Source organism: Carassius carassius, chromosome 20 (assembly GCF_963082965.1).
Source record: "Carassius carassius chromosome 20, fCarCar2.1, whole genome shotgun sequence".
Lineage (NCBI taxonomy): Eukaryota > Metazoa > Chordata > Actinopteri > Cypriniformes > Cyprinidae > Carassius > Carassius carassius.
Genome location: NC_081774.1, coordinates 17,417,804 through 17,964,460, shown reverse-complemented (window position 1 = coordinate 17,964,460; position 546,657 = coordinate 17,417,804). Strand labels below are relative to the sequence as shown.

Here is a 546,657-nt window from a genome sequence, read left to right as displayed (position 1 = left end):
CAGTTAAACATTAATTTGCTTTGTTGTCTAGTAGAACTTCTCAAGCTTTCTTGGGTTGTTTCTCTTCTGGACCACCATGGCTGATTTTGGGGAGATTTTAGAAGCTGTAGCGGACTTTGGGCTTTTCCAAAAGCTACTCTTGTTTGCTCTGTGCTTTCCAAATCTTATTCTTCCTTTCCAGTTATCCAGCCTGGTCTTCAACCACGCAGACACAAACCACCATTGCAATGGTGACTGGATCCTTCAGGTGGGTCCCAATCTGACAAAGGAAGAGCAGCTCAACCTGACACTGCCCAGGCTCCCGGATGGCTCGTTCAGTCCCTGTCAGATGTATGTTCCCGTGGATTGGGATCTGTCTGAAATCCAGGAATATGGCCTAAACGAAACCACCACTTGCACTGATGGATGGCTGCATAATGATACTATTTATGAGGCAACCATTGTCACCGATGTAAGTACTACCACTGGTGTGTTTCAAATAAACATGTTGAAAAAGGTAACTTGGGTTTAGTTACCCATCATTTGGAAAACATTTGACTTGCGGTCACACTACAATGTAATTTAACTACCATACGTTTAAATGACCTCACTTTGAGCTGATTTAGTCTACAATATGCTGTTCCCTTCATAAATACTTTTGAATATAATAAATATTCATCTAATAATAATAAATGTTCCTTAATAAATGACGTTTTTGTGATGTTTTGCAGTTCGATCTTGTATGTGACAATGCAAATTTGTTTCGGGGAGCACAGACAATATTCCTCGCTGGGGTACTAGTTGGAGCTGTACTTTTTGGGCCCTTTTCAGAATCGTAAGATTTTTTAAGAAAAAAATCAATAATCACTAAATAAGATTAGGGTTACAGTTAGTTGTTTGTAGTTATGCATAAGTTACTGTTATGATTATAGTTAGTACATGTAATGCTTTACAAGGGCACTGTAAACAGTGTTACCTAGATTTGTCTTTGTTCCCCCACACATCATGTCATGTAAAAAAGTATTCACCTAGTGTGTGTGTATGCATGTATGTATGTATATATATATATATATATGTATATGTATGTATATGTATGTATGTCTCTCTCTCTCTCTCTCTCTCTATGTATATATATATATATATATATATATATATATATATATATATATATATATATATTTGTATGTGTGTATATGTATAATGATTATAATATAATAGACACTTAAAATAGAAATGTCCTTCTTTTTTCTTCTCTCTCTCTTTCTCTCTCTCTCTCTCTCTCTTTTTAAATGAACTCAAGGTTTGGTCGCAAACGAGCTACACAGATACCTATGGTGCTCATGCTAATATTCACAGTTGTGACTGGTCTCGCTCCAAACTTTTATGTGTACCTCGCATCACAGTTCATTGTTGGTATTGCTCTTGGAGGATTTCGGATCAACAGCATTATCCTTGGTATGAGTCGATATTTAGCATCATCACTGGCTATCAGCAGATTGAATGTTCAGTGTAAAATAGCTGATCAACTTACTAGAAAATGCATAGAATGTTTTTAGACTTTCATTTTGCGTCATCAACACATCAGTTGAAAGTCAGTTTATCACAATGTTTTCATCCTCACTGTAGCCACTGAGTGGATTGGAGTCGCTCAGAGATCCTATGCAGCCTGTCTGAGTCAAGTCCTGGCCGCTTTGGGCCAGGTCATGTTTCTTGCCGTTGTTTATTATGTCAGGGACTGGAGACTGGACCAGTTTATAATGGCTGGCCCACTTGCATTTGTGGTCATCTACATATGGTATGTGTGCTCTTGTTTAAAACCCTTTCAGTGCAGTTCAGTAATTTTGTAAGTGAATGAAATAATTTGATATGCACACAAATATAGGTTTATTCCAGAGTCTGCCAGATGGCTTCTTGTTCGTGGAAGAGCTACAGATGCTGAAGAACTCATTCAGAAGGCAGCAGCGATCAACAAACGTACAGTTCCAGATTCATTAGTGGAGAAGGTGGAGATATATTTCACTAATTAACACATGCACAGGCCCATTTTTCTTAAATGACACAATATGGATAACATATTTTGTTAGGTCCTAAATGAAAAGCCTGTTGAAATGGGAGGTATAAAAATCCTTTTTGCTTCCCGTGTGCTCAGGAAATATTTCTTAACCATTACTTTCGCATGGTGAGTTGATTCACAGAGTTTTCAAACTATTTTCCAATGGTTCCGTCCATATCAAAACTTGAAAGGCCCTCTATATTGTTTATATTCAGGTGTGCGCTAAACCTAGCGTACTACAGCCTCTCTCTGAATGTGGGGAAGTTTGGCCTTGATATTTTTCTCAATCAACTCATATTCGGCGTCTCTGAGATTCCTGTCCACTTCCTCTGCATGTGGTCTTTGGAAACGGCTGGAAGAAAGGTGTCTCTGATGGGTGCACTCATAGTAGGAGGGTCCCTCTGTCTCCTGACACTTGCGGTTCCACAAAGTAAAACCTTTTCCTTATGTAACACACCGTAACATATAAAGAATCAGCACTTGACCATGTGATGCTCTTCTTAAGGTAATTCCATCGCCGTCGCTGCTCTTGCCACTTGTGGAAGATTTCTCATGAACGGCGCAGGCAGTATTTGCAACGTTTATATTCAAGAACTCTTCCCCACCTCCATTCGGTAAGCATGACCGTGTTGTTTTCTGTAGAAGACTGATGTTTTTAATGCAGTTATGTAATAATCCCCTTCTGATTTCCAGTCAGACAGCGATGGGCCTTGGCTCCACTGCAGCACGAGTCGCAAGCATGTTGGCTCCTGTGGTGAACATGCTGGAGGTCTACCACTTCACTATTCCCACTCTGGTGTTTGGCAGCCTGTCACTAGCAAGTGGGATAATGGCCTTCCTGCTTCCTGAGACCAGACGCACTGAGCTGCCTGGTTCAACAGAGGAGGCAGAGGGCAAGAGGTACATGTACTATTACATTGAAAAAGTTTTCAAAATTGGTCAAAAATACATCTATTTAGTGAAATTCTGCTGATGAAAGTGATTTTTGCAATGTCAACATTACGTGTTCAGTTGCATGACTCTGTATTACTTAAGTTACACATTAAGCCTCTTAAGTATTATACATTTTATATTATGTCAAGAGAAAATAACACACTATCCCTCTCTATCTCTCAAAAGGCAACCAAAAATGGCTTACTCTGCACCTGGAGATTGTGAAGACATCAAAGCAACCAAGTTATAACCTTGTCTTTGTTGCTAGTGTTATTGTTCTGTTTAACGGTTAACATTGTAGTGATATGTAGAAATAACAATCAGTTATTAATTTCTGCAGTTTATCAAAAATATTTGTAGATTTAGTGTTTTATATGTAAAATAATATGCAATAAAACTCATTGGTATGACCCAATTATTTTATTTTTTTGGATGAACATGGTCAGTACATTGGTTCATGATCAACATTAACATGATGCATTTCTTGCATTTATTTTTGTGGATTATATGATGACTAAATGGATTATTTTAAGTAAACTTTGCTAAATAAATCTATTTATTCTTCCCCTATGTCAAAGAACTATTAGTCATAGCAGGCATAAAAATATTACTGATTAATACAAAGTACAAAAATGTTAGTCTGATTTAACTGAAGAACCTCTGTAGAATCACAATGAATTTGTCAAATACTAACATTTGTTTTTATCTAAAAACATTAAGTAACACTACATTAGATATTGACACTTGTATTAATATACATTGATTAATTATTCAGATTTAAAAAAGTAACACATTATATAAGAATACTTTAACTTAAATATACATTAATCAATCAATCAAATGTCAGTAATAAAATTTGTGCATTGTACTAAATAGTACAGCAAAGGCAAATCAACATATCTGCATCAACATATTTAAATGTAAGATTTGAATCTTTTGTGTGTGTAATGAACAATGGCACCGACACTACCCCAAAAAGTCAGACATCCAGTCATTTTCAGGCTTTTGCTGCAGCACAGCACTGGTGTCAGGGTTTGTTGGATTTAGTACGGAGAGGGTATCCTGTGCTGGTTCTTGAGACATGGCTGGAATCGATGAAAATATGTCATCTGGAAATATGTTGCTCGCTTTGGTCTCAGCAGCCTCACCGTGACTCTCTAACCCAGTGAAATCGTCAAATGGGTTTGCAGTTCTTTGAGTTGTTTCTACACTGAATGTATTTGTAATAACACTTGCAAAGATGTCATTTGAGAAAGGATCAGCACTCATGTGACTGAACGGAGCTGTAGATGGATCTTTCTCAGAGCTGAAGAAATCAAAAGCTTCCATTTGAGATGGCTCGGTTAGCTCTTGGCCAGAAAAGTTTTGATCAGACACATTAGAGATTGATTGATTGCCTTTACTATCAAAAACATTGTTAACTTCACTTTGAATGAAATTTTCCTGTTCAAGGTCAGAGCTTTTCTGTTCAAACACATTTGAAGTAACTGATAGTGTTGAGGGGACACCTTCAGAACTTATAAAGTCAAAAACTCCATTTGGTTCCAGTTGACCATCTGTTATTCCCTCAAAAGGGTTTTGACTATGAGTCTCACTGTTTGTCATAATATCAAAGAAATTATTAGTGGACGATTGATCAAAGACAGTGAGCATATTGTCACCTCCAAAGATATCCATTGTTTGGACTGGTGCATTGTTCATACCAAAGGGATCATCAGTCATTTCTAAGGAAACAACTGCTTCGTTTTTATTGACTTCAGTTAAGGTGTTTCCAAAACCATACAAGTTTGCCTCAATACTTGACTCTGATGAACTAAAAATATCAAGAGTCTTTTGATTCAAATTAACAGAAGGACCTGATGTCATATCTCCACTTTCTCCCTGAGTGTTTTCTCCAAATGGGTCTTTTTGAATAATGGAGCTCCCTATATCTACTGATGGAGTTTCCAAATCCATAATGTCTGTCAATGTGTCACTGTGTGTATAATCAAGTGTATCTGAACCTGAAAAAGCCATGGCATCTGTGTTAGGGCCCGCAACTTGAGATGTAAATGCATCAGATGAATCAAGAAAACCAGTTGTATCTTTATTCTGAGGCAAAGAGGAATTGAGGCTCTCCTCAAGACCTGAATGTTTTGAAGAGTCAAGAGAGGTCAGATCTACATGAATGTGTTCTTGTGAAGGAATAAGAGCCTCATTTCTTTCCATCTCCCCAAAACCAACAGAAGTGGGCTTGTGTTCTTCAATTGACTCAAGGTTTATTGATGGTACAGTCTCGTCAGCAGAGCTTCCATCATGCAATAGGATGGGATTTTCAAGGCTCTCGATTAGATTTGGTTCTTCTGCAGCATCACTTAGTTGGTTTTGTGCTGGTTTTATGGTCTCTTGAGATGTGTTTTGACAGGTGGGCTCAGACGAAGGTGGAAATAGGGAAACATTTTCTTGTATCAATGTAGTGTCATCTACAGTGACTCCAGTTTTCTCTGGCTCCTTTTCACGTGTAGTTTCAGGTTTGATTTCTGGTGTTTTCTTTATTTCTAAATCTATTTCAGGGGATGAAAAGAGTCTGCCCAGTACATTTCTAGGTTTGACATCGGATCTTTTGCTTTCCATTTTTGTCTCACTTTTGTTCTCTTTCCTACTTGGACCAGATGTGAAGAGTTTGGAAAGAGGGCTTTTACCTTTAGACCAAGACCCTTTATTCCCTTTATCCATGGCCTTTTTGTCAGCAACCTTTGTGTTGCTTTTATTATCAGATTTTGGAGGCATATCCAACATCTCAGGGACTTTAGATTCAACCTTAATAATATCTGTGGGTTCTTGATTTTTGGAGGTTACAGCCTTGGCATTACTTTCAATAACCACCTCTTTCTTCATCTCATCAACCTGCTCCAAATCACATGATTCACTACCTGGTTTAAATGTTTCTTTACCACATGCTGGGATGTCATTTATCTGCAGTTCAACAAGATTCAGGATTGTTTCCATCTCACTCATATTTTCCTCATTTGCTTTTGTTATTTCACTTTCCTGTTTTCCTACAGTCGGAAGGAAAGGATCCTGCATTTGTCCATCTAAAGCTTTCGGATATCCAACAGAATCATGGCTGTATGGATGGTGCATTTTGTCTATTAAACCTTCCACAGGTGATTCCTCTATTTCTATTCCTGATTCAAAGGTTGTCATATCTGCTGTTATTACACTACCATTAACAGCTGCAGGTTCAACAAAAGCATCAGTAGAGCTTTCAACTTCTTCACTGGTTATCTCTGTGTTGTTTTCCTTGTCTATATTTAAATCTGAAACAAACCGGACAGACTTTTTAATTTTCGTTGGGCTATCTGCTTTCCCATCTTCAGCAAAATTGTCTCCTCTCACAGAATCTGTACTTGAGGTAACAGAATTTAAGTATTTGCTTGTCACTTTCCCGCCTGTTAAAACTTTGCTTTGTGTTCCAGCTCTATCTGCAGTCTTCTGCAATGATTTTGTACCTCTTGGATGATTTGTATAAACATCCTCTGAATGTGGTGCACTTTTTATCGTGAAGGGAGAGGCGTATGTGTTTGTCTTCTTATAAACCCGAGGTGACAGCTGAACCGATTTGTCCATTTCATCCAGCCCAGAATGAAACCTTTTCTTTTCAAGAGCATTTCTGGAGCTTCGTGCAGCAGAACGCTTGTGATTTAACCAGTCTGTTGTACTTCTTGAGGCTGAGGAAGTATTTTGTGATACAGGGCTGTGTCGGGTCCCCCTGCTTTCTGGTGGCCAGCTTATTTTAAGCTTGTTCGTGTTGTCAGGACATTTGAATTGATCATCTTTGTTTCTTTGCTGTCGAGATGATGGTGCTCTAGGGTCATCTACAGTTGCATCAACACATTTAGGCTCTGTTTTACGTGCTGAGCTGAATTTGTTAGTATGTTTAGGTTCCTCTGTTTTAACGAGCCAGCGGTCTTTGTGTTGTCTATGGCCAAAACCCTCATCATAGTTGCCCTTTTTCTTAAACAACTGATGGTAATGTGATGGGCAGTAGAACTCTCCATAAAGAGCAGAGTAATTGTAAATGCTGTAATGAACAACAGTACACAAGTGAAGATTCAAAGTTAAAGTATATGCTTTAAAATAGAAAATTTCCCAGGGAATCAAGTGTTGTCGTACTTGATTTGTGATTAGAGGAAATCATTTGATTCAATATTTTGACTAGCAATTTTTCACATGTAATTGTCATTAAGAATCAGAGATTTCATAATGTTCCAGGATTACACAAAAAATATTTTAGAACTGTTTTGCCTTCTAATGTATAGGAAAATGATTTTGGAATTTCAAAATGGATTATTGGGATATCCTTGTCTCACCTTAGCTTTTTATTACAGTGTTTGCAGCAGAAACAGTAACTATGTAGGATTAGTTTATCTGCCATCATTTTCTCCATTGGATAAACTGGCATCAGGCATGCAGAGCACATCTCTTTAGCAGGTGACAGGAACTATGACAACAATATAGACATGGAATATGTGTTTATGCATGATGTTCACAGCATAAAGAACCTCCTATGGAAAAAAAATGTCAAAATTGTCATAGCATGGTTTTTTAATAGAAATAATTTAAAATTTAAAAAAATACTGCTTAGTATTTTATTTTAGATAATTTTAATATACAGCATTTGAAACAAGTATTTAAGAATTGCAACAGTAAAAAAAACCTTGCTCTTAAAGCATTACAATAAAACTCTTTATTGTACACGCATATAAAATTAGGACCAATAAAACTAATACATAAGTATTTTAAATAGAAATATAGAGCTAACATTCAGCAAAAAAAAAATCCCACAAAACAAAATGGGCAGACAGGTTAATGTTTTTCTGTGTTGGGATGACTGAAAGTAACAAACACTTTTCTGTCTTTGCTTTCAGACAAAGAATTTGAGGAGAAGGTCTGGCCAGAATGTTGTGAAACAGATGAAGCCATTTCTTCATATCTCCCTGGATTTGTAATTTTATCATATGAGGCAGATAATTCACCCTCAGACTGCCTGGTAACAAAAGTAGATCTTTTGGAAGAGAAGTAAGTATTTCCAAAGCAGTCTATCTCTTCGTATTTCTCACTGACAGTTTTAGTGCCAATGATTCCACTTGCAACCTCAGGAATGCGCTGTACTTCAAGAATGCTGACTTTCCTCTTAGGACTTGGAGGGCTACAAACATGGCTGGCTGAGCTTTTCTCAGGGGAGGACTGTCTAAAAATGCTACTTGCATCAGGTTGATCAGCTGCTTTTAGGTTATCTGAGTGAGGCTGTAGAGATGTGGGTGACTCAATAGGTTTTCTTGCAGCAGAATGAATGGAAATGAATGAAGGCGAGCAGGGGACATTTGAGCATGGTTTGCTCATTTGATGTACATGTGGTACCTCTTTGGGCAGACACCTGTTATCAGTACTCTGTACCTGTTTAGATTGCACAGGGTTTGCTTTGCTGGATACAATGCTAATTTTCCTAATGTTTTTAGTATTTGGTGAGACATTGTTCGTATTTAAGGATTCACTAAACAGGCCTGACAACCCAGCAATGTCTGCCTCAGACTTTAAATTTGAAACCGAGTACAGAGCTTTTTTTATCACCTCCTCAATTTCCATTAGTTTAGCTAATGTCTGTTCTTTCAAACTGATGATATCCATGCTTGCTTTCTCTAGGTCCTCAAATGCAGACTCAACAGAGGATATGCTCTCAACATCATCTCTTAAGCCCTCTGTCTCTGTGCCAGCTCTTGGACAATGTCTGCGTTTCATGTTTTTTATGGGCTTGCTAATCCAAGCAGGCACATTCTCAAACAAAGTCATTAGAGATTTGACATCCACCTCACAAGTCTCCCCCTCTATTTCTTGAACTTTTGACAAAATGATCTTCAGCTCTTCTCGTCTCACAAGGTTTTCGAAGATCTCCATGGCTGCTTTTACGTTGCCCCTCATGATCTCATCTTTGTGGACGGAGAGTCTCTGGCGGCGCTCATCTTCTGTCTCTCTCCTAGCTTTCTTTTCTCTCAAAACAACTTGGTTCTGAGAAGGAACTTCACACATTTCAGGTGTGTTTCTGCTGGTGGAGTGTAACTCCGCTTTATTTGCGTTCTCTTTGGAAGTTTTAGCCTGTTCCTGGATGGTTCCTTTTTGCACAACTTTAATTTTCTTTGGGAAAACTGAGGTTGTTGTCTTTTCTCCAAAATTCTGAAGTGCAATCTTAAAACCTTTGTTTAATTCGTCATTATCCTTTGAATAACTCTGCATACACATCCTGATCTCCTCTGCAGCATTTATCCTCTGAATCACATTTTTCTCCATTCCTACTCTATTACAAGCAAAGGATCCATCATCAAGAGAGACTTTTTTACTGACTGATGGAGTGTCTGTATGTTGCATGTGGGAATTTTGAACCCATTGCTCAGTATACTGCATCTTTTGAAAATCCGTAGGATCGGTCAAGTTTGTCCTTTGAACTTGTTCAGGAATGTTGCATGGTTTTTCTTTAATTTGGTTTAAAGTTTCGTTTTGATGCAAAGAAGTTTTGCTGGGAGCAACTTTGGGTGGGATTGCAGGAGTTTGTTGCTTATTAATAAGATGCTCAGTTGAGCTTAGACAAATATTTGGGGTTTCTGCAATATGATTGGAGCTGGTGGTGATGTGTAATGGCTTTGGTGGAATAACTGGCTTTTGATCTTTAACCTGATTACCAGTTTTTAAATGCATGGGTGGTGGATGTTTGTCTCTTCCTGAAAAAGGTTTCGAGAGCTTTGAACAGTGCGCGTCGGAGCTAACAGATTCTGAATTAAGTGCCGAGATCGTCAGAAGCTCACTTCCGGTCACTGAAACCGAAGAAGACAATTTAGTGTCAGATGAAGGCAAATTTACAAAACTCTGCTTGCATTCTACAGTCCCTGAGTCATCTGTCATTCTGCTTGGTGTGTAAGACTGTCCAGATTGTCTAAATAACATTGCTGCCTTTAAATCTCCTTTAGAAATATTAATACTAGACTTCTCAAGAGACTGGAGTGTCTCTTGCATATTACCTCTAACAACTTCCTCCTTGACTACACTTCTCTGCTCTGTTGCAGCACTTCGTAATGAATGGATTGCAGCCTTCACATCACCTCTAACAATATCTGGCACTAACTGTAAAACCTGAGCACTGTTATCTATCGCTCTTGAGTCATCATCTGTACTAACATGTATTATATTTTCTCGCCCTCCCACTTCATTCTGAAAGCAAACTGTTTTGTTGGATCCCTGATCCTTTTCTATGTCACTAACCTTTCGAAATGTTGTAGTAATCCGCTGGTTACTGAAGGAGGATGTTGTAGACTGCTCCACTGTTGTGTTGCTTTGGCACTGAGACGATTCATTTATATTATATAGCTTTCCAGGAGTGACAGTTTCTCGTTCTACTCTCATGCTTTGGTTCTTTGCCCTCTCCAGGGATCTTTTGGCAGCCTTAACATCCCCTGAAATGATTTCCTCCTTAATTAATTTCCTTTTATTTTCTTCTGAGCACAGTTCTTCTGCCTCTATATTCAAATCGTAAATAGTGCCTGGTTCGATGACTTCACGCTCCACATGCATGCTTTGTTGTTTTGCCCGCTCCAAGGATTCAAGGGTCGCCTTAATGTCTCCAGAAATGATTTCCTCCTTCTGGACCATGACTGGCTGTTTGATTGCGTCATCAAGTTGCTGCTTGGCCGACAAAATATCACCTCTGACGATTTCTTCCTTTGGCACACAGTTTCCAACGTCCAGGTCTATGCAGAACTCTGAGAAAACCTTTTTGACATTCTTCACATCTCCTGGTACAACATCCAAGACTGTTCTTTCAATTTGATCCCTTTGTTGATTTAGGTTTCGCTTCGCTTCCTTGACATCACCTTGAATAATTTCAATTTTATCTCCACAAGAGTCTGACAGTTCCTCCTCAGAAAGTTCTTGCTGTAGACTCTTAAGGTCACCCTTTTCAATGCAGCTTCGATACAAATCAACATTCCCCCTCTCGTTTTGTTCCAGTCTGCAAGACGGTTTGGTTTGCTGGTTGTGGGCAGTGGCAAGGAGGTTGCCAATGGTGGATTTGACATCTCCTCGTGCAATGTCTTGCGACTCAGTCACGTTGCTTTGGCAGTGGAGGGAATACACTGTCATCTCCGGCTGCCCACCTACGGATTCTTGCATCACCAAGCCTGTCTTGATTGTTTTATGTTGGACGAGCAAGTTCTCAATTATTTTAACTGCTTCTTGGGCCTTACACTCTGTCTCAGGGTTATCTGTGAATCCGAATGGGATTTCAAGCACTGTGCTGTGCATCTTGCCTTGATCGTCCTCTTTAAGTAGAACAACTTTAGGTTTCAGGTTCGGTTTAAACAGTAACTGCAGCATTATGTTCCTGATGTTACCTTCAACAACTTCCTCTTTTTGAACTTTAGGCCCCTCGTTTTTAACAATCTGATATTTTGCCATGTTTACATACATAAAATCATTTGCCTGGATGATGATTCCACTTGAATGAATGAATGAATTATGGCAAAGGCGGTAGAGTATGTCTGCCACACTCTCTACAGTGATTTTGTCCAGCGGCGTGGTCTCGAATAACCAGGTTGTGCTTTTGACGTCTGCCTTGGGAATTTCTTCCTTTGATGAAGCAAGCTCTTCAGTAGATTCATCTGTCTTTATTTTGTCTAAGGCCTGTGATTCGAATAACCAAGTACAGCGTTTTACATCTCCCTTTGTGTTATCCTCTCGATGTACAGTTGTTAAGATGGTGTTCTCATCTGGCTCACCTTTTATAGTATCAATAGGTTGATTCTCAAACAGCCAGGTTGAGGTACGTACATCACCTTGTTGAACATCTGTAACACTCACCGTTCGCACACACTTCTTTTGACCCGCTTGCTTAGTCTCAAAAAGTTGCTTGCTTTGTTTCACACTTTTCCCATTGCCTACATCTTCAACAACCCTTACCGAGGGCCCTTCTTGAGGTTTGAAGGAATCAAGGGGCTGAGTCTCAAACTTCCAACGTGCTGATTTCACATCTCCCTTGCGCACATCCTCTTGTGTAACTGCACGGAGGACATAGATTTCTTTGTCTGCTTGGATGGTATCCAGTGGCTTGGTTTCGAACATCCACCTTGCACCCCTGACATCTCCTCTCATCACTTCTTCTTTCTTTACCGTAGTAACTTCATGAAACTGTCCGTCCTTGTCTCTTATTGCATATAACGGCTGAGTTTCAAAAAGCATAGTGCTGGACTTCACATTACCACTGCTGCTTGTGGGCTTCTCAACGCTCATTGGCTGGTGCCCAAGCAGTTTGTCTTTATCCTGGATTTTGTCTAGAGAGAAAGTTTCGAAAATAAATTTCTTGCTTCCGACATCACCAACCTCAATATCACTGACACTTTGAGTTATTCCATCCTCCTTCTCATTAATGTCACTGATAGGCTGATTCTCAAACAGCCAAGTGAATCTGTGGACCGAACCTGACTGAATTTCGTTTTTCTGCTCCTTAGAGTCTTTGACACATTCACCTCCTATTTCATGAAGTAACTTGGATTCAAAGATTTCCTTGACACGTGAGACATCTCCAGACGGGATATCCACCTGACTGACATATCTTACATTTTGGCCAGAATCAGTTTGCTTTGTTATTCTGTCCAAAGTTTCTGTTTCAAACAGATGCTTCACTGTCTTTACATCCGTATCACTTTTAATGTCTTCCTGCACAATACTGCATAATTTCAAACTGAAGTCCTTCTTGTCTTTATTGTTATCCAGTGGCTGTGTTTCAAAAAACCAAGTGTGGGACTTCACATCAGCTTTTGGCACTGCTTCTACATCCTGGTTCCTTTCTGATTTCTCATACAAAATGTCCATTGGTTGTGTCTCAAACAACCATTTGCACGTCTTCACATTACCCTTTTGAAATTCTTCCTGCGTTACTACTGAATCTGCTTCGTTCTTACTAATCACATTGATGCAATCCAAAGGTTGTGTTTCAAACATCCATTTAGCTGTCCTCACATCACCTGCCATGTCCTCTTGCCTTGTAATGCCCTTGATGAGCTCTACTTTTCCACTGCCTTCTTCGAATTGGTCTAAGGATTTTGTCTCAAACATCCATTTGTAATTCTGTACGTTCCCTTTGATGGATTCTTCTCTACTGACAGTCGTAACCTTGTGGAAATTTCCAACACAGTCTTTAATTGCATACAGTGGTGTGGTTTCAAATAGTAAACGGTTGCTTTTGACATCCCCAGCTGTAATTTCGTCGATATGACTTTGTGCTTTCTCTGAGATGTTACTAAGAGGTAATGTTTCAAAAAGGTTCTTGAAATTCTTCACATCTCCTTTCTCAACATCTTGAACTTTGTTTCCACTGTCAACTTTTGTTTTCCCAATACTGCATTTCTCAAACTGCAGCCTTTTGTCTTTGACTTCCCCTTTTTCGTCACTTGACACCACAACTTTTTTAAGCTGTCCCACCTCATAACTGTCTTTCAGAGTGTCCATGGGCTGAGTTTCAAATAGCCATAGTGTGGATCCTACATTTCCTCCAACAATTGCCTCCTTCTCTGAAATTTCACCAACAAACTCTCCTTTAAGAGATGACAGGGGTTGGTTTTCAAAAAGTTTTAGTTTGTTATGAACATCTGCTTCCCCAGTGATGTCCTCCACTGTTCCTTTGAACTTTTGTTCTTCCACAGCACCCTCATGAATTGCATCAAGTGGCTGGGTCTCAAACATCCATTTTTTCTCATCAACACCGCCTTTCTGGGCTTCCTCAAGTGAGATCCCTCTAATGATTTGCACATCAGCTCCTTTATTAATGTGGTCCAAGGGTTGAGTTTCAAAAAGCCAACGCGCGGTTTTAAATTCACTGCTTTGGATTTCCTCTCTACAGATTGATTTGATTTCATGGATTTTCCCACTTCTATCCCTAATTGCGCAACAGGGATCTGCTTGAAAGAGTTTGATGGTTTTCTTTACATCTCCTTTATTCTCCTGGAGTTCTGATTTGAGTGTTAAAAAGTGCTGGTCTTCAACAGAGCAGCAGCGGCCTAAAGCCTCCAGTGGTTTGGGTTCAAACAGGAGGCGTGTACCTCTCACATCTCCCTTCTGAACGGGTTCCTTCAGTACGACCTCCACGATTTCCTCATTCTCCATCTTTGTCTTACTGATTGAATCTAGGGGCTGTGTCTCAAACAACCAGGTGGACGTGCGAACATCTCCTTTTATTACACCTGGCCTCTCTCCCGCTGATGTGTGTTGACCATCAAACACTGAATGCTCAAACAAAGAGGATTTGCCCCTCACATCCCCACCTTGAAGATTTTCCTCATTGAGAAGTTTTTTAGTTTCATGTGGGTCTCCAATATTGTCAAGAGTCCAGTTCTCAAATATCCAGCGCATGGACTGGACTTCTCCCTGATATGCTGTGTCTCCTGCTTGGGGATTTATTGCATCTATTAGTTCATCATCTACATCATCAAGATTCATCTTTAATTCAGGATGAATGTGTTTAAAAAGACGCTTCAGTTCACTTTTCTGTCGATGCTGATAGAACTCAGAGAAGGTTTCTTTTGGAGGTGGTACGGGGAGAAAGTTCTGGCTTTGATCCTTTTGAAGTGATTCCAGAACTTGAGGTCTTGGTAAAGGAGGTGGAGGAGGAGGAAAATCATCATCTCCACTGGAGACATCTGTCACTTTTATCTGTTTGGCTTTTTCTGCCATCTTGGATGCAAAGAAGTATGAAGTCTCAAGTTACTCTCCACAACACAATGAATTAAATTGTCATTATGGTAAACTCTTAATTAAGACACTGTTCAAATAAAAATGTTAGTATTATTAAGCTTAAAAGCCATACTTTACCTTGTTTTTGAGTTTAGCTGGAACAGCTGATTTAGTTCACTGCACACATATTCATGTGAGGTTTGACTTCATTTATGATGGTTTTCAGCCTTGTTAGTAGAAAATTCATGTTCCACAACAAATACAGTTTCATTTCCAAACATTTTTTAAAACAAAAAAAGTTTGAAAAAATAGGAACAAGAATATTTTCCGGAATATGATCCACAGCGACCACAACAAAACGGCAGCTATAATGCCAACTAAATGCAGGAATATCATAAAATGTATTAAGCTACAAAGACTATAAACTCAAAAGATGTTCATGCTGTGCCTTTTAGATATATGAAGTAGAGCCCGACCGATATATCGGCCGGCCGATATTATCGGCCGATATAAGCTAATTGCATTTAAATCGGCATCTGCATTTATAACGGCCGATGAAACATGAGAAACAGAGTCTCATGCTTCACTCATGTTATGAGTGTTGCATAGTGTGCCCACCAGAGGGAGCTCTGCAGCTCCAGAGTTAACAACAGCGCCAGAAGTCCACTACAGAAGAAAGCGATCAACTGTTTTGACGGTGAGTCTGTCGTTCGTCATGTGAAATGATTGTAGATTTAGTTCATACCCTGTATATAAAAACTGTGTGGTAGTTCTAGCTAACGGTCCTATCATTATTACTTCTAAATATTCTGTAACATCACTTACAGCCGCTAATGCATTGCTATATTAGATTAGCCACAAAGCTAATACCATGTTTATCAGTGGAAGAGCGCGAACGTTAATAGGAGGTCAAACTATAACGTTAGCGTTTAACTTATTCTTATTCTATTGCGGTGTGTTTCCCACATAATGACCGCGTAATTGGGCCTTTCACACAGTACGCGGTATGCATGGCGCTTGCCGCTGGGCTCAGCGTTGCTCTTCAGATACAACGCGATTTGCGCTGCACTATGGCATAGGCGGAGTTTTAAAAACGTTTAGCGGGAGCTCTTTCATAGTCTGTTCCTCCTCCTTTCGGTCAGCAGCAAACATGTATCTGTCCCGTTGTAAGAAGCGAGCGATAGCGCTAGTCCTGCTGATGAGAATTAAGAGAGAAGCAAGGAAGAAGAGGCTACCCTCAGGTCCAGAGAACAATTTGGTGAATTCAGGCTGGTTACGTTACTCTAACGCTAATATAGCTTCCTTTTTAGCAGGCCCCTTAAATGCTTGCTATTAACTTGTTTGAAGGTGGTTCTTCTCAAAATTGACAGCGGTGTGTTCATGACACTAACGTTAACCATTCAACTTCGAATTGATTCCGTAATCTTCCGGTAATATTAGGCAAGACGATGTTTTGATTCAGACTGCACAAAGAGAAGAGGAGAAGATATACGGGTCTGTTGTGAATGTGTCTGTGAGAGCAAATATAGTGTAGTTACAGTAACTACAGTAGGTGCGTCAGAAATGATTAAACCAGAGGGGACATAAATGTGAGCTGAACAAGCGCTTTTTTTTTTTTTTTTACATATTGTTTCAAAGCAGCTTTACAGACATAACAGGAAAATGTTGAAATAATATTGTTAAATATAAGTAGGTAATACCTATTGCTTGACAAATAAAAATATATATATATTTCTCATTTTTGCCTATGTAGGAGATCCCAGTTTATTATTATTATAATTCTAATGATGACATGAGTAATGATACATGGTGATATTATTAATACACATGCTTATTCTTTCTCCGTCTCTCTTTCTGCCTACAGATGGCTGAAAAAGGTGAATGCTGTAGCAGCAAAGTGTGGGACTACTTCTGCAAATACTTTAACTTTAGTATTATAATTTATTTACAGTACACACACAGGCTGTTAAAACCAGCTTCAACTGGAAGAAAGTAAAAGTGTTAAATGTTTAAAACCAGACTGTTTTTTGATCATTAAAAAATATATACTTTTGATGTGCAATTGTTTAGTCATTGAGACTGTAATCTAAGGCTTTTTTTTTAACATAGTCCATTCTGGAAAATGGTTTATACAGCCCACATACATAGAACAGGCAGATATTTTGCTATTGAATGTTGTGTAAATGCAGTTTATAGGAAATGGGTCTAATATCCAGATTATTTTTTTAAATCAAAATATCGGCTTATAAATCGGCTCTTTTCGAGTTAATATCGGCATCGGCATAGGCCCCCAAAAATCCATATCGGTCGGGCTCTAATATGAAGTCTACTTTCACAGTATCACAAATTCTGTCATTAACAAGGCTACATTTTTACAACATCACTGTTACCATGGCTTTGATTTTGATTTAATTATAATGGTAACATATCCTGCCTGTGTGGAAATATTGTAATAAAGCATTGCTAAATGAGTTCTTGTTACATACACACACACACACACACACACACATATATATATATATATATACATACACCAAGACAGTCACTGTGTAATTTCCATTATATTTGTTTCTAAATAAGTAACACAGCATCTATTAGAATTAGTCATTAGTCACACAGCAGGCTTACATAATGATCAAGACTTAAAGTCAGCTTGAACTGTTGGTCATACCTTGCTCTGTTGTTTCTTCTTTCCGCTTGAAATTGAGTGCTCCTGGAACACACTACCCTGAAAAAGTTTAATTATTAATTGTTTAATTATTCCTGCTCATTTTACATAGAAGACACTCATGACTTAATTTGCATGAAGCGGTTTTAACAACACATTACTTTAGTGACTTCCTAACAAGAGACATGTACTATAAAAAGAGCATGTACCAGACTTCACAGCAATGCATGCATGTGTGTGATTCAGTCTGAGCACTTGACCTCATAGATGCCTGTGTGTTGTGAGTGATATGACCGATGCAGTGAGCACTCACTTGCTGTTCGATATATCCCGAGGAGTCTGCAGCTGCTACCTTTGAGAGGTAAAGGGCAGATCTGTCTTTCACGCTCGGTATAGGAGAGGATGTGTACTTAGGTTTCTGGTCTTGATAGGAGGCAGATTCTTTCTTGAAATGTTTCTTATCTAATTTACAGAAAAAAAACAAAAATTGTTTTAAAACTACAGTCAGAAATTATTTATAAACTAAAAAATAATGACTCCTATTGCGTATGCAACTTTATTATTGGTATCTATATAATTAAATATACAAACCCGATTCCAAAAAAGTTGGGACACTGTACAAATTGGGAGTAAAAAGGGAATGGAATAATTTACAAATCTCATAAACTTATATTTTATTCACAATAGAATATAAATAACATATCAAATGTTGAAAGTGAGACATTTCAAAATGTCATGCCAAATATTGGCTCATTTTGGATTTCATGAGAGCTACACATTCCAAAAGTTGGGACAGGTAGCAATAAGAGGCCGGAAAAGTTAAATGTACATATAAGGAACAGGTGGAGGACCAATTTGCAACTTATTAAATCAATTGGCAACATGATTGGGTAGAAGAAGAGCCTTTCAGAGTGGCAGTGTCTCTCAGAAGTCAAGATGGTCAGAGGATCACCAATTCCCCCAATGCTGCGGCGAAAAATAGTGTAGCAATATCAAAAAGGAGTTTCTCAGAGAAAAATTGCAAAGAGTTTGAAGTTATCATCATCTGCAGTGCATAATATCATCCAAAGATTCAGAAAATCTGTGACAATCTCTGTGGGTAAGGGTTAAGGCCAGAAAACCGTACTGGATGCCCTTGATCTTCGGGCCCTTAGACAGCACTGCATCACATTCAGGAATGCTACTGTAATGGAAATCACAACATGGGCTCAGGGATACATCCAGAAAACATTGTCGGTGAACACAATCCACCGTGCCATTCGTCGTTGCCAGTTAAAAAAGAAACCATATCTAAACATGATCCAGAAGCGCAGCCATTTTCTCTGGGCCAAGGCTCATTTAAAATGGACTGTGGAAAACTGTTCTGTGGTCAGACAAATCAAAATTTGATGTTTTTTTTTGGAAAACTGGGATGCCATGTCATCCGGACTAAAGAGGACAAGGACAACCCAAGTTGTTATCAGCGCTCAGTTCAGAAGCCTGCAATCTCTGATTGTATGGGGTCGCATGAGTGTGTGTGGCATGGCCATCTTACACATCTGGAAAGGCACCATCAATGCTGAAAGGTATATCCAAGTTCTAGAATAACATATGCTCCCATCCAGACGTCGTCTCTTTCAGGGAAGACCTTGCATTTTCCAACATGACAATGCCAGACCACATACTGCATCAATTACAACATCATGGCTGCGTAGAAGAAGGATCCGGGTACTGAAATGGCCATCCTGCAGTCCAGATCTTTCACCCACAGAAAATATTTGGCGCATCATAAAGAGGAAGATGTGACAAAGAAGACCTAAGACAGTTGAGCAACTAGAAGCCTGTATTAGACAAGAATGGGACAACATTCCTATTCCTAAACTTGAGCAACTTGTCTCCTCAGTCCCCAGACGTTTGCAGACTGTTATAAAAAGAAGAGGGGATGCCACACAGTGGTAAACATGGCCTTGTCCCAACTTTTTTGAGATGTGTTGATGCCATGAAATTTAAAATCAACTTATTTTTCCCTTAAAATTATACATTTTCTCAGTTTAAACATTTGATACGTCATCTATGTTGTATTCTGAATAAAATATTGAAATTTGAAATTTCCACATCATTGAATTCTGTTTTTATTCACAATTTGTAAAGTGTCCCAACTTTTTTGGAATTGGGTTTGTATATCATTAATTATTATGACATGTTTGTCATTGTTTTATTTGACTTGTTTTTGGAATAAGAATTTATGGATTTTATAGTCGAATATCTGAAGCAGAAATGGTATCTGTGCCATTGTATCTAAGCAGATTTTGTCATCATTTTATGTTCATAAAAATAAATAAAAATCAAACCCAAGGCTTTTAAAACATTTTTGTGTTAGACAGTAATTCAAAAGTATGCTAGAAATAAGACAAGTGTGACATGACCCAATTCCTTGGCCATTTAGTGTCTCTGATAGTGGTGTATATATAGACTGAGGCTGGTGTTGGTATGCTTTTATCTGTGTGCTATTATTATACTTCAAGGACCTTTGGAAACTATTTAGCGCCACAGATACAATAAGAATGTGTAATTGCAAAATATTTGGAATAGATTTTTTTTTTAATTACATTTGCTACAGTCAGTTGTCTTTATATCTCTCAGATATGCTATTACAATTTGATTGTATTTCTTAGCATGACCTTCAACTAAACAAAAAAAGTGGCCTTTATGCCATTGTAAAATGGCAAAAGAAAGTCAGTCATGTCAGCCCAATCCTGACCCTTTTTTAAGGTTTCACATTCTCAGAGGACAAAACACTCTTGGACAAATCTTCCCTGAATCATCCTTCTGATCTTAGCCTTTTCTTTTTTTTTACCATGGGAAATGTAAATTTTTGCTAGCATCGCTGATGCTTTTTTTTATATTATTTTATTTTTTGGATCGGTGTCCAAAACAATACTTTATGGTGGTAAAATAGCTATTATAATGATAATGGTTATTTAGCAGACACCAGAAGTTTTTTCTTCTGTATTAGTCTGCTTGGTGTGACCTGAAATTTCTGAATGCTGAATTAGAGTAGATCATTTGTGATTCTTGATGATGATGTAATTATGGTTTGGAGCAGCAGAAGAGCACATCAAATTATTGTAAAAGCTGCTGTAAGCTTGATCAAAACAAAAGCTTTCCCTGTGAGGCCAGGAGCACTAGAGGCAGCACAGGTCTGTCAGCTGTATTCACGCATACCTCTGTTTTTCACACTGTAAGCTCTCATGGGACAAAAGAACAGGACCCATCACTGGCGCCACTCACGAGTCCGGGCTTAAAACGTTTGCATAGCTGGATGAGCACACAGAATAACAGGGCCACACAATACTGGGGTCTCGCTAGTCGTTACTGTTTAGCAAAGAGAGATATCATCAAGCTGTCTACAAGCCTGAATATTGTGCTCTCTGGTTTGTTAAAAATGCATTCAGTCAAATTATTACATTTCTAAGAAGCAGCAGCAGCAGAACATTTAGCTTAAGGATTTAAATGAAAACACTGCGTGTAAAGGTTATGTAAAATTTCATTTGATATTTGTGATAAAAATGCCAGCTTGCATTTCCATTAAGCCTAATCTGACATAAAGGGTGTTATCAAGGAATTATAATGTATGGTTATGGACAAGATCAAAGGCCTCTGTTGAGTTAAACAGTGACCTTCTCTCCCTGATTACTTTTTTCATTTAAAATTTAATTTACATGAAATGATCTACACATTTATCTGTGATACAGTTTATTAGATGATGAAGTCAGCTCTCATTCACAGCTATTCAGAAGCAGGAATGGAGGACACAGCTATTAGCGTCCAAAAATGTGAGTGCTTTTGTGTTGCTGACAGCTGTCCAAATTATTGTGATATGAGCTTGGTATTTATTCACTTCAGCTGCCTTCCTTAGTTTCCTGTGAGCACTCAAAGGTCTTGTTGAAACCACAACAACTTAAAACCATGACTTAAAATAGGGCAGTATTGACAAAGGCATGTTTAACTTTATGATATTAACCACAATATTCAACAACAAGATTTCAGGTGGTATTTACACTTCTGTTTAAAAGTCTGAGGTTGGTAAGATAAAAAAGAAAGAAAGAAAGAAAGAAATTAATACTTTTATTCAACAGGTATGCATTACTTTAACAAAAGTAAAGAGTCTTTTATTGTTACGAAAGACATTTTTTTTTACAGACTTCCCATTCATCAAATGGAAAAAAAGTTTTATGGTTTCCACAAAAATATGAACTGTTTTCAACATTGATGTTTCTTGAGCAAATCAGCATATTAGAATAATTTCTGAAGGATCATGTGACACTAAAGACTGGAGTAATGACTGTTGAAAATTATTTTTTTTCCTCACAGGAAGAAATTACATTTGAAAATATATTGAGATAGAAAGAGATGGTAATAATTTATAACAATATTACTATTTTAACAGTAGTTTTTGTTAAATAAATGGAGCCTTGGTCAGCAAAAGATACTATTTTTTTTTTTTATCTCACCGACTCCACAAACTTTTGAATGTTAATGTGTGTATATATTTGTTACTTTAACATCGTGTTTTTAGAGCTCAGGTTAAATAAGTAACTGCCTTTATTTTTTTTACTTGGGGTTAATTATTATACATTTTAGATGATTGTCATTACATCATAAGACATGCAGCCTGACATCAGTGGATCATTCGAAATTTGCATTTAAAACGACAACATGACTGTTCTGGTATAATTAAGGAACAGTTCCCAAATCCAAATTTAATTGACAATATTTTAAATTATGTTATATTTAGTTTATATAAATAAAATGCATTTGAATTTCTGCTATTCACAGGCGTCTTGTCCACACTGATTACTGTACTCACAGAGTGAATGGCTGGTTCCTGATAGCAGGTCTTACTGCCTTTAAAGCCTCAGTCTTGTATATATTTCCGCAGGTTTGTGTGTCTCTGTGAGTGTTCGTCTGACTCTGAGGCTGTCTGTAGTGCTAGTCCTGTCTCACTCTGTCCCTTTCTAATGGCTGACAGCTGATTTTTATCACTGCTCACTGCGGAGAAGTGATGAGGCCAGCCTGCTATTTTGGAAGCAGCATGGGCGGTACTCCACACGCCTGAGTCAATCAGGGCTTCTGGAAGTGACTGGGGCACAGGGAACCCCCTTGAGCATAATTCCCACATTAGTCTAGATATCCTTCCTAATGCCATCAGATGTTTAAAAGGTACTGAAATTTTAATTTCAGTGGCTTTTTGGTTGACTGTTCAGAAAGATTCTCATTTAACATTTCTATTTTTAACTGTTTATGAAATAAAATCCTAAAACTGAACACTGCTAATAGGAACGTCATGCCCAGTGACGTTTGATGGTGTCGACAGAGCTTGCTAATACATCTCAAAATAATAATGAGGCATTGAATAAAGCCATAAATGTACGTGTGAGGATTAATACTTATGAATTGTTGAAAAAGAGATAATGGCGATAATGACACGGTTCTGTTGAAGTTACATTAAGCTTTAACCTCTTAACTGTCACTCACTTTTTTGAACATAGACTTGAAAGTGCATGATCCAAACCTAAATTTGTTACATGATTTTGATGTACCATTTTCATGGTCATGCAATGTTTCATTTTAAAATAGGTTTCAAAGGATGAATTTTGAGATTTTAACTTTTCAAGTGATGTATAATTTCTGATGATTTCTAAAGTGTGATAGAGAAAAAGGCAACAAAGAGGTGCACTCTTGCCATAAATGAATCTATTACTTTTTCAACATAATTTTTAACAAAAAAGATTGGTAAAATATCTATTTAAGAATCCTAGACATTTCCAACGATATATAGTTTGTCATGATTAGATTAGGATTTAATTGTAATATAGTGAAGTAAACGTAGGGGCCCACTGAGGGGACGGGTGACAGTTAACAGGTTTTAATATAGTGTCTATGTGTTTTGGGGAATATTGTGGATAAGACTATAATATACAGAACTTGTGGTGTTATTTTAAGATATTGTATAAAGTGGTCCTGAAAATTGTTTGGACACTTAACTCAAACTTCGTTTGTAAAAGAGTGACTGTATTAAGTCAGTTCGCACAGTTCATCACATTAACATTAATATGTTCTACATATATAAATATACTTAAAAAAAAAACTTTTCTATTTTTGCAAAGTTGCTCATGTTATTTTTCTTTAAAATAAATGTGTATTAATTATAATTCAATTATATGAAAAAAAATGCTTACATAACCTAAACTGTATATTTATATTACTAATTTTGTATTAATAATCTATTGTTCTGGGTATGTTAAATCCAAAGACACATCACTTCTACACACACTTTCTCTCTACTCTATTTCTATTCTATCTACTTGTTTTATTATTATTTATTAAACAACTTGACCCTCTAACACTAGCTCAATGTATTCTATCTCTTTTCAATCTACATTTTATTCTTTTTTATTTATTATTAAAAAAAAACTTCCTACATGTACTGCATTAGACTTACCAGGACTTGTCATTTGTTTTTTTTGTCATTGACTTTTGTTGTTTTAATTGCTTCTATTACCATCATTTTTAAGTTGCTTTCGATTAAAGCAACTGCTTAATTATTAAATGTAAATGTAATAAAATTACATTCTTACTTTGTTCAAGGGACAGTTCACCCAAAAATTCTGTCATCAACTGCCCACAAATTGTTCTAAACTTGTATGACTTTCCATCTTATGTTGCACACAAAAGAAGATTTGAAGAAAGGAAGAATGTTCGGAACCAAACAGTTGACGGTAGCCATTGACTTTCTAGTGTTTTTTCCATACTATGGAAGTCAGTGGCTACCGTTTGGTTACCAACATTTCTCAAAACATCTTCCTTTGTGTTCAGCAGAAGAAAGAAACTCATACACGTCATACCTTTTTGGGTGAACTATTCGAATAAAAGTGGTTTAACTATGTCTAAAATACATTTATGACCACTATATGACAGTAAAACACCATTGTAGGCAGAGCGTTTTTTTCTTCTTCAATTAAAGACACTGATCAGCCCAGTCCAAAGTGTTACTCAAGCGTTATGAATGTAAGGTCTGTGGCATAACTGTCACTGTATACAGTATTTTATGTCTCCTGAATGCACTGTACACATACTTACGTGTCCTCACATTCAGTCCTGCTCTCGGCCCTCACTGAAAACCTGTGAAATATGACTCACTCTTTGTAGACAGGATTTTGTCTATGTGACGTTAAGTTGAAACTATTCTGTTAGGATTATTTGAGGAATATTTTTTAACACAGACACAGCTGGCATCGCATGCTTGTGTAGGAAGACTTTAGATGCCAAGGTTTTGTCTCATATAGTGCATAAAGTTCACATGACCTTTGACCTCACGGTTACTGCCTACATCACAGCTGAGCTAAGAAGAAATAACTGGCAAATATATTCTCCCTCATTTACACTAGTTGTACAAATAATTATGTGTATTTATAATGTGTTAGTCAACTTACCATTCGGTCCAGTGTAGGATCGGGTGACACATCCAGGAACCACACTGATTGTCTTTCTTCTCATTGGCTCATTGAAGGTTTTTTCTTTCTATCAAGGTAATCAAATATATGTTTTATTATATATTATAATAGTATATAAAAAATATAAAAATATATTAAGTTATATTCATATTTATTATAATAATAGTAATATAATTACTTGTTGTTTTATCCTATTTTAGACGGTTAGGACAGGTTAACAATAGATTTTTAAGATAAAATATACATAGTGTTAGTATTAAGGCATTGTTGATTTATTGTTTTTATCTTTTTTTGTTATTATTAAAAACGTGTGAATTCATATTGAATTAAATCCAAACCCTGTTTGACTTCTTAGGACAGAGTATAAATAATAATAGTGATTTATGATGATGATAATAATAATAATATTACTAAAAATATTAAAAATTTTAAAAAATAATATTAGAAGATTAGCATATTTTGTATCTCTTTTTTAAAGTGTGTCAGCTCCTATTGAATAGACTCTGAAACAGTTAAGTATTGTTTATATACTAATTGAATTAGCTTTTTTTTAAATATGTTAATTTTCATTTTGTAAAAATGTGTATTTATGTTTAATGTGCTTTTACTTTATTAATATATAGTTCAGTTTTAATTTTTACTTCCAGTTAATTTCAGTGCTTCAACTTAAACTTTTTTTTTAAATCTTTTTTTATAGTTTCATTTTCATTTTATTTCAGATTTATGTCAATTAACAAAAATGTTTTGAATAGATTTAGTTTTAGTTATAGTTAATGATAATAACCCTGGGCTGAACACATCATTTAGCGATGAAATTAGGAGAAAAGCATACATGTTGCTTTCCTGAGTCAAGATCGTCCATGTTTTACAAACACAGACAGAAATAAAACATGACGTGACTGTTACACACACCTGATGAGCCTTGTCCTTTTTGGCGCTGGTGACAGTAGTAGCACCAGAATAGACTTTCTCCCACCCCGTCGGTGCCTCCCTCCACTGTGAGGTACTGGGAATCACTGGGCTGCTTTTGGTCTGCGGTGTGACGTTGAGCCGAGGGCTGCTTGCATATTTCTTTGACTCAGACAAGACCCTCTGAGCTGTAGGGCCCATCAGGTCTGGCTGGGGCAGCATGTCCATTGAAATACTTCTGGACAAAGTGTTATTTGTCCCACTGAGGGACTCGTATCTCCTCCAGAGATTTTCAACTTTATTCTCTTCATGGTTTGATCTTCTCAGGCCAGATGACTGTGGGATACAGAGATCTATGTATGCCGCAATTGATTGAGAGTATTGCTATTCCACTTATTATACAATCAATCAAAGAGATTTTACCTTGGAACATGCCTCTTCTCTGTCGATATCTGTGAGATCCACACAGCTCTCATACCTAACAAAACAACCAGGTTTAGGAAATAAACTTCAAGGAACAGGTGGAATATTGTAGATAGAACATGGTAGTCAGCATATTTACCTTTCAACAAGCTGGGAAACAGGTGTCCTTCTGTCCCAAAACCATGAACTATGACCTCCAGAGAGGCTCTTAAGAGACTGGCTTCTTCTCAAGGTTAAGCTCATCTTAATGGAGAAAATAAATCAGTAAGTAAATCAAACACAAAACAGTTATTTTAACTTTGAATTAACAAACTTTTATACTACGAATGCTTGAATCTGATTGGTTGAAGAATGTGTGAGCAGTTATTTTCAGCAAAGGCCATGGCTAAAGTAGTTCCAGGCAGGCCTTGACTGCATTATATGTTATGCCAAAGGATTTCAGTATTTCAAAGGTCTTTACAACCTATAACAGCAAAAGAACCAAAACCCACAACGACACTGACCAAGCATTTAATATAGCATTAATTTCTAATAATTCAACGACAAGTCTTCAATTAGTAAATGTATATAAACAATCATTTTCAAGTATTTGTTTGTATTTACTTTTTTTATTTTATTTTTGTTTTGTTTTATAGTTATATCCATAAAATATATCATGCTTTTGTTTAAATGCTCTATATTTTAGCAATTTTTAAACACCGTAGGTTACAGGATGAAGACAAATAAAAATATCATACTCTTTATTATTTTTACATTTATTTCCTAATCTAATTCAAACAGCTGTGATAAATATAACAATAAATACAAAAAAAGGAAAATATTTTAAAATATATAAATAAATCTTGAAAATAATTGTTAATCCAGTTTAACACAGCACCAGTAAACCAGTGTGTAAATGACTTTGGTCACATGATCCACCTGCTTGTCAGCCCTTCTCTCATCTGACTCAGTTAATGTTTATCATTCATATGCTTTGTTACATTACACATTGAAAGCTTTGCTGTATTGTGCAGTTTTAACAAAATACGCACAAATAGCAAAAGAAAATTGAGATTTTTTTAAAAATCATGCACACAGGAATACAATTAAAATGAATAGAAGAAATATCCGAAACATCAATCAGAATCAAAACACTATACAGTTACTGCAGTTCATTTAATATGACTAAACGCTCATTACACTAAATTTGGGTAATTTGCCTATTTATGAGCCTAAATATGACTTTAAGCACCCCCCCCCCCCCCCAAAAAAAAAAAAAACGAACTGAGGATATAGATCTTTAGCTAGAGAGTTACCTTGAGTGATCAGTCTTGCGCTCCTCATTTCCTTCTGTTTCGCCGTGCAGTGTGAACTGGAGCATAACTCACAAGACACTCCTGTCACACAGGCCAAAGTCCCTCATTTACAGCCTGACCTCTGGTGTCCGGAAAACTCACTTATTTCTCACCAAATCTCACATGAAGGTAAAATAAAGGCGTAAAATGGGTCTTTTATACATTGCGTTTACAGTACTGATAATTATGTTTACTAATAAGTAGAGCATTAAAAGAATGGTTATAATATGATGACAGCTTCCTTGCATGTTAGCATACTGATATTCAAATGTAAACTCATTAGCTCATCAACAAGAGGGTTTCAAGTTATGGCTGTCTGTTCGATGTTAGTCTAGACAAAACACTTGAGCAATGTAAAGGTTAGTATGCACTTACTGAGGTCATGTGTGCTCTGGACATCATCTTACTATTCACAGACAGTGAATGAATGAATGCCTAACATTGTTCAGCACCTTCTGGATGCTGATCTATGGACTTTGAGATCCTAAACTCCAGAAACAGAATGGTACAACAGAATTTGACTACAGGCAACCTCTTTTGTGGAAAAACAGAAATTTTATCTAATGTAGCCTACATTTTCTATTAGATGTAATAGGCCTATTCATGCTGTTCAAATAAATGTACAGAACAGCCAACAGTCAAGACTTACAAGCGCTCTCCCTTCATGTATCTCTACAAACGTCTATGATTTCTTCAAAACGTCTCTGTTGCTCACTGCCATATGCTAGTCAATATTATGTCGCTTATTCACCACTAGATGGCGATCTCGTTCCCATAAATTTGTAATTATTTAAGACGCTGCATTACTGAATCATAGGTACATGACGTCATTATATGTGTGTGTGTGTGTGTGTGTTTACATACACTTAGCTCTTACACGTGTCGACAGTTTAAGTGTTGTTTTCTGTTTGTACAACAAAAGGAATGCTTTTGAAGAAACTACAAGGCTGACCATGGCTATCAGGTTCTAAAAAAAGTTATATACAATATGTATTTATGACTGTTAAACATGATGTGGAGAAAAAAAGTTACACGGAGGAGACTACTGTGCTTTTAACTAGTGCTTTGAGCAAAAACGAAGTGTTTTTTATTTTACTGTTTTAGAATTGTTACACATTCTTTTTGTGCTTAATCAGGCCTATTTTTGCTCTTTCTAATGCTGAACTTTCATAATGATATTTCACTTTGCTTTTCTTTACAAGAACTCAAATCCTCATTTTCGCTTTGTCATTCTTTCATACACGTCGACTGAACATCCTCGGTCCTCATTTCTGCCCTATTTGGACACATCCTTCCGCTTCAGACAGTCGCTTTTCCCATAGTGACGTCAAAGCAACGTAAGAGGATGAATGTGTTAATATGTCACATTTATATAGTGAATGATGTGGGGGAGGATAACAATGAAAGCCCTAATGGCGTTATTGGTCATCTCTCTTTCTGGTGCTTTATGAATAACTATTGCGGCACAATAATTATTAATAAATAAAGACAGGAAAATAAAGTTCTGTTTTAAAAAGAAATGAAGGGCATTTGAATTACAAAGGATTCGATTTTTTTAATGACTGTCATTACATTCTCGGGCATTTGAAAATTTGATTTTTTTTTTTTTTTTTGCTGTCGGTCTTGAATTGCACATTATCTACTCTTTCTTTGTCTACAGCTTTACAAAGATCTTGATCTCAGTGAATGAAATGAGAAAGGTGTACTGTACTTCCAAACCTATGTGTAGCACTACAGCAAACTTTTTTTATAGAGAGCTATACTTAGAAACAGGTTAAACCCAAGAGAATCCTCTGCAGCACAATGTGAATTACTGGAGCAGAAGTGTGTGTCTCTCTGTGTGAGGAGAGATTCAGCTTTTCATTTTCCACAATAGTTAATGCAAGTGACCACTGACACAAGAAAGGGATATGTTTTAAGACAATACTTATGACTTAAAAACATAAGAAGTTTAAAGCTGCTTTCCTTACCCTTTTCTTACCATGTAGGGCTGCAGATTGAGTAGGACACACCTGGTGCACTGAATTGACATGGCAACACAAGCAAAAGTGCAAACAAAGAGTCTTTAAGAGTTCAGCCTGTCTATTCAGATGGATAGATAAACACCACTGGAACATAACCATAGCTGTTGCTGCTGAAATGCCCAAACACAAAGGCTCTGCCATTAGATTTGCATTTCACATTTAAATCTGTATTCAGATCCCACCTGTATCTATCAGTCATTTGATTAGAGATCTTTACATTTCCATTGCCTCAAGTCATAAATAAATAAAACATATGGAAATGTGAAACTCAGTATTGCATGCTGATTTAGTGTTGTGAAGTCCAGAAGCAGTCTACGGCACCTTTCATAGACTCCCACTATGACAGAAGAGATCAGCAAAGCGGATGTGACTGAATTCAGTGAAGGGTGAGAAATTACTGTAGGAGCTTTTTGTGCCGACAGCTTTGTAAAGTTTGCCTTGTATGTAGGCCACTTCTTGAAAGAAAGTGGGCCACAAGTGCTAGTGGCAGCAACCTGAGGGGGGGGGGGATGTAGGTTAACTATTACACAACAGCCGATTGCCTCAGTGAAGGGGGATAGATTGAGAACAATCAGCATATTTTGACAGTTTAAACACAGTTTAGAAAAAAATTATTTGTGACAGATGGTTATGAAGTAGTATATAACAGGAAAAATGACTGTGATGATATCAGTGATGATAACATTAATGATAAGAGATTTTTAGAAGAGAAAATCAGAAACGTCTGTGAATCTCAGTTATGATGTACAATGCTGGCTAGTTGATGCTCAATATGATTTATATTTAAAGTTTTTTTTTTACAGTCAATGTACAGTCAGCTGACTATTTTCACAAAGTAAACAGTGTGTTATTGAATCTTAATATTTGCATATTATCAAAGGATAAATCACAAAATAAATCACACAAATTTTTTTATTTATTTTGTGAGATAATAGTCAAATGGAAAAAAAACCCCAAAACAAAATAAATTATTTATTATTGAGCAGAATTTATTTGGCTGTAATAGTCAGTTGACTGTACATTATCCAGCCTATTACACTGCTATTAACCCAATAAATGAATACATTTGTGGACATTATTCATTTTAATTTAAATACATTTTTAAATATTACCAGTACGTTATCTTAAAGGGGTCATATGATGTTGCTAAAAAGAACATTATTTTGTGTAATAAAATGTGTATATGGGGTTTAAGGTAAAACAACAAACAAACAAAAATAATTATTTTCCACATACTGTACATTATTGTTTCTCCTTCGGTTTGTCCCGCCTTTCTGAAACACGTCTGAAAAGCGAGGCGTGCTCTGATTGGCCAGCTATCCAGTGTACTGTGATTGGCTGAATGCCTCAAGCGTGTGACAGAAGTGTTACGACCCTTACCATACTGTGATGCATGTCAGAACAACAGCGCTACAAGACTAAAACAATAAAACCCATTAAAAAACGAGCCATTTGTTGCATCCAGTTGGGACATAATTACGGATTGACCTATGCTGTGTTTTTACGCATTGCATTGAATTGCATTGTGCCACGGAAACATAAAACCATGTCTGCGTTTGTGATCGGAGGAATGACAAACAACAAGTGTACTCTACACTGCTCAAAACTCGTGTTTGAATCATCAGTGGCAAATCCTTTACATATGTTAACATACTTTCAGACTGTGTCAGAACAGCTGACATTGTAGTCTTCTCTCCCAGGATCAGGAAACTGTTTTTGAACAGTGTTGTAAATACAAATTAACCACTGATTTCTAGTTGTGTCCTCTTTTGGAAGACCAAAAAAGTAGTTTCACTTTCACAATGAAATGGCGTCTCCACAACATGGAAGCAGCAACAATACTACAGTGAGAATCAAAGTTATGCCTTCTTTCTTTGCGTGAACATCTGGGCAGCGTTATGCAAATCTTCCCACATCGTGACAGACATGTGGGGGCGTGGACAAGTCTTAACTTTTATAACAAATATCTCTTTGGATTTGAGACTTTAGTCTTTGCAACTTTACAGATCTTCTTTATGCACCGAGAGCTTTAACCTCCAAAGAGAAAGGAAAAATTAAAATGGCATCATTCGACCACTTTAAAGTTTCCACTAAGAAAAAATTGTTCAGTGTACAAAGGAATCAGCCTGGCAACAAGATTACAGTTAAATTAATATTAATAAGTTGTGTTTATTGGTACAGCAGTTGCTAACTGTTTGTATGAAACAAGAGAGTGAGTTTGTGGAGTGATGTGAGAAACATGAAAGTAGCTCCAGTTTTGTGACTGTTGTAGAGTGTTGACATGGACGATGGTGAATATTAAGGCTGGAGTACACTACACAACTTACAATTCTGGGCATCATATACTTACTGACTTTGTAAAAATAGTCACAGATTACAAACTGACTATTATGCACTAAACAACTGAAGATCTCACACTATCAGACATTAAAGTTATTCAGATCACATCAAACTCTCACAGAAACGTGCACCTTGTTATAGGAGACTCGTGACAAAAGGAAACAACGTGTGAAATCGGCTGAAAATATCAAACATGTTTGATTTCCTCTGACTGGATCGAATCATATCATAAAAAATCAGGGTCTATGACCATCATACACTACAAGATTATCTACGAAATCTGTTAACTCAAATCTGCAGACTAGCACTGACTTTCGTCAACTGGTGTCAATTTATCCAAACTGTAAATTGCTGGAAAATCGGCGCAAAATTCGTGTAGTGTCTTTAGGAAATATCAGACCACTGGATGATGTGACTGACCAATCAGAATCAATTGTTCCAGAGAGCTTTTACACAAATATTTGAATATAAATATTAAATATTATTTGCTCTGGATGACCTATCTCATTGGATGAAGAAATAATCAAATTCTGTTTTTGTCCAGTGTGTTATTCTCAGATGTACAGTTTGTGAGCTTACCTTCTCTCCATTAGCACTCTTACTCTGCATACAGAGTTTATGGTCCATAATTTGAATCGATTTGCTTATGTTGTGCAGTGTCTGTGGTATGCACTAAAAATAAGTTGTACAGAAACACAACTTAACCTACATCGCATTTCACTTGTGGTCCACTGTTCTCAGTATAGTTAATAATAACCACAATATATTTCATACAAAACATTGAACCCTTCAGCAGATGGATGTGTTATATCTGAAAGCTCATTCCCCAGTGTATTGTTAACATGTTTTAACCTGCTTTTTAAGCATCTGTGGTTCTTTTGTATGTCTGTCTTACCACCAGCTTAGAAGGAGGGGCTGATGGGTGATATGTGCACTGTGGTTTCACTACCCAACAGATGGAAAATCATTGAGGTGATACAGTCAGTGTCATGTGTGTGCAAGAAGGAGAGAGAAAGAAGAGGAAGGCACAAAGATGTTACCATCTGCCTCTGAAACCATGATGCCCAAGATGTCTCCTGTGATGGATGTTTCACAGAGTCATTGCCATGGAGAGGCTCTGTCCAGGGAGTGTTTCTCTAGTGATAGGCTGAGTGGCTGGAGCAGCAGTCTTTTGTTTTTCTCCTCTGCCTTTTGTCTGACCTCTATCATTGGCTGTCTTTTCTTTGTCAGCATAAGCTGGAACAGGCTTCATTAGAGAGAGAGAAAAAAAGGAAAAGATCCATTAATGCATTTGTAGAAATCATCAGGTTAAATAAATATCAGAGAGACTGGGGCTAGTTGTCACAAAATATTTTAACTTTTCTAAAGACTGTAAGTCCAATTTACGCAAATGTGTGTGTGTGTGTGTGCATTTTTAGTATTTATATATGAGGGAATTTCTCATAGAGATCAAATCGGGCATGTCATCATATTTTAAATGGGATACATCATTGTAGAATTAATTACACAAGTTGTAAATTACAATATTTGTTAGTCAGTGGAAAGATGTGTTGTTATATTGTGCATTTTTTCTGTTTCATGAGTTTCATGATTTCTTCTGTACTGTTTAAATTATGTTGAAAAAAGCTGTTATTGACCATTTTGTTTGTGACATCATGCCCCAATATACTGGGCAATATTTATTCGACAAACTGTATTTTTTCCAGTCCAATAACAGTTGAAATGTTCAATACTTGTAGTCAAGACATTAAGATTTACTTCTACACTGCACATTTATTTTCTAAGTTGTAAATAAAACTGTTTTAAAATAATGTACTTTTTCAGTCTTCGAAATTTCATGCACTTGAATGTGTTTCCTGCTGTTTCTTTGTAAGTACAATTTTTGAGAAATTTTCTAACAATTTTTAAGTGAAACCTGTTTGTAAATACTACACTAATTTTCAGTGCAAATAGAAACTGATTTCAACAATAATCCTATCACTAACCCCAGTCTCTATTTTACATGTCTAAGGCAATCGTATAGATTTTTGGTATCATTAAATAGTAGTCATGACATATTAACTGTCATATGCTTTTCACTAATGGTTGATTCCTAAAATAAGCCCAATTGCTCACACAGTATTTTATCAGAAAGAACTTTTATCAGACGATGACACAGAACACTGACTTCCTCAATTTTCAAGGGTTCACTAAGAGAAAACAAAACCAGACCTTGGCTGGATTATCGTATTATCTAAGAACGCTTTCTAAAACATGTTGATACTGCTGAACGATGAGCTCTTTGTGGGTGTATCACGCAAACCAAACTAAGGACATCCATCCTCGTGTGGTGGGCAGCTGAATGATTTGGCGTGGTGTTGGCTGGTCAGGGTAGGTTTTCCTCATTGGCAAGTTTGTTTGGCCAGTTCCGTCGTGACTGACTGTTCTTTACCCAAGCGTCACGACTGCTGTTTTTGTCCTTACTGTTTACGTCAGGCAGTGTGGGGGGAGTTTTCCACTGACGAACACACACAACTCAACAACAGCTGATCTCACTGTACTGTACGTGCACCGAGAGCAAAGAAAGGGGACGTTGGTGCTATCGTGATAACTTTTCAAGCATCGTATGGTCGTCTCTTCCACCCATGATATACGGATACACAACCGCTGGGTGAGTGTTTGTTTTTGTTTTAGGTGCTTGTAGATTTCTCGCAAGACGTTATTTGACATAAAACGCTCCCAAAAGGCGAACTCAGTAATACAAGTAATAAGCTAAGGGGTTCAATCACCAATTGTTACCGTGGAACCTATAGTTTGTTGCAATGTGGTCATTTTACGTCCCTGAATAAATAAAGCATGACCGCGAGAAAGTCCTCTGCGGAAGTTCAGCAGCTGCTGAATTTTAAAGTGCTGGTGCGTGAAAAAGTAGCTTTTGCTGTTTACACAGGCGCTCTGCTTAGACTTTTAAGTTTTTATTAACTTGATACACGAATCATCATTAAAATAAAACGGAGTTTTTATTAGAATTTTAATAAAATATGTTTTAAAATTTGTGCTGTTTGAAAAGCATAGTGCACAGTTTAGGGTTATATGAAAGATAATGATTGGCTTTATGCACCTGCAGTGTCATGGAATTAGATCCTCATGAATGATTTAAGAGAAAGATGCTTACAAGGCCAATCCAAGTTATAGTGTGTTTTTGACTACTTTTTTGTTTTGTTTTGTTTAATAAGCTATCATTATCTATATTCCCTCAATAATATACAGTATTATCTTGTTTTGAACGACACTGTAGCTAGCAGCACCAGTTATAAAATGTAAAAAAAACAACAAAGAACAGACACTGTCCTCTTTACTTGTATTCACACTATTTTAAAAATACATGCTGCTTAAAGTCTTCACTTTGCTGCATAGAAAAGGTGAGAAAAAGTCTAGTTGGTTTTGTCTGCTATAGACCAGAGTGATAACCTATTTTTCCACCTGACATCTGTCTGCTTTCCCCTTTCACAGTCTGCGAGCTCCACCTCCTCCTTCTGTTTACATTCTAACATTCACATGCTCATTTGCATAGTTGTAGTCTGGCCAGTTGACACTGTTTTTTGTTCAGTTGTTATCGTATGTTAGGCCTATGTTCTTGTAATATGCTGCCCTCCTGTCTTACACATTCACTACCCTACATAAACACTCCCACGTCACATACTGTACACAAAGGATGCAATGAATAATTGAATGAACTTGAAGTCTGGTGTCTGCACACTTTTAAGAGATCACTATCACTTTGTCACAGCTAGAGGAAGCCATAAATCACATGTGTCACTGCACCTATTCTGCATTTCTGTTGAAATTTGATTTACATGCTACAAACACTTTTACTATTATGTGCAACACAAAGTGCCATTTATCTCATGAAGCAATAACCTTCTACACAGTTGAATTTGGTGGCATCTGGGATTACAGTGCAGGTGTTTACACAACACTGTCCAAAGAAAGCCAGACCTGTGTGAAAAGAGGTGAGAGAGAGTTAAGGTTGTCCAGGATACAGGCAGTTTGCACAGGGGCACATAGTGTTCTTGGTATATGAGCCATTTGTGTGGGTTGGGCTTGACTAGATGCACTTGGAACAAGAACCAGGTGATCTGTGATGCAGATTGCTCCGTTCTGCGGTGTGAGGTAGTGTTGTTCTGTCATCCGAGGTACACAGAGTTCTCTGTGTGTATGTGCTAGCGTGTGATTTCTTTCCAGCGCACACCCACTAAAGCAGAAAAACTTCAGTAGAATATATGATTTGTGCTATGGTTTCCTCTTTTGTTTCTTTTTGCACTCAGCGTGTACTTGTAAGTGCTTTCATAAGCTTTGTAATGGAGCTTGGCATTTGCTGTCGTACTTTTGGAGGATTCTGCAATAAAAACAAGTATCAAGTTACAAATTTGGTCATGCAGTTTAGCCCGTTTGGGACGTTAAGCTGTGCTGAATGTCTTAACATTTTGTTCTTGAAGAACTCCAAACATCTGAGGAATGTTAATGACTCCAGAGGGAAATAGAAGGAACCATTGATTCCCTCAAGACTTATCATTGCTTCTATAATGCACACTTCTGTGTTTGCATTCACTTTGCGTAATATTATTAATAACAATGATCATTTCCCTGAGAAAGCTCCATGGGCTTGTGATTCAGTAGTAGTTCAAGTTAAGTTTTGTCTTACTGGGGAACCTGTTAAACAGGCTTTTGTCCAGAGTGAAGATGTGAATCTTCAGTACTAGCCTGAACAAGAGAGAGGTGTCCAGTTGCTGCTGGTTAGGATTTGTATGCTAATGGTTACTGAATCACCACAAATACTAATTTCAGACTTGGTGCACGGCCAAAAATGTGATCTCATTTTATAACCCAGTAATTAAGAAAAAAATGCATTCAAAAATACATTTAAATGCTATTTATATATATAGTACTTTAACTTTTTTAACTTCTGATTTTAATTTCATTTTAATAGGGACAGAAATGTCAGGGAGATAAAACTGTCCTGGTATCTTAATAAAAAAATATGTTATTACAAGAGTTGTATCTTTATCTTTATGTAGTTTGGTATAATCTTTTATTATTGCATTTTTTTCACTACTTTTTAAAATTATGAAAACCATTTTTCTGCCAAATCATGTCATGTAGTGCACTCATAAATTACATTTATTTATTAGTTATATGTATTAATAATTTTAGATTTTTGTAAAAAAAAAAAATATTTTTATATATACCCTAAAATATATAGTTTAATAACTATTATATATTTCAAAACAGGTTTCACAAAATTAAAAATAATAAATGCCCCTTAAAAAAAAAAAAAAAAAAAAAAAAAAATATATATATATATATAGATAGATAGATAGATAGATAGAAAATGATAAAGATTTGTAACCTGAATTTGTTCAGAGATTTGTACATTCAAAATGTAATTAAAGTGTATCATGTTACAGCTTGTTATTAAATATACTGCTATTTTTTAGAATCATTAAATATAAATTTTTACAAAAACGAACATGAATACACAGAATTCATTTCTAAGAACTTGGCACATAAACTAGATAAAAATTTTTTTTTCTCATTATCAACAAACATGTTCCATCGACGCATTTGCTTAAATTTTTCCTATATAATTTGACAGATCACCATGGCTACATCACAGCGTGGGGGTTTAAAGAGGAAATATGGTTTCCCAGATGAAGATGCCATTTACTCCTCCTCATCCCCCTCATCACACTCTGATTGGGACTCTGATGAAGACAGCCCCCAAAGTGATAGCATGGACTTTGTGCCTGTTGGCTCTTTCTCTTCAAGCCATCGAATGCCAAGTAAGTCATGCATAGTACCATATGTACCACAATGCATTTTTCAAATCATGCAAAGCAGCACACTTGTGTTTTTAAACACACATAAGGAGGGGTCTTGTTATCTAACCTCAGTGTTATTGTGCAAAGCACTAGATAAGAAGAGAAACTGACAGTTATAACATTGTTTATCAGGAGATGTTGTGCACAGTCACCCCAAGTCATTTTAAAACCACAAACCTCAATGTAAGCTCAACAATTATTAAGCTATAATCAGTTACACCATCTTGACCGGGACAGAGCATATCTATTGTGTAAGTGTTTACTTTTGCAGGTTGTACAATGAGATTATATTGTCTGTCTATGTGCCTGGACATGCCTGTGTGTTTTTCATTTTTGATTCGCGTGATTCATAGTATGTAAAGTGCTGCAAATAAAGCTGATTTCTACTACTGTGCAAACACATCTGAAGTCTTTCCTCAGGCCATTATCCTCATTTATAGAGAGGGAAACTGCTATTGCAAAAAAACAAACAAACACATAAATTAAATAAGTAATGGTACTGAATGTTTCTAAACTTTGCACTCTTGAAGAAAGTTTTTTTTCCTTTTAATACTGCATATGAAAAATGGCAAGACCTCTGTTGTAATTCCCTTCATGTTTCATTAGGCCTCTCTAGTGTTGAGTTCAGGTTACTTCTTAACAAATCTGACTCAGCTGCCCTCTAGTGGAAACAATCACCATAAAATAAACACATTTATATTTATGTTTTTATCCAGAGCAACTTACAAAGAGGAACAAATGCAATTTGTTACAAAGACAGTATGCATAATATACAGTGTCAGGTTTATAAGACAACTAGATTAGGAAATGCAAATAAGAAAAAAAAGTATGATTTTTTTGTGAAAGTGAATTGGTTTAAAGGTTTGGGGTGAACAAGTGCTTGCAGAAGAGGTCTTTAGTTGCTTCTTGAAAGATGCAACTGTCTCTCAATCCTGCCTCAAGGCCTGTGCTGTCCAGCTATCATCCATCTTCAGACATGTTGCTTTAATTAAGATATTTTGGGGAAATCCGTGAGCTTTCTGACCCTCCATAAACGGCAAAGCAACTGAAATGTTTACAGGCCCAGAAACATTGTCAAAATAGTCCATGTGACATCAGTGTTCAACTGTAATTTTACGAAGCTTATCGAGAGTATCACAATGAATCGTGTGCATTCCTCTGCTCATAAACAAGGTGTAGCTCATGCGTTGTGGTTCTTTGATAACGGCGAAGGAATGGACCCAGAGGAGAAGAATTGTTCAATAAAGGTTTTTTTTTTTTTTTGTGCACAAAAAGTATTCTCATAGCGTCGTAAAATTATGGTTAAACTCCCTACGAGGGACTTATGGGTTTAGAATGCCATGAGAGTAAGTAATTAATGACAGAATTTTTTTTTTGGGTGAACTAACCCTTTAAATACAGGTTAACCAGCCAGGGCTTCTAGACACATACAAGAAAAAAAGAACCTTCCTGCTTAGAGCTGCCACACACTAGTTAAAATGTATTTCAGTATAAAATTTTATTTTACTTGCTAGTATGTTACCGTATTTAGTTTATTATATTTATTATATTATATTGACTGAATAGGTCCCATAGGGAACATGGGAAAATTTAGTGTCGATCAAATTGATGGTCTCAATTAACGAAGCTTATTGACGGTTTAAAGCATGTTATCATTCAACATCACAGCGTAAAGACTTTCCACTAATGTAAATCAGTATTTACATAGTCTTATATAAGTAAATTTATCTCTGTCATGCAAGTGTCCCACATTGTCATGCAAAATCACATCTGCTGTCCTGCATTAACCAAAGGGTCATTCTATGCAGTGGCACTCCTGACAGCCAGTGTCAAAGCCTTACATTTTGATTCAAGAAGCCACTGGAAGTCAGTGGAGTGAGATGATAATTGATCCATATGATATCTTTGTTCTTAGTTTCATCCATCCTGAAGAAGACAAAACTTACTCAATCCAAAGGCAGTGTTCGGTTTGGCCTGGTCACAGTGTTCCTTTTCCAGCGCTGTCAGGGTTTCAGCAGTGTGCCCAGTCATGGCGGCTGCACACTGGGCATGGTTAGGTGGCACACTGCCTGCCAGCAGTTCACCCTGGTGGAGCACGCCGAGGAGCAGCAGTGCTTGCGAATGGAGAGGCTACGTGAGCAACACCAAGAGGAGAAGCTGGAGGCATTGAGACAGAAGGTGAGTTGGTTATTTTGTTAGGAGTTTTATTTGTGGCTTGTCTTCTTACAATATCTTTTTTTTATAGCTGATCATCAGTGGGACTCTCACAGTGTCAGAAGCAGCCAGGTTGACCGTGAACGACATCCCAGATGAGGATACTGATCTCAGTTGCGCGAAGCTGAAAGATATGGGATCCCTCCGTCCCTGCTCTTCCAAGCGGAGGCGTGCATTATTGAGAGCAGCAGGAGTGGTGCGCATCGACCGGGAGGAGAAGAGACAGCTGCAGGAGCTGAGGCGGTGGAGGGAAGACTGTGGATGCCACTGCCAGGGCTTCTGTGAGCCGGAGACCTGTGCCTGCAGCCAGGCTGGCATCAAGTGCCAAGTAATAAGAAATGCATGAACTACTGTTTTTTTTCTATTTATATATATATTTCTATTCATGGTGGTGCAGTTGTAATATTGATCTTTGACATATTATTGCTCAAAATATTCTGCACTGACTAGCAGACATTCAGTGGAATTTGAAGCTCACAAAGGCTGCAATTTCTCAATCAAAAATAAAGTTAAAAGTCAGATTGTGAAATATAATTACAGTTTAAAATAAAATAAAGTGCATCAAAAAATGCTTAACATTTTTAAGAAAACCATGATACTTTTTTCAGGATTCTTCAATGTATCCTTTAAAGAAAAAGCAGCACTTATTTGAAATATAATTTTATAATATTATAAATACTACCTCTTTTTATAAATTTTATGCATCCTAGCTAAATAAAACTATTAATTTCTTTCAAAAAATACTTACCTACACTGAACCTTTGAATGGTAGTGTATTTAAGAACAATTTTGTGATCGCTTGTGAGATTACTGGGGTCATATTCTCAAGAGAAAAAAATAGATCTCATGAATGTTCTTTCCTATGGCCAGCAACAACTGTATTATAAGAACTAAAGTATTGTGTTTTTTCATCTGTCAACAGATGGATCGCTCCAACTTTCCCTGTGGATGTTCAAAGGAATGCTGTGGGAATCCCGCAGGCCGAATCATATTCAACTCCAGTCGTGTACGGAGCCACTACATCCACACACACATGAAGCTGGAGCTGGAAAAGAGGCTCCACGATGACAACAGACTGATCTCCACTGAACAACAATCAGCAGCGAGGAACAGAGCCATTACAGTTCCTTTAGAAAACAACTCTCCCTCATTCCTCCTGAGTTCAGAGCTCTGCAGGCAGGGGGACAACAGCTGGAGCAGTGACATGACTGACACTTCCTGCTCTTCTTCTCTGAGCCTGGACTCTGAGACGGACCGAAAGCCTTCCTCAGAGCGACCCACACTGGATATGGATGGCAGAGGACTCACTCACATACTCCGTTTTTCTGATTCTGATGGAGAAGGATGTCCATACATTACAGATTATAATCTGTCCACTGAAGTCACTGGTGGCACATCCACGAAGGAAAGCAACACCAGTAAATCTAAACTGGAGTATCTGGATGAAAATGCTAATCAGGCCAGCATGGAATGCGTTGACGATCCATTTGATATCCCTAATACTCCTTCTGCATCTCCGGATCACACTATGAACTGTTACATGGACCTCAGTCTGTCCTCAGACTCAGACACTGATCTGGTCTTTTTTGACACTTTCCATGAGTACGGTCCAAGCCGCAATCATTTTAAAGTGTATAGTCATCTGGACTACATGTCACCGCTCCAGTTCCCCCGCTGTCCCAGTCCTGCTCTATTTGAGGACTCAGGAGTCAGTCTTCTGGAGTCTCTCGTAGGAATTTCTTAATAGTGATCAGAGCAGCTCAGTATTTTTTACTTTTGATGTTTTAAAGCCAAATGTGCATTGTTAATTTGCAATTGTACAGTATGAATAAATCTCATTTACTATGAGAAAAATGGTGGACGACATGAATATAGTCCTAGTATATTTTGTATATTTGAATATAGTAACTATTCACGATCACAGTGTAAATACAGTTAAAAACCTCTCGGTGTGAAGTATCATGAGGAGTAATATGTCAATTTCAACTGTTGCCAAAAGTCTTGGAGAGTTTGTATGTAAGATTTTATATTTATAATTCATAAACTAAAAGCTTAATTACCATTTAATAAGGTATCAAACTAACTCTTCATCAGTAAATAATGTTTTACTGTTAAATGTTTACTTATAAAAGCCCTTGCATATTTATTTATCAGTTTTGTTTTGCTTTAAATGATCATGTTTGCGAATCAACATTTTTATTTTTGTGTAGCAAAGTAAATGCATTTGTGACAGTGTTTCAAATGAGTAAGCTTTTTATAAATGTCAATATTTTATTATCATATTTCATGTTTGTCTTTTCAAGAGCCATCATGCCTTTTCATTTAGAAGGAAATTTATTTTTATTTAAATTTTAAGGAATTACTTGTAATATATAAAAATGAATGCTGAATTCGCTTAAGTGGTATGCCTGCTTTGTATTTACTTCAGTGAATGTTTTTGAACATTTCAAGATGTGTCCAGCTTTTGTTTCTTCTTATGTGGAATAACTCATCTCAATAAAACTAATTTCACAAAACCAGTGAGAAATACTGATTTACATGGAAGAAACGGACACTCGACGAATTACAGTATTTGGTTTTATGTAGGTATTATTTATTCTTCCAAAAATTAACTTAAATTAGAGGTTTGATAAATCTTCACACTGATACTTTGAAAATGACTGGCTTTTAGGCTTTCTGTTGTTCTGGAAGCCCCACAGGAGGGCCTCAGTAAACATCAGAAGTAGCTTCAAGAAGTCTAAAAATAATTGAAAATGTATGTAAGTTTTTGTTGCTTTGTCAAAACAAGTCATTAGAAATAATAATAATAGTACAATTAAGAATTATTTAGGATGTGTGAAGAAAAAAATGTAAATACACTGTATTTAATTATATTACATATTTTGTATAATTATGCAGTTTAGCCGAACAATTTATTTTTGCTAAATTGAGATTGTTTTAGCCAACAAATATTTAAAAAAATAACGTACCGAGGTTGAAAAATCCATACACTGTATAAAAACCATAGACTGATAAAAACACGGAAAAAAATCCTTTGATCGTTTTCATCATGTTCAATTGCTCTCCCCTGCCTCGACGGACAACATGGCCACGATGTGTCTGGGTCGTTGATTTCGGAACGCTACACAAAACATTGAAAAACATCGAAACCCTTAAGAGCAATGGGTTTAACACTGAGCAGTGGTGGACCTGAGGGGGGAGCAGAAGGATATCATGTCCATGGAGTAAATAACCTTTTTGGTGACTTTGTTAGCTTTCCGTGCTAGCTGTGTTTTACATGAAGTTCTCATGTCCGCATTGCTTTAGGCTTTGACAGATATGCACTGAGAGAAAACATTCGTGTTTTCTTATTTCGTGCTGAAATGTTCTGTTAAATAACCAACTGTGTCAGATTTAGTATATTTGTCTACGCTATTAACATCTGTGGAAGCCTTTTCAATGTTTTAAAATGATGCTTGCAAAGTGGCAACGACAAATGTAAGGAAATTGTTATTAACGTACAGTTACTTTTGTACTGTAAATTTGAAAACTTCGAAAACGCCTTATTTATTTTAGTATTTGTGATTTCTTACGTTAAAAAGTGTTTGCACAGTTTTGGAACAATGTCGTGGTCAGTCACGTTAATCCAACAGCTCTAGATTTAGGAGTAACTATATAAGCGTAGCCGCCACGTCACTGAATAAACTCATAAGGTGCGTCCCAAATCGCGCACTTATGCACTATTCTATGACGTTTCGTAGTATAAATAGTGCGAGTAACGTTACTGTGTTAATACTGAAATTAACAAAACAAGTGCACTTTAAATAACAAGAAAAAACGAAGTGTGGAATGTTGAACACTTCATGTACTCAACTGCCGCAATAACATAGTTAAGGGGGAGGGGCTATCAGACTCCGTTTATGAATTACAAAATAACCGTGTATAAATCATAGTGCATACGTACACAGTGTATAAGTGGATAGTGTTTAGTGCGTCATTTGGGACGCACGCAGCTATATTCTCAGATACACATTCGATGGATGTTATTAAACGTCCCAGAATACACAACGTGTACAACATAAATAAGTATGAATTGAAATGCATTTGAGGTAAAAAAAAAAAAAAAAAATTCTGAAATTCCTAATCTGATTGGATTTTGTTCTCTGCAGTGATTAACTTTTATTCCTTTACAGATTCAAGAGGATTCACCAGCGGTGAAAGCTGGTTTGGAGCCCTTTTTCGATTTCATCATATCCATTGGCAATAATCGTCTTGTAAGTTTGTATTTATAAAACCATTGTTGGTTATTCTGGTAATCTTGAACATTTAATACAAAGATTTGTCTATGTCACACAAGTAGAAACCAACAAATAATTAGATTTACATGTCAAGAATGTCCTAATTAATATTCTAATGTTTTCATAAAATGTTTGATTATGCAGACTTCATGTAAACATTTTCAAATGCCCTACAAGTAATTCTTTGTCTAGGCAAAATGACATCTGTTCACAGTTTATTTTATTTGATGTATAACTAGCTCTATCTCTAGTTAATCTACACTGTGTAAGATTTAACACCGCAATCCGGTAGTGTTTGTGTAGTAGCTAAAAAATCCAACAACTATTTAAAAAAAAAAGATAATTTAACTAGTTTTAAGTGGTCAGTTACATTCAAATAATCCCTGAAATGGACAAGCATGTTCTTGAATATTGGACTATGGTGATATTCCAAATGTGCATGAATTGTGTAAACATGATTGAAACCAGTTGTCATAACCTTAAACCATTTTTCCACTTTCAAGAAATCTGTGTAAGACCGCATTATATCCGGTCATGTGAAAATTTTATTCAGGATATACACTTTATCTCCCATATTTTCCAAAGAGATGATGAAAGTTCATGTCTTGGATTAAAGACTTGGTTTTGATGTGCATGTAAAAGTGGTCACAGTTTCTTTGATTCTAATGGGTCACGTGCTATCTGAACCAGAACCAGGAGAATGATATGCTCAAGGACCTTCTCAAGGCTAATGTGGAGAAACCGGTGAAGATGGAAGTGTATAGCACAAAGACCATGAGGATCCGAGAAGTGGAAGTGGTTCCCAGCAACATGTGGGGTGGTCAAGGACTTCTGGGAGCCAGTGTCCGCTTCTGTACCTTTCAAGGAGCCAATGAAAATGTTTGGCATGTTCTCGTAAGTAATCCTTGCATTCTTAAAGTATTTCGGCTTCTTGTTGGACTGTTCTCTTTATTCTCTGTGTGTACCGTATTTTTCGGACTATAAGTCGCATCAGTCCAAAAATACGTCATGATGAGGGAAAAACATATATAGGTCGCACTGGACTATAAGTCGCATTTATTTAGAACAAAGAACCAAGAGAAAACATTACCGTCTACAGCCGCGAGAGGGCGCTCTATGCTGCTCAGTGTAGGCTCAGTGGTTCATGTCTCTTAGTTCATTTCTCTTGGTTCATGTCAAATTAATTTTGATAAATAAGTCGCACCTGACTATAAGTCGCAGGACCAGCCAAACTATGAAAAAAGTGCGACTTATAGTCCGGAAAATACGGTAATTATTTTGCTTGCTTTGGTTTTAGGATGTGGATCCAAATTCGCCAGCAGCATTGGCCGGACTCCAGGAACATTCAGATTTCATTGTTGGAGCTGACCAGGTTATCCAAGATGTAAGATGTGAATTATTTAATGAATGCTTGATTGCGATTCGGGAGAAAACAAATCTGTGCATGCAAGTTATTCACAATCAAGCAATGTTTTGATTTCCCAACAGTCAGAGGATTTCTTCTCTCTGATTGAAGCCCACGAGGGGAAACCACTGAAGCTGCTGGTCTACAATACAGAGACCGATAAATGCAGGGAGGTGGTTGTCACACCAAATGGTGCCTGGGGGGGAGAAGGCAGGTAATAACTCTGTTATAGAAGATCTGAATCAGCCATTATTATGAGGAAACGATTCGCACAATTGCCTCCTCCAGTGCTTGTGTGCATTTCATGATAATGATTTCGCCTTTGTAGCCTTGGCTGTGGCATTGGATATGGCTACCTGCACCGAATCCCAGCACGACCTGACAGCCCAAAGTCTGAAAGAGTCAGTCCAAAATCTTCTCCTGTGGTAGGAACGCCAGAGCAAGAACCTCCTACAAATGGATTTACAGAGGTTATTATTTTAATGTGATATCATATTACTTAAGGAATAGTTTACCCAGAATTATGTTGTCATTAACTTACCTGTATGTCTTTCTTTCTATGTGCGACACAAAATTAGATAATTAAAAAAATATATTTATATCTTTAGTCCATACAGTGAAAGTAAATGTGTTCCACAGAAGAAAGTAGGGCTGCACAATTTGTGGGAAAAACAATACTTTTTCCCTGATAAAAAAAAAAAACAGGTCTTCTGTGCTTGTTTGTCAGATAGCACAATTTGTCCCAAATGTTAGGATTATACACTGAACAAAATTATGAACACAACACTTTTGTTTTTGCCCCCATTTTTAATGAGCTGAACTCAAAGATCTAAGACTTTTTCTATGTACACAAAAGGCCTATTTCTTTCAAATATTGTTCACAAATCTGCCTAAATCTGTGTTAGTGAGCACTTCTGCTTTGTTGAGATAATCCATCCTTCTCACAGGTGTGGCATATCAAGATGCTGATTAGACAGCATGATTATTGCACATGTGTGCCTTAGGCTGGCCACAATGAAAGACCACTCTTAAATGTGCAATTTTACTGTATCGGAGGGTCCAGGGGGTCCAAAAACCAGTCAGTATCTGGTGTGACCACCATTTGCCTCACGCAGTACAACACACCTGTGAGGAGGATGGATTATCTCGGCTAAGGAGAAGTGCTCACTAACACAGATTTAGACAGATTTGTGAACAATATCTGAGAGGAATAGGCCTTTTGTGTACATAGAAAAAGTCTTTGAAAGATCTTTGAATTCAGCTCATGAAAAATGGGGGGCAAAAACAAAAGTGTTGGATTTTTAATTTTGTTCAGTATATATATCAATATAGATAAATAATAAATAAAATAAGAAATAATAAATATTACTTTTGCAACTATAATATTAGTGCTAATATATAGTCTATTTTATTAAAAAAAATGTTTGTGATCTCAGTTGTATTTTGATTAATTGTGCAGCCCTAGAAGAAAGAAATGCAAGCAGGTTCAAAACGATATGAGGGTGTGTAAATGATGACAGAATGTTCAACTATGGTTTGTGTTTTTGGTAGATACGTACAACAACATAACTGAAATGTATATCTTCAGGTGTCCTTAATGGCATCTAGTCAGTCAACGAGTGGCTTAGATCTTGATACCCCACTGCCACCTCCCATTCAGAGAGTCATGGATCCTGGTAAGGCATCAAAATATGTGCTTCATCTAGAACAACAATCATGAAAAGACATTGTAATTTATCAAAGCAATGGTTCCTCCAGGTTTCTCGGATCAGTCAGAAGTGGCCATGATGAATTCGGAGGTGGCAGACCGACTGGACCTATCCGCTTCTTCCATTGACATGACAAACACATCCCTAGCTGTCCGAGAGGACATTGACGTATCGGTTGTCGGTGAGGCCACCTTGCTTAATTTAGATGAAAGGAATTCAATCTGTGAGTCCAAGTCTTGGTGGTAAAATGTGCAAAATGTCTCTTTTGCAGAGGAGCTTCAAGACAGTGAGGTTCCTCGTCGTAACCCTGAGGAGCAAAATACAGAGGAGTATCCTGCTGTGGATTTCAGTTCTATTTCACCACCTTCAGATGTTTCTCCTCCCCTTTCTCTCCCACACCCTCTTTTCCCAAATTTGCCTCTTGATCATAGCATGCCCACAGACATGGCATCTTTGATGAATTCTTCAATCCCATCTCTCGACTCTTCTGTGCCTCTTATAGACATCTCTTCCCTGCACATTGACCCCGCCACCCTTCATCTGGAGTCATCTGCCCCACCTGCAGAATATCCCGTGCAGTCGAACGAGTCCTCACCTTTCCCCTCAGAAATTGATGGTGTCAGTCAGGGCTTTTCTGATGTGCCACAGTCTCTGAAGAGCAGCTTGTCTGAGGGCACAGCAGACTTGATGTCTTTTGATTCCCATTGTGCACATGTCAAAGATGAAGCTGCTCCTCAGTAGTGTCACTACCAAGCACTACCTTTTCGCAGTTGCTCGACAATCATCAGGTGTGTGTTTTAATGGCTTTGTTACTGTTAGAGTCAGGTATTGGGAAATTGGTATTGAGTGTTTTTTTTTTTTTTTAAATGGTTGCGTGCAATTTACGTTTTATTTTGCGTCTAGTAGTCATGATGATTGTAGGTCGCTGGAATGTATGTAGGGGATTGTTTTAAATTGTGTAAATCTTAATTTAGAAGATAATGTTGTGTTACTTAATTGAAACCTGTTTATATAGCTTGATTAATTAAAACTACTTAGATTCCTCTACAAGTTTTAAATCCTACAAAAAGTTGAAAGTAGCACCTAAAGTTTGTTTGAAATATATTTGTAGCATTTATTTAGCTATGACAACAAACACTCATGGATTGCTGTGTTAAACTGAACACAGTGTAGGATAAATACATAGAGCTAATGAAAAAAACACACAAAGGATCTTTAGAACACTGTGACAAAATAAATAATTTTGTCTAGGAAAAGCATACATTTTTGGCTTTGTTACATATTTTGGAACCTATTTGGGTTTTATTTTGTGTTGTGGGAATGTTTTAACAAAGTACAGATATTTAGTACTGGGCAAGGGTTTTGTATTTGTTTAGTTTAGCACACTACAATCTTCCTGGCTAATTATATTTTTGAAATTATGTTGATGTGATTTTAGAAATTTTCAACCAAAATATTTAATTGAAATCTTTGCTACTTAGTCTTCATTCATAGCGATTTATGTGTACTTCAGGATGAAAAGTGTAATATTTATGTTTCAAGTTTTGTTGAGGAAAGTTAACACTAGAGAAATGTTGCTACAGTAAAATGTGCTTTTCACGTCATTTATTCATCTATGCAAATAGAGGTATTGTATAAATGCCAATGGAATTTCTGTTAATATTTATATCTGATATAATCTATGCCACGTTTAAGAATAGTGTCATACACAGGACTTAATTTTTCCTGTTTTGTTGTTGGGAGAGCTAAATAATACCATACCTTTTTGAGCTTAAGTTCTTGGTCATTATTTTTAAAAGAGTTTTAGCCTTGAACAAAGTCTTTATATGTACAAGCAAAGAGATTCCTGATGACATCTCTGCATTGACATGATAATGGTGACATGGTTGAGGAGACGATGTTTTAAGTTTGAATTTTTAGGGAAAAATGTATAGGATATCAAGTTTTAAATCCTACAAAAAGTTGAAAGTAGCACCTAAAATCTTTATTTAATTATAAAAAATGTATAGGATACCTGTTCTTCCAAGTGTGAACACCACTGTATATTTTTGTATTGTAAAGCTACTGATGCGCAACATGATATTCAAGTAAAAAGAAAATGGTCTACTGTATATGCAAACTGTATTCTTTGGGTTCCTGGGAAAATGTCAGATTGAAAAACACTGGAAAAATCTACAGCAATAAAAGATCTGAAATATAAATCGTTAGTGCTGTGTTTTGTGTTGTAGCCTATACTTTGATTTAGGTTACATAAAGTAAATATCAAAGGGATAGTTCACCACAAAATGAAATTTGTCATCATATACTCACCCTCATGTCGTTCCAAGTTCCAAACCTGTATGATTATTTCTTCTGTGGAACATGAAGATATTCTGAAGAATGATGGTATCCAAATGAGCAAAGTTTTGGTGACCCTTCCCTTCGCTGTGTGCAGACTTCTCTGAACATATCCACAGAAGAAATCAGATTTGAAATCGCTCAGAGGCTGAGTAAATTATAGTATGATTTTTAGGTCAACTGTCACTTTAATAATGTATCCAAGAGTGTTGTTAAGCAAATAAATCACACATTGACTTTCTGGCTAACTTTCATGAGGTAAGCTGTAGGCTGTAAGTGGCTATTTTAGTTTTCACATAACAATGGTATTGTGAAAGGAAGAGCGGTTGCACTTTATTTTACAGTACGTGTACTTACATGTACTTATAGTGTACTTACAGTGTATTTATCTAATAAAGTTCTGGTAATACGAGGTAACTACATGGGGTAGAGTTGGTTTAGGGGTAGGTTCATGGTTAGTATATCTAGTTATTACATAGTTATTGTAATTACTATAATAAGTACATAGTATGTAACGTTACATGAGGAACAGGACTGTAAAATAAAGTGAAGTAATTCACTACCTGAAGAGCTCTAAAGGAAACGCAGGTTTCAAAACAATTACAGTTTGCAGGTTTTGGATGAATCACTAGCTGTGTACAATCGTGATCACAGGTAGGATACTTGTGAAAACTGTCCAACGCCGATTAAATCAGTAAAAGAGACTCGAGCTGCACAAACGTGTCTTTGTGATGTGAAGTCATGTGATGTCATCCTCCTCACTGTATAATGGGGAGTTTAGGATGTCGGAGAGTCCGATGGCACAGCACGAGCGCTGCATGAGAGTTTAATAATATGTTCCAGTCCAGGACGGGGACCAACAACCCCCCGTTTAAAAAAAAAGAGTATCAGCGCTGTCGAGCAGCTTCAGTGACCTCTGCCTGTGTCTGACCCTCTCTCAAGGGTCTTAAACAGTTACAGCAGGCTGATCTCGCGCTGTGAGGCGGAGCACAGAATGCCACAGTTACGCGGCCTCCTCATCACACTTTTATTTGTTGAGGTGAGTAACACAGCATTTTACTACTTTTTACATTTTTATTTAGAAGTATGTTTATTTTATTTGAATTAAGTTTACAAAAACATGTTAGTTTTGTACTAAACTTTGATATTGTTTCTATTTATAATTCACATTTTGTCGCCATGCATCTGCTCCGTCAGTCTCTGACAAAAATGTATTATATTTTCCACACACATACACACTGTCCATCTAGCACACAGCATTGTTTATTGTTCTTTTCCAGGACTCAGACAAGAAGCTCTTATAGTTTATTTTCCATGATATCAGATGTAGGCTATTCTTCAACTGTCACAAAATAATAAAAACACCATTGTCATAATATGTGATCCTGGACTACAAAACAAGTCATAAGGGTCAGTTTTTTTATTTTTTTAAATTTAGATTTATACATAATCTGAACGCTGGATACTATTTGAAAATCTTGAATTGAGAAAATCGCCTTAAAAATTGTACAAATGAAGGCTTAGCAATGCATATTACTAACCACTAATTAAGTTTTGATATATTTACGGTAGGAAATGTACAGAATATCTTAATTTTTTTTGCCATTAAAGGAAAATCTATAATTTTGACCCTTACAATGTTTTGTTGGCTATTGCTACTAAAATGTCCCAGCACCTTGTGACTCGCTTTGTGGTCCAGGGGACATATGGTTTCATTTCAAAGAACACGAAATGAAAAAGGTTTGCCATTTTGCCACTTATTTTTATTTTCTATTTGTGCAGTGTTTAATCTTGTGTAAGGTGGAGCATAAACAGGGTGATGTGAGGTAAAATAGATCAATATTTTCAGTACTTTCTGTTTTTTAATTACTGGAAACTATTTTAAACAGTAGTCTCGAAAGTATTTGACATGCATCAACTGGCCAGACAAGAAAAACAAGAAAGAAGAGCGGCGACACAAGTGCAGTCTCAATTTATCTGACATCAAACAATGCTGCTGTTTCTTCCTCTTTTCAGAATAAATTTCTAAGTTTCAGCTTACATGTTTATTGCCTTGTTCTTTCATGCATATGAGACTTTATTTATAAAACCATCTCTTCATTTGCAGGCAGTTGCTGAAAAAAAGTACTGTTGGTACTTTGAAGGAGATTACCCTGTGTACTTTGTGTAAGTATAGTAGATAAAATAGAATTAAACAGGGCCGTTGTGTATTTAAAGAAGGAAACAAGAAGCTGGAAAACTAGGTCTCAGACTAGCTACCCTGATCTTAATCGAAAGCTCACACCTTTCCACGTTGCTCTTAATAGTTTCAACAGAACAGTGGTTAAAGGATTCATTCAGATGCACAGAGGAAAAAAGAGAATTCCTTAGCTCAGAAACTTTCCCCCCTTTTAATGGTTTCAATAAGAGTAATTAATCACAAGCGCTTCCGTACAGCCAGCCACTGACATACGCCACAGGAGGTGAGGTACGAACAATTTCGTCTTCACACCAAAAGCACAGATGAATTCTCCTGCAGCCGCAGCAGACAGTACGTCACGCTTCTTAATCACATTTCATTCAAAAGAACACATTCATCATCAAGTTTGCTTTTACTCACAAGTCATTTGTGCAGCAACATATACTAGGCTTTATCTTAAAATATTATCTGAATGAAAATGTCAAACTAACTATACATCTGTAGATGGTGGTCCTTGCCTTATTGTGATATAAGACTTCTTTTTTTAATTGTAGCTAAATTAATCCTTTTTTTTTAAATCTTGATTTTTTAAGAAGTCTCTTATGCTCACTAAGGCTGCATTTATTTGATTAAAAATACAGTAAAAACAGTAATATTATGAACTGGTTTCAAAATTTAAATTAACATATTTTAAAGCATTAATTTATTCCTGTAATGACAAAGCTGAATTTTCAGCAGCTATTACTCCAGACCTTAGAGTCACATGATCTTTCAGAAATTCTAATATACTGATTCGGTGCTCAAGAAACATTTCGTATTGTTATTAATGTTGAAAACAGTTGAGCGGCTAAACATTTTTATGGAAACTTTGATGCATTTATTTTTCGTGATACGTTGATGAATAGAAAGAATTTATCTGAAATAAAAATCTTTTGTACCATCAAAAAAGCTCTTCACTGACACTTCTGATAAATTTACCACATCCTTCCTTGCTGACCCTGAATTTCTGAAGGACGATTATGTCTGTCCTAGATGCAAGACATATGAAGACTGCTGTGGCACACAATGCTGTGTTCGAGCCCTTTCTGTTCAGAGAATATGGTATTTCTGGTCAGTATTATTATTTTTTCATTCAAGTTGTACTTGGCTCAAAGGGTGGACTGGAACATCCGTTTATTTCCCAAACTGTTTGTCCTATGCAAGTTTCCATATAATATTCTCACTGTGAGACGACGCTGAGCCACTGTGCTGAACTGGATTGGAATTGAAGTGATTTTAAGGGCTGTTTTTAATTGGTCTGTAGGCTGCTGCTGATAATTGGCATTTTGTGCTGCTGCAGTACTGGATACTTCATTCGCAGACGTGTCCACCCTTACCCTCCACCCGACAGACCTGAGTTTAACGTGGCCTTCACCAGACAGCCCATCATATCACCAGGTAATCTTGCCCTACGCCTTCGCCATACATAAATGACATGCAGCTTTCACGTGGTCTCATCCGCTGTGTGTGTACTGTTTCTATGTGTTGGTAGGATTGCGTCAGGCTGGCTTTCACAATTATGGAGACTCAGAGACTGCAGTCATTTCCACCGTCTACCAAGTGCAGACCCACCCTGGTCACGTGACTGCAGTGTATTCAGCCGTTCCGTCCCACTACAGACAGCCCCCTCCTTCCTATGATCAGGTCATGCAGGACTCACAGAAGAAATAAACAGACCCTTAGCACAGTGACTTTTTCTGACTCTATCTGTGAGGTGAAAGAAACAGAAGAAGCTCAACAACTCAGGCATGACTGCAGGAGAACAAGTACAAGTACAAAAACAAGAAGTTTTTCTCAGTACACAAGACTGCTGGAGGTTTTAGGTTCCTCATCTGTGGCTACAGTAAAAGTGCGCTTAGTTTTCAATGTCAGGACTTAAGAATATGTTTATAAGCATAACGGGTTAAACAATAGCTTTCACATTAAAGGCAGAGCAGATCAGTTTAACAATAGTAACAATAGACTCAACAAACTACTTTATATTTTATACTTTTATATCGTTCACTTCTAAAAAGATTTATTTTGATACAGAAACAGAGTGTTCTGACATTAATAAATATGTGTATTTGTCCCATATAAAGGGCCTGAATGCTTATTAAAATGTTATTGATTGAAATACACTGCATGCATTTTTAAAATCCCACTCATCATCACCCATAACCCTAATAAAGTTTAAAAAAAATTTAAAACGTACTTTTATCTTTGCCTGTTTTACATATTTTTATAGAACCCGAAAGTGAACCAAGAAAACACCAGCACCAGCCTGAACCACTGATACAAGACAGGATGGATCCATGCTTTGCTTAAACCAGTCCTCTATTGTCCATTTTTTGTTGTTGTTTTTCATTTATTCAGTGGTTTAGCAGATATTTCTTGGTTGGCTGCTTGGCTCGTTCAGAAAGTACATATTTAGAAAAAGGTATGGAACAGCTTTGTTTGATACATTGGAATTTTTTTTGAAATAATATTAATAACATAATATTATTAATGTATTAACTAATTCTAAGTATTAACTAATCATAAGTATTATTAATACATACTATTAATACAAATACGTACAATATTATTACTTAATACAAATAATTTGTTTCATATATAACTATTATTATTTTCAACCTATTTTCTATCTTGATTCATGTCATTCATTCGTCAACATTTTTGTTTCCGTTACATTGGTAACCGCTCGTTACCACCACAAGGTGGCGCTGTAAAGCAACACTCTCCAGTTTATTCTACCCCTTTATTTTCAGGTCTAAGCATTACTAGCACTTGCCCGTTGTGCGTTGAGGAAAATCGTCGTGAAATCATCATTTGTTCCTCAGTTGGCCTTGTTTGGAAAAGGACATAACACGAATTTTCTCTTCAAGGCATCGAAGTCAAACCTTGAGTCTGCCAGACCGTTATATACAGAGCAGTTCTGAATACTGCCCTACTGGGTTCAGGAAAGATTTACAAAAATACCTGAGGGTGTTCAAGGTAAAACAAAAAGCTAAAGAAAAATTATGCATGTGAACAATGGCCTGAAGGGTCAGATCTGAGATTGTGTTTGATCGAGAGCTGCATTTTTCAGCCCCTCAAGACCTCCAGACATTATTGAAGTTATGCTTGAAAAAATCATTCCTTACGCAGCTGTGCATTTTGTAGCAGCAGTGAGAGAGTCTCTTCTGAGGTGAGATCAAGCATGGCAGCCGTGGCAGACCTGTCCATATTCAACTTTTCAGTCGTGACATAAATATTAAAATATGTTCTTTCACAACAATAATTCAGTAATTCCTGCAAAGGCCTTGTGAATGCCACTAAACGAAAAATAATGAAACCATCTCATCCAATTCGTCCCTGATAGCTTCCATTGAATTATAAAAAAAAGACAAGCATGTCATGTTCTTAAACTCTGTGGCCCAACAGGGTCTGGCTGGGAAGAGTTCAAGGATACAGGTTGCTTTTCAGTACAGACATGTGTCTTCAGATGCATGGGAGTGAAGAAAGTATGAAACGTGCTTCGAACCACATTTCCTGCAGGTCACATCACTTGTGCCCTCTGAAGCAGACAGTGCAACCTTTGTTTGACCTTCAGCTCCTCTCACTTATTTATAATGCAGACTTCATAAAAAATTTGAACACAAACGAGTGCAGAGTTGTCCACGGTCCAGAATGTGGAAGAGTTCAGTCTCTTCACTTTCTAAACACATACAGCACACAATAAATGTAAAGTGGGCTCTGAGAACAGACATGGCATGAAATGTGTCTTAAATCTACAAATGTTCTAGATGAAACAACCAAGGAAAGTTTTAAGAAATGTATTCAGCACTTTGTCTGATTCTTGCTTACCTGCTTGTCACTACAACTGTAATACTTCATTCAAGTTAATTAGATTATTATATATATATTTTTAAGTTTGCAAAGAAAAAAAAAGAAAAAATGCCAAAAAAAAAGTGTCATGTACATGTATATATACACAACATGTATATGGTAGTCAGGAACCAAGTGTAAGCACGGTACGTGAAGCAGTGTTCTCAAGGATAAAACGTGCTGTTTCTTTTGGCCGTGAGATCCATCTGTTCTTCTCCTGAATTTTCCCCTCACCTGATTGCTGTATTGTGTTAAAGTCAGGGGCGTAGCCTTCATTTCAGAAGTGAGGGGGAAAGAAATATCAAATCTGATACCAAGTTTTATTTTTCTTATCTCTTACTTTTAATTGGTTGAGAAATCAAATAGGCCTACACTGCTTTGCAATAACCAATAATTTTTTTATTTATTTTTTCACCTTACTTCAAATATGAATGAACCTTACACTGCACGAGAGTGTTCGAGCTTCATAATGATCAAATCGCCTCGTTTCAGAGATTAATAAAACGTCAGGTCATGCACAGACTACCTTTTCTCCCTGAATTTAAATTCAGATTTATTCACACTGGTCCTTGAAAACCTCTATTTGAACACACTCTGCCTGAAAATTACGAGTAAGATTTTTTTTAAAACACATCTGTATATTCTAAGCCTATGGCTGTGAAAAAAGCAGCAGGTGGACGTTTAACAAATAGTGAAGAAAGAACAAACGAGTTCGTAGACTTGCAACAGCCATTAACCCCACATAATCCTTCAGAAATCATTTTAATATGCTGATTTGGCACTTGATAAACATTTCAAGATTCTAAAGTCTAAAATAACTGAATATATTTCAATAAGATTTTGTGTTAAAAAAAAAATTAAAGATTGATCAGTTTAAGGGATCCTTGCTGAATAAAAGTACTGACTTTTTCTATGTGGGCTTTTATGCGTAATCCCAGTGGTTCAAAAAAAGGGTGGCAAAAATCCAAATTGGCATCTTTGGAAATCATTTGTTCTCAGTTTTCAGTTATACTACAGATATACTGTACATACAAGAACACTGAAGAGACAACGTGGTGCACTGAAGCATTCAATAAATACACCAAATTCTCCAAGGTAAAATAAGTACCTATTTATGAATTTCAAATGTACAAGTTTAACACTGAAAAACAAAAAGAGATATCCAGTACCATTTGAGCGTTCATGTCATCATCCATTAACAGTGATTTATCTGACACTTCCTCAATCTGTCTGGCGAACACTCCACTCTAAATGATAACATAAGACTCAAAACATCTTTCTCATTTACAGAGATTGCCAAGCGTTTCAAACATTAGTTATAGCGCTGGAATACTATCATCATCGGCAATTTCTTCAATAAAACAAATAAAACATACAAACATTTCTCATTGCAAGCACTTTGTACAAATCAATGTCGTGTCTAAATGAACAAACCCTTATGTACACTGAGGTAAATTATCATATTTGTCCAAAGGTATGCTCTGACATGAGTTATATTTTAAATGATGTTTCAGTTCTTGTAAGAAGCTTCAATGTCATCAAAATCCCACACTGCATTTACACCAACCACAGAGTAGGGACTCGTTATAAAAAGGCTTCTGGAATGACTAAAACACAAAGGAAACTGACTGTGAATAACACATTTTGTCTGCAGATAAACCATAACCCTGGAATGAACAAAGAAGAACAAAGGTATGACGTTTAAAATGCAGAAAATAGTTGCAAATACAGATTCATTCTGGTTTTCGGGGACTGGAAATACCAATAATTTGTGACTTTGCAGAAATCTTTATAAAATCGAGGCACTTGTATTGCATCATGCACTGAAGAACAGTGAGATTGCATATCATAGTGTAAGTATTCCTGACTGCATCCCACATCATTTCCTGCCTTTCTGAGCAGGAACTCATTCATTCATCGAGTTCATGCCCCTGTGGGTTGCAGAACAGTTTGGTGCTATTGTTGTAGTGTGACCCCCTTTTAAGCTCAAATTGAAAATACTGAATACCTCCCTTTCTTCATGCACTCAATACTTTCCCCCTGGGTCATTACACAGAACTTAATTTCTGAATTTATATGTTTTGCCTCTTTGTATGGATGAATTACTTGGATTGTTACCAACATATTTCATGTCAACAGTACCTTTAGAAATATATTTACTGAGAAAAATGGTGATGTGTTTAATAATTATTTTACTCGCTGTATATAAAATGTGTAATCTGACTCTTTAGTTGAAGTAAATGAACACAAAAAACAACAAGAACAAAAAAAAATTAAACACTAAGAAAACTGATTCGTTCGAAAATGTCTGAGCTGGTGAGGTTATGAATATCTAGAGAAATCTAGACATTTGTTTCATTCTTTGACTGTAATGTTCTGAAGGCTGCTGGTGATTGTTGGCATTGTGTTTCTAACAGAAATCCAGAGTGATGGGGAGTTATGAAAAAAATCTGTCATCAATTATTCATTTCAAACCTGTACGCCTTTTGTTCATCTTTGACACAAATAAGGATATGTTTATTAAAACTAAATTCTATTTAGTCCATTTTGCTGCAACTATGACACTTCACAAAGCTCAATGACTTTGTTAAAAAATGCTCATGAATCAAGCAATGTAATTCAAGTCTTTTGTAAAGACAAAATCGCTTTTTATAAAGAACAACACAATGAATTTCTTTTAAACCTGGTCATGAACCCTTTAAACTTTTGGTTACATGGACCTTCAAAGGAGGCACTGGAATCTCTCAGATTTCATTAAAAAGATTGAAATATGTCTTATTTTTCGTCTTTAAGTATTTACATCTTATTAGTTTGAAATGACATGAGGGTGAGTAATTGATGACGATTTTCATTTCTTGGTGAAGGATCCCTTTAAAGTAGCCTGGTTAACATCTTCAGATCCTCATCTTCAAACAGTGTCTTTGGTACACAGAGATTCCCTCCTGACTGGACTGTTAAAAAACACCCCAGAAGATATTTTCGGTTTTATATCTGGCTGTCCAAATAAAAACAGTTTTCTTTCAAATGTCTACTGACTGTCTAAAAAGTTTTGAGATCACATTCATTGACTTTTAGCAGTCGTACCTTACAACTTTGAAAAAAAAAAACAATGATTGAAGGAGCACTTATTGCTTAGCTTGACCAAATACAGACACACAGAGTTACATGATACATCCACGAGATTCACGCAGCTCAAAGACTAGTGCTTAACTATATGCATGAGGACACAATCAATATGGTGATCTGAATGAATCCGGCTCCATTTACAGCAAAACTGGATAAGTCAACCAGAGGAACATGTACAGGTTATATACACCAAGCTAAATACAATAGATAGGTCATAGTTAGTGTCTTTCTGAGCTACATATATCCATGTTTTCTTAAAGGGATAGTTCACCAAAAAATTCTGTCAATAATTACTCCTCATGCCGGTCCAAACCCATAAGAGCTTCGTTCATCTTCAGAACACAAATTAAGATATTTTTGATGAAATCTGAGAGCTCTCTGACCCTCTGTTGACAGCAAGGATCCTACCATCAAACCACAGAAATGCAGTAAGGACATCGTTAAAACGGTTCACGTGACATCAGTCGGGACAGTCCTCCGCCATTATCGACGCATGCGCGTGTTGCTGCTGACGCACACTTCACCTTGTTCATAAGTAGAGGAAAACAATGCGCATGTGTCGATAATGGTGGAAGACTGTCCCAGAAGAGAAGAAATCCTTGAATAAAGTCATCATTTGTTTTCTTTGCGCACAAAAATATTCTCGTAGCTTTATTAAATTATGGAACCACTGATGGAACCATATTTAACAATGTCCTTACTATGTTTCTGTGGCTTGATTGTGGCAGGACCCTTGCTGTCTATGCAGGTTGAGAAAGCTCTTGGATTTCATCTAAAATGTATTAATTTGTGTTCTGAAGAGGAACGAAGGTGTTACGGGACTTATGAGGGTAAGTAATCATTGTCAGAATTTTCATTTTTGGGTGAACTAACCCTGAACGTGCATGAATGAAAACTGTAAATGCTACAGAAAAATATAATCGAATTGCGACAAAGCACAGTCCATTCAAATGTGCATAAAATCATACACATTCTTATTACAGTTACATAGATGTGCTGTAGCTGAGGCGGCCTTTGTACAAATGGCTTTGATGACTAACCCAGTTTTCTGGCTGGTCCCTTCAGGCTCGCTCTTGGTCTCTGGAAAGAGAGTACGGTGAAGTCGCAATCCACATTATGAAACCACTTCCACATAATCAGGTGACTCTTTGGAGTTGCTGCTACAGCAATCAGCAGAATATTATTCTTTTTACTTTCAGTGTTTTCTTCAACTGATGAGTTGTTTGCAAACGAGTGCTTTGTGTAAATCCAATGGCAGTTTTAAAGAGACGTAGTGACTTGATACCTACAAAGATCTTACTTACCTACTTTTTTTTTTTTTTACCAAAGATGGTAAACAGGACTGTTTCAGAGCAGTGGCACTTCCTGGGACAAACACTGCAGCATGTCATTATGTACAGTATTTGTTTCTGTGTTAATCTACACGTGAATATACGAGCATACAAGCAAATCAGATATGTACATCTACAGACAACAGGCTATATACAGAAACAAGTCCAAAAGGCTCAAGTCCAGTTTGAAAAGCACATCAATGACACCGAATGGCCATCTGTGGTTGTTGTTTGGTGACTCACCGGATGAAGCATGGCTGGTAAAGTTTATCTGAGGTGTTCTTGCATGATGAGGAGGTCTCTGTTCATGGTCATACAACAGTGAAACAGCACCAATCCTTTTTGGTCCCTCGATATTCCTGATTGAAGTAAACCTCCACACCGGATGTAGGTAACGCGCTGTCCTCTCTAGATGCGTGGAGGGAGAGGACAGGCAGTGTAAAGATGATGAGAGTTGTGCTTTAGATCTTGATTCCTTCTTGCTGACTGAGCTGGGATAGAGACTTTTTTACACGGAGCGCGGTGAGGCGAGCACCTCCGTTGGCATACCAGCATTCCCTCATGATCTTTGCCATCACACGCAGGGCCTGCAGGCAGGAGGAGACAGATGCTATCACAGGTATAATTATTATGCTAAACACATTCCCTAATCTTCTTTTGCATCTCTTGCGTAAATGCACAGAAAGAATGACTTCTAAAACTACTGAGCTTTACCAGTCATATATATATTGCAGTTACCAATCATTTAATCATTTGGCATTGGTGAAAGCTGGGTAATCTTTGTGTGCGTCCATATGCATTGAAAAAGTACTAGTCATGAGTGAGCAAGTCACCGCTAAATCATTTTGGGGGGGATGTCTTTGCGATCGCGACATCAAAATGAACTGGGAATTGTTACTATAATGACAATTTAGAAATTTACATCAGCCTATTTACTGTTGTTGATACGACTTCATGTTTTTAAAGATAAATATTCATGAGAGTATTGATAACTAATACGCAAACTATATAAACAGTTATTTTTGTCAATTGAAATAAAGCTGGAATTAATATACACATTCAAATAAGAAAATAAAATTGCCTTGGTAACTGAATAAAGCTAATTAAAATAAAATAAGCTGAAGTACTAAAATGATCAAAATTTTAATAGAATGAAAAAATAGAAAAACTACAAAAAGGCGAAAGCACATTACAATAACGAAAATGAAAGAAATCACTAAAAATTTAAAATTTTAAGTTTAATTTAAAATATTATTAAATGCGATAATAGTATATAAATAAAAATGTTGATATTATCACCATAGTTTTGTTGTAAAAAAATAATAATAATGGAACTAAAAACATGTATTATTGGTTAACATGAGGTTGAATTGATTGTAAGGGAAATGTGTTGGAACCATACGCTAAACAACAAATTTATCCTTTTTCCAGCAGGCATACATATTTTTTATGTTCCAACTGACATTCGTATTACAAAACAGTGATATTTATATGACAAAAATACACTTAGAATCACTACAGTGACAACATAAAACTGGAACAAAATTATTCTAAATTAATGCTTTCAAACTATATACTGTATGTGTGTGTATTTATATATATATATAAATAATAAATATACAAAGAACACGCATATATTATGCAAACAAAAAACTTATTTTGGATGCGATTAATTGTTTGACATCACTATTCTAAATACAACTAAAAAAGCACTCTAGTTGATGTAAATTAAATTTTCATACTGAATATAATAAAATGTCCCTTCAACATAGCAGTCACTTTAGGTAAAAGCTAAAGTAAGAAGCTATGACCCCAATGAACTAAAGCACTTCTGAATAACCCTCTTTATAAAGCAATGTTGTAATTTCTCAACTCAAGTCATCTGGCTCCTCAAACTGTTTATTTCAAGATCCATTGTCTCGCTTGTCAATTTTATGACCCTATACACTATATAGGTTCTTCAAGTGATGCCACAGAAGAATCATTTTTGGTTCCACAAAGAACCATCTTTAAAGAACCATCTCTTTCTTTCTTCTTTTTTATAATCTGAAAAACATTGTATATAGCTGCTTTTGAAAATGCTAGACATTCAGCTGTGTTTTTAATGCAGAGAGCATGAAGCATTTGCTATGGCCTTCTCTCGTCCTTTTTATCACACATTAATGTCTAGACAGCTCTTTCTATTAAACACACCTGCACACACAGAAAACGCTCCAAACAAACTTTAACTCAGGTGAACTCTGAGTTTGATAAGCTTTTGAAACAGATGAACCTTCAGAAGGAAATTCATGTGAATCAGCACTTAGAAAGAGTGTGGCGCGCTGGTTCTTTGGGTCTCATCAGGACTGAATGTCAGAGTGTCATCTTAATTACACTGTCAGTATTTAACAAAAACGATGAGCAATCAGCTACATGTCACATCCAAAATCAAAAAAAGTGTTATTAATTATATTTTTTGACTGGGCACAGCATTCATCCTTGCAAACCCAAGCAAGTCTACTTCAGAAACATGAAAATAAAGTTCCTCTAAAGTAGGGGTGGGTGATCAGATGATTTTATATTGTAATCGATCTCAAAGTTGGAGATGGTGACTCTTTGGGCCATATTTTAACGATCTAAATGCAAAGTGTAAAGCGCATGGCCCAGGTGCACTCAGGGCATGTCCAAATCCACTTTTGCTATTTTAACGACGGAAAAACGGTTGGCGCGCCCGGGCACATGGTCTAAACACATTGGCGCTATTCTCTTAATGAGTAATGGGTGTTTTTTTTGGGCGTAACGTGCAATAAACCAATTAGAGTCTCATCTTCCATTCCCTTTAAGAGCCAGTTGCACTCGTGCCATGATGGATTTGCTGTTTACATGGCGGAATTTGGCAAGCGCAAAGAGATGAAACGGAGCTGCTCATGTGCGAGCAAATAGCCTAATTCTGATACATGCGATGACTATCCATGATCTTATGCATTGCAATCCTTTATTTTTTTATATTTGGCATGTTTGTGTGCTGCTGTGCGTCCCTGTGTTTAATAAGCAGTGTGTACACTCTTTAAATAACAAAGAAAACCATTGCACCAGACTTTATACCAGGTTTGAGTTGGTCTATGGCGCAGTCTATTTTCAGCTCCTTAAAATAGTATTGAACCAGCAATGCGCCTGAACACACCTCTTTTTTAGACCAGCACACCAATGGGTGCAAAAATGAGCGCATATGCATTTGTTAATTAAACGACTTGGTGCTGGACGGGAAATTCCGAAACTAGCAAACACACTTTGCGCCGAGTGTATGATAGGGCTCTATATGTCCTTTTAATAATGTTACAATAACAGCTATTAGTGAATGGCTGCACTCCCTGGCCACATTATATCATGTGTCTTTCATGTGTCCTGAAATATTTGAAAAACAATTTAATATAAGCTAGGGCTGGGCTATTTTTTTTTATTTTATCAGTTAATTTGAATTTAATGTTTTGCCATGATTTAATTTTTTAGAAATCGAGGAATCGCAATTTTGAATAGTAATATTACCAAACATTAGAATTAAGACCCTTTGATAATATGCCAATGAAAACAGTAAAGAGAAAAGAACGATCTAACTGCATGTTGGCGCATATGATTAACCGCTCGTGTGACGCACTCATATCGCTAGGTACCATTCACACAGAATGCGCTTTTGTGTTGACAAAGAAGCGACGTGGGCAGTGAAAAAGAAAAACAAGCAACAAGATAAGAGTAATATTCTTTTACCTTGAGCGTCACATTTTAAGAATGCCATTTCATGCATGAGATGCTGCAAGAGACGTGAGTGCAAAAGTCAAACGCGTGTAAGTTTACCTGGAAAAGCAGCACAATGGAAAAAAACCCTGTAAAGAACTAGGCCTGTATGTCGATATTTTATGTTTGCATCATGGTGATAAGCTGAAAGCTGCTGTTCATTTTTTTTACAGAAGATTTATAGTTAATAATAATCTTTTTTTAAGCATTTTCCTTATTATTTCTTAACATGTAATATGTATAAGACATGTTTGTACAAGATGTAGTTGCAGTTCATGCATCTTTTCTGTAAAGATATTAATGAAGGAGGGTTAATGAAGAAAAAGTTACTTGACCGGTGTTGGTGCTATTTTTTGTTGTTGTCTTTTTTTCTCTGTCACATATTTCATTAATTATCATAAATTACATATCATTTGAAAACTTAAAACCTCAAAATCCATCCTGTGAAAACCAATTTGAAATTGGACATTGCGTCACCGTGGAAATGGTACTTTAATATCTTAAGGCAGTCTCCTTCCCCTTAGTGGGTGGAGTTAGGTGTCATATTGCAAAATGTATTATGGTCTTTAAGAATCAAAACTTTTTATAATCTTAGACAAAATACATAATATTGATATTTAGACATTTGTTATTTAGACAAAAATTTAGACAAAAATTGAGTTTTGATGGCAGCCTGTGGCTGTTTGTGGTATAACGCCTTAAATAAAAATACAATATATATATTTTTTTATCAACTTCAAATTTGGAACATAACTTATTTAGACATATGGCTTTCATTTTATAGCAATTTTGGATTCAAAAATATTTAGAAAAACATGTATTTTATATCAAATAAAATAAAAATGATACAGTGAATTTGTTTTACAGTAAATTTTAACTTTTTAAACTTTTTAATACTTAAAATATTTTGAGATGATCAATCCACTTCTGCAATAATCTGCAGATTTCCTTCTTTAAAAAGAGTCCAACATTAGGTCTTTATTCCAAAGCGTCCATGAACTATAACTATTTAAGTCTGATTAGTGCACTTTGTATATTTAAAAATTGGAGGTGGCATTTAAAGGGTTAAATCATGTTGTAGTTAAATTTTCGAGCTGACTAGTTAGAAATTAAAAATATATATATATTTTTTATTTTTATTTTTTGTATATATATTAAAGATTTACTTTTGGTGTTTTGCTTTTATTATGATACAACAAGAAGCAAAGCGGAAGAGAGAGAGAGTTGGGGGTGGAGGTGCGGATCAGGAAAGGTCCTCAATCAGAGATTCGAACTGTGGACGTGTGTAACTCAACAGCATTATATTTCGGTGTACTTGCCCACTAGGCTATCACGCCATGAATCAAATTTTAATTGCAGTTAATTCTAACATTTTAATTCTCGAAATTCTGAAAATGCTAATCAAGCTAAACTGATCATTGTGCTGCATTAAGTTCCTTTACTGTAAATCGGTGTGCTCCCTAACATCAGAATCAGTGAAGCCTTGAAAAGTGCCAGTCGTAAAATACAGTGTATATGTGGATCATGACTGTTCCCTAAGGAGCTTTTAGTAAGCTTAAAGACGGAACAGAACAAGGACAAGTAAAATATACTTGGGGTTTCAGGCAAGCTCCCAAATGGTCAAATATCAACATCAATGTATGTGTGAAGCACTAACTACAAGAAGCATGTTACTGCAGCTAATGGAAGCGTAAACAATTATTAACTCCGTGGGGTAATTACTTTTTCCACACAGGGTGTAATAGAACTTTCTTCATAAATGACAAATCTACTGTGTTTTTCATTCTCAAATGGTCACATTTATTCATTAATTTCAGTGTTGTTACTGTTAAAGGAGGCCTATTATGCAAAATTCACTTTTATGAGGTATTTGCACACTGATGTGTATCCACAGTTTATGTAAACCATCCTTTTTACTTTTTTCATATGTAAGAATGTATTGGTTTGTGTTTTTAATATATGAACTCAATATTAAAGGTTTTTAAACTAAAGTGCCTTTTAAATTCCTTGTTAGCTAACGGCTTTGTCCTGTTTACTAACTCAAGTCTACTGAAGATATAAATACTCATACATGCATATAAATACAGTTGCAGTGCAGATGCAGCAGCAACTTGCTCATGAATGTTGCTCTCGATATGTCCTCCGATATGGTGGACAGCTTACGCATATCGACCCATAGAAACAGCCGCTAATAGGTCATCTACCTATACATATTTATGGGGACAAGACCTGTCCATGACTGGGGAAAATCTGCCATAGCATAGACCCTGCTTTGCAAACGATGGCTATTAAAATGCAGGACTTGCACAGAAGTTGATTCTCAAAAATGGATCAATACCAACTGTCGTGGTCCAACTTCATATTCAGCACACACAAGAACCTCACTTTCTATTTTGTTCATGTTTTCAAATCACCTTTCTGAATGTGCTTGTTAACACAAGTGCTATGTTGTTATTTTAATTTTGATCACAAAAAAGCTCACCATCTGTATAATTCATAAACACCTTAATTGCTTCTTAAAAATAAGTAACGACATAGCTCTAGTCTCTGAATACAGTCAGAGACAATGGTAACTTTAGCCAATTAGCCATACAGTGAGCTAACAAGCACTTTCAGAAAGGCCATTTACAAACTTTCACAAAAATACAGTGCGGTACTTGCATGTTTTGGATATGAAGTTGGAACACAAACAGTTGGTATCGATCCATTTCGAATATCTGAAGCATGAGCTGTAAAGGCTCCGCCCTGTTCTGGAAGAGGGAGGGGGTTAGCAGTTCATTTGCATTTAAAGAGACACACTCAAAAACAACATGTTTTTGCACCTAAAAGGGTAATTCTATGGTATAATAAATGATCCGTGTGGTATTTTGAGCTGAGACTTCACAGACGCATTGTGGGGATACCTGGGACTTAATAATATGTCCCCTTAAACTAAAACTAGGTTTTTATTAACTGAAATCAATCTGAAACAAGATAAGAATTACATGAAAAACTTGCTGGAAATTAAAAATGTTGCCTTAGCAGCTAACTTAAATTAGTTTAAACTGGAGTACTAAAATGATAAAACCTGAAATAAATCCAAATTAAAGCTAAAAGGAAATAAAAACTAATAAAAATCACAAAAGCCTATAAAATTTAAATGAATTTTTTTTTTTCAAAATATATAAACAATAAAAATGTATAAATAAAAATAACACTAAGGGGGTTGGTTGAAGGTCTGATGGCATTCAGTGTAAACATTTGATAACAATTAAGATGATCAGATAGGGACCAAACATTTTTTTCACAGCATGGGTCCCAGTATTTAATCCAGAATGTCATTTTAGGTCTGATTTAATAAGCTTGTAGCTCTGCATCTGCTCCCCCACCCAAAAAAACACTCACAAAATGTGAAAATCAGAAAACAGCCTTTTAATATTGGGCAGCACTATCATGAAATGTGTCTTTTACATTTGCAAGCTGTGATAGCTCTGCAGACGCTTAGTTAGATTAGAGGCTTTTTACAACTGCAAATTGGATGTAATCGAATCTTCCCTTTCACAGCAGTGAAAAACGCTTCAAGATAGAGTGAAAACAGAGTGCCACCTCCAATTAAGATGATTGTGTAGAACAAATGCTTGAAGAAATCATAGGAAAAGCTATTTAATATGGATCAACAAGATGAAAATGGGTACTTTGGGGCAAATAGATCATCTACAAACAAAATCATCCACAGAAAAAGGAATAAAGCTGAAAAAGCACTCACCTCGCAGCTCTGCCACCTGTTAGGGATGTTGGCACGAAGCTTTTGGTCACACACTACCTGCTTCATGTCCTCTATTGATGGATCAGATGGTACAAGGTCATAGTAGGGCAGCTGGTAGTCCTCATGTATGCCTGAAAAGAGAATGTAGCCCACAAAATAATATTTATATACACTGTTACAATAAAAGAGTATTGTATCTAATATGTTACAGAAAGTAAGTCCAAAAACCTGAAATCAATCTGGGATAAGTTATAATTAGTGGTGTCAAACAATTAATCACATCCAAAATAAAAGAGTTTGTTTACATAATATATGTGTGTGTGTGCTGTGTATATTTATTATGTACATATAAATACACACACATTTGTATATATTTAAAAAATATTGACATGTATATAGATTTATATTCTTATATTTTATATTATACATAAATATATGTAATATATAAAAATATTTTTTTCTTAAATATATGTATTTATTTATACATAACATACACAGTATGCACACATATTATGTAAACAAAAACTTATTTTGGATGCGATTAATCATTTGACAGCACTAATTATAATACAATATAACATATTACACATTAATTATATTCTAATCAGATAATAATAATAATTAGAAAATTTTTTATGCAATTGTTTTTTAATTAAACTACATTAAAAAAATCCAGTCATTATCATAATTTATCACAGTGTCGTACCTCCAATTGAACACCTGCGAGCAATTTCCCAAAACACCAGACCCAAGGCATAGATGTCTGCCCTTTTAAAAGACTCAAAGTGCTTCATGTTAATAGTGTCATCCAGCACCTCAGGGGCCATATACCTGTGAACATGACAGATGACATTAGAACATTATTTACACCCTTAACTTTATTTCTACGCTTGTTCATTTTGACAAACTTTACAAAACAACCTGCAGGAATGAACTACACATTTTCTGTGAAGAGCATGACTTTCGGTGAAATATGCAGCAATTTTCTGGGAAACATACTGTAATCAAGAAAATTAAGTATTACAGTCAAATGAATACAGCGATAAATCTCATTAGATAGTGGTTACAAAAGATAGTTTCAGCAAAAAAAAAAAAAAAAAGATGGCTGTGAAAATAAATGCATTTTTTTAAAAAATCCTTTTGATCTTTCAACAAGTTCATTTTGGCCAAAATTATTGACAGCCAATTATGACAACGTCCTTTCCCCAAGATAACAGCTCTGAGTTTTCTTCTATAATGCCTGAAGAGTTTAAAGGAACACCTGACAAGAGATCAGAGATCATTCCTTCATACAGAATCTCTCCAGATCCGTCAGATTCACAGCTCCATGTTGGTGCTTCTTCTCTTCAGTTCACCACACTCATTTTCTACAGGGTTCAGGTCAGAGGTCTGGGACGGCCATGGCAGTTCATTTTGTGTACAGTGACCCATTTTTGTGTTGATTTTGATGTTTGTTGTCCTGTTGTAAGATCCAACCACAGACACATTATGCGATTTCTAACAGAGGCAGTCAGGATTAGATTTTTGATCTTTTGGTGTTTGATAGAATTAAGATGCAATGTATCTGAACAAGATGTCCAGGACCTCCAGCAGAAAAACTGGCCCACAACATTAAAGATCCAGCAGTATATTTAACCCTGGACATGGGGTACTTTTTATCCCTGTTTGAACTAAACCCATCTGATGGGTTTGCTGCTGAAAAGCTATTTTTTTAGTTTCGTCTAACCATAGAAGCCAGTGCCATTTGTAGTTCCAGTCGTGTCTGAAACTGAACATGCTGGAGTTTGTTTCTAGTTGAGCGAGGATCATTTTTCTTGATTCCCTCCTGAACAACATGTGGTGATGGAGGGGCTTTTTGATTATTTTTTTACTCCAAGGCTCAACTAATCTCTGCAATTCTCCAGCTGTGATCTTTGGAGAGTCTTTAGCCACTCAAACTCTCCTCCTCAGCCTGCATTAGGATGATATAGACACACGTCCTCTTCCAGGTAGATTTGTAACATCTTTAGTTGATTGGAACCCCTTATTTATTGCAATGATAGTGGAAATAGGGATTTTCAATGCTCTAGCTCTTTTCTTACAGTCACTTTCTATTTTGTGAAGCTCAACAATCTTGTTCTGCACATCAGAACTATATTATTTGGTTTTACTCCTTGCGATGGATGATTAAGGGGTATTGGGCCTTTTTGTTCTTTATATTTATAATCCTGTGGAACAGGAAGTCATGGCTGGACAATTTCATGCTCCTAGTCACCCTGGTGTGTTACTTTTTTTTTTTTTTAAATATCAATGGTAATATAATTCAGAGATATTTTACTCAAAATAATTTCTAGGGGGGCCAATAATTGTGGCCAACATGCATTGGAGAAGAACAATAATTTCATCATGAGATTTCCTCCCCACTTTCAATTGTTTTACTTCAATGAAAGGTTAGATTTTTGTGAATTTTCTGAATGAAAGATCAAAAGGTTAAACACTGCAGATTTATTTTCACAGCCGCCTTTGCTCATATTTACCAAGGGTGCCTGCCAATATTAGTGGAGGACACTGTACGGTATATATATGTATATATATATATATATATATATATAAACCTAGTGGGGAAAAGCAATTTTAGCTAATCAAAATCCACAATTCTCAGAGCAAATGAACCGATCAATCCATATTCAGCTGTCCTGCCACTGTAATGCAATAAATCCCATCGTAAATTGGAATGGACTGGCTATACAGAGCACCAGAACTTCAAATTTTGAGGCCGTCCCATTTAAAATATTAAAAAATTGCATCACCGATTATTTGCGACCTGCAATTGTCTGTCAAAATTACAGGTAACTTCTCTTATTATCACTAACACAATTATATAAATAAATAATGATTGTTGGTGAGTTTTTGCTGCAAATCAACACAAACATTGCTGCAGATATCACCAAAATGAGAAAAAATAATAATATATATATTCAAATTCAGTCATTTTGGGCTGCAAAAATCAGAAAAAAGTCTGCAAAATGGTATTTTGGGAATGAAAGGTGACACTTTGGTTTAACATTTAACTTTATCTTTGGATAATTTAATGTAAATGTTAATGTGCTTTAAAGGGTTAGTTCACCCAGATAGCAAATTTATGTAATTAATAACTTACCCTCATGTTGTTTCAAACCCGTAAGACCTCCGTTTATCTTTGGAACACAGTTTAAGATATTTTAGATTTAGTCCGAGAGCTCTCAGTCCCTCCATTGAAGCTGTGTGAACGGTATACTGTCCATGTCCAGAAAGGTAAGAAAAACATCATCAAAGTAGTCCATGTGACATCAGAGGGTCGGTTAGAATATTTTGAAGCAACGAAAATAAATTTTGGTCCAAAAATAGCAAAAAATATGACTGTATTCAGCATTGTCTTCTCTTCCGTGTCTGTTGTGAGAGAGAGTTACAATCAAAGCAGTCTGGATATCCGGTTTACAAACGAATCATTCAGTTCACCAAATTAAACTGAATCGTTTTAAACGGTTCGCATCTCTAATACGCATTAATCCAAAAAATTACTTAAGCTGTTACCTTTTTTAATGTGGCTGACACTCCCTCGGAGTTCAAACAAACCAATATCCCGGAGTAATTCATGTACTCAAACAGTACACTGACTGAACTGCTGTGAAGAGAGAACTGAAGAGGAACACCGAGCTGAGCCAGATAACGAACAAAACATTGACTCATTCACCGGTCAAGAACCGTTTCTGTCAGACGTGTCCGATTCGTGAACCGAGGAGCTGATGATACTGCGCATGTGTGATTCAGCGTGAAGCAGGCCGACACACAGGGCATCTGAACTGAACTGATTCTTTTGGTGATTGATTCTGAACTGATTCTGTGCTAGTGTTATGAGCGCGGGTAAACCGAAGGCTTGAATCAAGGGCAATCATCGCCAATGACGCCATTATACGTCGAGCGCAAAAGAACCGGTGAACCGTATTCTTCAACCGGTTTATTGAATCGAACTGTCCGAAAGAACTACTGGTGATCCGAAAACCGATGCAACCGGTTCTTCACTCGTAAACGAGTCAGTCTATTGTTCGCTATCTGGCTCGGCTCGGTGTTCATCTTCAGTTCTCTCTTCACAGCAGTTCAGTCAGTGTACTGTTTGAGTACATGAATTACTCTGGGATATTGGTTTGTTTTAACTCCGAAGGAGTGTCAGCCACATAAAAAAAGTTAACAGCTTAAGTCATTTGTGGATTAATGCGTATTAGAGATGCGAACCGTTTAAAATGATTCAGTTCGATTTGGTGAACTGAATGATTCGTTCGCGAACCGGATATCCAGACTGCTTTGTTTTGAACTCTCTCTCACAACAGACACGGAAGAGAAGACAATGCTGAATAAAGTCGTCGTTTTTGCTATTTTTTGGACCAAAATGTATTTTCGATGCTTCAAAAAATTCTAACCGACCCTCTGATGTCACATGGACTACTTTGATGATGTTTTTCTTACCTTTCTGGACATGGACAGTATACCGTTCACACAGCTTCAATGGAGGGACTGAGAGCTCTCGGACTAAATCTAAAATATCTTAAACTGTGTTCCAAAGATAAACGGAGGTTTTACAGGTTTGAAACAACATTAGGGTAAGTTATTAATTACATAAATTTGCTATCTGGGTGAACTAACCCTTTAAGGCAGGAAATCCATAGACTAACATTAGAAAAGGGTAAAAAAAATAGGGTCCTGCTTTATATTTTATATTAGGTCTGGTCCTTAACTACTATGTACTTACATCAAAAAAACAAGTACAATGAACTTATTATGTTCATACTGTATTGCAAGACACCTTTGCTGCTATTGAGGTGGGATATGAGTAAGGTTAGGGATAACAGTGTTATTATAAATGTAATTACAGAAATTGATTACAAATCTAATTACATGCAGGTATTTTATAAGATATAAGTGCAATGTTAAACATGTACGGTATGTACACAATAAGAGCACTGTATCAAATGATCAGTTTAAATTATGTATACAGTATAAGGCCACCTAACATAAAGTGTATTTTACATATAAAATATAAACATATAAACTTGTTGGATAATATGGCAGATGGCAACAGTTGCTAAGGTAGGCTTGCTGAAGGGGGAGCTTAAACAGTTCAGCTGCTGTGGGTGTATTGTGGCTTGTACAGTGGCCTAAAACACAGGCTTCCTTTGAAAACCATTAAGACAGAGGTAGATGACATCACTCAAGTGAGCCCTAGGGGGACAGAAGACTGTGAGGAAGCACTTTGACATTCAAAAATCACATTCCGTTATCATCAAAACAGGACATGGTAGTAGTGGGAGTTGCATACTGGAATATATGAATGTCGGTGTGTGGGTGTCACAGTCTGTCACACTTAGCAGTAGTCTAGGTAAGTGTGTTTTTGTGTGTGTGCATGTAGTGTCCAGGGGATATAGAAGAGAATGGGTGCACCGCTGAGAGCTTCTAGCAGTAGATTCGATGTCACACTCTTGTGGTAACAACAGGAGGAGTAGCGTCCCTACAGCACTGTCCTTCACAGCACACATCTCAAGATCTCAGGCCTGTTGAGGGGGTCCGAGAAGTGTGGTTCCACTCTCAAAGTTTCGGTAGAAGCTGTTTTTAGACTAATGAGAAACTTTTGAGTTCTGAAACTTGCAGGATGTTTTTTTTATCAGACCTCTTAAATGTGTCAAAATATCAAGGAAATTTTGGTTTCTCAGTAAACTTTAAATATATGTGTATATCGGTATAAAAATGTGCATATAAGTAGACAAAAATTTTATTTGGACGAATCACGCCATTTTTGTGTGATTAATTGCAATTAATCGCACACATATCATGAAATTAAGCACACAGCATTTATCTTGTTTAACCAGGGCTCCAGACCAAAATCAATTCAGTTCAAATCAATTAGGTAGCCATTGGCTCCTATGAGAAACAAAATTAGGTACCAAATTATTTTAATAGGTGCCACAGAATAAACATAATTATTATTTTTTTAAACACTTGAACATTTCAGTCATAATGTCGTGTTTATGTATCATCTTTTCTTGTCCTTATCAGCATTTTATTCCATCTTGTAGATGTCCTGAAAAATAATGTTCACTTAAAGTGGGAACTAAATGTCTGTAAACTAAACTATATACAGTCACAAAGAATTGTTTATTACAGAGAATTTACTTTACCATAACTATGTCAGCATCACTTGGCCATTGAGTGTAGTTTGGGCTCCTCGTCAATGCATCCTTTAAATGTTGTCACATGTTTTTCAAACTTCCAGTCTGTTTTTTATTAGTAAAATGCTATTTTATAGGAGGTGTTTAATTTTATCTTTATCATGTACACCACAGGTTAAGTAAAAATAAAGCGAATAATTTAGCGCATATTTAGCAAAATGCTTCTCTTTATAGCTGTTTTTCTTCTTCTAGGTGACTAATGAGTTTATGGACACCTAATGGTTATTCTGTGGTAAATGTATTGTTATTTGCCATTATTTCATTTTTACACAATTTCTGCGGTCTGAAACAATGAATGAGCAATGAATGAGCAAAGACATTTCAGTAAGTTGTACTGTAGGCTATATTATAAAACAGCCTACCTTTTGATGTCCATTCATATTTATTTCATACTATAATAGTAAAGAAAATGATATGAAAGGTTCGCGTGATGCCACAACTGATGTGTCGCCAGCGCTGGTTTTCAGCAGAGATGAGGACTGTTTTTCCACTAAACTTTGATGAACATTGTCTCAGTTATATCAACATAACAAAAGTTGTGATCACCAAACAATCAGGGAAAAAGGCATTAAATTGAAGTTTTTAAATCATAACATAATCTCAGCAAAACTGTCACTCGCAAATTAATATTTTTGGTTACAGTCTGGATCCCTGGCTGATCTAAAATATGATCATGCAGAATAAGGCATTAATATGTGCTTTAGAAGTACTAATAAACAGCAAAAATGCTAGCAATAGTCAAAGTGTTACTATATATATATATATATATATATATATATATATATATATGACCTTGAAAAACAGTCATGATACCATATATTTATGATATATTTTTTATGTCATTTTGTTTTTCATTTCTAAATATTAAGCAGGAAAGCAGTTTTTTGCCATTCTTTTCTAGATTCCTTTTGAGATTTCATTATACTTTTATTAAAGAATGTTGTAAACAAGTCATTTTTGTATTAATTGCTTTTTAATATGAAAAAATAAATACAAATATATAACTTTACATAAAAGAAATCAAAAGATAATAATAAATAAAATCAAATAATAATTATTATATTAATATTTAAAGCATACTACTTAAATAAGGTCTTCTTTTCCAAGAAATGTATTGTTTTGTCATTGAAGGTTTATCATAGATTATGTGTAATCAAGGTTTAATTGCATTTTGAACAAACTTAGCAAAAAAAAAAAAAAAAAAAAACCTTATTGACCTGTCTACAACAGCTTCTATTTGGTTGTGAGTGGGTAAAGGGACAAAGGGTGCTTGTTATGTCACTTCCTTTTTTATTTCTGGACTTTTCTTACCCTCTACTTCACAGAACAATCCAGAGTAGACAGGGAAGAAGGTGTGAGAGCAACAAACAGGCGCAAAGTGCTTTCATACGAAACGGCTCACATTAGCGCCTGACTCCCTCTCTTTCAGATCTCACACAAGCTGTAATCATTGGGTGTTTCACAAAATCAATATTCCCAGGAACACAAAGCCCTCAGCTCAAGCAAACACTCCAGTTAGGAGCCGTATCGCTGTGCAATGGAATACAAATGTGGGAGAGCGTGTGTCTGTTGACTGGATCGAGACATGTCGCTGTGAATGCTGCAGAGTGACGAATTACTGACCTTTTAGTGCCCACTCTGTGGTTGGGTGCAATATCAATTGTGTCTGTGGCTGAGTCGTGGCGCACAGCCATTCCAAGGTCAGCAATGCAGCAGGTACCATTCTTCTTCACTAAGATGTTTTTGGATTTCAGATCACGATGGGCAATTGCAGGCTTACCTGAGGATTGAACATAAAACAGTACACCATGAAACACGACTTCTATTTGATTGTGGGCGGTCTCTTTCATCTGGAGTTTTCTTTAACAGCAATACATTTAGTTAGTCCCTTTATTTTCATCTACTTGACTGCATATAAAACATCACAACTATGTTTTGTGGGAACTTGTGTTACAAAAGAGTATTTCTTTGAAAATCTGTGCATTTTCATGTAAATATGGCTATGTTTCAGGAAGGATAAAAGAAAAGTGATCTGTGTATTGATACTCACCCTGAGTGCCTACAATCTCCATATGTAGATGAACCAGACCACTGGCAGTGGAGAGAGACAGCTTGATCATGCCCTCTACTGTGACCGTGTACCTGTTCAGGTAGTCAAAGAGCGAGCCGTGCTCATGGTAATCAGAAACCAGCCACAGCTGAGTCCACGTGCCGTTATCTAAGATGCACAGAGAGAGAAAACACTGAATGCTCTGCGCTTTGAGGGATAAAAGAGTGTAAGCATATGTGCTTTAAACTTCTATCAACATCTGGCAGCTTTTAAGTTTCTTTATAGGAAAATATTTTCATGAATTTGGCTGAATACTTTTTTGAGTGGCTTTTTTGATGTTTTTAATTGAAGTGAATGGCATAACTAAAATGGTTACGAATTATTATTTGATTAAAGTTGCTTAAAGATGCTTATTATTTACTAAAAAAACTATTAGATTTGTGAATGGACACAGCCACCACTGATATAAGGACAGTTCCATTAAAAAATGACATTTCTTTCATCGTTTACTCACTCTCATGTTGTTCCAATCATGTATGAAATCTTTCTTCTGTTGAACACGAGTTATTCTAAAGAATGTTGGGAACCAAACAGTTGACAGTAGCCTCTGACTTCCTTTGTATTCTTTTCTGTACTACTGTATGGAAGTCAATGGCTACCACTACTGTACCTGTTTGTTTACCCATATTTTTCAAAATATCTTTTCATTTTTTTTATGTTCTAAACTCATACAGGTTTGGAAGAACTTGAGGGATGAGAAAATGCTGACAGAATTTTAGTTTTTGGGTGAACTATCCTTTTAATTGGCTAAGCAGGTAGTCTTATCACTTTTCTGGTCCATTTGACCAAAACATTTAAGTGACTTTTTCCATTATCTTCCATTGTTTCTAATTACTGTTAAGGGAGTTTAACAAATACTTTTAAGGATTAGTTCACCCAAAAATGATTTATGACTTCATTATTTACGCACCCTCATGTCATTCCAAACCCTAAGACCTTCATTCATCTTCAGAACACAAATTAAGATATTTTTGATGAAATCCGAGAACTTTCTGTCCCTTCATAGACAGCTATGCAACTACCACATTCGAGGCCCAGAAAGGTGGTAAAGACATTGTTAAAATGTGATGCCATGAGACGTCAGTGGTTTAATCATATCATATTTTATGAAGTTATGAGAAATTTTTGCATGCAAAGAAAACAAAACTTAAATGTGGTACTCGTGAATGCATGTCGAAAACAGACAAAAACGAAAACAGAAAATAAAATTGTTGAATAAAGTCATTATTTGTGTTTTTTTGCGCATATGAAGTATTAAAAAAATTACCTAAAAAATAAAGACTAATAATAATTGAAATCAAAGCTACAAATATTTTTTTAGAAAATTGTACAGAAAATTGTACATGATTTTTTGAAATAATTATTTGCACAACTTTTCCAGGCCTGGAAATCACAACTTTTTAAAATTCCATGATATCCTTTCAGAACCCCTGAGTGTTAAAAACACTATATATAGTAGAATTGACTGAAGGCGCCACAAATAGAGATGTGTAACACTACCCACCTAAACACACACACACACATTGGAAAGCAAAGTTCAACTTAATGGAACTGAACTGCTTTCAGTGATGTCTGACCTTTGTTGTCTGCAGCAATAAAGCCCAGGATGTTCTCATGACGAAGCATGACAGTCTGGTAGATTTCCGCCTCACGGAACCAAGAGCGCTCCTCTCTGGAGGAGAAGATCTTTACTGCCACCTCCTCTCCACGCCAACGGCCCCTCCACACCTCTCCAAAACGGCCCTTCCCTATGCTCTCCTGGAGGATGATGGTCCTGGCAATGGTCCTCTGCACTAGCAGCGGCAAACCTATAGAAGACAAGAAACGGCAGTGAGGTAATTCCATTTTAGTCTGACAAATCATACTTCATACACTGCTTGGTAAATATTTTTTTCAGAATACACAACAATGTCTACTTGTAAAAGGAGAAAGATGCCTATTGCCCTTATAATGGTGTAATCACAGCCTCTGCCAGTAGTGGGGTAACAGAGCCATGCAGAGCAGCCAAACCTTGAACCTTTGAAATATACTATGCACAATGTTTGATATGAGATCATGACAGTCATCCAGAAGCTAAAAAACAAATATTCCATCTGACGCACTGCCAAATGTACAGTGTTTCTTGGCTTGGACAAAACAAAATCATCATAGCTTCTGGACTCAAATCCTTGACTAAAGATAAAGACTTTAGTCATTCCAAATTCCAGCTTGGCATGAGGCTCATAGCACACAGAAAGCATTAAACTGTCAATTTACACATCCTCAATAGTTCCCAAGGGGCTTTGAAAACAAAGTTATGGAAAATGAAATTGGCTTGAGCGTACTTTGGGGTTTATGATGGGTATTACAACAAAACAACCTGTGAACATATAAATTACCAGGGAATTTGCTGATTTGATGAGAATCTTTGCATAGTAAGTGACATAGAAAAATGGTCAGCCCAAATCTTAGAAAACAGGGGAAACAACAAGAAGTTATTAATAGTATGGTCTGTAAAATACCTGAGCCTGATCCAGAAGTGGTCATGTCATAGATGAGGTCCTTCAGTGTGGTGCCGTCAGCAAGGAATGGGTGGTCCTTAGTGGGGTCTTCCTCATTTGGCACACGATGGTGGATGATGAAGCGATTATGGCACATGTAGAAGAGAAGCACCAGCATGAAGCTCAGCACGCAGATGGGGATGGCAATAACCGCGGCTAAGGCTATAGGACTCAGAGTGTCAATTTCAGCATCAGGCAACTCTGAAACCGGAAGAAGCAAAACACATGCTTTGTAGGCTGCAAACTAGTGGACCCAATCAAGGAGAAGATGTACGGCATTGACATATTTTAGTTTAAAGTACCAGAAGTACCACTACACATCACACTACAGCACTGGTCACACTCAAACCATTTTCTAGCCAATACACCAAAAGAAAACAAAAATCAACCTTGCTACATTTTAATAGGCAGGGCCGGCTTTGCCGACAGGCGACACAGGCTGCCGCCTGGGATGGGGGCGCAAAATTGCAGAATTAAAAAAAAAAAAGTTAATTAAATTGCATTGCTCAGCACCGGGAGTGCGCGAAAACATCTGACAGCTAACATCTGACGCTTTAAATGATGGGGTTAAAGCCCCCCCCCCCCCCCCCCCCCCGGCGGTTGTAGGCTATAAATGATCATATATATATATATATATATATATATATATAATCTTATACGCCGTATACCCACTCTTTGTGTAAATAGCCCACAATCTTTTCTAACTTTGCCAAACCTAAAATGAAAACACTATAACTGCTTTTCCTTGAGGTGAGATCTCTCGCCTTCGGCACCAAATAACCTAGAGCCGGCCCTGTTAATAGGCACCACAAGATAGAGATAGAGAGAAGATGTTCTTTTGACTTTTGCATCGCATAGTTCTGGGAACTTAGTTCTGGGACTCTCCAGCAGGGTAGTTCCTAGAGAAAAAATTTCTCCTTCGGGCCATTTTCCTGGTTGTATTCACACCGGGAGCAGGAACTTTGGCCCTGTCCCAAATGGAACACTTCATGTGCACTTTTGGTTTTGCGGACTTACAATGGACGCCGCATATATGTGTCCATTTATTCCACAAGACTGAAGGGTGTCCCATTTGTCATTTTAGCTTTCAGAATAGTGCTCGCGAGTGCCCCCTTTGTGGCTGCTATGGGCCCTCGATACGCACTTCTGCCGAGCCCGCACTGAAGCGAGCGCCGCAGCAGACTTCTACTCGACAGTCAAAGTTGCATAACGTCACAAAAGTGTGGACTCAGAGGAAGACTGCGGGGGTGCCATTTGGGACAGGGCCATTGAGGCAGCTGACAGCTGCATCTTTAATTTGCGTAATTTACACATGTCAACAACAGGTGAATGGAGAACACCATATATCTGAGCTGTTTTTGTTTTATGTTGTAAAATGTAAATGCACAATTTATGCAACTGAAAGAGCAAAAAGTTGGGCTATAAGAGACAAAATCTCCTGACAACTTGCAGTGTTACACATCTGGGGTGAAAAAATAACACAACACTGCAGACAACAGGCCATTATCGCTGTATTCCATGTTCATGGAGTAAGTATTTTTTACATAGCTTATTATAAAAATGGAAGGCAGCATCGCATCGCGTAAACATAAAACCATGTCTGCATTTGTGATTGGGGAAACAACAAAAAACCAGTGCTACTCTACACTGCTCAAAACTTGCGCTTGAATAGACCCCTTAATCGCCTACGTCACTGTGACGTCACTGCTCTAGCTGGAGGCAAAACATAAGGCAGAACTCATAGCAGGTGCACTAAAAGTTAGAGGTTTTGACTTTAAAATGTCTTCTTGATGTGTTTTTGGCTGCCAGAATAGAAGGAACAGCACTTTTGTTTCAAAACTAAAGTTTTGCCAGATCCCGGCAGACATTCTTTCACAGAAATCAAGAAGACAATTGTGGTTGAATGCAATACGCCGTACAGACTGGACGGAGATGATAATAAATAATGCTTGTGTTTGCAGTGCACACTGCAGTTCCGATGGATCTGCATTTACCTCCTTTCAGGATTTCCTACAACAGTTCCGGGCAGTTTTCGATCATCCTAAGGAGGGAAAAGGAGCTGGAGATCGCTTATTGGAGTTGTCACAAGGCAGAATGACGGCGGCGGATTATGCTCTACGATTTCGCACTCTGGCTGCACAAACTAACTGGGTGAGCGACACATTAAAAGTACTCTTCTGCAAGGGGCTCAATTATGATCTGCAAACGGAACCAGCATGCAGAGACGAGGGCAGAGATCTCAACAGCTTCATCAAACTGACCATATCCATTGATAATCTGCAACGTGCCCGGCGACCCAACTCCCGTCGCACTGAGCATTCAGCACCCTTGCCCTCTCAGGAATCTACTGAACCCATGCAGGACAATACTTACCACTTATCTACGGAGGAAAGAAATCGACGTATGTCCAATAGGTTATGCATGTATTGTGGACTGCCTGGCCATCAACGCAACCACTGCCCCACTCGTACCTCTACCTTCTCCCAACGCTCGGTGAGTACTCCTCTCACTTCCATGTGTGATACCCAGAGTGTAAGCATTCCCGTTGAGTTTTGGATTAACAACAGACAAGTTATCACCTCTGCCTTACTCGATTCCGGGGCTGCAGGCAATTTCCTTTCTGAAGAGTTTGCTCAGAGGTGTAACATTCAACTCATTCCATGCTCTACCTCTCTCTCAGTGGAGACAATAGATGGTCGTCCACTGGGTTCAGGATCCATCACTCACCTCACCCGCAAAGTCATAATGGCGGCTGGCTTACTGCACAAGGAGAGGATCCAATTCTACATCTTTCCCACATCTCACACACCCATGATTCTTGGATTACCCTGGCTACGTCTGCATAACCCCCAGATCTCATGGAGAGAGGGTCAAGTGGTGAAGTGGAGCAATTACTGTCAACAGAACTGTCTTTCCCTGGTCAAACCTATTCCTGTCTGTTCCGTGTCACTTACCTCCGTTCAAGAGTCCATTCCCGATCTGCCAGAGGAATACGCAGATCTTCTGGAGGCCTTCAGTAAGAAACAAGCCAACACCTTACCTCCTCATCGCAAATATGACTGTGCCATCGATCTTCTGCCAGGGCATTCTCCTCCAAAGGGTCGCATCTTCCCACTGTCTCAACCAGAGTCAGATGCCATGAAGGATTACATCAAGGGGGAGCTCCAGAAAGGGTTCATCAGACCATCCACATCCCCTGCTTCATCCGGGTTCTTCTTCGTAAAAAAGAAGGATGGTGGCCTCCGTCCCTGCATCGATTATCGTGGACTAAATGAAATGACGGTAAAATACCGATACCCGCTTCTGTTGGTTCCTTCAGCCCTCGAACAACTTCGCACTGCCCAATACTACACCAAACTGGACCTGAGGTGCGCCTATAATCTCATTCGCATCAGGGAGGGAGATGAATGGAAGACCGCCTTCTCCACTACCACTGGACACTATGAGTATCTTGTGATGCCGTTCGGACTGGCTAATAGTCCATCTGTATTTCAATCATTTATTAACGAGGTTTTCAGAGACATGCTGAACATATCTGTGATCGTATACATCGATGATATCCTGATCTTCTCTAACACCCTTCCTGAACACATACAACACGTCCGAGCAGTTCTCCAACGCCTCATTCAATACCAGTTGTACGCCCAGGCTGAGAAATGCGAATTCCATACAACTTCCACCACTTTCCTAGGGTACATCATCAGTCCAGGAGGAGTAGCCATGGACGAAAAGAAGGTCAACGCCGTGCTCAACTGGCCTGAACCCACAACCCTCAAGGAACTGCAACGATTTCTGGGATTCGCAAACTTTTATAGAAGATTCATTTGGAACTTCAGCACTGTTGTCGCCCCGCTCACCTCACTGGTCAAGAAGGGAACTCATCGACTCCAATGGTCAGATTCCACTCACAAAGCTTTCCAAACCCTGAAACAACGATTTAGTAACGCGCCCATCCTCTGTCACCCTGACCCCTCATTGCCCTTCATTGTCGAGGTGGACGCATCCAACACAGACATTGGAGCTATCCTGTCACAATGCCCAGATCCTGCCGCTAAACTTCATACATGTGCCTTCTATTCTAGGAAACTCAACTCGGCAGAGCGCAACTACAGTGTCGGGGATCGGGAACTTCTTGCCATGAAGGCAGCCTTTGAGGAGTGGAGGCACTGGCTAGAGGGAGCCACACATCCATTCACTGTACTAACAGATCACAAGAACCTGGAGTACTTACGCACAGCCAAACGCCTGAATCCCTGCTCAAGCCCGCTGCTGGTCCCAGAGACGAGGGAGAGGGGAGGTCCCGTGCACAGGCCCCTCAACCCATCATCATAGAGGGCGAGGAGGCGTACCAAGTCCAGGAATTACTCGATTCCAGACGTCGGGGCAGAATTCTACAGTATCTGGTCGACTGGGAGGGGTACGGTCCAGAGGAACGCTCATGGGTAAACTCTGAGGACATCCTAGATCCCAGTCTCATCGATGAGTTTCATCGTTTACACCCTGGAAAACCGGCCCCTCGACCCCGTGGTAGACCCCGACGTCGTGGGCCTCCTCGCGCCAGGAGTCGCTCGCAGGGGGGGGGGGGGGGGGGGCTCTGTCACGGAGACGAACCCCGTGATGCCAGCAGAGGGCACCCTCACCTGAATACTGACACACACGCATCCATTCACTCACTTACACTGACAACACTACATTTCCCATAAGCCCCGTCCTTGGACACTGATCACCTGCACAGGTGCCAATCATCAAGACTGTGCATATAAGCTGGACTTTCACAGTCGTTTGACGCGAAGTCTTGATTTGCTGTGTCTGTCATTTCTGAGCGTTATACCCGTGTTTGATTTCCTGTTACTGATTCTGTCTGTTATCTTCTACGTACCTTTGCTGCCTGCCTACCGACCCCTTGCTTGTTACTGGATTTTGATTCTCTGATCTTCCCACGCTGTTGATATTGCTGGTTCCGACCATTGCCTGTACGACTACGAGTCTTTACAATAAAGCCTGCATTATGGATCCCATGTCGTGTTCTGGATCATTACAATATCAGGGAAAACTAGAATTAAAAGTTAGTGAACTAACTTTGATGTTGGCTTGGCCATCTTGGCCATGGGGCAAAAGAGCCACAGTACTTGTGTGCCCAACATTCTTGAGTTGCCCTGCTGCCAAAAAAAAAAAAATAATACCATAAAAAAATACACCTGCAACAGTCGTTTTCCATGGTCCCTTGCTGTTTTCCTTTTTAATAAAAAGCCTAGGCTATGATAACAGCTAGGACTGGGTTGTCTAGCTGAATGCGAAATAAGTCATGCAAAAACTATAATCTCCTAAATACCATTCAATTTGATCTTATTTTAATAGTACTGACAACATATTTAAGTTATCACACAGTACTGAAAAATTAAAGAAGGGACACTATATATAGTATACTTCGGCGAGTCAAGAGCTAAACAAAAAGTCCTGTTTCATTACAAAATACTGTACTTTTATAAACTTTATACTATCACCACAAAATTTTAATTTATATTTATTAAAAAAAATATATTTCATAAAACTGAAACTTAAATATATTATTTCTATAGGCTATACAAAAAAGAAAAGAAAAAAGACTAAATAATAAGGCTGAATAAGCTGATCTATAGCATGTTAAATGGTGGTTGCCTGTCTATGAATGGTACACCCCTCTAAGCTCACAGAAGTGGTTTGACCCAAGTCCTCAGCAGCCAATGACATTGACCCGTTCAAATTGATTTTTAATGCGTACTTCACGTGTATTGCACGTGTATTTAACGAGTATTTAACATGTGAAATACACGTTAAATACGCCTGATTTTTCACGTGTTGTCTACACGTGAAATACACGTATTTAACGTGTTGTTGACGCGTTAAAATTCACGTGTATTTGACCCTCTTGGCCTTCCATATTTGACCCTCTTGGCCTTCCATACACATTAGACATAATGAAGGGAGACGTGAAAAAAGGACATTGCGTTGTTTTGATATGGATTACGTTATCACAGAATATTTGTTGGGCAGCACTTGTTTAGTTTAAAAGTAGACATGTCAAGCTTTCTATAGATATATCTCTCATGCCTCTTCGTTGAGTATTCACGGAGTTACAGTTCATTTTAATGACGTGTTTGTAAATGAAGATCAGCGCAGACAAAGGCTGCAGACAGCACACCTTGTTTGTTATCTTTATTTTATAAGTGCACAAAGTTTTGTTGTTATTATGTTTGTATCCAAAAAAAAAGTAGACCCTTTACAGATTCGATTGATGTATTGCTCTTATCTGTATGATTAAAACTGAAGGTGTAATTTAAGTAATTTTCGGGTATATCAGGAGAAAATGACTCAAAACGCGTATATGCGTTAATCGACTCCAGAGGGTTTTAAAAGGCTGTCGTGACTTTTTTTCCTTCCAGTATTCATAAGCTGTATCACGCTGTCAAATTCTATTTCATTTTGCACACATAAACAGCTCAAAAACACCTGAAATCTGCTCTTGTTGTGTTCTAATGGGTGGATTAGTGCATTCGCTGTGATATTATTTTTGGAAGCTCTTAAAAAATATAAAAATGCTTTTATTCTGAGCTCGTAGTGATAACTGGGCTGGCTGATGAAGCGCTCATTTCTCTCTCGTCTTTCTCTCTGTTCTTTGGCCAGAGACATAATTTATTAATGAGATCTGACCCGGTAATAATAACATATGTTGGTTTAGCTTGTCAATGTGAATGAAATGTGTATTTATTTGTCCGATCTCGCCCCGAGACGCGGCTGTCATGTGACTTTTTTTTCCTTCGCGATGTCAAATATTGCATTTTGCACACATACACGGCTCAAAAAACCCTGGATTTTGCTCTTGTTGTGTTCTAATGGGTGGATTGTGTGCATTCGGAGTAATATTGTATTTTAAGAAGCTCTTAAAAAATATATAAATGACTTTACCATGTTGTGCAGCGCCAATCAATCTATGTGACTTTCTGTCGGGTATTTCGACATATTTTGTATTTATTTGCTGTCGGTACATAAGCAAGAAGACTTTTCTCTGCTTGCTCCCTGAACACCAGAACACTGCGGTGCTGAATTGAGCTCTTTCGCTTTTCGCTCTTTTTTTCTGTTTATTTAAACTGCGATTTGTATTTGTTCGTTCAGGTGCAGGAGGACGTGAACGTCCTGAAGGAGAGCTCGGTTCAGTGTTGCTGTTCGCGAGACGCGGCTCTCTCAGGCAAGAAACCGAACACAGCGCGAGTCACCAGCTGCTCAGTTCAGCTTTCCCGCATCGCGGGGCTGAAGCCAATTTGATGTGTTGAATGCTCGGAGCACGTTATAAAACGTATTCTTAAAATACACATTTCTGTTTTAATAAATGCTCATATTAAATCATAGCATAACACATAAGTAGGTACAAAAATAATCAGTGATGCATATGTGACCATTTTGGTTGCAGTGTAGTTCCCTGCTTTGTTGTGCAGCGCCGATCATTCGCTGTGACCTTCAGCCTGAGAGAGAAAATCTCACAAGCACATATAAACACTCATTTCCGTGTGCATAATATATTCTTCTAATTGTTTTGTGCTGTTTCGCTGGAGTGTTTTAATGTGAAAGGCTGTAAATTCTCTATGTGGACTTCAAGTGTTCAGAGAATACATCGCGAGCTCGCGGGCAGTTGGGTGCCGTGAATATATCATGTTATTACTTTAAACAGTTCAGAAACATCTGAATTTAGCTCTTGGTGTGTTCTAACGGGTAGATTGCGTGAAATCGCCGATATAATTTAATTTAAAAAGGTCTTAAATAAGAATAAATTCGCTCGTTGTGAGCTCCGTGGAGACTGAGCTGCCTGAGCTGACCAGCCGTGATTCTTCTCTCGTCTTTCTGACTGCTCTCTGCCCAGAAATCAATTATTAATGAGCCCTGACCCCTGTAATAATCAGATATGTTGGTTTAGCTTGTCAGTTTGAGGGAAATTGTATTAATTACTTGTATTGACCGATTTAAAAGTGAAATTAAACCAGACTCTGGGTATTGCAACAGTAGGGACGCGATTTTTCTCAGACAATGTAAGTCTATGGGTAATGTATTAAACATTTAAAAATTAATTAAAAAAAAACTTTAAGTCTGATCACTCTGAAAAGATATAGCACACACCACCGCTCTATCCCGCAGGTGTCTGCCGAGTTTGGGGCTTGTGGCTTTAAAGTCCTAGGAGGAGTAGCGTTTAGAATCTTTTAGTCTCAGAAAAATAATAATAATAAAAAAAAGAAGTTTAAATAGCATAACAGTATGTTGGCTTTGCCAAGCCAACATAAATAATAATCTATGCATATGAACTGGTGTGTTGGTTTTATCTAGTAAATCAGCAAGTTTCTGTTTTATAGGTGAAAAGTCGCCAACCTTCAGCGCACTAGCTAGTTTAAATGTTAAACAAACATACAGCGATAGATGTGTGTGCCATCCTTTGAATGGTCTCTTAAAATAATACACATTGCTAATCATAGTTAGCCCAGCGATAGGTTACATTAGAAAATAAGCCTTGACAAAATTCCTCAAACCACCCGAAAGTAATTCATATGGCCGTATGGTATACAGGTCAGGTAGCCTGCTTCCATCCGCGAGAGTTAATTTACAAAAATAGCTGTCACTGTCCTGCAGAGTCAATGACTGTACATATTCGGACAGTTCCGAACCTTCTTCTGTATCCATGTTTAATAATCCCCCCTAAAACGTTTTAGTTTACGCTTGTCAACATTGCATCCGTGCCTCTTTTTGCCTCCAGCTAAGCCCCACCCACCCAGAGACGTTGCAATGTTTACAAACTTTTAAGGGGTCTACAGTCGTGGCCAAATGTTTTGAGAATTACATAAATATTCGTTTTCAAAAAGTTTGCTGCTAAACTGCCTTTAGATCTTTGTTTCAGTTGTTTCTGTGATGTACTGAAATATAATTACAAGCACTTCATACGTTTCAAAGGCTTTTATCGACAATTACATGACATTTATGCAAAGAGTCAGTATTTGCAGTGTTGGCCCTTCTTTTTAAGGACCTCTGCAATTCGACTGGGCATGCTCTCAATCAACGTCTGGGCCAAATCCTGACTGATAGCAACCCATTCTTTCATAATCACTTCTTGGATTTTGTCAGAATTAGTGGGTTTTTGTTTGTCCACCCGCCTCTTGAGGATTGACCACAAGTTCTCAATGGGATTAAGATCTGGAGAGTTTCCAGGCCATGGACCCAAAATTTCAACATTCTGGTCCTCTTTAGGAGACGATCCTGGCACTTGCTGGACTTTCTTGGACACCCTGAAGCCTTCTTTACAAGAATTGAACCTCTTTCCTTGAAGTTCTTGATGATCCTAGAAATTATTGATTTAGGTGCAATCTTAGTAGCCACAATATCCTTGCCTGTGAAGCCATTTTTATGCAACGCAATGATGGCTGCACGCGTTTCTTTGCAGGTCACCATGGTTAACAATGGAAGAACAATGATTTCAAGCATCACCCTCCTTTTAACATGTCAAGTCTGCCATTCTAACCCAATCAGCCTGACATAATGATCTCCAGCCTTGTGCTCGTCAACATTCTCACCTGAGTTAACAAGACGATTACTGAAATGATCTCAGCAGGTCCTTTAGTGACAGCAATAAAATGCAGTGGAAAGGTTTTTTTGGGATTAAGTTAATTTTCATGGCAAAGAAGGACTATGCAATTCATCCTATCACTCTTCATAACATTCTGGAGTATATGCAAATTGCTATTATAAAAACTTAAGCAGCAACTTTTCCAATTTCCAATATTTATGTAATTCTAAAAACTTTTGGCCACGACTGTATAGTCTGTGGCAACTTCTATAAATATGAAAACATACTTACAGGCTGTGAGTCAGAACAGCCGGTATTGTAGTCTACTCTCCCAAATTCAGGAAACAATCTTCCGTAAAATGCGTTGCACACATCTGAATATTGTTGTTGAACTGTTCTGGAACAGTGTTGTAAATATAACTTAACCACTGATTTCTAGTTGTGTCCTTTTGGAAGACCAAACAAGCAGCTTCGCTTACACAATGAAACACACTTCTTTCTTTCTTTGTGTGAACACTTGGGCAGTGTTATGCAAATCTTCCCACAGAGTGACATAGACATGAGGGCGCGTGTTTAAATTAGGAGGGCCTGGACATGTGTTAACTTTTATAAAGAACATCTCTTTGGGTTTGAGACTTTAGTTTTTGCAACTTTAGGAACTTATCTATTCACAAACAGTTTGTAACACTCAAAAGAGAGAGAAAAAAAACTTGAAATCGCATCAATGTCCCCTTCAAGACTTATTTAGTCTACATATAAAATATTTGTTTAAATATTTTGTGTTTATTTTGTGTGCATATCGTCAGTAAAGCCGGTTATCTAATCAGCGGTAAATTCCATCAGGTGCGTGATTTCATATAGAGCAGCTGTTACTACACAGAGCCGTTGTTAACTGAGAAGATGCGCCAATAAACGCTGAAAATGAACGTGGATTTGCGCAGCTTCTCAGTTAACAACGGCTCTGTGTAGTAACAGCTGCTCTATGTGAAATCACGCACCTGATGGAATTTACAGCTGATTAGAGAACCAGCTTTACTGATGAGATGCGCATAATGATCGGCCGATCGTGATCGGCTCACCCCAAATATATATATATATGCAACTCTTCCTCCTTCTCCGTGCAAGCGCAACAAGACCACGTCTCCTTTTTTTGTGTATTCATGTGGATGGAGGTTAGTCAAAAAAATGGTTTTAGTGACGTCATTACTGCAGGAACTAGAGGGCATGTAGTACAAATGGGTCGTTTTTTGTAGGCGAATTCTGTTAAATAAAATATCTCGCTTGGCATTGAACTTTGAGCTTTAGAATTTTACAGATATTATTTATACTCTAACAACAACATTACACACTAACTAAAGTTTAAAACATGGGATCACGAAGAACGGGACCTTTAACTTGAGTGCACTCCACCTGTGCTAATTAGGCTAAGTATCTGACTTCTCCCGAACCTTGTTAATAAAACATCATAAAGTACGAAGGGACCTCCACAAGCATAAATTAAAATTTTTTAAAATTAATGTGTAACCCTGGACCACAAAACCAAAAACGAAATTGAGATTCATTCATCATCGGAAAGCTGAATAAATAAGCTTTCCAATGATGTATAGTTTATAAGGATCCATATTTGTCTGAGATACAACTATTAGAAAATCTGGAATCTGAGAGTGCAAAAAAATCAAAATACTGAGAAAATTGCCTTTGAATTTGTCAAAATGAATTCTTAGCAATGCATATTACAATGCATATTACTAATCAAACATTTTTTGATATATTTACAGTAGGAAATTTGTAAAATATCTTCATGGAAAATGATCTTTAGTTAATATCCTAATTGTCATGATCCTGTCATTGAACTTCCATTTATTCACCACCAGAGGACATCATTCACAACACAGACTCTCACACTATACATACAGTACACCCTGGACTACATTTGCCATGCTCCATTGCACCAATCACATTCACCTGATAACAATCACACCATGCATCTGAGACCAATCACACACACACAACACAATCATCAGACACACTTTATAAGCATTGGACTTCCCTCTCACACACTGTATTGTTCTGCATATATTCTTCTCCTTGTGATAGCGGTGATAGCAAGCCATTCCGTGTTTGTATTCATAGTCTTGTTTTAGTTTCTTGTTTTCATAGTCTTGTGTCAGTTTATAGGTTTCATAGTCTAGTCTTTTCCTTGCTCTGCCCTCCTTCTCGTGATTTGAGCCGTTTGCTCTGGTTACTGGATATTGTTCGCTTGTCCTAGAATTATTCTTGTCTTGCCCTCTATATACCTGTTTGCCATTGTTTGACCCATGCTTGTTATGACCATGCCTCTGTCCAATAAAAGCTTGCACATGGATCTGCACGTCTCACATCTCGTCAGCTCCGTTACACTAATGATTTTTGGCATAAAAGAAAAACCTATAATTTTGGCCCACACAATGTTTTTTTGGCTATTGCTAAAAATATACCCCAGCAATTTAAGACTGGTTTTGTGGTCCAGGGTCACATATTAGTAATTCAGTCATTCATTTCTGGTGCACTACTGCAGGCTAAGTTTCAAATCACAATTTATTTTAATCGAAACATGGCTAAAACTAATGAAACAAATTAAGCAACAGAGCTGGCTTGAAAGAGCCAAGCACTTATGTCTCTATCATCATTGCGAAGTGGAGAGCATGAGAGCTATATATTCTTTACCAAATGTCTCTATCTGTGACGCAAGAGCCAGTGTGCACTCCAAGGTCAGCATCTTTCATACAAGTGATATGGAAATGTATTGACACATTGGGTCTTGTGTCTGTGAGCTCAAGGTAAAAAAAAAAATACAAAAAAGATTTAATCAAGCATTGTACAGTCAACGAGACACCAGATCTGAAGACATTATAAAAGCACTATACAGCAATACACTATAATTCAAGTATGAAGTTATAGAGACTCAATCTTTGAAGAACATATTGTTCTCTCACCTGGGTTGACCTTTGGGTTCTTGTTGCACATGTGTGTGTCACAGCAAAACGGATGTTTGCCGTTGTTGGAGGGGGCGCATTGGAAAGGCCTGTCCCGTGGGTATAGATCATCCTGCTGAATGCACTGACTCTCCTGGGCCACAAATTGTCCGGCAGACTTTGCAATGACAGCAAAACACAGGCCAGTTGTGTTGCATGTCCGATTTACACATCGCTCACAATAGCACAGCAATCCTGATTCAGAAAAGAGAGATAAAGAGACCCTAGCTTAGGACACATTTAAATAGTTATCTTGTTAAAGAAAAAACGCCACCGTTTTTTCCATATTCTACTTTGTTCTTCCCTCAACTTAAAAGAGTTGATACGTACCTCTCTGATCTCAGTGTGTGCACCCAATCACTGGAGCATGCGGCACCACTATGCTGTCATTTAGCTTAGCTCCATTCATTCCTTAGAAATGAATTCCTAAGGATAAGAATCCCTTCGTTTAGTTTGTGTTACCATACTTACTTGTGTAACTATTCATGTAACCATCTTTAAATAGGGAAAACATGGACGTGTTTGGTAGCTTCTAAATTAATTCCTGTTTGGATCCTAAGGAATGAATTGCGCTAAGCTAAAGGCTAGCATGGTGGCTCCAGGCACTACAGTGATTGAGTGCACGCACTTGAGGCATACAGCCAATCAGAACGCACTGGACAGCTGGCCAATTAGCGTACACCTTGCTTTTCAGAACGATGAGCTTTGTAAAAATCGTCGCATTTCAGAAAGGCGGGGCATAGAGGATTAACTATAATGTACATTATGTGGAAAATAATGTTATTTTTGTTTGTTTTTTTTTACCTTAAACCACATAAACACATTGCATTACACCATAAACACACACAAACATTATTTAAGCAACGTCATATGACCCCTTTAAGATTAGGATGTTCACTACCACAAAAGAAAAAAATACTTTAATTCCACAAGGACATGTTTAATTGATCATTTATAATGTTACAAAGATGTTCTATTTCAAATAAATTATGTTCTTAAGCATAAGAGACTTCTTTCAAAAACACAGAAAAATCTTACCAACCCTAAATATTTGAGCAGAAGTGAAGTCAAATGTATAACAGAACACTGGGACTGGTCACTTGTCATCTCATTCACTCAAATATACAGTTTTATACTGTGATAAATTAATCTTTTGAAGTACAGATATGTCATGTAGTCTCTCAATATTTCAGTAAGATTGTACACTGTTTGTCATACCAATAAAATATTACATTTCAAACTCAACACAAGGTCATAAAAACATTGGGCATAATAAATAGAAAAAAAAAAAAAAAAAATTCTAAATAGTCAGGCTGCCAACTGCAGTTTTTCAAAAATCTATCATGCCATTATCAACACTTCCAAAGAGCTAAATCAGTACAGACACAAGTTATCCAGAATTGCTAATGCACATCTAAAGTTTGAAACCACATTTAGTAATGTATTAAATAAATATTCTTTGTTGCCTACACAAATCCATGTTGTCAAACTGTAAACAAGACCTAAACTCAACATCAGTTCAAATCAGTGAGCATGTCCTAATAACTGGGTTACACAGGAAGAGAAGACGGTCAGCGTAGCTCCCAGACGCCGTCTGAAGCCTAGTGCTGTGGAGATTCAAGGACACAAACCTGCAGAGACAGCATAGGCCAAACCTCGAGCAGCCACAGGCCTCAATTAAACCAGTGTGTGAATTCAGACTGAAATAAACTTAGAGATGCAATAAACCTGTTTTCCTGAAAGGAACCATTGGGTTTGGTTTGTTTCATGGCTTTGGAGAAATCTCTGTTTATTTATTTATTTTTGTTCACACAGAAGAAGTCAATGGGGTCCAATGCTGTTTGGACTTGAGGGTAAGTAAATGCTAAGAGATTTTCAATTTTACAGTTTGCATTGTAGAACAGTCAGAGAACTAACATTACATTTACAGACTGGCTTCAATCATATCACATCTGTATGCCTCCTCTTGCGCACTTCCCCATAGACTGTTGCTTTCATCAACTTTATCTCTTGATGCAATTTTCCATGCCTCTAAAATGGCTGATAAGTTCCTTAACTCAAGGCAACAAAGACCATCTAGATAAAAATCAGAGGCAGAGCTGGATAAAAGCACAATGGTCTCTTGAGACAAATGCAGTTAAAAATCAATGTTAAAGTCTTTGCACAGGCTGTATACAGTATTAACAGCTAGTGTCACTTTGTTTTATTCATGAGAATGTAAGAATGTACGTTCCTCATTGGTGTATTTCATATGATGTTCACTATTATGACAAATGTGGTCTCTGGTTAATGTTGAAATGAATCCTATTTACCGAAGTTCATGTCATTAAACTAACTTGAACCATACCTTGTAATAATCTTTTTATTAAAAAAGAAAATCCACCTGTAAATGACAAAGATTATCCTTGAGAGAGTCATGTTCTCAATGTTTTTAGGAATATCTTGCACTTCTCTACTGTTTATAAACCTTTCAGTTAATTACAGTGCAATTTTGTTAATTGGTTGACAATATCTCTTCTGCTTGCTAAAAAGAATCAAGATGCAGATAATAGCATGTTTAGAAAAAAAACAGCAGGAGAGAATACAAATACATCAGTGGTAATTGGACCACCATCCTAAAATTTCATGAAATGGAAAAATAGACAAGGACTGGCATTTAAGAGAGATAGGAAAAGATCCAATGGACATAGAAACTCTAAAGGGACAGTTACCACAAAAACAATTAGGTTATAGTGGTAAGAAAAGGATTAGTGGTTTATCTGCATAAACTGGTCATAAAACACAATGTGCTCAAGCTAACAACATACAGTTATAATCTTTCTTGTTTTTAACACATCCCATTAAACATTCACAGTGCTGCGGAAATTATGTGAACTTTGTTATAGTGTTGTCAAAAGACCCGGTACTTCGGTACCAAGTCGGTACTAAAAAAATGAAAATGTGACGGTACCAGGTTTCTTTAAGTAGTACCGGTGGTACCGAGGTCCCGTTCAAACACGGTTCTTGACGCATACAGCGATATGATTACCGCGAAGCAGAAGACGCGGACGGAATCTCAAAATCTAGTCATGAAAATGAAACTTACATTTTAATATGGACAGTCACGGAATTTGTCAAAGTTAGCATAAATGAATCAAATCAAATCTCCATATGGACCAGTATTTTTAAACGTTAAGCCGCAAAAGTTGGTTGAAATCTGAATCCTGCATGTTCTGCGTGTCTCTGTGTGAATGAATGAATGGCAGAGACGTGCGGGTTTGTTTACTACATAGCAACCCTCTAAATTGCGAGTAGCTACACCACTCGCATATGCTACTAAATCTTCCTTCTGGCGACTAAATGATTTCTAATATTAGCCAATGGCTAATAAATTCTCAGATTTTACTCGCCATTGTGTGAGTTGGAGGCTAAGTATAAGTTTAGCTCAGATATATGTTCACTCGCCGAACACTCTCTGACTGAGCGCTTTAAAGTTTCACTCTCAGTCAGGCGATCTGTGTGATTCAGTGCAACTCAATGGATGCAAAGCGCACCTGTGTTTAATGTACCTCTAGTGTGAAGGCGCACAGATCGCTGTCGCTTTCTCTCACACACACGCAGAAACCGAGAGAGAGAATTGACGCACTACATTTAAACTATTCTTGGTTGTATTTTCCTGTCAAAATAGTGGCATATCTATGGAAATCTTCAGCTTTTAAGAATAGCTGGGTTTTCCGATAACGTTAGTGTGTGGAGTTAATGCGCAAATGGCAATCTCATTGGCTGGCCCTCACCTATTATCGTTCGTTTTGATTTCAGCAAATCAGTTCGAGCGAATGCACAAAACCTGATTTATATTCATGAATCCAGCAGCTAATTAATCCTTTAAGCCTTTAGTGTGTTTTTATAGTTCTTCTTTTTAGAATTCGTATCAATATTATCTTATCAGTATTCTTGTTAGTTTTTCTCACCTCCCTTTTTTTTACAGAATCACTGAATGACAAAAAAAGCACCACCACCATTCCAGTTAAAATGTTCAGTTAAATTGACTAATATGCATTTAAACATGGTTATCAAGTTTACTTCTAATTACTTAAGTTCTAATTATATATCAGTCTGGCGAGTAAACTAAAATATTTAATGGCCAATGGCGATTCAATTGCAGAGGTGTCCGTAGAGGGTTGCATAGACTGAAGCACGTGACATTTGCAGTAATTTCAGCATCTGCCATCTCAATGAGGACATAAATACATAAAGAACATCACCAGAACTGTTCGGAGTCACTTCACAAGCATTTTACCGTTTCATTTTTAGTAAAACCAGTGTCAGTTTAAAGATATTCACGGTAACCCGTCAAATAAAATGAATTTTATTTACAAAATTTATTCTTATTATGTAAAATGCATTTAAATTACTTATGTAAAATGAATTCTTATTATTCCAAGCATATTTTATAATATATAATCCTATTTATTATTTGATTATTTAAATCTCCTGTTTAAAAAGATGCACTATAGTTGTATATAATTATACGCGATTTAGGCTATGTAGCCTATATATCCGTTTATAATACACATTTTAAAACACATTTTATTGCATACCCACTGCTACCATAATGAAGACCCATTTAGAATATTTGTGTGCTTTTCTTCTCTTTCTGCTCCCAGTTGCTGTGAACAATTATGAAGTATTATTATTTTAAATACTTTCCAGCATTTCAGAAGTAAATATGTATGCAAATTACACCGAAGTACAACAGTAAACATACCTTACAGTGTTCGGGAGTGCTCAAAAAGGGTTTAAGCACTATATTTTGAATCGATTTCTTCTTTTAAACTCAGAGATGTGGATTCAGAGGACAATTAAATTACCACACAACCTCTGTGTTTGTCGTCTGGATTTTTACGGGGGTGGTGAGAGAAAAACACTGACATCCTGGATTTGGACAGCAATTAAATCACAGACTAACCCCTGTAAATAGTGAAAATCACTTATGTCTCCCTGAGAAACAATTACAGTCCGAAAAGGGCTTAAGAGACACATGCAAAATATTTTCACGAGGACTGGAATTGGGAACCGCTGGGCTACATCATTTGTCATTCACCAGCGAGAAAACTTTAAAAGTACTACAATACCAGGAAGAAAGACCGGGTTGTTGATGTTTGTCTGCCATTCTAGCTCTGTCTGCACAGCGTGCGTGAAGGCACTGATAACGTATTCTGTCTGTGCAAACAGGGTGCTTAGAGGTATGAAGATACATACGGTGACAGGCAGACCTGCTGCTAAAAACGCGCTTAGGAGGAGGCGCTCAGGAGAGTTCTAACAGTTCAGACATTGTGTGAATCGATATAAAAATATAAATATTTAGATATCGATATAAATACTGTTTAGTTTCTTGCACAGACTCATCGTTTTGTGTCTTTACACATCAATGTATCGTCACAAGCCGCAGGGTTTAATTTGGTTTAGTTTGTGTATGTTTTTTGTTTTGTTTTATTGTTTGTTTTAGCTGTGATTCCCATCCACTTACATTATAAGACTGATAAACTGCAACAGTTTGCATTAAAAAACTAGGTTTGTGTTCTACTGAAGAAACAAAGTCACCTTCATCTTGGATGCCCTGGGCTAAGCAGATAAACATCACATTTTCATTTTTGGGTGAACTATCCCTTTAACCTAAACAACAAAACCATAAAACAGTGTAAATTTTGAAAACGGCAAAAAAAAAAAAAAATTTACCTTATTAATTATTCATGCCCAAGTACATGGTGGGAACAACGGGATCATGACTTTGATATTTACTTAAACAATCTTTGTCAAAATAATAATCAATTTAAAGTAAAATATATTTATACGTTCAAACTTTAAATTCTACAAGCTTAAATGGAGTACTAATATTGAATTTTCAGTTTTTTTTATTCTTGCCTGAATTAATTATTTAATGTAGAAATTAAATTAGTTTTTCTGTAGTATTTAATATTAATATATTAAAATATTAAAGTAATATTTAACAATTATATAAGCCTATACCTAAAAAAACACGACAAATAGGTGGTTTTTGCCAGACCAGGGTATCTGTAGGATATTCAAGATCATATTTAAGACTTTTTAAGTAGAGCTCGACCGATATATCATTCAGCGGTTAGTATCAGTCGAAATGAGTCTGTCACAGATATATCGATATCAGCAAATATGCCACCAAAGTGAACTTTTTTACATTTTATTTTTAATTTTTCACAGAACATATAACACAGATTAAATGCTTCTGAATGGTGTAATTAGTTTTTTCAAGGTAGAGTGTGCTCCATTGTTTTCTTCTGGCAATCCAGTGTAGTGTAGAAATGTACGGATGAGCTCAAACTTCACCCAAGTCTGCTGCTTCAAATTATCTACCCACACCTATTTTTGATCATCACATTACAATTTTAATTCTTAGTTTTGCATGATGAAATGATGAAAAGATGGTTCATTTATAACTATTATATTTTGTTGCGTAGCGCCGCTTGCGTCCGGTGTAGAATAGAACCCATTATAATCAGTGATGTTGTCTACAATGGATGCAGTAAACTGATGCCTCATTCTATTGCTGACACAAAGTTCAAATTGATTTCAATGGTCGCTTTGTCACGTCCTGTTGAGTTGCACACACAGTGTCAGCATAGTTAGTCAGTAAAGTCAGTAACGTAGGAGATTGAAAAGTTAGTATCTTTCTGCAGTCCAATAGACAGCAGTGCGGTGGTGGCTTGAGTCTGTTGAATGGTGATTTAACGCTAAGTTTTCACCTAGTTGGGGAGACCCAATGCTAAGTTAATAAACAACAATGTCCCCGTCTCTTACTCATTTAATGAGCTTATCATATTTGTTTGCTATATTAGTAGGGCCCTATGATTTCTGGATGGAACATGGATGGAATCGTGGAATCCACTCATAAAAACGGAATTTACTGTATAACGTGGAATTTCATGGATTTTTGTCTTAATTTTTGATTAATAAATGAAAAACAGATCACTACATTTATATGGAGACTGTGTCTGTGAATACTAAACTGCAAAAAGGCGATTTAAATACGAATGTTCCACATGTTCATTGGATAACCAGAAAATACACAACAAAGAAAAAAAAAATTATTATTAAATATTTTTCATTATTATTATTATTCATTTTAGATATTTACATTTGGAAAAGCTGTGCTTCCTGCATAAACCTGCCCCTGTTGGTTTGGCAGTAGCTTGCTTGCCCTACACAGTTACCTTGTTTAATTTCTTAATTCAAGTTGTATATATTTTGTTCTATTTGTTTTATTTAAGTTTTTTATAAGTGAAGTTTACTTTTAAGTGCACCGATGTCAGACTCATTTTGAATCATAAAGTCTATTGTTAAATTGTTAAATACCCTGCTTCTACTACATAGGCCTATGTTTGTCACATCATTATAAGTGTTTGATCACCACATTTGAGTAATCATTGCAAAAAATGTGTTGTGTTCTGTTTATGTAGGCTATACTGTATTCTATATACACTACCAGTCAAAAGTTTGGACACACGAATGGGGATGTATAATATAGCCTACTACTAGAATATCGTTATTGGCATCGGCCCTCAAATAACCCATATTGGTTGAGCTCTATTTTTAAGACCTTTTAAAAAAAAAAAAACATGCACAAACAAAATTAAAATGACTGAAAAAAACATGATTTAAAGTTTAGATACAGGTCTTCACAAAAAGTTTTATAAAATTATTAACTTAACATTTAAGCATTTAAATAATCTCTTGAAGAAAACAAAGGCAAAAGTCTCAATTATCATATGAATTTAAACAATTATCAATCAATAGTATTTTAATTAAAATATAAATATGTTACTATCTAAATGTAATTGTTTACATCTTTATAAAGCATTATCTTGTCAATACACTAATTCACATTTACAACATAAAACATAGGATGATCACATTGATCTGAACAAAAACAGATCTTGGCTGTTTGAAAAATGCAAATTCAATATATAAATCAGATTTTATTGGCTTAAGAACACTTGTGAAATAGCACTTTTATGATTATTTTCATTTTTTTTCTTCTAATTTTAGAGCTTAACAGCCTCAGTCCTCATTCACTGTATTGGAAAGAGCAGCCAGAATTTTCTGGTAAATCATGAGAATGTTTTATTTTTTTTGGTAAACCATCCCTTTAAATCTAACTTGAACTCTTGAAGTTCTGAGAAGATACTGGTATTGACACAGAAACAACAGCATTTGGCATGTTTACTACAGCAAGTCACAGAACAAACATTCTTAAGAAAATAGTTCAAGTTGAAAAAATATATATACACACTGTTTAGTTTTAATTTAAAAAAAAAAGTCTTACAAGGAAGTACCATTTTGCTAATTAAAAATTTAAATCTAAATAGCACCTCATCTGACAAAGCAGTTTTGTTGACCTTACTGCAAAAACCCCATGTAATGTTTCTAACTTAGAAATTTTACATCAAGCAAAGTTCCAATTAAATGATTCCCTCAGAGAAGAGATAAGGAGCAGAAAGTCGAACAAAGTGTTTCACTCTGTGCCCACTGGGGTCATTACGTATGCAGTATATGCTGCGAGTTGTCACAGTCATTCCTCTGAATGAAGTTGTAAGTGTAACCAATTTCAAAAGATTGTTTTGGGTTTACTTGTTACTGATAAACCCATGACATGAAATAGTTTTTTGTCCATCGCCATACTTACAACGCATCCACAGAAAAAAAGGGAAATAATTACTTCTGTCTCTTAGCAACTAGTTACAGCACATTGCTGAACCCACTGCTTTCAGTTACCTTTAAAAATCCCATTACGCACCCAGAGCCTCCACCCATACAGCCACCTCACCTCAATGTACCACAGAAATGAAGCATGATAAAATTAGTATATGTATATAGTATATAGTATATGTAATGTATGCATGTAATTTATTAACATATAATAATATCATATCTTAGATTTGTAATATCTGGTCTTCCCTATTTCCACTCTGTTCATTGGATCAGCAGTGATGATTATTCAAATGTACTAAAAAACAACACAAGATGAAGAGCTCATGTTAAGGCTGGGTGTCTCTTTACTCACTGGAAATTCTTAAGGCTAGAAAAAAGGAAGTGGGCATGTCCAGACAGCACAGACTAGACCACAGCCTTGTCAGTGTAATGAGTAATAAACGAGTACACTGGCATTTCTATTAGCGGCCTACTTAACACTAAATTCAAACATGCTTTTGTTTTGAATGACTGGAAAGATCTGATCAGATTTGTAGACTAGACCACTTAGAAGTTAGAATAAAGAAATAAAATAAGTCCTCTGTAACATCTTAACATCTCAGCACTCTAAATAGACATAGGCTCATTAAACCAATAAATAGACCAATGCACTAGGGCTGCAACTAACGATTATTTTGATAATCGATTAATCTGTCGATTATTTTTACGATTAATCAATTAATCGGTTTATGTACTTATATTTTAGTTTTTTCCATTTTTTTTTCCCCAAGTAAATTATTAATAAATGGTCTTTATCATTCAGCATAGATTTAAGAGATTTTAACCATTTTGCACTGTCATATCCTCATCAAAAATATACCTGGAGTTGTTTTATTGTGTTAGTAATCCTTTGTCGAACTCTTCTGCAATCAGAACACTGACCCATACTCTAGCAAATTTCACAAGGAGATTTCAAATAATGTTTTCACCATGGCAGTTCTTAGAGCTCCTAAAGTAGTTTAACATCCCGAACAAAGCTTATTAAGGAATCTTTCAGAACATATTTTCACGAAGAATAAGGATAAAACAGAATAAAATTGCAGTGCATTGTATTTTATTATATACTGGGAAAAAGCTTTATAGCTTTTGCTGTGAAATTGTAAACAATCCTTCAAAAAAAGTGCCAATGGCATGAAACCTGAATGGAACTCACAATTTAAAGTAAAATCCATCAGAAGGTTGTCCAGAAAAAAAAATAGGACACACACAAAAAACCTGCTGTGTGAAAAAGAGCAGTGAATAATACTTAGAAAAAAAAGTGCATTTCAAATATCTACATTTACCTCTCTCATTCAGTCATAATTAGGCTGCACGACTGAATTTTGAACTGGTAAACGACAAACTGATCACAGAACATGTTTGTAAAGCTTTAAATGTTAACTGTTAAAAAGCAATGTTAGCAGCTTTTACAACTAAACATTTGCAAACAACATTGTACTGGAGAATCTGCACAAATGAAAGTCTTAGGGGCCGTTCACAAATCGCGCCTAAAACGCGTGGAAAACGCTAGGCGCACCGCTTTCTCCTTCTTTCCAAAGCGCTCGCGCAGAAGCGCCCCTGAGGCCTTTGCTAAGCAACCATGACGTGTTCTCTCCTTGAAGACGCGGAAATTTCAGCAAAGGATAAATGGATTTGCAGCTCAAAAAATCGCTTGCAGTAGCTCTGCTACTAAATTTATTTCAAAATGGAAATCCATATACAACTATGATCAGCTGTTCCTTTCATCTTGACTGAGCTTTTAACGTTGTTACGGGAAAGGATGAAGCTGATTGGTTAGTTCTTGTCACATGACCCGCGGTGCGGTTGCTGCATTCTGAAAAGTTGAAATGTTTTTAACTCGATGCGGTGCGGTGTTGGAAATAACGAACTTGAGCGCGCAAAAGACGCGATATGTGAACGTCCCCTTAAACAGTGCAGTAGTGCAGAGTTTACAGGTTACTCTTCTTTTTTAAAGGCTCAATGTAAAGTACTCCCACATGGCTGCAGAGACGCTGTTCGGGAAGCACGTGACATAAAACAAGGCCAGCTATTGGCTATTCGCTACTTCTCCTGTTGTACTGGCTGAGTAAAACCTCCGGTGGCTCATTACTGCCACACTTTGGTCACCGCAGATTTGCTTACGGCAAATAAAAGTTATTTAGCAACGAATCGATGACTAAATTAGTTGACAACTATTTTAATAATCGATTTTAATCGATTAAATGGATTCGTTGTTTCAGCTCTACAATGCACCAATAAAAACGAGTCGTTTTTAACAAATTAAATTAAGATAAATTTTTAATTAAGATATTTGGCAATAACGAAATTAAGATAAAGGCTCAGTCGGATTTGCTTCGCCACTAGCAGCTGACTTTTAATAAAAGAATAATGCCAACATTAGCGTAAATACTCTGTCCACATTATGCATTTAAGACTCAATGAATATTTAGTTATCATTTGAAAAACCTTTACTCACAGAGATTAGGATAAGCCTACATGTTTTTTTGGAGGAAAATTATTGAATCCACTGTAGATGGCTTCAGCGCGTTCCTGCACTCACTGATGGTGCGTCCAGCAATATAACCCACTGGCTCATTATACTCATTATAAACATGATCAAAACTTTTCCACACCTCAGACTTTGCTTTAGTTGCTGGTGCAACCAAAACGTAATCGCCAGAGGCAAGCCTTCGTTTCACCTACTCAGCATAGGCTACATTTTCGCATCTTTCTTGCACTAATCGAAACACATCACATGACCGTTCATTTACCTCGCAAACCGGAGCGCAAGCCCGAGCCCGCGTAAGATGATATAGATTAAGCCCGACCCCATCGGGTCCCGTCGGGTTCGTGCAAAGGTCTTCAGCTCTAGTAAGGCAATTTTCTGTCCTGTTTATAACCGCCCTCATCAGAACCCTCTGTTTGAATAGGCATGGCAGATTGTAGACCCTGAAGTACACGTCCGCCACTATGATTGGCTAACAGTTGTGTATGTTTGACAGCATACATCCTTCGTAGATGGACGCTGATGAGACTTAGGTCAAAAACATAAATACTCAGTACATATCAAACCATCTGTAATAAGAGACAAAGCAACAGTGACCATATAATAAAAATAGTTACTTTCACTTGACTTGTGTGGTGCAACATTAATGTCAGATCCAATATAGTTGGCACAGCATCGTATTTTAGTTTCAATCTTTTTGAAAATCCTGCATCAAATGTTGCTTTGTTTGTAATTATATCTGCGTTAAAATATTTGTTAATATATATATATATATATATATATATATATATATATATATATATATATATACATAATATAATATAATATATATTATAAAATATTTTATTGTTTGGTTTCTGTGTAGACCCGCGTCTGCCTCTCTTATTTACATTACATGCGTGAATCAGTGGGCGGGGCTAAAAACATGCAGCGATGTAGAAGCAGGCATTCATTTTCTTCTGCGGAGGCGATAAGCAATACTAATCATAGTCATTTTGCCAGACTGGATTCAATATGAGCTGTTTTAAGACGAATTAAAACATTTTGAGTTCTGAAACTTACAGGATGTTTTTATAGTACATGACCTCTTTAAGCTATTTTTTTTTCAGCAAGGTGTGTAATAATTTAAAGCTATAACGTAACTATAACGTGGTAATTACTAAATTTGGCTTTGTAGTATCAGAGGACAGTTTAAAGCTCTAAACACATTTCCTTAGTCATACGCACATTGAGCTTGTCTGGAGGACGGAGTCAGACATCCTAAGCTGCCAAGTTTGGAGAAAATTACACAGACGAGGCTGCGTCCAAGCCAGTCGCCTGCTGTGAGTCACACTCAGAAAGACACTGTGGCCAGCAGCAAAACGTCACCTACTTAATTTAGATTACCCCAACAAACGGACACTCGATTCCTCTACCACAAAACCAAAACAAACAATGATTGGAGGAATGTGATCAAAAAATGGACAGAAAAAAATACTACTTAGAACATGTGACACACAGCAGCCACAACAGCACTTATGTTTTATTATTATTATTTTTTTATTCAAAACATTCCCAAACGCATTAACTGAATTATCACTTTTAAAGTTTATGGTGATCTATTGGGCAATGGTCAAAGTAACTTAATAATGTAATCTATTAACTATACATAAAAAAAAAATGTCTGTTTACTTAACATATGGGTGACATGCCATATGTTAAGGAAACAGACATATTTTTAATAAGACTGAGTTCATATTTAATGTGAATTTAACAAGTTAATGGTAGTGTTGTCATGGTACCAAAATTTCAGTATTCGGTACCGATACCAGTGAAAATGCACGGTTCTTGGGACCAATTTCGGTACCAAAGCAAAACACAAAAATATGCTAATTAAAAAAATAAATAACTTTTTAGCACTAAAAATAAAACCAATGCCATTCTTTATACTTATTTACAATTGTGTTTAAAGTTTTTCTACAAGTTATATAATTATGAAAAACAGTAAACAAGTTTCACCCAAATTTAATTTGTCTTTTAATTTATGGAATTTAAACACATTTTATTTTTGGTAAATAAAGGGGATTTGCTATTAAAATTAAAACATGGAAGAAATATTGTGATTTATTTCTTTAAAAAATAAAGTTTTATAATTTTTTTCAACAGTAGTAGCAGTATCACATACATTTTACTAAATAATAGTAATATTTCTAGCACAATGCCTTTATGTAAAAATTTACTTTTAGGCCTAATGAATGCATATTTGTAGAGATCGACCAATATGGGTTTTTCTATAGCCGATGCCGATGCCGATGTTTAGAGGTCAGAGTCAGCCGATGGCCGATATGTGCTGCCGATTTTTAGGGCCGATATCTTGAAGTTTTCCCCTTCATTTGCATGCTAAAATGAAACACTAATAATAAGTGGATGCACAACATTTCTAAACTTATCATCATTTATTGAGCACTGACTTGAACCATCTCTCGAATCTTAATTTTGTGCACTGCACGGTATTAAAATAAAAAATGTATCCAAAGTTAACCAAACAAAATCAATAAACTGACCAAGTATTAAATATATAAAACAGGTAATATATATATATAAAGTCAATCATTTGCATTAAAGTTTTAGAGCATTTATCAAGTAGAATTTTTCAAATTTGTTGGAACATAAATGTAAACTTAAATATACATTTAAATAAATACAATTTTAGAAATAAAAATCAATTAAACTGAAAAATATAAAAAAATAAATATATAAAAAATAAATAACAGTAGTGCTGCAAACACACTAGCAACCAGCAACATTTGTGTTTGGTATAAATGACACAGAACATCTAAAGTGCATTCTAATTTCAAACTTACATCGCAGTCTGTTCATTATTAAAATAAAGTACAGTCAACCAAACATTTAAAAGGTTACACTGGTCAGTTTAAATAGACCGTATACTGGTCCACTCTGCTGTTATTCCAAGGACGTTTTTGCTCATGTGTAGAGGATGATCTTTCCGTCTAGTTTACATTAAATAAATAAAAAATATTATAGTTTAACATTCAGATGCATTGCGAATATGGAAACATTTGGATATGTGCAGAACGAGACGTGAGCAATAACCTCCAAATACATCTAGTCAAACCCGCGCTCGCTCGTCCTCGTATGGATCGGATCATTTTTCGGATCAGCAAAAAAAAAAAAAGGCCAAGACAAATAAACATACGTTTTGTCTTTTTTTAATTAACATTAAATTATTAAATTAGAATATATGAAATCAACTTAAAGTGCACATAATATCTTCTTTTTAACATAATAGCCCGACTTCTCATTTTCCAGTGTGCTGTGATGAAGTGAGCAGTTATCGTCACAGAGCTCTCCGTCCCCCTGGACGTCCACCCTTCTGTCGTGTGCGCAACAGAGGATGCTCGGGATAGTTCATCCCGATAGTCATCATTCATCATTATATCTGACAGGGAATCCAAAATGAGCGGGGCGTTCAAGCTCCTCCGTTCCTCCGCTCGCCATTACCACTGAGTGTCAGGGTTTGGGTAGAGGGATGAGGCGAGGACTCAATGATGCAGAGAGAACGGCTCTTTAATAGTAGTAATAATAAAATAAACAAACAAAAACTACCCCGTAGGGGAAAACAGACTAAACTTGACTGGCAAGGCGAGGCAAGGCAAGACACGATGTGCACAGACAAATGTTTGACGACGAACTAGCAACCAGACTGCAAACACAAGGACAATTAATAGGGAGCTAATGAGGAGGATAACGAGGGAACACATGTGGGGAAAATTACATCAATAATCAGGTAACAAGATGGGTGGGGTCAAGACAATTGACGAGAGCACATGGCACATAGGAACTAAGACAAAAGCCATGTGCTCACACAAAACAAAAAAACACAAGCACATGGCCAGCAAACCAATCACTAGCCATGTGCTTGAATAGACACAAACACGCAGCTAATGAGCAAGCTCATAAACCGCGTGTTCACACGAGACGGCACGCAACAAGTAAAAACTAAGCCGCGCACTCACATGAAAACAATGACATGAGGAGAGTATCAGGGCTCTGTCACAAAACCATGAATAACACTAGACTGGAGTGACAGAACCCTGACACTAGCCCCCCTCAAAAGGAACACCCAAAAACAAAACAGGAACATGACAGCACAGGCATGGCAACACAAGCACGGTACAAAACAGAACACAAGACATGGAAATCAAAAAACAGACAAAATAGGGGAGGGAGGGAAGGGAGCCCAGTCAACTAGCAGGAAAACGCAAACAGTTATTAAAAGGGACCAGGGAGGGGCGGGAGGGTTGAGCCAAGGAGACTCAGGCAGTCCAGGAGTCCCAGCAGTGGGCCAGGGTGGAGCCGGAGAGATGAGCCAGCGAGGATCTGGCCTAACAGGAACCCAGGCAGACCACCAGGGCGGAGCCGGAGGAACGAGCCAGCGAGGATCTGGCCTAACAGGAACCCGGGCAGACCAGCAGGGCAGAACCAGTGGGAGAGACCAAGAGGACTCCGGCTTAACAGAAACCCCAGCAGATAGGAAGGGCAAAACCGGCAAGGCACTCATCAAGGGCAGAGCCGGCATCAGGGCAGGGAGCTTAGACAGAGCCGCCGGCAGGGCAAGGGGCTTGGGCGGCACCGGAAGGGCAAGGGGCTTGGGCGGCGCCGGCAGGGCAAGGGGCTTGGGCATGACTGGATTGGCCTCCAGGCCAGCAGTGGGCTCCTGAATGGCCACCGGGCCATGAGGGATGGAGGAAGCCTTTCTCCTCCTCCTCCTCCGTCTCCGAGACTGGGGCAGTGCAATGTCGTCGGCCACTACTGGGGGCGCTGCAGCCTCATCCGGCACCTCTGGGGGTGCTGCAGCCTCATCCGGCACCCCTGGGGGCGCTGCAGCCTCATCCGGCACCCCTGGGGGCGCTGCAGCCTCATCAGGCACCTCTGGCATTGGCGGGGCAGAGCCATTCCTCTTCTTTCCCCTCCTCCGCCTACGAGAGTGAGGTGCTGCAGTCTCTCCGGCCACCTCTAGGGGTTCTGCAATTTCACAAGTCACCTCTGGGGGTACTGCAGCTCCTTCATCAACCATGGGGGGAACTGCAGCTTTGACGGGCACCACAGGCAGCACTGCAGCCTCCTTAGCTGGGGAAAGTGCCACGAACTCCACAAATTCCCCAAACAACAGGTGGTCCAGCCCCCTCATTCCCCACCAGCTGAGAGGCTCATCAAGGGCATAATTGAAGAGGTCCTTGAGGGCCGCATCATTAAACTCCAATCCCTCTGCAGTACCACTGAACTCCAGGGCAAAATCCCTCACACCAGTCCCTTGTTGATGGAGCGAGATCAAGGTCTTAAACTGGAGCATGCGCTGGTAGTGGGGGCTGGTGGACGGTGCAAACCCTTCTTCCGCTGAGTCCTCATACTGGCTAGTTCGTACTGTCAGGGTTTGGGTAGAGGGATGAGGCGAGGACTCAATGATGCAGAGAGAAGGGCTCTTTAATAGTAGTAATAATAAAATAAACAAACAAAAACTACCCCGTAGGGGAAAACAGACTAAACTTGACTGGCAAGGCGAGGCAAGGCAAAGCAAGACACGATGTGCACAGACAAATGTTTGACGACGAACTAGCAACCAGACTGCAAACACAAGGACAATAAATAGGGAGCTAATGAGGAGGATAACGAGGGAACACATGTGGGGAAAATTACATCAATAATCAGGTAACAAGATGGGTAGGGTCAAGACAATTGACGAGAGCACATGGCACATAGGAACTAAGACAAAAGCCATGTGCTCACACAAAACAAAAAAACACAAGCACATGGCCAGCAAACCAATCACTAGCCATGTGCTTGAATAGACACAAACACGCAGCTAATGAGCAAGCTCATAAACCACGTGTTCACACGAGACGGCACGCAGCAAGTAAAAACTAAGCCGCGCACTCACATGAAAACAATGACATGAGGAGAGTATCAGGGCTCTGTCAAAAAACCATGAATAACACTAGACTGGAGTGACAGAACCCTGACACTGAGTGTGGACTGAACATGTGCAACTTTTTTTTTTTATAAATCAATCCGGGGGTCACGTGTGTGCCGAACCGATGATATTGATCAATGATGATCCGTTGCACCACTACTATAGTGTGTCATTTGAAAACATTGCAGTTGCGTTTTAAAATACAACAACAAGCACCACGAAACCATTTAAAGAGGCGCATTCAGCGGTCTTCCTTGATGGGAAACAGTCAAGAAAGTAAAATTATCTCCAACGTATGGCGTGCTCTCTTCATTTTATCAAATGATCATAATCACATCTATTAATTTTATAGTCCTGCTACTAGCATTTTATTCAGACTAAAACCCCTTTAATTCGGGTGAGAAAGCTTTTTTTCCAAGTGGCTTTTGCACATAATACTAATACCGCTGCAGACGCATTTTGCAGCATTAAGGTAATTAATTGATCATTAATTTAAACGACGATCGATCATGGAAATTATCGAATATTGACATCCCTAAATACAAATGAGTTGGATGGAAAACTGGTTATTGTCTGCATCAAACCATGCTTCCGAACAAATGTCATTCACCATTCTGGGCAGCTCCAGGACAGCCGTCTCTCCGAGCACGCTGCTGTCTGTGAGCGGGGCGGAGTAACGTCAGAGACAGTTTACTTTGGTAACGTCACGCTGCAGTGTTTGTTAGAGCTGTCAACTTCTCCACCCCATTTACAGAGTGAAATTCTCTGACTACCTTTATCTCCCAGGACTGTTGTTGAATCTTCCAAAACTTTTGGCTTGGGGTGCTTCACATGCTGCTGCAGCAGCACTTTCCACCGCACCAATAACAAGGGGCTGCCCGCCGACGTGCCTGACTTTAAATCGGCGCTACTAAACATGGATATCGGCCGATGCGGATATATTAAAAAATGACAAATATCGGCCCGATATATCGGCCGACCGATATATCGGTCGACCTCTAATAATTACTTAGAACCTGAAACAGTATTCTAAAGTGAAAATACAGGGAACCCATTAGTAATTAATAAATAGTTACAAATAATTCTGCAGGACTTATTTTGAACCTGAAACATTAGGCCTATTCTAAAGTGAAAATACTGCGAACCCATTAGTAATTAATAAAGAATTATTAGATAATTCCTCAAGAATTACTTAGAACCTGAAACAGTATTCTAAAGTGAAAACATAGGGAACCCATTAGTAATTAATAAATAATTATCAAATGATTCTGCAGGACTTATTTCAAACCTGAAACAGCAGGCCTATTCTAAAGTGAAATTATAGTGAACCCTTTAGTAATTAATAAAGAATTATCATATAATTCATATTTCATTCCATTTTAAAATGTATACTGCCCACATTTAAACTAATTTAACAAATATTTTATAATGAAAACGTAAACATTTAGAAGCAAACAAAATTATTATTTAATTTCCATTAATAAGTGGACTGTAACAAAGTTGCTACTGTAGTAGTACTTTTTACTTGTCCTTTTACTCAAGTAATTTTGAAAATGAACAGGCCTACTAAAAATTTTACTGGAGTAATATTTTATTGGGGTATCTGTACTTTTACTCATGTACTTGATTTGTGGGACACAGCCTGATTATTATAGTGATTATGTGCGTATAACTGTTCATTAGTAGTTACTTCATAGTTATTTTTCTTGAACCCTAACTAGTAGATAATTAATAGTAATTCTTCAGGAGGTATGACAGAATACATTAGTTATTGATTAGCTAACTGTTACTTAACACAATCACAAAATTATATTACATACTGATTAGTTAACACATCTTCCTTAGTAGTTAACAGTAGTGAGTTAAGTGTTAATGAATAATCACCTGTTAGTTCTTCAATAATTCCTTATTAGTTATGTAGTAAGTAAGAAACAGTATTCTAAAGTGTTACCGATTGGTCATTGCATTCATAAGCTCAACAGCATTGTGTGTGATTGGTTAATGCAGTGCTGTAAAACCGCGTCTGTCTCTGGTTCAGTGCCAACCAGCGAACAGAGATTTGACTTTTGCAGCTGATATGACATGCTGAAGTGTTATAATCACACCGGTGTGATTGTATCAAATATATACAATTATTTTTGTCTTTTGGAAGCTGCATTCAAAATCCACTTGGCTCAAAAATCTGAGGGGGCACTGTACTGGTTGTTAATCATTGGCTGTTAATTTGTTGACTGAAATGTTTTCTGGGAATTCAATTTCAGTTTATTTTCTGTTGTCTAAAGTCAATAACCTGCTCTGTAAACATTCACGTTGTCCCTCTGCTATTTTCACATGAGAGAATATGCTCAGGCATGCACGGATCTCTCTGTAAACCACAAACCAACCTTGGCTCTCTATGTCTTTCTCTTAGCAAAGGTTCACATCTGTCCATCAGTGGCAGTGTCCACAGAGGTTACTCATTAATCTTTTAACTGTGGTGTGTCTTTAGCTCAAAAAAGAAATCCTAACCCAGAGGGAGGGGCTTGGGAAAAAAGAAGAGGAAAAAATGGTCACATTTTTTTTGAGGAAAAAAAAACATATAAGTCGCACCGGACTATAAGTCGCATTTATTTAGACCCAAGAACCAATAGAAAACATTACCGTCTACAGCCGTGAGAGGGCGCTATATGATGCTTAGTGTAGGCTACAGGAGTACTGAGCAGCATCTCTGGCAGCATAGAGCGCCCTCTCGTGGCTGTAGACGGTAATTTTTTCTATTAGTTCATTTCTCTTGGTTCATGTCAAATTAATTTTGATAAATAAGCCGCACCTGACTATAATTCGCAGGACCAGCCAAACTATGAAAAAAGTGCGACTTATAGTCAGGAAAATACGGTACTGAATGAGCAGGACACGACATGAGTTCCTTGGACTGACTCAGAAATCTTCAGTCTAAATAAAGAATCTCAGAAAATATAAGTAGAGATTTACTGCAACTGTCCTAATGTCAGTCCAAAAATGATTCTAGTATCTTCAAAGGTCTTGTTAACACCTGAGACCTGATCCCAGGGCACCAAAAACAGCATACACTATTTCCTCCACTAAGAATTAAAAAAATTAATAAATATAAAAATAAAAATAAACTTGGGAGTAAAAAATATGTGTACTGTCAGCACCCTCTAGACCTTGTGTATGTAAAAGCATTTTGGTAACTCTGCAGGTGTAGTAACAATCCAAAGAAAATGAGTAAGACGTTCTTTACATTTACACACATTTCAAATAAAAATCTATGCTCAAATAACTTTACATGCAATTCATATAAACAATTGAAAAGGCATTAAAATGTTATGTTTGAAAAAGTAAAGACTGGTGATGGATGTGCTGTTTTGTAAGATGTTTCCCATGGGATTTTAGGCTGGATGGTGTGTATTTAATGTATTTCTCGGATCCTACAACTTTCAATTCCTGTGGGTTCTAAATTCAGAAATCTTATTACAGAGTTAAAGAAAACATTTAAATAAAGACTAGTCTCTGATGTGCACTCGACTTGTGAGAGTTGGCCTGGCAAGACTGTATAATGACAGACACTGCCAGACACATTTGGTAGTCAAACGGACCATTAGTTTGTGATTGACTCTGATGCCCATGCACTGATCTGTCCCATGCAGGTGTGCTATTGGAGGCAAGGACAAAACCATACTGAAATACCCAGAAAAAAAGAGGACTGTCCCACCGAATCCTGATAACAAAGATAACCCATGTTACCCTTGTGAATAATGCTGTGCATTTTATTTTTGAAATTTCAAAAGCTAAAGTCTAAAATGACTTTTTAATACTCCAAATAATCTGCATCAATGATTTTGTTAACAGGACATATCTAAACATTCTTAGAGCAAAACTCCATTAAACAGGGAAAAACAATCTGCTATAGTATAAGAACAATAAAAGGTCTAATCTATCAAGATATCTCTCAAAAATAACTTTTTATACCATTTTGACTCTTGTTTTATGGATATTCAAATACTGATTAATATTTTTTTTTTTAAGCAGAGGAATTGTATTGGCAAAGGCCACTTTCAACTGTATCAATACACAGTATCCTGTGTATTGATGGCAACATGCATATGAAAATTATATGCAGATGTGATGCAAAAAGAGCTGTTGCAAGCTCCCTATATGATAATTTCTGGTATTTTGGAGTAAGAAATAAGGCTTGTGCACAAAATCTCCCACAGGGATTTATGAAGTGTATTTTGTGCAATTTGTGGCATTCAGTACATTTTTATACATTTGAAAACATTTATTCAAAATCTGCAACTGCATACGCATACTTAGATGAAATTTATGCAAAGTTTTATACATGAGGCCATCTGAGTGATCTGATCACAGCTTATAAAGGGTCATGTTTTTTGTTTTATTAATTTATTGTTTATTTAATACAGTTTTTCAATATGTGTGCATTAAAAAGACAATTCCGGCAATAATAATGATGCTGAGTCAAATGAAGATAAAGATGTGTGTTCTCGCATCTGGAGTGTTTACTGAACCAATCAGATAAGAGTAAAACGAGAGTCAGCAAGAGCCTCATTTGATTAGCTGCAAGAAGAATGTCCCACCTTCCACTCACGCTTGCAAATCTGAAATCAGTGAGAGAATCGTGCCAAAAGTGCAAGCGCAAAGTTGCATAAATACATCGGGTTATTTGGGGAACATTTTTCCCTATGCACACAAGAAGTAATTTAGTCATTTGCAACAGTTTATTTTTTACACACACACACCTTGATTTTATGTGGTCAATCCGTTTTCCAGTTCTGGATACGATTGTTTTTGCTTGCAAAACGCTGGCTTACAATGCTTTTAGCTGTATTTGGGCGAAACAACAGTCCCAAAAGTGTAAGCGTGGAAAAATGGAAGTCAGAAGAATAAAGATCATATCTATTTTGCCTAAGCATGAAGTTGCAGTTTCATAATACATGAATTACACTTACAAAAAAAACACAGTAAAAGTGCAAATCTTTTTTTCTTGCACTAGAAACGTGATTTACAATTTTACAAATATATACTTGCGAATGCAAAATGTATTTACGCTTATGTACACTTTCACAAATCTTACCCTGCACATGCAAATCTTTTAGGCATCATTTTAACACCATACATTACTGCTTACATTTGGTACATGTGTATTAGACCACTTGTGATTTAATTTTATTAAGGGGACCCTTTTTACATCAATGTATCTTTCAATGTTTAAACAGCAATAAAAACTCTCAAATATAATTGAGGTACAAGAGAGCAGCAATAGAACAACAATGTGGCCTCATGTGTTTCAGACTGCCTATGGGTTTGGAGTAATCAAAACCCATTCATGTAGTGTTGTTAGAACATAATCTTCCAGAGCAGATATGAATGCAGTTTTCATAACAGGGTCTCTCACAAAGACAAATCTTTAGATGTGTGTGATTTAATGTGGTCCATCATGTACTTTATAATGATTACACATGACACATAAATAGACAAAGACCATACATTTTCATTTGTATCACACAGACACATTGATTCTGAATGCGTTTCTCACAGACTGGCAAAGGAGTATGCTTTAAAGGCTTATGCATTCAACTGTTTGAGAAAAGGAGCTTTGTGCTCGTGTATCCTACTTATCTCATTCGGCACAAATCCAAATATTTAATGTTTCTATATTTACTATCTGAATGCTAAACTTGTAATTTATTATGTAAATTATAGGCTTTGTACTTCAGTTCCAATGGTGACGGGCGGGCGTGCTGATGTTTGGTTCACTGTATTTTATTTAGATAAAGTACCAACTGTGTTGTCAAGTTAGCAATGCTGGAATTGATGTGTTTTATGTGTCTGTGTGTGTGTTTGTGTGCGTGCATGCCAACGCAATCACTTCAACTGTTTCCTTATACCATCAGAATAAACTTTAAACACTTATTGTCTTATTAATAATGCATCACTGTATAAAGGTCTGCTTTTATTTGTGTACACTCACAATGAAAACAAAACTCTGTGCTTTTGTAAAATAAAGAAAACAATTAGGATGTCGCTTTCTGCCATTTGAGTGTTCTTTCTGTGAACAAATTAAGCCTGTCACAGAATTGAACTGAAACTCAGCATATAGAGTTTTTTCCCCCTTGTTTATCTGTAAACTAAATCAAATATATTTCAAGAATGTATTTCTTGTATGTATATATGTGTTACGTTTATGAACTTTCTGTTTGCTTATTTGGTCTTCTTCCTGTCCTTGTTTTGTTAATTGATTATTCCCCACCTGTCTCCAGTTCCCTCATTACCTTCTGTGTGTTTAAATACCCGGTCTGTTCAGTTCTCCCTTGTCCGTGATTGAATGTGTATTGTAACCTAACCTGAATGTGCATCTATATGTAACTTAACCTATTTGTGTAATATAGTATATTGTCTGTTATTCTCCTTCGTTTTCTAGTAAACTCCTCATTTTGATCACCATCCTCCTCAAGCTCTTTAGTCTTTCGTTTAGCACACACCCTAATTGTAACAGAATCACGGACCTTAACAGTTTAGTTAGCGGCTTTTTTCTTTCTTTTTGGTTTGTTTTCTCCCTCTCCCGGAATGGCCATTCCAGCAGTCCGTCTCGTATTCTTGGAGCAACTGGACGGTTCGCTGGAGGACCATACCAGGGACTCCATCTCGATCTGGCGTGCCTTACCCTCTTCCCCGACCGCTCGCTCTCCAATTTCTACTACACCGGCCTGAGCGAGCGGTGTAAGGCACGCCTACCAGCGAACGGTCCCCGAGAGGATTTCGCCGCTTTCGTGGAGTGGGTGCTGGAGAAAAATGGATCTTCATAGACCATCTGCACCACCGAAGAGGATATCTCCAGCCCCACTCCCGACCCAGAGACCAGCCAGCCACCATCAAGCCGCACGGAGCCAGAGCCCACCACAGCCGCAGAGCCCGAGCCAATCACCGACAGGGTGCAGGACCTCGAGAGCGCGACTGACCAGGTGTGTGAGCCGGCAACACCATGCATCGTGGGAGTTTTAGTGGAGATCGAGGGCGTGGAGAAAAGCTCTGCCCACTCTTCTGCGACTGAGGGTGAGCTGTTTTCGGTCTCGGGAAATGATATGGAGCAACTTATGGATCTTATGGACTGGTCTATGGAGGTAATCCCTGAATTTCCTGTTTCTCCGCTGGTTCCGCCCAGCTCTGAATTTCCTGTTTCTCCGCTGGTTCCGCCCAGCTCTGAATTTTCTGTTTCTCCGCTGGTTCCGCCCAGCTATGAATTTTCTGTTTCTCCGCTGGTTCCGCCCAGCTCTGAATTTTCTGTGTCCCCGCTGGTTCCGCCCAGCTCTGAACTTTCTGCTTCTCCGCTGGTTCCGCCCAGCTCTGAATTTCCTGGGTCTCCTGTATTCCCTCCCAGCCTCCCTCTCCCACCTCCTCCTAGACCTGCCAGTTCCTCTGCTCCACTTCCGCTGGTTCCGTCCAGCCCTGATCCTCCTGTGTTTCCTCCCATCCTCCCGCTCTCTTCTCCTCCTAGACCAGCCAGTTCCTCGACCTCATCTCTGCTGGTGCCAGTCAGTCCCGCAGCTCACCCTCAGTCCGCACCATCGGGGCTCGATGGTTCGCCGCTGGACTTCCAGTCTCCAGCTCCGCCTTGGCGTGTGAATGCCCTGTCTCCGCCTCCAGCCTCCGAGCCCTGGACTCCTCCTCGGTCCTTCGACCCGGCGGCTCCGCCTTGGCTCTTAGCTCCCTCGTCTCCACCGTGGCCTGGCATCCCACCTGCTCCACCGGGCTCCCTCGTCCCTCCGGCTCCACCTTGGTCAGTTGTCGACCATCCGCCGCCTCGGGACTCCATTCCTCTGGCTACACCTCGTCACTCCATCCCTCCGGCTCTGTCAGGCTCCTCCTTCCCTCTGGTTCCACCTCCATCCTCAGTCACTCCGGCTCTGCAGCGGTCTTCCAGGGCCCCGCCTCCGCCTTGGTCGCCTGAGCCTTCTGCTCCAACCTAGGCTCCAGCTGTGCTGCTCCATCCTGGGCTCCTCACCCACCGGTGCAGTCTCCGCCTGTCGGCCCCCTGGTGTCGTCGGCCCCTTCTCCAGCATGGTTCCTCCCGCCGTCGACTCCACCATGGATCTCCATCCTGGCTGGTCTCTGGAGGACCATCTGGCTCCTCCTGCTCCGGGCTCCTCCCTGGCTCCTCCCTCCATCCACTCCGCCCTGGTTCCTACCTCCTTGCTCCCTCTTCGCCTGCCCCTTGCCTGCCCCACGCCCGCCTCCAGAACCCTCACCCTCCCTCCACTGGTATTCCTCTTGCGGTGCGAGGACGCACCGTTCCAGGAGGGGGTGATCTGTTAAGTTTATGAACTTTCTGTTTCCTTATTTGGTCTTCTTCCTGTCCTTGTTTTGTTAATTGATTATTCCCCACCTGTCTCCAGTTCCCTCATTACCTTCTGTGTGTTTAAATACCCGGTCTGTTCAGTTCTCCCTTGTCCGTGATTGAATGTGTATTGTAACCTAACCTCCTCAAGCTCTTTAGTCTTTTGTTTAGCACACACCCTAATTGTAACAATATGTACTGCAGATTATATATTTAACATGACATAATAATATTAGTACTTTCACATCTAGGTGGAATTATTATTTTTTTTACTACTGTACATTCAAAATAAATGAAAAGAAACTGATCATAGTATATAATTTTTTCTGTTGTACTGAAATCGTATCGAACTTTGACCCCCAAACAGAGGTGCGTACTGAACCACGACATTTGTGTATCGTTCCCCCCCCCAGTGCCAATAGAGAGAGAAAGCTAGCACAAATCTTGGCAGCAGCAGGTCGCAGCATCACTTAGATGCAGAAGAGAAGATTCAAAAAAGTTCAAGTAAAAAGTGTTTGATATTGCAGCACAATGAATAAAGGTTGCTGTGAGATCTAGTGAGATGCATTCAAATTCTGCACAGAATCTCTGTTATAAACAGATCATACAGCGCAGACGTAAAAAACCAGAAGCAGTAACACTTACTGTAACCATGGTGTTGTGGCAGAAATAGTCGAATGTCATTACATTATTACATTATCATTATCATTTCAGGGTTTGTACAGCCTTTTGAGAGAGAAATGCAAGCAATTTTCAATGACTTACAAGCATTTTACACAAATGATACCAGTACTAAATGATCTAACTTGAATGTTATGTTCAATGGGATGACCAAAATATACTGTGGTGAACAAACACTTAAAGGTTCCGTTCTTCGTGATCCCATGTTTTAAACTTTAGTTAGTGTGTAATGTTGTTGTTGTTGTTGTTAGAGTATAAATAATATCTGTAAAATTCTAAAGCTCAAAGTTCAATGCCAAGCGAGATATTTTATTTAACAGAATTCGCCTACAACAAACGACCTGTTTGGACTACATCCCTCTAGTTCCTGCAGTAATGACGTCACTAAAACAGTTTTTTGACTAACCTCCGCCCACATGAATACACAAAAAAGGGGGCATGGTCTTGGTGCGCTCCGACTGAGAAGAGGAAGAATTGCGTTTGTGTTTGTCGCCATGTCATCGAAACGCTATTATTTTCATCTCTGAGTCCAATCACCTTTGTTTGGGCTTCCCAGGGATGCTGTACTTCGAGATCAATGGTTACAATTTATGTTTAACTCGGTTCCCGAAAATTATAATCCACATGTAAAACTATGTGCAGCACATTTTGCTGAGGACAGCTCCCTCAATCTCAATCAGTTTAATGCCGGATTCGCACAAAGATTATTCTTGAAAGATGGAGCAGTTCCCTCTTTGTCTGGAGGAGGCGTTGTTTACGGACCACAACTGGTAAGTGTATTTTATTATTTAAGTTGGTGCGTTTAACAGTTTCTGTAACTTATTACATAAAGGGCAACACTGTTTAGCTTGTTAACTAAATGTTAGGGCTGTGCAAAAAAATCGAATGTGATTTTCATGCGCATCTCGTCAGTAAAAACGCTCCTGTGATTATAAGTACATTTTCAGCAGTTTTCAAAACAAATCCTGCCCACTTGCTTCTCAAAACTAAGCTGGTGTCGAATCACAACACAGAAACCGCTGGTACAATCAGAACATGTTACATATTTCTGAAGGAGGGACTTCATAGAACAAGGAAGTCATCAGCCCGTTTTTATGACAGTGAAAACAGCGGTATACAGATAGGTGAATTGTGTGAAAAATACTGTTTTTTTTTACACGCGAAACATGAACACATGTTATATTGCACACTGTAAACACAATCAAAGCTTCAAAAAAGCACGAAAAACGGGACCTTTAACGTAAAATAAAAAAATACCTCAAATCACCATTATAACCTGTAGATGGCAGCAGTGGAGCACTTATTGGCTTATTAGTCATTCATTTATACTTTTTCCTTTATATTTTGAAATTAAACAATCACTATTTAATATCAAATCATCAAGAAATCAGAGTTTCGCTCTTTTTTGTGTATGAAGTAAAAAACTTAATTGATTGCTTTGAAAAACAACGTTTTCTTCAATTTGCGACTAAATCACTTAAAGTTAGAACAATAATGGTACATTTAATAAGAGTACAATATATATACCTTTTATAGATTTTTCACATGCTACTGTTGTTAATAAAATTAATTTTTAATACATCTAATACACTCAAGCTTAGAAGTTTACTGTCAAATGTGTATAAACATGAAATAAACAAGAAATGAACGTCATATTATTAGTAGCTGCGCTTATTAATGCAAAACAATTGTCATTTTATCATATATATATTATCAAATAACTTATCAGTAATAGTTAAAATGGGGAAAATATGTGAATGATTGCATTGCAAGCTGATTTAAGGTATACCCCTAAATTTTCTGCTTGTGCTCCTAAAAGGTTTCAGTGCTCCTATTAAAAATAGTCTGGAGCCCTGTTATGTGGGATGTACTGTATGCACAGCGCACAAGCCTGTGAGAATATGCTGGTCTCGCAAGTTTGTTTACAGGAGCAAAGGAAGCAACATTTCCTTACTTTAGCAAAAGAAAACCATTTTCCTCTTGGCTTATATTGAAGGTTTTCTATACAAATCCTTGTTTTGTACTTCTTACTCATGACCAGCATTTTGTTTTGTTCTCTCTTCTGCACTTCGGAAAAAAAAAAAAACACCCACCGACTCCCATTCTAAGGCTGGGAAGAGCAAGGATAACTTTTAATATAACTCAGATTGGATTTGTCTGAAAGAAGAAAGTCATATACACCTAAGATGCTTTGAGGGCTGAACTTAAGGGTGAACTTACCCTTTAAGCTTTTTGGCACATTTTACATTCAAAAATGTAAATACACAATGTAAAATGACATTAAGCAATAATTTAATTTTTATTTAGGTAAAATCTGAATGACAATAAGAAAGCTGTGCTTTGGCTTGATAACTGAATGCACATGAAATTGATTGAAATGCCCTTAAACAACGAAAAAACATATGCTCTTAATGAGTGAAAAACATAAAAGGCATTTGTTGGTGTAAAAAGTAATGTAGCTGCTTTTCTAGTCAAAATACAAACAAGCCTCGACATGTTATCTCGTGATATATCACAAAATTTCAATGGGACTTGTTGTTTTCCTCGAAATCATTGCTGTGAGGTTTTGAAAGTGATGCATGAAGTGTCATTTGTATCCACGACAGATGCGTGTACTGAGAAAACGCCTCTGATCAAACAAACTGTTGCATCCATGACGTTCAATCATATTCAATTTACTTAACCAAAAATAATGGATGGAATATATCAGCTATCTCAGAACTGGTATTCTGTATCGCCTGTTAAGAATAGCCTGTGATATTGGTAAGGTACAGAAATAGTCCGATCTGTTATTACACCTCAAGTAAACATGTAAAACAGGTTTACTATCAGTTCATATAACTTGATGGCAGATGCATGGAATGCAGACTTTGATGTCACTCGTGCGTATCGTAAATGAACAAGAACCTGTCTGGGCTTTGCCCTAAAACATTTTGAATTGATAAATGAGTCGACAGGGAGTTTTTAATCGTCATATTATGAAAAACATCTATCGCCACAAAACACGTGCGAAACAGATGTGTAATGGAAACTGACTGAAGGTAAACTGCTGATCGCTAATGAAAGCAAATCTAGTCAACAGTTTCAGATGACTCAACATTTGATCTACAGGTTGTTATAAATGAACGGGAGCTTTGAAGTATGATAAATAAAATACTGTGTCGCGATATCCAAACCTCGCGCGGTGCTCCGATTGCATGCGCGAGCCACTACATCTCATCTCCCCGTCAAAAACCGCTCGCTAACTGTTGTGGATGTGACCGATGTCACAGCACGAAAATCAATAAACACTCATGCCAACGCACCTTCCAGTGACCTGCGCCATATTTGAACATACCTAGTGAACTAGTATTCTGAAAAAAGGAAACGAATAAAACTTGAGAAATGTAAAGCTAGGGGAAACTACGAGGTGTTACAGTCCCAAGACTTACCTCGCGCCTCCTGGGTAACCGTGAATATGAGTAAAGCCAGCAATATCGAGCGACTAAGTAATGTTCCCATGTCCATCGTGGTAGAGATCATTCTTTAGGACTGGTCAGTTTTTTCTCACACATTCAAGTAGTCATGTCTTTGCTTCGAAAAAGAGAGCGTTCTGATTGGTCAGCGCGGAGAACTATGCCCCACCCAAAGTTCACCCTTCCTCAGTTCAGCAGGGGAGTTCAGCTGTGCTTCTATGGAATCAGATTTGTGCCAAATAAAACGAACGCAACTTTTGTGAAAACGAACAAAAGAAATATATTGATAAATGAGAAGAACACTCTGAAAATAAAAACACTAATCTAAATAGCAAAAAAGTAACATCGTCTTCATATAAACTGCATTTTTTGTTGATTTCACTTACAGCTTCACATTTGCTGAAAGCAGTTTTGAATGCATTGCCAGCATTTTCGTTTTCGCTTTCCAAGTTTTTGTTTGCGCTTCACAAACTTACGTTCGCCATTCTGACACAAACCTCTCGTGAGGGCGGGCTTAACAGCGGCTCGCTCTTATTGGCTCGTGAGATTTTGATCGGCGGCTCATTGAACCGGAAGTAGTGATTTAGTGGCGCGGGCGCACGTGGACAGCTGTTAGAGGATATTAAAGAACATTAATGATAAAACACGCATATTTTCTACATCGGAAGAAGGAGAAGTATAGGTTTATTCGAGATGAGTAATCGGGAGGCTTGCGGAGCATCGTCAACATCCTCCTCGGCAGGACAGTGGAGGCAGCCTGAAGTAAGTTTGTGTAACTAATATTATATGTAGAAACTAGCATCAGCTACACATAACATCATAGTGCTGCTTAACCATTAGCTGGGCAAAACCAGCACGAGTCAGGGGTAGTGCTCGGGACAGTGTCCCAACTGTGGAACAAGTTTTTTTTTTTTTTTTTTTACATGATTAAAATAGAAAACGTATTTGAAATTGAAATGTGCCACAATATTAGTTTTTACTTTTCTTTTAAATAATGTACCCTCTGTGAGTTTAAGTGACTTATTTCAAAAACATTAAATGTTTCCAACTTTTGACAGGTACTTTAATGTACAAGAAATGGAGAGAGGAAAAAGGGAAATAAATTACTTTATTAAGCCTACCGTTTGTTCTAATTTGAATCTTATCTGTAAACTTGCAGTTTTCTAAAGCAGCAGTTATTTATAAACTGATTTTGTTTTTTAAAATGTCTTGAATGATTATTGTACTATATGATGTCTTTTAATGTCTTAAATGTATATTTTACTGCCCTAGATGGCGATACTCGGGATGAGGAGGCACTCTCTGTCCCACGGGTGAAGCAGTGGCTGACTCGTCAAGCACATGCACATGCACCTGCTTCTGTCAGAGAGACAAGCCTTTAAGCCTTTAAAACAGGTATGGGCAACTTCGGTCCTGGAGGGACACTGTCCTGCAGAGTTAAGCTCCAACCCTAATTAAACACACCTGAATAAGGCAATCAGTGTTTTCGGGATTACTAGATACATACAGGCAGGTGAGTTTTTATGAGGGCTGAAGCTAAACTCTGCAGGATAGTGGCCCTCCAGGACCGGAGTTGCCTATCCCTGCTTTAAAATAACTGTTGAGTTTGATCACACATGCATGCAGTGAATGCATGCACACAAGCCACTTTGCCATCCTATTGTCAGCGCATGCACCCAAACCATTATATTTCCCGCTGCACATCTGTCAGATTGTAATGAATTTAAAGAAATCATGAAAACAGCAGTGTAACATGGTGCTTGCTTTTTGTTTGTGTATATTTCAAAATGAACTTGAATTTCTAGACAATGTTCTTCCCAATAGTTTTAATTTCTTTTTGTAAATTCATATACTGTTCAACAACACTTGTTAATGATTTTACATGCTTTTGAATGGTTTACAATGTCTTAAATATTTTTGTTACAGTATTTTACCCCCCCCAAAAAAAAGTTCAAAATAAATGAATGGCAATTTAATGTGATATTCTAGCAAATTATTATACAACAGAAAATAAAAGACTCCTTGGCAAAAGATGTTTAAACACTCCAACAGATAGCGGTTTCTAATAATATCATCCATGCGCCAATAAATAACATTCGTAACGCCTTGCATTGCATGACTCTTCAGATAGGTGAAGCACAGGCTGACAGACACCGTGAGAAGGCACAAGATATCAAGATAAATAGGCAGCATAATGTTATGAAGCATTGGCCTGAACAACCCCGCAGATGCATCTGAACACAATCAGAGGGGATGCCCAGCAGTCAGAGATGCCTCCATTGTGATTTCAGGTGGGAGACTGTTTCAAAGAAAGAATTCAGCAGTCAACCAACTTCTGCCATCTTTCAAACCCGTGTGACTTTCACAAGTCAAATGTTAAATAGAGCACAATCTTTTGATGACATCAAGTGTCTGTAGATATAGTGCCCGGTCATTCAATGGTGATGTCAAAGGATTAATCAAGCCTTGCAGGCCAGTGAGTTTTTGGTCTGATAAAGTACAGTATATCTCTGGCAGCACCACACATTTACATTTAATAATTTAGCAGACGCTTTTTTCCAAAGTGACTTACAAAGGAGAACAATGTAAGCAATCAGATCAACAAGAGAACAACAACAGTATACAAGTGCCATGACAAGTCTCAGTCTAGTACAGAACACATAGCCAGTTTTTTTTTTAAGAATATGAAAGACAAGAAAAGAAAATGACACCATCATCCTCTGTGTCATTGGGAGCAGTTCCCTTTTGAAAAAGTTGCTCCAACATCTGAAAAAGAAACAATTAGGTAGTTTTACAATGCTAACTGCATTGAACTCACAAAATAACTATATTTAGTTTGATTTGTTGTTAAAGGATCTTACATAATCCCAAAGTAACCATATTCAAGTACATGAATAGGTCAAGAATGAAATCTTAAACTTTACTTCACGTCATTCCAATCTCATGTAACATAGGCCCTATTTACACAGCATTGAAATGAGTCTTGATCACTTTTACTTTAAGCAGGAAAGGGGATGTCATACCACTATGACAAAGAGTAGCTTCATGATGACAGTGCAAAGTGGAAAAGAAAGAAAGAATGATTAAAGTGTTTATTAATAGTTTAGAGCCATGCCAGCTACGCCGGCTATGATAATAATTAAAAATTATTTTATATACACAGAACAACATTAATTGGTTCAGTGCCTACCTGGCGAAGTGACACGTCTCGGTCCTGATAAGCAATATTAAAAAAAAGGATTAGATATTTGTTTTTGTATGGACAATCATGAAGATAGAATTGTTTTCTTAACCAGATTAACGACACGGCGTTATCATTAACGTAAATACAAAATAAGACGATTTCCAATTGAAGAAAGATCATTAAGAAACGTTGTGTTTCACATATCCATTGTAAACCTAATATATATGCCTAAGTAACGTTATAACTTAACATAACAAACTATCTAACTAAAGACCCAAATGTTGCATTCTGCACAGGAATAACACTTATACCCCGATGTTTTTACAATATTAGTTACACAAACTTACCTCAGGCTGCCTCGACTGTCCTGCCGAGGAGGATGTTGACGACGCTCCGCGAGCCTCCCGATTACTCATCTCGAATAAACCTATACTTCTCCTTCTTCCGATGTGGAAAATATCCGTGTTTTATCATTAATGTTCTTTAATATCCTCTAATTACCATCAGTGTAGATTTACAGCTCCCCACATGCGCCCGCGCCTCTAAAACACTACTTCCGGTTCAATGAGCCGCCGATCAAAATCTCACGAGCCAATAAGAGCGAGCCGCTGTTAAGCCCGCCCTCACAAGAGGTTTGTGTCAGAATGGCGAACGTAAATTTGTGAAGCGCAAACAAAAACTTGGAAAGTGAAAACGAAAATGCTGGTAACGCATTCAGCAAACTTGAAGCTGTAAGTGAAATCAACAAAAAATGCAGTTTATAAAAAGACGATGTTACATTTTTGCTATTTAGATTATTGTTTTTATTTTCAGAGTGTTTTTCTCATTTATAAATATAATTTTTTTTTTAAATATAATTGTTTTATTTGGCACAAATCTGATTCCATATGCTTCAAAACTACTGCGAATCTGTCCCGTAAATGTTGTTTGGAAATTGATCTTATCGTCCCAAATGCAGTTCTTGTGATCAGAGAGATCATGACATAATCATGGCAGGAATTTTACATAGGCTACGCAGCTGAAAAAACAACAACAGCCCTTAGATGGTTTTGGTCTCCATATTTACATAATATAATAACATGAAATTATGTTTCCTGTATGAATGCACTTAGGGTGTCTCTGTGCAGCATTCACAGTCTAAATGCATTTTTTTGTGCTTTAGGTTCAACATTTGTGCTTTCATGACACATATAATAGGAAATAAAAAGGGTTTGAATCATTATTGTCAACATACTGTCTCTCTATATATGGCCAGAAGTGAAAGAACTATATGACCTCTGAGTGAAATGAGCCAGGCCAGACACACAGCCTGAAGGAAGAGATTGATGAGAAGCTATTATCTGCAGTTAGTGGACTGCAGCAAACTTCTCTTTCCTGTTGGTCAGAGTGGAATTGAACTATCTGAATTAGACTGTGCTGCTGATGTACAAAACAGGTAATGACATGATGTGATGCAAAAGAAAGAGGCCAATGATGATTTATTATTAAGACTACGTTAAAAGTTGTTTAGATGCATTTTAGATAAACTTGGAAGTGAGGCTGCTTTGTATTTTAACATATATTTTAACACTAAAATATTATCTGTGTCAAGCTTTGCACTAAATCTTGTTAAAATCATTATACTGTACATTTAGTTTTTTCTTCTGCCCCCTTGTGACCTGATATTTACCAAAAGTGGGGGTTCAGTAAGATTTTGTTTTAAAAGAAATCAATGCATTTATTAAGCTTTGAATTGATTAAAGTATCAGTAGAGATATAGATATAGATAATGCTATAGAAATTTGATGTTTTTTAAACTTTCTATTCATCAAAGAATCCACAAAAATTCAACATTAGAATGATTCGTGACAGATTATGTGACTCTGAAGACTGGAGTAATTGCTGCTGAAAATACAGCTTTGCCAACACAGGAATACATTACATTTTTAAATATATTCATATAGAAAACAGTTATTTTAAATTGTAACAATATTTCACATTCTTACTGTATTTCTGATCAGAAACATTCAGCCTTGTGAACATGAGAGATTTCTTTCAAAAACATTGAAAAAATTGTACAGGCCCAAAACGTTTGAATGTTGTACATAGTCCTATTTACTTTGAGAAGAGACAGGTACATTGAATCTTAAGATCCTTTCTAAATGTGTGTGTATTGTTCTAAACTACAATAACAAAAGACAAGCACACTTATAAAACAAAACATTTATTCACTGAGCACCATTCAAATATGAAAAAAGGGGAATTCTTTATTACTGTTTCATACAAGAAGATAAACAACGCTGTTACTGACTTTCTAGTACGTCTTTCTAAATGTCATAGAAAGATTAAACAGTGATGAGTTATAATGTGGTTGTGGCCTCTGTACGTTTTTAGTTTTATGTGCGGCTTTTACATAACAAATTAGACTTTTTGCCTCTTTTAAATACTAGTGTAAATGCAAGTTCACAAAAAGGAGCTTTGTGGGTGTGAAAACTAAAACAAAACAAGAAATTATTAATACAGTGCATTTAAACAACTTCCGAAACTCCCTCATATGAACACAGCATATCCAAATATTGATGTCTTAATATTGGCATTTAATCTGATTAAAAATAAGCATTTTTTTATCTATCAACATTTGTGTTTACAAATTTGTAGTTAATACATTAAACACACACACACACACACACACACACACAAAACCTCTGTATTAGTCATTGTGAGGAGGGGCTTATGTCATCTGAGAAGGCACAGAGTAATGCAGTGAATTCATACAATAGATCTACTCTTGCTTGTTGATGTCTGGGTGAGGTATTCTTTGGTATTCTAATAGAACTCGGTGGATCGTTGATTGAACAGTATCAGTGGGTGATTTATACATATTTACATCATGCTCAGAGAAGAAGTGAAACATGATTGCAGTGCCATTTCCCCTGGCTTGTAATATCTCATAGGAGCTCTCTCCCTAATAAAAGAGTAGATTGGATATTATCCCCCAGCAGTCCAGCTACTGCTGCTCCCTACATCTGCATTACTTTACTTTAAAATTGTCAGCTTTCTAGTTCCTTCCAGGGTTCTGGATGTAGCTGTTCTCAATGCAAAGCACAATGAAGTGGTTTGAGCAGCTACGCGTGTTTTGCCCCAGCAGTCTGCCGGTCTGCAGAAGAGACACCTGTCCCGTCACCGCCATGTCACCAGTCCGCCAGGCCTCACAGTAGCTAGTTGTCATTCGGATGCCCGCGATATTTGAGCCGTGCCACACCACTTTCTGAGGCCTTGAGTCATAATAACATACCATATGTTAATTCAGGTTTGTTAATAATATAAGAAATAATATTAAATTTGATTAACCTGAATAGTTAAAATAGATGTACTGTAGAAATGTAGAAATTGTTTCCAGTTTCTGAGGTGTTGAGTCAGAGTAATATACAATTTATTAATTCATGCTTGTTCATATTAAAAGAAATATTCATGTAGATAACTTGAAAGGTTAAAATATATAGAAATGTAGAAATGTGTATTTTTCAGAATATAAGTCACATTTTTCCAGTTTCTGAGGCCTAGTAGCATACAATTTATTAATTCACATTTGTTCATAATATAAGAAATAACATTAATGTAGATAACTTGAAAGATTTAAATGAATGAGGAAATTAAGAAATTAATATTTTTCAGAATGTAAGTCACATTTTTCCAGCGTCTGAGGCCTTGAGCCATAGTTACATACAATTTGTTAATTGAAAGGTTAAAATTAGCGATTAATTGTTTTAAAATCACGATTAATCACATGATTTTCTGCGATAAATGGACTAAAGAAATAGATGTGTAAAACAATATATTGTGAGAGTGCCGTGTATTACCGCGTCCCATACGACTCAAAATAATAAACCACAAAGTTAACAAAACAATGCACTCCACTGTGATGAGAAAGTTAATTATCAGCCTTAATCAATTAATGCGTTAACTTGTTAATAACACGTTAACTTGCCCAGCTCTGGTTAAAATATATGTAGAAATGTAGATATGTATATTTTTCAGAATATAAGTTACATTTTTGAATTCGTATCTAAAAAAAACCGCCCACGGCAGTAAATATAACACTGATTGACAACACAGATTATAATTACATATACATAAAAATTTACATTTACATTATTTCCAAATGTGACATTAAAATGTGACTTAAACACCAATGTGACATTGACCTAGTGCTTAATTTTCAGAAAATAGGGTGACTAAGATTAATAACTGCTGTCACATATTCTTTGATTGTTCATTGATATATACCTAATATATTAAATATTGGAGCATTTAGAACCTTACTCAAAATGTTAGCAGACAAATTAATTTAATTCACAAAGGAAAAAGCTATTTACCAAGCTTGATCTGTCATGACATTTTGTCCATCAAAGGAATAAATCGGTGTAAGTGGATCAAAAACAGCCCCGTCGCCAGAGAACATAGCCATCCAGCTGCTGAAAAGCACATCTCCCTAGAGAGGGAAACACAAGAAGCTAAATTTAGACAGCTAAACCTAGGCAAACTACATGTATTGAGAGCTCACTGATCAAAAACACTTGATTCAAATCTACTGTTGCACGCATGCTCCTTTACATACTTTGAGGTTCACCACTGGCAAGCTGAAGCGGTCCCCTTTCCTGACGATGCTGGAAATGTCTTGTAGGTGAGAGGAGAGGAAAGCTCTGTAAGTGGATGTCAGGCCCCTGGCACGGGCTTGCTGGTAACACTGATAATCTGCCCCTCGGATTCCATGCATGTCCCCTGTGAATGGGGCATTGAGTGCCACCAGGTGCAACTGAGTAGATCAAAGGTCAAAGATCACGTCAAAGCGTGCACTTTTACATATCAATTATTTAGAAAGCAACAAGGTTAAGCAACCCTTACTGCTGGCGTTGAGTGCGAATTCTGTAGAAAAACATGGTAGTCTGGCAGGAAGCTCTTCAACTCCTGACATAAACATTAGATATTCACATCAGATATTAAGATACAGTATACACCATTATAAATGAAATTAGAGTTTGATTCTAGAATAATGTAACAATTCTCTTGGTTTTGATGAATGGTAGTAAACGAACAAAGATTCTAAGACAATACTGGGGATATCGGTACCAGATATCGGACAGATATTTTGTCATTTATGAGTACGATATTCAAGATTTAATTAGTTTGATTAACCTTTCTATAATCATTTCCTTAAAGTTAACTTAAAAAGTGAATTTGAAAACAATATATTTAATCTTTAGCAAATCTCGAACAGACTGTTTAATATTAATTTAAATGAAAACTAATACAAACGAGTTAAAATGTATATATTAGATTAAGAAAAAAATAACTGAAATGATTTAAAGCTAAACAGAATAAAAACCTAATAAAAATGACAAAATAGCATAAAAAAAACAAGAAACCAAAATTTGAATAAAACTCAAATGATAAAAATAAGAGCTAATTCAAAACATTTATTAATGCTATAATAATATACAAATTATACTAAAATAACACTGAATTTAAAATGTAAATTTTCTTTATACTGTATATTAAACTGTTGTGATGCCTAAACTCACTTGTAACATTTAAAATGACTGATTTTAAAATAGCATAGGATTTTATTATCAGCTGTGTATTAGTTATCTGTGTAATAATGACCAGTTTATCGGTATATCCCAAAATTTGAATATTGGTACATCCCCAGACTGCAGTATACGTTTCACTCATAACGCACCTGGCTATGAACTCTTGGTACACTGCGGTCGCTGGGTCTGCTCAGGCCTTGTGACAAAGCAGACGAGGAACTGTCTTGAGGAACTGGGATTAGCTCTCCTAGCTAACAAGACAGTTACACATCAGAAAACATTTGAATAGGCAGACAACAAGGAGCTAAGTTGCTCTTTTTGACTTTGGTTTTTAAGAGAAATGTAAAGAGTAGATACCTCTACTTTCTTCCAGCCCCCTTGTACCCTGATATACAGTTCACTCTTGTCTATAACATATGCCAGAGTCCCTTCCACAGCCTCATTGGTCTCTCTTATCAAGGTCTGAATGTTTTTAAATGTTCTCACCTGGGTGGCAAATTAAGCAGTCATAATCTAGACAAATAAAAAAAAAATGCAAGGTGCATTTATCCTTTTATGAGCTTGCTGAGTTTCGTTCCCTTTAACTTACAGGGTTTCCATTGCCAGGAGCACCAGGCGGCCCTTGAGGACCTGGAGGTCCAGGGAGACTCGCAGCTGAGACAGAAACAAGTAAAATAAAGCAATAAGCCCCAAGAGGCCGTGGTTTACAGTGAATTTATAACAACTAAGGGGCATTATAAAACCCCCTTAGCTGTTATAAATTCACTGTAAACCACGGCTTCACTGGGCTTATTGCTTTTATAAAATGGTTATTCCATATACATAGTAAGGTTTCACCGAATAAAACAGAGCAAATAATGTGTAATAATATAAATAAAAACAGTATTCTTCCACCAAACAATATAGATCCTCAGAAACAGTTGTGGTTTCAACAAAGTGGTTTCTGGGCAACACACAGAAGTAAACAAAGTTGTATTTTTTAGTGCAATTTACAACAGCTTTGACCACGGCTCAACCAATCAGAATCAAGGACTGGAACTGTCCGTTTTAAAACAGAATTTTGGTGCATTATTAAGTTGTTTGATTAGAAGTTTTAAGCCCTGATAAAGTTCCTCAAAATGACTCTGTTTAAGAATGCACTCTGCCTAGCCATTTAAAGTTAGGAAAAGTTATCTTTTTGCAGTCATGATAAAGAAGTTATTTGTTGTTACCAGAGCCATATGCAGATGGAGTGCCTGGTGGTCCAGGAAGTCCTGGTGGCCCCTGTGGTCCTGGAATTCCATAGCCAGGCAGTCCTGGAGGGCCCGGGGGACCAGTGTCTCCAGGAGGACCAACAATAGAGTCACCTTTCGGTCCCTAAAACACAATTGGGGCTGGAATGTGAAAAGACACACTTTCACTTAATAAAATGTACTGTATCATAAGAAGGATAGTCTCAGTTTATGTCTTTTTTTCAGATGACTCACCACAAGGCCTGTCCTCCCAGGCAGCCCCGGTGAGCCAGGCAAACCAGGATCCCCTTTTTCTCCCTTTTGCCCCTTGTAGCCATCATCACCTTTAGCACCCTTAATAGACACACACTCAACACTGTCAACAACAGCAATATCAGCCATAACATGAACAAAAATCATCGGTACATTCATGATTGCAGTCGGATGGTGGTGGGGGGTCCCCCTTGGTCTGTTTGCCACAGAGCCCCCTAAAGCGCGGGTGCCCTGTTGCGCCAGCGCCAGCTGCACTCCCCTAAGGACAGCTCTGATTGTGGCATAGCATGAATGCACCATTAAACACAAGAGTTTGTGCAAATTTTTTGTCCATTTTAAGTTTTGAGTGTGCTTACAGAATCTACACAAATGCTTAAGGTATTTTTAAATTAAATGTGAGATACTGAACAAGTGCTTACCATATGACCATGAGGAAACAAAGGCACTGTGAAGAAAGAAAACAAAGATCATTGTTGAGGTTTAGTCACTGGACTGTCTGTCAGTGCCATATAAACACGTAATGCAAATTTGTTTATATTCATAATACATAAAAATCAATGCAAAATGTGCCAGATCTAGCCAGAGTGAGTAATTTTAATCTGTAGTCCGACGGCACATTGATGAAAAAAGAAAAGTGAAACCACAATGACAATTTTATATATTTTAATTGTGACATGAGTCTATTGCATGGGTCCCTCTAAATACAAAAGAAAACAGGCTAAAAGTACTTCTTATCAGTGGTATATAGCAATCACTCTTTGTACCCATGTTCCTTCCTGTTATATGATTTATGTACTCCTTAAATATGCTAAGCGCAAAAGCATTAAGAACCTTAAAAACCATCATTAAATTAGGTAATTTAATCAATCAATTAGAGTTGCACAATCAATTACATAATCCATTACAATGCAGAGTTTTATAGGTAATTTCCCAAAATAAGGCATTTTTATTATACCTGCAGTTCCTGGCAACCCAGGCTTTCCCACATCACCCTTGTCCCCTTTGACTCCTAATGATAATCTTCCACTTCCTGTTTCAATTGGGAAAATATAATGAAATATAAAATATTATTAAAAATAATAGTTGAAAAAGCTGCTATATTTTAGATCTGCTACTTATACCTTGTTGTGAATTGTTGTTTACCTGTAAGACAAAATTGTTTTTTTTTAAATAAAATTTGATAACATTTTGGACAGAACAGAAGTGATAATATGAAATATTAAAAAGGAAATGAATATTCAGGAGTAAACGGTTATGTTAGTTTGGCATTTTAAAATGTACACACCATGGAAAATACCATAATACCATGAATTCACTGCTGAGCCCAACAAATGTTAGAGCTCATGCAACATGCTTTGGTGAGCTTAGGAGAGTGCCTCAGATGAGATGAGATACTGGGTTAAAAACCATGGACACACATTCCTTAATTTGCAAATAAAAGCATAAGGCAGGCATTATTCAGATATAAAAATAAATAAAATATTCCCTTTAATAAAATTTAATTAATATCTGTTTTCAAATCAAACCTGTTCTATGCTGTTTTTAAGACCATGAACCCAATCCAAAAGCACCTTAGAAAGCAAAGTAGGCGGTGCTAGTGTATTAGGGGGAGGGGCTGAGCCAGAAGGACATGCGCCACACCCAAAGCCAAACCACCAATAAGAGAATTTCACTCATTAACTTACTGGTATTTTGCAGTGTGGTCTAGGAGGAACTGGGAAAACTGTCTTTAGAGCAGAATCATTTCATGACTTTTGTGAAAATTGCATTTTAGGTTAAAGGACACTTTGATGCTCAATTTAATTTCCATATGCTGCAAATCTGATAAGAAGATAAACTTACTCCATTGAGACCAATTACTCGTCCTTGTGGCCCTGGAGGTCCAGGTGGACCCGGTGGACCCTTGAATACAGGTAAGCCATTTTATCTAATTAGGTGAAAACATGAAACATAATGGAAGCATCATGTCACAAAGAAAAAAATTTAACTTACAGGGGGGCCACTAGAATCTCCCTTGTCCCCTTTCCTTCCAGCTATTCCAGCCCTGCCCTGAAAGAAATTTAAGGGAGTTAATGGAAATAAGCATGAGATAGTGAGACTGTAAATAAACAGACACATTGTTTTATTTATTTTTTTACCGGTCGACCAGGAAGTCCATATTCTCCCTTTTGCCCAGGTGGTCCAATCGGCCCCTAAAGATTAAGGACAAACATACATATTCTCATCGGTTGAACTGTAAAAAAAAAAGGTTAGGGTTTGTTTAAATAATCATCACAAAATTTGTCTAAAAATGTTTTTATTTAATGAAAAATTTGCCTTAAACATTAAACAACTATTATTTTTAAGCCCCCCCCCCCCCCCCCCATTCTGAGGCATGAAATTGAGGAATTTGGGTCAGTACTGCTAATTAAACATTATTTTGCTGGGTGTGCTTTGTGCTGGCACCTTGGCTGGTTTAAGACTGTCATGGGTAAAAAAAGGTGACAATAAAACCGCCCGTAGGTGGCAGCAAATCCTTGTTTTAATAAATTATTTATTGAATAATTCGAATCAGACTATTCGTTCAAAATGGCTGATTCATTTTGAATGAAGTCAATGGACCGTTGAATAACTGGTTCAAATGATTAGTTCAAAAACAGATTCATTCAAGGAATAAAAACACCAAGTTGCTCTACACTGTTGTATAAAATTATTGGCATATTTATGTGCTGATATTCAGAAAAATACTTTGCTTGTTCAGTTAATATAAAACATAAAAACTTATACATGGCTATTTTTTCTTTCATTGCTTGAATTATAAGGCATTCTAACTGCTTTCTAATGGGCTTCATCGCGCAGAGAACACTTCTGGGGCCCATTTCACAAAAGAGGTTAAGTGAAAACTCTGAGTATGTTAACCCTGAAATGAGGGAAACTCTAGGTTTTCTGTTTCAGAATGGGAGGTTTGTCAAACCTGAGAAAGCAGGGTAAATCAAGCCCGTTTCTGATAGAGAGGTAACTTATACTCAGAGTCAGTTACCATAGTAACTTACTCTATGAACCTAACCTGGTCAGGAGCAGGTTTTCTTCGATAAACCCAGAGTTTCTTTCGGTCTCCTACCCTTTTTTAAACACTTCCTTAATGCACGCTGAGAAAATGCTCTTCTTACTAAGTTATATTTTCTTCTTTTTTTTTCCAGTACATATATAAAGAATACAAATTAAGATTGATTGATGAAGAAAATGATATAAGATACTTAGTTTGTTTCCTGGGGGGATCTAAATTAAGTGCATTTTACTTAAATAAAATTATATGCCAGTGTGGTAATAAGAATAATCTTAATGCAAATGGAAAACAAAATTATTCTGAGTGTCTATTACTAAGTGCAAATCTACTGTAGCTCGCCCTCCATCGACACATAAGGTTAAATATGACACATGTGAATAACGGATTTAATGGTGTAGGCAGTAATGTTTTGGGCACAGAAAACTAGCTTGTAACACGATTGATTGGGTTAGAGTCCGGCTTTTGCCAAGCTCGTTCATCTCACTTTTCCCATCACATGTCACATTAGAATTTATTTTCAATAAAAATGAACAAAATGTTCTAAAAGTGGAAGTAAAGTGCCTAACGAGTGTTTAATAATGATACAACTATTTATAATTGTAATAAATATAATAATTTATAATCTGTGATTATTGCATCCAGTTAATGTGTAACAATACTGAGGTGCACATGGGCCTAGTATGTATCTGCCAGTATAAAGTATAACTAGCATCTAATTATTATTTACACTTAGCCTGTTGCAAAGAACTGCTACTTTTACATGGTAAATAGAATATCACGATTTTCACTGTACATTTTTTTCTGTAAATAGCATCTAGAGCTACTTGCACTTAGCGTACTGTAAATAGGATCTATCGCTAAGAAAGTATATTAATTCCACTTAGTGTAAATAGCCACTGCCTTATTTTTCTTACTCTATTGGCAGATCATTTGTAAAATAAGAAAAATTCACTTAAAATATTACTAATATTATTATTTTTGTTGTTGCTGGATTTCTCTGTCTCTGTTGCCCCATCCCCCTTAGTTCAAACCAGGCATATTCTTAGATAGCTGTATTTATGCATGCATGTTTCAGTTTTTGTTTGAGAGATGCATCTTACCAATATCCCAGGCCTTCCAGAAGGGCCGATGTCTCCCTGCAAAGTACAATGATGTCAATGTCGATGTCAATTAGGGAACAACAAAAAGTTCAAGATCAAAAGTAGATGGTTCAACCTTCATTCCCTTCGGTCCTCTGGGCCCTCTCAGGCCTGGTATTACAGATCCATCAGCAGCTATAGATACACCTGGCTCCCCCTTTTCTCCCTATCAGACAATACAACAAATGATATTCCATGAAATGTATGTTGCTTTATGGCAATCTCGACCAAGTAGCTCTAATGTAGTATGTCATATACTGTATATGCAATGGGTGAAACATCTACTTCCTGTAAGCAAGGTGCTGTAAGCAATTTCAGCTATTTAACTAGGTTCTGCTAGCCTGAACACATAAGAGAGAGCGTGGGACTCTCTTTGGCAGTGTCTCTGGGCTGTCACAGACTTAGTCCTCAGGAGACCTATTTCAATGATCTCTGAGTTGGAAAGAACATTTTATGTGTGTTATTCAAAATAGCTTAGAGCACCTTTACATTAAGTAATCAGATGTGACAGCTAAATTACAGTGGTAAAGACAGCATTCAGATTTATGAATACTTGAAAATAAAATGAGCCCTCATTAGGAAATTTGTCATATCAATTGTGAGGCAATGATGGCAGAATTTGTGCTGCATTATTTGCAACAGGTTATTTCTGATCATGTTTTAAACCCATACCTTCAGTCCTGGAGGTCCTTGAATGCCAGGAAACCCAATTTCACCTTTTGGTCCTCTTGGGCCCTGAGCATTACAACAGTCAAGTTACTTCCACCATTATAACGGTTTGTTTGCCATTTTATAACCCCAAACACCAGAGTAAGCCCATTAAAAGCTTTACACAAAATCACATAAAATTTAAAAGAATAAGTTCAGCTTAGCCAGAGGCAATTTTAATGACCAGAAAAATTTTATTCTTTCTTTTTTTAAAAACTCAAAAACTCAAGGTAAGGTACTTACAATGGATGTGAATGGGGTTAATTATCAAAGTGGATTCATTTATTCATTCGGTTTATATCCACTTTTCATTGCCACATCAACACAACACTATAAACCATCTATACAACTCATTACACATGGAATGCAAAATATTTGTTAAGTGCTTCTATAAGTTTAGAAGCTTCATATTTCTGCTTTTTAATACTCCAAAAACTTAATTCACTGCCATTGTGAGTGTATCGATGTAACTTTTTTTAAAGGGAAAGGAAGTGATTGAACTTGCATTGAAATTGGAAGAATTTTGAGGAGAGAAGAATGTTCCAACCACCAAATTATGGATTATTTTATGACACTGTAAGGTAAACTGGCAAATTCATACACAGATAGATCATAAGATGAGACTGAACGTATAGTAAAACAACTATGAAGCTACGTTAATCCATCTCAAGTGGTCTAAAACATGGATTGCCTGACAATTTCTTGATTGATTGCATACCTATGCATAAATGGGCATGCAAATGTTATTGCTTGACGGTATTGCAAAACCAAAATTTTTCATTTTTATTTTACTTGGTTATCCAGAGTGTCTGTCTTTTAAATAAAAAATGGTCAAGCAAACTCTGTAGGACCACTCAGCAACATCTTGAAATAGTTTAAATGAATAAAGCAGACAGAAAATGAATGATATTCTTACAGGGAATCCTGCTCTGCCAGGCAAGCCTTCAGGGCCCTGCAACATGCACAACAAACACAAACACACAAACAAATGCACGCACGCACGCACACGCACACACACACACACACACACACACACAAGCAAAAAATCATCAGCAATGACATAGATGCGATGCATGATCAAAGAACAAACACATTCCAGATCATGCGGAAATGCCAGACATTTAGCAGCATTGTGCTGAGGGGTGGGAAAGATCTTGAAGATTTCCTTATCCTTAGAGCTGTGATTGCTCCTGTACACATTTCTTGCACAATTTAGATTAAAAGCTGACGTTTGAACTATACATGTTAAACATGCAGCATCTTAAAAAACTTTTCAGGGGAAAACAGTGCGTTGCTTTACGTACCATAGGGCCTGGAGCTCCTCTGATCTTAGTGAGGTTCAACTTGGCTGCAGTATCATTAAGAAGGAGCTGGAGGAAAAAATCATTATATTTTTTGCCTCTCAAGCAAAACATAGCAGCAAAGCAGTGTACCAGACTTTATACTTACATCCTGGAAGTTAATGGTCGGTCCAGGTGGGCCAGGGGGACCACGAGGCCCTGTTATGCTCAGTCCATCACGACCTCGCTCACCCTAAGTCACAATTAATACAGCAGTTTACAGCATATTCACACACAAAGTGTAATTAGTTTCATACAGTGTGCTTTCGGCTTGAGATGAATGCCATCATGCATTATTCATCACTTGGTGTGAATAATGTGGGTCATAACTACACATTACTGCTCAAAATATTATTAGATAAACAATGTAATACCTTCTCTCCTGGACTGCCCTGGTCCCCCTTTGGCCCCTGCTTACAGTAAGGTAACAACAGCAAAAACATTAAACATTTATTGTGCCACAGCTACTAAAGTCATTTTTGATCATTTGGACACTGCATAAAAATGTACCCATCACTTGCTAAAATACTTATTTAGTATTCAGGATTTCATTAATTGTACTATTTCAAAACCATTTTGAAACATGGAGTATACAGTATAATCTCTTTTCAGAGTACTTCAAGAATGCAAGAAAGCAAAAACTGACCCTGGCACCTGGTAAACCAGCTAATCCTGGTATTCCATCCTGTCCTGGCGATCCTGGTTCACCCTGGATAGAGCAGAGACATGGATCAGGAACCATATTCATTCCTATTCGGACGGTAACTGTTTTTCATTGGAAACCAGAAGTCATTTTGTAAATCCTTTTTGACCACTGACAAGCACCATACAGTTAAACGTGAGAATTTGCATGTGTTTTAAAAATAGACACCTTCATTACTGAAATGAAAATACTGTAAACCACATTTGAAATAGGCATTTATTATGGCAGCAACAGATATGCAGGGGAGTTAAAGTAAAAATAAAAATGTATTTTCTCCTGATTATTTTCATTTTATCATCAGTGTCTTTTTTTCCCAATAAAAAATATGTTTTAATAAAATAAATTAAAAATATGAACCGAGTAGCCAGGTCTTCTATAAATAATAGGATGCATTAACTTATTTCTACATTTTAAAAAAGACAGCTATCATTTTGAGATCCAAATGCATGACAGAAAACAATTTAAACCAACAGTGTATCCACTTTCCTATATTAAAATAGGATATTTAAATAAGTGATACTTACATTTGACTTTATTTTCTACTATTTAATTAAATATTATTGTATTAATTGTCCAAGCAACACATGACTGATCATCTGAGAAGAGCATTGTGGAATCACAAACTTTCTCCTAGAACATGAAGGTATCTTCATCCAAATACATACATTCTATCACTGAGGAGCCAGTCAGATTTATTTTACAGACATCAACATGACAGACAATTAAACCAACAGTCTATCACTTCCTATAAAATTTGTTATAAAATTGTGATATAAAACTCATTTTGGGTTTAGAAGGTATATATGTAACTATTTAGCGTGACTATAGTGGAATTTGACAAACCTTAACAGACAAACCGGTGGCTCCATCAGCACCAGGAGGTCCCTACAAAAAAAAAAAAAACAACAGAACAGGCATATTACTAAAATATAATATATTGTTAATTTACCCACACACAAACACACCTAACCATTAAACTGGAATGAATGAATTAATTAATTAATTAATTAATCAATCAATCAAAAGAAATATAAGCAGTTTGGCCATAAATTAATTGTATTCTAATACTACATTTTTCTATATGATCAAGTGACTAAATACAATAAAATTCATACTTAATATTTTAGAGGATAAACACACCTGAGGTCCTGGTGGGCCAGGTAGACCAGGAGGCCCCTTAAAAAAAACTCAGTTTAGGTCCATTCAACAAACAAATTTTGTGTGCACAAAGAAAATGAACTCATTCAAGGAAATGACGGTTAGGATCTTGATATGTGAATAGAATTTGAGGATGACATAATAGTAATGATGCTTTTGTACACTTACATGATAGCCTTTCGAAATTCCAGCTTCGAGAAACAATCTGCTTTCACCAGAACCCTCTAAATCCTGTCGGAATAAAACATCCCCTGTCCTTAGAATAATGAATAGAGAAGCAAGACCCACTCAAAAGCTTAAGAAAAAAATATTACTCTGAATGGATAAAATGGTGTGCTGACCCTGAAAAATATTGTTAGAAGAGTTTCTACCTCAAAGAATCAATATTATCTCAAAACCAATACAGTTCTCGTTTAAAGGGGTCATATGATGCGATTTAAATTTGTCCTTTCTCTTTGGAGTGTTACAATCTCTTGTTGCATAAAGAAGATCTGTAAGATTGCAAGGAGATAGTAAACCACTCCTACCTAAAACATCTCATTTAAACACGCCCCCACATGTCTACATCACGATGTGGGAAGATTTGCATAACACTGCCCAAATGTTCACAAAAAGGAATGAAGGCATAACTTTTATTTTCGCGATTGCAGCCATATTTTGGAGATGCTTAGTGTTTCGTAGTGAATACTAAACTACTTTGCTTGGCCTTCCAAAACAGTACACAGATAGAAATCAGTGGTTAAGTTGTATTTACAACACCGTTACAGAACAGTCCAACCTAAATATTCAAATATTCAGCACATTTTATGGAGGATGAGGACTTTTTCCTGTGAGAGTAGCCTACAATGCCAGTTTCTTTTTTTATAAAGTGGGGCACTTTTTTATAAAGTGGGGCAGTGTCAATTTTGCAAGGACAGTCTGGCGCTTCTGAATCACAGTCTATAAGTACGTTTTCTTATTTAAAGGATTTGCCACTGATTATTCAAACCCAAGTTTTGAGCAGTGTAGAATAGCGCTTGTTGTTTCTTGTTTCTCCAGATATGGTTTTATGTTTACACATTGATATATGCAACACGTATATGTCATTATAATCAGTAATTATGTCCCCACTGGATGCAACAAATGCCTCATTTGTAATGGGTTTTATTGGTTTTGTCTTGTCATACCAGGACACATAGCATCACAGTATGTTAAGGGGCGTAAGACTTCCGTCACATGCTTGAGGAATTGGGCCAATCACAACGCACTGGCTAATCAACATACACTTCGCTTTTCAGAACAATGAGCTTTGAAAAAATCAACATATTTCAGTAAGGCGGGGCATAGAGGAGAAACAATAATGTATATTATGTGGAAAATAATGTGTTTTTTTCCCCTTAAACCACATAAACACATTACATTACAAAATAATTTTCTTTTAAGCAACGTCATATGACCCCTTTTAGGATTTGATTTCCTTTTAAACTAAAATGATCCACTTTGAAAATTAAACATTTCATAACCAAGAATAAATTGGAAAACTTGAATGTGACCCTTAAATTGTCCTGTTTGTATCATGTGAATTTAGACTGTTTTGCTTTGGCCTTTGATTTGGAGCAAATTTCCTAATAATCATTCATTAAGTACAGGATCTACAAGCCTGGGCAAACCTGACCTGTATTTATTTATAGGGTTTCAAGAAACATTTGAGACCTGATTATCCATGTACCATTATGTTTCAGATGAATCCTTAGCATAGTCTCTTGTTGACCATAACGTCCTGCATTTAAATCCCAAAAAGATGGTTAACCACCAATGAGTCTCTAAAAACAGAAACATACTTTTTTTTCATACCTTCAAAGTGTCCACCATGAAGTTATTGCTTAAAGGTCCTGGTGGGCCAGGAGGACCAGGAATGCCAGGGGGTCCAGGTACACCCCTCGGTCCCATAGGACCAATATGGCCAGGGTCACCATTTTCACCCTTAAGAAGAAGAATGAAGCAAACAAATAAACAAAAAAAAGCACACAATTTGCATTAGTTCTGTTGCAAATTCTGTGTTAAATTCCTCATTTGATATTCCTGATTTACATAGTCAACCAATGTTAAAGGTGACCCCACCATTATTCATCCTAAATGTGCAGTTATAAACATGATACCTTAGGTCCAGAGGGCCCTCTCTTTCCTTGTTCACCCTGTGAAAGAAAATCAGCATTTTTAAGAATAACAATAGTTATATATATAAATATGAAGTTGAGAGAGTTCTTTCTTCAAGATGAGATCATTTTTGTACCTTTGCTCCTTTGGGTCCCTGTTGTCCAGTTAAGCCATCCTGACCAGGAGGCGCCTTTAAATGTCAAACACATTAAAATACTTGCTTCTGACATGTTTCAATACCATAACACATTATAAAAGTCAGCATCTATACAGACAAACTACATTAAATTACAAGTAGCATGCAAGTTTTTTATACAGTTGTGATATGTATATATGCATGGGTTGGACAAAATAATGTGAACAGTAATGGGAAATAGGCAATATTTCATTATTATGGTGTTTTTACCACCATTAGCGAAATAGTCTCTAGCTGAATATTGTCTATAAAAACATGTCAACTGCCAGTTCCTTTAGAGATCCTGAAGGATGGAATATGCTTCTCACTTTTCTGTCCTAAACTGCTCACAGTGGATTGATAAAAGTCAAGTCAGGTGATTTGTCTGGCCAGTGCAGATGAAAAATTTTATGACAAGTGTGACGAGTGGGGCGGGGCCGAGGGACGTGGGAATGAGGAGCGAGGCCGGTGGAGTGATTGGGAAATGAGCGACACCTGCGACCCACCACCTGTCTCGAGTCCCACGGAGGAAATGGAAGGATATAAAACTGGAGCGACGACAGTGAAGGACGAGAGAGGACCAGGCCTGGGCTTTATTTTATGTTTTGGTTTTTATTTGTGCGCATCAGTTGTCCGCGAGGCGCTGATGTGCTGTTTTGTGTTTATTTTGATTATTAAAGTTTCATTTTGATTGTCCGCCGGTTCCCGTCTCCTCCTTCCCGATGATTAGGAAGGTTTTTATTATTACAACAAGTTTTTTAAATTTAAATTAAAGTTTTTTTTTGTTTTTTTTTTGCATTTTCGCATTGGTATCTGTGATTCAAGTTTCAGCAATTGCAGCTCTTTCATGGATGCTGGCTTTGTGAAGTTGTGGAAAAGGCTGAATACTGAAGCTTGCTGTCACTTTGGTCTTTTTAGACCAATCCTTCTCAGCGCTTACATGTCCCCGTTATTCACTTTCAGTTTTCACCCACGTTTCTTCTTCATGGATGAAATCTTGCCATGCTACTGTATGTGCACTGCGTCTTAATAAAAAAGACTCTAGCTCTTAAAACACCAAACAAATGGACTGGCTAGGTTACAGATGCTCTTGCTAAACAAGCTTCCATGATTTTGTTCTAGCTGAATGTCTGAAAAGTCCATTTCACCCATGGCTTTTACTTCTGAACAAAATTTCTACAGTGAGATACAAACTAGAAAAGAGACGAGGAAAAGAAAAAAACAAAACAAAAGATAATTGCTAATTATATTAACCCCTATAATAATTTGCGTTCACATTAATTTGTCTTATCCCAGTATATAATTATGTTATGTCTAAGCATAATAAAATCGCCATTGCTGTTAGTGCAAGCAGACCGTTCAAAATAAAAAGACAGATTTTCTCCAACATTCAGAAAAAGGCAGCACAGTTTCAAGCTGTCCTGTATTGCAACCTGATGGTGAAATCGTGGCCTAGTGGTTAGAGAGTTTGACTCCAAACACTGTGGGTTCAAGTCTCGGCCGGCAATACCACGACTGAGGTACCCTTGAGCAAGGCACTGAACCCCCACCTGCTCCCCGGGCGCCGCAGCATAAATGGCTGCCCACTGCTCTGGGTGTGTGTTCACTGCTGTGTGTGTGCACTTTGGAGGGGTTAAATGCAGAGTATGGGTCACCATACTTGGCTGTATGTCACGTCATTTTCAGCCTGTACTGCTGTTGTTTTTCTTTCAAACTGCAAAAACTGTTACAGTTTTACTGAGAAACACCTTTGATGTTTGTTTGTATACCTCATTATTCCGCTACTATTAAATCTGTACTTCCCACATGAACTGAACCCCATCAAAAAAGATATCTAACAGCTTCTAAAGTATCTAACAACCCACTATTAGCTAAATGTCAAGGGTAAAGTATGATGTGAAACTATAGCACGTATTTGACTGGAGAAAATACATAAAAAAATATAATATAAAATATCTTAGTTTGCATTCATGCAAATGTTGAGAAGCAGATATTGTTGGAGAGAAAATGCTGTCTTTTCCAACCTACTGGTTCAGTGACCTGAACGAACCAGGGCAATGCCTGTCCTTTACCAAAACCTGAGCCAAACCCAGAGTCAGTGCCAGACCCACTAAACCAGTCCTCAAATAGCTGGGTAATCGAGAGAAGTAAGGAAGACAACACAAAATCAGCTTAAAAGCCGTGATACAACCATCACTTAGCAACACTGGGAAATCTTAGCAAGTGCATGATGGGGAATTAATTATTTATCTGTTGGTCTGAGTTACTTATAGTTTTACGTGGCTTCATTTCAAGTTGTTTGTGTGTATTAGGATTTATATGCAATATGAAATGACAGGGTCAACAGGAGAAGCAGGTGAAATGTATGAAATTTAAACTGAGTATCTCTTCAGCAGCTGATTTAAGTGACGACGGGGAAGTCGTGGCCTAATGGTTAGAGAGTCTGACTGGCAATCGAAAGGTTGTGAGTTTGAGTCTCGGGTCGGCAGGAATTGTAGGTGGGGGGAGTGCATGTACAGTTCTCTCTCCACCTTCAATACCACGACTTAGGTGCCCTTGAGCAAGGCACCGAACCCCCAACTGCTCCCCGGGCGCCGCAGCATAAATGGCTGCCCACTGCTCCGGGTGTGTGTTCACAGTGTGTGTGTGTATTATCACTGCTCTGTGTGTGTGCACTTCGGATGGGTTAAATGCAGAGCACAAATTCTGAGTATGGGTCACCATACTTGGCTGAATGTCACGTCACTTAACTGAAGAGAGACCATACTCACACGAAGTCCAGGTTGCCCATCTCTGCCATCCTTGCCAGGGGCACCTGGTGGTCCAGGCAGCAAAGCCCCATTAGGCCCAGGCGGGCCAGGTTTCCCTGGAGGCCCTGGAGGACCAGGTGGACCCTAGAATATGCCATTAACATTAATAGTGACATTCATTGACAACCTGAATTTTAAATGCCGTTAAATACAGTGTGTTCTATAAGAGTATTGTCAAAACACAGGCAGATTTACTCACCCTAAGACGTTCTGTATCAATGTCAACATCTTCAAATCCAGAGCCGAGAGCATCAAATCCAAACTGTCATTAAAAATTGAGACATGTTCTTAATAAACAGAGTGCACAGCATGGACAGTCTGAGCTGAATTACATTAGTTTCATAACTGACAAATTTTGGACCACCGACACGGTTGTTGATCTTACATAACTGAACCAACCTTGAACTCAAGATTAATAATGACTACTCTCTTTTTAGAGATGCTTTACAGCAGAATCTGAATTTATCTCACACTGCAACATCAGTCCCGTTATTTTCCTGTTTATCACTATGAAGCTGTATTGTATAGACTGCTTTATAAATAAATGTGACTTGACATCTTAATACATCAGATTTACAGTAGTCATGAAGATCGTGGGTATAAAGGAACATTCTTATCTCCAGACTTTGCATGAAAAATCATTGCTAAGACAGGCATATAAGATTCTAAACAATACAAAACACATTTTGAATCCAGAATTTGAAAGTTCAACATTGGAAAGGAGATTAAGAATACTGAAGTGCAGACTTAAGAGGTTCAGAAATTCATTCATTCCATCGGCAATGAAGTCACTAAATAGTGTTAAAATGAATTTGTATAGAGGTGTTTTATTGATGTGTGTTTTTATGTGTGTGTGTGTGTGCAATGTATTGTTTTAAGTGTGTGATGCAGTGGCTGTATATTGAGCCCAAGATTAATTTCCCCCGGGGAAAATAAAGTATACTTTAACCTTAGCCAAAGTAATCATCTAGAGAAACAGTGCAGTTACAAATCACATGCTTTGGAAACAAATGCATTTTCCTCCAATATGAAGTAATACTTAAAGCCACACAGTTTGTGCAATATACTTACTGGAACTTTAATTGGTTTGGATGGACCCGGTGGTCCGGGAGGCCCTGGTGGACCAGGCAGACCAACCCCAGGATCACCCTAAAAAGAGTTCAATAGGATGTAATACAAGCTTTTGCTTTTGAGCTTGAAAAAAGTTCTTGCTGTATTGAAGCACTGTGGATAATCACGTGTTTGGGTGGCAGCTCAACTGCACAATCCCTCACCTTTTCTCCTTTGACTCCAGATTCTCCAGGCAATCCTGGAAGTCCTGGAGGTCCTTTCTGCCCCTGCATTAAAGAGACATTGTATTAAGATCAATGGAGACAGATGTAAACATGAAGCCGTGAAATTCTATTACATTCTATCCTCCTTATTTTCAACTTGAAAGTAAATGATTTCCTCTGAATCTGATTCTTTAGCTTCTGTAGGTAATAACTAATAGAATAACAAAGTGCAGTAAAGTGCTATAAACCAGTGTGTTTATGATTGTGATCATTAAAATAATATAACAAATACCTGTCTGAAACATCAAGCAGCATAACAGACAAATAACTGGAAGTGGTTGATTCCTGAAGCACATTCAAGTTAAAAATGGCCAATGATTGCTCTTAAAAATAATTATTAAACTCAAATTCTCCAAATTAGACATAAAATGGGGTGTGAATACTAAGATATTGTGCAGTACAAAGCTGTTTGAATACAAAAGTAGTGTAAATGAAAAAAAAGTACAGAAGTACCATTTCTCCCCCCTACAATTGGTTTCTTACGTTGTTGTTTTTTTTAATACAAATTTAATATAATTTGGTTCACAAATTGCAGGAATCAAGTCTTACTTTTAATCAATTTAATGTAAGAAGACCAAAAAAGGAACCTGTGTGTTCTGAGCACTGCTAAGGTCATTTTTGGTAGCACATTATTACAGTCTTGTTCTGCGGGTACATGCAGCCTGTACATACTATGTACTTTTTGTAGTAATTACAATAACTGGGTTATAACTACTGTAGGTAACCCTGAACTTAACTGTAAGCCTAAACCTAACCCACAGGAAGTACAATGTAAGTACAGATAAGTGAAGTACTGTAAAATAAAGTGCTACCTAAACTTTTTGTTCTTGTAATTCGAAATAATCAAATATATCGTTTATTTTGAGTTCTGCCAAAAACAATTATTAAATTGACAATTGTAATATGTGCACAACAATGTTGATGCATCAACTAAAATGTGTGCAACACTGTACTGAAATGTACTGTCCTTCATCTGTACACATACCAGCATTTTAAAACTTTCCATATGTAAGCAAAGTATTACTCACTGGTTTTCCTTCTTCACCTTTGAGTCCCTGCAAAACATAGGCAAGAGATTAAAAAATTCTAGTTCACTCAGTCTGTACTGCTAGGACATGAAATGGTCAATGGTACTATGTCTAAAGACAAAAGGTTAGACTTAGTCTCAAAAAGACTAAGAATCATCATGAGGAAATAATCATACAGGTTGTCCATCTTTCCCTGGTCTGCCTTGTCTTCCTGGTGGACCCATTGGACCTTGAGGACCTCTCTGTTCAGGCTGACCCGAATGTGTGGATGGGAGAGATGGTCCAGGAGGGCCAGGGGGTCCCGGGGGGCCTGCCGGTCCAGGTTCTCCACGCTCCCCTTTTTGCCTCTGGCCAGAACCCTGATACAGTTCAAGAAGTAATATTATCTATAATTGAGTATGCAGGACTATTACATCTTTTTAACCATACTGCAAGAGCAGAAGTCAGTTAATTTAAAAAGAAGTATCTTTTACAACAGGAAATAAAGTGTAAAACTTACATCCCCTGTACTCTCCCCTGTTTCATCTGTTTTGTAAGTCCCTGAAACCAATATTAATATTAATTTGCTTAAATACTACAATCTCTATAATCAACATTCACGAAATAGATCAAATAAAGCATTTTTGGGGGGGTCTTTATTAAAGAATGTACTTTCACCTCTAAGCAGCCTTTCGTCTGTAGGGGTCACATGTCCCGAAAACTCCCCTTCATCCATGTCAGGGGACACAGTGGGCGGAGCTTGGAAAGGATAGGTGGGTCTATGTGTCTACAAGCAATACACATCAACATTGTTACAACATATTTTAGCTATAATAATATAAACTACACATCTGAATCTATTTAGTATTTTTATTTGTTGCTGTGGTTTAAAAAACTTCTCAACTTTGTTTGTCAAATGAACTCTTGTGCCCTAATTCTTTTTCCTAGAACTTTTACTAGAAATGTAATGCTTTACACATTGCTATCTGGACATCATTGCAATAACTTATTTAATCATTTCGATCTTTTAATAATATTATAGTTTTAATTCTGAACACTTGTTTCAAAAAAATTATACATGCATCTTAATGAATTACATCACAGTAGCTTTGCAACTGGTTTTCATGTCTCTTGTGACCAGTGGGTATTAATGTCACCCCTTCCATTACATGTTTTAGAGAGCCATGTTTGAATATATATTTGAATGCAATGCTATCATATTGCTTCAGTGTGTTATATACTGTATATAGTGTATTTTTTGGAGCGCAGCAACTCCATTAGAAAGAGCATTCTGCAGAAATATTGCTGTGTTCCAAGCAAGAAAGCAAAACATGCAGACATTCTTGGATGATTTACCACTTTAGCATTTAAAAATGCCTCTCTTTACATTTAAATTATTTAAACCCTTTTGATTCCTCTGAATACTGTAACTAAACACAACTCCCTAGAGGGAGAATCAATCGCTTTGTTCCTGTTTGGCATATATAAGTAAGCAATAATGTCAACAAGAAATAATTACATTGACTACAAACACACACACATAATGAGAAAAACAAATATGAAAATTACAAAATTTAAAACATGTATTATAAAGTTATTCATACACTACCAGTCAAGTGTTCGGTATCAGTACTGTTTTAAAACTGTTTATTCCTGAGACGACATACAGTACTTCAGTCTTCACATGATCCTTCAGAAATCATTGTAATATGATGATTTACTGCTTAAGAAACGTTTCTGATTATTATAAATTTTGAAAACAGTTGTGCTGCTTAATTATTGTGGAGACTTTTTCAGGATTGTTTGATGAATAATAGATAGATAGATAGATAGATAGATAGATAGATAGATAGATAGATAGATAGATAGATAGATAGATAGATAGATAGATAGATAGATAGATAGATAGATAGATAGATAGATAGATAGATAGATAGATAGATAGACAGATAGATAGATAGATATCGGTATAACACTAATACTTTTGGCTGTATGTCACATCACTTCACTCCACTATAATCTGTAAATGGCATAATGCTCCTGGATAATGTATGGCTTTAATAAAAGGCACATTTTAAAACAATTAGACAAATTTTCATAGCAAAACTATGTAACTGGATTGATAGATATATATTTTTTATTTATTTAATTTAATCAGGTTAATAGAAATGTAATGTAATGTGTGCAATGCTTTAGTCAAACCTTTTCTTTGTCTTCCCTCACATTTGTCTGACTGATTACTTCATGTCTCCCATGTTCTTCTTCATCATCATAATCACCATCACCACTTCTGTCCCCGGAGGCCTGCAACTGCAAAACATCACAAGAGTCAGGAGCGACTCCACCACAAGAGGGAGTGCCAGCCATACTACAACCATACCCAAACATACTTTTTGCTTTTAATCTACTATGACAAATTTGCTTCAAAAAACAGCCAAGGACAGTGTAATAATATTCTGAGACAGACAACACAAGCAAGACAGAGAATAATGAAAATGCGCTCACGCTGGGGTCATCCTCCTCACACTGCTCTTCCGCTGCCCTAGGGTCCGGTTTTATTACCAGCTGTTGAATAGACCCCTGACAGAATGAGATAGAAAGAGTAAGATTAAAAAAAAAAGTTTAGTTGTTCAGCCATTTAAAACTAAATCAAATTGTTCCTGTAGAAGATTGCTGTGTATATTTGCAGAATGCCAAGTGGTTAATCACACTGCAATCATGTTCATAAACAAGTGCTGCCTGGAGCTGGAAACTACTGTCAGGAGGAGATCTGTTCTGTTATTTTCATTCTAACAGCAGTAGACAGCATTCAGGAGTACAGCAGCACAGATTCTTCCAGCGCTCAGTGATGTGCCAGAAATGCTTATGGGAAGGTAATAAATTGTGTACAATTATCAGCAGGCTTTCAGATGAAGCACCTCCTACTTTACTCATTAGGATTTAATGGGTTCTTTTAGCCATGCTTTAATTCACGTACAGCTGGGATTTATGACGGCCATCAGCTGCTTTCATTATTAAAGGCATTAAGAAATGTCCTAATCCAAACAACCATAAAACAATGACAAACAAAACTCAGTTAGAACCATTACAGATAACACATATTAACACAATAACTTTCATCAGTATTACCGCTAAAGGGAGACGTGAAAGAACAAAAGCTCAACAAAAAAACTGACTCTATAAGAGAATACAACAGTAATTGCAAGTCTGAACCTGGAACCTTTGGGATTTTAGCCAGGTTTATATGTAGTATTATTTCTCTCTGTATGTGTGGTGAGCATGATTTCACCAAGTACAACATGTTCCTAGATCAACATCCTAATTGATCCTGGAAAAACATTCTAATCAACGAATCAGAATTGTGGGATGACTTTTCAGGAAATATCTGTTTTAGGCTTACAATCAGGGTTAGGTGCTTCTACATTTTTGTTAATAAGCTATAATTCCCCACTGATTTTAGGAATAAATTATGGGTAGGGTTAGGTTTAGGGCTAGGGATTGAGTTAAGTCTATATTTTTGGACAATAATGTTGATCTAGGATCATCAAAAGATGTTGATCCAGGAACATGTCTTATTTGGTAAAATCATGGCGACCCTGTATGTGTAGAATACTGTATGTGAGAGTTTCATTGTGAAGGAGGCCCTTCTAGCATTATGCCACTTAACACAAAGGATTCAACCTTCCTAAAGCCTTCTCCATGACAACAAGCCTCCCTAAACACATCACACCAACACATGAGACAAAATCGGTAGCCTATGCACCAACAATCGATTGAAATGTATTTGTCATAATTATGACTTCTTATCTCACAAGTTTTGACATTTTGTTTCCCAACTATGCATTTTTCCTAAGTACTAAACCACACTTTTTATGTCATTTTTTTATTTATTGAATAAAGTATGTATAATACTCAAAAAAGTATGTATAAAGTTGAATAATTCTGTACTATTTTTTCTAAATAAAATATAACATTCAACAAATATAAAAATAAAACTCTAAAATCAAAAAGTGAATTTAGCCTTCACAACGTTATAATGAATAGTATGATAAATTGATATTTACCATATTTTTCGGACTATAAGTCGCACCTGAGTATAAGTCGCATCAGTCCAAAAATATGTCATGATGAGGAAAAAAACATATATAAGTCGCACTGGACTATAAGTCGCATTTATTTAGAACCAAGAACCAAGAGAAAACATTACCATCTCCAGCCGCGAGAGGGCGCTCTATGTTTTCAGTGTAGACTACAGGAGCACTGAGCAGCATAGAGCGCCCTCTCGCGGCTGTAGACGGTAATGTTTTCTCTTGGTTCCTGTCTCTTAGTTCATTTCTCTTGGTTTATGTCAAATTAATTTTGATAAATAAGTCACACCTGACTATAAGTCACAGGACCATTCAAACTATGAAAAAAAGTCTGACTTATAGTCCGGAAAATACGGTAACCAAATGTTCTAAAGATTACATTTAATATGATTATTAATGTTTCTAAACAACCACTTTAAGTAAATGTTAGATTATAGTGAAGGCAATCTAAGCACATTGCCCCTTTTGAACAGTTTTTACTTGTTCACTCTTTCTTTTATCCAAGTAGCTGTGAATAACCTTGAGAAACTTTTAATCATTGATCAATGATAAATGCTAGAGCTGTCAAGGCGGATGTGAATTTCAGTGTGAGCCAGTCAATTTACTAAATGTGCATATGTTCAAGGCCCCAGGCACACATAAAATCATCTTAGTTACATATGTAACCCTGTATTTTTTAATTAGGTAAACATTTATATACAGTATATTTATAGTCAAAATCTGTCAGTAGGTTAGTTGTGTATAGGTTTATACTGTTTTACTAAATTGCTGTATGTCTGTATTTATGTAGCACCGTGGTCCTGTGAGGCATGACATTTCGTTCCACTGTATGTTCCCACATGTAGAGGAATGACAATAAAGCTCAAATTGACTTGACTTCCTTGAAGGAGGGAACAGTGATGTCACATCAGTGACTGACGAATTGGGATCTTGCTTAGCGAAATCATTCTACTTTGAGTGTAAACTAAACAAGCCAATGGACACTGGCATGCGATGATTGCATCCAGCAGCTGCAGATCACAGTGTGAGCATAAAAAGGCAGCAGGTGCAATGCAGTCCAGGCTTTGCTGAGGAGCTGAGGTGGTGTCTCCATTCCCTGCATCAGGGATCAAGGGTTACATACGTAACTGAGACATTCCCTTTCAGTCAGTCACTTTCAACGTCACATTTTTGACCGACAAATTAGGTTCCCCAAGAAGACCAGTCACTGTTGTTGTAGCACTACCCACTCAGTGAGATTGGATAACACTGGAAAAATGATTCGTACCACTTGGGACAGGAACGTTGCGGAAGCCCCATCGTTCCCAAAGGAGATTTCAGAAGCACTTACACATATGACCCACCGTTTAAGTGCATATGGACGATTAGAGGTGATTATAACCCTCTTGGAATTGGCAGAAGTCTGCCGGGGAAGCACAGGCTCTGAGGCTTTACCATGGACTTTACACATATGGGATCAATTTAGTCTCTACATATGGAACCCAGCCCTCTACTGGTTCTCAAGGATTCATCGAGTAAGGGCCTGGCACCGGATATTTTGCCACATCTGGCTGCCGAGGGGATGGAGGAGCTTGACACCTTGTTGGTTGATGTAGGCAACAGTTGCCATGTTGTCCGTTCGGACCAGCACGTGCTTGCCTCATAAGTGCCCTTTGAGACATTCAAGGCAAGGCACACTGCTAACAACTCTAGGCAACTGATATGCCAGTGCAGTTGGGAGCCAATCCATACCCCCCACACTGCATGCCCGTTGTACATGGCCCACCAACCAGTGGTAGAGGCATCCGTGTAAACCACAGCATGCTTAGAGACCTGTTCTAGGGGCACCCCAGTCTGGAGAAAAGCAAGGTGTGACCATGGGGTGAAGGTTTGGTGACAGGCTGGTGTAACTTGGACATTGTGATTGCCACGCTGCCACACCCGCCTTGGGACTCACCCATGAAGCCAGTGCTGAAGCGGTCTTATATGAGTGTAATGCTAATGCAGCTGCCATATGCCCCAGAAGTAACTGAAATTGTTTCGGTGGGACCGCTGTCCAGCCCATGAATGAATTCAAGCAGTTCAGCACCGACCGTGCACGTTCCTCTGTGAGGTGTGTTGTCTGTTCGACCAAATCCAACACCATACTGAGAAAAGAGATCCTCTGCATTGGGGAGAGTTTGCTCTTTTCCAAGTTGATCCGAAGGCCCAACCTGCTGAGGTGTGAAAGCACTAAGTCCCTGTGTGCACACAACTGATCCTGAGACTGAGCCAGTATGAGCCAGTCGTCAAGGTAGTTGAGAATGCGAAATCCCTGTTTTCTCAGGGAACAAGGGCTGCCTCTGCAACTTATGTGAAGACTCGGGGCGACTTGGACAGCCCAGAGGGCAGGACCTCGTACTGATTTGTTCTTCCTTCAAAAGCGAACTTCAGCAATGGTCTGTGGTGGGGAAGGATTGACACATGAAAGTATGCATCCTTCAGGACGATTGCTGCAAACCAGTCTCGGGGGTGGATGAAGGACCCAGTTCAAGACACGCAGATCCAAGATTGGATGTAACCCACCACCTTTCTTGGGTACAATGAAGTAAGGCCTGTAAAACAGCGTCCTCATATCGGCTGGAGGGACCGGCTCTATCACATCCTTTGTCAGTATAACTGCGACCTCTGCATGCAAGACAGGAGCATTAGCTGCCTTCACTGCTGTGAAGTGGATGCCACTGAACTTGGGAGGACGCCAGGCAAGCTTAATTTCATAGCTGAGGCTGATGGCCTGCAGAAGCCAGCAAGAAGGGCTGGGTAGTGATAGCCAGGCATTCAGATACTGTGCAAGCAGGACCAGCAGAACCACCACTGTACCAACAGTGGGGTAGTGAGGTGGAATGCAGGGACCCAACTCAGGTGGCTTGTGGGCGGACCTAAGAGGGGTCTGAGTGTGTGGTGCAATGCTTACCTGAATCCACAGTTTAGCAGAGGGTGCGTGAGTTGGGCATTTGTTGATGTGCTAGAACCACCCGCTGCTGCCTGCTGGCGATGGAGGAGGATAAGTGTGGTCCGGTGTTGGTTCATCCGTGACTCTCTATGCCCTTCTGGGATCCAGGGACAGAGACAACCGCTCTATCATCAAGATTTTTCAGATTCTCCACCCAGCCCTCCTCCAGGGGAGGGAGAAGTGCATTCTCATTCACTTGCTTGAGGCTACTGTGGATAAGGCACAGGAGTGGGGGTGGATGCAGGGGGCCACCCTTGGCAATGAGCAGGATGGGGCACTACAGCCAGTGGATGGGTGGAGGCAGCAGCTGCCTGCCGGGGCACAATGTCGGATTGCCTCAGTCTGCTCCTGTGCTGCCGAGAACTGCTGGGCCATGTTCTCGACTTTGTTGACGAAAAGGCTGGTCTGGGACACAGGGACCTTGAAGAACTGAACTTTGGTGTCTCTCATGTCAACCAGGCACAACCAGAGGTAATGCTCCAGGACCACAAGTGTGTACATTGCACAACCCATAGAACTTGCGGTGACCTTCCTCGCTCAGAGCACAAGATCAAGTTCGGAGCTCTTTTAAAACTTCTGGATTGTGACCACCCTTGTGCAGGTCCCTCAGTGCTTTAGCCTGAAGAATCTGCAGTAATGTTGTTGCGAGTAAGACCGTACAAGCATCGCCAGACAGACCAGAAGAGTACCTACAGACCTGGGAGGGGAGGCACAGTTCGACACAGCTGCATTTCAACTGACCACTCCACCAGGGGACTCCTGTATACCCCCTAGCTGCACCACCATCAAAAGTGGTCAGGGAGGAGCAGTAAGCAGGTCGGTTTCCGGCAGAGAAATGTGCCATCCACACTCTGGTAAGCCCATCATGCACTTCCTGGGAAGAATGGCACTGGTGTGAGGTGTTGAGAACCAGTGCTGACCACCCAGAACAACCAATTGTCCAACCTTGAGGGCTTGGGACATTGTGGAGGTCTCCACTCGAGCCCTACCCTCACGGTGGCCTGAGAAAGCATAGCCATTATTTCCGGATCCGATTCAGGCATTGCTACAGTCCTGGAAGCAGCAGCACAGCTGAATCTTCCTCTCCAGAAAGCTCCAGCTCACCCTCTGATGCAGCGATCGACATCCGGTCGTCGGGAGGAGCGCCAAAAGACACACCCATGAATACTCTTTTAGGGAAAAAGCTCTTTTAGCATGCTGAAGCACACAGGGGAGATGGCCGCCTGCAACACAAACAGGAGGTAGTGCAGACTGATGTGTGCAACCCACTCAACAAGGGAAAACCACCACCGCTAAAGCACCGTACCGCCAACACCAAGTGCTCTGAAAAGCTGAACTCGATCAGTCTTCTTCTCTCAGTAGAGTAGGCAGGAGCACAACGATGTGATTTCTCACCTTCGAAGCGAAAAAGCTGGTATGTGTTGCACCTGCTGCCTTTTTATGCTCACACTGTGATGATCAGCAGCAGCTGGATGCAATCATCGCATGCCAATGTCCATTGGCTTATTTAGTTTACTCTCAATGTAGATTGGTCTTTCTAAGCGAGATCCCAATTCATAGGTCACCGACGTGACATAGAGAGTGACCTAGTTAAAGGGAACAAATCATCTCATCAATAAATTAACACTACTTGAAAGCAAAGGATAAGGAAAATATGAATAAAAATTTGATAAATTTCAATATGGTTTCAGCTCTTCTGTTTTGTGAGGTGTTTAAACTTTGAACAATGAGTAATTTATTTGAGATATGAAAATTTTTTAAATAGTGACCTACCACAAATCTCTCCAGGCCAGTGCTGCCCGCATTTGCCACGAAGATTCCGGAGCCTTGCTCAAAGCTGAGGGGCTGCTGGCTTCTCTTCAGGGGGGCGCTGTGGTACTCCTCACAATCCATATAAAGCCGAACCTCCTCATGCTCAACCGTCAGCGTAAAGCGATTCCACTTCTGTGTCATATCAGTCACTTTAAAGGAAGCCACTTCCATGGTGTCTGCAAGCCCTGGTTCACTGTAATACAGTACAATCCTCTGGGTCTTATCCTCCACAGGCGTCAGGGCCAAGCCCAAGTGGACAATCCTCTGGGAGGGATCTGTGATGGCAAACAGAACCCCACCTCGAGAGTTGGAGGGCTTGACGGTCACAATAATGGCAAAGTCCATGAAGAAGGGCTCAGGTACAAAGGATTGGGTCAGTCGACCTACATTAGCATTAGGCCCAAAACTGTAAGCAGGGAAACCCTCATAGCCAGTGATGAAGGACACAGATGGAGGAAGAGGAACACCAACTAGTTCAGTCAGGACTAGGTGACCCCTGGACCCTCGCTCTAAAAAAAAAAAAAAAAAAACCAGTAACGGGGGGAATCATTAAAATGAAGGACAATATAAATCCCTTCCAACATTTATGAAAACATGTCTCTCATAACAATACATGAGCATACAGTCTAAAAACTTTCTGTGTTGCAATGAAGATCAGAAACGTATATGAATATAAAATGAATATAAAAAATAAATAATCCATTGTTTCAATTAATGTTTATTAAAGAAACTGTGCTCCAAAAAATATAAAAATAAAAAGTTCAACTTTTTGTAATTAATCACATACCCCCATGTTGTTCCAAACTCGTAAAAGCTTTGTTCGTCTTCGGAACACAATTTAAGATATTTTGGATGAAATAAGTGTGAAAAGCATCGTCAGAACAGTCCATCTGCCTGGACTAGCGCGGTTTACTTTCAAATCAATTTTTGAAAAAAAAAATGTATGCATTTTTGTAAGAAAAATATCCATAGTTAAAATGTAATAATTAATTTAAAGTAGCAGTCTCCTCTTGGCTTATATCGAAATCCTCTGACATTCTTCTTTACAAATCCTAATTTTGTACTTCTAATTAGTGACCGTTGTTTTGTTTCGATGTCTCCCCTTCGTTTCTGCATTTGTTACTTCTGAACGGTGTATGCGCAACGCCAACCTCCATGCGCCATCTGCCCAGAACTGCTTCCGTTTACAACAGTGAGCAAAAGCTAGATTAAATTTATTATTACTTTTTGAAAATGGTTATTTTTCTTAAAATGCATCGATTCACTACAGGAGGACTTTGTTCACCCCCCGGACCATTATGAGAGACTTTTAATTAAGTATGGGCACTTTTTATTTAACTTCTTTTGGACTGATGCACTGCAACACTGGCTGAGTGCTATTAAACAGCTTGAAAGATCAAAGACAGTTTTTAATATAACTCTGACTGCATTCATCTGAAAGAACAAAGTCATATACACTTAGGATGACTTGAGGGATATTAATTTATGAGCTAATTTTCATTTTTGGGTGAACTAATCCTTTATATTTCAATAAGGTGTTATCATACAGTCTCTTTGCAAATATTGTGAGATACATTTTAAATTTTTCCTTTTCTAAAATCTAGGAATTTATCTTAGTATGATAGTATTATTAGTTCATGTCAAAGTCAATGTCAAAGGGTCCTCAAATTGACAACATTCAGAAATGTTTGCTGTTTTAATCTAACATGATTCATAATGATAATAATGAGGTAAAATGCCAAATAAACTGCTCTACATGGCTTCAGGGCTTCTAGCAAATTCTCTGTTTTTTTGACAGCAGAGATTCATAACTCAGCCAAACATTCATTACAGCCGAGAGAGAACATTTCTCTTCATATAAAATTAATTACAGGTCACAGAAGTTTGTGCTGAAAATACACAGTAGTGCAAAACAACTAAATTTTTTAAGATTAGAAAAATAAATTATTATAGTATACTGCACACACAGTCATCACATTCAAATATCATGAAGAGAAAAACAGTAAAAGTGCATAAGTGTATAATACCTCTCTCCAGTTGGTCCATTAAAAAGATATATTATGAAATCTTCAAAGAAACTAAATACATTTACAGTCAGTGATAATGTTTGTGTCTTCACCAATGAAAATGGCTTTTCGCCATATTTTCATCCTCTCATTCTGACCAACACTCATATCACATTCATATGCACTGAAGAGACATTTACTTCAGTGACTGCATGAAATAATGGGATGAATGAGATATGGAAAAAGAAACAAATTAATTTCACAATATTTCTGCCTGTAATCAGCAGGTGGACCTGCAATTGATGCTCCATCAGTGACCCCAAATGTCCCTGCTCCTAATCCTATTATTATAATATCATGTGATAGGGATTTAGCATTATTCTCAGAGAAAAGTGGGCTCACCGAACACCACCAGGCTGATCTCTTTCACACAATGGCATAGCACAATTAGAAACCATTCAGAGTCAAGCAGCACTTAAATATCTGCCAGCGTCATGGGTGAACCATAATCTCAGTGATCCGAACACAAAGATAAAACCCAAATGACATTTAGATAAATTAAAATTAGTAAAACGGTAACTATACACATCTTACATATGTAAATCTCTCCTGCTGGAAAAACATATGGCAAAACAATATTTCGTAGTTCACTTTGGACATTCTGCTGACAATGAGAAGCTTTGCAACTACATGTCAACTTATTGTACTCACTGATAAAAATGATTCTGTGGTGAAGTAAACACTACAGAAAAATATATGTAACTGCTAAATGAAAAAGTTAGTTCAGCCAATAATAATAATAAAAACAATAAAAACAAAACAAAAAACAAAGTAAATTCTATATTGGTCACTTTAAAAGCATGGTTAATTTAGGTGCTAAATTAAGTCAGATTGCAAAAATATTGCAAAGTAAAAATACGTTTATGTGTTTTCAACACTGACAATACCAAATTAGCTTAATATAATGATTTCTGAAGGATCATGACACTCAACATGCTGAAACTTTAAAATGGGGTCAGTAAGATTTTTAAACAAAAGTCTCTTATGCTCACCAAGACTGAATTTATTTAATCAGAAAAACAGTAAAACATTAATCTTGTGAAATCTTATTTGAATTTAAAATAACTGTTTTCTTTTACAATGTATTTTAAAATGTAATTTTTTTTCTGTGATGGCAATGATGACATTATATTCAAAACCTCCTACTTTCCCTCATTCTGAGCCACACTCACCACTCTTCCACATTCTGAGAGGTTTCTTAGCCCTGGCTTTGCTGGATCCCTCTGTGGGCTGAGGAGGGGAGGCTGGGAAGACAGGGGCTGTGCTCTCCTCTGGTGCTGTAGTGGTGGGTGCAGGTGTAGTGACAGCAGGAGCAGGTGAGGTCGTCTCTGGGTTCCATAGAAACTTGAACCACTGGATCTGAGAGGAGACACTGACCAGGCTCAGGAGCACCAGAAAGGTCAGAGACAGCACCGGGGCCGCCATGCTGCTAAGCGCACGTCGTCCTCTGTTGCAATACCGTCAGAACACGCTATGTCGCTCCTCCTGCACGTCTCCTCTCTATACCCCCTAGGACCCCCTCTCTACCCCACGCACCACGCAGACTTTGGTATTCAGCAGGGCAGCCAAATATCCGATCATAATGGGATTCTCGAGCTCACACAGAGGGAGAATGCACAGCCTCTGACCCCAACCTCGGCCCCCTTCTTAAATACCCTCCACCAGTTACCACCTCTGACAAGGATTCAAAGCATTGATTTTACAACAGCGTGCAGCTATGAAATTTTAAAGCATGCTGAATGTTTTTCTTCAGCTTATAAGGACATGTACAGCCAAAGTAAAGACACACTGAGCAGCACATTTCCATAAGAAAGAATAAGGATGCTAGATGCATTTTCAGTGCAACTACAAATCAGTTCAGATAAGAAAAGTAATATAATAGAGCAGCGATGCAAGGTGTAAAAAGTGATGGTGAAATTAAAAATTTGTTTAGTAAGAATGCATTTAATTGATCAATAATGACAGTAAAGTTATTACAGATAAATTCTATTTCAAATAAATGCTGTTCTTTCTATTCATCAAGAATACTGGAAATAGTATCTCAGTTTCCAGAAATATATTAAACAGCACAAGTTTTTTCTGCATTGATATTATAAAAAAAGCGCTGCATCAGCACCAAATCAGCATTAAATCAGCAATCAGCACAAACGGCAAAAGTTTGGGGTCAGTAAGATTTTGTAATGTTTTTGAAAAATGCCTCTTATGCCAACCAAAGGCTGCATTTATTGATGAGAAATACTGTAAAAACAGTAATGTTGTGAAATCTTATTTAAATTGTAATGCTTTCTGTTACATTTTCAAATGTAATTCATTCCTATGATGACAAAGCTGAATTTTCAGCAGCCATTACTTCAGTCATACGATCCTTCAGAAATAATTTTAACATGCTTATTTGGTGTTCATAAAACATTTCTTACTACTACCAAATTTTAAAATAAGTTTCTGCTCAGTATATTTGTGGAAACCTTTTACAATTTTTTTCAGCATTATTTGACAAAGAGAAAGTTTCACTGAGCAGCATTAATTTGAAATATGAATATTTTGTAATCAGTGTTGTAATCAGGCATATTTACTTTTAAAAGTTATGCATTGAGCTATTGTGTTATTCCCTAGAAAAGTAACTAATTGTGTTAGTTACTTTTTATGGAAAGTAATGCTTTATGTTACTTTTATGTTACTTTTTTCTCATCTGGCATTCTTATCTGGCATTGATATAAAGATTTTTTTTTGGGCAAATTTAAAAGCCCTTTTACATCAAAAACTGACATGAATAAGCCTCAGGCTGATGGAATTCAAAAGGCTCAAACAAACCTTTCAGCTGTGCTTCCATTCTGGAATGCATGAAGAATAGGATGCAAAAGAAAAAAGTTTATCGCGTTCCTCTCAAATCACGAAAAAAACAAAAAAAAAAAAAAACAAATGTTATGTTTATCTAAAGTCATTTTTGCTTATTAGTATTCTTGAATTGGATCATTGAAGGTCAGCAACAAAGACACCAAAGGTAAATAAAATGGGAATAAATACATATAGGATTTTTGTGTTAACATTTAATCATTGCAGATTTGCATAATATTATATAGAGTTTGCTTTTCACAGTTTTTTATTTATTTTAAGAAATACTGGATCTGTTTTTGTGCGATTGAGATGAGCAAATGCCTATTCATATTTAATGTAGAAATACAGTAACAATGTTTACACAGCACACACAACACTTATTCCTGATTTATCTCAGTGGGGGGACAGGAGAGCTGTCAGTCTATAAATGGTTACTTATCTGAAAAAGAAACTTAAATATTTTCCTGTAAATTAAAAGAAATGTGTTACTTTACTAGTTGAAAAAAGTAATTATGTAACTCACATTACTTGTAATGCATTAGCACCAACAATGTTTGTAACACCATAAATGGCTTTAATGCCACTTTCGGTCAATTTAATGCACCCTTGCTGAAAAAAAAGCATTATTTCTTTCAAAACAAAACAATAAAACAAACAATAACAATAATCCCCAAAGGACCCCAAACTTTTAAACAGTAAAGTACTTTCAAAACATTAGCCTACGTTATGGAGTCAGAAAACTCTCAGAGGGCCGACTATGTTCTGGATGGCCTCCATGTTCAGGAACATTGGAAAACTAGGAGTTTGTGTTCTGCAAGCAGAGGGAAAAATCAGGGCATGGAAATGCTGAGCCAGATTCATCAGCCAAGACTCCACAGCTTGGTGATTATCAATACACTGACAAAGAGAGTCTGTTCTGATCCATAGAGTGACAGTGTGTGCTCGAGTATGATTGTTGCAGATTGTTTAGCGTTTAATTTACAACAGGCTTATTGGGAGAAAATAGGCTGTGTTTTACATAGAACAGAAGCACCAAAAGATACATTACCACTCAAAATAACAGTCCTTCTAATTTTGCATTCAATCTGTCAAACTAGAAGATGTTTAAAAAAAAACATCTTATTCAATATCTGTTACTTGCTGTAAATGCCCTTTAGTCATTAAATCCACTGAATATATGCTGCTTCATTTACCAATTGGATGCCTGTATAAATTCCTGTTCATCCCGTAAGCACTTGACTTCCTACTGTGTGTGGGCGCTTTAAAGTATAACTCTTACAGTACCCTGAAAATAAGAGTTTTAAGAGTGCAAAGGTAAAAAATAAGGAAGACAGAGGGTCAACTTGCTATAGAGTCTTGTGTAAACAAAAAGGAGCCCAAACTGTTAGCCTGTTATTTTAGGTTCAGGAGATCTTTGAGGCCCAAAGGTTAAGTAGGAGAGATGATGTTCCCATCCAACTGACCACATTACTCCCTTTTCTGTACCCCAGCAACATTTATAATTGGTTTATTGTCAAAATCCATCAGTTGTGCAATACTGTGGATTTCTTGTCTATTGAAAATCTCAATTAGCAGCCATGGCTTCCACCCAAGGGCATTATGCCTTATAAAGCAATTAGACAGCACTGTCCTCTTAATGCCAAAGCCTGAATTAAGAGTTAGACTCAAAAATAAAGGCTAGACACCTGATTTCCACTTGGTTTCTCTTACCAAAAAAGCTAGCATTATACAGAAAAAAAGTCTTAATAGTCAATTATTGCATTATTCAACCTCTCGGAGCACTTAAAGTAGTACTTAGACATTGCGATTTTGAATAATAAAATAAAAAAGAGAAAATAATAACTACTGATTCTAAAATCTAATTTTGGGAGAATTCTGTAAATGGATTAAAATGTTAACACTTTCAACAGTCTAACTAACTATGTGTTTCAGGACTTATGTGATTTTACAGTGATAACAGTGATCATCCAGCTCTCCCTAGTGGTGAGTTACAGAAACTCTACCACAGTGAAAAATCTACCATTTGTTCACTCAAACAGACTCACTAAAACGACAAAAAAAAATATATATATATTGTAGACCCCACCAACACAAATCCAGCAAAGACATGTAAACAAAGTGATTAGCCAACATGCTAAAACTTTGTTGCTAATTTTAAATCAAAACATCTTTCTTTATAAACTGTTGAAATACTCATATTATGAGTTTGAGCACTACACTGGCTCTACTATATGTGTGGTGGTCGACTGATTGGTTGTGAGTTCGTGTGAGGGCTTTAGTACTGAGGGATTAGCATCAGCGCTAGTGAGAGAACAGGAGCTGACAGTAGCCAGGCTTCAGTAATCAATTAGCAAAATGAAGGAGGCTTCGTGGGTGAACAAAAACAGTGCTTAGCCACATTAAATCAAAATCACACTCCAAAGGCTCTTCAGTAATGTCCGCACTTGGCAGCTTTTTCCTTTTTAGTGACTCCATGGGCTTTTACTCAAGGGCAGTAGCATACTTGATGTCAGACAATATTTTGTAGTCTGTAGTCTGATTAGTTGTTTACATCTTCATCTTCAACCATTTAAAAGCAGAAACCCCACAGTTACAACTCAGGAGGGCAAACTTTGTGAGCTGGCTGCTTGTGCGGTACAGAATACAAAAAGAAGACTGTAGTTTTACAAGACATTATTATAAAAATCTGGCTAAATTATAATAAATGGCGATTCTGTACAGTGACCTCAAATTTATGTGAACCTATTCACATTTCAAATGACTATGCATATAACAAACCACCATTTGCAAATCCTTTTTGGTATATATTTTTTCTTACAACTAACTTAACTTTTCTGAAACATTTTTGCAATGAATTTAAGCAACTGGTCAAGGTGATTTTTGAATGGAAGTATTAAATTGGTTCTTCTCAAGTTATCATAGAGAGTAATTATGGGTGTAGATTATGATATTAATTATGAACATGATCCACAATCCAAAATACTTTTGCCTTTGTAATTTTAATTAGACAAATCTATGTTTTAATATAGATAGATAGATAGATAGATAGATAGATAGATAGATAGATAAGCTAAGAAAAGAAAAGAAAAGAAAAGAATACAGTGACATTTATACATTTATACACCTAATTTCTGGGGACACTGTATATATATGGTAAATACACATAAAACAGAGCACAGGAAAATTTAAGCATGAACTGTAGTGGAAACAAGTAGCCAATGCATCCACCCATCTATTACAGTTACAGTAAATTCCTCCAAATATCCAAAGCCCCTTGCTTTGAGCAAACTACTTCACCTAAATCATTTGCTATAAGATGAACCTTTTATCAGGTACACAGGTAACTAGACCCCAGCAACATGGTCACCTCCACACCAAAGCGAGATCTTGCCAAATATTTTGGTGGCCTAGTTATCTATGGCTTGCAGCCATATGTATTTGTGGATGTTTTCTTTGGTAATATGACATAAAGCAGTGTGTGACATCACAGAAAGTAAATTTTTTTGAGCCAATCAGATTGAGCAGTTGGGTGGGAGGGAGGAGCTGTGTCCGAGTAGACAGTAGCCTAGTGTTTGCTCTTACTCAGGTCATTATAACCTCCTCACACCCCTATAAGAGCAGAGAGAAGCTTATACTCAATGCTGCTTCTGTGTAACATGTTTTCTTTATGGCATCAGCCCCCACCCGCTTTTTTCTTGTGATAGATATGAAAGTATGCACAGCTTTCTGCAGTATGTTGAGGGCAGGAAATGTTCAGTTTTATCCATCTTTACAGTGACTATTTGTATTACATTTGACTGCTTAATTTTCATCATGAAATAAATAACTTAAATGAAGGCCTATGGAACTAACTGTTGGTATAACATCAAAACATCACAGCTTTTACACAATTATCTGAATATGAACAGGAGTTCAGCATGAATGTGGCAACAGCAGGACATACTATACGTTATAACTACTTCTCTTAAGTACTGGTGAAGTCTGCAGGTAATGTTTTTAGGGAGTTTACCATGCTCATTGTAATGCAGAGTCCCTGAGGGTCTGTGATAGGCTTGACTCCTGGGAGGAGAATGATAGGAATGTCCAGGCCCCCATGTTCTGTCCAGCCTCAATCATTCAATCACCCACCTGGAGGTCACAGTTGACTGACAATGGAAGAAGAGACTCCCCAAAGTAATTATAAAACTGAATGGAGGACAGCAAGGCAAAGAATCTTCACAGAAAGAGTACAAGTTGTCCACGAAAGGTTTTTTGGGGTGATTGTGGATTTAAAATAATGTTAAATAAACCATAGTAAATTAACATAATGTTTTGATATGGGAAACAGGGTTTGTGACTGACCAAGACTGATGTTAATACCAGGTTTAAACTGGTTTTAGAAGCGAGTGCACATCATTACATGACCAAACGTTTTGTTAAATGTGAAATCGTCCCCTTGGAATTATAAGGTTCTATCTGCATTCAGAGTAGTTTTGAGATATTGAGATAGAACCTCATTGTTTTTTAAATAAAAATCCTATAATGTCTACAACATAAAAAAAAAAACTATCACATAATGTTAATAAGTTGTCACAGAATAACAATATGGGAATAACTCAATTTTGGCAAAAATGTCAGATAGAACATTATAATTCCAAGGGGACGAAATGTACTTGTTTAACTGTCAATAACATTTGCAAAACACCAAGTTAAGGTCTGTATGCGTTTTTTCGTGTTCATCATCCTTTACTATCAAAAGGCTTGCTACAGATGCAAAAACGCAGAAAATGTAACCTGATCTGAATTTTTTATGATGGACAAAAGTTTCAGAGGCAAGGTGTAAACGTGATTGACATATTGTAAGGTATTTATTTTTTAACGTACGGAATTTCAGACAAAAATTTTGAACTCCGTGTGCAATGACCTTTAATATTACAGTTGGTTTAAATGTGCATGACTTTGGATATTTGTGGTTTAATGTGAGAGTAAAGAAAAATCCAATGAGATTTGACAACCAACTGAATTAACATCATTAGAGGAGCAGAGTACTGACTATATCAACCAAAGAGAAACATACTTGTGGGTTCTGTGGAGGGTTACTTTCAAGAAGCAAGCAATTGTGCCCTTGAACAATGCTCTTAACTTAAAGCTTCAGACATACCAACCCGATCTCACAGCAATTCGTACATTTTTCACAAGGTGGCTTATTCGTACGAATTCGTACGACCACACTCGTACAAATTCATACGATTGTTGCCAAATCGTACGTATTTTACGAGTTGCACAATTCGTATGAATTTGTACAAATGACCTACACCTAACCCCGCCCCTAAACCTAACCGTCACTTGGGTTTAGACAAATCGTATAAAATCGTACGAGTGAGGTCGTACAAATTCATACGAATAAGCCACCTCGTAAAATACGTACGAATTGGTCGTGAGATAGCGTTGGACATACAGACAGAGAGACAGACAGAGAGATACACAGAGAGATAGATGGACAGACAGACAGACAGACAGACAATATATGGTTAGAGTAAAACCTTTATATAAATACATATATAAATAAATAACGATTCTTGAATTAGCAAAGAATAATAATTATTAATAACAGTAACATTAATAATAAGAGGGATATTAATATTATTATATTAATATTATTATTATTTAAGTATCGTTTACACTAAATAAATAAATAAATATTATTGGATAAGGCAGAATCTAAAAAATTCAAATCAAATTCTAATTAAACAAGAATTATTTTTATAGATAAACAACCAAATAATAATTATTAATGGAAATATATCATAATAATAAAAAATTATATATAATTATAAAAAAATATACATATATTTGTAGAAATTCTGCTCCCCATTGTGACTAAACCTACAAACACACTTGCAAAATCACATTATTATTAGACTCAAACAACTAAAGAATATACCACCACCTACATGCATACCTTTCTTTTCATGGTGATTATAGTGTGTCCAGGACTGACTGTCTGTAGAAATTAGGTAATCAAGCACACTGTTGACAAGCCCTAGTTACTAGTTAGGTGACACAGAACGAAAACAAAAACAGTGGACAATGGCTGTTCATTCAGACCATTCTCAAACTCAGTGTGACCCTGGTCTGGGGGCTGGAGGGCTGATGTGTTTTTTCCATGCTGTGGATTTTCCAATGTGTGTAATATATCACTGTAAGGCCTAAATGGATGTATTGTATATCAGAAAAACGGTGGAGCGGAACTTCCTGTACAACGATGATGTCACATTTAAGGTCAATGTGCTTTTCAGCATATTACAGTATCTGACTTGATGAAGGAAACAAAGGACAGATGCAACTAACTCATCTTAGGTGATCTGGTCAAATGCAGTGTTTTGTTAAGAAGGATCAAACCAGAGATTTTTATTTTGAGGAAAAAAATGGAGCCCACAGAACAAAGCTTGGCATGCATAAGCCACAGACCACAACAATGATCACATATCAATCAAAAATGGTAGATAAACAAAAAATTATATTTCACTTTCCACTTGAGTAAAAATGACACTTTCGATATGACAGCTTTGTTAAATGTAGAGGGGTTCCCAGACAGGTGTTCTCACAGTAGGGAAGAGCTTTAAGGTATTAGACTAATGTTAGCATTTGATTAAAGCTGAATTTGATTAATGCTGGTTTTTGGGGGTTCCTTCCTCCCAATATGAAGAATTCAGAAATAAAGTGACAACCGCAGAAAACATGAATCCATAAATTAGCTCATCAAATACAAAGAAAATCACACATAACCGCCCCCCCCCCCAAACATACAAATGACCATTTTTGCACCGCTTATAACATCAGTAACAAGGTAAAGTAACGTATGAGCAATGAGCAGTGCAGAAATGAATCACTGCAGCAGCTGAACCAACTTTCACTTCAATAATCTCCCTAAAAGATGCAAATCTCATGCTGAAAAGAATATGGTGATTAGTGGGAAAATGTCTATAGAGATCTGTTTTTGTCACTCAGATCGCTGATGGAGCGTTCAGAGTGTCTGATCGCTCCTCAGACAGTTTCAGTTCTGAAGCTGAGCTTCAAACACAACACATTAGATATTCAAAGTCTCTCCCAATTTTTTTTTTTTTGGTTCAAATACTACAAATACAGAATATGAAACAACTCAAATTATCTTTAAGGGACATCAGTGTTATTTCAAAGGTAAAGAGAAAACAGTATTTGGCTATCAGTATAACTAAAAAAAGGTAGACAGTTCCTAACAAATATTATATTACTACTATACAAGTACTTTTAACACTTACCTTCATTATAAGGCAAATGGGATTGATCAGCCCATAGGCTACAATGAGATAAACTTCTTTGTTTTTGAACAAGAACTAAATAGGTTTCGGATAAAGGCTGCCAGAAGAGAAGATCTAAACACTATTCAGCATAACCAGATGGGAAGAGAAATAGGTCAAATAAACCTGAATAAAATCCTGAACATCATCTTAGCGTTCACTTACTTTCACTCACAAAATAAGTGTAAGTTAAGCAGCTTATTTGAATATCCAAATTTTTTCCTAGTATTAATGTATTAATTCCTTTTTATATCTGAAGACTCAATCAAGTCAATGATCAGATTTTTTTCAATATTCAGAAAAATATACATATTTATGTATTCTATATATAAATTTATATATTTCTCTCTCTCTCTTTCTCTCTTTCTCACTCTCTATATATATTTATTCATTTATACAATTAATTGCTCAAATTTAACAAAGAAATGCTGTACTTTTGATCTTCCTGTTCATCAAAGAATCCTGAAACATGTATTATGATTTCCACAAAAAAACTAAGCAGCAAAACAGTTTTCAACATTGCTAATAATCAATGCTAATAATAACTGAAGACTGGCATAATGATGCTAAAAATTCAGCTTTGCATCATAGGAACAAATCACAATCTTAATAGAATAAAATAGAATGTTATCTTAAATAATAATATTTCACAATATAGCGTATACTAATTATACTTTTTACATTAAAAGCTGCAAACATTACAGCCAGTTGATGATATGGACTAATATGACCAACCAATGAGTGTTCACAAAACAAGATACAAAGTCAGACTGATGGAGCTCTTCAGGTCAGTGGAGAGCATCTCAAGTTACATGGCTGTCATGCTATTTGGATGATTGCCTTTTAAAGACAGTGAGCTCATTAACTAACCAGCAGAGAAAGGATATGAAGGATTGACTTTATTCGAACAGTTAATCCTTCAATTGTTGGCCACTCCAGACGTCTGAGCACATAATTGTGTTGAAAAATGCAGGCCGTGAAACTATTCCAAACTTTGAACAGCAATGTAAGCAGACACAACAATATTTCTAAAAGAGAGGTCGCCTGCCCGCTTCGATCTGTTCTGCTGGTGCCACCAAACAATGAACAACAACACTGGGGTCATCACACAACATGATGTTTACTGCATGTCACCTAATTCTGAATCTCTAGGCAGCCAAATCACACCTGATGACAAGCAGACACACTTTGCGCTTTATAAGGATGCTGTTAAATGGTTGGTAGAGCAGATGCACTATAACCTCTGCAAGCGATTCCTTAGGACTGACGCACACAGTTCCTTTAAACCTACACACAGCATTAAAAGAAACTCATAATACAAAGACAGTGTTTAGATAATCACAATGTCTAGGCCTGGAGGAGAGACCATTCGAATTTCACAGTGCATCTCCTCTACTCGTCCACTCATCAAAAATTTAATTTTGGGTTAAACAATCAAAAACACCAACTTTATAATATCATTTATAATCTATCAATTATATCAATAATATCAATTTTTGCTTTATAATATCATTTGAATATTGGATAAATACCTGAAATAGACATCTATTTAAATTTGAAATCACATGCACATATGAGATCAATAAAGTTATTCATCTCCAAGGTATTTTAAGATTATCTTAATCAGATTAGAAGTTTGCCAAGTGACCATAAGTGATCATGAGATCTACAAGTAAAGACCTTCATTAAAGTATAAAAAAGGGGGGTTTCATTTTAATAAATCAGCAATAAATATATCAAATCAAGCATGCATGGTGGCATACATACAAGTCAGTCAACATCTTACCTGTATACAACTCTGTCATGTTCTTTACAACACATAAAGGCCTATTGGTAAATATATTCTAAAAAATAATTAAAATAATAGTTTTCTATTTGAATATACTTTAAAAAAGGGATGCAAAGCTGAATTTTCAGCATCATTACTCCAGCCTTCAGTGTCACATGTAACATCAGTCTATCACATGATCATTTAGAAATCATTCTAATATTCTGATTTATTTTGAGTGTTGGAAACAGTTCTGCTGTCTAATATATTTGATAAAAGAATTCTAATAATATATATTCTAATAATATATTTTCTTTACTATCACTTTTTATCAATTTAACACATCCTTGCTGAATAAAAGTATTGATTTTATTTAAAAAAAGAAAGAAAAAAAATTACTGACCCCAAATTACTGACCAGTAGTGTATATTGTTATTACAAAATATTTATATTTTAAAAACATAGCTTCTTTTTTTTTTTTTTACTTTTTATTCATTAAAGTATCCTAAAAAAGTATCACATGTTCTGAAAAAATATTAAGCAGCAGAACTGTTTCCAACTTTGATAATGAATCATCATATTAGAATAATTTCTAAAGGATCATGTGATAATGATCCTAAAAATTCAGCTTTGCATCACAGAAATAAATGATAATTTAAAGTATAATACATTTAAAAACAATTATTTTAAATTGTAATAATATATCACAATATTACATTTTTTTCTGTATTTTTGATCAAATAAATGCAGGCTTGATGAGCAGAAGAAACATCTTTCAAAAACATTAAAAATAGTAATGTTTCCAAACTTTTGGTCTGTACTGTATATATATATATATATATATATATATCTCAGCAAGTGTTGTATTTTCCTATTCACACGCAAAACTACTTTGTCAAATAAAATTTACGAGAAGATATTGTAGAAAAAAACCTGTTTAAATTTAAGTAAAATGTGGTATTGAATGTGACTAAATCAACCAAAATACATACTGTACAGGTTCAATTAAAGTTATATTGTATGGGTCACATCACAGAAATAGCTCCTAATATAACTGTATTTTAGGCTACTCACTTTTTAAATACTTTTGCAAAATTCGTTTTGCATTTCAGTGCAACCGTGTGGCGTACATCATTTCAATACACTAACAATAGTTGACTTAAAAGTGTTTTAAATATTTAAAAGCATTCACCTACCTTCCATCACATGAAGCGCAGATGAGCGATAAATCAAGGCGAGATGCACACCGACGAGCCACGACAGGAGCCTAAACCAATGCAGTGATGTTAGACGCAGAAACACTACAACATATGAATAACTGTTGGCATGATGAATTATCTGTTCATCCCATTCACTTACCAAAGTTTCATTTTCCTCAGCAGTTTGAGCATAAGATTAGTGGAATATAAAACGTGTATATCAACACTTCCTCCAGAGTGTTGTCAAGCACTCTCTCTCTGTGTGTCCTCTCTCACTTCTCTCCTCCTGACTGACTCTCCGGTCTCTCACTTCAGACTGACTGAACAAAGACTGCCTCAGTCTCAGCACTAAACAGCGCTACAGACTGCTGAAATCTGACCCCGAAAAATCTCTGAGAAACGACGATCTCCACTCTTTCAAATCCGTTTTAGTGCAGTGACCCCATAAACAGCTCGGCTGTTCAATCCCTCAACAAGTATGTTTTTTTTTTTGTCTTTTTTTAATCATCATTGGCTGTGAGTTACAGCACAAGCCGGGGTTGCCTACGAATTCTCTTATGTTGTATTGTCATTTATTGAGACGAAATTTGAAATATGTTGTATTCTTGTAAAAAAAAAAAAAGGAGAGAATATCCCCACAATACACTGTAGGGAAAGAAAACGCGCAGTTAAAGCAAGCTACTGTCGCGTTAAAACTGGATGCCACCTTGTAAACCAAACTGGAAAGCTAGTTTTTGTTGCTGACTTGCTAACAAACAGTTACTGTTGTAGAACGAAGTTTTTCACCAAGACTCCATTCAAAAGAAAGAAAGAAAGAAAGAAAGAAATTTTATAGTGAAGTATTTTTTTCTGTTAAAATAAATGTTGTCTATTTTAATATATTTCTAGATATAATGTTTTGTAGATGGCAAAGCTTATCAGCAGTCTATCTATCTATCTATCTATCTATCTATCTATCTATCTATCTATCTATCTATCTATCTGAAATCTGAAAGGTCTGAAAAATCTGAAAAATTAATTAACTTCCAGGTAAATTTGACGACTGATAACTGATATTAATATAATATTCAGAAAATACTGGGGCACCATGATCAGATTTAGCAAGCTTAATGTTTGTGTTCACCTTTTACATTTCCCATTTTGATTTATGAATGTTAATATTACTGTATTTTCCATCAACATGAAAGAACAAATAACCAAGGAGATGTAAACAGTCCTATCAATCCAGTTGTCTTTCCACCATTTTTAAGCTAAAATGATTTCCTCTTTATTCCCTGGTGCTTTTTAAGACAAGAGTACATGCTTAGGGACAAAAGACTGTGAAGATGAAGAATCCATGTTCCACACTGAGCAAACTCCTGAGAGACCTACTTAAAGTATTGAAGAATAACATCCACGAAGGACCACCTGGGAGGCAAAAGCCTTGTTTGACTTTCACCAGGGGGCTTTTAAACCCCATCCTGTCCCTTCAGAGACTTGCATAACTGTCTTAAGGCATTCATACTTCTCCCTGAAACAATGCAACAAATCAGGGGCACAGATCAGACAAAACGTCTTCAGAACTCTTTGGTCCTGAACAAAAGATTCTGCTCCACAAGAGTCCTTCTTATTCTTCATCAGCATTCGCTCCCTGTTATCATCATGAGAGTCCTCACCCCGGTCTATTAAAGCTCTCATATTTCAGCCCAAAAAAGTCTACACGATGAAGCCTTTTGTTAAGGTGAGAAATTAATGGGTGGTTCTTGTCAACAACCTGCAATTAGCTGGTCTTGAAATGATAATGGTCTAATGGGAAATACTCTGAAATGCTGGAGAATGCAGATGACCTGACATACCCCAGCAATTATTATTATTATTATTATTATTAATAATAATAATTATTATAGAACTCATGCTCTCCAATTTATAAAGTCAAGTTTCAGGTAATGTGCAACACCAATGGACGGTAGACCAATAAAGACTCAAATATACAACATGACTTTTAAAATCTGAGCAGATTTTAACATTAGGCAATTAGCATCGACTCTTCCAGCTGTAAATTGGAGTAAAAATCCGGGCAAAAATTGTGTAGGGTATTCCTGCCTTAACTAAGAGAATAAACAAGATTTTACCAGCGATCAGATCAGTATAGTGGGGAACATTTAATTCATCCACAATACTGAATTTGTACTTACCCAAGTTAATGAATATTTTATACGTTAGTGGAGCAACATGTGAGAGTAGGTCTCAAAGGAGTGGTCAGTTCCTGGACTTGTTATAGAAAACTCTTGTTTTCCTCAGATATACAAACAAATACTGCCGGATGTGTTTCCCAGCCTCCTGATGGCTCAACAGACTAACATGAGATTGTTTAAACGTTTCGTGATGTTGTTGAAATTTCTATGATCAACTTCCACATCTTCAAAGTCTCTCATCTAAACATGGGAAACAGCTGCCTCTCTTATTCTCATCAGTCTTTACTGACTTACTTGACCGAGCTGCTATTTAAAGCTTTGACAGGCTTTTTTCAGTTCTCAAGAGTGATATTTATTACCTTCAGAAACTCATCGAAATTGAAATCTCATTAAGTCTTGTAAACGGATGCCAGAGATAATTAGGTATTTGATGTTGACATCATAACCCCTTGTTCTCCTGACACATGCACACAAACACACACATACGGTGGGTTTTTATTTTCAGTATTTTCTATCCCCTTACCCCCACGCAAAACTTTCAGCTATTTAGATTTTAAAAAAAGAAAATTCTACTAATCATATATATTAACCTTTATCACTAAATGTTTATGATTTATGAAGACATTAAAGGCAGGGTAGGTAATAAATGTATAAACAACTTTCTTCCAAATTTGTTTAAACTTTCTATATATATCAATGCATAATTAAAATGTAAGTACTCTGATAAAAAGAGTATAAAAATCGAGTGACTCTAGGCCGTTTAATCTGTATTAAACACAGCTCATTATTTCCATTTTGGGACGAAACATAGGATTGGCTTAGGCGACTGTCACCCTCTCGCAACCATGGCAACCATCCTTTTGCCACACATGACCTGCCCACTTGCGCGTGCACGTTTGATTTGAGGAATTCAAGAGGCACGGATCCTAGGAATACCAAAACAATGGCAGAAACAGCAAGCAAAATTCACAGTACCGGCCTATGCAGTTAGTGAAGGCAAACCAGGCAAAAAAAGGAAGACAGTAACAGTACAAGAAAAGGCAATGAACAAAAAGTCTTTGGATAAACAAAGAAATAAAACGCGAGTTAATATTGGCGTGGCTTTCCAGCGATGGCGAGAACTGAGGGAACTCAAGGGGCTGAAAAGTGACTCCTTGATGGCTTTATTTCTGCTGGACAGGTAAATCTTTCTTTTTGTATTTTGATCATACATATTTTTTTGTTTATTTTTTCATGAAGCATGTGTCATTAGCACACGTAGCTGCGTAATATAGCTAACATAACATTACTTATCGAGCCGTAGTAGAGACGATAAAGCCCAGAAGGGAGGGGGTGGAGTGAATGGAAATAATGAGCTGTCTTTAAAACAATCGTGAGAGGTCTACAGACACTCGATTTTTATACTTTCTTTTTCAGAGTACTTAAATTTTAATTATGTATTGATATATAAATAAAGTTTAAACAAATTTGGAAAAAAAGTTTTTTATACATTTTTTTACCTACCCTGCCTTTAAGTTGCTTTTAGTATGTTTTCTCAATTTCATAATTTTTTCATGTCTAGGGGTCAGTAAGATTTATTTATAGATTTTCTAGATTATTTAAAATATTTATTCAGCAAAGAAATACAACATTAAAGGCATTTATCATTTTATCATTATCAAACATGAAACATGAAAAAATCAACATCAACATATCAAACATGAAAAAACTTAACGACCCTAAACTTTTACATTGTAAAGTCTGTGAAATGTATTTTAACAGACTCTATGGAAGCATTATGTAATTTATTTTCTTTTCATGCAACCAGAGCCTCTCTAATGGTATGCAACCTAAACTGCACATATCATTTCAAGGAAACCTTCAGAAACACTGCGATGCTGTTGTACTGATGTATCTATGTTGTACCATGCTGCTTAAACATCTAGCACAAAGAACACGACTACATGGTCAACTACTGTAGCTTTACTGTTAAACTGAATCTAGTCCATCTGTAGCACCAAACCATCACAATCTTACCTGGACCACTTGATGGCTGACTTTTTCAGCATGGCAGCTTCACATTAAGACATGTTGTGTACCGCCACACTGTTTATTGCTATAGTAACCAAAATAATATTATAAGTTTAGAAGAGGGAACAGACTCTGCATTCACGGGACTGGAAACACTGACACAGTGTGACCCGAGAGGAATTTCATTTGGTGGGATGTGATTGTATTAGCTGCATGAAGGCTGCGTAGGCAATGCTAGTGCTGGTAAGGATGTCAATTATACAAAATACTGACCTCACACTTTTCAGCATGCACCATTTATTACAGTATGTAGTCTATAATCACGGAGAAGACCTTGTGCCTTACTAATTGTGGATAAATCTGAAAGAGTGGTCTTGATTTACAATCTAAAATGGAAATTATGTCAAGACATCCTGATTTAATCCTGAAGACATCTGATTGAATCAGAGCAATTGAGGAACTTGACATGACACAGTTTCCAAAGAATGTTCATTTTTCTCCCTGAGGTTCACTTACGGTGAATAGCGTATGTGTGCCAAAAAACATTTAATATTTAGTTTTATATTTTCCACCCTCTCTCTGACCTTTTAATAGGCTTTTTTTGCCAGTGTTTCTTTAAAACATTTATGTAAACTTCCTCTTTACATGAGAAATAAGATTTGCCCTTTCTGACTCTCGCTTCTCAATAACATGATTTTTATCATGGTCTAATGGTGGCTTTGGAATGATTAGTCACATGGTCTTTTTACAGCTCAGTTGATTGGCTAGAATAGGTTTTTTATTTTCTAGATTTTTTTAATGCTATTTTTTATAGATAGGACAGTATATGGACAGGAAGTGATTAAGAAGTTTTAATTAAAAAAGTTAAAATTTTCATAATGCATTGAACTAATTTAATTTAAGTAGACATCATTCATTATTTATATGGTCGTATTTATAACAGGCTTTTATTAAGAACTTTTTCAATGCATAGGGCTTTTGACTTAACTTACATGGTTCTTATATTGCTGTTACATTTATAGATTCAAAATGCAGGTTCTTCAGAGTATTTGTGTCTGGGTTGTTTAAGGGCTTCTTCGGGTCAAAAAAGACCGAAACCATGTACGTTTTAAATTGTTTAATTTTTTTGCTTCATCGGAGGGGGATGAAACTTGGTGACTTTTGTTGTATTACCTATGTGAACACACAAAAAAATCAAGGAGATGATTCTGATATGTTAAAGGGTCGTAAAAAAAAAAGTCACACTTAGCTTCCTACGGGTCAAAAATGACCCACATAGGAAATGAATGGGAAATACAAGAAAATAGGAAAACTCAGAGAAACTTTTGGTGGTACTAACTACAGATCAGCCACTGTGCAGAAAAAAAGTGTACAGCAATGAAGGGGTGACACTCTAAAACATCAAGAGTGCAAATAAGACACCCTCCCCCCCACACACACACACCCACACACACAAACACACACACACACAGAGAAATTAACTGGTAAGACTGAAACAGCAAATTTTGCTATATTTTACTATATAATCATAATAACTCCAAAACTATAGCAAGGAGAGTCAAAAGGTAGGTATCGTTTGAAAGAACTCTTTTTAAATTTTTCAAAAATATAAATTAGATTACATTTAGACATTGTCCTGCAGAGAAATTGCGGATAAAAGACAAAATATATATATAATTTGTATTATGATTTTGCATATCTTTCTTATTTGTCATGGAATAACTCAGGAAGGAAATAAGGTAGGAGGAAAATTCTTTTTTAGTGAAGTCCCCCTACATGTTAGCTGCATCTGGATAAAAAATAATAATAATTTGGATAAAGGAATCAAAAGTTACAGCATTTGGAACAGAGATAGCCTTTTTGTACAGTCTTTGACGCCCCCTCATGGGCAATTGTTTCTCCATGAAGAATATCTAGTCATAAAAGCAATAGATTATGTTAATTTTAGGCTCATTGTAATTGTAATAATATGCTGTAAAAAATGAAGTGCCATTTTCAATGATCTGTGAATGTTTCATGAGCTGTATGATGTTTTTGACACATTGCAGTACATTATTTTATAGATTATGAAAAAAAAAGAAATTGTATTTATCACCAAATAACTCAGCAATACTTAAGATTTTTTCAAAGTGGATACATTCACTGTAAAGGTCATACCCTAAGCTTTCAAATGACATCAACTTTGTGTTAATCAAGGCAATATTTTTGAAAAATATGGTAATGAATATTTTCGCAGCTAGGTGGCGCCTGCTGGCGGTACACTCGGTTTTAGAGGGATTACTCAGCACTCGTTAAGAGTTAATAAATGTGATTAGATGCATTAAAAAGCTGAGATCCTAAGCTTTAAAATGATATATAGATTGTGTTGTTCCATTCAGTGGTTGCTTAGTAATTCGATTTTTTTTCTTTCCAAATGGGAATAAAAAAAATAAATAAAAAAAAGCTATGGCAGCCTATAGGCGGTTACAGGACATTACACACATTTATTATATTTTAAAGCCACTGGATGGCGCTCTTCTCACTTGAATTTTTTTTTATTTTAGGCCTGCACTCTATTTTGATGTGCAATGGTGCATTTATTGAAAAAAAATTAAAATTAAAATAAAATAAAAATATATATATTAATTCTAATGGAAAAAATTGCTCATAAAAAATATATAATTAATGCAAAGTATCATAAAAATCTTTAAAAATTCTAAATAATATACAAAAAATATTATTGAACAAAAATATATTTGATTGGTTTTCCTGGGAAAAAAAAAGTTACATTTTTAAGGCTTCGGTCTTTTTTGACCCGGAGGAAGCTAAGTGTAACCCATTTACGAAGAAGCCCAGAGGGTTAAATCACCAACACATTTTTCACATAAAACGTTCTTTTTCAATGGCTCTAGTCTGTAAAATGCTCTTTAGCTCTATTTGTGACTTATTTTTAGGACTATATTCCACCTACTTTCTTCCCATGGATGAAAGAGATGGATTGTCATGATGTTCTGACTAGGAGGAAAAGTAATTAATGCCAGAGCTAGTGTGTTTACCCTGTTTAAAGCTTTAAGATCTCTAGTGTGACATTGACTTGACACTTACACAATATCTTTGCTCTTTCTCAAGAAGATCAAAGAAAAGAGGAGATAGGCAAAGGGAATGTAGGCTAAGATTCCCACCTTCTTTCTAGCCTTTTCTTTCCCTTTAAAACTTAACTTTATATATATATAGTATATATAAATGGCATTCAGTGTTTTAGCACTGATATGGACCTACTAATTAATATAATTATAAACAAACTAATAATTATTCAAATTATAATATTAAGAAGTAACACAAATACTCTGTCTCTTGTATGAATGAGAGTCAAATTTTGCTAAATATATGTGACATGATCATTAAATCATTTTTAGTTTCCAGGGTGAAAAGCTACAGAGGCTTTTGCCCCAAGGAGCCATCACAAAACATTTGTATCCTGCTGTGAACGAAACAACCCATTATGTTAAGAGCACATCTCCAGTCTATGGAAAAAGACAGAAAAAGTGGATGTGGATTCCTCAATGAAACAAAATAAAAATGACTGGGCTAAAAAAAAAAAATCACAAGCATCAATTTTTAACCATATTTAAAATAATTTTATTTCATTGCGTATTATGACCATATTGCCCAACAAATATATTGACATTTTTAACTTTGTATTTGTTTTTCTGTTTTTGTTTTTTAAGTAAGAAAGCCCTATTGCTAAAAAACTATGTTAAATATATAACTTTAATCATTTTATGTGAGGGCAGGTGAGATAAAAAAAAAATAGCTCTGGATACAGTGTTTTTATATTAGTGTGCAGTGGGACAAGCGCTATAACTGTGAGCTATTGAGATTAGTCATTCCAAATCACAAGATGAGAAAACTTGCCATGGGAATAAACTCAAAATAGAGCCTCATGTGAAACAACAGAGGCATATTAAGCTTGTAGTTAGGGTATTACAAGGTAAAGGGAATAGTTATTCCCCAAATTTCTTATATTCTTTCATGGGCAGAATTCTTTGGTATGTATAAACAATATTTTGTGGTTACAATAAAATCCTAATGTTCAGGACTGTTCAGTGGTAATGGAGAGCAAAAATAAATCTTTAAATATAATAAAAGAAAAAGCAATACCTTTCATTGATCCAACTAAGAACAAAAAAGCTTTAAAAAACTATTTTTATCTGACATGTAAGTCGCACATTTTTGTTTTGTAGTTTATAATGCATTTAAAAAAATGTTTTATTATTTTGTTATTGTCTATCCTTTTTATTTGTTAATGATTGTATTACTGTTTGTATACTGTTTTTGAGTACTGGTAACACACACACACACAGTCTGGTCAGCTATCCTTGTTGGGACTGTCCATAGGCGTAATGGTTTTTATACTGTACAAACAGTATTTTCTATCGCCCTACACCAACCCTACACCTAAACCTACCACTCAGTTTAAGTCCCCCCACCATGACACAAGTCCCCATGAGTCTGTGTGTATTCAGGTTTAAGTCCCCACCAGGATATATAAATGTGCACACACACACGGAAGTAATGGTTTGTTTCTTGGAGATCCATTAAACCTATTCACAGTTCTACCTTAAATGGTACAAGGTTTACATCCAAGGATATAAAAATATTTAGTGCTTCAAAAACTTTACTCAGATAGCAGTGTTGAGTACTCGAGACTCGGAATTGATCTCAAGACCATATTTTAATTTTACCCTTAACTGATAATATTTTTTAAACCTATAAAGTAAATAAAATACGGTGTAATGTGTAATATTTACAATGATCTATTTACAGAAATGCAATATAATATACATAACTATGTTTTCAGAGGTGTATAAAGACCTTTCTTAATGAACCTTTATGTTTTTATTACCTTAAATTGAGCTATTTCTATCTACATACACCGTGGGTTACCTAACATGGAAGTCGCCATCATGTTTGTACAGTAGCCCTAAATGGACAAACTGCTCTACAGAGCGCGTTTTGTCACTTTGTTGTTTTTGCGAATAAAACACTGACACAATGATGAACAAGTACATTAACATTCACAATAACATTGATTTATTGAATAATTAAGTAAATATAATTCCTTGATTTACCTTTGTAAAGAAATCTCATTGCTCTCTGCTTTCTTTACCGACGACATCTTTACCTGTGTTTGCCAGCTTAGCTTCTCTAAGGGAGGGGTGAGCGGGAGACTGTGCCTTTGGTTGCAATTCGCAACCTCACCACTAGATGCCACTAAAAATTACACAGTGCACCTTTAATTTCTCATGTGTTGACATTCTCTTTTTCAGTTTAAATTTAGTGCATAAATTCTATATCAATACTTCAAATGATGCAAAACAATTTTTTGGAAACATTTTGTCGAGAAAAGAGACTTTAAGGCAAATAAATGTGGTGTCACATGGAAGAATTAGCCTATAGGCAGCGTCCATGTTCATGATGTTGCTCACATTTAATCACAGTTTCCCATTAAAAATATTAAATTGCATCTAAAATTATTTTATATTTGTTAAAAAAAAATACAAGTTACCTCTCAAACATATTTATCTTAATTTGACATTCCTTTAGTAGCCTAGTACGTTTACATTATTTTTCACTGTGCACTGCTCAGTTTAAATAGCCTGTAGTCCATGCATTCAGCATGACTACACGATAGGCTATTTGCATAAGGCGATCTGATTAGCTGACACCTCCTTTGGCACTTGAAAAGTTGAGAAATTTTCTACTTCTGCCGCAAGCAATGCCAGTGACGTGATGCCAACAGACCCACAATTCAGTTTGGCAAAGCATGACTTCACCTATACAAAGAAAATGTGATGTGTTAACGCAGATGCCCCATGTGAATGTATCGCCCAATACTCCATTTGTGGTCACATGAGAGTAAGACATTATTAAAAACTACTCTAAATATTACTTTATTTGTGTACATTCACAATAAAAACACAACATTGTGCTTTTGTAAAAAAAAGGAAACAAACAGGATGCAGCTTTCTCAAGAGTGTATAAGAAAAATGAGCCGAAATTCTGCATTTAGGCTGCTAAATGTTGCATTTTTTTTCTTTAGTTTTGTTAATTTATTATTTAGAAAAATATATTTTGCATATACAGTAGGCCTATTTATGACGTGACATGACCACGTGAATCCTCATGTTCTTTTGTTTCAGCTGCTTTTTGAGTGTATAAAATGAATCCTAGGAAAACAAATTTAAGTATTTTTATTAGGCCACAGACACATATAAATTCAAATGTAATTTAATTGTAATTTAACAATCTTGTCAGTTAATAATGGCTTAATGACATCGGTTGTTGGTTAGAAGAAATAAAAATAACCAAAATAAACATTTCCTCTAAAAGTTCATCAGAAAAATAATGATAGGCTAATACAACTGCACCTATTTATGAATAATACTTGATGATCAAGTATCTAAATAGTCTATATCAAAGTACAAAAAAAACAAACAAAAAAAACCCTCATGACACTTGTTAAAAAATGTTTATACAGGCCTATACAATTTAATAATAGGCTATATAATTCAGTTTTGTTTCAACCGAAAGAACATATATAATTGTGCAGTAGGTAAAATGATGTGGAAACATCTCAAGGTCAATAAAAAAAAACACACACAAAAAACAAAACTTATAGAGCAATTAGTTTTTAAAGGGATGATGTCATAACGCACACCATTTTATCGGTAAAAGGCCAGTTGGATAGAAACTGGCTGCAGACAGCAATTTCCGCAAAGATTTTTTTTTTTTACGTGTATTCTCTGTTGTTAACATAACAGCACAAAAACTGGATGGAAACTTGATGACTGCAAAAATGCTACATATTAAACATTAAGGGGAAAATTAGTATTGAAAAAAATACTAACAGGCTTCAACCATATAATTGGCTGGTGATATAATCATGATTTTACACTTACTGCAAAGTGAGCAATACTGATATCAAAACAAAAATCGTATGAATCTTACTAACATCACAGTGTATAAAGCTCAGCAGAAGAATGTGATGAGATACACAAATATATGCATTTAATACATATAAATTACAAGCACTTCATTTCAAACACTGTCCCTTGTAGTCATATGACTCAGCAATGCAACAGCTGATGTCACTCTCTTCAAGCTTTATGGTCTTTGGCCTGTCTTTACTTAAATGATTATTAAAGACCACATCCTAGGTCCCCATTTCCTCTTGGTATTAAAATGTGTTTGTCGAGGCAATCAACTCTTTAACTGAAAAGAAAATGAGTGCGTTTACATGCATGCTCTTAAGCCGATTATGCTTAAGTCGAAAACGCACTCGGTCATGTAAATGCAGTAACCGGTTTTCTTTTATCGGAGTAAGGTCATAAACGGCGTTAAGCAACCGGTAAACAAACCGGTCGCAACAGGTCGTTTTTTGCCTCTTACTCCGATTTCGCACGGCATGTAAACAATATATCCAGCTTTCTGTCTGCTTATTGAAGTGCACATGTGTGATACGTGACAGGAACGCATCATTAGTGCCGATTTAAGCGCATCTAGGCCGAGCAAACATCTTGCAGTAAGGAAAGAAGGAAATATATCACAAAAGCAGACCTTTTCATTAATCAGAAAATGATAAAAATGTGTTCTCATCTTGTGCAGCAGAAGTAGAAGTGGTTCAGTCACAATGTTTCATTTATAATTGCATGAGAGGATAATATATGAGCTGTAAGTTTCCCGACATGTTGCAAGCTTAATTTAACATCACAACTGACAAATGTATGGAATACTTGGGAGTCAGATACGCAAATGAGTATTTTTTGACATCACTACAGGGAAATAATCTGATTTATTAATAAAGTCATGTAAACGCTGCTTACTTGCGTTGTCAGGTTATTAATGTGCACGTAAACGGGGAAAACTGTTTATAACCTGATATTTGTGATTTATCAGCTTACTGGTTTGCATGTAAACATGCTCAATGAGAAGAATCCTCTTAGATCCTCAAATGTGTTGTGCTGGCCTGCAGCTGGAGTGCTATTGCCTGTCCTGAGTCCGTACAGTATCTGTGCAGCTTTGGACAATCTCTCCTCATAGAAATATTCTCCTCAGTGTCTGTCTCTGCATGATGCTATGAGTAAATGGTGATGACCTCCCTGCTGCTACCTCGGACCAGCAGCACCCGGTCCAATCCTTCTGTGAGGACCTCCAAGAACTCCATGTCTGACCTCAGAGTGAAGGAGAAGTGTGCAGAGATGCTCTATATGAAGGTGACATTTAAGTAGTAAATCTCTTCTAATTAAGCTCTAAGTCGGAAAGAAAATGACAGACCATGTTATAAAGATTCTTTCCATTACGTATCACAGCCCCGTTTTAATCAAACATGCAACTGTCTGCATTCAGCTGATGAAAGGATACAATTCTCGTCTCCGCCCTTGTTTTTGGGTGGTCCTGGCATATTCAGCAGCACCAGTTGGGCTCCCTTAGATTTTTTGACTACAACCTCATTCAGCTTGACTGCAGTGTGCATTCTTCTCACGTTAGTCTGATCCCTGTGAAAAATTCATTCATTCACATTTAGCATTAAGACTTAGCTGTTAGAGCTTTGGGAAACATGAACAATAGTATATCAGTTGTACATAATATATGAAAGATAAAAAAACAACTGAATATGCACATGAATGTAAAGTAGAACATCAATCACAATTTACTATTCAGATGATGACATCACCATCAGTGACATTTTTAATGGTGAGCATTAGGACAGTAGATTTCTTCTTTACGCTTAACTGAGATAAAAAATAAATCATAAAATACCTTACCATACTTTTACATACATTAACACATTTGAAGTAATATTTTTAAAATGGTTTTGAAAAGAAGTACCTAACCAAGGCTGCATGTATTTGATCAAAAATAGATAAAAACTGTTATACTGTTATAATAATATTGCCATTTTAAATAACAGTTTTTAAAAAATATATTTAAAGTGTAATTGATTCCTGTGATGGCAAAGCTGAATTTTGCTGAATACACACACACACACACGGTGAAACCATGTTTTTTCTCCCTTTAAAATTGAACCACATTTTTGTTTTGCATTTATTTGAACAAAGCATTTATTTAAAAAATATATATTTTTAATAACGGTAAAGGTTTTTACAATTAGTTTTGATCAGTTTAATGCTTCTTGCTAAATAATAGTATTAATTTCTTTAAGAAAAATATCTTACTGACTCCAAACATTTCTATATTAGTGTATGTTTGGAGTTAGTAGTATATATATCTGAAGAATTAACTGGTAATGTACTGCAGCTTTAGTAGAGATTCATACTTTATTGTTTACTACATTATGAAATGAGTGAATATATTTTATTGTATTTCCTTAAAAATGCTTTGAAACATGATGGGGATCCATTGCTCAAAGGCTGATATATTAAACTTATATTCTTAAAGACAGTGCAGGATTCAAGGTTGAGAGATAGAGAACTTTTTTCAAAATTATCCTTATCTTTGCAAAGGATTACAAAAAAGAACCATCTACTTTGCTAGATAACAGAATTATCCATAAGCCCTAGATGAATGAAATGTAAAATTAATGTACAATTCATCCATATGTTAAACGTTAAGTATGCGTTAATAGCCAGAAACAGATGTCAACAGCATCAATAAACAAGACAACATAAAAACATGTTACACCCTAATACAACTAATGGCTAATATTCTGCAGCTTAGCACTAAAAATATATAATATATATATAAAAAAATATATATATAATATATTACATATATATATATATATAATACATACCATTTCAAGCAAGCGCAGAGTTAGCGTTGAAACACATACAAACAGAAACATCTATGTCACAATGCTTCATGCTGACACATGCCATGACTGTGACTCACACTGACTTAAGCAGGCCACACACAGAGACACACACCAATTCATGCCGCATGTTTAGTGTGACACACATGCAACACATCCTGTTTATATCTACTACTGTAACACAGACCAGACAACTAATGAAGACGCTTGCACAAAAGTCAAAGAAACTTACAGATTCTCCCACTCTCTGGAAGGACAAAACAAAATTTCTTAGCATGAAAGAAGCCAAACTTTTTTTATTTTGAAACATGATAAAACAGATTCAGATGAAATGCAAAATTTACTTTTTACTGATTAACGGTCTTTATTGAACTTACGGTTTCATATTGAAGATATCCCGCACAGTCATGTGAGCCTCCCGATGGCGGTTTCTCTCACCAATCAGCTTTTCTTTAGTCCAGGTCATATGGACTCGGTCAGAAGTTGGTGTGACCTTGTCGTTCAGAGTGGCATGTGACTTAGTGTTCCTGTCATGAATCAGCTGAGCCTGAAAGAGCAAGACACACCCTGATTACAACAACAAACTTCATTAATGTTCACTGAAAATGCCATTGGATAGCAGACTGGCAGGACCTAGATAGACAAACTTTGTTAAAAGACCCACTGAAAAGATCAGCAGGGGCCAAGGAAATTTCCTTGGTGGTCCAGGCTGGTTTATGCTGGTTTGGTGTGCTTGCTGATCAAGGTGGTTGACCAGGAAGGCCTTACTGGATAAGCTACCACCAGCACATCAGTTATGCTGATCTTTTAAGCAGGGAATGAATGTTGTGGGCATGTTGCAATATCCACAAACAGAAACAAACTATGGATTAGTAACTAGACTGACCACGGAGTAAATAACCAAAAACTCTTCAATACATAACACAAAAGTAAGCAAACAAATACACTACTGTTCAAAAGTTTGGTGTCAGTATGATAAATAAAAAATGTAATACTTCTTATCAGACAGGATGCACTAAATCGATCTAAAGTGATACTAAAAGAGATCTATAATGTTCCATATTGTCTCTCTTCTGCTTTGAACATATTTGTCTTAAGAATTATAAAAAAAAATTTAATCACATTTTTAAAATGTGATTTAAATCAAATCAAAAAATTAAAATTAAATTAAAATTAAAATCACATTTTTATAAATATAAGAAATTTATATAATATTATATTATTAGCATTAGTAATTAAGACACGTTTTTTGAGCACTTATGTATTATATTATAATGATTTCTGAAGGATCGTGTGACACTAGTAAAGACTGGAGTAATGTTTCTGAAAATGTAGCTATGCATAACAGGAATAAATTACATTTTAAAATATATTCAAATAGAAAATTTATTTATTATTAAAATTCGAACAAAACCCCAAACTTTTGAATGGTAGCGTAGTTTGATTAAATAAATCTTACAATAAAGAAGAAGAATTAGTGGAGTTGCAAACATTTTCACTCAAAACTCAGTATCGAGACACTCTCATGCTCCATAATGACATGCAGACATGCTGTAAATAAATGAAAGCATTACATTTTCAGTGCCACAGTCATTTCATTGCCATGTTATGCTTATTGCTAAATAATTCCAAAATTTTCATAGCATAATTACAGCTGCAAATGGCAGCCATTGGTGAAAGCTGTGGCTCTGTCACGTCTCACAGTGTGAAGGGATTACTGCTTTTCCACAGGGGCTTTCCACAGTGTCAGAGATGGTGCCCAACCTGGAACTGCGCTTTTACATACAAAAATGACCAGTGATGTTAGTGTGCACAACTCCCACAGCTCCAGCTCAGGTACCAGTCACAGTGGAAAAGAGATTGTTTGGATGGAATGGTTCAGGAGAGGGTGACAGGATGGTTATCTGGTGCTAGTAGCATTGACAGAGAGTAAACATTTAGGATCAGTAAGAGGTAAACCCCTGAGATACCTCCTCGTCCAGAATTATAGTTGGCACTTGAAACTTGTTGCTTTGAGTTGGTTTCTCTCTGCAGGGCTTCCTCCTAATGGAATTCCGGGATTCATCTGAGATGCTTTGAATCTGGCAGTCGCCACATAGAAAATAATCCAAAATTGTTAAGTAGGAGGAAGAGGCCTCATGTAAAACAGAGTCCTAACAACTGAATCGAAAACTTATGACTCTGCATGTGTATTGACTGCAAACAAATTGATTTTTACCCCATACAGTCCCATAATAACAAGCAATAAGAAAAGAATGGATTGCCAGATAAATAATACCTCTCTCTCTCGTTCCGTTTTAGAAAGCTGCATCTGCTTCAGCATTTGAGAGCGTTGCTCCATCACAAGCGTCTTCTCATAGGTGAAGGCCGAAATATCGCCTGCATGCTACAAAGAAAGTTACAATTAAAAGTTAAATTCCAGTATCTTGCAAACTTTTCACCACACATAATACTATACAATACTATACAATACTGTACTATACTATACATATATTTTATTTATCAAAATGGGTTTAATTTATTAAAAGGTAAACCGATTAATTATTAGGGATTTCATAGACTAGTCGAGTAGTCGTGTGATCGACTACTTCAACCACTAGTCGGCGCTCTCGGAAACAATCAACTACTCAAGCATGCATTAACCATAATACATGCACAGAATTTGCTAGTACGACGTGAATTTTAGAACTACAATATTGCGTGTAGCTGTTACTTTCTATGACTTTATCTATGTTGCATGTAAAATGAACATATTTAATGTAATAATTAGGGGTGTGCCTGAAGCCGAATACCTTATTCAGAATGGCATGGATAATGGCTTCAAAAAGAATATTGGACAAGGAATAATTTTGCTTGAATATTCGGCTGAGGCTGGCACAGTCTGGTGTTTGTTAGATAATGGTTGAGCCTGGGGTTCAGCGCAATATTTTACACAGACCTCTAAAGTTACGCAATAGAGTGTGATGTGAATGAATGCAAACTTTATGAATGAAAAGAGGGCAAATCAAACACCGCATTGCTGTTGCCTCGCCGTGCATCTCTCAGAAATCAAAGCTTGGCTTGAGTAATATCACCTATAATAATACATCATAAACATTCTATTATTTTTATATATTTAAAAGGCAAATGATTTAAACCTTAGGCTACGATATGATACGAATGAATGGAATAAGCACAGCACGCTCACCAATCAAACTCTCAAAAACCAAACCAGTTCTCTCTCAAGAGTAGGCCAATAATCAACTTAGATACATATACATTTTCTACTTTGTGTACATGTTTGCATCTTTATCTTTTGCTGGTTTGCGTGGCACACGCACTTTTGTTTAGTGAAGTTCAAAAAAAGACTCGCTTAAAGAGTTCTGCGCAATGAAAATGGGCGCACTGAATTGATTCAGTCGTGTTAAAATGATCACTAAACATTTGTCATAATATCTCTCTGCTTGCATGATAAATATATTTTTAGAAATTAATCATTTTAGTTTAACATGGCATACTTGTTCAGTGATAACTATGAAATAAAAAGATGTAGGATGTTCCACCTGGTTTTATAGGAATGCAGATATAAATACTTATGTGATTGTTACAGATACAAATACTGACTGTTACATGAAAATTTCAATATGTAATGTCATAATTATAAAGTTTACACAATTTACACTGAACAAAATTATGAACAATACTTTTGTTTTTGCCCCCCTTTTTAATGACCTGAACTCAAAGATCTAAGACTTTTTCTATGTACACAAAAGTCCTATTTCTCTCAAATATTGTTCACAAATCTGTCTAAATCGGTGTTATTGAGCACTTCTCCTTTGCAGAGATAATCCATCCTCCTCACTGGTGTGGCATATCAAGATTCTGATTAGACAGCATGGTTATTGCACAGGTGTGCCTTAGGCTGGCCACAATAATAGGCCACTCTAAAATGTGCAGTTTTACTGTATTGGGGGGTCCAGGGGGGTCAGAAAACCAGTCAGTGTCTGGTGTGTCCACCATTTGCCTCAAATTTGCATTCAAAATGCCATCAACAAAATGCACCTGTGTTAGTTGTCCACAACATACGCCTGCCCATACCACAACCCCACCGCCACCATGGGCCACGTGATCAACAACGTTGAGATCAACAATCCGCTCACCCACACGACACCATACACACTGTCTGCCATCTGCCCTGTACAATGAAAACCAGGATTCATCCGTGAAGAGAACACCTCTCCAAAGTGCCAGACTCCATCGAATGTGAGCATTTGCCCACTCAAGTCGGTTATGACGACTAACTGCAGTCAGGTCGAGACCCCAATGAGGATGAAGGTCATGCTGGTTTCTGACAGTTTGTGCAGAAATTCTTTGGTTATGCAAACCGATTGTTGCAGCAGCTGTCCGGGTGGCTGGTCTCAGATGATCTTGGAGATGAAGATGCTTGTAGTGGAGGTCCTGGGCTGGTATGGTTACACATGATCTGCAGTTGTGAGAACGGTTGGATGTACTGCCAAATTCTCTGAAGCGCCTTTAGAGGTGGCTTATGGTAGAGAATTTTTAATTCATGGGCAACAGCTCTGGTGGACATTCCTGCAGTCTGAATGCCAATTGTTTGGATTATCTCTGTAAAGGCCTTTTGTGTACATAGAAAAAGTCTTAGATCTTTGAGTTCAGCTCATGGAAAAGGGGGCCAAAACAAGTGTTGCGTTTATAATTTAGTTCAGTGTAAATATGTAATTGTTGCATCAGGCTATAAGAATTATTTCATGTCTTTTTATTTTCAGTAGCAAGAACCACGAGTAGTCGAGTAACTCGAGTATTTTTTAAATAAGAAATCGACCAGCAGAAATCAGTAGTCGTGCAACCCTTTTAATTAAAAAGATTTATTATTAAACCATTTTAATTTATTTTAAGGTAATCCAGATAAAAATTGTATCTCACCATTTCCACAACTTCCACCTTTGCATCAAGACGCAGATGGTACAAGAACATCTGTAGGTCTTTCTTCATCTGGATGCTGTTGTCATCTATCTGAGCCACTGTGAAGATCCTCATCTTACACCTTCTCCAAACCTATATGATTTCAGGGAGAGAAAAGCACTGTCTTGATAACTACTGGTAAAAAAAAAAGATCTGTTTTCTGTGTCAGACATTGTGTTACCTTGTGCTGGCGGAGCAGGAATGGAAGAAGCATGAGGAGACCACCATCATGGACAATCCACCAGACATCAATAGTACCCTCAGCTAACCGGTCCTGGTATGCGGGAAATTTATCGATGTTTTTAGCCACTAACAGGGCCTGGTGGGCAGCTGTTGTCTCTCTGACGGTGTCTTTGGGACAAATCATTTAAGTTTTTACTATTTTGTCAAACTGACTGATATTTACTTTACTGCACCGTTTTCACAAATACATTTCACAAACTGATCTAAAATGATGTGGAATTATTGTAATATTGCAGCGTTTTTGGAACTTTGAGACCTAAAGCCTACAAAAGTTATTATTATTATAATCTTCATTAACAATCCATGACCTCATTGCCTTAAGATGGTTATCTGACTTTATGGCAGCTTAGCATCAGAAAATGACACATACGCACCAATAAAGTTCTTCCAGGAGAGGGAGCTCTCGGCTTGTTTCCAGTTTGCGGGCCAGGCCATCAGCACTGAATTGTGTTTCATGCCACCCAGGCCTGCAGACTGGATCAGGTGAGAGAAACCATCCCGCTGGTTAGAGGACACCACCACATGACAGAAACCCTTTGTTTTCTCCTTTGCCATGGCTGCTTTGATATTCTGTGTAGAAGAAGAAGAAAAAAACAAGGTAATGTTAGTAAGTTGACAATGTTGAATAATTTTCAGTTTGACATTAAGTATTAAGTACTGACATAAGCTGAGATGCATACAAATGCTGTTAGAAAGGCAACATACATTTATGTTTAATCACTACTAACCCCTGAGCTTCATTTAACAAAATGACAAAAAAATTTACTTCAGTGATTCAAATTTGTTTTGTGACTGTCATACAATGTCTGCATAAGCCATAACTTATTACAAGGCCTTTCACTCTTGAGCAACCTGCAGTTACGTGTCTTACTCAAGGGCACAATGGTCATGGCTTGTTTTTTTGCAAGGTTTGAGCCAGCAACCCTTCTGTGAGATTTCTATGTGAATTCTATACTATATTCTTTGTGTACTATAAGCCCTAAATTGCCTAATTTGACAACATAAAATATTGCCAGCATTTTAGAATGGGGGCATTGTAGTTATGTAGAAAAGCCCTTGTTTGTTTTACTTTTTGTTTTTAACATTACATAATTATTATTTTTTTGCTGTATATACAGTATATATAATGAAAAACCTCTACATTTGGTATTGCATTTATTATTTTCTTGTGGTTATAAGTGGTTCTGAAAGGCAAGGTAAAAATTTTTTTTTTTGAAAAATTACTTTTTAAAAAAAATATTTTTTTCCCTTAACATTTGCTGCAAGTATTGGTACAGCAATTACTTCCCCTTGAATTCACTGGAATTGAGAAAGTGCCAGGGGTTCCCAAATGTTTTTGCCCAGAGATTTTAAGTTAATATTTCAAAACATTTAACAACACATTGACATGTTCATTATTATTATCATTATTAGTAGCAGAGGTATGTTTTAACTCAAATTATACCAATGGAGACACATTTATTATAGCTGTAAATTACAATTATACTGTAAAATAAAAAATATATATTTAATCATTTTAATAATGCACTGTGTTTCATTTATGAGCCACTGTTTGGGAAACCTTGCAATACGCAATAACTTCAAAGAATGCTATTTAGTTGTCAAAGCTAAAACCAAATTAGCTTTTCTATTAAAGACAAAGAAGCTTGGCTTTAACTGTATGTCTTTACCTTTTCAGAGAGCTTCGCATCTGCCTCACGAGCCATGTAGGTGCCCTCCAGCACTGAGCAGACGATGGTCAGGCCTTTCCCAGCCTTCAGCTGTGAGGTAAAGGAAAGCAGACGTGGATGTTTTACCCCCAAGTCAGAGTCCAACTTCAGGAGCACCAGCAGCTGAGGTCTGGAAGATGAGTTACATTTGAAATATTTGTTCTTAGATTCTGTCAAGTATGAAGAAGCTTGTACACAGCACTGGATTCTTCTGGATGCTCACCTCCAGTTCTTGGTGTGAGGTGGCGCCTCCTCCAATTTTATTAAGGCATATTGAGCTGCATTAAGGGATAATCCTCGAATCCCATCTCCCCATTCCTTCTCTGCCCTGAGGCGAAATAAAATGAAGAGTTAATATAGAACATTTTGCTTTAAAAAAAAAAAACGACGAATATTATGGACACTTGCTTACCCTCTGTATTCAATGTACTTGTAGATGCATCCAGAAAACAGTATGACAACCAAAGCATAATACCAAGATGAGACAAACATGAGGGACAGACTCAGGCTCATCCCAAGAAAAGAGAGGGACCTGCAGACATTTAAACAAATCCAATGGTGCAATTAATGGTAATTCACACAATCAAACATTAACTCAGACTGGTCCATTTTACCTCAATTTACATGCAGATGGAACTAATAGGTATTACACTACACTTGTTTGGTTAATGTAAAACCAATGTAACAGCATGAATTTGTAAGCAAGTAGGTTTCCTTTCTCTCCATTTTTGTTACCAATGGTTTTGGGGTTCCTTGCCACTGTTGCTTTTGTTGTATTGACCATTCTGACATTGTTGGATGTCAACTGGGCCGGTTGCATAAACTATTTATACTATTTTTTTATTCAAGGCTGGTCTTATGACATCACTGTTTTCTAAAGGACTGCTTTAAAGCTAAATTGATCTACTTTCATAACTGATACTCTTTACACAGTTATTAAATGGAACTGAATCAACACTGAACTGACCTCAGCTGAACAAAGACACTATTGTTTTTCTTAGAGCTGCTTTAGAGCAGAATTGATCTCTGTTTGCACTTTTGAATCATTATTTTCCTATTTATGCTAATAAAGCTGCTTTAAAGCAATCTGTATTGTATAAAGTGCAGTACAAATAAAGGTGACTTGACTTGTTGCTCTAATAATCATAAAGTGTTACTCACCAGTGGTAGAACTTGAATCTTGGCCTCCAGTTTGGGGTACGTAGAAGCGTTTGGACAGCACAGGCCAAGTTTACAAAAAGGTAACACATCAAGAAAAACCTGCAAAGTAGAAATTGGAAGCAGGGCTTTTATAGTTAACTACAACTAAAACAATTTGGTTATTGAAATAAAATAAATGTTAACTTTTTTTTTAATTTTTTTAATTTAGTTTAACTTCTGCTAAAATTGACCAAAATAACTAAATCTTAAACTGAAATAAAAATGGATAAAACCTACACTAAAAATCTTCCGGTTCAAAAACCTTTGACTTGTAAAGTTTTTACAGAATTCTCTTCTGCTCACCAAGCCTGCATTTATTTGATCAAAAATACAGCAAAAACAGTAATATTGTGAAATATTTTAACTATTTAAAATAACTGCCTTCTTTTTGAATATATTTGTTATAAATGTTATTTATTCCTGTGATCAAAGCCAAATTTTCAGCTACATTACTCCAGTCTTCAGAGTCACATGATCTTCAGAAATCATTCTAATATGATTATTTGCCATTCAAAAAACAATTATTATTATCAATATTATCAATATATAGTGGCGCCGGACCTGGTTATGTCACATAGTAAAGATGTGAAAGCAATGAGAACACACTCACATTGACAGGATGGGAGCAACATGATCCAGGGATCCAATGAGGATCCCAATCTCACAGATTGCTGCTGTTAGGAGTAAGGCCCAGGTTGGCTCACCATTAGATTTGCTATGACCAAACACCTACCAGTAAGAAGTAGGACATGTTAGTCTTCATAGTCAAGACAATTTTGTCAAGTGTTTTGCAAACTTTCACTAATTTCTTTCTATATATTTTTTGTAAGTAAGAACAATTCAAACAGAACTGTGCCTCAGGACATGTAAATGTGTCTTTATTTAATAAAATATCACAAAGGAAAGGATCAGAGCATGTTGTTACCTGTAAGAATGGCATGATGCCATCTCGAGCTATAGCCTGAAGGATCCTGGGAGCACCGGTGAGGCTCTGTAGCCCCGCACCACAACAGGAGAAAAATGAGCCAATCACAATCACCCATGAAGATGGCCAAGCTAATGTTGCAACAGCTAGAGTCCCTTTAACTGACTTGCCATACCTATTACGAAACCAAGCATGCAAAAACACGCAAAAACAGGAAGAATATTAAAACTGAACTGATTTAGCAAGCATTTTTGTAAACCACAGTTATTACCAAACAGCACTTACTTGTCTCGGAGTACAACACCTTCAATACATGCTCCGAATAACACCACACAGGAAAGGTCTGTTTAGCCAAATTAAGGTATTCATCTGACTTGTCAAATAATTCATTATAAAATTGTTTACGTAACTAACTGATTAAAATTATTTCCCAAGAGGCTTAGGTTTTTGCAGAAAGATACAGATAATGGAGGTGGTTGCAATAGCCATTATGGTCCCAGTGGGAATGGACCTCTGAGGGTCTCGAATATCTCCAGACCTGTTCGACCCAGCCATGATTCCTATGAAAATCAAGGGAAAAAAACATTTAATGCATACCTGCCAACCTTGAAGAAATTTTATGAGTACTACAACACCGCCCCCCCACCCCCACACGCACGTGAATGTATTCTCCACCGTTGCACACACACCTGTGAGAAACCTATGAGATAACTAACACTATAATACATATTATACACATAATATCCTTTCACTAATTAAGATTTATTAGTTACTCCATAACATATACAAGTAGACTATAAATGTTATACAATTACTGCAATCACTCCGAACATTTTGTACAGGAGGCATAGCCCATGGAAACTTCTTCCACCTGAAAATCTTGTCAGAAATAAAAGTAAACTGAGGACATTCTTTCTACAACCCGAATTCCGGAAAAGTTGGGACGTTTTTTAAATTTTAATAAAATGAAAACTAAAGGAATTTCAAATCACATGAGCCAATATTTTATTCACAATAGAACATAGATAACGTAGCAAATGTTTAAACTGAGAAATTTTACACTTTTATCCACTTAATTAGCTCATTTAAAATTGAATGCCTGCTACAGGTCTCAAAAAAGTTGGCACGGGGGCAACAAATGGCTAAAGAAGCAAGCAGTTTTGAAAAGATTCAGCTGGGAGAACATCTAGTGATTAATTAAGTTAATTGATATCAGGTCTGTAACATGATTAGCTATAAAAGCTTTGTCTTAGAGAAGCAGAGTCTCTCAGAAGTAAAGATGGGCAGAGGCTCTCCAATCTGTGAAAGACTGCGTAAAAAAATTGTGGAAAACTTTAAAAACAATGTTCCTCAACGTCAAATTGCAAAGGCTTTGCAAATCTCATCATCTACAGTGCATAACATCATCAAAAGATTCAGAGAAACTGGAGAAATCTCTGTGCGTAAGGGACAAGGCCGGAGACCTTTATTGGATGCCCGTGGTCTTCGGGCTCTCAGACGACACTGCATCACTCATCGGCATGATTGTGTCAATGACATTACTAAATGGGCCCAGGAATACTTTCAGAAACCACTGTCGGTAAACACAATCCGCCGTGCCATCAGCAGATGCCAACTAAAGCTCTATCATGCAAAAAGGAAGCCATATGTGAACATGGTCCAGAAGCGCCGTCGTGTCCTGTGGGCCAAGGCTCATTTAAAATGGACTATTTCAAAGTGGAATAGTGTTTTATGGTCAGACGAGTCCAAATTTGACATTCTTGTTGGAAATCACGGACGCCGTGTCCTCCGGGCTAAAGAGGAGGGAGACCTTCCAGCATGTTATCAGCGTTCAGTTCAAAAGCCAGCATCTCTGATGGTATGGGGGTGCATAAGTGCATACGGTATGGGCAGCTTGCATGTTTTGGAAGGCTCTGTGAATGCTGAAAGGTATATAAAGGTTTTAGAGCAACATATGCTTCCCTCCAAACAATGTCTATTTCAGGGAAGGCCTTGTTTATTTCAGCAGGACAATGCAAAACCACATACTGCAGCTATAACAACAGCATGGCTTCGTCGTAGAAGAGTCCGGGTGCTAACCTGGCCTGCCTGCAGTCCAGATCTTTCACCTATAGAGAACATTTGGTGCATCATTAAACGAAAAATACGTCAAAGACGACCACGAACTCTTCAGCAGCTGGAAATCTATATAAGGCAAGAATGGGACCAAATTCCAACAGCAAAACTCCAGCAACTCATAGCCTCAATGCCCAGACGTCTTCAAACTGTTTTGAAAAGAAAAGGAGATGCTACACCATGGTAAACATGCCCCCGTCCCAACTATTTTGAGACCTGTAGCAGAAACCAAAATTGAAATGAGCTCATTTTGTGCAAAAAATTGTAAACTTTCTCAGTTTAAACATTTGCTATGTTATCTATGTTCTATTGTGAATAAAATATTGGCTCATGTGATTTGAAAGTCTTTTAGTTTTCATTTTATTAAAATTTAAAAAACGTCCCAACTTTTCCGGAATTCGGGTTGTAAATAAATAAATCAAAATATTAATAAATGTGCAAAACCAGCAGTTATCAATATCAAAATCAGTTTGCTAAAAACAAACAAACTTTTTCATTGTTTAACTTGTTAAAGGTTGCAGATTTGGCTTTTTTTAAGTAGTGCATCAGTGAAAGTCTCTTTGTAACAAATGCTGCCTTTGGAGGCAATCATGACTTTTCTTGTCACCAGAGAACTAAACATCTCTGTGCTCATATTAATAGATTATTATTAATGTTGAAAAGAGCGGAGAATATATATATTTTTTTTTCAGGTTTTTTCGGGGGAATAAATTGAAAGAACAGCATTGTTTGTTACATTTGTTACAGTTACATTTATTTGTTACATTTATATTATTTACATCAAGCTTTTGAATGGTATAGTATTGCATATTGTTATTGAAACTTCATAATGTTTCACTTGATTATACATTTAGTCAGGAATTATAGTTTGGAAAAAGTCTAACTAGTAAAATGTTTACACGTTATGTGAAAACTAGTACAAGTATATAAATAAATAATACGAGACTTACTAATGTTTATTATCTCTGCTGAATAAATTGCTTCATTCTTTTTTTCTGAGGAAATCCAAATCTCAAATACTCAACCAAATCACATTTTGGGGTGAATTAGATCTTATTCCTCTCATCGCGAAGCAAACAGTAAAATAAAAATAAAAACTTTATTTCACATTAGAATCTGAAAAGAGCGTTCAGTGCGGGGGCTTTGTCGAATTAGAAGATAATGAAGGGAGATGTGAAAAACGGACATCGCTTTGTTTTCATATGGATTACTTTATCACAGAATATTTGTTTTCGGCAGCACTTGTTTAGTTTAAAAGTAGACATGTCAAGCTTTCTATAGATATCTCTCTTATGTCTCTTCGTTGAGTATTCACTGAGTTACAGTTCATTTTAATGACGTGTTTGTAAATGAATGTCAGCGCAAACAAAGGCTGCAGACAGCACACCTTGTTTGTTATCTTTATTTTATAAGTGCACAAAGTTTTGTTGTTATTATGTCTGTATACAAATAAAAGTAGACCCTTTAGAGGTTCGATTTTGCTCTTATCTGTATGATCAAAACTTAAAGTGTAATTGAAGTTCTTTTCGGGGTTATCAGGAGATGGGTCCCAGATGGAACCCAGCCTGGTTCATTACTCAAAACCACAATCATGGGTAAGACTGCCGACCTGACTGCTGTCCAGAAGGCCATCATTGACACCCTCAAGCGAGAGGGTAAGACACAGAAAGAAATTTCTGAACGAATAGGCTGTTCCCAGAGTGCTGTATCAAGGCACCTCATTGGGAAGTCTGTGGGAAGGAAAAAGTGTGGCAAAAAAACGCTGCACAACGAGAAGAGGTGACCGGACCCTGAGGAAGATTGTGGAGAAGGACTGATTCCAGACCTTGGGGGACCTGAGGAAGCAGTGTAACCTTTATCTTACGTTAATCACCACCTGGCCTGTCTAAAACCTTCTAGATTTTAAGCCATTCCACCACTTTTCTAACTGCCAACTAAGTTTGTGGATAGGAGGGGCAGGTGGGCGGCGGGTTAACATGCACCGCTCTGATTGGCCGAAAGCTTTTCACTCCACTTACGCGCTGTGGATCAGCGGCAGAATCAGCGTCATAGATTGCATAGAAACTGAAATCGGCGAAATGCGAGACGCAACAAAATGCGTACCTAGAGAGCAGCGAATCGTCGTACTTATGGGTCAAAATGCGTGCAGAGTACTAAAATTGTGTACATGTTGGCAGGTCTGTTTAATGCACTTTTTACACAGCAAATAGTTTAACTGAACTTTTCAGCATTGTTGTTCGTTTTTAAACCACACAGTTTTTTGTAGTAAAGCTATTTGATGTATTAGGCACAATGTCTTTCAATATATCAACAATTTTACACAATGTTACACAGAATCTCTCTTTTGACTTAGTTTCTTCTATATAATCAGCCAATAGTTTGCAATTCCATCTGAATCATTCTCACAGATCAATCACACTTTGAAACATTTGAAGAGGTTTCTCTCTCTACAAAACCTAATACCAAAAGAACAAAAAGAGCACTCGATGAAGTGAATATTTACCCAAAAACCACTGAAACTAAACCTGCAGATGAATCCTATCGTTTGTAATCGAAGAAGGTAAAAAAGTTCTGTCTTTAGTCATTTGTAGCCAAAACAATATTAAAAAAAAATAAATAAATACACAGAAGCACAGGTAACATTGTGAAGGGCTCATATACTGCTCACATTTTTGGCTTTTATAAACATTATTGTTTTTACATAACAAATGGAAAAGACAAACTGTAACTATAAACTAAACTGTCTATTTCAGACAGTGTCACACCCTACAACCTGCCACTCAAAATCCACACATAATGATGGACTTAAAGGCGTACTAGAGGATTGTAAAGATATTTCACTGGAACTTGATCTTCATTACATCCATTTTCTGTTTCTGTTCTGAGTTTGAATTCTTTATGCAATTATTTGTATTTGGCAGCAATTGTCATTTATGTATTCAGCTTACAGCTCTTGTTAGAGCGCTGACATTTTTGCTACAGTTACACTTGAAAAAAAAAATAATAATAATATTTTTTTTTTATGTAAAGCCTATGAAATATTATGAAACCAGATAGATTTAAATGAAAAATGTTGGCCTTCTAGTCACTTTTCCATGCTTCATGTCACTGTGGAGTTGATCATAATCATAATATGGTGATTTTGTCATTTTGGAACTTGAAATTCACCAGTCCTGCAAAAATTCACCTAAATGAAAGAAAAAAAGAAAGTCATACAGGTTTAAAATACCTGTAACTGAAGGAAAGTAGATTCCAACCAGAAGGGTGAAGAAGGTAGTGACATCATTGAGAACATAATATGGAGGCGGTTTTTTGTTATCTGAAGCTTGTTCTGAACTCTGTCCCTCCTGCTCCACTATGCCTTTGTATTGTCCATAGTGTCCCCACATGTTATCTAGGAGAAACATTATTACAGTAAAACACTGAGCAACCTAAATTGAAAACTTTGTCAAAATGCATCAGGTTATAAAACAAACAAACAAACAATTTAATTTTGTTATCATCATGAAATCTTGTGGTGTTCAACTAATTTGTAGTTAAATTATATTTGTATAGCTTGAAGTGTAATTTTATTTGAGTATTCACCTGATATGACCCCGCTGAGCAAGCCACGAACAGCTTGAATCTCTGTTAAATTGTTATGGGTGAAGTAATCATCACATGTTGCATTTTCAATGCCACCTATACAAAAAAGCTTCCACAGCTGGGTGGGGGTGGTCACGTTGTTGATGAGCTCTGTTTTGTCACACTTGTCAAACCTCGAATTTTGCAAGGTGCGGTTGCCTAGCAGACACACTCGATGTCTTGATGTACAAAAGAGACCAGAAATTAACTTGTGTTGAAATAGTATGAACCATCATATTCAATATATCGTAAATTTTTACATTGTAAATTAAGCTGTAGCATATTTTATTCAAATCCTAAGCCACATTTGTAGACCCATTTAGATAAAAAAAATTAATAATAATAAAATAAAAAATAAAATAAATGAAGTGTCCAGAAACTTGCAGATGCAGTTTTATTGTAATGTCACGCCAGGTAGCCCAGGCCAGAATCCTATATAGTTTTATCGTATATATACTGTCATTCATATATAACATCATGGCCATCCAATGTCATTCATTTTGAATTCACATTTAGTTATTTTGGTTTATTGTTCAAAATTTTATGTGAACAATATAATTTTTTTTTAAGACTAATTCCATGTCATGTTTCCAATTTAAATGTGATAAATTTGTACACTTGAACGCAGCATAATGTTTTATGTCCATGTAAAAAAATACAGCACTACTCACTGAGAATTGGGAGGCTTGATGGCAGATTGGATGACCCCTGCATAGATGGCCACAATTGACAGCATTACGCAGGACAGGAAGACCAAAGCCATCTTGTTGACATATTTCACTCCAACAAACACTACCAGAGTCATGATAACTAAACAGCATGTCCCATAAATGCGCATGTCATTTTGCATTCCAGTTGGCTCTTCAGTCTCTGCTTTAAACACAGCAGCATTGGGCATTATGTATGTCTGTATCAGGGCATGAAAGAAGAGAAAGGGTTATTGCTATCACACTGAGGATGCAGAAGCTAATATGATTTTTGAGGTTATGTCAAGAGCAATGAAAAGGTAAGTTAATGATAGAATCTGCTGACTTGTGTTAGTTCAGTGCTGACACAAGTTCTTCTGTAGAGATGAAAGAGTGCCGTTTTTGTTTGCAAGAAATTGTTAATGTTGGTCTGTAAGTTTTGACTCACCAAAAAGATTTCCATGGTTCCTAGTATGTACATAGAACCTGCAAATGTGGTGCCCAGGTAGACACACAAACCCACTGCACCTCCAAACTCTGGGCCTAATGCTCTGGAGATCATGTAGTATGAACCACCAGCTAAAGTGGGAAGAAAAGAGATTCACGTTGACTTAAAATCAATTATGGAGTCAATAATGATAAAAATATTATATAAAAGAGTGACATAGGAGATTGAAATCATACCAGGCACTACACCATTAGTGGCAATGGCACTCATTGAAATTGCAGTCAGCATAGTCTAGAGATAAGAAAAAAGACACATGTAAAACAGATATTTTGTTAAATTCCAGTTGAAAATATATGATCAAAAAGGCTTTAAGGATACCTCATATGGCCAAACATATGTAGACACCCAAAGACAAAAACCTATATACTTGATGCAAGGTTAGGATATTTTATTTCTATTGGCAATTAAAAAAGTTTTTCAATTTACTTTATTTTCTGTTAGAATTCACCTTTAGTTTGAATTGTTATAGATCTTTCTTTAAATATATTTTTTTATATTTCAGGGCTGCCAAAGCTATTTTAAACAGTATCTTTTAAAAATGTTTACCAACTGTGTGGATACATTTGTGGTACCAGTGAACACAGGACAATCTTAGCAAAGCAAATGAACAAATAAATAACCATTTTTGTTGTTGTTGTTGTTTTTACAACCAGTGATTTCCCAAAAGGTTTGCCATATTGAATGATCCCTGGTAAGTTTTTCTGATTCATGTTGATTGACAACAAACTGTCAGCTTCCTGCTACACACAGCGACATTTCTCTGTGTGTCTTGACATGTCTTGATACGCACGGGAGAATTACTTGTAGTTTCTTGTGAAATTCATTCAAACAGCTCTAAAATATAAATTGTCTTTACATAAAGGCATGTTTTATTTAATTTTTTTTACACACTCAAAGATTTCAAGTTTTATACTATACAAAAATATATATTTTTTTAATATGAATTGAATTACAACATAAAAGATTGTTTATTGCGGTCCTATTAGTTTTTATTAAGAAAAAAACAAAAACAAAAAGAAAACACTGTACCAGACTTTGAGTAATGCTAGTAAAGATGTTCCGCATCTGACTTGGTAAAAACAAATCTCAGAATGGTCTCAATTTCTGCATTGTCACAAACTGTTGGCACAAAGTCTGAAGCACATAGTTGTCTAGAATGTCAATGTGTAGAATCAACACCAAATCTGATAATTATAAGAAAGTGTTGTTGAAATACTTTTGGACATGTCAAGTTTTTCATTTCTTTGTGTGACAAAACTGTCAAATCTGGCAAAAAGGCATATTTTTATTAAGTGAGTGAAGAAATGGCTCCATGTTTCTTTTCCCACCTGGATACACTAGATCAATGAGTACAAAAAAAAAAAAGTGTTTTTTTTTTTTATTTGGAAAAAAAAAAAAAAAAAAAACTCACGCAAGAACAGCACATGAAGACGATAGCAAGGGCCTCCAAGATTCCCGCGGTACCCACTATCCATGTGAGCCGCAGAAAAAGAATCACACCCAGAATGTTCTGCATGCAGGGCAGGAACACACCTATAAATGTGCCCATCTGAGGGCCCTTCAAACAGATTGACACATAAAACGAAAACACTTCAGTTATGTAGGACAAACTGAGATAGCAGCAAAATGCTTGCAGGAGCTGTGAATTCAATGCGTTTGAAAGTCTTTTAACCATCTTTGTGCAAGGCAGTTTGCAGACTCACATTCACGGTGACCCTCTGAATCCCATCCTCACTCTCCGCCTCCTCATGCTCGACGGCCCCCTGGGTTATGTTGGTGTAGTTGGCCAGTTTGTTGAGGAGAGATGACACCATCGGTGTGCTGTCAATCTCATCCTGTGAGACATGGAGCAGCAAAATGATTTAAAATTGTATTTTAAAGACACTATATAAATAAGGTGAAGTATTTTATTTGAACAATGTTCTCAAACAGTGATAGCTGATGCACAAAGCTGAAATGGTTGGTTTTAAGCAGTTTGTTAGCCTACCTCATACAGAGCCATATTCTTGCCATAGATGCTGTCATCATGATCTGTACTTATTAAAGAGCTGGTTTCTCTGGGAGTCTCCTCACCTGGCAAATGAGAGAAAACACTAATACGGTTTAAATCGGAGAGGTTGATTTTTTGTTTAAAGGCTGGAATATGTTACACCATTTTTTTTAAAACTCCAAACACAACAAACTCGCACAGAAACAGGTACCTCATTGTTGTATAAGAAATGAAAATAAAAGCAATAAGCCCCGTGAAGCTGTGGTTTACAGTGAATTTATAACACCTAAGGTGCATTAGTTGTTATAAATTCACTGTAAACCACGGCTTCACGGGGCTTATTGCTTTTATAAAACGGTTATTCCATATAAGGAGTAAGGTTTCACAGAATAAAACAGAGCAAATAAAGTCCAATGATTTAAATAAAAACAGTATTCTTGCAACCAAACAATGTAGTTCCTTAGAAACAGTTGTGGTTCCAACAAAGTGGTTGCCAAAATACACAGAAGTAAACAATGGTGTTTATTTGTAGTGTAATTTACAACAGCTTTGAATGCGGCTCAACCAATTAGAATCAAGGACCGGAACTATTCGTTTTATAACAAAAATTCTAAAATCTACTCAAAATCTCAGTTATTTCGTCTAAATTTTCAGTGTTGTTAGCTTTGGACCAGACATAAGGTGTAAAAGTACAAAAAAAAATAATAAAAGTGAAAGCGTTAACTCAACTTGACAAGACATGTTTGTTCTTGTCTTGGGAAATCATGGCAAAACTCACATTTTCCACATAACTCATCTCTTATTTTAGTCTAAAAATATAATCGAACACTTTCATTTATTAGACACTAGGTTCATGTTATCATCTTTTAGATAACCCCAAAATTGTTTATGCCAGTATACTGTTTAATATGCCATTACTGTTCACATTCACCAAGCCAATATTTGCAGAAAACAAGCATGAAATATTTTTTATTTTTATATTTGAGACAATGAAATACAAACAGATCATCCAGGTCATTTTTTGTGTATCTAGAAGACACAACCTATGTTCCCTTAAACTATGTCTCATGACACGCTTTTTAATGTTTTAATCTGTTTATATTTTAAACCTTCACAACAGCAGATCTGTGAGCTGTCAACTGCACACCTCAGTCTTAATGTAAGAAACATATGTTGGCGGTAAAAAAGAAAGTGAAACATTACCAATGTATAGGCTATATATAGGTCAAACAAGCATTCTTCCAGTATGAGAAATTTCAAATGCTTAACATTAATTGAATAGATGGTTTAAAATCAGCTTACACTTGCCATTGTAATGATCTTTTGATAATGCATATCAATGAAATTCTAACTCACCTAATATCTTTAGATTCAAACCTTCTTCACAGTCCATGCTGAGAAGGAGACAAAACGTCTCTGATGGTCTGAGCAGTAAGAACGCTGTGCCTTAGGAAATTGCTGTACAGTCTAATGCCAGTCTGTTGAGTAACAGTTCAGTAGTCTTCACCTAGTCTTCTCGACTTGTTCCAAGCTATGCTAGACAAACTCATTAGGTCTGTGTGAAGAAGAGCAGCCTGTCTCTGTCTTCCAGCAGCCCTCCTACCTCTCATATCTGATCATCTCTTTCTCTATCTTCTTCACTCATGTTTATTCCAGTACAAGCTTTATGTAGGTGATATCAGCCTCTCCCTGCCCTCCAGTCTGTTTTGTCCTGTCCTCTCTGAGGTTCAAAAACAGCACCAGACTGGCTCTGTACTGTATTTCTTAAACCCTCTGTACTAGATCACTGACTGAGCGCGAGTCTTGAATGACTTCTCATCAAATCGAGGAGGGGAGGGGGATTACAGTAAAGGCTTATTCAAAACCAGTTATTCAGCTGAAAGAGAATATGTGCTGAAAGAAAAACTGAAATCCAGTTCATCAGCATGCTAGACCTCATTTGTGTAATTTCAGAAACATTTCAAAGCGAAACTTAAGGAGTGTGTCTGAAGTGGGTATAATATTATGATGATGATAAACATTTAGAGATACTTAACTAAATATTAGTTTTTAAGCAGTGACTGGACTGACTTAAGACTGGACATGGTGCTCCATTAAGGTACAGGTATATTGCTGCTGTTAGACAGACTGAGAAAGTTGGTTTTAAAGCTGTATTAGTAAACTGGCAAATATCTATTTCCCAGGCCTGTGCTGCCAAAGGATCTAATTTCACGTCTCTTTCCACAGTGAAAACAGAACAATAACAGAGGAGGTTCATTAAAAGCTTTCAAGGTTTCCGAAACATCCTTTTCCTGAGAATTCCCTCCGTGTGGTTTGTAAGTTGTGTTTATCATCCTGTACACATGCTAATTTTGTATATAAACAATGAAATCCCACAGGGACTAATTTGTGATGTTTTGGGAAAGCTCAGTTGGCATGCATTTACTGTATAAATACCGGATTTTAAAAGTATAAAAGATTTGGCCAAATATAACTATTAATAATAACTGTGTGTGTGTATATAATATATATATATATATATATATATATATATATATATATATATATTAAAGTGCAATTGATTCCACTGATATTTGTGATATGTATGGTGTAGTAACACCAGTTTTATTCAGATGCCAAAACTGAGCAAAAGTATACAATTTAGTGCAAATGTTATTTATGTCGCCAAAAGATAAGATGAAATTCTGACAGTTTTTCAGGTGAATTATATTTCATTCTAGACCTCCTAATAACACAAGATGGTATTAAATGCTTAGTTTTATGATCTCTGTATTTTGGCAATGCAACGATGATTGAGATACAAATGTTTCTATTTGAAATTCTATTTGATACTCGCAAAATTAATTTTCTTATAAAATGATGTACGGCTGATCAAATAAAAGTTGCTTTAGTCCAGTAAATGGTGAAACAATAAAAATGACAATTTATCTTATGTTTACTTTATAAAAAGCATTACATTTTTAAAGTGAAGCGACGTGATGTAACATACTGCCAAGTATGGTGACCCATACTCAGAATTCATGCTCTGCATTTAACCCATCCAAAGTGCACACACATACACTTTGAACACACACCCGGAGCAGTGGGCAACAATTTTTGCTGTGGCCCCCGGGGAGCAGTTGCTCAAGGGCAACTAAGTCATGGTATTGCCGGCCTGAGATTCGAACCCACAACCCTAGGGTTAGGAGTCAAACTCTAACCACTAGGCAGAACTTCCCCAAAACTTTATGAAGTTTTCACATTAACCCTTTCACGCATAGTGGTCACTACAGTGGACAGCTATTAAAAAAGCATTTTCTTGAATTTGCACGGGTTTTTATGGCAAAGTTGCACATCAATCTCTTCATTGGACCCTGGTGCATCATCCTATAAATTGAAACCAAGTGGCAAGCCTTTGTGTTTCGATTTTTCCCCCTCCAAACCAAGATGGCCAAGGGTCAGTCAGACATGCCAAGTTGCTCCAGAATATCCACCGATTCCTTCTATCCTAGGAGACTCTTGTAGGTAAAAAAAAATATTGCAGCATAAAGCAATATCTAATGAGTCATATCACAGTAAAATTTTCCAAGTTTTGATTTTAGATTGAGAGAAAACTCTGATTAATCACATGTCCACTGTAGTGGACGTCATGCATGCAATGGCTATATTTCAGCTACAATTCATAATTATAATGTGAATATTGTTTTTGAAATTTAAAACTTAAAAACTTGAAAATATGCATTGACTTTTTCTACTGTAAATAAATGTATTTGTATTATTAAAATGTAATTTTCATTGACATCGAAAAAAGTCATGTGACTACATAATGTATGACACTTGTAATGCATTACTTTACTTGTTAGATCAAAAAGTAATCTGATTTTATAATGCATGTTATTGTAATGCGTTTTTTTACTCATAACATCAAAAAGTAATCTGATTATGTAATGCATGTTACTTGTAATGCGTTTCCTTTCTCATAACATCAAAAAGTAATCTGATTATGTAATGTGCGCTATTGTAATGCGTTTTTTTACTCATAACATCAAAAAGTAATCTGATTACATAATGCATGTTACTTGTAATGCGTTTCTTTACTCGTTACATCAAAAAGTAATCTGATTAGGTAATGCACATTACTTGTAGTTAATTACTTGTTAGATCAAAAAGTAATCTGATTAGGTAATGCATGTTACTTGTAACACATTACTTTACTTGTAACATCAAAAAAGTAATCTGAATGGGTTATGCATGTTACTTGTAATGCGTTGCCCCCAACACTGATCATTTCAGATGAGATTGAAAAAACGTATCTCTAGGTTTTCTCAGAGGAGGGCTATGATAGAAATGTGCATGTCCATCTTGAACATAATCATAATTATCAGCTAATAAGGGTAAATCTCCATACTCTACCAAGTTAAGATTAACAATTTAATTGAGGTTCAACAAATAAAAAACAGATGCAATATGGATAAACAAATGATAAAGCTTGGCTTATTGAATATCAGATCCCTTTCTACGAAAACACTTTTTGTAAATAATATGATCACTGATCATAATATAGATGTACTCTGTTTGACAGAAACCTGGCTAAAACCTGATGATTACATTATTTTAAATGAGTCCACCCCCCAAGATTACTGTTATAAACATGAGCCGCGTCTAAAAGGCAAAGGTGGAGGTGTTGCTTCAACAACATATTTATAACAACATTTTCAGGATTTCTCAGAGGGCAGGCTTCAAGTATAACTCGTTTGAAGTAATGGTGCTTCATATAACATTATCCAGAGAAACAAATGTTAATGATAAATCCCCTGTTATGTTTGTACTGGCTACTGTATACAGGCCACCAGGGCACCATACAGACTTTATTAAAGAGTTTGGTGATTTTACATCCGAGTTAGTTCTGGCTGCAGATAAAGTCTTAATAGTTGGTGATTTTAATATCCATGTTGATAATGAAAAAGATGCATTGGGATCAGCATTTATAGACATTCTGAACTCTACTGGTGTTAGGCAACACGTTTCAGGACCTACTCATTGTCGAAATCATACTCTAGATTTAATACTGTCACATGGAATTGATGTTGATGGTGTTGAAATTATTCAGCCAAGTGATGATATCTCAGATCATTATTTAGTTCTGTGCAAACTTCATATAGCCAAAATTGTAAATTCTACTTCTTGTTACAAGTATGGAAGAACCATCACTTCTAACACAAAAGACTGCTTTTTAAGTTATCTTCCTGATGTAACCAAATTCCTTAGCATATCCAAAACCTCAGAACAACTTGATGATGTAACAGAAACTATGGACTCTCTCTTTTCTAGCACTTTAAATAAAGTTGCTCCTTTACGCTTAAGGAAGGTTAAGGAAAACAGTTTGACACCATGGTATAATGAGCATACTCGCACCCTAAAGAGAACAGCCCAAAAATGGAGCGCAGCTGGAGGAAAACAAAACTAGAGGTATTTCGTATTGCTTGGCGGGAAAGTAACATATCCTACAGAAAAGCATTAAAAACTGCTAGAGACATTTACTTTTCTTCTCTTTTAGAAGAAAACAAACATAACCCCAGGTATTTATTCAATACAGTGGCTAAATTAACGAAAAATAAAGCCTCAACAAGTGTTGACATTTCCCAACACCACAGCAGTAATGACTTTATGAACTACTTTACTTCTAAAATTGATACTATTAGAGATAAAATTGCAACCATTCAGCCGTCAGCTAAAGTATCGAATCAGACAGTGCACTATAGACCCCCTGAGGAACAGTTCCACTCATTCTCTACTATAGGAGAGGAAGAATTGTATAAACTTGTTAAATCATCTAAACCAACAACATGTATGTTAGACCCTATACCATCTAAGCTCCTAAAAGAGGTGCTTCCAGAAGTCATAGATCCTCTTCTGACTATTATCAATTCCTCATTGTCATTAGGATATGTCCCCAAAACCTTCAAACTGCTTGTTATTAAGCCTCTCATCAAAAAACCACAACTTGACCCCAAAGAACTAGTTAATTATAGACCAATCTCGAATCTCCCTTTTCTGTCCAAGATACTAGAAAAGGTGGTATCCTCACAATTATATTCCTTCTTAGAGAAAAATGGTATATGTGAGGATTTCCAGTCAGGATTTAGACCGTATCATAGTACTGAGACTGCTCTCCTTAGAGTTACAAATGATCTGCTCTTATCATTTGATCGTGGGTGTATCTCTCTATTAGTTTTATTGGATCTTAGTGCTGCGTTTGACACAATTGACCACAACATTCTTTTGCATAGACTTGAACACTTTGTTGGCATCAGTGGAAGTGCATTAGCATGGTTTAAATCGTACTTATATGACCGCCATCAGTTCGTAGCAGTGAATGAAGTTGTATCCTATCGATCACAAGTGCAGTATGGAGTACCTCAAGGCTCAGTACTAGGGCCGCTACTCTTCACGCTTTATATGTTACCCTTGGGAGATATCATCAGGAAACATGGTGTTAGCTTTCACTGTTATGCTGATGATACTCAGCTCTATATTTCTTCGCAGCCCGGTGAAACACACCAATTTGAAAAACTAATGGATTGCATAGTCGATATAAAAATTCTTCGTCATCAGTTAGGAACCTAGGTGTGCTATTTGATCGCAATCTTTCCTTAGAAAGCCACGTTTCTAGCATTTGTAAAACTGCATTTTTCCATCTCAAAAATATATCTAAATTACGGCCTATGCTCTCAATGTCAAATGCAGAAATGTTAATCCATGCATTTATGACCTCAAGGTTAGATTATTGTAATGCTTTATTGGGTGGTTGTTCTGCACGCTTAGTAAACAAACTACAGCTAGTCCAAAATGCAGCAGCATGAGTTTTTACTAGAACCAGGAAGTATGACCATATTAGCCCGGTCCTGTCAACACTGCACTGGCTCCCTATCAAACATCGTATAGATTTTAAAATATTGCTTATTACTTATAAAGCCCTGAATGGTTTAGCACCTCAGTATTTGAATGAGCTCCTTTTACATTATAATCCTCTACGTCCGCTATGTTCTCAAAACTCAGGCAATTTGATAATACCTAGAATATCAAAATCACCTGCGGGTAGCAGATCCTTTTCCTATTTGGCGCCTAAACTCTGGAATAACCTACTTAACATTGTTCGGGAGGCAGACACACTCTTGCAGTTTAAATCTAGATTAAAGACCCATCTCTTTAACCTGGCATACACATAACATACTGTAGCTAAACCCCAGCCAGACAATGGTGAAGCTTACTGATATTTCAAAAAGTCTTTATTTTCTTAAACCTTTTTTCTCCTTGAAACACCGTAAGAGCTAGGACAGATAAATAACATAAAATTAGCTCTTACGAACTCAAACATAGCCAAAGGCCACATTCAACAATATATTGTATATTATATAACAATATATAACAACATTACAAATAGCCATTCATAAAAACCCTTTTATGACATTACCTCAGTCAGTATTAACAATGCTGAAAGGTTTATGTTAGCATAACTTCACATAACATAAGCGGATACACATTTAAAACACTTCAAGTCGAATAAATTATCCTACATATTAATGCAAACAAACATTAAACAAACCAAACACAATACCTTGTTCCCGTTCCAGCTAGGTGCTTAATTATACCCTCCTTTTCTTTAGTGTTTTCGACTTCAGAGTGTTTTAGTGCAACATGAGATTTTTTCTCCTTTCCTTCCGTGTGTGCGTCTCTCTAACAAGTCCCACCTTTCTAGATGCAAAATTAACGTTCCACTATGGAGACGGAAATAAAGGACTCGCCACATTAACAGAGGAGACTAATAAAATAAAGTTCGAAAGTAATTATTAATTTACTCTTTCTTTAGAGTTAGTTACACTCCCACCAATCATGAGTGAATAATGGAACGGTACACAGATTACATTAGGCACGAATGATTTTAACTGAAAATTGCCTTCCCTAAGCCGTATAAGAACAAAGACAACTTATGCCAAAGTTGGAAACTTAACTATAACTATGTAATATTATGCGCTATGGAGGGAAGGAGCAGATTTAGTTAGTCTCCAGCAGCAGAACAAGCTTCTGGACTGGGCGCTCAACTTCGGACACCTTGTGAAGACGCTCACCTTTCTTGCCAAGCTTACTGTCACCAAGCTGAATTTTAACTCTCCGTACAAGTCCATCTTTGTCAGTAGTGGTTTCTGAAACTCTACCCAATCTCCACTCATTCCTGTGCACATCCTCTCCTTTCATGATTACAATATCTCCTACTTGTAAATTTCTTCTTGGAGCATGCCAGCGTTGTCTGAGAGCAATGTTGGCAAGGTATTCCTTTCGCCATCGACTCCAGAACTGTTCTGCGAGATATTGAACATGTCTCCACCTTTTCTTGCCATACACATCTTCTCTGACGAATTCACCAGGAGGAGGCAAGGCTTGGACAGATTTCATCGTCAGAAGATGATTAGGGGTGAGTGGTTCGAGGCTATGGGGGTCACTGAGATTGTCAACAGTCAGAGGACGACTATTGACTATAGCCATAGCCTCATAGAAAAAGGCCCGTAGTGAAGCATCATTTAGTCTACCAGAGGAAAGGGCAAGAGTGGACCTTAGAACGCTTCTCACTGTCCTTATTTGTCTTTCCCACACTCCTCCGGCATGGCTAGAATGGGGTGCATTCATGCTGAAGTCGCACTGCTTTTCTGCAAGAAATACAGCCAGACGGTCTGCATCGACTTCCCTTAAAGCTTCTCTAAACTCATTTTTGGCTCCTACGAAGTTGCTTCCTTGATCAGACTTGATCTGACGAACAGCACCACGTATGGCGATGAAACATCGAAGGCCATTTATGAAGGCATTTGTCGACATGTCTTCAAGAACCTCAATATGAACAGCACGGGAACTAAGGCAAGTGAAAAGAAGACCGTACCTTTTGTTCTCTTTTCTTCCTTGTTTTGTAAGGAATGGCCCGAAGCAGTCCATGCCGCAGAAAGTGAAGGGAGGTGATGGCTCCAACCGTTCAGGGGGTAGATCGGCCATCCTTTGCTCTTCCATAGGTTTGCGTTGCCGTCTACAAGTGACACATTGACGAATGTAGGATGCAACTGCCCGGTTGATTCCTGTAATCCAGTAGCCGCTGCGCCTTATTTCATTAATGGTAAGACCTTTACCTTGATGTTTCATCTTCTCGTGGTGATAGGCAATAATCATCCTCGTGATGTGATGATCTTTGGGAATGATTGCAGGGTGCTTGATGAAGTTGGGAAGAGAGGAATTGCACAGCCTCCCTCCCACCCTGAGGACACCGTCGTCGTGGAGAAAAGCGTCAAGAGCATGTAACGGATTGTGATGTGGTAGAGGGATCCCTTTGCTCAGCAGTTTCAACTCTTCTTGATACACATTTTTCTGCAGATCTTTGATTAAGCAATGTTCTGCCTCTTCTCGTTCTGTTACAGTGGTGAGACTGTTTGATCTGTTCTTGCTTATACGCCTGAGAATGCGTGCAACTGCTCGCGTAGCTAGCGACCATGATGAGAACTTAGACAAGCGATCAACTAGGTTCACGCATTCAGTGGTTTTGGTACTGAGCGCTAGAACACTCCTGACCTCTGGATCTCCGACGGTTAACTCTGGTATTTCATCTGTAACCAGCTTTATTTCCTTGTTCCATAGGAACTTGGGCCCAGTGAGCCATGTGGATGACAAAAACTCACTGGCAGTTAAGCCCCGAGAAGCATGGTCAGCAGGATTCTCATTTGTTGGGACATATCGCCACTGTTGTGGGGCTGAGCTGAGCTGAATCTTCTGAACCCGGTTAGCCACAAACGTGTGAAATCGTCGTGCTTCGTTTCTTATATAACCTAAGACCACTTTAGAGTCGGTCCAGAAGAACTCCTCGGCATTAATACATCCCAATTCCTCCTTAAGCATGTTGCTTATCTTCACTGAAACAACTGCTGCTGTTAATTCTAATCTTGGGATGGTTGTGACCTTGGTTGGAGAGACACGTGATTTTCCTACAACTAAGGCACAATGAATATCACCCTCTTCGTTTTGGAGTCGCAGGTATGAGCACTGGCCATAACCCTTCATACTGGCATCAGAAAAGTGATGCAGCTCTGTCTTTGAGACCCTTCCAAATCCAGCAGGTGAGTAGGTACGGGATATGGTGAAATTATCTAAGTGGGCTAGATCACTTCTCCATTGTTCCCATTTTGGGCGAAGCTCGTCAGTGAGAGGATCGTCCCAGCCAGTACCCCGTCTGCACATCTCCTGAAGAATGATCTTCGCTCTGAGGACGACTGGCGCCACAAACCCAAGAGGATCGTACAGAGAAGCCACTGTAGATAAAATGCCGCGTCGAGTTGCAGGCTGTTCTTTGAGGCTGACGTTAAGCCTGAAGCAGTCAGACTCCACATCCCATTGAATCCCGAGAGCTCTCTCAAGTGGCAAATCATCAAATGCGAGATCCATATCCTTCACATTGGTTGCTCGTTCGGATTGTGGTATACTCTCTAATACCTTTCTGTCGTTAGACACAAACTTATGTAGACGGAGACCACCCATGGCACAGAGTTCACAAGCTTCCCTGGCAAGCTGAATAGCATCTTCAGTGTTTTCAACACTTGCGAGCCCATCATCTACATAAAAGTTCCTCATAACAAATCTCGAGCCTTGAGTGTATATGTCACGATTCTCCTTAGCTAGATGTTTCATCCCATAATTTGCACATCCTGGAGAGGAAGCTGCACCGAACAGATGCACTTTCATGCGAAACTCGCTGGGCTGTGAGTTTAAATCTCCTTGCTTCCACCAAAGAAAGCGCAGGAAGTTGCGATCAGCTTCGACCACGTGAAACTGATGGAACATCTTCTGAATGTCGCACATCAATGCAACGGGGTGCTGTCGGAAACGGATGAGAACTCCACTTAAGTTGTTCAACATGTCAGGCCCAGAGAGGAGGTGATCATTCAAGCTTGTTCCTTTGTATCTGGCAGAGCAATCGAACACTACACGAAGTTTATCTGGCTTCTTCGCATGGTGCACACCATGATGGGGAATGTACCATCTCTCGCCTTCACTCCCACCATCCTTGACCTGCTCAGCATCTCCGTTTCCGATGACCTCCTCCATGAACTCAACATAATGCTTCTTATACCTTTCATCCCGTTGCAATTTCCTTTTAAGGTGAAGGAGGCGTGTCATAGCTGAGCCTTTGTTGTCAGGCAAACTGGGTCTGGTTTTGAAGGGCAGAGGCATCTCATAATGGCCATGTATATTTTTCCTTATTCCCTCATCCAGTATGTTGAGGAATTTGATGTCGTCTTGTGACACAATTTTGCTGCCGTCACTGCCATCTTTGAAGTCAGACTCTAAAATGCGAATGACGTCAGTAGGAGTTATCGGAGGTAGCTCCTTAACTGTAATTCTGTGACACAAATGATGTGTGCTCAACGCATCATGGGTCTGTAGTGAGCGCCCTACAATACTCCATCCTAAATCCGTCCTTACAGCGTAGGGTTCCTCGTCTTCTCCTAAAAGGACTTGTCTTGGTGCCATAGCTCTTGAGCAGTTGTAGCCGATCAAAAGACCTACTACACAGTCCTTCAGTGGTTGGATTTCATCCACTATTTCTGCAAGATGACTCCATTGTTTAGCGGTCTCACAAGTGGGAATGTGAGAGCGGTTAACAGGTATGCAGTCCTTTGTATAGGCGACCGGAAGATCAACTTGAACTGCGGAACTATATCCTCTAACACGAAGTCCAGAAACACCTTCGCTTGTGAGCACTGTATCCTTACCACTCATAGTCGTCAACTTCAGTTTCACTGGATACTTGTCAGCATTAAGACCATCACTCACTTCTTGGTCAATAAACGTAGTGTCGCTTTGAGTGTCGAGTAGTGCATAGACAAGTTTCTCAGTCGTTGGATCATTTTTAGATGAAACCCAGACCGGTATCACCATTGATGTGTTGGATGAGCCTTCACCTGCTACACTGAGTGACGTTGCAGCAGCGCCTCGATTTGTCTCTGGTTCTGTTGTAGACCTTTCTCTTTTATAGTTGTCATCATGCAGGGCTGTAGGATGCTTTCCCTTACAGTGGTCACAAAAATGACGATGACGGCATTCTCTCACGCTGTGGCCGGATTTCAGGCATCCATAGCAGAGTTTCTTCTCCTTTATGTAGTTGCGTCGCTCAACCAACACCATCTCAGTGAACTTGGAGCATGCATGAAGCTGGTGTCTATTATCTTGACAAAGAATACATAAAATCTTAACCTTCCTCTGTTCTGACTTATGGTTCTCATTGTCAGTGACTGTTTGAGTGGTAAGAACACTAGCCTTGTTTTTCTTTACGTCTTTGAGATTTCTCTTCTCAGTGATAGAATCTGATAAACGAAGGGCATGAAAGGACGTAATGGGATTGCAGGCAATCTCAGCTTCGTTTGACGTGAATCTAGCAAACTCCTTGAAACTTGGAAATTCTTGATTTTCATTTAGGCTTTGCGTGACTTGTCGGTTCCAGCTTAAAGCTGCCCAGTCTGGTAATTTGTGAACCAGCTTCCGATTCTCCTCCCAGTCATTTAATATGTCGAGACCCTTGACATAAGGCATGGCATCTTGACAAGCATTTAGAAAATCTGAGAAGCGTCTCAGTCCTTCAGCATCCTTTGATGGAATTCTCGGCCAGTTGGTAAGCTTCTCTCTGAATGCTCTCTGAATGGTGAATGGCTGACCAAAGCGATGGTTCAGTTTGTCCCATGCGTCTTGGTATGCTTCATTGTCATTTCGGTAGAAGTTGCCATCTAAAACCTGCCGTGCTGGGCCACCAACGTATTTTTTCAGGTAATATAGTTTTTCAGCTGGTGTGATTGCCCTTTGATCAATGAGTGAGGTGAATGCTGACTTCCATTCAATAAATTGTATGGGATCGCCATTAAAGACAAATGGCTCAGGAACAGGAAGCCTATTTAAGGCTATGTTGTCTTGAAGGATCTGAGCGAGAGAGGAAATGTCTGTACAACGGGGCGATGCAACTTGAGAGAGGGGCACTGTAGTTACAGGCACATTCTTTGCTTCCATGTTCCTTTCCTTTTTAACATAGTTAGCATCCTTGTGTTCTGTCTCCTTTTCATAGATCCTCAACTTGGCTTGAGCTGCCCGTATCTCTTTCTCTGCCTGCAGTCGCTCCAACTCACGCCTTTGAACCTCTAGAGCCTTGCGTTGTTGTTCCTCTAACTCTCTTATGGATTCCTTTTGCCTTTCTTCCTCTAGCAGCATCTGATAATTTGCTTCTTTCACTGCTAGTTCAGCAGCAGCATCTGCACGTTTTGCTGTCATAACTGAAGTTATGGAGTAGTGGTCAGACTGGCTGTGACTTATAAAAGAAGCCGCGGATCCATAGACAGACTTTGCATAGTCATGGCGGAGCAGTTCATGAAGGCGTTGTCTTTCCTGCTGCTCATCAAACCCGCTTTCATCATCTATAGCTCTGCTGTAGGCAATGTTGATGATTTCTGTGGTCACCGATTCACACGTATCAACTCTTCTTCTTATGTCGGTGGAGGGTGTAGTGAGATTTCGAATTTCATAATAAATGTTCATTACATCTTCTTTATCTTTCTTAAGCTCTTCAATGAGAGGCCAGAGCTGACTCTCTGACATATAAGTCTTTAGCTGATCTCTTGCCTTCCGTGTGTGGAGCTTCCATAGCTCGTACATGACATACAGCCTTTTCTCTTTTTTCTTGGCCTCTTCATATTGATGTGCGCGCATCTTCTCTGTAGGATGGCGTGTGCGTTCAGAGCGTCTTGGACCTTCATGAGCATTGTCATCCTTGTTAAGCTTGCCTTGGAGATCAGTTAAACTTTGTTGTTTAGCTTCATTTGTTTCCTTCAGACACGGTCTCTCTGAAGAGTCTACCATTATGTCGGCTTCACCTTGTAAATCTTCATGCTGATAAACAGCCATCTGCTCCTCCACCTCTATCTCATTACCTGACTCTGACATTATCACCTAAAATTTTAAACTCTAACGGCAGAAGACCCCTTAGCAGATGTAATAAAGCCCTCGTTATGAACTGTAAGAACATAAAATATCAGAACATCAGTTTAAAGTGGTTAGCACATATGCATTTACATATAGACACTCAAATAACTGTAATAACTGACAGTGTAAATACCACAATAAACAAAGTTATCAAAGTTCTTAAATCCAAAATGCAAGAAATGAAAATGTGAAGACCTCAAAAAACACAGTTAATTAAGTGGATAAACGCAAAGTCCAAAAAATAAAATATAAAAAAATGTCTATGTGTCCTTAATTAGAAAGAGTCCATGTGGATGCACGCAGGCATGAGTGCAAATGTAACCACAGCTTTTTGTTGCTCTCGTTGCTGAGTCGGTAAGTATTAAATGTTCAGTCCAAGAAGCCGTTAATCCGTTGTTCGCCTTATTACTGTACTATAGACTGTATAATAGTGGGTTAATACTCACAGTCCTGCATCAATGTCCGTGAATGAGGTACTTGTACTTGACCATTTCACCGAATCTGTGAGACCGCTGTCCAACGTAGGTCAGGCGCGAGGCGTGAAGATGCAGCTTGATGCGTCCATGCTGACACGATGTAGCAGAAACTGTAACCGGCGCTTTGAAGATCCTCCGTGGCCCGTCGTAGACAACACGTCGTCAGTATCGATGCGGGTCAAGCTCTTACTGTAGCTAAACCCCAGCCAGACAATGGTGAAGCTTACTGATATTTCAAAAAGTCTTTATTTTCTTAAACCTTTTTTTCTCCTTGAAACACCGTAAGAGCTAGGACAGATAAATAACATAAAATTAGCTCTTACGAACTCAAACATAGCCAAAGGCCACATTCAACAATATATTGTATATTATATAACAATATATAACAACATTACAAATAGCCATTCATAAAAACCCTTTTATGACATTACCTCAGTCAGTATTAACAATGCTGAAAGGTTTATGTTAGCATAACTTCACATAACATAAGCGGATACACATTTAAACACTTCAAGTCGAATAAATTATCCTACATATTAATGCAAACAAACATTAAACAAACCAAACACAATACCTTGTTCCCGTTCCAGCTAGGTGCTTAATTATACCCTCCTTTTCTTTAGTGTTTTCGACTTCAGAGTGTTTTAGTGCAACATGAGATTTTTTCTCCTTTCCTTCCGTGTGTGCGTCTCTCTAACAAGTCCCACCTTTCTAGATGCAAAATTAACGTTCCACTATGGAGACGGAAATAAAGGACTCGCCACATTAACAGAGGAGACTAATAAAATAAAGTTCGAAAGTAATTATTAATTTACTCTTTCTTTAGAGTTAGTTACACATACTAATATGCTTTTATTATCCAAATCCGTTAAAGGATATTTAGGCTGCATTAATTAGGTAAACCGGAACCGGAAACACTTCCCATAACACCCTATGTACTTTCTACATCATTAGAAGAATGGCATCTACGCTAATATTTGTCTGTTTCTCTCTTGTTCCGAGGTCACCGTGGCCACCAGATTCAGTCTGTGTCCAGATCAGAGGGTCACTGCAGTCACCCGGATCCAGTACGTATCCAGACCAGATGCTGGATCAGCACCTAGAAAGGACCTCTACATCCCTGAAAGACAGCGGAGACCAGGACAACTAGAGCCCCAGATACAGATCCCCTGTAAAGACCTTGTCTCAGAGGAGCACCAGGACAAGACCACAGGAAACAGATGATTCTTCTGCACAATCTGACTTTGCTGCAACCTGGAATTGAACTACTGGTTTCGTCTGGTCAGAGGAGAACTGGCCCCCCAACTGAGCCTGGTTTCTCCCAAGGTTTTTTTCTCCATTCTGTCACTGATGGAGTTTCGGTTCCTTGCCGCTGTCGCCTCTGGCTTGCTTAGTTGGGGACACTTCATCTACAGCGATATCGTTGACTTGATTGCAAATAAATGCACCGACACTATTTAACTGAACAGAGATGACATAACAGAATCCAATGATGAACTGCCTTTAACAATCATTTTTGCATTATTGACACTGTTTTCCTAATGAATGTTAGCAATGTATTTTGTTTAAGGCGCTATATAAATAAAGGTGACTTTGACTTTGACCTGAATAGGACATTTTTATAGTTGTATGTATGAACTATCAATCAGAGGGCAGAAGGCATGTAGAGCAGGTTTTTCGTCAAGAGTTCTGACCTTGTTCATTTATAGGAAATTCATGTACTCTACAGTAAGGCTTTATAGGGTTAAATGTTCATCTGATGCCAACACAAAATGCCTTTACAGCCATGGGAAGGTTTTTTTCACAAGGAGCATTTCATCTTATAAAGGAAACAGCACAATTAAACTTATTTTTGTCATGGAAGGTTTTAAATAGGCCAGTTAAAAGGATGGGGACAAATTCCATAATGATGAGCAACAAGCTCTGCTACACACCAATGTACACACATTAACACACATGAAATAAAACTTCTGGATTAGGCAATTATTATGTGAATGAATAAAGATTAACTTTAAGATGACTAAGATGATTTAAGATGATTATTACGCCTGTTCCAATAGTGTGTCAAGTCAGAAAATAAGGAACATCGACCAAACACAACTTCCACATTTGATGTAAACAAAGAAAAAACAATCAACAAGTTACACGACAAGAAGAATCCTGATGCAAATTTAAATTCCTAATGAATGCATCCATTTAGTTGTTATTCAGATTCTGTCATTTACTCACGCTCATGTTGTTCCAGACCTATGAATTTGTATCTTCTGCTAAGAAGGTATTTTGAAGAATAATGGTAACCAAACAGTTGAGGTATAGCTATTGACTTCTACAGTAAGGGAAAAAAATACTACGGAGGTTGGTTACCAACATTCTTTAAAATGAAATTTTCTGTGTTCAGAAGAATAAAGATATTCATACAGGTTTGAAACTTGAGGGTGAGTAAGGATGATAGAATTTTCCTTTTTAAACTATCACTTTAAATTTGAATGGAATCCACAAAAGAAAGTTCAGAACGTCGCATAGAAGAAGACTGTGCGACTTGACTTGACTTGACAAAAGTTTTCTTTTTTTCTACACAAAAAAGTGGAGCAACCGATTAAGTTAATTAATCTAAATAGAAACAGCGGAAGACGTCAGAGTAAAAGAGAAACAGGAAAATGAAGGGGGAAAAGGCACCAGGAAACCATAAATTGTTTACACTCCATAGAAGATGATTTCACAAACACATGGAAGTGAACACGTCACATATTTGCTTCTGATGATGCGCTTACTGTAAACAGACGCTTTTAAGAAAACCCAAGTCTTGCACAATAAGCCTTTAAAAGTGCTCTTATGTTTGCACATGTCCAGGCAGAATGTTTTTTTTTACACAGAAAGCTCTCACCTGAGTTTGGTCCCGCTGCCGTGTATGTCTCCTCCTTGTCCTCTTCTTGCATTATCTCTCCATCATACTCTGGATTTGCTATAGGGGTGTCTCCCACCGGCACCACTGTGAAGTTTGTGGGCATTTTTTCCTCACACAATGTGCTCAGTGTTATATTCCTTGAGTCTTTTCTCTCTCTCTCTCTATCTATCTATCTCTATCTCTGTCTCTCTGTCTCACCACAAGTCTCTTGGGCTCGCCACAGTTCGAAGTTCTCTGACTTCTTCACAACTGTTGTTCAGACGCGGCAGCCCATGTGATCACTCTCAACCAAATAAGCAGCTGTACACAACTCCTCCCTCGAGGAGCGACGGGCTGTTTTGTCCTGCCACAGAGCTTTGAGCTGGTGCTTCCTGTTTCGTGTTAACTGCCCTTCTCGTTGTACCTGTGAATGCTGGGAGGGAGATGATTGTTTGCCGTGTCAGAGAGTCATCTGAGACTGGCCAAAGTGACGGGAACAAAAGGCTAAACACAATGTGGCATTCCTCAACCCCAGCCCTATTCCCTGCCCTACCCCCTTTATGACGTTCCTAAAAGGAAATGTGTGCTACAATCACTCCATTCAGGAACCATTAGGACTGGAGAGGAATTGAAGCTTAAAATAACTGCATCGCTCCTGTTTCTCTGGAAAGGCTATACTAAAACTGCATGAATGTTTGGTGGACACCATGTTTTTACACAGAACTCTTGAGTGTTGATTAGCATAATTCTTTAAAAAAATATGTATGCATTGGTTTTAAAAAAATAGGCCTAGAAAATGAGTTGCTGTTTTCTGCTTCAAGGGTGTGTGCACAAACATACCCTAACTGGACTGCCAATGACAACGCACTCGTTGGTCATGTGAAAGAGGCTGATAAGGTTCTCAACAGTGAACTATGCTGACTTCACAGGAACAACCTGCAGACCTGCATAGCAGCTTTTCAGTGGTGGAGAAATCTGCTGTTGTGGCTGCAAATCTTCTGTTGTGTGAGGTCCAAGCAAATAGATAAATTCTCACAAATTGGTAAATATGGAGAAAACAATAGCATTTTGGAAGTGGTGTAAATATGGAGAAAACAATAGCATTTTGGAAGTGGTGTTCACAACAGACGGCCTATATAATCTTTTCAATGAAAAATGAAAAAAAGTTGTTGTTTTTTTTGGCCATATGTGATTGACTGTCTGTCAACAATCCAGCAGGTGGCAGCCTATACAGTTTTCGAACAGACTGCATTTGGGCTCTTGCAGAAGTTAACAACTGAAGCATGGAATAAAAGCTACAGGTTAAATAAATAAAATATGTATGTTAAAAAAATATATATATATAATATACATATTGTTTTGAGAAATACACTTGTACCTCTATCTAAAAAGCTGAACTAAATATAAACTGGAGATGCTTTCTTTAATGCATACTAACAGCATTGTGAAGTTCATTATGTCCCTGTCCTATGTAGGGTATTATAAGCTGTGCATTGCACTTAGTCAGGCAACTTTACCTGCACTGTGATAAGATTTCAACAAGAGCTTTGGATGAGTTTTAATTGTGCTCAAAGTTTTCTTATCTAAAAGTGAATTATTCAAAGTAGTGGTCGACCGATATTGTTCTTTTGACAGCCGTTGCCGATATCTTGGAAAGCAGGGGGGCCAATATAAAGCCGATATATTTTTGTTATTTTTATTTTAATTAATATTTAAGAAATTTGAAATCTATTTGATAATGGATTAAAAAATAAATGTGTAAAATAAACATATACTTTAGATTACAAAGTATTTTCCACAAATAAACAAATATTTAATAAAAAATATAATTGAAAAGAAAGTAAACACTTTAACCAACAGGGCACTCAGTATTCTGGGAAGTTTGTGTGCATTGGGAATCATATTTTTCAAATAAATCCAGGGTAACATTCATTTACATACAGCACACGGAAGAAAATGACATGAATATGACATTCATGCATTCAATTCACACGGACAGACCGTCACACAGAGAACACGTGATCATGCTGAATACACACTTCACAAGATCTCACAGCTGGATTTGGCAAAGTTTGCAAGGTTTGTGAAATCAAATGTTGATTAGCCATTCAAAGATTTGTTTAAATGATAAATGTATATTTGCTTAATGCTGATGGCAAACGAGAAAATATTATAATGTTTGCCTTTCTGTTACTAACTAACACTGGGGAAGTCGTGGCCTAATGGTTAGAGAGTTGGACTCCCAATCGAAAGGTTGTGAGTTCGAGTCCCGGGCCGGCAGGAATTGTGGGTGGGGGGAGTGCATGTACAGTTCTCTCTCCACCTTCAATACCACGACTTAGGTGCCCTTGAGCAAGGCATCGAACCCCCAACTGCTCCCCGGGCGCCGCAGCATAAATGGCTGCCCACTGCTCCGGGTGTGTGCTCACAGTGTGTGTGTTCACTGCTCTGTGTGTGTGCATTTCGGATGGGTTAAATGCAGAGCACAAATTCTGAGTATGGGTTACCATACTTGGCTGAATGTCACTTCACAACTATATAAAAGCAATCGTTATAGTACTTTTTGTATTCATTAATTCCTTTGTTTAACTGTTCTATCTGATTATCATACAGACTTCTATCTAGACAGAACTGTTAACAACGACAGTAAACAAGAGAGAGAATGTGAGCACTGTGTGCACTCAGGCTCTGCCGCTGTCAGCACCGTCAAAATCAAAATCTCGCCTCGAACACATCAGACATCAGCCAAGCAGAAAAACGTTTTGGCCGATGCCGATATTTGAAAACTGCCAAATATCGGCCGATATATCCGATATATGATTGATTGTAAACCAGGGACCCCCTTCAACACTATCTATCTAACGTCTATCTATCTATCTATCTATCTATCGATCTATCTATCTATCTATCTATCTATAAACACACACACACACACACACACATATATTTATGAGTGTGTGTGTGTGTGTGTTAAGCTCATTGGTATATTAATATATGTTTAATAGTAAGTTTCTCTAATCTGTCTTTACAAGAGAGTTTCCAACAGAGTGTTATTGACATCAGCAGTTTAAGGACTGGTTGCTGCGCTCATTTTACACAGGCTGTCAGTCAGTGCAGTTACATTATTATGCCAGGAGGTGTCAGAAAGGGACCGTTAAAAAATGCATTAAAACCATTAAAAGCATTAAAACACATCATTCATGAATGAAAAAAAGATGTTAAAAAAGTTTAACATTAAAGCCACTCTACATGGTCCAGTCGGCTATCAATGCGTTACCTGGATAATGCTGTAACCGATGCTTGACAATGCCCCTGTCTGTTCAGTAGGTATGTACTACTGAACATTGCTGATGCAGTGATGCGAAATACCCTTAAACTGACTTTTTTTTCTACAAATATGTAACTTGACTTGAAAAAGGACAGACACAATCTCTCTCTCTCTCTCTCTCTCTCTCTCTCTCTCTCTCTAGATCTACAGAACATATGTACAAATCACAAAGGTACACAGAGTCTTAATGATGTATAAAAGAGAGCAGTTGTTGTGAAATATTACTCTCTTTACTCTTGTTATAATTATGAACTTACTGAAAATTCAAAACACGTGCACTAAAACAAGACAAAAAAAACCCTATGCTCTGCAGTTGGCTTGTAAGTAGTGATATTAATATTGTAGTCGCAACAGCCCTTTAACAACTCGAATACAATAACAATTGTGCTTCATTTGTGTTGCAGTAGTATGCATATTTTAATCAATGTACTTTAAGCAATCAGCAAGATTTGAAATTTGATGTTAACAATAACTCTTATCTAGGGGACCCACTATGAACATTTTTAATGTCTTTCTTATCTGACACACACGGCTCAGTTTATGAAGCTGATGATCTGAATCAGGTGTCAAGGGCTGGACTTAAGAGCTACTGCTGTAAAATTATCAGAATCCACATACAGTTTATACATTTGTACATTTAAAACAACTTAAGAAATCTGCAGTACCCTCTTGGACCCCCGATAGAAAGTAATTGATCCAAACAAAGAATCCACTTATATTATAGCATCTTTATATTTAATTTATACATACTTGTTGTATGTCTTAAGAAAGAAATACATGGAAATCATCTGAAGTTTTTCTTCTACCAATATATTATAGTTTGCGCTCGACCTGGACTAACTTACCACTCTAAATCAACTTTGTGCTCGCTGAAGAGTGGCACTCTGAAAGGTAACATCAGGAGGAGTGAATCATGCAGTCCTCCACACCCATGACTCCTTTCCCTCCCCAACCATCCTCTCAAATCTATACACTACTACTCAATCTTATTTTTAAGCGCTCCCAAACACAGAGAGGGGCTGTTTCACAGTGATTGAGTGGACTGGGACAGAAAGTAGATTTGCATACATTTGCAAAAAAAGGAAGCAGGTGACGTGAGGTAATAGAGCAGACAGATGTTTAACTGAGCGCGAGGATGCGCGCAATGACATATTCAAGGCGTAATTACTGTGAGACTTTAAAGTGTCGCGCGCTCGTGTTGCGTTGTTACGTAGATGAGGTGTAAATGTAAAGCTTGTTTGCACGCGTGAGTCCTGGCAGCGCAGTCAATTTAGCTCTCTTATTGAAAATAAACACAAGCATAGGCGGAACTTGCAGAACTTTTTGCCCCACTAAAGTAGGACATAATGCCTGTTCGACGCGGACACGTTGCGCCTCAGAACACCTTCCTGGACACCATCATTCGAAAATTCGAGGGTCAAAGTAAGTGAATGACTTTTGTTGTTGCTTACTTGTTTAGTTAAATAAGCACTTAATATGTTCAGATGTTTATAATGATGGTGATGATGATTTTTTTTAATTTTATAATTTTATTATCGGTATTCGTTTTGATGATGATGATGATGATGATTATTATTATTAAGAAATGTTTTTGTATCATTTGAATATGTGATATGTGGATCATTTGGATCATTTGAATATGTGAACTGCTTATTATTGGTAACTTCACGATTCACAGAATCGACATATGAGATGGACATTATATTTATTTCATCTAAATAAACAGATTTTTGATGTAAATGTATTCATAATATATATATATATAAATATATATATATATATATTATATATATATATTAATGTGACATTCATGTATGAAGTATGTGTTTTTTCTGTGTAAAGTGTCTTAACAACTGTGTGACTTTAATAATTACTTAATTTTAATTTCAACAATTTATTTAATTGTATTGCATATCACTGTAATTTTGTCTTTCTTTTAACTGATGTAAAAAAAAAAGACATGCTTTCATTTTTTTTTTTGGTTTCTACGTGAATGTGATTTATGAATGTCTTGCATCTCTTGCTTTACCTTAACAGATCGCAAATTCATTATCGCCAATGCACGAGTTGAAAACTGTGCCATTATATTTTGCAATGATGGTTTTTGCGGCATGTGCGGCTACACACGTGCAGAGGTCATGCAGAAGCCGTGTACCTGCAGTTTTCTGTATGGACCGCATACTGGACGACCAGCGGTGGCCCAGATGACCAAAGCCTTACTGGGCTCTGAAGAAAGGAAAGTGGAGATCTCCCTATATAGGAAAGATGGTAAGTTTCTGGGGGTGTTTCTTATATTTTTATATTTAAACATTCATTTTTGTAGGTGTCATTACAGTGACGATTAAAACAACTGACCTAGAAGCATACAAGGACCACAAGCAATATCATGCACATGCATTCATTTTATTATGGATACTCAACTAAAAGATGAGGATTACAGACTAGTATAGTGGCTATTCTAAGTATTTCTATTTATGTCCTCTCTTATTTAAAGATAGCATTTCTGGATGATGTATTGATTTCCAGGACAGCTGGGAGTATAGGAACAATAGTCATAGAAGACATAATTACAAAGGACAATTTCTCACTATCCAGATCAATTCATGGTGCTATAAGCCAGTAACCCAAATGGTTGCATAAGGGTGTCATAACATTGTGTCCTCTAGAGGTGCTCAGGACAGAGGACAATGCATACAGTGCGGATTTGAGTTTACGTTACTAACAAGTCAGCAACTTATCATAATCCATGAGCTACCAGAAATGCTCCTGAATGACTATTTTAAAGGGAAGAATATGCTAGCATGTTAACAGAGCAGATAAACATACACATGGTCCATCCTAGACTTTGTCCGAGCACATGGTATTTTTCCACTGATCTGGATGGTAGGAATACTTCTCAGTGTGACCCTTTGTAACCTAGCCACCCTAAATTTCTCAGGTGTGCTCCGGCTACATTTATTCATTCTGAAATATGAGACCTCTCAGTTTTCTGACTTCCTTACGCTGTCGTCAACATTTCAATACAGTATGTCATTGGTAACAATGAAGTTTAGGATATACATGTGTACAGTCGTGGTTTTGTGTTGACTTATGTGGTCTGTGGGTATTGTGTCATTGTAACCTACAAGTCAAATCTATCACCTTATGCCCATCAGGATTGTCATTGGACGGCATGTTCAGTATGTGTATCAGAATACAATAGCAATATAAATATAAGCTATGGTTGGTGTTCAGATGCCATGTTTGAAAGTTTAAGCATGTTTTATGAAGGAGGTGTGAAATGCATTATGTGAAATCCTTGTTCATTTCTAGTACAGACTAGTTACCAGAGCTTTATTGTAATAGCAATTTTTCAGTCAGTCAGTAAGTCAGTTTTTTTTTTTTTTTGGATTTATGCTGAGGTTTGTGGATGTATTGACAGCATCTAAAATGTAAAAGTATTAATGTATGCTGCAGAAATGTAAAAATGTTTATTTTCATTTATATCATAAATAAATTCATGTAGTTACATTTAACTGTTTTGAGACCCTAAACCTACCTTTTAAAAAAAACATAATAGGCAGATAAGTGCAGAATAAATAATTTTAGTTAAAATATATTACTATAAAGATGTTTTTCTAAATTAAATTAAGGTCTTTTCTTACACAGAGCTAACTGACTTTATAATTGACATGTGCAGACTTGAAGACCTGGAATACAATCCAGTAATATAATTAATAGATTTGTTTAGGGTTCATATGTCGATTACTTTGTAGCAAAAGCAAGTAAAATCAAAATCAAATGATTAACTAATGAATAATTGTTGGCAGATTTGTCATTTAATATTTTTACTTGTATATAGTGCATCCGGTGTAAAACGACGAAGTCTGTCTATAAGCGTTGAATGTGGCAACAGAAATCACACAGACCAGAGATTTGTAAACATTTGTACATCTTTAAAAATGTCTATGCAAATGTACAAAAATGTGTGTCAGTAGCACAGTTTACATATAAATACATATGATTACTGATGAAATCATGTTACATTTGCCAGTGTGTTTATGGGCTTCTCCTATTTGTCAGTGGGATGCATTGTCCCAAATACAGTCGTAAATAGGGATCTAACTATTAACTGCAAGCTGATTGAAAATTGATTCAAATACTTTATGATTCAAATTGGTTGATGCTAAACAAAATCACAATTCATTTAGGGTAGGAGTTTATATGAATGCATGTCTGAGGGAAACTTACTGTCTTTAGAAAAGTTTAGATGGTATTTTTCTTTTCATCTTGCCTCTGTATAATGCATATTATAGTTCATAAGTGCAGCTCTGCTTTGTTTACAGCGGAAACCAAGGAAATGCTTTAAGCACCACCTGCTGGCAGAGAGTTGATCTGCATCTCATTCAGGTCGTCTGCTGTTTCATGCAGATATTTTTATGTATAGTTGCACAAAACTGAAGTCAAACCATTCTGTTTTCGCTTCAGAAATGTCAAAATTATACAGTCTAATTTAAATTAAAAACTGCATGTTGCATGTATGCAGCATCTTTCTTTGGATCATGATTAAAATGCAGTGGTTGCCTCTAATTTTAAATGAAAAGAGCACAGACAAAGCCTTATTTTATTTATATGAATATATTTATTTTATTTGTGCTTGTTTTAACATTTCAATTTAGTTTTGTTATTTACATTCTAATTAAATTTTGTCATTTAGCAGACACTTTTATCCAAAGTGACTTACAAATGAGGACAATAGAAGCAAACAAAACCAACAAAAGACCAATAATATGCAAGTGCTATGAATTGCATCGAATCGTGAGTTGAGTGAATCGTTACAACCCTAATCGTAAATTTTATTTCTAATTGACCTCAATTAAATACTCCAAAAGACGTTTCATGCAGATACACAAAGGAAACATAGAACAGCCTTCATCATTCACCAACATTCAGTGTAAATGATATGGGAAGAGATGTGCTTTCTTGTGTATCAATCCCATAAGAGCCCTAAAAATTATTGAGAATTAATCAGTAGCAGGACTTAGCACCAAGATTTTTTTTTTGTTACTCTAAACCATAAATACAACTAAGATGTGTTATAAATGTGTAGATGGCTACAGTCCAGAGGGTCATTTATTACTGAAAACTAATGTGAGGTAATGAAGGTGTCATGGTCAGTAATAACGTCATGCAGTCTGGAGAGGACTACTGGACGTTTCTGCACAAATTACCTGCTGCAAGGACACACAAAAAGCTCCTCTGAGGGAACCTTGAAGGATAATGATGCTTCAGCGAAATTCTGCAATACAAAGGAAAGCCATGGGGTGTATTCAGAACCCTCTAGGGATGTACAAAAATTAAAAGTTAAAAACTAGTATGATCAACATAAATAATTTAGTTTTATGAACCTAAAGAAATAGTACCTTCTCATTATGTTACCCAGTGCACCATTGCCCAATTTCCCGTAAAGGCGAAGATCCTTGCCACTTAAGAGAGTCCTTGGGAAGGACTTTGAAAGCAAAGCGTGGAACTAATGGTGGTTGCACCAGTAATCCTCCCACAAAAGAGCAATTGCTATGAAATGTCCAACACTCTTTAAAGCCTGTTGGTCCTCTGAGGTTTATCTATGTAAAGCATAGCAGATGATCACTTAATGATGACCCCTGAGGCAGATTATGCTCTTGCAGTAAATGATCTGGGGATGACTTTTAATAGGAACTCCCCATTTCAAAGCTTGCTACATTTTTTTTCTTTTTCTTAATGAGATAAAACAGAGCCTCATTAGTTTGAGCTTTATATTTGATGAAAATAATGGCATTATTCTTTAACTGAAAATTTAACTGTAATTTGTTGCTTGTCTTTATGCAACAATAGTTATTTATAGTGGAATAACCAAGCTGCTCTTTCCCATAATAAAACCTGTTCATCATATAATCTATTGTATGACTCCAGAAAGTTCTGAAATACTTTTCATGATGTTTTTTTTTTTTGTCATTTTTGGAGCTTGACAGTCTATGAACCCTATTTATTTTCATTAAAGGAATAGTTCATCCAAAAATGAAAACATGCTGATAACACATTTAAATGCACCTATTGTACATATGGGATGGTCTGATGGTGTATGCACAGATCTGGTGAAATTTAGCATATTGCTTGCTCACCAATCATCTTCAGTGAATGGGTGCCAAACAACTGATAAAAAATATGACAAGTAACCCACTCCATTAATTAAAATTCCAGTTGTTTAAATAGTGTCTTGTAAAAAGAAAAGTTTTTATGAAACAAAGTTTATAATTTCAAACAGTTTATTCTAGCTAAAATATGAGTCCATATTATTGCTATTTCCAGTAACAATTTCTCTCTTCTGAATAAGTAAAGAAATATGCACAAATCAAGCACTATATACTGTACAAGTGACCACAGACCACAGTCGGTGATATGTGCAGACAACAGGGGATGGACTTTTTGCATTAGAGGAAGCATTATTATGGATTAGGAACGTGGATTTTGCCCAGAAGCAAATGTTTAAAATTAAAATGCTTTATTGTTTCATACAAACCCACAGATTTTACTTCACAAAATATTAACACTGGAGTCGTGTGGAAAGTGATTGTGATGTTTTTATCAGCTCTTTGGACTCTCATTCTAATGGCATCCATTCACTGCAGAGTATCCATAGGTGAGCTAGTGATGTAATGTAAAATTTCTCTGTTCAGTAACTGTTCAGTCTTTGGATGACAATGAGAGTGAGTACATTTTCAGCAAATTTTCTTTTGTACGTGAACTGTTTGTTTAAAAACATAAAATAAAGAATCTAAATATTGTAAAGACAACAGCTGTCACTTTAAGAGGTGAACAAAGTATTTCCAGTATTTTTCACCCATCTTCTCTGGACTATCTTATAAGTATGAATAACTTTTTCAGAAGTATTTTTTTAAAATGATAAAGTAATGATAAGTAGTCACTAAATGATCAAAAACTCCAAAACATGACCCAATTATGAGCATAACAAGGAAAGATCCAATGGAAGTCCTATGATCAACAGATAAGACAGAGGATGACCCTGCTCATCAGTCTTCATATTCTGGTAATGGCCTTCTCAGCTATAATTAGACAGAGTAATGACTGAAACCATCTCTGGGAGTTAATTATTTAAATGTCCGTTCTTCATCCCTGAACTCTCATAGGAGAGCCTAGTCAGAAAGCCTTCCTCAGCGTTCATCGGAGTTTGGAGTAACTTACTTTTCAGATGCTGATATACATTATGGATTTATTAGTTTGTATGTTGTTAACCTGGTTTTGCCGACAGTATCACTATAGGATCAAAGTTAGAGTCAAACTTGATGAATACTTTACAAGTGACAGAAAATGTTCAAATACAATTAATCTTTAATGTTAATAGATCCTCTGCTAATTTGTTTACATTCATCTTCTAGACCAATTCTGTTTTAATTGTTTAAAGGGTTAGTTCACCCAAAAATCAAAATTATGTCATTAATAACTTACCCTCATGTCGTTCCAAACCCGTGAGACACAGTTTAATATATTTTAGATTTAGTCCGAGAGCTCTCAGTCCCTCCATTGAAACTGTGTGCACGGTATACTGTCCATGTCCAGAAAGGTAAGAAAAACATCATCAAAGAATTTTTTTAAGCATCGAAAATACATTTTAGTCCAAAATAGCAAAGACTACGACTTTATTCAGCACTGTATTCTCTTCCGTGTCTGTTGTGAGATTTCAAAACACTGCAGTTTAGTGATATCCGGTTCGCAAACGAATCATTCGATGTAACCAGATCTTCTTGAACCAGTTCACCTAATCGAACTGAATCGTTTGAAACGGTTCATGTCTCCAATAAGCATTAATCCACAAATGACTTAAGCTGTTAATTTTTTTAATGTGGCTGACACTCTGTAACGACTGGGTGAAGGAGTGGCAGGAAGTAAGTGCGGGTTTAACATGGTTTAATGAAGACAATGATACAGGACAACAATAAGACACAAAGATGACGCTGAAAGGAATACACAGTCCAGGATGGTGCAGGTGGGTGAAGGATCCGGATGGCGGAGATGAGTTGGCAGCAGGAGAGGATGACACAGGAACTGCGGGGAAGCGAGCCGAAGGTAAGTGATGTTGCTTGTTGGGGATGAGTCTTTTGGCAGTTCTAATGTACTCTAAATTCTTGTGATCGGTCCAAACAGTGAAAGGTACCCCTGACCCTTCCAACCAGTGACGCCACTCCTCTAAAGCTAATTTGACAGCCAACAATTCTCTGTTACCAATGTCATATTTGCGTTCAGCAGGAGATAAACGATGTAAGAAAAACGCGCAGGGATGAATCTTATCGTCCGAGGCAGCACGTTGGGAAAGAACTGCTCCTACTCCGACCTCTGATGCGTCGACCTCCACCACGAACTGCCGTGTGGGATCAGGGGCTACAAGGATGGGAGCCGAAACGAAGCGGCTCTTGAGGTTGGTAAATGCAGTTTCTACTAGACTAGACTAGTTGGCTGAAATTACGAATAAAACGTCGATAAAAATTGGCGAACCCCAGAAACCGCTGTAGGGCCTTACGGGAATCTGTATATGGCCAATCTATCACAGCCTTAACTTTGTCAGGATCCATATGTATTCCCTCGGAAGAGACGATATACCCTAGGAAGGGGACAGACTGTGCATGGAATACGCATTTCTCCGCCTTGACAAAAAGCCCAATCTCAAGTAATCTCTGGAGCACTCGTCTGACGTGTTGCACATGTTCCTGGAGAGATGAAGAAAAAATCAGTATGTCATCCAGGTAAACATATATAAACTGATCTACCATGTCTATCAACACGTCATTAACGAGTGCTTGGAAAACCCCTGGCGAGTTGGAGAGCCCGAACAGCATCACCAAATATTCAAAGTGCCCTCTAGGGGTGTTAAAGGCGGTTTTCCATTCATCCCCCTTCCTGATGCGGACCAAATGATAAGCATTACATAAATCCAATTTTGTGAATACGGATGCTCCCTGTAACCTCTCAAAAGCTGAAGACATCAACGGCAAAGGATAGGTATTCTTTATCGTGATGTTGTTCAGCTCTCGGTAGTTAAAACAAGGTCACAGAGAACCATCCTTCTTACCCACAAAAAAGAATCCCGCCCCCGGTGGAGAAGAGGAAAGGCGAATGAACCTCGATGCCAAGGAATCAAAAATGTATTTCTCCATGGCCTCCCTCTCTGGAATAGAAAGAGAGTAAAGCTTGCCCTTAGGCGGAGACTTACCTGGAACTAAGTCTATAGCACAGTCATAGGGATGATACGGAGGAAGAGAAGCATCACGGGACTTACTGAACACCTCCTTCAGGTCCAAGTACTCTGCGGGCACGTTTGATAACACCATGGTCTCCTTCTGAAAGACAGAAACAGGCACAACAGGACAAGCAGAAACCAGACAAGACTCATGACAACTTTCACTCCACAAAGTGACTGTGTTGGAACCCCAATCCACTCGTGGAGTTATGGGTTCAGTGTAGTGAGTAACATGTGGCAGTTCCTGGCCATTGAGTGCGGTGACATGGATGGGATGAGACACAGGAAGGACAGGAAGGTTCAAGTGACGTGCAAGGAGAGAGTCAATGAAATTACCTTCGGCCCCAGAGTCCAGAAGGGCGTGACAGTCGTCAGTGCGGTTCTCCCACCGCAGTTTTACCGGAAGGAAAGTCGAAGATGTGGTTGAGAACTTCCCGGCGGAGATCCCACCCGATAGTAGCCTCAAACTTACTGGCTCTTTTACCAGGCATGAATGGATGGAATGCTCCGAGCCACCGCAATACAAGCATAGTCCTTGGTGCCTCCGCCGCTCTCTCTCCCTCCTGGAAAGCCGAGCTCTACCCACCTGCATGGGTTCGTGATCGTAGACGGGACCGACCATGTTCTCTTGACTCGAGCGGCCCCGTTCCGGAGAGACGTAATGGCGTGATGGACTGGCTTGTTTACCCAGGCGATTAATCCGAGCATCCACCCGGAGTGCCAGGTCGATGAGACCGTTGAGTGTTGGGGGCAGCTCGAGGAGGTAGATCTCCTTCTGAACACGATCAGCCAGCCCATGCAGGAATAGATCCCACTGCGCCACCTCGTTCCACTCGCACGCGGCTGCCAGGGTGCGGAACTTGATGGAGTAATCCGCCACCGACGATTTCCCTTGTCGGAGGTCCGAAAGTTGGTGAGCGGCCTCCCTGCCGGCACCGGCTCAATCGAACACTCTTTTCATTTCTTCGTAGAGGGCGTGGAACGAGGTGCAACACAGATGTCGATTCTCCCACACCGCTGTCCCCCATAAGTCGACCTTGCCAGAGAGTAGGATAAGAGCAAACACAACCTTGGACTCTTCCGTCGCGAAGGTGCGGGGCTGCAATGCAAAATGCATGGAACATTTGTTAAGGAAAGTCTTGCAAAAGTTAGGCTCACCGGAGTAACTCTCTGGTGCCGGAAGTCACAGCTCTGGCCGGAAGTGATCCTGGGAGGTCTCCCGGGGGACGGGCAGCGCAGGTGGTGCGGTGGGCGCAGTAGGAGAGGTGAGTTGATGGATCTGCTGGGTGAGCTCGGACACCTGTGTCACCAGTGCTTGGGTCGCGCGTCCGGTGTTCACAATGCTCTCCTGCTGCTGATCCATACGGTTGCCGCTGTGATGGATGAATTCCGAGAGAGAAGTGGTTCTCGCTGCTTCCATGTTTGGTGAGAGCGTTCTGTAACGACTGGGTGAAGGAGTGGCAGGAAGCAAGTGCGAGTTTAACACGGTTTAATGAAGACAATGATACAGGACAACAATAAGACACAAAGATGACGCTGAAAGGAATACACAGTCCAGGATGGTGCAGGTGGGTGAAGGATCCGGATGGCGGAGATGAGTTGGCAGCAGGAGAGGATGACACAGGTACTGCGGGGAAGCGAGCCGAAGGTAAGTGATGTTGCTTGTTGGTGATGTGCGTAGAGTGGATGGGGTTCCGGGAGACAAGGACATCCAACGCAGAAACACACAAGAAAGCAAACATAAGTCACGTACATGAAACAACGCTCTCACGAACACAAAACGCTACACAAGCCAATATATAGGGATGAGTAATGAGTGACAACTGTTGCTGATGACAATTAGCGGAGACGCCCCCACAAACTAATTAGTGCTGATGCGTAACACACAGACTTCACCCACTAAGTGCAAAACCCTGAGAGCACGGTTTACCAACCGTGACACACTCCCTCTGAGTTCAAACAAACCAATATCCCGGAGTAATTCATTTACTCAAACAGTACACTGACTGAACTGCTGTGAAGAGAGAACTGAAGATGAACAACGAGCCGAGCCAGATAACGAACGAACGACTGACTTGTTCATGAGTCAAGAACCGGTTGCATCGGTTTTCAGATCACCAGTAGTTCTTTTGGACAGTTCGATTCAATAAACTGGTTGAAAAATACGGTTCACCGGTACTTTTGCGCTCGATGTAATGACGTTATTTGCAATGATTGCCCTTGATTCAAGCCTTCAGTTTACCCGCGCTCATAACATTAGCACAGAATCAGTTCAGAATCAATCACCAAAAAAAACAGTTCGGTTCAGACGCTCTGTGTGTCAGTCTGCTTCACGCTGAATCACACAACACATGCACAGTATCATCAGCTCCTCGGTTCTCGTATCGGATGTGTCTGACAGAAACGGTTCTTGACTCGAGAACGAGTCAATCTTTTGTTTGTTATCTGGCTCGGCTCAGTGTTCAACCTTCAGTTCTCTCTTCACAGAAGTTCAGTCAGTGTACTGTTTGAGTAAATGAATTACTCCAGGATATTGGTTTGTTTTAACTCAGAGGGAGTGTCGGCCACATTAAAAAAGTTAACAGCTTAAGTCATTTGTGGATTAATGCGTATTGGAGACGCGAACCGTTTAAAACGGTTCAGTTCAATTTGCTGAACTGGTTCAAGAAGATCCGGTTACATCCAATGATTCGTTCGCGAACCAGATATCACAAACTGCTTTGTTTTGAACTCTCTCACAACAGACACGGAAGAGAAGACAATGCTGAATAAAGTCGTAGTTTTTGCTATTTTTGGACCAAAATGTATTTTCAATGCTTAATAAAATTCTAACTGACCCTCTGATGTCACATGGACTACTTTGATGATGTCTTTCTAACCTTTCTGGACATGGACAGTATACCATTCACACAGTTTCAATGGAGGGACTGAGAGCTCTCGAACTAAATCTAAAATATCTTAAACTGTGTTCCGAAGATGAACGGAGGTCTCACAGTTTTGGAACGACATGAGGGTGAGTTATTAATGACATCATTTTGATTTTTAATTTTGACTATAGTGTGTTTATGACATGCCACAGGTTCAATGTTTCACTGGCCAAATTTCTAGGTATTTACAGAGCTGACAGTGTAACATGAACCCCTGGCAGGCTTGTAGTTCCTAAGAGGAGTCACAAATACGCCAGCAGTTCAGCTCAAACCTTAGGCTATTATCTAAATTTGCATGCTATTTGTTTTATGATATTCAAATCCTACGAGTAAATCGAGAGGATAGCAGGCACAAGCTCACATACTGGTAATACAGAGCTGTCTGCTACGTCTTGCTTTCTTTGTTTCTTTGGTATTCTCAAGAATAAACACTTGGCAACCATGCAAACAGTAAATATAAAATTATAGAGTTCTGCAAATTTCTGCAGAATTTGTGTGCAACTCATTCACATAGTTACTCACTTCGCTCAGCCACTATTTATTAAGTATTTTAGCTTATTTGATAGTGCTTTCTGCTGGAAATATGAGTGTAGCATTTATTATAACATATTAAAATCCATTCTGTAGAAATTTGCAGTTAGATTTTGTTTATTTTGGCTGATTTGAAACAAACAAATACTAGAAAGTGACTAACACTAGAACCCACTTTGAGATCTTGAAAAATGTTCAAATGAAATTATAAAACAAATTCTAAAAATTATTTTGTATACCATCTTATTTATCAGTTTCATTTAACACAATGGCTAAGGTATACTCTTAAACAATCTGTGATAGTGGAAAAATGTTCTACAGGTTATCAGATTTTTCTTCACCCAAAGGAAAACATTTTTTTTTTACTCATTTTGGTGATCCCAAAACAATTCTACTATGGGACTGTGAAAACCTTTTTTAGAAAGCTTTTTTATAGCATAAGAATGAATGAACCACAAATAAAGATGTGTAAGATAAAGAGAGAGTATGTTTCCTTCTTTGTGGCCCAACAAGTAAAAGCAACCAAATGGAATGTACTGAAGCAACTGACATAAAAACTGCAGTTCAGTAAGTGTATCGCATTGGTGATACAAAACTGCATGAGGACAAAGGAGATAAACAAAAAGTCTTTTAATCAGGTAATTCCAGGTGAGCAGGCATGAAAACCAACTTAACATAGACAGAACGGACGAAGACTAAGGGAGAACTGAGGATTTATAACCATGAACCAAACAAAAGGTCAACAGACAACAGGTGAACTGAATGACATAATCAGGCAACTCAGGAAAATTAGGTCACAATGGAGAACAAGAAAACAGTAAACAAGGCGTAACAAGATGTAACAGTTCGCCCTGTCCAGGGAAGGCTGTAACTAAGTCCAACTGAGGAGGGAGGGTGGGGGCTCTGGAGGAGAGCATGGAGTAGGCGAAAGGCAGAAACAAAAATAGTCCAAAAGAGTCCAAGAGGGAGTGGAGGGTGGGAGGAGCCAAGGGGAAGCCAGGAGAAGGAGGAGCCAGATGTTGGTCCAGAGACCAGCCAGGATGAAGCCCCAGGACAGAGTCAAGGAGGGAGAAGCCATGGTGGAGAAGGCCTTGACGGCACCCTGGGGACGAATGATGAAGACAGAGCCACTGGAGGTGGAGACCCAAATGGAGCCAAGCAGACGGAGAGACAGGGCGACACTGAGGATCCGGAGGGCCAAGGCAGAGCTGATGGCTCAGGCAAATATGGTGGAGGCAGAGATCCGGAAGAACGTGGCAGAGCCGGAGCGACTGAGGTCAAAGGTGGAGCCAGAGGGAAAGAGGAGCCAGACAGAATCAGAGGGACGGAATAAAGTGGCTAACCCGAGGAATGGAGTCCCAAGGCAGCGGATGGTCAATGACTGATGCAAACTTCTGCACTGGCTCACGTGTCATGGCTACGACACCTCCGTGGCTGGCTGGTCTTTGATTTGGGAGAGGGGCTGGAGATGTCCTCATCAGCGGGGCAAACAAAGAATTACATTCCATTTTTCTCCTGCACCCAGTTCACAAATGCGGCGAAAGTGTCCCTGGGACCTTCCGCTGGAAAGCATGTCTTCAACTGGTTGCTCAGTCTGGTGTGGTAAAAAACACAGAGCGAGCTATCAGGGTAATGAGTCAGGCACACAAGATGTAAAACATCCTGTGTGAAGTCCTCCAGCGGAAGGTCACCTTGCTCCAGTCATAGCATGACCACAGCAAGAATGTCCATGGTGACAGAATTCAAAACAGTGGGGAAAAAGGAAACAAAACACACAAAAAAAATTTTTTTAAATCGTTAGTCCGTCCTTTTGTCTCGCATTGATGATACAAACTGCATGAGGTCGAAGGAGATAAACGAAAAGTCTTTTAATCAGAGAGGAGAACAGGCATGGAAACCAGCTTAACATAGACAGAAAACAGATGAAGACTAAGGGAGAATTCAGAATTTATAACCCTAAACCAAACAAAAGGAACTAATGAGATGATTAGCAGAAAACAGGTGAAGTTAAGAAAACTAGGTTACAATGGAGAGAACAAAAAACAAGGCATACATGTAACAGTAAGACATGTTTTTTTAATTCAGGAACAATAATAATTCATTGAAATGAAACTTCATTTTACAAAGTGAGTCGTGTGTTGGTTCAGTATTCACTCTGACAGATTCAGTGACTTCATTCATTGGATTCCTCAAACTGAATCAAACAACTCTGGTTTTCCTGGGTTTTAGAGCCCTGCCAACATAGTTTACATCAGGACTCTAATCTGCTTGCTAATCTGCAATTGAGAAACCTTAGTAATAAATCTAAATCACAAAAAATGATTTTCAACTGATCTATTTGTATTTTTATACTATAACCACCACTTCCAGGAAAATATCTGAAATATCTAGCTGAAACCACAGGATAAAATTGATACAGTGCATCTAAACCTAACAAGAGGATGTGGTGGAGAGGAGGAAGAGATAGATGAGGGGGTGTGTCAGGTTTCAGAGCCACTAAATCCCATTATTAATTTCAGTTTTCTATGGTGCTTATGTTCTTATGAAAACAATACAATTTCCTCTAGTGGCATTAACCTCCCTTGCTCTAATAGCCGCCTCTGTCCTTGGTACTGAAAACGTCAAAATCCAATTTAGTTTGTAAGGTTTACAAATGAAAGCTTACCTTTTTTATGGATCTAAACAGACATACCTTGACATTTGCAGATTAGGGAGTGAGATTCACTTTGGAATGTTTGTGGGCATCTCTTGAAAGGCTTGGTTTTACAAATTAGATCATTAGTGGTAAAGTCACACCCTTTTATTTTTCACAAACAGAAATTTGACATAAAATGCCTTTATTGAGCTAATTAACATGTCTAATAATAGCACATCAGCATTTCTGCTCACCTGTTTTGGTCTGATACCTTATACCCTCTGAATATTATGACGTGGAAGTTGCCGTTGTTAAGCAGCAGATGGTTATGCTCTTCGTGACTGTGTTTTACAGAAGCAGATGCTGCTGGTATGAATGAAATGATTTACAGAGCAATTGAGGAGTGTGTTTCACTCTATAATCCCTGAGAGATGGCATCATGTTCCCGAATTCCATTGTTGTCCTGTCTGCCCTTGAGTTCATCTCACTGTGAAGCACTCCTGGCCATCAATACTGGCCCATCAGACTGGCACAGAGAGGGGCTGATTGGTTTGGCATTGTGAGAGATCAGGAACCACAGTGCCAATGTGGGAAGGCTATCAGTTGCCACAGTGAACAGTCAGGGCTCAGGACATCTGCCAAGTTATCGCAGACCTTAACACAGACCTAGCATTTGAATGGACAGGTTGTGAATAATAATAAATCCACTTAAATACTTAAATCCTGTCTGCATCAACTATGTGTTTGCAGTGTAACGAGGATCTTTTGTTGTTGGCTGCCCTCTAGTGGTGACAGAAATGTTACAAGAGCTGTTGAGTGACCATTATTGGAAAAGTTCAGATTTCTCCCCTTTTCGCAGGTGTGTGTTTGCCGTGCTTTGTGGATGTGGTTCCAGTTAAGAATGAGGATGGCTTAGTCATCATGTTCATCCTGAATTTTGAGCTGGCAGATCAGCAGGACAGACCCTTCGACAGCTCACCAGGCAGAGAGATCAACCACAAACACACCATCCCATGGCTCTCTAAAGGTACTTATTGCTTACATGTCTGATAACCAAAATTGCAAACCAGTTGTACAATACAGTATAAACCAAAAATTATAAATATTATTGCTGTGAAAGGATTCATTATAATAAAAATTTTTGACAGCACTAATACAGATTATAAATCTTATGAAGATGCATTATGAATATTTTAATTAGAACAAAAACAATTTTATTCTGTTTATTGCCGTTTCATCATTTAGAATGACTGGTGCTTACTGAAAAGTTGAATAATTCATGTAAACAATGCGTTAGTTATTTGTCCTGTGAACACCATTTTTTGCGTTATGGCATCGTTGAATGCTTTTTAACTAAATGGTAGTATTTATTGGTATACTTGGTTTTGAAGAACTGATTAGTGTGAATAAGTTGTAAAAAATAACATAGATGTTGTCATAATAATTTTAATGCTTTTAGAGTAAATCATTCACTAGCAACACATATATAAAAGCATCTATAATAGAATATTTATATGCTGCTTGTTAAAACATTTTATGTTGCCAGATTACACACCTTTTTTTAAATGACTGTCAATGAAGATGATTTCAGGCAGCAGTATAGTTATGGTTTTTGTGGGAGCTACCATCATTGTGTTTGAATAACATACTGTAGCAATAATGTGACATATGCTTAACTTCCTTACTCTTTGGCATTTCCTCAGCTAAAAGACGGCGTCTCATGCTGCCCCTGCCCTTGCTGCGCTCCCTGAGTGGCAGTAAACAGTCTGTGAATGAAGATTCTGAAAGAGGCCACATGCAGCCGATGCCCCATATGGGCCATGAGTCAGTAGCCCTGGACAAACTGCTCTCCCTGCCTGAGCGCTCTGCACTGGGAGGATCTCAGCAATTTTTTTGGGAAGATAAGGCACAGAATGAGCCTGAAAGTGAGCCAAGGCCATCAGAAGCATCCCCTCCCCTGCCTCACGGCTTCTCTCAGTCCTCCCCTCGTCTGCACAACCTCACCTCAGAGGCATCTCCATCAACCTGCAGCAAGGCACACAGCCGCTCCTGCGAGAGCCTGTGTGGCATGCGGCCCTCACCCTCCACCAGTGACTTCAACTGGGACAGGAAACTGCCCGTCAGACCCAGTAGTGCAGGTAATGACACACCAGCTGGCCAACTCACTGTAAAGAATTGTGCCATTAAATAACAGTCATTTACTGGCAGCAGGGTTGCCAGTAAGGTACTGTTAATTTACAGCTCTCAACCATTAATTTACAACTCTTAATTTTTACAGTGTTTTACCATAATTCTAACTCCACTCCCATTGCTTCAAACAGTTGAGTTTAAAAACTAGCATTCATGCGATGTTAGTACTGTGAACTTATTTCATTTGAGTCCACTGAGAAGGAATATTTCATAGTATAAAACTGCAAACACTTAATGTGTAATAATAAAGTAACTAAAAACATTACTTTTATTCAAATCGTTGCAGTACATTGTCAGCTATAACACACATGTATGTGCTGAAGTACTTAACACAGAGATCATCACTGTATCAGCAACGCCGCATTTACTGTCTTTATATAAAGCAGCAGAACATCAGTGTTTGTGGCTCATCATTGACTGAAGCACATCCCTTAAAAAACCTTTTAAGCCCCGCAACAAAATCCTCAGTTTAAGATGAACACTTATAATGTGTGCACACTACAAAGTGTTAGAGTAACACTGAATCAGTGAAGTTAATGAGATAATCCTGTGATTAACTGATGATTGACCATTAGTGATGAACACCTGCTGTTAACAAGCAGAATCACTGAAGGAAAGAGAAATACAAGAACTACAACTGACTTCAGCCACAGCCCTAGATGAATCAACTGAAATAAAAATGTCATTAAATCTCTCAATTTGAATAAACAACTCCTAAAACAGCTTTATTTCTGTCAGATGTTTACAGAAGAACTTATTGAGAGTTACAAAGGTTTAGATGGGTTTTTTCACTACCATGATGGAGATCAGTGTTTACTTTTAGTTTTTAGGCTCTTGAATCGTGACTTTTTAACTCATAAGTTTTTTTTTTTGCTAGCTATAACAATGTGTAATAGCAAAAAAGAGTAAAATAAATCAAATCTGGTATTGTTGTTTATAGATTGATAAGAAGAAGCATCATCTTATTTCGGATTCACTGATTTTATCCAGTGAGTTTTGTCCTGTGCTGGTACCCAGCATGCATTGCATCATGAAGCTTTTGATTTTCACAATTGTTGAGATTCATATGCTGATTGGTGATGTCTCTCTTTGAGTGTTAATGACATGATAGTTAAAAATGTTTTAAACCCAAACTGTTTTAAAGTCTTATGTATTGGATGTCACATTGCTGGTTAATCTTATACTGTAAATCAAAGAAAAAAATATATATGTATAATGCACTCACTCATATAACTAGCCTCCGAATAAATCCAGCAACGCTTTAAGTCAGTCTACTAGATTATGATTATAAGAGGGCTTTTACACTGGGCTTGTTTGCTGCGGTCCGAGCTTGAGCGAGATTGTTCCCGTTGCCACACGTTGGTCTGCTTTCACACTCAATAGTTGTATCAAACCCAGGTGCGTTTGGAGTCACCTTACGTCATCGCAAACGCACACGGAAAACGCATGGAGAACACAACGTGACTGAGCATAGTTGTAATTTTTTTGTTATTTTGGTTATTATGCACAGTATAATAAGTAATTGTAATTATTTTACTTTACTTCCTGAACAAGTGCGCACCTGAGTCTGTGTTGCTTGCACATTCACTTGAACTGCGCCACAGCTCGGGAGCAACCAAACTCAGACCACCAAAATATCATCATCTAAATCACTGTCTCAATAAAATCTTCTGTAGACATCTGACAGAAATAAAGTCAGTCTGGTTAGTAATGAGTGAAGCTGCTAAAGCTGTTTGTTGAGTTTGTTAAATCTTCAGTTGATTTCATCCAAGGCTTTGGCTGAAGTCAGTTGTAGTCCTTGTGCGTGTCTTGTTTCTCTTTTCTTCATTGATTCTGCTTGTTAACAGCAGCTGTTCATCATTGTCTGAATTCACTCATTAGTTTTCATTCTCCCTGTCAGGTGGAATATATTAGTAAACTCATGTAGGGAAAAGTTAATGAGGATGTAGGGTGTGATTTGAAACACAGCCTCTGAGTGTCGACTTTGAACGTCGTTAATTCACAATATCTTTCAATAACTTTCTCAAAAATGATGAATATTACCCAAAATGCAAATGTTACTGTCAAAATATGGCAATTTTTTACAGCGATTTTTAACAGTGTAGTTAACCAACTAGGTTCTTACTTGTGTTGCAAAAAACGAGGGATGAGAGAATACCACCATCATGAATGAAAATCCAGTAAACAGTTGAATGTTAACTTTGCAAAATATATGACCACTGAACAGTTGCAACTGACCAATCGGAATAAAGTATTCAAGAAAGATGTGTGATAGTTGAAAACAAAAAGAAAGTCATTGATAAGGATATTAATTAGATCTTTGTTTTATTTTATTCTAGGTGCCATGCACTACAAAGCCAGCTTGCAGAATGCTACTTCCGATTCAGATCTCATTCGGCTCCGGACCTCAGCTCAGGGCCCCCGAATATCACACACCTTAATAGATATGAAGCCAGACCCCTTAATCGCTGTTCCACCGGGTGAGATTGACATCATCGCCCCCTGCAAACTGATAGACCGGACCCATAACGTGACAGAGAAAGTCACTCAGGTGAGGTTAAAACTCTTATTGAGAATGTGACTCAAATTGTGGAATGTCAAATAGAAAAAAAATATATATTCCGCATCACCATACCTAAACATTATTACTACAACAATAACTTAAATAATATTAAGTAAAACATTAAGTAAAGACAAAAAGCAACAACCGAACTGACGTAAAACATTTTTCATTGTCTACAGGTAGTACAGTGTACCAAACAATGTCATTCAAGCACCGCAAAATTCTAAATACTGTTTTTTTTGTTTTGTTTTTTACATATGATTAATACTTTTTGAAAAAAAGGTTCAGCAATGTATAACTTAAATTAAAATAACTTTAAAATTTTTGTGCAAACACAAGCTTAAAGGGATATTTCACCCAAACCTGAAAATTGACTCTCCCTCATGTCATTTCAAACCCACAAGATTAGTCTTTGTCTTTCAAAGACTTCTTTTAAGGAAACCTTCGAGACTTCTGTTCCTTCACCGAAAGTCCAGGTAACCAAAATATTTAAATTTCTTCAGATTTTATTTGAGTGGATATGATTTGTTTAAATATGCCTTAATGACGTTTTTAATATATTTAAAGTTTTGGATACCTGGACTGTCAACAAAATGACAGAAACCTCTCAGATTTCATTCAAATTGACTTGATTTGTGTTTCAAACCAAACCAAAGTCTTATGGGCTTGGAATGACATGAGGGTGAGCAAAATGACAGAATAACATTTTAGGGTTTTCTAAATCTCAAACAGCCTTGACCTTCATCACCAGCAGATTTTTAGTGATTGTAGTTTTGGTTTCAGAGATTTGTGTCCAATGGAAAGAAAGACTCAAAAAAAGTTGAATAAAATCAAAGTTGTACTTGAGCTGTAAAAAACATCTTAATGGAGATTCCTGGCTGTCTTCTGCCAACACAGTCAGAATCCGATGGAAATCTGGTGTATGTCACATTCACAGTCCTAAAAACCCCCAGCTAGATTACAATTCATGTTACATTTCAAATAATCTCACAAATGTACATGTAACTTGAGAATTTGGACCATTATCTTATGCTCTATGTACAACTAACAGAGACAAACAATGGTCTTTAAATATTGTGTACAAAATTAATAGTACAATTATGGCAGAACATGCACATACATAATAGTGCCTGTACAACATATTCAAAATAACATTACAACATATACTGTATCAGTAAATTCTTCATCATTCATGAAAAAAAGGGTAGGGAGTAGGTGTAAACCAAGTATTTTGAAAATAAGAACACTTTATGAATCTGAATATTTAGGTCAAAAAAGCTTTACAAACGATTTAAACAAAAATGTATTTTGCTCATATTTCATGAATGATTCAGAGTAAAAAGAAATAAAACATAAAAACTAATTAATAAAAAACTTGCCATCAAAGATCAGTGATGCCAGACTGTTGATTTTGATTAGCATAATCCAAGACGTAACATCACATCCAATGTAGCAGTGTACCATTTCCATATTTAATCTAACTATTATATGTTAGATTTATGTATAATTATTGAGCAATTTAAAAAATATGACAAAAATGAGCTGAATCACCTTTCCATGTGCTTCAGATCGACTCCACCTATTTGTGGAACTGTGCATGACCACTCAAAAAATATTGATTATTTTAAGTACAGCTTACTTGAATCCATTTTGTTTAATAACTTTCAGTGCTAAAACGTTCATTTTACTTAATTTTATTAGTAAGATCATCAGTTACATTTTTCAGTGAAATTTCCTACTGTAAATAAATCAAAACTAATTTTTTTTATAGTAATATGTATTGCTAAGGAAAATTAATTTGGACAACTTTTTTTCAATATTTAGATTTTTTTTGCACCCTCAGATTCCAGATTTTTAAATAGTTGTATCTTGGCCAAATATATATATATATATATATATATATATATACAATATATATATATTGTGTGTATATATTTATATAAATGTGTGTGTGTGTGTATATATATATATATATATATATATATATACACACACACACACAAGGAAATATTTCATAACCACTTGTGTCATTTGGCCAAGCTGACAGAGTAAAGAACACAGTAAGAATGCAAAATATCAGCCAATTAATTAGCCTGACTGATATATATGCCTGTCTCTGCATAGGTCATTAGTAGATTAGCCAGTGGTTTCTAGACATTTTTTATCCAGTTGGTGGCAGTAAAAACTGCTTTTATGTAATACATATGGATGTAGCACTGGTCATTTAGGAGGGATTTTAAACTGTGGTCTGAGGGCATTCTCCACAGCCATGTAAAAAACTGTAGTTAATGTACATGCAGTTCATTTATGCAGTCATTTATAATTATCCCACTGGAATATCTAATTCCTGGGGTTAATGCAGCATCCTGGTCAGGGTCATATAGGTGACAGCTCTGCATGACTGGCTGAACAGACACTTGCCCTCCATGAAGGGCGTACCAACAGAGCGCAGAGGGAATGAGGTCATGCCAAAGGTCACATGGCACATGCCGCGAGGTGTCCTTCCATTTTCAGCTGAGTTGTCTGGATGCCCCATGACAGAAAGATCTATATCTCCACAGCTGAGTAGCCATTAGCACTCATGTGGATGTGTGTTCAGAGATGCTTAGTCATTTGTCACTGTTTAGAGTAGTGCTCTGTTGACATAATCAGTTGTTTCACATTTTTATGTTTATGTTTTATCACGGTTCGGTTCATTTTCGGTACAGTAAGGGAAAGAAATGCAAACATTAAACTGCAGGTTGTTTATTAATATAAACTTTTTTTTAACAATTTGTTTACAGGTTTTTAAAAAAATACTTTTTAATAAAATATATATAAAATAAAAAAAGAATAAGAAATAAAATACTGCTGCAAAGTTCTCCACTAAATAAAATACTCTCAGTCTCAAACCAATATCATATAATAAAATATAATGAAAAATATAAATAAGTAACTATGATTACAGTGCAGCATTACCAATCCCAGCTTGTAGGCCTGCTCATATTTAAAAAATATATATAATTTTTCCAAAGTGTAAAGTTGCAGCATCAACAGTTTCAGGTTTTAGACCTGCTCAGATTTCGTTATTGCGTTGGACCGATCGGAATTAAGAGCAAAGGTCTGTTTAAATGCCGACGGGAGCTGCGTTTGAATTACAATCGTTTTTTTCCTAGTTGTAGTGATGTTCACACTCGCGTGATGCCTTTTGAAAACCTTAGGCCGGTGACACACTGGCATATTGCACTATTACTAGTCTATTTTGTCGTCAATACTGTTGACGGTGTCCTTTATCAGTAGGCTTTATATTTATGCTCAACATGTAGTATAGATATCGTTGTCGTGAAGACAAGATCCTGGTTTGTCGGCGGTCTCCCTCTATGTCATATTACAGCGCCAGCGCCGCGTCAGGCACGATTCTGGTGTGTAAAGACACAGACAACGCGAAGCAGCCGTCACGCAACTGACACACAGCAGAAACGGCACGCTCACACCACGCAGTGTGTCACCGGCCTTAGAATCAGCTGCAGGGCGGGGTTTGCGCTGAACGCGGAGACTTCCGCCACTTAATATGTTCGTTTGGAAACACGAAAATGTACCTATCATTCCGCACACAAAATATTGCATTCGGTCATTCAGTACACACGTGCACCGTACCGACAGCCCTGTACCGAAACGGTCCGGTACGAATACACGTACCGTTACACCCCTAATATATATATATTATGCATCATTAAGATACTTTTTAATGTTTAAATTTAATTAGGCCAAAGCGGGCCAGCTGGGGCAAGAGGAGTGGTTATGGACAAAGGAGGAGTTTGCTCCGCATCTGGAGAGCATCAGCGCCGCGGATCATTTCATGAAGCTAACATAACACCAGCATTAAAAACTTTTTCAAAATAAGTTGAGCTCAAAACTCACTTTCAGTCAGCAGCGAGTGTTTTAATAACTTGATCAGATGTGGATTTTAATCACCATACAAGGCAGAAATATTTATAAGCGATGCAAAAGACTGCAGGCTAGGTATTAACGTTACCATAGTAAACATGGTAAATGTGACAGTTTGAAAAAATCAGACAGCTTTATCTGTCACAAGTCTCGTCTCGAGAGTTTAGCTCCATGTAGCCTGTCTTTAAAATATAATAATGTTTTTTGTTCGGGGGCTTTTATAAAAATATAGAAATTGTCATTCTTTCTAAATGTGATATATATAGGCTATGATTAATGTATCACTTATTATAGTAAAACATAGATGCTTTTGTATTTAAATATTTAACAAAGCATGCAAACAAAGCTAGTTCCAGTGACATTTCTTATTAGTCTTCTGATAATTTCTTTTTGTTGGTGAAATGATGGTGTTCCATGACGTTGTTCCCGAGCAGCGTGTAAAGGGCGGGTTTTAGTGAAGCGCAGCGGAGCTTCTGGCCCGACGATGGAAACGCAGCACTATTTTGGCCTTGTGCTATAGGACCGAGGCTATTAGCCCCGCTCGGCCTGTTTTAAGCCCTGGCTCGCACTGGTTCAACAGTGGAAAAGCAGCTATTGGCTGGAGGCCTGAGTTCTTGCCTGACCTGCCAGAACAACCACCTCAAGCAATAAGCTCTTTCCATCAGAAGCTCTTTATTATTTTTCTTTTGTTGTATGTGTGGGTGGGAGTGGGTGGTGGGTCCTGGAATTATTGGGTAGGACGACAAAAACGGTTTGTTTAGTTAATGAATTATGCAGTATGGAAATTTTATGGCGCAGAGCAAGTTGTATTTGTTCGTAGACAAAACTCATGAGAAGTCCCTGTTGCCCATTCACAGAGTGATGATGTTTTAACAGTCTCCAGTTTCTGTAAAATGCTTTAATACTACCAGGTCTATAGCTAAGCCATATGGCTGATCCTGAATGGATGTTGATAGACATTCATTGTTAGATCTTGCAAACGGAGAATGGCTAATGAATATGCTAAGCCAACTCAGGTGAAGTTTTGACTACATGGACTTCCCATTGAGCAACTGTGGTCTAGATCGCAGGATGCGTTTTTGCATTAAGATACCTAGACAGAGTGAAATACAATTCCAGGTTTAATTCACTTCCAGAATAAACCTTTCCTAATAATTTACTCACCCCCGCCCCAAGAAAGGTCTGTCTGCAGACTGCAAGACAGGGGCGTAACTTGAAGTGGGCGTAACTTGAAGTAGGAGGTGTAACTTGAAGTTGTTCAAATCACACAGAACCACGCGAGATGTCAAAACAAGATTTTGTCAGGATGCATTCGAAACCGCTTACCCTTTAATTAGGCACTTAATTTCAATAAGTGCTAACTTAACGAGCGCTAAAAGAGTACTCTACAGCCTAAATGCGTATGTATGAAGTATGAATGCAATTTGTATATCATTATCCGCTATGTTGATCATGTGACCTACAAAGTTAAAACAAGCACAAAAACTTAAAAGATATAAGTGACAGGTTTAATTAATGTATTTGTAAGTATCTTGATAATGAAGAACATTGCCCATGTTGTAGTCTTTTTGCAGAAATGGCTGCGTTTTTATTTTGTGATTGTAGTATAGCCAATACTGTTGGTTTTAATTTTTTATATTTTTAACTCCACTAATGTGATCAAGTGTTATCCTTAAAGCATTTTTTTATTATTAGAAAACCCAAAATCGTTATCTCTTGAATATTTTTTTCAATTATTTTACGTGAAAAAATTTTTTCTTGTATAGTATCTCATACTATGATGAAAACATGATTTTTTTTATTTACTGTTTTATGGCATTATGATTGTTTATTGTTAGATACAACCGTCTCACCATGATCTTTTATGTAATAATTTGGCATTAATAATAAAAAAGAGGGTCAGGTGCACAAACACCTCACAGCGATTCTGCAATATCTGCACAAAGGGTACTTCGATCAGCTGCTCGAAGATCTCACCTTTGGAGAAGATTGTTGATTTCATACTCTAAAAATGTAAGTATTACTACTCAAAAATTAACATTACCCCATAATGAATTGCATATTTTGACCACCCCAACACTTACATGCAATAATAACGATAAATACCAACCAATAATTATATAATTTTTTTTTATTACATTTTAATAAAAGAAGCAAAATGTATTTTCTTTTGTGACATAGCTATATATGAATATATACTAGTTAAACAAATGCAGTCGATGTGAATACATCAATTTTCAGTCAAGCAATTAATACATGAATGGATAAAATATTTATATTTTATTTACTGAGAACAAAAAACATGTCTAAATGATTAAAACAATGTATAAAAGTTAGCATCACAATAAATGCATACATGTACAAGTCAACAACACATGAAACAAAGCTTCATTCAAACTTATTGTTCTAACAATCAAGTATTTACAGATGGTGAACCCAACATCCTCCTGCGATCTGAACACAGCTGATACAGTTCTGCTGCTGCACTTCACAATCTCACTCTTCTCAATGGGGATGTCGTTGAGCAAAAGGATGAGGAAGACCATGATGTCGGCTCTCTGAACCACACAACCTCTTAGCGAGAGCAGAAGAACACGTGCAGGACAATTTGACTGCTGTGTCTGCTCCAAACTTTCATGTGCCTGCACCCCATGAGCACGACAACCTGAAAAACATTTACACCGTTTTACAAGTACATGCATTGATTTATTCCTTTTGAAGTTGGCTAAACCACTGAAGTGGTTAAAATATATAAATAAATTATACATTTATCCAAAGCGACTTACAGTGCATTCAGACTAACAGTTTTTACCTAACATGTGTTCCCTGGTATTCGAACTGAGGATGAAGACATCACAGCAGCATCTGGTCCTGATGAGACAGTAAAGGGCAGGTGGAGTGAGGGAGTGTCTCATCTGTGACTCTCGATCATTTCCAGGATGATGCTGTTGTCTTCTCCATCCTCAGTGCACACACCAGTCTACAGACATTTTCATGTCCTACAAAAATACACATACACAATACAAAAAGTCATTACATTATTCTTTTGTTTCAGGTTTTCCCTTTTTTTCACCTTTCCTTGCAGGTCCTGCTCCACCACAAAAGATCTGCAGCAAATGCACAGAAATCAAGAATAAGAAAAGAGGTGTAATAGTTGTTTAAAATTACATTAAAATAAAATACAACTAAAAAGATTTAAAATGTTTCATTTATTTTTGTACTGTACTTACACAAATCCTTTGATGTTAGCATTCCTTCATCAGTGTCTCTGCAGCAGATAAACACACGTGTCTCATCTGTCCCTGTAACATCCAGACAAGAGTCAGTCTCCTCTGTCATATATCTGTGATATACTGCATTTACATGTTGAGTTAATAACTGATGTAACTCGCTTTTTATCCAACACAAAAGTTCCTTAAATTATCAATATTGCAAATGGACAAATAAAATAGATAACTTATGTTTAGTTACTTTACATAGATTTGTTTGTTTACATGACTTACACTCATCTCTAGCAGTGTTGACAAAAGTGAATTCTACACAATATCATACACACATCACTCAGACACCTGTTTCATGTCTGTTAGATGTGCTCATCTACAATTCTTATCAAACATTATCCAGTCAGATAATAAATAGACATTTTAGTAATAGTAAAAGAAGTATATATGGTTTATGTAAATCCACTATTGAGTCGTGTACTTAATGGAGCAGCCCTGTTTGTTATGCATTATAAAACATGTTTACAGCAAAATCACAAATATGCTATATTATAGGTCACAGGGGTTAGTTCGCCCAATTTGCAAAATTATGTCATTAATAACTTACCCTCATGTTGTTCCAAACCCATAAGACCTCCGTTTATTTTTGGCACACAGTTTAAGATATGTTAGAGTTAGTCCGAGAGCTCTCAGTCCCTCCATTGAAGCGGTGTGTACGGTATACTGTCCATGTCCAGAAAGGTAATAAAAACATCATCAAAGTAGTCCACGTGACATAAGAGGGTCAGTTAGAATTTGTTGAAGCATCAAATACATTTTGGTCCAAAAATAGCAAAAACTACGACTTTATTCAGCATTGTCTTCTCTTCTGTGTCTGTTGTAAGACAGTTCAAAACAAAGCAGTTTGTCATATCCGGTTCGTGCACGAATCATTCGATGTAACCAGATCTTTTTGAACCAGTTCACCAAATCGAACTGAATCGTTTGAAACGTCTCCAATACGCATTAATCCACAAATGACTTAAGCTGTTAACTTTTTTAATGTGGCTGACACTCCCTCTGAGTTCAAACAAACCAATATCCCAGAGTAATTCATTTACTCAAACAGTACACTGACTGAACTGCTGTGAAGAGAGAACTGAAGATGAACACCGAGCCGAGCCAGATAATGACTCGTTCACGAGTCAAGAACCGTTTCTGTCAGACGTGTCCGATTCGAGAACCGAGGAGCTGATGATACTGCGCATGTGTGATTCAGCGTGAAGCAAACCGACACACAGAGCGTCTGAACCGAACTGATTCTTTTGGTGATTGATTCTGAACTGATTCTGTGCTAATGTTATGAGCCCAGGTAAACTGAAGGCTTGCAATCATCGTCAATGACGCCATTATGTCGAGCGCAAAAGAACCGGTGAACCGTTTTTTTCAACCGGTTTATTGAATCGACAGTGTTGGGAAGGTTACTTTGGAAATGTAATAGGTTACAGATTACAAGTTACCCTGTTTAAAATGTAATAGTAGTGTAACTTTTTCAATTACTTTATTAAAGTAATGTAACTAATTACTTTTGAGTACTTTTTGATTACTTTTTTAAATTTGTGAAAATTAAAGAATAATAAATAAAAGCATATACATCAACTTAAATACAGTTATCTAATAAGCATGTGACGTATTCTGTGTACTAAACTCCTGAAACATTGGTGTTTTTTTTAAACTGCTGTCTCTTTGTATATGCCATCCATCCATCCATCTTCTTCCGCTTATCCGGGGCCGGGTCGCGGGGACAGCAGTCTAAGCAGAGAACCCCAGACTTCCCTCTCCCTAGACACTTCCTCCAGCTCTTCTGGGGGGACACCGAGGCGTTCCCAGGCCAGCCGGGAGACATAGTCTCTCCAGCATGTCCTAGGTCTTCCCCGGGGTCTCCTCCCAGTGGGACGCGCCCGGAACACCTTCCCCGGAAGGCGTCCAGGAGGCATCCGGAACAGATGCCCGAGCCACCTCAGCTGACCCCTCTCGATGTGGAGGAGCAGCGGCTCTACTCTGAGCTCCTCCCGGGTGACTGAGCTTCTCACCCTATCTCTAAGGGATCGCCCAGCCACCCTGCGGAGAAAGCTCATTTCGGCCGCCTGTATCCGGGATCTTGTCCTTTCGGTCATGACCCAAAGCTCATGACCATAGGTGAGAGTAGGAACGTAGATTGACCGGTAAATTGAGAGCTTCGCCTTGCGGCTCAGCTCTTTCTTCACCACGACAGACCGGTACATCGACCGCATTACTGCAGAAGCTGCACCGATCCATCTGTCAATCTCCCGTTCCATCCTTCCCTCACTCGTGAACAAGACCCCAAGATACTTAAACTCCTCCACTTGAGGCAGGAACTCTCCACCTCTGGTGAAGAGTCCATCCTCTCTCGAGGAGTGTGGTTCCAGAGCCCAAGCTGTGCATAGAGGTGAGTATATGATGATAGTTTTCTCAAAATAAATAAAATGCACATTAAGTGACACAAAGCAGTTCTAGAAATTATGTTTATGTGCTCGTGTACTCCTATATTGAGGCAGCAGAGGTTGAAAACGTAGGCCTATGTGTAGTAAATGAAACCATGTCTTTGACATTAATTTACAGGAGGGGCGGACTGGGAAAAAAATTCAGACTGGAAAATTCAAACTCATACAAACAAATTCATGGCCAAAACTATTTTTTTGTATGGACCTGACATAAAAAAGGTTTAAATCTTTAATTTGGGGACATGCAAAATAATTAAAAGTTCTCTCCTGAACTGCACCTTCACTTCCATTTTTCTCTTCAGTCTCTTTATTTTGCCCTGTTATCCATCTCTCTCGTGACTTTAATACTCAAGATTGAACAAAACTATACTTTACAATACAATACTCTACAATACTACAATATCTTTATAGAAAAATCCTAATACTGTACATGAGTCATGTTTTTCCCTTACAAAAGTTAAACATGCTTTTATTAGCCTATATAAAAGTAAAATAACCTTGTTTTGTTTTTGGTTTTTTTTGCAAATGGATTTGTATTTATTTTTAAATAAATACATTTGTAAAATAATTTAACATTTTTGGGACTTAATATTCACAGACACTAGTCCATGTCATGTTTTGATTCAAGTGTAGGCTACTGACCTACTTTTGATTTTGAGGCATTCCGTTTTTATGAATGACTGTATTTCCGCATCCCGGAAATTATTAGGGCGGTATGTCTCAGAATAGTCAGTGCAATTTGGGAAAGAAATCAGTTAAATCTGTATGTGGATATGTGTAAATATTCAAATGTAATCCCCTTTGTAATCGTTAAAAATTTCATAAGTAACTGTAATTTAATTACTCATTTTTTCGTAGTAACTGTAACTAATTACAGTTACAATAATTTTGTAATTAAATTACGTAACGCTGTTACATGTAACTAGTTACTCCCCAACACTGTGAATCGAACTGTCAGAAAGAACTACTGGTGATCCGAAAACCGATGCATCGTTAACGAGTCATTATCTGGCTCGGCTCGGTGTTCATCTTCAGTTCTCTCTTCACAGCAGTTCAGTCAGTGTACTGTTTGAGTAAATGAATTACTCCGGGATATTGGTTTGTTTTAACTCAGAGGAAGTGTCAGCCACATTAAACAAGTTAACAGCTTAAGTCATTTGTGGATTAATGCGTATTGGAGACGCGAACCGTTTCAAACGATTCAGTTCGATTTGGTGAACTGGTTCAAAAAGATCCAGTTACATTGAATGATTCGTTCGCGAACCGGATATGACAAACTGCTTTGTTTTGAACTGTCTTACAACAGACACGGAAGAGAAGACAATGCTGAATAAAGTTGTAGTTTTTGTTATTTTTGGACCAAAATGTATTTTCGATGCTTCAACAAATTCTAACTGACCCTCTGATGTCACATGGACTACTTTGATGATGTTTTTCTTGTCTTTCTGGACATGGACAGTATACCGTACACACAGTTTCAATGGAGGAACTGAGGGCTCTCGGACTAAATCTAAAAAATCTTAAAATGTGTTCCGAAGATAAATGGAGGTTTTACCGGTTTGAAACGACGTGAGGGTGAGTTATTAATGACATAATTTTCTTTTTGGGTGAACTATCCCTTTAAGCCTGTGAAACCGGAGGATAGCGTCTTTAGACCTTTTGCTTATAGGTTGCTTACTTTACACCTTAGTTTTAATAAATTATTAACTCCAAAAACAATACCACTGTATGAAAATGACTTATACACTTCAATTTAAATAATTATCTCTGGAAAAAAATATTCTCACCGTTGTCTCTCACAGCAAGCTGTCATATTCGTCTTCTTTCCAGTTTAACGGCGGTTGGCATCCAGCTTATTGGTGCATTACCGCCCACTTCTGTTCCGGAGTGTGGATCAGATAATACGTTTTCCTACTAAAATGTAGACATCTCTCACATTGTCCCTTAACATTAATATCTACACACACATCATGCATCAAATCCTGCCTAAAACCCCTGCCTCCCTTAAAACGTAATCAATATTCTACTCTGTGCCCTAATTAAAGCCGCCATATTGCCAACAACTTATCGTTTTGAGATCTCACGGAGTTCTGTGTGATTTGGACAACTTCAAGTTCCGCCTCCTACTTCAAGTTCTGCCCACTTCAAGTTATGCCCCCGTCTTGCAGTCTGCAGACGTACACGCTTGCCCGCCCCCCATGTCTAAATTGGGATTGTCCAAATTGCAGTTTCACTGCAGCTTCAAAGGGCTTTACACGATCGCAGCCGAGGAATATTTTCTCCGAAAAATGTTTATAAATGTATATACTTTTTAAGCACAACTGCTCGTCTTGCACTACACGCTTAAGAAAAATAGTTCTAAACAGTACCAGAACAGGGTTCTTTGGCTTGTAACAATAGCAGAACCCTTTTTAGTGCTAAATAGAACCCTTTTTATATTGTTCCGTAAAGAACCATGCTTTTAAAAGGCTATAAAGGACCTTAATGATGTTATAAATAACCTATTTAATGATAGTTTATTTTCATTAATATTAGTATATTAACATATTTATATCATTATTAATAATGATTATCAGGGGCCAAGCCCAGAGGGCTGTAGCCCCTATTGTATCTGTACGTTTTCTTTATTATTATTATTGTCGTCCAATGGGAGTCTATGGCAGCCCTATGAAGGGAACATGGGAAAATGATGAAATTTGGCACACATGTAGAGATGGTCATTATAAGTGATCTGACCAACTTTGGGGTCTCTAGGCCCAACTCTATAGCGCCACCAGCAGTCCAAAAATTCAACATTCAAACATTAATAACTTTTGAACCACTAATTCTACGAAAATAAAACTTAGTACACCTGAACATGCTCTTCATGGAGATTCCAGTCCATACTTTATATTAAGACTCAGCCCATTACAGTAGCAGCCATTTTGAAAAGTACAGTATTCAGTCTAAACACTACTCCTCTTTCAAACTTGGTCCAATTCTTCTGAAATTTGGCTCAGATGATCTTTGAACTGAGCCGCACAGAAATGACTGAACAGATTTTTGATATTCATCTTTGTTCAAAAGTTATTCAATTGTGAACTTAATGAGGTTGACCTAAAATCGGTTGAGATGCTGTATCTCGGCCAAACTTTGATCAATCGAAACCAAACTTGGTACACTTCATCTACACCATGATCTGAGGGTCCATGTCAAATTTGGGAATAGCGCCACCTATGGGTGTTGAGATACCAAGAATGCACTTTTTTGCTTATAACTTCTGAACAATTCATCAGAAAATTATGATCTTGGTGTCTATGGATTCTTTAGACCATTCCGAATCTGAGGATGTCAATTATGTCAAGACCACCAGGACCACCCGTCCGCCATTTTGAATTTTGTCATAAATTGCTATATCTTTTAATCTACTGGACAAATCTTCACAAAAATCGGTAGACATCATCAACACCATGTCTCGGAGGTCCCCCGGAAGTTTGAAGACAGCGCCACCTAGTGTTCAAGAGATATAACGATTCTTGCAAAACCCCTCATAACCACTGTAAATGTTGATCGATTTTTGTTATTTTTATGTCATTTAATTCCATGGTTTATGCCGAATCGGATGATGTCTCATTTGTCATTTTCCAACATGGCGTCTGTCCGCCATATTGAATAGAATGAAAAACCGTTTTTTCGCTACTCCTCCCTGAAATCTTGTTCAATTTTGTTCAAAAATTTATAATATGAACTTCAGACCGGGCCGGACAGAAATGACTGAACAGATTTTTGATATTCCCTCCCGTTCCCGACATGTACAGCTCTAAAGTTGACCGTGCCTGTGCCAGTTGATTTTTGCTAGCTAGCTTAGCATGCTAATTAGCTAACATGCTAACATGTTTCTATTCACTCTAATGGGTCTCTTGAGCTATCTGGTTAACTTTGAGCAAGCTATCATTTTTTAGCGTAGCATGCTAATCTGGCTAAAATGCTACTTCAAGCTTTTGAGAGTTCATTCTCACACCTTAACATCACTTCTGTGGCGTGCCATATGTGCGTCAGCTAATGTGGCTCACTCTGCTAAGGCACTGGTCCCAAACCCGAGAGGTTGTGGGTTCGAATCCTGTGTGGGACAAGTTTAAAATTGGGTATAAAGTTGTAATTTAAATTCCTTTATTACATGGGTAAGAGCTGTACTAATGTTTCTTACACCGGGATCAGAAATAAGTGTGTTTTTTTATTAATTAACTTCATTCTGTGTTCGTTCTCATCAGACCTTCTGTTCAGACCTTCTGATTTCACTCTATCTGTAATTCTGAATCTATCTGTTCTGGAAAAGTGCTGGAAAAAATGCTTGAAAAACCCTTACAAGCCAAAGAGCAATAAGGGCTTGGCCCCGGAAAGGCTGCTTGCAGCTTTAATTATTATTAATATTATATGTATATATTATTTATTTATATAGTTTTTTACTCCTCTATCTACCTGGTATTACAATATCCAGCAGTGTCTGTTAGGGTTTTACATAAAAACAGCAACAACAACAATGTGTCAAATAGGTACTTTTATTTTTTAATGACATGTGAATTTGTACCAAAAATGATAGTGCTCTAACAACAGTTATTAGCAAAATACATTAATAAATGACAATTGACATTGAGCATAAATAAATACTAAAGTCAAACAAACTAAAAACTGGAAATAGTAAAATGAAGACCAAGTTCCAGTGAAATAATGTTTTTTCATAATCCTCTATGATGCCTGTAAGTCCATCTCTATGTGTATTTTGGTGTGATTGAGTGGCCGTTTCTCGCTGCAGATTACGAAGTTGAAGGATGTGACAGCATCTGAAATACACAATTGATTTCAGAGTTACAATGTGTCTCATTCCATTTGTTTTAGTAAAAACAAAAAAAAGGACCATAAATTAAATATGTTTGTTACGTAGTGGTGATGAGGAGAGAAGTATCCTTAACTGAACAGGGCTGGTCACACTTACTTGTTCTCTTAAACTGAAGAGAGAAAAATACATAATTTGTAAAAAACCAGTTACAATTTGAAAGTTAAAAGTTACTGACATTTAAGAAAGAAATAATTTACCTGCTGAGAGTGTGTTGATAGTCTGTGTAGTTGGATAGATGAACTTATAAAAAAAAGATTCTAACAATACGGATTATAAACTCAATGTCTCTGTTACCTGGAGAAGAGGAGTATCCTCAACCAGAGCTGCTCACACATAGCCTACATAAGGTCAAAAAAGAAAAGGGGAAATTACATGTTTGTTTGCAAACCAGATACAATTTTAAAGTTAAATTTTTATTTAAATTTAAGAATGAAATAATTTACCTATTGAGAGTGTGTTGAAGTTTGTAGTTGGAATACTGGAGAAACTAAGTAATGAACTGCTTTGACAGTTATAAATTTGAAAAACAAAAGGGCGGGAATAAAGAACCCCAAACTCTGACACAAAGAATCATTTCAGCACTAAATGGGTTACTGTGGTTCTAAATAGAACTGGTTCTACATGTAAAGAATTTTTAAAGAACCATCTTTTTAGAGTGTAGCTCTGCAATGTGCATCCATAGCTTCGCACATTATGTAATCAAGTTAGAAAGTTCCTTTAACTTGACAGACAGTGGCTTTAACACAGCATTTATAAAGGAAGATGCTTAAAAAACTGTGAATGTTGCAGCCAGTAACCATGAGAAAACAATGTAATGTCATGTTTTTAAAATAAATTAATACTTTTTTTCAGTATTAAATTGATCAAAAGTGGCAGTGTGTAACAGTGTTAGCGTATTTACTTTTTCCAAATTCTTTGTAAATTTATATTTCTGAAAGAATTCCAAAAGAGTTGTATCTCCACAAAAATATAATGCCACACAACTGTTTTCAAATTGATAATAAAAATGTCTTGAGCAGCTAATCAGCATATTAGAATGATTTTCTGAAGAATCGTGTGACACTGAAGACTTTTAATCATGCTGAAAATTCACCTGTGCCATCACAGAAATAGATTTGGTTTTAGTGTAAAACATTGCAACCCCACACTTTGTCAAATGTACGTCAAATACATTTATATAGATAGTCAAATTGAAGTGCAGCACATTTTATTTTTATCTCAGGCTCTTGACATATTCCCTGCTTCCTAACCAGGTGGACAATGGCAGATGATTACATGCTGCATTGATCAGCATGTGTGGGATGCACAGTGAGTTTGCGCAGTGATCAGTGACTATTAGCTCTGAGATGTTCTAAGAGTGAATTTTGCTTTTATAACTCTCCCACCTTGATACTCAAAAAAGGCAGTGCATGATGTTCCAGTTACTCATTAGTGTTAGTTCATAGTTTTCACCATGTGTAGTAGATTCTGCTGTGGAATCCAGACAGATAAAAGCATTTCCTGTGAGAAATATTTTTTTTCAAATGGTGTCCCAGATGAGTCTTTTTAGGCCTATACTTACAACAGCTGTGGCCAGGCTCCATGAAGAAATTACAAATGTTTTGATGGTACTTGCGTTAATGATAGAATAAATCTATGAATTTATGCTGAGCTCAAGGGGCATAATTTATATTTATATCACTTTTTTTTATGAATTGTAATAGATTAACACATTAAATTAAAAACCCAAATATACATTTAACTGAGCAGCTGTAGAAATTAGTAAAAAAAAATTTTTTTATTATAAACATTTGCTTTTTTCTAATAAAGTATTAGATTAAATAGCCTTTAGTAATGATGCTTTCTCTTCTCAGGCCTCATTGTGGTCCGTTTTTCACATTTATTCATGTGCTACCCATTAATATTTTTTTATAATGAGGATAAGTATTAAAATTAGCTCTTTAGAGAGCTGTCCTGTTTGGAGTTGAAACAGAATGGAGGATCTACTACCCTTCTGTTTTCAATCTAAACTGAATTACTTAAGCCCAAAATATTTTTTTATTGTGGATATCTGTAGCTGATACAAATGACCTCAGTTCATAGTAACTTGAAGTATTCAAAGTAAATAAATTGTGACTGTAAGGAACCTGGGAAAGAATGGTTAAACGAATCTACTGATATTTCATTTTAATTGTTTGTGACGTCCTGGTTATAACAGGCTGTACACTTGAATACACCATCACTGAGCACACTGTTAATAAATGAGTGAGCAAATATAGCTTATGGGGCATATCATTAAAGAACTGAGCAAACATATATTATGTAAGCCTTTTCTTACTTGAATAACATTCCAGTGTAAGTGTGTAGACTGGAGAGACATAAATGCTTTTGTTCATATTTTCACCACTGCAAGTGCATTTTGCATGAATGCACTAATGCATCTAATTTTTACTTAATGTATAAATAAATTTCTCAGCAATAACTAGCAAAGATGGCACCGATAAAGGCTGTAAAGGAAAAGGTTTATATCAAAAGATCAATTCAAAGGCATAACATTTTGAGTGTTTTTGCCCTCTGGGTGCTGTAATGTTAACATCTTTTTGTTGTAACAGACTTTGCTGTCTCTCTGAATGGCGCTGGACTGGATCCAAAAAGTCCATTAGTTTGCAAAACTGCATTAGAGGACTCTTGGCAATGGCAAATTACAATCGTAATATAAAAATATCATAAAGAAATGAAGTAAAATACTGAACGTCAGACAGATATGTTCCAATTAACCATCTCTTCCAGACCAAGCTGCTGGGGACTTTACAAAGTAGTGTTCATCATTGCAGTTTTGCAAGATTTTTGCCAGGAAAGGATGCTGAGTTTCCTTGTAGAGGCTTATTTGATTGTTTCACCAAAATTACCTGAAAAGTGCCCCATTCCATAATACATCATGATGGATGTGCAAGGTTTGCCATTAGTCATCATGAAATGTGCCTTTAGCTATGAGTATGGTGGCCTAGAAGTGCAAAACAAATCACAATTACAAAAACAAAATAACAAATCCAAAAACACAACGACAATTCAGAAAACAAAATAACAATTCAAAAAACACAACGACAATTCAGAAAACAAAATAACAATTCAGAAAACACAACGATAATTCAGAAAACACAACGACAATTCAGAAAACAAAATAACAATTCAGAAAACACAACGACAATTCATACAAAACGGAAAAGGTAGGTATATTTTGAGAACGACATACTTATCGCTGATTGGATGAGACACCTGTCAATCAAAAATAAATTGTGATCAACTTTGTTGAAATCTGTTGAATTTTGCTAAAATGGAACACATTAAACGCTACTTTGAAGAAGGACATTCATATGCCGTGATTGTGGACATGCTGGCGACATACCACGACATTAAAATGAGCTTGCGCTCTTTAAAAACACACCTGAAGAATAATGGTATGTTCAGAAGAAAGAACTATTCGCCCATAGACGAAGTAAGGAATGCTATTAGAGCAGAGCTGCGTGGACCAGGACAGTTGTTCGGCTACCGGACAATGTGGTTAGTACTTCTGTGTTTTCTGAATTGTCGTTGTGTTTTCTGAATTGTTATTTTGTTTTCTGAATTGTCGTTGTGTTTTCTGAATTGTCGTTGTGTTTTCTGAATTGCCGTTGTGTTTTCTGAATTGTTATTTTGTTTTCTGAATTGTCGTTGTGTTTTCTGAATTGTCGTTGTGTTTTCTGAATTGTCGTTGTGTTTTCTGAATTGTTATTTTGTTTTCTGAATTGTCGTTGTGTTTTCTGAATTGTCGTTGTGTTTTCTGAATTGCCGTTGTGTTTTCTGAATTGTTATTTTGTTTTCTGAATTGTCGTTGTGTTTTCTGAATTGTTATTTTGTTTTCTGAATTGTCGCTGTGTTTTTGGATTTGTTATTTTGTTTTTGTAATTGTGATTTGTATTGCACTTTTGCACTCGGCCACCATATACGAGTATTTCGGGCAAGTTCAGTTGAAACTTGTGTCTAACTGAGCAGGTTTAGAATAATGACTATTCAGTGCCTTTAGATATGTTGTTCATATTTAAATTATGTATATCTCCCTACAAACTGCAGAGAGTTTTTATCATTTTAACAGTAAACATGCAGCTAAAACTGTATGGGTGTTTAATTATTATACGATTAACCAGTTTTTAAGTGATTGTCAGCTGCGAACATCTGTGCAAATGTAGGAGTCCTGGATATCTTGTTAAAAAGTCATTAAAGGAACAGTTTCCCCAAAATTTGCTGAAATGTATTCACCCTCAGGTCATCCAAGATGTAGATGAATTAGTTTCATTTAGCAATGCATAATTAGCACTTGCTCACAAGTGGATCCTCTACATAGAATGTGTGTCGTCAGAATGACAGTCCAAACAGCTGATAAAAACATCACAATAATCCACAAGTAATAAACTTAACTTAAGTGCAAGTGGTGAAATGCTACATTTCTTTAAATTTAATCTGATGAAGAAAAAAATAAATAATCTAAATCATTGATGGCCTGAGAGTAAGTAAAGTTTCAGTAAATGTAAATTTTTGGATCAACTACCCCCCTTAAAGTATCAATTAAATTACAAACTTTTTACTGTAATAGAATTAGACATTGAAAGTTGGAAGACGATATTGACAGTTTGAGAGCAGGCATTTACACAAAAGTCTGACATTGAAACACTAGCACACACAAATTTAAAATTCTGATGTGAATCCAAATTATATATTCTGAAAACAATGCATAATGCCCCATGGCAATAAATCAGCAGAGTGGATGGTAGAGTCACATAGACTGTGACATAATAAAAAGAAGTAAACACAATTTCTTTCCAAAGAACTGTTTGTGGGAGACTTGAATAATTTATCATTCCTTCAGAATTATGTATAATGACTTCAGGCATCTTAATTTTAATATACTGTTTATCTTCACAACTGCCTGCTCTTCTTTTCTGTCTTTACTCATAAACCCAAGCATGATATTATTATGCATTATTCTAGGAGCATGAGAAATTCCCACTGATATTAAGAACTGTTTGCTGTAGTGGCATGATAAAATCATTTCTTAGTTTTGTCCAGGTTTACTATCTTTACGATCAACTCAGTGAACTTAGTGTCCGTCACACTATATTAAAAGGCCTTCAGAGAAAAAAAAACATCTGGAGTCACATTCAAAGCAGCCTGAAGTGTTATTATATTCAAAGAAATCTTATTATCTTTGCCAAGGGTTTTTTGACACGTTAATGACAGGAGTTAGTTATCATGACTCAGAAAACAGACATACTATACAGTGCATTTACTTTTGATGTCTTTGTATTAAATAGCTATTTTTCGTTGTGTCTCATATGCATTGTCATTATTGGTTAAACTAGATTTCTCTCAGTATGTTGACGTGAAAAGTGACTTAGCATGCATGTTGTCAGTCATGGGAAAGTAATTATGTTGTCAGGGTTCATTTAGAGTAAACACATGACCTACCGATCAATCGTTTTCATAATGAATGCTAAGTGAATGGTCAGAGATGTATTTAGAAGGGTGTAGAGCTTTGTTTTTACTAGTTGTTTGGCAGTGAGTGCTTAATAGTGTATTTTGGTAACATGTTGAAGATTCATTTAGCTAATGTATTTGGCATCTTAAACTAGCAATTAACAATAACCAACCTTAATAAATGTTGTAAAAGTTATGTAAATTTCTGCATACACTTTACTCTTCAAACATTTTGTATGTTCTCTTTTATTCAAAAAGTTCACATTAAAATGATCATAAGTAATTATTTTACAATGTTAAAAAGATTTCTATTTCAAACAAATGCTGTTCTTTGGACCTTTCTATTCTAATATCTTACAATAGTAGTGTATGTTAATACATTTTAGCACTTCAAGCTTTATGAATTAAAATATTATTACTATTATATTACTATATTACTATACCTAAATTAATAAATGCTATAAAAATGTTGTTCATTGTTAGTTCATGATACCTGATGTTAACAAACTGAAGCTTATTGTAAAGTGTCTGCTATCTATAGATTGAGAATAAGTATACTGATGTGAGCAATGACCAACATTTGATAGAAAATTTTATTAACAACATACATTGGCTTGGCTTTAATTTCACACTTGTAATTTAAGTATGATTAAGCCTAATGTGGGGGACAATTATCATAAGAGAAGCAAGTTAGAGGTGAGGGTCTGTAACATGCCTGGGAGCTGGGCACATAGAGAAAGAGTAGAAAAAAAAAGTAGAGATACTTTTTTTTTTGCGTGTTTGTGCTTATCAGGGGAACAGAGGATATCCATCAAGCCCTGCAGCTGGGCTACTGAGAGCGAGGAGGTGGATCAGTCAGCCAGCTGCAATTACATCTCTTGCCGAGTGGGACTTCCACAGAGAAGAGAGAGAGAAAGAATGAGAGAAACACACACAAACATAGTGTTTCTGAAAGCGAGGGAGGGAGGGAGGGAGGGAGGGATGGAGAGGAATACCACAGGCAATTTACTCTCTTTAAAAGGCAAAGCGTGCAAAAAGTGGAACAGCTTGATGATGGATCCATGGTGCTGCCGTTCAGACGCATTTTGTCTTTTCTGGTTTTTGTGCGAGAATCGAATATGAAGATAGACAGTTTGTTCATGTTGTGCTGATTCACTTGGAGCGACCGAAACAGCTTGAAAAGGTGATGAGCAGCAGTAGGGCTTGAAAGACTGGATGATTTGCTTTCGAACTTTGAAGGATGGAAAAAGTGAGCAAAATTTAAAGACGATTCAGGGGTTTATTGGAAGTCACTTGGGAGATACATTATGAAAGAGATGCCTTCAGACTGACGGAACTGAAGTGGTCCACCTCAGAGGATGAGAGTGTTGGCTGTTCCTGCAAGCAGTGGGTGAAATGAACAGTGGTGTTTAGACAGCTATCTGTATGGGGCAGAATTATGTCCTTTAGTGCCAGAGGCAGCATTCCTCAGGAGGGGGTGCAAGGGAGCAATGAGTGGAAAAACACACGGGTCAAGAGGGCTGTTCGCATCTCTAGTATTGTCGCACAAGAGGTGAGTTCCCAAGGAAGGTATACTTTGTTTTGAACACTTTTATATATACTGCTGTCAAAAAGTTTGGGGTCAGTAAGAAATTAGTTTTTTTCCACCCATTCTTTCATTCAACAAGAGCACATTAAACTGATAAAAAAGTGATAGTAAAAATATTTATAATGTTACAGAAGTTTTCTATTTCAAATAAATGCTGTTATTTTAAATATTCTATTCATCAAAAATAAAAAATAAATAAAATAAAATATTAAGCAGCATATTCTCCTGAGCACCCAGTTAGCATATTAGAATGATTTCTTAAGGATCATGTGATACAGCTTTGCCATCACAGAAATAAATTATGTTTTAAAATATATTAAAATAGAAACCTTTTTTTCAATATAATAACATTTTACAGTATTATTTTTACTAATACTTAATAAATAGTATTATTTAGTACTATTTTTACTTTAATTGTAATAAAATAAATCCAGCCTCAGTGAACATAAGAGCCAGCTTTCAAAAACAATGTGAATGTGTGTGAATTTCACATTTAAATATAGGTAAACTCAGACTATGAATATTGAGATTCTTTGGAATTCAGTAATGTTCTTTATATTTAAAGTAAAAGGAAACATTGATTTTAAATCAATTGTAATCTAATGATAGTCTGTGTGTGATTTGTCTCCAGTATTGAGAGACTGTAGTGAAGAATTATTTCAGGAATTACTGCAGGTATTCTGGACAGTATCTATAAAAGCATTCCCATCATTATTACAAATCTGATTTTTGAATGTCAACAAAATGTAAACGTTTACCTTTCATATATGCACTGCAGTTGCAATTGCTATTTCACATTATTAATTAATTTTGCACTTGAGAAAATAATAGTCAGCATGAGGGTGAGTAAATTATTTTAGAATTGAATTTTGGGATAAACTATTCCCTGTTAATGTTTTCAGATGTGCCTGTTCCTGTATTTAATGTGACAAAAACATCAGACAGAAACATTGGCATTTGTCTCTGCCCAGCGACATTGGTGTTGTGGTGTCAGACCTGGGCTCTGTTCACCACAGTTTTTTCTGTAGGTCAAACACCCTACATTCATCTCAGCACAAGGATGCCCTTGACTGCCACACCACCGTCTGTGAGGCACATTGAGACAATTGCTCACTGCAAATGGCAGTACCCTTATGGGCTATAGCTTCGTTGATCGATGGTTGCCCTTTCTGACTGCTTCCCTGTGAGATTAACTTTCAAATGACAGCTCTTTTCTTTAGTTAAATACGTCTAAACCTTCTACCTTTGATGTTTTTTTCACAGTCAGATCAGGATATTCTGGAGCTGGATATCATCCGGTTGCTGTTGAGTAGCATTGTTAATTGATTTGAGGGAGATTATTATGTACCTCAATAATGGTCTTTTAATGGAGGGTCTTTCTGTGTGAGGACGGCAGCCTTCATGAATGAGTCATGACATCATTGTGGCAGTATGACCATCACGGCGTTGCAGCTGAGACTCAGATACATCAAAAAAGGTGGAGTGCCCGTGCTTATGCCCCGATTTAGTCGGACCTCTGTTCTGCAGAAGAGGGCAACTTCAGTGAATAGTCAGGGTAGCCTGAGGGTTACAGTGGGAGCAAACCTTTCGTGTGAATCTCCGTGGGCCCCCCACTTCTCTAGCATGCCACAAGCCGTGGAGTGGTTGAACATGTTGGTTCCTCGTACGGGAATCCGGCTTTCATTTGGTGCTACTCCGGATGACCAGATGTCTATTGCGGCATCGGAGGGTGAGCTGGATTCTGGAGATGAGGACATCCATGCTTACGGCCAAGGCTTACCTTGCAGCTGGGTAGGCTGCCTCCACCCCGCATGCCATGGCACTCCTGGAAGTATACCAGGCCAAGGCATTGAAGGAGATGCACAAAGGTAGTTCTGACCCAGGGTCGATGCAGAAGCTGCGCACAGCAACGGACCTCACCTTGAGAGCGACGTTAGTCACTGCGCGCTCCCTGGGTCAGATGATGGCAACGCCGGTGGTCCAGGGACGCCATCTCTGGCTGAACCTGGCTGATATGCATCAGGATCGTTTTCTCAACTCCCCTATCTCACAGGCCATCCTTTTCAGCGATTCAGTCGAGAGCCCAACTGTTCTTGGCTCCCTAGCTCATTCGGACCGTCAGACTTGGCTATGCAACTCAGTTAACCCGTCGTCCCCGAAAGTTCAGAGGCATCCAGTTCACCTCCATGTTGACCAGCAATGCTTCTGTCTTATGGGCTTATAGACCCAGTCCCTCCAGTCGATATGAGGTCGGGGTTTTACAGCCCTTATTTCATTACACCTAAGAAAGGCGGTGGGTTACGACTAATCTTGGATCTGCAAGTTTTGTAATGGGCCCTTCACAAGCTACCGTTCAAAATGTTGACGCAGAAATGCATTTTCAAATGCATCCATCCCTGAGATGGTTTACAGTTATCGACCTGAAGGATGCATACTTTCATGTCTTGATTCTTCCTTGGCACAGGCCGTTTCTCTGCTTTGCATTGAGGGATAAAGACTTGTGCTCTTAGCTGTGCTGGCTTCCATCAAGAGGGTATGGGACCTGCATGCATTTTCAGTCAACAAATCGTGCCTGGAATTTTGCCCAAGGTTTCCACCACACCTCTCATGTATCAGGTGGTGATAAAAGCTTTGCTATGTTCCGTTCGCGCTTTACACCTATATGTGGACTGTACATGGAGCTGTAGGACCTCAGAGCAGCTCTTCATCTGTTGTGGAGGCCAACAGAAGGGAAAGGCTGTCTCCAAGCAGAGGTTGGGTTTATCAAACCCATGGTGTGCCTTGCACTCTTGGTTTGAGAGCACACTTGACAAGGAGTGTTTCTTCATCCTGGGCTTTGCCGCACGGTGGATCTCTGAAAGATATTTGTAGAGCTGCAGGCTTCGTGTAGAGCACAGTGTCCTCTCATGGAGTCGCCTCAAGTAGCCAATGAACCAGAGAGATTGCTCAGTATCTCGCTTGCTGCACCCTTCCCCTCTACAGACAGGATATATGTGCTTATTCTGCTCTTCAGTTCAGTTTCCCTGCATGGCAAACCCTGTGTAGTTCTTCTGTCACCCTAGGCAGTCAGATGTGGTGAATCATCAGGTGCCAGCCTAATACTTGTAAAGTTACTTGATAGTTCATCCCTGTGTTAGGCTAGGTGCCATATGTTGTGATCCCCATGGTGATCCCATGTATGTATTCTTTCACGGTACGGTTCACCTCTTGGTGAGCCTGTGTCTTTCCCTTGGCAGACTCCACTCAACCGTCCCTGTCATAGTTGCCTTCCTCCTAACTGGGCCAGAGCCACCTCAGAGACATTCCAAATGTTGTACTGCCCTTATTGTCCAGTCCATATGTGTAATTTCCACATGATACCTCCCTGTGGGCACGATGTGGATTCCCTGGAAAGGCTTTCCCAGCGTGATCCAATAAATCTTACTGTATGGGTATAGTGGAACAACGGAAATAGACTCTCTCCACGTAATCCCTGTCCTTTCATCCACCCCATTTTCCACGGGTAGCATCCGTGGCACTTTGGTACGTATGTAACCCTCGACCCCTGAAGCAAGGAATGGAAACATCACGTCCTGTCACCACGGTTACTGCATCACTGCTGGGCGGTTGGGCCACCGGCTCGGCGCCTCAGCGAAAACCTGATTATGCATGGCGCCTGCACCCTACTTATGCAATTATTGCATGCCAATGTGCATTGGCTCATTTATTTTACACTAGAATTAGATTGGTCTCTCGAGATCCCAATTTGTCAGTCACAACGTGACGTCTCCAGTCCCTCCTTTAGGGAACAAGGGTTACATATGTAACCGAGGCACACCAATACCATGATAATTTAAACAACTTTTGGTGCTTTTGGCAGTGTTGGCAGGTGCCATATCCTGCTGAAAAATGAAATCAGCATCTTCAAAAAGCTGGTCAGCAGAAGGAAGCTTGAAGTGCTCCAAGATTTCTTGGTAAACAGGTGCAGTGACTTTGGTTTTCAAAAAACACATTGGACCAACACCAGCAGAAGACATTGCACCCCAAATAATCACAGACTGTGGAAACGTAACACTGGACTTCAAGAAACTTGGGCTATGAGCTTCTCCACCCTTCCTCCAGACTCTAGGACCTCGGTTTCCAAATGAAATACAAAACTTGGTCTCGTCTGAAAATAGGACTTTGGACCATTGAGCAACAGTCCAGTTCTTCTTCTCCTTAGCCCAGGTAAGATGACTCTGATGTGTCTGTGGTTCAGGAGTAGCTTAACAAGAGGAATACTAGCTGTAGCCAAATTCCTTGACACGTCTGTGTGTGGTGGCTCTTGATGCCTTGAGCCCAGCCTCAGTCCATTCGTTGTGAAGTTCTCTCAAATTCTAGAATCAATTTTGCTTGACAATCATCCTAAGGCTACGGTTCACTCTGTTAGTTGTGCATCTTTTTCTTCCACACTTTTACCTTCCACTCAACTTTCTTTTAACATTCTTGGATACAGCACTCTATGAACAGCCAGCTTCTTTGGCAATGAATGTTGCTTACTCTCCTTGTGAAGGTTGTCAACGATTGTCTTTTGGACAACTGCCAGATCAGCAGTCTTCCTCATGATTGTGTAGCTTAGTGAACCAAACTGAGAGACCATTTTGAAGGCTCAGGAAACCTTTGCAGGTGTTTTGAGTTGATTAGCTGATTGGCATGTCACCATATTCTAATTTGTTGAGTGAATTGGTGGGTTTTTGTTAAATGTGAGTCAAAATCATCACAATTAAAAGAACCAAATACTTAAACTACTTTAGTCTGTGTGCGCTGAATTTATTTAATACACAAGTTTCACAATTTGAGTTGAATTACTGAAATGAACTTTTCCACGACATTCTAACTTATTGAGATGCCCCTGTATATATTAGGCATGGGACTATTACCGGTTTCACGGTATACCACGATTTGAAAATGTCACGGTTTCAAAACCACTAATAGTTTCCATTATACCTGCGGTATGCACTGTTTGCCTGTCCTCCTCCTGTTGGTGCGAGCGAGTGGTCAGTCACGTGTGTGTAGGATTGCCAAATTTAAGGCCCAGGTACACTTCACATTCAGTGGTCCTTTCCATCTCGCGTACATCCACATCCGCACTGCTATCAAAAGTATACTCAACCGCAGATGAGCGTGAACAGCTGAGGTCAAATGCGCAGTACCACGGGGTGTGCGGCTGTGCGCGAGGCCTCTTGATGATGAAGATAACGTAATGCAGATGATGCACGGACGGCCGAAAAATACTTTGGCCTTTACACTATTAGCAACCGGACGTTTTTTGCCTTATTGCAACTCTCTGTTCGTGACTTGCACAATGTCATTTATTTGATAATATGAAGTCTATTAATGGCCGTTAACACAGGCCAGAGATGCTGAAGATGGACGCACAGAGAAAAATACTGTAGCAGGCAGATCACTCACTGTTTATGATGCACGAACTATTGGAAGAAAATCCTCAATATTGATTTGGGGGGGTTTATACTGTATGAATGTGTTTCTGAGGGAAGCTGACTGTTTTCTGAAAAGTTTACGTGGCATAATTTCACAATGCTTGTCAGAACATTCTGTTTTTGCTTCAAATTATTCAATCAAATTATGTGTATGATTATTATTATATAACTAAATTATATGAAATGATATAAGTGATATGTATATGAATTATAAAACAAAAATTAAATAACTGTAATTTAGGGGTGACCCGAATAGTCGACAATTCGATGCTTTGATTCGAGGAGCCTGATTAAACTACCAATCTCACAGTCGAATATTCGCGGGGTGTTATTGATTATGCCATTCTGACTATATGTGAGCACTCAAAAGTCTGATTTCACATAGAACTTGCATTTTTTCAGCCTATTATGTTAATATGAAGCCTATTATGATAAAGCCGTGAATAAGAATCTGAAAAGGAAGAAGCTTCAAATTAATTTTTTAAAGTTCGTGAATAAATCCAACCACCCCTATAGATTTATGTTTCACTTTCCATAATCCGTGACCAACGGAGATGCATTTTGGCTGCAGGGATTTAAAACTTTACCAAGACTCAAACTGACACACAGAGACTGGATTTTTTTCGAACAGGTAGGGTGATTTCAAAAAATTTCAGCCGGTGTATATAAATTGTTGATATATTATTTAACTGATATGCAAATATGCGTTTGGTTTTGAGTCAAGTGCTTCATTGTAGTACTACGCCGATATCTCTTCAGCGCACAGCGCGAGCAGACAAACATCAAAGCAGAATATTAATAACCATGATTGGATTGTCACACCCATATGGCTGCCCACTGCTCCGGGTGTGTGCTCACAGTGTGTGTGTGTGTTCACTGCTCTGTGTGTGTGCATTTCGGATGGGTTAAATGCAGAGCACAAATTCTGAATATGGGTCACCATACTTGGCCGAATGTCACTTCACTTCACTTCATACCATTATAATGAGAACACCATTATAATAAAACGCTGTGAATTTTTAAAGTTTAGTTGCCGTGTTTCTGCACATTGTTTCGTGAAGAACGCGTCCACAAAAGGAGTTCGCATTCAGAGACGTTCATTTGCATTCGGGGACTTTTTGCAGACAGCATATAAGTCCTAATATTAACGTTCTGTTGTATAAATAACAAAGCGTATGCTATATGAAATTATGAGTTTAATCCCATTGATTAAAAACTGTAACAACTGGGTGAAGGAGTGGCAGGAAGCAAGTGCGAGATTAATGATATTTAATGAAGACAATGATACAGACAGTACTTGAGACACAAACAACGCTGGGAGGAATGCACAGTCCAAGATGGTGATGATGAGTGACGAATCCGGATGGCGGAGGTGAGTAGGCAGCAGGAGAGGGTGACACAGGAACTGCGGGAAAGCGAGCCGAAGTAACACACAGACTTCACCCACAAAGTGCAAAACCCAGAGATCACGGTTTACCAACCGTGACAGTACCCCCCCTTCTAAGAATGCCTCCTGGAGTTCCAATAAGGGCCTACATGCTGCTTGTAATCATCAATATGGGAGTGATCCAGTATGTCCCTAGCAGGTACCCAACTCCTCTCCTCCGGACCGTAACCTTCCCAGTCCACCAAGTACTGGAATCCTCGTCCCCTCCGTCTCGAGTCCAGAATACGATTAACCGAATGGTCGGTTCCCCATCTACGAGACGCGGCGGCGGGGGAACCGGGGTAGGCGGATTAATACGTGAATAAAACATTCAATTTAATTTAGTTTTTGTTTTTGTTTTTAAGTTTAATTTTGGACACATGGAAGGCGGGATGTATTCTCCTGTATGCTGGAGGTAGTTTGAGGCGGATTGTCACCGGACTAATGATCTTGGTGACAGTAAACGGGCCAATGAATTTGGGAGCTAATTTGTTAGAAACGGAACGGAGAGGAATATTGTTAGTAGAAAGCCACACTTTTTGACCCACGACGTAAACGGGAGGCTTTGACTGGTGATGATCGGCCTTGGCCTTAGTGCGCTCCCTCATCCTGACCAGAGTCTCGCGGGCTCTGGTCCAGGTGCGGTGGCACCTCTGGACAAATGCGTGAGCGGAGGGGACTGCGACTTCAGATTCCAGACTAGGAAAAGCTGGTGGCTGGTAACCTACGCTGCACTGAAACGGAGAGAGGCCTGTGGCTGACACTGGTAACAAATTGTGAGCGTACTCCACCATAGAGAGTTGTTGGCTACAGGAAGAAGGATTCTTGGAGACCAAACATCGCAACGTTCTCTCTCCAAATCTTGGTTGGCTCGCTCAGACTGCCCGTTACTCTGGGGATGATAACGCGAAGTCAGACTAACCGTCGCTCATAGCAATTTACAAAATTCCTTACAAAATTTGGATATGAATTGGGATCCCCTGTCAGAAACCACGTCTACCGGGAGGCCATGTAACCAAAAGACGTGATCTAGGACAGTGACCGCTGTCTCCTTGGCTGTAGGTAATTTGGGCAAGGGAATGAAATGTGTCGCCTTCGAGAACCGGTCCACTACGGTCAAAACGACCGTCATGCCATTAGAGCGTGGGAAGGCGGTAACAAAATCTAGTGCGATATGTGACCAGGGTTGAAGAAGCCCATCACTAGGCCGGTTAGACGACTTACCACTGGCGCAAACTGAGCAAGCCAAAACAAAATCGTGGACGTCACGAGCCATAAGTGGCCACCAGAATCGTTGTTTAACTAAACCCTTGGTTCGGCTTATCCCTGGATGACAAGCAACGTTAGAGCAGTGACCCCACTGAATAACTTTGGACCGTAACCCTTCCGGCACAAGTAAACGATTCGGTGGGCAACCGGGCGGAGGCGTTACCCCTCTAAGGCCGTCTTGACCTTCGATTCGACCTCCCATACGAGCGCTGAGACGACTATTTTCTCAGGTAAAATAAACTCGGGAGTCACCGGGCGGGCAGAGGGACCAAAAAGACATGACAAAGAATCGGGTTTGACATTTTTGGCGGTACGACAGAGCAAAATCAAAACGACTGAAAAAAAGTGCCCACCGAGCCTGCCTGGAATTGAGTCTTTTGGCAGTTCTAATGTACTCTAAATTCTTGTGATCGGTCCAAACAATGAAAGGTACCCCTGAACCTTCCAACCAGTGATGCCACTCCTCTAAAGCTAATTTGACGGCCAACAATTCTCTGTTACCAATGTCATAATTGCGTTAAGCAGGAGATAAACGATGTGAGAAAAACGCGCAGGGATGCATCTTATCGTCCGAGGCAGCACATTGGGAAAGAACTGCTCCTACCCCCACCTCTGATGCGTCGACCTCCACCACGAACTGCCGTGTGGGATCAGGAGCTACAAGGATGGGAGCCGAAACGAAGCGGCTCTTGAGGTTGGTAAATGCAGTTTCGGCTGCATCCGACAACCTGAACGGAGTACTGGGGGAGGTCAAGGCCGTCAAAAGTGGGACTAGTTGGCTGAAATTACGAATGAAACGTCGATAAAAATAGGCGAACCCCAGAAACTGCTGTAGGGCCTTACGGGAATCTGGTGATGGCCAATCTATCACAAGCCTTAACCTTGTCAGGATCCATACGTATTCCCTCGGACGAGACGATATACCCTAGGAAGGGGACAGACTGTGCATGGAATATGCATTTCTCCGCCTTGAAAAAAAGCCCATTCTCGAGTAACCTCTGGAGCACTCGTCTGACGTGTTGAACATGTTCCTGGAGAGAACATGGATAGGTGTTTTTTATCGTGATGTTGTTCAGCTCTCGGTAGTCAATACAAGGTCGCAGAGAACCATCCTTCTTGCCCACAAAAAAGAATCCCGCCCCCGCTGGAGAAGAGGAAGGGCGGATGAACCTCGATGCCAAGGAATCATGGTATTTCTCCATGGCCTCCCTCTCCGTAATAGAAAGAGAGTAAAGCTTGCCTTTAGGCGGAGACTTACCTGGCACTAAATCTATAGCACAGTCGTAGGGACGATGCGGAGGAAGAGAAGCAGCACGGGACTTACTGAACACAAAAACTTGCTATCAAATGCTCACTCTACTCGTCATCTTCAGAATGTGCAGCTCTAAACAGAAACGCAGAACTACTGTCATATAGGCTAACTTTATAATGAGAGAACTATTGTAAAAATTGTTAATTGTTATGGTTTCGCTGACGTTAAGTGTTAACTATCTTTAGGAAACAAATCAAAGAAACAAAAAACTAATTCTACTGTTTCTAATGTTCTGTATGTTGCTCAAAAACAAAATATATTGTGTCCAGTGGGGGGGGGGGGTCATTTAAAGGGATAGTTCACCCAAAAATGAAAATTATGCCATTAATGACTCACCCTCATGTCGTTCCAAACCCGTAAGACCTCCGTTCATCTTCGTAACAAAGTTTAAGATATTTTAGATTTAGTCCAAGAGCTTTCTGTCCCTCCATTGAAAACCTATGTATGGTATACTGTCCATGTCCAGAAAGGTAATAAAAACATCATCAAAGTAGTCCATGTGACATCAGAGGGTCAGTTAGAATTTGTTGAAACAATAGAGGGAGTGCCAGTCACGTTAAAAAAGTTCTATCTATCTATCTATATATCTATATATATATGTGTGTGTGTGTGTGTGTGTGTGTGTGTGTGTGTTGACTTTAAATTAGTGGTTCCCCCAATCCGAAATTCACTTTTTTTTTTACATGTATAATCAAATATATAGAATAATTTCATACTGTGGTAAATATGATAAGTCAAAGTCAGTAAACAAAGTATAAATCTGTGTTTTATAATATAAAACACAGATCCCTTGCCAACATATGGCATCTAATCTGATAAATTAATAAGTGTGTTTACTTCAGGTTTCACTGCATAGAGCTCTGTAAGGTAATAGATGTCTTGGCTATAGATCAAAGCTGTAAATTGTCTGGTGAGTCAGTAAACATGGAGCCAGTAAGGATAACAGTTTTTTATGGTTTATTGGAGCTTCATTGCAGTTCTGTCCCAGAAGGCTATTTTGAGTCCCAAGGCTGGTTCCTTCACCCTCACGTCCTCTCTCTTTCCTACCCCTGCTGTGTTCTCATCTCACACTGGCCTTGGACAGACATGTCCAACCCTTCACCCTGGCAAACACACATAGCTAATTCACAAGGACAGTGTAATCATGCTACAGCAGCCAAATATATTTGTCACCGATTTTGGAAGACATTGGTAAATTGAACATGGCATAAAATAAAATGTTTGATTATATGTAAATGCAAGTAGCAGATTTGAATTATAAAGTGCATTGTTTACAGCAGTTACATTAAAAATATATCTGCAAGCTGCAATTATAATGCTGGTCACATCTGTGGAAAGCAAAAAACGTTTGTATCAATGACATATAGCATGTTTCATGTGCAAAAACATCCCACTTGATGTTATGTTTAAGGAAAGGTTCAATTAAATCTCTAGCAAAAGTTCATCTAGAAAAACTGACCTCAATAACTTGGGTAGAATGTATTTTGGGGCTTCATCTGAGATGATGCTGGATAATCAGCACTGGGTGAATGAGGCCTTGAGATGAGGATTTCGGTGTGATTTATTAGCTAAGAGGACAGAAATTCAATTATGGTAGTGCACATTTCTGCAGGTTCATCTTCAAGAGAATTGAAGTATTGATTGAAGGTCTCAAAGTTAACTCCTCAAATACTCTGGATATTAATAAATCAAGTAAGAAAAGCTTTTTACTAGAGATAAAATACAATTAGCCTCTTTGCAGAACAGCTTAATGGGTAAACTTCAAAGAGAAGAAGTCACACTATTTAAATTTTGTCCAAAATTAACACTTTTCTAATAGCATTTCCTTTGTTGTGTTTTTTTTTTTTTTTTACTACAATTTTAATGTATTGAAGCATTTATGTTTGTTTCCCTATTTGACTTTATATTTCTTCATGGAGCAACTTCTTTCTCATAAGTCACGTAATAATAAGTCTGCCCATATAAGACCTGCGTTACAGTATGTGAAAATACTGGGCTGGGGAAACTTGCAAGAGGCCCAAGAATGCCTTATTTTTTTCAGAGCATCTGTTTGCACAAAGTGCAAATAACCCACATTGTTGGCAGTTTTGCCAAACTTTTTTCTTTCCCTTTCAAATACTAAAGTGCAGATAATTGTCACTTTTTGCCATAAGTAGTATAAATGGCAGAAAATCCTGCTATTTGAACATAGTGTAAATAGCATATCACAACAAAATTATATTTCCACTTAGTGTAAATAGCATCCATTTATAAAGGGGAAAAAAAGAGTTTTCTCCTCAACACCTATTATTCTTTATTGGAAAAAAAGCTAAAGTCTAATCATGAGAATTTGGTGCGCCCTCTTTCAATGGTCTCTCTCTCTCTCTCTCTCTCTGTTTGTACATTTAAGTGACTGGCAGCTATTCTGCATCTCAATCAGAGCAGTAGCACAAACAGGACATTCAGTTTAAAAAAATGGCTTTATTACAAAATTTAGCATTTTTTTATCAAAGTGTTTTAGAGCAATATTACACAGCACAGAGCATAGCAGTAGATGGACTGCAAGATACCAGAGAAACAACCCCTCAATGGAAGTAGAAGTCAGCTGAAAAGAAGCATAGATATAGGGGTGGACAGGTCCTGGATCCTGAGGAGAGCAGCTCCTGTGCTCACTGTTCTCCAGGAATGCTAGAGGAATGAGGGATTCTGCCACATGAGCTGTGAGCAGTTGCAGTCTGAAGATTATTTGTGGATCATGATTCTGACCTTGGAGCTGAAGCCATTAAACAAGTTATTCCCGTCCTGTGCTCCATTTATTCAGTCTCAGCCTTCATTTCAGACACACATGCCTTGCAAACAAAACTCCCAGAGCCTCTGCTTTTGGGAAAAGACGAGTCCCACTGTTGGCCAGGAGAGCAGAGAGGTAAGAGCAGCGAGAGACTTTGAGGTATTTATTTATGTGGATTATTAGTTTAGAGGGTCAGTTATTGTTGTCTGTCCATGTTTTGCTGGTCCACAATTTAATGAGTGCTGAGGAAAGTCAAGGATGTAAACTACACCAGCCTTTTCATATATTTTTTTACCTAGTTACAAAAATAGGAGCATGAATGAAACATAATTAATCTGGACGCTAACCGAGATTTTGATTTCATGACACTCTGTGAGGACAAGTGTCGGTGGGATGAGATCTTTTGATTATGAAAAAAGCCTGACTTTGATTTCCATAAACAAATTAAGTCTAGAAGATCTGTTTTTTTCTCCCACTTGCTTTTCAGTCTGCTGCGGATGTATTTCTTCATCCTAATGGCACATAATAAACAAGAGATGTATTAGATTAACATAAATGAATTATGATTCTGCTTCACTGGCCTTTGGTAGACTAAGTTCAAGGCTGTCGTGAAACAGAAAATCATTTAAACTTTTATTTACATTAAATTAATCATAAGTACATACAAACATTTGTACCTGTAAGCTCTGAAGATTAGTTTAAATACTTTTGTGAGTAATATTTGTGTGTTGGTGTGTTTATTAGTATAATTAAGGCAGTAGATTACAAGTAAGAATGATTAAAATTCTCTCACTGGAGCTTTGAGCAAATGACTAAGGGCCAGCTTAAGGCACACCTGTACAATAATCATGCTGTCTAATCAGCATCTTCATATGCCACACCTGTGAGGAGGATAGTTTATCTCGGCCAAGCAGAAGTGCTCACTAACACAGATTTAGACAGATTTGTGAACAATATTTGAAAGAAATAGGCCTTTTGTGTACATAGAAAAAGTCTTAGATCTTTGAATTCAGCTCATGAAAAATGGGGGCAAAAACAAATGTGTTGCATTTATAATTTTGTTCAGTGTATGTTAAAATGTAATTTACTTGTGTGAAGGCAAAGCTGAATTTCAGCAGCCATTACTCCAGTCTTCAGTGTCACATGATCCTTCTAATTTGCTGATTTGCTGCTCAAGAGACTGTTGTTGCTTATAGAGTACGTATCAGCATTTACATGCCATTTACAGAATGGAATTGCTTTTGTTTTTCTTCATTTACTACAATGCATGTCCTAAATATTCTATCATTGAATGTAAATGGCCTAAATTCTGCTATTAAACGTACCTCTATATTAGAATATTTACACCGTAAATCAATTTCTTGTACACTGATTCAAGAGATGCATCTAAAACAATCTGACGTGGCACATTTCCAGAACAAGTATTATAAACTGGCAGCCTTCTCCTGCACACTTACTAAAACTAAGGGGGTGCTTATCTTAGTTATTATGAAGTTACAGTTGACAGTTGAACATACCGGAAGTGATGATAAGGGAAGATTTGTTTATATCCATTGCAAAATACATAATGACAGGATAGCATTGATATCAGACAGACTATTTATGGTCTGAATGAGGCAGACAGTTCAATTTTTACAAATATTTCCAATACATTGCTTGAGCAGATTGATTGCCCATAAGTGGTGGGTGTTGATTTTAATGCCATCGTAAATCCTGTTTTGGATAAATCTCACTTTGATACAACAGCTAATCCATCTTCTAAGTTGCTCAACTAAATCAATATAATCGATCTTGGAGAATTCAGAATACCACCTTTAAGGGTTTTACTTTTTTTTCTAATAGGCATAAAACTTTATCTAGGATAGAATACATATTTCTCAGTCCATCTCTAATTTTGTCTAATTCTTCCTTCTCTATATTACCAATCTTATTGTCTGATCATTCTGCTGTGTTGTGTAAAATTCAACTTTCCAATATTAAAGCCAAAGCCCCTAGATGGCGCTTTAACATTTCATTATTGAGCAATCAGACATTCATCAATTTGCTAAAAGAGCATATAAAGTAATTTCTTGAATTTAATACAAACTGTGATGTAGATCCTCAAATACTGTGGGAAATGACTAAGTGTGCAATACGAAGACTCTGTATAGCTTTTTCTTCCACTTTTGTGAAAGCGAAAATTCATCAGCTTACACAATTAGAAAGTAAAATCCAATCATTACAAAACCTACAAAAACAACATTTTACTGATCAACGGGCCACCCAGGGCCATCCTTAGGGGGGTACGGACCAAGGGGGGCATTCTCCCTACATCAGCTAAGGACGGCCCTGGGGCCACACAATTGTCCTCCTTGAAAGAAGAATATGATTTACTTTCACATTCAAAGGCGAAGTTTATCTTGCATTGGACTAGACAAAAATATTATTTCTAATCAAAGAGACCTAGCCACTTATGCTGAGGGAATATGAGTCCAAAGCATATATCAGCACAATAAAATCATCAGATGGTCAGGTCACCACAAACCTTATGATGATTAATGACATGTTCAAAGATTTTTATATAAGTTTGTATAAAGATGAAACAGATTCTGAGGAATCCGTTTGTAAACAATATTTAGCTAAATTAGAATTACATCAGATCTCTCAGATTCATTAAGAATTTTTCAAGGCCCCATTAAGTTTGGAGGAGCTCCATAAAGCACTAAAATCGCAGCAATGTCTGAATGAGGCATCTTCTTCTTCTTCTTGCTCTAGGGCGAATCGCAGACTTATATGTGCATAACCCCCACCTATCTCTCAAATGGACCATTGACACTCTATCTACAGTCTCAATTAGGAGTGTCAATGGTCCACTTGAGAGATAGGTGGCAGTAATGCAGTAAAAACTCTTTGGGCATTTTTGAGCGAGATGCTAATAGTCTAATCAGATTCAATGATCTATGCTAAGCTACAGTTAAAGTGCTACCGCCAGACCTGGAGATCGACTGAATGGATTTGAAAATGGTAAAACTCAACTTTTTAACTCTAGGAGAGTTGGAAAATGAGCCTATTTTCAAAAAAAGTGGAGTGTTCCTTTAAGATTCTTCATAATTGGGTTGACCCTCAATCTAAAGTTTCATGGAGGGTGATTAAAGCTGACAAGGCTAAACCAAATTGACTTTGATATTGACTTGACTTGAAAAAATGCGATAATTACAAATTCATACCAGTTACAGCTAATTCTATTAGAATCTGGAAAACGGTTGAACGTTTAATAGGAGGACCTTTCAAATTCTTATTTGAATTCATCCATTTGTCCAACCATCTTGGTCTTCTTTAGGCATAAACACGTGCAGTGATTTATATGATGACCAAAGCCAAGTTCTGTTTACCAGCATCCTCATATTTGTCTTTTTTTTTGGTTCATTCTGTTCTCAAAGCATATGGAGTTCCTTGGGCAGCTCCTATTTCCTCTCATCCTATGCGAGATTGGATTGCACCATCTTCTGGTTGACCAACTGTTTCCTTAATATAAAGTAAAATTATTGATCACATTACAAAACCTCTTTCTATCAAAACTGTTTGGAATTGGGAACTATCTGAACTTAATTTATCTGTCGACTGGGAGAGGGTGTGGTCTAACCTCAGTTTAACCTAAAAATCGTCTTATACATTTCAAAGTTATTCTTAAAGCATATATAACTCCTTACAAAATATTCAAAATGAAACTACAACCAAATTACAATTGCCATATCTGTAAAACTGTGTCATCAGGTACTTTTTTCATATTTTTGGGAGTGTCCTATTGTCAATAATCTGTAGACGCATGTAAACTGTTTTATCCCCTTTAATACAAATTGATAACATGTTTGAGCCAAGTTTATGTCTTCTTAATGATGATTCTGGCTTCTGTGTAAGCTCAATTAAAAAATAATGCTGTTTGCTGGTTTTACATGTGCAAAAAAGACAGTAATGCAGAACTGGTTTACACCACACATGTGTGGGAAAACGTACTGGATCCATAGTCTTCTTAAAATATTGGCTTAAAAAAGAGCTCTCATTATGAAGTATATTTCTCCTCAGGTGCTGTCTCTGGGTGCAGATGTCCTTCCTGAGTATAAGCTCCAGGCTCCCCGAATCCACAAATGGACGATTTTACACTATAGTCCCTTCAAAGCAGTCTGGGACTGGGTCATCTTATTCATTTATCTGTCGACTGGGAGAGGGTGTGGTCTAACCTCAGTTTAACCTAAAAATCGTCTTATACATTTCAAAGTTATTCTTAAAGCATATATAACTCCTTACAAAATATTCAAAATGAAACTACAACCAAATTACAATTGCCATATCTGTAAAACTGTGTCATCAGGTACTTTTTTCATATTTTTGGGAGTGTCCTATTGTCAATAATCTGTAGACGCATGTAAACTGTTTTATCCCCTTTAATACAAATTGATAACATGTTTGAGCCAAGTTTATGTCTTCTTAATGATGATTCTGGCTTCTGTGTAAGCTCAATTAAAAAATAATGCTGTTTGCTGGTTTTACATGTGCAAAAAAGACAGTAATGCAGAACTGGTTTACACCACACATGTGTGGGAAAACGTACTGGATCCATAGTCTTCTTAAAATATTGGCTTAAAAAAGAGCTCTCATTATGAAGTATATTTCTCCTCAGGTGCTGTCTCTGGGTGCAGATGTCCTTCCTGAGTATAAGCTCCAGGCTCCCCGAATCCACAAATGGACGATTTTACACTATAGTCCCTTCAAAGCAGTCTGGGACTGGGTCATCTTACTGCTGGTCATCTATACGGCGATCTTTACACCTTATTCGGCTGCGTTCCTGCTCAGCGATGAGGAAGAGGCCGCCATGCAGCGCTGCGGCTACTCTTGCAGCCCACTTAATGTGGTAGACCTCATTGTGGATATCATGTTCGTAGTGGACATTGTGATTAACTTTCGCACAACCTACGTGAACAGCAATGATGAAGTGGTCAGTCATCCCGGCCGAATAGCCATCCACTATTTTAAAGGCTGGTTCCTCATAGACATGGTGGCTGCCATTCCTTTCGACTTGCTCATTTATCGCTCTGTGGAAGATGTGAGTGAACTTATGAGTAATTTTAATGTTTTTTAAAGGAATAGTTCACATATAAATTTAGATTTGCTGAAAATGTACTCAACCACGAGCCATCAAAGATGTAGATTAGTTGTTTCTTAATTAGAACAGATTTGGAAAAATTTAGCATCACATCACTTCCTCACCAATGGATCCTCTGCAGTAAATGGGTGCCATCAGAATGAGAGTCCAAGCAGCTGATAAAAGCATCACAAAAATTGAAGACCAACAGGGTGTTTGTTAAAAATCCATCAAGACATTTTTAACTTTAAACCATTGCTTCTGGCTAAAATACTTCTGGCTAAAGTTTTCTATTCATAATAATGCTTTCCCATTCTGACGGCACCCATTCACTATTGATGATCCATTGGTGAACAAGTGATTTAATCCTAAATATCTTCAAATCTGTATTGATAAAGAAATAGTCATCTTGCATGAGTACATTTTCAGGAAATGTTCATTTTTGGGTTTAGTATTCTTTTTATTATGCTGTTATAGCTTCTTTTAACCATCTCTTAACCTTTCAATCCTCATTGTTTTCCTGTATTGACAGACGACGACTCTGATTGGTCTGTTGAAGACTGCTCGGCTGCTGCGATTAGTGCGTGTTGCGCGTAAACTTGATCGCTACTCCGAGTATGGAGCCGCGGTGCTCTTTCTCCTCATGTGCACCTTTGCATTAATTGCTCACTGGCTGGCCTGCATCTGGTATGCTATTGGGAATGTGGAGAGGAACGGCCCGTCTCGGATCGGTTGGCTTGATTCTTTGGGTGAACAGCTGGGCAAGCCATATAATAAGACAAATCCTGCATCAGGACCCTCTATTAAAGATAAATACGTCACTGCCCTCTACTTCACCTTCAGCAGCCTCACCAGCGTGGGATTTGGAAACATTTCCCCAAACACCAACTCTGAGAAGATCTTCTCCATCTGTGTCATGCTTATTGGAGGTTAGTGTTTATTCTTATGTCAGAAGAATCAATTTACTTTTTTTTTCTTCCAGATTGGGGTCTGCAATTGGGTGCTACTGTATGAGGTCCAACAAAAGTATATATATATTAAAAAAAAGAAATAGTGTATTATTATTTTTTCTGTGGCATCTATACATCATGTAGGTGTACACTGACGTAAAAGAAATGTAGTTTTTTTTGTCGTCTATGCTCTTCATTTATTTATTTAGGCTGCATTTATTTAATCAAAATAAATAGTATTTTAAATTGTAATGTCACTGTGATATTGAAACTGAAATTTCAGCAGCCTTTACTCCAGTCCATCCTGTGGGCAAAATATTAACACACAGACACACACACACACACACACACACACATACACACACAAAAACGATGAAGATTCAGGTTTCTCTCTGATTGGCTGATGTGGTACCTGCTGGTTGTAATACACACAAATGACAAAGTGGTTTGTTAATCATGTTTTGTTCGTTACATTGCAAAAATCAGTCAGTAAAGTCTTGAAAAATGCAAGCGACTTGTCATTTTTTATAATGTTGATATTCGTTCATTTCATATTTACATGATTCAGTGATATTTTCAACATTAAATAAAAAGACTGTGAATAAAATGTTTTTGTAGCTCATATTTAGGTCATCACAGAGTTGTATATTGCAGTATGATTCAAAGTCTTTAAAGAATGAGGGAAAACATTTCCTCCATGAATCTCTGTGTACAGTTAGCTTTAACCTATGTATGTGTGGGTCTGTTGACATCAGCTTATGTTTTGATTATTTGTTTTTATGAGAAAAACCGAATCATGCTGAATGGACTCAGACGGGAATTTATGTTTTGCAACAGCTCTAATAAGTAATAAATATAGTGATATTACTGACCACAAACATTTGAACAGTAGTGTATAATATCACGAATAATATAATATAATGTGAATTTTTTAAGTTTCATTTATGATTAATATACTTATATTTTCATGCACAGCATTTATATTTTAGTAATGGGGTCTCTCACAAGGAGATTATTATATTTGGGGGTCTTGCTTTAAAAAACTGTGTCTAAACTTGTCTAAACTTTCAATAAAACAAAATTTCTACGGTCTGAAAAAGGCCCTACTTGTAAAGAATCAATAATGGTAAACTTCTCCACAAAGCTTGATTAGTAGACATGCATTTTCGGGGGCATTTTTAAGACTTAAGTGGATCGATCTTTTCTGACACTGCTCTGAAAGAAAATGTTTGTGTGTTGTTGTTTTTTCACAGCGCTGATGTATGCTAGCATATTTGGAAATGTGTCAGCCATCATCCAGAGGCTGTACTCTGGCACCGCACGTTACCACACTCAGATGCTGCGGGTTCGGGAGTTCATCCGTTTCCACCAGATCCCCAACCCACTCAGGCAAAGACTGGAGGAGTATTTTCAGCATGCTTGGTCCTACACTAATGGCATTGACATGAATGCTGTGAGTCACAGAGCCACATACAGAATAGCCCTCTTGTGAACACCTGGGCGTACTCTATTTTTTCCACTCTGTTTATTTTTGCATATACACATGACAGAGCACGTAACGTGGTACCATTTATCACATTAACCTGTGTTCTATCACATTGCAGGTGCTAAAGGGGTTCCCAGAGTGCCTACAAGCAGACATCTGTTTGCATCTGAATCGTACACTGCTGCAGAACTGTAAAGCTTTCAAGGGCTCCACTAAAGGTTGCTTACGTGCTTTGGCTATGAAGTTCAAGACAACACACGCTCCACCTGGAGACACCTTGGTCCACGCTGGTGATGTCATTTCAGCACTATACTTCATTTCTCGTGGCTCTATTGAGATCTTAAAGGGAGATGTGGTAGTGGCCATTTTGGGTAAGTGATAAATCAAAATGATAAGAGCAAAAACATCGGACCATCTCATTGTAAACATATCCATATACAGTATTAGGGCATTCCATGGACCCCTTCCCCCCAAAAGACTTTCCTAAAATAATTAAAATTAATGGATTATGGATTATGACTGCACTTATAAATGCAGAATGGAACAGCAGTGTCAATTATTTTTGTTTTGTTTTATTTTAGTCATCCTTGGTGCATTTAAGACGGTTGAAAAATGAGAAGGCTGTTATTGTATGGCTCCATCTTGTGGACATTTGTATTATTTTTCGTGCTAGGTTTTTTTTTATAACATGCTGCACCATCTGTTGTTGATGCATAAAAAACATATGTTTTCTAAGGATGAATTTGGAATAACATACTAGCATACTGCATACTGCTCTTAAGCCGTTGTCACACTAGACTTTAAATGTTTAAGGTGTTAGTGAGGCCAGCAGGGGGTGCTCACCCTGTAGTCAGTGTGGGTCTCAATGCCCCAATATAGTGATGGGGACACTATACTGACAAAAAGCACCATCTTTTGGATGAGACGTTAAACTGAGGTCCTGACTCTCTGTGGTCATTAAAAATCCCAGGATGTCCTTCGAAAAAGAGTAGGGGTGTAACCCCGGCATCTTGGCCAAATTCGCCCATTGGGCTCTGACCATCATGGCCTCCTAACCATCCCCATACACTGATTGGCTTCATCACTCTGTCTCCTCTCCACCAATAAGCTGGTGTGTGGTGGGCGTTCTGGCGCAATATGGCTGCCGTCGCATCATCCAGGTGGATGCTGCACACTGGTGGTGGACGAGGAGATTACCCCCTTATGTAAAGTGCTTTGAGTTCCCAGAAAAAAAGCGTATGTAAGGAATTATTATTAAGCATGCAAGGTTCCTTCAGACCCTCGACAGTCGTGTCACAGACATCACACTCTGCAGTGTCTTTTTAAAATTAAATCAATATAATGAATAGTGTAGTGTGATCATCCCTTTGCTGTTTTTGCCTTGTAATGCAAAAATAGAACTGGGCGGAAGTTTGAATTCAAAGTGTTTAATGTCTTTTACCTGAGGAAAGATGCATTATGTGACTCGGTATCTCTTCCTTTGGCTTATCCTCAGGCAAGAATGATGTATTCGGAGAGCCCATTAACTTACATGCGCGTCCTGGAAAGTCAAGTTCTGATGTGAGAGCACTTACATACTGTGACCTGCATAAAATCCACAGAGAAGACATAGTGGAGGTCTTGGACATGTATCCAGAGTTCTCAGACTACTTCTGGAGCAACCTGGAGATCACCTTCAACTTGAGAGATGTAAGCTTGCACATGTCTGTCCTTAAAAAGTACTTAGGTACTTAGGTAGGTGCACTTTTAAACATTTGTCTTTATCTTCTGAACAGACTAACACTAAAGCTAGGTCAATGAGCAGTGACACTGAAGATTCTGACCATGGCTGTCTTGACCATCACACACGAAGAGCAAAGCTGTTCTTCCAGTCGAAAAGAAACTCTATCCCACAAGGTAAGAGCAAACACTTTGTAATAGCTTCTATATTCTTTCAGATTCTTGGATTTTATTTCTACTGCAATTTCTCTTAGTAGCAGATACAGAGAAAACTGAAGAAAATCTCAATAAGACGACTTTCAGAACTCAGAATTCAAGCAAGCAGCACAAGGATAGACAAGCTGCTCATCAGGACTCAGACATTTTTGCCTCCCAATCCAGCAGTGATGAAGAGGAAGAGACCCGACGGGCCACTGCGATAGTAGACAGCTCTCAGAGCCGTATCACTAGTGTCAGCAATGCTAATGGAGACAAGAACCACAACAGCAGCAACTCTTTCAATGCACTGTCAGGTAGGATTCTGATCATGTGAACTGTGACTAATCTAACTCTTTCCTGTTAATACTGGCTTACTGTCTAATTTACAATAGGTGTATTATACAAGTGTTATGTATTTGCTTACTTACCTGAAAAAAGTGGGCTAGGAAAAAAATGACAAAGATCTTAACATTTATGTTCATTTGAATGACACAACTGGATTTATTTTCAGTTACGAAGTTAGTTTAACTAAAAACTTAAGTTGTCATCTTTTACTCAGCCTCATGTCGTTCTACACCAAAAGGCTTTCCTTCATCCTTCATATTCCTTCCTTCATATTTTTGATGAACCCTGAGAGATCTTTTTTCCCTCGATTGAAACTCCATTACTAAACACTTTGATGCTACAAAAAGTTAAATAAAAGATATAAAAGAAATCCATACAAATCGAGCAGTCCATTTTTTTTCTGAAGAGACACAGTCACAATCGTCACTCTTCTGTGAAAAACAAAATAACAAAGGATAGTGATTACTCTTAAGCTAAAGGTTTTGAAGGTTTCAAGCTTCTGAAAGGACGCAGAAGCACCACACAAATATTGATAATCTCTCAAATCATTGAGCTATTAACCATTATGGCCAGAACACTGAGTCAGTGAGAACTCAAGAACCAGATATGATTCATGAATGAATCATTTGGGCTGGTTTTCATTGTATAACCACTTAAACTTCAGTATGTTTTTCACACAAATCTATTGTATGACTTCAGAAGGTTGATGCTCCTGTGAAATAAGTCAACATGAGCATGTGAAAATATAATGGCCAATTTTTCACTTTTGGGTGAACTCTTCTCCTGCAACGAATGCACAATTTTTACATTACTTTTATCTCCAATTAGGTGCTCTTTCTGGGGTTTCTAACATCTTCAGCTTCTGGGGGGACTGTCGTGGCCATCAGTACCAGGAAGTACCCAGCCACAGCATGTCCTTACCCTCATCGTCGGTGCCCTCTAATACTGTTCTGCACAGTGTTACCCATCATCATTGCACTGAGGTAGAGAATAGACTGGAAATGATGCAGAGACAGCTCCACCGGTGAGATACTGCTACAGTATTGTTGCTATCTTGGCATCCTTTACTCTTTATCGATTTACCTTGAGCTGTATTTGTCATCTTGTTTTTTTTTTTCAAAGATTGGAGAAGCGCATGTCAACAGACATGGGGGCCATAATGCAGTTGCTTCAGAGGCAGATGGTGCTGGTTCCACCAGCCTACAGCTCTGTGACGTCCCCTATAGAAGCATCTCTAAATCCTCCCAAACCAGGCCAGAAATTGGTGTATCCTGTCAACCCTTTAGAGACAGAAACACCAGCCATTCTCTCTGAGGTATTTCCCAAACTATCAAACCTCTGTCATTTCCTTTCTTCAAAGTCTTTTATTAATTCTTTTGGATTTTTCCTAGATACTTGACCCCCACGACTTTGCTGGCAGTGCCAAAAAGTCCAGTGAATGTCTGTTAGGCGCAATGGAGCTCCAGCTCCTGGACTCTTCCTTACAGCCCTCCTCTGAGACTCCTTCTGGGGCTTATACGGGACGATGTCCACATGGCATGGGCCACAATGCAACAAATGTCCCTGATTATCTTCCAGCTCACACTGATCACCAACAAACAGTCATAGCTGATCGAGGTAGTTATAGTTTTTTGGATGCAGAGCCTATTGGAACTGTTCACCATTCAGAGTCTGGACTGAGGTTAGATTTGGAGTGTTCAAGACGCCTATCACTGCCAGTGCATCATCAAGTAGAGGATGATTCCTCAATCCAAAAATGACATGCCTCTAATCCAGGGTGTTAAGATTGAAACTTTTATTCAGTATCTCAGTGGAAAACAATGCATACATCCTAATGGGCCACAGCAATGTTGGCAGGATGTTTTGAAGTCCTTCTACTTCAGGTTCATATTAATTACCTCTAACGTTGAGGCATCATTAATGTCCCTGTAGTTTGGAAGATTTGTGTTAGCTGGTCTAACGGTACTCGTTGTTTTTATCTGCCTCTTTGCGAAAGTGTTTTCTCGTTATTTTGAGGTGTGAATGTAATGATTTCATTAGCGTATCAATTTTTTTTAACAGTGTGGTTTTGTGTTGAATTGATTGTTTGTTTGGAAGTCTTGGACATATTGTAGCAATACACTGGAAAGTCCTATCAGAGTATGATTTATTAGGGTTTTAAATGGTCATTTGAAAATTTTATCTCAGGTGGAGGAACCCGAAGCTCATCTCTAGTAGCTGAAATACCTCATAGAGTGGGTGATTCCAGGGAACACCGGTGAATCCTGCTGAATAACATGCCCATAGTTTACATGACTGAAAGCATGTGTTTATATCTTTCAAGGCCATCCATTGCACAGAATTTTCCTTGAGAATATGTTATCACTCTGAATATATAATCATCAGTTTGGCCAAAGTGTCCAAATGTGATTTAGACTGTTTATGAATGAAAATCCATTTTGATCATAATCCATATTATTAGTGCAGTTAGTGTTGAAATATACATATATATAACACATAATATCAGTTAGCACTGGTTCATGCCAAACATATCCAGTAGTAAGCCATACTATAAATGTGAAAGATATTAATAGGGAATGTGGTTTATAGAAAGAGTATAGCTTGCAATGTTAATATGTATTATAGCTTGTAATTTATAGCAAATTTAAGTAGGAATATTTATTGTTAGCATACTATAAATTGATTATTGTGCAGGTTCTTTCTCTTATTAACTTATAATCAACTCAACACTGAATAAATTAATTAACATAATTCACAAGTCTTTTGACGTTTATGAAACACATCTCATCTGACTGAACGAAAGAGAGCCATCAACCTTTCCTTGTGTTTCTCTGGTGTCAAAAATAATGTTTTTCTTTTGCTAAATGTCACCACCTCTGCAGTGCTGCTTCCAGCAAACACTGATGAAATCCATTTTTTCAAGACTTTGATATTTATGTCAGTGGATTCAGTCCATAGAGATAGAAAGGGAAACTGAGAGTCTCTAACCAATTTCCAGTGAAGGCTTCTGCTAAATTAAAACAGGAAGTTTGTGTGAATCTAAAAGAAACTTGCACCCTTTTGCTTTTGCTACTTCTTGTTTTGCTGTCAACCTAATCTATAACTGTCCTTTGAAATTTCTTTTCAGCATCAAATAAGCATAAGAAAGGCTCACTTAAATATTAAAAATAGAAACATATCCATAAAATCAGTTAAACCTGGTAATATGACTTTAAGATAATTATAGCCTATATAACAAGAAGGAAAATTAATTTAACTGTTTATTCAAGTGTAGCTCCTAAAAGGAAACTCCGGTTTAGTGTAATAGGAAACCAGTAGAAAGAGACACACCCATTTACAGAAATAAAGGGAGTCCTGCACTTGGCCTATTATTGTTATATTTTTATATTTATGCTCCTTAATCATGTTCCAGAACCGGATAAACAACACAATAGAGGAATTCCGTCCTTCCACAACACTTGATGCTCTTTTACACTCGCAGGCAGCCTATGCTTGTAAAGCGCGGGTGACATAAATGCATGAAGTTACATTCAGGGGATTTTCACATGCATTTTCGCATAAAGGACAGGGAACTACAAGGGTATCACGTCTCAACGGACAGTATGATGTTTCTCGATACAATGTCATCAGGTCTGATACTGCAAATAGATCTATTCAGTGGCAAAATCAGCTCGCTGTTGCTGGTGTAGGCCTATTGATTGGCGAATCTTTCTGCATATCATCGGTCATCAGCATAATCATTGTGTCCATTAGATGTCCATCAATACTGGTGAGGGACGCATGAATGTACCGAGAGGATGCACAAGTCCAACAGCAGCATATTGAATAGCGGAACGAGGACAGTTTTCCTGAGTTGTGATTGGTCGATGGGAATAAGGGCGGGGCGTCGCCCTGCGATCACAGAGGCGCACTGTACGAGAGGGCGGATCTGACTCTGCACATCGGCCAACACTACAGCGTACTGAATTTTAAAAACAACAACATAGGGTAAGTGCACTTTGACATTGTGATTAGCGCTCACATTATACAACCTCACAATAGGGAATGCATGCCTATGCATTAAAATATCCTACGCTTAATGAAGACAAAACGAGATGGTGCGCCCGCGTAGATTGTGATGCAGTCCCAGGCATTGCTTGACAGGCGTTAGTTATTGTTACATACACGCGAGATAATCATGCGTTGTAAATAAAGGGTGTACATGACTCATCGCTCTTTCGTTCCCAAACACGTCGACCTGCCGAGATTTCTTTGTTTGGGCACTGTCGCAGTTTGGATGTTCAGGACAGGTGTCCTCCGCAGTAGCAAAGCTCTGTATAGAAAACTACTCTAGTTACATAACTTCAGTAGCCTACAGTGCCACATATTGTTTCAACATTGTGGACACTGTGGGATGATGAAATCGTGCAAGGTTCCTTAGAGGACGTTCTGAGCTCTACACCCCCTAAACTGCAAACGAGCGACGCTACAAACCAGAACGCGTCTGTTTTAATAAACTAAGATGGTATGATTGTAATAAGCGCGTTCTAGTTTGTCGCATCGCATTGTTCTCATTCATACTGGGTCTGTGCATCGCGTGCTCGGCTCTCTGCAGCAGTGCACACTTCAACATGCCTCGGACATGCGTCATGCTGTAAAATGCAATTGAAATGGAACACGCGATCAGGAACCGACGCACTGAGGGTAATGTGGGAGACGTGCAAATGTGTTATTAAACATAGCTATTCCCTCGTGGCCCCTTTTCTCGTTTGATATTCTGAATCGTTGCATTCTAGAGGGACAGAGGAACAACACTTTGACCACACCCCCCTTAAGTCTTATTCCTTATTCGGTTATTGCATATTATTTCTTCTTCTTTGCACTGTGACTGGCTTTGTTTGCTTTGCATAAAGGTAGGTCATAAACAAATGTCAGTGTTGTTTATTCAGGTAAAGCTGGTTTGAAGGACAACGAGGTGTCCTTCTTATATTCTTGTCTGTATTTTGTTGTTATTATTGCATGTAAACTGGGACTAATATTGTTCAAAGATCGATTCGCTTTTAAATATCAGGATTAAATATAGCAGTGATTTATACCATAAAGGCTGTTGTCATTCTGCAAATGTTTTCATTTGCCTGACATCATATTGGGTGTGAATGCGCTTTAACATGTAAATTATCTTAGGTAGTACATAAACAATACACTGGTAAATAATAATGTTCCTCTCAAACAAAAGATTAAATATAAATAATATAAAATCATTCTCAATCGCTATTACTGTGATTTTTTTTTTAGTGGCAATATAAACCTGAATTTAACAGGAGTTCTGACATTTGTCTCAAAATGTCTTTTTTGTTGCCCTTTTCCCTATCAAGTTTTAGTAATAATAAAAAATTATTTCAACTGAAAGCTTAAGACCTAAAAATTCATCATTTTAAAATCAGACATTGCATCACCATGGAAATGGTACTTTAAAATCATATTATAAAATGTATTTGTTAATGAATTTTAATAGTTAACTGTAAATTGTTTTATATAAATATAGAGTGAACCAACAGTGTCATCATATGTTGCTGGGAAAGGGAAGCTCTGTAAGATGGCATGCTGTTTTCTGGACAGCCGTGTTTCTGGGGTGTCAGGTCAGGGCCTGCCGGACTGTTGTGATGCCCTGCGTCCCGTCATACATAATCTTGATTCCCCTCACTGATGGCCTCTGACTCTAATCCACACAGACACCCCCCCTCCGATGTTGTGCTGTGATGGGCAGGATGTTTATAAGGGAGGCCAATAGCACTCTCCCCATTTTAGGACGACGATATAAGCTTAGGGTGAAAAATGTTCAAGATCATATTTGGTTACAAAAATATAAGCTTAGCTGATAATAATGCAACACTTCAATCCAACTCATCAGTTTGACAGTTTAAGGTGCCTTATTTTTGGATGCCTCACTTTTACTCAGAATAACTTAGAGACAGACAGAGACTGGTAGTGGCGCAGATACATAAACCCTGTCACAATGAGTGGCAGCCAGTAATCGCATGCTCAATGGCTTTGGCACACAATGGAGCACATTGAGCCAGATCCCCGTCCCACGTTCTGTGTGCATTCATACAGGAATGGTTGGAATACAGCGTTTACACAGCAACACAAATGGCTGCCAAATGCCAGCCCAGTAGTCTCTTCTCAAAAACTCTTTTGAGCTCGCCGTTCTCCTTTAAACCGCACGAGGACAGAGCGTGCGCTTCTGTCAGACTCTGTTTAGATTTTGGAGCATTTGTCTTGAGCGACATTTGTAGAGACTCATCTGGTTCTTTGTTGAATCTCTATGTTTTACACAAGCTCAAACTGTTAGAATAAAAAAAAATGCTATCTCAACATTCTCGCTTTTTTACTTTATAGGGAGTTTATATACTTCACAGTTCACCCCAGAGTTAACTGTTTACTAGCCCCTGTTTATTCCAAACCTGTATGCAATTCTTTCTTCTGTGGGGCACAAAAGGATCAATTTTGAGGAACATTGTTAACTCAGCATTGAAGCCCACTGATTGACATTTTATGGACAAAAAACATATTTCTCAAAATATCATGTTACACAGAAGAAAGAAAGTCATACAGGTTTGGAATTACAGTACAGTACATACAGGTGAGAAAATGATGACATATAGTAACTTTTGGGTGGAGTATTACACAAGTGTGTCAAACCTTGTGTAATTCTTAAGTGTGTTAAGTGGAAGAAGAACAGCTGACTGTCTGTTAAAATAGTCAACTGATCAGTGTCACACATTTACTTGATTAGTGACATAGATTTTTCATCCTGTGGTCTGTATTATGTGACTTATCCTATCTGCATTTTTCTAGCAGTCAAGAATTAAGACAAATTTCTTTAATACAGCCTCAGATGTTCAGTGTAGTCTCAGACTTTTGGACCAACACTGTACTTACTTACATGCATACACCCACCCACAGAGTTCAGGCCTCTTGAATCAAACGGATGATTTAAGTGAACAAAAGTGTCCCTCCAAAACAGAGAGTGATGGCACTCTGTGACATGCCACTTTGTGCCAGGGCTGGTGACATCACGCAGGGCGCAGAGAAAAACTGCTGAATCACAGCAGGACACAGGGCCGTGTCAGAGTCAGAGCAGTAGAAGTGCAGGGATGTACCTGTGTCTCATTTGCCACGGTCTGATGAGTGAGCCTCAGGATACCACACCGTATGACCTGCCATATGACATGTTGTTTGTTTTCTTTAATAAAACAATATTGTTATCATTAAATCTAAAACATTTTCAGTAATACAGCTGAAATACAATAAAATGTAAATAGCATATGAAGCACTAAATCTTAAAGTACATAGACAAACATCATATTGCTCTGGAACTTAATATTAATAACATATTTTTAAATTCATCTGTGTTTGCTAAATCATCATTTTTTAAATGATATTTATTAATATTTAGTCAAATTTATTCAATATTTGTAACTTTAAAACCAAAATGACTAAAGCTGGAAACTAAATGGAAATGTACGATGACAATTAATTATATTAATAATAATAAGAAGAAGAAACACTGATGAAAATGTTAAAATGTGCCAAAATATGACTTATCAACAAAATTGAATGGGACGATGTACTGTAGAAAGATTTCTGTAAGAGGTCATTTTAAGGATTAAATGTTTAGTTCATGTTCATACGGTCTAATGTTACTGTACGTCAATGTGTGCTGCTGTACAGAAACAGCTGATTACAGTAAGTGTTTTGGGATGATGTTGTGACGTCTGACAAATACGAGGGGGAATCACTCTACCTCTAATCCCTTCATTTTCTGGACCAGCTGGGCCTCCTACCATCCATCAGGATATCAAGAGAATTACTCTTTACATCCATCTACATACAGGGGGATGGGGAAAACAAGGAGGTGTGGAAGGAAATGCAAAGATGTGGATAAGTAATAAAAGTGAATAGGAAAGAGGAGATGGATTCTGGGTAGGGTCTGGGGCAGCAGCATTTTAATCCCATGTTTAGCTTTGAACAGACTTGCATAATCACATTAATGTCTGATCAAAACCGTTGTGGAGATTTGTTTGGCTCTTAACTCATTTGCCCCCCGCTGTCAAAATGCACAGCGGCTTGATTTTTGGTTTGTATGTTCGTCACGCAACATTGTCGCTTCTTTTTGGACATTTGTTGAATAGGACAGTGTGTAATTGTGTTAATCTGGGTTCTCTGAATGTGGATAGTGTGACAGCTAGAGAAACAATGAGACACATGCATTGGGCTAGTGCACAATGACAAGCTCTCTCTCTCTGTACCTTTCTTTCTCTCACTGACACTGTTTATTGGCATTATAAGTAGTTGTTTTTTGTGAACTGATAAATTTGAGCAAATCAAGAAGTAGAATTTTTGTCTAGTGGCACCTGATGTCCTATCCTAAACAGGTTCACATGCTTGTAGTGTATAACTGTGTTTTATAGAAGCATTTTCCCTTGCGCTCTGCTGTTAAAAGGAGATAATCAATTTAATCTTTTAAAGTGCGACTCGTATGACAGCTGTACACTTGGCATTCATCCTTCAAATTGGCTGCTGATCTTAATATGTGGTGCACAGGCAGATGATCAGATTTGTCTAGGTCTGAACATCTGGCCATATTTGTGTGTTGTAAGCCTTCATATGAGAAGTCTTGGAGTGTATGACCCCTCTGAGTGTATCATAAATTGGTCATTGATTTGAAGATATGAATTGTTATCTATTAACCTTATGAATGTTAGCTGTAAGGAGCAAAAATAGTCCATTCCATTTTTTATTGCAGGATTATCTAGGGCAAGATAGATGGAGATGTATATGCCTTTTCAGCTGCATGACTTTTTAATTGTGTTCAGGCCTGCTTTGTTTTCACTGATCCCCTCATTTTTTTTTCTACAGGAGGATGGACTTCAGTTTACGTGATGCCTTCACAGATGGGGCACCTAAGGCGACCCAGGACAGCCTGCTGAAGAGGGATTTTGTGGCTGGGTTGGAGGCACAGACCTATGATGATAAAGTGGGTGAGACCGTTGGGAAGACAGACTACCGCCCCCTTCTGGGTGGGAGGGATGGCAAAAGGGAAGGTATGTGTTATACGTTTTTCCATAACTGAACATTTACCCATCTTAATGTTATTCAATAGCAAAATTGTTTAATCAAAAACAAAATTATTTGATTGTTAAAGGATATTTAATATCCAAGCAACTTTTTTTATTCCATACAACAAGCCTTCAAATTGATAGCATAACTGTATATCATTTATGACATACAATTAGAATATGTTACAGAAATTTCTGTGCTGTTCTTTTGAACTTTTTATTCATCAAAGAAACAAATTGTATCACGCTTTCCACAAAAAGATTAAGCAGCACAACAGTTTTTAACATTAATGAAAATATTTTTTTTTCCTTGCGCACCAAATCATCATTGAATGATTTCTAAAATATTTTGTGACACTGAAGACTGGAGTATTGGTTGATGAAAATTCACAGGAATAATTAATAAATTAAAATAACTAATAAATTAAATAATTCAATTATATTTTGAAATATTTTTGAAAAATAAAGCAGTTAATTTAAATATTACAGGTTTTATTTTTTGCTGTTTTATTTTTTTTTTCAAAACCTACAGATATTATTTAAATATTAAAATAATAATAAGTATATAAATAATATAAAATATAATAAATAATGCATATTATTTGCTGTTCTTTTTTTTTTTTAATGCAGATATGTTGGTTATATTGTGTAGTACAATGCAACATTAGGAACAGCCCGTTCACTTTCACTTTTGTAATTTACTGTCTTCCTTTTGCATTGGACTGTAATCTGATGTATCTAATCTGAAGTAGATGCTGTTTGTGGTTGTTTGTGGTTATGGTTGTCTCTCTTCTCTATCTGCCAAAACGTATAAAGGCAAATGGCAGAAGCACATTTTATTCCTTTCCTCTAGTTTCACATCCTGTTCAAGTTGGTTTCATGAGAAAAAACTTCCAAGGTATTTTGGGTTGCTTTTATGCTTGTTTGTCTAGGACATACGCCTGATCATGGTTGGCAACATCTCAGATCTAAGAATTTCCCCTAAGATTAGTTTTTTTTTTTTTTCTCGCCTCGCCAGCCGCCTCAAACCATGCTGTCTTCTGCCAAGAACCCTCCAGAGTGAACTCTAGGTTCGGTTAAGCAAACACCATCCTTCCTCTTGGGTTACAACCATCACCACTATTTATTCTCAAAAGTGTTTATTATTTGCTGGGGCACAGTTTTACAGTTTAATCACCTGATATGCATGATAGCGCTAATAGTGTCTAGGCTACTGAATAAATATGCTAAATTTGGTATTGTTTTAAAAAAAAGTGACGTGACATTCAGCCAAGTATGGTGACCCATACTCAGAATTTGTGCTCTGCATTTAACCCATCCAAAGTGCACACACACAGAGCAGTGAACACACACACACACTGTGAACACACACCCGGAGCAGTGGGCAGCCATTTATGCTGCGGCGCCCGGCAAGCAGTTGGGGGTTCAATGCCTTGCTCAAGGGCACCTAAGTCGTGGTATTGAAGGTGGATAGAGCACTGTACATGCACTCCCACCACCTACAATTCCTGCCAGCCCGAGACTCGAACTCACAACCTTTCAATTGCAAGTCTGACTCTCTAACCATTAGGCCACGACTTCCCAAGTCTTCCCAAGATTCCAACACTGGTGCTTTTTGTAAAGTCAGTCATTGGTAAAACATTTAGAAACAAACCATAAAGGTCACATAAAGACTATGAAATAGCTGTAGGTTAATGAATGTTTGATGAAGCTTTTGAGCGTTTGGCTTTTGGGATTGGGCCATCCTTTTATATTTCCTTTTCATTAGTCATATGAAAGCGTTTGTTTTGTTTTCTACATGTAAGAGAATATGCAGAAATGTTGACCTTTACAGTATGATATTGGGCTTGTGCTTGACATAATGCTTAGACATCAATACAGCAGGATGCCCTCTCAACAACAGTAAGGTATATGTATGTGTGTAGCAGTGAGCAAATATGTGGATGCTGAGATCAGCAGATCTGTCTACAGAAGATACTTTTCATAGCTTCAGCCAAAAGATCAGCCAAAGATCAAAATGAGTGTGATTACATTTCTGCCTCAATTAAGAGAGAGAAATGGCCATGTATTTGATGTTACTCTAAAGACTTGCACTCTCAATATGATCAGGCTGTAGCATCTCATAGTTAGCATATAGCAAAAGCTTATGTTTCTGTAGTAGCTTCTCATCAGATCATTGCTGGAACTGAAATTTTAGTGAGAAATAATTACTAAGCATACGTTTATGTATTGATAAAACATTACTGCCTGTTAGCAGGCAAGGAAATATATGTCCTGCCACATTTTTTTCCACTGAAAAGGTTGCGTGAGATAATAAAGCTTGTTTATTGACAAAGTAATAAAGATTTATGGAAATTGTAAGTTGTCTGTTTACAAGTGCTTGGAGGCTCATTTCTAAAGAACAAAGTACAAGTTAAGATGATTAATCAATAACTATGCTGGCTATTAAAGGCTGTGCAGCCTCTTCGAATCATAATAAAATTACACTTACAGTTCATTATTGTAGATATTTTCATTAATGTCGTTTTTACTAATGTTGTAAATAACTAATTATTTTCAATGCTCGTCCTATTCTGCTCTCATATGACCTTCCTTTTCAAACAGTTGCATGTTGCAGACATCAAGGGTATTCAACTGGGTTAGAAATTATTATTTTCATTGTGCAGTATAACATGCAATAAAATATCCAGTTTATTCTTTTTAATATACTGCTTTAATAAATTGGACATGGGTTAACATTTTGTTTTATTGTTCATTTTAGTTGTGAGGTCTGTGGGAAGGGTGATGTAGAAAAACACATCACTTGTCACAAAATCTAAAAGAACATATAAGCAGTCTCTTATCACTAGATTAAATATGATTTATCTTTGATTATGAAATATTAAATCTAGTCTTTGAATATACAAAAATAGCAACCTTGGTTGTTATTTATGTCTAGTTGTTATTGAAATACTGAAGAAGCTTGTGTCAACTTAGTAGTTGGTATAGAAACACAAATTACTAAATAAAGGAAAATAATTAAAATGACATGAAATAGATTCAAGTAGAATTATTTTGTGTATCAGTGTGCTTTAAAAGAATACTCCAGACAAAAATGTGCATGTGAATTCTAACCTGTATGACTTTCTTTTCTTCTCTGGAACACAGAAGAGGATATTTTGAGAAATGCCTCAGTGGTTTTTGTCCATACAGTGGAAGTCAGTGGGGTCCAATGATGTTTGGGTCCCAGTGTTCTTCAGAATGTCTTCTAATTCATTAATTAGTCGATTCGTTTTAACAGTATTTCTTAAAAAAATGTGTAGTTCATCCATCATGTTTTTGTGTTTTTGCATAACCATATTGCATGTTAGAGACTCTGGTTCTTTGTGTGTTTGCTGCTGGTACTCACAGCACAGTACTGGTTTATGACGTTATATAACTGATGTCTGCTGCTCCCCCTTTAAACTGCAAAAGGAGGCTCTCTACCATAGCATGACTTGGCAGTCTGCACCTCAAGTGCCTCATGTCTGGGACAAAAGTGACTATTTTTAGTCCCTCTTCCATTTTTTGGCTTTTAACTGAAGCTTGTTTTCAGGATCATATGCTTCTCTTTGTGTGGCCATTGCTCTGCTGGTATTTTTTGTTTTTTACTACACCCTCAGCATCCTGGAGCGTAAAGAACATTGAAAACATGCTACTTGAGGCATAAATGCAGAAATCACCCATTACGGTCGACCCCTCTCTACCTTGTCAACATTTAACACAAAGGCCTGGCCAACAGATTCCCATTGCATCCTTGCTAATATAGCGGACACAGCGTGACTCACAGTGACATGTACACCGATCCTGTTCCACAGAGAGGATAATTGCATGGAGCTGGACCAGTCCAGTCCTGTGGGAGTGCGTTCATTAATCCAGGGCTGGTATCTGAGCTAATGCTGGTTCAGTGCTGGCTCCTTGTGTCAGTCAGTTTTGATGCTGACAGAGTGCTTTGCCTAGGGAACATAAAGCAGCCTCAGCTGGTTGTATAACTACGGTAACAGGCCTGCAGTCTCAGACTGTCCCATCTTCTTAGCATCACTCATCTCTAGTTGCCCTTCTCATAATGGCGAAATATTGGAATGGATAGGAGCAGGCTTATTTTCGGGGATGCCCCTCCCCAGTGCCTTTGACAGGGGACACATTCAATTAGACAGTCAATCAGATTTCATGAAAGTCACATTTACAGGACCTAATAAATGCCATTAAATCACTAAAGTTACTAATGAAGAGAATGTGTTCATCTTGCTGTTAAATATTAGACTAACTAACAACAAAAACAAGTTAAAAACAGTAGCTACTGTATGTGGTTGTTTTTATATACTGTCTTTGGTGTTGCCATCTGCCATCTTGGATTGTATTATTTAGTGAATTAATTTGCTGGAAAAAAGCACTTATAGCATTTCCTGCATAAATCATTTGCTCTTTAGTTTTAAAAACTAACAATGTTGATGCACTTATAGAGAGTCAGTTTGTCTGTTTTCTCTTTTTTTCAGGGTCTGGGTCCTTGTCTGCAAGCCAGCCTGGAGGGCAACGTCCGGACCCTCAGGGAGATATCCATCCCAGCCCACCTGGACAATATGTCTATAAGAATGACTTTCAATCAGGTGGGATCATTGAGTATGTCAGGCTTGCTTAAGAGAACTGAATTAAATCGTTCACCAAAAAAAAAATCTAATTATGTGCTAGACATTAGCCCAAGTCTTTCTAATTCCAGGTCCAGCATCAATGATTGAAAAGCCTGTCCAATTAGGTAACCAGCAGATGGGATCTACTGTGAAGGATAACAGCATGGACCCTTTTCTGGGTAACCACTGCAGTGTTTGATCTTGCTGCCTGTGGGTTCTATTCAGTTCATTTCCTCAGGCTCTGTTAAGTTTTAATGCGCTATCGCTCTGCTGCTCTGTGCTTCAGGGTTCTCTCAGCCTGGAATGAATATTGGTATGAATATGAATGTTGGCATGGCCCCTTTCCAGAGCTCCAAACCCCCCAGCATGGGTGAACCTCAGAAGACCTCACCCTTGTTTGCCAATGAACCACCCAAACCATCCCAGATAACTGCTAATCTGAGTGATACAAGCCCTCGTAACAGCCTGGAAAGTTCTGCAGGTAAAGTCTATCACCACTTAAGGCACCTCACTGCAGTCTAGAACAGGTAAGACAGACTTTAAACACAGATATTAAGATACTGATTGATTATTATGTAACAGAATGTTCTATGATCTGAGCTGTCATATAATTCCACTGTGTCAGGTCAAGGCATGGATGCCTCATCAATATCTTGTCACAAGATAATTGCTTCATACTTTTAATGGTCTTCAAGATACCACTTGTTCTGAGTATGATTTTACTGATATGATAAGCAATTGTAGGTTGTTAACTCTGGTATTGGATGCTATGATTATATGTAACCTGAAAAATAGGGGTAGTGAAAATTTAATTGGTGACTAGACTAAACATCTTACAGTGTGAAATGTCCATTCCAAATCATTTTACATGATAGATCATAATAGTCAATGATCGTTATTCACAGTTTGTCTTTGACTAGCCTGTGTGCACTATGTCTTCAAGTGCGCATTATGGTGGAAGGCATTTTAAAGATTTATCTTCAGTCACTCTGTAATATTACTTTTTGAGTGTGATGGCTGTGAAACTTAGAAGAGAAATGTGTATTTTGGCCCAGAGCCAGTTTAGAAAGCCATTTCACATTTTAGACCTCATATCTGAAAGATTGATGTTACTGCCACTGGCACTTCCTCCAAGTGACAGTTTATATCCCTTTGATCAATGAAGAGCACTGAGTCTAGCGAATGAAGAAAGGCATGTAAAATAGAAAATCATATTATGTAAAACTGAAAAACACTTTGGTTGGGTCTAGAAATTAATTTAGGTTTCATCTTATTATGCTTTAATGGCTGGACTATAGCGCTGATAAACATGATTCCCTCTAAATGTTATGTGTTTTGATGGTGTCAACCACTGTGTTAAGTGTTTGTCTTGTTATAGATTTTGGTTTATTTCAGTGACATTTATTTGCCCTCATTTCTGACATATACTGGGTATTCCATATCATGTGCCTCATCTCTGTGGCTTTTCTTTGAGTAAGTCTCTCTATGAATTGCCTCTGTTATTATCCGTGACTGTTATTTCTCCATGAGTTCATTTGCCTTTTTGCACTTTCACTTGATGTGCTCTCAAGTGAGCACATCATAGTCTCAGCACATTCTTTCTCAGCCACTGCTGAAACTATTACACCCATTTAACGGCCCTCTACAGCAAGTATGAGCATGATATCCACGGACCTTACATTAAGAGGATAGTTCACCCCCCCCCCCCCCCCCCCAAAAAAAAAATTATGTCATTAATTACTCACCCTCATGTTGTTCCAAATCCGTAAGACCTTCGTTCATCTTTGGAACACAATTAAAGATATTTTCGTTACAATCCAAGACCTTCTGACCCTGCATAGACAGCAATGCAACTACCACATTCAAGGCCCAGAAAGGTAGTAAGGACATCAATAAAATTGTCCATGTGACATCAGTAGTTCAATAATTTTATGAAGCTATGGGAATACTTCTTGTGTGCAAAAAAAACAAAAATAATTACTTTATTCAACAATATCTTCTCTTCTCTCAGTCTTTAACACGCGTTCATGACAGTACCACACAGTACTTTTCTGGGCCTTAAATGTGGTAGTTGTGTTGCTGTCTATGCAGGATCAGAAAGCTCTCGGATTTCTTCAAAAATATCCTAATTTGTGTTCTGAAGATGAATAAAGGTCTTAAGGGTGAGTAATTAATGACAGAATTTTCATGTTTGGGTAAACTAACTATTTGACAAAGATCAGTGATAGCCTTTATCAGGATGTAACATAATCCAAAGAATTGAAAAGCCAAAATGTGTTTTCTATAGAGTTTATATGGCTAACTCTGATGGGTACTTTGCCACTGGAGAATTTCCACTGGGTTTTCTTTTGCTCTGCGACATAAATTACAAACAGTCATACCTCAGACTAGAATTTTTTGCTTTGGGTGTCCTAAGTTCAAATCACAGCTCATGGACCTTTCCTGATCCCATGCCCACCTTTCTCTTTCCCAACCAACTGCCCTATGAGTGAGTGACATGACATACAGCCAAGTGTGGTGACCCATACTCAGAATCCATGCTCTGTATTTAACCCATCCACAGTGCACACACACAGCAGTGAACACATAAATACATTGTGTACACACACGTTAGTGAAAGCCTCCTCAAGTAACATTAATCTGAGATGAGAGATCATTTAATCATAAAAAAAGAAAAAAGAAAATCCAGTAGAAATTTCCAAGGAAACCCATGGCTAATGCTAATTCTCTTCTGAGTTTAGAACTACCGTATTTTTCGGACTATAAGTCGCATTTTTTTTCATAGTTTGGCTGGTCCTGCGACTTATAGTCAGGTGCGACTTATTTATCAAAATTAATTTGACATGAACCGAGAGAAATGAACCAGGAGAAAACATTACCGTCTACAGCCACGAGAGGGCGCTCTATGCTGCTCACTGCGCCCTCTCGCGGCTGTAGACGGTAATGTTTTCTCTTGGCTCTAAACAAATTCGACTTATAGTCCAGTGCAACTTATATATGTTTTTTTTCCTCGTCATGACGTATTTTTGGACTGATGCGACTTATACTTAGGTGCGACTCATAGCCCAAAAAATACGGTATAAACTGGGTGATGATACAGTATTCATTGTGAATTTGTGAATTAGTGGATAGTGTCTGTCTTCATATCATCTTCTGGTGTAACTGACCACATGATGCAAGTGATCAGTGGTTCATAGGTAGCTGATCTTATGTCTCTTTGGACTCTTAATAGCTGTTATGAGTTGGAGATTTTGCTGTCCGATGATTTGTATGGTAGTCAGTGACACTTCCTCTTCCTCTCTGTACACAAAGAAGTTTGGGGAAGCCCTTGGACAGGTGAGGAAATGCTCTCTACGGAGCAGTCCCATGCTTCCAACAAGGCAGAACAGAGTCACACTGATGCCTTGGGTTCCCAGAGTCTAGATGCAGCATCTGGTGAGGAAAAGTCCATCGAGGAAGGAACCGAAAAGCAGCAGAAGCGAAAAAAGAAGAAACGCAAGGACAGGGAAGAAATGTATGACCTTCTGGACAGTCTTGGTTCCCCTGACTCAGAAGAGACTTCTGAAAGCTCCAACCATGGCTGCCCCTCACCTCCTAGTAGGGATGAAGAGATGTGGGAAAGTGAGATCCAAGAAAGAGGGGGAGGACGCATCAAGGCCAAGAAGAGTAAAAGCAGGATGAAGCTACCAGAAGAATGGAGTGCTCCTCCAACTGTAATGGACATGGACTTTAGCAGCCCTAATTTGGGTGATGCAAAACCCCCATCCAGTACTAGCATAGATCAAGAAAGTGCACAGCCCTCACTCACACCTGAACCTCTATACCTCACTGACACCCAAGCATGCAGACCCCAACCGCCCGGGCAAGCAAACACCTCCATATTCGCGAATTCCGTAGATGACTCAACTCTCAAGAGTAACAGGAATATGTTAGATAAGGATAATTCAACTAAAGACAATATCAATAAGTCTAACCTAGAGTTGCCTGGTATTCACTCTTCAGATCAGTTACTCAATGACCCAAATGATCCTGACCAGAAGTCAAGCCTTGCCCTTAGTCCAACTCAGACTTTTATGTTCCTTGACTCCGTGCTGCAGGAACAGACACCAGATGCAAGCCCCCCATTCCAGAGCAGCCCCGTGAAAACCCCCATCCCTCACAGCTCTGCCCCAGAGGCTGCTCCTGATCTGACCACTGGCTCACTGTTCATCGGCACAGACATCCCTGCCTGTCAGAGTGCACCTGCTGTTAGTCACTCTTCCCCAACAATTCCCCCCAGCACTGCTGTGACCTTAAATCCCGAGGCTACACCTTCCATCCCTTCACAAACAGAGCAGCAGGAGCCCTCGTCGGCACAGCCCCCCCTACTGGAAGGTTGGTGATAATGAAGACTGTATGGAGATGATTTACATAATGCATGGCTCAATGAAGTGGGCCCTCCTCTGCTTAGCTATCTCTGTAGCAGAAAATACTGTAGCAAGACACTAAGTACTCCATGTTTTTCTCTTTCTTTTTTTTCTTTCTTTCTTTCTTTCTTTCTTTCTTTCTTTGTGTCAATCCTCTATGACTTGGACCTTTGCTGCATGTAATCCATTCTTATAATAAAGTTGTTTAACATTTCAGTGCAGTCATAACACACTGATCGCTATGCATCACGATTGGCAGCTGACTAACTGTTATTGTTTAGTTTACCATCCCTTGGATTTCTCTTGGTCACAGCATCCCTCAAAATGCACATGTCTTGTAGATGTGTGTCAACTAGTCAACTGTCTATGTGCGATTGTACATTTTCTAATCATTCTGTGGGTGAACAGAGTTCTTTATGTCACTCCTGGCCATCTTATGCTATATGACTCTTTATTCTGCTTTAGTCTTGTTCAAAACTGTCAATCCAATGTTTATGAGATTAAGAGGTCTGTCTGCTAATTCACCTGCTACATATAGATTTTGAAATTATTGTCTTTAGATGTGTTTAACCTATTACCTTTAGCAGAAAAAAAGTTCTGTAAGTATGAGTTTAATGATGTTATTTTCTTCTTCTTTTCATGCTAATCACTGTTTGAACAATACTGGACGTCAAACAGGTAAGAAAATATCTCATTATCTCACTGTGAATTGTGGGTACAGCCCACTGTATATACATGCATTATGTACTGTACAGTACAGTACAGTACATTTATCAGTTATTTCATTAAGCTCTTTTGCTATTTTGATATGGTGTTTTATATATTTAGATTATATACAATAATCGAATGCTCACTTACAGTTCTTTAAAATAAATAATTATAATAATTGTTAAATGGAATCTTTATCAAATCTCAAAATGAATATCCATTTTTGGTCACACTTTATCTTAAGGTCCAATTCTCGCTATTAACAAACCATTAACTATGATTTTGCCTCAATAATCTCCTAGTTTTCTGCTTCTTAAGTAAGTAATGTAGTTGTTAAGTTTACTTAATGGTAGTATTAGTAATGTAGGATATGGTCTTGCAAAATATGTGCTTTATAATGACTAATAAAAAGCCAATACGTAAAAGGAATACTAAGTAATAAGCAACTATTTAACAGTAAGAATTGGTCCATAGAAGTTTTACCTGATGTTTTTACTTTACATTAGGCTGAGAAGCCTGAATTCACTTGTAGTATTTAAAAATATTGATTTTACATTTAAGTGTTTCATGTTTTATTTACTTCACAAAAATACTATAGTGTGTCAGTGTAATTTATTTGTTTTTAGCCATAACACCTATCCCTATTGGAAATCAATAAAACACACAAGTGAGAATAGAAAAGTTTTTTTCAAGCTTTACCTAGTCAAATTGGTAAGGTCACACATGGTTAGTTCTTTGCCTGTGTATTTCGGTTCAGAAAGATATAGCATAGGGTAAGAAACTCCATTTAATTTTTATATCCAACTTCAAAATCGTCCGACATCGTTGTTTTACCTTTTTTTTGTGAAGTTTATTTGACTTTCTTTGCATGTCTGCTTTGTAAACACTGGGTTGGTACTTCTGCCTATACATCACACGTGACCTTTCCTACGTAAAGTGTGAAGTCGAGCTAGTGCAAGATGAGCATTTGTGGTTAAAAAGTATATACTTTTTTAAAAAAAATTGTAGAAAATGGCGATCGTTCTGCTATATAAAGTGAAAACTATTCCTTGGCTGAGATCATGTACAGCCCTTTGCAGCTGCATTGAAACTGCAATTTGGACTTTCAACCCACTGGCCTCCATTAAAATCCACTAAATTGAGAAAAATCCTGGAATGTTTTCGTCAAAAACCTTAATTTCTTCTTGACTGACATGGGCGTGAGTAAATTATGAGGTGAACAAATCCTTTAAAGAACTTAATGTGAAAGGAAATTTATATTTACTACTGTTTATCTAATCAAATTTATTAATTTATTCAAGAACAGAATAATTATGATGAGTTATTTTTAGTTGGTGATATTTATAGGTTGATTTCATACTCCCTATAGTATTTCTGTGGCTTTCTCTGTCTTTCATCGCCCTCTCTCTCACACAAACACAAACACATCTCTTATCTCTCCCATCCTCTTGCGGCAGCTCATGTAAAATTGATGGCTGGTCCATTCTCCATTATATAAGTCTCATATAGTTGTTCTTTTTATAGTGGGTGATTAGGGTGTGTTCAGAGGTGTTTGAGAGGTGATGCACTCCGGTAGGGATATTGAGTGCTCGGCAGTAGCTTTGGATTAAAAGCTAACACAGAGATACCTGATGACGTCTCGTATAACTCTGTATTTTAGCTGTTCAGGTTTATTCATCCAGGTATTCATCTAGTTTTTAAACACATAATTCGGTCTCCTTTGGATTTCAGTCTTTTAAATGCAGAAATAAGAGATGCCCTTCTTGGCCCTTTATTCCCTTCCTTTATTTGCTTCAGCCTTCTCATCCTTTCTTGCCCTTGCTCACTTACTTCCTCTCCCTCCCCTCGAGTGGTTCCAACCACACAGGACCCTAATATCAGCAGCTGCATTGACGGGGAGACTGTTGCCATGGATATGGGAGGCGGTTTCCTTGGTGATGCAGCAAATAGGACCTGCCAAAGAACAAGCTAGGGTGTAACAGTAGGATATGTTCCAGAAATAGAAACTCTGTGACATAGCTTCCAGATTACTCAATGAGCGTGCATTTCTACCCCACGCTAAATGTGTTACATGCACTTCTGGTGCTGTGTTTTCATTACTGAGAAGAACATTGTGATATTTTAATTATTGTGAACAGATTTAAAAATATAGAGGTTGGCACTGGCATAAAACCACTCCATTTATTCAAAAGCTCTGTTTATAGTCATCATGAAATGCTACAATTAAATTGATTGTACTGTAGGTAAATTTTTATATTTAATAATATAATTAATAATAATATAACATTAAATCAAAACCAATAACTTTTTCATTCTTAAATGCCACATAATGGCAACAAAAAGGATTTTATTTACAAACATTTTGAAAAATGTAGGTAAAATTTTCAATTTCACAAATTCAAATTTGTTACGTTAAACATATTACATGTACTTACAATAAATTATGTATAATTACATGCAAGTAATCCTAACCATATAGTAAATACATGTAGTTAATTAATATTAATCAATACTTCAGTGTAAATTTTAACCAAGATTTAAATTGTGGAATTGACGCTAAGAAGGTAATGCACTAAGAAATGCAATGAAGGGATAGGAAGTTTCAATATCCTCTCTATATTGAGCCAAAGGATGCAGTGCAATGTTTTCTTAGAGGAATGTAAACAGTAAAATTCATCTGACATGTCCTTATGCAACTAAACCCATTCAGAAGATTCTGGCAAATTGCAGCAATGAGACTGCCAGAAAGAAAAGACTTCTTTTATATTTGTCACCGGCCTGGAAGGCCACTGCAGCTGATGCATTGTAGTTTGTGTGTGTGTGTGTGTGAAGTTCACTCTAATTAAGGTGCCTGAGCCAATCAGACTACACAGGAATTACGACATCACATGCCTCTGCTCAATTCTAGAAGGGTGTATGCAATGGGGGCCAGAAATGTAATATGCAATACAGGTTTTGTGGTGCCCCGATATAATTTTAAAACCACGTTTTTACTGCTCACATTTTTCATGTAAGGATGCCTGTAATTAACTGGTCTAGTAGGTTACCTAATGTAGAGGTTTAAATGTATGTGCTATTTCTGTGCAGAAACTTACTGTAAAGTGCTGAATACTGAAATACTTTTGAAATCAAAAAAAGAGTGTTTTCTCTTCTTTTCTTTTTTTTGTTGGAGTGGACGTAGTTCCATTAAATTATTTGCATTTACCATTGTTTTTCTCTGCTGTATGCAGTACTATTAGAACAGACCCATTTGGGGTCACCAACCAACATTTAAAAACCACTACATAAAAACATCAACTAAGGCATTGGCACAGTTACATTTAGGCAGGAAATACGATTGCATTTGCTGGTTTGTCCATGCATTCTGGATCCTTGCTGTGGTAGCATGCTTGAATTCCTGGTCAAATCCAGACATTCCAAAACAGAATGACTTATTTCTGATGTGGAACACAAAATAAGATATTCTGAAGAATTTTTATATTTTTGTCCTTACAAAGAAAGTCAGTGGCATCCAACATGGTGACAGTTGGAGCATCAGAATATCTTCTTTTTTTTCACACAAGAAAGAAAGTCCAACAGGTTTACTAAAACACAAGGGTGAGTAAATGATGATAGACTTCTCATTTTTTGGGTGAACTGCACCTTTAATACACTCTCATAAGAACTCTCTAGAGAATGAAAGTCACAGTACACAATGGAGGTCACACTTCCGTCAACCTCGTACGTGAGAGACGGAAGAATATAATGGTTCAGCTGATTGCTCTAAATGTGATTTGTACTGATGTTATTGTGTTGAGTGAGGGACACAGCACCTGAGGACCAGACAATGATGACATCCTCCGCTAAGGGTAAAGGTGCAAGCTTGCATCTGCTAGAACATTCTGAGAACCAAACGAGACAATGTGTGAGTGAAAGAGAGAGAGAAAGGGGTATTTATAAACACGCTGGATGCTGTTTTCAGTGCGGAGCATCCAATAAGGACGCAGCTCGCGTTATCATGTGCTCGAACACTTGGAAGGAATGTGCGGATAGAATTAGGGTGAGAGAGAGAACAAGAGAGGAGTAGGATTTCGGAGATAGACACAGAGTCATCTCAGCCTCGGCATTGAGGGAGGTTTAGAGACCAGTGCTGTACACTTACTCATCTAAATCAATGCAGTTTACTGACGGATATCTAGAGAATATATAAATATATCTAGAGAGACAAGGACTGTAAAGATGTCATCCCAGCGCTCAGAGTGCAGAGATCTGTGCGCAGTGCCACCCTCCATGCCAGGCTTGGAATCGTCAACAGATGCCCAGGGCTGGAACTGGCAGCAGGGGCAGCCAGGCGGTCTGCAATCCTCCAGACTGTTAGGGGACGACAAGCAGGACCTTTCCACCAAGTCAACAGCAATCAGCCAGGACGCGGACCAACGGGTAACCAGTCTCCAGAGTAGCAGGGGTGGGAAGAATTTGGGCAGTGCAGCAGAAAGTCCCACAAGCATCTCGTCCTCTCCATCACCCCTATCTCCAGGGAAAGACCTTTCCACCAATGGGGTGACATCGGGACCTTCACCGAGGAGTGGCGTCTTGACATCCTCAGACAGCGATTGGGATCCACCCCCCAGCATCTCGAAAACAGACCTCGCACCGAATTATTGCGTGATCGGCGTGGTCAATGACAGCTATGTGGAGGGCAAAGTTGAGGGCAAAACGGAAACACGCCCACCCATGTCACCCCCCATGCAACAAAATCAAATGGTCCAGCGCACAATGTCAGGCAGTACCCACCTGACAGTGCCTGCTAGCCTTCAGCTGCCCGATAAATATCCAGGGAAGGATGTGCCGCCACTCCAGACCACCGTCAAATACTTTACCGTAGAGGACAAACAGAGTCTTCTGCCACCCATGAGTATCCCATCAGCCCCTGCTGGTGTGCCACAGAGTTCTGAAAGGATACAGTTGCCGCCACAGCCATCAGGAAGTGGAAATGCTGTTTCATCCCCTGACAGTCAGCCTAAAGGTGTCTGTAATGGTAGGTGAGATCAGGTGCTGTGATCTCTGTGGTGTGCCAATGTAGGATTGGGATCTGTTGGATCTCTAGATCTCTGGTTCTTGGATTACTTGTGTTCTTGTGTCTTTGCATCAACAGATGTAATTCAGTTTATCCGTGTGACAGAGCTGAACATACACTACCATTCAAATGTTTGGGGTCTTGAGTTATTTTATTTATTTATTTAATAATATTAAACAGTAATATTGTGAATAATAATACAATTTAAAATATATTTTTTTTATTTTAATGTATTTTAAAATGTATTGAATTGCTTTGAATGCAAAGCCATTACTCCAGCCATCAGTGTCACAATATCCTTCGAAAATCGTAATGTGCTGAATTGGTTCTCAAGAAACATTTCTTTATTATCAAAATGGCCACAATTATTTTTTTGTGAAAATGTAAAAAAGTTTCAGGTTGCTTTGATGAATATACAGCTCAATAGAAAAGTATTCATTTGAAATAGAAATCATTTGTAACAATCTTAAACTCTTTACTGTCATTTTTCTATCGGTTTAATGTGTCCTTTCTGAATAAATGTATTATCATTAATATTTTTTTGTAATCTTACTGACCCCAAACATTTGAATGGTTTTGTATTTTGTCTTTGTAGCAAACCTTCTCTCAAAGATAGTCTGTTATAGATGGTTGTTGTTGCAAATTATATTGAGCACAGCTAATAGAGTGAAATAAAGGGATAAAGGTTTAGGGTGGTTATTTACTGTAGCTTAGAATGTTAACTCTTTAATGTGGGTTTAATATGCTGTCATGTATGCATATTCTACTTTTTAAAACACTTTTCAAGATTTGTTTATTGAAAGAGGTTTTACTTGTAGATCAGTTTCCTCAAATGCTCCAGCAGATGGTGTGCTGTTTTTATGGTGTATGTGCACATCTGTGTATTAACACTCTTGATGAAGACAGATTGCCAGATGCAAAGGTTATAGATGCGGTTATGAGATTGACAGAAAGATGGATAAGATTTGTTGCGTGTGCCGCTGGCCGCCTGCAGGGGTACACAAAAATTATCAAAAGAGTAACCTTTTGTCATAATTGCTTTTGCTGTACTGAGATGAGCATGAGCTATTAAAAAGTCTCTGAAAAAAAGAGGACAAAACAGACTTTAAAATTTTGATTTTATTTAATTAAAAAAGAAAGAGACTTTCAATATATAAAAAAGTATTAAATTACTAATTATTATTAGTATTAAAAATATAGTTAAAATATACTTTACAAAAATATTGCCAAAAAAAAAAAATAATAATAATAACAATAAACTGGATGCTTTTGACATTTTGTTGGCCTGTCACAACTTTCAATGATTGTTTATCATTTTGTCTCAGGAACAGTGTGCTCTTTCTTTCTGTCCTTTCTTTTTTCTTTGTTGTGTTTTCTGTGTGTGTCTCTCTCTCTCTCTCTCTCTCCCTCTCTCTCTCTCTCTCTCTCTCTCTCTCTCTCATGGTTTTTGGTGCTTTGGTCTTCTGTTGGCCATTGATTTTTCACTTTGTGGGGTGAATGGTGCCAAGTTACATAAGACATCCAGACGGACAATGTGCTTTTCTGTCTGTCCGCTCAAGGCACTGTCGGTTTCTGTGCCCTTTACCATGACCTCTTTTCTACTTTAATTGTCAGAATGTACTGAGACTGAGGCATAAAGTGTAACTTACTGCTAATTTGTGTCTTTAAATCATCTTGTATATTACAACAAGCTACAACCAAAAGCCTTGTGTGAACAAACTTACGTTGATCATAATGACAATTATAAAGATAAAGATAATAATTGTAGATACACATTTGCTTGATTAAACATGAGAACTTCAACTTTGTCTTTTCAAAGTAAAAGAAGATAAGACAGCCAAAGAGAAAATGGAGAAGGTGGAAACCGCTCCGAAGATGGAAAACGTCATCATAATTGAGAAGCAAGACAAGCCTGAGAAAATTGAGAAGATTGATCACCTGGACAAGAAAGATGAGATCACAAAGAAACCAGAAAGTGTGGCTAAGACTCAGAAGAGTGAGCAAATCATCAAGGATGAGAAGAAAGTTGAGAAAGAGGAAAAACATGATAATAAAGCTGAGAAAGTAGACAAACCTGAGAAGACAAACAAGGAGAAAGACAAGAAGAAAGACAATGGAGAAAAAGTGGACAAGACAGCCAAAGCTGAGAAGAATGCGATGGCTGCTAAAGGACCTGCTAAGTCTCCAACAGCTAATGGGAGCAAAGAGGTGACCAGCCCAGATAGCAAGGCCAAGGTAAGTCTGAAAAACAAAGGGACTTCATTCATTTTATGTTTTTTTATTTTTTATTATTTATTTAAACTGCTACATTTGAGGAAAAAGAGGTGTTTACTCTCATTTTTCCATCTTTATAAAGAATAAAGATCAATTACACAAACTAACAACTTATGATTTATGAACAATTTGTACAGCCATTGCTGCTACCTTGGTTTTATCATGCTCCCATGTTTGCATCTAGTTTTTCTTTTGTGCTTTTTGCAAATACATGCATGTAGCCTTCAGTTGGGTCAACCAAACAAAGCTCAGCAAGACCAAACTCGCTGTCCACTGGAGACAGTGCAGGTGCCACCAAACGCACCTCTCACATCACCAACTCTGCCAATAAAAAAAGCCCTATGCCCAAGGCAACAACCCCCACTGCTGGCACCAAGAAAACCCCCACCACCACATCTACTCTTAAGACTAAGGCCAAGGTGAGTTAACGCCATTTCCCTCATCTGTGGTTTGGCACTCAACCTACAATCCACAGGGGCGACCATTTGTGACTTTCTCTGATGCCCATCTCTCTTCCCTCTAAATTGGCCCATGGCTTGCCGTCTGTGTCATTGTCAACTCACAATGTCCTTCACCAGCAAAATCTCAAGAGAGAGGCATGTTTTTAGGCTACTGAATAAAATATAAGGTGCAGTTTTATCAGTGAATAAATTACAGATATCAATTAATTTGACAGTGCTAATTATATGCCTCCCTCTTCAAATCAGGTTGTAAAATACTTTTTCTCCAACTTTTATGCATGGTGCTTGTAGATTATGAATCCATTATTCATTCTCACCTTTTTATCTTGTGTCATCTCTTCTCTGTTCATTTTCTATATGGATGATTTATCATTTATGGGAAATGTTTTTTATCCATTACGGGATACTCCACCCCAAAATGAACATTTTGTCATTAATCACTTACCCCCATGTCGCTCCAAACCTGTACAAGCTTTGTTAGTCTTCGGGTCAACAATTCTAGATATTTTCCCTCCATATCACTGTATGCTGCATATACTCTTCTGTGTCAGCCACGCCACAAGGATGTGGTGTCTTGTGGTGTGGCTGACACAGAAGAGCATATGCAGCATACGGTGATATGATATGGCTGACACAGAAGAGCATACACAGTATACGGTAAAATGGAGAGACACAGAGGAGACTGCTGACAAAGAAATTGTTAAATAAAGTAGTTATTTTTGTTTTCTTCGCTTACAAAATTATTATCGTCGCTTCATAACGTTACGGTTAAAACACTAATGGCAGTTGGACTATTCTGACGATGTCTGTCATACATTTCTGGACTTTGACAGTGTTATTTACTTGTCTCAAATCTTTCATCCAAAATATCTTAAATTGTGGTCCGAAGACGAACAATGCTTTTACGGGTTTGGAACGACATGAGGGTGATTAATTGATTAATGACAAAATTTTCATTTTGGGGTGGAGTATCCCTTTAAGGGAGATTATTATTATTATTATTATTATTATTATTATAAAGAGAAAAAACTAGTAGATTATAGTAGTATGTTATAATATGCTTTACATTTTAATTTGGGACAAAGTATTTATTTTAGTTCATTGACTGCTGGGTAAAGTTACATTAGAAAATTCAAGGTTTGCTCTCTACAAAAAATGTAAAATAAACAGAAAAAAATGTATTACAATCACAGACAATATCAAAGATCCACACCAATACCCAATATACCACAATCGACTTTAAAGTTGATAAAGGCCAATATCAGATCGTTCATCTCAGTCAAGTCATGAAACAATTTTTTTTTTTTTTTTTTTTTTTTTAGTTTTGTAAGTAGTTAAACTGCCTAAACTGAACAGTCATCCTCAAACATTACACCAGTCTTATGTATGTAACTCATTTAATCAACCTACTGATTTCAACTCATTTTCATTCATGGTTGTTCAGCATTCTGATGTCTTGCTCTTTTCTTCAGTCTTCTGAGACAGCCACTCAGCATCGCCCTCCAGTGCCAAAGGCTAAAGCTGCATCTGCTACGAATTCTAAAAATGGCACTACTATCACCCCAGCTACCACCTCTGCCCGACACTCCTCTGGTGAGTTGTTCCACCATTCAGAACTTTAATTACATTTTATAACGATGAAAAATAAGCCATAGACTTACAGTCTTTATAATTTTCTACATAGTATAAAGATCCCCGATTATAAATAATTGTCATAAAAATTTTTGTTGAGTCTTTGTTTATTGAAAGATTTTGTAAAGGTGTTTTGTCAGTCAAACAATTAGCAAGTTGTTAAACAACAGTACAATCCAGTGCTTTGCACTTATGTCCTTCACAACTTCATTTTGCGTTTCATTGCAATTAGGTTTGTAGGAGCTCAGGTTATGCATTCAGTGATTTAAAGTCAGGATAATCATGTAATGACATTTAAATTTACACAAATTAATTTGATTCTGTGTTTTCACAGCTACAAAGACTGAAAACCAAGCAGGAGAGGTGAATTACACATAGTATATTAAATTTACTATACCTCCTGGCAATGGTATTTACATACGGTATAATATTATATCAGATTTTACTTTGGTTTAATTGCTGAAAGTCTTGTAAGCTTCAGTTGCACTTGCCCTAGACTGTGACTGCTTGTTTATCATTGCATTGTGGTACATTGTAAACAAAACTTTATTTCCCAGTAGACTAATAATTTTCTATGCATTATAATTTTCAGAAGTTTCTTTATGACAGACAGGAATATTGGAACACTCACCATTTTTATGTGCAATATATGAATCATTGTATCATCTAAGAGTATGTGACTGGATATAAAGCACTAGTCTGTAAACTGTGTGTTGAAATCTTTTTTCCCAATATACCACAAACAAGTCATCCAAATATTAAGACAAACATTTCAATTAGCAGAGACTTGAATAACACCCATTATATGAAATTAAATCAGTTCTGGTTAAATAAACCAACAGTCCAACAGATTTAAGAGTGGAGGGATCTTCTTTCAAGTGGTCAGCAGAGGTGCTTATGTGCAAGTGCTTAGGTGCTTACTTGTCTGTAGCTGTTACTAAATGCTGATTTGATGATGGCTTTAAGAGCAGGGTGAGAAGTTTACCTCTTCTGTTTCCTGAAAACACAGCAGTTCTGAGCTAATACACACCGACTACTGCATTTGTTAGTCATCAAATCTGAAGCTGCTGACATAGTCAGGGATAGACTTACTCACAGAGGCCTGTCTGAAAACATCACACTGATAGAACCTTCAACTCCTCTCTGCATCTCTGTGTACACAACAGACAAAAACATTGTCACTAAGATGAGAGCTTGGCACTTTTCTGGTGGCTTAGCGAGAAGAAATATTCATGATATGTCAATGATAACAAAGATTTATCTGTCTGTGACCTCTAATGCATACTGTATTAAACCTCCTGGATTGTGCTGTTTGCTGCTACAGTGACTTGCATTTTGTTTTGCAGTTAAAACAACTCCAAGAACAAACCGCACACCAACTTCTGCAACCAGCACTGCAGCCACCAATGGGACCCCTACCCCTCGTCCCTCCCGCATCACCAAACCCCCTGTACCCAAGCAGACTCCCCTAGAGAAGAAGCCTCCTGTACCTCGAGCCCCCCGAAATGTCCGGCCCACCAATGCACCACTGCCGGATCTAAAAAATGTGCGCTCCAAGATCGGTTCCACCGATAACATGAAGTACCAGCCAGGAGGAGGCAAGGTGAGTTGACTGGTCAAAAGAAAACCAGAAGAATTTGCATGTGCGTAAGGAATGAAATTATATCGACTTTAGAGACACACATACTGTAGATACTATACTCAATCTCATTTCTTTACAGACTTAGATTTAGTTTGATGCATTATTTGACAACATATGATCATAAGCTCATGTTCTGCACTATTGCTGCTATTAAATACATTATGAAACTTTATATTTTGTTATAGTTGCTTCTCATACGTACATCTCATGTCACTGCTAGTCAATGTATTGTAAATGCCATTATTCATTTGATTGATCCTGAACTTTTAGATACTGTCAGTTTTGACTGATCTCATGGATGCACAGCTTTCAACAGTGTTCTGTGGTTGACATCCACCTGCCAGTAGAAAACAAAGCTCACACTTTTTATTACTGAATCTGTAGAATTGATTCGTCTGTCTGCCGTCTCCCAGCCACCTATCCTTCCCCATCTCTTTGAAATTAAAAAGTCCTTGTGTTACTGGATTAAGGGTTTTCACTTTTCAGGGAAGGTCTAGAGAACTTTAGGACTGGCTGTTTCCATATTTACACCATCTGTAATACGGGCGGTGACTGTCAACTAAAGGCCACAATGCATCATTTAAATTAAAATGTCTTTTTATGAAACCCTTAATGAAGGATGTTTACTCTCTGGGTTTTCCATTAATATTTAAATGAATAGTTCACTCAAAACTGAAAAATTTGGCATCATTTACTCATTGTCTTATCGTTCTAAACCTGTGTGACTTTCTGTCCCCTGTGCAACACAATTTTTTTCTTTTTTTTTTGACTACAAAAAAACAGCACTGATTTTGTATTGTATGGACAAAAACACAGTAAAACACTTTTTTTAAATATAATTTTCTGTTCAATATTAAAAAAAGAAAGTTATACCAGTTTGGAATGACAGAGTGAGTAAATAATGACAGAACTGTCATTGTTGAGTGAGTTATCCCTTAAGTTTCTGTTGGCTTTGTAGTTAATTGAACAGACACAGTTAAATACACTATTTACACACACAAACCGTTAGCTGATTTTTTCCAATTCCAAAGTAACCTTAGCATAGTTAATCACTTATCGTGGTACATCCTATACGACCTTCTCTGAGACCTTCGACCCTGGGCTTTCTGTACCTCCTCCCTGCACTGCACTGACTAAAGGGGTGCTTGTCTCCTCAGGTCTCTGCAGCCCAGGGCAAGACTGATGCTCTGCCAAAGACCAGCCAGGGCAAAGTGAGTCCCTCCCAATGACATCTCCTTGACTCACTGACTCAATATCACTCTCTCTCCTGCTCTTACTCTCGCTGCCTTTCATAAGATCAACAGATCTTGTAGAAACTTGCTTATGCAACTCTAATTTGCAACCCTAAAAAGTGTACATAGACTCACAAACCTCTTAATATCAGACAATTTGTGTACTAAAATTAGGTTAGAGTGGTTTTCTGAGTTATAAGGAAACTTGCAGGCACGTTGTTGTTGTTGTATATAAACATGTCTACATACATGTGTTAAAGAATGTTTTTAGAGCAATGCAGCCTGATCTGTGTATGTCTTCTGTGGATTTAACACCACACAATTCTGTCTCTCAGGAGTTCACCCTCACCTACCAACCAGATAACTGTCATATAGTGTTTTCTGCGTCATATAGTGTTTTCTGCACTAACCACATCCATCTAAAAATAGCATAACTGCATGTTGTACAGACTCAGCAATATATCAACACTCTATAGTGCAATTAATTTCTTACCTTATAATGGATTGTCATACTTGCACTCTTGCTTTTGCTTTTACGAAAAATGCTTTCCCACTGCACATATAATAATTGCTACAGTATATGTATGTATGTACAGTATATATATATATATATATATATATATATATATATATATATATATATATATATATATATATATATATATATATATATACATATATTTATTTATTTATTTATTTATATCACTTTTCTTGCAGCTTTCCACACAGGAGACTGTGGCTATTCTTGGGAAATTTAATATATGAAATGAAAAACTGAACTATACATTACTTTTCAAAATATTCTTACACATAATAGATAAAAATGTCTCTTATTATATCATATTATATCATATTATATCATATCATATCCTTATATATCTATATATATATTTATTTATATATATCACTTTTCTTGCAGCTTTCCACACAGGAGACTGTGGCTATTCTTGTGGAATTTAATATATGAAATGAAAAACTGAACTATACATTACTTTTCAAAATATTCTTACACATAATAGATCAAAAATGTCTCTGTCATATCATATCATATCATATCAGTGGTTCTCAACCAGAGGGTTTCAGAAAACTTCCAAAAGGGGCATCAGGAAGATTTAAAATTTGTTAAAAAAATATATATATACAGTGGGGAAAATAAGTATTTAGTCAGCCACCTATTATGCAAGTTCTCCCACTTAAAAAGATGAGAGAGGCCTGTAATTTTCATCATAGGTACACTTCAACTATGAGAGACAAAATGTAAAAAACATCCAGAAAATCACATTGTAGGATTTTTAATGAATTTATTTGCAAATTATGGTGGAAAATAAGTATTTGGTCACCTACAAACAAGTTAGATTTCTGGCTCTCAAAGAGCCGTAACAAGTTCTTTAAGAGGCTCCTCTGTCCTCCACTTGTTATCAGTATAAAAGACACCTGTCCACAGCCTCAAACAGTCACACTCCAAACTCCACTAGGGCCCAGACCAAAGAGCTGTCAAAGGACACCAGAAACAAAATTGTAGACCTGCACCAGGCTGGGAAGACTGAATCTGCAAGAGGTAAGCAGCTTGGTGTGAAGAAATCAACTGTGGGAGCAATTATTAGGAAATGGAAGACATACAAGACCAATGATAATCTCCCTCGATCTGGGGCTCCACACAAGATCTCACCCCGTGGGGTCAAAATGACCACAAGAACGGTGAGCAAAAATCTCAGAACCACACAGGGGGACCTAGTGAATGACCCGCAGAGAGCTGGGACCAAAGTGACAAAGGCTACCATCAGTAACACACTACGCCGCCAGGGACTCAAATCCTGCAGTGCCAGACGTGTCCGCCTGCTTAAGCCAGTACATGTCTGAAGTTTGCTAGAGAGCATTTGGATGATCCAGAAGAGGATTGGGACAATGTCATATGATCACATGAAACCAAAATATAACTTTTTGGTAAGAACTCAACTTCTCGTTTTTGGAGGAGAAAGAATGCTGAGTTGCATCCAAAGAACACCATACCTACTGTGAAGCATGAGGGTGGAAACATCATGCTTTGGGGCTGTTTTTCTGCGAAGGTACCTGGACGACTGATCCGTGTAAAGGAAAGAATGAATGGGGCCATGTATCATGAGATTTTGAGTGGAAACCTCCTTCCATCAGCAAGGGCCATGAAGATGAAACATGGCTGGGTCTTTCAGCATGAGCATGATCCCAAACACAACGCCTGGGTAACGAAGAAGTTGCTTCGTAAGAAGCATTTCAAGGTCCTGGAGTGGCCTAGCCAGTCTCCAGATCTCAACCCCATAGAAAATCTTTGGAGGGAGTTGAAAGTCTGTGTTGCCCAAAAACATCACTGCTCTAGAGGAGATCTGCATGGAGGAATGGGGAAAAATACCAGCAACAGTGTGTGAAAACCTTGTGAAGACTTACAGAAAATGTTTGACCTCTGTCATCGCCAACAAAGGGTATATATCAAAGTATTGAGATAAACTTTTCATTATTGACCAAATACTTATTTTCCACCATACATTTTGTCTCTCATAGTTGAAGTGTAACTATGATGAAAATTACAGGCCTCTCTCATCTTTTTAAATGGGAGAACTTGCACAATTGGTGGCTGACTAAATACTTATTTTCCCCACTGTATATTATAAAATAATAAATATAAACTCAAGATTTTTAACTGCAATTGTATTTCTTAATCAGTAACTTATCTGTGTTTATTGTATTTCTTATCAGTAACTATTATCTTTTTTGAAAAAATAAGTTCTTGAAACTTCTGTAATCACAAAAGGAATTGTGGTTAATTAATTGATTTACCTGTATCAATACTAATATTGATAATAATGTATTATAGTTATTATACAGAATATGAGCCTTTGAATATTGTATTAGACAATATTGCCTTTAAGTCAAAAGGTTGAGAACTTCTATAAGTGTCTTGCGTAACAAGTCTGTTATTGGCATATGGTTAAAAACAGTTTTCTTTGCATTTAAAATTGCTGTGTTTTCACTCCCAAGATCACCTACAGCCTCCTGCTGTTTCACAATGTCAGCTGTGGGTTTTGAGGAATTGTGCTTCTATATATCTGTTATCTATTATGTATGCAGTTCCATAGATATTGTTTTTACAGTGCCTTGCATGTCAATAACTAAGTAGACTCTAGTGCTACTGGTGTTTCCTTGCTGCTCAAAGAATCATCATGGTCATGTTTTGGTTTTCAGGAAATTCATCAGTTTTCGGCACGGCCTTAAAACTATGCAATATTGCAGTTATCTCCAAATTACATTTGCTTTTCCTGGATTGACCTGTCACTGCAGGTCAAATGAAACAGAGTTAGACTGCAGCCTCTCAAGTGTTTAAGCATTACCTGAGATTAATGCAATAAAGTGAGCTTTAGGCTGTGAAAAACACACTCTTGAGTCAGAGTGTTCCTGGCCTGCTGTTACTTTGTCCAAACAAATATGTGAGTCACACAAATAAATCCTGCACCAAACAGCACAACAGACAAGGAACATTTGAATCTAACATGGCTGCCACATAAAATGTTCAGGAATCAACTTCTTCAAACACAACAGCAAAAATAACTGTTTGCTGCAAATAAATGAGTAGCTTCGTCATTCAACACTACATGAAGATACATGAACATGATGATTTTGTTTCTTCAGTGGCATTGTGCTACTACTCTTTACTTTTAATTTACAGTATACATTGTTTAACACACTCATAGACTTCATAGCATTTGTTTCTGTCTATTTTGCATGTGTAACTGTAGAATAACCTTTGACAGTGTTTCCCTCGTGCTGTGTTTAGGTTCAGATAGCCCACAAAAAGCTGGACTTCAGCCATGTCACCTCCAGATGTGGCTCCAAGGACAATATCAAGCATGTTCCTGGTGGAGGAAATGTAAGCGTACAGTTTCATATTGGCTCAAAAACTCTCTTATATAAAATGTTTTAAAGGGTTAGTCATAAATTACTCACCCTTTTGTTGTTCCAAACTCGTAAGACCTTGATTTATCTTTGGAACACAAATTAGGATATTTTTGATGGAATCCAAGAACTTTCTTAGTTAAGAGGTAGTAAGGACAGTGGTTCATCCTTAACTTTACGAAGCTACGAGAATACTTTTTGTTTGCAGAATAATCTTCGACGCACGTTTATGAGAGTACCACGACGCATGCGAGTGATGCTGCTGATGCTAGATTTCCACAGAGAGGATGAATTGCAATTTTTACCAAACTTTACTTATTCAAACCAGAATATACAGACAATAAACTAAGAGAGATGGACATTCTACATCAGAACACTGGCTCCTTTGTCAGCAGCGTGCATTGTGGTACTCTCATGAATGCTTATCGAAAACTGACATGGAAGAGAAGAAATTACGGAATAAAGTTATTATTTTTGTTTTCTATGTGCACAAAAAGTATTCTCGTAGCTTCTTAAAATGAATCACTGAAGTCACATGGACTATTTTAACTATGTCCTTACTAAGTTTTTGGGCCTACTACATGGTAGTTGCATTGCTGTCTATTGAGGGTCAGAAAGCTCTCAGATTTCATCAAAAATATCTCAATTTGTGTTCTGAAGGTAAAGGAAAGTCTTACGGGTTTGGAACAACATGAGGGTGAGTAATTAATGACAGAATCTTCATTTTTTGGTGAACTAACTCTTTCATCATATGACGCTTAGAACAGCAAAGAGGTACTTGTACAGAATGTGTCTTAAATGTTCTTTTCTCTTAGGAAATCCATTACCAGAAACAAATGCCACTTTAGTCTAACAGCTCTTTATTCCTGGTGTGCAGGTTCAGATTTTAAGAAAAAAGGTTGACTTGAGCAAAGTGACCTCTAAATGTGGATCCAAGGACAACATAAAGCACAAGCCAGGTAGGGGATGGGTCCATTTTAATATCGTCTATTACTGTAAATGCAGTCTCTTTGTGTGTGCATGCAGTAAACAGCCATGAGAATGATGATTAATCTCTCTCAGGTGGTGGTGATGTAAAGATAGAATCCAGTAAGGTTAACGTCAAGGCCAAAGTGGGATCAATGGACAATGTAGGCCAAGAACCAGGAGGTGGCAATGGCAAGGTAGTAAATAGCTTAAGATATTACATATTAGGAATGTGTCTCTATCATTATGGATATTACATTTTTCAGTATCAGAAGCAAGCATGTGGTTTGTAAGATTAAGCCCCCTCAGCACATGGAAATGTGCTTTTTTATTTTATATGTCTATTTATGACATCTCACATGGCTGAGCACCAGTTTGTGTGTTTGTTACGGGTTTGAGTATTATAAGGTTTTTTTATAATATGCTACAAAGTTTGAAAAATAGTAGTTCCCTGTAGTATTGTAGTATTGTTCATTTTAAAAGTATAAATTTGAGAAGTTTTAGTTTTAATATAGATTGTATAGATATAAATAATTGCATTGTATAAGGCACAATATATGCACAATAAATAAATAAATGACTCAATGAATGAAAACTTATATTCGATTGTTAAAAAATGAAAGGAAAGACATAAAACATGAAATTTTTTTCAAATAAATCCTGTTCTTTTTAATTTTCTATTAATCAAAATGCTGATTAATGTATCATAGTTCCCACAAAAATATTAGGTGCGAGGCGCCCTTATTGGTCTGATATTGCATCAGCCTGCGCTCGATAGGCTGTGCACTTGCCGCAGAGCAGCCAATGAGCGAGCGAGCCGTCTCGCCTATGGCTGTGTGCTGCTGCAAATGCGCTTTACAAAAATTCAAAATTAAGGATAATTTTTTGCTTCAGTATTTCGTGAAAAGAGACTTTTCCCGTAGCGTCTTAGCTAAGACGCAGTACTCGTTCGCTCTTCTAGAGAGAACCGAGGTTACGTTAGTAACCGAGTACGTTTCTTGAGCACCAAATCAGCATGTTAGAATTATTTCTGAACTATCATGTGACACTGAAGACTTGAGCAATGGCTGCTAAAATAAATCAGCCATCAAAATATATTAGAATATATAGAAAAAAAAATTATATTGTCAATATATTTTTCCATATTACCGTTTTACTATATTTTTGATAAAATAAATTCAGCCTTGGTGAACATACAGTAAGAGACTTTTTTCAAAAACATTTAAAAAGAAATCATACCAAACCCTAACTTTTGTATGATAATGTACTTGTATAATAAATCTTATGTACTTGTACAGTTCAAAAAGTATAGAAAGTATTCATGTTAGTTTTGTTAACTCTCAACAGAACTTTTTAGAAATACAATAATACAACAATGGTTTTTGATTAACATATATTTTCCACACACACACATAAATGCATGTTTGTCACCTGTAACCATATTATATAACTCAATGCTTTTGCATTGTGTTTTCAGGCTGAGGGGGTTCAGCAGAAATCTGAGGGAAGCCCATCTCCCCCTACTGTCTCTCCACCTGTCCAGGCAGGCAATGGGGCAAAGGAGAACGGTCTGAAAGAGATCTCTCCTGCTCCTGTACCTTCTTTGGGAGAGGGCTTGGACAAGCGCATCCCTGGGACAAGTGAGTGCAAACTAGGCATAATCTGCACTTATGTATGACTCCTTAAAAAGAGAAACCTGAAGAGATATAATATATTGTGTATATTAGCATTCAAGAACTTCAGAAAAAGAGTCAGAATTCAAATTGAATTGGCCACAGCCCACAGGAATCTGAACTGAAATTTGAATTGGAATGACAAGAAGAAAAATTACAATTCAAAGAACATTACTAGTTCATGCAAATGTAATTTAGACTTCTTAAACCCTGGTTCACAAAAGTTAATTTATTTAATAGGACAAAATAACTGAATAAACTAAATTCCATAACACAATAAATTTCAAACACATCTATTTACCATTCTGTCATTCTCTCTGACAATAAGGGCTATGAACTAAAACGACATTATGCTGGGTTTTTTTTTTACTTTCAAGCAAGGCTTTAAATTCTACATCCCGTTTGCTATCCCAGTTCAAATTCAAGAACTAAATACTGAACAAACCTGGATTATATTGGAAACTGATAGTTTCAGTCTTTTTTTAAATGTCAATTATTCTGAATGGAAATGTACAATATCTAGTTATGTATGTTGTTTCCTAACAGCTTTTCCATTTGTTTGCCACCAGATTGAGTCCCACAAGCTGAACTTCCGTGAGAACGCATGTGCTCGCACGGACCACGGCACCAAAATCATCTCCTGGTCCTCCCTGAGTGGCAGCCACCCCCACCCACATCGCAGCACCTCTCTCAGTGTTTCTCTGGGGTCCGCCATGTCCTCACTCTCAACCCAGCTTGTCCCATTCACTCTGCTATGAGATGGGTGCAAACCAGTACACTAGCAGGAGAAGGACTCTGATTTCAACACAGCCTGTCCCTATCTTCTCATAAGCTTCTTCTCTTGTTTACAGTTTTCTTAGTTTTTTCTTTGTTGGGAGAGCACCCATGAGATCATGTTTTGGGAAAGATCCAGGCTGTGGTTTAATTTACAGCACTTCTTTCCGAATGAAGGGTTTGGTTTGAGGCTAGATATGGGGTAAAGTCTCCAGAATGTTGGAGACAGAGTTATGGATACTCCAGCTGCTTAGCTCTTATTGTTATCTTTGTTAAATCCATAGCATTTTGCCCATTACACCAGAGTTTCCTGCTAAGCTTCTTACGAGCCTGTGCTATCCTTTAAACAGACCTAACTTTAGAGGTAACACCCTCTTTTCTTTATCTCTATCTGGCAGTAGATGTTCTCCAATGGGAACCCCAGAACTCACTTGAGATGTAGCTTATTACATCATATTACAGCAGTTACGTTCCCTGTATTGTTAGTATATGGGGCTGTCTTAAATCCCAGTCAAAAGGGACAAATCAGCCACCATCCATCCATCTGCTCCCTTTGCTCGACTGACCCTTGTCCACCTCACATGAATTATAAACCCTGTTCTCCCTCAGTATTTAAATGAGCACTTAATCATTTGAAACTTAAAGGTTGTTCAAACAATAGCATATTTACATCTTCAGTGAGTTTGCTGTATCGTGTTTGCGTATATTCCTGTAACGATGAGCTGTATCATTATGATGTCTAACCATCTGATTACATTTTCCACTTTCCATTTCTCTCAAAACATCTTGTGAACTAATAGGACACAAAAACCCATGACACACATAAACTACAGCATGATACAGGAAGAGAAAAAGGAAGTGGCACGCAAACTAAACAGACAGGATGGAAAGAAATATAGATGGATAAAGAAAGATTTCAGAAAGTTCAAATGGAAATGTGTTTACACTCCGTGTACAGGTCATTATTATTTGCAAAAAGGTCCAAATCATTCCCACTTTAAATTAAGTATTATATCTCCAAATTTAAAAGGTAAACAACTTTTACACTGGACATTTGAACCAGCATGTGCAAGGGCCCATTACATTAACAGTAAATGTATTCTAACTAAGCATTGCAATACAATCCATTTCCCTATTATTTATTCAGTGACAATTGATAAATTGTTGTTTAGAAATTACTATTTAATCAAACAGTAGTAAATGCTATTTGTTTTTTTTTAACCAAGTGATATATTATTCACCAAGTAGATGAATATCATAGTTTTAAACTCTCCAAACCTACTATTGTAGGGCTGCTTTTTTGAAACTTGATTAGTGAAACTGTTTAACAGTGAATTTGTGGGCACTTTATTGGTAGTAATATTATTCTTGATATATTTAGCTACACAATGCCTGCAGAAAAAAAACATTTTGCCGTTGTTGGTTAAAAGTGATTCACTACATGGTGTGAAATATGTATTTTACATATCGCAATTTTTTTCCTGGTATTTTACTGTGACGTTATGGTAGATCATCGATGGTGGTAATGTTGTAACATCAAAGAAAGTAATGTCGTAACATTGAAGAAAATCCCACATAAACCTGAACAACAGAGACCAGGAAGTAATAAATTATGCAAATATCCTAATTAGCTGATGATTATTTAAAATGCACTTTATGGTGGATGTTTTATACTACAACGAGAGCGATAAGATTGATTGAGCACATTTTCCTAAATTTTTCCCCTCAAAAACAGTCCCAGTTACTCAAAAATGCTAAACCTGTACCTGTATCTCACAGAACAGTCTGTAAATACAGTTTGTGCGAGTGTGAGCAAGTGTGTTTAGTGTAGAGCAGCTGCGCTAGGCCAAACGGTCCTGTTGTGATTAGTGTGTACTGTTCCGGGGCTATGCCAGTAAACTTCAGTGTTGTACTCTTGATACAGTGATCCTAAACTTTCATGCCTTCAGACAGCTCTATTTTGTCATTTCCATAATGAATGAACACTTCTCACATCCCCCGCACCAGTCCACTCAATGCAGTTTTGTAAATACACGTTTCACACTTTATACCCCACAGGGGGAAAACACTTCTTGATTGGGTTGTATAGAGAAGCAAAGTAAAGATTTTGCATCTATGAATATTTCTCCAGACAGTATTGTATTCTTTAAGACAGTCTGCCTTTTTTTTTAAAAAAAGGGCTGGCAAACAAGAATGTTTTTAAACTGTATTGTATTCAAGGAAGCAAAGAATATATATTATGTGTGTAACTTTTTCTCTTTGTCATCACAGGTCACATACTAAATACAATGTAATCAATAGGAGGAGGAGTGAGCTTGATTTTGCCTAAGGATGGAAAAACTCAAAGGACTCTGAGGATGTCCTTCTGTTTAAAAAAGGCACAGCATTTTGGTAATGACTTGAGTAGCCTGACACAGGATGCAGAAAGTGGGTAGAGAGTTTAGAGGTAATCAGTAACCACAGGAACAATGATTCCTCCTACAAACTGCACCTGACACATAGACCTTGAATGTTGTTTGAATATCCATGCTGCACATCTGAATTAGACTAACTGTAACTGGTAGACTAATCGGCATGCTTAAAACTAGATAGAGCACTGGAATTAGGCAGCAAAAGAGCCCCCTAGTGTGTTAGGACTCACAATGTGTGTACTACCCATAGAACACACCGAAAGAGCATGCTGACAACGATGGACTACAGACATCAGTCCTAAATTGGATTTTATGTCTCCCCCCTGATTTAATATGTATTTTTTGGTATGAAAGAGGTCATTGTGATTAATTGTTAACTAGTGATGTGGATATTTAATCATGAATAAATAAAAAAGAAACAAACTAAATGTTCTTTTTTTCACAGCGTTGCATGTCATCTGCAAGGATGCATACATTATTCAGCATTCCTGAAACAGGGACTCTTTTAGGGAAAAAAATCATATTGGGCTACTCAATTCAGTAGTTTAGGGATAATGATGTTGTACTGCACAATAAAAATGGAAAAATTGTAGCGGTACTACTGTAGTCCCTTAATTTACAGTAAAACTTGTAACTGACACCGTATGACTAGTGCTACATGAAGCTCCACAGTTCAGCAGTACGTTTATATGGAAATTTGCGCTCATTCACAATTCCAAAATTAATGGTTGTCGTCAGACTTTTAACGTACCAAAGTAGCACCATATTAGCTAAAAGGCACATTCAGTTTAATAGAACATTATTTTTTTACTGGTAGATTAAAAGTAGCAAGTTTGAAATTCACTGGTAAGTGCTATTCCATGTGTCTCAGCCCGGTTCTGAAGTGGACCATGTTAGCTCACCACAAAACACAGCAAAAAATAGCTAATTTTGTCACCGAAAAAATCGTCATGTCTTCTTCAGTGCATCCCTTTATGAAATGTATTAATTCATGAATGAAAGCGAGGACGAACTTTTCCATAAATCCTGATCTTTCCTCATTACTTTGGCTGTAACAGAAAGAGATACATTTGCAATATGATTCAAAACACAGTCACTTCATAAACTGCTGAGCTCCGCTGTCTCTGTGCTATAATTTCAGAGACTAGGTGTGAAGACGGTGACTTTCATGTGAAGCAGTCTTGTCGACAAACTTCAAGATTTTAGTTCACAGCAAAGTTAGGATATTAAACATAAGATTTTTGGAGAGAGTGGATGGAAAGAAGTTGATTTCTTATGTGGATTTCCATGTCTTCCATCTATTATGATTTACTGAAATCCGTGTTAACACATCAATATAGAAATAGTTTTAACCTGGCTAGTTTATAATGAATACGAAGACAATAATTTTGAGAAAAAGCACTTTCATGTATATCCTTGAGTTTTTGATCAATTGTTTTGATAGATGAACTGGTATAACCTTAATTTATATAATTCAAAAATATAATAAATAATAGTCACTTAATGATTTATTTTGTATTTAAGATAAAACAGTTACACCCTCAACACTGCACATTTTCAATGTCTCCTGAAAAGTTTTTTCCCACAAAGTAATATTAAACATTTTTACACATAATAACTCAATCACAGCACAGACTGAATGCAATTAAACTTTATTCTACTATGTGGCTGAAAAGAGCCAAGTGGATAACTAATACAACAAATAGACACGCAGAAGGTCCATTTGAGCTTTACTCTTCATCATGTCCCTTCTGTAGAAAAAAGAGTAAAGGGAGAGATTATCAGTTGTGGTAAAATATTTTAATTGCATTATGTTCTCTAAAAATGTATTGTATATCAATGTGGCAAAAATATACTTTAAATGAGTACTTGAGAAATGAGGGAATTACAACTTCATTTGACTTGATTGGTTTGAATCAGAATAGATGCAAAGAAAAATCAGTCTGCTTAATCACTGGCCTTAGAACCGACATCACGAGTTTTAGCACGTAGTTTGTTGACTTGTGACTCTGCAATGTCAGCTCTTTCTTCTGCTTCATCAAGTTCATGCTGGATTTTCCGTAACTTGCTAATATGTGTGTTGGCTTGTTCCTCCTATGAAGCAGGATTAGCAGTTCTGAGATTAGAGTTTGAACTTAGTATGATTTATCAAAAAACAGTGTGATATTTAGGCTAATACTTACAGCTTCCTCTGCAGCCCTCTTGTAAGATTTGACCTTTAGCTGAAGCTTATCAACAAGATCTTGCAGTCGAGCTAGATTCTTGCGGTCCTCCTCAGTCTTTTAAGACAAATTATAGCAAAGAGACTTGAGAATTTGTTGAATTAGAATGTCGTTGTCATCACATTTTCTATTATTATAATATTTTTTACCTGATAGGTCAGTTCTTTAATACGTCTCTCATATTTGCGAATTCCTTTAACTGCCTCGCTGCTCTTCTTCTGCTCTGATTCTACTTCATTCTCCAGCTCCCTCACCTGTGGACACAGTATGAATGTGCTTACAGAGTGCCACTTGCAATAGTCAGAAAACATTGTTGGGATTTATGGTAGGTCACTCACCCGAACTTCTAGTTTCTGGACTTGTTTCTTTCCTCCTTTCATAGCAATCTGTTCTGCTTCATCCAGGCGGTGCTGTAGGTCCTTAATGGTCTGCTCCATGTTCTTCTTCATGCGCTCCAGGTGAGCACTTGTGTCCTGCTCCTTCTTCAACTCCTCAGCCATCATGGCAGCATCAGTTATGGCCTTCTTGGCTTTTTCTTCAGCGTTCCTGCATTCATGCACTGCCTCTTCCACTTCTGTCTGAAGCTGGGATATGTCAGTCTCAAGCTTCTTCTTCTGATTCAAGAGGCTTGTATTCTGGACAAAGGAGACATTTGCACTAGATTAAAAGCTGAATAAATGGATCTGTTCAGAATGAAGAATAAGCAACCAGTCATATACCTGGGAGTGCAGTAGCTGCACTCTTTCACTGGTATCCAGCAGCTCTTGCTCCGCAAGTTTGCGGCCTCTCTCAGTTTGCTCAAGAGCTGCTCTCAGCTCCTCTAGTTCAGCCTGCAGAAGGTTGTTGCGTCTCTCTACAATCGCAGTGTTCTCCTTGAGATCATCATTTGTTCTCAGAGAGTCATCCAGCTGTAGCTGAGCATCCTAGAATATGAGTGCAAACTAATTAAAACAAACATTTCAACAACTCCCTAACCCTTCAAAAGCTCTCACTCTTTGCCTCATTGTCTCACAGTATTGATTCAGAGTGCGTCTTACTTTCAGATGTGCTTGGACACTCTTGAGTTGTTTTTGAGCCTCTGCTGCTTGTCGATTTGCCTGACTAAGCTGGATCTCCATTTCATTTAGATCCCCTTCCATCTTCTTTTTTATTCTGAGGGCCTCGTTCCTGCTTCGTGTTTCTGACTCCAAAGCACTTTGCAGAGTATCGACGGTTCTCTGCAAATTGCGTTTGCTCTGCTCCATCTCTTCATCCTTCTCAGCTAGTTTGCGCTCAATATCAGCCTTTGTTTGGTTGAATTCTAGCTGAGCTCGCAGAATTTTACCCTCCTCGTGCTCCAGTGAGGCCTTTCAAAGAAAATTGTGATCTGTTACTTGGTTTGCAAGACAATTCACTTTTAATGCTTTTAATGGAATAAAGCTGTAGCTGAAAACTTACTTCTGCCTCTTCCAAAGCAGACTGAATCTCACTTTTTTCTTGTTCCAGCTGTTTTCTCAATTTCTCCAGTTCATGAATGCTCTTTCCTCCCTCACCAAGTTGCTCAGTGAGATCAGAAATCTCCTCTAGATGAAAAGAATATTGCATTTTAACATATTGCCTTATGTTCTCCAGACTTAGTGATAATGTCTCCGTACAGTGCTATCAATAAATTCTACATCTTCCACCACCACTCTTCAAACAAACCATAAAGTCTTTTCAACATTTACTTCTATTTATTAAAATTATTTGTTTTAAAATCATTTGCAAAGTTACCTTGGAGATTTTTATTTTCTCTCTTCATGGTCTCCAAGTGATCCAAAGATTCTTCATAGGAATTCTTCAGCTTGAAAAGTTCAGTACTCAGACATCTGGCTTCCTTTTGAGAGCTCTCTAGTTCAACCTGCGACTCTTCGTACTTCTGCTTCCACTCAGCCAGGACCTAAAAATATTTTTTTTATTTTTCCATGTAAATAGATTATATGATAACTGGTATTTAAACATCATTTTTAAGATTAATCTCAAATCAAGAACCATGTTTACTTTATCAAAGTTTCTTTGTTTCTTGTCCAAGGCTGCTGCAGCTGCATTAGACCTCTCCAGGTCCATCATAAGATCTTCAATCTCATTTTGGAGTCTGTGTTTAGTCTTTTCAAGAGATGAGCATTTCGCATTTACTGCTTCAACAGCTTCTTCAGCCTCCTGCAACCGTTGAGCCAGTTTCTTCCTGTTTTAGAAAACAGAACAATATTGAGGAAGATAATTTCGTTTGCACACCCTAAAAGAAATAGATAGACATTTTATTATATTTTTACCTTATGTTTGGGGAAGCTTGGCCAACTAACAGAAAAACTTTTTGTTCGTCTTACATTTTAAAAGAAACATAACACAAACAAAAAGCTTATCTGTCAGTAGAGAAGTTAAACCTATATGAACAAATTTATGAAATTCTATATAGAAACATATCTTACTTGGCTTCCTCCAGTTCTTCTGTTCTCTGGATGGCATCAGTTTCATACTTTGTTCTCCACTGAGCCACCTCAGAATTAGCTTTGGACATGCCTCGCTGTAGCTCTGCTTTGGCCTCCTGATCCTCCTCATACTGCTCTCTGAGCAGATCTGTGTCATGACGAGCTGACTGTACAGCATGGGCTAAGGCATTCTTCGCCTGGAGGAGGACACATTGTTATTTAGCAGATCAACAAAAAGAATGCAATTAAAAAAAACTAATATTAATCAGACAATGTTTCACACAATCACACCTTAGTTTCCTCCTCCAATTGCCTTTTAAGATCTTCAGTTTGCTGAGTATAAGACATCTTGCTTCTAGTTAGCTGGGAGACAAGAGAGTCCTTCTCCTCCAGCTGTCTTGAAAGTTCACCTGGGTATGTCATCATGCATTTTATTATTGTTGGTGTTTTGTCATTCATAATGATTGAAAAAAGTTATTTGACAGCCTTACCATTTTCAGATTGTAGTTTAGATTTTTGCATTGTGAAGTCATTGATACAAAGCTGGCCCTCCTCATATTTTGTTCTGTATTCATTCATTTGATCTTCCAAAGACCTGCAGGTCTTCTCAAGATTTGCCTGAGCAAAGTAAATAATTTGGCTTGAAAATTACTTCCCAGCAAGTAAACAACTTGAAATTTTAATTTCTGACTACTTGTATTAACAATACCTTCGTCTTAACAGCATGTTCCATGTTTGAGACCACATCATCCAGCTCCAGCCTGAGTTCACTTTTTTCCTTTTCCAGTTTTTGCTTGACTCTTTGAAGATTGTCTATTTGCTCTCCCAAGTCTGCCACACTGTCGGCTTGTTTTTTCCTCAGTGCGGCGGCAGTAGCCTCGTGTTGTAGAGTGGCCTCTTCAAGGTCTCTCCGAAGTTTCTGAAACTCAGTTTCCCGTTTCTTGTTCATCTCAATCTGAGCAGCTGTAGCTCCTCCAGCCTCCTCCAGTCTCTCACTGATCTCCTCCAGCTCTCTGGCTAAATCGGCTCTTTGTTTCTCCACCTTGGCTCTAGCAGCTCTTTCTGCCTCAAGCTCCTCCTCCAGCTCCTCAATACGTGCCTATTATCATAAATATGTTGGAGATATCTCTCATGTCTCATTAGATTTTTCCCATGTCAGTATGCTCTTTGTGTGTGTGTTACCTGAAGTTCCTTCAGTTTTTTCTGTAGCTGAATACAAATAGTTTGTTCATCCTCGATTTTCCCATTGAGCTGACTGATCTCAAAATCTTTCCTATGGTTAAAAAAAGAGATGTTTACATTCCTTAGCCTTAGTCCTTAGAACATACAGATTGGACTGTAAAAGAACGGAAGAATTTGATTTACTTTTTCAGAAGCTCCTCTAACTGCTGTTTGTCATTCTCCAGGTCCATTAAGCTCTCCTGGGTTAACTTCAAGTCTCCTTCTAGTTTCCTCTTGGCTCTTTCTAGATCCATACGGATCTTTTTTTCTTGCTCAAGAGATCCTTCCAACTGTTATAAATAATTCAACATGCCAGTTGGTTGCATGGTCATTTGCTTATATAAGAATACATATGTTGTAAAATGTAAAACTCACATCATCCACTTGCTGCTCTAGCTTTGCTTTTGCCTTGGTGAGGGTGTTGACTTTGTCCTCCTCACTTTGCAAGTCATCCAGTGTCTGCTGATGAGCTTCTTGCAAGGCCTTTCTCTCCTTAGTAAGCTTTGCAATGATGTCGTCCAAAGCTGCCATTTCCTCTGTCAGGTTCTTCACCTGCAAAACAACATTAAGTTCTGAGTGTTTGGACAATATAACTGTGCGTGTGTGTGTGTGTGTGTGTGTGTGTTGTGTAGAAAAACATCCCAGACCTTGTTTTCAGTAGCATGCTTCTCTTTCTCCACTTTAGCCAGAGTCAGCTCCAGATCATCAATATCTTTCTTCAGCTCTGAGCACTCATCCTCCAGCTTCCTCTTCTTAGCTGTCAGCTCTGCGTTCATCTCCTCCTCATCCTCAAGTCGCTCTGTGAGCTCTTTGGCTTTTGCCTCAAGCTGAATCTTGTTTTTGATGAGCTGGTCGCATCGCTCTTCTGCATCACAGAGATTGTCTTGCTCCTGTTTTGGAATGATGTTAAAACTATTCAGTAATTTCTATACTGCAGAAACACATTTACTTCTGCATTTCAAAGGCACAAAATATTAACTGACCGCTTGGACCTGAAGTTGTAGGTCATTCTTCTCTTGGAGAAGAGATACCATTTTTTCTTCCAGTTCTTTCCTTCGGGCTTCAGATTTAGCATAAGCCTCTTTAAGCTTGGCAAATTCATCTTTCATATTTGCCATCTCTTTTTCTGCTTCTGCTGACTTTAGTAGAGGTTTGATCTTGAAATATAGCTTCATCCAGGGCCAATTCTTCACCCCCATGAAGGCACGGACATTCCACTGGATAACCAGTAGGGCATCCCTGTGAGGACATTCCATTTTTATGTCAGAAAACATAACATAACAGAAAACATATTATATATATATATATAATATATATACAGTATATATAGATTTGTGGCTATATTGTTATGGCTGTGCGTAATATAAAGAATTCTTGCCTTCTGTCAACTATCTTCTGGAACTCAATCCTTGCTAGAAGGCCTCTGGATCTAGCTTGAATACCAGTAATAATTAGAGATAGTCTGTCATCTCTCATTTCTTCCAGCTGACCCAGTAAACCAGCCTTGAAGAACACCTAAGCAGATTTCATTATAGAAACATGCATTTTACTTACAGTATTACATGACCACTGTCATCCTTGCTCCCATACAAAAAATAGATATAAAATCACTTTTTTTACCTTTGTGTGTCCAAATTTATATTGATTGTGATCAATATCCAGTGAACTCAGGAGTTTCTCAGCTCCTTTCCTGCTATCTATGAATTGACCTTCAGGTATGGCTGCAGGGTTTAGGATTCGGTACCTGTAAATAAGTATAGAACACCTCTAATAATGTAAAGAGTTGTTGTCAATTTAGAGTTTAAATGACACAGAAAAATAAGAACCTCTGTTTGAAATCTCCATAGAGGATTCTATTGGGGAAGCCCTTCCTGCAAATCCTGATGCCCTCCAGTACACCGTTACAGCGTAGCTGGTGCATGACCAAAGGATTCTCCATTGCACCAGGAGTCTTTGTCTCATTAGGTATGATGCAGCGCACAAAATGAGGGTGAGTTGATCTTAGGTTTGTCATTAACTTATTCAAGTTTTCCTGTAGGGAAAATGTACACAGAATTTAAGCTATTCAGTGATATTAAGGAGTACTTTCAATTACCTAAAAAACTACTGATTTAGATCCCTAGAAACAGCTTCATAAAATTAGCATACATTATCTATTTTTATCTGTCATTTTGTATGAGCATTTGAGTCTGAAATTCAATTACCCTGTGAAGCGCAGACACAGTTTGGAATGAGGAGCCCTTCTTCTTACTTCCACCTCCTTTACCTCCCTTACTATTCTCTTGACCTGGTCAAAACAAGGTACAGTAATTGGTGTAAAGCAGTAGTATTTAAAACACTCATACGTGCATATGATATTCTATTGTGCATACATAATTCATACATACATACCAGACTCTGCCCCAGCATAATTAGCAAAGAGCATTGACAGCAGCTTGAGTGTGGACTTTTGAAAGAGTCCAACAACAGTCTCATTCAGTGGGTCTTTGTTCTTCACCAGCCAGTTGTTGATATTATAGTCAACTGTACCAGCATAGTGAATCAGAGAAAAATGAGACTCTGGCTTCCCTTTGATTGCTCTTGGTTTCTGGAAGTTGTTTGATTTCCCAAGGTGGTTGTCATAAAGCTTGGCTTTAAAGGTCGCATCGCTGGCTTTGGGAAACATACACTCCTCTTCAAGGATGGACATGATGCCCATAGGCTGAATAAAGAAGTTGATAAGATTGAGTTACTGACATGGCAGATAGCCTTGTTAAACAGTTAGAGCACCATTTATAAATGACGACTTTATCGTTAGCACTACTCACTTTCTCAATGAGATCAATGCAGGCCTGTAAGTCCATGCCAAAGTCAATGAACTCCCATTCAATCCCTTCTTTCTTGTACTCTTCTTGTTCCAGCACAAACATGTGGTGGTTGAAAAACTGTTGCAGTTTCTCATTGGTAAAGTTGATGCAGAGTTGCTCAAAGGTGTTGAACTGTAGTTATTATGTTTATTGAAAGGAATTAAAAGTATAAGTTAGACAACAATATGCATTTTAAACTTAACATGAGGATTTATCCATGAAGACTTACATCAAAAATCTCAAAACCAGCAATATCCAGTACTCCAATGAAATATTGACGAGGTTGTTTAGTGTCCAGAGACTGATTGATTCTTACAACCATCCAAAGGAACATTTTTTCATACACTGCCTTGGCCAGTGCACCAATAGCGTAGTACACCTGAGCACAGAGAAGCATTTGTATGGTTTTCTGTTATATTGATAAGTGGGCATTATTTCATTACTGACCCTCCAACTCACCTGCTGGACATTTTGCCCTTTGGTGACCCACTCATTTCCTACTTTCACTCTTGGATGGCATAAACCTTTGATTAGGTCAGCAGAGTTGAGGCCCATCAGATACGCAACTTTGTCTGCAACTGTCAAGTTATTACAGTTTTAATAAGATACATTTGAATTTAGTTTGCTACTTTCTAAATATAATCTACATACCTTCAGTCCCATCAGCTTCTGCTTGCTCCTCCCTCTGCTTTTGTTTGAACTTCATATTGCCATAATGCATAATGGCTCCAGTCAGTTTATAGATGCCATTTTTCTCCTCCTGAGTAAAGCCTAGCACATCAAACGCTTCCTAAAGTTTACAGAATTGGAGGTGTCAAATGAGAGCTTTACAATAACAGAAAAAAAAGATGTAAATCAATTAATTCTTACATCAGTGGCAAGTAGTTCTTCACTATCATTAATTGAGGCTACAGTTGTTTCTCCTTGAGAGATGTAAGCGTAGTCATAGGGGTTATTGGTGATGAGCAGCATCTCTATTTTAAGAAAGAAAAAGAACCGTCAGTTTGTAGTGGTAAAACTGTAAAAGGCCTTTAAATAGGGATATATACTGTGTTATACCTAGCAGCTCAGGTTTCTTCTGAGAAAGGATTTGGTAGAAAATGTGATAGTCCCTTTCAGCTTTAAGCTGGAACGTCACCCTTGACTTCTCCAGAAGATCTGATATTTATTTAAAAAATTTAAATGTTAGTCTTTGACCTCAAGTGCTTTTGTAACACCAAAACAATGGAATGACGTCTTACATGTCTCAATGTCAGCAGAGGCCAGCTTGCCACTGGCAGCAAAATGAATTCGGATAAATTTTCCCTAAAAGAATCGAAAATTATAATATTAGGAAATTAAACACAAGACTTAGATAACACAAGACAATAGAAGTATTATTAATAATTACATAAGCTGAAATTACTGAAACACAATCAGCATGTCTTATAAGTACCAATTGCCTAAAATGTGTTGAGACACACTCAATGCTGAAGCTTACAAATCTTGAGGAGTTGTCATTTCTGATGGTCTTTGCATTACCAAAAGCTTCCAAAGCAGGATTAGCCTGGATGATTTGATCCTCCAGGGTTCCCTTTAATGAAACAGCAAATGTTTAGTCACCTTTTCAATCAGTTTATTTTCAATTAATGTAGAAACAGATGACAGTTAGGAAAATGACACTTACCTTTTTTTCTGACCCATCTTTCTTTGCTGAGCCTCCAGCTGCAATGCTTGCAAAATATTGAATGACTCTCTTTGTGTTTACAGTCTTTCCTGCACCAGATTCTCCGCTACAGTAACATAGAACATAAAAATAAATTGTTTAAATTTAACATGACAAGAAATATTTAATTAACTAAGAAATGACATTAAACGATAAACAATTTTACTTACGTGATCAGAATTGACTGGTTTTCCCTGTCTGAAATGGAGAAGACTGTAATGTTACTAATTTCTTATGACTATCGATCTTTACGAGGATAATGATCATCGAGAGATTAGTGTAGAATTCAAAAACCTTCACAAAAGTCGACACCTTTTTTGGTTCACCTTGGTTTTGTCCATACCTGTCAGCATGTACTGGTAGGCATTATCAGAGATGGAAAAGATGTGGGGAGGAGCTTCACTCCTCTTTTTCCCTCTATAGGCTATAACCACCTCGTGATTGTACACTGGTAGCCACTTGTAAGGGTTGACAGTGACACAGAAAAGCCCCGAGTAGGTCTGTGGGAAAGGGAAAAGTAAAGTTCAGTAATTGAAACTAAATGGGATGTATTTTCAAGTGACACTGAACTGGTCTGCTCTTACATAGATCATCCATGCTGCATAGCGCTCTTTGAGGTTGAACAGCACGGCTGGCTCATGAAGGAAGGTGAACATTGCCATGTCTTCAATTTTATCAAACTTTGGTGGGTTCTGGGGATGAATGTCAGCTTCCTTTACAGTGACAGTCTGTAAGAAGGAGAAAAATTTGAATTAGAACCATTAGAATAATACTTTCATGCAAAAGTGGCATCAAATTTGCTATTGTGTGCAGATTGTATTGTAACATTGCTCTAAAATCAAATCATCTCGAAGCTAACATTTTCATTTAGACCTTTATTTATTTTATTGTCAAGTTATTAAAATTTTCTAAATTATTACAAATTGTTGCTCATAATGTTTTCAGTGACCACTTGTACCACTAAAATATACCCATATATATAAACCAATATAAAATGTGAAATATCTCTGTCACTTAAAGTGTTTGCCCTTAAAAATAGCTTACTTTCAAAATTCTCCTTCAGATCATGTTTATTCAATTAATTGAGCCTACCTTTCTTTTCTCATTCACTACAGTGACTTTGTCACCTTCACGACTGACGATTGAAGCTTTCACATACTCTTCATCTGGATCAGGCACAAAACACTCCTTTTTCATATCAAATGGACGAGTTTGTGCTTCCAAACGCTCTCGTTCTGACTTCCGCAGGTAAGAAGCCGCTGCTCCAAACTCTGCCATATGAGCATCCGCCATGATTGCCTTGTCTGGAGATGATAGGGAAGGTTAAGTCCATGTTTTTACAATTTTGCTGTGATCAAGCAGTTGTATTTATGATAGTTGAACATTGCCTTGCAGCGATCATAAAAACCAGCTTTTAAATAAATCTAGAAAAGGTTCTTAAACATAGAAAATATGCATGACTCTTACCTGATGTGCAACAGGTGTGGCGGCTGAAGAAGAACCTGTCCATGTAAATAGTTTTATTGTTACTCCTTAATGTTTTAAACTTTGTTACATCACTAAACAATGCATTACTTAAAAGATGCAATCAGAAGAAAGCAAGAATAAGAAGTAAAACAGATTTATCATTAATTAAATTTTAGAACAGATTTGTATCATTTTGTATTAAATGGAACTATGCAGTTATGGTTCAAATCTTACCCTCAGATAAAACCTCTGACTTGTCTGGAGACCAACCATGAGATCTCTTTATAAAGGGAGTCACCCTCCCAAATTTGGCAAAGGCACGCCACAAGGCAGGAATGCTATTGCGTCTGAGCACTAGTTAGGGTGCAGCGAGGGTAGTTGGGTATAAGGGAGAAACAAGAACCTGCTAGTTATGTTAAGTCTTATCTTTGTTATATTTGTTAGTGCTCCATATTAGGATTTCATTGATAACAGAGCACTAATTTAGGTCAGCTAAAAGAGTTAAGTGGTGTGCACTTGAATGAAATGTGAATGATTAAAGCCAGACGAAATTGTACGTTGAAGAATAGGCATCTGAGGTGAATATTACTCCAAAACGTGGAACAAAGGAGCAAGATATTTATAGAAAATTCCATTTGTATGTTCTTGTCACTGCATTACTTTAGTGCCACATGAGGGTTTAACAGGCAACAAAGGGATTCAAATGCTGGATGTCTTAACAAACTTTAGATGGAATTCTATATTTGTCATCCAACATTGTTTAGAATACTCAGGAGAAGGTATCAGATTTCAGTAAAGTGATACATTTGATTTGCATGCCATGTGGGCTCTCAATTACCCAGAGAGCTTAAGGGGGGTTAATATGTGACATTGTGTTTTTCGTCAATCTTTGCAGATGCAAACAACAATGTCAGATGCCCTCTGAGTCTGCATCTATATTAAGCATCTTAGTCTGCGAGATTATCCAGGAAACAAGTGTCGAACAGCACACACAGTGGTCTTTCACAGATGTCATATCTCAAATTCTGTAAAAAAAAAAAAAAAAAAAAAAAAGATAATGGTAGTACAATAAAAACGAACTGTAGACTGAGGTTATTGCTGTGCCATCCTTCATTATCATTCATTTTCAGCAAGTGTCTCCCACAACAACCAATGCTGTTGACAAAGATAACCCTGTGAAATTCCTGCAAAGTGGATTTCACTGACTAAGGAGTGAAACCACATCATACTGTGAGCCTTTGGACTTTACTTTATGTCTCTGCCTGGGATCAACTATAGCCCATCACCTAGCCATTATAGGTGTCTTTCCTCATAAATAAAACCAAGTGACAGGTCTACACAGAGACCCAGCAATATTTTATAGTATGCTAAAATTCTTGTAATGGTATAGAGTCCTGCACTCATGTTAATTCTTTGTTTGAGGTTACACATGTTGGTATTTCCATGCCGATGTCCTTGGAATTTGTTGGAACTGGGAGTGATGAAAGGGGCACTAATCCATAGGCCTCATGGGTAGACATTCTGTTCATATAGTACAAATAAATGCAGATCAGAAACATTGAAATGGTGTTTAAAGGTAAGTACAAAAGTACATAGTTATAATAATATTGTCAAGTTACTGTCATCAAAATGGATAATAATAATTTTTTTCTATAACTGTTTTTCCATTTGTAGAGTATTTGAATACGACTGAATATGATTCGATACATAAAACTGGCAGACATAACTGAAGGTGAGTTCCCTTGACAGTTACTATACAGAAAGGGTCAACAGATAAACAGGAGTTAACTGCATATGATAAGTGATACGACAAGTGATATTCTGTCACCCAGTGACATCTTTTAAACTATGACTGGCGTCAAAGTGCTAAAGGAATTGACAAAATGCCAAGCCATTGTTGAAGAGTCAGAAAAGATAACAATGACCTCTCTTGTTTTCTGAAAGCAGAGCAGCACTTAACATTAGGAATATCATCCTGACTCTTTAAAATTAATTTTGTTCTCACTGGTCATTAAATGAAATCACTGCTATCCATGAATGTGTAACTATCATAGCTGGTTGCTTAATAACACTTGTCATGGGATTACATATAGATACCCCCAAACTGTACTGTTGCCAATTTTATAATTTAATGTGACATAATTGACCATGTTATCAAGAATTCAAAATACATATCCAACTTCTGTATTTAATATGTCCAAAATAAAATCCAATGAGACTCTTTTTGACAACTTAGAAGATTTGTGAGTGCAAGTGTGAATATTACAGCCATGACAGGTGTGATCAAAAAAAGAGAATAAAAAAGGACCCCTGTGAGCACATGTTATACCCAGCAAGGCAGAGGACAAGCACAGGCCTGTGAGGTGAGTTAATAAAAGATTATTTTAAAAATACCTGGAACTGGAAAAATAAACTGATACTGATATGTATAAAACTATCATTTTACATTATATAAGTAGTAATTTTTCTTTAGCTTTTTGTGTTTTATAGAATGATAGCCCTTGGTAGCTTCTCTTTTTTGTCTGCACATTTTTGTAATATCTATACATGAAATGCATCTAAGTATAAAGATGGTCTGGCACACTGATGTATCAGTGCAGCTGTCTGTGGTTATATGCATAAGTGCTTCAGAGTTGTTCATTGCTTTCCCCTTTCTGTCCAATCTATTTTGAGAACCAAAGGCTTTGTTGTATCTCTTTCCATTTTATACATATACTGTAGCGCTTCCCTGTCAGACACTTAAAGCCTTCAATCCCTACTGTAATGTAGCTTATGCAGTCAAGTTATGCTCAGTGCATTGAGCTCATCATGCTCATATTTAGTATTAGAGTTTAAAGTGCTATATGTTTGAGGCACAGCTACAAATGAGCTTGAGAAACTCCCATATACACTGAAGGATCACTGTGTACCTTTTGATAAATATAACCTATAACATTTTTAATAAAATAAATCTCAGGGATACAAATGTTAGATTTTTTTGTATAATGTGTGGTCAAATTTATAATACAGTAAATGTATGTAATGTTACTTAATATACATGAAATAAAATTTCCAAAAGAGCACATAGCTTGGATTCTACCATTACAGTCCTGGTCAGAATTGTTGGTACCCTTGGTAAATAGCATCAAAAAAGGCTGTAAAAATAAATCTGCATTGTTTTTCCATTTGATCCTTACAAAAAAAAAAAGATTTAACAAAATCGAATTATTGTTACCCTTAGAAATTCTAGAGTAAACTAACAATATAAAGTATATTTTCTTTTATATTTACCTTTTTTAGCACACCGGGGTGACTAGCAGCATGAAATTATCCAGCCATGACCTTTCTATTTCTCAGGAGAATAAATATTCAATTATTCAATAAATATGAGGTTATATGAAGGACAAATCCCTTAATAATTCATCTCAATGAAAAAAAAACAAAGAATATAGTTAAGAGAAAGATAGTTTAGCTTCAGAAATTAGAAAGTGGCTGTAAGAAAAAAGCTAAAGCATTGAAAATCCCCATTTACACATTCAGGGCAATAATGAAAAATTTTCAATCAAAAGAAAATCTTTGAGAAAATAAATCTGTCTGGAAGAGGACCTGATTCTATATTGTCTTAATGCAAATGGAGGAGAGTTTAGGCCCTTTCGCACCACTTTAGTTCCAGAAATAAATGTACAGTACTAAAGTATTGGGACGATTTTGCGCTAACTATTACTCGGTACAATTTAAAGGGTTGCATTCGCACCGACCGTGTGTACTAGGATGTGACGTAAGCCGGTCGACAGCGATATCATTTGACTGTCAATGCTAGAAATCTTATAATGGGCCAAGGTTGGATCTTACAACATGACAATGTTCCAAAAACAAACAGCAAATTCAAAACAAAAATGAATCACTGCGCACAAAACAAATATTCTGCCAGGGCCATTCTAGTCTTCTTTAGAAAATGAGTGTGGTGAAATGAGAGAAGCTGCATCAACATGGAGCTGTGAATCTGAAGGGTCTGGAGAGATTCTGGATGATGGAATGGTCTCTTGTCAGATGTTCTCCAAACACGTCAGGCATTGTGAAGACTCAAGAGCTGTTATCTTGGCAAAAACACGTAAAAGAAAAGTGTTGAACAAAAGGGTACCATTAATTATGGCCAATGTATATTAGAGAAATACATTTCATAATGAGATTCTCCCCATTTTAAAATTTTCATTCTCCAATGAAAGGTTAGATTTTTGTAATTTTTGCAAATGACAGATCAAATGGATAAATGTTGCAGATTTATTTTCACAGCCCTTACCAAGGGTACCAACAATTCTGACCATGACTGTATGATGTGGCAACTTGGAACAAATAAAAGTAGCACAGTAATCTCCATATACACACACACACACAACAACAGACTAGATGCAGAGTGACTTTATTTCATGAAAGTGTGGGAAGCAAAAAACAGTCCAAGAGTACAGATCAATTAGGTGAAAAAAGCTCAATGTGGGTGCTACCACACAAAAATAAGAACAAAACAAAGTAGGCACACCACAGCTCCAGAGATATATTTAATTATATTCTCAACACAGGTGACGTTTCGAGCTTAAATGCTCTCCATCAGACAGTCTAATGTTTTGATCTTATGAAAGTGAGGGAACACAATAGTGTAGAGAAAGGCAAAGGAAAGGCGATTTCAGAGGATTTCCAGGACTTCATTCTTCATCAAACCCTTTCTGTGAGAGAAAAATGTTTACAAAGGAAACAGTAGGCATTAGTTAATAGGGAAGGTATTATGAAATACTGAATTTTCTTTTAATAAACCAAATATGACTTGTGAGCCTGCAGGTAAAATATTTGTGCCCAGTCAGATGCTATCTAGAATTAGACTGCCCCTCCCTGTAATAAATGCCTACCACTGACTAGCAATAGGAAATCAAGGTGCCTGTCTGACATATTGGCTATAAAAAGAGTCGGATATGTCCAATGCAAACTGAAATCAAGCAACTTTTAGCTTTTTAACATTTTAATTAATGATTAATTAATTGTGTGCAATATACCTTTGGCCCCACATCACGACTTTTGGCACGTAGTTTGTTCACTTGAGATTCAGCAACATCAGCCCTTTCCTCTGCTTCATCTAGTTCATGCTGCAGCTTACGGAATTTGCCAAGGTGAATGTTTGCCTGTTCTTCCTATTAGAGGAGGTTAACATGACACATAAGGCACCCATACACTTTAGACAATACCATCCACACCAATCTCTGAATTTCACCATCACTTACAGCTTCCTCTGCAGCTTTTTTGTAAGCTTTGACTTTCGTTTGCAGCTTATCAACCAAATCCTGAAGACGGGCTACGTTTTTACGGTCCTCTTCAGTCTAGGTTCATACAACTAAAGATTAATCTGGCGTACGTTTATTAAACATTTTCTCACGTAGTCTTAAATCGTATACCACCTGATATGTAAGTTCTTTGATGCGCCGTTCATATTTACGGATTCCCTTAATAGATTCACTGCTTTTCTTCTGTTCAGCTTCAACTTCACATTCCAGCTCTCTGACCTAGGAGTAATACAGTAGGAGTGCATTAGACATGGCTTTATTTATTTTGTCTTAAATGAGCAAGAAGTGGACTGTGAACTCACCCTAGCCTCGAGTTTCTGGACTTGTTTCTTTCCTCCTTTCATAGCAATTTGTTCTGCTTCATCCAGGCGGTGCTGTAGGTCCTTAATGGTCTGCTCCATGTTCTTCTTCATGCGCTCCAGGTGAGCACTTGTGTCCTGCTCCTTCTTCAACTCCTCAGCCATCATGGCCGCATCAGTTATGGCTTTCTTAGCCTTTTCCTCTGCATTCCTGCATTCTTGCACTGCCTCTTCCACCTCACTCTGAAGCTGGGTTATGTCAGTCTCCAGTTTCTTTTTCTGGTTTATGAGACTGGTGTTCTATAAAATTTTAAATTTTGTATGTTTGTGTTACAGGGACCATTTATAATATAACCTTACAACAAACATTCATAAAGACTTTTCACGATTTACCTGAGAATGCAAAAGCTGTACTCTCTCAGTGACATCCAGCAGCTCTTGCTCAGAAAGTTTGCGTCCACGATCTGTTTGTTCCAGAACAGCCCTAAGCTCCTCCAGTTCAGCCTGAAGCAAGGTATTACGTCTCTCTACAATGGCAATGTTCTCCTTCAGATCATCATTGGCCCGAAGAGAGTCATCCAGCTGAAGCTGGGAGTCCTACAAAATTTTTCATTAAGGGAAGTCAAGGTTTTATATATGTATATAAAAGAAGTGAATTATGTAATAGTAACACATTTGTTTTACCTTTAGATGGGCCTGAACAGACTTGAGTTGTTTTTGAGCCTCGGCTGCCTGTCTGTTAGCCTGGCTCAACTGGATTTCCATTTCATTTAGATCTCCTTCCATCTTCTTCTTTATCCTGAGAGCTTCATTCCTGCTACGTGTTTCAGACTCCAAAGCACTTTGCAAGGTGTCTATGGTCCTCTGTAGGTTTCTCTTAGATTGCTCCATTTCTTCATCTTTCTCAGACAGTTTGCGCTCAATGTCGATCTTTATTTGGTTAAATTCTAGCTGGGTCCTAAGGATTTTACCCTCCTCATGCTCCAGAGAGCCCTGTAATAAACAGAATAAGCTTCCTCGTGTTATTATTGCACTTATTTTCATCTCAATTTTTGTGGCTACACCCGTACCTCAGCCTCTTCCAGAGCAGCTTGTATCTCAGCCTTTTCTTGTTCCAGCTGCTTACGAACCTTCTCCAACTCATGGATTGTCTTCCCACTCTCACCAAGCTGTTCAGCCAGGTCAGAGATCTCCTCTATAAGAAAAAATAGCATTACCATTTCGACATTATCATTCCATTATCATACATAATTGTAATTTTGTCCAAGTATGCAAAACAGCAATGAAGAAACCTTGCAGAATCTTGTTCTCTCGCTTCATGGTCTCCAGGTGATCCAGAGATTCCTCATAGGAGTTCTTCAGCTTGAACAGTTCTGTGCTCAAAGATCTGGCTTCCTTCTGAGAGCTCTCCAGTTCACACTGAGACTCCTCATATTTCTGCTTCCATTCAGATAAGACCTAAAAAGAAAATTTTGTTAAATTACTTTTTTATAATAATTTTTTTTTTTTTAAATTTTTTATCTTAAATAAAAGTTAATTATACATCCAGTTGTTTTGTTTTATAATTCTGACAATTTTACTATTAATCTAAAATGTGTAAAAAAAAAAAATATATATATATATATATATATATATATATATATATATATGTATATATATATGGAGAGCGTGATTTCACCAAGTACAACATGTTCCTGCATAAACATTCCAATTAACCAATCAGAATTGAGATATAACATTTCAGGATTTTTCTGTTTATGGCTTACAATCAGGGTTAGTTGCTTCTTCACCCTTGTTAATCAGCTATCATTTCCCACTGATTTTAGGAATAAATTATGGGTAGGGTAAGGTTTAGGGGTAGGGATTGGGATTGGGCAAAGTCTATATTTTTGGACAATAATATTGATCTAGTATCATCAAAATATGTTGATCCAGGAACATGTCTTACTTTACAAAATCACTGTGAATATATATATATATATATATATATATATATATATATATATAGAGTAAGTAACTTTTGACTGGTATATATTCATAAATGTTATATATTTATAAATCTCTAATTGGATGAATTCATACAATTATCAGTCTTGCATAAATGTTGTCTTAGTCTCGTTTAAATACTACCTTGTCAAAGTTTCTTTGTTTCTTGTCTAAAGCTGCAGCAGCAGAGTTGGCTCTCTCCACGTCCACCATCAAATCTTCAATTTCATTCTGAAGTCTGTGTTTAGTCTTTTCAAGGGAAGAGCATTTAGCATTTACTGCCTCCACAGCCTCCTCAGCCTCCTGCAAACGCTGAGCTAGCTTCTTCCTGCATGGAAGTAATTAAAAGAAAAGACTTTTGAAAAGTAGAACTTGAAGTTCACAAATACCTGGCAGAAAATATATATAGATCGACAAAGGAAGCAGAAGATTTATAGATCGACACAGGAATCAGAATTATGGGGCATACAATGCTGGGTCTTTTTGTGTGGGTCCCAATATCCAGTACATTAATGTCCACAGAGATATAATGGTTTCACATCTTACTTGGCTTCCTCCAGTTCTTCCGTTCTCTGTATGGCATCAGTTTCATACTTGGTTCTCCACTGAGCCACCTCAGTGTTGGCTTTCGACATGCTTCTCTGTAGCTCTGCCTTGGCCTCCTGCTCCTCTTCATACTGCTCTCTGAGCAGATCTGTGTCATGACGAGCTGACTGCAGTGCATGGGCTAGAGCATTCTTCGCCTGGGAAAGATATGTTTGGTTACTTTGTTTTATTAGATTACAAATGATAAGTAGTAGAAATATAGGAGAAGTGGACAAGTAGGTTACCTTATTTTCCTCATCTAACTGCCTTTTTAGGTCCTCCAATTGTTGACTAAAGGAGTTCTTACCCCTTGTCAGCTGAGAGATTAATGATTCCTTTTCTTCTAACTGTCTTGCATATTCATCTAATGTATTGAACAGATTGGGCAAAAAAAAATTGTTGTTATCATACAATATACCATTTTATAGTTATGACAAAATTGTTGATTTACCATTTTCTGCCTGAAGTTTTGCCTTCTGGGTTGTAAATTCATTGATACACCTTTGATTTTCCTCACACTGGTTTCGGAGTTCATTCATTTGATCTTCCAGAGTTCTATTAACTTTCTCCATGTTGGTCTATTTAAAAAAATGCATTAATATAGACTTAACACAGGATTTGTTTTTTTTTTTTAATTTGTTTTTTTTTCATGAAGATAAACCTTTTTCACCTTGGACTTGACAATTTGCTCCATGCTGGAGACCACATCATCCAGCTCCAGCCTGAGTTCACTTTTTTCCTTTTCAAGCTTTTGCTTGACTCTCTGCAAATTGTCTATCTGCTCTCCAAGTTCAGCCACGCTGTCAGCTTGTTTCTTCCTCAGTGCGGCGGCAGTGGCCTCGTGTTGTAGAGTGGCCTCTTCAAGGTCTCTCCGAACTTTCTGAAACTCTGCCTCTCTTTTCTTGTTCATCTCAATCTGAGCAGCTGTAGCTCCTCCAGCCTCCTCCAGTCTCTCACTGATCTCCTCCAGCTCTCTGGCTAAATCTGCTCTTTGTTTCTCCACCTTGGCTCTAGCAGCTCTTTCTGCCTCAAGCTCTTCTTCTAGCTCCTCAACTCGAGCCTAGCACAAACCAGAAGTTGAGTTTTTTTTCCATTCCAAAATGAACAGTGCACTGATAATCAGAAGAGATCATTAAGGATGATCAGATAAAATACCTGCAGCTCCTTGAGTTTCTTTTGTAGTTGTATAATTATGTTTTGCTCATCGTCAATTTTACTGTTGAGCTGACTGATTTCAAAGTCTTTTCTGAAAATGAAATTATGACCTTTATATCATTAGCATATTCAAACATCTAAAACAACAGTAATGTGCTAATAAAGCAGTTGGTCTTACTTCTTTAGTCGTTCTTCCAGCTGCTGTTTGTCATTTTCGAGGTCCATTAAGCTCTCCTGGGTTAACTTCAAGTCCCCTTCAAGCTTCCTCTTGGCTCTTTCTAGATCCATTCGAATTTTCTTTTCTTGCTCTAGAGATCCCTCAAGCTAACAGATTTAACCAAAAAGCTTAATCTGCTGCAACAAATGTGCTCCAACAACAACAAAATTTTACTTAATAATAATTACTTACATCATCCACTTGTTGCTCTAGCTTTACTTTGGCTTTGGTGAGGGTGTTGACTTTGTCCTCCTCACTTTGCAGGTCATCCAGTGTCTGCTGATGAGCTTCTTGCAAGGCTTTTTTCTCTTTTGTTAGCTTGGCAATTATATCATCTAAAGCTGCCATTTCCTCTGTCAGGTTCTTTACCTGTGTTTATAAAGCTAATATTAGTTAAACGTTTTATGAGAGATAGACTTTCCTTTTCACAGTTAATTGCAGTTTGTATTAAACCTTGTTCTCAGTAGCATGCTTCTCTTTCTCCACTTTAGCCAGAGTCAGCTCCAGATCATCAATATCTTTCTTTAGCTCTGAGCACTCATCCTCCAGCTTTCTCTTCTTAGCTGTCAGCTCTGCGTTCATCTCCTCTTCATCCTCAAGTCGCTCTGTGAGCTCTTTGGTTTTTGCCTCAAGCTGGATCTTGTTTTTGATCAGACCTTCACACCTCTCTTCAGCATCACAGAGATTGTCTTGTTCCTGTTTGCATTGAAAAGATACAAAAGATTCATGCGAAAAAAAGGATGCATATTAACTTTTTATCTTTTATTTTATGAATGAAGTTTTACAAGCATACCGCCTGAACTTGAAGTTGGAGGTCATTCTTTTCTTGAAGAAGAGTAACCATTTTTTCCTCTAGTTCTTTTCTACGAGCCTCAGACTTTGCATAGGCTTCCTTAAGCTTCAAGAACTCCTCTTTCATATTGGCCATTTCCTTTTCTGCTTCAGCGGATCTCAGTAATGGTTTAATTTTAAAGAAGAGTTTCATCCAGGGCCAATTCTTGACACTCATGAATGCACGTACATTCCACTGAATCACAAGCAAGGCATCCCTTTTTTTTATTTGTGGAGAATGCATAAAAAATACAATCAAACATCACATATAAACCCACAATGCCAGGTTAAGTATAAAGTAATATAATGTATGGGATAGTTGTTACCTGCGTTCTACCATCTTTTGGTATTCAACCCTTGAAAGAAGACCTCGAGATCTAGCTTGAATTCCAGTGATTATTTTTGATAGACGCTCATCTCTCATCTCCTCAAGCTGGCCTAAAAGACCAGCCTTAAAAAATACCTGGAATAATAATGGACGTTAAATTCACAACCTGTTGTTCTTTCACAGCATTTTATCACATTCCCAGAAGGTGGCCAAGACTTACCTTAGTGTGTCCAAACCTGTACTGCTGGTGGTCTATCTCAAGAGAACTCAACAGTTTCTCTGCTCCTTTCTTGCTGTCTATGAACTGTCCCTCAGGGATAGCTGCAGGGTTTAATATCCGATATCTGTAGAATCACAGAAAGTAGTATTTAAAAATAAAACAAGCAGGTTTTGCAGTAACGTCTAGTCATTTTCTTCTTCACTTGTTTTCTTGGTACCTTTGTTTGAAGTCTCCATACAGGATTCTGTTGGGAAATCCTTTTCTGCAAATCCTGATGCCCTCTAGTACACCGTTACAGCGAAGTTGATGCATGACCAAAGGGTTCTCCATCGCCCCAGGGGTCTTTGTCTCATTGGGGATGATGCACCTTACAAAGTGAGGATGAGTTGATCTCAGGTTTGTCATTAGCTTGTTGAGATTCTCCTGTAAGGAAACACGTGTGTATTAGCACATTTGACTAGGACATACCAAATAGTTTTAGAGATTTTAGATATTGGCAGGCTTTGACACACCCTGTGAAGTGCAGACACTGTCTGGAAGGATGACCCTTTCTTCTTCTTTTCTTTTTTCCCACTTGCACTGTCAGCCATGGCTGGACAAAATATAAATCAAAGGTTTGCATTTTTGTAAATTGGGAGTCATTTATAAAGGTTTAAGGATAGAGCTTAAATACCACAAAATATCCTTGACACAGTGTGGACACTTCTGCTTTATAGCTTGATTTTGACTCATCACATTAATTCACATTACTTCAAATTTAAAGTTTCACTTTTTTGTTAAGACATAACAAGCACACCTGACTCCGCGCTTGCATAGTTGGCAAATAGAACAGCCAACAACTTCAGTGAGGATTTCTGGTACAGTCCAACCACAGTTTCATTGAGGGGGTCCTTATTCTTTACTAGCCAGTTGTTGATGTTGTAGTCCACTGTACCAGCATAGTGAACCAAGGCAAAGTGAGCCTCTGGCTTCCCTCTCACTATCCTGGGTTTCTGGAAATTGCTTGATTTCCCAAGGTGGTTGTCATAAAGCTTTGCTTTAAATGTTGCATCACTGGCTTTGGGAAACATGCACTCCTCTTCAAGGATGGACATGATGCCCATAGGCTAAGGGTAAAGGAATATGGAGAAATGAAGTTAAAGAAACGCATATATAATTTAATTGTAACGCTTGTTGTTTAAATTTGCCTACTCACTTTCTCAATGAGATCAATGCAGGCCTGTAAGTCCATGCCAAAGTCAATGAACACCCATTCAATCCCTTCTTTCTTGTACTCTTCTTGTTCCAGCACAAACATGTGATGGTTGAAAAACTGTTGCAGTTTCTCATTGGTAAAGTTGATGCAGAGTTGCTCAAAGGTGTTGAACTGTAAATTAATTTGCAAAAGTATTAGTTTTATGCATTGAAAATATAGACACTTGAAATGCTGAAGTGTAATTAATTGTGTGTTAAGCTAAACATTCAGTTCTCACTTCAAAGATCTCAAAGCCAGCAATGTCCAGCACTCCAATAAAGTATTGGCGAGGCTGCTTTGTCTCCAGAGACTGATTGATTCTCATCACCATCCAGAGAAACATTCTCTCATACACTGCTTTTGATAAGGCACCAACAGCATAGTTTACCTGCAATAATCAGTGCATGACAGTTTTGTTTGATTGCTTTTTCATTCTCTCATTGTTGTCAGCTTGAATTGTGCTTTAATACCTGCTGGACAGTTTGTCCCTTGGTGACCCACTCATTTCCAACTTTGACCCTTGGATGACATAGACCCTTGATGAGGTCAGCAGAATTCAGACCCATCAGATATGCTGATTTGTCAGCGTCTGTAAATCAAGATTCCTTATGTAAAGCATTATTGAAATACAGCTGTTCACAGTAGTGATGCCATTTGACTTTCCTGCGAGCTTCCATTCCTTACCTTCAGTCCCATCAGCTTCTGCTTGTTCCTCTCGCTGCTTCTGCTTGAACTTCATGTTGCCATAATGCATAATGGCTCCAGTTAGCTTGTACACAGAGTTCTTTTCATCTTGTGTGAAGCCCAGTACATCAAAGGCACTCTGTGAAAGTAGAAAACTTGGGTATTTGACTGCCTTAAAGCATGACATATTACTATTATCTGGCCAAAGATCATCATGGTTTTTTACCAGCTACTCACATCGGTTGCCATTAACTCTTCAGCATCATCAATGGAAGGAACTGTGGTCTCTCCCTGAGAGATGAATGTGTAGTCATAGGGATTTGATGTCACTAGTAACATCTCTGTTTATACAGTTTCAGCAGAAGAGAGAAAGTAAAAGATTACAAGTTCATGTTTTGTATTTGAGTATCTGAGGTTTCATAATTTGCTCACCAAGGATCTCAGGTTTTTTGTTGGATAAGATTTGATAGAATATGTGATAGTCTCTCTCAGCCTTTAACTGAAAGATCACACGGGACTTCTCCAGGAGATCTAAGCGGATAGAAAGAACATAGTTTTATGAAGTAGTACACATTAATCTATTATTTGCATTTTCACTTGTTTGTAAAGACAGAGCAAAGACATACATGTTTCAATGTCAGCAGATGCCAGTTTCCCCCTTGTATCAAAGTGAATTCGAATAAATTTTCCCTAAAAAAGATATGTAGAAGAGCCGGTTTAGCCATCTTACACAATGTTGCATAAAATTTACTATGCTCAGCTATTTTGATTTACTATACATTCTCTTACAAATCTTGAGGAGTTGTCATTCCTGATGGTCTTAGCATTACCAAAGGCCTCCAAGGCAGGGTTTGCCTGGATGATTTGATCCTCCAGGGTCCCCTAGATGAGGAGATCAAATCACAAAAGAAGGTGAAACATTTATAAAACAGGTTGGATTAAAAGCTTATTCAACACATTTATTTTTGTCCCTTCATTAACGTAGAACCTTGTTCTGAGCAGATGCGTCCTTCTTCCCCCCACTTGCTGCAATGCTGGCAAAGTACTGAATGACTCTTTTAGTGTTCACAGTCTTCCCAGCTCCAGACTCTCCCCTAAAGTCATAAAAACAGTATTATGGTGAGAAATGTATGACATGACCATGATGTCCGTATCTGAATGAATGTGTTCTAAATTTGCAGGGTGTAGAGGCCGATTTTTTTGTTCTTTTCCTTACTAAAGCCTAGTAATATAACAGTTTTAGGTCCACTTTCATTGTATGGACAAGAGACAGCTAGACTTTCTACAAGAACTCTTTGTAGAAGTAGTAACCATATGGGTTTCATTGACAAGTAGATAAGTAAATTTCACTATTTTTATTTTTGAGCAAACTATCCCTTTAATACATTGCTAAAACACTACTAAATCTCTGTAAATTTACTCAAAAATTAATAATGTTTTGCATGCATTGCATGTTTGGTATGTTTTGTCACTTACGTGATAAGAATAGACTGGTTTTCTCTGTCTGTACGGAATAACAGAAATATACAGTTTTATTTATCACTGTTTATTTTATTATTTTTGTATTTTATTATTTTTCTTTGATTTGGTTATTTTGAGAGTATCACCTGTCAGCATGTACTGGTAGGCGTTATCAGAGATGGAATAGATGTGCGGAGGAGCTTCACTCCTCTTCTTTCCTCTATAGGCTATAACCACCTCCTGGTTGTACACTGGCAGCCATTTGTAAGGGTTGACAGTGACACAGAACAGCCCTGAGTAGGTCTGTAGAACAGAAACGTTAGTAGAGTTTTCATCTAAAGGTAAAGCTTTGGTTTCAAAGAAGAAGCTGAGACTCCTGTACACTCACATAGATCATCCATGCTGCATAGCGCTCTTTGAGATTATAAAGCACAGCTGGCTCATGGAGAAAGGTCAGCATTGCCATGTCTTCAATTTTATCAAATTTGGGGGGATTCTGTTGCAGAACATCACTCTCTTTGACAGCGATAGTCTGTACAAACAAAGGAAAAGGTTTAAAGCAGGTTTTCCAACCGAACACCCCAGAATTGCAGGAGGACTGTGAAATTGTCAATAACAAATTCAACTGAATGAAAATGTAAATTTTATTAAACAAATGTATTTTTAAAAAATCTAAACATTTGATCTTATTTCATTTCAAATAACATGAGATGCTGTCAAATTAATACAAAAAATAAGAATTAAATATTTAATAAAAATGAATCATTAATATGAAAATTATGCAAAAGTTGGTGTTGCTTACTGTCATGCGGTCTTGGTTGCAGTAATGAGCGCACAAAGAAGGAGTGGAAGAAAATGAGTTTTTAATGAATAAACACCGACCATTTAAATTAACATTAATCCAGGACAAAGGAGAACAGAACAGGCTCAAACTCAAATAGGGCAGATAACAAGGGTCAGACAGGTGAGGAGGATGACTAATAACAAGAGACAGGTGATTTACTAATAATGATAAAAGAAACTGGAAGGAACAAATAAGGACAGATAGGAACTAAACAGGAACACACATGGAACAGATATCACCGGGCATGCGCCCTGGAGGCTGGAGCAGGACAGGAGCAGGGCGGAGACAGGGAGAGCCTCCAGGGCAGATCAGGGAGCGCCGGGAGCCATGGCAGAGCAGGAGACTCAGGAGGCCATGGCAGCTCCTCTATGGCCTTAGCCATCTCAGCCACAGGTATATGGGCCCGCTAAAAACATGTTCTTGTGGGGGGGGGGGGGGGGGTGCTCTGAAGGAGCAGGCACTTGAGGGCGCTTTCGAGGAGCGGGCTCTGGAGGGTGCTTTCGAGGAGCGGGTTCTGGAGGGTGCTTTCGAGTCACCCTGGAGGAGCGGGCACTTGAGGGCACTCCGGAGGGTGCTTTCGAGGAGCGGGCTCTGGAGGGCACTTTTTGTGAAACGGGCTCTAGAGGGCACTTTCGAGGAGCGGGCTCAGGAGAGAGGATGGGGCAGAGAACTCCGACCGTCCTGCCGCAAACGAAATAGCCGGTACTCAGCAGCAATCATCTTTATCTGTTTGTGGGTCTCGTTTTCTGTCATGCGGTCGTGGTTGTAGTAATGAGCGCACGAAGAAGGAGTGGAAGAAAAGGAGTTTTTAATGAACATTAACACACATAGACCATTTGAATTAACATTAATCCAGGACAAAGGAGAACAGAACGGGCTCAAATCAAATGGGGCAGATAACAAGGGTCAGACAGGTGAGGAGAATGACTAATATCAAGGAACAAATGATAATGGTAAAAGGAACTGGAAGGACGTGACACTCACTTCAGTCTTTCTCAATCTGGTTTAGATGATGTTTTACTTCACTGTACAATGTTCAGCAAATATTGACTATTTTGTTCATCTGTTCAATGCATTTTTCATTATGTAGACTATTTTAAGAATTCGAGAACTTAAGACTCCTTAAAAATGCAACCATTAAGTGGTCAAACTTTCTCAGAAACTTTTGTGTTGTCATTTTTCATAAGTTCATAACAGATTGAAAGTTGAGTTATTTTTGCACTGACCTTCCCTCCTTGTGTCTCCACAGTGACTTTGTCACCCTCTCGACTTGTGATGGTGGCTTTAACAAACTCCTCCACTGGATCCGGAACAAAGCATTCCTTCTTTAAGTCAAAGAGTTTAGTTTGCGCCTCTAGACGCTCCCTTTCAGACTTTCGCAGGTAAGGGGCTGCGGCCCCAAAAACCGCCATTTCAGCATCACCCATAGTTAACCTTCAATTGTAAAAAAAATAAATAAATAAAAAAATAAAAAAAAAGAACTTGTAGTTATGCAACAAGTGCTTGCATGACTAATATAAATTACCGAGTAGCTTATTGACAGATAGCAGACGCTAATGAAGGCTCCAGGTGCTTGTGATTCCACCTAAAATACAGAAAAAATATACCAATAAACTATACGTAATGATACATTTTTCATAGAAACTTAACAACAATAGCACAATAGTTAGGAAAACACATACATACAAAAAAAGCCCCACTGGGACCAATGGACAGGTTGCTGAGATTCAGCACAACAGCAGAGATGGGATTTATAACCTCGATTGCCCTAACCCTATAAGGCCAAAGACAGCTGACCTGTGAGCCCCCCTTCTGGCATAAGCACATCAAACACACTAAAACAAGCCAATCTTTAGGTGCCCTGGCACTTAGAGGTACACCATTGTGACAGTTCGGGCTGATGGCCAGGAATGCTGAATATCTTTCATGTGAGTCACTGGAATAATTGTTCTCTAATGATTCTTTGGCCCTTCACCTATCACTCACTCATTTATTTATCTAGGCCCCTCTCTTATCTGTAATTTTGTTATGGTCCAGACCGGGACACTGTGTTTTGGAGGTGTGGGGGTCTGGCCTTTTCTCAGGTTCAGAATCCATTATGCTGATACTGTGGTTAAATCAAGCCAAGTGCTTTAGTCTTGTAGTTTTTATCCATCCCCTCTTGTGCCCTACCCTGTCACCTGAACAGGCCCAGCATTAGTTTAAGATTGCTTTACTCCAGAGAATTCAAGCTCATACAGACACATCCAAACACGTGGCACAATGTCCAAGGTCACATTTACTGCTCTATTTACAGTGCATTACGACTAAAACCAAATTGCCAAATTAACATTTTATGGTACTACACAGTAGTAACTGAATTCCTTTCATTATAAGAGATAAAATGTAAAGTGAATTGGCCATGTAGGAAGATAAATTGGAATTACATCTAATATCTTTTTTTGTGTTTGAAGGTGAGTAAATGATGACCAATAACCATCTTAATTTAACATTTTAATTAGATTTACATATCAAATCATGAATGGACACTGTTGAAAAGTTGGAGGTCAGTACTTTTATTTTTTAAGGAATTTAAACTTTCATTCAGGAAGGATGCATTAAATTGATCAGTGACAGTCAAGACATTTCAAATAAGTATTTAAAACTTTCTATTAATCAAAGACTCCTAAAAAAGAAATCAACTGTTGTCAACATTGATAATAATAAACAATGTTTATTGAGCACCAAATTAGCATATTAGAATGATTTCTGAAAAATCATGTGACGCTGAAGACTACACTAATTGCAGCTGAAAATTCAGCTTTGTCATCACAGGAATGAACCACTTTTTATAAAAAATTAATTACGGATTTATTTTTATTTTTTTATAATATTTCATATTATAAAATGAATAAAAATGATATTACTGTACTGTTTTACTGTATTTGTTATTAAAATAAATGCCCTGGTGAGCATAAGATACTTTAAAACAAAACTAAAAATCTAAACTAAAAATAGAATAAGATTCTGTTTTGACATGACAAAATCCAGCATCCTAAATAGCAATACCATTGCCTTTAGCACTGTTTTGTACTGATACTGGAAAGTAAGCTATGATATAGTTCCAGGGACATGGCAGCAGGCAGGGCTGCTGATGGTTCTTGTTAGACGTCACTAATGCAGCAGATTCCCAGCCAACTTGGTATATTCACCAGAGAGACTTTTCAACACCTTGGTGATGTTCCTGTCACTCCAGAGCAGAGGTAATGACATTTATTATGGCTAAACTTATATCAGCATTATGTGGGATTAATCTGTTGACTACTGGATAGAAATTGTAATAATAAAAATGTGAATAATACAGTTATTTAACCAATACTGGAAATCCATCACAACCATCTCTTATACAGATAAATAAGACTTTACCATGAGATTAAGGCATTATTAAACTTTTTATAATTCTTTTTTTCCCTATAATTTATAAATATGCATGTTATTGTTACTAGTTATTGTTTATAACTGTAAATGTTATAAATGTATTAGTATATGTAAAAATATACATTAACCAAGGTATTAAATATTATACATAACTATTAATAATTAATAAATAATTTGAACACTTATAAATGCTGTAAAAGTATTGATCATTGTAAGTATTATTAAATTAGAACATATTAACTATTTTATTAATCTCTACAACTTTTCAGTTTTACTAAGCCAAAAAAAAAAAAAAAAAAGTGGCCTACCTATGTTTTCTTAAAATGAGTCACAGCATGTAAGCAGATCCATCATTTCGGCATCAACAAGAGACAGCTGTGATAAAAGTTATTGAACATTTTCTGACAGCGTTAGGCAGGGGATAACTAGGTGCCCGATGTAACAAACATTTGGTGGCTATTAGCCATAGGAGTATTGTGCATTCCTCATTCCTGAAAGGTCTCACAGTAACACCATTCCTCAACAGCACATAGACACAATAGAATACTAATATATAAACAGGATATCTGAGAGCACAAAGTGCAGTGCTTGAATAGTGTAAATGTCTCTTATTAGCACGTTGCCTGGACTCTTAATAAAGATCTAAAAAAAACAACGGATCTAAAAGTTCTTTAAATGAAAAAAGTGGCATTTGAGGACAAGACCTTTTAGCAATGAGGTAGGCTACATTTATAAACTCTTTGTTACTCTTTTAAATATACACTAATATACATTACATATAAATATAATAGAAGAGGCCTTAATTTAGCTCTGATTCATTGTCAATATTATTTTTTTATGAACCAAATTAAATTGCATCACTGGATTCTTTCCATCTCAAAAATTTTAGTGTTTGAGATAATGCCTTTAAGTGCCCCGTGAGTGATTGTATGATGCTGAGCAGTTATTTCAGCCCAGTGGCGGGATGAAGCACGCCCAGTCCTGCAGCTGCCCTGGGTGTCAATCAAAACTTTAGCAGTGGATTAATGATAAGTGCCAAGGATGACTGTGCTCTTCAGTCAAGTGAACAGAAAGCATATTTTATCTGGGTATCTTAAGAACCTGTTAAAAGAGATTTGCAACATTAGTAGTAATCAACAATGTAGTATTTAGAAGAATGTGATACAAAGGTAAAATTCACTTTTAATGTGTCTAATTGGTCATAAATGAGCATTAGAATGTGTGATGGGTTGTTTCATACTGTAGAACTAAGATGTTTTAAAAGGTACTATTGTGTGGCTATTTAAAAACATAAAGACAGCTGATAAACAGCAGACATGCTGTTCATTCTATGAGAATGACACTGTGACTCCAATCATTCCCAAGAGCCCCTTTTAAGAGTCTGTGAACGCCTGGGACGAATTCCCATCAGCGTGATTATTTGTACATTGGCATTTCCATTAAAACATTCTGACATGCATATATTTACACTCTCTCTCACAAACACACACACACACATATGGTTTATATATTTAGTAACCTAAAAGAAATAAGACATACAGAAAGTAATTAATTTGATTAAAATGACTAGTACCTGCTAAATTAAAATATTTACTGACCTCATCAGATCTTACTGATTAAGAATTTGTGTACACATCAATTATATTTCTTTGAGAGAGAGAAAAAAGCAACAAAAAAAACTTGTTACCCATGACTCCTCAACTCAAGAGCCAGGGGGCGTCATTGGATAAGATACCAAAGTAGTAGCTGATCGGTTGAAGAGAGTTATTTTTAAACCCCTTTAAAGCGCCCCCTTCTGGTAAACAGTTGAAAACAAGCAGTATCTGTTTCTGGGTACAGTAGCCATGACTCTGTGAGGTAAATCTGTCCTACAAAAGCCAATACACACATATATGAAAAAGTCTGTTTGTATTTGTTAACCATAACTGTGAGGGCCAAATGTGCTCACTTATATAGTGAAATATAAAGACTCACTAGTAAGGACATTTTACTGGTCCTCACTAGTTAAAAGGGTTTAAAATGGGACAAAGTGGTTTTATTTAAATCTGGTGTTTTGCACGTTTCAGTGATAGGTAGGTTTAGGGGTAGGGCTTGGGTTAGGGCATAGAAAATAACATTAACCTGATATAAAATCAGTGTACTAATATACTGAAATGTTTGTGTGTGTAAAAACCTTTGGTAAACACTGATATTCTAGCCAAGAATATTTTATTGCATCATACAGATATCGATGACCTGCTTAATTATGTCAATTTGATCGTCAATTTTAAGATTTCAATATTTTGTAGTCACTGCATTTTATTTCTTCATAAACATGTTAATTATTATATAGACATAACACTGCATACATTTACTTTCTAATAGTGTGAGCTTTGAATAACAGGAGCTACAGATTCCTTCTTTGTAGTGCCAGTTATGAATGAAACTGAGGAATGAAAACAAAGCTATGAGAGACAGAAATACATGACTTTATTCAACTGATGAAACAACTTTAGTAAAGACTTTCAATAGACAGAAACTCAGTAAGACAGTAGTGGTGAGTTTTTACAATTACATGTGACGTTGGACCTTCATATGCTGACGTAAAGACTGCAAGCAGGGAGTCAAATTCAGCTCCTGCACAGTTTAGCTCCAGTCCCAATTAAACACACCTGTACCATCTAATCAATGTCTTAAGCATACTAGAAACTTCCAGACAGGTGTGTTAAAGCAAGTTGGAGCTAAACTCTGCAGGATACTGGCCCTGCTCCTGAATGGCCGTATCCTGCAAAGTTTAGCTCCCACCCGAATTAAATACACCTGAACCAGCTAATCAGGGTCTTACTAGGCATACTACATTTAGTCATTTTAGTTATTTACATTGTAAATGTAAATACTAGAAACTTCCAGTCAGGTATGTTGCAGCTAAATTCAGTCTGTAGGACATAGCCCTTCAGGACTGAGTTTGGACATCCCTGGTCTACCCTTAGCAAAAAGTAGTATACTCCAAATTTATTTTAATTAGTATACTTAAGTAAAGTTCAAGTATATTTTTAAGTATACTTTATGTATAGCAAGTATACAAATATCAGTGTTCTAGTAGTATACTTGTAAGTGTACTGTTTCAATACTCCTTGGGACTAATATATTACTTTTAAGTATACTTTAAGTATAACAGTAACAAACTTTGAGTTCACAACTACTTTACCTCTATGTTTGTAGTTTGTACTGCAATTATAATAAAAGTGAACTTATATGTATTCTGATAGTTTACTAATTAAACACTTTGTACACTTTGAAGCATTGTCTCAGTAAACTACTAGTTTAGTAGTTTTAATGCAAGTATACTCATAACTTACATCATACTTTATGTATACTACAATGTCCCTATTTAGGTTTGAATTTGTATACATTTTGTTATATGAATATCTGAACATACAAAACATCAAAATAAAGAACAGGGTATCTGCTTGTTAACAGAAACATTTTATTCTAGCTTCATGCATTCTTTTTTAAAGACTTTAATGTTGGTAAGTTTCATAAAAATAAAGAAATAACATTTTGAACAAAAAAATAAAAAAAAAGACTATGAATTGGATTCAGAATGATAATCAAAACGTAGATGGAGTCGATCAACACCCCAAAGCTTCACTGTAATTATTACTTCTTCACAGTTTTGATGCTGTTTCATGTCAGAAGATCGTGTTAAATAACACGTGTTAGTATCTGTTGTTTCTTTTTTCTTCTTGTGTTTTTTATGGAAATCCTGTGCAGAATATGTGTACTAGCGCCCTCTAGGAGTATTAAATGTCATTTTAAGTATATTTCTGAGAAGTACATAAAAAGTAAACTAAAAGCATACTATCCTATTTTAAGTTTAAAAGAAGTATACTAATAGCACACGTGAATAAACTTATTTTTCGTAAGGGAAGGCCTTTAGGCTACTTTTCATTTTGATACAAAGGTTCACAATCTTCATCTAAACATGAACTAAAAATACTGTGATCACTTGAAATCTTTTATTTGAGGAATTATAGACGTTTCTTGAATTTTAGAACGAGAACAATAGGACAAGGACAGTTATTTACAGGAATACATCACATGACATGCTCATATGGCACATACAAAAGACACTATATTTAGCCTATCTTAATATGGAGCTAATTAAAGACAACAAGGGGAGAGAGAGAGAGCAGACGTGGGGACCAAAGGAGGGACTCAGTGATTGACAGAGACAGGCAGCACCAACAGCTGAATCTAAGAATGGAGAAAGCAGTAGAGAGGAATGAAGACACAGTACAAAGGTTAGAGCTAAATATGGCTGAATTGAAAAGCAACCCAGTAACTGTACACAGGATTTGGTGACATTTAACCTGCAATGAACCACTGACATTTTACGAGCAGTGCTTTCTGCTCATCCACTGAAAAGAGAACCAAAATGTGTCATTATCTAGAGGTTTAAGAGTTAATGAAATTCCTATTAGCTGTTTTGAACAGTTATGCACTTGTCATATTTGTCCAGTTTTTTGAACAGTGATCATTTGGTCCATCAACGACAATACAGTTAGTGTGTTTTCACACAGAACTCTCTGATTGCAACATGACACCCACCAACACCAACATACAGAAGGCGACAACATTTCTTTTTCTGTTCTGAGGGGGTGGGGAGCGTGTGGGCCATGTGAAAGGTGCAAGAGAGCCTCTGTTAGAGCAGTTGTGCTGCTAGAGAAATGAAAGAGGCCAACGGCTACAAAGAACATGGAAATCAGGAATGAACTGGATTTTCTTTCTCTTGGATGCAAGGAGTAAACGGAAGTTTTGGGCTGCGAGAAGATAAAGAGGTAGTGCAGATTCCGGATACAGATACAGATCAGAGGACAGCTAGGCCTTGAAGGACACGGAGTGTAAGAAAAGGAAACTACTAAAGTAGCACATGCCATTTTTATACCTGGATTAAATGCAACAATATATGTGACTGTAATTACAGAAGCATATCTTCAACATACATTGCCAGAAAAGTGATTCCAGTGAATGAGAACACCCTTTTTCAATCAGTTGAAAAACACACTTGCATTGGTCATTGGACAAGCTTAAATAAATTGTGATTTTTTTGTATCATTTACATCAGGACAATTTTACAATGCCAACACACTGCAGCAGTCACTGAGGAGGTTGTGTTGGATTCTGAAAGAGACTGGACTTTAACAACAACCAATCCATTATCTGTAATTTGCTGGTATAGTTAAGGAAACGATACAAATGTTTCTAAACTCTATCCTTGTGGTCATTACTGACCTGGCAGCTGGACTTCTTGGCAATGCATCATTTCGACGTCATTTTCATTTGTTGCTGTCATCATTGCTCTTGTTCGGGCCCCTCCTGAGCCTATGGGTTTCCCATTATAGTATCTTTGCAAAGAGGACACACTTTCTTTACAGGTAAGAAACAAAAAATCATATATGTGCAATTAAATATTCAATTAAGTAATACCACACCAGTTCTGCTGTTTTACAGGAATTCACAATAGTACTGAGTGTGACAGTGCTTTATACAACAGTCCAATAAGTTAATATTGAATTATTTACATTTTAGACCAAAAAGAAAATCAAAGTCAAATCTCACAACACAGACTTAGTCAGGATAACGCCTTATTTAATTTTTGACAAAAATGAAATGATTTCACCAAGTACAACATGTTCCTGGATTTAAATTACAAACAACCAATCAGAATTGAGATATAACTTTTCAGGAAATATCTGTTTTAGGCTTAGAATCAGGGTTAGGTGCTTCTACAACCTTGTTAATCGACTATCATTTCCCAGTGATTTAAGGAATAAATTATGGGTAGGGTTAGATTTAGGGGTAGGGATTGGACAATAATGTTGATCCAGGAACATCAAAATATGTTGATCCAGGAACATGTCTTACTTTGTAAAATCACCGCGACCGGATAGGCGTACAGTGCATTCAGTGGATTGTACTATTGTTTAACAACATATCAATTGTTCAGCTGATTAAACCTCTTTCCAGAATAAACTTTTAGTAGACCAAAACTCCATAAACCAGTTTTGAAAATTGTGAGTTGTAAAAAGTAAAGATCTAAGGCATTTGTATACATTACATGTTATCCCTCAGTTTTATTTTCCTCAGCATTAAATACAAAATACAGTTTAACCTGATTAAGGTCTATAATGTTCCTGAATAAATCTGGGATTTTGAAATAATCAGTTAAGTGAATGATACAATGACTCACTCATCAAATTGTGTATGTATTTGAAAAGAGTATTATATCTGAATTTTCAGGCTGCGTGTGAGTTATTTTAAGTAACTACATATTTACCATTAAAAGTATATTCTATATAGTATCATAAATATAAATGATTGACACCGGTAGTATGAATGTAATCCAGATGTACAAAGGTCATGTTTTCATTGTCATGTGATCTACAAATCATCTGCCTTGACCTAATGGAAAAATAAAGCGTCCATTAGTTGTGCACTTCACAATCTCACCAGAAGCAGTAAATTTGGAAATACTGCTCTTTTCACATACTGGCTTTCGCCTCTGTTTAGTTAGGAGAATATGCATATTTGGATGCAGCCACCGTATTCTTACAACTGAGTGCAAAATATATAAATATATATATATATATATATATATATATATATATATATATATATATGTGATACACTGTTCTCGATATTAATATAGTAATGTATCATTCACCATTCATTTTTAGGGTGTTCCTGCGCTCAGGTTGGGGCTGGACCTGCATCTTTGTTGGCTCTTTTGTCTTCGTCCTTTCTTTCTCAGTTCGTCGCTCTCTCACACTTTCCCTGCGACACCTTTCTCGGCTAGCTGTGGCAGGTGGACTGTGGCTGGGCTTCCGCAAACTGCTTTGTCTGTTGGAAAATGCCACTGGGAGCTGCTATGAGCCCCTCAGTTCCACTCTTGAGTTGGCTTCAGGGACCAATGGAGATCAGCCTTTACTGCTTTTACGAGAAGGTGAAACAAAGGAGGCATGTGTCCGCTCTGGCATGTTGTGGCGTGGCTATGAAGTATCTGAAGATGCACTCCTACTGTGTTTGTGCTGCCTGCTTCTAGCTGAGGAGACTGCAGTATTTGGGCCCTACCTGAGCCTGGGTGGACCCTCTGGAGCCCCACTGCGCATCCTTTTCCTGTTCTGCGTCCTGCTGTTGAGTCTTTGGGTGTTTCTGCTGCTCTGCCTGCTGGCTTACTTCCCACAGTTTCCTACTCAGCTTTTGGGGGGTGCCCTGGGTTGTTTGAGCTGGAGAGTATTGTATCAGGGCTGGTACAGACTTGGACCTAGTTGGTACTGCCCTGGGAGGCCAGGGGTGGGACTTTTGTCAACACAGAGCAAACAGGAACAGACATCTGAGACGCTGTGTGAAAGTAATGCTAAAGAGATCAACTAGAGAAGGCTTGAGCTATTTGCTTGGTACAATTTGGTCTTAACTATTCATAGTGGTGCTGCAGTATACCAGTGGAAACCACAGAATATCTGGCCAAATCTCTATCAATACAAGATGAATGCCTATTTGATCCAAATTGTTGGCCTTTATACATTAATGCGTGCTTACTAAACCCCCTGTCAAATGGAATAAGATGGTCAAGAAGGTACTTCACCTAAAAATGTATTTTAAACGTGTATGACCATTAAATAGAAGATTTTCATTGTTTAGATTTTACTAACTTTCTAAATGTCTTCTTTTGTGTTCCATAGAGTAAAGAATGTTTTACAGGTTTGGAACGTGGTTAAGTGATGACACAATTTCCATTTCAGGGTCAACTGTAAGTTTAAGTATTTAAAAATTAATCCGGTTCAAGTTTCAATATATTTGCCAACAGTTTGACCATTAATGCAGAACTGATTTCACACATAAAGCCATGATTACAGAATAAATTAAGACACAAATGAGACATCATATTGATTTATTAGATTCTTCCTTGACGATCTCAATTAGTTTTTTTTATTACAAAAAATAGTCACAGAATTTCTAGAGAGCTCAGCCTTAAAAAAAGAAACTTAAGATTCATTTTTGCCCAAATGCATATGTAATTTAAAGACAGAAAATTTATTCTGGGTCAGTGTGGTATAAATATTTATGCAATTCTGTCTTATTTTGCAAAAATCTCTAAACATGAACCATATCTAGAACAAAGTTTTCACAAATGAAAAACCATCAGTGGCCTTACAACAGACAAAAAAGGGGTGTATATAAGAGATGCTTATATGGACCACACAAGACCACAAAAAAAAAGCATGCTTCAAATTTCTAATGAAAAAGTTTAATAAGGCAAGAGTAGGAATAGATCCTGGTTAAAATTGACAATAGTATTGAAAAAGATTATTTTCATCCATCTTAAAAAAAAATAATAAAACTGTACAACAGAACCAGAACTTTGGAAAAAGAAAAAAGATGATGGATTGGACACACATGAAGAAAACTGCTTGCCTGCTCGATTGAAGCTCCAAATAAAAGTCTGAAAAGGAGAAAAATGTTCTCTGAAAAACTTGAACAGAGCAATATAAAAAGACATGTTCCTTCACAAAGTATAACAATCCAGGGTTCAGACAGTCAGGAACCGTTCATCATCGGTATTTCAGATGTGACACTGTCCAATGGCTGCCAGAGGCAATCCATGAGCGAATCGTAGAGCTCCTCACTACGCTCCATGAATTGTTTATTTAATGCCTCCACGTCCACCTGTGGGTTTGGGTCTGAGGGAGAACAAAGGTAGTGTGTAATAATTAATGTGTGATCTTGCTCGAATCAACAATTTGATCAATTAAAAAAATGAAATATTACCTTCAGCAGGGTCCTCCTCAACATCCTCCGTGCCATCATGTGACTGCTGAAGCAATACAAAAAAAAAACGGATCAATTGCAGAACAGAAATGGATTTATTTTTTTATTTTTTATTATCTTCATCAATCACTATAAAAAATACCTCTGTGGATCCCTGCATGTCAAGGGGCACAGGGGGCATCCCCATGGGTGGGGGTGGTCCCATCATCCCGTGTGGAACTGGAGGGGGAGTAGCATATGGGTTGTAGCCATAGTTATAACCGCTGTACTGATCATAACCCCACTGTGGATAGTAATTGTTGTAAGGCTGTTGATAGTACTGCTGTTGATAGTTGCTGTTGTAGCTGTTATTCTGGTTGTGGTAACTGCTTGGTTTATTGCTAAAATGAAAAAAGAAAGAATGTGGTGAGATTTCATGTGGATTTGTGAAGTTAAAATTTAAATATCAGAATCAAGTTTCACTGACCACATAAAACTTAAACAGAAATTTTAAATGAAATTTACCCTTTGTTGACAGCAATGCTTATCCTGATGGGTTTTCCTCCCAGACCTGATGCGTTCTGAAACTCCTCGAGGGCTTTCTTCTGTTCATTCTCGTCACTAAACTTCACGAAGCCATAACCCCTGTACATGTGAAAAAACTAGATCATCAGCACCCGCTCCCTGACGCTTCATGCGCCTCATCATGCTGTATATCCATATTTCAATATGTATTCAGAAAGTAAGAATTAATTTGATGGTAGAACTGAAACTTCTCTTTTACTTTTAACATGAAGTAGCATCACTTCAATTGTGAGTTGCTCTTGCTTACCCTATATGGGGAAAACAATAGTTTTAGCAGATTTGTAACAACGGCAAATCACATCCATGTATTGTCTGTCCCTTTTTAGGAGAGGGAGGGTAAAGAGTATCGACTGAAAATAAGCTTTGAAAAAATATTAAATAAAAGGAAAAGGAGACCTCCTCTAGTTCAACTACCTCAACTTTGGTCATCATCAGTAGGTCGAACTGTCAGAGAAAGCCAAGTAAGGTTATGCAGTACAAAGTTGGCAGCTGAAACATTTCATACCTGGAGTTCCCAAAGGGATCAGTGACAACTTTGGCTCCTTTGCATGAAGGGATTTTTTTCAGAAAGAACTGATGAAGCTGGTAGTCATCCACATCTGATGTGAGATCTCCAACAAAGACTGAAAATTCTGGGCTGAGGAAGAAAGTGAACATGATGTGATGTAAAGTCAAAGAAACCTCCACAGTTTGTAAAATGTCATATTTAATTACAAAAATGCAGCTACTTTTTTTGGTTCCTCAACAAGAGACCAGCAACCAAACATTTTTTTTTCTCTGTACATGGTGTGCTTACCCAGGCTCTGGCCTTTTCCCATATGTTGCATAGTTTAGCTTGAATTTCCTGGGCTGAAATGCAGACAAAATACAACCATTGAGCAATTAAAAGACACTTTGCCTGTAGTATGGAGACAATTCGCTGACAAATAAAGTTATATTGTTTGAGTAAGGAAGCTATTATTTCCACATACCTCCACCAATCAGTACTGGCTTTATCCCATTCGTCAGCTAGTTCCTAACAGAGTTTATTCACCAGCTTCAAACAAAGTCATTTTAAAAACAGCCTCAACCACCTTCCTTAGGGAAGAAAATGAGCTCTGTAACTCGCCCATTACTAGCAATATATGGAGTAATAATTAAAATGTCTCGTAACAGGTGGGGGCCATGCTGGTTATGCCTTCCTATAAAAATCTATATATACACATGAATGTATTGAAATCAAATATAGATGCCAAAAGTACACAATCTAATGGGTGAAAGTTTGGTATCTTACCGGATTCGATCCTGGAACCAGCTTCCCATTAAGCCTCTGCACACAACGGTCAACACTGGCCTCATCTGCTAGCTCTACAAAACAGTATCCAGCCAAGCCTCTGAGAAAACACAGAAGAGAATAGTCAATGATTTCTGTAAACAAACATACACAAGACTAAATCTGGCTCATCTCAAAGGCAAACAAGCAGAGTAATATAATAATATACATATTTTCAGTGAGTCTGTTTATTATTAACACAAAGAAATAAGCTGTAGAACTAAAAAGTTGCCAAGATTCTAGATTGGCATGTTTTTTTCCATAAAGATTTTTTTATTTTTTATTCTTTGTTTCTTTGACAATGAAATTAAAACCAATGGAGAAATATAAAATTATTCATTTAAAAGGTGTTGATTATATATAGAAACAAAATACTTTTAGTTTCTGACATTGTTTGCTTGTTGCGATTCTGATTCGTGGAGATTACTTTACAGAATTATGGGTAATGTCGTTTTTAAATTGAATTCTGCTGTTAAACAATTATTTAAAAAAAATAATAATAATGAAATGATGGGGGCTGATGGCTTCAACAAAAGCATGTACAAAAGCAATAACAAGCTCATGGCAGGTCTGTCTATAAAGTATTATAAGTTATCATTGAGAACATATTTCCTGCTTGATGGGCTTTTTACTTCAGGAACCCAAATGTTGCACATTATGTATCTTACCCGGTAAGTCGATGTGTAATTATTTTGACACCGTGGGCAGTCTCTCCCATATTGCTGAAAGCTTGCTTAATGAAGTTTTCATCCATGTATGGGTCTAACTGTAAAACAAATAATGCGATTAATGACCTGTCATCATATTTTAAACACACATATACCATGTTTTTACATAACGACGTAGAGAAGTTCTGCGTCACGTGTCCGTTTAGAGCGCGGGCGTCAGAGACGTAGACAAGATGACGTTAAACTTAACGTACAGTTTTGTGAATTATATCTTGTTGTATAATTACCGAGTCAACTCGAAATCATAATCCGGACATGTACTTTGGTTCATTATTTACACTAACTTACAAGTCAACGACATAAAAACACTTATGCAAATATGAGAGGCCTGCTGAGAAAATACAAACAACGGATTCGTTGCCGCCATATTTACAAATGTGCTAAAACATTAATTCGGTGTACATTCAGCATTTTTTCTTCAGTTTAGTGAGCGTTTGAGTGGCCTGTTGGCCATGCTTGCGTAACATCGTGCTAAACCCAAGTGCTGCTGCTTGCTAATTTACAAACTCGAAGTAAAGTAAACAAAAGCATAATACTTACATCACCCATCCATAAACTTGTCATCCTGTTAAACATCTTGCCGGCTGAAACTCTTGCACCGCAGAGGTTTGCAAAATTAAGCGACAGTTAGCTGCAGTATTTGTGTAGTGCTTCGTGAAGCTAGCAGAACGTTAAGTTTACTGAATACACACACACTTCCGCTTCCGGAAGCGCAGAGATCAGATCCAGTGAACTCGAGAGTTCACTCCTCTGCCAGTCTGTCTGTTAGGTTTACTCAGGGTTCAGCACACTGCATTTCTGTTAAGAGTCCATGCATGGGTATATTGTTTTGTTTTTGTAATAAATATAAGTAATTAACATTCTTCGCTTAGAATGTATTATTCTGGATTGTACTTGAAGGGGGCAGTAGTGAGTTTTGAAAACTATTCCAGCCGTCCAGCAAAGGAAGAGACTCAAGACATGTGATGACTTTGGTATGATATTGATGTAAGGAAGGTGTAGCCGAGATGAACACGTTACGAACAAAATTTTTGCGATTTACGGGGGCTCCGAGTTTGTGTTGGTATGTAAAAAAAGTAAATTCTTTAAAAAAAAATCTTGTGGTAAATTAATTTGCTGGAGGTCTTTTTAATTGTGGATTTAACCACCAGCGTTAGCGATAACCTCACCTTTGACATAAACCCAACGAAATATTGGGATTAATCTAATCGGAATATATTCCAAAAACCACAGCTAAGCAAAGTTTACACAAAAATACAGTAAAAAAATATTTCAAGAGTGTAATGATGATATAGTTACAGTAAGTTACATGTATGCAGTAATGAAATGTTTTGCTATAAATGCCGAGTCTCCTTCAGTTTGGCTTTATTCATGTTAAATTACTTTTAAGTTTACATTAGTCGTGCAAATCAAACCAATATACAAATTCATCTGTATATTTCTCACTCTGCAACTAAATTTTGAGGAAAACTTTCAGTCTTCAGGACTCATGTACAGTGCATGCATGTGTAAATATTTTACACTATATTCTAATTCACTTTCAGGAGTAATGGTCCTCACTCTACCATGTTCAGCTGCAGTCAGCTACGGTCTGTCAGTTCCTTGGTTCTGTCAAGGACAGGAGCAGAGCAGAAACCTGTCCTACAAGCAACCCTGAACAACAAAGCAGAGGGAGCTTGTGTTTTCCAGCAGCCATTCTGGCACTATCAACAAGTCCGCACAGTCAAACGTGGGACAGAATATCAGCCGAAGAACATCAAACGAAAGAGGACCCATGGGTGGATCAAAAGAATAAGCAGTCCTGGTGGGATCGAAGTCATCCTACGCCGAATGCTCAAAGGGCGGAAGTCCCTCACGCATTAATACTCTGACCAGACAGTTGCTTTGACAGACCTTTGAAGTGAGTCTCAGTTGAATGTCAGCTGTGCAGTAGAGCTTTTGAGTTTCTATTGAAAATAGTTGTCAAATTAAAGCAATTAATGCACAATGACTCCAATAGATTCATTGGATGTTTTTTATTTTTCTTCAGTTTGATGGATCTCATCCTCCTTTATACTTCCAGTTGAGCATATTCTTGTCATAGTTTTGCTGTATGTAGGGTTACACTCAGATCAGAGCATTTACGGTTTGATTTTTGAAAAACACGAGCATACATACACAGGTGCATCTCAATCAATTAGAATGTTGTGGAAAAGTTTATTTCAGTAATTCAACTCAAATTGTGAAACTTGTGTATTAAATAAATTCAATGCACACAGATTGAAGTAGTTTAAGTCTTTTGTTCTTTTAATTGTAATGATTTTGTCTCACATTTACTGAAAAAAAAAAAGACTTTTCCAAGACTCTAATTTATTGAGTTGCTCCTGTAAGTAATCAGAATGGGAAAAAGAAGTATAGGTGAGAAGACAAAAAAAATATATATACAGATATACAGAAACTTCTTTTGATCAGATTTTGTTCCCATTATTCGGACTAGTTAAAAAATTTGTATTATAATATTAAGTTTTTAAAAAAACTGCATTTGTCATGGTCTATTGTATCACATTTTATTGTAAGTATTTTAGTTAATTTTAATAAGATATTGTATATGCATTTAATTTGTTTTATGATAATAGTATAAAAGTAAAAAAAACAGCTTTGAAGTAATGGTGTACACTGTTTCTGATATACCATTTTTTACATTTATTTTCGCAGTAATTTCATTTTATTGCATTGTGGATTCACACTCATAAGATCAAAATTAGCAAGGACAATGCATTATTTTTAGATTGTCATATTTACTGTATCATATAAGAAAAATAATAATGCATAGAAAAATATAAAATCTATAGATTTTACAGTGCTCATTCAAACGTCCTTTCTTGCTAGCCCATGCCTAAACTGATTTTATCATGCAGGTGACTTAGCATGCCGCCTTCAGTGAGTAAATTATATATGGAGGTCTCAGATTAATATATTGTATTAAAATGATTTCTGACATGCAGTTCCAACTCACTACATGATTGCTTTATCACATTTAAGCAAATGTTAAGCATTATAATCAGTGCTATATATTAACTGAGTAGTATCAACATTTAATTCACTGTTTTTTTGAAGGATTAGTACCAAAGTCTGAGCCATCACCCTTTTCAACCTCAGATGGAAGCTCTTCTGATGAAGGGTTTTGGTCATTATTAGTTTGTTGTGCATTAGTGGCCCTTGAGGCATCTTCTGGTTTCACTTGTTCAGCACCAGTACATGGATTTTCCTTCCCAAAGTTGAAGAGTTTGCCTGGATTGAAGGATTTGCTGGGAGACTGTGATTTCTCGTGGCTCCCATGTGTAGCTGCTTGTGTGACTGCAGCAGCGGCTTCCTTTTTTAACTCTTGGGATTTGAGGAACTTTAGAAAACCTGGAAGTTTGGCCTCGCCGCTTGTGGGAGAAGTGGTAGAGGTGAATTTACCCTGAAGTGGGATTATGTGTTTAAGTTTCATTACATTATTGTTGCCTAAAAGGGAGCTGGGTCTTTTGAGTTTATCTCCCGAGCTGAACTTGGCCCCTGGGCTTTTTTCACGGGGATGTTCCTCACCTCCCTGCAGATCGGACTTGTCTTGATCTTGTCGTGCCAATTCCTCTGCCATTTTTTGATGCTCCTCTTCTTCTTCAGACTTCCTCCTCTGCTGCTGCTGGTGTTGCTGTGCAAGGCGTTCATGTTTCTGATGCAGAAACAGACAATGATACATCCTTTAACTCAACTAACCAAGATTTTTATCCTTAATGTGTTGATATACACATTAAAATTACATGTAGATATATCAATATCTATACATTACAATGAACAATGTTAGCCTACACTCATGTGCTGTGCTACCTTGAGAGCTTCTCTCCGCTGGTATTCAAGTTTGGCCATCTCATCTGCCACCCAGTTTGGAATATCAGGAATTGCAACGTGAATTATATATTTGATTAGAATGGCGAAGTGCTGAAAACCATATGAGAAGGTATACATTCAATTTACTACATTTGAAACATAATTTAGCCAAGATTTAGGTTTGTTTTACACAATGTATATACAAAAGAAATGTATAGCTGTATTCAGCAAGAACTTATCGGAAGACATTTACAGTGTTATAAAAGATTCTATTTCAAATCCTGTTCTTTTGAACTTTCTATTCCTGAGAAACATATATCATGGTTTTCACACAAAAATTAAGCCGCACACCTTTTTTAACATTATTATCAATAAAAATAAATGTTTCTCGAGCACCAAATCAACAGAGTAGAATGATATTTGAAGGATCATGTAACACTGAAGACTGGAGTAATGATGCTGCAAATTCAGCTTTGCCAACAAAGGAAAAAAATATTTCTTAAAATATATTGAAATAGACAACTGTTATTTTAAAATAATGTCCCACATTGTAGTTTTGATCAAATAAATGCAGCCTTGTTGAGCATATTCCTCTTTCAAAATACTCCTTACAAAAAAAAAAAAAAAAAAATCTTACCGACCACAAACCTTGCAGTTTTTTTGCCATTCATTCTTACCTCTAGCACTACAACAGAGATGATGGCTGTCTCAGGGCTCAACCAGGGGAAGAGTCGTTGCAGCTGTCCACACTGGCCAATAAGGTAACAGTTCACAATTATTGCGATCAGACCCATTGCCTCCATTGCGATCTGTTTCAATTTTAAGAACAAACAAAGCAAATGAACACAAACTAGAAATACAATCTGCTATGAATAATTTATTAAGCAACTCTGAATGGATCTCCTGACCTGCCATTGTCCAATGTTTTCAACCCTTTGCCCAAAGGGTCTCTGGAGGCCTGTGCAAAGTTTTAAGGCATCGCTTCGGATTTCTACAATGTTGTTTATGAGGGCACACATTGCTGCCAGAGGAAATGCAGAAGAGAAGAGCACAACGTAGCCAAACTGTATGAACATCTCCTGGTAATCCTGAAGAGTATCCTGCAAGTTGAAATAAAAGAAAATGATCTCGTTTTTGATACAGTTTGTAAACAAGCCATTGGGTTCATAAATAGCATTTCTAAACTTGTATGATTAATAACAGCATCAGCTGGTCAGGCCGATGATAAAGACAGAGGAGCACAGACCTCATAAGTTAGCATGCAACTTTCAATCTCTGGTTGGGTCAAAACAGTGGATTCGTTCTCCTCTGGAGGGTCCATCCAGGACATTTTCTTTTCCGTTCTGTTGTTTTCCCCAGAAGATTTGATCTTTCTTCCCTGAGTTCCTTGAGGTTTACTCACAGAATCATCAGTGTCTCTATCATCATCGTCGTCGTCATCATCACGTATATCAAATATTAAGGATGGATCCATTCCTTTCTCCACAAGGGTAGGACTGCCATCGTCCTGTAAGTTGGCCTGTGTCGGTGCTTCCACAACCTTGTCTTTGTATTCCACCTTCTCGGTGAAGCTGACCTTCCTTTGCTTCAGTCCAGCATCATCATCCCCTTCCTCTGTTTTGGGAACTCTGTAGCTGGCGATTAAACTCCTCCTTTCTCTCTTTTCTGATTGCTCTGGAGGTGAGACACTTTTATTCACACCCAGACTGGCTTGGCAAGTCAGTCGTATTCTTTCCACTATTAAATGACTATAGTTCAGGACCATGGTTTGAATTAAGTCCCACAATGTCCTCAGAGCACCTGATTTATGGTGCTCATAGAGATACGGCTGTAACACTTCTTTGATATTTTGTAGAAACTGGCGGAAGATCAACAACGTGGCCAGCATCTGTAAATTCAAAGACAGCAATTTTTTGTCTGGGCTGAATGATTCATTTATGACACTTTGTTGTTTTAACATTATTCTGTCATCAGTGTATTACCTCTTTTAACCGCTCCATGTCTTTGAGATAAAAACCAATGTAGAAAAGGCTGAGGTAGGAATTTACGAACTGAAACTTTAAAATGCAGAACACAATATTTAACCATTACAGATATACACAATATTTAATCAATGGCACTGTTTTTACAGTATGACTATACATTAATAAACTGAACATCTCCTGGTATATATATAAATAGGTTAAATAAAGCATTAAACTTACAAAAACAGTCTTGAGGATGAGATTATTGTCATAAGTGCTTTGAAGTCTGTAATTTTCTGTAAAAAAACAAAAAAAACAAACAGGTGTCACTGAAGAAAAAAAACAATGAACAAACAAGCTATGAAATAATCAATAAAAATTCAAGTTTGCTGCTAATATAATAACAAAATGTATGTCCCAATCTGGCTAAATTCAGTTACACATACTCTGTAATGAAAATACAAACACACATTTAATGTTGTAAATGTTATTAGCAGATTTAAGTCTTACCCATATCATTGAGCCAGAGAGCTATTTTCTTGTACACTTCATCACATACAGTAACGGTTACAGCTAGAAGAATTTTTGGGAAAAATCTACACATGCTTGGCAACTCCTTTGTTTCAATGACAAATTCCTGTAAGAGACACAAGTCATGAATACCTGAATACCCTTTAACAATGATTAGTTAAATATGAGAAACAAATATATTTGAAACTTCATTCCAGGACTTTATTTGAAATAATCTGCTGTAGCAAGATTTGTAATAAACGTCACAGAGTATCCTTACTTGAAACTCCAGGCAGATAAACATGGCCAAACAGACAAAGCAGAGACAAAGGATGCAGATGGGAAAGCTGACCAACCAGCGGAACATTCTCCTCTTCCATGGTGGGTAGAAAAACTCTTCACAGCCAGTCACCGGACTGCGACGCTTAATTCCCTGATATGCAAGTAAATTTTTTTTTTTAAGTAGAAACTAGTCAGTAATATACATAGTACTGTCCTGAATAAGCTATTCACATAAAATAAGTTTACATATACTCCACAAGACAAAATAATTAATAACTTCTTTAAGAAAAATTACCCCGTTCAAAAGTTTACATACCCTTGAATCATAATACTAATATATGTGTAATTTACTGGATGACCTACGGCTGTTTATATTTTGTGATAGTTGTTCATGAGTGCCTTGTTTGTCCCGAGCAACTGCCTTCAACAGCCTGCTGTTCTTCAGAAAAATCCACCACTTCTGCACATTCTTTGGTTTTCCAGCACCTTCTGTGTATTTGAACTCTTTCCAACATTGACTGCATGATTTTGAAATCCATCTTTTAACACTGATGACAACTGAGGGACTCATGCATAACTATTACACAAGGTGAAAACGTACTAATGCTCAAGAAAGCCACACAAAGCATTAAGAGACGGGGGGTGTAAACTTTAATTGTATGATCGGGGTTAATTGTACTTATTTTGTCGCCTGGGAAACATTTGAGTATTTATGTAGCTTCTGAAGTCTAGTGCTTAATGAAAAAATATGATCATTAAACAAAATGAGAAGAATTTGCACATCATCATCCTGTTCAAAAGTTTACATCCCTGGCTCTTAATGCATTGTGTTGCCTTCTTGAGCATCAGTAGTGCTATGCTAGTTGTGTTTTAGTCCCTCGGTTGTCCCCAGTCAAAATATGGATCTCATCATACAGTCACTTTTGGAAAGGGTTCAAATATGCAGAAGATGCTGGAAAACCAAACAGCGTGCAGGAGCTGGAGGATTTTTCTGAAGAACAGCAGGCAGTTGAACTGCTCAGGATTCATGAACAACGATTACAAAATATAAACAGTCATTTTCCAATCCAGGAAAGGACACACAGTATTAAGAACTTTTGGTCACTTTTATATATTCAGTTTTTATTTTGTCCTGTGGAGTATATGCAAACATCTGTTATGTTAAATAGCTTATTCAGGACAGTACTAAATAAAAATAACATGCAATTCTCATGATCCCTCTTATTTTGTTTCAATTATTTACATTTTGCACATTCTGCAAGGGGTATGTAAACTTATGAATACAACTGTGTGTGTGTGTGTATAAACTTTTATTCTGTAAGAAAACAGTTAACTGATCTATGATTTCGATTTCAAATAAATGCTGTTAAAACATTTAAACATGTTTAAACGTTCTATTTTTCAAAGGTCAAAGTCTTGACCCTAAATCAGCACATTATAATGCATTGTATACAAATAGAGGTGGTCATTAGTGACCTTCACCTGCTATTATCAAACATTTTGTGTCTAATAATTTAAAGTTCTATAAAATGATGTCAGCACACCCGAAACTGTGGACGGGGTTCCTCTAGTGACTCTGCTGGGGTGTCCAGCGTTCCCCACTTATATGCCAGTTCTGCTTCCCGCCGCTTCCATCTCTCCAGGAAGAGTGTTGCCCACACCACATTGAAAAGGGCAAACACCACACAGCAGATATCCTGACTTGTCTGCATATCAGAAAAGGTTGGTGATATTACCATGCCTTTTAAACCAAATAAAAAAAAAAAACTTGTATACTTTCCATACTTCCATTCTAAAGCTTTAGGATTGTGATATCAAGGAAAACAACCTGCCTGATCAGACTCAGCAAAGATCCAGAGCAGAAATCCAATCACTGCTGGATACAGCATAGAGTTGGTGTAAAAGCCCAACCAAGCAAAGTACATGCCAATCTTCACACCAAAATAATCACACACGTCATCTGCCAGGAATGGGATAACAAAACAATTAGGCTTAATCTGCTTTTTTGCAATATAACAATATGAATAAAATCTGCCACGCATAACTATTAGGGAAAAATAGGGTTTCCTATTTTGTTACCCCAAGATAAAAGGCCCTGTTGATTTTATTTTTTAATAAAATATTTTTAGATTGGTGCTAAGGTGAAATGCAGCCCACAATACAGTGAAGTATGCCTCAGCTAACATCCTAGATCCAAAATTTATCATCTTTTCTTATTAGAGGGGCTCCTCCTTAGAGATCTCATTTCACATAACAAAACATGTGACTCGAAGATTGCATTAAGAATTCATACTGTAGCACTTCATATTTGCTCAGAGCAAATCGGTCTGTACTGAAGAAAGCACACATAAGTTTGTTTGCTAAAGGAAGAGCCTTGGCCTGAAATCTCATTATACAACCATTGAAAAGCACCAACTATTTCAAAATAACTAAAAGCTAGTTGACTCCTGTGTATGTTGGCAAAAACACAGGAGTTCTTACCTAGAGGTTGCCTCTCACAGACTGCCTGAACCCAGGACGTCATCAGCTGATTCAGTATTCTCTGCTCATGAAGAGGAAACATTTGAAGAATCACACCCCTGGCTATAAGCTCTGGTACTGCCAAGGACACACAAAATGTTTATCAGATTTAGGGAAAAAACATGAATTCTTAAGCTTGATAAACATTTTAGAAGAAAAGAAATGGTACTGATTGGTTGACCCTCCAGGAAGTGAATGTTATGAAGGGCCTCGCCATATTTCGCCCGCAGATTATCCATCCAATATTTGATAATGTTCTGACGCTCCTAAAAAAAAATAACAGGGAAAAACTGATGCAATCTCATGAGAAAATGTGATTTGTGATTTGTATGGAAACATGAGATTTAAAGTGCCCCTATTATGCCTTTTCGAATATTACCTTTCATGCAGTGTGTCATGTAGCTGTATTTGAACATAAACTATCTGCAAAGTTGAGAAGCCGACAGTGCATGATAGATTAAGTTATTGTCTGTCAAAAAAAGATGAAAATACGGCTCTCAATTACCTAAACGAGTCATCAGGAATTTGAATCTATTCTGTTACAGCTCTACATCACGAAGTAACACATTTGTGGTTAATATGTTCGAGAAGATGCTGTATCATAGACTGGGAGAGTAAATTTTTTTTATCACATCTTATAATCACCACAAACTTGTTAACACTTGACACTTACCACTGAGAAACGTCCTAGTCCAGTCGTGCTTGTGAATCGGTCTCTTGTCAATCAACCACTTCAACCTCCAGCTCGATTTGGTAAGCTACAATCCATACCATCTTTTCTATGTATTGACAAGTCTCCAGGGCTGTCATTCTGTCATGGCAATAAGCGTTTCATTTCTGACACGCGCTGTACTTGGATGCATGTAAACTCGTTTTAGGATACTCATAAAACAATATTAGCAACCTTAAAAATGGCATAATAGGGGCACTTAAAAAATAAAAAAAAAGTAATGAAAGTCCTCCCTTAAACCGTTAAATTAAAGGGGTCATATGATGCTTTTTTAAAGATCATTATTTTGTGTATTTGGTGTAACAGAATATGTTGACATGCTTTAATGTTAAAAAACACATTATTTTTCAAATAATGTACATTATTGTAGGTCCTCTATTCTCCGCCTCTCTCAAACGCGTAATGTTTGACAAATCCATGCACTGTGATTGTTCAAACACTGCAAGAACTCATCGGAAATGTTACATCCCTTTCCATAATCGCGAGATTCATCTTTCAAAATAAATGTAAAGACAGTTAATAATGTCCTTAGTTTTACCATCAGTTCAAGCCCGAAAGGGGAACAGAGTGGCGTGACAGACACAGTGATGAAGCTTGTACGTGTTTGCAGTACACAAGCCACGGATGGTTAAGACACCTGACTCCACTGTGTGACCATCTCTCTCTCTCCCTCTCTCTCTCTCTCTCTCTCTCTCTCACACACACACACACACACACACACACACACAGAAGTGCCAGATTGTCGTAGCAATGTCAGAATGACCTCCTCTACTAGATTCATGAAACGGTCGTCCATAAAATGGGTTCTGTTGTAAATATTCTTAAAGATTCCTAAATGCATCTCATTTCCGAAGGCCAAATAAAGTGCTTTTGCTTTCACCTAGATACACAAAGCATCTCTCTGACATGGCTGCTTCAACTCTAACTGTGTTTACTGAATCCATGCCTGCTTTCTTTCCGTGAACATTTGGATGGAATTACTTAAATAATTCCACATAGTGACGTAGTTATGGGGGCATGTTTAAATGAGCCGTTTTAGGGGGGCGTGGCAGTCTTAACTTTGATAAAGAGTATCTCTTTGGATATGAGACTTTAGTCTTTGCAACATTACAGATCTTCTTCCTGCACCAAGAGCTTATAACACTCCAAAGAGAAAGGAAAATTTTAAATCGCATCATAGGACCCATTTAAATATCATTGGGGTATAAACCGTTTGTATGAAAATCTATGATTGAGATTGTACAAATTCTTGCAAATTAGCCACCAGTTTGCCAAAACAAACTTATTACATAATGCCAGGATTGTGTTGACATCTAATTATTTCATATGAGAAGACAAGAAATTAGAGATTAATGGCAGACCTGTGATGTGAAGAAACACAGCTCGCTCTCGATGTTTTCATAGATGTCATCCTCCTCACATGAAAACCTGCGAGTGCCGCCTCCGTAGCGTGGCTTCACTGCCTTTTGCATCCCCATCTGTTCAGCTCCACGCAACAAGCTTCAGACGAAAAACAACAATCATTCTAATGCTTTATTTATGTAGGACCCAGTGACCAGCTGTCAAACATTTCAGACAATTTATATGGAAAAATACAATACAATAACTAAGATGAGATGGCTCAAGCAGGTTTTCTACGGTGTCTTACTTCTCAAAGGTTGAGGTAATGAAGAATGCATAGGTGTGCGTGTATTTATGCTGCCGGATCTGGATTCTGACTTGTGGAATTCCCAACCGGATTTGGTTGAGTAACCATAACAGTGTATGGTCATCTGTGGTGTCTATGGAAAAGATGATAACATGCTGAAATATGTCCATCAGTAGATCAAAGAAATTCACATTCTACTATCACACACTTTATTTTTTTTATATTTTGTAAATAAATCTAAAAAGATATTATATGTCCAAAATGCACAATTGCATTCATACTGTAAGGTAGTAAATGTTACATTTATAACATTTGTGATATGAAGCTAACAAAAAACATCTACATTAATCAATAACTGTATTAGTGCAAATGAGCAAAACTGAAAGACATAACCTACACACCTGGGAATGTCATAAGAACATCACAGTTTTCAGTGGGTGCCATTGTGATCATAGTTTTATGCTTCATGAGGTACTGTCTGGCATGAAAGAGACGACCTCTGAGCAATTTCTCTGTTTGCAAAGAGAGAGAGAAAAAAAAGTTATTCTTGTAATATTATATATAATATATATTATATATATATATATATATATAATATATATATTAGTTACTATACAAAAAAAGGGGGTCAATCAGGCCCTTAATGATGCATATATAAATAGCATTATAAAGTACACAAACATCACACCTTATTTTTCACCTTTTTATTTCATTTGTCTGGTTTCCGGGGTCATCCACTTCCAGGTTTTTTTTAGCTTTAAAAACAGCTCTTTTTCCTGCTTGATATTGCAAACTGGTGTTTCTTACCATATTACATTAAGGTATTAATTATAATTATATATATTGTAGCACAAACAGTTTTACCATTTACTGCACTTTGTTATTTCCCTACAGTAGCTAATTATTATTTTTTTTAATTACATTTACAGAAAACAGCTTACTTCCATGTTGAAAAATAATATGCGTGTCTGTTTTCAAAAAAGTACCAAAAAATTTAATTAATTCCATCACTAAGGCCTTGAGTGACTTATCGTATGTACACTAAAACTTCTGCAAACACGTCACAAACCACTCAGCTTTCCATTTAAGCTGTCATCCTATTAAGGTCAAACCAAACAGACATTTCAACAGACGTTGTCCACATCCTCAGAAACCAAGCCTGTTTTTACACTTACCCAAATCTTACCATTACGCCCAGAAACATATATATATTAGTAGTCAACATTTGAAGTGGAGCAAAACAGTTAATCAAAGTTGTCCTAAGACAAGAACGCATTTTGGTTTTAGAACAACTTTGATGAAAGGTTTTGATCCACTTTAAATGTTGACTACTGTATTTGATATACATTTTTTTTACTTTAATGGGATAAGATGGCTATTGCTAATGTGGCAAATTCAGTCAAGTTGCGGTTTCATTTACTGTAACAAATACATTAAACACAGCTTTCTTCGCATGGAAGCAGCGCTCATTCTAAGTTTAAGACTCCTTGTGTGAAAGATGTAATCAATTTTCTGACCACTGTGTCACAAACTGTGCTCTTTTTTTAGTGACGGTTACATGAAGCGTAAAGGAAATGTTAAGTAAAGTTCACTTTGGCAGCCTGTACAAAATTACATTTCTGAGTTTTTGAAGAATCGAAAAAAAAAACATGCAAAAGTGTGAGTCTGAGATATTACCTGATTGCAAGCGCTTTCTTACATAAAAACAGATTAGGACAGAAAGAAGAACTAGATAAAATAATATCACAAATGTTTAGTCCCATTTATGGCAAAATATCACACAATTACATTAAACTGTGACAATATGAATATGGATTTCAGCTGCGGAGTAGCTCTAGTGGTATTTAACATATTATTATTAGTGACTGCATTCAAACATAATGAACATCAAGGGAGGATTTGTGGCATAACAAACAGGTTCAATGCACATATGGTGGAGACTGATGCCTCAGGAAATATATGGGGTTATTAAAGTACAAATGTTTGAAAGACAATGGTAATGATCTGAATGAGCATGATTAGAGATATTTTCATCAATAGGCAGGAAATGCTGTGTGTATTATGTGTCCACTACATTCAGGTGAAGAGCCTATACCTATACCATTGAACACTTACACACAATGTCAACAAACGATAACAAACAGGCCAATAAGGTTTACTAGACAAATATTAGACCTTCAGAGATCATCCTTTTGTATTGTATTCTGCCCCTAACAGCTATCAAGCTTGTCATACACTAGAGAGAAAATAACACAGCGATACATAAACGCATATTTGTTGTTTGAACTCACCTACGACAGCTGGATAACAACATGCGACTGTCTGCATGACTGTCTGAGTGTCACTCACCTAACACCGCCGAGGACATCGCGTGAGATCTTCGCTTTGCTTTGCTTTATGAATACGTCAGCTGTGCCGTTACCCTCGTTGGTACTGGTGCTGAAACTGCACGGCCAGGTCCAGCAAGGCTTCCCCAGCGACCAGAGCCTTTTCCAGATGCAAACAGGTGCAGAGCGTCCACTGACTGACCACTGAATAAATCCTCAATCACTTGTTGACATCGATCATCCATGGCGCTGTCAGCACTCGGCTGATTTCCTCATCATTTTAGAAGAGCAGTGTTCAGCTTCCGTGCATTCGTACACGTAGCTCTATCATTTCGCTGTATTTCTCTGTTTTGTTTGCCTGTGAGTTGTTGTCAGTAAGTTGGTGTATGCACCATCTGTCTCATCTTCACTGGAAAATTACGCAACGTGAGGTGCATTATTCATAGATGTACTGAAACGAACCAATGAGAGTGAATGCGCAAAGATCTCGCGTACGAAGAGGTGGACATTCAGTACAGGTGAGAGCAAAGACTGGATTTGGTAGCGATCTGAACATGTAATTCCTGAACCTATCGTCTTGCTGAGGTGGTTTTGTACTTTGAGCTGTATTTCAGCCAATATCGATCACTTCTTTAAGGATCATTTCATAAAGTGGGTTGTTTGTTGTCCCTTATCAATTCCAGTCCTGGGGGCCCCTGCTCTGCACATTTTGCATGTCTCCCTAAAACACGTGATTGAGATCATCATCAGCTCGTTAGTTAGTTATCTCAATCAGGTGTGTTAGGGAGACATGTCAAATGTGCAGAGAAGGGGCCCACAGGGCACTGGAATTGAGAACCACTGGTGTAAAAAATAACCAACAAAATATAGTTAACTCTATTAGCTAAACATCAATAAAAATCGATTAAAAGTATATTTAATTGTTATTCTTCTTTCTCAGTGTAGATGTCTTTTTGACCCCATGTTTGCTCCCATGTGTCTTTTTTTTCTCATCGATACATGTTTTTACATTAGAATCTATATAGATTAATATTTTATACACATGTGTTCCCAGTTTATGCATCAGCTAAGTTACTGTCATGAATCCATTTAATTAAATAGTCTTGCATAATTAAAAAATATATAAAAACTGTAGAAAGGACATCAAGGACCTAATGTAACTTTATTTTGTATCCTACTGTAAATCTACTTTAGTCAGTAGGGGGCGATCTTAAATCGTTAACCCTGCCACCAGGCTTTTGGTCACTAAACTGCTTATTCAAAATGTGATGGAAAAATAAAATGCTGTAAAAATATCAGCATTAAATGAACTATAAAACGGGCACCCTGATTCCTCTGCAAAGACGCTGCTATTTAAAAACATTACCTTTTTAAATTTAGCTTGAGATGACAGTAGATTTGTTAATCTTTTTTTCCCTAATAAAATATTCTCTCTAAAAATGACCTTTTCAAAATAGAAGAGGCATCCATTTCATGGAATGACTTTCAAACAGTCACTGTCACTAAGAACCTAAAGACTAAATTATAATTGATTTACGGATGGATGGCTGTTCAGTTTGACAAGCACGTAGGCCTGTAATTATAACACTGACTGATAATCACATTGTCAGTCTACATCAGCAATCAGTGAAGGCAGGACCCTTGATAATATTTAAATAAGAACCACTTTCTGATTTATAAGGTACATGTCTTCATAAAGTCATTTGCACTCAAGTGTAAACTCATTGTACTGCAGATTAATTTTATAACTAAATGGCTATTGCTAATGACTATTAATTAATGCCTAACAATGTCATAAACACCTAATTTAGCAATCGTGGCATTATATATAAATGTTGTTGTAATGTCACTAAAAATTATTTTTTTACGTGCAGAAGTTGGATCAAAATATCATTACTAAGAAACTTTGTTTTGGGATTAGACTGTCCATCTTCTTCCACTTCTATCTGGGGCCGGGTCGCGGGGGCAGCAGTCTAATAATTTTAAGCTCACAGAAATTAAATTTTAAATATAAAATAAAAATAGAAACATACAAATATAATATTCAATATTATACACTTCACTGATGCTGTATTTAGTTTGTAATCTTAGACAAACCAGTCCTTTTTTGTTTTTCATTGGCATTTTGTATGCATTTATAATCTTTATGTCTATATCACATCATTTTCTCACAGCTGTACACATGTGCATATATACAGTACCTACATGTGACTAATGTATTAATTGGCAATACAGTGATAGCGAAAAGTTCCATGTAGTTTAAGAATATTTTAGTACATGTTTTAATTAAATAACATATTTTAAATAGCACTTGCTGTTTTCATCGTCTAGAAAAATTATATAATCTCAAGAAATGATATGTAGAGGTCAACGAGTGAAGGTTTTGGACTTTAATGACTTTACCAGAATGGTGGGCATAGAGGGGCCAAGTAAATTAGGAAATGCAATCAGTGCTTTGGGGGAACAAAGAATGTTAGCTTCTAGAGACAAAAGGTGAATAGTTATGTGACCTAAGTGGGAAAGGACATAATAATAATAATAAGCACTTATGCGTATCCTGATGGAGGGTGGAGAAGGGATATTTACCTCAATATGCAGAACACTGTGTTTATTTTTAAAAGACCCCAAAGAAAAATTTCTCATGAATTCATCATTAGAGATGTTACAATGAAGCATGCCAAAAATGTAATCTATTTCAGAGCTATCACAAGGAGAAACCTCAGGATAACATAGTTTATGTAAAGTTCAGTGGTTAGTGCACTGGCACTAAGCACTCCACATCCATAAACAATAATTGCATTGTTTTCTGTATAGTCCTATGTCTCTGTGTCTTTACAATGATAGTTCAAAGACGTTGGTGTCAATGTCTCAGACGTCAGAGCCACCGAAACCTGTCTACCCTCTTTGAGAACTATGATCTTAATGTCTTAAAGGGATACTCCACCCCAAAATGAAAATTTTGTCATTAATTACTTACCTTCATGTTGTTCCAAACCTGTAAAAGTCTGTTCATCTTCGGAACACAATTTAAGATATTTTGGAGGAAAACCTGGAGGCTGGAGACTTTTACAGAAGAGCATACGCAGCATTCGGTGATATGGAGAGACACAGAGGAGACTGTTGACAAAGGAATTGTTGAATAAAGTCATTATTTTTGTTTTCTTCGCTTATAAAAAGTATTCTCGTCGCTTCATAATGTTACGGTTGAAGCAGAGGCAGATGCACTATTCTGACGATGCTTTTCATACTTTTCTGGACCTTGACAGTGTAACTCACTTGGCAGTCCATAGGACAGTCTCAAGCCTCCCGGGTTTCATCCAAAATATCTTAAATTGTGTCCTGAAGAAGAACGAAGCTTTTATAGGTTTGGAACGACATGAGGGTAACTGATTAATGACCAAATTTTCATTTTGGAGTGGAGTATTCCTTTATGTGAAAAAATCATGTATGTCAAAAAAAGGATATCCTTTAAGCTGGATAGCAGGCTCCTTCTGTGATGCCTCTATATATTAATTGGCGGCCTGTTTCTTTGCTTTTGTCTCATTCACCTTTTGGCATTCCTGGTTACATGATGCTTGTTGACATGGGAAATCATTTTAATTGTTTTACATTATGTTCACATAAGTTGCCAGGTCCTACTGAGCATTTAAGATTAATTTCTTCACAATACTCACAAGCTGGCTGCATATTTAACACTAATTATATTTCAGATCAATTCCATTATTTCACAACATATTTAGCGTCAGAATGCAGTAATTTGATTACTTTAATGCCTTTAACATTCTTGCATGTTGGTTGAGGCCCGACTCAGTATGACACTTAAATGTGTTTTGCTTTGTTTGGAGAGTGGCTCTGTTTTAAATAGTGCTTCCCACTGACGCAAAACAATGACAATAGCCTGATGGTTAGCCAGAGCTATTTTAAGCTTATGTGAAGAGGACCTATTGAAAATTTCATTGATAGTTTTTCTTATACATATGTTCATTTTACTGTATTGGTGCCATACACCTGTGGCCTAGAGTCATTATATTTTTCAGTAAACACATTTGTTCAGTTAATTCCTGACTTATTTAGAGGCTGATAGAATGTGAAAACATGTTATAGCTTTTGTACTTCCGGTAGGTTCAGGGCTGAGCTACAATTATGAGTAAGAAATATACATATTAAATTGTAATGCTATTAACTGCAACAGAATATTAACATTATATCCAAGCCCTATTTGCCCCTTTTTATATGTAGATAACTACCAGACCTCGATAGTGTGACTTTACTAGTATTCCTTATCATTTATTTCACCATTTATTTCAAATAAAATTAAAAAACTAATTAAAATTAAAATTAATAAAACAGGTTCTGCTTATTTTTTATCAACTTTTTTATTCCATGCAGCAAGAGAACCAATAAAAATAAGTTTACAAAAATAAAATTGTAATGATAGATATATACTATATATATATATATTATAAGATATATACAAGCATAAATGAATTTAATGCACAAAAAACATCAACTTCATCCCACAAAATGTAATTAATATTCATGTTAATAATTAGTATTCACATCACAGATTTGCAGGGTCAGTACATATAGGATTTCTATTTTCAAACAGTTCTGGCTGGGATTTTTGCCAGGACTATGTTCAGTCCCTCAAATTGTGAGTGAATGGCGATGTAGCTCCTTCAAATGAAGATTGATCTGAGCTGTAAATCAAACATAAAAGGTTAGGCATTTTGAAAACAAATGTCTGATTAAATCTGATTAAAAAGTACAATACCACTTCTGGTTCGTATACCTTGGCTTAACTCAGTTGCACCCGTTAGTGTTCTTGTTCCTGCCAGATTTGCTCCAAATCCAGGTGTGTTAGACCCGAGTGAGCCAACACCTGCACCTCCTACCACTGGTTTTCCCATACCTACTCCACTTGATCCAGCACTGCCAAATCCTGCCAACCCTGGTCCTACTCCACCCAAACTACTTGTCCCCGTCTGGGCCAGACCTGTTCTAGTTGATCCTGGCCCACCTAATCCTCCGCTGCTCAGTCCACCTGAAAGGGTCCCTGCCCCCCCTACAGCTGTATTTAATGATCCTGTCACACCTGTTCTTGTGCTTGATCCTACACCATAAGGATTGGGAAATGCTGATCCAGTGGAGCCGGCCCCGGTCCATGGTATGTTTGGTTTGTTTAGGCCTGCTGAACTCATACTGGTCCCACCACTATTTGGTATGTTTGCCGGATTGAAGTGGTTTGGCATGAATGGGTTAGTTCGCATTGGCGGCTGAAAAAAAGAAAAATTAATTAACGTTCATTACAAACACATTTAATTTACAATTGCAAAGATAAAATAAATACATATGTATAAAAGGACCATATTAACCTCACCTTACAGATGGCAAGTGAAGTATTGAGATTCTCAACGGTGTTTGTGAGCGTTTTAATTTCTTTTTCTCTCAAAGAGATCAGCTCGCCTTTTAGTTTGTTATCATCTTTTAGTTTTCTGTTCTCCAGCAGAAGTTTTTCACTGTCTTGGTCATTCTTGAGCTGAAGTTGCTCAAGATTTTTACGACTCTCGCGAATCATGGCACTGCGATTCTGATTGCACCATGTAGCGTCCTCTCTCAGGCGTTTGTTTTCTATAGTATATTTGGCATTTTCCCCATTAATTTTTGTGAACTGGTTTCCCACTATGTCCAGATATGACTGGAGCTTGTTTTCAACTTCTCTTGAAAGACTGCTACAGTTTTCCCGAATGTCTTCAAGCTGATTTTTTTGTTTATCACACGTTAGCTGGAAAGAAATATGTTTTGAGAAGAGGTCATCGATTCTTTTGAGGAATTCTTTGGTGACGTCGGGGATTCCTCGTAAAGAAGTGACAAAATCCTCTTTGCACTTCTTTTGGTACAACTCGAGCTCATCTTCAACAGACGACTTGTCTCGCCTTAGTATAATTGTTTCCAAGTGATACTCATCCTTGTCTTTGTTGGAGTTGTCCAGCTCAGTTCTCAAAATGGCCACCATCTGAGTAAAGTTCGCTTTAACCAGCTTTAGCATTTCCTCCGACTGCTGGAGCATACTTTGCAAACGTCTGTTATCTTAAAAAAAAAAAACAATATAGTTGAAACTGTTGATCTGCTTGATTAACTTTATACAGGAGTTACAGTCACTGTGTTAAACAAACAAAAAATCAAAATTTTTGTACTCAAGTACCTTATAAAATATAAGAAATATTCATATTAAGATTTTTTTTCTGAAAAACCATCTCACCACTTGAATCTGGACAGAAAGTAGGAGGGCATGCGCGGGGAGTAGCCATTCTTTTTTCCGTCTCGCACCGAGACTATAAAAATACAGCACAAAATTAATAATAATTGAGGCTGAAGTCATGCATTTTAGCTCTCTAACTGTCTATCTGCAGCATTCATGGAAGTTTACATTAATGGTAATTATCATTCTGCCAGTGTTTTCCAGAATGTTCCTATAATCAAAAAAAGGTTCTTACAACATTAAAAAAAGCATGAAAAAAAACCCCATTCAAATTACTGTTAAAATTACTAATGGGGATGTTAAGAAAACATTCTTAGAACAATATACATCATTCAGTTAAATGCACCAAACAACATAGCATTCTCTTTTGTATGAAAATAATGTTATCTATGAAAAAATAATTGATTGAATACATAAATTTTTCCCCCCAAATCTCACAATTGCTGCTTGCATGCTTCTTATTGCCATGGATGAGGTGTTCGCCAGTCTGCGTAATTCAGCCAGAGCTTTGTCATTGTTCAGCTTTGCAGTGAGAGTGATGTTCAGAACTTTGGTTAGGTTCTTTTCCTTCCCACGGAGAATGAAATTTTCCATCGTGAGTTTGCTGATGCTTTGGTCCAACTCCTGTAGCCTCTTCTCCTCCGCTGTGTGTTTGGGTTGTCCATACACCAGAAAGAGCACCAGACTTGCGATGATCAGAGACTGGATGAGTGAGGAGAAAAAGAAGACAATCTTCATGTAGTAACCACAGCTCTTGCCTTTCGACTTGTGCATCTTCTTGGCAGCCAAGCCAAAGTTGGCCTGAGAGTAACTGCTGTTGTACATCACTGCTCTAATCAAGCTCCTTCACTATGCTGAATTTTCTCCTAAAACATCAATGGTAAAATAAGAAGTTAAATATGTTAAGGCTGCCAGTTTATATTCTTTTCCTGCCCCTCCCACTGGATGACGCTTCCCTGATCCACCCTATGCTCATGATTCCCGAGGTTAGAACAACATCACGTACTGACCAGGGGGTGGCCCAAACCCAGACTGCACAGTCTCCAAAACAGATCCTTTAGTTTGACAGCATGTTGGCACTTGAGAAAGCACATGGTTGATTGTTTGACTGCGTGCTGTTTTGAACAGTTATTCAGAGATTATTTTAATCAATCTATGTTAATGACCAGAACATTGTACACCTTTTTTTATATTGTATTACATAACAGATTATCTAAAATACTCCTGATTGACCCAAGAATTGTAAAACACAGTCCTGACGTAGGTTGGATGAGGATGTGGTTTGTATGTCTTACTAAAACATTACCTTTAACCAAAGCATTTCAATCCATGCCTAGTTTTACTCTAAACATGAAGAAATTAGGTTAACAACATGGTGCCTTTATATAATATTCTGTAGTTGTTCAGCCATATGTTTAAATTTTATTCTGATATCTTATATATTGTAAGAGTCAGAGAATAGGAATATTATGAAAGCATTTGGCTTTCCTGCCAGGAACTGCTGATGTGCCTCCCCGATTCAAAGGGGAAACAGTAATTCATAGCTGTGTCTCAGAGTGACCAACGTAGAAGGCACTGTCTGGACACTACTGAACAAATGAAGGAAATCAGTAATAAACACAGATGTATACACATCTGCTGACATTATCAAGAATTAATCGTCCTGTTTATCTGTTTCGTAAATACGGCTGACGTTAAAATTACCATCATGTAACGAAATTAACTCGCACTCTGTTGTTTCAAGTGTTTCCAAATCCCATAAACCTGTCAAAGCACACACTACCTCAATAACGTTAAAACGTTTGTGCTTGTATTATGTAGCCTAATTACACCGACGACGAGACTTTACATAACAACAAGAGAAATAAAAAAAAAAGAAAATAATTAAACATCATTTAAAAACAATGAAGTTTGTGATGATCTAAAGAAAATTATTTGTAGTCAACAGCGAAAAATGATGTGGTCAAGCCAGCCGCAAAGTAGAAAAGCACGGTCAATCTAGCCGCCACGTTACTTCTAGGGTCGCGTATAAACTGCGTATTACGGTAATACCGTCAGAGAACTGATCTGAATGCAGTGCTTTTCCAGCCAACGCTACTTTTTCCCCCCAACACACAGTCCGTTACTGTCTGATGCTGAATACCAAAATAAAAACCCTCTAATACTCATTTTACAAAATAAGAACAATAATATATGCTTGCTGCATCTCTACATTAGAAAAGCTATATAAATAAAAGTTCTAGAATGCACAGACTGGTTCCACCTCAGACAGAAAGTACAGTGTCAGCTGCATGCTGCTGCATCTACTTTAAAAAATCTATAAAAATAAAAATTATAGATTGCACAGACCACTTTCACCTTAGATTGAGAGTACACCTTGCCACAATGTCAGCTGCATCGTTTCAGGACAGCCTGATGTGGAATTACAAAATAAAAGCCTCCCAAATCTCGAAAATAAGATGCTGCATCGCTACTTTCAAAAATGTATATTAAAAAAAGTTATAAATTGCACAGGCCACTTTCACCTCAGATTGAAAGTACACCTTGCCACAATATTAGCTGCATCGTTTCAGGACAGTCTGATGTGGAATTACAAAATAAGAGCCTCCCAAATCTCATAAATAAGCTGCTGCATCTCTACTTTCAAAAATATATATTAAAAAAAGTTATAGATTGCACAAGCCACTATCACCACAGATTGAGAGTACATATTGCCACAATGTCAGCTGCATAGTTTCAGGACTGTCTGGTGTGTAATTACAAAATAAGAACCTCCCAAATCTCAAAAATAAGATGCTGCATCTCTACTTTCAAAGATGTATATTAAAAAAAGTTATAGATTGCACAGGCCACTTTCACCTCGGATTGACAGTACACCTTGCCACAATCTTAGATGCATCGTTTCAGGACAGTCTGCTGCATCTCTACTTTCAAAAATCTATAAAAATAAAAGTTATAGATTGCACAGACACTTTCACCTCAGATTGAGAGTACACCTTGTCACCATGCCAGCTGCATCGTTTCAGGACTGTCTGATGTGTAATTACAAAATAAAAGCCTACCAAATCTCAAAAATAAGCTGCTGCATCTCTACTTTCAAAAATGTATATTAAAAAATGTTATAGATTGCACAGGCCACTTTCACCTCAGATTAAGAGTACACCTTGTCACAATGTCAGCTGCATAGTTTCAGGACTGTCTGGTGTGTAATTACAAAATAAGAACCTCCCAAATCTCAAAAATAAGATGCTGCATCTCTACTTTCAAAGATGTATATTAAAAAAAGTTATAGATTGCACAGGCCACTTTCACCTCGGATTGACAGTACACCTTGCCACAATCTTAGATGCATCGTTTCAGGACAGTCTGCTGCATCTCTACTTTCAAAAATCTATAAAAATAAAAGTTATAGATTGCACAGACCACTTTCACCTCAGATTGAGAGTACACCTTGCCACCATGCCAGCTGCATCGTTTCAGGACTGTCTGATGTGTAATTACAAAATAAAAGCCTACCAAATCTCAAAAATAAGCTGCTGCATCTCTACTTTCAAAAATGTATATTAAAAAATGTTATAGATTGCACAGGCCACTTTCACCTCAGATTAAGAGTACACCTTGTCACAATGTCAGCTGCATCGTTTCAGGACAGTCTGATGTGGAATTACAAAATAAGAGCCTCCCAAATCTCATAAACAAGCTGCTGCATCTCTACTTTCAAAAATATATATCAATAAAAGTTATAAATTGCACAGGCCACTTTCACCTCAGATTGAGAGTACACCTTCCCACAATGTCAGCTGCATCGTTTCAGGACTGTCTGATGTTGAATTACAAAATAAGAGCCTCCCAAATCTCATAAACAAGCTGCTGCATCTCTACTTTCAAAAATCTATAAAAATAATCTAAAACAAGCTGCTGCATCTCTATTTTCAAAAATCTATAAAAATAATCTAAATCTAAAATAAAAAATCAATCTATAAAAATATAGATTGCACAGGCCACATTCACCTCAGATTGAGAGTACACCTTCCCACAATGTCAGCTGCATCGTTTCAGGACTGTCTGATGTTGAATTACAAAATAAGAGCCTCCCAAATCTCATAAACAAGCTGCTGCATCTCTACTTTCAAAAATATATATCAATAAAAGTTATAGATTGCACAGGCCACTTTCACCTCAGATTGAGAGTACACCTTGTCACAATGTCAGCTGCATCGTTTCAGGACAGTCTGATGTGGAATTACAAAATAAGAGCCTCCCAAATCTCATAAACAAGCTGCTGCATCTCTACTTTCAAAAATCTATAAAAATAAAAGTTATACATTGCACCCTGCCACAATGTCAGCTGCATAGTTTCAGGACATTCTGATGTGGAATTACAAAATCCCAAATCTCATAAACAAGCTGCTGCATCTCTACGTTCAAAAATCTATAAAAATAAATTCTATAGATTGCACAAACCACTTTCACCTCAGATTGAAAGTACACCTTGTCACAATGTCAGCTGCATCGTTTCAGTACTGTCTGATGTGGAATTACAAAATAAGAGCCTCCCAATTCTCATAAACAAGCTGCTGCATGTCTACTTTCAAAAATCTATAAAAATAAAAGTTCTAGATTGCACAAACCCATTCCACTTCAGATTGAGAGTACACTTTCCCACAATGTCAGCTGTGTCGTTTCAGGACTGTCTGGTGTGGAATTACAAAATAAGAGCCTCCTAAATCTCATAAATATGCTGCTGCATCTCTACTTTCAAAAATCACAGTGTGGGATGTGTCGTATCAGGACTGTCTGATGTGGTATTACAAAATAAAAGCCAACCCCCCCCCCCCCCCAACTTTCATATAAAGGTGAAACTTAATAAATTAGAATGTCATGGAAAAAAGTTCATTTATTTCAGTAATTCAACTCTAATTGTGAAACTTGTGTATTTTAATTAAATTCAATGCACACAGACTGAAGTAGTTTAAGTCTTTGGTCCTTTTAATTGTGATGATTTTGGCTCACATTTAACAAAAACCCACCAATTCACTATCTCAACAAAATATTATACTTAATAAGAACAATAAAAAGAAAAATTGTGAATTGTTGGTTGTAACAAATTAAAAACATCCATGATCATGGGAAGAAGGAGGCGGGAACCGGCGGACTATCAAATAGAAACTTCAATAATCAAAATAAACACAAAACAGCGCATCAGCCCCTCACGGACGACTGACGCGCACAAATAAAAACCAAACACAACTAAAACCCAGGCCTGGTCCTCTCTCGTCCTTCACTGTCGTTGCTCCAGTTTTATATCCTTCCATCTCCTCCATGGGACTCGAGACCGGTGGGTCGAGCAGGTGTCGCTCATTCAATCTAAGCTACTAAATGAGGTGCTTCCAGAAGTCATAGATCCTCTTGTGACTATTATTAATTCCTCATTGCCATCAGGGTATGTCTCCAAAACCTTTAGACTGGCTGTTATTAAGCCTCTCATCAAAAAACCACAACTTGATCCCAAAGTTGAGAACTAGTTAATTATAGACCGATCTCGAATCTCCCTTTTCTGTCCAAGATACTAGAAAAGGTATCATAATACTGAGACAAATGACCTGCTCTTATCATCTGATTGTGGTTGTATCTCTCTATTTGTGCTATTGGATTTTAGTGCTGCGTTCGACACTATTGACCACAACATTCTTTGGCATGGACTAGAAAACTTTTTTGGCATTAATGGAAGTGCATTAGCATGGTTTAAATCGTACTTATATGACCGCCATCAATTCATAGCATTGAATGAACAGGTATCATATCAATCACAAGTGCAGGATGGAGTACCTCGAGGCTCAATACTAGGGCCATGACTCTTCACGCTTTACATGTTACCATTAGAAGATATCATCAGAAAACACGGTGTTAGCTTTAACTGTTATGCTGATGATACTCAGCTCTATATTTCTTCAAAAAAAAAACGGAATGCATAGACGATTTTAAAAAGGTGGTTTTAATTATAGGACTTAAAAACTCTGCATGTAATAGCCTATAACGCTGTCTAAGACTTGATGGCTGCTCTGTTAATTCTTCGTAATCCGTTAGGAACCTAGGTGTGCTATTTGATAGCAATTCTTTCTTAAAAAAAACACATTTCTATTATTTGTAAAACTGCATTTTTCCATCTCAAAAATATATCTAAATTACAGCCTATCCTCTCAATATTAAATGCAGAAATGTTATTCCATGCGTTTATGACCTCAAGGTTAGATTATTGTAATGCTTTATTGGATGGTTGTTCTGCATGCCTAATAAACAAACTTCAGCTACTCCTAGATGCTAAATGCAGCAGCTAGAGTTCTTAATAGAACCAGGAACTATGACCATATTAGCACGGTTCTGTCAACACTGCACTGGCTCCCTATCAAACATTGTATACATTTTCAGATCTTGCTTATTACTTATAAAGCCCTGTTGTGTAGCACCTAAGTATTTGAATGGCATCTACGCTAATATTAGTCTGTTTCTCTCTTATTCTGAGGTCACCATAGCCAGCAGATCCAGTCTTTATCCAGATCAGAGGGTCACCCGTATCCAGTCAGTATCCAGACAAATGGAGGATTAGCACCTAGAAAGGACCTCTACAGCCCTGCGAGACAACGCAGGCCAGATCAACTAGATGAGCCACAGAGACAAACCACCTGTAAAGACCTTGTCTTCGACGACCACTGGGACAAGACCACAGGAAACCAATGATTCTTCTGCACAATCTGACTTGCTGCAGCCTGTAATTGAACTGCTGGCTTCATCGGGTCAAAGGAGAACTGGCCCCCCGACTGAGCCTGGGTTCTCCCAAGGTTTCTTCTCCATTCTGTCACTGATGAAGTTTTGGTTCCTTGCCGGTGTCACCTCTGGTTTGCTTAGTTAGGGACACTTAATTTTCTACATGAACTGAACTGAGCTGAATGATGACATCACTGAATTCAATGATGAACTGCCTTTAACTGTCATTTTTATATTATTGACACACTGTTTTCCTAATTAATGTTGTTCAGTTGCTTTGACAATCTTAAATCTTTAAAGCACTATATAAATAAAGGTGACTTGACTTGACCAACACCATTTAACCTACTTCTGCACCTTTTGGCAATGTGGGCAGGTGCCAAATCCTGCTGGAAAATGAAATCAGCATCTTCATGTCTTCAAAAAGCTGGTCAGCACAAGGAAGCATGAAATGCTCTGAAATTTCTTGGTAAACGGGTGCAGTGTCTTTGGTTTTCAAAAAACACAATGAACCAACACCAGCAGTTTTCAATCACCTTGGGTTATAAGCTTCTCCAACCTTACTTTAGACTCTAGGGTCTTGGTTTCCAAATGAAATACAAAACTTGCTCTCATCTGAAAAGAGGACTTTTTAACTACTGGGCAACAGTCCACTTCATCTTCTCCTTAGCCCAGCTAAGACTCCTCTGACGTTGTCCATGTTTCAGCAAATTCCTTGACACGTCTGTGTGTGGTGGCTCTTGATGCCTTGACCCCAGCCTCAGTCCATTCCTTGTGAAGTTCACTCAAATTCTTGAATCGATTTTGCTTAACAATCCTCATAAGGCTGCGGTTCTCTCGGTTGGTTGTGCATCTTTTTCTTCCACACTTTTTCCTTCCCCTCAACTTTCTGTTAACATGCTTGGAAACAGCACTATGTGAACAGCCAGCTTCTTTGGCAATGAATGTTTGTAATATATGTGTGTGTAATAATTTGTTGATAGAGTGAATTGATGGGTGTAAGAACATTTGTAAGTCGTGAAGAAGGAGGAGGTAACCGGTGAACATTCAAATAAAACTGTAATAATTAAATAAAACAGCGCGACAGTAGTCCACAAGTGTACTCATGAGACTGATGTCTCTCCTGATGCAGTAGCTAGTTTATGAGATTTGGGAGGCTCTTATTTTGTAATTCTACATCAGACTGTCCTGAAACTATGCAGCTGACATTGTGGCAAGGATTACTCTCAATCTGAGGTGAAAAAGGTCTGTGTAATCTATAACTTTTATTTTTATAGATTTTTGAAAGTAGAAATGTAGCAACTTGTTTATGAGATTTGGGAGGCTCTTATTTTGTAATTCCACATCAGACTGTCCTGAAACGATGCAGCTGACATTGTGGCAAGGTGTACTCTCAATCTGAGGTGTAAATGGTCTGTGCAATCTATAACTTTTTTAATATATATTTTGGAAAGTAGATACAGCAGCTTGCTTATGAGATTTGAGAGGCTCTTATTTTGTAATTACACATCAGACAGTCCTGAAACAATGCAGTCGACATTGTGACAAGGTGCATTATCAATCTGAGGTGAAAGTGAACTGTGCAATGTATATCTTTTTTTAATATACATTTTTGAAAGTAGAGATGCAGCAGCTTTTTTTGAGATTTGGGAGGCTCTTATTTTGTAATTCCACTTCAAACTGTCCTGAAACCATGCAGCTGACATTGTGGCAAGGGTTACTCTCAAACTTAGGTGAAAATGGTCTGTGCAATCTATAACTTTTACTTTTATAGATTTTTGAAAGTAGAGATGCAGCAGCTTGTTTATGAGATTTGGGAGGCTCTTATTTTGTAATTCTACATCAGACTGTCCTGAAACTATGCAGCTGACATTGTGGCAAGGATTACTCTCAATCTGAGGTGAAAAAGGTCTGTGTAATCTATAACTTTTATTTTTATAGATTTTTGAAAGTAGAAATGTAGCAACTTGTTTATGAGATTTGGGAGGCTCTTATTTTGTAATTCCACATCAGACTGTCCTGAAACGATGCAGCTGACATTGTGGCAAGGTGTACTCTCAATCTGAGGTGTAAATGGTCTGTGCAATCTATAACTTTTTTAATATATATTTTGGAAAGTAGATACAGCAGCTTGCTTATGAGATTTGAGAGGCTCTTATTTTGTAATTCGACATCAGACTGTCCTGAAACGATGCAGCTGACATTGTGGCAAGGTGTACTCTCAGTCAGAGGTGAAAATGGTCTGTGCAATCTATAACTTTTATTTTTATAGATTTTTTAAAATTAGTAGATGCAGCAGCTTGTTTATGAGATTTGGGAGGCTCTTATTTTGTAATTACACATCAGACAGTCCTGAAACAATGCAGTCGACATTGTGACAAGGTGCATTATCAATCTGAGGTGAAAGTGAACTGTGCAATGTATAACTTTTTTTAATATACATTTTTGAAAGTAGAGATGCAGCAGCTTTTTTTGAGATTTGGGAGGCTCTTATTTTGTAATTCCACTTCAAACTGTCCTGAAACCATGCAGCTGACATTGTGGCAAGGGTTACTCTCAATCTTAGGTGAAAATGGTCTGTGCAATCTATAACTTTTATTTTTATAGATTTTTGAGAGTAGAGATACAGCAGCTTGTTTATGAGATTTGGGAGGCTCTTATTTTGTAATTACACATCAGACTGTCCTGAAACCATGCAGCTGACATTGTGGCAAGGGTTACTCTCAATCTGAGGTGAAAATGGCCTGTGCAATCTATAACTCTTATTTTTATAGATTTTTGAAAGTAGAGATGCAGCAGCTTGTTTATGAGATTTGGGAGGCTTTATTTTGTAATTACACATCAGACAGTCCTGAAACGATGCAGTTGACATTGTGACAAGGTGTACTCTCAATCTGAGGTGAAAGTGGCCTGTGCAATGTATAACTTTTTTAATATACATTTTTGAAAGTAGAGATGCAGCAGCTTATTTTTGAGATTTGGGAGGCTCTTATTTTGTAATTACACATCAGACTGTCCTGAAACCATGCAGCTGACATTGTGGCAAGGGTTACTCTCAATCTGAGGTGAAAATGGCCTGTGCAATCTATAACTTTTATTTTTATAGATTTTTGAAAGTAGAGATGCAGCAGCTTGTTTATGAGATTTGGGAGGCTCTTATTTTGTAATTCCACATCAGACTGTCCTGAAACGATGCAGTTGACATTGTGGCAAGGTGTATTCTCAATCTGAGGTGAAAATGGTCTTTGCAATCTATAACTTTTTTAATATATATTTTTGAAAGTATATACAGCAGCTTGCTTATGAGATTTGAGAGGCTCTTATTTTGTAATTCGACATCAGACTGTCCTGAAACGATGCAGCTGACATTGTGGCAAGGTGTACTCTCAATTAGGGGTGAAAATGGTCTGTGCAATCTATAACTTTTATTTTTATAGATTTTTGAAAGTAGATGCAGCAGCTTGTTTATGAGATTTGGGAGGCTTTTATTTTGTAATTACACATCAGACAGTCCTGAAACGATGCCGTTGACATTGTGACAAGGTGTACTCTCAATCTGAGGTGAAAGTGGCCTGTGCAATGTATAACTTTTTTTAATATACATTTTTGAAAGTAGAGATGCAGCAGCTTATTTTTGAGATTTGGGAGGCTCTTATTTTGTAATTCCACATCAGACTGTCCTGAAACCATGCAGCTGACATTGTGGCAAGGGATACTCTCAATCTGAGGTGAAAATGGTCTATGTAATCTATAACTTTCATTTTTATAGATTTTTGAAAGTAGAGATGCAGCAGCTTGTTTATGAGATTTGGGAGGCTCTTATTTTGTAATTACACATCAGACTGTCCTGAATCTATGCCGCTGACATTGTGGCAAGGTGTACTTTCAATCTGAGGTAAAAGTGGCCTGTGCAATCTATAACTTTTTTTAATAAACAAGTAGAGATGCAGCAGCTTATTTTTTAGATTTGTGAGGCTCTTATTTTGTAATTACACATCAGACTGTCCTGAAACGATGCAGCTGACATAGTGTTAAGGATTTCTCTCAATCTGAGGTGAAAATGGTCTATGCAATCTATAACTTTCATTTTTATAGATTTTTTAAAGTAGAGATGCAGCAGCTTGTTTATGAGATTTGGTATGCTCTTATTTTGTAATTACACATCAGACTGTCCTGAAACCATGCAGCTGACATTGTGGCAAGGGTTACTCTCAATCTGAGGTGAAAATTGCCTGTGCAATCTATAACTTTTATTTTTATAGATTTTTGAAAGTAGAAATGCAGCAGCTTGTTTATGAGATTTGGGAGGTTCTTATTTTGTAATTCCACATCAGACTGTCCTGAAACGATGCAGTTGACATTGTGGCAAGGTGTATTCTCAATCTGAGGTGAAAATGGTCTGTGCAATCTATAACTTTTTTAATATATATTTTTGAAAGTAGATGCAGCAGCTTGTTTATGAGATTTGGGAGGCTTTTATTTTGTAATTACACATCAGACAGTCCTGAAACGATGCAGTTGACATTGTGACAAGGTGTACTCTCAATCTGAGGTGAAAGTGGCCTGTGCAATGTATAACTTTTTTTAATATACATTTTTGAAAGTAGAGATGCAGCAGCTTATTTTTGAGATTGGGAGGCTCTTATTTTGTAATTCCACATCAGACTGTCCTGAAACCATGCAGCTGACATTGTGGCAAGGGTTACTCTCAATCTGAGGTGAAAATGGTCTGTGCAATCTATAACTTTTATTTTTATAGATTTTTGAAAGTAGATGCAGCAGCTTGTTTATGAGATTTGGGAGGCTTTTATTTTGTAATTACACATCAGACAGTCCTGAAACGATGCCGTTGACATTGTGACAAGGTGTACTCTCAATCTGAGGTGAAAGTGGCCTGTGCAATGTATAACTTTTTTTAATATACATTTTTGAAAGTAGAGATGCAGCAGCTTATTTTTGAGATTTGGGAGGCTCTTATTTTGTAATTCCACATCAGACTGTCCTGAAACCATGCAGCTGACATTGTGGCAAGGGATACTCTCAATCTGAGGTGAAAATGGTCTATGTAATCTATAACTTTCATTTTTATAGATTTTTGAAAGTAGAGATGCAGCAGCTTGTTTATGAGATTTGGGAGGCTCTTATTTTGTAATTACACATCAGACTGTCCTGAATCTATGCCGCTGACATTGTGGCAAGGTGTACTTTCAATCTGAGGTAAAAGTGGCCTGTGCAATCTATAACTTTTTTTAATAAACAAGTAGAGATGCAGCAGCTTATTTTTTAGATTTGTGAGGCTCTTATTTTGTAATTACACATCAGACTGTCCTGAAACGATGCAGCTGACATAGTGTTAAGGATTTCTCTCAATCTGAGGTGAAAATGGTCTATGCAATCTATAACTTTCATTTTTATAGATTTTTTAAAGTAGAGATGCAGCAGCTTGTTTATGAGATTTGGTATGCTCTTATTTTGTAATTACACATCAGACTGTCCTGAAACCATGCAGCTGACATTGTGGCAAGGGTTACTCTCAATCTGAGGTGAAAATTGCCTGTGCAATCTATAACTTTTATTTTTATAGATTTTTGAAAGTAGAAATGCAGCAGCTTGTTTATGAGATTTGGGAGGTTCTTATTTTGTAATTCCACATCAGACTGTCCTGAAACGATGCAGTTGACATTGTGGCAAGGTGTATTCTCAATCTGAGGTGAAAATGGTCTGTGCAATCTATAACTTTTTTAATATATATTTTTGAAAGTAGATGCAGCAGCTTGTTTATGAGATTTGGGAGGCTTTTATTTTGTAATTACACATCAGACAGTCCTGAAACGATGCAGTTGACATTGTGACAAGGTGTACTCTCAATCTGAGGTGAAAGTGGCCTGTGCAATGTATAACTTTTTTTAATATACATTTTTGAAAGTAGAGATGCAGCAGCTTATTTTTGAGATTGGGAGGCTCTTATTTTGTAATTCCACATCAGACTGTCCTGAAACCATGCAGCTGACATTGTGGCAAGGGTTACTCTCAATCTGAGGTGAAAATGGTCTATGCAATCTATAACTTTCATTTTTATAGATTTTTGAAAGTAAAGATGCAGCAGCTTGTTTATGAGATTTGGGAGGCTCTTATTTTGTAATTACACATCAGACTGTCCTGAAACTATGCAGCTGACATTGTGGCAAGGTGTACTGTCAATCTGAGGTAAAAGTGGCCTGTGCAATCTATAACTTTTTTTAATAAACAAGTAGAGATGCAGCAGCTTATTTTTTAGATTTGTGAGGCTCTTATTTTGTAATTACACATCAGACTGTCCTGAAACGATGCAGCTGACATAGTGTTAAGGATTTCTCTCAATCTGAGGTTAAAGTGGCCTGTGCAATCTATAACTTTTTTAATATATATTTTTGAAAGTAGAGATGCAGCAGCTTGTTTATGAGATTTGGGAGGCTCTTATTTGGTAATTACACATCAGACTGTCCTGAAACAATGAGATGACATTGTGGCAAGGTGTACTCTCAATATGAGGTGAAAGTGGTCTGTGCAATGTATAACTTTTGTTTTTATAGCTTTTCGAATGTAGAGATGCAGCAAGCATTATTGTTCTTATTTTGTAATATGAGTATTAGAGGGTTTTTATTTTGGTATTCAGCATCAGACAGTAACGGACTGTGTGTTCGGGGGGAAAATGTAGCTTTCGCTGGAAGAGCACTGCATTCAGATCAGTTCTCTGACGGTATTACCTTAATACGCAGTTTATACGCGACCCTAGAAATAACGTGGTGGCTAGATTGACCGTGCTTTTCTACTTGGCGGCTGGCTTGACCACAGTGAAAAATGCTAGTTCTCCACAGGTATAGCAGACTTCCTTTGGATGTTACCAGCTAAAAAAAAAAAAAAAATTTATTCTAAAACCAATTTGCTACCCTTCCCTTTCCTTTATGAAACTTCTGAATGCTCTATGAATATGCACATTTTCCAGTTTATTTATTTATTTATTTTAGGTTATGTGAACATTCCATAATTCTGAGAATGTTCCTTGTTAGCTGGGTTTAAACAGAGCTACATAGTCACATAACTGTTTTTATAGAGTTACATAGTCAGTGTTTACACTTTGATGGTAGATAAATTCGTCTCTGATACTAAATTGGAATAGGAATATGTATTTTAACGTTAAATAATGTACAGAATTCTTAGTCTCTTAATCTCACTACTAGATGGAGATATTTCCATATTTTGTCATTTAACAGACGCATTCAAATAAAATATGATAAAAAAAAATGATATATGTTTATTTAATTGCTAAATAAAATAATGAAACCGTATGGAATATTTCATAATAATATTCAAAAATAAAATACTAATATTTCATTGCATAATAAAAACAATATTTTATGAAACATCTTTGCAGCCCATGCATGTTCCAACATGCTTTCAAGGCTTGGTAAAGTCAGAACAAGTAAGAGTTGCAATGCTACCCCATATCCTAAAAGAGATCAATCACATTCCTGAACCCTGGGGTCAAAGGCCAAATAAACACCCTGATTGTACAATCCACATAACTCAAGCATGCGCTCTCAGACTCACACTGCTCTTTTCTTTTGTGCTCTCTTTCTCACACACACACACACACACAAACACAAACACAGTCTTTGTCTTTGGGAAGACTTAACATGCTGCTAAGAAACCAGACCTTGAAAAAGAGCTGATGTAAATTGATGATGCCAAATCAGTTTGTTACTGGTTTCATTGAGAATCCAAAGTATGCTTTTGTTTCTAAGAATATTATCATTTCACAGAAACGGTTGAGAAGGAAGCAGAGGTTGAGTGAGGGCAGCAAATGCAATGTTCTTCTCTTGAGTGTGACCCCTGAATAATCATGTGAACTTGTGGCCAAGATCTACATCTCAAAACAAGAGACAGCTGTCTCCTGGATAAATAACAAGACGTACAGCCTGGATGGTTTCTCATTGTTTGAAAGTAATAATAATAAGAAAAAAATTACATTCATTTTCATGCAGGAAACAATGCTAAACCAAAATCTTTGGCTGCACAAAATATTATTATTACACAAAATGATGCCTTTCCTACCCTCTGACCTCTTGTGCCATGCAAATCTGGATTGAATTCAAGCTTTACCTCACCTGTAGATATGTTCTCACGTTATTACTCAAAACTCTTCTGGTGCTTTTTTTCAAACACTTTGATCCTAAACCATATTTTGCCGTTTCTGTTTCCTTAAAACTACAGTCTATTTTTACATTACCAGTATTGTTTTTTAATACTACAACCCGAATTCCAGAAAAGTTGGGACGTTTTTTAAATTTTAATAAAATGAAAACTAAAAGACTTTCAAATCACATGAGCCAATATTTTATTCACAATAGAACATAGATAACATAGAAAATGTTTAAACTGAGAAAGTTTACAATTTTATGCACAAAATGAGCTCATTTCAATTTTGATTTCTGCTACAGGTCTCAAAATAGTTGGGACGGGGCATGTTTACCATGGTGTAGCATCTCCTTTTCTTTTCAAAACAGTTTGAAGACGTCTGGGCATTGAGGCTATGAGTTGCTGGAGTTTTGCTGTTGGAATTTGGTCCCATTCTTGCCTTATATAGATTTCCAGCTGCTGAAGAGTTCGTGGTCGTCTTTGACGTATTTTTCGTTTAATGATGCGCCAAATGTTCTCTATAGGTGAAAGATCTGGACTGCAGGCAGGCCAGGTTAGCACCCGGACTCTTCTACGACGAAGCCATGCTGTTGTTATAGCTGCAGTATGTGGTTTTGCATTGTCCTGCTGAAATAAACAAGGCCTTCCCTGAAATAGACGTTGTTTGGAGGGAAGCATATGTTGCTCTAAAACCTTTATATACCTTTCAGCATTCACAGAGCCTTCCAAAACATGCAAGCTGCCCATACCGTATGCACTTATGCACCCCATACCATCAGAGATGCTGGCTTTTGAACTGAACGCTGATAACATGCTGGAAGGTCTCCCTCCTCTTTAGCCCGGAGGACACGGCGTCCGTGATTTCCAACAAGAATGTCAAATTTGGACTCGTCTGACCATAAAACACTATTCCACTTTGAAATAGTCCATTTTAAATGAGCCTTGGACCACAGGACACGACGGCGCTTCTGGACCATGTTCACATATGGCTTCCTTTTTGCATGATAGAGCTTTAGTTGGCATCTGCTGAGGGCACGGCGGATTGTGTTTACCGACAGTGGTTTCTGAAAGTATTCCTGGGCCCATTTAGTAATGTCATTGACACAATCATGCCGATGAGTGATGCAGTGTCGTCTGAGAGCCCGAAGTCCACGGGCATCCAATAAAGGTCTCCGGCCTTGTCCCTTACGCACAGCGATTTCTCCAGTTTCTCTGAATCTTTTGATGATGTTATGGACTGTAGATGATGAGATTTGCAAAGCCTTTGCAATTTGACGTTGAGGAACATTGTTTTTAAAGTTTTCCACAATTTTTTTACGCAGTCTTTCACAGATTGGAGAGCCTCTGCCCATCTTTACTCCTGAGAGACTCTGCTTCTCTAAGACAAAACTTTTATAGCTAATCATGTTACAGACCTGATATCAATTAACTTAATTAATCACTAGATGTTCTCCCAGCTGAATCTTTTCAAAACTGCTTGCTTTTTTAGCCATTTGTTGCCCCCGTGCCAACTTTTTTGAGACCTGTAGCAGGCATTAAATTTTAAATGAGCTAATTAAGTGGATAAAAGTGTAAAATTTCTCAGTTTAAACATTTGCTACGTTATCTATGTTCTATTGTGAATAAAATATTGGCTCATGTGATTTGAAATTCCTTTAGTTTTCATTTTATTAAAATTTTAAAAACGTCCCAACTTTTCCGGAATTCGGGTTGTAGTAAGTAACCTGGTAGTGACTAGTATCAACTTTAATGTTACTTCAGAACAAACTAATATTCAGTGACTAACTAATCCATTGTAACTGAAAACAAATTGCACATATTTTGAATTCCATTTGGGATCTGTAGTTCAGATATCAACTAGTCACTTCCAACTACCATGTATATCAATTTCTAGTTTCACCAGTATTCCAGTTGTTGCTGGTACATTTTTTCTAGCTTTACTGGAATCTATACTCATTTAGGTACTATTCATTTCTGAAAGCTGATGATAAATGAAATAAGAATAAGAAATAAGCTTTCCATTGATGTATGGTTTATTAGGATTGGATAATATTTGGCCAAGATATAACTATTTGAAATCTGGAATCTGAGGGTACAAAAAAAAAATCGAAATATTGAGAAAATCACATTTAAAATTGTCCAAATGAATTCTTAGCACTGCATATTACTAATCAAAAATAAAGTTTTGTTATATTAACAGTAGGAAATTTACAAAATATCTTCATGGAACATGATCTTTACTTAATATCCTAATGATTTTTGTCATAAAAGAAAAATCTATCATTTTGACCCATACAATGTATTTTTGGCTATTGCTACAAATATACCCCAGTGAGTTAAGACTGGTTTTGAGGGCCAGGTTCACATATAAAGGTAACTACATGGGGTAGGGTTAGGTTTAGGGGTAGGTTCAGGATTAGTACCTAGTTTTTTACCTAGTTATTGTAATAACTATAATACGTACATAGTATAATCATGAGTAAAGTGCTACCACAATTTTTGTCATGTAATTTGAAATCAGTAACACACTATAATTTGGAAGTAATTACCCTTTATTAGACACTACTGTGCCATTTTTAGTATTACTAGTAAAACTTTCAATTGAAGTATAAAGCAACCATTCTGAGTCATTAGTAAAAAAAAAAAAGGCAACTGTAACTAATGAGATTAAAAATTTTACGTTTAACTACTGGGAAAAATATTATGTAGCCTCTTATAAATAGACACTAAAATAAGCACTGGTAAAGCTGGAGTATATAGTAATACTGTAATAAGTATTACCCTAGTATTTAATGAATCATACTTGTGAAAATTAAAAAGATACTAGTCACTGCTAGTATGACTGACTAGTAGTTAAAAAATAGCCTACTGGTAACATTAAAACGATACAAGCTAGTTTAAATACTCCCTTCATGAATGTTTTGCCTGAATTAAAATTATTAATAATATTATAGAGCACTATATACCCAGGCTGTCCATGGCTCCAGACTAAATTTTCTCCTATGGTATTTACTGGTTTGGCGTCCTGTGGGCGTATTTGCAGTCCTTTGAAGCAGCCTGAGGTCACTGATCTCTCAGGAGCAAAACACATTCTTTTTGTGTATATGCCCAGCAGAGCTGCTCTTTGACTTCTTTGCCCATATAAGGCAGGGGATACCATGGCAACCGTGGACTTGAATAGCTGTGTCAAATCCCTCCGCACCCCCCTCACACGCACGCACGCACACTCTCACTCCCTCACACACAGGCACGCGGAGCGCGCGCTCTACTGGACACTGGCTCGCGCTATCTCTTGTCCTCTTCAAGCCAGCGCGACTTTTGCACTTCCAAAAGCAGGTAGGGATACTGAAACACTCCCGGGGGTTCGCCGCGGTTATCGGTATTCTAGCTTTTCATTTGGGGCGTCAAAGGTAAAGGAGAATATAGAGAGTGTTCGCCGAAGTCAGGAGTGAGGTATGTCGCTAAAGCTATGGCTCCACCCCTCCCCCTGCCCGAGGATCGCTGGAGGTTAGGCCGCATGACTGTTACTGGCTCTGAGAAAAAAAACAAGAAAGGGGACGTTTTGCTCCGTATCACGGCGAAACCATTAACACGAGCTTACGTTCTGGTTTCACCCGTTACGTTTTTGATTTAACCGTTTTCAATCAGCGCCACAGTAACTGTTAGAGGGACTCCAAAAGTCTGCCCTCGTTTCACAACAAACAAGCGCAGCACTTCCTCGAACAATCAACGTTAGAGCAGGAAGGCGCTGCTTTTTATACAGAGATGTTCTGATTACTAGTATGTGCTTATCGCTTGTTATGGTATGCTTTAAAACGTTTATATTCTGTAATATCAGAGTGTGTGTTTCTGTTTTGTTCCTCATTACTATATCTTCGTCAGGAATTTTGAAAGGTTAGACATTTTAGTAATTTTTTTGGTAATCTCTGGCTACTAGACTCCAGTGAACATGTAATTTAAAATATATCTATAATTTACGTATTATGTTGACATATAATAAAAGCCACAGTATGTAGAGCAAAACTTTTGAAAAGGTCAGGGTTCCTGCTCTCTTAGTAAAGAATTATCCAGGCCTGGAAAAGTCATGGACATTTTTTTAGATGACATGTTATTAGTTTTGCTTCATTAATTATTAAGGCTAGAAATAACTTTTTTTAGTGCTTTTTATAATTAATTCAGGCATTACAAAAGATGGAAATCCTGTAGTCAGAAGGTGTATAAACCCTACACTGTTTCTGTTGCTTTGGTTTTGAGTAACTTTTTATCTTTTACACGCTGACATCTAGATTGGAAACTGACATCTAAAAGACACGTTATTCGAGGGGTGAATAAAGAACCTGGAGCAAAAGGGGAATATGGTCAGTCAAGGAGGCAAAACAACATGCACGGCCCACTTTCCGAAGACCAAAGTTAACTGAGTCAGACTCGTGTCTGAGCCTAAATGCGTGAGACGAAGCTGTGGACAATTACCAGATATAGAGGCCTTCATATCTTCTCATTTTAGAACACACAGCTATCAAGAAAGGGGGTCAACTGAAACCGTCTGTGCTGACAGCACGTTTGGGAGTATTTTTCCTCCTCGGTTGTGCTGAGAACTGAGCGATGGCCATGGTGAGAGGGGGGTGGGGAGATCCCAATGGGGAGACTAATGGACTTGGTGACAAGGGGTACCTGAGGGGAGATGAGGACGACGGATCCCCACAAGGAGGCGGCAGCGACATAGAGGCCGGGGAGGATGATAAAGGTTGTGTGGTGGACTGTGTGGTCTGCGGTGACAAATCCAGTGGGAAACACTACGGCGTGTTTACTTGTGAGGGCTGCAAGAGCTTCTTCAAACGGAGTGTCCGACGAAACCTTAACTATACCTGCAGGTAATGGAGGGAAAGTCAGCGATATTTATGTATGTGTTAGTTGATGTTCTCAGCATGTTAATTTCCGTCTCACTACTAAGCCATTTTTTTTGGTCTCTTTCAGATCAAACCGAGACTGCCAGATTGACCAACATCATCGCAACCAGTGTCAGTACTGCCGCTTAAAGAAGTGTTTCCGTGTGGGAATGCGCAAAGAAGGTAACTGTCTATCCATCTTATCAAATCCGTTGGAATGGCGTTCTGTCATTGTTTAGTGATCACAGACTCAGTCAACTGATCCACTGATTTGTCAACATGTTATAGAATATATAATTAGGACACATTTTCAAGCATGCACTACTGTTTAAAAGTTTGGGCTTAAGATTCTTTTTAAACAATTTTTTTTTACAGAATTATACTCACCAGAACTACATTTATTTTTACCAAAAATACAGTGAATATACAGTATTATTGTGAAATATCTTGTTGCAATTTAAAAATAATTTTCTGTTTGAATATATTTTGAAATATAATTTATTCCTGTGACCGCAAAGCTGAATTTTCATTGCTCCAGTCTGTCACATGATCCTTCAGAAGTCATTCTAATATGCTGATTCGCTGCTCAAGAAACATTTCTTACTGTTAGCAATGTTGAAAACCGGTGTCCTGCTTAATTTTGAGAAAACCATGGTCCATTTCTCATGTTGTGTGTTCAAAAGAACATTTATTTGAAACTGAATTTTTTTGAATAAGTATTTACAAGAATGAATAAGATTATAATTATTATTTTTTTGATCGAGTTAACACTACTGAATCTACAGCATCATGGGAAATAAATTATATTTTACACAAATTGTGAGTTGGCTGTCTGAATCGAATGTGACTGGGGACCTCAAAATTCTTTTTTTTTTTTTTTTTTTTACAACTGCATTGTTTTCACTGACTGCATGCAAAAGCAAGCATACAGTGTAATCCGTGTGGTCCAGTTCACATACGTGACTCTTAGAAAATCAGTTTATTTTAATAATTGTTCAAAAAACTCACAGGTTACTGATTTGAAGCAGTCTGACAAACGTAATGGGTTGCTAAAGCAGAAAGCTGTGGAGATCACTGTTTAATATTTGATAGTTAGAGTGACGAGAGTCTAAGAGCTGTATTTTATTTTAAGCCGACCCAGATGGTGTTTGTTTACCACAATTGCCAGTGCACATGATGAAACATACATTAGGGCGTGATGACCTATATATTTCACGGTTTCTTAAACAGTTTTCCTTTTAAAACAGTGAAGATTAGAATGTTAAGCTTTTTATTTAACATTTTCATTCATCATTTGTAAAGTCGCCGAAGGTTCAACCAGAACGGTGTTTGTAGCTTCCTTTTTTATTTTTTGAGTGCTTGTGTAATCAGGAATTAGACGTTTCTAATCCCTTAGGTCAGTGCTCTGACTCTCTGCCAGATGTTGCATGTTAGCAAAAGAAAGGAGCGTTGAAACTTAGTAGTGTCATCTATCAAGCATTTCAACTCCATCACGACTCTCCCTTTCTCTCTTCCCTTTCCCCGTTTAGCAGTTCAGCGTGGACGCATCCCACCTTCACATTCAAGCCTCAGCCCATCCACCACTCCAGTGGGCGGTAATGCCGGCAGCGGCGTGAGCGAGTTCTACAATGGGCAGCCGGTGTCTGAGCTCATCTCCCAGCTCCTGCGGGCAGAGCCTTACCCTAACAGCCGCTACAGCCATCAGTACAACCAGCAGATGCAGGGGGGCGGAGGATCCATGGGCATCGACAGCATCTGCGAGCTAGCCGCCAGACTCCTGTTTAGCATCATCGAATGGGCCCGAAACATTCCTTACTTCCCTGAGCTGCCTGTATCAGAGCAGGTGGCCTTGCTGCGGCTCAGCTGGAGTGAACTGTTTATTCTCAATGTCGCTCAATCTGCCCTGCCCCTGCATATGGCCCCGCTGCTCGCCGCCGCAGGCTTTCACTCCTCTCCCATGTCTGCCGAGAGGGTGGTATCCTTCATGGACCAGGTGCGCATCTTCCAGGACCAAGTGGAGAAGCTGACCCGCCTGCAAGTGGATTCAGCAGAGTACAGCTGTCTGAAGGCCATTGCGCTCTTCTCACCAGGTGCGCTGGACACATTACTCTGATTAAACTGCATTTAACCGAACATAATCAGATCAAAGAATATGTAATTACAGAATGGTAAAGAATAGTGAGTATTGTGCTGGCAGTCATATTTATAGCATAATGCTAGCACCCTCTACTGGTGAAGACCAAATCTTTTTCAGTGTTTCCTAAGTGCTTTATGAAACACCTTTATACCTAACATTTTATTAAGAATAAGACAAATTATAGATCAAATACTTTCTGTATGCAGATATTCTGTCCCGTAGCATCACGCCTTTAGTTAAGAGTTTACATTTATTTATTTAGCACATGTATCCAAATGACTCAATGTGCAAATGACTCAATTTTTTCATATGTATGTTCCCTGCATAATTCAGCTTATGCAGGGCCCAAGGTTTTTTTTTTTTCTTAGTCCAACCACAGATTGATCAGAATTTAGGTTCATTACATACTTTATATGTAATCATTAAATATAGTCATTATCATCAGCATTAAATATCTGTTTAATATATAATTTCTATTTGAAAACGTACATTTTAAAAATGATTCAAACTTACTAATTTGGGTTTATTTTACAAAGAAGAAATTTGCTGTAAAGTTACTGCTGAAAACTATACTGTTATAATGTAAGCCAATAATTTCTAAACTCTTGAAGTTCTGGCTGACATGACTAAGCATTACTAACGAGTTTTTACATAATTTGTAATGCATTCTTGCAATTTCTACAAAACTTGCTATCATGCTAGATAATAAGTTATCAAGGTGTTATAATGTGTTATAACAAATGGCATTATAACACTGTTATAACACTGGCCATCAGTTGACCTCAAACTCATACAGTGAAGCCAGCTTTCCACGATCTCTGACATTCGCATACTTTTTTTCACATTTTGTCTCTAATAGGCGGACGCACTGAACCTTTAAATTGGTTGTGAAGCAGCCATTAACCTTCCATATATTCACTATAGTTAAATAAATGAACAGTACATGTATGAATATACCCACATAAAACAAATGACCTGCAAAAAGTTTAAAAGAAAAACAGAAGGATGTTTTCTAGGGCTAATGAATTACAATTATGTAATAATTATCAAATAATTACTTGGGGCATAAGTATGGTTTACAATTTATATTGATAATTTGCAACTTGTCAACTAACTTTAGATTATTATTAGCCTGTTAGGTTAAGATTAGGTTTAGTATAAGAAGTTACTAGTCAGTAGAATATGTGTTGATGACTGGTAGTTAGCATGTAGTTGCAAAGTTACGTCTAGTTAGGGAACATTGGAGCGGACTATCAAAATAGCATGTTGCCATTACCACACATTTTACAGAAATTGTATTTAAAGATCAAATGTTTAGTCCAAAATTTGCAGTTCTCACTTCACATTCCTAGGATTTGATTCGATTTGATTCTTTCATTGTATCCAAAACCAAATCAGATCTGAAATTTCCACAGAACTCTATGTACCTCTCATACTACTTTCCATTGGAAATGAGTAATTAGACTTCACTCAGGCCGGCGTTTCATCATAATGTTGAGCTCTACCATGACCATGTCCCTGCTAGCATCATGCTTTACCAGTTGAGTTCGAGGGAGTCTAGTTTCATACCTGAATATCTGGTGTTCTTTGTGTTCAGATGCGTGTGGGCTGACAGACCCGGCTCATGTGGAAAGCCTGCAGGAAAAAGCTCAGGTGGCCTTGACAGAGTACGAGCGCATGCAGTACCCCGGGCAGCCCCAGCGCTTCGGACGGCTCCTCCTGCGACTGCCCGCTCTGAGGGCCGTGCCCGCCAACCTCATCTCTCAGCTCTTCTTCATGCGCCTGGTGGGCAAAACGCCCATCGAGACGCTCATCCGTGACATGCAGCTGTCTGGCAGCTCCATCAGTTGGCCATACGCACCCGGACAATAACCATTATCAGATGTGACCAGGAAACCAGTCTGAACTGCAAATTATCTGTGATTATGTGATTTAGTTTTTTCAACCGCACATTCACATCTGATATTCACCGGATCAGGGTCATACTGTGGGAATGCTGGATTCAGTAGTACATGGCAGAAGGCTTGGTGTATACTTTGAGGTTTTATGAGGCTCTGAAGCATTCTTAAAAAATGATTTGAGAAATACTGGTTATCTGTTAGCAAAGGTAAGATGTTAGGTACAGATTCATAGCGAGTTATTAAGTGGAAATTGGTTAAAACCCTGTAAACATGAAAGTCACTTTGGACTGTCCCTGGAGGCAGCAGGAAGTAAAGTCCTGTCCTTGTGTTCCGGAAAGCCTGAAGGAGGATGAAGTCGACATGATGAAATCCGAAAACCCAAACAAACCAAACCCAAACAGTCAGATTTGGGACTTAGGCATTTGTTTTGCCACTGATAACTACTTGTCTTGTATTTTTAGCTCTTTTTCCCTATTAATGCTAATGCATTTCTATGAGGAGATATTTTAATTTGTAAAAGCTAATAGACCCATGTTTTGTGACAGCCATTTGACAAATGAATTGTGGGCTGTATTTGTATTTTGAGTTAAGGTACAGACTTGTCTTCATGACAGATTCATTTTTAATACACACTGCATTTAGTGAGATAGATGACAAATGAAGTAGTCATGCTTTTTTTTTTTTTCAGATGAAAAACCAGTGAACTTCCTTAATGCAAGTTGTTCATCGACATACTGCTGGTTTCTAATCTGCTTTTCTGCTATTTTAGTTTTTTTCACTTACCAGTTAATGCTAAACTGGTAATAAAGTCACATTATGTATGTTGACCAAAAGAAATACCTCTACAGTCTGTTGAGACTTAAACAGACTTTGTCATTCACAGCTGGGTCAGTTTTTAAATTTATCAGCACACTTGAGCTTGCTCACTTTACACTAAAGAGGAGTGATTGGATCTGTCTGTTATGTTTTCGGTAAGAAACTGGCATTGCCTGTTTTGTCTTTCGTGGAGCAGTGCTCTGGTGTGGCGTTTCACAGGTGACAGCATGTTGTATTTGGCTCTTGTTGTGAGATGTACGTTTTCTAGCCTTGTCATACATGTGAATGACTAATATTACCTCATATTTAGGCCTTGAAACGTATCAGGCGGTCTAATATACATAAATGCATCAAATCAGCAACATGTACAGTTTTCATTTTAATATCTTTGTCTTTATAAATATTTGTGTATGACAGCTTGATTAAACAAGAGTATCATACATTGAATTGTGTGCTGGTGAGTGCTTTTTTTGTCAGTTACCTATCAAATGACAAAGGAAAGGTTTTCTTTAGGAGTTTTATATACAAATTGTAAATAAATAATTTTACAGAAATATTGAAAAACTCCTGCAACTTTACAGACACAACTCACTCAACACCACTTGTAATGCATAAAGTGTATGCATTCATCATGTGTACGGTTTTAGACAAAGAAATCCTGGTGATCAGTTATATTAGTCTTCTCTCTCCTTGCAAAGCTTCTGTCATAATTTTTCACCAGTTGTTTGATATGACACAGCTCCTGCCTCAGTTTTTTACACCGGAGCTTCATAGCCTGGTATTCTGGAGACTATAGAAAGGAAATGGGCATTAGGGATTGACAGATAAAAATATGAAATGAATGATTTAAACCATTTGGGTCAATCAGTCTCCTAATAATGATGGACAAAAATCAGACTCCCATCAAGAATTTTTTTCTTACCCGCTTCAGATCCTTGAGTCGATTGTATTCATCAGCCACAGCCTGTGATACAAATATATATATATATATATATATATATATATATATATATATATATATATATATATATATATATATATATATATATATATATATGGGTTGTATTGAGTTAATATCATATCAATTAATATATTGTAATTGATGTCTGATAAACTTTCTGAACTTTATTATTCTACTTGTTTTTGATGCCTACCTGGAACTTGACAGATTCCTCGTGGAGTGTGTCCAGTTCTCGGCTCAGTTCATTCATTTGATCACTGATATCATCCATTTCTGCACAGAGGTTCTTGTATTCAGTGAGGGAGATATCGAACTTTTTCTTGTACTGTCTGCGCTCTTCATCGGTTGTAATTTCTGAATGAGAGCTGTAGCAGGAAAAAAACAAGTGACTATCTTGCAAAACAATCTGCTATTAGAACAGTAATAGAAAAACATTCTTAACTGCATCAGCTCTTTTAAACAGCACAGCATTGGGGGGGGGGGGGGGTCTAATGATATTTAATGCATTATAAATTAGGATACGTTTACACGACAACAATTTAGTCAAAACGGAAAAGTTTTTCCCTTGCATTTTTAACAATTTTCACGTATACACAACAACGTTTTCAAAATAAATCTATGAAACCAGCCAAGAAAAGTTTATTTCATATGCCAGGCCAGTAGTTGGCGCTGTCACTTTGTTAGTAAACAGTACTTGTAGGGAAGTGACTATTATATGTTGTATATGATGCGTCTCCGCTGTTGGTTGTAATATTGGTGAAATAAATCCACATAGCTGAGGAAGCATTAGCAAACTCTTGAGCAGCAACAACAGTACCATGTACTCTGCCAATTGTGTGTGTGTGTTTTCTCGCTTGCCTTTAAAATCGACACATACTGCACATGTTTAGATACCTAACACATACTAGGTAATCCGTAATCCGATCTGACTTTTGTTTCTACCTTTTTATTCCACTTCATTGGAAGTATTCTCTATCATGTTTTGTTTTACACCTCATGTAATTGTGAATTGTAAGTATGTATGAATATAATGGCTCTGTTCTGTATCCCAGGGGGGTCTGTCTCGCTGCTCTCCCTGCTCTGTATAAGCATGGCATGTGGAGTGTTGCCCAGAACATAACCATACCGCCCACACTAACTGTATGCAATATAATTTAAATAAATATACTTGACGAAAGTGGTCCTGATTGAACGACCATATAGCTAACAATGTTTTTTGGAAACGCACCCCAGAGCGAGAGCAAGAGCACGTCCATCAATGTCATCACAGGACTTACTCGAGAAGTATGGCTCCAATGAAGTGTGTTTTTGGTTGTAAGGGAAAGATAACCTTGTTTAGCTTCCCAAAGAACTCAGCATTACGTGAACAGTGGCAGCGGTTTGTTTTTCTGGGGCAGCAATGGAGTTTCGCAAGTGTGTTTGTTCCCAGTTCATTTGATACTGAAAGATGAAGCAGTCCCAGCAATAAAAGATCCTGGTTATGACTCGGATTTGCAGTCGGTATGTAAAACGGCATCGAATTTCTGTATTTTGTTGGCAATCAGCACATGAGTACTCCTGACCCTTTAGCTCACCTAAGCACGCCCTAGAAAGAGTCATAAAGCTGCATCTTTCTTTATAAATATGATAAAACTCAAGACTCTTTGGAGATATGAAGGATGCAATACTTCTCTATAGGTACTCAAGACTAACAAGAGATCGAAGAGCGAAACTGTGTAATGTTAAGGATAAGAAGTATTCATGATTGAAACTCACTCCTCCAATTCATATGTGTCTAATTCAGTGGCCGAATCTCCACCAGTGGTGTGGCCCGTCTCACAGACCACGTCCTCCACCTTGTACGTTTCTGGTTTCTCCTGCACCGAGCTGCTCTGCACTTCAACCTCCTCCACAGTGTTGGAGCTCATCCACCGACTCTGGTACAACGGCTCTGGGGAGCAAGCGTTCGCGTTCTCAGAATACCTTTAAAACAAAGTGCAATGAAAAGGCTTGTGTGCATTGGTACTTGTAAGAATTTCTTGTCCTGAACATGGTCAGAAAGGTGGGCTGCACTCACACATTGCTTTTGCATGCACCCTCGCTGTAGACGCTCACTGTTCCCTCAGTGTAGGATGTGAAGCTATTCTCTGCTTTCAGATGAGGGAAAGCCTTCTCTGATAAAACCACAATGGGGGTGTATTGAGTGCCTTGCTGGAACAAACGATGTACAAGTTTTAATGGAGCTGGAAGAACCACAGAACATATAATGAATCAATTGAAGTTTGACGCTAAAGCTGCCACAGAATGGCCTGATGGGAAACTAGATCAGACAGGAGGACAATCAGATACCATCACAGATTTCTCTGAACAATACCGTCTCGAGAGACCACTTGAGCAGTTTTATATGACACAATACACCAAGACACTGTAAATCCATCACAACACAATCATGCATGTGCATCACTTCCTCTAATAAAGTATAATAATTTCAGCTTTCAGGAAACATGCTTGATGAGAGCTGCACATGGCACTGGCTGTACAAAAATGGCTATGTATTGTCTTAACAGCAACAAACAACATCTGGGGTTACTTCCAGGAAAGTCACTCCATAGTCCAAGAATTCAGAACAACCCATTTTGAAGTCTCATCTCACAGCGAACCAAATAATATAAACTACTCTTAAAGAGCAAAATGTAAGTTTTAAAGCCTAATAAATAAATCGACACCAGAATCTATTGTTTAAAAGCTACAATAAGCAGAAACGTAGCTAAAGCTAATGTACATTTGGATGAAAAAATCAGTAATTGCAAAAGCTGTTATTTCTATCTATAAAAATAACATGACACATCACCTATATAGTAACTGGAACACAAGTTATCTATGACTGTCGGGAGGGCTCAGATTGTTAACTGACCTATTCTGTATCTGTCATTATGAAGAGAGCAATTCACTTTACAATCATTGTAAATCGATGAATGATTAACACAAAGGCAAATCTGATCATATGACTGATTTCATTGTATGGCACTGGTGTCGCAGGTTTAGACTACTAACATCTAAACAAGGCCTCACCATGGTAGAGACTAGCAAATTATAGTGTCACCCTAAGAGGACAAAACTACAATACAGACTTAATCATATGGTACAGTGAGAACAATTCATGAATTGGCAGAGAATGGTCCTACACAGATACAGTAATACAGTACAGTAGCCTGTATTACTGTAATATCTTTAATTCAGCAACATTGTAAACATGTATTTTGCATTGTATGCCATTGAACTAACTGCCTATTACTAAACTAAAAGATCATACTGTTGTGTTTTGGTGGTTTTCTCATGACATATTAGAAAAATCTTGTGTTTTGAATGAATAAAAAGAAACTGTAATAAGAAATGTTTCTTGGGCAGCAAACCAGCATATTAGATTGATTTCTGAAGGATTATGTGACACTGAAGAATAGAGTAATGTTGCTGAAGATTCAGCTTTGCCAACACAGGAATAAATGACTTTTTAAAATATATTAGAATTAATTTTTTTTTTAAATTGTAATAATATTTCACAATGTCACTATGCTTTTGAAGTAAATGTAGCCTTTTTCCTTGCTGAGCATATATGTATATGCCAGAAATTTGAATGCCAATAGCAATGACCTCAATAAATCTGAACTGCCCTGAACTCACCCAGTTTTGTGAATTCTGGCTCCTGTCTATTCTGAGGACAGGTGGTTCCTCCCAGTAGATATTAGGTTTGCCATGGCGCCATATTTTGCTTCGAGTCTTATAGGCAAAATAGGCTGCAACAACCAGGGCAATCATGACAAACAGTCCACATACCAGAGCTGCAGCCTAAAATTAAGAAGAAAACAATTAATGTTACAGTGAAACTACAGCTACAGAGCAATAAGAAGTGAGAATTACACTCTAAGAAATAAAGGTTCCAAAAGGTTTTCACAGCAATGCCACCAAAATAAATATTTTAGGTTCCCCAAAGAAACTTTCGGAGATGTTTTTCTAAGTCTGAAGCACATTTTAATAATCTTAAGTGCCTTTTTCCAATATAAAGAACAATTTGTGCAATGGAAAGGTTCTGTTAAAGGTTTTTCAAGGAATGCAAATAAAGAAACTTTTTTTTTTAAGAGTTTAAGAGTGTATGTACCTCCTCGGGATCCATGAAGCAGTAGTGATAGAGATATCGATTAAAGGACGGATATGCACCTGGTAACCCTGTTCCAACTCCAGCACTAATGCTGGGAGTCCCTAATGAGGTCTGACACATCATCAGGATAGGGTTGTACATGATGCTTTGTGAACTCTGGGCCATGGGATTCACCCCAATGACAAATATGATGTCTATAATACACTGTAGAATCGCCAGAACCACATCCACCACTAGAACTGTCAAGTAAAACGTTTTTCCATGTACACACCATGTCTTTGAGAAACTAACCACTAGGATGACCAAAGATACAATGAAATTAAGGGCTGCCATGGAGATCATGGCTGATTTTGCTGAGTAGGGTGTCATATAAGAGCTCTGATAGCCATATGTTCCTCCATAGTACCCAGACCCCATCCCATAGCCTCCAGATCCAGCAACGAACGCCCCGATGCTTCCCTCATAGCCGTGCATGTCCCAAACTAGAGTAGAAGCAACACAGGCAAAAATAACAAAACAGAGCAGAGCAGACAGTCCCTCCATCATTTTCACGATGCCAGGTGGGGAGAACCATCTATAGAAGTGCTGAGGGCTTCCCTCTGTTTGAGGAGCATCAGGCACTGAAGAGTATAAGCCATACTCGCTTCTCTGAGAGTAGAAACTTCTGGATGTGTACATATTTGACGGGACAATGTAGTGTGGACTGTACTGCGGTTTGACTGTCATACTGCTGTGTTCCATACATGATTCATGAGATAATCTAAAAAAAAAAAGAAATGAGGCCAAATTTAGATCACGAGATCATCGGGGAACAGATATAGCTTTCTGAAACCAAAACCATACTTCATTTTCAGACAAAGAGCTGCAGTCATTTGTTTTAATCATTCAAAAAAGATATGGACAAGTATGACTCTTATAATCGTGGCGAGTAGACCATTTGTTGCTATTGTACACAAAACATAAAAACTAAAAACTTAAATTGTAATATAGCTAAACACAATTTATATAGCTGAACAATATACAGACATATGTATGTTTATATACTGTATATAAATTAGTGCTGTCAAACGATTAATTGCGATAAGTTTTTGTTTGCATTAGTATATGTGTGTATTCTGTATATATTTATAATGTATATATACAAACCCAATTCCAAAAAAAGTTGGGACACTGTACAAATTGTCAATGAAAACAGAATGCAATGATGTGGAAGTTTCAAATTTCAATATTTTATTCAGAATACATTATAGATGACGTATCAAATGTTTAAACTGAGAAAATGTATCATTTTAAGGGAAAAATAAGTTGATTTTAAATTTCATGGCATCAACACATCTCAAAAAAGTTGGGACAAGGCCATGTTTACCACTGTGTGGCATCCCCTCTTCTTTTTATAACAGTCTGCAAACGTCTGGGGACTGAGGAGACAAATTGCTCAAGTTTAGGAATAGGAATGTTGTCCCATTCTTGTCTAATACAGGCTTCTAGTTGCTCAACTGTCTTAGGTCTTCTTTGTCACATCTTCCTCTTTATGATGCGCCAAATATTTTCTATGGGTGAAAGATCTGGACTGCAGGCTGGCCATTTCAGTACCCGGATCCTGGCCTGGTCTGGCATTGTCATGTTGGAAAATGCAAGGTCTTCCCTGAAAGAGACGACGTCTGGATGGGAGCATATGTTATTCTAGAACTTGGATATACCTTTCAGCATTGATGGTACCTTTCCAGATGTGTAAGATGGCCATGCCACACACACTCATGCAACCCCATACAATCAGAGATTGCAGGCTTCTGAACTGAGCGCTGATAACAACTTGGGTTGTCCTTGTCCTCTTTAGTCCGGATGACATGGCGTCACAGTTTTCCAAAAAGTACTTCAAATTTTGATTGGTCTGACCACAGAACAGTTTTCCACTTTGCCACAGTCCATTTTGAATGAGCCTTGGCCCAGAGAAAATGCCTGCGCTTCTGGATCATGTTTAGATATGGCTTCTTTTTTGACCTATAAAGATTTAGCCGGCAACAGCAAATAGCACGGTGGATTGTGTTCACCGACAATTTTTTCTGAAAGTATCCCTGAGCCCATGTTGTGATTTCCATTACAGTAGCATTCCTGCATGTGATGCAGTGCCGTCTAAAGGACCATCCAGTAAGGTTTTCCGATCTTAACCCTTACACACAGAGATTGTTCCAGATTCTCTGAATCTTTGGATGATATTATGCACTGTAGATGATGATAACTTTTTGCAATTTTTCTCTGAGAAACTCCTTTCTGAGATTGCTCCACTATTTTTCGCCGCAGCATTGGGGGAATTGGTGATCCTACCCATCTTGACTTCTGAGAGACACTGCCACTCTGGAAGGCTCTTTTTCTACCCAATCATGTTGCCAATTGACCTAATAAGTTGCAAATGGCTCCTACAGCTGTTCCTTATATGTACATTTAACTTTTCCGGCCTCTTATTGCTAGCTCCTCTTATGTGCAGCTCTCATGAAATCCAAATGAGCCAATATTTGGCATGGCATTTCATAACGTCTCACTTTCAACATTTGATATGTTATCTATATTCTATTGTGAATAAAATATAAGTTTATGAGATTTGTAAATTATTCCATTCCTTTTTTTACTCACAATTTGTACAGTGTCCCAACTTATTTGGAATCGGGTTTGTAAATATATGCACGTACAGTATATATTTTGAAAATAGTTACATGTATTCACATGTCTATATTTATATTCATATAATTGATATTATAAACAAATATATTAAATATATAAACATAAAATATTTTTTTAAATATATACATGCATGTGTGTGTATTTATATAAACATACTAAATATATATAGCACACATATATATTATTTTGGATGCGATTGATCACAATTAATCTTTTGACAGCACTAATATATGTGTGTATGTGTATACAGTTGTGCTCATAAATTTACATACCCCTTGCAGAATATGCAAATATGTTACAAATTTTAACAAAAAGAGAGCCCATGAAAATTGCATGTTATTTTTTTTTATTTAGTACTGTCCTGAATTTCGCATAACAGATATTAACATTTACTCCACAAGAAAAATAATAACTGAATTTATAAAAATGACCACGTTTAAAAGTTTACATATTTTACACTTTTCTGGACTTTTATTTTAGGTTTTGATCAATCTCTTATTGAAAATGTTCTATAAAGTTTTGTCTTTTGTTGTTATGGGTGAGTCTACAGATTTCTTGCCATATGTTTCTTGCATCTCACGATGTCGTGTATGAAAAAATGTCTGTTCATGTGTGTAAAACAACAAACTGACAATTTATATATAATCATCTGTAATATACATTGTTGTGATTTATTGTGGCTGGAACAATAATGTAGCTGTAAAAATAGTTGCCTGCTGAAATTGAAATGTGTGCTAGATAGACGCTGTGCTAGATACACAGTGAGAGACACAGACACAGTGAGTTTGTTTTTACTATACATGTTAGATGTGATCCAATCCTGTCAGATCGTCCATCCTTTGAGTGAGAGTGTAACGTTACAGGTCGGCCGATCTGGTTGCGTGGTTAAAGTTAACCTTTTCGACATGTGGCACGGATGCAATGTTGTCTGGGGGTTTTACAAAAGGAGAGTGGGACAGTGGGCGGTGCTCGGGGTGGTGACTGAAGGTGTAGTTCAACGTCAACCTTTTATGGAAGTCACAACAGTTTGTGAAAAACCGTTTGTGAAAAACCACAGGTACTTTAAGCAGGCTGTGTGCATTTTACTGTGGACCGACTGTTTTTAAATTTATATGGTAGTCAAATAGCCCCTAGACCTCAGTTATCGTGAAAAAAGCCAGGAGCTTTAATACTGTGTCATTTCCTGTGTGATCCACAACCGTTTTTCAGTTTTTTGATAGTTGTTCATGAGTCCTGTGTTGGTCGTGAGCAGTTCAACTGCATGCTGTTCTTCAGAAAAATCCTCCAGCTCCTACGCATTGTTTGGTTTTTTTGAACCTTTTCCAAAAGTGACCGTAGGATGTTGAGATCCATCTTTTCACACTGAGGACAACTAAGGGACTCATGCAACTATTACAGAAGGTTCAAATGCTCACTGATGCTCCAGAAGGAAAAGCCATGCATTAAGAACAGAATGGAGATATGTACATTTTTCTTATTTTGCCTAAATATCATATTTCTTCATTTAGTGCTGCCCTTCAGAGACTACAGAAGATACATGTTTCTAAGAAGAAGAATTTCTGATTTCAAATTCAAAACGTTTTCACCGCCCTGGCTCTTAATGCATGGAGGATTTTTCTGAAAAACAGTGCTCAGTTTAACTGTACAGATCAAACAAGGGACTCATTAACAACCATCAAAAAAAATGGGGGGTTGTAAAATGTCTTACTCAGGACAGTACTAAATAAAAAATCTGTGTGTGATCTCTCTTATTTAGTTATCTTATTTAGTATATATATATACTAATGTTAACCAAATTAATTGTCGAAGTATTAAAATTACTGGTGTACAGTCATTTCTTCTGAATAGTCAATACAGCATTCCAATAAATTCCACAGTAACACAGATGGCACAACAGCGAATTATACTGTTTTTATATAACATCCTGTCCATTTATTCTATGCAGATAAAACAATTTTACAACAGGACAAAGCCTAATTAATTACTTTATCATCTACAGAGCAATACACAGCCTTTCTGAATCAGTCAATGATTCCGAATGAATCAGTTTAATGACTGATTCAATGACTCATTCAGAAAAATTAATTAGTGAGTTTGAATGAATCATTTGATGACTCACTCATAAAGACAGCCACTTGTCCAATTACCAGTGTACCTCCGTCACTAAAACACTGACAATCTCAAATGCACAAACTGCACTGTTAGCTTATCAAATTTCATAAATTGCATTTAAACTATACATAAGCCCACAACTCTATCCGTAGATCTACAGGAACTTTCAGAGTTCCAACAGTATAATTAAGATAACACTCCTCTTTATAGCACAAACAACATTCACACTCTGAAGTCCAGCTTTAAACATCATTCCCTTCATCAGCCTACTGCAATTCAGACGAGATGCTCTGAATAATTCAGAGAAACATGAGCAGATTCAGTCATTGGGGGTTTCCATGCTGTACGTTTTCTTCCTCGCATTTCTGATGCATCCCAAAAGTGCAATATACAGACATCATATGTGAATAAAAAAGGTGAAGAGATGCACTGCTAACAGAAATATTTCAAATACCGTATCCTCTTAGTTAATTATGCTTTAGAGAGATGGATGAGCTGCACCTGTGGTAACTTGAGAAGAGTGAATAAATAATTCAAAAGCTAAAAAAACAACCTAGCAAGCTTTGTACAGCCTCACAGGTGCATGTAGATGGGACAGCTATTCAAGAATTTAAAAAAAAAGGAGGTTTTGTTTTTTTGTATATTTTAATATAATTTTACAACTTTCCTCTTGAAAATAAACATATCATTTTAGATTGGTCTGAGCATATAACGGTCACAAAACCACATCTTATTTGTGACATCTACAGTCGATATGACAGCATAAGATTAAAAAAGTACTTCGACATGTCGGTGTTTTGCACTTTTGCGTCGACTACAATCAATTCTAAAAAGGTCTATAATTGAAACATTATGTAACTTACTGTAACACAACAGCCACTGGGCTTTTCCTTGTTCACCTTGATCCCGCTTTTCTAAGCTTGACAGTTTTCCATCAAGTGTTGTTTAGTGTTTGAGTTCATCCGTGTGACAGCTGCTGCTCATGGGGACTTGTGTGAAAGACCTGGGCCTGAAACTCTAAACCTGATCCAACCCGTTGCTACAGACACAATCAGTCTTATTGGCTCTTTAGTAGGTCGAAAGTTAATGAGAGTAAAAGAAAGTTAGTTATTGTTTTAAAGTGTTTATATATATATATATATATATATATATATATATATATATATATATATATTATAACAATTTTAAACACAGTGTAAAGTTAAAATATATGATTTGTGAAAGTAAAGTGTATAGATTAGTTTGAGCCAAACTGCCATCATTCCTTACAGTAAAAAAAAAGAAAAAAAAAGTAGGCGCCGTAATAATAATTGTACATTAAAAAATGTTTTAGTCATTGCTGTCCTTTGCAGTGAAATTTTGATCAAAATCACGAATCCTCATCTTGATGTGGCTTAGTTTTCCTTTCAGATATTCACACCGTTCCTTCTTCTCCAAAAAGTATGGGACCTTAAGGAAGCACATAATAAGTTAAAATGAACAACATAAATAAATAAAAAAATCATCTCTTGTATTTCACTCCATTTTTGTAGTGGTTAAAGGTGGGTTAGTTCAAAAGGTGACTTACATTCTTTTTTTGATCATATTTTTTCAGTAAGCCATTGATTCTCTTACTCTCCTAAATAAAACAACCAAAAACAATTGACACAACTGGTCTGAATAGTCTAATAAAAGGTAATAGTGAGGGATTGTAAATGACTCCAATATCTCGTCTCACCTCAGGGTTTCTCCTGTTATTGACGAGTTGACTCATCATGCTGTCTAATTCCTGAAACTTCATTAAAGTGGCAGTGATTTCTCTGTGCAGATCCTTGTACTCCTGGTATTGGTCATTAAAAACTGCTTTGTATTGCTCTCTGTCCTCTACTGAATGAATTTCAGGATATTTTCTGCCAAAAAATAAATTTTACAAATGTAATAAATAAATCTTTTAATATTGTCCCATTTCATATTTTTTCGTCAGTATTGACTCCTATTCTATTAATCCTAACCTAATTATATTTCTAAAAGCCCATCTCATGTTCATCTCACTAATTAACAGTCTTTTTTTTTCTATAGACCTATTGTGTGGTTCTTTTGTGATTATCAACTCTCTTTTTATGAAAAGTTGCGATATTAAGGGATTTTCCCACCAGTAAGGTTCATTTCAAAGTACACAACCAGAAATAGCAGCATGAATCAAAACACCACATAGCACATTATCCATCAAGTTGTCCAAAGCCCTTTTTAAGATTGTCTATATGTAGAGCAGTTGGTTTTAAAACATCTATAATCACTTATAACACTTGCAGATGAAAACTGGATTTAAATGGGTTAATATCTACTGAATACAACCAACACCTGTTACTTTTGTGTGGCATAAATATATCATTCATTTTTGTTAGAACAGAAATAAACCATAATGTATACTAACATAATATAATCAGCGATGACTCTGGGTTTAGGTATGTGTCCTGTTGGAATAGTTCCAGTTAAAATCTTCCTTTCTTCAGCCCTCAGTCTGCTCTTATTCACAGAGCTTTGATCCATTTCATCTCTGAATGAAATTTTCTTGGATCTAGTCGAGGAGCTGCCCATATTGGATGTGGATTCCAGAGTTTGCTGCTGTAACTGGAAGATAACAGCCATTACAATTAGTCAAACTTGATAACAACATTGAGGATTTTGTGGAAACTAGCAATTTAATTAGTGTTGTTTGTAGTTAAAAGTAGATCAAAAACCCTGTGATCATTATTATAAAATCTTTGATGAAATTAAGGACCAAAGTCAACCATATTCTCACTACCTTTCAAACGTTTGGGGTTGTATTTTTGAAAGTCTCTTTCGCTCACCAAGGCTGAAATATTATAACAGTAATATCGCTGTTTAATTTACTCCTGTGAAGGTAAAACTGGATTTTCAGCAACTTCAGTGTCACATGATCCTTCAGAAATCAGTCTAATATGCTGATTTGGTGCTCAAGAAATAGTTAATCTTATCATTCTTGGAAGCAGTTATGCTGCTTAATATTTTTGTGGAAACTGTGTTACTTTTGATGAATGGAAAGTTAAAAAATGTAGCAGTTATTTGAAAAAGATATATTTTGTAACATTATGCATGTCTTTACTGTCCATTTTAATCAATTGAATGTGTGCTTGCTACATAAAATTATGAATTTCTTAGAGAAAAAAAAAAACTTTTGTGAGCGCATTTACCTGGCTGTTCAGCTGGCTTGTCATGGCCTCCTTCTCAAGGCGGGCAGCTTCATGCTTCCACATTTTAAGGCACACTAGGAAGCTTATCAAGTACATGACCATGTTAATGAATATAAATGCAGTCCCAGCCATCTGACCCCCCTCGACACGACACAGATTAGACAGGACTGGGTTGATGCCAACCGTCATGAAGCAAAGCCCACCACGATTTAGATCGTTCACGTAGACGATACCCGCTGCCATATACAGCAGCGAAATGACCAGATTCGTAACAGCCTCAGTAAGAGGCCACCATTTGGAATCCAGCAGGATCGTTCTGTAATACATTGTTAATCCCAAAACCAGCAGAATAACAGTCAGTAACCATGAGAGTCCAACAATGGCCAACACAAAGACTGTCAAGGGGCCATTGTAATGGTATCCTTGTGCACCAGCCAACCCATAATTTGGTCTGTAATAGTTGGACCACTCACTGTCTCTTTGAATATACGCACATACACAGGCGAAAACCATCCCACCGAACACCAGCTGAAGGCCAGTTAGCAGTCTTAAAAGGCCGGGCCAAGACTTCAGATAGGAGTATTTTAACTGGTATACCTCTAACTTCTCAGCGTAGTACTCTGCTGGATGTATACTGGTCAGTTCAGATTCAAGTGTTTCATATTTGTATCCCGCTGAACCTGGGGAGAAGTTTGGCTTGAGGTCACCTGTAAGCACAGCCCAATTTTTTCTGTCCAACAATGGAGAAACAGGTGGACTACATCTTGTGCCGTTGGGTAGTACATTCATTCCCCCTGATGATGTGGATTGCGTTTCAGAATCAGTTTTCTTCCGTTTCTTAAACACACTAGTCCAAGATTTCAGCAAGGCACTTTTTTTCGTCTTCTCAGCTTCCTTGTCTGAGTGGCTCTGCTCATTAGGAGAGTAGCTCGAGTCCTCAGGATTGTCACCATTGTGAACTTCTGAAGGATCCTCCTCTGCATCTGCTCTGTTGAAATCTTCACTTTGTGAGGATGAGATGTCATCCGAATACGGTCTGCCAAGGTCTGTCATTTTGCTGTTAGCTGGTGAGAAAATCAAGATCTAGTAGCTGTAGGCTACACAGTCATCTTAGAGAACAATATCAGACAAACTAAAATGAATCATAAAAAGATGTTTGTTTTTTCTATATATCTGCTAATTTTTCAAAAAAATAAAAAGTCAAATTCATAAGAATTATAAATCAAAACACATCATTTTATATCCTTGTTGAAAAGATACAGTAATCTTATATGAAAGATATCAGCATAGTTAATTGCCAGCCTGTATTCTGCAAAATGTCATTGGTTTAACTAAATCTGGTAGGCCACTGACTTTTAAGCAGCTATTGTTAAAAGGTGTATTCGTTTTTAAAGTTCATAAAATAGAGACATTAACAAACTCATACACACCGTTTCCGATCATCAACTAAAAGGAAGCTGAACTTTGCTCTTCTAAGCATTTGTTCTTTAAAACATATAATAATCCTCAGCCCTGAATATGAGTAACATCATGACAAACATAAAAAAAACACTCACCTTGTTGTCAGAATAGTCTGGTTTGCTGTGAGTGAGTATGGCTGTGCTAAAATGGCTTCACAAAGTAAAAACAAGACTGATAACAGTGAGTCAGAGGCACTGCAGCAGGAAGCCGGAGCAGAGATTAAACATTAAACCTCCAGAGACCGAGTCTGGTGACAGGCACAGGCTGGCATTCAACATTTCCCCACAGAAACTGTGTTTAATAACATCCCTCAAACCCTCTAAACGAAAATTATCATTTCATTTCACTGCAATCATGTAACGACTTCAGAATTCATTAAATAAAAGTCTTTATTGCTTGTAAATTGCAGCCATCGAGCCTCATTCTGTTATTCATCACTTAATCACTAGAGGGCAGTAGAGGAATATTGCCATGGCTCCTCGTGCATCGATGACAGGCACGCTACCGATTAAAATAGATGTGTGTGTAAAATATTTGTACTCCTTTCTTGTAATATAAACTGTCACAGTCTTTATGACAATTACATAGACCCTCCATTTACTGCCTGTATGTGCATCTAGTTGTTAGTCTAGTTAACACTTTTATCTATGGAGATGTAATTATTCATCAGTATTTTTAGCAGAAGAGATCATGAGGTCAGTGAACAGTAAGGTCAAAACAAAGTGAACAATTTAAACCTAAAAGAATGAGAGAAATACTTACTAGATTATTAATAAAACACGTATTGTCATATTGCATGTTTGAACTGGTAAAATGGCCTAAAATTAATAAAGTTATCAAAATGAATAGATAGGCCTAGCTACTATATTGGCACTGTTGTAGTCCAGTGGAGCACCTCTAATCAGTCTATTTAGGATCCCTTAAAGTCTTCTTTTAGGAACTTATGGACACCTGCCCTTTTTTGAAAGAGGGTTCTGCCTGCGTTGCGATCTGAGGAACTGCAAATTCCCAGAATACTTTATGGTTTTTAGCTGTGATTACATAAATCTGTGATAGATTTCAATGGTCGTCATGTGTCTGTGCTCTGTGTGTCTGAATTCCTCTTGTAAAATGTCCTTGTGCCTATTTTTGTCCTAAGATAGCTGCCTGTGGTTTATCTTCATTGCTCTTCAAGTAAATGTTTATGAGGTCTGCTCCACTGTTAATGGGCGTATGTCTTACTCTCACATGCAGTCATTACCATCCAGCAGCTTGATGTGGCCCATTTTCTTCACTCTTCTGGGATTGCCTCAGAGATGTCCCTCTGCAACATTCTCACTCTTAAGGATCTAGTTCTGCCTCCTTCAACAGCACATCAAACACATCAAGAATATATATCTATTTTTAAAAGGATTGATGCATTGCATGTTGACTTGATTGCTAGAACAAGACATTCACACGTCTGGCCCAGTTAATTAAAAACTATTGTACTGGGAGTGTTTTAATATCACATATCCACAGAAGAAGGCTCTGATATTCAAATGTTTTCATCCTCATTTGAACACATGATCATCCAATATCACAATGCCACAGTTTATTCTCAAGAATTTGATATTTATTATCTGAAACATGGGCAGATTTTGTCCACACTGTAGCTTCTTGGGCTACCTCTATGTAAACAAAATAAGAGGATCTCAACATACGAGACCATGATAACCCATGCCTTTATGTACAGTCAACCTGGGAGGATACAAAATGCAAGTTCATCTCTCTGTTTAATCATTCACAGATATTTCACAAAGAAAGGCAATTAGGAAAAAATCAGAAAGGGAAAAAAATCATGTAGTCCAATAAAATACGTTCTAGTGATTTGGTGTCCCATCTACTCGTGTATGCAGTTTGACATCAGAAGGCATCTGAGTCTTACTTTATAATTGGCACATAACAACATTTAGACTGTGTTGACAGTGAAAAGAGAGAGAAAGGCATGAACAAAGGTCATGGTCATGTAGTTTAAAACCATGCAATCGTACATCCAGTTATTTTTAACAAGGATCTAAATTGCACTTGATTTTGGTCATCAACAGCAGGCTTGAATAGTAAAGCAGCCTTTCCTTCTATTTTTGTCTACATTAGGAACTGAATGTTATGACCGGCTTTCTCAGTTCGTCTTTGATGTCTGTTTTATCAAAATGTGCTGAAAGTGTCAAGTATATTTTAACAATGAAAGCTGTGAGAATTCTCTATTTTTTAAGTTTAAATAGAGTTGTTGTTTGGCAAGGTTGCTAATTTTAGGCATCGTTTGTACACAAGAACAGAGGATTGGAAATACGTAAGACCTAAACATAGTATTGACAAGACTGAAACAAGTTGGATTGGAGTTGTGTTCAAGCCACTCAAATTTTGGAAATCGTTTTCTCATTTAATAATAATTTAACAAATGTTTTACAAGCAAATCAGAAAAAGCAAATATGCATGTTTTGAAGGGAATTTGGCTTCAATCTCACATGAACTGTGCACAAAGTCTGTACCTTTAGGTGAGTGTGCAGCTTTATTTCGATGTAGTCATAAAACATATTCGTTTTTTAAATGATAAGGGTATAGGCTTTGGTTAGGAATCCAATGTCTTGCAAAATAAAACAATTAAAAATCATCAAAAAATTATTTTATGAATATAAAATCATGCACAAATAATAACTACCGCATGTTTTGCCTGAAATAGTTTTTTTTTTTACTTATTTTAATTAAGTCAAAATTAATAAAAATAAATATTAAATTCTTCTAAAGCAAGTTGCAATGTGATGGTTCGTAGTCATTTACCATTAGCTTTAAATCCATGAATTACACCATCAAACACATAACATTGTCCGTTGCTTTAAAGTTACATGATTATTTAAAACCATAGATGTCTGAAAAATACACGTGAACAGGAGAGACAGATTTGAGCTCGAAGCTGCCTTAACGGTATGATCTGAAAAGTGCAAATGTGAGCCACAATTATGTCTTCCATAAGCATCTCCATCTGCTCTATCAGATGTATTCTCTCAGAGAAGGTCTTCTCATGATTACTGAATGATTAGTTTACTATTACTCCTACTTTCCACTGATTCGTCAATCTCTTGAGTCGAGGAATTCATTTATAGGTAGAACAAGGAATGCATTAAATGTACATTACCACATTACTGCACCGCTATATTTGCAACTCTAAAAATACTATCCAACATTTTAAAAAGGACTCTCTGTGTAAAAATAAATGAATTAAAACAAAAAAGAGCACACACATACGTTTGAAAAACCATCCATAATCCATTCGTCACAATTGCACTGAAACATGCAAGGTTTAAATCTCAGTCCTGTCATACATTTGTGCCTACCACAGCATTTAGCACTATGTGCTGTCATTTCAGATTAAAAAAAAAAAACGCAGCCTCTGGGTAATGTGAAGACTTCTGGAAGCTCAGATTTCGTTAAAATAAAAGTGTTACCAGTTTGAGTAGAAACTATAGCTTCTTTTATTTCTCCCTTCCTATATTTCTTTCCTTCTTTCTTTCCTCTCCTACCTTCCTTGCCGAACTGGTGGAAGTATTGAAAGGCTTTGGAAAATAAGAGAAGACTGCGACAGAGTTAATGGCATTTGTTAAGACAGACGAGTAAAAATGTCTTCAAGAGGAATGTTTCTGAAAAAGGAATGCAATGCTCGTGTTAACATTGTACAAAAACTATCTCCAAAATTTGTAAATGGACAACCCTCCACAATCTATACATTCAGGCACTGAAAAAAATAACATGCCAGTATGTAACTAAAAAAAGGTTATTTGCACCCAATTTCCCTTAAAGGAGCAAGGGAACTGAATCCTTAAGGTTGGCATTCCTGCATTATTCTACTCAGTAGTAAGGTCATGTGCTCCTGCGTCTCCAGCTGAATGCTGAAACCATGGCAGAGCACCCAGACGCGTTCTTGCTGCTCATCCTGGCACAGATGTCTTACAGGACCAGTGAATCGCTTCCATGTGGGTGATTCGCTCCTTTGTGGTCTGTGTTGGTTCACTCTGGCAGGCGTTGCTCGGGCCCACCCTCCCGTGGACCCCATGATCTCGCAGTTTGAAGGACTAGTTTCCTGGACTCACTCCAGCTTCCTGAACTCTGTCTTGTAAATATATGAGGGCTTTACAAAAAAGCTAACTTGAACAGCCATACAATGGCTAAACATAAACCATATATCTACTATTTTGATAATTCTTCTCTACTTATTAACACAAGTCCTTATCTCGGCTTGATCATCTTACGTGAATAAGTCTGAGACCTTTGGAAGTGGCGAGCAGGTCCAGGCCCTGCGTTAGCCGCTGTCGGAGGAAGTGTGTGGGGCAGTGGAGGGCGAGCGCCGCCGTCTGGAGGGGGTCCAGGAGTGTTCCGAGCCCAGCGAAGCAGGGCAGAAGCGGTGCATGAAACCGTCCAGGAGGTCCTGCTGCTGCTGAATTATGGCTTGGGAGATCAGACAGGGCAGAGCCTGCAGGCTGCCGGTGACTGCGTCCAGCTTGTCCTCCAACGTGCCAATACGCTTGTCCAGCTCCTCACTGCGTTCCTGCAGCTCTGACACCAGGTCGTACATCACATTCTGAGTCTAGAAGAGACAGACAAAAATAATTAGATCGAATTAAATCACTGTCAATCAATCAATTCATACATCTTATATTGTTTAAAAACCATATTTGTTCATTTATGTCTACCCTTCAGAAGCTACAGAAGATACTTATATATTTCCCAGAGAACAAAATATGTACAATTTACTTAATTGTAAAATTGACCATTCTCCATAATAGTTTCTGTTGCTATGTCTGACAAGCCATGCCTCTCTCACATTACACATCATGTTCTCACGCAGTAAAAAATACATTGCGGAGCAAAGAGAAAACTGGCAACATGCTGACAGACCAGACAGAGCAGGGTACTTCTGGTATGAAACAAGGTCTCAGCTTTGTAGTCTGTTTTTTAAGAAATTCAAACAATAAATACCATTTTGTTGCTCTTTTATATGTCGTGACAGATCGTTGTATTGCCTGTATTGAGTGTTAATTTACTCTCCTGTCTGATTTGTTTGTTGGGCAAGATGGCGGAATTCGGCGTTATGATTGGTCAAATCGCCTGTCAATCAAGCTCTTTGAAAACGGTCAATTAAGTGTTCAAATATACATAAGACACCAGAAAGGCAAAAGCCTGGAGGTTTGTGTAGCTTAGTGAACCAAACTGAGAGACCATTCTGAAGGCTCAGGAAACATTTGCAGGTGTTTTGAGTTGATTAGCTGATTGGCATGTCACCATATTCTAATTTGTTGAGTGAATTGGTGGGTTTTTGTTAAATATGAGCCAAAATCATCACAATTAAAAGAACCAAAGACTAAAACCACTTCAGTCTGTGTGCACTGAATTTATTTAATACACAAGTTACACAAATGGAGTTGAATTGTTGAAATAAATCAACTTTTCATGACATTCTAATTTATTGAGAAGCACCTGTATATTTTTTTTAATTATTACCTTTAGGGGTACAACAGCTTGTCACTGGAGCAGCACCCTTGAAGGGACACCTTTGTACATTCTTAACCTCTAAAAGGTTGCATATTAGTATCTCAGAGTAGTGGTATGTATCCTTAAGTGCTCTTATGGTTCTATTATGAACTCCTTAGGGGTAAAGAAGGTACAATATATTATAGGTAGGTGTCCATATTATTATGTACCCTTAATTTTTATATATTTTTCTGAGAGTGTAATAACTCAAACCAACATCCTATCAAATCTAAAATCTTTCAATAATAATTTATTTATTTATATATATATTGAAATGATTCTTTTGCTGGTGTAGATGGTTACATACACAGTATGACGGCTTTAACGTACCTTTGCCAAGTCCACCAAAGTGTTGGCCTGGTCATTGAGTTTCCTCTGCTCCATTTTCACACTGCGGAGCCTGGGAGGAGGCAGGGTTATGGAGGGATGGGGGGTTGGGAGGAGGGGGACGTTAGGGAAGAGTAACAGATTCCTGTCAGGAAGACTTGATAAGGATGAGGGATAGAGAGAGAGTGGCCTGCATGCAAGCATTCACAGTCCTGTTTGCCATACCAGACATGCAAACCCAATCTATGAAATGTAAAGAAGAGAAAACTCTTAACTTAACGTTCAAACATGACACATCTCCTTTTGCCCCTGCAGGCACGCGTCAACCATTCACAAAAAAAGCCATCCGAGAGCCTCGTTTGTGGATGAGGTCAAAGGAAGTGGCAAACAGCTGAGGTAGAGGTATATGTGACACCGCTGAAAATGCTTGTGAGAATGGCATTGCTTGCTGTGGGCTTGGTTCTGAACAAAATTTTAAAAGAACGTGTTAATGATTTTTTTTTTTTGTGCCATAGCAACTATGAAGAGTATAGGGATGACTCTGACCATGAGGAGAAATTGTAAGAAAGGCTGCCTTAATATCCTGCCCGTTAAGTATTGTAATTAAAAGAATGCGAATCCTCCGCTCTGATTTGTCATTTGTCATCAAAAGCCACGATTTTTGAAAAATGTAGCATTTTTCTTTTTCTTTTCAAGCTTAATTAATTTATTTTTGGAGTACCCAAAAATAAAAATCTGAAGATGCAGGACATGGTCAGCATTCTTTCTAATGCAAAAACTCCATATCATCTTGCATCAAAGCCCTGATTGACCCTAAATGATGAAGGGAACATGGCATCAGTTAAATACATGCTTTAATAGAGGTTAATTGCAAGACTATTTAATAAAGGCCAAGTGTGTTTATGAATGTCCTCTTGAATATCTTGTCCAACATATTCCTCAGGACACACAAGGTGGGGCTATCAATGCAAGTTAATACAGAGATTTACTTTGAATAATGGATTCGGTGCAAATGAACAAATCAGCAATTCCAAAGATGCTTCTCCTTCAAAGGTTGCATAAAACCATAAAGCATTAAATAATGTTGCATCTTTTTCATTCTAGATTTAGAATGGAGAGAAGCAATATATGTAACCAAAATTCAGGCATTCAGCTTCCAACTCCATGCATGTGAAACAGAGACAGGGGGATGTGGGGAGAAGAACACAGAGGACAAAACTTACTTCTGAGCTCTGCAGTGATCGAGCAGAACGAAGACAAAACAGTTCAAGTTTAGAAACCACAACATATACACAACATGTGAGCCATTACACTGTACTAAGCATAACCACAAGGTAAGGGTTTGGGAAGGAGAGGGGAGAAGGACAATCATCACATTACAAAGAATAACATGCTGTCTGATTCTCCTCAAGAGTTCAGAACTCGTTGCTAATCTCTTCGACACTTGATTGACAAGGACTCATGATACAGTATGGGGATCAGTGCTTTTGGGAACTGGATTATCAAATACCTGGCCCTTCTAATTCAAAATATCAAACAGTTCCTTAAAAAAGAGACAAAACCAATACGTTCAAACATGAAGCAGGAGTTTCTTGAATTAGCCAGAACATACAAAACATACAGTTGAACATCCACTGAAAATATATATTCGCAAAATAACCATATTTGAACTTTTAATCATAATCATTTGATTTGATAAACTTCATGATCTGATCATAGCTGCAGTTTATTTCTTTGCCGTTTAAAATGTGGAAACATTGTGCTTACTGGTGAATGGCCTGCAAGAACTTGCGCTGATGTTTGCGCACTTTGGCATGATCTATCTTCTTCACTAACTTGGTGTGTTTGTAGATGAGCCATGTTTCCCTGAGTACATTGGCAGCTGTGTTCTTTACCTGGGAGAAAAGCATGAAAATGAAGCATTACTTACAGATGAAAATAATAAAACATTCAGGAAAAAGAACAACAGTACATGACGATTATCCAGTATTTTCCAGATAAACGATATTTTTTGCAATGAGGGAAAGTTTAAACCGTTTAAAGTTGGTTAAAAAATGGCTAGTGTTCAGTCACTTACTCGTTTACAAAGCTGGGTGTCCATCATGAAATTGTGGACGTGTTTCTCAGCTTTTGTCAGTTCTAACTTTCTGGCTACCACTGCGACTACAAGTGCAGTGCAACCAGCTCCCTAGAAGAAGAGATAATGAATTTGATCTATTTTCAACATAAATATTAACATTCAAATGTGACAATTAAATTTCACATATGTAAACTACATTCAGATACAGGTACATTTAAATATAATTCCAATTTAAAGACATACCATGATTCCTGTGAGCAGACAGACCCCTTTCCCACAGTATGTATGAGGGACCATATCTCCATAGCCAATCGATAGGAAAGTTATGGAAATTAGCCACATAGCTCCAAGGAAGTTACTAGTGACTTCCTGTTTGTCATGATACCTAGAATAGTAAGAGCAGAATAGGCAGAAAACCTTGATCAGGCTGTGGACAACAAAGCTTAAATCTTGAACCTTTGGCCCAACTGACAAAACAATTTCAAACATTTCTGGTGAAATATATGTAACATACATGTGGAATTTTGAAAAATTAAATCAACTTAACAACAGGTTCATTACAGTTATTCCAGTAATAATGGGGAAAAACACACACAAAGTGAAAAAGTCAGTAAATACCTTATCAGATCTTTTTTTTTTTTACATGCTAATAATGTGTTTTGACCATAAAAAAGATTTTATACCTTCCCAGACACAAAACAAAATTAAAAATGTATACTGAAATTACTTTGTATGTATTTTCAAAAGGAAATTAAACAATGAACAAAAGTGGTCAAATTAAGCATCTGTTTTCACTTTGTAAATCTCAGTTCAATACTTGAGTGTGAAATGCAGTCCGCAAGTCAGTGAGAAGATGATCCAATTCAGCTAAAAGGCTAAAAATAAAAATAAAAATTCACACTCCTTAGAGACTAATACAAATGTCCTAGATCATGGTCCCCAGACTAGACTATTGCTAGCAGCTCATTCACATATCTGCAGGAGGTTGACCTTTTCAGCAGCCTGTCAAAGAAAAGCTAAGCACAGGTCAGAAGACATTTATCTGCATTTAATATAATATGGGAACACTTTTGATGAGAAATAACAGAACAAGACCCAGGCTGATACTGATCAGAAGGACTGAACTCAAATGATTAACAATGTAAACGACTGAATTGTTTCTAATCAAATACATTTATATTGCATTAAAAAGTTAAATGTTCCTAAATGTCCCCTCAAAGACAGCATACTCAAAACACAGGGGAGGTCATGCTACTATCAACTTTGCCTGTCTATAACACAATTCAACTCTGCAGTCATGCTCTATGAGCAGGAGCATTGGAATTGTTTTTTTATTATTAAATGTAATGGGAGAGCCCCATTTTCACATGCGAAAAGCATAGTTACCATGCAGGCATTTTTAAGAAGAAATCCACATCCTGCATGCTGTATAAGCCAGTATATTGAGAGCAAAGATACAAACCCTATAATAAAACTGACCAACATATTAAATGAGGACAAAAATCTCTGCTTTTAGTTTACGCTTTACCATTTTTTTTAATTCAATTATATGAAAGTTTGTTCTAGTGAGAGATGATTCTCATAAAATTAAGATATTTGCCCATGTGCTACATCACCATTGTGAAAGCAGCGCACAGTGCTGGCACAAACCATTCTGATATAGTTTCAGTCATTTTCAGCTGATCTTTTTTGAAGCTGGTGTCAGATCTCAGAGGTAGAATAAGTCTTCGGTTTACCAGATTTTACTCTTGAAGAACTCTGGTAAAGACTCTTTTACATCAGACTAGCATTCTACAATTATCTTAACCATACACTCGCTCTTAGAGGCCTGTTAAACTCAGTAATTCACATGACACAATTTTTGGATGAGGTCATATCCTGTGAGGTCTGTCTGTTTGCAGACAGGAACATGAATATGCAATGCAGGTCTGATCATGACTACGCACACTGTCTTCATCATTAGCTTGCCTTTGCTTTGACAGTGCAAAAAAAGCATTAACATTTTCCTCAATGCTGGTAATTAAAAGTAAAAAACTACATACTGGCCCTCTAAAGCTCTCAATATACTGTATGCGATACTGGCATAAAATGGAGAGGAGCTGGCACCACCTTCAACTTAGATCAAGAAGTCTATCTGAAAAAAAATTATTTTCCCACATACCCCAGTCATATCCCAAATTCCCATAAAATCTCTACAGATGGTTGTTTAGTAGCAAAACTCACAAAAACCCAGCAATCTCATTCCTTTAATGACTCAAACCCTGACAGCATGGTTAGAGGATGCAATGATGGAGCAAATATAAAGACATTTAACCTCATTCACCCATGTTAACTAGGGATGCACAAAATTCTGGTCATTTCAGATAAGCAGATTTTTATTTGTATTTTTTTATTTTTATGGCCAATAAAAACTTTATTGAAAAAAATGTAATACATTTTTTACTATTTTGTCCAAATAATAAAAAAAACCTTAAAATGTAAAATGTTTTTTTATATACACTGATAAACAGTATTGTGCAACATCTAAAAATACAAATAAGGCAAATGAGTATGCACAGCTAAATATTTAATATAATCTTATACAAGATTTAATATAATCTTATACAAATAAATTAAAAAAGCACTAATATCTTTGATGACCGATATGGTACCGATATATTTTGCAAAATCTAAAAATACAAATAGGGGAAATGAGAATGCACATTTAAATATTCAACATAGCCTGATACAACAAATAAAAAAAAACACTAATATTGAAATTAAATGTTTGATATAGCCTGATATCAATAAATGTAAAAAAAAAATATATATATATATATATATATATATATTATTATCGGTTAATAAACTTTATGGTACCGATATATATATAGTGCACAATCTAAACATATAAAAAAGGGAAGTATGCACAAATAAATATTCAGTATAGCCTGATACAAATACATTTCAAAAAGTACTAACATTGGATGATAGCCGATATGGTAGTGATATATTGTGCATCCCTAATGTTAACTAAAAGTGTTTCACAGTGGCAATGCCACCTCATATATTCCCGTATTTTAGCTCCCCATTTCCTTACATAGTTGACTTCATTTTCAGCTCACACTGCATGTTAGAGGCTTCAGTGTGACAACAAAACCAGACATGGTTCAGATACAACATTCCAGTTCTCTGGAGGAAGGTAACATGCTTTGTGCACAAGTAAAACTCAGTCATCAGGACACGTTTTGTAAAAACAGTCCTTCTAGCAGGTCTTTAATTGAGCATATGCTGTTACGAGCTGGTGTTTATTCATCTTGTGATTTCCATCCTTAAAACAACACTCCAGTAACTGTGTAGACAACATATATGGAGATACAGTAAAGTATCTTGACAAAATGGAAAGTATTGTACTATAATGTACCTTCTTTATAGCCTGCAAATGCTCTATTCCTAGCTAATCATATCTTGCTTTTCTGTTATCAAACTTTCAGCTACATGAAAAAGTGTTTGAGAGGGAGATGAAGATGGAATGATGCATGAAATCGTACGTACATTTGGGGAAAGGGCCTAAGAGAAGGAAACTGCCTGAGTCATGCAAAATATTCAGGGAAAAGTGGACAGGGAGGGGGCAAGAACAAGAGATGTGAAGCGATGAACAGGAGGTACATGAATTCAAGTGTGAATGATAAGCCAACGGTGCAAATAGCAGCAATGTTCCTCCAATGTCCCAGCCCTTCCTTCATTTTCCCCGTCCCTCCCATTCCAGACGGACTCCGTGCTCGTCCAGTCTCACACCGTTCTGCCTTTTGGGCTGGCCAGTGTGCTTAAAGAAAAGAAAATAATGCAGTAAAAGGCCCAATTTAGCAGCACTTTGGAGAAACGAGCGCCTCTTTTGAATGACGACAAAGCAGTAAACATGAAGACTACCATGCTGTTTCATAGTTTACCAGTAGTGGGCACCCAGTAATCTAGCATCCCAAAACCTTGCTTTCTCTCATCTCGGAGGAGACTGTGCTAGAATAGACAGCAACATTCCACCTTTTTGTGCTCAAATTGTCGTCTTCAAGGGGCCAAGTGTTGTTCAGCTGCTTACACACATTTTTCTCTGTGGTAACCGACAAGGTTTACGTTAAATAAACATGCGAACAAACACATGACCATGGCCGTTACGCCAATCTACATTTGAATACTACTAAGATGCAAAGAAATCACTGTATCAGGTAAAATATAAAGGTTTGTTTCACAGGTACTTCTGTAGCTCTCTTTTGTGTTGGGGGGCATATAACAGTTCAATAACAGCTGCTGAAGGAATAATCGGGGAAACAAGAGAGTTGCCCCCAGGCCTGTTTGTAAAGGTGATTTGAAGGAGCTGCTCCATTTTAACACAAACTCCCTCCTCCTTCTCCTCCCTCCTACTCCTGAGCACTTTAGAAAGAGACGCTTGATTCACAGCGCTGCACAAATCATAGCTTTCTAAACCATTAGTGCATTTGCTATCAACAAACTTCTCTTTTGCGGATGGTGCCACATTCACACATGGTTTTTTCCCTTGTTTTTATCAATATATTTATCTATTGGAGTTTTTATTTTTCGCTCAGAGCTGCCAAATCCCACCCCTCCCCCTTCTTAGAGCAGCAGTGGCACCAGCTCAATGAACAATGATAGGTTTTCCACGGCTAGAGAACGAGGACTCACATGGCATCCCTATGGAGCAGCATAGAGGGGAAATAGAAAGTACAACAGTGAATTATAACACACACGCAATCGAAACCTCCTCCCATGCGTTGATACAGGCACGCATATGCAATGTAGTTTACTCACGCAAGAAAAAACCAGAGTGTGGGCAGCATCGTGTCGTGCATTGCAGCCGATGAGACTGGGGGTGCAGAGTGCTGGGTAGTGGTATGGTGTAACATCAAAACCTTCACCGCGTTTACCACTCCAAACTCTTCATTATTGCCTGTTCAGTCTCTTATAAACCCACAAAAGTGAAATATTGCCAGAGACTGCTGCTTTTGTGAACAACCTTTAAGAAGTGAACCGTCTTTCTGCCACAGAGATGAAAGTTACTGACACCTCTTCTTGTCATATCTTTTCTTTGGCAAAGCATTTCTTTTGTTTGCCTTACACTCTTAAAAACAAAGGTTGTTTACTTGAAATGACTGCCTTATCTAGAACATTTAACATTCATGGAACCTTTCCATTGCCAGTGGAAAATGGTCTTCAGATTAGTAAAATATTCTTAACACAAATAAAAAAAAGATTTTTTAAAGAACTGTTCATAGAAATGTTCCCCAATTTGTTCCTCTATGGCATCACTGCAAAACCCCCCTTTAGGGACCTTTATTTTTAAGAGTGTAGATGGAAAGAGACAACTGTTATATTTTAGGGCTGGGTGTTAATACATATTTCCCAATTAGATTTTGATTATAGATTTTTTTTTTTTTTACTTTTTCATTCTGTTCAATATATCAATATAATTATAATATAAATTATATTTATCTGTAAGCTAAGAGTATGAAAACATTTGTTCATAAATCAGATTATACTGCTTATAATGTTTTTGATTTAACCAAAAAAAAAATAGTCTGTGAATCGGACTACACTGTTTGTGCTGTAGATTGTTGCAGGTCAATTCATGATACACACATTTTAATGTATCAGAGTCTCCTTTAAAGAGGTCATATGATGTTGCTAAAAAAACATTATTTTGTGTATTTGGTGTAATGGAATGGGTTTAAGTTTTAAAAATATTATTTTTCACATACTGTACATTATTGTTTCTCCCCTATGCCCCATCTTTCTGAAATGTGTCGATTTCTACAATGCTCATCGTTCTGAAAAGCGAGGTGTGCTCTGATTGGCTACCTATCCAGTGTGTTGTGATTGGCTGAATACCTCAAGCATCTGACAGAAATGTTACGCCCCTTACTATACTGTGATGCTGTGTGCCCCGGAGCGCCAACACAAAAACATTAAAACCCATTAGGCATTTGTTGCATCTAGTGGGGACATAATTACGGATTATAATGACAATACCAGCGGTTCTCAATTCCAGACCTCACACCCCCCAGCTCTGCATATTTTGCATGTCTCTCTTTGTTAACACACCTGATTCAGATAATCAGCTTGTTAGAAGTGAGCTCCATGCATGAATTGTGTTCCAATTAGGGGTGTGCGATATGATGATTTTTGATCATGGACGATAAAAATGTTTCCACGATATGCTTTTGAAGCAATACGGTAGTACTGTGCTACAGCGCACATTCCATCAGCTGCAGTTCTGGTGCCTTCGTCATATACTGTACAACCCCACATAAATTCACAGCAGTGTTATCTCAGCAGTAGAGATACTCTCTCATTATTTGCATGTGCTTTTAAATGTTTAATTCACGCGCTGGTCTGGCCTGTGCTGTGCCGCATACACGCCAAGTGTGCGCTCGCTAAAACCTGTCAAACAGCACCTGATTATTGAACCAAGTTATCTTTTGTGATAATACTGTCAAAACACACAAGGTTTACATGTAGACTCAAGTTGGTTATGTCTAAAATGAAAGTAAACAGTTGAGAGAAAAACCTATACGTGCCTGTATATTACATGCATGCAGGTCTTTAAGGGACAGTAGGCCTATTAAAAATGCAGCCTACTGTCAATTTGAAATTTCATTTCTGTCATTATTTACTCACTGTCACGTTGTCCTAAACCTCTATTAATTTCTTTCTTGTGCTGAACACAAAAGAAGATATTTTGAAGAATGTGGGCAACCAAACAATTGCTGGTCCACATTGAATTTGATAGTAGCAAAAAATACTATGGAAGTCGTTGTGGACCAGCAACTTTATGGTTTTCCACGTTCCTCAAAATAGCAGTTATATTCAGAAGAAGAAGGAACTCATTCAGGTTTAATACCACTTTTGATTGAGTAAATTGTGGTATAAAAATAAAACACTATGACAGCTGACAGAATTTTTATTTTGGGGGGAACTATTTAACGTTAATAAAACAACAAAACACAAAGAGAAAAATCCCTCACTGCTCTTGACTGAATAATTTTAATACAGTTGCTTTAGGAATCAGTTTATATAGTGTTTTTTTTTTATATTTGTTCATTAAATTTCTTGAATGCTCCTGCTAAATACACTTATTGTACCTGAAAATAAAGCACTGTTTGTTTTATTCGTATATTATGTGTTTTTGTAATGTGTTTTATCTTTGTAATTGAAAAATAAGACAAAGATTTTTATCTTCGCACTCTTTGGCCTAAATATCTGCCATTCTTTTTTCTTTCTTTTTTTTACCTTGAAAGGCTTTGTCTTTATAATAGTGAAATTAGTTTGGCTGTAATGCTCAGACAACTTGCAAAAAAACATGACATGACAAAAGAATTGTGATAAAATCATGAATCATTATATTTCTAAAAAAAAAAATTGTGATAAGATATTTTTTCCATATCGCCCACCCCTGGTTCCGATTGACATGGTCCCTACATAGTGTTCATTGCTCGCTACTCCCTGGCTCTGAGCAGGGGAAATCTGTTGGAGCGATAAGATATACATACAAAATGTGCAGAGCAGGTGGGCGTGAGGACTGGAAGTGAGAACCGCTTATACTTATTCTTTTTATGCATTGCATTGCGCCGCGTAAATATAAAGCCATATCTGCATTTGTGATCAGAGAAACGACAAACAACAAGCACTACTTTACACTTCTCAAAACTCGCATTTGAATCGTCAGTGGCAAATCCTTTAAATATGTAAACGTACTTACAGACTGTGAGTCAGAACAGCCGACATTGTAGTCTACTCTCCCAGGATTAGGAAACAGTCCTCCGTCAAATGCACTGCATATATCTGAATTCTTGGGTTGAACTGTTCTGGAACAGTATTGTAAATATAACTTAACCACTGACTTCTAGTCATGTCCTCTTTTGAAAGACCAAATAAAGCAGTTTCGCTCTCACACAGAAACACAGTCTCCATGACATGGTGCTGGCGACAACAGAGAGAATAAAAGTTACGCCTTCTTTCTTTGCGTGAACATTTGGGCGGCATTATGCAAATCTTCCCACATCGTGACATAGACATGTAGGGGTGTGTTAGAATGAGCAATTTTAGGTAACTTTAATAAAGAATATCTCTTTGGATTTGAGACTTCGGTCTTTGCAACTTTACATATCTTATCTATTCACGAACAGCTTGTAACACTCCAAAGAGAAAGGAAAATTTTAAATCACATCATATGACCCCTTTAAAATATGACTTCCTTCGTTGTAGCTTATATCTAGAAAGAATTTGTGGAAATTTTCAAAAATGAGGATCGGAATTAATCTGCAAATAGCTACTTTTCACTCAGCCCTATTATATATTCATACTAAATTTCTAGTCCCCCATTCACACTGACAGCATTTAGGCAATATTTTGCAGCTAATATTCGCTGTGTCATATTATTGGTGGGCTGCATAACTGGCCATAGTTTTTTGAAAATCTCTATGTATATCCAGTAAAAATGTCCGTCTTCTTTCTGCTAAAAATTAACATTCTGCAGAGGGAAGTGTTTGGAACTGTAGCAGTTCATAAATGCATCATGCAATGAACAAGACAAACAAAATGCTTATGGTAACATTAACATCTTGCCTACACTATCTCACAGGAGATGAATCAAGTGAAACTCCGCTGTTCTACTGTCAGGCTAGTTGTTGCCGCATTGCATCACAAATCGTGTTTGCATAGATTAATGTGGTTGTATCACTGGTGATTAACAACTCTCACTGAAAACGAGTAACTTGTGGTTGGTTTGTCATTGCGAGTAGCTGACAGCGTGAATGGGGCTTGAAGTTTCTGCACAGCCCTGTTTATACATATATGTTTATCTGTGGTTAAATTGATTCTGGTATAAGACATGTGTTGGAGAGGTAAAGGCAAGAAGTAGCAGGTAACGCAGGCATGAATGGCAAACACAGCATACAGATAAATCAGTTAATGATCACTGTCTTTTGAATCTAACCCATTCATCACAGTGCTGCTTTAGCCCAACAAGGCTGTGTATGTCCATTTCCTAATGTGCCTTAATATGTCGAAATCTACTCTGCCTCACGAGATGAGATCATGATGATGCAGTTTTTGAAGTGGGAATCCTCGGGGCTCCTCAAGATTACCAAAACAAACCATTACGCAAACAAACAATTAAGAAGTCATGAATTATTTAACAACTGCTAATACAGCTTACAAAACATGGACTGGGATTTGTGGTGCAATCGCAGAGCTGATGGGAGAAAAGCTCTTCATACAGGCAGCGTGAGGCTGTTGGAGATGCTCCTGGAGGGAATGAGTGAGTGGGAGATGCAGAGAGAAGGACTGAAAAAGACAGAAGAAGAGCGCGAAAGAGAGAAGGGGTGGAGGGGAGGGGTATAGCTGTGTAGCTCGGGGTCACAGTCACTGTGGTGCCATACCTCTCGCAGACCCGAACGGTCCAGGCCGCGATGATCCAGGAGGAGATGCTGAAGACCAGAAGCACGGTACCCGGGCAGATGGTCATGAGGGTCTTCATGACGAAGCGCGTGTTGAAGTTGATCTTGTTGAGGGCACCTATACTGCGTGAGGATGCATCGGTGAAGAGCTTGCTGTGAAGGAGCATGACCCGGCCAATCAGGTAGAGGCGGAGGAACATGGGGATGGAAAGGATGATGTCCACATCGGCGTCGGCCACGGAGGGCACGTATGTAAAAGCCAAACGGGCCGTCCACGTGAACACATACTGGCCTGGAATTGGGTGAATGGCACACACCAGCAGCTCCAGGACAATGAAGAAGATGCGCTCATACGTCATGGCAATCCTCCAGTCATCTGCCCCATTGTCCACCATGAACAGCTGTGGGGAGCAGATGGAGAACAGGGTGTACAGGGTGAACAGGGTGAACAGAGCAGTTAAGAGGAACTCAGAGCTCCTCTGGAAAACATGAAAAAGTTGAAGTAATGTCAGGTGATGCCTTAAAGGTGAAGTATGTCATTTTTGTTGTATTTAACTTAGTATGTAGAGAAAACTATAAAAGCAGGTTAATTCTCTTAAAAGTGTAAAACACTGTAAAACACATGTCATTACTTGAAATAAAATAAACCTTAACTGAAATAAAGTAAAATATTAAAAAAAACTTATTTGATTTTTGATATTTGCCGAGACAATGTATGGTGGGAATGGGCAAACCCTTAATCAGCAATGCTAATCAATATGAAACTGATGGTGTGGGAGTACTTAGAAAACCAAAAATGGTTTCTGTTCATTGATATTTATGAACTATATGTTACAATTTTCACCTTGAAATTAGCATTAATAGATCATTCAAACAATCAGATTTTTTACTCTTGATACTCAAAAACTAACCTGTATTTCCCGAGCGTGGTACATTATTATAAGACCAAGCAAAATAACAGTGGAAAGGCTGATAAGGCATTTCAGTGCAAATGAATATGAAGATTCCTGCAACAAGAGAAACGAAACACCATTAGTATGAACAAACACACCACACCACACCAAGCCTGGCAGCTTCGTCTAAAGTTAGAAGATCATGCTTACTAAATGAGTATGAATAGACACTGTCTAAACCATCTGCATCACAATACACTGCAGTGCTTTACCCTGGAGGAGTATGGAATTGCATTTGGTTCAATAATAATGAACGAAACTTTATAAAACGAAACGTAACTTTTTCAGAAACTATCAAAAATACGCCATTACAAAAGAAGAAAAACACAATGAAAATGAAAAGAAATTTACTCAGTCGCACAAATTTAACAGGCTCTTCAAATATGCTTCACTCTTTGTTCATGTTTTTCAAAGATTCGTTTTCGCTATTCGTGGATTCTGAATTCATTGCCACAGATTTCACTTATGCTTTGCAGTTTTTCGTTTGGTGTTTTGACACAAACTTCTCGTGGGGGTGGGCTTAACAGTGATCTACTCTGATTGGATAGTGAGCTTTCGATGGACAGGTGCTCTCTGACCGGGAAGTACAGACGTCACTCAGTGGCGCGTATATTGAAAGCTCTCGCGGTGATTAAATCTGGTCTCCACCACAAAAAAATATTTTTCACAGACAAAGTGAAAGACATTTATGTGAAGCTCATACACAGGTTCTACCCTGTAAAGAAGTTTATACAAAGATTTAAATCTGACATTGATCTTACATGCTCTTTTGAAACTGTACACTTATTTTGGTCATGTCACTACACACATATTGGTGTGTATGTCAACTGTAAGATTTTGCCAGGCTTCTCAGCACATATGAAAAACATTATATTTGGGTATTATGACTCTGACCCCACAAACGAAAAAAACAGTTTTGTTATTAATTTAAATTTTTTCCTAAACAAATTTCACATTCACAAATGCAAATTCTCCAACTGTAAACCTGTCTTCTCTGTTTTCCTAAAAGAAATGGAAAACTATTTGAATGTAATCTCAGTGTCTAATAAGAAAGCTATAAGGACTGTTGGAATTTGCTCTGCCTTTGATCTCCTTGTTTAATTTTGTTTAGATTTTGGCCCTCTTTTCTTTAGTTTTATTTTATTCTTTATTGTTTTTTTGTTTTTGTTTTTTTGTGGTTGATATTATGTGATGTATGTTTATACCTTTGTATGTTTTTGTTCTCTGCATTAATAAAAATAGAAAAAGGAAAAAAAAGCTCTCGCTGTGATTTGTATGCAATACGTCGTGCCTTGTATTACTAATTATGTAAATAATATTTGACTTTCGATCGTCTCAGTCTGTAAAGATGAGCTCTCAGGAGAGACACGGAGCGGCATCATCTTCCTCCTCCACTTGTCCTTAAAGGCAGCTTGAAGTAAGCTTGTATTACTGAAGTAACCAATAACATCGATACAAGTTTTATTCATGTTACAGTGTGCAACAGTTTGTTGCGGGTTATTATTGTCATGCTTACTTCAAGCTGCCTTGAAGGACAAGAGCTCATCTTTACAGACTGAGATGATCAAAGGTCAAATATTATTTACATATTTAGTAGTACAAATCACCCCGAGAGCTTTCCAATCTGTGCGCCACTGAGTGACGTCTGTACTTCCCGGTCAGAGAGCACCTGTCCATCAAAAGCTCACAATCCAATCAGAGTAGATCACTGTTAACCCCGCCCCCACGAGAGGTTTGTGCCAAAACACCAAACGTAAAACTGCGAAGCATAAGTGAAATCTGTGGCAATGCATTCAGAATCAACGATTAGCGAAAACTAATCTTTGAAAAACATGAACAAAGAACAAAGCATATTTGAAGAGCCTGTTAAATTTGTGCGACTGAGTTCATTTTTTTCATTTTCATTGTGTTTTTCTTCTTTTGTAATGGCATATTTTTAATAGTTTCTGAAAAAGTTACGTTCAGTTTTATAAAGTTTCATTCTTTCATTATTATTGAACCAAATGTAATTCCATAGAGGAGTTAATCCCCAATGTGTCAGAAAAAACTAAAAATTAACTTTTCATAATATTCCCCATGGCAACAAATGAACCTCAAATACTGGGGAACAAAACATCTGATAATGTTTGATATAAGGTTTACTCTCTGTATAAACTCCCTATGACATACATGCACAATCACGCTATGTGGGTGTATTTGATGATGTGAATACTTGAATGTTTTTCGGCACTGTCCTGTCATCTCAGCTTAAATGTGTTGGTGGTAGTGAGGGACTTGTTGGTTGAAATGTTAGTGCAGTACAGCAGAATGAGTATTACAGATAAGCATGTTTCATACAGACTGGAGGGAGAGGTAATAAACGATAAAGTAATTGTAGTTCAGGGCATTAAATGCCCATTTCATAAGCCATCAGTCAATAGTCAGTGACACCGCATTTTATGATACTACACTTAAAATTTAGCCTTACTTTATTTCTATTTTTTATTCTTACTTTTTTGTCATTGTATGCACCAAAACTGTCTATTTTTCTGTAAAACATCTGTCATATCAAAGTAATTATATTCTAAATATACTAAAAGTGTGATTGAAGTGACTTTCTGGAAGAAACAATCCCTGTGCAAAGATTCCCAAATCAAAATTTCATGTTCCGCCAGTATGAGAAACTGAGCAAAGCGTGCCTAATTTATATAACCACAGAAAAGCAATTAAAAGATTTAATTTTAACAGTGAAATTAGACTCCCTTCTCCCTTACCCCTTCTAATTTAACCCCAGGTCCCAATGGTCCCGCTACGAAAAAACTAGGTCTGAAATTGTTATAAATTTCCCGTGTGACAAATTACAGAGTAAACTAATTAATGTACCTGTTGGTCACCGGCAGGTTTTTTTTAAAAAGGTCAGATTCCTAACAAACATATCTGGAGTGCCTTTCTTTCCTGCTGACATTCACATGTCATTGTTCCTTGCTTTTCTTTTTCTATTTTTCATGTAAGATCAAGCCATGTGATAATTCAGTTAATTCAGCTGAATGTGACAGTAGCAGTGTAGCAGTTCTCTCCCACAGGGCTAGAAATAGCACAACCATCACAAAATCCACATCTCAAGGGATCTGAGTGGTCAGAGTAACAAATACCTCATTTTGTAGACCCTGCATTAAGAATTGCATTGGGAGTTGTCTGTAACACAGGCCTACCTCAAAGTTTAAAGTATTTCAACTCTCTAGGACCACCTGTACTGCTTGTGAAAATGACTACAAAACAGTAAAGAGATGAGAAGAGGTACATCCCAAAGTAGATCAAGGCAGTTAAGAGGACAAATATTAATGTGATGCCTGTATGTGCTATTAATTATGTAGCCTGTATATGCCAAAGGATATGAAACAGTTTGTGAAGAACCAAAAGTCTAGTGTAATGCTACTATTTTACATTTTAATATTAAGATTTCTTTATTACAAATTATATTATCAGTATTACAATTTGAGTGGAAATTTAAATTGAAAAAAAAAATCATGAATTTCAGTTTTTCTGTTTGTCCCTTTTGCTTTATTGACAGCAGCATTTAGGCTGAACAGTGTCACAAATGTGCCATTTTATTTATTTATTTATTTACAAATGTAATAGAAATTACAGACAATTAGAATAACATTTCTTTACATATCTATATTTTTAAGACATTTCCTTATATTATAGATATTTCTTTTTTAATTTACATTTTTTTACTTAAATGAGATTTAGAGTTTATTTGCAAATAAATAAAATAAAATAAAATATGTTTTTTTAATTATGTTATTATGTTAACATTCTTTTACAGTGTTACAATTTGATTAAATAACATTTTAAAATACTCATAATCAGACTACAATTACTTTTTTATGGATTAATTGATGACATATTATCTACACAATAGCATTAAATTATATAATAATAATATTAATATAATATAATAATTATTATTTCCCTAATTCCTTTTTTTTTATGCACAAATTCATTAGTCCACAAATTTTTTGTCATCATATTCTCTTCCACCTAATATATTTACTTGAAGTACATCTGAGATTTGAAAATACATTTTTGAATAATTAAGGTTCACATTTGCATGTTCATTGGTTCTCTGACATAGGTTATGGTCACATGACATGCAGGTAAGCAAACATAATATTTGCTTAAGTTTTTTATTTTGATTGATTATTTTGATATTGTTTATTTTAATTTAACATTTTTTATTTAATTAATTATTAGCATTACCCCCAAAGCAGTTCCTTGACAAACCCCAGTTTGGGAAACCTTGATGTAATATAATGTTTAAGGCACTTATGGAATATATTGGAATATATATGGAATATATTTTCTTACTCTTTGTATTTTTATGCTAAAATGGTATGAGATTATACTATTTAAATCAATGTGATAAACAAGTTATTTCAATAGTAATCTAAAAGTAGTCTGATTGTATTTCCTAAATAGTGTAATATAATGGATTACGTTACTAACTACAATTTTTGTCATGTAATTTGGAATCAGTTAATGGATTACAAATCTGTAAATTATCAACCCAGCTCTGATTACACATGATTACCACTAAACCTAATTTAATATATTTAATAACTAATTTAATGTACCACGTGGAGGCCAAGAACCACCCTTAATGAAACGGACTGCATTAAAATTGTTTAATGCACAGCTAGCCATGCATTATCACGCTTATTCTGGTCATTTGCCAGGATTTAAAAGTTAAAGCTGTTAATGATGTTTTGTCAGGTTATTGGTTGTGGTTCTTTTTGTCAGCTATGACTCGTTAGAGCTACCATTCTGCCTGCTTCAAATCAGACATAGAGATGAAATAGTGCAATAAGATCTATTTGAATGAATTATAGTATTTATTTGAATAAATTATTTATCGATCTATCGAGAGAGATGAGCCTACCTGCATCTGCGTCTGTATTTCTAACAAGCTGTACTTCAAATACAGAGATTTTTTTTCACCTCGTTGCTGTGGAATATAATGTTCTGATCTAGTATCTAGGCCATTTTATTAATAAAGGTCATGGGGCAGTGTTGACAACATGTTTGTGTGTGTGACCATCTCCGACTTCTCTCTCTCTCTCTCTCTCTCTCTCTCTCTCTCTCTGTGTGTGTGTGTGTGTGTGTGTGTGTGAGTGACGTGAGTGGGTTTGTATAGCAAATAAAGCAGCACATTAATATATGGTAGAACGGTGATTAAACTGACTTGAAAGTACCTGTGCAATAAATTTCACTGCAAACCTGCCAGCCAATCAGAATCCAGTATTCAGACAGACCATGGTATAATTAATATCATTCAATACTTAATTTTATAGTTACACTATAACAAGGACACTTTAAAATAAAAGGACACTTTAAAATAAAAGTTACACATTATTTTACACTGTCCTTGTTACAGTGCAACTGTAAACAACATTTAAATACTGAGTAATATTATTTAAAAACATGTAGTGTTAAGAATATGGCTTGGTTTAGAGTTATTGCATGTAATTATGCATAATTTACTACAGTAATCAGATGTAGTGTGTTTAACAAGGACACTGTAAAATAAACTGTTACCAAATAAAGTATAACCAAGATTTTAATCTGACAGTTTCACTGTTTTGGATCTCACTGCTTGTCTTGAGCCTTTTTTGTGTATATATTTAAAAAATGCAAAAAAGGAAGCACCTACCTTAGTGTAAACCCCCCAGGACAGTTCAGTCTCTGTTACCATGACAACGATCCCAAACATACCGAATATGAGGGCATAGTCACTAAGCCGCTTGCGCTTCTCAAAAAGTGCCCTCCTGTGGCCCAACTTGTAGCCTATATCTTTATTTTTTTTCTGTGGTGCATTGCCACTCTCTCGGACCAGGCTCTCATTGGACGCCTTGCTGGGGTCCTCGCCGCTGCCCTTAGAGACGACCACTTCCAGGCCGGAGCTGTGAAGAGTCTGGAGTGGCTGGGTCTCAGAGTCATGCTCTTCTAGGTTGCGTCGTGACGCCGCCAGGCTGCCCAGTGGTCTTACCACTCCTCCATTGTACTTGCAGCTGTTCATGGCTATCTGAGGGAGTGAGTGACTGCTCTCGGAGAGGGAGGGCTTGGATCCAGCATGGCTCAGCTTTGTTCGCTCACCATGTGCCTGTCAGCAAAAATCACATACAGGCATATAGGTGTCAGCAGCATATACACTGAAACCCAGCATTAATCTACTCTGTTGGCCCTGCTCCATGACCAGAGTATCCCAAGGCACATTTCATCAGAAAACCTACTGAGGCATCTTCACGCCACAGTTTAGAAAATGACTATATCCAAATTACAGTAAACAAACAATTGATGAATAAAGCCTAAATTTGTAAATTTGAACAAATTGAAACCTTGTTACATGACACATGTACTTGCTATTATAGTAACACTTAATTATGCATAATTACATGCAAGTAACCCTAAGCCAAACCCTGATCCTCCCTAACCATATAGTAAGTACATGTAGTTAATTAATATTACTCAGTGCATAACTCAGTGCATAAGTATTCCTTTTTTAGTTCCTTACTCTGAAAGAATACGATGGCAGAAATTAACAACACAAAACATACAGTATGTGCAGCAATCTTAATGGTTTGCAGTCTAAATATCCGATATGGGGAGGTATAATGACGTTTGGATGTTTCACTGTTTGCCTGGAGTGAAGAGTGGGCTTTCTGAAAGTCGTGCTACTGGTGTTCTCTCACACTCCTCAATCAGGGTGTCTCTCACAGGAGAGCAAGTAGCAGAAAACAGAAAACCCTGAGTGGAACTAAAATGTTTGGAATCTTCTTGATCCTCTTTATATTCAAACTGTAGCCAAGCAAAACTGTGTGTAATATAATATAAATATAATATTTTACAGCTATTTTTTTTCACAAAATAAAATAAACAACTCATCTCCTCACCCAGTGACAACATGTCATTAAAAACTGTGAGGACATAAAACGTTTGGCTATATGCAAATAATTACATTCCCTTAGATGCTTCCATTTCCCTGAAAAATAAACTGAAAAATAATCACAATATACAATAATTGTGCAGCTGATTAATCAATAATTGAAAAAGGCCTACTTCTTTTTTATATAGAAGCAATATCAAGGCTGCACTGATATGAAGTTCTGACTATTTATACTTTTAAATATTTGAATATTATTACAGATAAATTATATAAGCCTGATAGGCCTAATAAAATGATGGACTTTTCTTATAAATAAATACAAATATTACAAAAATATTCAAATCAAAAATCTGAAATACTATACATGATTTTTGGCAAATGTCATATAAACCTAAAAATAGAGGAAATTGAGTATGTACAATTAAATATACTATATTGTTTAATACTGGTAATTAATGATAGTATAATAATGCATTCAATTTCAAAGCTCATGTACTGAATATCAGTGACAGGTAATTATCACAGATATTAGGCATTACAGAGCATAGTATTGTAATCCTTTTATTGTATTGTTTAGGACGTGCATGCATTCTTCATTAAAAGTGTAAAACTGCAAAATCTACCTTTAGCAGAAGTTTAATTACAAATTATTGACTATGACAAATGTATGTTAGCTGTCAGTTTGCATGGGGTAATCACATCCCAATCTATTTCTACAGAAGCTATTTATTAGCACAAATTTTCTATTGGTTTAATGATTCTATTGGTTTTATGGCTTTTGAGGAAATGCTGCAAATGCAAAACTCAATCCACACTGAAAACATTGTTTATGTAATTCTGATCAAATAAACAGAATGCCCTTTGCACATACTTTGATTACAGCCAATTAGACTGATGAAGAATGCAGAATGTAACATCACAGAAACACTGTTACAGTGGCTAGACACAGTGGCTTTCGAGTTTAACAACTTGGTCTTACATACAACAGCCATTTCATATCACTTCTTTCCTAAATGTTCTGAACTTAATACAACACCACTTTTGAGTGTGTCAAATTTTTAATGTCAGTTCTATTAATAGTAGGCTCTGAACACAGAAGAGGCCACTTTGAAATTGATGGTATTAAAATCACTGCAACCGCTGCAGCGTTGGTGACAGGAGAATATGCCAATAGTATCAGACTACCTTTGTATGAAAGCTATAATGCAAAAACACATCACTAGTAGGCACGTCTTCAAAAAGGATACATTTTGTATCGGAGGATGAGGAGAGGGTAGTTGCAGAGCATTATACAAATTCACACCAATCTCTGTGCTTAGATGCATTACGCAACCTTTCAGTGTTTTCTTCTAAAGCAACTAGGACTGACCTGGCAAGATCACATTCAATTTATTGTTTAAAAAAAATAATTATTTGGAACATTGATTTCAGGTTTAATCACTTCTCTGTGTACTTTTCAAGACATCTCCATATCTTGATATTTGCATATTTAAGGGGGTGTTTACAACACCATTTTCAACTAAAATCTGAAAACTTGTTATGTGTTTTGGCTGTTCCTTTACACAACAATGGCATTTGGGGGGTATAAAAAGGCATATCTTTAAAAACAGGTTTCAAAGTTCAAACATTACAAGGTTTTGAAAATAATACCTTTAACCTCCGTGTAAACTACAAGAACGCAAACTTGTAAAAACAGTGACGGCATGCAGATTACGTGTTTAGGCATATGTGTGTATGTGCAGGTGTGTAGTGTTTCTCTACAAAGTGACATCACCACCTACTGGCCTGGCATGCACAATACAGCGTTATTATTAAGTTCCGTATCAGTTACAAATTATTATTACTTGCCTATAAGGCCTTAAATGGTTTAGCTCCTGCGTACCTAACTAGCCTTATACCATGCTACAATCCATCACGCTCCCGAAGGCCACAAAATGCTGGACTTTTGGTAGTTTCTAGGATAGCAAAGTCCACTAAAAGAGGTAGAGCTTTTTCGCATTTGGCTCCCAAACTCTGGAATAGCCTTCCTGATAACGTTTGGGGTTCAGACACACTCCCTCTGTTTAAATCTAGATTAAAAACACATCTCTTATGCCAAGCATTCAAATAATGCATCTCATAATTTCTGACTGCAGTTGTATCTGATCAAATGCGCATTACTGTTCTTTAGCTTGGGTTAAACTAATTTATTTTACTTCGTTGGAACAGCAGCATGCTCCAGTCTGGATCCAGAACACCTGAGAAGAGATGATGCCAACCCCTCAGAGGACCCCAGATGATGCTAACCTTGAATCAACAAACAGAACTAACAAATATTGCTACAAGTGTGATTGCATCATATAATAATTGCTGTTAATAGTGTTCATTGTCTGGTTGACTAAGTCTTGTATTAATTTTTCTGAAAATTAATGTCATATGCACATAAACTGACAGTCACAACTGATAAGCTACTACTAAATATTGTAGAAACATAATTTTCTGTAAAATTGCTTTGCAATGATTTGTATCATAAAAAGCACTATACAAATAAACTTAAATTGAATATTCCTTAGTCGTTTTCACAGATCCATGTGAACATTACCGTCTGCATGACAAATTTTCCAAAAATGCAAAGGAAATTTTTCTCAGTTTTTAATAGAATGTTGTCATTTAAATGCATCCAAAAAAAACTAGTTTCTGATCGCTGATGAGGTGAAATGTTTTCTCATACCCCGTGTAAGATATAACCTGTTTTCACAATGGCATTTTGACTATTAGGTATCGGAAAGAAACTTAATAATTCCGCATTCATCAGGCTCATTCATATGTTTTATGCAATCACCTGTGGGTTCGGCTGAGATAAAACTATACACATTTCCTGACATGATTCTGTGATGCTGGACATTATTATGTCACACAAAGAAACAAAACATGGAGAATGTGGCTCTTGGCAAAATCCACTGAATGCCTTTGTGATTATTTTCTGTACAATGGACTGTTGTGACTGAATGTCCTTCATTAAACCTTTAGAACAAACTGATCCCATTTAAATGGACCTTTTAGTCTGGGAGGAAATGAGGTGGCTTGGAAGATAAAGTTGGGACCTTTAAAGGGTTAACAGGGTCAGGGTCCTGAAGCAGTTTTTTTTTTAACAATAGCATTAAACCCTGAGGTGGTATGAGCCTTAATAAACAGGAGAACCTCTGTGAGCAATGCTGTGGCTCTCTAATATACCAAAGACACATGCTGCTATAATGAGATTATTCGTTAAAATTTCTTCTGATATCTCACTCACTCTCTCTCTTTCTCTTTTTTTTTTACATACCCAAAAATGTCACAAATAATGCAGAGAACTGCACATCTATTTTCTTTTGACAAAGAGAAGCCACGGCCGTAATACAGGTTTAGAAATTGGTGCTTAATCATATGAAACACTGCTTCTAGACTTCAGTTTGATATCAGTAACATTGCGTTAATATGGAGATAGGGCTGATATGACACTAAATTGCTGATTGTTTTCTTTCAGGTCTTTAATTTTTCAGCATATAATCTATAAATTAATTATATTAGAGAGGTTTATCAGACGTTTCGCATGACATTACTTCAACATCAGAGCAAGGATCACTGAGCAAGCAAAGAAAGGCCAGCCAAAAAGAAACACCAACAAGTATTTACAAGTAAAGCATGGAAGTATGTTAAGCCTTTTGAAGCACAATGTCTGGAACTGTGGATCACACAGGCCACAATAGCAAACTACTATTAAATTTCAGTTTTTGTCACAGGATATTCTAACTGATCGGTCCCTTTCAGCCAAAATAGTATTAGTTTAAGCCATTAGCCAGAACAGAGTGCTTGAACAAAATGTTACAAACGCGTTGGTAAGGATATCAGCCCAGACGAGTAAACAGCTTTTTTATAAAAAAGCACCACAGGACAGCAGTCAAAATGTTATGCACTTAGTTATGTATGAGGAAAAGAATAGCTTTTAAATGCATGTAATTTAACAAGCACACAAAACATGTTATTAAATGTCTGACTGAAAAAATGAACTTTACATGATGTCTTCCCTCTTTTCTGTTAGGAAAACTGCCCGTGTGTCTGCAGAGTACAGCTGGACACATCTTAAATGGAGCAATCATGATCTAAGGATCAAAGCTTCATTTAATGATACAATTAAATGAAACGGAGCATAAATAAACGGACGTGTGGGACAGATATTGAAGGCTATTTGTTGCAATGAAAAATAATGGACAGTTTATGTAATCCAAAAGTCCTATTGTTTGCGTTACCGGAGCAACAAGTCTTCCATTAAGAAAGCTTTTACACAATAGAGTAGTATTCAAAAGTACTAAAGGTCTCTGACTCCACCCTTCCCGCTATATTCTGCCCAACTGATAAGACTCTCTAAATGAATTTCCTTTGACTGTATACTCTCATTAGTATCCTCCCTTTCAACTATCTAGCATCAGATATCAAGAGGGTTTTTTTTCTTTTAAAAGGTCAGTTTATTTTTCTTCCTTTGTTAGCTTTCTTCCTGCCGTACCAGTGCTGCACTCGGGTTAAATCCAACCTTGAAACTCTGGAAACAGCTAAAAAAACAGTGTGCTTGGAGAGATTGGTGAACCATACTAAAACATTTTAGTGAAAGGTGCAGTGTTGTTGAGGAAACTCATTTTGACTTTTCTTTTCATGTACTTTTCTGTATTATTTTTATATTTTACAAATCCATATGGTGACACTGGTGCTCAAATTACACTCTTTAAGGTCAATTATTAACCACGATGCAGAAAGCCGAGAATCTAAACAAGGAAAGGTGATTTGCATTAGAGATATCTGTGATACAATGTGTTTTACTGAAAAGAACATTGATAAAGACTACTGCAGGAAATGGATTTGTGCTGATTTGGATCTTATCTGCATTTTAATCACCACATTATTTGGCTATATATTCTATACGTATAAAGCCTTACTCTGTGGGGCCTGGCTACTACCCCCCAAGGAGATAAGCCACTGTGACCGACCTAATAAAGGTATTTCAGGACCTGAGAGAGAGCAAGAGAATGGAGACATGAATTGAGCCTCAGTAAGTGGCATCAGATAACAGGGTCAGAAAAATAAATGGAGCCCTGGGAGCTGTTCGGGTCTTTTGAATGATCTGCAGATGAAGGCACTGGCGCAACAAATAATGAGGGCATCGTTTGGGCACACTGTAAAAGTGGCACAGAGTCATGCAACAGTTATTTGCAGTACACTGTAAAAATGATGATTTGAAGTTAAATATTACTGGAGTACTTTTTATAAGAAAATGTCTTTCTACTTCAAAATGTAATGTTAATTTTAATGTGTTACTTACTGTTTCTTTAATTAACTTTGAAATTTGCTATAAATTTCTGAGTGAAAATTGTTTCTACACCACATGTGTTTCAGCATAGTTTCACGTAAGAAGAGATTCAAGTGTGCTTTATTTTTTCATACAAATGCAAAAATGAAGTAACGGAGTATGATATCATAATTTAGTTACAAGCGAAACTAGATCTCATTTTACACTATGTTCTGTCCTGTGACAGACAGGTGCTCTGAGGAAAGAGTGAAAATTGATATCAAATCCATCAAAATTCAATCAAAACTTTTGAGACTTTTTCTACAATTTCAGTACTGGATTACTTACTGCATTTATTTGCCTTTGTATGGCTGTAAAGATTAGTAGAAAATTTAAAGAATTTAATTTAAGACATATGAAACTGTAGAATTTTCAAGCGGCAATAATGATGGTCAATTACATTTTCATAGTTGCATTTTTTTTCACTTGATTTGTCACGTTTAACTATTTTAATACACATTTGGGCACTGCAATAAGACTGTTCATAAGAAGACAAACATCAAGTTTTTATATGCCCTAGCCTACTATGTCAAATTAAATGTCTGTGTTTGTGGGTCTGTGTGTGCGTGTGAGAGGGAAAGAGAGAGAGATAGACACTGAGAGAGAGATGTGAAAAGCACAGTGGGTTTTATGTCCGCGTGAGTGTATGCATGAGATGCAGTGTGCTTGATGTCATCGTGTTGATAGGCTGCTTTCGAATACATGTTTTAGCAAATCAAATTAGCTAAAAATGACGATAATTCATTTCACAGAACAACAACATACGACAGGCGTGGCCGCATATAACGCATCCGCGTATATTCTATATGAGAGGTATATTGAAAGCGGTGCTGGTGTCCATACATACATAACCCACCTTGTGTTTGCCTGCGCGATTTTTCCTGTCCTCCTTGTCGTGGGACTCTGGCCACAGTTGACTGCTGGAGCCGTACTGGGGACTGCTGTTTTCACTACTCGAGACCGACGAGTTCCTCTCTAGCGCTCGCTTGCATCGATACGGCTGCCAGAGTGCGGTTTCTCCCTCCCGGTATCTGCTGCTGCCGCCGCTGCTGCTGTCTCTGTCACTCCGCTGATGCTGATGCTGATGCTGCGACAGCGGCACCTGCTTGTTTCTGCTCACTTGCCCCGATGCGCCGATGCAGTAGCTGACGGGCAAGCTGCTGCCCAACAGTAACTGAGCCTGAGGCTCAATTAATTGCCTCTCCTTTTCAGCTTCCTCGCGTGCATTTATCTGTCCTTGACCAGAGTTTGGCAAGAGTGGCTCAAAGGAGGGGTCTCTTTGTTGATTATAACAGGGTTGCTGCAGCAACTGGTTTTGGTCTCGACGCCCCCCCTCTCCGATGATGTCTTGTTTGTAATTTGCGCTCTTTTGGCGCGTATCCCGCGTATTAGAAATGCGCGAAGGCAGAGGCGGCGGCGGCAGATCGGATGGGGAGGGCTGCAGGGAAACGGAATATCTGTGCTGGGGAGAATGACTGCTCCGTGAGAGCCCCTCCAGATGGCACTGAGAGGCAGATGAGACCCCTGGAAACGGATCTCCGTGGCCGGTCAAAGGCAGGCACTCGCCGTTCCCAACGCCGCGGTCCGGACAGGGCTGTGCATGTCGGCTGTGATGTAAGAAGGTGGATCGCTCCTTTATCGATGGCGGTGGTGGCGGCAGACTAAAGAGCGGGGCGACTGGACGAGATCCTTCCTTTTGACTGTCACGAGCGTCCGCGTCGTTGCTGTGCTGCTGGTGGACAGCTCCCGCGTGCCGATGCTGCATCCCCTCAATATCCGCGTCAGGTTGTGGTCGCTCCTTTGCCTTGTAAAATACCGACACCCATTCATTGCGATGTGCCCCAAAAGAACCGAGCTGCCTCGTCTCATTGGTGGGCTCGAGCAAAACCTGCCTCGTGACGTTATCGCCGAGATGAACACCGCCCTCGTGTGAAAACCGCTTTATGTTTACAGTTGATAAGATTAAACCAGAGATGCGAATTGGATATTAGCAAGGTCATACACGCGCGAAAGATGGATGTCTTGGCGGGATTGACTTTTTCATGCCTGTGCCACTGAATGACGATATTAAAAAGAACGAGCATCAAACACTTCAGGGGACAGGTGCACCTCTTTGATTAATTGCTTTATGATATTATTATGATCTATACGTCCAAACCTGCGCGTAAATACAATGGTAACCGAGTGTTGAGTGGAAGGCGATAGCTAAGCAATATATCACACGAGCATATTAATAGACATTAATGATATCGCATTTATAGCTAAGTGTTCAAATAATCACATTTTTATGGACAAGGATTAAAACAATGAGAGAAACAATTTACACATTATCCGTAAATCAGTTTGACAAGTGTAGAAACGTGCTCACAAAGATCATTAGATCAAAGATCATCAAGGGGGTATTCGCCAACAAAAATGCCCATTTAATTGAAAACTAGAATAGTCTATTCATTACAGACATTTATAGGCTATGTAGGCTATTCATTACTTGTATCTTATTCATTTACATGAAGTTTCACTATCCCTGCATTCACTGATATTTCCAGGTTTTTCATGATTGCGGGAACTTATAGTCTAATTCTAAAGATTACTTTATAGACTAAAATTCTACTTCAAAAGACAACACTGCTTAAAAAAGTGCTGCTCACTACTCCACACTGCTCATGTCTAGAATGCCATGAAAACAGAAAAGAAGATTGATACAGTGCTGTTATTCCAAATCAATAAATTTTGCAACCGGAACTGACTGTTGTATAGTGTGGAATAAATCACACTTGAAAAATACAAGGACGACTAATGAAGAATGGATCTTCCATTTAAGCACAGGGGGCTCCGTCCTTGACAGACACACACTTATCAGAAACACTAATCAATTTATTATGCTGTCCCCAAGTAGTTAGTTTTGCATAAAACATAAGATAATGCATATTCCAATACCAAAAATACATTAAAGAGTTGGACACTGGAAAAAAAAATAAGTTTTGATTTTTGATCTGATTCACTGCTGTCATATACCACAGAAAATTTTTCAGTCAGAATAATTTATGCGCATGCAATTGTTAAATATCTCAACAAGTGCAGACAAACTGTTCTCAAAATAAAGAAAAAAAATCATTTGTATTTTTGAAAAAATTCCCCACCTACGCTCACTCCAGCTTGTGCAATGAGGTCTCGGTATAATTTTCAATCTGCAATCACAGAATGCCAATTCATCATTCAATTTCTGTGTGATAACATCTATGTTAGAGATGAAAGACTTCACGCATTTGTGAACGCACAGATATAAATAACTTTCCTCATTAATATCATGATAGTTTACTGAGGACATCCTATTATGCTGGATGATAATGAGAATGGAGATGAGTGTTGGAAAGAATGAGGATAAAGATGCTCTCTTTGTGAGTTGTGGATCAGGTATTGCTTATACATTGTTAGGACTTTTCACCACATGAAAAAAAACAGCTTAATAAAACAACATAAGAAATAACTTTAAATTAAATTCTATAAATACAGAAAGATTAGTGTGGCATTTAGGTTAATGGGACAGAATTTGCAGTAAAAAAGAAAACCGATGTCATCGAAAGCCCCAACAGTACAAAAAAAAAAAAGTTGTAAAGATTGTTATTTTAGACTGACATGCCTTTAAAAATAATAATTATTATATAATGATAATATAATAATATATTATATTATTATATGATTGTATGATAACAGAGCATTTCAGAAACTCATTTCTGGCATGTAGTTATTTGAAAATGATATGCTCCTATTATAGGTTCTTACTAGCAAAAGTCCTAAAGTCTGCCCATTTAGTAACAGAATAATGCAATAGAAATATCAATATTGATATTATCACCAAACTCTAAAATAATCAATTGCAATTGAAAATTTTAACTGTTGTAATATTTTGATACATAATATACCCTAATATGTATAATATTTAAAGATTTTGAGTAAAAACGAAATATTCAAATCCCATTATTTCATATTGGTTGAGGTTTAGACATAGAGTATGTTAGATGCCATATAATGTCAAGGCATTTTACAATCCTGTCTATAATTTTTGATAGATTCACACTTCATTGTTATATAACATGCAGTGCTATACATGCAGTTATCAAAATTATCAGTAAAAAGCAGCTGTGAAGTTTTGTATTGTATTTTTTTCATATATGGATAGAGAATAATTTATCAGCGAAGGTCAATTTACTGTAGTGCATCCCAAAATGAAGTACGACAGCCTGCTTGCATAAAAACGGAAACTGAATCTCCCTCTTGCACACACAAACACACAGACACACACACACACACACACACACACACACACATGTACTGCTTCAAATGCCTCTAATTTGAATAAGAATCAGGCAGACACCGCTATCAGAGTTTGCACTGGACGGCATGCACAATTCAATATGAAGCATACAGTCCCTCGTGTCTGATTAACTGAGAGACATTACCTCTGAAACACGCATCACAGGGCAATACAATCTATGGAATGTAATGAGAATGATACGACAAATCAGCTCTTTCACATACAAGGATATTTTAAGGGGAAATGAAGGAGCTGAACCGAGCTGACAGAAGTCGTGATCTACAAAGATTATTATACATGCCTAGTGGGAGAGGACGAGGACCAGACTCAATACGCCAGACATGTTTGCTTTTCAAAACAGAAATTACATTCTAAAATATTAAATATTGCATATTAAAATTGTACATTTTAAGCCAGTATACAAAAAAGCAGTAAAAAATTTAAAGTTGAAAGATTTGTTTGTTAAAAAACAGACAGCCTTGATGTATTTGCATTGTAGCTTGAATCAAGACCCTTTCAGTTCCATCACCTGCACTGGTTAAGAAATTATATTTGTTTTATTTTATTCATTTACACATTCATTTCGCTTTTTGCTGCTTTATTAATGTTGCAGTTGTCAAGAACGATGAGGAAAGCACATTTTCATACTGATCAGCTTGCTATGTGAAATTGATTGATTTAGTTATTAATGCCACTATAATTTCAAAACTAAATAAGGCCATAACTTAAAAGGAGATAAAACACAAATAAAACAGAAACAAATAAACTAAGGGGGGAAACCCTCACTAAATGTGATTAAAAAACAAACATGTACTAAAAGGCACTTGGAGGTATGGAGGGTGTCACATATTTTCCATCTTCCCTGACAAAGGTTGTCTGTATAAATGAAAGGGCTACATTAAGATAGGTCAGAATAAATCATCACAAAGAAATGCTTCAAAGGCCTTGAGAAACCTTCTTTCATCACCTCTGGTCTGCCATTTTAAGGCTAATACTAACAGAGGGAACCACATGAAATACCAAATGTGAGGCGGTGAGCTGTGGCATTAAAACTTCAATGTCCAGTAAGTTACAGAATCTCCACTTTCTTACCTTTACACTTTACACATCTTCATTCACATCCTTTTGAACGCTCTTAACGATGACATCAGCACAACAAATAAGATAATATGAAATAAATACATATAAACCGGTTCAAAATAATAAGCGGACGTAGTTTTCCAGAATAAAAAAGGTAGTCCACGCCGACACAATTCCTCGTTGTCCTGTGTGGACAGATTCTCGGTCTAGTGACGGGCATGCCCTCCAGCGCGTGAATATGCATGCGACCGATGGCGCGAGCACTCTCCGTGTTTCCTCGTCAATTTCATCTCCAGAAATTGAACGTTTGGCTCTTGAAAGGTATCGTATCTCAAAACGTAGTATAATAGAAAACACTTCCCCCGCAGTTAATTGGGCTGTACACGTCGTGACTAATTGAGGAAAAAGCAAAAATCCACACGAACGTGTGTTTCACGTGCAGCAACTAGTAGGCTATAGTATATTGGTCGCGAGATCCACACTGGACCGTCACGGCGTAGTATTGATCGAGGATCGTGAGAGGAGGGTTAAATGACCTTGTGACGTGTTGTAAATTGATGGGGGGATCCCTGTTCTATTTTTAGATCTTGGTTGTTGAGAGACTGGCGGGGGTGGATGAATAGGGTGGGGGCTCGGGGGTTCCCGTGCACGCACGAACCGCAGCAAAACTGATCATAGAATGATGCTCAAGGAGCTTTCGGAATAAAAGGATTTTACATATGGACGCACCATTGATGGAGACACCATTTTGCTGTTCTCTGATAAGGAGTGTTGTTGCCTTTACATCTCTTATGGCTTTTATAAATGCATGGAGATAATTGTATAACACACATACATTTTTGTAGCACTTGTTTTGTTTCAGCATGTTTGATTGCTTTTATAAAGCAACGATGTTTGTGTTCAATTCTGGATTACCATATGTTGTTATTTTTTACTGTGCATAAAATGCTTATAATTTTTTAATTTCTGTCCCATTTTTGAGTATCAGGAGTCATTATAATGTGAATCTTTGCTGATACATCACATCCTGTGTGGATTTATACACATTGCTGCTGCTGGAGTCTGTATTGTGTGGTGCATATGCGCACTGCAGGAGTGTGTGTTGTAGCCTATGTCTCAGAATGACGGACATTTTGCATTTGTTTGCAGCCTGACAGTATATTTAATCTGGAAGACTACTTTAGTATGCGAACAGCAGCTCAGTAGCATGTGAACTGTTTTACTGGAAATTGTCAAGTCAAGTACAGGCCCAGTCATCCCAATATTTTGTCTGCAGTGTATCTACCAACAATTTATGCTCATGTCATTTGAATTTGTAGGTTTAGAATGCATTTCAGTCCAATATTACACAACACAACTGTAACCTCTACAGTTATGGTGCATCAGAGTCAAAAGTAAAGCATTGCTCTTTTTTTTCAATGATCTTTAAGAGGATTAGGAACGTTTGTGCATGAGGTTTGCCCAGGAGCCATTATTTGACATACGAGCAGCCTGTCACTTAAAGCAGAACTGAATGGGATTCAATTGTTTGTGTTAAACAACTTCAAAGTGACTTTATTACCAAAAGAGGGTGGAAATATTTTGATGGGGAAACAGCAGGGTGTCACAGTCTGATGAGGCTGAGAATCAAACTGCAGTCAGTCGTTAACATGATTGCATCAGCAGATAGGCAGGAGTGAAAGAGAGTGAACCGAATGTTTTGATTTTTTATTTGATTACAGTGCCATACTTGATTAAACCCATTTAATTTCACTGTCCCACAGTTGCAGTCTCCTTTAACTGAAGACATACCATGGTACGAATGCAGAGACTTATATGTACGTCTAGCCTTTATTATCTGCAATGCATAGTGAGACAAAGAAAGACCTTATGCATGACTTTGACACAGATTTGGTCAGGTTCTTTTCAGTGTCATGGTTGGTGTTCTTTTCTTGTTAGAGTAATACTCCTCACATAAAGCCTTAGCATCAGTAATACTCTCATTTTTGGAGTGAAATCTGCTTTCACACAAGATTATGTGTACTCTGCAGGAATGTATGATGTCCTAATTAAGCCCTTTCCATGACTTTCACAGCTGCACACCTGAAGGAAAGCCAGTCAAGAACATATCTGTTATCATTCAATGTCTTTTCATGAACTATTGACAGACATTCTGATTTACTATTGTAGACTTTTTTTCTAGATATAACCAAGATAGTTAAAAAGGATAGTTCAACAAACCATAAAAGTTCTGTCATAATTTACTATCCCTCATGTTATTCACACCCTTTAGGACTTTTTTTCTTCCATGAAACACAAGTCAGTGATGTCCAAAACAACATTTTGGAAGTCACTGAATCTTCATTATACCAATACCGGAAATAAAGTTATACCAGTTTGGAACAACTTGACTTTAGGAGTAAAACTGTTCTTTAAAAATAAATCATTTGATGGGTAAATAGTTGTAAAACCTGCAAATTGTAAAAACATAAATCAATTATTGCAATTCCAGGGCCTGTAAAAGTGCATTTCACCAATTTTAAAATCAAGGCAAATTTTAACAGTAAATGTAAATTTATTTGGTGGGTTCTACATGGAAACTCTGAAAACCAGATCCTCCATTAGTCACGGTCAAATCTCAGGCTTTTTTCAGAGACTTTTCACTTTCAATGTACATATTGTATAAACCTCTCAATTCCAAGGATTGGCACCTGATGTATCAATAGAAAATCCTCCCTAGCAGTCTCTATATAGGCCTAATGACTCATGAACTAAAAAAGCCATGTTAAATTCATGTTGAAAAACATGTATCGCTGGCAGCAATTGGACAAGTCATAGGTTATAGCTGATGAAATAATATTCAGCACTGTACCGCAGTGGCATATTGCACTAATCTATAACATATGCATGCAAGACAGCATCCAATTAATATTAATGGATTGTGTTTTCTTGATTGCTGAGAGGGACCACACGTGGTGATCAAATCTCAGTAGTGAAGCAGAGCCCTCACAATGTGTGCACTATATCATTGCATGTAGTATGTCAGCCAGTGAGCCAGTTTGTGTATCCAATCAGAATCTTTGTTGAAGTTATTGAGCTGCATTTTCTGCATTAAATAGCAACCATCTAAACTGGGCTCAGAACAGTTAATAGGCATAATGCTTGCTCACCGATCAGCTACTGAGAGAATACATGTGTGAAACAGCGATCTCTGTTGCTCTGGTGTTTAACACGGTCACTTGTGAGGCATGAACGTTGCAGCGGCCTGTAATGGCATTGCAGCTCAGCACCACTGCAGTACACCTCCACTGCAGCCTTAATTATGCATGGCAGCTGTAGTGAGAACACCCACTCACTCACAGGGGAAGTGAAAGCAGATAAGAGGAATGTAGAGTGGGAGTGGGTGAAGTCTGTTTGCGCTGGCGATGGGATGTAAGACTAAAAAACAGAGACTGTATATGCTGATAAGCTCTTTCATATACAGTAATCAGCTTTTCATAGGATGTCTTCTTTCTTTAATAAAGGAGGCTAAACAGGGCTCCATACTAATATGAGAGCAGTAGAATCGGTGCCACCAAAATTGCACCAGAACCCGATATGGTAGCACCGGTGGAGGGAGAGGAAACAAGATAATAATAATCACAATATTACTATTGTATTTCATTAAAAAAAGAGCAGTTACTAATAATATTTGTCTCATGGAAATTTATTTTTGACAGGAAAGCACTAAGTTTGAGTTGGGCTGCTTGCAATTTTACCTTATACAAATGTTTTACCCATGCGAGTAGAGACTGTACAGACTGATTCTGCTTTGTATTTTACTTTCCACAGGTAAAACCAAGCATGACCACTACTATTGTAAAAAAAAAAGTTATATAAAACTGCTTTTAACTAACTATTTTTAGGAAAAATATAACTGCAAAAAAACTAACATAGCTTATACAAATTACTGTAAATACAATGACTCTTGTAATATATTTAAAACAAAATACATGACTATATTAATATTATCATTCAACATGAATACCACATTTCAGCCAAAACAACATGGTTGCAGTAGTGTGACTACAGTAGATCATTAGTACATGTCAAATTCTAGACGCAAATATGACCATTTGCAGTCTGGGCACTGCTGAAGGATTTTATAGTCATAATAGTGACTATCACAATAGTCATAATCATAATCGGCCTAACCTTACCTGAAACAAAGCGCTCTGATGATACTTGTGTGTTTCAAAGTGAAACACGGATATTTATAATTATACATTTATCATGGCCAAATTTACCTGATGATTTCAGAAAACAACAATGCACCGCATCTGCTATTAATTTATACAGATATATCCCTCTAAGGTGCATCATAAGTCCCTTATCTTCATTTGTCCTGGACTTTTGAATAAATGACAGACGCCCAGAGGAGGAAGATGAAGACATGCTATCAAGAGCAGCTGTGGCACAGCAGCTGGTCTGACAATGTGTGTGGTCTGAATACACATCTACTCCTATTAGGTGCCAGAAGAAGGTCACTGCTTGTGTGCGTGCAAACGTGTTAGCATTGATTATTTATGAAACTATATTATATTTGAGTCTTTGTGGCATTTTTAAACTGCGTCCATGGGATTTTTGTTTTGCTTAGGATTCCTGTTGCCTTATTTTAAGCAAATTACTTTGATTCAAATGTGTTGAATGATTTAGTTCACTGTAAACAGCAAAACGTTATTTGGATGCATTTTTGTCAAGTTTAAATGTGGAAAGTGATTTTGAAGTAGGCTAATGTTTTTACTTCTAGTGTTGCCCCCTCTAGCGGTGAGTTTGTAATGTGTCACGTTGAGCTACTACATTCGTTTTCAGACAAATTACACATGCAAAAATTATTTTTATTCTACAGTCATCAAATAATTAGATGTTTTTTTCTATGTAAAAAATATAGTGCACCATTTACACTTGAATTCTGAGAGTTTATTATTGATCAATACATTAGTCATTGCCTGCAAGTTCACAAAAATGCAATTTTTCAAAGATTATACTGGACACTGTCTTTGACTCTTTTGATTTATTGCACAAAAGTCCCTGTCAGTGTCATCTGTCCTACTAAAATAATTCACCAGTCAAATATCACCAGTCTATACTATATATATGAGCCAACTATAATATATAACAAGCTTTAGTATAAAGTATGAAATAACATTATATTCATTCAATTTCATACATATATCTTCTACCAACAATAATAATGATGGTAACATTTCACAGTAAATCTGATTTTGCATTAACTAACAATGAGAAATACATTTTTTACAGTATTTATTAATAAAAAATAATGTTCATTTTTAGTTCATGTTAGCTCAGGTCTGTTAAACCATAGGCTTTATCAACAGTTACAACTTTTTGATTATAACAGTGTATAAGCGAATGCTAAAATTCACTTTTAACTTAAAATTAACAAAATAAATAAATGCTTTGGAAGTATTTTAATTTTTAGTTCATGTTAGGTACCTAATGTTCATAAATGAAGAAAGGTTACCATAATGGTAGATACAGTGTTTAATGAAGCATAATTTAAAGTACCACATGCAGCTTCAGAAGTACTTGAGGACAGAAGACATGTGAGCTCTATATCCGTCCTCAGCAGTATTGAATCAGTTCACTCATGGTACATCCTGAAGTGCAGCAGACTCCCGCTGGCCCCACATCACGGCGGGTCCTGGAGGACATGCTGAGATCCTGCACAGTGGTGGAGTGTTCCAGAAGCTCTGCTGGTGGGCTTGTGTGCTGATGGGGGGCTGGACGCTCTGTCACGCTCTCAGGGGAGTCACGCTCCCTCCACTGCTCGTCCTCAGCAGTCAGGGTCCCTTTCTGGTGCGCAACGAGATCTCTGTCGAGCCAGTTTTGTAGATTCCCTGAAAAAGGATATGGTGTATCAACATGAGAAGTTTCAACACAGAGAATAAATTAAAAATAAAAGGTTAATGAATCAATAACTACATGAATGTCTGAAGAAGGCAAATCTACTATGAGGGTTTGCAAAGTGAAGGTCTGAATCAGGCGCGTTCCGTTTGAGTCGAGAGCTTCCACATGATGTGACCACCATCCGAATGAACTCACGACCACAAAGCTTCACTCGTACATCTTGACTCTCAGTCTTGGAAGTCTGGAGTAGAATTAAAACAGATAAAGATGCAAACCACTTCATACTCATGGTGTTTCTTGGGGTGATCAAACTGGAATGCACCATATTCAAGTGTGTTCAGGTGCTGCAGGCTACTTACCAAACCAATTTGGGGGTTTTTATACCCCCTCATCAGATCTGTGGCATGCATGGTTCTACAAGCATCTATCTGGCCTTGGATGAAGAAAATCATGTTCTGATCTTTGAGGCCTTCAAGCTGGAACGTATTTCAGATAAAACATGTCAGCTGTGATATATTGTATTGCCTCAAGGAAAGTTCAAGGAAAAATTGTGATAGCTGGTCACATTTTTCGTATTTACTTCTATTATCTCTTTTATGAGTTTACAGAAATGCGTCAATGAAATGCTTTTAATAGAGTTGCTTCCATATATCACTAAATCTCCAATACATTTATTTAATGGTTATGATCATATTAATATGCACCTTTTATCTGAAGATCAACATTTGTGAGATTTAAACTGTTCCAATTCTTTAGATAACAATAATTTGTGAATTTATTGTTGGATATTGATTGTATTTAATGTCTATTTGTTAATGAAATGTATTAGTGGACACATTCATTCATTTGGATTGCTAGAGGAAATATTGTGTTTTTATTTTTAAGTGAAAAGGAAATGGGACAGAAGTCCCCTATAGTGGACTATTGTTGCTAGTGTTTTTCTTATTATGTATTTTGATTATTATTATAATGAATGTAGTTAGTTATTATCAGTGTTGGGGAGTAACTAGTTACTTGTAAAGGTGTTACATAATTTAATTACAAAATTAATGTAACTGTAATCTGCTACAGTTAATGTGTAATTAAATTAGTTACTTATGAAAATGATTACAAAGGAGAGTTACATCTGAATATTTTCACGCTCATACAGATTTGATTGATTTCTTTTAATATGAGACACCAGTGTTTCAGTAGTTTAAGACACATGTTTATTTGACAACTGTTTATGTATATGCTTTATTTTTTAAGAATAACTTAAAAAATAAGGCATTGTTAGATGTTAGATTGTTAGTGTCATAGCTATGCAAAGATTTTATTTAAATTCATTGAAATAGTTATACTACTCATTACATTTTAAGTAGGGTAATACATTTCTACATTCCTAATGTTATTTTATAATTTTGTGAATTAGACATTTCAAACATCTTGATATTCATTATAAACTTTAGGCCAGCTGAATGGAATCATTTATTATTTCCCTTATAATATGTTTTGATATACAGACTGTATATCACAACATATTATAAGGGAAATAATGAATACAGTATGCATCTTCTGTAATTTTTAAGTTATCTTTAAATGTTTTAATTTAACTAGAAATGTACAATGTGGGCATCTTACCTTATCTTCTCACTTTTACACATCAAGATCCTTGAAACGATTATCCTAAACAATATGGGTGCAGGGCACCTTCTTGAATGACCTTTAGCTATTCATTTTAATTTGATATGCTGATGATTTATTTGTGTTTGATGATTGTGGGTTAAACAACAGAGGAGGAACATATAATAAATAACAAACAGATACATTAGTTATTCCAGTGTTGTCTGAATTCACTAGATGATCCCATAATTGACCGTTATGCAGTAAATCCCTGCTGACAGTGGCAGAGGATGACCTTTGCTGTTCAACAAAGGCCACTAACATGCAGCTGTCAAGGGCTCTTGTCTATACATTCCCTTAATTGAAGCTGAACATTTCACTCAAAACACTGGCATCACGGGTCCTCTTGATCCTGTAATCCTATTAAACATTAAGTCAGATCGCTTGACTTCTCACTTACGGTAGCTTACGTGCTCAATTAGCACTTAGATTGTTTTCAGAGAAGACAAAAAAAATGAATATGTTCATGGGAAAACAACACAAACAAAGGCTTTTATACCAAGCCAAAGGAAAGCAACCCCTCTGAGATTCACATTGTGCATGGGCTAAATACAGAAAATGTTAATGGTTTCATTTGCATGTAGTTTCATGGAGCCTACAGCTTTTTTTATTAATGATTATATAGTGAATTATGTATGTAGCAACATATATATGCTTAACTAGTTCTTTTTTATGAGCAGAAACAATTGTCTTATCTTTTATTAGTTTTCCAGTATATGCAAGTTGCAGGAATATGTTGTTATGTAACAGAGCAAAAGGGATTTTGTTATCTAAAAGTTTGATGATATGATGATAATATTATGTATTAAAGGAAGGATATAGGATTATACTCCATGGGGTAAAAAGAAAGGGGAACAGAAATGAACAAGATTTTTTTTAATTATAGTATGGCTCTGGCTTACTGCAGACAGAGTCTTATAAATAATAAACAGTTGAGGAAATCCCCCTTCTGACCTTCCAAAAACAGTCAAAATATGTGTAGTGCTAATCTGAAAGGGTGATAAAGTGCTTACTGAAGACTATGCAAATACAATGTTCATTATTATTATTATTATTTCTCAATTTTATCAGTATTTGAAAGCCATAGTATCCAAATGCACTTCGCCTAGAAACTATGTGAAAGCAACACTCCAAATACACCAAAAGGCCACATAAGTCTCACTTGATCCACGGAAATCCTTTTGGTTTCAATAGAGGAAAAAATATCTTCAGAATCTCAGGATTCATGTATGTATTTATCTGTAAAGTGCAATTCCACCACCTTATAGAGAAGCCATGATGGATCAAATCATTAGGCTTAATTTTCTTTAACCTGGCGTTCACCCATCCTTTAAATCCTGATTTAATTCGAGGCGTGGAAACTGAGCTCACTGTTCAAGGGCAGCGAGGCAGTCGAGGTGACAAGGACGTTGTTCGCTGATCACACTGGCCAATGTGATGCCTATTGTCCTCATCAGAGTCCTCAGTTGGAGGCTCGAAGCAGTTCTCTAATTTTCTTTGCAGTCTTTTCTTGAGGTTCAAACCCCGCTGGACTTTTGTGTTAGTGTACTCCTGGGCCTTCAACTTGGCATAATAGTCAGAAAATTTGTTAAACAGGATGGAGATTGGCATCCCGTTTAGAATAATACCAAAAGATATACACCCGAAAGCCACCACTCGACCGGAGTAAGAAATGGGCACCACATCTCCATATCCCACAGTAGAGATGCTCACCTGTAACAGTGTAAAAAAAAGACTTTATTAAAGCAATGTCTTAAATACTGGGCCAGAACACAGTAAAATAAAATGTCTCCACATGAGTTTATCAGCTTAGATGAACTGGACAAAGTAAATTGGCCATAGTGAGTGTGTGTGTGTGTGTGTGTGTGTGTGTGTGTGTGTGTGTGTGTGTGTGTGTGTGTGTGTGTGTGTGTGTGTGTGTGTGTGTGTGTGTGTGTGTGTGTGTGTGTGTGTGTGTGTGTGTGTGTGTGTGTGTGTGTGTGTGTGTGTGTGTGTGTGTGTGTGAATAAAGGAGTGAGTGTGTCCCAGCACTGGGGTTGCATGAATGCACTCTCAGGGCTGGTTTGCGGAAGGAAGAGCATCCGGCGTAAAACATGCCAAAACAGTTCACTCCGCTGTGGCGACCCCTGATAAAGGGAGCAGGCCGAAAGGAAAGAGAGAGATATGAGTTTATCAGCTTAGAATTTGGCATGCAAGTCAACTTAGTAAGACTTAGTAAGCCCCAGGAAGTTCTAAACTAATATAACTTTTCCAATCAGCATGGATGCCTCCAATTGAGCGGCGTTAGATATTATATAAGATTAAACACAGCTGCCAGAAGATAAAGACTAACCATTTAAAGAGGATAGGAGGATACAACAGCCAAAGCAAAAGATGATAATGAATGCAAGTGATGCAATTAAAAAATGCACAGTATGATTCCCAATTGTTTTATTTGTTCTTTTTTATATGATTCAAGTATGAAAGCTTATATATATTTAAACCTAAATGTGGACACCCCATTCAAAAGAAAAGGTTTTGCTACATAAACTACTGTACATCTGGCAATAGGTGGAAATTAAGATCAGAGCTATACAGTATCCATAGAGAAACATTTTTATTAAAAAGTAAAATGTCAAAAAGCTTCTGAACCAAGTAAAACTGTTTATTGAGTGATTATTTTAATACTATTGTAGTATTTATTCATATTTTGAAATATATTTTATTTTGATGTTTTCAGTTTAGGTTTCATTTCATTTAATATTTAGTTTTTCATCAAGTATTTATATTTTATTGCACCTTTTTGTTTTTTAATTCGATTACTATTCGATAACAACACTCTAGTGTGGAAGACTGATCTGTACACAGCCCAAACCTGATCACCATTGGTCCCCTGTGAGCCCACTCCATCGTCCCACATCAATGTCTGACCTCACTGATGCTTTCATCTCTGAATGGAAGCAATCCCCACAGCCATGCACTGACACAGAGCTGAAAGCCTTCCCAGAATAGAGGAGGCTGATATAGCAGCAAAGCCCTAATAATATCCATGGTTTTAAATCTATTTGCTAAATTAGCAGTAGCACACATAGATTTGGCCATGTGTATGTATGTATGAATTATACTGCAGATGTGATGAATGATTTGAGATGATTTGAGACATACTCACTGCTGCCCACCACCAGGCATCTGGTATACTGCTAAACGGTGTTCCTGCAACATCCTGCTCCACTGAGTGCATTAGGGCGGAGAAGGTGAAGATCCCCATGATAATGAACAGAAACAGGCAGCAGACCTGTTCAAAACACTGGCGAAGAGTGAAGCCAAATGCCCGCATGCCAGTTGAGTGCCTCGCCAGTTTCAAAATGCGAAAGATTCTCATGAGTTTGACGACTTTGAGCACTTTGCTAACTTTGCTAACCCTCGCCATCGTTTTCAGATCATCTTGAACGCTGAGATCTTCCTGGTCAGCAAAAGCCTCAAATATCAGCTGGATAAAGTAGGGCATGACAGCCACTAAGTCTACGAAATTAAGTGCGCTCTTCAGAAAGTGCTTGACGTCGCAAGTTGTCAGCAAGCGAAGGAAGTACTCAAAGGTGAAGAAGAGAATTGAAGTGATCTCCACGCACTCCATGTAGGTTCTTCCATAGATTTTATAATCTTTCAGCTCGCTCACAGTGTTAAGAGTCATCGCTACAATGGAGATGAGCACAAAGAGGCTGGAGAACACAGCAAAGGCCTTAGCAGCCATCGAGGAGTATGGATTCTCCATCAGGTCCCACAGCATCTTACGAATACCACCAAATATCATTGTTTTGAAACCCTCCTCGTTATGCTGGGGCTCGATTTCCGCCATAAGCTCCCGGTTCACTTTCAGCTGGTCTCTTATCTCGTCTAGTTTCTCCTCGTAGAGAATGCGACAGCAGCGAGGAGTGTCCCTCAAACGCAGGCCCCAAAACGTCATCTCCTCCTCAAAATTGACAGGGCAAAGACTCTCCATTACCCATAACACATTGCTACAATAGAAGTGGAAGATGTAGTGGAAGAAAGTGGGATCCCGGTCAAAAAAAAACTCATTAGTGAGCACACAATAGTCATCGCAGAGCGTTAGCTGCTTGACAGGATCTTTGCACAGGGCTAAGCTGCCTATTCTGGTTTTAGGGTATCTGATAGCCAAGTGCTTGGGAATGGTAAAGAGTTTTCCACCTACGTTAACATTGATCACAGCTGAATGACGGTGTGACATCTTTGCTGCTTCAATCTCACTGCCTTTCCTCTTTTCTTGATCTCTTTTGTCACTTGCCTGAGGTGATGGAGTATCAAGGTTGTCCATCGATGTCCAAGGTTTCACAGAGCTGTCTTGTGAAAATGGAAAGGCACTCTCTTCTTCTTCTATACTCCGTGAAAAGCTGGCATTAAGTTTGACACTCGCAAAAAGACTTGAACGTCTCTTTTTTAGCCTATTCAGATGCCTTCTTGGATGATCCATTATTATGGTAGCTTGAGGAATGGGTAAAGCACTGAAAAGAGACTAATTTCTTGTTACAAATGAAAGCAGAAAAGGATTTAGATTTTACATTTTTTTGTACACAAGTCCCACTTCCCTTTAAAATGCGTATAGGTTTGCAGCTTCAAGGAAATTTCCAGCCAGATTGAGAAAACATATTCCACTGCTTACAGCTTTTTAGAGTTAGCAATATAGCTAAAAAGAGAGAAAGCAAAAGCAACTGTATTTGTTTCAGCTCAACTGAAGATCAAGAGTTGGGATTTGTCCCACTTGACTGATGCCATAATCCACTTGCTGCTCTTTCTGTCCTCAGCAGAGTTAAAAATACAGTCATGAGGATCAGTGTTGTGATTTAAGGATTGAGCCCTTGGAGGAGGAAAGGAAAAGGATGAATAGCAGTTGCAGGGATACTGTAAGGTCATTAAATGCTCACTGCGAATTTCAGTTTATTTTAAGTTACACATGAGTCCAAAATTGTGCTCAGACTGATATTTAAACAATTCAGCACGAATCCAATATGAAAATCCTTTAATCCCATAATTTCCTTATCTTGTTCTGTATTCTTTCCTCTTTCATATCCTCTCCACTTGTGCACATTTTACCATCAATGTGATTAGACAAAACCTAAATTAACATAAACAAAATATATATCTACGGTCATAGTTAAGCCTATATGAATAAATAGCTTGCAGACAAACTTAAATGCATTGAAACCCATCGAATTGCCTTCTCATAAACTGATGGAAAATTCTATATCAGTTTCAAAATATGTTCTGAAAAAACTACAATAGTTTTGTGTAACTCAAGTAAATGTAATACAAGTTCTTGACCAGTTCTTTGGTCATAGATGTCTCTTCTGGTTTTAGGGTGTGTGCCGATTTTTTTCTTCTTCTTCATTTAAACCATACTACAGATCATTTTGACTTTATTTATTAATTTAATTACCACATATCAAAGAAACATGTAATCTTTTACTTGTTCTTTTTTTAGCATATTAACACTTTTAACACGTTTACATATCCCATTACTTTACAGAATCTCATAGACCTGCATTATTATTAATACTGTAGTCTACAATATTGTATGGTCGTATCTATGTTTAAAAATAATCATACTGACATAATAAAATAAAAAAAACCTCCATCTTCAGGAGAGTTCAGATATGGCATTTGTACAGTTGTTCGTGCAGCTGCTCCTGTTCCCTCGTGATCCCGGAAACGGAAACAGGTTTGTTGTTACTGTAAAAGTATCTTTTTATTAACACAAAGTCATTTTTTAGCCTATTTGCATTTTTTAAAACTATATCAACATATAACTGGAAATAAAACCTGATCAATTAAAAATGTGCTTTTAACTGTGGGTATATAAAACCCGTCGAGACCACGTGATTTCCTTTCCGAACTAAGCTGAAATCATGGATGCCAGCCGCGTGCAGCCCATCAAACTCGCTAGAGTAAGAAAAAAGAAATTCCATGAATATTTCCGGTTCAATCATGTGATATAATACGCGTAAAATGAAATATATTTAATTTCAAGTCTTATTCGTCTTAAAGAAACTCCTAATCCTCCCACAGTACGCTCAAAAGTATAGCGTTGTGTGTCTCAGTGGGCCTTGAGCTAGCATTAGCATATTTCTATCCGGCAGATTTGATGGCGAACAGCTGTTTTCACCACACATGACGTTTAATAATATAAGTTATATTGGTGTTAATCGTGTTTTTTGTTACAGGTTACTAAAGTGCTGGGAAGAACCGGCTCCCAGGGACAGTGTACCCAGGTGAGCTCTGATTCATGCTCCGTGTCATGTGTAACACGAGCAGGGGCGGTTCTTTTGCGGATTATTTGATAAAGAAAAATAGCATTTTATGTCCTGGAAGTTAATTATGTTGTGTTGTCTATAAGTCACTTTATAAATGTGATGATTTTATATGAGACTAATGTCCTAGCTTGTAACCCAGATCTACTGCACATGTTAGAATCTATAAATGTATTCAATATTGTAAATGTTTATGTTCAGTATGATACGTTGTGCGAAAATCGCTGTTTTTAAAACTTATTTTCCCTCATAATATTGATGGCAATCTGTAGTTGGACTTTAAAAATGTGATTTGTTGCAGTCAAATTTGATGTGCAGTTGAATTAATTTTAAAGTATTAGTTTGATTCATTTTCTTAAGACTTAATATATTGTCCTTCCATAGGTGCGCGTTGAGTTCATGGATGACAGCAACCGATCCATTATCAGGAACGTGAAGGGCCCAGTAAGAGAAGGAGATGTCCTGACACTTCTGGAGTCTGAAAGAGAGGCCAGGAGGCTTCGCTAGGTCAGTAAACATCACTCACAGCTGGAAATATATCGATCACCGCAGATTCTCTTGTCATGTGTTTTAGATGGGATTAAGAATGCTTAGAAATAAAGCAACAGGTTTTAATGTAAAAAAGTCTTTTATACATAAGAAGCAATTTTCATTTTTTAATACTCCGTAAATCTGACTGAAAGGTCTCTTTAAAGTTCTCTCTCCCAGTTTTCAAATTATGCTTATCGACTGTCTGTTATGTGCTAGACTCTAATCATATTCCAACATCAATCAGTCACAATAAATTGCCACCGTGACTTGGAGACCCTTTTCCAGTCTGTATTGTGGATGGATATGGATGTGCTTGATGTAATTTATTATCATTTCTCTCTTTCTCCCAGCAGTGCACATGTGAAGACCTGCAGTGGTCAAAGCAGTACTCGTGGAGAGCATCAACATCAGCTCTACAGTTGGCAGAACAATGTCATTTGTGCGCAGTTTGAAATAAAGTGTCTTTGTGAATAAGTTGGTCTCCTCATTCATTTGTTTTTATTATGAATAATGTTTAAGGTTACCTTGAGTTTTACAATTGCTATTAAGTACTAATAGCACGTTTACCCAGTTTAATGTGAGATTCAGTCAGATCCAAACCAGATGTAAGCAGTTCAATTTTGTGTACTCCAGAATTTAGATGTGATCTGATATCGAATACCAACTGCATATAAAATGTACAGTCGTGGCCAAAAGTTTTGAGAATTACATAAATATTAGTTTTCAAAAAGTTTGCTGCTAAACTGCTTTTAGATCTTTGTTTCATTTGTTTCTGTGATGTACTGAAATATAATTACAAGCACTTCATACGTTTCAAAGGCTTTTATCGACAATTACATGACATTTATGCAAAGAGTCAGTATTTGCAGTGTTGGCCCTTTTTTTTCAGGACCTCTGCAATTCGACTGGGCATGCTCTCAATCAACTTCTGGGCCAAATCCTGACTGATAGCAACCCATTCTTTCATAATCACTTCTTGGAGTTTGTCAGAATTAGTGGGTTTTTGTTTGTCCACCCGCCTCTTGAGGATTGACCACAAGTTCTCAATGGGATTAAGATCTGGGGAGTTTCCAGGCCATGGACCCAAAATTTCAACATTCTGGTCCCCAAGCCACTTTTGCCTTATGGCACGGTGCTCCATCGTGCTGGAAAATGCATTGTTCTTCACCAAACTGTTGTTGGATTGTTGTAAGAAGTTGCTGTTGGAGGGTGTTTTGGTACCATTCTTTATTCATGGCTGTGTTTTTGGGCAGAATTGTGAGTGGGCCCACTCCCTTGGATGAGAAGCAACCCCACACATGAATGGTGTCAGGATGCTTTACTGTTGGCATGACACAGGACTGATGGTAGCGCTCACCTTTTCTTCTCCGGACAAGCCTTTTTCCAGATGCCCCAAACAATCGGAAAGGGGCTTCATCGGAGAATATGACTTTGCCCCAGTCCTCAGCAGTCCATTCCCTATACTTTCTACAGAAGATCAATCTGTCCCTGATGTTTTTTTTGGGAGAGTAGTGGCTTCTTTGCTGCCCTTCTTGACACCAGGCCATCTTCCAGAAGTCTTGGCCTCACTGTGCGTGCAGATGCGCTCACACCTGCCTGCTGCCATTCCTGAGCAAGCTCTGCACTGGTGGCACTCCGATCCCGCAGCTGAATCCTCTTTAGGAGACGATCCTGGCGCTTGCTGGATTTTCTTGGATGCCCTGAAGCCTTCTTTACAAGAATTGAACCTCTTTCCTTGAAGTTCTTGATGATCCTATAAATTGTTGATTTAGGTGCAATCTTAGTAGCCACAATATCCTTGCCTGTGAAGCCATTTTTATGCAACGCAATGATGGCTGCACGCATTTCTTTGCAGGTCACCATGGTTAACAATGGAAGAACAATGATTTCAAGCATCACCCTCCTTTTAACATGTCAAGTCTGCCATTCTAACCCAATCAGCCTGACATAATGATCTCCAGCCTTGTGCTCGTCAACATTCTCACCTGAGTTAACAAGACGATTACTGAAATGATCTCAGCAGGTCCTTTAATGACAGCAATGAAATGCAGTGGAAAGGTTTTTTTGGGATTAAGTTAATTTTCATGGCAAAGAAGGACTATGCAATTCATCTGATCACTCTTCATAACATTCTGGAGTATATGCAAATTGCTATTATAAAAACTTAAGCAGCAACTTTTCCAATTTCCAATATTTATGTAATTCTCAAACATTTTGGCCACGACTGTACTGGGTTTTAAGCGGAGTGTCCGCGGGAACTTAAAAAGTCTTAAATTCAGATTTGATGGGTCTTAAATATTTTTGGTCACATTACCGCTAAAATATCTTCAGTCTGACAGTTTACAATCATTGGATAGACAAAAAAAAAAAATCTCCCCTGTGGTAGTTACTGCATCTTCAAGGAAATGAGAGAATCACAGTAGCAGAATACAGGTCGAGCTACCTCCTTAATGTTCTCAATAATAATAATATAGCTCAAGCTACAGCTGATCAGACTTCTAGCTAGCTTTTTTTTTTTTTTTTTTTATTACTTGCCTGACCGGACCAATAGCCTGATTAGAAAACAAGTGACAAAAGCGAGAATAAGAAATTCTTATTTTATCAGCACACTGGACATTCAATGTAAACAGCGATTGATAATGGATAGTGTATTTCAGAATAAATTGTTTACACCACCAAAAATCTCGGTAATGCGGGGCTTTTGTGTGGATATTTTGCATGGAATATTGTCTGCCGATATGAAAAGTTCACAGTATATCTTAGTAATATATATATATATATATAGACTCACCTAAAGGATCATTAGGAACACCATACTAATACTGTGTTTGACCTCTTTTCGCCTTCAGAACTGCCTTAATTTGACGTGGCATTGATTCAACAAGGTGCTGAAAGCATTCTTGAGAAATGTTGGCCCATATTGATAAGACAGCATCTCGCAGTTGATGGAGATTTGTGGGATACACATCCAGGGCACAAAGCTCCCGTTCCACCACATCCCAAAGTTGCTCTACTGAGTTGAGATCTGGTGATTATGGGGGCCATTTTAGTACAGTGAACTCATTGTCATGTTCAAGAAACCAATTTGAAATGATTCGAGCTTTGTGACATGGTGCATTATCCTGCTGGAAGTAGCCATCAGAGGATGGTACATGGTGGTCATAAAGGGATGGACATGGTCAGAAACAATGCTCAGGTAGGCCGTGGCATTTAAATGATGCCCAATTGGCACTAAAGGGCCTAAAGTGTCCCAGGAAAACATCCCTCACACCATTACACCACCACCAGCAGCCTGCACAGTGGTAACAAGGCATGATGGATCCATGTTCTCATTCTGTTTACGCCAAATTCTGACTCTACCATCTGAATGTCTCAACAGAAATCGAGACTCATCAGACCAGGCAACATTTTTCCAGTCTTCAACTGTCCAAATTGTAGCCTCTTTTTCCTATTTGTAGTGGAGATGAGTGGTACCCGGTGGAGTCTTCTGCTGTTGTAGGCCATCCGCCTCAAGGTTGTGCGTGTTGTGGCTTCACAAATGCTTTGCTGCATACCTCGGTTGTAACGAGTGGTTATTTCAGTCAAAGTTGCTCTTCTATCAGCTTGAATCAGTCGGCCCATTCTCCTCTGACCTCTATCATCAACAAGGCATTTTCGCCCATAGGACTGCCGTATACTGGATGTTTTTCCCTTTTCACACCATTCTTTGTAAACCCTAGAAATGGTTGTGTGTGAAAATCCCAGTAACTGAGCAGATTTTAAAATACTCAGACCGGCCCGTCTGGCACCAACAACCATGCCACGCTCAAAATTGCTTAAATCACCTTTCTGTCCCATTCTGACATTCAGTTTCTTCTTCTTCTACTTCTAGGATTTAATGGCGGTTGGCAAACCAACTTAAAAGGTGCATTCCCGCCACCTACTGATATGGAGTGTGAAGCGCATATTTGGAAAGGAAGTTTAAACTAGATCTACTCTTTAAAAAAAAAAAAAAAAAAAAAAAAAAAAAAAAAAAAAAAAAAAAAAAAAATTATATATATATATCCATATAAAATTTACACATAATGGAGTTTTAAATCCTATTAAATAATCCTGTTTCCTTTAAAAATATAAATAACTCATGATAAACTCTTGATTGTTTAGCACCTTGTCCTAGGAGAACCTGAAGTGTCAACTCATTGATTCCTACACTTCTTAAAGCATGTCTTAACTGGGACCGCTCTCTTTCATAAGCTTCGCATTCTAAAAGGACATGCTCTATATTTTCAACTAACCCACATTTGTCACAATTTCCATTCTCATGTTTACCAATTCTTTGTAAGCTTTGATTTAATAAACAATGTCCAATACGCATTCTTGTTATTAAAACATCCTCTTTCCGGTTTCCGAATCTTCTTCTCTCTGACCCAACTTTTCCTTGAATGCAGTAAAAATGTCTACCTTTCTTTCCTTCATTCCATTCTTTCTGCCAAATTTCCTGTATTTGTTTAGCTATTATCACTTTAATTTCTGTTTTACTTAATGCCACTTCAATGTCAATTTGTGAATGATTTAATGCCTGTTTAGCCTGATTATCAGCCTCCTCATTTCCTTTCACACCCATATGCGATGGAACCCATACAAGATTCACCAGAAGTCCATACTGTCTTGTTCTGTAAAGACTCTGCATTACTTCATTTATCATGTCTTGCCTTGCTGATGATGTTCCACTTTCCAAGCTATTTAGTGCGGATAAAGAATCTGTACATATCACTACCCTTGTTGGTTGGATTTCTTCTATCCACTGAAGCGCTAGACATATTGCAATAATTTCTGCAGAGAATACTGAAAGATAATCTGATATTCTTTTTGCTATTCTAATGTTAAAAAGTGGAATATATACCGCTACTGCTGTTTTCCCAGATTCTGGATCTTTTGAACCATCAGTGTATATTTGAACTGCACTATAATAACTTTGATCAATGTATTGCTGTATATTAAAATTTCCTAATCCATTTGTATTGTTATGCTTTTCTTTAAGCAATTGAGTATCAATCAAAGGCATTGGGAAAAACCAAGGAGGAATTGCTGACCTAGCCACAGTAGGAGCAACATTGAAGTCACTTAATCCCATTCTCCGGGCTTCCTCACTGGCCTTCCATCCAAAACTTGATAACTTTTTATGTCCATATTCCCAACAATCCTCCAACACCATTTTAACTGGGTGACTGTCCAAGTGTCCCTTTATACTTATAAAATACCTCATCTTTAACTTGAGCCTACGAATTACTTGAGGCATTACACCCATCTCTACTTGCACTGCTGTTATTGGAGAGGATCTAAACGCTCCACAACAAACTCGCAAAGCTTGTGACTGAATTGCCTCTATTTTTACGAGTTGTGTTTTGGATGCAGTGCAATATACCATACTGCCATAATCTATTGCTGATCTTATTAGAGCACAATATATTATTTTAAGAGACTGGCGACATGCTCCCCAATCAACTCCTGCTAAACACCTCATGATATTTAATGCTTTTTTGCATTTGTCAACCAGTTTCTGGATATGCATACTAAAATTCAATTTCAAATCCATCCATATACCCAGAAACCTCACAACTGCTGTTTGCTTCACTTCTTGTCCATACAATCTGATGTTAATGGTAGGGTTACTTTTCCTTTTTGCAAAACAAATTACCTGCGTTTTATCTACTGAAAACCGAAATCCCCATTCATTTGCCCAATTTTCTACCATTTTAACGGCATTCTGCAAACATCTTTCCACATTCTTTACATTACGCCCTCTTTTCCACAGTGCTCCATCATCCGCATATAAAGATCTTCCAATGCCCCTATCAACCTTTGTAAAGATGTCGTTAATCATAATATTAAACAGAATTGGACTACTAACGCTTCCCTGAGGTGTTCCATTCTCTATTGTGTGTATCTGAGAAAAAGCAGTACTTACTCTTACTTGTATAGTTCTGTTAAACAGGAAATCCCTGATCCAGTTATACATTCTTCCTTTAATTTCCATTTTTTCTAACTTAATTAAAAGTCCCTCTTTCCACATCATGTCATAAGCTTTTTCAACATCAAAAAATACCCCAACTAAAGCTTCCTTATTTACCTGAGCCTTTCTTATTTCAGATTCCAGGCACAGTACTGAGTCCATTGTATTACGTCCTTTCCTAAATCCACTTTGATAAGGTGATAAAATATTATCCCTTTCAATGACATATACTAATCTACTCATGACCATACGCTCCATTATTTTGCATAGATTAGACGTTAAAGCTATAGGTCTATAATTATTTGGCTGTGTATGATCTTTGCCTGGTTTTGGAATTGGCACTATGACACCATGCTTCCAGTCATTTGGTAACTTTCCTAACTCCCAAACCTTATTAAAAAGCCTCAAAATTGTCTCTAATGCTGTCTCTGATAAATGTTTTACCATCTCATAACAAATGTCATCTCTGCCTGGAGATGTTTGCTTAACCCCTGCAAGCGCTTTTTTCAATTCGTACAAATTAAACTCTGAATCCATTGTACTTCCTGAAAGTCCCTTTTCCTCCAATAAATGAGGATATTTACTTAGTATCTGGTCCCTAGTTTTCCTCGCATCCTCTGATAAATTCGAATTACTATGAATTTTAACGAATGTTTCTGCAAATACCTCTGCTTTACCGCTTTCAGATATAATTTGTCTATTATTATATTCTAATACAGGTATGTTGTAACCTCTTTGTATCCCTCCCATCTTTCGTATCATATTCCATAACTCACTTATTTCAATGTCTTCCCCTATTCTATTACAAAATTCCCTCCAATAATTTCTTTTAGATGTCCGAATGACTCTTCTCACTATAGCTTGTGCCCTTTTATAACTTATTAAATCATTATAATTAAGTGACCTTCTTACCTTCTTGAGTGCTTTATTTCTCCTTTTTGTTGCCTCACTACACTCCTCGTTCCACCATGGCATAACTTTCTTCCTGCTGCCTGCCTTCCTCTTACCTATTACTTCTACTGCTGTACTCTGAAGAACCTTGCATATTTCATCATTAAAAACATCAACATCTTCTATACATTTACTAATGTCCTTCATTTTGCTTCCACATAACTCCTTATACTTATCCCAATCCGCTGACTTGAACCTCCACCTAGGCATTCTTTCCCCCACTCTTTGTTCTATATCTACTCCAACTTTACTGCAAATAGGAAAATGATCACTTCCTACAGTACTTTGTTTTAGTACTTTCCATTCACATTTACTCGCTAAACTTTCAGATACTATTGTCAAGTCTAATACCGAATGCCTTCCCTTATTCAAATCAATTCTAGTATGACTTCCATCATTAATGCACACTAATCTTCCCCAATCTAGCATATCTTCAATGATCTTACCATTATAATCTGTTTTTGCGCTTCCCCATATTGAACTATGAGCGTTAAAATCACCACACCACACCATTTTTTGACTTTCATTTCCTCCTATACTTTCTAGAATATCCTTGCTTAACCTATCACATGGATTGTAAAAATTAATTACTCTAATACACCTTGATCCTTCCCATATTTCCACCACCACAACTTCTACTTCCCCATCTACCTCAACTGTTTTATACCCGATTCCTTGCTTTATAAAAGTAGCTACTCCACCTCCATTCCCTTGTTGTCTATCCCTCCGAATAGTAGTATATCCATGTATTAGAAAGTTATATTGTGACTTAAGCCAAGTTTCCTGTATACATATAATATCTGGGCCTTTCTCTTGGTCTGCTATAAATTTCTTAAACTCCTGTCCATTTGCAATCAAACTTCTTGCATTCCATTGCAAAATATATAACACCATTAAGATCCACCACATGTTGTCTGACTATTTACTGCTTGACTATTTAATGTTGGAATCTTGAGCCTTTCATTTATCATGTCAACAGTAACATTCCCCAGATCCAAGTACTTTTCTGCAGCTCTGATAATGATTTTAATTCTTTCAGTCCTGCTTTCAGTTTGAGCTGAACAGTTCACTACTTCAGCGATAAATGTTACAAATGCCACTTTATCATCCACTACTACCTTTTCATCTCTTTGTTCTTTACTCTGTTGTTTTGAATGAATTTCTTCATTCATATTTTCATTTGTTTTAGGAATCTGGTTTACTTTCTTCAATGCCTCAGCGTATGTTATTCCTTCTGTCGTTCTAACATTTTGAACCTTGACTGCCTTTTTCCGTACCTGACAACCACCGTATCCTGCACTATGATCCCCACCACAGTTGCAGCATTTAGGATTTACACCTTGCCCACATTTGCCGTACTCATGTTCACCTCCACACCGCGCACATCTCTGCTTACCTCTGCATACTGCCGCTACATGACCGAATTTTTGACACTTATAACATCTTAGCGGCGGAGGAACGTATGGTCTTACTGCATATCTTACAAATCCTAAATAAACTTTCTCTGGCATTTTATTTTCATCAAAGTTTATCATTACTGAGAGGCTATCCATCTTCTCGTTATTTCTAACACACTTGAGCCGTTTAACAAACTTTACTGCTGCTCCCGTGATATTTCTTTTAATCTTCTCCTCCGTGACATCTGTCGGAATCCCTGTTACAACACCTCTAACCCAATTCTTTTCTTCCGGTATCGAGCACAACACCTTATGTCCAATCATCGATTTTATACCCAGAGCTGATTTTTGCTGCCTACTGTCTTTACAAAACAACAACAGATTGCCATCCCTCAAAGTCGTAATGCTTTCAACTGTCCCTATCATTTCTTTCAATGTTTTCGTCAGCTTCAACGGATTAATCGCATTTACAGAGTCAACAAACTTCAACAATACCTTATATTCCTCTTTCCTTCTTCTAGTCTGGAGATTTCCTTTCTCACTACCCGATTCTGAAGATTGTTTCTTTCTTTTCCGATTTTCTACTACACTCCACTTACTACTTCCATTCTCGCCGCCTCCACTATCCACATCCTCCATTTCCGGATCACTTCCGGAATCTACGCTACTTCCTTCCATCATCACTCCACACCTCCACCTGCCACCACCGTAGTCTCACCCACCACCCACCTGACATTCAGTTTGGAGTTCAGGAGATTGTCTTGACCAGGACCACACCCCTTAATGCATTGAAGCAACTGCTATGTGATTGGTTGATTAGATAATTGCATTAATGAGAAATTGAACAGGTGTTCCTAATAATCCTTTAGATGAGTGTATATATATATTAGCAATGATAATTTGTTTTCTTTTTACATTAAACACAATAAATATTATATGTATGTAATATAATGCATATTTCCAGTTTCCAGGTTTAGGTCTTAAATTTCATATAAGGTGGTATGAAAAGGGTCTTTAAAATTCTTAAATTTAGCTTGTTCATGTCTGTAGAAACCCTGTTTAAACCAACCCTAACATTCAACATTATCCAAATAATATAGTGATAACAGTCTAAAATGTTTGGTTTGCTGAAAAAGCTTGTATAGTAAAGGGTAAGTGTTTCTTTGTTTCAAGTTGTCACAATGAATCTTTTCAAATCCTATACGTAGTTATAGTAATGTGTAAAACTGCTTAAAATGCAATTGCATTATATTTAAGTGAGAACATGATGCTTGTTTTCCCAAGAAGCTGTAAGTATATACAAAAAAAAATTATCGCCTTTTTTTACTGACTTCCTTGGTACAATAATAGCATGATGTGTTTAGGTGCATGAAGCTTTAGGATGAACAGCGATGGATGGTCGCTGTTCATTGGATGTCCATTAGAGGGCACTGTTGGTTGTAAGTATGGACTGTTACACAGTTTAGTTGGTGTGTAGGATTGATCTGTCAAAACTGTGATCCTGCAATAAGCTCTGAACACATTTGCAGGAGTTCAGGTCAGAGGCTCATAGTTAAAACTTCCCTCAACATCTGAAAAGAGGAATTGGGAGGAAATAGATAGAAATGATTTCTGTACATATTGACTGTGATCTGATATGAAGGTGTCTTCATAGCATATCACCCCCACCCCTGGATGCCCCTGAGGACTCCTCTTGGGGGGGGACATGGTTGACTGTCAGACAAACTCACCAGGGTTTGTGATCTGCAGTAAACACCTTCATGGTGCACAAATGAAGACAAAATACAGGAGAAAATGAATCAACTGACATTGAATTATTAATGAAGGCCAAACTCTTTCACAGTGTGTTACTTTTGACAGTTAAATTGGCTTATGTTTTAATTCCTTTTTTGTACTTCTGTGCTTCTTTTAAATGAATGTACATTGTTAATGTGAGATTCGATCCTGACCTGTTGCATCATAGACACAAAACATTTGTTCAATGAAGAAAGAAAGCCAGCTGTGCCTCCACATCCTCTAAATAACATCACTGTGCCACTGGAGCATTGAGTTTCCCTTGGGTCAGTGAGCAGAGAGGTTTAAATCTTCTCTGTTTCCTTTGTGCTGACAAGGTGCACATTTTAACGGTGCAGTACTACAGGAAACCGCAGTGATTTACTGCTGCCGGCTCTGTGATTAACCCTTGTTTATGATGTTCATTTTGAGTAGCGAAGGCCTCAAGGACAGTTTTAATCATTTTCACAGAGCACAGAGGTTACTGCAGGACAAGGATAATTTGACCTCAGCAAAAGTGCAAACAAACATAAATCCCTAGACTTTGTATCATTTAATTAAATCTAATCAAAGTACACTGGCCCCAACTGTCCACAAAAATATTAAGCAGCACAACTTTTTTCAACATTGATGATAATCAGAAATGTTTCTTGAGCACCTAATCAGGATATAAGAATGATTTCTGAAGGATTATGTGAAACTGAGGACTGGAGAAATAACGCTGACAATTCAGCTTTGCGTCATTAGAATAAATTACATTTTAAAATATATTAAAACAGAAAACAGTTATTCAAAATATTTTCCTATTTGACAATATTGCTATTTTTTATTATTATTTTTCAAATTATTACTTTTCTTACTGTATTTTTGATCAGATAAATGAAGCATCATTGAGAGATGTATTCAAAAACAAGAAAAAAAATCGTACAAACCGAAACCCTGTCAACACTAGTGCACATCTTCATCAAAATATTCGCAAATGTTTTTTGCAATATCTTATTATTGTAATGTTTTTTTCACTATAACAAGGAACAAAACACACTGTTCTTAAGTTGTAGATCTTGTTTTGTCTCAAGATGACAGAAGTATGTTTTTCACCAAACTAAGCCAATAGAAGTGAAACAAGGCAAGGTTCAAGGGCACTTGATGTTATGTTCTGATGTTCTGGCGAGCTTTTAAGGTTGAGAACTACGAATCACAAACAAACCTGATTAGACAATACATGACCCTATAAAAAAGAAAAAGCATAACGAACAATGCTGGTTTTATCTGTGGAAAACAAGTCCGCTATCTAGATTTTACTGTTATTGCTTTAGGTCACTCAGAGTTTATAACCTTAGGCACAACTCTACCCTATATGCATTAAAAATATGAGTGATCATGTAATAATAATTAAGTGTTGCAGTTATGTAACAGTGTCTGCACATGTATATTGGGATGGCATATATCTGTGTGTCAATTTTGTGTTATGTTACACATGAGCTTTCATGTACTCAGTCTTTGTTTTGTTTTCAAGAACAGGTTACTAGACACCAAAAGGAACATGACTGAAAACAAAGACCACAGTATTTCAATAACTGGCTGTCACATTAGACAAAGCAGACAGCATGAACTCATGCATGAAGCAACATGAAGTCATGCATGAAGTCGCTCTTGGCCTATTTATTTTAATTTTTTCAGCATTGAGTTTCTTGAAAACGGCATCAATAAACATGATTTTGAAAGGAAACGTTTTTGCTTTCAGTAATGGATCAATTGCCGGAATGTACATAAGTGAATATCCATACCATACATGTACTTTATTATGTTTTAGACAACAGTTACCATATTCGGTGTATCACTCCACTTGTCTGTATTTGTGTTTCTGACCTTATGCATTAGCAGAGGAGATTACCAGCGAAAGTCATGGAATCTTTCATTCAACACATTCGTTTCAAAATACTGATTGACTTTGAAACAATACTGCAACTGTAGCTGTGTCTCTATTTTAAGGGCTGCATCCATAGCCGCTGTGAAGGTTGAACTGAGTGTTGTTTAAATAGGACCTTCTTTCTTATGTAAGGTTGATTTCTTATGTAAGGTTGTGTACTTAATAGGCTCTTGACGCCTAGTAAGTACGACAGCTGAAGTTTATGAGCTAGTTTATAGTTTGTATGAGTCTTGGAAATGGGACATTCTTTGTTGCAACACTGTGATGTATTCAGTCTTGGCTTGGCTATTCAGCTTCTTGCTCTTTTTTGTAAGAATCATTAACTGATTCAATGATTTATTCATTAACAAAACTCTACTACTCTGAGACGTGGAGGTTTATTATTCTGCTTCGGATTTGTATGGAACTGTTTTGGTTGGTGGTGCAAAAGAAGATAAATACATGCTATAAAGGAAATCTAGACATAGAAAAAGTATCTTTAAATGAAGAACCAGCAGACATTAGATGTCACAAATGGATTCTCTGGTTCTCTGAAAAATGCATCAACGTGTGAGGTAGATTTTCTGTACATCCCATCCAGTTCCCACAGAGTTAAACATCTTTCCACTTCTGGAATATGTATAGACATGTGGCATATAATCTTTGCAGATCATGGAAAAATTCACTGTCTGCACGCTCCCAGTTTTCCGTTGTCTAGGACTCCTTAAGGGATTAAAGGTTAACAATTCTTAATGTTGCTTATTTTTAAAAGCCACAGGGGGTTGACTATAGCAGATGTTCTGCAAGTTAAATAGTTCCCAATTAGAAAGTGTTTTATAACTTGTTGAACTCCAATCAAACTTCACTGACAGGAATGTTACACAATGAGCTGCAACCTGATTCTAGAGCTGACAGGGCATCCAGGGGTGAATATTCAAGAAAAACTACATTGTTTACAGATACACAAAGCATGTATTCATTAATCTGGCAAGTTCAACATGACTGCTAAACATTGGCTCATTGCTGATGAAAAAGCAAGCGATTTATGTGACAATTACTTTATTTATGTGTCGCTTTACTCAGAAGCATTAAGTGTTGCACTAGTCATTTCTCTAAAATGACTATGTACAGCCAACTCCTTAAAAGGAAATCTTGTATGTGTTGCAATAAAAAGGCCAATGGTTTATTATTTTAAAGAGAGAGAGAGAGAAGTGAGACTTGTGTATAAAAAGCATCTTGTATATGTATAGACTAAATGTCTGGAGCAAGCGAATGAACATCAGCTACCATAAAACCCAACTGCATCACATTTAACAGTAAAAAAAAAATGAAATGCATCTTATGATTCACTTTTAGTTTTGGCAGTCAGCATATGAACATTTTCCCCACAGTGCCAGTATATTGTTGTTCGATATAAATTAAAAATATGTATAAATTTAAAAAGAAGTGTTTATTGTCTAAAATCAGTAATATGGTCCTGTGCCTAAACTTGTATGGATCAGTATTCAGTGTACACAGCTGAAAACTGTTAAGACATATATGCATCTGAAAAGTATACTCAAGAGTCGAACAGATTCAATACAAAACTGGTTTACTCCGAACATGTGTGCCAAAAACATTTTGGATTTATAGCCTCCTTGAGATAGTGGCCTGTGAATGTACGTACAATGGCACAAATTAACGGAGCTAAACCTGGGACTATCGATGCATGTCAATGTTTTTCTTCTGACATTTTGGAATATGTAAAGGAATGACCATGTAAAAAATAACAGACATAACAGACATTTACATATATTCCACAAGACAAAATTGTCTGTAATATCCAAAATATCCTTTTTAACGGTTTAGATGATCTTCTTTAATATGTAAACTTATGATCAGAATTGTATTTTTTTTTAATCTAATGTGAACTGATGATATTTAACATTTCATGGGATTTTATTACATAATATTTCTTATTTAATCTAGAGAATTATATTACTTTATTTTCATGATAATGGCTTCTGGATGATTATATTTTTGCACAGTTGTGTTGTGAAAGAGTTTTACACATTTTTTGTTCTTTTCTTTTTTGGCTGCAAAATGCCTGTGGATAAATATTAATTTATGGGCCTAGAAATAATACTCTAAAGAACTATTATATAGCACTATATATACACTGGAGTCCAAAACAAAAATTTAAAATAGCAAATAAATGTAATTAATGAATTAAAAAATATATATGATATTCTATAAATGTTTAAATGAATAAGAAATGCAGGTGCATCTCAAAAAGTTTGAATATCATGGAAAAGTTCTTTATTTTTTGTAATTTAATTAAAAAAAGCAAACTTTCTTATATTCTAGATTAATTGCACACAAACTGTGCATTTTAATTCTGATGGTTACGATTTACAGCTTAGGAAATTTAGAAATTCAGTATCTCAAAAAATTTGAATATTTTCTCAAAGATCAATCAAAAAAAGATTTACAAAACAGAAATGTTCAAGATCTCCAATGTAGGTTTAATTATGCACTTAATCTTTGGTTTGGGCTCCTTTTGCATGAATTACTTTTCAATGCGGTGTGGCATGGAGGCGATCAGCCTGTGGCACTGCTGAGCCATTACTGAAGCCCAGGTTGCTTGGATAGCAGCCTTCAGCTCCTCTGTATTGTTTGAAAGATGTTACTTATCTTCTGGTAGATGCTGCATTGACTTTGGACTTGATAAAACAATGGAGCAACAATGGAGCAACACCAGCAGATGTCACAGCACCCAAATCATCTCTAACTTCAGAAACTACACACTGGACTTCAAACAGCTTGGATTCTGTGCCTCTCCACTCTTCCTCCAGACTCCAGACCTTGATTTCCAAATGAAATGCTAAATTTACTTTCATCTGAAAAGAGGACTGTGCAAAACCACTGAGCAAAATTCTTGGTTCTCAGAATGTGACAGCTGTAGCCCTTTTCCTGAAGACGTCTGAGCATGGTGACTCTTGATGCACTCCGGCTTCAGTCCACTCCTTGTGAAGCTCTCCCAAGTTCTTGAATGAGCTTTTCCTGACAATCTTCCCAAGGCTGTGGTTATCCCTGTTGCTTTTGCACCTTTCACTACCACACTTTTTCCATCCAGTCAACTTTCTATGAACATATTTTGATACAGCACTCTGTGAACAGCCAGCCCTTTCAGCAGTGACCTTCCGTGGCTTACCCTCCTTGTGGAGGGTGTTGATGATTATCTTCTGGACAACTGTCAAGTCAGTAGATTTTCCCATAATTGTGGTTGCATGTTCTAAACTAGCCCAAGAGGTACCCATTATTTATACTTAAAATTAATCAAACTAATCAAGTTCAAAATGGAATATTTAAATTTTGTTTTGGTCTAAGCTGAAAGTCGTAATCATCAAAAAAAAAAAAACAACTCTTGAAATATTTCACTTGGTGTGCAATGAATCTAGAATATAAGAAAGTTTGCTTTTTTTAATTACATTAAAAAATAAAAAAAAAACCTTTTCCATGATATTCTATTTTATTTAGATGCACCTGTACATCCGACTGTATATCTGACTTTGTTATATAAGTAAAATTAGGAGGAAACAACACATTAGCTCCATAAAGAGATATGTACAGAAAGCACATCAGAGAAAATATTCACTGCAGGTCATTTGAACCCCATAGGAGTTCTAACCAGACAGGAAATGTGTTACTTCCAGTGGTTCTCAACTGTCTCAATGAGGCGGTGATGAAGGCGATGTGTCAATCTGCAGGATTTGGGCAGAGTGACATTAACCTCTATATTTGACCACAAGGAGGCGGAAGAACGTTCTCTGGACAGTCCCTCAACGCTCTCCTTTCCAGCACGTACACTGCTGAATACATGCCCAGATGTGGTGTCCACCCAGAACAAACTGTTCTGTAGTACTTGAGTTCTGCTCTGAGCAAAGAAGTTTTATTTTCAGTATATTTCAGTTTATCTTTTCATAGTTTCCTAATCATTAATTTATCAAGCATGTAACATGTAAATACATTAATAGGGCCACTCTAACAGGTGTATTGTTTCACATAGTCTTCAACATCACACATTCATATAAACATCACAAACCCGCAGAATGGGATAACCACACTATGATGGTACAAATCTTATGACTGAAGTCATGCTCAGGATATATAAATTAAAGTCCCATTCACCATGCAACAGTATGGTTCCAGTAGACACCACTGTCCTGTTAAATGTCCTATACATAAAAAATCCTGAAAGAAAATCAGGTCATGGTTTCCAGAAATATATTAAGCAGCTGTTTTTAACATTGATAATATTGAGAAATGTTTCTTGTGCAGCAAATCAGCATATTAGAATGATTTCTGAAGGATGACAGAAGGCTGGAGTAATGGTGCTGAAAATAAAGCTTTGCCATCACAGGAATAGATTACATTTTAAAATATATTCAGTTATTATTAATATCTTCATAATATTTTTGTTTAAACAAATGCGGCCTTGGTGAGCATAAGCAACGTGCTCACATGCCAGTGTTCATTGTAAATATAAGCTGTGAATAACACAGAAGGATTTCCTGTAATAAAGTCCTCTGAATAAAAAAAAGCAAAACAGGTTGTGTTAACCTGAGTCACAGATACAGTTCATAAATGGGCAGCCACTTTTATGATGCAATCACCCACAGATATCATCTAACTAAAGCTGGAATGTAGATGTAAAAACTGTACTTCACAGTCCAGCATAAATTATGTGCAATCAAAATGTTTCTGATATACGGATAAATGAAAATGACAAATAACTCTTAACACGAAAGATCCAAAATGATAATAAATCCATCATATGTTCATTATGTGACCGCTAACAAGAGCATGAATTATGTGTTGTCTACTAAACCAAGACCTCAGTAATGCTTTTGTAAACCACTGGTTACTAAAAAATAATTGTATTATAACTTCTTCAAAAGACGTTGAGCACTTTTTTTCCATTTTGACAGTGACTCAGTTAACAGTTTCCTCAGACATCTATAGCTTACGCACCTATAGCGCCTCTTTCGCATAAATCTCCTGTGATGCAGATGTTGTGCATTTAGAATGTGGGTAAAAGGTCGTCCCGCTGGGAGTGACGCCCTATTAGAGTCAAAAAATGCAGCTGTTCTTTGGTTCCGGCAACATGATTCGGGCGGATGACTAACTGCTCTCATCAGTGTTTCTGGGAAACTGGTAGACAGGGCAAAATTCTGAATATCCCTGTCATTCAAACGCTAATGATCCTCTTCAGGGCTACCGTGCATCTGAAAAGACTTCGGCTGTAGGAGAGATGCATATGTGCACTGTGCTTCACAGATGATGCTTACATTAAAATCCCATGCCTAATGTTCTTGACCTGCCAGAGCTGTGAGTCATTCGTTCATCAGTAACTACTGTTTTAAGATATCATTTTGTCTTTTTGTTAAGAAGCTCTGCAAGTACTAACCGAACATGCAGCCAAAATATCAGTGTATCAAAACAAGGACTGGTTTTGTGATTCAATTAAAGTGATCCACCAAAAGGCGTTCATGCTTTTATGGGACCAGCTGAATCAACTGAAGAAGAGTTTGTTTTTTGTTTGCTGCACGTCACTGGCTTTAAGAAGCAAACACACCCTGAGAGTAGGTTTACAACGACTGGAAAGAGAAAATGCTTTGTCGATCCAGCATTAATCATGAAACACCCTTTAGGCTTGAAATTCAAGTGAAGTGTTTTTCTAGCTGCATCACATTACAGATTATACAAGCATTTAAAGGCGTTTAATTGTTATGATGACATTTTCTGGAAAGTTTCAAGTAAAGCCAAAGTCATACACTATACTGTTCAAAAGTTTGTGGTCAGTAAGTTTTTAATGTTTTTGAAAGCAGTCTCTTATGTTCACTAAGGCTGTATTTATCTGATCAAACAACAGTGAAAATAGTAATATTGCGAAATATTATTACACTTTAAAATGGCTGATTGCTATTTCAATATATTTTCAGATGTAATGTATTTTTGTAATACCAAAGTTCAGCAATCATTTCTCCAGTCTTCAGTGGCACATGATCCTTCAGCTATCTAATATTTTCTATTTCTAATATGCTGATTTATGAAAATATTATTCCTAATGTTGTAAACAGTTGTGCTGCTTAATATTTTTTTATATTATATTTCTAAGAATTCTTTGATCAATAAGAAAGTTCAAGAGAACAGCATTTTTTCAAAAAGATTTTTTGTAACAATGTCTTTACTGACTTTACTGTCACATTTGATCAATTTAACGGATCTTTGCTGATTAAAAGTATTAATTACTTTTAAAAACATCTTACTGATCTCAAACATTTGAAGGAATAGTGTACATAGTCATTTATATATGACATGTCATACATGTCATTAAACATATAATTCCAGACGTGACTAACGTGACTTGAACAAGTCCTGGCTTCAGTTCCATTTGTGAATAGCCTTGTCTGCAAAGTACACTGTAAAAACAAACAAATATCTCTCTGAAAACCTAAAAAGCTCTCGAAAGCTGAAAGGTAAACTCTGTAACACTTGTACTTTGATATCACCCCCTGGAATAAACACTAAGTCCTTTGTATCACAAGACAAAACAGCTAAAAACACCGGAGTATTGCTTTTCTATGGGAGTGACAAACTCTTAGGCATCACCTAAAGAGGTATCTGAGCGTAGTCTTCAGGAACCACAGAGAATGCTGTCTTTCTGCGTGTGTGAACTTTCCCCTAATTCTCACAGTGCTCTGTGCTCACAGTGGAACAGACCAACACAGACCCCAGCGTTCAGCCGCGGCACGTTCACCTCGTCTCAATTTTCACTGCCGCAATAATGAGTTCCCACTGGGATAACCCCGGTGTCCATTCACACCAATTCCACTATATTCTCTCTCTAAGCTACATAACACATATATATAGTTTTCTATGTAATATATATTTTATAAATGTCCACTATTTGGACATTAAACAGGGCAGGATGCACCAAACTAAAAAAATTTACATTTGATTTGTGAGATTTAATATGTCCTTTACAATTTAATAGTCTCAGAAGGAATGTTTGTGGGAATTAGTGTAATGAAAATGTTAATATAAATGTAATTAATCAATGAAACCACTGACTAAACATCAATATAAGTCCACTTATAAACATAAATTGCTCAATATTCATTAAATCTTAATTTTTTATTTTTTTTTACAATCTTTCTGGCTGCAAACCGAGTCCATTCTTACATCATGGTCCACATTCGAAGCAAATATATGGTTAAGGGGGAGGAGGTTGAAACCTGAGCAGACTCAAAGACTCCCTCCAGATGGCCAACCAATCAGAACAGGCTAGACGGCTCAGAAAGGGTATAAAAACGAGTAAGCCTTTCAACCGCATGAGCCTGTGCTCTTAAGAAAACTGGGACAGCTAACTAGTCTCTACTACAAGTCAGAATAACCAGACAACCACAGACACAAAACAAGCAAGATGAAGGTAGCACTGGCAAATCTGCTATGCATCACAGTCTTGGCGAGCTCCGGGACGAGCTTCCCGATGGAAAGGAGAGGAGCCGCTACTGGAAAAGAGAAGAGAGTTCAGTATGCAGCATGGGATGATGTTAATGTGCTAGCACATGGGTTGCTGCAGCTAGGTCAGGGTCTTAAAGAGCATGTGGACAAGACCAAAGGCCAGGTGAGAGATATCACCATAAAGATGAAGGTCTTCAACGTCACCATATCTGAGCTTGGTAAGCTGACACAACGGCTTCAAGAAGACAGCGAGGCGCTGAAAGCAAAAGCCCAGAGTCTGGAAGAACGTGAGAACCTGCTCCTAAACGTGTCCATGGATCTGCAGCAGAAGACAGAAGAGCTGCTCAAAGACAGGAAGAAGGACCATGAGAGGATGAATAAGCTGGAAGAAAAAGTAGATGGCTTGATGCAAGGAGAGGGGCTAGAAGCTGCCAAAGACAATTACAGCGATGCTCGAACCATTCAGGTAGGTGAAAAAAAAAATCATTTCAGGGTTTAAAGAATGTAAAGCATATTGTCTAGGATTTTAACCTTAGGCTAACAACATATCTGCCTGATATGCATTGTAGTCTTTGGTTGTGCATTTGCATATATTTCTTAAAATCATATTCTAAATACTTCAGTTAACTTATCAATAATTATTTGGTTAGGTTTACGTGGTTTTAAATAAAAACTGCATTTCCAAAAGATCACAAAAGCCACTCATGCAGTGAACCCAAGAGCTGTGTTGTACGTGCAAGGTAGCAGCTGTTCAAACAAAGTGTCATAGCCTTCTGATCTAAGGAAAGTTTGAAGTGTGTTAACCTTCGCCCTTGATATATGTCTCAGCAACAAACAAGCTTAACGGAAACTTAAGTGTTTCATGCGCATGCACACGCGTAGTTTCTCAATGTCTGCAACTTCGCGAGTTAATGTTACTGTAACAAAAAAACAAACCAAAAAATAGCTGTGTATAAGACCGGTTATACTGGAAAATAGGAACTTAATTGTCAACGACTCTATATTGTCGTTGCGGTCTACTGAGGTTAGGAAAATGTCATGTATTGAGTGTAATTAAAGACAGACCGCAAACTATTTCTGATTTCAGTGGATGCTGGAGGCGCAAAATAAGCGCATTGATGATCTAGTCGAGCGCATCAAGCAACAGCAAGAAAAACTGGATAAACAAAATGTTCGCATTCGGACCCTCCAAAACCAGGTAAGAATACTACAAAATAAAATATAACGTAACTATGAAGTAGTGTGATGTCGATATATTAAGTCTATGACTGCAAACTAACCCATAATATTCATGTAGATTCATATGAACAGCGAGCGGTCTTCTCTCAAACGGAAGGAGAATAACGTTCATCTGAACGAGAGCTCTGAACAGCGAGATTCACCTGTTGGTAAGTCAATTCAAATAATACATACACACACACACACACACACACACACACACACACACACACACACACACACACACATATATATATATATATATATATATATATATATTAGTGGAAAAATACACAAAACTTACTAAGACACACAAAATCTATATGCTGGCAAAAAGAAGTCTAATTGTTCCATTCACATGATGAATCTGCCTAATGTCTCTGATAATTCAAATACACACAATAATATAACTGGATCCAAAAAACATACAAGAGGAGGTTTTGCTCTTTATCAAAAACATGCTGACACTTGTGCCACTTTTTTGCTCCTTTTAGTTTTGTTATGTGTAATGTTGAATGAACATGTCCAGTTAGGTAAAAGATCTGGAAAACATATGGAAAATGTCTTATGGAAATAAGACTCAACATTTCAAAAATTTAAGTATGAGATTTTTTGAATATTTTAACACTGTGTGTGAGGGTTGGAAATGGAAACTCCATTTCAAAGCAATGACTGCTTCTAAGTAGGTGAAAGGTGAAGCTAGCAGAAACACATGGGCCAGAACAGTCATCCAAATGATCGCAATAAAGCCTCTCATGGCGAGTTCTGACATCAGTGGGATCCAAAGAATGCTTAAAAAACAGTTTCCCTGGATGCCTTCCAATTGTGTGAGAGTTCATCAGTCTTGGACTGTGTTAACTCAGGGTCACAAGCATGCAGAGATTTGTTTCAAATCTGGCCAAGAGCAAAGGGAGGGCTTATTTTTTTTCAGATATAGTATATCATGTACCTTAGATTAGATTTCCTGGCCGTAATCCACTGAAAATCATGTACCGAGTGCATATTTTTGGACCATGAACTTTATACAGATTTTCCCTGTTGTGTGGTGATCATTCCATTCTGAGATCACCCAGAAAATGTGTAACCTTTACCCTAGATCTGTCAGAGCCAGACTATCCCACTTAGACCCCCCCCCCCCTCACCTCTACTCGCCCACACAGACCACCCCTTTTATTGTAGTCAATGAGAAGTGTGCCAGACTAAAGAAGACCACTTCACTTAAAACCATATGTTTTGATCCTTTTAAATCTGCTGCATTAATTTTTTTTAGTTTAAACAGACAGACAGACAGACAGACAGACAGACAGATAGATAGATAGATGTTTAACAAAATTAAAATTTTAATTTTTTTTATTAATTTTTTTTATTAATTTTTTTTATTGTCAGTTAGTGTAGGGCATCCAATTTTTAACAGGACAGACAGTGGCAAACTTTTTATTTTTTGGGGGGTCGGGGGGTTCTTTTTCTCGCATCTCACACAGTCCCTTGAGGTCCTATGCAATTGCTCCTCAAATAGCAGCAACAGCAGCCTCGGCATTCCCCGATCACTTGCTGCCCATGCGTTGTGATGTCAGCAGTGGAGTGCTGTGCACGTGAAGCAGGCATGGAGGGCTGGACTAAAGGGGGCAGGGGGAAGGAATATTTGTAGCTCTACTGAGGGATGTCTCTGCTTGGGAACTGGGGGAAAGGTCATGTTTACACCCTCTATGCTTCAGCCAGGTCAGAATTCACATGTGAAACTGCCTTTTTTAGGCAGATGTTTGCCACACTTGTTTGAGAAATATATGTCAGTGTGTATAGCATTACACTGAATGCTATTTTGGACCAGTGTGAGATTTGTTTAATAACAACACATCAGATGACTTGGACTATTGCCCTGGAGTTCAAAACAAACTCCCTGTTGGCTTTTGGGTTCTTGGGTGGCACGTCCAAAGTTCTGTGTTTTAGATAAAGTCTAGTTCACCATTAACAATGTGATCAACATTTTACCCTAGACGTGTGAACAATTTCCATTAGTGCCAATTTTAAAATCCCTGTTTGGATACAGGCTTGGGTGAAGGTCATTAGCAGACATCTGAACATTTTTGTGTTGTTTTGGTGTGTTTCAGCTATGGCTTCTGACTGTCATGAGTTGTTCCTGAGGGGTGAGACCACAAGCGGGCTATACACAATCCAGCCAACTGACTCTGAGCCTTTTGAGGTCTTCTGTGAAATGACACCTGGTGAGTGATGCGAACCAAATTGCTGCCGCTTTTATTTGTCCATTTATCTATCTATTAACATACCCTCTTGAAAGAACATCTATGGCATCTTTGTTCATAAACCACATTGGATATCGCCTCCCCATCCCCCAAAGCATCACTCAGAACAGCTTGTAATCCTCTTGTTTTGTGCGTGTATCCACAGAAGGAGGATGGACAGTCATCCAGAGACGCCAAGATGGATCTGTAGACTTCGATCAACTTTGGCAGTCATACCAGACTGGCTTTGGGAGCCTAAATGGTAAGAATCTAGTGTGAACCGACTTCATTTTGCATTTGACCAACAGGCTCTGAGCAAATAGCCACATCTGTCAGTACTCATTGATTAAAGCATAGAGATTGGATTGTAGAGTGGCAGATTAAGGATAGAGGATCAGATCAATCCTGGCTAGAGAGGAATCTCGTATCCCTAATGTCTTTAAATGATTTAATTGCATAGTGACTAAATCTCCTGACCTATTCCTAGACCAGAGTACACTGAGTCTCTTAAATATCACTCTTAAATTTCGCTTTCAGGCGAGTTTTGGCTTGGCCTGGAGAAGATCCATTCTGTGTCCAAGGGTGGCAACTACATCCTCAAGGTGCAGTTCTCTGACTGGCAGGATGGAGCTCAGACCATTAACTACCCTATCCGTCTGAACGGAAAGGAGAGAAACTATTCCTTGCGCATTCTGGGGAGTCCCACCGGGAACCTTGAGAGCTCTCTGTCCACAGAAACGTCTGGAGTGCCCTTCTCCACCCGCGACAAAGACAATGACCAAAAGAATGACCTCAACTGTGCCAAACAGCTATCAGGTAACATCATGATGCCATGGGCCATGGGCCATAAAAAGGTTTTTCTATGCGGTAGATGTTGTTGTTCTAATTGGTTTCATTGTTTTTTTTTTTGCCTTTTCCAGGTGGTTGGTGGTTTAGCAATTGCGGTCGCTCAAACCTGAATGGTAGATATTTTGTTACTCCTGCACCAAAGCAAAGGCACCAAAGAAAGCAAGGGTTGTTCTGGAAGACCTGGCGCGGCCGCTACCACCCACTGAAAACCACCACCATGATGATTGCACCCGCCGAGATCGAGAACAAGTCATAGAGGACCTCTGCTGAGACCCTAACCAATGATATGGGTGGAGAAACCACCATTCGTAACCTGCCAAAATAACTTGTTGGTGCTGTAAAAGTCTAAAGCTCTATTAGGAGTGTCTTTGTTAGAACAGACGCAGTCTGAATCATGAATGTGGTGGACACTCAAATCCCAGTCTGCACAAAAATAGGCTCTTTTAATTAGAACTAAATGTGCCTAGAGCTCTGCAAGCAGCAGCATGTTTTATATGGTGCAGGCCACTGTTAAGGATCTGCTACATGTTTAGACAAATCTGGTAGGGTGAGGTCAAAAGACCTTATGTTTAAGCACCATTGCAAGCACTTTCCAAAGCTAAAAAGCTTGGGGAAGAACTTAACCTTGCCACTAAAATACAGACCAAATAAGCTATATAAGCTTGAGCCAGTACTTTTGAGAATGATAATGTAAAGGCACTGTTTATCTTAAGGCATTATCCACAGACATGCATTAGTAGAACATTTAAAGTTCATTGCCTGTGAATTAATTTCAAGCATCTAAAGGTGGAAGCTATTTTCTAGAACGCACAATACTGTTTTCCAAAAGCTTAAATGATCTGAGACTACTTGTGTATTTTCCTGTTTTGAAATCAAATGAGGAGTTCCTGTGGAGATTCATTTTCTCAGTCACATTGACTGCCTTTTTATGTCTATAGCTGTCACTTCCATGTAAATAAGGGAAATACAAATTTTCTTTGTAGCATTTCCTCTGTATTTTTGCCAACTTTTAAAGTTCATGTTCTGGTTTTCATATTATTTAAATGTTATACAAGCAATCATTATGTATTTCTTTATCGTTCTGCCTATAATTTATGTTTTCCAAAAAGTAAAGCATTTTGCTATTGTTTTTATAAAAGATGTTTGGTCTTGAAGAGACCAATAAAGGCTTAATTTTATTTTAAAAACTGTCAGTGTCAGTGAAGTTCTTGCATTAAACAACAAACGTAATGCAAAGTGAATGACATGTTTAGAATATATGCAGTTCCTTTCAGACCTGAGGGTTAAATGCATCTACATGCTCCTGAGACGGCAGGTGATGCTGGAATGTCCTGACGGTGCTCAAGCTTGCTCAGTGCCCTAGAGACAAGAAACATAGCAACAAATATAATTCAGCAGATGGCTAAAAATATACTTAAAAGTCATGCATACTGTTGAACTGCTGTTACTTCCATTATTAAGAGTCAACTTTTTTTTTTTTTTATTCTGAATTAAAGTAAAAATTACTAAGTCCTTGAATGTTCCCACAGGAGTGATGCCATGGTCTTAACCACACGTGAACCTTACTTAGAGGAAATCAGCTTATTCTTTTGACTTGACTTTAAGTAACTATTTGCATTGGCTTCCGAGTGTCACATTCAATGTTTCACACCTGAGAGAAATTCTTAACGTCCCAAATCGTCACTAATGTGCTTTCAGTTACTTACTCCAGATGAGTTTAGTGTATTTAACAGTCAAATGCTTTTACGGATTAAGAGTTATCGTTGTTATCATTTCATCTGTGATAAGATATTTAGACAAACAGAAACAAACTGAGCTTTCTGACAAGCACACAATGTGTTCAGGGTCTACATGCAAAATCTTGCTTAATAATAATGACAGATGCTTTTGAACTTCACAGGCTTAAAGGCAACAAGATAATGTACTTTATATTGACAAAGACCATATGTCAAGTAGAACTGACATTGTGAAACAAGGTCACAGCATATAGTTCCTTCATGTACAGTGTGTAAGTTATTAAGTGCATTCTAGCCAGCTGAAAACTAGGCCACTACACAAACATAAAGACATGTTTCATTATATAACAGCCATTATGTTTAGCCATTATGGTTCTTAAAGCTTCATTCAAGAGTCATCCTGACCGTTAATACCATTAATGTATTGTTACTGTATTAAGAACCACTGGAGCAGAACATTACCAAGAAAACTGACAGATATTATTCAGTTATATGACAACTTTGATTATCATCATCCTTATGACCACTCAGTACTCACCCTTTGCTGGTTTGTATTTTTATTTAATTTTAAGTCTGTTTTGCATTTCACTAAAAGCCATTGTACAATTTGCTACCAACATCTGATTGAGCAGCATTTAAGATGAAAATATAATATAAATATAAATCAATCAATCCATCAACATTTAAAAAAAAAAAAAAAAAAAAAAAAAAAATATATATATATATATATATATATATATATATATATATATATATATATATATATATTGAAATAATTAAAGCGAAAAGGACATAGGGCTTAGGAACACAAATCATATTTTGATAAATGGCTGAGAGTTTTGAACCATTCAATGGATGCCAATGGTAACCAAAACTGTTTGGCTCTTATTCTTCAAAGTAGCTTCTTATTTTGCGTTCAACAGAAGTGTAAAAAAAAAAAAGGTAATATTTGTATAATATTGTATGTATGGCAGGTTGAGCTTCAGTCTACCTGCTTCAACAGGAGTCATGAAGATAAATCAATCTGGAGTTTGAGGAGGTTAGCGGCGTGTCAACGTGCAACGTAGCATTTCATTAGCAGGAAGACATTCATTTTGACAAGCTCACAGCAGACCTGTTTGAGGAGAGGCACAAGTAAGGAACTATTAGCTCAAATCTCCACATGTGAAGACAAAGTGAAGTTGTAAAAACAAATTGCAACCTCAGGCAGCAAAAACTGGAGCGAACTGGAGAAGCTAGAGAGATCTTGTTAAGCAGCGCCATCTGGCGCAAGCGACCAAAACAAAGTATATTGACAAAGTAGTTTGTAGTTAAATATATTTATAAAAACTCTATTTAGAATTTTTCAACTATTTTACAAGCCCTCTATTACAAGGTAACCCTTATTGAGTGGGTTTAATTTAGGCTACTTCTGTATCCTGTTTTTGTACACCTTTCACAGACCATTTCTTAAAGAGAAAACAACAGCAAAGAGTTAAAATAATTATTGAAGCATATATTTTCTATAAAATAATTAGCTGCTTTATAATAGCCTATACTTGTAACTTGATATTGTGTAGCTCATGCTGTCATTCTCTCTCATTACCAGATGATAGCAGTATTATGTATTTTATGTACAATTTTAGACGAGCTCTTCTCTTTCTCAAATCCAAAGATTACGCTACACCATTAAAGATATTAGCAGTACCTTCTCCAGTATCGGAGTATATACTAAAACATAAATGCTTAGCTGACTCAGCACTGATTGATTATTTTATTGACTTGATCATTGATCCAGGATTGCAAAATAAGCATTTGGTTTAAAAGATTGCAAGTGTTCCTCTTGCACATGACTGAAAATGAAATACTTGCTTGGTTTCATTTTCATGTTTTCGGAGAGCAAATGTCTGTAAAATGAATGAATCCTGACAACAGTAACTGCTGTTCATCATCTTTTATTATGAACCCAGTTTTTAATACATCAATCTAACAAGCTTATTCCATAAGAAAAGTTAAAAACAAGTGTAAAACATACACGGAGCGATGCATTTATGTGACTTATCTAAGCAGACCTAAAATGTCCAATGTCTAGTACAAAGAGTCATTTGGAATGAGAATAAATACGGTGGGGGAGTAAAAACAAAAAAAAAGTAGTGAATCCAGTTCCTAAAATGTTCAGGCTCACAACATTATACTTCAATTTCCTTTCACAATACTATAATCCAAAGAAAACAAGACAAGCTCCAGTTGTTCTGGCTAAGAGAACTGTAAAACATCTGATGAGAATATGAAACACTAATACAAAGATGAACTCTTTAAAACATTACAGATCGCGTGCGTGACAGTAGAGTGTATTATAGAACAAACCACATTCATCTCCTCTAATCAAGTTAGGAAGTATAATATTTATAAGTGTCAAAAGCAGAAAGTACTCAAAAAAAAAAAGTGCTGAAATGAAAGATGAACCCATTTGTGCATGTCAAGAATGTGCTCTCACTTTCCAGCATAAAAACACAATATTAGTGGGGGAGAAAAAAAAAAAATAGGTAAAACAAAAAAGGACCATGTAACTACAGTAAAGGTTTGTCTTCTATAAACCCTCACCATTTTAACTTTGCATCTTTGAACTGTAACAGCAAAAAAAAAAAAAGAAAAAAAAAAAAATTCTCAACTGACAAGAAAGTGATTTTAAACCCCTGAACATGTTCAAATAATGAATCAGGCTCACATAATATTTCTCATACATACTTAATATCAGATTTCTTCACAACAGCTTGATTAAAACTGAAAAAAAAAAAAAAAAAAAAATGAAATTTGGGATTGTGAAAATAACCCCTGTCATACTTGCGTTTAACATTAAAGTATAGATCAGCATTTTTACCAAACATTAAAAAGTACAAAATAAAAACGACAGTAAGCAAATACTAAATATTATAGTGGCTGTGCAAATAAATGACTGTCACTTGAACCATATAAAATACAAGTATCAATACATATAAGACTTAACTGATATGTTGTGTAGGGCTCTCACTTTAAATTAATAAAACAATGTTTATTAAAAAAAAAAAAAAAAAAAACACATGTTTACATTTAAAACATAAGTGATGTTTCATATTGGGTCACTCTCACCACTCTCCAACATTTGGCACGCTCACGGTGGTGTAATGGAATGCTTTGGGTCTTTTGTTTGCAAGGAAGCATCTGCTTGCCATTAGCTTCTTGAGACTCATTGCCTGCAATTGGTTGATTCAGTAATCTTGACCGTCATCCTGGTAACCCTGGTAGCCCTCGTCTTGGTAATCCACGTAGCCAGTGTCAGTTTCTCCGCTTGCGCTGGGTGCACCTTTGGGGCAGTATTTGGCATCATAGATCTGACGGCCAAGCCCGAAATTCTGCCCGCTCTGGTTGGCGCCTTGAGCGAAGCCCATTTGAAGAGACATTGTGGAGTTATCACACTTGTCAGTGCCTAATTTCTGGTCGTAGATGGCACGACGGGTTCCTGGAGCGGTCATACCAGACTATACCAAACAGATTTATATTATTATTCTTGCGTTTGACATTTTGAAATAGCTTATCTATCTATCTATCCTTCTCATAATTTCCAATGTTGTACAACACTCATCTAATTTTTATTAATTTCAGCTTCATTTCAGTTAATGAAAACACAGAATACAAATGAGATGGGCAGAAAATGAGCAATAAAGTTTTGTGTTTGACATGTAATATTTCAATTAGCTTTAAAATTTTGTACTTCATCTTAAATATATTGTATTTTAAGTTTAGTAACCGTTCCAAAACAGTTGTTTTTTTTGTGTTTTTTTTTTTACATTTGTTTTTCAGTTTAACTTTTTAATCTAGTTCATTTCAGGCTAATGTCCAATAAAGTTTGCTTTTTTTAATGATTTTTTTTTTTTTTTATATTTCCATTTAGCTGTAGTTAACTTTTAGTAATTTTGGTTCTTCAAACAATTTACACCAGTTAGTGGCCTAATTTGACCAATTTATGCTTTTCTGAAGTTTAAAAAAAAAAAAAAAAAAAAAAAAAAAAAACACACAACTTAATTTCTCATTTAGCTGTAATTTATTTTTTAGCACTTCAAACATATATTTTACATCAGTTACTGGTCTAATTTCATTAATTTATGCTTTTTAGAAAGAAAAAAAAACTCATCTTTTAATATTTCCATTAAGCTGTAATTTGTTTTTAGCTTTAGTATTTTTTAGTACTTCAAACATACTGTACGTCAGTTAATATTTATATTTCTGCATAATTTCAATGGTTTTAATATCAGTTAATGACACCACTGATCAGATTGATTAAGCAATATCACGGGACACAGGGATGGTAGTACTTACTTGGCTAGCACCCTTATTGGTGCCCATCTGCAGACTGATGGTTGAATGGTCCATTGGTGGTAGAATGTGTGACTTGGGATCATACAGGTGTCTTCTGGTACCATAGGCATTCATTCCAGCTTGACTTGCACATTTATTTGTTCCCATCTATTAAAAGATATGCAAGTGAGCTACAAACATCATGGTACTTTCCAGGTTTAGCCGAATTGGTTTTGCGTTTTGAATGGTAAATAATTGTGACTCATATTCAAATGGGCTTTATATGATCAAACTTGGTCATGTAAAGTTTACTCATACCTGTAATCCAATGACACATTGTCCTGCTTTCATTTTCTCCTCATCAAATGCCCTCTCCTGTCTCTCTGCATACTTCACTCCAATGTCTACACTTGAGTGGATGCCCTTGGTTTTAGCCTGTAAACACAGGGAGAATCTCTAATTACAGACTGAAATATCAGCGTTAGGCTGTTCTCCTGTGAAATTATATGATTCAACAGGGCTTACCATGCCAGCAAGAGCCAGGAGGGTGGTCTGAACCTGTGTCATGTTTCCATTCTCAAACAGATCATTGGCTTCAAAGATATCGTGAGGCTTGAGCCCGTATGTGGTGATCGCTTTAATGAAGTTGGTCAGGTTCTCCAGCTGCAACAGAATAAAATAGCTGAATGCAAACGGACAAAATAACCATCTACAAGAGACGAACAATCCTTTCAGAGATTTAGAAAAACACAAACAACTATGTTAAAAAAAAAGTTCAATGTCAAAACATCAATAGTTCAATGACTCTAACTTTACTAAAGCGTTCAGGAATAAACATTTTAGAGAAGTGGAAATGGTCAGCTCACCTGATGCCAGTTTTGCGATGATTGGTTGATCTTTTTCACTGACCCTGGCCGAAGTTTGTTTATGAGCCTTTAAGGAAACATCAAGACCTCAAGGTTATGTTGTGAAATTACCTTTGAAAAGACATGGTAGGCCACGCTGAAAACCCTGAAACACAAACTTACTCGCAGAGTATGACACCGTTTTTTAACCCTTTCTGAAAGTCATCTCCAATTGAGCGCCCAGTAACGTCCTCGACCCAAATTCGTAACTCTTCCTCTCTCTGCGGGTCATATTTCTGTGCAATCTAATGGGGAAAAAATATGGCATTGATTAATAAAAGAAAGAAGAAAAAAAAAAAACACAATCTGCTTATTTCAATAAGAACATAAGATTTACATTATCATTTCCTCAGTGCACCATGATTTATAAAGCAGCAACATGTAGGTGAATGATATAATTACATTTATGACTTAATATAGTCAAACATCAAAATAAGGAGATCAAAGGCCTAACACCCTAAATCGGTCTTATCTGGCTAACGTATGGACTGCTAACTGATACTAGAGTGCTAAAAATCACATCAACCACTATCAGGAAGAGGACTGTAATCCAGCAGCAGCTTGAGCTTCATTGCGAGCACAAGCTGTGTTTTACAGGCCAGATCACAATGACATATTTGAGCACTGGAGGCAACGCCCCAAGAGTTCTTACATCTTTCTTTGCGGTTTCCGCAACTTCTTTTGCGTTTTACTTGCTTTAACTTGACAGCCAATTGCCATCAAATAATATAGTGCAATATGCATTAAAAGCATGATTGATATTTAACCTTGTATCGCAACACGTGTGTTACGTTAACACTACATGACGCTTAGGAAACATTTGTTGATACACTTTAGAAATATCAGAATAAGACGGAGCGATTTCTATTTCTGTTTTAACGAATATTTTTAAACTAGTTTGTTAATTATTCCACGTACCTTGCTTTTCACTTCCGCTGAAAACCCGTATGCTGGACCTCTGTTGAACTGCGAAGACATTGTGTAATCTACAAGAGCAGCCAAAGTTGCAAAACAGATTGTCGTGAACCGAAAAAAGGACTTCGGATTAAGTCTGATAGTTTTGTCTGCTTTACTTTTTTAGCTCAAGTAGATCCAGAACTTCACTTCGGTTATCTCGCCACCAATGAGAACGCGCGCTCAATGCAGACTCCGCCTCCTTTTCCCTTCTTGGCCTTGATTGAAAAACTCCATATATGGCACTGAAGTACCAAATTCCTTTACAAATGGGAGTATCCCTGTGTCCATCCTGGTATTCCAAACTCGCGTGAGCTGAGGAATGAGTCAAGTCTGGGAATAAGGCAGGCTACTGAATGATGTCACTAGCATTCATAAAATATTTCTCTGAAATGCTGAGGAAGCAATGCAAGACTTGAATACGGAACTTGGCCATCCAAGATGTAGATAAGTTTGTTTCTTCATCAAAACAGAAATTCAGCATTACATCACTTGCTCAAAAGTGAATCTTCTGAGTGAGAGTGCAAACTAGCTGAAAAAAAAATCACAATAATCCACAACACAGGTCAATCCATCAGTAAATGTTCTGTGAGGTGAAAACTGTTTGTATAAATACAAATACTCCATTAAATAATTTTAACTTTAAACCATCACTTCTGGCTGAAACACCAGTCTATTTAACTTAATAAGGCTTCCCCACGTAGAAAAGTCCATCCCTTGACGGCCATCTCATCAAACTCTAACTGACATAAGACTGAAATGTAACTGATTACTTGTGGATTATTGTGATGCTTCATTGCTGAGTATGTGCATTGGTGAGTAAGGGATGTAATGCTACAACCCAAATTCCAGAGGAATTGACACTCTGTAAAAATGCAATAAAATCAAGAATCTGTGATTTGTTTATTCTCTACTACTAACCCTTTTATTTAACTGACAAACGTTCAAAGAAAACATTTCCAAAGTTTTCACTGACCAACATAAATTTATTTTGTAAATATGAACAAATTTTAATATTGATGGCTGCAACACATTCCAAAAAAGTTGGGACAGAGGCAAAATAAAAGTGAACAGGTTACAGAATATCCACTTAAAACTAGCTTGAAATGGTTCACAGTAAGCACAGGTGAATTTGTAATGGGTCAAGGTATCATGTTTGGGTATAAAAGAAGCATCTTAGCCTGGATCATGGCTCTTCACTTTGTGCCAAATTTCAGTGTCAAACAAATCAAAAATCACATTTCGCAATGCAAAATTTAGGTCTTTCACCAACTACCACATGTAATATTGTGAAAAAGATTCATGGAATCCTGAGAAATCACAGTACATGTTTGGCAAGGCAGGAAACCTCAGGTGAAAGTGCTTGACCTTTGAGCCCTCACTGCATAAGAAATCGTTGTGCTGCAGTCTTAAAAACAGCCAAATGGGCTCAGGAGTACTTCAGAAAACTGCTGTCTGTTGCTGCATCAAGAAATGCAACTTGAAACTCTCGGTCTAGGAGAAAGCAATACATCAATTTGATGCTGCTGGGTTCTCTGGGCCAGAGCTCATCTCAGATAGTCAAAAAACAGTGGAAAGGTGTGCTGTACTCAAATGAAACCACATTTCAGCTTTTGGGAAAATGGATTTTGAGTTCTCAGTCTCAAAGACCAAAGGGAACATCCAGACTTTCATCAGTGACAGAAGCAAACGTCTGTAATGGTATATGAGTGTATCAGTGCAAACAGCATGGGTGACTTGCATATGTTAGCATTGACATGGAGACATCATATGATAGGAGTTGTACAGATAAATATCCTGCCATCAAGATAATGTCTTTGGCTATTAGATCAAGACGATGCCAGCTCTCATTCTGCATGTGCTACAACAGAGTATGTGCTTGACTGACCTGTCTGCAGTCCAGATCTGACTCCTATTGAAAATGTATGACCAGTCATGAAAAGGAGAATCAGATAACGACAATCAGACTGCTGAGCATCTTAAGCCTTGTTTCAAGAGAGACTGGACAAAAATGTTGCTTGCAAAACTTTAACAATCTGTATCCTTAATTTCCACACAATGAAACATTGCAATTAAAAGGAAAGTTGATGTGACAGTGTTAAACGTGCCTCTGTCCCAACCTTTTTTGGAATGTGTTGCAGCCACCAAAATCAACATTTGTTCATATTTACAAAATACATTTGTTGGTCAGTGAAAACTTTGGAAATGTTTCTTTGTACTTTTGTCAATTAAACAAAAGTTAAAGAGAATGAACAAATCACAGATTCTTGATTTTATTGGATTTTTACAAAACGTCCCAACTTCTCTGGAATTGGAGTTGTAAATTTCTCATTTTCAGCTTTTTCGTGGTGCTAAATTCCTTATTCTAAAATTAGAATGATAATTAGTGATCTTTGGTATAAAATCTAGTGTGTAAAAGGCCACTCAAACAATGCCTTTTTACAATGTCACATCATGCACAAAATGCTGAAAGATGCACAAGCTTAACAGACAAACGTGTCCGTTTTTCACAGCAAACATATGTTCTATGTGAACCCAAAATTTCTGTTGGGTTCAGCAGAAGAAAGTAAACCAGTCAGGTTTGGAATGACATGAGGGTAAACGAAAGAATTTTCATTTTGGGTGAACTATCCATTTAAGACAAGGTTAAGTAAGTGTGTAAACGCAACACCTTATGGTTAGCTTCATTAAAAAGGGGGTTTCCATGACACACCATTCAAGCAAATTATAACACTCAAATAGCACCTTGCATAGGGAACACAACAGTTTGTTTACTGTTGATTGATTTAGCACTACAAATCATTTCCTGAAAACGAAACAATACCATTAAATTACATATTTTCTACTCATGAACATGTCAAGTCATGTAGGTTTGGGACAAGTAACCTTGATGGAAGAAAGGGTACCATGATGCAAAGAGGTTTGATCATTTTATTTTTTCGAACAAACGAGTGATGTTAAACACTGAACAAATATACTGATCATAAATGATCAAAGAAGTCTCTCCTCTAGTTTTAAATTGCAAATTATATTTGCAATACCCTAACCAAGTGTTGAGCTCTTAGATGGCCTTTGCCTCAAAAACAATGCATATCCCTGGAATATCTGACATGGTCTTAAGAAAACATATGCTGTACTTTTGAAACCAAGTGAAGCTAGAGGAAGCCTTTCCAAACTTTTTCCATCAAAGGCACATCGGTAGGACGAAGGTAGCAGAGCACACAGTGTTTGCAAGTCGGCAGCAAATTGGTTTCACCCCTTCACAAGACGCTCGTCTTCAAAACAATGGCAAGGCAGAAAAAATAATATTGAATAAAAAAAGAAAAGAAAAACCTACGATCAATGATGTCAAACTGAAAACATTGAATGAATAATAGCACCACAACCTATAAATCTAGGTCTATAGATGCCGGTGAACAGCAACACAAATGATTGGGTCTTCCATTCAAAATGCTTTGATTCCTCCCAAATTAATTACATTCACACTTAAAAAAAAATAAAGACTTAGAAAGGTTTTACATGGATTGCAAGAACTATGTACAGACAAGCAGGATAACGTGCATATTTATTGACACATTTATAGCACAATGCGCCCATATGAGGAAAAAAAAAGACCACATGGCAGATGCCAAGAGGTGTTCCTTCTGTACCTCCTAAACAAATCTAAATGCCATACATTCACTAAGGCTCTTCAGATAAGAAAGTCATTGTTGAATGGTTTCAGTAAGGCAAACAATATCTAAAAGGAATGGTAACAAGTATATTTCCAGCATATTAACGTTTTCTTGCTTTCCTGTCCTCACAGTATGAAGATGAAAAGTAGCACCCTCTGTGGCCATCCGCTGCATTTTCTTCTAGCACATGAATACTTTCTCTTTTTCGACATATTTATCCATATTTTTCTTTTTACAATTATCTAGGCAAACAGATTTGTTTAAAATATTGTTTTATTTAACAGATCTAAAAATAGATTGCCTTTCTCTCATATGAAAATCACATTTAAATAAATCGAGAAAGAAATGTTAAGCGAGAAATGACGGAATGGAATGTCGGTATCTACATCAATTAGCACACGTACGTGAGAGCCGATGTGGGAAACAAATGTATTTATATATGCCTCATGTACATCACAAATAAGGGGACAAATGTGTGATGCGAACAGAAAAGCCTCAAACATATCTGCACATCTTGTGGATAAGCTTCTGCTAGAAAAAAAAAATATGGAAACCAAAAATTGTCAAATAAATAGATGAATACATGATAAGAAACTTTTATAATTTATTCTGTGTCACATAAAGCTTTTTGTAACTGCCAAAAAATGTTCTCGACTTGCTTTTAAACACATCTGTACTGCTCAATGCTTGCTCAGACCCTCCTGTTCACACATTGTGCAAGAACTGGCCCAGTGAAATCCCTGCGAGCCATTGTTTACAACCCTTGTTTGCAAATTCTTGTTGGTAGCAGCACATTACAAACAGGACGCCACTTCAGCTCCTTCTTGTGGAAAACTGATCTCGGAACAACCGCTGTTGGTTCGTTCTTTACACCTGTAAGATGAACCTAGTACAGAGTGACGAGGAGAGTCCCTTCGATCTCCTTCGACTCACAGTGGGAACATTGAAAACTTTTCCAAGCCCTGTTCTCTCAGTCTAGGCAAACATATGGCAGGATGTTCAATTTACTCTCATCGCCGTGAGGATCCAACGATATACACTCTGTCCAATCAAACCAGGCTCCCTTGGTGTCATAACAACCGTTCACACCTGGCCAGTGTTCGTTGTGTATTCTGAGAAGGTCCTCGTTCATTACGTCCCGAGTCACCCCGGGCAGTTCCATCGGGGAGCTGCTCGGTACTAAAGCGTGCGTTTCCCGGAACTCTTTGACGTCGTGTTCCTCTCGCTTCAAATATTCAGTCATGAAAAAGTGTGCCCCATGGGTCTGTGCTCCAGAGGATGTGAGAACGTTGCTCTGAAGGTTAAGGTATGACTGGATGATTTCATTTCTGGACAGCTCTTTCCAGTTTGTCTGTTGAAAGGGGTTGGGAACTGACGTAGGGGTGTTTTGCTGTGGCATCTCAGTCCTCACCGAAGGCTCTGCGATTGGCGGGCCTTGGCACTCTACATCATGGTGGGATTCTTTTGGAGTGAGGGGCTTAATCTGTCCGGTCACCGGGTCGAACGTCAACCTACGCTCTTTTAACCGCACAGGTTTGGTCCTGTCCTCCGAGGACTGCCCCTGAAGATTTACTGTGTAGTCTCTGGGTCTGTATTTCTTCCGCTTTTTGCCTTCTGAGTTGGAGGTCGCTCCCTCCCGCTCACTCTTGATCTCTGTGCCCTCCAAGCTGTGTGTGGTGAGCGGGGAGTTGGAAAGCGGCTCCAGTGTTGCAGTGCTGTGTGGGGGCTGGGAGAGTCTACCTGTCGATCTGTACAAGTGCATTGAGCCTTCCAGCCCCACAGATGACGGACCGTCGCTGATGCACACCTGGGCCGGCGACGTTAAAGGCTGCAGCGTGGGCAAAGGAGAGGGCACTTGGGCTGAATTCTGAGCCGGGCTCAAGAGAGTCCCTTTTGGTGCATATGTTGAAGACCTCTTGGCCATCGTATCTTGCATTACACTGCGTGGACTCGAAGAGTACCGAGGGCTTTTGGGCTGATGCTGCCCGCCTCCGTCCATTCTCGCGTGCTGCTGTAACACTGACGTTTTGAGTAAGGAGGAAGTGCTAGGTAGTTTGGTAAGCCCCGGAGAGCTCGGATGAGGCTTCACAGCGTTGACAGGGATTTTGTTGTGCCTGTCATTCTCAAGGTGTTCCATGCGGATTCTGTCAGAAGGTACATCGTCATCTTTATCCGGGAGAGTCTCTGGGCTCCCCCTAATTCCATTTAAAGGTGGGGAAGAGGAATACATTGGCTCGTAAAGGGACGTCTTTGTTATTTTGGCTGGCAGATGTGGACTATCCCTTTGCTCCCCCCGCCGTTTTCGGCTGGTGGATTTCTCTGCCTTTGGGGAGTAAGTGTTATGGATGTCATTTCTGGATTTGAGCTCAGGAGCGACTTTGCTCGGAGGGGGGACCGCTGGAGGCGTGTCTGTCCGGCAGGGGTGAGAACCACCATTGGCAGAACCTGGGACATTTGAGGCTCCTCTTGCCGGAGGGTCACTTTGGCCGGGCTCGATCAGCTTCTGCCAGTTCCGGAGGAGTTTCTTGGCACGTTTGGCAAGGTCCTCATCCTTTGTTTTCTTTCTCACATCATTAATCAGCTTTCCCAAGCGGGTTTCCTGCATTGGAAAGGATACATCAGATAAAAGTCTTCATAAAAAAAATGTTTCTCTCAAACTAATACCATGCAGTGTTAACGAAGAGTAATGAAGGATGAGATATTATCTGGCTCTTAAATATGACATTTTCAGGTCCAAACACTAGATCCCAGCAACAAAACAACAAATGGTGCTAATACATAATCATGGTGTTCTTTATACTACCAAAAAATCATTATTCTAACCTTTATTTCCATAAAATCTCAGTAAGCCAGGGATTTATCTTTTCTGAATTGTTAAAATATTGTTGTCTGGAAAAAAGTGAGCTGTAAACAGTGTACACCATGTCCTTAAAAGGAAAATAAACACTCTTGAAATATAGTAGCGACTTGGACCCGAAAAGAGTATTTGACGTCATATCTTAAGCAGACTAATATTATATTATTGGTGATCAGTGCACATTTTTACCAACCTCAAGTGCTTCTTTGGTGATAGGATATTTCTCCAAATTGGTAATAACATCAAGAACTGCAACCATGTTACAGATCTGTTCAGGAAGACAAGACAATTTATCATATAAATCAGATATGACAAAACAAAATGTTGTGTAAGATAAGGTACAGAAGAATCTTGGAATCATGTTCTTAAGGCCGGCAGTAGGCCCAGGCGATGAAACCGTATCGATATTCATTGACCTTCTTGGATATTGATATAAAGCCCATGAGATGCGCCTAATTGTCTCCCGAGGCCACTGGAGGGTGCAATGAGCAAAATAATGAAGCACGTTTAAAGAATACTCCACCCCAAAATGAACATTGTCATTAATCACTTACCCCCATGTCGTTCCAAACCCGTAAAAGCTTCATTCGTCTTCAGAAATCAATTTACGATATTTTGGACAAAAACCGGGAGGCTTGTGACTGTCCCATATACTGCTAGGTAAGTTACACTGTCAAGGTCCAGAAAAGTATGAAAGACGTCATCAGAATAGTCCATCTGCCATCTGTTTTTAACAATTTCTCTTCTCTGTTTCTCTCCACATCATCGTAGCGCAAGTCAATGGGACAGAAGCCTCACAGTTTTCATCCAAAATATCGTAAATTGAGTTCTGAAGACGCATTAAGCTTTTATGGCTTTTGAAGAAACATGGGGGTAAGTGATTAATGACAAAATTTTCATTTTGGGGTGGAGTATTCTTTAAATGTGCTGCATTATTTTGCTCATTGCGCCCTACAGTGGCCTCGGGAGACAATTAGACGTATAAAATAAAGATAGAAAATACAAAACATTAGAAATTACGTTTAATTTTTATTTTGTGTTGGACTGTTAAAACAAAAACTTTGTTGTTTGTCTCAAATTGTGTTATAAAAATACAGTGGCTAAATAAAAAAAAAGGTTATAAAAATATGTCAATTTTTGATACCGAACGATATGAAACATATCATTGATACTTTCTTACTATATCGTCCAGCCCTAGCAGGAGTGTTCAAACTCAAGACTGGATTACACTTCATAAACTTTGCTAGACATTCTCTCTAATGTACTGGCAAATCTGGCAAAGTCAATGCTAGTTGCTGAAAGTCAGCCTCCAGATTTTGACATTTCACAGAAAATGACGATGAGCACAGTCTTTTTAGCACCAGACAATGACTCCTTCCAGTCAGGCTATATCAAACGATTTATATTTTAAGATTTTAGAACATTTTATGTCACCTAGCGTCTCCTAGCAATGAGGTGCATGTTTCTGCATGAATTTCAGAATGATGCACAGTCGTTTAGACCGCATTTACATTAGGCTTTATGGTTCATGTCCCCGAATTCCGATTTTTCCTCCCATGTGGCACAGGTTGTGGAATTTGGTCCATAAGCAGGAAAAAGCACAAGGATTCCAATATTTCTCAGACTGGTTTCAGGCCTCATTCATATGTTTGTAAAATTGTCATTTTGTAAGAAATTCTAACAAATACATTTTTGTGGCCCATTAATATGTCATGGCAGATCACTGTATTGCCTCAGTTCAAGCAGCACGTGGACAGATCGTCTTTTCATATTTACTTATAAAGCGTGAAATAAACATGAATGAACATCAGAACTTATTTTATTTCAACCGCAGAAAGGCGTCAATACTAGGGCTGCACAATTAATCAAATGCGACTATTATGTGCATCTTGTCAGTAAAGCTAGTTCTGTGATCAGTAGTAAATCTCCATCACGTTTTTAGACAGATCAGCATTTACTACAGAGACACAGTTCACTGACAAGCTATGCAAAACTGCATTCATAAATCACAGACCTATTTAATCGCGCGATTATGAAAGCTTTTTGAACAGTGAACTGTAGCCATTTAGTAAATGCTGTTCCATCTGAAAGCACATGAAAATACTATATTTAATAACATGTTTTTATTCCAAACTGACTTCATAACATCAGTCGAGTTTTGTCTGATTTGTTTGTTGGAGAAAATGGTGGATTCAGCATTATGATTGGTCAGATCGCTTGTCAATCAAGCTCTTTGCAAAGGGCCTACTGGGCTGGTTTTGCATACCTTGCAACCTATCAGTACATCTACCCTGGGATGTTTTGCCAATGGTTTAATGTAAAAGCAGATCTCTGATATGGGTCACTTTTAAAAGATGCAAGCTAATCGTCAAAAAAAATCAGACAGTCAACAAATCGAAAAAGAACTGGAGTGCAAATACACCCAATTTTTTATGTAAGCATTTACAAAGTCAGCACATGTATGATTTCTAGGGATTTAAAAAATATTTAGTAATTTTGTAAAAAATAAAATAAAAAGTGTAGTGTATTCCAGACTTTAGCTATAAAGATTATCACTTGAAGATGCTCATTGTCTCCAATATAAAGAAATGAAATAAAAAAAACACACTGACACTTGCCAATCAAAATTATGTCTCCACACTCTTTTGTTAGACATGAAATATTAAAACAGAACCAATGTACTATAGCTTATCAGTAACAATATGGCGCGACATACACAGCACCTTTCTTTTAGAGTGAGTTTTGAAGAAGTCTGAACAACTTTTAATCTGTGGAAGAAAGCAGAAACTGTTCATGAACAATTCAATCAATAGACAACAGGTTTACTCTCTATTTACTCCAGATCAGCATTCTGATCCTCCTGACCTTAACCTACTAATTTAACCCCAAGAAACTAGTAACAAAAAAAAGAAAAATCGACATCCATAGCCAAACAACTCCCAAGAGAATACATATATAATCCAAATTTGAAGTAAATGCAATCAAAAATCATGTACGCCGACCAGTGTTTACTTACCATAAAATCTCCAGTGAATGCAAACTCACTAAAACCCTAAAGTTGGGAATATTTATTGCAACTGCAATTACACGGATTGATTATTTCCCTCAAGCTCCTGGTTTATATGACGAGTTGTTAGTCTAGTAAAACATTCAATGTGGCTGTCACATTTTCCAGGCAGCCAGCAGGTTAGCTGTAGTCAGGTCTGCGTGCCCAGTTAGCACAGCAACGTAGCCGGAACAACTACCAGCGTTGTGCTCAGGTTACTTCACACACACACACACACACACACATTCACAAACAACCAGGACAGCCAACACCACAAATACATGACTGTTTGAAGGCATAGACAGAGCTTTAATCTCTCTTGGTGATTCAAAATCAAGCTAACTCACTACTCCCAGCATGGAATCAAATGCTAGCGCTTTGCTAATGCCACTGTTGTCAGTTAACCACATACACCGAGCTCATATTACCCAAGATATGCCGTGTATAAGCAGGAAACAACAGACAATGTTCACTGGCGGCATTAGATATACTGCTAAATTTACAAAAGGAGCCGATAATTATATAAATCTGCTCCAAAGCTCAATAGCTGATAGCTTGACATGAAGCAGCTAGCGAGCTTCCCACAACATGTCATCGGTGTCTGATAGCAACATGTACCTTAAATCTAGGTGGATGCTTTTAAAAAAGCTCTTAGTGTATGATAATGTTTGAAAAGCAGGGTTATCTCGCAGCTGTCGGGTGTTCCGTTAGCGCAGCGCGGGGTAAATGTGTCTCCGTCAGTTAGCGGACTGCTAACGGGAGTTCCACATCTGTTCTGCCGCACACTCAGACGCTCGACGCGGCGCGAAATAAGGCTCTAACTGTGTCGTGTCTGGGAAAAGTCAGCTTTGGTCAGCAGGAGAGCGAGCGGGTTACTCACATTGCTCTGGCTATCGATGGCCTGCAGCAGCCGGTCTCTCATCTGCTGCGGGGTTGCGGAGGCCGTTGTCATTGCCTGCTCGGTGCGAATTGGCCGACGGGGGAAAAATCCACCGGATTCAAGGGCTTAATGGACTGCAGGAACTCACAGACCTCTCGGGAGGACTGAGAAGTGGCGGAACCACATGTTTCTGATGTGATTGTTGGCTTGAGAAATGGTTTGTGTGTGCGTGTTCAGTTGGGAGATTAAGGTTCGACGGTTGTCGTGTCTCTCCGCCTCATTTCGTCGAGCGCTCTCACTGATCTCATGAACTCCACTGGATCAAAACCTCGGGCCCGCTGCATTATGGGAGAGCGCGACGCCGCGTGACGTCATCACGCTGGTTCAAATCAACTCAGCAGACAAACAATAAAGATGCAGAACACAGACGGTTATTAGAACATGACAACCAACACAGTAACTACTGTTGTTTTTCTGAAATTTGAAAGTTTTCTATATTAAATATTTGCACATGATATAAACAGCACTATGATAAATATCCATAATACACAATGAAGATGTTACAAATTATACAAACCATAAATAAACATTTTAGGTTCTAGACAAAAACTAAAAATATAAAAAAAAGGAAAAGAGGAAAAAGATGGCACTTCACTAAGCCATCAACATATTTAAGAATATCAATTTTCTAATAGCCTTCTAATATCTAGGAAACATTTGTATTGCTGTCAATTCTAAAATAAAAAACTATGCAAAGACAGACCATTTATTTTATGTATACTTAACTTTCCCTAATAATATACTACAAATAAACGTTTTTGTATCCTACAGCTATTAAAAAAAACAAACAATAAAACACTTGCAGTTGTTTTTCTCTTTATTTAACTGTTGTAGAAAATAGATTAATAAAGAGAAAAACAACTGCAAGTGTTTTATTGTTTTGTTTTTTTACAAACCTAACTTCTCTATTTGAATGTCTCTCAGCTCAGAGGAAAATCATATAAACAAATATGCTTTTAAACATTTTTATTCAATTCAATAAACAAATATTAATGCAAAGGTACAAAGACTTAAGCTTCCACACAGAAAAATACAGTAAGGACAAAATCATTTAAGCTTAACACTTTGTTTAAAATAAGTAGAACACTTACAAAGCCCACAATGTTTTATATTCTTTTTTTAAATCATTTTGTTTTCTATTTTCCATAGAAAACATAGTAATAGGAACATATTTTCCTTTTGTTTTAAAGGGTCAGATAAACCAAACCACAAAGCTGCAGAGCTATGTTCCTGAAAGCTAGGTTTGCATATTTGGTGAGTAGAGTTATGTCTTGTTGCAAAAAATTGGACTAACGTCTGGACTTTTCAGTCAAATGTATGTGCAACATCTGAATTATCATACTTTGAAAAAATAGAAATTAGCTGCCTTTGTATAGATATGAACCACCAAGACAGTTCACTATCATTAAATGCACATACTGTAGAGTATTTGAAAGTTTTAAAATATGTATGCATTTCAGTTCCACTGGGTTGTATTATCAAGTTGTCTCTTTAGCACTAACTTTTTTTTTTTTTTACATAAAGGAAAAAAAATAATACAAAACCACTTCAGCAAAAATTCTATTTCCAGTTGCAAACGTTTTAGTAATGCACTAGCAGAGAGTTCAGATATACTCTAAGCTTGATAACTGTGAAAAAGCAGGACATCACATTGAGACTTGCGGGTATTTTAATATTCAGTACCATGCAGGAAAAGTTCACCCAATATAAAGCAGGTTTTCAGTGTTAAAGGCTGAAGACATATAGAGTCTCATGTAAATGGTTGGCCCTGGGAGAGATTATACATCAAGGTACATAACTGCTTCATTTCTAAATATGCTTGTCCTAAAATACCAAAGAAAATTCTTACCGTTGGTCAACAAAGACACTAGGTAGTCTCTGTGGCAAACTAACAATTTAACAAGAGCATCTTTATATTGAAGACATAACAGTAGCAGATTTTTTGTAAAAAAAAAAATACAAACAACAAACTTTGGCTTTTTTCAATGGCTTGTCAATTATAGAGAAAGTATACATGTATAGTATACAAGCAAACTTTCTGCACTATTCTTTTTCTGGCCCTATGAACTGGGCATTTTGGCAAATGAATGATGTACAAATTAATAAAAACTAATTATGAGTAGGGCTCATCTTAAAAAAAAAATATATAGATTTTTTTTTAAATAGGTTAAAGACGCTTAAAAACCTACTGGCACAATTAAAAATAAGCATTTGCACAATTAAAAACATTATTGTTTGGGACAAAAATTAAGTATTTTAAATTTAAAGTGTTTTCAATAGTGCGAATTACAGAATACTCAGCATATTTTATATTTTGGTTCATATCCGGCTATTAAATAGGATATCTTCAGATTTCAGATCAAAATAATTTTTACCTTTTTTTTTTTTTTTTTTTTTTTTTACACATCGCTTTTCAACTGTATCCTGCAAAATAAAGATATCTCATTAGGACACTTGTGAAAATATTTCTGAATGCAAAGAAAACTGGCCAAGTCAGATATTTGGAAATCTAGGAACTGATTGGATGAAGCAACCACTGCAAAGAAACCACAAAACTACAACACACTGCCGCAAACAGACCTTGAGCATGTGAAGACAACTTTTACAGTACTTAAACATCAAACACAAAATAAAAGAATATCATCCAGAAACAAATAGTTCTACTGCAAATACTACAAAAAGACATAAGAGGATATTATTTCACAAAGCTTCAACAAGGTTCAGTGTACAGAGGCTGAAAAGCAAAACTGCATGTACATTTGAAACAGGGATTCTTTTATGATTTGGCTAGAAGTGTGAGCACACTTGATAATGAACACAGATCTGTGTGTTTAAACCATGAGTTTGAGGAAAGTATGAAACCCCTGAACGAGGGACAGTATAGTGTCCACTTAAAGCATTTTAAAATGTAAAAACATACAGTTCCATATTGTTCAATATATATATATATATATATATATATATATATATTTTTTTTATATATATATATATATACTCCTGATATTTTATGATCTACTCTTACTTTTTAAAATATAGAAATGTGTATGCATTAGATACTGAACAGGTTATGGGTTACAATGATGACTTTGTCTTGTCTGCATGCTCTCCTTTCTGGACCAGAAATGTTCTGGATTGGTTAGGTTCATTGAAACGATACACTATGATCCACAGATGAAGCTTTATAAAAGGTACAATGGTCTACTATGTTGAACTGAGATGCAGAAAGGTAACCTGCCTTCTTAAATGCATTTAGTTAATATCGGGGAACTTTCAAACTTTTCCTAATACTACATAAAAAAGTTTTTTTTTTTTTTTTGCGTTTACCAAGTATAAAATCATAAATAGACAACAGATACTTTTTCCTCTTCAAAAATACTTGTCTTAGATTAGAAGGCAAAGTCGGCCAAACAGAGGGGGAAATCGACCCAGTGCACTTAACAGTCACTCAGAGGGGTGAACAAAAAATGGATTAGGTATTGATTAAAGTGCCAAGTGAATGTAGGAAGTGATTTCATGTAGTAAGTTTACAAATGCAGAACACATATATAGAGATGTAAAATAAAATATCAAAGAGATAAAAGTGCACAGCTTGTCAATAACCAATACTTGTGATGGTCAGACATGCAAAATAAAAATAAAATAAAAACGCTCACAGTTCAATAGCTATGCGTTTCTGTACAAAGTAGCCTCTTGCAAATGAAATTGAGACACCACAATAAATCAGAGGGCAACTATTAAACACGTGGAAAGGTACACAAATGCCACAGTAACAAAAATAATGCTAGTTTCAGTAATATGTTCGGTCCTACATAAAAATGAAGAAATACATTCTGGTTTCAGTAATGCTGTTCTTTTCAATGAGGCAGTCAAGTAAAAGAATATAACAGTAACTGATTACCTGACACATCCTTCCCGTCAATTATTTTACATTTTGAACACATGAAGCATGATCCTCATGAAAACAGTTTGTCAGAGACAAAGCACATGTAGGTCATGCTTTTTTTATACAGGAAATTTACACGGTGCAATCAGATCCCTTACAAGAACAATCCCTTATGGAGAATCCAAATGGTTTTCATGCATTAACTGCTTCTGTTGTTTTCCCTTTTTGCGGACAACAGACAAAGCGACCCATGTAACAGGTAAAATTCAGCTGCACAGACTCAGAACCCACAGATGCTGTAAAAGCTGTAAAAGTCTGTTTGAGCCTTTTCTTTAGTATTTTTGTGATTTAGTATGTTTGATTATGCTTTGCATAGATATTAATCCAAATCCGATTATCCCCTTGTAGGTAGAGAAATTTTATATAAACTTTGTTATATATATATTATATATAAATATATATATATTTTTTTTTTTAGCATTTCAATAATTTAAACATTAAGATCATATTAATGTTTTCAAATTGTAAACAAAATTCTGACACAAAAGTGGTAAGAGTATAAAAGTCTGAGAGACATGAGAAAAAGATGATAGTGACAGGATTTAAAAAGAGCAGTAAACCTCTCCATTTGGGCACAAGTCCACCAGTAGATGAATGAGAACTGTGTGCCAGGACAACCTCGTGAGTTACAGTACCAGAAAACACCTTCAGCTACGGAGAACAAAATGGACGAAAAACTGCATCTTCAGTGTAAGGCAGAATCTGGTTATCACAGTGAATAGTTCTGATACATATATGCAAACGATCATCATGATCACATACTGTCAGATAATGTTTCTTTCAGAGTAAAGTTTGTAGCATCATTTTGACTGTACCAGTTACCATGGCCGAGATTTTAGGCCTAACTCTAACACTACATACTGTACATCTATTATATAAGTCTGTTGATTTAAAACACCATATTACTGGCATGAAAAGGTTTCCTAAATGCATAACCAATTGTTCACTAGCCACTTCCTTTTACATTGTTTGTGTGCATATACTGCACATTTTAAAGGGACAGTTCACTCAAAAATGAAAAGTTATTTCATCATTTACTCACTCTCATCATTCCAAACCTGTACGAGTTTCTTTTTTGTGTGTGTGACAAAACAATGAAAGTCAATGGGATGACTCTGACTTTTAATGTATGGACAAAAATATTTTCTTCCACAAATAAAAGGCATACAAGGGTGAGCAGATGATGACAGAACTTATCCCATTAAACGTGTAAATGTGTCTTTTGATATCCAGATTTCCAGTTGCACACTTTTCAGCCAGATGAAATTGATCATCTTGAGTACACATAAGCACTGTACCACTATCTAAAACGACATGACAAAACTAGACATCTATAAAACATTACAATCATATGTCCAGACTGCACTGAAGTACATTAGTGTTGTTGACGTGTTGCAGGTGCAAGAAAGCTGCCCTTAAAATGGGGAGGATTAACACTCCTTTTGAACCATTCATGTTTTTTCAAGCAAGAAATATTTGTATAGGAAAATAAATTCAAAACGGATCATAAACTATGTTTTTGGTGGCATATGCATGTATAAAAAGTGCATAACTAAATATTCATACTTAAAGAAAAAGGAAAGTAACAGGCATGTATGGCAGGCATCAGGAGGAGGAAATGAAATGGAAGAGCGCATGTTTGAATGTTAAGAGGGAACTTATGTAGTGTCACATTCTCTCTATAGAGCTAAAAGAATCACAATTGCTGAGGTGCGAGTGTATAATCCTAAGAAACGATGGGCTGCTTTCTCAAAAGCTTGATTCGTTAGATGTGGCAGCACTGCTTTCCCATTTTTCCCCTAGTATGCTGTGGCAGCATTCTCAGCAATCTCTTCCCAGAGGACGGGCTTTGAGAAACAGGGTCAAAGTGTCCCCCAAACATGCTGCTTCTCTCCCATTTAAACACCCATCTCAAAGAAGGACAAATGAACATGGTATACCTAAAGATTTACAGTCTGTCCATCCGGAAAGCATCTTCTGTTGCAGGGTCGGCCAGAACCATGTCTGGATCGTTGAGCATGTGCAGGCCATCCAGCGTCAGCGGATCGATTTTCAGCTCATCCAGAGGGAACTGGGAATCTGCGTCAAAGCTCACGTCACCTGTCAGAGAGTTGCACAACTCTTTGTATAGGCTCAGGGGAGACTCTCCTGCAACTAAAAGATGGGTAGTATAATATGCTAAACTTTTAGAGGGAGCTCTTTGATGCCTGGCTTCACGGCAGCATTGTCAGCACACGTGCAGCCAAGGTACATGCAATATTATGCAATATGTAACCGGGCAGATGCAATACCTGTGAGAATGATGTTGGGGATGTTCCCATGGCTGCTGTAGCCTAGCTGCTGCGAGTCCTGCAGGCTGCCGTGGCTCCCGGTGAGGTTTAGCATCGCAGCTTGAGAGTAGTTTAGAGTGGATCCCTCAGTGTACAGACTGTTTGAGCTGATGGGATTCTCAATTATGTTAAACTGCTCCAGCTAAAGAATCAAAACAAATTCGATGACTATAAAGTAAAGGTTGACGGAGACAATCAATGGAAGAATTTTTTTTAAGGTTAAAAATTAAAATACTGATCTTGTCATTGTAAACCAATTTTGGATACAATCAGATGTAGTAGAATTTACTTGTATTTTATTTAAAGAAATTCATTATTTTATTCAGCAAGGATGCATTAAATTGATCAAAAGTGACATTTATGAAGTTAAATTAGATTTCTATTTCAAATAAATGCTGTTCTTTTGAACATTCGATCCATTAAAGAATCCTCAAAAAATTTTTACAGTTTCCACAAAAATACTAAGCAGCACGACGTTGACAAGCAAATCAGCAGATTATAATGATTTCTGAAGGATCATATGACACTAAAGACGAGTTATCGCCAGTTTTGCCATCACAGGAATAAATCAATTAACAAGATATTCCAATAGAACAGTTTAAATATTAAAAACATACAAAAGATATTCATCTTTATATTGTAATAATATAAAATAAAATATGTCTGAGCATAAAAGAAACACTTTCAAAAACATTCAAATAAATAAATAAATAAATCACACCCACCCCAGCATTTTGAATGGTAGTGTATATACACACACACCTTACTACGAATACCTTTGATACACAATTATCTTACCAGAACCTGTCATATGTCATAATTTAAATAAAATGAAAATAGTGTTAACATTTAAAAACCTAATGGCAGGTAAAGCATGTCTTTGTTGTATTCCACAGAAGAGCAGACAGAAACATGACTGGTGAAAGTGGGGGATTTGGGACTGGGAACATGACGCAAGGTAGATCCAAATCTATGCCCCTGTGAGGCTCTTTTGTGTTGTAAGCATGTGCTTTTCCCACTGTGACACTATTGACAGAAAACACTTCGCCGGTCATCTCAAAGCTTTCAGCTGCCCTCTAGTGTTTTGTACATGTAAGGAGCTAGGAATTAATTGTTTATAGACTGGTTCATTTTTATATATACATATATAAATTAAAAGATAGAAATGCACTCAAATTTTATATTAATGTAACCAGCAACTTGAAATCTTCCAGATGGACTAAAAGCGGTTAAGGTACAATTCTAGTCATTTATATCACAGGCATAATGAGCTCACCTGCTGAGACAAAGCGTTGGTTTGCCGAGGGGACAGCTGTTGGTCGTAAAAGGCATCAGCAAAGACACTTCCGAGAATGGATGAGTGCTAAAACAAGAATATATTACATCATTAACCGTCCACAAAGAAGCTCAAGATTATCACTACAAATCACTCAACCAAGGCCCTAAAACACCACATTTAGCCCAGGAGAGCATCTAAATCCACGAAAAATTCTGCGTCACAATTCAGGATGCAAGATGACAACACTAATCCTGCATCACGATGTTTGACATGAAGACATTTTGGCTCATTTCAAACAAAAATATGTGGCAAGTTTACTTTACAGAAAAGAAACACCTTGTTTAAGCAACAGATGAACAAAAATCACAAAAACATTTTTAAATCACATGGCTTTTAGAGACAAAGAGAAAGGCGTTGCACACCATTATTCCCACTCTAAAACTTTCCACCTGGATTCTAATAGAATGCTTACAAAGCAAAAATCTGTGATTTTTTTTATGTTAAAAGAAAAGGACACACATAGCTTGTTGCATCCATTGCAGCAGTCAGTGAACTCTGCCCAAAGACAGGGGTGTCTGAACCGGTTCCTGGAGGGCCACTGTCCTGCAAAATTTAGCTCCAAACCTAATAAAACACATCTGAATCAGCTAAATCAACTCTGCTGGACATTGACCTTCCACAAGAAGGATTGGACACTCCTGGCTAAAGGCAAAGTGACTGAAAAAAAAAAAGACAATAATTCTGTCTGATAATATCAACTAGGATATCTAAACTTTTTCAGTTTTTCCAGTCTCTTCTATGAATCGTTAGAAAGGCTTTTGGCTGAAGCAGTGTTTTTTTTTTTAATACAATCCTGCTCCAAAAGAATTATTAGAAAATACTTTTCTTCCAGAGTGAAGCCCTCATTATTTTTGTGAAAGTTTCTTTCTTGGCCTTGGCTCCTGGACTGGTAGATCGTATTCAAATATTTGTTTGTTGGTTTTTCTACACAGAAGTCTAATTTTAAAATATTACTCCTCAAATCTGTAATTATTTCATGGTTCAAAACATTTCCAATACAATAATGAAACGTTTTCAATAATTTTTTTCATAATGAAGTAACCATCAATTTAGCTCAAAATGCACATGATCCGGTGAAAGGATGCATAACAGAAATGGCACTTTGAGAATGGTGTACATTAAAATTGGCCTATATCGCTAGTCAGCATGATACACAGAACGTGTTGCTCAGACACACAGCAAAGCAGCCGGGATCAGAGAGACTGGGAGACACGACTGGACACACAGAGCGGCTAAAGGGACAGGCTCCAGATCGGCTCCAAACAAAACAAACTACAGGAGGAAGCAGCGGCTGCTGGATTCGCCCTTACTTGAGGCGAGCCCCCCGGAGAGAAGCCTTGATTGGAGACCGGAGAGGTTGGAGACTGATTGGCCGAAGACCCCACCCTACAGCGGAACTGCTGGAGGGAGGCAGCCTATATGGGACAACACCAAGTTAGACCAACAGAGCCCCTGTAGGGGACCTCCGACTCAGGGTATGTGGCCTGTGGCTCTCAACAATTTACAATCTCTCTTGTCATGTAAATTCTGTAGCAAAGACATTCTTTCTAGGAAATGGAATAAATGGAAATATATATATATATATATTTGTTTACGTCTTTATTTGGCAGTATGCTATTCAGATTTAGGAACTACGGCTCTGTGTAGTGAATGCCGCTCAATCTGAAAGCAGGTGATGATGGTTTGCTACTAATCACGGGACTGGCTTTACTGACGAGATGTGCATGACAATCGCATGTGATTAATTGCACAGCCCTACCTGCTTCACCTTCACTTAGCCTAGTTAACCAACCCTCTACGGACACCTTGGTAATTGAATCGCCATTGCCTAGAAAATATTTTAGTTTACTCGCCAGACTGATATATATATATATACACACACACACAAATATACGCACGCACACACATCATTCAGTCAAGCTTTATAATAATCAAGTATTATTTAAGAATAGAACTTAGTAATAAGAAGTAAACTTGAATGATAACCATGTTTGAATGCAAATTAGTCATTTTAACTGAACATTTTAATTGGACTGGTGGTGGTACTTTTTGGTGATTCAGTGTTTCTGTAAGAAAAAAAAATCGGGAAAAAACTACAAAAATACTGATAAGATAATACGAATTCTACTAATAAGAACTATAAAACACACTAAGGATTACTAAGGATTAATGAGCTGCTGGATTCATGAATATTAATCAGGTTTTGTGCGTTCGCTCGAACTGATTTTCTGAAATCAAAACAGGGACGATAATAGGTGAGCGCCAGCCAATGAGATTGCCGTTTGCGCATTAACTCCAGCCACTACCGGAAAACCGGGCTGTTCTTAAAAGCTGAAGTCTTCCATAGGATCAACGATATTTTACGGGAAAATACAACAAATAATATTGTTTAGTGTGTCAATCCACACAGCAATTGTGCGCCTTCACACTAGAGTTTACGGTACATCAAATACAGGATGCGGTGCGCATCCATTGAAATCAAGTGAAAAAAAGCACAGATCGCCTGACGGAGAGTGAAACTCTGAAGCTCAGTCAGAGAGTGTTGTTCGCGAGAAAATATACCTGTGCTAAACTTATACTTAGCCTCCAACTAACACACTGGCGAGTAAAATCAGATCATTTATTATCCATTGGCTAATATTAAGACATAATTTAGTCGCTAGAACAGAGCCCATCTACGGAGAGCCTTCCCACTCCCTATTAAGTCCTATTGTACCGAATTTTGGTTGCAGTTCCACCAGAGTTCCACTATGGGGTCTATAGGGCTAGACGGCTAAATTTGTCCCTTTCACCCGATTGCCGTTGAGAAATCTCAGATCTGATTGTAGGTTTTGCAAGTTCAACATGGGTTATAGGTCGAAAGTTGAATGAACGAGTACTTATGTCCTTTCGATTTCTTACAGGTTGAGTTGTTGTTGCCCATTACACGCTAGCATTCTGCTAATGAATGCTGATTGGTCAGTGGACTGATTACGACCAGAGATACAGCTTGATGGCATCCGAATCAGAATCAGGATCAGAATGTTAAGGTGGACTTTTTCGCCCAAGTTTTTCTTTTCAACGCAGCAACATTTTTTTGGTTGCTGAGACTTTTATCTGCCTATTGTTATGTATGTACTGTGAAATTTACACGGAAAATAAATTGAATTTGAGTACTTGTTGTGTTATTGAAAAAAATGCCTCGCAGGTGTGCAATGATAAATTGTTCTAATAGTGAGCAAGGGTTGTCCTATTTCTCATTTCCCAAGGACGAAAAAAGGTAACCCATGTGGACCGTGTTAATTTTCAAAGTTATTGTGTGTGTATTTTCGGCGTGGTCTTTCAAAACAACAACAGCTGTGTAAAAAGAAAAGAAAAGTACAGAGCACGAAAGCACTAGAGCCATTAAATAATTAATTTTTTTAACGGCTCTGGAAAGCACCATAGACATTCTCTGAAAGCACCTTTTTTCTTTTACTGTCTATGGAAAGCACCAAAGTGACTGAAGGATTGCCGTAAAGCTGTGTATGACGTCTTTGCATCTCCTTTCGAATACAACATTTAAATAACTAGACAAAAAATTATATCCTGAGAAAAATGGATTTTGAGGGGTATACCGCCATTGACCTCCATTCCTTCTGCACTCGTCCTGGGAGCGCCCTCATATGGAATCAGAGTGGAACTACAACCAGTTCAGAAGCCGGAAGTGTAGTGAGAGTAAAACTTCGCCATATTAGACATTCTCTGGCCAGAGTGATGATCTACTGGCAATGTAGAGGGTTGTTAACTGATGTAGTATACGCAACACAATGGCAAGTGGCAATATTGGAAACATGGTTATTAGAGAGTTAATTTGTGAGTGAATGTACAGGTGCATCTAAATTAGAACGATGTGGAAAAGTTAATTTATTTATTATTTATAGATTCTCTATGGGGTTCAGGTCTGGTGAGTTTGCTGGCCAGTCAAGGACACCAACACCATGGTCATTTAACTAACGTTTGGTGCTTTTGGCAGTGTTGGCAGGTGCCAAATACTGCTGGAAAATTAAATCAGCATCTTTAAAAAGCTGGTCAGCAGAAGGAAGCATGAAGTTCTCCAAAGTTTCTTGATAAATGGGTGCAGTGACTTTGGTTTTCAAAAAACACAATGGACCAACACCAGCAGATGTAATTGCACCCCATCACAGACTGTGGAAACTTAACACTGGACTTCAAGCAACTTGGGCTATGAGCTTCTCCGCCCTTCCTCCAGACTCTAGGACCTTGGTTTCCAAATGAAATACAAAACTTGCTCTCATCTGAAAAGAGGATTTTGGACCACTGGGCAACAGTCCAGTTCTTAAATTAAATTAAATTTATGCATTTAGCAGATGCTTTTATCCAAAGCGACTTACAGTGCATTCAGGCTAACAGTTTTTACCTAACATGTTCTCTGGGAATCGAACCCACAACCTTGCGCTGCTAACGCAATGCTCTACCACTTGAGCCACAGGAACACAGTTCTTCTCCTTAGCCCAGGTAAGATGCCTCTGACGTTGTCTGTGGTTCAGGAGTGGATTAACAAGAGCAAATACGACAACTGTAGCCAAATTCCGTGACATTTCTATATGACTTGACCACAGCCTCAGTCCATTCCTTGTGAAGTTCACTCAAATTCTTGAATCAATTTTGCTTGACAATCCTCATAAGGCTGTGGTTCTTTCGGTTGGTTGTGCATCTTTTTCTTCCACACTTTTTCCTTCCACTCAACTTTCTGTTAACATGCTTGGATACAGCACTCTGTGAACAGCCAGCTTCTTTGGGAATGAATGTTTGTGGCTTACCCTCTTTGTGAAGGGTGTCAATGATTGTCTTCTGGACAACTGTCAGATCAGCAGTCTTCCCCATGATTGTGTAGCCTAGTGAACCAAACTGAGAGACCATTTTGAAGGCTCAGAAAACCTTTCGAGTAGTTTTGAGTTGATTAGCTGATTGGCATGTCACCATATTCTAATTTGTTTAGAGTGAATTGGTGGGTTTTTGTTAAATGTGAGCCAAAATCATCACAATTAAAAGAACCAAAGACTTAAACTACTTCAGTCTGTGTGCACTGAATTTATTTAATACACAAGTTTCACAATTTGAGTTGAACTACTGAAATAAATGAACTTTTCAACGACATTCTAATTTATTGAGATGCACATGTATGTAAATTCTGAATGGATTATAGTGCGCAATGGGCATACTCCTTATAATCACTGGAAAGATGTCATAAATTTTACATTCATCAATACAATCTCACAAAATTAAAAAAAAAATCTTAAAAGAAGCTTTACACATCACAATTAATCTTTGATTTAAATCATGTCTGTACTTTCTTTGTTTAAAGAGAGAATTTGCAAACGTGTAGAACTTAACAGAACACCGGAACAGCAAACTGATGGAATTTTTGCTAATTTATTATTCTAATTTTTATCAGTTAACGGTTAAATGTTCAGATAATGAGAAACGGTTGTCGGTAAGGAAAATTAACTGAAATGAGCATCCCTAGTTTAAAGGAACTTCATTTGGAATTGAACATTATAAATGTCCTAAGTCACTTTTTATCAATTTAATGCATTCTTGCGGAATAAATTAATTTCTTATTACTGACCCCAAACTTCTGAACGGTAGCGTTATATTTCTTTTCTTTTTAAAAGGCTGAAGATGGACCAGAAAGTATTAAAGTTAAATCTCACAACTGCGTCTTTATATCACATATTTCTTTACCTATCATTAAAAATAAAACAAGTAATTGCGAGAAAAAACAAAAACATTGTGAGATTGCCACTTCATTTGAAACTTTCTCTTACAATTACCAGTTTCATTTTTAATAATGTTGTGATAAAGTTATTTTATCAAACCTCCGTACATGAAGGTAAGTGTTAAGATGTGATCTTACCGTGTTAATATCAATGCCCACAGAGGTTTGTGTCTGACTGCTGGAGACAGATGGCAGCTGGGCGTTCTGCTGGAGCTGGGGAAGCCCACCGGCCCCCTGTGTCTGTGTGGACGGCTGACTGAAGAACGCATACTGAGCCAACTGCTGCTCCAGTGTCATGGCATCTATTGCCACCACCTATTCAACACAGATCCAGATTGAGACGCTCTATCAGCATCTGAGCGATTAGATTAGCATCTACTGTTCCTTCTGTAACACCAGCTCAACACTTGGAGTAATGAGCGCAGTGTTACCTGTGCAAGAGAGAGCGGAGGAGAGAGTGTGGGCGACAGCTGCTGAAGACTCGGGTGCTGCTGGGAGTCTATGTTGAGGATCAGAGGAACTACATTCTCATGGCGGCGCTGAATACTCACTGTCGCTGTAGGCTGGGCTGATGTCACACCTGATGAGAGTAATGACAGACCTCAATCCTTTAGACATACATGATCATGTTGACATTCACTCATTCACAATTTAAGAGAAAGAACATTATGTTATTAAATGATTTTGTTAGCAGCTCTACAACACAAGCCCGACCTAAACAGGATGTCCATGTGTGCTTGGGTCCATATTGTTCATGTCAAATAAAATCAACCATAAAAAATATACAACCTACTAACAACAGAATTCAGTACAGTTAGTTACCATCCAGCTGTAGTTACGAACAGGGTTCCCACACCTTGATTAACTTCAAATTCAAGGACCTTCCAGGTCCAATACCTCTCAAATTCAAGGACTAATGTGTGGACACACTTCAAGTGAGAGCGAGGTTACATTGTGTTATCATAAGATACATTGTTACAGTTTTCACGTGTCAAACACAACTATGCAAAAAGGCTTCTTTTTTTCATACATTTTTGGGCATATGACAGAGATCTGATATTCTATTTGTTGTATTTCTGTTTTGCATAAAACTGAAGAATATTCGGTATACTGTATTCTAAAATGACCTGATATTAACTTTTGCATGTATTTTATTGAAAAGAGCTTAGGCTCATGTAACCAGAAGTTTTTCTTGCCTCATGGGTTTACATTATCTTAACAAGCAAAGCAATTCAACATTAATTTCCAGGTGTGTCTGTGAAACATAGAGGTACCGTCCTAGTAGTTTTGTGCATGCATGAACGCCATGTAGGGTGACTATATTTTAGTTTTCTAAAATAGAACAAAGGGTGTGGGTGTGCGTGGGACTGAGGTGTGGTTGGTTGGTGGTTAAAGTAGTGCCCAAAATAATGCAATGACCATATCCCAAATATCAAAAGTGAAAATATGTAATTTCATGTAAGATTCAGAAATCCCCACCAGATGCATTTTTTTAGGTCCAAAAAGAGAACATGTCCGGGGAAAAAGAGGAAATATGGTCACTCTAAAGTCAAGGCAAAGCACAACAAGTACCTCATGCGCGAAACATTTAACATAACGCGTAACTAATGTAAATCAAGCAAGCTGGCGAAATAACACATTAGCGGACCAAAGGGAATAATATGGAATTCTTTCCAGAAAACTTCTTGCACAAAATAAATTCAAGAACTTTCAAGGACCTGCATCAATGTATGTTTATTTTCAAAAACTTTCCAGGCCTTGAAAAAAAATTTCAGATTCACAAACTTTCAAGGATTTCAAGGACACGTGGGAACCCTGTACTAAGGCTCTAGTGTGGATTGAATTTATGAAAGGCTGGGGCAATCCTTCCAAGTTGAATAAATAGCTACTAATGATTTTCAATTAGTTTGAAAATGCATTTAGATAAGATGATATCAAATTTGATGAAATGTTAAGGTCTAGCAGACAAGAGTTATTAGATTGTTTTAACCAGATAGAAAATAAAGTATTAGATTGTTTTAACCAGATAGAAAATAAAGTGGCATCTAATACATATATAATGCAATATCTGGGCTTATCTTGCCCACAAGTGTAAAAAAGTTAGCCTTTAGTGTTATGACAGTAACAGCACAGGACATCTTTACTGTATAACTCAAAACAGTGGTACTCAAACAAGGTCTCAGCAAATTTCAAAAGGGGCCTCAAGATAAATTTAAATAATTTTAATTAACACAAACGCACTAAGCATTAAATTAAGCTAAAGCAACAAGATATTTGAGATTAATCCAGATCAATTCATCCTCCCAATAAGTGTATTTTTTTCTTTGAAGAAACAGAATTTCCACAGTCTAGAAAAACCTGAATATATATAAATGGAATTCTGAATCGTATAAATTATAATTATTTATCTAGTTTTCAAAACTAGATACCACAGCAGATGTCCCAGTGGAAACCTATTAATCTACATGGGGGCCTTGGAGTCAAAAGGATTGAGACCCACTGCCCCAATGCATATGCTTGTGAGAATCACCTTGGCTGACAGACGTGAGGCCCATGTGAGTGTTGGCCAGGTTGCCAGTGCTGTTGGAGGCACTGAGAGAGGAAGAGGAGTCATCAGGGTCCAGGGGTGTGGGGAGAGGAGGGGGAATCTGGATGTTGGTCAGGTCTGGCAAAGATCCGCCCGTGTTGTGTGCCGCTGGGATTAGAGATGCAATCATTTCCTGATCTGGAGATGGAAATATGCTGGGGAAATGACAAGAGGGACGTTAGAAGGAACTGGGATAAATAGATATGTCAACAGAAAGAGGCCAATGGACGATTACGATGTGATAAAAACAAGGCTGTTATAAAGGAGTAGATATGACTAAATGTATGTAGGGTTGGGATAATAAATTGATAATTGTTTACTCAAATGACCTTGACTCAATTTTCAAGTGATAAGTGCCGATACTACTTCCATTCACCTACCCTCTACTTCACACTATCAGTGTCAGTAAGAAAATCCAATGAAACCACACTTACTTGATTCCAGGTATTTTGTTTGACTTGGGCCTTGGTGAAGTAGTCTATGAAAAAACGATAAATACTTCATTGATAAAAGATTCCACGAAGTTCATATGAAAGGAATCCATTTCTAAATGTACCTTTTTGTGATCCCATATCTGCTTTTGACCTTCTTTGTCCATGTCACTTTTAGGTTCCCCTGTTCCAGGCATAGTGAGAAGAAGAACTAGTACATAGAGAGGGAAGAAATCATACACTGAAACAACTGGACAGTCCACTGAAACATTTAACCTTATTGATGAGAACATGTCATAGATCATAAATCGATAATATCGTAAATAAAACGAACATTTTATTAACCTTGTTTTTGCTGCAAATCTTGGGACCCTACTGCAAATGCATCTTGTGGGTTTGGGTTCAAAGTGCTCTGATGCAGGGCAGAGTCTGAGTTGGTCCTACAAAACGAGCACAAAGAAATTAAAGAAGGCAAAGGTCTCCCCTAACTAAAATTCTAATTTATATTGTACCACAAAAGGACAGTAGAGTGGCAAAATAATACAATGAATTTTAGATTAAATAGGCAAACTACAACTTAGCAAGACATCTTCGAAAACATTACGTAAACGTTAGCTATTAAGCATGATTACTGACATGCCATTTTTACATTCTGCACATATGCCTTTATGACTGATTGTGTGAGTATAAACTCTCACCTCCTCCAGCTGGTATCAGGTGGGGGTGACAGATACACAGAGGCATACGGACAGCTATCAATGTGAGATTCAACATTAAGGACTTCATAATGTCAGAATAAGTGAATCGCAGACATATGAAACAAATATGCCTTCGTGGGCCACACAGACCAAAACATCTGTCTGCATTCAGGAGTAGACTCATCAAGGATATTTGACGGCCATGTTTGTCCACAGAGAGAGGTCTGCGGTGGGGCGACGTGATGCGATTCCTGTCCCGGTAGACCCTGTCCACCAGCCCATGGTGACGAGTTGTTCTGCTTGTGTCCAATCCCGAATTCTGAAAAGGAGTCTGATGAAAACCAACAAACTTGAAGTCAGTACCCAATTTGCATTCCACATATGCATTCTTAATTTCACCTGTCAGTGTGCTCCTCACCTGAAAGGGAAGGTCAATGGTGGTGTTTCCAATCTGGTTGACATTTGGCAAAGAGCCGCCGTAGTACTGTCCTCGGTTCTGACCGAGCTGTAAATACTGAGTCTTCTGTAATTGTAACTGCAAGAAAGAAAACAACCAAAAACTGTGAGACGATAGATTCAAACACTGAAAAAAGTGATAAAATTATCATGGAAAGTTACAGCTATAAGAAATGTAATTCACTGAAAAAGAATGTATTAATTTTTCAAACACTTATCCAATGGGACTTTAAAATGACGAATACATCATAATGATTGATACCAAGTTCCAACATTGTAAAAGAACACACTAAAAAAATAAAAAGAAAACAAAAGTTTTCTTGGTGAGCTGAGCTCTGAAATAAGGAGTATTTAGCCTGAATGTTGATTGGGATGTTAGTAGAGCACTGCCTATATAATCACAACTCTGTCATCAGTTTGCTGGAGTCCTTATTTTGGGCATACATGCACTGAGCAATAATGCTGAACTGAGCAAACACATTGTTGTGTACGGCTTAATCATCCACTGAGTGCTTGTAACATTCATATAAGCCTCGGGGAACGAATTACACGTGAAATTAATATTTAGATGCTAAAATGCACTGGACACGACCTTAATTGCATTCAGCTATAATGTGGCTGTCAAACACACATGCTCAATCCATTCACACTCCTCCACTGCAGCTGTGAGCACGGCAACTTTTATAAGGCCTCGTCGTGACCGTCTGTTTATCATCAAATATCTCAATGGCGTCTATTGGAAGGCGATTTATAAATCAACGCTAAAGATAAAGGCGCACTGGAGAGGGGCGTTTGTTATTGTTTACGTCCAGACAGGCGGCTTCAGTGCGTGTCGTATCAACACAAATCCTTCCCCGCAGCTCTGCTGATCAACGCTGTCAGAAGAGAGAAAACAGTCAGACTTACACGCGCCGCGCGAGTAATGCTCAGGTCTTTCATCACCTCCTCGAACGCAGCCGTCTCTTCCGCTTGCTTCTGGTTGTGTAACGCGATCTTTTCACTGAATTTTCGCGGATTATTCGAGGTCGCCATGTTTCGCTCCTCCTGGGCTCCTCTCCTTCAATGAGACGCTGCGTGCGCGCTTCCGTGCACGTGGGTGTAGTGAACACGCACATCTGGGGCGCGCGCGAGGATTATGAGATCGAATGAAGATTAGAAATGACAAGGAATTAGCGATTCTGATTCTTTCGATTCAAAAATATGGAAAATTGAGGAAGAAATATAAGAGAAAGTGCAGTTGTCATCATTTACTCACCCTCATGTTATTCCAAACCTCTGAGTTTCTTTTTTATGTTGAACTCAGAAGAAGATATTTTGAAGAATATGGGTAACCAAACAGTTGTTTCAAACATCTTATTTTGTGTTCAACAGAAGAAATAAACTTATGCAAGGTTGAAACAACTTGAGGGTAAGTAAATGATGACAGGATTTTCACTAAAAAGAAAGAACTAAAATAAAGAAAGAGACACACTGTAACTTCATGCTATCATATCCCACAACCTCATCATCTGCAGCAAGAAACTGCCACTCAGTTAAATCAAAATATACATAAAATGATGAACTTAACGGCTTTGTAGAGGATTGTGAAGATATTCCACCAGAACTAGGTCTTCTATTTTGTGTTTTATTCTATATATATTCATGTTCAACGTTGGTTATCATTTATTAATGCATTCAGTTAATCCATTATGTGGGCTATTTCCTATGTTAATAATAAAATAAAAGTACCTAATTGACATGGCTTTTTGGCATTTTTATTTATTTTTTATTATTGTAAAACACAATTTAAGCTGCAAGCAGTGATGAAAGGGCGCTTGCACCCAGGCTCAATGCCACCCGATGGCTTTAGGAAAACAGCAAACGGTGGGCAATATACATTTAAAGTTGTTAATATAGGAGGAATATTTCAAAATCATTTATATGTGCCAAACTTCCTGCTGCCAGCTGGTGGCACTATGACTATAGCCTGATCGAGACGGTTCGCAGCACGACGCCCGCGGCGACGATCGTCGTGTCAGGACCACTGCCCACGTATCGACGAGGACACGAAAGGTTCAGTAGACTTTTTGCTTTAAATGAATGGTTGTTGTCATGGTGTAAAGAACAGAAACTGCTATTTGTTAATAACTGGAATCTTTTCTGGGAGCGTCCTAGGCTGTTTCGCGCTGATGGATTACACCCCAGCAGAATCGGAGCGGAGCTGCTCTCTGACAACATCTCCAGGACACTTCGCTCCATGTGACTAGTAAGACAATTCTCTAATAACTATTATGATGAGTTTTGTTCCACCCGCTTAAATGATAAAAGTACTTGTGCTGTAAAAACTATTAAGACTGTGTCTGTTCCCCGGATAGTGAGGTCAAAATATAATGTAGGATCTAGAAAAAATCTTATCGTAATTAAACCAGAAAAATGTAAAGTAAATGAACAAAAACAATTTTTAAAGTTTGGGCTCATAAATATTAGATCACTCACACCCAAAGCAGTTATTGTAAATGAAATGATCACAGAAAATAGTTTTGATGTACTCTGCTTGACTGAAACCTGGCTAAAACCAAATGATTATTTTGGTCTAAATGAGTCTACTCCACCAAACTACTGTTATAAGCATGAGCCCCGTCAGACTGGTCGTGGAGGAGGTGTTGCAACAATATATAGTGATATTCTCAATGTTACCCAGAAAACAGGATACAGGTTTAACTCTTTTGAAATACTTCTGCTAAATGTTACACTGTCAGACATGCAAAAGAAATCTAATGTATCTCTTGCTCTGGCTACTGTGTATAGACCACCAGGGCCGTATACAGAATTCCTAAAAGAATTTGCAGATTTCCTCTCAGACCTTCTAGTTACAGTTGATAAGGCGCTAATCATGGGAGATTTTAATATTCACGTTGAAAATGCAAATGATACATTAGGACTTGCGTTTACTGACCTAATAAACTCCTTTGGAGTCAAGCAAAATGTCACCGGGCCCACTCATCGTTTTAATCATACACTAGATCTAATTATATCGCATGGAATCGATCTTACTGCTATAGATATTGTACCCCAATGTGATGATATTACAGACCATTTCCTTGTATCGTGCATGCTGCGTATAACTGATATTAACTATATGTCTCAGCGTTACCGTCTGGGCAGAACTATTGTTCCAGCCACCAAAGACAGATTCGCAAATAACCTGCCTGATCTATCTCAACTGCTATTTGTACCCAAAAATACACATGAATTAGACGAAATTACTGACAACATGGGCACTATTTTCTCTAATACATTAGAAGCTGTTGCCCCCATCAAATTGAAAAAGGTTAGAGAAAAACGTACTGTGCCATGGTATAACAGTAATACTCACTCTCTCAAGAAAGTAACTCGTAGTCTTGAACGCAAATGGAGAAAAACTAACTTGGAAGTTTTTAAAATTGCATGGAAAAACAGTATGTCCAGCTATAGACAGGCTCTAAAAACTGCTAGGGCAGAGCATATCCACAAACTCATTGAAAATAACCAAAACAATCCAAGGTTTTTATTTAGCACAGTGGCTAAATTAACAAATTACCAGACGCCACCTGATTCAAATATTCCACCAACGTTAAATAGTAATGACTTTATGAATTTCTTCACTGATAAAATAGATAACATTAGAAATACAATAGCGAATGTAGATTCTACAGCGTCTAACACTTCAGTTTCATCCATCGCACCCAAAGATAAACTGCAGTGCTTTACAAATATAGGACAGGAAGAGCTAAATAAACTTATCACTGTATCTAAACCAACAACATGTTTATTAGATCCTGTACCCACTAAATTACTAAAAGAGCTGTTACCTGTAGCCGAAGAACCGCTTCTCAATATCATTAACTCGTCGTTATCTTTAGGTCACGTCCCAAAACCATTCAAGCTGGCGGTTATCAAGCCTCTTATTAAGAAACCAAAACTAGATCCTAGTGTACTGGCAAATTATAGGCCTATTTCAAATCTTCCATTTATGTCTAAAATTTTAGAAAAAGTTGTGTCTGCTCAATTGAGCACCTTCCTGCATAAAAATGATCTGTATGAAGAATTTCAGTCAGGTTTTAGGCCCCACCATAGCACAGAAACTGCACTTGTTAAAATTACAAATGACCTGCTTCTTGCGTCAGATCAAGGCTGCATCTCATTTCTAGTCTTACTTGATCTTAGTGCTGCGTTCGACACCATAGATCATGACATACTCATAGATCGATTACAAAACTATACAGGTATTCAAGGGCAGGCTCTAAGATGGTTTAGATCCTACCTGTCCGATCGCTACCATTTTGTTTACTTAAATGGGGTGTCATCTCATTTATCATCAGTAAAATATGGAGTGCCACAAGGATCCGTCCTAGGTCCCCTTCTATTTTCAATATACATGTTGCCCCTTGGTAATATTATTAGAAAATACGGAATAAGCTTCCACTGTTATGCTGATGATACTCAGCTATATATTTCAACGAGACCAGATGAAACTTCCCAATTATCTAAGCTAACAGAGTGTGTTAAAAATGTAAAAGATTGGATGACAAATAATTTTCTCCAATTAAATTCGGATAAGACAGAGATATTAATTATTGGACCAAAAAACACCACACAGAATCTTGTAGATTACAATCTGCAACTAGACGGATGTACTGTTACTTCCTCTACAGTCAGAAATCTGGGTGTTATATTAGACAGCAATTTGTCTTTTGAAAATCATATTTCCAATGTTACAAAAACTGCATTCTTCCATCTTAGAAACATTGCCAAGCTACGAAACATGTTATCTGTTTCTGATGCAGAAAAGCTAGTTCATGCATTCATGACCTCTAGACTGGACTATTGTAATGCACTTCTAGGTGGTTGTCCTGCTTCGTCAATAAACAAGCTACAGGTAGTCCAAAATGCAGCAGCTAGAGTCCTTACCAGGTCAAGAAAATATGATCATATTACCCCAATTTTACAGTCTCTGCACTGGCTACCTATTAAGTTCCGTATCTGTTACAAATTATCATTACTTACCTATAAGGCCCTAAATGGTTTAGCTCCTGCGTACCTAACTAGCCTTCTACCACGCTACAACCCATCACGCACCCTAAGGTCACAAAACGCTGGACTTTTGGTAGTTCCTAGGATAGCAAAGTCCACTAAAGGAGGTAGAGCTTTTTCACATTTGGCTCCCAAACTCTGGAATAGCCTTCCTGATAATGTTCGGGGTTCAGACACACTCTCTCTGTTTAAATCTAGATTAAAAACGCATCTCTTTCGCCAAGCATTCGAATAATGTATCTCTTAAATTGTGAGTGTAGTTGCATCTGCATTTTTATTCTTTAGCTTGGGTTAAACTAATTTTACTTTGTTGGATCAGCAGCTATGCTAATGATGTCTCTATCTTGTTTCTATGTTTTGCCACGGGATTTACATCCCGTGGTAACTAGGATTTACACAAGCTCCAGTCTGGATCCAGAACACCTGAGAAGAGATGATGCTGACCCTCAGAGGACCCCAGATGATCCTAACCTTGAATCAACAAACAGAACTAACAATTATTGCTACATGTGTGACTGCATCATATAATTACTATTAATTAATAATATTGATAGTTCATCATCTAGCTGACTACGTCTTGTATTATTATTATTATTTTTATTTTTCTAAAATCCTGTCAAACGTGCACAAACTACTAGCTACTACTAAATATTGTAGAAACATAATTTTCTGTAAAGTTGCTTTGTAACGATTTGTATTGTAAAAAGCGCTATACAAATAAACTTGAATTGAATTGAATATAACTGCAGATCTGCACGTAGATGTCTTCAGTCCAGGACTTTCATCAAACATGCGAAGTCTGGTGCAGATCAAACATGGTATGTGAGTTAGAGTAAAGCATGGCATATCCTGTTGCCAACAGGTGGCACTATCATGATAACTGATTTTTTGCATATAGTAGATCTCTCCAGGCCAGGATTCGTATCAAACATGTTAAGTTTGGGGCAGATTGAACATTGCCTTTTTAAGTTAGTGTAAAGCATTAAATATCCTATTGCCAAAAGGTGGCAATATTAATATATTTTAATACTGGCTTTTTGATGTATTCAGGCCAGGACTCGTATCAGACAAGATAGTTAGGTCAGATTGGACATTTATTGCTTTATTGTAAAAAAAAAAAAATTCTTATAAAACTCTTATAAAATGTGTGAAGTTTGGTGCAGATTGAACGTTGCATATTTAAGTAAGTGTAAAACAAGCCATTTCCTGTTGCCAGCAGGAGGCGCTATGATTATAACTGAATATTGGCCTTTAGATGTGTTCAGGCCAGGATTCACAAAATGTGTGAATTAATAGTATTAAAGGGATACTCAACCCTAAAATGAAAATGTTGTCATTAATCGCTTACCCCCATGTCGTTCCAAATCCATATAAGCTCCGTTTTTTTTTTTCGGAACACAATTGAAAATATTTTGGATAAAAACCTGGAGGTTAGTAAATAACAGTGTCAAGGTCCATAAAAGGTATGAAAAGTCATTGTCAGAATACTCCATCTGCCATCAGACGTGGGTTATATGAAGTGACGGGAACACTTTTTGTAAGCGAAAAATTTAAGAATAACGAAAAAGGAATTATTGAATAAAGTTGCTTCATATAATCAGGGTTTTTTTTCTTTTTTTCCCTTCATGTCTATTATACAGTGATCTAATGGAGCTTAAGAAATCAAAAGAAATCAAAAGATCTGAGACAAACTCAGCAAGTGCCTCAACAACCAGTCAGAAGACAATCCTAGATTTGCAGGTCTTATTAGGTTTATGCTAGGAGTGTTGTTTTAATCCTGGATTTACCCTTCTCCATATATCTACCAGATAATTTCTAGTAGTGAATTTTCCAATTGTGTGATTTAAGTGGTTGCTGTCAAATTTAATGGGCCTTTTCCAATGTTTTATGACATTGCCAATGTCTTACCATCTGGTGACATATTCCAGTCACCTCCCATTCAAATTAAATCTGCAAAATCTGTAGGGTACAATGTGTTGAGCTCTGATAGCGTGACGTGAAGCGTATCTT

At 37.4% G+C, this 546,657-nt stretch overlaps 28 protein-coding genes and 1 long non-coding RNA gene across 53 annotated transcripts; 12 read left to right on the top strand and 17 right to left on the bottom strand.

Annotated features, from left to right (window-relative positions):
• The first annotated feature begins 76 nt into the window (after nucleotides 1–76).
• Nucleotides 77–3,273, top strand: LOC132096552 (solute carrier family 22 member 13-like). The gene is made up of 10 exons (XM_059501985.1): nucleotides 77–451; nucleotides 711–814; nucleotides 1,280–1,434; nucleotides 1,606–1,774; nucleotides 1,862–1,982; nucleotides 2,064–2,158; nucleotides 2,248–2,462; nucleotides 2,538–2,646; nucleotides 2,726–2,932; nucleotides 3,152–3,273. The coding sequence occupies exons 1-10, from the start codon at nucleotides 77–79 to the stop codon at nucleotides 3,213–3,215; spliced, it is 1,614 nt and encodes a 537-aa protein (XP_059357968.1). The 3' UTR covers nucleotides 3,216–3,273.
• A 4,398-nt stretch (nucleotides 3,274–7,671) lies between these two features.
• On the bottom strand, nucleotides 7,672–27,595 carry LOC132096551 (xin actin-binding repeat-containing protein 1-like). Of its 2 annotated transcripts, XM_059501984.1 has the most exons (9): nucleotides 27,511–27,595; nucleotides 26,355–26,458; nucleotides 26,216–26,270; nucleotides 25,796–26,128; nucleotides 24,863–24,950; nucleotides 17,701–17,849; nucleotides 17,391–17,447; nucleotides 10,259–14,719; nucleotides 9,673–9,813 (listed from the first exon to the last, which is right to left on the bottom strand). In XM_059501984.1, exons 2-9 carry the CDS (start codon nucleotides 26,456–26,458, stop codon nucleotides 9,811–9,813), a joined length of 5,250 nt encoding a protein of 1,749 aa, XP_059357967.1. In that variant the 5' UTR covers nucleotides 27,511–27,595; the 3' UTR covers nucleotides 9,673–9,810. The 2 variants fall into 2 exon arrangements, with proteins under 2 accessions (XP_059357965.1, XP_059357967.1); XM_059501982.1 differs by lacking the exons at nucleotides 24,863–24,950; nucleotides 25,796–26,128; nucleotides 26,216–26,270; nucleotides 26,355–26,458; nucleotides 27,511–27,595 and adding an exon at nucleotides 22,237–22,393 and having other exon boundaries at nucleotides 7,672–14,719.
• A 6,782-nt stretch (nucleotides 27,596–34,377) lies between these two features.
• Nucleotides 34,378–42,501, top strand: LOC132096550 (cysteine/serine-rich nuclear protein 1-like). The gene is made up of 5 exons (XM_059501981.1): nucleotides 34,378–34,563; nucleotides 37,546–37,732; nucleotides 39,687–39,949; nucleotides 40,017–40,313; nucleotides 40,908–42,501. Exons 1-5 carry the CDS (start codon nucleotides 34,519–34,521, stop codon nucleotides 41,727–41,729), a joined length of 1,614 nt encoding a protein of 537 aa, XP_059357964.1. The 5' UTR covers nucleotides 34,378–34,518; the 3' UTR covers nucleotides 41,730–42,501.
• A 541-nt stretch (nucleotides 42,502–43,042) lies between these two features.
• LOC132096549 (Golgi reassembly-stacking protein 1-like) lies at nucleotides 43,043–49,577 on the top strand. Its single transcript, XM_059501980.1, has 9 exons — nucleotides 43,043–43,209; nucleotides 44,158–44,238; nucleotides 44,953–45,156; nucleotides 45,560–45,646; nucleotides 45,751–45,881; nucleotides 45,996–46,137; nucleotides 47,256–47,343; nucleotides 47,426–47,557; nucleotides 47,648–49,577. The coding sequence occupies exons 1-9, from the start codon at nucleotides 43,147–43,149 to the stop codon at nucleotides 48,115–48,117; spliced, it is 1,398 nt and encodes a 465-aa protein (XP_059357963.1). The 5' UTR covers nucleotides 43,043–43,146; the 3' UTR covers nucleotides 48,118–49,577.
• An 822-nt stretch (nucleotides 49,578–50,399) lies between these two features.
• Nucleotides 50,400–54,124, top strand: LOC132095822 (vesicular, overexpressed in cancer, prosurvival protein 1-like). Of its 2 annotated transcripts, XM_059500906.1 has the most exons (5): nucleotides 50,408–50,752; nucleotides 51,821–51,879; nucleotides 52,925–53,002; nucleotides 53,196–53,329; nucleotides 53,424–54,124. In XM_059500906.1, the coding sequence occupies exons 1-5, from the start codon at nucleotides 50,708–50,710 to the stop codon at nucleotides 53,600–53,602; spliced, it is 495 nt and encodes a 164-aa protein (XP_059356889.1). In that variant the 5' UTR covers nucleotides 50,408–50,707; the 3' UTR covers nucleotides 53,603–54,124. The 2 variants fall into 2 exon arrangements, with proteins under 2 accessions (XP_059356890.1, XP_059356889.1); XM_059500907.1 differs by lacking the exon at nucleotides 52,925–53,002 and having other exon boundaries at nucleotides 50,400–50,752.
• Nucleotides 54,125–59,315: 5,191 nt separating this feature from the next.
• On the bottom strand, nucleotides 59,316–121,056 carry LOC132096547 (TGF-beta receptor type-1-like). The gene is made up of 9 exons (XM_059501979.1): nucleotides 120,924–121,056; nucleotides 91,198–91,431; nucleotides 78,604–78,843; nucleotides 77,680–77,910; nucleotides 76,043–76,210; nucleotides 75,616–75,772; nucleotides 68,460–68,584; nucleotides 67,754–67,884; nucleotides 59,316–60,824 (listed from the first exon to the last, which is right to left on the bottom strand). Exons 1-9 carry the CDS (start codon nucleotides 121,012–121,014, stop codon nucleotides 60,699–60,701), a joined length of 1,503 nt encoding a protein of 500 aa, XP_059357962.1. The 5' UTR covers nucleotides 121,015–121,056; the 3' UTR covers nucleotides 59,316–60,698.
• Nucleotides 121,057–126,318: 5,262 nt separating this feature from the next.
• LOC132096546 (collagen alpha-1(XVIII) chain-like) lies at nucleotides 126,319–171,212 on the bottom strand. Its single transcript, XM_059501978.1, has 39 exons — nucleotides 170,960–171,212; nucleotides 170,797–170,867; nucleotides 155,574–156,121; nucleotides 149,247–149,321; nucleotides 148,944–149,045; nucleotides 147,420–147,528; nucleotides 147,262–147,302; nucleotides 146,939–147,121; nucleotides 146,763–146,789; nucleotides 145,675–145,737; nucleotides 145,472–145,549; nucleotides 144,600–144,662; nucleotides 144,362–144,484; nucleotides 141,552–141,605; nucleotides 141,418–141,453; nucleotides 141,113–141,241; nucleotides 139,448–139,510; nucleotides 139,262–139,297; nucleotides 138,965–139,006; nucleotides 138,065–138,127; nucleotides 137,793–137,828; nucleotides 137,528–137,611; nucleotides 137,383–137,448; nucleotides 136,995–137,030; nucleotides 136,043–136,105; nucleotides 135,447–135,536; nucleotides 135,332–135,367; nucleotides 133,324–133,377; nucleotides 133,178–133,234; nucleotides 133,028–133,087; nucleotides 131,168–131,266; nucleotides 130,913–131,057; nucleotides 130,291–130,355; nucleotides 130,059–130,187; nucleotides 129,851–129,952; nucleotides 129,016–129,078; nucleotides 128,729–128,926; nucleotides 128,487–128,602; nucleotides 126,319–127,385 (listed from the first exon to the last, which is right to left on the bottom strand). The coding sequence occupies exons 1-39, from the start codon at nucleotides 170,989–170,991 to the stop codon at nucleotides 127,169–127,171; spliced, it is 3,654 nt and encodes a 1,217-aa protein (XP_059357961.1). The 5' UTR covers nucleotides 170,992–171,212; the 3' UTR covers nucleotides 126,319–127,168.
• Nucleotides 171,213–182,320: 11,108 nt separating this feature from the next.
• LOC132096545 (solute carrier family 12 member 7-like) lies at nucleotides 182,321–220,545 on the bottom strand. 5 transcript variants are annotated; one of them, XM_059501973.1, is made up of 26 exons: nucleotides 220,154–220,544; nucleotides 202,757–202,842; nucleotides 202,473–202,604; nucleotides 202,181–202,327; nucleotides 200,946–201,000; nucleotides 200,710–200,840; nucleotides 200,247–200,482; nucleotides 199,537–199,754; nucleotides 199,181–199,345; nucleotides 194,298–194,396; nucleotides 194,122–194,179; nucleotides 193,837–194,011; nucleotides 193,522–193,640; nucleotides 192,873–192,971; nucleotides 192,124–192,243; nucleotides 191,935–192,039; nucleotides 191,673–191,841; nucleotides 190,377–190,572; nucleotides 189,941–190,110; nucleotides 189,721–189,852; nucleotides 187,076–187,183; nucleotides 186,768–186,878; nucleotides 185,175–185,344; nucleotides 185,030–185,044; nucleotides 183,387–183,520; nucleotides 182,321–183,191 (listed from the first exon to the last, which is right to left on the bottom strand). In XM_059501973.1, the coding sequence occupies exons 1-26, from the start codon at nucleotides 220,275–220,277 to the stop codon at nucleotides 183,100–183,102; spliced, it is 3,366 nt and encodes a 1,121-aa protein (XP_059357956.1). In that variant the 5' UTR covers nucleotides 220,278–220,544; the 3' UTR covers nucleotides 182,321–183,099. The 5 variants fall into 5 exon arrangements, with proteins under 5 accessions (XP_059357956.1, XP_059357958.1, XP_059357957.1 ...); XM_059501975.1 differs by lacking the exon at nucleotides 220,154–220,544 and adding an exon at nucleotides 204,116–204,421; XM_059501974.1 differs by lacking the exon at nucleotides 185,030–185,044 and having other exon boundaries at nucleotides 220,154–220,545.
• A 4,282-nt stretch (nucleotides 220,546–224,827) lies between these two features.
• On the top strand, nucleotides 224,828–281,664 carry LOC132097010 (potassium voltage-gated channel subfamily H member 2-like). Its single transcript, XM_059502675.1, has 6 exons — nucleotides 224,828–224,903; nucleotides 225,519–225,749; nucleotides 239,705–239,872; nucleotides 240,549–240,983; nucleotides 243,375–243,586; nucleotides 281,500–281,664. Exons 1-6 carry the CDS (start codon nucleotides 224,828–224,830, stop codon nucleotides 281,662–281,664), a joined length of 1,287 nt encoding a protein of 428 aa, XP_059358658.1.
• Nucleotides 250,283–255,280, bottom strand: LOC132096544 (uncharacterized). The gene is made up of 3 exons (XR_009422597.1): nucleotides 255,038–255,280; nucleotides 250,756–250,827; nucleotides 250,283–250,632 (listed from the first exon to the last, which is right to left on the bottom strand). It is a non-coding gene; the product is annotated as an uncharacterized LOC132096544 (long non-coding RNA).
• Nucleotides 281,665–281,875: 211 nt separating the features above from the next.
• Nucleotides 281,876–290,005, top strand: LOC132096543 (potassium voltage-gated channel subfamily H member 2-like). Of its 2 annotated transcripts, none has more exons than XM_059501972.1 (10): nucleotides 281,876–282,517; nucleotides 283,089–283,485; nucleotides 284,760–284,959; nucleotides 285,111–285,363; nucleotides 286,488–286,681; nucleotides 286,768–286,888; nucleotides 286,969–287,223; nucleotides 288,083–288,278; nucleotides 288,377–288,569; nucleotides 288,646–290,005. In XM_059501972.1, the coding sequence occupies exons 1-10, from the start codon at nucleotides 282,074–282,076 to the stop codon at nucleotides 289,012–289,014; spliced, it is 2,622 nt and encodes an 873-aa protein (XP_059357955.1). In that variant the 5' UTR covers nucleotides 281,876–282,073; the 3' UTR covers nucleotides 289,015–290,005. The 2 variants fall into 2 exon arrangements, with proteins under 2 accessions (XP_059357955.1, XP_059357953.1); XM_059501970.1 differs by having other exon boundaries at nucleotides 286,966–287,223.
• Nucleotides 290,006–291,102: 1,097 nt separating this feature from the next.
• On the top strand, nucleotides 291,103–315,916 carry LOC132097009 (microtubule-associated protein 4-like). Its single transcript, XM_059502674.1, has 10 exons — nucleotides 291,103–291,241; nucleotides 296,156–296,340; nucleotides 300,870–300,980; nucleotides 301,091–301,180; nucleotides 301,288–301,482; nucleotides 304,314–305,375; nucleotides 312,991–313,406; nucleotides 313,667–313,864; nucleotides 315,379–315,499; nucleotides 315,873–315,916. The coding sequence occupies exons 2-10, from the start codon at nucleotides 296,160–296,162 to the stop codon at nucleotides 315,914–315,916; spliced, it is 2,418 nt and encodes an 805-aa protein (XP_059358657.1). The 5' UTR covers nucleotides 291,103–291,241; nucleotides 296,156–296,159.
• Nucleotides 315,917–316,843: 927 nt separating this feature from the next.
• Nucleotides 316,844–328,588, top strand: LOC132096542 (microtubule-associated protein 4). Its single transcript, XM_059501969.1, has 7 exons — nucleotides 316,844–317,141; nucleotides 318,338–318,391; nucleotides 322,218–322,310; nucleotides 323,214–323,295; nucleotides 323,399–323,499; nucleotides 324,780–324,942; nucleotides 325,545–328,588. Exons 1-7 carry the CDS (start codon nucleotides 317,115–317,117, stop codon nucleotides 325,547–325,549), a joined length of 525 nt encoding a protein of 174 aa, XP_059357952.1. The 5' UTR covers nucleotides 316,844–317,114; the 3' UTR covers nucleotides 325,550–328,588.
• Nucleotides 328,589–329,798: 1,210 nt separating this feature from the next.
• On the bottom strand, nucleotides 329,799–340,125 carry myh7 (myosin heavy chain 7). The gene is made up of 38 exons (XM_059501967.1): nucleotides 340,069–340,125; nucleotides 339,694–339,905; nucleotides 339,186–339,329; nucleotides 338,945–339,101; nucleotides 338,772–338,799; nucleotides 338,563–338,668; nucleotides 338,377–338,469; nucleotides 338,138–338,201; nucleotides 337,956–338,054; nucleotides 337,767–337,870; nucleotides 337,548–337,686; nucleotides 337,356–337,474; nucleotides 337,126–337,275; nucleotides 336,858–337,028; nucleotides 336,442–336,751; nucleotides 336,255–336,337; nucleotides 335,877–336,082; nucleotides 335,671–335,794; nucleotides 335,429–335,565; nucleotides 335,034–335,289; nucleotides 334,698–334,940; nucleotides 334,426–334,602; nucleotides 334,195–334,340; nucleotides 334,012–334,102; nucleotides 333,539–333,928; nucleotides 333,321–333,447; nucleotides 333,121–333,239; nucleotides 332,830–333,026; nucleotides 332,402–332,585; nucleotides 332,135–332,300; nucleotides 331,820–331,944; nucleotides 331,420–331,728; nucleotides 331,102–331,305; nucleotides 330,721–331,017; nucleotides 330,532–330,636; nucleotides 330,344–330,439; nucleotides 330,120–330,254; nucleotides 329,799–329,911 (listed from the first exon to the last, which is right to left on the bottom strand). Exons 1-38 carry the CDS (start codon nucleotides 340,109–340,111, stop codon nucleotides 329,891–329,893), a joined length of 5,877 nt encoding a protein of 1,958 aa, XP_059357950.1. The 5' UTR covers nucleotides 340,112–340,125; the 3' UTR covers nucleotides 329,799–329,890.
• Nucleotides 340,126–344,451: 4,326 nt separating this feature from the next.
• Nucleotides 344,452–356,972, bottom strand: myh7l (myosin heavy chain 7-like). The gene is made up of 39 exons (XM_059501968.1): nucleotides 356,904–356,972; nucleotides 356,747–356,806; nucleotides 356,448–356,655; nucleotides 354,766–354,909; nucleotides 354,524–354,680; nucleotides 354,393–354,420; nucleotides 353,905–354,010; nucleotides 353,706–353,798; nucleotides 353,543–353,606; nucleotides 353,349–353,447; nucleotides 353,154–353,257; nucleotides 352,917–353,055; nucleotides 352,703–352,821; nucleotides 352,471–352,620; nucleotides 352,194–352,364; nucleotides 351,795–352,104; nucleotides 351,511–351,590; nucleotides 351,216–351,421; nucleotides 350,999–351,122; nucleotides 350,777–350,913; nucleotides 350,413–350,668; nucleotides 350,073–350,315; nucleotides 349,812–349,988; nucleotides 349,581–349,726; nucleotides 349,403–349,493; nucleotides 348,918–349,307; nucleotides 348,699–348,825; nucleotides 348,493–348,611; nucleotides 348,209–348,405; nucleotides 347,807–347,990; nucleotides 346,969–347,134; nucleotides 346,747–346,871; nucleotides 346,361–346,669; nucleotides 346,070–346,273; nucleotides 345,680–345,976; nucleotides 345,492–345,596; nucleotides 345,318–345,413; nucleotides 345,093–345,227; nucleotides 344,452–344,768 (listed from the first exon to the last, which is right to left on the bottom strand). Exons 3-39 carry the CDS (start codon nucleotides 356,646–356,648, stop codon nucleotides 344,748–344,750), a joined length of 5,820 nt encoding a protein of 1,939 aa, XP_059357951.1. The 5' UTR covers nucleotides 356,649–356,655; nucleotides 356,747–356,806; nucleotides 356,904–356,972; the 3' UTR covers nucleotides 344,452–344,747.
• A 5,846-nt stretch (nucleotides 356,973–362,818) lies between these two features.
• Nucleotides 362,819–366,256, top strand: fitm1l (fat storage inducing transmembrane protein 1, like). 2 transcript variants are annotated; one of them, XM_059501966.1, is made up of 2 exons: nucleotides 362,819–362,921; nucleotides 365,358–366,256. In XM_059501966.1, the coding sequence occupies exons 1-2, from the start codon at nucleotides 362,881–362,883 to the stop codon at nucleotides 366,052–366,054; spliced, it is 738 nt and encodes a 245-aa protein (XP_059357949.1). In that variant the 5' UTR covers nucleotides 362,819–362,880; the 3' UTR covers nucleotides 366,055–366,256. The 2 variants fall into 2 exon arrangements, with proteins under 2 accessions (XP_059357949.1, XP_059357948.1); XM_059501965.1 differs by lacking the exon at nucleotides 362,819–362,921 and adding an exon at nucleotides 363,055–364,055.
• Nucleotides 366,257–366,554: 298 nt separating this feature from the next.
• LOC132096537 (tRNA selenocysteine 1-associated protein 1-like) lies at nucleotides 366,555–370,746 on the bottom strand. 2 transcript variants are annotated; one of them, XM_059501964.1, is made up of 9 exons: nucleotides 370,594–370,746; nucleotides 369,994–370,091; nucleotides 369,287–369,386; nucleotides 368,810–368,862; nucleotides 368,519–368,650; nucleotides 367,954–368,073; nucleotides 367,592–367,829; nucleotides 367,450–367,492; nucleotides 366,555–367,361 (listed from the first exon to the last, which is right to left on the bottom strand). In XM_059501964.1, exons 1-9 carry the CDS (start codon nucleotides 370,627–370,629, stop codon nucleotides 367,219–367,221), a joined length of 963 nt encoding a protein of 320 aa, XP_059357947.1. In that variant the 5' UTR covers nucleotides 370,630–370,746; the 3' UTR covers nucleotides 366,555–367,218. The 2 variants fall into 2 exon arrangements, with proteins under 2 accessions (XP_059357947.1, XP_059357946.1); XM_059501963.1 differs by having other exon boundaries at nucleotides 367,450–367,495; nucleotides 370,594–370,745.
• A 1,307-nt stretch (nucleotides 370,747–372,053) lies between these two features.
• On the bottom strand, nucleotides 372,054–384,531 carry ano8a (anoctamin 8a). 2 transcript variants are annotated; one of them, XM_059501961.1, is made up of 17 exons: nucleotides 383,906–384,531; nucleotides 381,958–382,068; nucleotides 381,557–381,689; nucleotides 381,270–381,408; nucleotides 379,348–379,444; nucleotides 379,140–379,256; nucleotides 378,491–378,618; nucleotides 378,203–378,364; nucleotides 376,657–376,809; nucleotides 376,377–376,503; nucleotides 376,107–376,162; nucleotides 375,885–375,959; nucleotides 375,149–375,790; nucleotides 374,811–375,002; nucleotides 374,580–374,711; nucleotides 373,903–374,013; nucleotides 372,054–373,747 (listed from the first exon to the last, which is right to left on the bottom strand). In XM_059501961.1, exons 1-17 carry the CDS (start codon nucleotides 383,922–383,924, stop codon nucleotides 373,133–373,135), a joined length of 3,009 nt encoding a protein of 1,002 aa, XP_059357944.1. In that variant the 5' UTR covers nucleotides 383,925–384,531; the 3' UTR covers nucleotides 372,054–373,132. The 2 variants fall into 2 exon arrangements, with proteins under 2 accessions (XP_059357944.1, XP_059357945.1); XM_059501962.1 differs by lacking the exons at nucleotides 381,557–381,689; nucleotides 381,958–382,068; nucleotides 383,906–384,531 and adding exons at nucleotides 379,558–379,647; nucleotides 379,852–379,989.
• Nucleotides 384,532–388,240: 3,709 nt separating this feature from the next.
• On the bottom strand, nucleotides 388,241–391,024 carry LOC132096535 (plasmalemma vesicle-associated protein-like). The gene is made up of 5 exons (XM_059501959.1): nucleotides 390,584–391,024; nucleotides 390,146–390,218; nucleotides 389,264–389,973; nucleotides 388,676–389,159; nucleotides 388,241–388,583 (listed from the first exon to the last, which is right to left on the bottom strand). The coding sequence occupies exons 1-5, from the start codon at nucleotides 390,968–390,970 to the stop codon at nucleotides 388,531–388,533; spliced, it is 1,707 nt and encodes a 568-aa protein (XP_059357942.1). The 5' UTR covers nucleotides 390,971–391,024; the 3' UTR covers nucleotides 388,241–388,530.
• Nucleotides 391,025–408,283: 17,259 nt separating this feature from the next.
• On the top strand, nucleotides 408,284–414,324 carry LOC132096534 (nuclear receptor subfamily 2 group F member 6-like). Of its 2 annotated transcripts, none has more exons than XM_059501958.1 (5): nucleotides 408,284–408,424; nucleotides 409,375–409,959; nucleotides 410,063–410,157; nucleotides 411,507–412,064; nucleotides 413,709–414,324. In XM_059501958.1, exons 2-5 carry the CDS (start codon nucleotides 409,691–409,693, stop codon nucleotides 413,981–413,983), a joined length of 1,197 nt encoding a protein of 398 aa, XP_059357941.1. In that variant the 5' UTR covers nucleotides 408,284–408,424; nucleotides 409,375–409,690; the 3' UTR covers nucleotides 413,984–414,324. The 2 variants fall into 2 exon arrangements, with proteins under 2 accessions (XP_059357941.1, XP_059357940.1); XM_059501957.1 differs by having other exon boundaries at nucleotides 411,504–412,064.
• An 808-nt stretch (nucleotides 414,325–415,132) lies between these two features.
• Nucleotides 415,133–429,784, bottom strand: LOC132097007 (uncharacterized). Its single transcript, XM_059502673.1, has 14 exons — nucleotides 429,445–429,784; nucleotides 427,910–429,018; nucleotides 427,129–427,325; nucleotides 426,433–426,604; nucleotides 426,283–426,333; nucleotides 426,056–426,164; nucleotides 422,961–422,964; nucleotides 419,925–420,684; nucleotides 419,450–419,614; nucleotides 417,846–417,979; nucleotides 417,545–417,751; nucleotides 415,983–416,154; nucleotides 415,751–415,792; nucleotides 415,133–415,618 (listed from the first exon to the last, which is right to left on the bottom strand). The coding sequence occupies exons 2-14, from the start codon at nucleotides 428,960–428,962 to the stop codon at nucleotides 415,472–415,474; spliced, it is 3,213 nt and encodes a 1,070-aa protein (XP_059358656.1). The 5' UTR covers nucleotides 428,963–429,018; nucleotides 429,445–429,784; the 3' UTR covers nucleotides 415,133–415,471.
• A 1,158-nt stretch (nucleotides 429,785–430,942) lies between these two features.
• LOC132096533 (small conductance calcium-activated potassium channel protein 2-like) lies at nucleotides 430,943–462,076 on the bottom strand. 5 transcript variants are annotated; one of them, XM_059501955.1, is made up of 10 exons: nucleotides 460,864–462,073; nucleotides 453,416–453,865; nucleotides 447,682–447,777; nucleotides 446,753–447,171; nucleotides 437,565–437,706; nucleotides 437,319–437,429; nucleotides 437,009–437,136; nucleotides 436,465–436,473; nucleotides 435,245–435,314; nucleotides 430,943–433,970 (listed from the first exon to the last, which is right to left on the bottom strand). In XM_059501955.1, the coding sequence occupies exons 1-10, from the start codon at nucleotides 461,770–461,772 to the stop codon at nucleotides 433,686–433,688; spliced, it is 2,619 nt and encodes an 872-aa protein (XP_059357938.1). In that variant the 5' UTR covers nucleotides 461,773–462,073; the 3' UTR covers nucleotides 430,943–433,685. The 5 variants fall into 5 exon arrangements, 2 of the variants coding, with proteins under 2 accessions (XP_059357938.1, XP_059357939.1); XR_009422596.1 differs by having other exon boundaries at nucleotides 433,891–433,970; nucleotides 435,245–435,703; nucleotides 436,465–436,558; nucleotides 460,864–462,076; XM_059501956.1 differs by lacking the exon at nucleotides 436,465–436,473.
• An 8,592-nt stretch (nucleotides 462,077–470,668) lies between these two features.
• On the bottom strand, nucleotides 470,669–471,663 carry LOC132095821 (insulin-like peptide INSL5). Its single transcript, XM_059500905.1, has 2 exons — nucleotides 471,394–471,663; nucleotides 470,669–471,281 (listed from the first exon to the last, which is right to left on the bottom strand). Exons 1-2 carry the CDS (start codon nucleotides 471,614–471,616, stop codon nucleotides 471,007–471,009), a joined length of 498 nt encoding a protein of 165 aa, XP_059356888.1. The 5' UTR covers nucleotides 471,617–471,663; the 3' UTR covers nucleotides 470,669–471,006.
• Nucleotides 471,664–474,252: 2,589 nt separating this feature from the next.
• Nucleotides 474,253–477,717, bottom strand: LOC132095820 (potassium voltage-gated channel subfamily V member 2-like). The gene is made up of 2 exons (XM_059500904.1): nucleotides 476,102–477,717; nucleotides 474,253–474,666 (listed from the first exon to the last, which is right to left on the bottom strand). Exons 1-2 carry the CDS (start codon nucleotides 477,419–477,421, stop codon nucleotides 474,328–474,330), a joined length of 1,659 nt encoding a protein of 552 aa, XP_059356887.1. The 5' UTR covers nucleotides 477,422–477,717; the 3' UTR covers nucleotides 474,253–474,327.
• Nucleotides 477,718–478,784: 1,067 nt separating this feature from the next.
• Nucleotides 478,785–480,260, top strand: LOC132095819 (small ribosomal subunit protein eS28). 2 transcript variants are annotated; one of them, XM_059500902.1, is made up of 4 exons: nucleotides 478,785–478,892; nucleotides 479,169–479,216; nucleotides 479,640–479,762; nucleotides 480,140–480,260. In XM_059500902.1, the coding sequence occupies exons 1-3, from the start codon at nucleotides 478,854–478,856 to the stop codon at nucleotides 479,760–479,762; spliced, it is 210 nt and encodes a 69-aa protein (XP_059356885.1). In that variant the 5' UTR covers nucleotides 478,785–478,853; the 3' UTR covers nucleotides 480,140–480,260. The 2 variants fall into 2 exon arrangements, with proteins under 2 accessions (XP_059356885.1, XP_059356886.1); XM_059500903.1 differs by having other exon boundaries at nucleotides 480,137–480,260.
• An 18,940-nt stretch (nucleotides 480,261–499,200) lies between these two features.
• On the top strand, nucleotides 499,201–504,811 carry LOC132096532 (angiopoietin-related protein 4-like). Of its 2 annotated transcripts, none has more exons than XM_059501953.1 (7): nucleotides 499,201–499,783; nucleotides 500,405–500,515; nucleotides 500,615–500,705; nucleotides 502,644–502,757; nucleotides 502,942–503,037; nucleotides 503,313–503,591; nucleotides 503,696–504,811. In XM_059501953.1, the coding sequence occupies exons 1-7, from the start codon at nucleotides 499,277–499,279 to the stop codon at nucleotides 503,878–503,880; spliced, it is 1,383 nt and encodes a 460-aa protein (XP_059357936.1). In that variant the 5' UTR covers nucleotides 499,201–499,276; the 3' UTR covers nucleotides 503,881–504,811. The 2 variants fall into 2 exon arrangements, with proteins under 2 accessions (XP_059357936.1, XP_059357937.1); XM_059501954.1 differs by having other exon boundaries at nucleotides 500,405–500,524; nucleotides 500,627–500,705.
• Nucleotides 504,812–508,030: 3,219 nt separating this feature from the next.
• On the bottom strand, nucleotides 508,031–511,661 carry LOC132096531 (calponin-2-like). The gene is made up of 7 exons (XM_059501951.1): nucleotides 511,498–511,661; nucleotides 510,703–510,824; nucleotides 510,541–510,607; nucleotides 510,200–510,337; nucleotides 509,993–510,109; nucleotides 509,696–509,842; nucleotides 508,031–508,857 (listed from the first exon to the last, which is right to left on the bottom strand). The coding sequence occupies exons 1-7, from the start codon at nucleotides 511,555–511,557 to the stop codon at nucleotides 508,588–508,590; spliced, it is 921 nt and encodes a 306-aa protein (XP_059357934.1). The 5' UTR covers nucleotides 511,558–511,661; the 3' UTR covers nucleotides 508,031–508,587.
• Nucleotides 511,662–515,794: 4,133 nt separating this feature from the next.
• LOC132096530 (mediator of RNA polymerase II transcription subunit 26) lies at nucleotides 515,795–522,358 on the bottom strand. Its single transcript, XM_059501950.1, has 3 exons — nucleotides 521,991–522,358; nucleotides 518,258–518,332; nucleotides 515,795–517,806 (listed from the first exon to the last, which is right to left on the bottom strand). The coding sequence occupies exons 1-3, from the start codon at nucleotides 522,060–522,062 to the stop codon at nucleotides 516,178–516,180; spliced, it is 1,776 nt and encodes a 591-aa protein (XP_059357933.1). The 5' UTR covers nucleotides 522,063–522,358; the 3' UTR covers nucleotides 515,795–516,177.
• Nucleotides 522,359–526,409: 4,051 nt separating this feature from the next.
• On the bottom strand, nucleotides 526,410–540,658 carry crtc1a (CREB regulated transcription coactivator 1a). 8 transcript variants are annotated; one of them, XM_059501944.1, is made up of 14 exons: nucleotides 540,502–540,658; nucleotides 539,558–539,674; nucleotides 539,333–539,470; nucleotides 539,140–539,201; nucleotides 538,787–538,881; nucleotides 538,567–538,652; nucleotides 538,445–538,488; nucleotides 537,954–538,165; nucleotides 535,855–536,003; nucleotides 535,562–535,738; nucleotides 530,973–531,077; nucleotides 529,600–529,686; nucleotides 528,285–528,465; nucleotides 526,410–528,147 (listed from the first exon to the last, which is right to left on the bottom strand). In XM_059501944.1, exons 1-14 carry the CDS (start codon nucleotides 540,625–540,627, stop codon nucleotides 527,942–527,944), a joined length of 1,785 nt encoding a protein of 594 aa, XP_059357927.1. In that variant the 5' UTR covers nucleotides 540,628–540,658; the 3' UTR covers nucleotides 526,410–527,941. The 8 variants fall into 8 exon arrangements, with proteins under 8 accessions (XP_059357927.1, XP_059357930.1, XP_059357928.1 ...); XM_059501947.1 differs by having other exon boundaries at nucleotides 526,410–528,093; XM_059501945.1 differs by having other exon boundaries at nucleotides 539,333–539,458.
• Between the last annotated feature and the right edge of the window lie 5,999 nt (nucleotides 540,659–546,657).

Excerpts from the sequence above, each read along its gene's own strand:
- LOC132096552 (XM_059501985.1), top strand. The coding sequence starts at position 77 with ATGGCTGATTTTGGGGAGATTTTAGAAGCTGTAGCGGACTTTGGGCTT. Across the intron at positions 1,435-1,605 it reads GATCAACAGCATTATCCTTG|CCACTGAGTGGATTGGAGTC; the intron begins GTATGAGTCGAT and ends TCCTCACTGTAG. Across the intron at positions 1,775-1,861 it reads TTTGTGGTCATCTACATATG|GTTTATTCCAGAGTCTGCCA; the intron begins GTATGTGTGCTC and ends ACACAAATATAG.
- LOC132096551 (XM_059501982.1), bottom strand. The coding sequence starts at position 14,719 with ATGGCAGAAAAAGCCAAACAGATAAAAGTGACAGATGTCTCCAGTGGA.
- LOC132096550 (XM_059501981.1), top strand. The coding sequence starts at position 34,519 with ATGGTCGTCTCTTCCACCCATGATATACGGATACACAACCGCTGG. Across the intron at positions 39,950-40,016 it reads TGGAGGCATTGAGACAGAAG|CTGATCATCAGTGGGACTCT; the intron begins GTGAGTTGGTTA and ends TTTTTTTTATAG. Across the intron at positions 40,314-40,907 it reads AGGCTGGCATCAAGTGCCAA|ATGGATCGCTCCAACTTTCC; the intron begins GTAATAAGAAAT and ends ATCTGTCAACAG.
- LOC132096549 (XM_059501980.1), top strand. The coding sequence starts at position 43,147 with ATGGGTTTAACACTGAGCAGTGGTGGACCTGAGGGGGGAGCAGAAGGA. Across the intron at positions 44,239-44,952 it reads CCATTGGCAATAATCGTCTT|AACCAGGAGAATGATATGCT; the intron begins GTAAGTTTGTAT and ends TATCTGAACCAG. Across the intron at positions 47,344-47,425 it reads TCAGAGAGTCATGGATCCTG|GTTTCTCGGATCAGTCAGAA; the intron begins GTAAGGCATCAA and ends TGGTTCCTCCAG.
- LOC132095822 (XM_059500906.1), top strand. The coding sequence starts at position 50,708 with ATGCCACAGTTACGCGGCCTCCTCATCACACTTTTATTTGTTGAG. Across the intron at positions 50,753-51,820 it reads TCACACTTTTATTTGTTGAG|GCAGTTGCTGAAAAAAAGTA; the intron begins GTGAGTAACACA and ends CTTCATTTGCAG. Across the intron at positions 51,880-52,924 it reads GATTACCCTGTGTACTTTGT|ATGCAAGACATATGAAGACT; the intron begins GTAAGTATAGTA and ends TGTCTGTCCTAG.
- LOC132096547 (XM_059501979.1), bottom strand. The coding sequence starts at position 121,014 with ATGATCTCTACCACGATGGACATGGGAACATTACTTAGTCGCTCGATA. Across the intron at positions 76,211-77,679 it reads TATTGCTGCAGACAACAAAG|ATAACGGCACGTGGACTCAG; the intron begins GTCAGACATCAC and ends TGTGCATCTTAG. Across the intron at positions 60,825-67,753 it reads ACAGGTGGCAGAGCTGCGAG|GCCCTGCGTGTGATGGCAAA; the intron begins GTGAGTGCTTTT and ends TCCTGCCTGCAG.
- LOC132096546 (XM_059501978.1), bottom strand. The coding sequence starts at position 170,991 with ATGCTCAAACTGCTGAGGAAAATGAAACTTTG. Across the intron at positions 141,606-144,361 it reads ATGGGCAACCTGGACTTCGT|GCGCCTCCTGGTCAGGATGG; the intron begins GTGAGTATGGTC and ends TGACATTTAAAG. Across the intron at positions 133,235-133,323 it reads ATGGACTTCCTGGTCGACCG|GGCAGGGCTGGAATAGCTGG; the intron begins GTAAAAAAATAA and ends AATTTCTTTCAG.
- LOC132096545 (XM_059501973.1), bottom strand. The coding sequence starts at position 220,277 with ATGCCCACAAACTTCACAGTGGTGCCGGTGGGAGACACCCCTATAGCA. Across the intron at positions 199,755-200,246 it reads ATCAAGCCTCCCAATTCTCA|ACATCGAGTGTGTCTGCTAG; the intron begins GTGAGTAGTGCT and ends TTGTACATCAAG. Across the intron at positions 186,879-187,075 it reads AAACGGAACGAGAGAGAGAG|ATTCAAAGCATCTCAGATGA; the intron begins GTATTATTTATC and ends GGCGACTGCCAG.
- LOC132097010 (XM_059502675.1), top strand. The coding sequence starts at position 224,828 with ATGCCTGTTCGACGCGGACACGTTGCGCCTCAGAACACCTTCCTGGAC. Across the intron at positions 224,904-225,518 it reads TCGAAAATTCGAGGGTCAAA|ATCGCAAATTCATTATCGCC; the intron begins GTAAGTGAATGA and ends TTACCTTAACAG. Across the intron at positions 240,984-243,374 it reads CGTCAGACCCAGTAGTGCAG|GTGCCATGCACTACAAAGCC; the intron begins GTAATGACACAC and ends ATTTTATTCTAG.
- LOC132096543 (XM_059501970.1), top strand. The coding sequence starts at position 282,074 with ATGAAGTATATTTCTCCTCAGGTGCTGTCTCTGGGTGCAGATGTCCTT. Across the intron at positions 286,682-286,767 it reads TCACCTTCAACTTGAGAGAT|ACTAACACTAAAGCTAGGTC; the intron begins GTAAGCTTGCAC and ends TCTTCTGAACAG. Across the intron at positions 287,224-288,082 it reads CTCTTTCAATGCACTGTCAG|GTGCTCTTTCTGGGGTTTCT; the intron begins GTAGGATTCTGA and ends ATCTCCAATTAG.
- LOC132097009 (XM_059502674.1), top strand. The coding sequence starts at position 296,160 with ATGGACTTCAGTTTACGTGATGCCTTCACAGATGGGGCACCTAAGGCG. Across the intron at positions 301,181-301,287 it reads CAGCATGGACCCTTTTCTGG|GGTTCTCTCAGCCTGGAATG; the intron begins GTAACCACTGCA and ends TCTGTGCTTCAG. Across the intron at positions 305,376-312,990 it reads ACAGCCCCCCCTACTGGAAG|TAAAAGAAGATAAGACAGCC; the intron begins GTTGGTGATAAT and ends GTCTTTTCAAAG.
- LOC132096542 (XM_059501969.1), top strand. The coding sequence starts at position 317,115 with ATGAAGTACCAGCCAGGAGGAGGCAAG. Across the intron at positions 317,142-318,337 it reads ACCAGCCAGGAGGAGGCAAG|GTCTCTGCAGCCCAGGGCAA; the intron begins GTGAGTTGACTG and ends TTGTCTCCTCAG. Across the intron at positions 318,392-322,217 it reads CAAAGACCAGCCAGGGCAAA|GTTCAGATAGCCCACAAAAA; the intron begins GTGAGTCCCTCC and ends TGCTGTGTTTAG.
- myh7 (XM_059501967.1), bottom strand. The coding sequence starts at position 340,111 with ATGGACAGGTTCTTCTTCAGCCGCCACACCTGTTGCACATCAG. Across the intron at positions 335,290-335,428 it reads CAGAAGATAGTTGACAGAAG|GGATGCCCTACTGGTTATCC; the intron begins GCAAGAATTCTT and ends ATGTCCTCACAG. Across the intron at positions 333,240-333,320 it reads TAAACTACAATCTGAAAATG|GTGAACTTTCAAGACAGCTG; the intron begins GTAAGGCTGTCA and ends TGACATACCCAG.
- myh7l (XM_059501968.1), bottom strand. The coding sequence starts at position 356,648 with ATGGGTGATGCTGAAATGGCGGTTTTTGGGGCCGCAGCCCCTTACCTG. Across the intron at positions 347,135-347,806 it reads AACAAAGAAACTTTGACAAG|GTCTTATCTGAATGGAAGCA; the intron begins GTAGTATTTAAA and ends TTTTCTTTTTAG. Across the intron at positions 345,977-346,069 it reads TACAGCTTTTGCATTCTCAG|AACACCAGTCTCATAAACCA; the intron begins GTAAATCGTGAA and ends AAAATTTTATAG.
- fitm1l (XM_059501965.1), top strand. The coding sequence starts at position 363,877 with ATGTTTCTAAACTCTATCCTTGTGGTCATTACTGACCTGGCAGCTGGA. Across the intron at positions 364,056-365,357 it reads AGGACACACTTTCTTTACAG|GGTGTTCCTGCGCTCAGGTT; the intron begins GTAAGAAACAAA and ends ATTCATTTTTAG.
- LOC132096537 (XM_059501963.1), bottom strand. The coding sequence starts at position 370,629 with ATGTTTAACAGGATGACAAGTTTATGGATGGGTGAT. Across the intron at positions 370,092-370,593 it reads CAAGTTTATGGATGGGTGAT|TTAGACCCATACATGGATGA; the intron begins GTAAGTATTATG and ends TTTGTTTTACAG. Across the intron at positions 367,362-367,449 it reads TGAGGAGGACCCTGCTGAAG|ACCCAAACCCACAGGTGGAC; the intron begins GTAATATTTCAT and ends GTTCTCCCTCAG.
- ano8a (XM_059501961.1), bottom strand. Across the intron at positions 375,791-375,884 it reads ACATGGAGCGGTTAAAAGAG|ATGCTGGCCACGTTGTTGAT; the intron begins GTAATACACTGA and ends TTGAATTTACAG. Across the intron at positions 375,003-375,148 it reads GTTGCATGCTAACTTATGAG|GATACTCTTCAGGATTACCA; the intron begins GTCTGTGCTCCT and ends TTCAACTTGCAG.
- LOC132096535 (XM_059501959.1), bottom strand. The coding sequence starts at position 390,970 with ATGTACAACAGCAGTTACTCTCAGGCCAACTTTGGCTTGGCTGCCAAG. Across the intron at positions 389,974-390,145 it reads TTTCTGTCCAGATTCAAGTG|ATAACAGACGTTTGCAAAGT; the intron begins GTGAGATGGTTT and ends TTTTTTTTTAAG. Across the intron at positions 389,160-389,263 it reads CTTCACTTGCCATCTGTAAG|CCGCCAATGCGAACTAACCC; the intron begins GTGAGGTTAATA and ends TCTTTTTTTCAG.
- LOC132096534 (XM_059501957.1), top strand. The coding sequence starts at position 409,691 with ATGGCCATGGTGAGAGGGGGGTGGGGAGATCCCAATGGGGAGACTAAT. Across the intron at positions 409,960-410,062 it reads AACCTTAACTATACCTGCAG|ATCAAACCGAGACTGCCAGA; the intron begins GTAATGGAGGGA and ends GGTCTCTTTCAG. Across the intron at positions 412,065-413,708 it reads CATTGCGCTCTTCTCACCAG|ATGCGTGTGGGCTGACAGAC; the intron begins GTGCGCTGGACA and ends CTTTGTGTTCAG.
- LOC132097007 (XM_059502673.1), bottom strand. The coding sequence starts at position 428,962 with ATGACAGACCTTGGCAGACCGTATTCGGATGACATCTCATCCTCACAA. Across the intron at positions 416,155-417,544 it reads GACACATATGAATTGGAGGA|CTCTCATTCAGAAATTACAA; the intron begins GTGAGTTTCAAT and ends TTCCTGCTACAG. Across the intron at positions 415,619-415,750 it reads GACTCAAGGATCTGAAGCGG|TCTCCAGAATACCAGGCTAT; the intron begins GTAAGAAAAAAA and ends TCCTTTCTATAG.
- LOC132096533 (XM_059501955.1), bottom strand. The coding sequence starts at position 461,772 with ATGCAGCATCGGCACGCGGGAGCTGTCCACCAGCAGCACAGCAACGAC. Across the intron at positions 447,778-453,415 it reads CCTGGGGGGTTTACACTAAG|GAATCTTCATATTCATTTGC; the intron begins GTAGGTGCTTCC and ends CTCTTGTTGCAG. Across the intron at positions 437,707-446,752 it reads ACCGTTCGGGTCTGCGAGAG|GTATCATGACAAACAGGAAG; the intron begins GTATGGCACCAC and ends TTACTATTCTAG.
- LOC132095821 (XM_059500905.1), bottom strand. The coding sequence starts at position 471,616 with ATGGTGCATTCCAGTTTGATCACCCCAAGAAACACCATGAGTATGAAG. Across the intron at positions 471,282-471,393 it reads TCACTTTGCAAACCCTCATA|GGAATCTACAAAACTGGCTC; the intron begins GTAGATTTGCCT and ends ATCCTTTTTCAG.
- LOC132095820 (XM_059500904.1), bottom strand. The coding sequence starts at position 477,421 with ATGGATCATCCAAGAAGGCATCTGAATAGGCTAAAAAAGAGACGTTCA. Across the intron at positions 474,667-476,101 it reads ATGCCTGGTGGTGGGCAGCA|GTGAGCATCTCTACTGTGGG; the intron begins GTGAGTATGTCT and ends ACACTGTTACAG.
- LOC132095819 (XM_059500902.1), top strand. The coding sequence starts at position 478,854 with ATGGATGCCAGCCGCGTGCAGCCCATCAAACTCGCTAGA. Across the intron at positions 478,893-479,168 it reads AGCCCATCAAACTCGCTAGA|GTTACTAAAGTGCTGGGAAG; the intron begins GTAAGAAAAAAG and ends TTTTTGTTACAG. Across the intron at positions 479,217-479,639 it reads CCCAGGGACAGTGTACCCAG|GTGCGCGTTGAGTTCATGGA; the intron begins GTGAGCTCTGAT and ends GTCCTTCCATAG.
- LOC132096532 (XM_059501953.1), top strand. The coding sequence starts at position 499,277 with ATGAAGGTAGCACTGGCAAATCTGCTATGCATCACAGTCTTGGCGAGC. Across the intron at positions 502,758-502,941 it reads CTTCTGTGAAATGACACCTG|AAGGAGGATGGACAGTCATC; the intron begins GTGAGTGATGCG and ends GTGTATCCACAG. Across the intron at positions 503,038-503,312 it reads TGGCTTTGGGAGCCTAAATG|GCGAGTTTTGGCTTGGCCTG; the intron begins GTAAGAATCTAG and ends TTTCGCTTTCAG.
- LOC132096531 (XM_059501951.1), bottom strand. The coding sequence starts at position 511,557 with ATGTCTTCGCAGTTCAACAGAGGTCCAGCATACGGGTTTTCAGCGGAA. Across the intron at positions 510,825-511,497 it reads CAGCGGAAGTGAAAAGCAAG|ATTGCACAGAAATATGACCC; the intron begins GTACGTGGAATA and ends TTTCCCCATTAG. Across the intron at positions 509,843-509,992 it reads AATGTGTCATTGGATTACAG|ATGGGAACAAATAAATGTGC; the intron begins GTATGAGTAAAC and ends ATCTTTTAATAG.
- LOC132096530 (XM_059501950.1), bottom strand. The coding sequence starts at position 522,062 with ATGACAACGGCCTCCGCAACCCCGCAGCAGATGAGAGACCGGCTGCTG. Across the intron at positions 518,333-521,990 it reads CCATCGATAGCCAGAGCAAT|ATCTGTAACATGGTTGCAGT; the intron begins GTGAGTAACCCG and ends CTTCCTGAACAG. Across the intron at positions 517,807-518,257 it reads TCACCAAAGAAGCACTTGAG|GAAACCCGCTTGGGAAAGCT; the intron begins GTTGGTAAAAAT and ends TTTCCAATGCAG.
- crtc1a (XM_059501942.1), bottom strand. The coding sequence starts at position 540,627 with ATGGCGACCTCGAATAATCCGCGAAAATTCAGTGAAAAGATCGCGTTA. Across the intron at positions 539,675-540,501 it reads GCATTACTCGCGCGGCGCGT|TTACAATTACAGAAGACTCA; the intron begins GTAAGTCTGACT and ends TCTTTCTTGCAG. Across the intron at positions 529,687-530,972 it reads CTCCGGGGGGCTCGCCTCAA|CACTCATCCATTCTCGGAAG; the intron begins GTAAGGGCGAAT and ends TTCTTGTTTTAG.